Source organism: Periplaneta americana, chromosome 4 (genome assembly GCF_040183065.1).
Source record: "Periplaneta americana isolate PAMFEO1 chromosome 4, P.americana_PAMFEO1_priV1, whole genome shotgun sequence".
Lineage (NCBI taxonomy): Eukaryota > Metazoa > Arthropoda > Insecta > Blattodea > Blattidae > Periplaneta > Periplaneta americana.
Genome location: NC_091120.1, coordinates 43,832,030 through 44,347,927, shown reverse-complemented (window position 1 = coordinate 44,347,927; position 515,898 = coordinate 43,832,030). Strand labels below are relative to the sequence as shown.

The following is a 515,898-nucleotide window of genomic DNA, read 5'->3' as shown; positions in this document are numbered from 1 at the left end:
GAGAAAAATTAATCCAGTCCCTTGCATCATATTCCACCTTTCTCAAATCCATTTTATTATCCTCCCATCTACGTCTCGGCCTCCCCAAAGGTCTTTTTCCCTCAGATCTTCCAAGTAACACTCTATATGCATTTCTCTATTCACGCATACGTGTTACATGTCCTGCCCATCTCAAACGTCTGCATTTAATGTTCCTAATTAGGCTTATGCTAGATGAAGAAAGAAATGCGTGCAGTTCTGCGTTGTGTAATTTTCTCCATTCTCCTGTAACATCATCCTCCTTAGTCCCCAATATTTTCTAAGCATCTTATTCTCGAACACCCTTAACCTCTATTCCTCTCTCAAAGTGAGAGTCCAAGTTTCACAACCATACAGAACAACCGGTAATATAACTGTTTTATAAATTCTAACTTTCTGTTTTTTTTTTAAGGAAGACTGAATGACAAAAACTTCTCAACCGAATAATAGCAGGAATTTTCCACATTTATTCTACGTTTAATTTCCTCTTGAGTGTCATTTATATTTGTTACTGTTTCTCCGAGGTATTTGAATTTTTCCACTTTTTCAAAGGCTAAATTTCCAATTTTTATGTTTCCATTTCGTACTATATTCTGGTCACGACACATGATTATATACTTTGTATTTTCGGGATTTACTTCCAAACCTATCTCGTTACTTGCTTCAAGTAAAATTTCCGTGTTTTCCCTAATAGTTTGTGGATATTTCCCTAACATATTCACGTCATCCGCATAAAAACGCAGCTGATGTAACCCGTTCAATTCCAAACCCTCTGTGTTTTCCTCGACTTTCCTAAAGGCATATTCTAAAGCAAAGTTAAAAAGTAAAGGTAACAGTGCAATGAGTTAATTACGGGTGCAATTTGAAACTCAAAAGTGGGGGTGGGAATGTGAAGGGGCCGAACAGTAAATTTTGAACTTTCTCTTCGAAAACAAAATCGACGTGGTGTGTGGATAAGCTTCAGGGCTTCTACCGCGTTGTCTTGGTGTTATTGGCTAACGTTTCGACCGCTGTGTTGTGGTCATCTTCAGAGCAGTTGTTGGAAAAGGAAAATCGAAAAATCGAAAAATCGAAGGAGAATTGGGAGGAAAATTTAAAAGGTACGCAAAACGCGTCCTTGCAAGGGGTTGGGGGCTGTACAAAACTAAATATGTGAGCTCCAAGCCTGTTGGCCACTAGTCTCACTCCGGGTTACGCTGCTCCCCTGAAGGAGCTCTAGAAAATTTTGAAGGGGAAGCCGAAATTGGACGTAACCTCTTAGGTACCACATACGCGAGGGGGACTGAGATTGATCAATTGATCACGGAACGGGGCGAGGAGGAGTTGGCTGGTGTTTGCCGTTAGGATGGCAAGACGCCGTCATCTGTTGTTCGATGACAAAGCAGGTGAAGGCCGTCGGAAGAAGCGCCGTGAAATCTAAGCTGCAATTTGAGAGGTCCCTGTCCTTTCAATTTGCGACTTATTGAGTGACCTCGTATGTTTAATAGACTATTAATATTATCTGAACTAGGGCATACATAATTTATAATAAAGGTGGAATATATATGGGGAAGGGCATATAGGTCCGTGGCCCATTTCTTATAGGGCTCATCCCGACATTTGTCTTACGCCTGAGGAAAACCACGGAATACCTTAGGCAGGATGAGTTGTCTCATATAAGAGACTAGCCAATTTGGCTATTATGTAGGAGGTCATGAGCCTTGTTGATTTGTCTCAATTTCGAGACCAGCCATTTGGCTATATGATGGCTCAATTGCGAAGAGGGGGGAGAGATGTAATTGTTAATTAGGGAGATTCATGGGGATATGAGTGCAGGTCCGTGGCCCATTTCTTTTAGGGCTCATCCCGACATTTGTCTTAGCGCCTTAGGAAAACCACGGAAAAACCTTAGGCAGGATGAGTTGTCTCAATATCAGAGACTAGCCAGTTGGCTCTTAGGTTGAATGACTCTATGAATCGATGGATATATACTAGCCAATTGGCTCTATTAGATTTCCATCGATCAACAAAAGTAGATAATGTTATGGAGGGATTTTGTTTAGCCCAGTTAAGACAAGGTCATTTTACAGCGGTTGCACTATCCAAGGAGTCTCATGGAGTTGAGTCGTGGCTACCAAAACCTGGGAGTAACGCCAGCCTCCCTGTCCTCCTGTCTCAATAGTATAGCTAATGGACCTGTCTGGTGTCTACGCCGTAACCTAGGATCATACTGGCCGAGGCCAGATATGAGCGGGTTGGGGTTAGCACGAGCTTCCGCATACAGGTTCCTAGCCAGTCGAGCAATGAACTCGTCTATGGTTGGCAACTCTAGTTCATCATGGAACTTTCTTCTCGAGGCGACTCGGGGGAGATGGGTAATGAGTCGAATCACCTGGTTTTGGACAACTTGGAGTTTACGGAGATGGGACACTGCCGCAAACCCCCATGCGGGTGCGGCATAGGTAATGACAGAGCGAATGAGGGCCTTATACATGGTAAGTCCTACCCTCAGGTTGTCAGGAGTTAAGGCCGCCAGAATGGGATAGTGTCTAACTATCAGCCCGTTGGCCTTACGAAGAAGGGATTGGATGTGATCTCGGAAGTTGAGATGAGAGTCCATAATGATCCCTAAATATTTAATTTGGTTCATCCACGGCATTTCTCGTCCGAAAAGTGTGGGTGGTGGTGGTATGTCTTCGAGCCTCGCTCTTAGTGAAAAGAGTATGGCCTGACATTTCTCTACATTGACCTTGATTCTCCAGTCGTGGAACCAGCCACCACGGCTGGAGGTGATCTAAGATCGACTGTAATCTACGGGACGCTAATCTATAGGTTTTGCCCATCGCCAAGAGGGCAGTGTCGTCTGCATAGATATACAGATGACTACTTCTGCCGTGGATATAGCGAAACGGGAGGTCATTAATGAATATATTGAAAAGTATGGGCCCGATAATGGAACCCTGTGGGACTCCTGCGTGAATTTCACGGGGGGGTGGAGAAACTAGTGCCTACACGGGTTTTGAATGTACGGCCTCGGAGGTAGTTAGAAATGAGGCGTATCATTCCATCTGGGACTCCCATGCCCAGTAACTTAACGAGGAGTCCCTCATGCCAAACCTTGTCGAATGCTCGCTCTATGTCCAGGTAAGCTGCAGCTACTACACGCTTCGTGCTCATAGCCCAGGTAATGTCCTCCGTCATGCGGAGTGCCTGGAGTGTAGTGGAACGACCAGGGTGAAAACCGAATTGCTCGTTCCTGATTGGAAAAGGAAATAGTCTGCCAGCGTATATATATATATATACTGTAGTAGTCTCGATGGGGGGAGTACTTGTTGTGATAGGTCGTATGTTTTCCTTCTGGCATCTGATTGGTCCTACGTTGTCCAATCGACGTGTTTTCCTCAAAATCGTGTCTCTTGTATATCTAAAATTTTATTCAAGTTGTGAATTTTGAAGTGAACACACGGTATATCTCTTGAATGATGGTTCAAGAAAATAAAGTATAAAAGGAAATTTTATTTGTAACATGGCGAAAGAACTGAAGTGTTGTGAAAAACAATAGTCTATAATAGGAAGTATAGTATATGTCATTTCGTGACTGATATTTTTATATTTATTTTCTGAAATACATAATCCTTTACATGTTCTCGGAATCTCTTCATTCCTCACGTCACAGAAGAGGACTGACAGTTTTACTGTTTCATAAAACTTCAATTGAGTTTCTTGGCTTGTGTTTAAAATACTGACTTTCTGTTTTAATAACATCTTCATAATCGATATTTTAAGTTAGTCCACTTCAACTGAAACTACGTGTTTTAAAAGTTTAACTTACTTCTATATCCATACATTTTCTATTATAACCTTTAAATAACTATAGTATATTGTATCAGTAGCGGTACAGCTTACAAGCAAACATACTTATGGGGGCAGACAAAAAAGTTATTTTTTTTTCTTCCACTATGTTAATGATGTCAAAACAATTGCGTATACAAATTTTGGCCACTTGAGCGCAATTACGAGGGTCTCCACAGAAAGTAAATTTACCTGGCGCCGTTTATAGAAAGAAAACACAATTTTATGGAAAGTTTTATTGGAACAGATACAGATATTGTTGAACTATTTTTCAACATATTCTCCACCGGAAATGAGACACTTTTCATACGTGGGCTGTATGAAAACATTAATTTTTATGTTATTGGAACCACGTTTCTAAACTATGGAAAATAAATTAATATTTACTGTTCATATATGCCTACTATAAGAAATGAAGAGTTCACTGCAAGAATGATGGATGTCACTTTCTTGTCGAAAATGAACCAAGACTGTCAATGCATAGCTTAAGAAATATAGAATGTACATAGAGAGTTATATCGCATTAACACTGATAGTCATTGTCCAGTAACGATCGGAAAATCACAGTTAAGCTTTGAGCGCTAAGCATTTCAAACTTTCAATTGCTTCTCCTGAAAAATGTATTCCAAATGACATCCATCATTCTTGCAGTGGACTCTTCAATTCATAATAGGCTACGACAAAATGAAAAAGTCTATTTTATTTTCACACCACTCTCAACGCTATCTAGATCTGAAAATCGAATATTTACCATTATTCATAGACTTTAGTAGATTTTTTATTTTAGTAGGCTATTTTACGACGCTTTATCAACAGCTTAGGTTATTTAGCGTCTGAATGAGATGAAGGCGATAATGCCGGTGAAATGAGTCCGGGGTCCAGCACCGTAAGTTACCCAGCATTTGCTCATATTGGGCTGAGGGAAAACTCCGGAAACAACCTCAACCAGGTAACTTGCCCCGACCGGGAATCGAACCCGGGCCATCTGGTTTCGCGGCTAGACGCGCTGCCCGTTACTCCACAGGTGTGGACAGTGTAGTAGATGGAATATAACTTGTTAAATATGTTTCTTTTTCTTGTTTCTTTCTTATTTTGGCTTTACCATAAAATGTTGTGCACAAAAGTTTTTGTTGGAAGTAAATCAAGTAATAAGCTTTTATGTCAGTATTTCAAAGAAATATTAAGATACATAGAGTGTCAAAAATAACTATTTATTAAATTACATTATAGCTATGAATTTACCTATTTGGAATGTGCATTAAGTTTTATATGTGAAAACAAATGTTCCATTCACGTCACTGAATATTTTTTCAAACGTTATTAGCCTACATTCTTTCACCGACCTTGAAAACTTATAGGCCTACAAAAACAAGTCTAGATGTAAGCTTATTCATGTAGAGTAGGTCGTGAAACTAAACAAAACAACGTCGACATGGCAGTGGTAGCGCCATTATATTCAACTAATTGCTTGCATTGTAGTAAGGATCTGATACTTTGAAGTATATTTTTACTATTTTCTTCAAATCTTCTTGTGGCATTCATTTCCTAGAACGATTCCAATTTAAGTACAATTATAAGTAGCTATTGAAGGTACGTGCAATCTAATTTCGTGCAACAATCGATTATTGTTTCTGTAATAATCGAGAATCGCAGTGACCCGCTGTGCTGCAGACTGCGAAAGGGGCCGTTTGGACGCTTTGTTTAGGTGGAGGACGGACAGGCACCGCGCACAAATACGTGGGAGCATCACGAAATTATGCAATTACCATGATAAATTATGATTCTCTTTTATTTCTCCTTCTTTTTAACAAATTACATGTCAAGTATGTAATTAAGTTCTTATTATTAAAGCACACTTTTAATTTGAAGAGTCCGCTAATAATTACTATGTCATTATCTTGTTGCAAGTTTGTGAAACGTTAGTAATGCAAGTTTCTAAACTGCGGATACAAATCCCGCCTAGGACATGGACTTTTTAAAACATTTTCAACAGCATGGATACGTTACAAGCTATTCCTGTATTATGCCGCAGTTTCCTTCCTTGTTCTCTGATTTGTCAGCCAAAGGCCTCTGCGGTCGTCTTATGCGACGTTTTTCACAGATATCTGCAGTTCAAGTTGTGAAATAAGCAGAGAAGCGAAATTGTGGGGCAAGGCACAGGTAGTCGGTACATTTTCTTGGAACCCTCCTAATCCTTTATATGCTGTAAATCTATAACATCGTACCGCCGGCTTTATTTCTCTTACGAAGGAAGCCATGACAAAAGAAAAATTGAGAAACGTATCGTCTGCGACTGAGATTCAAACCACACACACTCCGGATCCTGTTGTTGGAGAGAGAGCGTGCTTTTGCTTTTTCCAACAGGATTCTGTAATAGCACCTACAGTGTACTATTCTGTAGTTGAATTTCATAGAGTACTTGAGGATATAATTAGACTATATAATTATAATTATCAGTAAGAATAGGTGCCTTCTCGATCCCCCGACTTAATCCCTTGTGAATTTTATCTATGGGAACTCTAAGACCCGGTTTCTTCAACCTTTGTTAAATTATAACAATGTGTTATTCCATTTTAACTATAAACTTAACAGTTGAAGCATTTCTTCAACTACTGTTAGTACTAACAGGCTGTTAAAACCTATGTTAATTTAACTGTCCAATTTCACGCAGTTAAATCATTTAACTCTCTGTTAGCATAGAAGTATTCAATATGGCCGGTGCGTTAGATGCTGAACTTATATATCTGGATTATTTAGAAAATGATATCCATGAATACATAAACAGAGCGGATGATTTCTGTGATTTGACAGAACAGAAGTTCATACAAAGGTATAGGCTATTTTCTGCCAAGCCTCACTTTTCGCTTTCAACGTACATCCGTTTGTTTGTTTATTCTCAATAATTGGTTTCTGCTGTGAAATTATTTCCAGCAGAAGGCTTCTTTCGAACGAAGAGAAATTAGTCCCACGATTTCTTTTTGTTCCAGTGTTTTCCATTTCATAACAGCAATATCAATACGCTACTCCACGCTATTGTGATACAGACGAGGAAAGAAGCAGAAATCAAACCTGAGAGAATAGAAAGACTTCTGTCCTCTCTGAATCAAACAACGGAAAGAAGCGAGAATCGCAATAATTGTCATAGTTCAGAAAACAGAAGTGAGCCTATACTTGGTTATAGATTATGGTTAAACTCTAGAATCTCTGGTCCTAACAGAGAGTTAACAAACAGAATGTTAAAATGTGAAATGTAAAGTTGAAGAAACGCAATATTTGTAACAGCAATTCATACTTTTAACTTACAGTTAATTAACGCTATGTGAGGTGCATTTTAACAAAGGTTGAAGAAACCGGGCCTTAGAGACAAAGCCTAACATTATTATGTATGGTAATATATATATATATATATATATATATATATATATATATATATATATATAGTCCACACCTATGGAGTAACGGTTAGCACGTCTAGCCGCGAAACCAGGTGGCCCGGGTTCGATTCCCGGTCGGGGCAAGTTACCTGGTTGAGGTTTTTCCGGGGTTTTCCCTCAACCCAATATGAGCAAATGCTAGGTAACTTTCGGTGTTGGACCTCGGACTCATTTCGCCGGCATTATCACCTTCATTCCATTCAGACGCTAAATAACCTAAGATGTTGATAAAGCGTCGTAAAATAACCTACTAAAATAAATAAATAAATAAATAAATATATATATTTGCTAATGACGGGTATTTTATTGTTTGTCATTTACTCAAATGAAGTCAGCTGTGTTAGATCAATTTACCGATAGAGTCGTTTCCCAGGTACGCCATAGGAGGCTGGTCTCTCTACGCTACACCCGCGATGAGATGATGATGGAGATTTGTTGGGATGTCACAAGGCAATACTGTAGGAGCTTCTGAAGAAAACGTTTATGTTACCTGGACCACGGGCTTGCCCAACACAAGTTATAAATTGGGGGTACGCCGGGGATCGAACCTGGGTCCACAGGATTATGAAACCAACGCTCTAGCAACTAGACCACCGTGGCGGCTTTAAAAAATAATCATCCACATACTAAAATAACTAAAAATAATAGCAACTGGACAACATCGTCTCTATTTCTCAAAGTGTCACTTCTTCAATAAGTGCGACAAATATTCGGAACAAGAAGCAGACAGTTTCAGCAACGCTCTCTTAATTCGAGTGTGTTGAAACGTAGTCGACGAATGTCGACCAATAGTGGGAGGAAAGTGAAAATAAACAAAAATTGATGTACGAATGTGTAAATGGACAAAACCACGAATGAACGAAGTGGACGAATGTATCAATGGACAAAACCACGAATGGGCGAAAGTTAAAGTGGACGGAGCCATCGGCGTAGCTCAGGCGGTAATGTGTTTGCCTGCTGATCCGGAGTTGTGATCGGACTTGGGTTCGATTCCCGCTTGGTCTGATTATCTGGTTAGGTTTTTTCCGAGGTTTTCCTCACCCGTAAAGCGAGTGTCAGGTAACCTATGGCGAATTCTCGGCCTCATCTCTTCAAGTACTTATACCATCCCGCTATCACCAATTCTATTGACGCTAAATAACCCAGTAGTTGATACAACGTCGTTAGATAACCAAGTAAAAAAATATAAAAAAGTGAACAAATATGTCAAAATCACGACTCTAATAATTATAACGAAAAATAGATTCTCCCGCTATAATTAATAATACACAAATTCATAATCTTAATAAAATAAGACGTTTCATTTTTAATATTATACATTTATTTTAATGGTTTTAATTATGAATTTTTTTAGAATAGTTTTTTCTAACATTTAGGCGAAAAAAGGAATAAATAAAATAACCCTAGTTGAATGCTTTAGAAATTAACTTAATTAAAAATGATTAAGTCTATATTTTATAAGCATAGTTTTCTGATGAATTGTAGTCATAAAATAAACTAAATCTGTCCAAGAGTTATAAGAAATCAAAATATATAGAAAGACAAACAGAGACTCGCACTTGTACAACACAAGAGGAAAGAAGTTGGTGGAATCCACGTAAATTCGAATGAAAATGCAATCCTGGGAGAGTGAGGTGCCTCGACTTCGGCCGCGTACCAGTTTCGCGAGGCGCCGTCCTCCTTGTTTATTCGTTGTGTAACATGTAAGCCATAAAAAGATTCTTCAAGAAGGAACTCCAAGGCTAGATTTGAAAAGTTTTTATAATAAAATAAACCTGGAAACAGGAGAGAGTGCGTTTCCTGGCCTCGTATTCGTGCTGAGATGTCTGGCGGTGTTACATACCACGCATGCATATTCTGGCAGCTAATTTACTTCCGAGTTACGCTTCCCCTGTCGGCCTCAGTGGCGAACTGGCACCTCCAATTTCAGATACAGGCATTATTCAGTGCGAAATATGCTAATAATATTGTAATAATAATACTATTGTGAATTTTATTAGTAACAACAATGTAATTTATTCGTCACAACAATAATTCCTTTCTACAATTCGCCTTAAACGCTCTCGTCAACAATTGGATTTTCACTCAACACAGTATTCGTTATAGCACTCCACCGACGACAATGACAATTTACTTGGACTATTACGCACAACAATGAACTGTTAATCTTAACTAATATTTACAAAGCACTATTTACAAATCACAACTACCAGTTCTCAGTTCACAGTTCTTCTATCTCAGTCACTCGAGTTCACAGTATCTCGAACCAGAGACCTTCAGAGACAGTTCACTGTACTCGAACTCGGGTCCCTCCAACTGCGGTCCACTGCACTCGAACTCAGGTCCCTCCAACTGCGGTCCACTGCACTCGAACTCAGGCCTTCGGATGCTGACGCAGATGCGGACGCACACTCGAGTCGAACTCCGGCACACAAGTCTGGCTTGCTTGCTCTGGCTTACTCACTGTCTGAATAACTGAAAACTCTGCTCTAGTTCGCTGGCGCTTCTTCTTTTATAGCAAAATCATAGTTGCGAGAAATTTCTACAGGTGTGTAGAGAATTATCTCGATATCTCCACTTCGACGGACTTCTGGAATAGTCGAGAAGGTCGTTCCACATTCACTGCGTTAAGTAGCAGCTGCGCGCGCAGCCTTCCCTCGCGTGTAGGCTCCTTTCCCCTTTCCCCGTGAAGCCCGCGCGATATGCTCTCTCGCGGGACGCTGGTCGTGAGTTCGAATCTCACGTCGCTGTCACACTATGTTATCATTTTATTAATTAAGTTTTATTATATTTCAAGGATTAATACTGAAGACGTTAACCAATTAATCATCACTTCATATGCAATCCGTATTCAGGGACTGCTGTACGCATAAGCTTCGTTTACTGTGCTTTGAACATAAGTTATTTCGTTATTGGTAGTTGGCAGATGTTCCATTTCGTGCTTTTTACATTATTATTATTATTATTATTATTATTATTATTATTATTATTATTATTATTATCATTATTATTATTAATTTGTAGCTTTGAATCGTGTCTACAGGCTTAATACACAGTAGATTGGCCTATGAATATATTAAGTCTGTAATATAGTTAGAAATCATATAAGAACGTGAAATGGACAAAGATAGAGACAACTATAAGAATCACGACATGGACCACGATAAGGACCAAGGCCACTATAGAGACCATGACAAAAACAAGATCGAAAAGGGCTATTACAATGGAAACAAATTCTCTTACTGAATCCAAATACTATAGGGCCTAAAAGCGTAAATTTTGGTTATTATTATTATTATTATTATTATTATTATTATTATTATTATTATTACTATTATTATTATTATTATTATTATTATTATTAATTTGTAGTTTTAAATCGTATCTTCATGCTTAATATACAGTAGATTGGCCTATGAATATATTAAGTCTGTAATATAGTTTGGAAACCCAAATTCTGTTACTGAATTCTAATACTATAAGACCTAAAAGCGTAAAATTTGGTTATTATTATTATTATTATTATTATTATTATTATTAATTTGTAGCTTTGAATCGTGTCTTCAAGCTTAATATACAGTAGATTGGCCTGTGATTGGTCTATTATACTAATTGTACTATTCCTTTAGTTGTCAGATTATATTCATATGTATTAATTCTTTTTTTTTTCAAGTTAATACTTGTATACTAGAATGTATTTTCCTGTTTGTGAGTATGTATTCGGTCTCTTTTTTATTATATATATTTTACTATTATTATTATTATTATTATTATTATTATTAATTTGTGGCTTTGAATCGTGTATTCAAGCTTAATATACAGTAGATTGGCCTGTGATTGGTTTATTATACTAATTGTACTATTCCTTTAGTTGTGAGATTATATTCATATGTATTAATTCTTTTTTTTTCAAGTTAATACTTGTATACTAGAATGTATTTTCCTGTTTGTGAGTATGTATTCAGTCTTTTTTTTATTATATATATTTTATTATTATTATTATTATTATTATTATTATTATTACTATTATTATTATTATTATTATTATTATTAATTTGTAGCTTTGAATCGTGTCTTCAAGCTTAATATACAGTAGATTGGCCTGTGATTGGTCTATTATACTAATTGTACTATTCCTTTAGTTGTGAGATTATATTCATATGTATTAATTCTTTTTTTTTCAAGTTAATACTTGTATAGTAGAATGTATTTTCCTGTTTGTGAGTATGTATTCAGTCTCTTTTTTATTATATATATATATTTTATTATTATTATTATTATTATTATTATTATTATTATTATTATTATTATTATTATTATTATTATTATTAATTTGTAGCTTTGAATCGTGTCTTCAAGCTTAATACACAGTAGATTGGCCTGTGATTGGTCTATTATACTAATTGTACTATTCCTTTAGTTGTGAGATTATATTCATATGTATTAATTCTTTTTTTTTCAAGTTAATACTTGTATACTAGAATGTATTTTCCTGTTTGTGAGTATGTATTCAGTCTCTTTTTTATTATATATATTTTATTATTATTATTATTATTATTATTATTATTATTATTATTAATTTGTAGCTTTGAATCGTGTCTTCAAGCTTAATATACAGTAGATTGGCCTGTGATTGGTCTATTATACTAATTGTACTATTCCTTTAGTTGTGAGATTATATTCATATGTATTAATTCTTTTTTTTTCAAGTTAATACTTGTATACTAGAATGTATTTTCCTGTTTGTGAGTATGTATTCAGTCTCTTTTTTATTATATATATATTTTATTATTATTATTATTATTATTATTATTATTATTATTAATTTGTAGCTTTGAATCGTGTCTTCAAGCTTAATACACAGTAGATTGGCCTGTGATTGGTCTATTATACTAATTGTACTATTCCTTTAGTTGTGAGATTATATTCATATGTATTAATTCTTTTTTTTTTCAAGTTCATACTTGTATACTAGAATGTATTTTCCTGTTTGTGAGTATGTATTCAGTCTCTTTTTTATTATATATATTTTATGTATACTAGAATGTATTTTCCTGTTTGTGAGTATGTATTCAGTCTCTTTTTTATTATATATATTTTATTATTATTATTATTATTATTATTATTATTATTATTATTATTTATTTGTAGCTTTGAATCGTGTCTTCAGCCTTAATACACAGTAGATTGGCCTATGATTGGTCTATTATACTAATTATACTATTCCTTTAGTTGTGAGATTATATTCATATGTATTAATTCTTTTTTTTTTCAAGTTAATACTTGTATACTAGAATGTATTTTCCTGTTTGTGAGTATGTATTCAGTCTCTTTTTTATTGTATATATATTTTATTATTATTATTATTATTATTATTATTATTATTATTATTATTATTATTATTATTATTATTATTATTTTGTAGCTTTGAATCGTGTCTTCAAGCTTAATACACAGTAGATTGGCCTGTGATTGGTCTATTATACTAATTATACTATTCCTTTAGTTGTGAGATTATATTCATATGTATTAATTCTTTTTTTTTCAAGTTAATACTTGTATACTAGAATGTATTTTCCTGTTTGTGAGTATGTATTCAGTCTCTTTTTTATTGTATACATATATTTTATTATTATTATTATTATTATTATTATTATTATTATTATTATTATTATTATTATTATTATTATTAATTTGTAGCTTTGAATCGTGTCTTCAGCCTTAATACACAGTAGATTGGCCTATGATTGGTCTATTATACTAATTATACTATTCCTTTAGTTGTGAGATTATATTCATATGTATTAATTCTTTTTTTTTTCAAGTTAATACTTGTATACTAGAATGTATTTTCCTGTTTGTGAGTATGTATTCAGTCTCTTTTTTATTATATATATTTTATTATTGTTATTATTATTATTATAATTATTATTATTATTATTATTATTATTATTATTATTATTATTATTATTATTATTATTATTATTAATTTGTAGCTTTGAATCGTGTCTTCAGCCTTAATACACAGTAGATTGGCCTATGATTGGTCTATTATACTAATTATACTATTCCATTAGTTGTGAGATTATATTCATATGTGTTAATTCTTTTTTTTTTTCAAGTTAATACTTGTATACTAGAATGTATTTTCCTGTTTGTGAGTATGTATTCAGTCTCTTTTTATTATATATATTTTATTATTGTTATTATTATTATTATTATAATTATTATTATTATTATTATTATTATTATTATTATTATTATTATTATTATTAATTTGTAGCTTTGAATCGTGTCTTCAGCCTTAATACACAGTAGATTGGCCTATGATTGGTCTATTATACTAATTATACTATTCCTTTAGTTGTGAGATTATATTCATATGTATTAATTCTTTTTTTTTTCAAGGTAATACTTGTATACTAGAATGTATTTTCCTGTTTGTGAGTATGTATTCAGTCTCTTTTTTATTATATATATTTTATTATTATTATTATTATTACTATTATTATTATTATTATTATTATTATTATTATTATTATTATTATTAACATGATTGAAAATAACTTAGATGAACATGTCTACCTCTATAGATTTTGAGTTGCTAGAGAAGGTCAAAAAGAGTCGAACGCGTTGACTTTTTCTAAATCCTTTAGTAGGTAAAAGTATTTCTATTATAGGAAATGGAGGTCCATAAGGTAGTGGGGAGTTAACACTCCCACCTTAGCTAACAATTGACATTAGTAAGATTAGAGATGCCAATCCTTCGTGCTTACCGCTTATCTTCTCAAAGCAAACAAGGTATTCACATGAAATCGTTAGCACTTAGTATTTGTAAAGTAGAGATCCAGCCTGTCATTGATAATAATGACTCTTATCTAACTGCTGCATTCAAAATTCCATTTACAAATATCAATATATATATATACATATATAATAAATATAAATCTGTAGCACCATGTACTAGGTAAGTTATGTTTTCTGCTGCAGGAGTTGCTTTCAAACAAGGAAATGATGCTCAAAATAACACGACAAAAGATCGATATGAAAGAAACTGAGGATAATAAACCTCTCCTTTCAGCTGTTTCAAGACTTCTGATGTTAGGAGATGAGGTCATATACAGGGTGATCCATATACTCCTTTACAATTTTAATCAGTTATAATTTTCCTCTGGAAGCTAATACAAACTTGAAATTGAATTTAATGAACTCAGTGGCTCTGGGAGAATCTATGTTGGTACCTCTACCCCCCCATTGTTGACATTATGACTAATGTTGACTATTAGTAATTAGCTCACAAAATCTAGTTTTTGCAGTCATAACACGAACAAGCAGTTATTAATTCGGCAGCGTGTTTTTATTGTAAAAACTTATTGTGAAACAAATTGCTTGATTTAAACACAACGGGCATTTCGAAGAAAATTCAGTGTGCGCAACGTTCCAACAAATTTATCGATGGCAAGAAAGCTGGAGGCAACTGGCTCGCTCCTCAGCGAGAGTGGAAAACATAGACCTTCAACGAGTGAAGATTGTGTTGATTATATTCGAGGACGTTTAGTGAACTCACCAAAGAAATCATTGCGCCAATCGAGTAAGGAGACAGGCCGCTCATGTCAAACGTTTAACGTTTCCTTGAAACTTATAGCCAGCTTCTTTGGTGATCGCCTAATCTCAAAAAATCTGTGGCCCCCAGATAACCTGACCTAACCTCTCCGGACTTCTTCTTATGGGGCTAACTTAAGGACAGAGTATACAAGAATAGACTGCGGTCACTTGCTGAACTCCGTGAGATCATTAGGAATAAAATCAGTAACACTGACGAGGATACACTTCGGACAATGTCGCGGAATATGGTGTGACGAGTACAGTTGTGTATGGATGCAGTTGGAAAACTTTTCAACATTTATTCTGAGGAATCTCCCATAGTTACCCTTTAATTCAGATCTGATTGTATACGTTTGCTATTATTGGTTCAGAAGTTATGTTATTAAATTTGTAAAGGCTTATATGGATCACTCTGTATTATCCTATCAGATTTTAAAAGTTATAAATGGAAAGAAGAAATTTTGAAGGGTTCAGAACCATAGTGGGCCAAGCGCCATTTACTAAAACCGTAGAAACAAGGGTTAAAATTAAGTTATTACCATAATTCAATGGAAACATATAGCAAATAAAATAAATATATACATTAAAAATAAATTATATGTCAATCTTCATTGAACTATGCAGCCATGGCGAGAATGCGACTCGCGAGTACATTATGGCTCGCAGTGAGAGCTATGAATTTCTTTTGCTTCTAACCTTCCCCAACCCCCATTCTCTCACTCACTGGAGTCAAACTCCGTTCCTGCGAGTGGCATATGTCTCTCTCGAAACCATGTACCGCTACAAAAACGAAAGTTTCAAACAGGATGGGAGGACGCATTTTTTTTGCTGTCAATATGATGAGAATATTAAATGTATGATTTGTTCACGAGTATTACGAGGAAAACGGTTGTATAACATAAAACGGCATTACACTACATGTTACTCATGAAACATTAAAATTTAGGTGTTAATAATAATAATAATAATAATAATAATAATAATAATAATAATAATAATAATAGTAATAAGGTAGGTGGGATATGATGATAGAGACTGGATTGGTCTTGCTCAGGATAGGGACCAATGGCGGGCTTATGTGAGGGGGGCAATAAATTTCCGGGTTCCTTAAAAGCCAGTAAGTAATAATAATAATAATAATAATAATAATAATAATAATAATAATAATAATAATAATAATATCATCATCATCTCTGTACGTCGAACCTCTTTCAGCAGATGTACGAATAATGCGGTTAGCTCTTCAATTTGAACTCACTGATTTACAATGTGATGTTAAATGAAAGCTAGATGTAAGGACTTGACAAATGTTGAACTTTAAAATCTTTGCCAAAAAATAAATATCCGAAGCTTCGTTCTTTCGCTTGCTCTGTTGAAGCCATGTTCGCTACAACTTACGTTTGTGAAAAATTATTTTCAACAATGAAAATAGTAAAAACCAAATTTAGATCACGACTGACAGACAAATATCTTCGTGATCAACTACGACTGGCAGTAAGTGACATAATTCCTGATTTTGAAACTTTGTCGCAGAGACATTATGAAGACAGTTAATTTTAGGTTGTGATATTGTTCATTTATTGTTCATTTCTTTCTTCGTTACACGTACTAAACATTAGTTTGTAGCCTTGTACTGTATAAAATTATATTTAAGCGCTTGACGTAAGGAAAATGAAAATTCGTTAATAAGTCAGACAGTTGCTTCACTTCCCCTTCGGGTGTCCGCCTCCCTCCATAGGTGCTATGCACGTTGCAGGTTACACAGTGGCTCGGCGCACGATTATATTTTCGCCACAGCTGAACTATGGTATTCACTTAACTTTAACCCTTGCTTTCTCCGTTTTTAATAAATGACGCTTGGCCCACTATGGCTCTGAAATATTGCAAAAATATTTTCATACCAGTCAGAAACCCTGTCCTAGTGCGGACGGTCGTGTAACTGGACTGCAGCTGACACCTTTCAGAGTAAGACCAGTACGCATCTGGAAATAAAAAGCTTGAAGTAAGACTTAAAGGAAGCAAAGAGTAACTTATGCTGAGAAGGAAACATAGCCGATCGCTTGCTCGAATGCTATAGATGGCGTGAGGAGAATCTATCACTCCGAGCCGCAGAACAGAAAGCTCAAACTATTACTCTAAATCACGCAACAGAGGATTCGCGATGACCTTCCAACTTAAAAACAGTTCTATTTTATTCCAGTTTTCAGGCTATGTGATATTATATTCTATTTTTATTATTCTCCCTAGTTTTCCAACCTAATGTTTTAACCCATAAATTGCACCCCCAATAGTTACAACCATAGACACTGTTCATGCATTCGTTTTCATTCCTCGTGCTTCTTTCGCGATGAGGCATTTTTCCCATAAAATACGATGTTAACAACACTGTAATTTAATTTTCCTTAACATTGTGAAAGGTTATTTAAGAGCATAACTATTTTTGCAGTTTTCCTTGACATTGTAAAAGATTATTTAAGAGCACAACTACTTTTTTAGTTTTCCTTAACATTATGAAAGGTTATTTAACAGCATAACTACTTTTGTAGTTTTCCTTAACATTGTGAAGGTTTATTTAAGACATAACTACTTTTCCAGTTTTCCTTAACATCGTGAAAGGTTATTTAAAAGCACAACTACTTTTGCAGTTTACCTTAACATTGTGAAAAGTTATTTAAAAGCACAACTACTTTTGCAGTTTACCTTAACATTGTGAAAAGTTATTTAAAAGCACAACTACTTTTGCAGTTTACCTTAACATTGTGAAAAGTTATTTAAAAGCACAACTACTTTTGCAGTTTACCTTAACATTGTGAAAAGTTATTTAAAAGCACAACTACTTTTGCAGTTTACCTTAACATTGTGAAAAGTTATTTAAAAGCACAACTACTTTTGCAGTTTTCCTTAACATTGTGAGAGTTTGTTTAAGAGCGCAAATACTTTTGCAGTTTTCCTTAACATTGTGAAAAGTTATTTAAAAGCACAACTACTTTTGCAGTTTTCCTTAACATTGTGAAAAGTTATTTAAAAGCACAACTACTTTTGCAGTTTACCTTAACATTGTGAGAGTTTGTTTAAGAGCGCAAATACTTTTGCAGTTTTCCTTAACATTGTGAAAAGTTATTTAAAAGCACAACTACTTTTGCAGTTTTCCTTAACATTGTGAAAAGTTATTTAAAAGCACAACTACTTTTGCAGTTTTCCTTAACATTGTGAGAGTTTGTTTAAGAGCGCAAATACTTTTGCAGTTTTCCTTAACATTGTGAAAAGTTATTTAAAAGCACAACTACTTTTGCAGTTTTCCTTAACATTGTGAAAAGTTATTTAAAAGCACAACTACTTTTGCAGTTTTCCTTAACATTGTGAGAGTTTGTTTAAGAGCGCAAATACTTTTGCAGTTTTCCTTAACATTGTGAAAAGTTATTTAAAAGCACAACTACTTTTGCAGTTTTCCTTAACATTGTGAAAAGTTATTTAAAAGCACAACTACTTTTGCAGTTTTCCTTAACATTGTGAGAGTTTGTTTAAGAGCGCAAATACTTTTGCAGTTTTCCTTAACATTGTGAAAAGTTATTTAAAAGCACAACTACTTTTGCAGTTTTCCTTAACATTGTGAAAAGTTATTTAAAAGCACAACTACTTTTGCAGTTTTCCTTAACATTGTGAGAGTTTGTTTAAGAGCGCAAATACTTTTGCAGTTTTCCTTAACATTGTGAAAAGTTATTTAAAAGCACAACTACTTTTGCAGTCTTCCTTAACATTGTGAAAAGTTATTTAAAAGCACAACTACTTTTGCAGTTTTCCTTAACATTGTGAGAGTTTATTTAAGAGTACAAATACTTTTGCAGCTTTCCTTAACATTGTGAAAAGTTATTTAAAAGCACAACTACTTTTGCAGTTTTCCTTAACATTGTGAAAGGTTGTTTAGGAGCACAAATACTTCTGCAGTTTTCCTTAACATTGTGAAAAGTTATTTAAAAGCACAACTACTTTTGCAGTTTTCCTTAACATTGTGAGAGTTTATTTAAGAGTACAAATACTTTTGCAGCTTTCCTTAACATTGTGAAAAGTTATTTAAAAGCACAACTACTTTTGCAGTTTTCCTTAACATTGTGAAAGGTTGTTTAGGAGCACAAATACTTTTGCAGTTTTCCTTAACATTGTGAAAAGTTATTTAAGAACACAACTACTTTTGCAATTTTCCTTAACATTGTGAGAGTTTATTTAAGAGCACAAATACTTCTGCAGTTTTCATTAACATTGTGAAAAGTTATTTAAAAGCACAACTACTTTTGCAGTTTTCCTTCTCATTGTGAAAGATTATACAACTACCTCGTGTTTATCGTACGGCTCGTCCTCTCCCACACGTTACCTGCACTTTCTTTACGTTTTCACTGTGCCTAAAAGAGACGCTCTACTTTATTTGGTAACGTGTACAAGTCCGATGTCGAAACACCAGCCTATTATTTGCATTCACTATTGACATCCTGTGATGTTGAATGGTCGTTCTCAAAATATAAAAACTGTTTGAGTGATCGCCGCAGGACGTTTCAGTTCGCAAATCTTCGGATGTATTTTGTTGTTCATTATAATGCCGGCAACGAAACCGAAGAAGACGGAACCTTGCATGTATAAGGTATGTATTCATGTACCTTATTTTCAATCATAATCAGATTGTACTACCTTTGTTTATGTCCGCAGTGTGCACCCAGTACCAAGTGTGTAAAAGCTATAGTCAATGCTTGCGTACATTGATTCCTAAAGTATCTCGGTTCCACCCCCTAATAATGACTATGGTAAATACAAGATAAGTCGTAATTGTGTGCTGTAAAGTATTGTAGAGTATTCTATATTGCAACATAAAGAGATTTTGTTATATAAACAAATAGCCGTGACGGCTTTGTTATCGAGATATGGCATCACTGTGGGACGCGCGTGTTGGCGTTACGTGGAAGCTATTCATGCATCAATCGCTCAGGCGACACTCCACAGTACAAGTACAATTATTGTTACTGAAGAGAGAGAAACGCTACAATCAGTCAACAGGTGCTGCGTATTTGCGCTTTCTGCAGACTGAACTACCACAACAACGGTACCACTGTCAACACGGTTGAACACTTGGCTACTTCAAGATAAAGCATCTGCGCATTACCGTCGTGCAGTGAAACATCATTTGAATGAACGGTATCCAGGCAGATGGATTGGACGCAACGGGCCTGTTGCATGGCCGACGCGATCGCCTAAACTCAGTCCCTGCGACTTCTGGTTGTGGGGTCATATGAAGGGAATAGTTTACTCTCAACAAGCCACGAGAGAGCATCTGTTGAATGCAATTGTGGCTGCAGGAAATACTACAGTTCGGGGCCTTGTTCAATGAGCAAGACATTCATAGCGTAGGAGGCGGAATTTTTCGAGAATCTTCTGTGAACTTGCAATGTAAATAAGCACGTCATTAAACAACACTTTCAGAAAAGTAGCTGTCGTCTTTTTTTAACTCTTCCAATCATTATCTCCATACTGAAGTGGGCACGACCATAAGTTTATATGGAATAACATGTTTCATTTTTAGTCTAGAATACTCTGCACTATTTCATAGTACACAATTACGACTCACTCTATATATTCTCTTCAGTATGTAAATAATAATAATAATAATAATAATAATAATAATAATAATAATAATAATAACAATAATCCGTGGCGCTACAGCCCGTGAAGGGCCAAACCGACTAACCGGCTGCTGGCCTCACGCCCACATGCCGAAGCAGAAATGGACGATCATCCAACCAGAATGGCAGTATCGTGTGGTTAGCACAATGATCCTCCCAATCGTTATAGCTGGCTTTCGCAACCGGATTTCGCTACCTATCGTAGCTCCCCAAGTGCATCACGATGCTGGGTGGGCACCGGTCCCATACACTGGCCGAAATTTCAAGAGAAAATTTCTTCCCCCACAAGGACTCGAACCAGCGCGCATTCCGTAGCGCGAGTCCTAGGCAGGATGCCTTAGACCACGACGCCACGGCGCGGGACTTCAGTATTAAATAGCAACGTTAATTATCTCTGAGTAACCTTTTTTTACTAATTTCGGCACCGCAGCCTGAGGTTTATTGTACCTAGACCCACAACTCTACTGAACACACGCACACACTGCAAGACTCCCCCGTTTACTGGGTCAGGATACCCGGGGGCCACTGCGAGACATCACACACACTGGGACAATGGACAGACAACCAGTCCCCATGAATTAAATCCCCCTGACTTTACGACCGGGATTCGAACTTGATCAGGAGTCTAGCACGCTACCTCGAGACCAAGGAGGCGGACCTGAGTAGCTTTAATAGTTGAAAAGAGCGTTAAATAAAAATTAGCTATTTTATCATTGCCGAAACGCTGAAAACTTGCCAGTTCACTGCACTGCACTGTAGACATTCGACTCGGCCTGTTGAAGCATGGAGTGTAGATCACTGAGAATGCAATGGGGACAAGAATAGAATACGATCGGGCACTAAAAGTCTACTCATGTTCAGGAACGAAATCGTAACTCTTATGTTTCCGTTTCTGTGGGACGATCGTAACATTTCCAGAAACAAGAGGTCATTCCTCTTCGATTTCTCGTCATACAAACACGTACGGCGGCCGCGTAGCTCAATTGGTACAGCAACTAGCTACAGAATGACAAGAGGTTGTTTACTTCTTCATCAGGGAACCGTCCCAGGCCGTGTAGCTTGAATTTAATGACAATACATATTTAAACTCATTTCCGTTAGTTAAGAAATGTGCCAATAGTCGCTCGTTTCGCTTTTTCCTCGTTTACGAAATATGACTTGAAAACCGATGTTACTTATGCCGCTTCTTGCGTGCACTTGGATTCTCATAGTTCCGCGACACTGTACCACAGTATTACAGCTCTCGCATTAATGCTCTAGTCTATTTTCTTTTTCAGTTAACTCGCATTAATACAGTACTCTTGCTGAAATACAAATTCAGTTTGAATTTAAAATATGTATTAACTCTGTGATTCACCTTAAATATAGCCCAGTGTACAAGCTGAAAGCACCCGGCGTTGCCCGGGTTGTCCTTTTTGCTTATTTTTTAAATTAAACTGGTTGTTAGACTTTTCGGAAATCTCAGAAACTCAACTATAGACAACCAAAACAAACTGTCTTTAACAAGCTTTCCTCGTCCATATAGATGAATCTTTACATAGCGTCACTTACATGAATTAATGAACTTCTTAGCCAAATGCCTGAAAGGATTAACTCAATTTAAAACGTTTGCAGATCAGGCAACGAAAGAAAACATTTCATCACGTGCCTTACTTTCAAATGTTTTTTTTTTTTTTAATTTTTATTTAACCTATATATATATAACCTATATATATGCATATATATAGTGTGTATATTTATTTATTTATTTATTTATTTATTTATTTATTTATTTATTCTGGCGTAGTTAAGGCCATCAGGCCTTCTCTTCCACATCACCAGAAATACAAATAAAATAATAAAAAATTATATGGTAGTAATTCTTGTGGTTTCAAAGAATTCAGTTGGATAAAACACAGTCTGCTCACTATCTACAACTGCACCGAGAAATTCATAATACAGTCCTGGACTGTGTAATAGTAATATACGTTACAAGAGCGGTATGTTGACGTTTTCATGGTCGAGGAAAAGACGAAACGTAGTTGAGCTTTTTTAATTTCCGAGAACATGAAAATAAACATACCGATCGTGTATCGTACATTATTTTGTGCGAAGATCATTTATTACATACCTGAAAGACGAATTTCTAATTAGTTGCAATGAAATCTCCATGTTGGTTTCTGTTTAATGACGGCAACTTCGGAAAACCAAAATATCTTTCTTCAACATTGTTGCTATAAAATGTTTTAAGTGTTTATTATACTCCAGCAGATCGTGATATACGTCTGTCTTCCCCCCCCCCCAATCTATAAATGCGAACTTAAAACAAACGGTAAGGTTATGTAATGATTTATTTTTCATTTTAATATTTTAACAATATTATTTATATAACATATTGCAGTAATAACATCCGCATCTGGAATCTTGTTGATTTTTTCACGGCTTCCTTAATGTTACTTGTATCAGGAATACAATAAGTTTCGTGGAGTAGTAGACTTTACTTAATTTTTGCAAATATTTAAAAACAATAATTAACATTACAATTTAGGTGAAATTGCAGTGGTAAGTTTCCAATTTATAATTATTACTATGTTAAACGTCTCTAAAAATAATATGTTAAAAGCCTAAAGCAGTAAAATGAATGTCACGCTTAAGCTGTAAGAAGAGGTAAATTGTGATGTGTGTTACGTTGGGAATACTGAATGTGGTATTTCACACTTACCGCGTATTGGTTCTGTGCGGAAAACAAGCAAATACGCACGATCTCGCACAAAGATACTTATTGCATGAATTATGTAGTTTTAGCCTTCATGATGTATCAACAATGTTATTTATTTTCGTGTTATAATTTCCATGGCCTCGTGAAAGTCGATGTTGAATACAACAGACAATAATAAAGAACAACTGACTACAAACAAAGCATACCCGCCAGCAGCCACGGATGCACGCTAGAGCACGAGGGTGCACTGTGCTAATGACCGCTGATATACACTATGGTGTTGAACAGCAACCTCGTATGTCAAAATATTCCATTTTACAGTAGAGCGAAAAAAACATTTTAATATCTTGATAACAAACAAATATCTGACATAGGCCTAAAAGGGTATTTAAATATCTTCTTCTAAAGTTTGTATTCATACCCTGACATGAGATGTGTTTGCGGAATATTCGGAAAGTCTTTTTGGATAAGGATAAAGTGAAATCTCATTTTGTTAATTTTTTTTCTTTACATGCGAGGTTGCTGTTCAACACCATCAATATGATAGCCTAATTTTTAAAAACTCTCATGAATTGTCTTCAAATTTTTCTCACTTAAATTTTTTACGCGGTTCATAAGTTTTCATTTGAGCCCCTTTTCGTCAAAGAATGATGAAGTTAACTCGCTTTGTATCAATACTTTAATTTAATTTAATTTTTTTTTTTACGTTTGACTTCTGGTTGGTCTAAAAATTCAAACTAATATTTCATCTTAATTTCCAAGATCTCACATCGTTTCTAGCCATTTACAGATACAAAACAACAAACATAAGGCTCATTCACAATGAAAATTAAACATAACGTAAGCGTTAATTTAAAAATGTAAACGTTATGGTAAAATAAAAAACATTCACGATGGGAACATAAACATAACCGCAAAGATACTTGGTAACCATGGAAGCATAACAACGATGTCATTTCCTCATATTCAGTCGTATTCTTCAGCGCTCCACGATTGTGTACTGTTTGCAAATCACGTAAACATAAGCATGAAAGTTTTGAGTTTGCAAACTTTCATGTTAACGTCTAACGACAATGTTTATGTCAATGTTTATGTGAATCATTGTGAATGATCCCATTTGGTAACCTGGGCGCAAATTTCTGTGTTTATGTTACGGTTATGTTTAATTTTCATTGTGAATGGTTCAGAGGTCCTGTTCCTTAACGATGCTGTATCAACTAATAGCTTATGTATTTTATGCGTTTTATGCAGAATTTACATGTCATGCAGAAAACAATTTTTACGCGTAATTGTATAACCTTCGCCATGAGCAAACAGCGGATTTGCGTTCCCTAAACAGTGACAGGACTCTGGTCATAGAGCCAAGACAGCGTCATGTGGAATATAGTGCTATAATTTATTTCTAGTCTGCAATGTTCTCATTTCTCCACAACCCTTTATCATTTCATTATCAGTGTACGTATAACATAGCAGTACCTATCACGGCATCATCTTGCACTGATGTGGGCATGACACATGAAGGAGAGTGAAAGAAAATAATAATTGTTTCTAAGACAATCAACGTCTTCAACTAATACATCACTAAACGAAACAATAAAAGAAATAAGACTAAGGCAAATGGGAGGAACCACCACTCCCTCAACGAGGGGTTCACGCTACTAATAAATTTGTCAAGAATACCAGCTTATATGGACGTGGGGCGTTTGTATTCTTTTCCACACGCAAAGTCATCACGCTCTGTGAGAAGCATGTGAACCGACTGCTTGTTTGACGTCAAGGCACCGCTTTGCGCAGGCGTACTAGCCCAGTATTTGAGGTTCGATCCTCGAATCATGCATTAAAACATAAAATATAAAAACCAAAGAAGTTGAAGGAAAAAAACAGAACAAATAATACTCTACAAAAACATCTCAACACACAAACAACACAAACAAACAAATACAACCACACAGGCATATACAAACTCAAATGTAACACAGGCAACAACTTCTACATAGGACAGACAGGCAGATCATTTCAAACACGTTACAAAGAACACATCACGGCCATAACAACATTACAAAACACCTCCACATATGCAGAACACATCACAAATGCTAACCACACCTACAGAGACATCAACACAGACATGGAAATTCTACACATCCAATCAAAAAGCCAGAAACTAAACACACTAGAACAACACGAAATATACAGACACACAAAAACACATCCAAATGAAATTCTCAACACACAGCTCAATTTCAGAACACACACACTCTTTGACTCCACATTACACTACACAAACACACCCCCACGGGAAACAAAACAAGACCAGCAACAACCAGTTCTGAAGAAGGCCAATAACAGGCCGAAACATGTAAACCAGGTACGGTAAAATTTAACACGAGAAAGACATATAATACATATTCCGAAGTGGAATAGTGTTAAAAGTTGTGTAATCAAGATGTATATGTGGAAAATATTAGATTGGCAAGTGGAAGAAAAGAGAAGAAAGGGAAGATCAAGAGAGCAATGGTTCTTTGGAGTCAGAAAAAGTCATTCACCACATGTGTAAGAATCCGTTAAATTTCAACCGATCGTGGCCGTATAGGTACAGGATAACGTAAAATTATCGTATACATTTTATCGCATACGAAGTATCGCATTTAATCTGCACTTTTTAATCGGTAGAAACCAACACTGACATTACAGTTTCAACACGCATCAAATTGCAGTGGCTTACAAAATAAACATGGCTGACCGATGGGAAAAGTTTATTAATATTTTATTGTTTATTTATTAATTATTTTAAATAATGTGTTGTTTATTCATAAATGATCTCCCTGCACTTGAGTTTTAATAGTTTCTTCCTGTTAAGTTCATAGTTTGGCCGTATTGTTATGCAATACAAATGAAATGCTGTTTTTTCTGTCTGTAAATAAGAAAAATCAGTTGTACTCAAGATCTCAGGTCAGCTGCAGTTCCTAAGCCAAAATCGTGACAAACTAATGGCATTGTTAGGGGTTGTGGAATACTTGGCATTTAAATACCTTTAATATCATGATTTAATCATATAACAACTTTCGACAGTGCCATTTCTTGGATAACGACAAATAAGTGTGCTAGGTTATTAAATCCGTTTATATGAGGCGGAGTATGACGCCACAGGTCCAATAAATGTATTAAACATAATTTCATTTTATTTTATTCCATAGATCTTACATCAGCGTTGAAGCTTTAAGATGTAGGACAAGTTACTTGGTTGGGGTTTTTCCGGGGTTTACCCTCAACATATTAAGGGTAACATTTGGCACTGGATCCTGGACTCATTTCACTGATATTATCACTTTCATTTCACTCAGACGCTAGACAATCATCGCAGTTGGTAAAGTGTCGTAAAATAAACCAATTTAAAAAAGATGTGGAACAAGTCAAGAGTTACATTTGTTCGTGGCGAAACGAGGTGGCGGTCGAATATTCGCCTTAAATTACCTGACATTTACCTTACGGTTGAGAAAAACCTCGGAAAAAACCCAACCAGGACTTTTCTATAGTACGCCACACTGAAACTTCAAACTTGCATTTTTCTAAGTTCTACGGTGCGGGAATCTGTGACAGGCTAGTTAGGTTAGGTATGTTTAGGCTTTTCGTGTGCCTCGCATATATGAATCTGTAACAGGTTAGGTCAGTTTAGGCTTTTAGTATGTCTTGCATATACGAATCTGTGACAGGTTAGGTTAGGTTAGGTTAGATTGGGTTAGGTTAGTTTGGGCTTTTGAATGCCTTGCATATATTAAGTGAAGTAAAATGTACGTTTCGCGTTCTTTTGAAGTGTTCTACCCCTTTATTTTAGTCCTCACCTGTGGAGTAACGGTCAGCGCGTCTGGCCACGAAACCATGTTGGCCCGGGTTCGAATCCCGGTCGGGACAAATTACCTGGTTGAGGTTTTTTTCGCGGTTTTCCCTCAACCCAATACGAGCAAATGCTAGGTATCTTTCGGTGATGGACCCCGGACTCATTTTACCGACATTAACACCTTCATTTCATTCAGACGCTAAATAACCTGAGATGTTGATACAGCGTCGTAAAATAACCCTTAAATAATCGCTTTTAAGTTAACTTCACGATCAATTCTTTCCAATTTTTAGCTATTTTCTAATATTATTTTCAAGTCAACTGACGTCTTATATGAATTCTGCACATTCTAAACTGCCTTCACTCTGAAAATTGGACCATTTTTCCACATTTTTCGTCAAAAAATCTTCAGTTCTATATAGAAAACACTAACCAGCTTATCAGCCCAAGCAGGAATTGAATCCAAGCTCCAGCGCAGGTTCAGATCAGCAGGCAAACGCCTCTCCGACTGAGCTACGTCAGTGACTCTACACAAATACGGCATACAGTACATAGCAAGGAGATTAATTCAATTTACAAACATAAACAATTCATAATTTGTGTAGAAGGTATGGATTATATAGAAATTTGATTAATTCTGTTCTGAACCTTTTCTCTTGGCCTTTTAAAGCTTTAAGACAAGTAGGCAGTGCATTGAAGATCATATTACATACATGAATAGCGAACACATTTTTGTAACCGCTTAGACTAACAGAGGACAGATGGAGATCTGATTTGTGTCTTGTAGGCCTATTAAAATTATGAATGTTATGATTAGTACCTACTAAACTAAATGTATCTTGGTTTTTAATTCGAGGATGGGGCATAAGTCATGGCAACAATTTTTTTGTAAGAATGCGGGCGCGGTTCGAGATTTTGAAATATGCTAATTAAAGGGCAGGGTACGTGTATTATTAATAATAATTATTATTTATTTATTTAATCTGGCAGAGCTAAGGCCAGTAGGCCTTCTCTTCCGCCCAGCCAGACTCTAATTCTAATTGAATACAATTGCTTATTGGCATAGGGAGTGATAGGGATTAGACATCCATAAACGACAAAGCATCATATCACTCGTGTTTACACGTAATTTGAATAGCAGTACAAGACACATATTCACTGTAAAAATCCATTGAGTCACATTCATTTAGCACGGCGGTCGACTCACAACTGTATTACACATTACATGTAACATCACTCTGTATGATAACCGTAACAAATTGCATCCCTGTAGTGCTGCGACCACATATTCGTATTAGGGATGCATGGCACGGCGGTGGACTCGCATTTGAATTCATATTGGTCACACTGACATCTAGTGATGGGATCACATACTTTGGATGCAATATGACATCTCGTGATACAATCGATTGACTTTTGAAAAAAAAAAGTTGCCATGACATGCCCCAACCCTCGTATAAAACACCATGAGGGAGTAAATGTACTCACAAATTTTTTAAATATATTTTTACATGATATTCTTCTATATAGGCTACACCTATCATTATTCTCATAGCTTTCTTTTATAGAACAAAAATGTGTTTAGATGCAAATGAGCTGCCTCATAATATTAGTCCATATTTCATCATAACAAACTGAAGGACTCGTATAAAATTAGGAAGATTCTCCATTGTTTTCGTAAACATTTATCTTTCGGCAGAAATAGATAACCATATGTTTTAATAAATCACTATTTATAGAAAACTTGATACAGAGCAACCTTAAGAAAAATAAAATAAACTTGACATCTATCAAACTTCACGGAACTTCAGCGTAACAGCACGAGCAAAAAGAACAATATGGAATTGAATTATTTTAAAACATCGCATGTGAATGTATGGAAAGTTACTTTAAGGCGCAGTATTGGATGATAAATTGCTTCAAATCCACATACAGCCAGTACAAATACGATCAATAATTCAAAAACAAACCTTCTATTCTATTGAGAGGTGCACACAGCTTTGTACAGCATGTAGCTTGTGTTGTACTAACCTTGTAGCCTACCTTGACCCACGGAATAATTTCCTGATGATCGTGTCACAAGAGAAGAGAAATAATTATAATAAAATGACTTCATAAAGAGACACGGTATTAAAATCACAGACGTCCGCGATAGGCCTATTATACAGCAATGGGTTTAGTTGTCGACACTTTTTGAAGCCCATCGCGTGAGCGGCCCGTGGCCCTGCGCAATGCAGACGACGGCGGATGAGTTCTTACTTGATACTCTGGCGCTTTAACTAGTTGATGAAAATTAGGGTGGCCATGGCATGAGGAGAGGGAGGAACTTGTGATGAAGCAGGAGCTTTAAATATCCGGAGATCGATTCCCATACCTGACAGGCTGACCCAGACGAGGGTGAAGAGAAAAGCAAAGGAAGCCGTAAACGCTTGCGATTCAAATGAAAGTTGCTTGCAATTTAGTTAGACGATTATTCTTATTCTGAAGTTATTTTACTGGAATCATTTCTGCATGTTAAGGGGAGAGGATGGTATTTTTTTCTGAAAAATGAGTAAATTTTCAAAATAAAAAATTCTTTAAAATATTCTGTGATATGCGTGGAATGCATAGCATAACATTTTGTGGGTATTTGTGCCCTTATCGGATGTTGAGTCGCCATTTTTAAACTTCCTGCGTTATGGATTTTTAAATCACTCGCCCACTTTTATTGTTGTTTCCAGTAACTTAATTTTTTTGCTACATTGCCAGACAAAAATGGACATAATTTCTGAACTATTAAAGATACATGCATGAAATTTAGAACACACATTCTTTAGACTATTAGGAAACTTTTCTCTGTAAAAGAATTTTGTTAATTGATTTCATTTTAAAAATACGTCCGTTTGTTTGCAAGAAAGGAAATCAGAAAATTGTTATTAAATTTTAATTGTTTATTTTACAAACGTAGGGACAAATATCAAACTTCTGTTACAGATAGTTTGTAGAACATGCTTTTGCAAATACGTTGCAAAAAACTGTTTGAATCTATCTTTAAAAACGGTTTAGATATATTAGTTTTAGTACAATCCTGCATTGGGTATATTTTTTTCAAATTTTAGGCCCCCAAATAATTTTTTTTTTTTCAAAATATTTTTATTTGGTTGAGTTTCCACAAGTGTGGAAAGCTCTATGAACTCTCTACATACAAAAAAATAATATTTTACACAAATAGGAAAAAAGTTAAAAAAAAGTACCATCCTCTCCTCTTAAGGAGACGCATATATGATTTTTTGAACTTCTACAATTTTCATCCAAAACAGGTCTACAATACTATCATCTGTACAAAATTTGGTGTCATTACTTACTTACTTACTGGCTTTTAAGGAACCCGAAGGTTCATTGCCGCCTTCACATAAGCCCGCCATCGGTACCTATCCTGTGCAAGATTAATCCATTCCTTACTATCATATCCCACCTCCCTCAAATCCATTTTAATATTATCCTCCCATCTACGTCTCGACCTCCCCAAAGGTCTATTTCCCTCCGGCCTCCCAACTAACACTCTATATGCATTTCTGAATTCGCCCATACGTGCTACATGCCCTGCCCATCTCAAACGTCTGGATTTAATGTTACTAATTATGTCAGGTGAAGAATACAATGCGTGCAGTTCTGCGTTGTGTAACTTTCTCCATTCTCCTGTAACTTCATCCCTCTTAGCCCCAAATATTTTCCTAAGAATCTTATTCTCAAACACCCTTAATCTCTGTTCCTATCTCAAAGTAAGAGTCCAAGTTTCACAGCCATAAAGAACAACCTGTAACATAACTGTTTTATAAATTCTAACTTTCAGATTTTTTTGACAGCAGACTAGATGACAAAAGCTTCTGAACCGAATAATAACAGGCATTTTCCACATTCATTCAGCGTTTAATTTCCTCCCGAGTGTCATTTATATTTGTTACTGTTGCTCCAAGATATTTGAATTTTTCCACCTCTTCGAAGGATAAGTCTCCAATGTTTATATTTCCATTTCGTACAATATTCTGGTCACGAGACATAATCATATACTTTGTCTTTTCGGGATTTACTTCCAAACCTATCGCTTTACTTGCTTCAAGTGAAATTTCCGTGTTTTCCCTAATCGTTTGTGGATTTTCTCCTAACATATTCACGTCATCCGCATAGACAAGAAGCTGATGTAAACCGTTCAATACCAAACCCTGTCTGTTATCCTGAACTTTCCTAATGACTATTCTAGAGCGAAGTTAAAAAGTAAAGGTGATAGTGCATCTCCTTGCTTTAGCCCGCAGTGAATTGGAAAAGCATCTGACAGAAACTGGCCTATACGGACTCTGCTGTACGTTTCACTGACATATTTTGATTAATTGAACTAGTTTCTTGGGAATACCAAATTCAATAAGAATATCATATAATACTTCTCTCTTAACCGAGTCATATGCCTTTTGGAAATCTATGAATAACTGGTGTACTGTACCATTACACTCCCATTCTTTCTCCAATATCTGTCGAATACAAAAAATATGATCAATTACGACTAATAATAATTTTGTAATAATATACTTGAAATATATTTTATATTGGCTGCACTAAAAAGGGTCTTTGCGGCACAAAGTTTTCAAGATTTTTAGTTCATATTTGCTCAAAAGCTTGAAAATAGTCATGGAAATAAACATTAATTAACTTTTTGAGCTCAGTCTAAATAGAGAGTAACAATATTTTGTTTTATTTCATTAATTTACCATTACAGTATATTTTATTGTAAGTGCAATAAAAATATACCCTGGAGGAACTTAATATTAATATTGATCAATATTTCATACAAATGCTAATTAAATTTTATTTATCAAAACCCCCACTTAACACATTACTTTACGCAGATGATCAGATAATCTTAGCAAATTCTGAAGACAATTTACAAAGAGCAATACACACACTATACAAGATAGTAAAAAATTATAATTTGGAAATCTCTATAAATAAAACCAGAATCATAGCCTTCCAAGGAAAGAACCATATAAGATCCAAAATTGCAATCAATAATAATTGTATAGAATAAGTCAACACATTCAACTATCTTGGCTGCAGTCTTTCTTATATAAACTCCAGGGACGTAGATATTAAACTAGCCAAATTTCAGCAACAACAATCAAATCAACTCTATTAAAGAAAGTTCGACCAGAAACAATTTTGAAATTCTATAAAGTTATGGCAGTCCCGGCATTATTATATGGATCAGAGACATGGTCATTAACGAAAGGGCAACTTCGAAGAATAGAAGCTGCTGAAATGCGATTGCTAAGACTTCTTGCAGGATATACTCTTTACAAACATAAAGGGAATGCTGACATCCGAACAGAATTGAATATCACCGCCATTTCGGATACTATAGACTCTTACCGCAACAACTGGTATGAACATGTATTAAGAATGTCCAACAATAGGTTACCCAATAGACTATTGGACTATACACCTCATGGAAAACGAGACATCGGAACACCAAGGAAGAGTCTGGAAGCGGAACAGGCCAGGAGGCCTAATCCAAGACTGTTATTGATGATGATAATGATGATGATGATGATGATGATTATTATTATTATTATTATTATTATTATTATTATTATTTATCAAAATTTAATTGATCTCTGTGCGAAGTTTCAGACTAATCTGACAATAACTTACTGTTGTGCAAGGAGTCTTTTTTATTTACAAAACTGCTTAAAATTTTAAGTCGAGAAAACAGCATTAAAAACATTTCTCTCAACTCACTCACGCACAGTATGTTTGGCCACACTTGATTATATACTGTAGTTAGATAATTTTAAATAGTCTCAAATATAATTACGATCATAAAAGAAAAAAAAGAGTGGATTTTCTCAGCATTATTTCACCATAGTTTCTCCTTGAAATGTTTAATATACTGTAGAAGTATTATAAAATTTAAGGGATCCCGGACTCTCTTATCTTAACCCTTGTTTACTAAGTGGGTACAATATGTATCCAGGCCATATATTTTATCTATCTATCTATCTATCTATCTATCTATCTATCTATCTATCTATCTATCTATCTATCTATCTATCTATCTATCTATCTATCTATCTATCTATCTATCTATCTATCTATCTATCTATCTATCTATCTACCTACCTACCTACCTACCTACCTACCTACCTACCTACCTACCTACCTACCTACCTACCTACCTACCTACCTACCTACCTATCTATCTATCTATCTATCTATCTATCTATCTATCTATCTATCTATCTATCTATGTATCTATCTATCTATCTATCTATCTATCTATCTATCTATCTATCTATCTATCTATCTATCTATCTATCTATCTATCTGTCTGTCTGTCTGTGTGTCTGTCTGTCTATTTATTTATTTATTATGTGGAGGTAAAATTTTGACAGGTCATGTATTTGTTCTTTAAATTGAATATTTTTAAAATTAGGCTATGTTTTATTTAACGACGCTCGCAATTTCCGAGATTATATCAGCGTCGTCGGTGTGCCGGAATTTTGTCCCGAGGGAGTTCTTTTACATGCCAGTAAGTGTACTGACATGAGCCTGTTGCATTTAAGCACAAGTAAATGCCATCGACCTGGGCCAAGATCGAACCCGCAACCTAGGACAAGGAAGGCCAGCAGTCTACCGACTGCGCCACCCAGACCAACTATTAATTGTTCTTTAAGTTCTTCTGAGTACACAGGATAAATCGTAAGTAGCCTAACGTCATTAATTTCTTACAGTTAGAAAGAGGAAGCTTCAGCGAATATAATACAGCAAAATAAATTAAGTATACTATAAAAAATTAAATATGTCGAAGAAAAATTCGAGTGACCAGAAATCACAGTCGAGTTACTGGATTAGTATGTTCAGGGCAAACGTTAAAAATTATTGAGTTCGTAACAACAATAATATTAAAATAAATTTTACAGAAGAAAGAGTTCGTCCAAAGGGTTGGATTCGGGAAGAGTACCTAAAACGCTCATTGCATTTCCGCGTTGAATAGCAATACATAAGCATTGACGCAAATAAGTAGTGCAACGGCTATCACCAGTAATGGAGATCAAAATTTGGTCGATTTGAGATACCAAAACTTTAGCGTCATGACTTCAAGGACCGAAGGTCTCCACAGCAAAGGGGTTAAAGATATAATTGTCTAAAATATGAGCATATTTATTGACTTTTTTCTTCACGGCTAATTCAGCAGCAGATACTGCGCGTCTGGAGATATTCGGCAAGTGAGATGGAGCTAGAGTGTCAACACAAGTGGAGTCCCAAATTAAAGATTTTCCTCTAGACCATGGAATTAAGGTGAGACCATCGGGTCGTTTACCATCCGCGCGACTAATACCTGATGGTTCCAAAAGAGACGGGATGCCACAAGAAGTCAGAGATCTTTTAACGATACCATTGAGTGATGTATGTCTGGGAATGCGACCCTTGCTCCTCGCAATAAAATAATACGAAAATCAAATAACATCCCAGATTCCATGATACAGTATATTTCAGTCATTTCCAACTGGAAAATCTGTGACACCGGAGCGCGTTTGCCCTCTCGGAGCAGAGTTGAAAGATTTTATTTTATTTAAGTAGGTTATTTTATGACGCTTTATCAACACCTTAGGTTATTTAGCGTCTGAATGAGATGAAGGTGATAATGCCGGTGAAATGAATCCGAGGTTCAGCACCGAAAGTTACCCAGCATTTGCTCGTATTGGGTTGAGGGAAATCCCGGAAAAAACCTCAACCAGGTAATTTGTCCCAACCGGGAATCGAACCCAGGTCACCTGGTTTCGCGACCAGACGCGCTAACCGTTACTCCACAGGTGTGGACTTGAGTTCGTAACAAGAATAATATTAAAATAATATGAAAGTCAAATAACATCCCAGATTCCATGGTACAGTATATTCCAGTCATTTCCAACTGGAAAATCTGTGACGTCGGAGCGCGTTTCACCTTTCGGAGCAGAGCTGGAAGAGCACGTGAGGGAGGGCAATGTTGTGTCTCCGCTATTTAAACATATTCATCCCTTCCACTGCCCCCCCCTTACATTGCTCTTTTATATATGCTTTCCCTCTCAAAGAGCTCGAGAGCAGATACGTATGGCGTTAACAGAGTCAGCAGTTAGAAATACCTGGTATAGTCATCTTACTTACTGGCTTTTAAAGAACCCGGAGGTTCATTGCCGCCCTCAAATAAGTCCGCCATAGGTCCCTATCCTGAGCAAGTTCAATCCAGTCTCTATCATCATATCCCACCTCCCTCAAATCCATTTTAATATTATCTTCCCACCTACGTCTCGGCCTCCCCAAAGGTCTTTTTCCCTCCGGCCTCCCAACTAACACTCTATATGCATTTCTGGATTCGCCCATACGTGCTACATGCCCTGTCCATCTCAAACGTCTGGATTTAATGTTCCTAATTATGTCAGGTGAAGAATACAATGCGTGCAGTTCTGTGTTGTGTAACTTTCTCCATTCTCCTGTAACTTCATTCCTCTTAGCCCCAAATATTTTTCTAAGCACCTTATTCTCAAACACCCTTAACCTATATTCCTCTCTCAAAGTGAGAGTCCAAATTTCACAACCATAAAGAACAACCGGTAATATAACTGTTTTATAAATTCTAACTTTCTGATTTTTTGACAGCAGACCGGATGATAAAAGCTTCTCAACCGAATAATAACAGGCATTTCCCACATTTATTCAGTGTTTAATATCTTCTCGAGTATCATTTATATTTGTTACTGTTGCTCCCAGGTATTTGAATTTTTCCATCTCTTCAAAGGATAAATTTCCAATTTTTATATTTTCATTTCGTACAATATTCTGGTCATGAGACATAATCATATACTTTGTCTTTTCGAGATTTACTTCCAAACCTATCTCCTTACTTGCTTCAAGTAAAATTTCCGTGTTTTCCCTAATCATTTGTGGATTTTCTCCTAATATATTCACGTCATCCGCATAGACAGCAGCTGATATAACCCGTTCAATTCCAAACCCTCTCTGTTCCTAATGGCATACTCTAGAGCAAAGTTAAAAAGTAAAGATGATAGTGATATATTCACCTAGAAATGTAAAAGGATTTGGTGCATTCCGGGCTCAATGAGAGGCTCTACTTCGGAGATTTAATTTCTGTCAAATCCTAATAAAAACTCAGAATGAGTAGGCCTATATTCATACCACAGAGATCTAGAGCAGACTAGTTGCAGTGCTTAGAGGAACCAGGGATCAATGACAGAGAAATAACAAAGAAAACATCTGACATAAGGGACCTTCTCCAAAGTCAAGAATTTAAGAAATGGTACCAATTACGTATTCATGGTAAAGTCGTTATTCTCTAACAGATGGCTCTAAACTAGAAAAGGCCTTAGCAGCTCCGAATGGAGAGCTACCATTAAACTCCACGGAAACGTACTGTCGGTGACTCAGGAGAAGACGAGAGCGGACTGAGGAGGAAGAGATGTGAACAGATAACGTACGACAACACGTCAATATTTGTACTGCAGTAAGCGGAAACATTAGGTCTCCTTCTGTTCAACTTTTCCATACTCATGTTTCCTGCACGAGTAACCTGGCTACTGGGATGCTTATCTGAGCGATGTTTATAATAATCAGCAGCGATAGTCAAGAAGGTCACATTCTTTCCGCTCGTCTTCTCCTGAGTAGCTCCCATAAGGGCCACATAAATGGATGCAGTCTAGACGGAAACGCTGCAGACAATACAGCGAGATCGAAACACTGGCACACGTTTTAGGCTGTTGCATGGTGAACTCTTGCGAAATAGGCCTTCCCATCACTATCGTGTCAGGAGCAAAATTGCGGCATCCCTATCTCAAAAGGATTTTAAAGTACTTATTCCAAGGAGTTCATTGTAGGCCCTATTGCCGATAACGGGAGCATAAGAAGAATGGACATGATGGCGCTTAGCCGGAAAAAAAAAAAAAAACTTGCGTTTCATAATTGATCCCATTGTCCGTTTCGAAACAGATTCCGAACAGCCTCAAGAGGTAGGCAGTGAAAAAAAAATCTATGGACCCATAATAAAATACTTTAAAAAAGAAATATAATTTGAAGACGGTCCCTATCATCGGATTAGGCCTAATGATTGGTAGCCGTGGAACTAACACCAATCTTATGTTACAAAATGTCTCTTCTTGTTTGGAGAGACTCCACTCAAATTTTGCGAAATATGGAAAAACCACACCTATACATTTTGTCATGGATATCCATTTTAAATTACCTATATTTAATGTATTAATGTATTAGGCTTCGGATAATGAAGGATAACACTTCGAAACTAGTCAGCCAGGTAAATTTTAAAAGTTAATACAGTAAAGATATTATAAAGTTATTCAGTTTAATGTATTAAATTTAATGTGTTTATTTTCCTGATTTACAAAAAAAAAAAAAATTATTGTAGTATGTACGTTCTATACAATGTATTTATTTTCCTAATTTCGAAAATGATTTGCTATAATATGTAGGCCTATATATATAATTTATACAAATGTTTTCCAATTAAAATTGGCATTCTTTGCCTCATGTAATCTGTAATGACAGAAAGATTGGTTAAATAAATTCATTATTTACTTACAGAAAGATATAATTTTCTATTTTTTTATTGGGTTATTTTACGACGCTGTATCAACATCTAGGTTATTTAGCGTCTGAATGAAATGAAGGTGATAATGCCGGTGAAATGAGTAGGGGGTCCAAATCCGAAAGTTACCCAGCATTTGCTCGTATTGGGTTGAGTGAAAATCCCGGAAAAAACCTCAACCAAGTAAATTGCCCCGACCGGGATTCGAACCCGGGCCACCTGGTTTCGCGGCCAGACATGCTGACCGTTACTCCACAGGTGTGACTATAATTTTCTATGTTGTGAATCTAACAATCCCGAATTGTGTTGTGAGTAGTGTAGAAATTATGACCAAAAAACAATTATGATGCAAATGTTATATACCACCAATTTCCAAAAGATGTCTCTCTCTATAATAAATGTCTTCACACATGTAGATGTAAAAAGAACAGATGTCACCAATCAAATTCACCGGAAATGTTTTGCCGTCTGCAAAGCACTGCACCATCGCTCGGATGTTATTGTTTAGTGCTTTTCGATATAACTTCAGTCCATTAAGAGACGCTAGGACTGAATTTAAAAAAAAAAAAAAAAAAAAACCGAAATTGTTTCTTGGGCACTTAGTAAGATGATGCTAAGAGTTTTTGCCCCTAAGCTTTTTTCTTTTTTGTTCAGGTGCGATTTTTACATAGGCTTACTCCATGTCAGTATTCAGTATTGCGTTCCCTTCCACAAATTTGCCTTTTTCTCTAAACTACATTTTTAGATATTCAAAATGCTCCGTGCCTGCAGTTTTCACCATATTCAATGAAAATATTTGTAATTGTCCGTGCATATATTATCTGAGATCTAACTTGAGAGATTTTAATTATCTTGAAAATTAAGAGCTAAAAAGTATTATGTAAATAAAAAATATGAATAAATAAATGCCTGATAAGCAAAAATTTATTGTGCCTATACTAACCCAGACATCATGAATTCCTCAACGTTAAAATGTTGTCCTTGAATCAGGATCCATAGGAAAGAAAATGAATTTACTGTACAACGTAATTCACCTGGAACATTTGATCATTAATTTGTATAATTAAATTAAAATTTAACTTCGAAACTAGCAATCCGATTGAGCTGTAAATTTGTACGTACTTTATTCTTATTATATCTATCACACAGTTAAAAAAATTAAAGAAATCGGATTTATATTGTATGTATTTTAGAAGTTCTAGTGTACTAGATATGTTGCAAAATAGCTCTATGTTTAGAATCATTTACGCTCTGTCATAAGTGTTGTGCTTTTAAGTAATACATTAAATTCATTGAATTAAATTAGCTCATAAATGAAGTTACTACTTTACCTTATAGGTTTATCTAAATTTAAATAAATATGTAGTCTACTAGTCGTTAAAACTGAAGAATATTGCTGGAGAACCTTTTAAGTGTAGTGTAAATATTTGTAATTTAAATATGTATTGTATCGATTAAGGCTGGTTGAGTGGAAGAGAAGGCCTTATGGCCTTAACTCTGCCAGCGAAAATAAAACATTATTATTATTATTATTATTATTATTATTATTATTATTATTATTATTATTATTATTATTATTATTATTAAAGCTATGTATAAAATTCTTATAAATAATCTAGTTTACGTTTCGTGAAAGAAGATTGTTGTTACGAGAAATACTTGCCAGACTATTTGCATTCGTGTTCCATGAAACTCGAAATGACTTTATAAATAGAGAGAAAGATTGAAGAGCTAAGAAATGTAAACAATTCCTGAGTTCTTTCATGACATTTAAATGTCTGAGAATGTAAACTTCAGGCTAAAAAGAAAGTCGCTTCCACTCACAGGAGATCAATTTCAATGAAATGCAACAAAAACTCTTGGAAATTCCAAGAGTACATCTGTGATGAATGTAACTTATTCAAAATTAAATCCTGAAATAAAAATATGGCAAGGGAAACATTCATTAAAATGGTCTCTTATGGACTTGCTCAAGCAAACTGTACAGAGCTGGCTGTTATTGTGATATTTAGATTTTTAAGGTATTGGTTTTTATTTATAATTATTATGAATATGATTGAGAGAAAAAAATAAATGTAATGTAATTTATGTATTGTATTATTAATGATTATTTCTTTAGTTCTTTATTGAATATAATATATTAATGATTATTTCTTTAGTTCTTTATTGAATATAATATATTCAATAAAGAACTAAAGAAATAATCATTAATAATATGTTATATTATAACATACATCTTCACAAGTATTTGAGTACTATAGTTCCAAAACTTGCCTTCTCCTCAAAAATCCTAGGGCCAGATTCATAAACATTCTTAGCGCGGGCTTCCGGTGGATGATCAGTGAACTAACATTTTTCGTATTCATAAACCAGTGTTAGAGATATGACATGATATGAATCCTGTACAAGTAATCATTCGATAGCCAGGGCTAGTTTAGCACGCCCGTAGCGCGGGCTAACGAAATGTCTATGAATAGCACCCCTAGGTATCTGGGTTGATACAGACCTGACATGAGAAAGCTACATTCAGTTCTTAATAGAAAAATTATCTCGACTATGTTATGTAGTTCGAGTCCTCTCAAAAATATCACCCATTGTGCTACTATTGTCAGTTTATTTTGGCTATGTCATATCTAGACATCGGATTTTTAGGCACTAAAAATTGCAGTTTTAGGCGCCTAAAATAAGCTCAAAATTTGTAAAATTAGGCTCTATTTTAATGAAAATAGGCATTTTAGGCACATCAAGGTATCATACTTATTTCTTTCACTGAAATTTTTAGTTATACACTAAAATACGCACAAAAAAGTATGTTTAAACATTAAAAAAGAATACTATATTATATTTATAAACAGAGCTGCACAAATTTAATATATTGAAACTAGTGAAATAATGATTATTGATATCAAGATTACTCATTTTAAGTTATTGAAATTCAGTTCCATGCTCAGACTTTATTATAATTATCTGCACAGTACACCACCAGAATTTTTTCTAAATTCTCCACAGTTAACCTTTGCCTTTCGTCACTGAGAATCATTTTGAAAGCAGAAAAACTTCTTTCAACCGAAACTGATGTGAGAGGCGCAAATTTTAAATTAGGTACAATAGAAACATCAATACTTACTGGAACATTTACACTTTCCCCCGATATCACTCTTGATACTTTTTCCAACAATGAAAATCCTACATTCTTATTTAATACGTTGTCCCACTTATTTTTAACTTTTTTCCCAGTTTCGCCCAAAGCAGAATGTATGTTCACTTGAGCTTCCTTTACTATTGCTATTTGGCTACAAAGAGATTGTTTTTCACGTTCTAATTGTTCAATGCTTGCAGGTATGAAAGAAAAGTTTGATGTTATGTAGGCAATATCGTTTTTCACTCTTGAGTCATTCAGACAATCTTTCACTGCTTTCACACATGCTGCACTATCAGTTTCAGGTAATTTATCAATAACTGTGACCACTTCTTTAAAATACTTAGAATAATACACCACTGACTGAATCCAGGTTCCCCATCGTGAAACAACCGGCTGAGGTGGGAGTGGGATATCTGGAAAGTTCTCTCTGAATATTGAAATCCTGGATGGGGCTTTACAAAAACATTTTTTTGTGTTAGAAATAAACGAATTGACAAGAGGAAATTCATTCCGGATTGTTTCAGAAACCCTGTGAAGGCCATGTGCTAGACAGGTTACATGCGTGAGGTTAGGAGGATAAAATGTTTTAAGAAGTGGAGCTGCAGCAACCATGTATGAGGCAGCATCAGTACAAAACAACAGAACTTTAGAATCGTCTATATTACCTGAGTATAAAGACTGTAGGCCTTTATTTACAAAATAAGCAATGGCTTGGCTATTCACTTTCGAAAGTTCCTTAACACATACGAGGTGTGGAATCGAAGGTCCATCAGAACTAAGTTTTCCTACTACCATATTTGCTATATACCTATTCATAGGATCTGAGGTTTCATCCACAGAGACCCATATGTAAGAATCACCTATATCCTCCCGAATGGAAGCTAAAGTTTCATTGTATACTTATTCTGTCTAAGTAATTTTTTCTTAGGGTCGACTCAGATGGGATATTTTGTTTTTGTAAAAACTGTCTTAAAACCGGATTTTCAATTGCATTCCAGGGAATGTTAGCAGCAACAAACGCTCTGGTTAAATCAGTATAGAAATTGCTGCTGAGATTGGATGAAGTAGGCTGTGTTAGTAAAGTTTGTTGCAGTTGATTTTTCTGCTGAGCTTTAGCCTTATGAGCCGCTCCTTGCACATGCTGCTTTAGGTGGAACTTCTTTTCTTGCGAAATCTAAAAATGTAAAGTAAACTGAATTAAAATAATATCCTAATTGTTGTATTGCCGTATTTCTATCACAAAGTTAGTGGGTTCGAACAATCAAAATTTTAATGACCTGCAAATACTTTAACTATCGGAATTTTAAAGGTTAAAGTGTAGTGGTCTTAAAAAGAATTATACCTCAGGATAGCTCAGTCAATGTATAAATATTATAGGCCTACTCATTAAAATTAATAGAATTTATATATTTCAACTATTGTTACATACCTGTTTGCTACAAATCTTGCAGAATATTATTTTTCCATCATAAGTGAATTCTGAATATTCTGTTAGCCATTGCCGGATCAATGTAGATTTTGCACTTATATTTTTCGGCATTATCGCGTTAAACTTCACAGGAAAACATCCTACCGCTCAAAACTTCTCAACACAAATAAGGTGAGGGAAAGAGCAACTGTTAACGAGCATTCAAATGAACCGTTGTTATTGAGATTCAATTGGACAAAAATACAAAGTTCCACTTATTGTTGCATTTCCTGGTAGTGTTAACACTAGGAGGGCCATTCTTTTAAATATTTTGTAACGGTTTACCCTACTAATTCGCAGTTTTACGACTTTTCATAAATATTTCAAAAACACTCTTTCTCCAAAAATTGTGATTTAATGACACTTTGAAGGGCAATACAGCTAATCGGTTTCAGACCGAAAACAGTCATTTTTATAGTATAGTATATCTCTGAATCGGTAGCAGCACATGTTGTGATTGTTGCCTGCTTCAAAACTAAGGTTGGTTCTTTGTCGGCATTTATGCCTCCAAACATGTTAAATTCGGTGAAATCTATTGCGAGTGTCGTGAGATTCAAAACATTTTGGTTCCTTTATCAATGGTTTCATGGCCGGTGTGAAGCAAACTTTCCACTTTTTAAATGCCTTAAATTTCGCAGTGAATGCATGTATAAATTATAAAAAGTAAGATTAAAATGCGAAACTTTACAGTGAGTTAGGCATTTTTAGGCGAATATTAACAAATTAGGCTCTAATAACCGTTTTAGGGCATTTTAGGGCACTATAAAACTCTTTGAATACCTTTCAATTTCCATGAAACACAAATATTAATAATTATTTTTACTTTTCTCCTAAAGAAACAAAATAGGCATTTGCCCTAGAATCCGATGTCTGGTCATATCGTATGGAATAATATTCTGGAGATCATCATTTATCTTATCGCCAAGAATAACGTGTAACATGTAGTTATTTATAATTTAATTGCTCGTAATTATTACTGGGTCATTCCATGCAAAAAAAAAGTATGTTTTTGAACCACGATGTCTCAAAAGTTAAAAATATTGTAGTAGGTTATTTTGTATGTTCTAAATATGAATTTCAAGAAATACTATATTTATATCTTTCATCCATTCGCACAGAACGTAAAGAACTTAAAAATGTTGCCGGTACCCTGTGTTTATATCCTAGAAACAGTATACTTTATTCATAAAAATTTTAATTTCTTTAAAACAAACTAAGAATTTCACGAGCACAACACTAGGACATCCAATAATATACATTTGAATTATCACAGACTTGCTAAAACCACAGTCTAATATATACAGTCACGAAGCTTGAGTTGTGAGGGTGCTAGGAAAAATAGACTGTGCCGGTACTATTTTGCATTGTCTGTAATGAGGCGATAGTAGCGATCCTAGTGGTTAGCAACTATCTATGGATGCATATTTACTATGTATTGAGCTTCGTGACTGTATATACTAGACTGTGCTAAAACTCTACACATACTTACTTACAAATGGCTTTTAAGGAACCCGAAGGTTCATTGCCGCCCTCATATAAGCCCTCCAGCGGTACCTATCCTGTGCAAGATTAATCCAGTCTCTATCATCATACCCCACCTCCCTCAAATCCATTTTAATATTATCTTCCCATCTACGTCTCGGCCTCCCTAAAGGTCTTTTTCCCTCCGGTTTCCCAACTAACACTCTATATGCATTTCTGGTTTCGCCCATACGTGCTACATGCCCTGCCCATCTCAAACGTCTGGATTTAATGTTCCTAATTATGTCAGGTGAAGAATACAATGCGTGCAGTTCTATGTTGTGTAACTTTCTCCATTCTCCTGTAACTTCATCCCGCTTAGCCCCAAATATTTTCCTAAGCACCTTATTCTCAAACACCCTGAATCTATCTTCCTCTCTCAGAGTGAGAGTCCTAGTTTCACAACCATACAGAACAACCGGTAATATAACTGTTTTATAAATTCTAACTTTCAGATTTTTGGACAGCAGACTGGATGATAAGAGCTTCTCAACCGAATAATAACAGGCATTTCCCATATTTATTCTGCGTTTAATTTCCTCCCGAGTGTCATTTATATTTGTTACTGTTGCTCCAAGATATTTGAATTTTTCCATCTCTTCGAAGGATGAATCTCCAATTTTTATATTTCCATTTCGTACAATATTCTGGTAACGAGACATAATCATATACTTTGTCTTTTCGGGATTTACTTCCAAACCGATCGCTCTACTTGCTTCAAGTAAAATTTCCGTGTTTTCCCTAATCGTTTGTGTATTTTCTCCTAACATATTCATGTCATCCGCATAGACAAGAAGCTGATGTAACCTGTTCAATTCCAAACCCTGCCTGTTATCCTGAACTTTCCTAATGGCATATTCTAGAGCGAAGTTAAAAAGTAAAAGTAAAGGTGATAGTGCATCTCTTGCTTTAGCCCACAGTGAATTGGAAAAGCATCAGATAGAAACTGACCTATACTGACTCTGCTGTATGTTTCACTGAGACACATTTTAATTAATCGAACTAGTTTCTTGGGAATACCAAATTCAATAAGAATATCATATAATACTTCCCTCTTAACCGTGTCATATGCCTTTTTGAAATCTATGAATAACTGATGTACTGTAACCTTATACTCCCATTTTTTTTTTTTTTTCATACTGGCAGCAATTTATATAAACTTCCCCCAGTGTCAAGGCACATAACAAAAGTATGTTTAAGAAATCTGTTGAGGTATTACTGACACACATGCCAATATGCACAAAGGAATATTTAAATATAAAGTTTTAAAATTTAACCATTTATTCTTGTGTGTACTGCCCTCCTGTTCTCTCTTGTTTCATATACCTTGAGACCCTACTGGAAGAGGGGCAGCTTCAAAACTCAGAAGAAAGAAACAGTTCCCTTGTAAGTGAAATCAACTGTTCACAATACCATAGGCCAGTGGAGCATGGCCCCAACTACTGCTATATAATCACACAGTTGCCCTGTGCTGCGAAAGGCAGCTGTAAGAAGATGGGGTAGAGACGGAAGAACTTGGGAGAGAACTACGAGGGGAGATGAAATGCAAGTGGGCACTCCCTCAGCTGACCCCATAATGTGTATATTATTGGACTCACTCCTATGCATGAGTGAAGGAACAGTGGCCACTAAAACCAATTAGTGAGAAACTATGCACAGATATTTTACCTTTCTCATCTAGTCAGTACCACTTTGGAAGTAGGGTCATTCCATACAAAATTTTAAGAATATGCCAGCGAAGTCATGAATTTTTTTGGGCATTTAATATAACAATGTTATTATGAAAATAAATTAAACTGCCAACTATGACCGCCATATCATTAATATTTTAGTCATATAGATGACTGAAAAATGGGTGGCAGTTACATGTTATCCATCATTTAAAATATTCTAGACACCCTATATGAAGTGTCATTGAAACTAAACAGATGCCATTGAAAACCTGAATAACAATATTTTAATACCTTAAAGACTAATCCGAATAATATTAAGGCATGCTCATAAAAACACCTCATTGAAAAAAAGAAATAGTTTTATATTCGAAAGCAACAAATTAAATTCATCTGAATTTCATTCATATTAAAGATAATCTTATTCCTAATCCATCTCCGAAGTTTTATGACTTTATCTAAAAAAAAATCTGTAAATAATTAAATTAATAAAATTATTAATTTTTGTTCTGACAGTTGAAAATCGCTTGCTGTGTGTGGCGGTTGCAACGTTCGCGAGACTTCATAACGATGAGTAATCTCAAACGTCCGTCTCCCTGATCTTGATCGTGCAACATTCTGTATGACGGGAGAGCCTACCTGCTGAGCTCCTTTGTTCCAGTGAGTTATTTTTATTAAAAACTGATATTTAAGTCAACATTCTGAAACTTTCACAGTGGAATCAATATACTCTAAAGAATTAAACACATGTTTTTTTTCGTCTGTAAAAATGAATTGCATTTTGTGCTCTATATTTTTTAAAATCCCATTGTGCAACTCAAACCAAGAAATGGATTCGGAACACCTCAAAATCTGTGCTTCAGTGGCTGGCCATGATAATATCTTCGAAAAATATTGGAGTGCAAGAGGTCAAATGACTTTATTGTCAAACGCCTGGCATTAGAAAACAACATATTTTTTTTAATTATTTTACAGTGGGTAACTATTTAAAAAATTATAAATTTTTTTTCATTTTTTAAGGGCATTTATAAACAAGGCTCTCCTTTTTCGAATTGCATTGAAATCATTTTTCCATCTTTCTTTACATAGTAAGAAAACTTCAATGAATGAAACCATATTCTTTGTTAAACCAATATTTTAAATTCTGATTGCTGCCAAACTATGAAAGATATAAATATAGTATTCCTTGAAATTCATATTCAGAACATACAAAATAACCTACTACAATATTTTTAACTTTTGAGACATCATGGTTCAAAAACATACTTTTTTTGCATGGAATGACCCATAATTACAAGCAATTAAATTATAAATGCCTACATGTTACATGTTATTCTTGGCGATAAGATAAATAAATATAATTCATGCAAGAAAGTAAATCTATCCCTCTAGTAAATGACATATCAATGCAAGAATCCTGCTCTTTCTTTGTCCTTTGACGTTTGTCCAACCATTTTTGAACTTCTCAATCCATTTGTACACACTGTGCCATAGCAAAACATTGCCCACACATTGTGTGGAAGGTCTTCAATGGATTTTTGCTCCTGGTACACCTTCAGATGACAAAAAAACAGATCACTGCATGCAGTGAATGGAGAGAGTTGCTTTCTGTGCAACACTAACTCGAGTGATAACAGTCAAATATTTCACAAGGGGAGACAAAGGCACCATCTCTCGACATGTGTATGGTATAGCCAACCTACATAAGATTAGAATAAAAGTGCAGATACTTATTGACTTACCCGTCTATCTGTGTATACATACATACACAATATTTTTTTCCTGAAAATAATAATAAAAAATAAAGAACAAGGATTTTAATTTTATAGTTTATTAACAAGTTATCACACTCACAAAGAATGAACTATACAATACGTTTCGTTTACCTACAAACAGTTGTCATTGCACAACACGTTAATTTCTTTATATAATAATCATTATTATTATTTTATACATCAAATTCAGCTGCAATGTCACAGCAATAATGCAATCACGTCATCCTGCAGTTATGCCCTGACAGTTTGCTCCAGTCTTCTCAAAAACAATCCCATTCTATTGCCAACAACATAAAAAAAATAACACAGATGTCTGTCACATAATTGGGGGTTCATACAACTTGAAAGTCAAACAAATTTGTGTATATATATATACATCATAACTGAGCATAGCTTGGTTATTTATGCTATGATTGTAAACACGTAAGCTTTCTGTAATGGCCCAGATGAACAGAACGCCAAAGAAGAGGGGTAACAAACTAAGCTACTACTTATGGACAGATGAAACTGTACATTTTTCAAAGTCTTCAATTTGAGAGACATGAGGTTAAGATTATGTTCTTCTTCTTCTTCCATAATATACGAAACATTTATCCCTCTACTTTGGATTCCGTAATGTTTTTTCTCTTTTGTTACCCACTCTGGTATTTTTCTACATCTTGTATCAAAACATGAGAACTTAGAAAAATAATCAAAGCAATTTCATCAGGCAAAGAGAGCAGTTGTGGGTTCCAAGGTAGGAGGCAATATAATAAATTCTATTGCAAGAGCGGATTTGGATTCTGTTTACAACATTCCAAATCCTTTTGAGTAGTTGATTGCTTTCATGAGCCTGTCATTCAATTTATCTTTACTTTTATATTCTGGCAGTAGAAGAACGTTGAAACACGTGTGAGCAGTTGGTAACCTGCAACAAATTAAAACAAAATGTAAGTACCAGTAATTCTACACCACAATTTTATTATGTTATTGTCTTCCAATAGTTACTGCTTGTTCTGCAACATTTTTATCTTCCTGTAGAGTTTCTGCGAGTTCTTTATGGTACAAGAGATCATCTTTATAATATAATACTGTCCTTTATTCTCATGAAAGTTATATTAATTGCCTGTATATAATTGTATCTCAATTAGAAGTTCTATTAAAAACTATGTCCAGGAAGTAGGCAAAATTTAACTACTGAATTCTTTCTATTAAGTTAATTTCTCTCCTATGCCTTATCTGCCCTGCATGGTTCTGATGTTATGAAAATGACTTCTTATACTTCAGTTTTTCAACCAGTAATGTAATACAAGGGCATTTGCTGAAAATGCTGCTGGGTGACTTTCTTGACATGCAGTACTGCCGTTTCATTGCATCTCACACCTGCATGTAATGATACAAATCAGAATATTATTTTCTTTCCATACTGGACAACACTTGGATATTTCTTCTCTTATATCTACTAACTTTAAGAAATTAGAGAAAAATATTAATTTCAAATCTGCTCTGCAGCTTCGAAAAAATTACTACTTCACAGACGTCATTCACTCCAAGTCATAATACACACATCAAAATTGTCTAAGGAACAACTAAAAAATTTGAAATATCAAGAAAATTGACCAAGTTACAAAACTTAACGGAAGTGAATATTAAAGTACTAGTCATTTGTCATTTTACCTGGTTACTATAGTAACCAACATTGTTATTTTGTATTGTTACATTGGAAAGAATTAAATTAGTGTGTTTTAACAGGGGTCATAATATGTAACTAAAAACTGTGTAAAATCGTAATAAACAGTAAAGATTAGTTTTAATGATGGAATAACGTCGTCATTTAACATTTAATTTTACGAGCTGAACTAAAGGGAGGGGCTACTCATCAATTACCACTGGTCAGCTTGATGAGTTAATGACTGAATTTGGCATAATTTCCGTCTATTCCATACCTAATTCCCTCTTTACCCTTTCCTATCCAGTCCTCTGACTGAACTCTTACTTTCTTAGACCCTGATGGCATTAGAGCATTCGAGGCCTAGGGGTTCATTTCACTTTCCTTCCTCCTCTTTCTACTTTTCTGTTCCTAGTGCTGACCTGCTATGGCACTAAAATCGTCCTCCAGTGGCTTAAGGAGGGAAAGCTGGTGATCAACAAGATCTCCCAACTAGGTCCAGTGGACCCGTCGACCAACAGCAGGTGTGGTCCTCCAGACATTCTGGGGGTTGTGTGTGGATGAAGTAGCCACCAAAACGTTAAAATATGGTGTTCACTTAAATCGGCTACAACTTGCCATTTTCACTCCAATATGAAATGAGTACCATTAAGGTAAAATTATCAGGAGGTAAAACAGTCCCCCAATCGGATCTCCGGGCGGGGACTACTTTAATGGTACAGAATCAACTAAACATCTTACAATGGAATGCTGGTAGTATAACAAATGACTAGTACTTTAATATTCACTTCCGTTAAGTTTTGTAACTTGGTCAATTTTCTTGATATTTCAAAATTTTTAGTTGTTCCTTAGACAAGTTTGATGTGTGTATTATGTTGAAGGATAGTCTTGATGTCCTATGAGTTTAAAGAATAATATTTCCAAATATTCAAATATATAACAAAAGAAAGAACAGAAGAAAGTGAGAGAGAGAGAGAGAGAGAGAGAGAGAGAGAGAGAGAATTTTCAAGTTAAAAAAAATAAATAAATACATTCAAAAATACCTATAAGATCACGAATAAAATGTTTCATGAATTTATATTCATATTTATTACAAGTTACATTTTCCAACCTCCTACACTTACAACGTACTTACAATACAGAACAATTGGTAGTGTTTGGGGCTATCACAGCACGGCTTTTTACTGTGACAGTTCAGGCATAACTGAGGAGTGAAATACACCAAGAGGAGCTGAATCATACCAGTCAGGTTAGTTGAGAGTTTGTTAGTTACTCAATTTTTGTGTTGAAATTGTTATCATTGTGCATTTGGTTCGAAATTTGTTAGTGAACTGATGTGTTATGCAGTTCTGTGCTAAAATTGTTCTGTACTGTGTACATCCTGCGGCATCCTGTTTTGACCTGGATATCATAGCACCACAGGTACAATGATCTACCACAGTGCCACCTGTCTGAGGGAACATGCACTAGTATTGTATTGTATTTATTTGCATTCCATGGTATTTCATCGCTTTACAGCTAGAATATGGAACACGTCAAAAAAAATTTTAATAGTACTACAAAGTCTTAATTATAGTCACAGTCCAGCTAAAGTATATACAGAAGAGTTTTACAATATACTAGTATAACACAAGAAGTTACTTAATACAAGACAGAAATATTCATGCAGCGATGTTGAACATCATAAATTCACCTATAGCAGTGGTGGCGAAAATGTAATCGTGCGCCGAGCCACTGTCTAACCTGCAACATGCATAGCACCTATGGAGGGAGGCGGACACCCGAAGGGGAAGTGAAGCAACTGTCTGACTTATTAACGGATTTTCATTTTCCTTACGTCAAGCACTTAAATATTATTTTATACAGTACAAGGCTACAAACTAATGTTTAGTATGTGTAACGAAGAAAGAAATGAACAATAAATGAACAATATCACAACCTAAAATTAACTGTCTTCAGAATGTCTCTGCGACAAAGTTTCAAAATCAGGAATTATGTCACTTACTGCCAGTCGTAGTTGATCACGAAGGTATTTGTCTGTCAGTCGTGATCTAAATTTGGTTTTTACTATTTTAATTGTTGAAAATAATTTTTCACGAACATAAGTTCTAGCAAACATGGTTTCAACAGAGCAAGTGAAAGAACAAAGCTTCGGATATTTATTTTTTGGCAAAAAATTTGAAAGTTCAACATTTGTCAAGTCCTTACATCTAGCTTTCATTTGACATCACATAGTAAATCTGTGAATTCAAATTGAAGAGCTAACTGCATTATTCGTACATTTGCTGAAAAAGGGTCGACATACAGAGATGATGATGATGATGATGATGATAATAATAACACTAAACCTTTTAATGTTTCATCAGTAACATGTAGTATAATGCCGTTTTATGTTATACAACCGTTTTCCTCGTAATACTTGTGAACAAATCATACATTTAATATTCTCATCATATTGACAGCAAAAAAATGCGTCCTCCCATCCTACTTGGAACTTTCGTACATGGTTTCGAGAGAGACATATGCCACTCGCAGGTCAGAGACAAATACAAATGGAACGGAGTTTGACTCCAGTGAGTGAGAGGGTGCGGGTTGGCGGAGGTTAGAAGCAAGCGACTATCACTGCGAGCCACAATGTCTCGTGAGTCACGTTCTCGCCACGGCTGACCTATAGAATAGAAGGCCCTAAATAATCTTATGTTTTGAGTTTAATTTTTTATATCCATAAGGAGGTTATTAAACATTTTTACTGCAATACAACGCACTGCTTTTTGATAGCATTATAGACTTGACGATGAAGTATGAAAGTAATTTTTTTTACTAGTATTTATGCTATGAACTGTTGCATTAGTAGATTCCTGGTCTGTTGCAGTCTGGTTTAAAAGCTCCTTTGCCTTCCTGGGATCTATGTAGCTCCCCCAGACAGATGACACCTGTAGCCAAATCTCGGCACCATGTCTGCTTAATCTCCCAGTCGACTTGAAACTACTGAAGATGACAGAAGTTTAAATTAATAAAGGCGAAATGAATCCGAGGTTCAAAGCTGAAAGTTACTCAGGAGTTCTGTTTCTTCCAGTGGTTGAGGGAAGAGGGGGGAGGGGAGGAGCCTGGTACCTTTCCCAAGCAGGATTTGAACCCAGGCTCATTCGTTTCACAGACATACTAACCATTGCTCCACAGTGGTGAACAATACATAAGTTGCTAGAGAGATAAAAAAAACACATTACGTATCATTTAGAAGACTTGTTTTTTTTTTTTAACTAAGTTGTAAGTGCTTACCTGTCAGAATCAGAACCATTTCTTGCTATGATCAACTTGAGTTTACTCAGACCTCCAACAGGGACACGATCGCTGCCTGTAGCAAACTGCAGCAATTTCCTCTTTGATTCAAGCGTCATTTTATGAACAATATCCCAGAAGTATCGGATGATTGGGCTGTCAGATGTGTAACCACCATCATACTCTGTTGCCTCTTCGAGCTCATTGAAGTCGAAGTTCTTTACAAATAAAACATATTCATTATCAATAAAGATTACTGCTACTACACAATCAATCATAGTGCCACTGTAAAACTTCCACAAAGTAACATAGTTGGTAATAATTCATTTTATGTCCCTTTCCAAACTATGGAATCTGTCCAAGGATGATACAGGAAAAGCTGCTTAGCATATAACAATTTGGTTCTATACACAGGAAGTGTATAGATCAGGGGGTATTTAACCTATGTGTCGCAACTCAAACATGGATTACCATGGCATTCAGGATGGGTTGCTGTAGCTTTCTAACAAAAAGAGAATTAAAGAAAATGTCATTAAGCTCTTAATGTAAAATTATAAACCTTTTCAAAACTAACTTTTTACGAACAATAAAGAAAACATGATAAAGTCTGTAAACTGAAAAGTATTGGTAGCAATTGATTTTAGTATACAATTTTATTACATTAGAACTGTTTAACTTCAAAACAGACTCATAAGTCACGCAATTTGATCATCTAGTTGGCTTTGGATCTTGACCAAAAAGGAATAAGAACCCCTGGTGTAGATGCACCTAGTCGAAATTTGTCCAAAGGAGAAGTGTTCAGCATGAGACTGCGAGGAAAAGGTGAGAGGCATTAGGCCTCCCAGCTTTCAAAGTTGATTATACGTTAAAGCAACTCTTACCTTACTTCCACAAACTAACTGTTCTATTTCTTCAGGCCTGAACAAAAGATGGAGAGGTGATTCATCTGTTACCATCTGGAAGCCACGTCTAAAAGCTCGGAACTGTTTGTCTACTGATGTGTTCAAGAGGAAATCTGCATACAATTCTACAAATTCCTATAAAAGAAATTACACACGTCAGAATTATTTTTTCTGAAAAATTATAAATAATGTTTATCATGTAAGCTAATAGCAGTTGTTCTATGACGTGGAATAGTGACCACACTGAGCACGAGAAGTTCAACTATGTGAGTTACATAATCTGCGACCAGTCAGAAGCATATTTAGCAATATGATATTTGTAGTTCTGCTTTGATCAGTTCAGGATGACTCCTATTTATAACAATTGTCCATTTATTCTTTATTAGTGTCAAACCCTTTCTACAAAGGCATTAGAAGCTAGAATGTAAGTAGGAATTTTAATTATGACTTTATTTAGATTAAAACACTTTCTTTATAAATTTAGAAAAAAATAAAGGTTCTTGATAATGATTACATTCTAATAAAACAACCCAATCTCACAAAATTCCTGACACAGTTCATCAAAGTTCACAAATTCTTGCAGTCTCAATAGGTCAGTAATTGAGACTTGTTCAGACATGGTTTCTTGTAAATAGTTCTCTTAATCTACCACAAAATATTTCAATATCCGGTAATTTCATCACTATAGCATTTTGTTATTCTAGGTTCAATTTGTAATTCAGTAAAATACAAAAATATTCTTTGTTCTTAATTTCTATGATAAAATGTCTAGCTTTCATTAATCAGGTAATCTTGTCGTACTTTAATTTTTATTGTAATTGTAATTGTAAATTTAATATTAATTGTAATTTTATTCTTCATATTATAGTTGTAATCGCCTGGTAGAGGGGCAGAGAAGGCCTGACGGCCTTATTTCTACCAGGTTAAATAAATAAATACTATTAAATACTACTACAACTACTACTATACCAAATTCATTTTCAAAGGTAGAATAATGGTAATCTAATTCTTGACTCATGAAAAGCTATGTAACTTTCAATATTGATTATTATCTGTAAAATTATAGTATTTTTCAAGATAATGCAGCAAAATGTTATAAAACTCACAAAAAAGTTAAATGTGTTATCTAAGTAATGTCATTGTAATTGCAATATTCTAAGCCTTCTAAAATAAGATCCTTTGATATGCGTGGATTAAAGAAAAAAAGGAAGAAATAATCATATGCGCAAAAGAAACACGTAAGCCATAAAATATAAGGAAAAAACGTAATACCTGGCAACCCTTAGGTAGCCTGTAAGCAAGCAGTCATATTTTCTGTGTAGGTTATCTTTAAAGGATTTATTAACAACCTGAGGTTCATATGTCATTCCCCCTATGATAACAACTAAATCAGTTTTCAATTTTGTTACTTCCATCTTGATTTTGTCACTTGTGGCACCACGAAAAGAATCAAAACCTAATAATCTGTACAGTCTGCACATTCCACATTATATGGTAGACTTTTTTACAACTGACGAGCAAATGTTCTGATGAGGGAAGATAAAAAAGTTTGATTTTTTTCTTCCACCATGTTAATAATGTCAAAAGAAGTGCTAATACAAATTTTGGCCACTCGACCGCAATTATGAGGCCGTCCAGAAAGTGATTTTCCCTGGGGCCATTTGTAGAAAAATGCATAATTGCATGGAAATATTTATTGAAATAGATACAGCAATTGTTGCGCTATTTGTCAACACTGAATTTGAGACATTTGTCATACCATGGGATCAATTTTTGTGTCATAGAAGTCAGCCGCCTCAGATTGGAACCAGCGTTTGACTGCATCTGCACCTCTCTGTCGATCCCATGATATGAGAAATGTTTCATTTCCGATGGAAAATATGTTGAAAAATCGCTCAACAATTGCTGTGTCTGTTCCAATAAATTTGCCCATGAAATTGTGTTTTTTTCTGTTAACGGCCCCTGAAGAACTTATTTTTTTAAGACCCTCATAATTGTGGTCGAGTGGCCAAAATTTGTAAAATTCCTTCTTTTGACATTTTTAACATGACAGAAGAAAAAATTTAACTTTTTTATCTGCTCCCATCAGAACGTTTGCTTGTGAGATTATAATACGAGTACAGTTTTCACCTGGTTATTTTACGACCCCCCTCCTCCCAAAAATTCGAGCCTATACATTATATGTTTTGGATGGTAGTTCAAGAAAATAAAATTACAATTTAGAATACTGGTAACAGGAAGGAAGAACTGAAAGTACTGCAAAATGTATACAACTTAAGACAAAGTATGTGACACCTTTGTCACAATTTTTTGTATGCAGGTTTTCTTCCGTGATGATTTGTCAGTAATTACAAATAACTGATGTTCTCTTTCCTAAGTAGCTACAGAAAAAAAAAAAAAACAAACAAAAACAAAAAACCATGGTTAAAGCGATATTATCATACATAACCCATCTCTGACAAAAATTTAAGACAAAATAATTCTTTCCTACGTTTTAGTGTATGTTTGAACAATGTTTACATTTTACCTTCTTGTTATCCTGGCACACATATATTTGATCACCACCTTCCTTCAACTCATGAAAGAATGTAGTACCAAAGACATCTTGATAGCAGATGCGGAATGTCTGCACAAAAGTTTCTTCCATGTCATCAGCCTCATATTCCAGCATCCCTTTCAGTCCAGTGAATAACGTCTGAAAACATTTAATTTATTTACTATGAGATATAGCACAAGGAAGAAATGAGCTTGAAATAAGACAGCTATTTATTGAATTAATGGAAAAAGCATCAAACATTGGATTAAATATTAATGAGAGTAAAACAAAATTTGTGGTAATCACTAAAACAAAAGAATCCCCAATAGCCTTAAAATAAAAAATTATACTTTTGAAACAGTGAACCAGTTCAAATATCTTGGTGTTTTGATAGACAATTATAATGACAGAAAATATGAAATACTTAATGGACTACATAATGCAAACAAAACTTTTTACGCTGTTCACAAATTATTATATCTTCCCGTTTTTTAACAAAAAATTTAAAAATAATTTTGTACAAAACTCCAATCCAACTTGTACTATTATATGGATCGGAAACAGAGCTTGACTTCAATGTGCAAAAAAGTTAGCTAATCTATGAGAAATTATAACTAAGCCTTACTTGGTTCCAGTCTTCAAGGTCATAAAAGGTACCCTTTTTGCCCATAAGTTTCCGATAAACCACCATCGGAAAATGGACATCCAGAATAATATTATTATAAATTGCTAGACCTAGTACAATCCCAATAAGGGTAAACTGAGCATCACTTTCAAAGGAGGTTGGATTGAACCATACAGTCTGTGTTTCACTTTGAAATGTGAACATTCCTGAAAGTAAAGGTGCACAAATTAAAACTGTATATTGAATATGATACACAATTATCGGCCAAAATATTTATTACACTGAAAGACATAAACAGCAATAACGAAACTTCAGCTGCAAGTGCTATGAACACTACAGAGCTATTAGTAGCATCGGGGCCATCAGAGCATAGATCCTTACTATGAAAGTCTAGGTGTAATTACAGGGAGAAATAGACACCAAGGGCCAGTCAGTTTGATTTAAAGTTTGTTAGTGAGTTTGTTAACGAGAAGTAGTCAGTTCTGTGTTAAAATTGTTGTCAATGTACATTTGGTTTAGAATTATTTATCGAGTTGACATGTTAAACAGAGGTGTTAAAATTTTTACCATTGTCTGTAAGTTATATTGTCCATTGTTAATATTATGCAATGACAAAGTATAGTCTACCAACAACGAGTATTTACATATGATATACACCTAAAAACGAACTCATGCAAAACAGTGGTAATGTGTATGGACTATTCCATATGAAATCGATCAGTAAAAAACCTCGCATTTTTTTAATACTCTAATTTTTCCCTATTTATACAAGGTGCTGAGGACAGTGCATTTTCAAAAATATACTAACGAAAGTTAAACGGTTTTCGTACTACTGAGCGACAAATTTAGCGTATTTTATAAAAACAAGCCTTTTTCAGTGCTCAGAACTCTGGAACCATTTACTGCAGAACATTGAACGGGAGCTCATTTTGAAGCTGACATTTGGTAGGTTATGTTAAGAAGTAATCCTTATTTTTACTGTATACAGAGAGACAGATAATCTGATTTTACTTACTTTTAGGCTTTTTGACCATTTGTAAAAATGTAAAAAATATTGAGAAAAAATCTTGCATTATTAACAGGGACTTCGGCATTATTTGCTTAGTGGCTTGGCAATAAGTTTCGAGGGTATTAAATAAATTATTTTCACATGCCTGGACTTGAACGATGCAGTACCGCAGACACTGGCCGAGAGCTGAAGATAAGCGAGTGTTGGGCGTCATTTTACTCCTGTGTTATGAAAACTTGTGATAAAGCTAGCCCAGCTATACACTACTAGACGAAACATCACGTGTTTGTCTCCTGGCTTTGCTTGTCTCAGCTAGCTCCCACCTCACAGTCAGCTGATTACTTCACGCGCATACTATTTATTTTCTTTATTTGATATTTTCAATATTTTCTTATCAACGGTGCACCAGTAAAAAATATGTGTTTATTTGTACTTTCAATGCTGAATCTAACCATATATTTTAAAAATATTTTTTCGTGGGCAAAGGCGTCTTAATGAAGAAAAATCTAAATTTCTCCATTTCCATAAAAAGTAAGAAAAACTGTTTACATCTCAATATAAACTTTAATTTCTCAGCATCAAAATAAACCATGATTTTGATCATTGGGTGAAAGGGTTTCGGAGCCACAACAGTTTAAAGTTGCTAATTTTATGAAAATACGATAAATTTAAATATTTGTAATTTAAACACTATGAAGTTCTGATGCCTCAAACTTTGCACAAAGCATTGTATCACAGTTCTCTACCTACAAATAAAGTTTCATTGTATTTAAAAATTGCAAGGTCAATTTTCTCTATATTCTGGTCGATTTGAAATGGAATAGCCCATATGACTTTTTAGGCTTTCATGGTGACTATGATTTGAATTAGGCTTTTGGGTAATCCACTGTATCTTTGAATTTGGCACTTCCATCATTTCGAAACTATATACAGGTTCTATCATCAGGCTAAGACCAGAGAGCTCGCCTACTCTGTTGGGTCAGTCATCCGGATAAGCCTGGCGTAATGAGCCCAACAGAGCAGGTGACCTCTCTGATCTTACCCTGATGCTGGAACCTGTATGTAGTTCAGAAACGTTGGAAATGCCAAGTTCCAAAACACGGTGGATTACCTAAAAGCCTAATTCTAATGAAAATGGTAACGTGATTTGCAAGAAAATATCCTGGCAATCCTGATGACTGAATGCTGCAATAACCCTAACCACTCAACACTCTTACACATAATATACATTGAAGTGCATTTTAAAACTAAAATCAAATTGTACACTAAGATATCTGCATTTGGGTACAACTTGACTTCAAACAGATATTGTAAGAATTATTATTACAAGGCTATATATTCGTATTATTGCTGATTTCAAGTGTTTTATGCACTAATAAATTCCGTCAATAATTAGTAATTACAGCATATAAGTATGTCATTGCATCTTCATGCAATTATTATTAACATCAATACTAAAAGTAACAACATCATTCAAATTTTAGTTGTGATATTTTTTATTATTTTTGTTACAATAACAATAACAATGGCGATGGTGGATAATCTGCCAAAGACAGTATGCGAATCAAGGACATCACAGAACACCCAGTCCCATGGACGGAAGATAAATTCTTCCATTCTCCACACATGAAATCGAACCATGGAGCATTGGATTGGGAAGCACACACACTATCCACATAGCTACAATGACAGACTAACAAAAACAACGATGATAATAATAATAATAATAATAATAATAATAATAATAATAATAATAATAATAATAATAATAATCTATCTAAAACTGGTTTAACAATGTGTACACATCTTTCAGTGCCCAATATTCTAATTTTTGAAAATTAATTTAAAACATTCTCTCCAATCTTCTCTGTTAAGCCAATGTCCTTCCTCCAATCTTCTTTCACTCATTGCTGTTTTAATTACATGAATCCATGTAAGCTGAGCTAAGTACACTTAACTCACATATATTTAAGAAACAAATCACATTAATTATTTAATTGTTTAAGCTAATTGAGTTAAAAATTGATACTCTAATATTTATGTACTTTTGTATTTTCTATTTGTATACAGACCCTATTATTACATGCTGAATTATTTTACCACTTATTAATGTGATTGTGCTCAATGAACTCTCTTAATTTTGTGATATATTTTGTATAACTGATCTGAACTGCGCCCGAGCACGAGCTTCTGCTCTTTCGGGTTGCAATGCCTAAGGTAGCTCAAGTGTAAAGTATTAAATAAATTATTATTATTATATTATTATTATGTAGCATTAGGTCTACCTCTCTTCAACCTCTCGGGCAGCAACCATTCCAACTCTTTTCTTGGTAATCGTTCTTCACTCATCCTTTTTACATGACCGTGCCATTGCAATTGCTTATGTTGTACAGTAGTGACAAAAAAAACCAGACCGACCCTTGTAGCTTATTTCAGAGCCTTGTTCACTCCAGAGCACGACAGACTGGTAACTAAGACTTTCGTGGTTCGAATCCTGCCTGGGAAGGAAACTTTTTTTTTGTTCCTTATTCAAATTTATTCCCAATACTTTTCGATTGCAGCGATATTTTACTACTTAATTAACTTATTATTCCCAGAACATGAATTTTACCAGCAATCGAAAAGTATTGGGAATAAATTTGAATAAGGAACAAAAACAAGTTTCCTTCCCAGGCAGGATTCGAACCACGAAAGTCTTAGTTACCAGTCTATCGTGCTCTGGAGTGAACAAGGCTCTGAAATCAGCTACAAGGGTTGGTCCGGTTTTTTTTCCACTACTGTACATAATCCAGTACTGAATTTTTTACTCCCATTTTAGATTTTATTATGTTGTTTCTAATTTTGTCTCTTTTTGATATTTAAAGCCAATCTTCTCCAAAAGTCCATTTTCATAGCTAATAATTTAGAAAATGTTTGATGTTTCAGCTGCCAAGTTTCTGTTACATTTATATTGCTGTGCTTCTTACTACTGCTCTATATTTTCTTTGGTAATACTTCTGTCCCAGAGAATGCTATTTAAGGTTGATACTGCTGATTTTCCCATTGTTATTCTTCTTTTAATTTCATGATCTTGTTTCCCATCTTTGGCAATTATTACTTCAAGATAATAATAATAAAAAAAAGGTAAAGGTATCCCCGTAACATGCCATGAAGGCACTTGGGGGGCATGGAGGTAGAGCCCCATGCTTTCCATGACCTCGGCACTAGAATGAGGTGGTGTGGTCGGCACCACGCTCTGACCGCCTTTTACCCCCCGGGAAAGACCCGGTACTCAATTTTATAGGAGGCTGAGTGAACCTTGGGGCCGTTCTGAAAGTTTGGCAACGAGAAAAAATCCTGTCACCACCTGGGACAGGATGATGATGATGATGATGATGATGATGATGATGATAATAATAATAATAACAATAATAATAAATTTTAATTTATTGGCTACACCAGTAACTTCTACTCTACAAAAAAAGTAAAAGCAATCCCTTAGATGCAATAAAGGTACATGAGAGACATGGAAGTAGAGCTTTCATGACATAGGCATCAGAATTTGTGATCAGCATGCTTCAATCGTTTTTTTAAACTCGGGAAAAGTCTGGTACTCAATTAGACAGGGAGCTGAATGGACCCTAGAACCATTCTGGAATTTTATCAAGAAGAAAACTCTCACTCGTCACACAGGATTGAAGGTGAAAAATTCCAGTTCATAACCAATTGCTATACAAACTGAGATGCCTGACCAGTACTCAACATATTCTGCATTAACAATCTTTGATGCAAAACTTACCATAATCAGGGTTGAAGATTTCTTCAACTATTAACTGAAAAAATTCCTTAGAGACACCACCTTCATCAATTCCTTGTTCACCTTCGAACTCAACAACCAGCTGCTTCTTTAAATCTTTTGGGTTCTCCATTGCTACCATTTCCAACTGCGATAAGAGAGAATAAAAATATTAAGAAAACATGAATAACGTCTTTTTAACAAAATATGACATAAGATACCAATAAAATAGAACTTATTACCCCCAAATCTAATCAACAATTCAATGCAGTTTATTAAAAAATAGTTTTCTTTGATGGCCAATACATTATTACTAATATTTATATGGGGCAAATCGTAAAACAGCGAATGCTGAACTCCGCCCATGACCCCTTTCCACTTTTCCCCTACAAGCTCATCACACACTCTAGCGGGAAAGAGTGGAAATAGGGAGTTTAGGTGGGGGTGACATCTAGTGGAGGAAAATGGAACAAAAAGAATGAATGCAGCATCTACGAAGCAAAGGAGGAACTTCGTCCTGTCTCCCTCTCTCTCTCTCCTCTCTCTCTCCAACCTCTTCTTCTCTCTTCCTTCATGTCTCTCTCTTTTTTTTCTTATGACTTTGCAGAGGGTAGGATTCGATCCATGCATGTTCCTAAAGAAATGCACGCATGCTTTTTAGTCACGCTTTAGACCTCTCGGCTACCGAGGCGAGTTGGTGGTAGAAGGGAAAATGAATCTATTTATGTTCGGGACAATGACCGAATAGTGTGGGTAGAAAGTGGCGGGCTTGTGAATTTAGCTTGGTAGGGGTTGACTGCGTGTTAACACGCCCTGGTAGATCTTCATTGTGTCCATGTCCAGCTACGAGTACAGACGGAACGACGTGTTGTGATGAGCCGTCATGTGGCAGGTCCTGATTACAGCAAATGAGGCTCTGGTGACTATTGTGTTACTTCGAGGACAGTGCAAAGTTAACAGATGAGTGTTGTTTTATTCAAAGTATGTGTTAGTTTATATATGAAACGTAAATATGAAATACATGCGAGGGGGTAGGCAGTGATCCACCAAAACGGGGCAGGTAGTAGAGAGAGACAGGAGAGAGAGGGAGGGAGGGAGGGAGGGAGGGAGGGAGAGAGAGAGAGAGAGAGAGAGAGAGAGAGAGAGAGCAGGTGAGCGAGGTGCCGAACAAGTGGCGAGGGTGGGGATAACTTCCCCTACTGGCATTCGCTGTTTCATGATTTATCCTTTATATGTACACAGCCTTAAAACAGTCATTCATCTGTAAGTGTGTGGCCACACATGGTATGTCAAAAGCATGCTGTTTGCAAGCAGAGTCGGATATTCATAGCCCTTTAAGTCAAGCGCATAGATTGCTCATGCAAATTACAATTACCTATCTCTGTCATAGATGATGTTGGAAATGATGTCCTTGTGCTGCCACACATTATCACACCTTTCAAGAAAATTTGCATTAACACGCACTAGTTCCTCTTTTGAAACTTCTGCAATTTCCCTTCTTATATTGTCTTTCAGTTCTAACATATGCGGATTATTCTGATACACTTTATTTTCTAACTTTCCCTATAAATAGAAATCGCATATAATAAGATCTAGGCTCCTTTACTTACGACCCTATCTTAAAAAATTTCCGCAATTAATATTGACAAGAGATAAGCTATATGCGCTGGAGCGAAGTCTTCTTGAGAAAATGCCTGTGTACATTCAATGACAGATAATTCTTCTAGGAATGGTATGACTATGTTATCCCTGTACCTCCATACATTTACAGTATTAAAAAAATATATATATAGACTCTATAATTCTGTAAGCATTCACTGCGCTCCATACACCAAATTTTTGGCCATGCAATGACGTTTTGTGTACAAGCTCGGGTTTTTCCGCACTCCAGTATGTTGTTCTGTGTCACTACATAACCATGTAAATAAAATTATGCTTCATCCGTGAAAAAAATTAAATGTGAATCAATAGAACCACTATTAACATTACCCAACACCAAATTGCAGAGATTTACTCTACTAACATAATCATGTGGCTGCAATTTCTGAACAAATAAAGTGGTACATACTATTTTTTATTATAAACATTAATTTCGAGATTTTACAGTGGATATTCTTGTATGTGATTTCAATTTAAGAGGGAACTTAAAAAGTAAAATAAAGTGTATTGGAATAACCTGCATACATTGGAAGAACTGAAAGACAATATTCATACATTCATTCAATCATTCATAATGTTCTGCCAAGGGCAGGTCTTTCACTGCAAACACAGCATTCTCCAGTCGTTCCTATTTTCTGCCTTCCTCTTAGTCTCCGCATATGATCCATATATCTTAATGTCGTCTATCATCTGATTTTCTTCTGCTCCAAATTCTTCTCCCGTTCACCATTCCTTTCAGTGCATCCTTCAGAAGGTAGTTTCTTCTCAACCAGTGACCCAGCCAATTCCTTTTCCTCGTCCTGATCAGTTTCAGCATCATTCTTTCTTCATCCACTCTTTCCAATACAGTTTTGTTTCTTATTTGTCTGTCCACTTCACATGCTCCATCCTTCTCCATATCCACATTTCAAAAGACACTATAAGAAGGGAAATTGCAGCAAATTCAGAAGAATTAATGCGTGTTAATGCAATTTTCTTGAAAAGTGTGATGGCACAAGGGCATCATTTCCAACTTTTTTTATGACAAAGATAGATAATATGCATAAACTATGCACTGACTTAAGAGGCTATGAATTTTCGACTCTGCTGACGGTATGTTTTCAGCCATCATGTGTGACTGCCCAATACTGACAGATGAACGTCTATTTGAAGGCTTTCTCTCTCTCTCTCTCTCTGTGTGAGAGACATGGAAGAGAGAGAGAGAGAGAGAAAGGAAGGGAGAGAGAAATCAGTTTTTTCTTCCTATATGCTTAACTCATTTAGCAACAACTCATTTCTTTACCATGTTATCAATGGTACTCCAGTTCTTAGCTTATATGCAATGCAGTTATAACTGTAGTGGATGGTGGAGAGTGTAAGTGAATGTCCAGCCATCTCAATCAGCTAAAGGAGTAAACATCTATAAAAAATTCTTAGTTTCCCAAATGAAGGGCTTGTACATTGGGCTGACAAGCCAACAGTGGCATAGCATCAATGTAAGCTAAAAAAGCTCAGCTTTCCCAGTTAATAACTCCATAATAAATCTGCAGTTTATGAACAAAATGATTTATTAATTTTAATACAATTTATATGTACGCCTTAAATGTTGTGATGCAGCAGCTCAGGATGATTTGTGATGCAGCAGTAAACATGAAGCCTGCACACACCAGCTTCCAATCTCCTCCACAGACTCGTTTCTTTCACGCATTCTTCTATGTAACCCACCCCGCAGATTTTCCATCCCTTTCTAACTAAACTACCCTGGTTGCAAGGCTCGCAAGAAGCTAGCTTTGACATTGGAAAGAATTTAGCTTTCTAGTTATCCCTTTCGTGAGTTGCGTTCAGTTGAAGTGTTAGTTTGTACTGTGGCTGATATAATAAATAATGAGTGAAATAACAGTTCCTAACACTAATTTATGTAGTCAAAAATAATCTTCTGATAAAGATTTTAACGTTGATTGATGTAATTTTACTAACACTATATCTATTGACCATTAATATTGTGATTTCTCTAAATATGATAGAGAGTGAGCTAATGTTAAATTATACATACTGTATGTATCTATTTCTTAGAGATATGTGTAAATCATGAAATCATATTTAACTACCATACCATTTGAGGTGATGCCTTATTGGTGGTACGTATGAGGTTCCAACCAATCTTCGGACTGCTGACTTAACGTCGACTACTATTTATTTTAAGATTATTTTTGCAATACATTTCCTCATACATGAAAGACAACTTGAGTTAGCTTCCCTTGCTCAAAATTTCATGCGATGCCACTGCAAACCAACTATATAAAACTTAGAGACATGCACTTTGCAATAGCTTTCTGGCTGGGAGAGAATTTGCTCAACCAGTATAATAATTTTAATGATTTTCAACAAGTATACTAATCGAACCTTAGAGCTGATCATGCTAATACTTGTAAAATAAATACCTTCTTGAAGTTTCTATTGTAAGAATACTTTCAACAAACATTAAAGCAAGAAATAAGTTGAGAACATACCTCTACAAGAGCATCGTCTATGATGTGATCTCTTCTGACTTTGAGTCGAAGATAAGGATTTGCAGGTTGGCCAACTACAGAATGATAAAAGCTCATTCGTCTTTCGCTGTACATCCGTATTCTACTATCATAGTACAGACCCAAAGTTTTGGTTGCTGGTGTAAGAATGAAAGCATAGTTCATGAAGCTAAATTTTTTTGTTTGCTGTGATGATGATGTTGCTGAATCGCTCTTATAGTTGGCATAGTCCTTGTCCATCTCAATGGCGTCACTAAGGGGCTCATTGTAGAACTCGGTAAATGGGAAGTACGGGCATCTGGAGTCTAGAACATTAACTTGAAGTTCGGTCCCCAATGGGTCTTCATGCTGTGGAGGCCGAGGATTTTTGTTACCAGAGATATTACTTAGGAGAGAGTCGTCTGTAGCAGCACTGCAGTCCTCCTGCCTCAGTTCTGATGGATCCAACTCCCCAGCCAAAATGTTTGCGTAATACACCACCTTGAAACACAACAAAATATATTCAAATACAACATATTCTAGCTTTAATTATCACTGTTAAATTGTTCCACAAAGCTGTGATGGTTATTGATACAATAATATCAAATCATATAAACTTACATTATAGCAACAATTCATCCCAAGAATGAAATCTAGCTTCATAGAAACATCTTTAATTTGGGTTATAACTATGGTCTGTCCCAGGAATCTGTGGAGTAGAAACACGAAACAAGACCTCTGCATAAGTAGTATGTGGGAGGGCTAGGGCCAATGACTGCTCTGGCAGGAGGTCTTGCTAGAACGAAGTGAGCCATCACTTGCAGGAGGGGACAATTTCTATCTCTACCTTCTACTACGAGCATCTTACCCCTTTGCGGACTTTAGCTGATGCTGCCCGCAATACACTCCGGCACACATGAACTCCGTCCCCATATGCGCGAAGTTACTCCACAAAATCCTGGGACGGACCATAGGGACTGGATTTCTAGTTCCGTATCTATTTTGTTTCCTACGTCCCAGATGCATGTTATTCAGATATCTCTATGTTTCATGCACATAGGATCCCCCTATTAAAATCCTATAGGACCTAAAATGCTTAAATGAATCATAAATTCCTATAAATACCTAAAAACTATGTCTGTACCTGAAAAGATCCTTTTTAATATTTTTCGTATATTTGAATAAGAATACCAGTACTAAAAATGCAAAATGTCAACAAAAAAAATATACTTAAAAAAATGCTATTTAAAATGTAAAAAAAAAAAAAATTCACGTACAAACACTGGCCTGGCGAGTTCATTTCATACAAGTCTTATAAGAGGAAGAAAGAAGATTTTATCTAATTTCCTAGAACCGAAGTGCGTTTAGCAAAGTGCATCTAGCACAAAAGGGGTGATAAGTTCTTCAGGTTAGGTAAGATCTTGCAAATTAGTTTTCGCATCAGTGCATCTTTGTTATGCAAAATAAAACCGACTTATTAGCAAGCAATCAGTCTCTTTCACTATAAGATTTGAGTGTTCAGTTCAGTAGCACTCATGGTCAGCATCAGTTCTTTGTATATAAATTCCACCTAAAATGGAATATGTACTAAAATTAAAATTACAGATATTGTTAATTTCATATAAACTCCGAAACTGAATTTTACAAAGTTCTAAATCTCTCTTTTTAGCACCCAGAAATCCGTTCCCTAGTTATAACTTTGGAAAATAAAAAATCCTTTACACTATACAATGGTTTTGTTTAATAAAAAAATGATTAAATGCAATGCATTTCTTACATAACAGAAAAGTTGCACTGTAAAATTCAATAAACAAAAGATTAGCATGTTCCCATGTGATAACGAGTTTATTGACTTTGGCACTGAAATTAATAGTTTACATCACAAAGACAGTGGATCTACAGAATGCTAATGAATATCATATTCACATATGAAAGCAAAAAGCTCGTAAGCAAATAAAAGACTTATATTACAGTGAACGCACGTAATATTAATATGCAGTTAACAGAATCGAGAACTGTATCAACAGATATAGACATTTTACTTACAATAAAATAAATATATACTAGTACATGATCCAACAAAAATGTCGATAATCTGGATTTCAATGATAATCGTGTTAAATAGGTCTAATAAACAATGGTTAGCAGAAACAATAGTAAAAAATAATGACAACCAAAGCTACACTGTACATATTTATATATTGTCAAAGTTTCAAACAAAAAAATAGGTCCACAACTTGAAACTGAAGTGATTTTGTATAAATACAGATATCCATAGGTTAACTGAAGATGGAGAAAAAAATAACTGAATAGTTCTTTCAGAAGAGTTCTCCAAAAAGAACTGATGATTGGAACACAACGTTTCAAAATATATATTGATTTATTCATAAAATCATCTGCCTTCCAATGAGGATGACCTCTAGAATCCAGAAGATAATATATAGACAAATAAGTTATTTTTACACAAAAATTTACATAGGAATATTATATTTGTGATCACTTTCACCCATTAAATGTAAACTAAGTTTGTAAGTATTTATTATATCGATGTACTGAAGTACATATGATGAAGGATCGGTGGAGAAGAAAATAATTCTCTGCGGCACCGGGATATGAACTCAGGTTTTCAGCTGTATGTACTGACGCTCTATCCACTGAGCCACACCAGATTCCAATTCCGATGTTAGATTGAATCCTCTCAGTTTTAAACTCCACCTCTTAGTTTCCCTTTAGTGGCCAACTCTCATACACTGTGTCACAGATGTGTGACTAAGTGACAAGGATCCGACGAAATGAGTGGCATCTTAAATCACTACGTGATTACATATGCATATCATATTATAGCGATGTACCGAAGTATATATATGATATTTCCATGCAGAAATTCTCTGTTATCATATGTTGAAGGATCGGTGGAGCAGAGAAAAATTCTCTCAGTGGCTTTTTTATTTCAAACCATAAATAAGAAAAAGCAAATACATAATTCCATTATTAAATTATTCAGTTATATGTTAAGCCACGAAACTAGAAAATATTTTTATTCACTCATGTGTAATCTGATTTATTGATAAGATATTAATTTTTCTATTTAATTTTTATGGACCAAATTTAAAAACAAAAAAATTATAAATTTAAACATCATCTAATCTTAATGAAAGGAATTAGTGATTAAAATTTAAATGAAATGAAAAAAAGATTGTGAAATTTTCTTAACTAATTAGTGCATACCATTAAGTTCATAATAATTGAAGGGTCTCACTATTTTTCGTGTTAGTTTTCACAGTAGAAGAAGGCTCTATCTCAATTTTTTTTAACTTTTGAGGAAAAAAAAAATATTATTTTTCCACCAAGAAAGACAGCAGCGAGTTTTGCTCTTCTTCAGTAACAAAAATAACAAGGTTAGGCATAATCCACAACAAAGAATTCGTGCACGTACAGGTTAGGCATAATTCATAACAAAGAACTCGTGCACATAGACACTAGATGGTGCCTGCTATCATATTTATTTTTGTAAAAAAAATTAATTTTGATGGAAGAGTGAGACAGGCCCTTCTTCCACCAAGCCCTTCAATTATTTCCAGAACTGTATCACGGTCCACATTATGAAATCATTTTCCTGAAGTATTTTCACATCATGCACACCACTTGCAGTCTTGCAGTTAACCTATCCAGTTCTTCGTGAAAAAGGTTTTCGAGGTTATTCATCCTGAAATTATTTTGAAGTCCTACACCCATTCTTATCCAAGTAAATATTAACTCAATCAAATTACACTGGCAGTGCCTCAACTGGATAACAAAATCATAAGTTTTCCTTGGTTTTAATTTTGACAATTTCCGTCTTAATAACTGTTTTATTTTATTCACAGCCAATACCTTCCCAAGTCAACCAACTGGTTTTTGTTGCTATGTTTGTGAATGTATTCAGCACCTTATCAATCACAGAGATAACTTGCATTACCCGTAATGATAATACAACCTTCCTCTAAATTGCAAATTAACCTGTTTGGAAACTAATGCTTGGGATGTGTTGTGTTCATTTGTGTGCGTGGTAGTCTCTTGTTGATCTGAAAGTAAATACCCATTTACCGGTACTCTCCTACAGAAATCCTGCTTGTTCCATTGTAATATACTGGTATAATGGTTTTTCATGCTTTCACACTAGTTGAGCTGTAAACTTTCAAACCTTTCTTGAGAATTAATATCTGATGTTTCAGAACTACTTAGGAAATAAAAAGAAGTTGGACATATTAAATATCAAGACATAGATGAAAATCCTTAATCTTTTTTTTTTTTTTTCACAATAAGTGTTAGAGGGAAGATAGGTGAAATTTTGGTCATTTTCAGTCAAAAATCGCATTTTCGTTTTCTTGTGAAAAATGAATCGGCAATCTCTTATTTATATGTTGTGCAAGTTTCAATGCTCTGAGGTGTTTGAAAGCATAAAAATTACGCAATATATAGGCTAAGTGGTTGTACCCATGAACTTTAATTCCATGCAAATTTTACAAGCTGTTATTTTCTCACATTTTTTCAGCGCATTTCGTCAGGTTCGAAGTATAAAGGTCTTACAATTTTGATGCTAGGAATATGAATTTTTTACTGCATATTCTATATAATATGCTTAACAAAACAAAGTATCATTTTTTTTGATAAACTGAATACTTTCAAAATTAAGAAATAAAACATATTTAGTGGACACTAAATTTAAATTTTAAATTCTGGATATATAGTTACTTTCTAACCCTATCAGAGATTCTGTAAAAAAAACAACTTGATGCATGAAACTTACATTTTGTAAGAGATAAATTTTGAAAATATGCAAATTATTTTTTCTTATATTTGAATAACTTACAAACCATTCATTGCATCAAAATGAAATTCATATGCAAGAATAGTTATAGCAAGGGGATGAAATATACATAATATGAAGTCTCTACCTTAAAAACTGTAGCCTACAAAATAGAAATTTCAGCCATCACCCCCCCCCCTTAAAGTTCCCCTACCTAACTGTGAAATTTTAGTTTACAAATTGTTGGGTATAATTCTGGTCGAACAATGAAAACGTGCAGAAAACTAAGGGAGCCAGTTGTACCTCCTTTCATAAAATTGGTGAAAAAGTAAATGTTTGACTGCTTTTATGTCATAAATCGTTAAATAAAGTATATACCATATGCATTATGCATCATTGCATAACTGCTATTCTAATACTTGCACACAGCAATGAGTATTGCACTTGATAACAGCACAAATATTTTGCATGAGTCAATAAAAAAAGTGAAATACGTGTTTTGAGCACAAATGAAAAAATTATAGGCCTACATGTGGCAGGGTCAGGGAAACAAACAAGGAAACACTGCAAATAGCACATTCGACAAAACCTCCATAATAATCCTGCTCACAAATGTCTTTAGCTGTAGTGCTCAGAATGATGTATAAAGTAAGTCATTTATAACAATTTACTGAGGTACCCCTGATATAAATAGTCTACTTTCTTTTTCTGAATCTTAATATCAATAAATTTATGTTAAAATAATATACAGAACACATGTTTTCTATTTCAAACATAATGGTAATACTGTTAAGACCAATATTTTTGCAGCTGTGTTATATACACAGCTAATTCCAAGCAACATGTTATAATCACACGTGCAGTCTCCTAGAACTTGCCAAGTGACATGCTAGTTCATAGTTTCAGTTCACATTTCATTTGTTAATTTGTTATTTGGAACCTAGCATTTCAGATCAATTCGAACACATGGAAGAGTTCCATACAAAGAAAAGTCTTCCGTTCATCTTCAATAATATCATTCAAAAATGGATATAAATCATTAATCCAGGGATAAAACCAAGTGAAAAAAAAAATATATATATATATATATATATATATATATATATATATTACTGCTCAAAAAAAATTAGTGGAACAAGATTTGAAATTAATTTTTTATTGAACAATGAAAATGTAGAATGTTGTCCTTAGTGCAGCATGAACTTCAGACACTATATTTTATAACAAATTCCTTTCCATGGCCATTTACAACATAGTTATGATCAACAATGATCATCTCACTCGATACTGTACAAAACAAAGTGAAAAATCTGTTTCTTTTTTTCTAACAATCATGAGTCCTCACGATCTCTACCAGTACATGGATTTAGTACCTCGTGTGGCCTCCATGAACATGAATTACTGCTTGGTATCTACGAGACATGCTTCTCACAAGCCGCGAATGTTGACTTGAAGTATATTCATCCACTCTTCATTAAGTGCCAGTGCAAGCTCTTTGAGGTTCTGTGGGTTTTGATGGTGCCTACAGATGTTCTTTCAAGCATAACTCATATGTGTTCTATAGGATTTAAACCTGGACTAATCGCTGGCCAATCCATTACAGGAATTTCATTCTCATTCAGAAAGTTCATGGAGACAGCGGCAGATGCATCAACACAAAACAAGCACCCATATGTTCCATTACAGGCAGAACATGTTGTCACAATATATTCTCAACATAAACAATTGCATTTAGTTGGCCAGGAACGAAGGTCAGGACAGTTTTCGTTTCTAACCTGATGGTGGCCCAAACCAAAATTGAGCCCCCACCAAACTTGTCAATTTCAAGAATGTTAGGTTCATTGAGATGCTCTTCATACATCTCTAGACACGTAATCGTCCATCGAGAATCTTGATTCATCTGCGAACAGTACTTGCCTCCACTGTCGAAGTTGCCAATTTACATGTTTCAGAGCAAATCTTAACCTTGCTTGCTGTATTGTGATGAACCTCCAAACGAGGGACATGTAGAAGTCTCCAAGCTCTCAAAGTAACTTCCCTGACTATCTGGTCACTTACTGCTATTCCATGTACTAACACGAGGTCGTTTTGCAGGTCATGAGCAGTGGATGTACGCCAATGCAGAGTAGAATGAACTAAAAATCTCTGTCTTGATTTCCAGTTGTCTTTTGTTTACATTCTTGCCCATATCTCCTTCCGTACTGCCCTGATTCCCTATAACCTTTGACAGCTCTATACACAACTGATACAGAGTAACAGGAGTCACTGGCAATCTGATGATAAGTCCATCCCTGCTGAATGAGGGTGACAGCTTGTGCAACTTCAACTTCTCTCATATCAACCATTTTGTAGTTCCTTTGCATAACATCTGAATTAGATCACAACAATGACCACTGCCTCTGATGTGTTCTAAAACGGCCATAGTCAAACAGAGAAGATAAATTTGAAAGGCATGATGAGGGCCGATAAGCTGATACAATAACAATAGGAGTTTCGTCAGGATCCGTCTGTGCTTATATATTTAACAAATATTATTAGTTTACAATATTTGTCACATTTATTTAGTTTTTTAACGTTTTCGGCTTAAGTAAGCCATCTTCAGAAAAGTTTATGCCTATATAGGCCTACATGAAATTAGTACATGTGTTTGTGATACAAATAAATAAACCAGTTACAATAAATCTCTGTAGAAGTAGATGAACGTACAATGAATTAAAACATTACTGTATTAAAAACAGGGCTATGTGAGCCATAATCAAAGTCATCAAAAGTTATTAAATACTAAAATTAAATTAAAACATGTGTCTTCCTACCTTCGGTGTCTACAGGGATGTCTCCACAGTAGCCTACTTATGATATTGATTCACCTTATTCTAGTCAGATCTGGACATCACTACAGATGAACTAACCTGTTTCAATTGCAACTGCATCGCACAAGTTTTAATTTAATTTTAGTATTTAATAACTTTTAATGACTATGGCTCACATAGCCCTGTTTTTAATACAGTAATGTTTTAATTCATTGTACGTTCATCTACTTCCACAGAGATTTATTTTAACTGGTTTATTTATTTGTATCACACACACATGTACTACTTTCATGTATATAGGCATAAACTCTTCTGAAGATGGCTTACTTAAGCCGAAAACGTTAAAAAACTATATAAATGTGACAAATATTGTAAACTAATAATATTTGTTAAATAGATAAGCCCAGACGGATCCTGACAAAACTCCTATTGTTAGAGAAGATAAAGTTAAATCATACTGGTTTTCAGCATGGATGTATTACTATCCAGTTTCCTTGGACTGTGATGAAGATAAAAGTCATATTACCTCCCCTCTTTCGCGTCGTCGAGCTGTCAGGACTAAATAATCGGTATGTAGTGGTCATTGTGCTGTCACATTTCTCGCTATCAACATTACACAAAACTGTCAGAGGCAGTCATGATGGCCTGCATATAGTTTCACTTATTATTTTTCTTAGGTTAAATTAGCTTAGATTAAAACTTAACGCAAAAATTTTCTAATTTGTCCCTCATTAATGTTCCAAGTCCTACTACATGACACTGTGAAGAACGCAAGAGGATGGCAGGAGCAGAGATTAAGTAAAAGAGCAAGTCATAGATGAAGCTGTAGCAATGTAGGCAACATAAAACAGTGATAACTGTCAATAATGTTATATTTTTGGTCCAGGGAAAATACTAGTCTTATATTCAGTGATTCATGTACCATTTTTTGGCCCAAGGAAAATCATAGTCTCTTTGGCAGCAGGTTTGAATGAAATAATGTTGATACCTGACGAGTTTAGGCTGATAGCACAAAAGCAAGATGTCAGACCTACATACGAAGACCTGAACTGACAAACACCACAAGTCCGAAGTTTATCGAAGTCTTTCTGCACAATTTCGTTACCACGCTAAGGCACGATTGTATTTACTTGGCTTCTAGCCCCGTCATATGTATCATAAACAAAAGAAAAATTGAGTGCTGGAGTCAATTTCGCACCAAAATAAGGGTGGCAAGTTGCTGTGGAATTGGTGAGGTGTACAAAGATGGGATGCATTTCTTGTATGTATAAACGTTTTGATGGGTACATAGATAGTAGGTAGAAAGCGAGTTTTCGTAAGGTGGAGTATCAGTGACAGGTTAGGTTTGGTTAGTTCAGCTTTTGGTATGTCTTACATACGCATTTTGGTCAGTAGGCAGGTATGGATTTACATCGCCTTTCTTTGGTAACGCAATTGTAAAGAATTATCCTTACTGAATTTGACTTTATACCTGATCAAGTATGATTCTAAGCCTGTGTTTTTTAATCATACAAATATTTATTTCACTACTCTTATATTGCAAGTCTACTATGGTTCTCTTGCTCTCCTGAAAAATTTACAGTGGACTTAAGATGTTTGTCAATTCAGGTCTTCATATGTTACAGCATAAGTAAAAAAAAATCCATGGCGCTACAGCCCATGAAGGGCCATGACCAACCAGCCGGCTGCTAGCCTCACGTCCACAAGCCGAAGCAAAGGTGGACGATCATCCAACCAGAATGGAGGTATCGTGTGGTTAGCATGATGATCCCCCCAGCCGTTATAGCTGGTTTGCGAAACCAGATTTTCGCTACCTATCATAGCTCCCCAAGTGCATCACGATGCTGGGTGGGCACCGGTCCCATACACTGGCCGAAATTTCAAGACAAAATTTCTTCCCCCATGAAGACTTGAACCAGTGCGCATTCCATAACGCGAGTCCTAGGCAGGATGCCTTAGACCACGACGCCACAGCGCAGGACACAGGATAAGTTAGGGGAACAAATTGGAAAGTAGAGTCAAACTTAGCTTGGCACTCATTCACAATTATTCCGTCCTGTAAAGGAAATGTGTTCCAGAATGGTTACAGACTAATTAATACCCTAGATCATATATATCCAGATTGCTCGATCTTATAGGCTTTGACGATAACTTTCGTCAGGTTTACTATGCTGCCATCTATAGTCCCGTCGCTCTAATTTCCGGCAGCCAATCGCGTTGCAGGTCGGCTACATTTAAACGTGTGCGTCTTGTGATTCGCTGATTCATTTCTTAAGGCTCGATAAATACTTAATATAATCGCCCTCCACTTTAGCTCTTTCGTTGACGTTCGCAGAAAGCACATGAAGACGTTATTTGCTGCTCAATTATTTGCTGAATTACAGTGCGTTTGATTTATTATCATAGGAGCTACGACATGATAATGTTTAACGGTGTGGCAACGTAAGAACAAAAATGGCGAACGATACTACCTACCTAGACTTTATAGAGCCTTCACTTTCTATGACATAAGCAAAGAGGCGGAGTCACGCCGGAAATAACAGCGTTGGGACTATAGTTGTTACATAAGGAGTCACGTCAGAAAGCCTATTTGAATTGCATTAGCGACTGTACTGCCATCTCGTGTTCGTTTATGGCGACGGGTGGCGATCCTGGCAGTTGTTCTCTTCAAAGTGCTACCGATTTTAACATAGGAATGAACAATCTGTTATATAACTTATGTGATCTGGGCTAATACTAAACAGACAGCTGCTGACTGTAGAAATAAATCCCAATATCCCACAACGAATACACAATAATAGGGCCTAATGTTGTAAACATAACATTTCATTTTCAAGTTTAGTGGTGATAACGTACCTTCATCAGTTTTGTAGGCGCTGTTATCGTCTCCTCATCTTGCACGCAGTAGTCTCGGGAGAACTGACCAGAGATGACTTTGAGAGTGATGAGCTGCTGTAGAGCTTCGAGCATTCCTTTAAGGCGCGTACGACAATGCCGAGCCCAAATCTGCGCCAGACGAGCCTGCAACCTCAAAGGCAGGTGTGACGCTGCCTTGCATACCAATGGTAGTGCCATCTCCAGGTACTCCGATGAACCGAGGGCAGGAATCTCCAACACAATCACAAACACATTCAGCAAATCTTCAGCATTATCCCTCTTGGCTCGGCCAAACACTCGAAGGTCTATTTCTAAATTTCCAGACAATGTTCTGAGTGCATGCACCAATGCACTCTCAAAAACACTTCCCGGCACTTCAAAAAGCGCCTTGTATGCGCGACGGAGTGATGCAATATCTACCCTCAGGTCATCGGGACAACTTGCACTCTTTCGGCTTTGACTACTTTGTGAGCATTCTCCCCCTTCTTCGTTCACTTCCTGACTATCTTCGTCCTTATCCAGGTCGCCCTCCATTATTCTAACGTCTTCTTTCTTCAAATTCTTCAGGTCTTTGGGAGCTTTATCTAACATGGCATCGATTGGTGAATCTGGATGTTGCTTTATAAAACTCTGACTCAATGAATCTGCACTTGAGTACACTTCCCCCAATGTTCGTATCAGTAATGAATATGAACTCTCTTCTTTACAGGTTTCCAGTATTTTCAATAGCTTCTCTTCGTTAATGTAAGGGACTTCTTTACCTAAAAAGGAAAAAAATATTTAAATAATAGTTCAGCACAGTTTAAAACAACAGAAAACGTAACAAGTGAAACAGACTACAAATTACCTTGTGTGGAATTTGTAGAGGATTGACTACCAAGCCTCGAATTCTTTGGAATACCAGTATCTGGCTCTGTTGCATTGTATGTTGCAGAAATTTTTGAAGAATCCAATCTTGAATTGCCATCATTCGACCTTCCATTTTCATTACTTTTAGTTGACAAATTAGACTGTGTTCTAGCAACTTTGGTTGGCTGAGCATCACAGAGTTTGGCTTCTTGGGAAAAAAGCTGTATAGCCTGTGCAGCAGCCTGATTTGGTGTCAAATTTTTCACCTGAAATGAATAATAATCCATTAATAAGACCAAAGTGTTAGTTAGTTTTAAAATATCTGTATGAGAACCAATAATGAACAAAAGTCTTACTTTTCCACTTGATGCACAATATGCATTATCACAGTTGGAGTTGCCACAACCATCAATCAGCTGATAGAAGTACCGTTCAATTAGTTTCTTTGCTGCTGCTCTTTTCATTGTATCAGTTTCTACTGGCAAACCACTATTTGGTGAAGGAAACAGCTCTGATGATGTCGCTGCAGCAGTCGAAGAAGCACTTGGAGAAGCAAAGATATATGCATTAGAGATACAGATGAAATAGACTATATTTCATACTGTCTACAATTAACATTGTTTAGTATAAGTTATAGGTTTACCTTCAAGGTTTTATGAAAAGAATGTACTGTATGTAGTTGAACATGTCCACTGTAATGAATGTGTTCAAACCTCAACTAAGAATGACACAGCAGCACACTAAAACCATAGAATATACACCATCATACAGAATTATCCGAGAAGAAATAATGCTGCTGTCGATTATTCCAATCTAATATAATATATTTGTAAAAATTTCAAATGTCATTGAAAACTGTCCCACTGTAGGCTATATCTGAAGTAAGCTGTATATATGTACCTTGAGGCTTCACCGTCGCCTGTTCCGTAAATATTATCCTTTGAGTTCATAGAATATTGATACTTATTCAGCACAGCAATAATTTTTACGTCAATCGGTTATGAAGTGTAGAAAACAGCGTAGTAAACTTGCTAAATATCACTATTTGCGTACTTTTCATCAGTACTACACAAACAATATTAATTTTGTTACGGGTCTGCAAAATGTTGATGATCGATAAGTCTAGCCTGGTAAAATGGAAGACCATATACCGTAGCCTACGTAATTATACAAGGAAGGGAAATGCTGAACATTTTGTCGACAAAACTGGGATTGACTTATTTCTAATCATCTCCGCTAGGTTCGCATCTACCTCAACACCTCAACAGTTATTAAAGTCCTTACTAATGTCAATATTACCGTTCAAATCCTATTCATGGAGATTTATTATTATTATAATTATTATTTAATGGCTTTCACGATAAAAAGTGCATATCATGTAGCAGAAGGCTGCTTCTACGTACGCAGAAGGTAATTAAAAATACGCTTTGGATTTGCGACTGTTTTACGGGGACTCGCAGAATACTATTTTTTTTAATTGGTTTATTTTACGACGCATTATCAACTGCGATGTTAAACTAGTCTATGTGAAACGAAGGTGGTAATGCAAGCGAAATGGTCCAAAGTCCAGCGCCGAAAGTTACTCAGCATTTGCTCTTAATCGGTTGAGGGAACATTCCGGAAAAAACAAAACAAGTAACTTGTCACAGCCAGGATATGAACCCGGGTCCGCTCGTTTCAGAGTCAGACATGCTAACCGCTACTTCAACAGTGGTGGTTTACATTCCCTATGTAGCTATGCCAACAGAAGAAATTATGATTGTATTTATTTATTTATTTATTTATTTATTTATTTAAATAAAATAAGAGTCTTGTGGATTTTGGTGTTTTTATAGACTAATACGAGCCTGAAGGTTAATAAATTATCGGTACTTATTTTATTCGTAGCTTTTGGAAATTATTCTCAATATTAAGGTAGTAACAATACAGAAAATAATTAACACTGCCTCCTTGAATGTTAATACCGTTATGATGAATGGAAATCCCATGCTTTTTTTAATGGCCCATGTGTACAACCAACGAATATTTTCTTGCACTAAAAGTCTGTATGAGAGAAGATCAAGCTGATTTGCTTTTGACTCTTACTTTAATTCATAACTTCTTTTAAATAATTTTGGTTTATCCTGTGTTCCATAATGTTTGACAGATGACGAAAACATTGCCAGCAGAGGAAGGAAGAAGGATAATTATTGCTAATCAACCGATGGCAGAGGTCACTTAACTCTGGGCTTATCTTGAAGTTGGGCGGAGTTAAATCCCCTGAGCACGTATTCATATTACCGATATATGTGATCAGAAATAAAATGCTTCATACTGCTCAACTTCAAGATGTCTGGAATGTGACCTCTGTCATAGGTTGATTAGCAATTATCCTTCTCCCTTCCTCTGCCTGCAATATTTTCATCACCTGTCAGACATTATGGAGTACAATATACTATTGGAAGCAGGAGAATTTGCGATTGGGAGATGAACTGGGGTAAAGGGTTAGGTATCAGTCACAGCTGCAGGAAGAGTGGCAACATGAGCTTGTCACTAACCATCAATAACCATCAGGATGCAGTAAATATTTTGCTGAATGGTTAACCCTTTCCGCTCGAATGAGTCCATTTGGAATCACTAACATTAATGGAATTCCCACTGAATTAGTGAAATGCTTGGGTGAAGACAAGCAAATTCTATTATTATGCAACGAAATATATGAGAAAGGCGAATGGCCTGAAGATTTTACGGAGACTGTTGATTGCAATATCCGAAGGAAATAATGCCAAGAAATGTAAAGAGTTCAGGACTATCAGTTTAATATCGCACTTGGTGAAGATTCTCTTGCGAATACTGAATCGACGTTTATATTCTAAGATGAAAGAACAGTTGGAAGAAGAACACTACATGAATGAATGAACATTTCTGTAATCGCTGACTCGTATGATTTGCCTGATGATTCCATTTGGTATCCTTAGAAGTAGTTTCATTCTTTACCGATACAGTGTAGCACCCGCCAGTTCCTTGGCCAGCTGTTATTAGGAAGAGGATTGCTTTTTTCCTTGTTTCTCCATGGTATCTCTATGACCTTGTGCACCCGTAATAATTGTGGAAAATCAAAAACAAATTCAGGTCAGAAAGGGTTAATAACATGGTATGTTTTGATCTACTGTTAGAGCATGGACGACATTTAATACTTTCCTTAATGCATTTCTTCCATATTCCTTCTTCTTGCAATCTCTGTAGCTCCCAACGTAGTTCTTCAGTCCTTGTTAATCCATGATGAATTTATGAAAGATATGGCTGGTACTGGTATAACTTGAGTTTTATTGTCTATGCTTAATGATTAAATTTTTGTAGTTGAGGGTTTGGATGATTTTTCAATGTATGGAAAAATGTTTCTTCTGAATTTTCCAAAAGCTCTGTCCTAAACCTCACGTAAAAATTTACTGGATGTTGTTTAACTAGCTACAAAAATTGTGTGCTGAACTCAGTAAAGAATATGGGAGGCTAGCTCTAATTAAAGTTAGATAGAAAGTTTTCTTGGTCGACAAACTAAGTAATGGCGACTTGAATAAAGGATACAAAAGTTGAAACATGGCATATTCCTTGACAGTAATTTTATTTATTTGAGGCTTAAAGAAAAGTCTACAGTACAGAAGTATTTCCAAATAAGTCGTTTTTTTTTATTTTGGATTGTTACGTTAAAAAGTTTGTGGAAATGGTTCTTGCATTCTTTTTATTAAATTCTAATTTCTCAGGCTGCAGCTCGTCATCTCATCGAGATCAGAACATGTTAAAAAATTTCTGGCATAGTTTTCATTGTCTGTGGATTCCCTTGCATAATCCAATGACGGAGAGTTCCTTCATAATCCACAGGAGTCGAACACACCAATGACTCTAAGTGTCTCAAAGAAAGAAGTGCAATGGGTTGAGATCTGGTAAGCATGGAAATCATGCATGTTCGGTTTTTTACGTTTTTTCCCCTTGATTTAAATGTATTAATTATTTTTGTTGTTGATCCATTGTTTCTTGTATTACAGGTATTCATTTAATAAGTTTTATTGTTGGTTATTTATCTGCTTTCAAATTATTTTATATGTAAGATTTTACATTTAATTTGGACTAAAATGCCACTGTGTGCGATTTCAAATAGACACATATTATTTATTTAGGCCTACTTTTTTAAATTATATTTCTCAGATGAGTCATAGATATTGGATATGAACAAAATCTGTCCCCCATAATGTAGAATTCGCTAGGCAGATATATTACATGCTGAGAATGACTTTTTTGATATCAGGTTTTGTTGAAAACTTGTATTTCCATGAAATCCTGAAATTGATTTTTTTTCAGCATTACAATGTTTAATCTTCTTATTTCATATGATGAGGAAGTAAAACAGGAATTCTAAAATAAAGATGTTGTTGTTATTCTTATTAACTAATGCCGAGTTCTGGGAATAAAGCCAATATAGGAGAGTGATAAAGCAAAAACTATAACCATTTTAATGTAGGCACCATATTTTTATGTTGCATAGTTATATCACCTACCCCAAACTCTTTGGAGTAATACAACACCTGCCATTATTATTACGTATATGACCTAGTCGAGGGATTGGTAGACAATTCCACTGACCATATACTCTCTTTACCACTTAAGAAACGTTTATGCATGCCATGGCAACTCAAGATGCTAAAATGGCATTTCCTCTATTTTTTTATGGCACAGTTATACCACTGTAACTCGGTCCCGAGCCTCATTTGTTAAAACCAGGTTGCACCATGGGAAGGTGAAGATGGGATTTGAGTAGGAGAGGTTATGGAATGCACTTCAATACTCCTTGCAATCCAAAATAAAGAATATACATTTCATCTAACACTGAACAGTCATACTGTCGGAATTTTTTCTCTGAAGTTTTGTACCTGGAATATTGAAGGACCACAGTTTTGCCTGAGGACCAATGAGCAGGACCTTTTTTCTCTCTCTCTCTCCTCTCTTTTACGGAGGTGGGATCCAAAGACTTGCACTGCAGCCTGAGGTTTATTGTGCTTACCACTCCTGTTCTGTGAATGATACTTGTAGCTGAATGGCAGCACTTCTGTACAAGTACAGCACGCTGCACAGTGAACTTTACCTGAGCTATGGTATGGATGATATGTGAATTAATGACGGCGAATTGAGTCCGAGGTCCAATGACGAAAGTTCCGACTAATTCTGTTTCAATTGATACAGAAAAATCTCCGGAAAAAACCTCAACCAGATAACTTATCCCAACCAGGATACATTGTAACATTGTAATTTTTCCAGCTTTGGTTATGTCCCAGATCACATATATAACAGATAGCTCATCCTTATGTTAAAATCGGTAGCACTTTAAAGAGAACAACCGCCAGGATCACCACCCATCTGCCGTAAACGAACACGAGATAGCAGTACAGTCGCTAATGCAATTCAAATGAGAGTTATGACGTGACTCCTTATGTAACAACTAGATGGCAGCATAGTAAACCTGGCAAAAGTTGTTACTGTCAAAGCCTATAAGGCCGAGCAATCTGGGTATATATGATCTAGGGTTATGTCTGGTAACATTGGCTACATTGAAAAGATGGCCATATTAGTTCTTAGGGAATAATCTTCCGTAAACCCCATTAACATGGGACAACCAATTATTACAAACTTAGCATCTATAATCCATCAGATTCATCAGTTTTAAAATCTGATGAGCATCACTGGATTTCTTCAATTAATTTAAAAATTATTTTTTCTACTGATGAAATTCTACTGACTTCGAAAACTTGATGAAAGTGCAATGTCATCAGCAAATTAAAAAATATGAATAATTGATTAAATGGCGATCTTACTCGTGTTAATTGTGTAAGCATGTGCGGCTTACAGCTGTTTCAGTGCTTCTTCACACCATCCTCAGAGCCTACTAGATCTTGGCGTCATCTCGAACTTCGCTGCCTGTTGTGTCAAGATGAAGTTCGAGATGACGCCGAGATCTAGTAGGCTCTGAGGATGGTGTGAAGAAGCACCGAAACAGCTGTAAGCCGCACATGCTTACACAATTAACATGAGTAAGATCGCCATTTAATCAATTATTTATATTCAAGTGTTAAAAGTAGTGTACGAAAGATTCAACATGGGTAAAAAATATGTATGCCAGCAGGGCTTACCCTTCTTCTAAATAAATTCGTTGTAAGGGAGGATATCAGGAAGGATAATTATTTGAGGAATATTATAATAAATAGGATTTGGAATTCTTGTAGTGACACTTTTTATTTCATCATCTCGTACACAAACCTTTTTTTTCTCGTATGAACTACAACACTGCGTTATAACATTATTATGGTACGATAAATGTGCCACTACACATAAGAATAACAGGTTCCCTCATCTGCATCATCTCTATCCTCCATTTTGGCAAGGTCAGTGTGTTAACACCATTTATCATAGCTCCCACTCTCGCTCTCTGAGGGAAATTAATATTGCACACGTACACACACAATACAAGAAAAACTGCACACAAACTTAATTAAAATTGCACACAGAAAAAGTGTTTGCACTACAGACAAAATTATATAGAACAGTGCAGTTAATGATAGCAAAGTCTGCCAATATTTATATCATAAGTATGCATTCTTCTGGCATATACTCAATAATATAATAGCAAACTTATTCTTACACCATTTAGATATGACTTTAATATTACAAATAAATTAAATTATCTTTTTAAATAAAAAATCTATATCCAAAACATATTTTTATGGAAAGGATTCTTCCTTTCAAGGAAAATTCACATCATAAATGCTTCATTATACTGTTCATCGTAAAAATATATGTAAAATGCATTATTAATTTGCTGAGTTTTCTGTTTCATTATATACACCACTTTCAAAAACTTCTAAAGGCAACAATAATTATCCCAAAAATAGTTTCAATTGTTTGAAGTTACTTATGCTTTATGTACCGTACATAAGTTTCATCTAAAACAAGTTTCTTTCTTGGCAAATATATGTATAATATATAACATTTATGGAACTATATTACATAATGCGCTTCTCATTGCAAGTTGTTCCCACAAGGCATATGAAATCACACACTTATACCTAAACTGATATTATTGTACAACATAGTAGGTTACACTGATACATGAACCTAGGAGGAGTTGCCATTTGATATCATTGATTTTTATGGAATACTATCATTGATAAATATTATTTACATTGAAATTATCCTACATATTTTTATTTCAAAACGTTTTGTGAACAAAAATTTGAAACCATTCATACTTTCTTTAGGCCTACATCATCTAAAAATCTAGTATCTTCATAACAGGAAAATGAAATAAATATTATTTTAAAATCGAAGTAGAGTAAATTGATTTTTGAACAACTGATCCAGATAGGTGATATCTCTGAACATGTGTTATCTATATCTAAACAAAATCTAGTCTTATGATCATGTATTGTTTATTGATACGTAAGTATTGTAATGTAACTGAAGTATCATATAACAGAAATACTAATTACACTACTGAAATAAATGACAAATTTATTTTATTTATTCCTCACATAACTTCTAAATCAATTCAATTGTAAAAAGAAAGGAAATAATATTTATAACATTTTCTCTGTATGATTTATTTTTATAATTAGATCGACAATATATTTAACTTATTTACGACATTACGACATACGTTTATGTCAAAGGGATCATGGAATTAACTACTGGTATTGATAAAAACTGAATATTTTTAATAAATCATTCTCTTATTATGGCAAGATGTAAAATAAAAATTATGGTATATTAATATACCTATTTGCCATCACCATAAAATGCCTACAAGCATCAAATTCTGAATCAAATGGCAATCCTAGAAGACTATTTATATACTGCAACAAAATAAAATAGTATATTACAGTGTCTTAGCAAATATATTTACCAAATGTCACGCATGAGTAAATGACATGTAAATTATTTGTAAGTACAATCAGAGCATTTCACAACATGACATTATAGTGTATGTGAAACAATCAACAGTTATGTGAACATTAAATTCACATATATGGTGTCTTCGTAGAGAAGTTATTTTGGAAGAATTAAATGTTGTTGTGTAGTCAGTTTGGAAGTATAAAAAGGTTACCTTCCACATCAAAACTTGGAATGAAAACTGTATGGAGAAATAAAAGGAAGTTATTTTTTTAATCTTGACATTCTTACTTAATCTGCATTCCCTCCTAGCACCACCAAATTTCTGGCTATCACAACATTTTCGACCAGGCACTTTTGGTCCCAAGAATAAAACATATGATCTATAACATAAACACTGTGACTATACACAACAAAAGGAAGAATATTTATCTTAAATTCTGTACAATAAATGGGTTTATTATATAAACAGAAAATTATATGTATAACTTTTCTTGCTTCAGTATTCTGTAAATGAAGTCCTTAAGTTTTGTCTTAAATTCTGTATATTTATGTGCATATTAAAATTTCCTTGTGAAAGGAATTTTAATACTTACTTGTTACTAGGAATCTATTTCCATGTTATATTCATGTGTGTGTAAACTATTGATGTTTGTAAAGATAGAGCTACCTGTGTTGTACATAACAGGGATGGTCAACTTCTGTTTTTTAGGGCAGAGATGGCAAACATTTTCATTGGTATGAACCCATAGCAATCTACAAGAAGTAAACAAAACCAAGAGAGTTTACTCTCGGTGCTACACGGTCAAAAGTCTGGAATGTCACTATTTAAAAAATTAGAATTAGCAAAATGTTAACTGTTATCCACTCTTACACAATATGTCTAAATTAGCCATAAAGGAGTTTGTATTATATTCTCCTTTAAATCAACTACAACGAAACCAACTGGTGCACAGTGTCAGATGTTCAATGGAAACATTCCTCAGGATATTATTTTGCACAACTATGACATGATGTAAAACCTGAAAAATTTCGCATAATGTTTAACACTATTAATGTGTAACGGGTGGTCTTTTATTACACAATGCAATGGTTATAATAAGGCTTCATGAGCTTACATAATATTATTGGTTTCCAAGTTTTACACTTTACTCTGAGATGAAAATGTTGCTAAAGAAAGTATTTAATCTATTTATTTTCCAAGTTCGTGTTTCGGCATCATTGGGAATTAAACTGCTAACCAACTTTCTATAAAATCATCCTCAACAACCATAGGCGCCGACTTCTTTGAAATATTTGAAGAGGGGCAGGAACCTTCACGAAAGTACGAGAAAACTTTTATTGTAGTTTGTAAAAAATGCCCTCACATATTTTACAAAAAATAATATCGTCAAATTTTTCATATAATACCCATGGAAACTCCCTAACCAAAGATAGTTGAAAACTACTGCCCTTTTCCTTTCGCTGCTTTGCTCACTCTTCGTTGATCCTTGCAGTAATGATGAACATGAACTATTAGTTTCATTGCCAGTACTACAACCCAATTTATCATTTCCGTTTATTGCAGTTTTATTTTCGACACTTTTCTTTATTAAGAACTTATCCATTATTAGTAACTACTGATCAAGTTATCACTTAACAAGCACACAAGCCATCAACGTAGCTCAGATGGCTAAGGGTGCGTACACGTTGGAGCAATGATAAACTATAAAAGAAATGAGTTAGCGACGCTTTGGTATTATCAAAGAAGCAAGTGTTCATATCGGAGCAACGAGGACGCGAGAAGAGAACATTTTGATTTATCAGTAGAAGATATTCTATGCATCCACTTAATGAAATAAAATATATAGGAAATATCAACTGTTAAGTTCAAGGTTAATATAACTTAAATACATACAAAATTAAACCCGTTTCTCATCCCAAAGATAGTATAAATTTGTTGTGTTGTGATTGGTTCTTGTGATTACATAACATATGACGAATAAATACACAACTGATCAATTTGCTAATATCTACAATAATTAATTTAATACGCCGAAATAATAATAAATCGATTAATATTCGGATATATTGATAACCACCGGTAATTATACAGATTAATATTATCTTAATCAGAGATCATATGCACGACAAGAGCGAAGAAAATGGAACTTTTCATTTTCGTCGCTTTTATCGTGTATCTTCGCTTTTATCGTTACTCCAATATGCACACCTCAATGACAATACATGCTTCAATTCTCTCTGATATAGCATCGCTGCTTCTTTTATCGTTTATCGTCGCTCCAACGTGTACGTACCCTAAGGCGCTTGCTTGCTGATCCGGAGTTGTGCTCAGGCGCGGGTTCGATCCCTGCTTGGTTTTTTTGTGAGGTTTTCCCCAACCATAAGGCGAATGTCAGGTAATTTAATCTATGGCAAATCCTCGGCCTCATCCAACCAAATACCATTTCGCTATCACCAATCCCATCGACGCTAAATAATGTAGTAGTTAATACAGCATCATTAAATAATCAAGTAAAAAAAAAATAAGCACACACTCATGATGACGATCATCAAAAGAAACGATCACTGAAACTAAATGTTGGTAACAGTTGCTTTTAAATTTTAACAAATTTAATTGTTTATAAAAATGTTAAAATTGAATAATAATTTCTTAACTGATATTAGGCAATAGTACAGTCGAATATTATTATTTTCGCTTCGTAATATTTATGACGGTTACTGTTTGATCACGAGAGTTGATAGATTTGAAATGAACTGAAAAAATGCGATCACAGACAAAGGAGTGGAGTCATCATTGCATTGTGTGTGGGGATTCACTGATCTCAAATGCAGGAGCAAAGAAAGGAAGGAGACATTGTGAGGTGTATTACTAACATGTTCATTACGACATCTGGCCCTCTGTATGAATTTGAAATAAATTTTTTACTTATCTCCTAGTTCATTTTTTAAACAAATTAATATTTTCTTAACATGAGGAATCTCTTAGAACTAACTGCGAGGGCCCTCTATTAATTTTATTGATGAGGAGGGGCGACACCACTGGCTTTAGAAGTTGAGGGGGTTGAAAGTTCCTTACCCCTCCATCAAAGTTGGCGCCTATGTCAACAACACAAAATTAAAATTTAAAGCACCACTCACGTCGGCAAAATTTATCACAAAACTTGAGCTAAAAGGAAATCATGGTAAATGTATAATGCTCGGTCTATCATCCCAGAAGAAACACATAATACAACGGTGGCAACATTCAGATTTCTTATCAAATTTGACTATCTTGACAATATTAACAAAAATATTCCAATTTTTATTTCACTGAATTGTGTAGCTCTTTCCAACAGTATTAATACAGCAATTTGATTGCAAGATAGTAACCGACAATGACTAATGTCAAATGACTAAGCATTGGAACTGAACGGACTAATTTACTGATTAAATTTTCAGCTTCTTTACTGTGTTAATACCTATTTAGGATGCAAATCTGGCTTCCAGGTAGAAGCTCCCTATGAAGCAGGCTTGAATAATTTCAAGGTCGGTAGAGCATTCGAGCGCTAAGTGAAGGGTCCTGAGATCGATACTCGGCCCCGGAACAACTTTTCCCTTGAAATTATTCAAACCTATTTATGATTTATCTTGTTTGACTAGTTTCGAAGTCTTGTGCCTAGGCTTTGAACAAAGAAGCACAAGATTTCGAACTAGTCAAGCAAGGTAAATCCTAAATATTAACACAGTAAAGAAGTTGGAAATTTAATCAGTGATATAAGTGTTAAAAGTGTATATAGGAAAATGACTACAGTAGAACCTCTATTATCCGTGGTATTGAAGGGGGTGGAGTGAAAGGTTAATCGAAAAAATTGGATGATCCGTACCATAAGGAGTTTTCATAAACTAAGTGGGCCTACATAATATTTTCGTAATTTCCTCCATGGTCTTTTCTTTTAATACGCTATGTAGTGGATCAGAAGTTCACTAATTTAAGTCTGTTTTTTTTTTTTTTTCCTGGTTTTCAACGACGGGTTTTTAATGCCAAGGAAACTCTTTATGACGATGTCTGTGGAAAGATAGGAATAGTACAGGTCTCATGTTGTAGATTTACAAATTTTATATAGTTTATATTTTGTTTTTCATTAGCCTAAATCTCGCGCAGTTACAATTCCTATCTCGTATTGTGATGTGAGATGAACCACATTTTCTCTTTTCCCAAACCACGCAATTACTTGCACTTTTTTCCGTAGTACATGTTTTCTTTTGACACTTGTAGAAGACATTTTGCATAGAAGTTAAACAGTAGGCCTACGGCCATTCGAAGAGTAGGCCATAATGCGTAAGGATAAAGGTTTGTAAAAACATTCTGTAGAAAAAAATTCGTACTAATATTATAATGTACAGTATTTCATAATTTTTCTGCAAGAGAGAAAGACAATCGGATAATCCACCAATCGGTTAATAGGGTGACGGATAATCGGAGTTTTACTGTAATTTATTTTCATGGATAGGCCTAAATCTCTACTTACATTCATTATTTAGTGGTGAAATATTTAGGAAATGACTCGTGACTTGAAAGGTAACATTTTCAGTTTGAAAACTCTTGTGAACGGGGAAAAATGAATGTTCTCTATGTATAAAACATGAAGAACAACATTTCTCGACATTCTCGCGCCTAAATCACAAGCAGCATTTTTCATATACTAGTCTCATTCTTATTGTAATAATAAGATGGCCATAAGGTTAAAGTGAAGATTTACTGAAGTTCTGTACACAGTTTAAGGGCAAATTACAGAACCTTCTTCATAGGCCGATGACCATCCCTGACTTTACGTGTTGGTTGTTGCCTAAGTACCCATACTACGTCTTACATACATTAGTTTGCGAGGTATTTTCAAGTTGTGTAATATTCAGCCAAATGAAACTTGCTAACGCATGTAAATGTGCTGCAGATGTGTGATTAATTTATAAATGTCGAGTAAGGAATTCCTTATCAAAATCTTAAAATAACTTAAATAAATAAAGTTTCATTATCTCACTCTATTGTTACTATTAGAATATGCATTAGGCTACAGAGTCACTTCGTAGAACTGAATTAAATACGCTAACATGAATGCATTTCTTTTTTTTATCGTGTATTTCAAACAATAGCTTTTCTTCGAAAAAGTGCTTTTTAAACCAATAGCCACTTTCATACATGTTCCATTTTGTAAATATAAAATGTAATAATTATAAATTCATTGTCTTCGGTTATTAGTTTTTCAAAAAGAAAATCGCCTGTAATGATAATTACACTATTACATTAATTATTCCAAGTATTACGATAAATGACATAAATCTGTTTTTCTATAAATTACCGGTACCGGTATATATTAATTATTTTTGAGCTAGATTATCCAGAATAATTGTTCGAAAGACAACAATAGTACCTAGATGTTTTATTTAATAAATTGCTTACTGTACTCTTAGTATACCAGTACTGAAGCATACCACAGTCTAGTACATACAGTCAATAAGCTTGAGGTGGTTTTTTGCATTTCTCGCAATACAATGCTCCAAGCGGTTAGCAACTGACAAGTGAGAGTACTAGAAATTATAGATTTTGCTGGTACTATTTCGCATTGTCGGTGATGAGGCGACAGTAGCAATCCTAATGGCTAGCAACTAAAGTTCAACTGTCATTGGATGCATATTCTCTACGTATTGAGCTTCGTGACTGTATGTACTAGTAGACTGAGCATACTCGACTCTTATAAACATACCAGTACCGGTACCTGACAACTAAGAAATTTGCAATTTAAGAAAATTGGGATACTTCTTTTAAAGAAAGTAAACAGCCTACCGTATAAATTGTTTTAAGGTTAATTTCTGAGTAAATCAATCTAATGTACATAAAAATTACTCCATTTTACGTTATTAGAAGTTACGTCCAAATTAAACACAACAGGATGACTGGTTGTATCGTACAGTATGTATTTTTGAACTACGGTACTGTGTTACATTTAAATTCTCGTAAAATGTTTTTTATATATAAATTTCATAGGAATCACAATAGTGGCACCCTGTTAATATTACGGACCTAAAAATTAAATTCGTTTACACATGGAAGGTCCTGTGTATTTTTGTTTTCACTACGTTCTCGCAGTTGGTGTTATTTTCTGCATCCACTTCTGTATTGTACCTTAAATGAAAACTGATATTAAGCTGAAAGACCATATTTTAAAAAAGAAAGTAGAGTCTGCTAATATACAACAGTTTAGCAGAATTCATCACCATTTCCAAGACTACAAATTGATTTGCACTTTTGTTTGCTGGTTTGAGTAACAGTACGTACATTTCATTTTATATTCTTCTAATTACAACTAATAATAATAATAAAAACACTTTCTTTGCGCATTTGAACAAAAAAATTGATTAGACAAATGTTTATACATTTTATGTAATTTTCAACTTCAGAAAAGGATATATGACACCAATTCAGGAAATGGTTATGTACTACACAATAATTTCAAAATGGAACACTGACATGCAAGAGCATAACTTCTTGTATTATTCCTTCACTTCTATAATTGTTTTAAAGAATGTAACATGATATTCTTTTCGCCAATTTATAGCTTGCTGCTTTAGGATGCCTTCAGAACAACTGAAACTTAAAAGGGGCAACACACTGATTGCTGGTGAACCATGAAACTTCAAATATTTGTTCTTCTGCAATATTTGACTGGCTCACTGTGTCAGTGCCAAAGTTCCCTAAACCACAAATTTTTTAGCTGCAGATGTCTTCATAAAATGACTGTAAATTATCATTTATATGTGTGACGAAGCAGATGTACTAGATAAATATTACATTACAATAAATGAGAAATAATATTCAATTGAGAGCATATAGTTTTAAAAAACGAGGTCTTAAGTTTAGACTTCAATAACTTTTTTTAGTGTAATTGTGGCTTAGGCAAATCTGGCACTGAACCACTCTTTTATAAAATTTCAGAATTTGGTCGCCAATCATATGTTATTACACACTTCAGGAGGCACTTTTTGGAATTCAGCCCCTTGTAAGAAGAATTACCATATCAATGGAAGATTATAACCCCTATGGTTACAAAAATCGGTAAAAAATCTAATACTATATTAAAAAGTGGCATTGTATACTTCAACTGTCACTCTCATTTTGAATTCACACATATCCTAAAAATATTTTTCATAGAAAACTATCATTTTGTACCTCTGACTACTTCAAACTCCTCTTAAAATTGCGTTTGTATAAAAATTGTTACGGTACTTTCATATCGAGATTGTGAGATGGAATGTTGCTTAATTATGAAAATGTCGACGAAAGAGTTGATGCTTCTTTCCGATAATTAATCCATTCTCTTTCTATCGAAGTACTTCGTCCTACCAGAACTAGACTAAGTAACTCTTGAGCAACAATGGTAACATACATCTATAAACCATTAGACTTACTATGCTAATGTAAGTTATGGAAAATGGATGGAATAAATGCTTAACATTAAATTACCGGTACACAATATGATTACTGGATGTACAATGGCGTTACCAGTCTCTGTCACAACTACACAGATGTGAATAGTCTACATAACTTATAACAAATGTTCAGGTTCTAAAACAAGAGACAAGAAAACCATCTGTGAATCAACTGTCAGCAATAAACTTTTCATCGAATGCTGACAGAACATGGTGCACTACTTTAATGGGATGGCAACTATCAAAAAGGAATGAATGGTCACAACTCAGTGATTTAAAATGATTCCCTGAGAATCGTACAGGGATTATCTACGATGCTAATCTTATTTTCTTTACGAAATAACGTGAACAGTTTCAGCAGAATTTCGTAAAATCATCCTGTCATTCGAACACTGACAGAATCATTCTCATAACATCGTGCACTATATTAATAACGTGGAAACTTGCAAAAACTAATAAATGCACACAAGTGTCATTTAAGTTGATGCCCTGAGAATCGTACAGGGATAACCAACGAATTAATAAATGCCAAATTGATTTATTTTCTTTACGAAAGAAATAGGAGAATAAAAAAAAACACATCGAAAAGGACACTTTCCATTTCCTTACATATGGTTTTTACATAATAATTTATTCTACAGTCTTTCTTTCTAGCATAACCCTTACTTTGCAAAAAAAAAATCGTTAATACATTATTACCCACAGCACTTAACTTCTGGAAGCTACAAAAACAACTTACTTAACCCTTTCTGTAACACTAAGAACCTTACTGATTTTCCATTGAATCATTCATTTTTTAAATATAATTCTTTTCGATTACAAAAATATATGTCAACTCTATTTGTCCTAAAAATCTTCTATCATTTTGTTATACTTAGTTCTTAGCCACTTGTTAATAACGATCTTACAAACCCTGTAGTAATAATGTTTCTCCTTATATTAGCTCAGCTAACTCTTGCTGCACCAATCTTTGTTCAGTGAACATAGGAGGATGGAAGACTAGCAGTGAGCACATGTGGGTTTCCCAGAAAGATGGCAGACCAATATCCCTGCACCTAAAAACAAAAGAAAATGTGTTACAGCACAAACTAAGAAAGATTCTCTTAAGATTAGTGATGATTAAAAACTCCAAGTCACAAATTGCGAAGTTGCAGGTGGACAATTTTGACTTGTAATAAAATTATAAAATTTCTCTGCGTGAAGTAGGCAATGCAGCTTGCACAGAGGAACTGGGATTATCTGCTTTTTACATAATGCTGCAATAAGGCACAATTTTAGATGAACCTCAAAACTAAAATACAATAGAATCCCTCAACTGGCACCAAAGGGACCCGGTTAGTTCCGGATACGAGATGTTGCCAACAATTATTTGATTATAACTAAATAACATAAAAACTGTGTAGACTTTCTTTATTAAAACACATTACACAACACAAATAATGCATTAATTTTAAGTTCCAATATTCATTGAACATTAGAGATCGTGCAAATTTCCTAATGTGGCGACACTGACAGTGCAGGCTGTGGCAACAAGGCGGATTTAAACTTTTCTTTTTTTTTTGGCCCAGCCTGATTGCTAACATTCTTTGAAAAGTTACAAGAAAAGTGTTAAAAAATATTTACAAGTTTAAACTTTCGGACAGAAACGTTTACAAATGATCTTGGCGATATAAAAAATAATTAACACAACATTGTTTCATAAGAGCTATAGGATGTTAAATGCAGTGGCGTATACTGGTTAAAGGGTTTGGGCTACCACTGACCGACCCTATTATTACACAAAATATATTTTAAATCCCTATAATAAAATTCCTTACTTATTTATAAGTAAATTCCAGACGGCTTGATTGGGACGAAAATACGTTGATGACTTCGTCCTTGAAATTACAGTTGGGCCACTTGCAAAGTTTCTGTAGAAATGACTTTTCAATGGATATTAGTGCCAAGCCGGATAAACGTTCTTGTGTATGAGTTGATCTACAGTAGGATTTTATTCTCTTCAACGCAGAAAATGTTCTTTCTACCGATGCTGACGTAGCTGGTATTGTCACAATTAATGTTGCCAATTTAAGGACTTCAGGAATAACTTGGTTCAGCTGGTTTTCATATATGGCAGATAATATTTCATGGATAGGTTTGTTCGAAAAATCAAAGACTTCTGCTGAATATATTACACTTAATTCATTTTTCAAACGTACTTGATCAAAGTGACTGTTATAGGACTGAAATAATTTGTTTAGTGCCTCATTCGGGAAGTTTTCTCTATAAGCAGAAAATTTTTGAGATTCTAGAAGATGTGTGAACTGAAGCTTTCCATAATCAGAAAATCTGTCAGTAATTTCCATGTGCATACGATCTAGTATGCTGTAGTACAGCTGCCTGTATTTCAATTCATCATCTCCTTTTCTTCGCTTTAATGGTGGTTCCATTGTATTGGCTGAAGAATTTTCATTTTCCATATTACTCCATATGGACGGAAACCCACTACGTCTGAACTCGGATATAGTATTTTTTTTTAACTTTGATACTTCTTGCAAGTAGTATGCTATGTCTAGACTTTTTGTCTGAAGAATATTGTAGAGCACATCTGTATGTGCGAACACTCTAGCATAGACTTCAAGAAGAAATATATTCTGAAACTGTGTGAAAAAATTCAAATATCCTTGAGCCTGCACATTACAGCATCATCCCAGTTTTCTTCAGAGTCATTACAAATGATATTTTTAAAGAAAGCAGTCCGTTTTTCTCTGTATTCCTTTACTGTATTTACAAGCCGAGATGTAAAATTCAATCTAGTTGGTGCTACTTTTGGGAGTTTCTTGTTCATAAATTCCTTGAGTTTTCTGATCTTTTAGGAGATGATGAGAAAAATGCAGCTAAACCCGACAGTGTTTTGAAAAAAAATGCGGCATTCTGGAATGGATGAAGTAGTTTGTTGCAAAACTAAATTGAGAACATGGCTGTAACAATGGACAAATAGTGCTTGAGGATACTTTTCTTGAACTTTTGTTTTTAAGCCATTAATATTTCCCGCCATAACTGAAGCACCATCGTATGTCTGTGCAATTAACTTATTGCCGACATTGTATTCTGCTATAACACCTTCCACATGCTGAAACAAAGCAGCAGCAGTTTTGTCCGAACTGACATTTGTGAATCCTATAAACCGTTCTTGAACATTGGCAGTACTGTCGACGTATCTTAAAACAGTGGACAATTGACTCTGTTTAGAGCAGTAACTTGTTTCATCAACAACAATGGCCACAAAAGGTTTTACGTTCTTTATCATAACCCCACTTATTAAGTCATTCTGAATTGCGAGAGAAGTACCACGAAATACTGTTGAACTCTCAAGATGATTGGCCAGTAAATGGTCAAATTCACTTAAGGAACTTAAATATTCAATATAATTTCCTATATTGTCTGATTCCACACTCTCGTTATGACCCCGAAAAGCCAATTCTTGTTTTCCTAGAAAGCAGACTGCGTTAATAAGATGCAGTAAAATCTCCCGATTTTTTTTTTTCACAAGAGCATTGTGTTGGTTGATGTGTAGAGCTTTTCGCTTATCTAGCTGTAAATCAATTCTTGTCTTCCCAAAATTTGCAAAGTTCATGCTACTACAAATATGAGCTTTTGATTTGTCGTATTCTAGGACTGCCGTTCGAAGGGAGTTCATATTAGAAAACCCTCTTTTGACCACACATTAGTTTCGCGGCTAAATAACAAACATGGCCAGCAAAATAGTTTAGACAGTTTAGAAGTACCACACAACCAATTCCACTTACCATATGATGTTGAAGTGAAATGGCGTGTGTACTCTCGCTGTTTTTCTTTTACGTCCATGGACAAATTTAACTCAGGAGTTGGTCTTTCCATTTTCACAATTTCAACTTTCTCGTTGTTATGTACGACGGTTAAAAGGCACTTTTAATAAACCTTCTATTACACAGTCAATTTCAACACAAACCTCTCCAGAAACTTGTTCTGCCATATTTTTCACAATATCACTTAATTGGGAAATTAAAAACTTAATAATTCACAATTAATATAACTCTTAGACACCTGAACAAATCACAGATTTAAAATAATGCACTGCAAGAACACAATCACATTCAATTGCTAGCGTACTAAGCGTATTGCTGCTTCGCGCCTGCGAAGAAACCGATCACGAGAGCGGCAACTCGCCCGTCTACAGTGCACGATGGAAACAGGAAGGAGCAGGGGGGACGGGCTGTTGTGTGAAGGACAGCGTGAGCGAAACGGTCACAGGCTACCTCACGTAGCAAGCGGTTTCTTCAGCGATGCCGCCTTGACAACTTGTTTCTTTTCGAGAGCAGAGAGCGCATATAAATCTAACAATTACTTTAATTTTAATTACTATGGTAAAACTAATAATACAAAATTATTACATTATGTTATATTATAAACTTTTTCTTTCGTAATTTCCTTGGGCTACCGCCGGTAGCCCCGGTAGTCCGCAAAATACGCCCCTGGTTAAATGATAGTAAAAAAAAAAAAATAATACGCGGTATATTGATGGAATATACAGAAATAGAAATTTTCGATAATCCGAACATTTGTTATCCATCAGGTTCGGATCACAATAATGTTCGTATTAGCAAGGTTCTACTGTAATAAAATTTGTCGATTACACTTTTTTTTTGTGAAATTTCATGATACAATCTAATACTTCACCTCACGTCATAACTTCATGTCAGTAATGATAATGAATAATGAAACATTGTTTTTATTTATTGCAAGAAGGTCTTATGCATATCTTTTCTCCTTATCACACATTTACGAATTCACCTTTCAGTTATATTCAAGTACCAGTACATTTAATTTTCTTGGTTCATATTATTAAAAGTTTTACGTACATATTGTCCTAACTCAGTGTAAAATTATACTTACCAATATTTACAGTGGAAACTGCCTTAATGATCTCGAGAAAAATGCTGATCTATTTTATGGAACTCCTCGTAATGTGTTGGTTCATATGAGACTGTAAGGGGAAAAAAAACACATTTAATACAATAAAAATAAAGTTGCACGATAATGTGAAATATTCACATTTTAGAAAGACGAAGTAAATCTCTAAAAACAAGGAAACACTGTTACAAAAAATTAATTCGTGAATTGTGGTCTATTTTTAGAAGTTAAAAATTGTTGGAATTGATGTAGTTATTGTCACTGTTACTCTACTCACTGTATTGAAAGATGTGCTCTCTGTATGTCGAACACCACGATTTGTAGCGCCTGTTGTACTTGTAGTAGAATTCCTTGCTACAAGAGCTTGCAGTTTCTGCAGTTGACTCAGGAGGGATGCGTTACTGTCCTCCAAATTCTCAATCTTCTTCTTGTAGTCTGTATTTTCGCTTGTCAGTACCTCAACTTTCCTTTCCAATGCATCCATGTACTCTTTCTTCTTCCTTCTACTTTCCTGAGCTGAAATCTACATTATAAGGAAGCCACATTTCAGAATTACATATAAATATATTGAAAAAAAAAATTAGAACTACAAGGAATTTTGCAAGAAAATTAATTAAAACAAGGAACTGTTTATAACAGCCAAGACTTCAGGGAGGAGCTACCAGCATGCAATGCAGAGACTATTACTGGCACTTATAAGTTATAAAGTTACATTTTAAGATAGAAATAACAATTAATTTTTAGTGTAACTATATTGAATGTAATATTTTTCTTTTATTTATTCTTGATTTACATACTTAATACTTGTAAATCACTAATGATATTATTAAACTTGTTAAATTAACAACTTAAGTATCTTCACTGTGTTAATTATTAAAACTATGTGATAGCCTACTCTATGTGAGTAACTAGTATCGACGGGACTTTATTTTTATATAAGTCTGAAGATGGAGTATAAAGTCCCTACGAAACTATCTCTTACTGGTAAGTAAAGTAACACATAGTTTCAATATTTAACAAAGTGAAGATATTTAAGTTGTACTGTTGTTGTTCAGTCAACTGTCCGAAGACAGATCTGAACCTCACAAGTGATACCAACATGGCACCACTTATGAGGCAACTAGGCTAGGAGATAATGTGGTAGGATCGCCAGTTCCTTTCTGTCCTCCACTGCATACATTGCCGATTAGCTACATTGTATTTATTTACATTTCATGGTATTCATACATCACTTCACAGCTAGAATATGGAACATGTAAAAAAAAAAAAATAATAGTATGGTACTACAGAATCTTAATTCATACCGGTAGCCATAGTCTAGTCGAAATATGTACAGACGGGTTTTACAACATATTATCGAAGAGTTTTACAATATATCTAATATACAATTCAAAAGGTTAGTATCGATACTTTATACAAGACACAAATATTCATACAGCGTTGTTGAATGTAATAAATTCATCAACAGAACAGCGGCGTGAGAAATTAGATACTTCCTTAATTTGGCCCTAAATAATCTTATGTTTTGAGTTTGATTTTTTTACATAGGCCTACATTCTTAATTGAAAAAGTTTAATAGTATCATTAGCATTCTTTTATCTCAGTGTACAGTATATATGTAAAGACAATTCAAAATAATCCAAAGTTTAACTGGGTGTCGTACATTTTTATTTGGTAAATCTGGCAACAGCAACTATAGATCTACAGAGTCTGACTATAAAAAATTGTCCTGGGTTTTAGAATTCAGATAGGAAGATAATGTTCTAAAAATTTAATTATAAAGGATACTGTCACTTTCGCTTTATTCTACTATTAAAAACTACATAAAACACATGTTAATGGGCACTATGATTGATTGAAACTTGTAGTATTTTAATACACATATACCATACGCAAGAAAGCTTTCTCTACTTCTTTCTTCTATACTGCAATCTTACTACTTTAACGTGTCAGCTTTATATGTGTAATATTAATATTCTTACTTTATTTTTTATTTTCCTTCTGATCTTCTTCAGTGACTTTTCTTCAGCTTTTGTAAGAGGCAATCTTGTGGGGATGGGGTAACCTTCAGCAAGAAGAGTTCGTTTTTCTTCTTCTGTCAGCATCAACATTCCCGTTGATCCTTTCTGTAATAACAATAAGAAATAACATATAATGAAAATAATATTTATTTCTTAGAAATTAATTTAATATGAGAATCTGTACTTTGCAGTAAAAGTGTGTGAGATCATTTTGTGCACGATATAATCTTTAAATTATATTGGTGATTTTTTAGATTTCTGCAAATTTTGTCCCTTTTGAATCTCCACTACTATTATCAATACCATTTCCACCATATTATCGTCGTCTTTATTTCTCAAGGATTAGGCTGAAAAGCCCATAGTGCATAAAACAAGTCATTTAAGGTTAAGACTGGTTCACAATAAACCGGGAACAGAAATGGCAACGAGAATGAGAACGGAAATATTGTTAAAATAAATGTATTTAAATGTGAGTATTCACAGTAGTTAATTGTGAATGCTTACATTTAAATACATTTATTTTAACATTATTTCCGTTCTCGTTCTCATTGTCGTTTCCGTTCCTGGTTTATTGTGAACCAGCCTTTACAGTATATAGTGCAAGAAAGCTTTGGCATTTGTTCTCGGGTCAACCCACTTGTGCTAGCTAACAAAAGCTGCAGTGAATACATGAAAGATAATCATCAATATCGAAATAAAAGTCAATATTCACATTAACAAAGGGATGATACTTTATAACTATTCAAAATGCTGTCCATTCAGATGGTGACTTTCTTGCCAGACTTTTATGAAGTTGCCATTGACCACTCTTCTAAGTTCTTGCACAGATATCTTTTAAATCTTTGGCCTTATTACAGCCTAAGTTTTAATTTATCTGTCAAGCAAAGATTACACGATACATTTTTGACACCTACGTTACGTTGAGTCCAAACTTCACTACTTCAACACAGTCCCCACTACGTTCAATGCAAGTGTTCCTGTTATACTAAAGGCTGATTCACAATAAATCGGGAAGAGAAACGAAAACGAGAACGAGAACGAAAATATTGTTAAAATAAATGCATTTAAATGTGATTATTCACAATTAACTATTGTGAATGCTCACATTTAAATACATTTATTTTAACATTATTTCCGTCCTCGTTCCCGTTGTCGTTTCCGTTCCCGGTTTTTTGTGAACCAGCCTTATGTTGAAAAGTAATGAAGTGTTTGTGCGAGATCGTGCGTATTTGCTTGGTTTCCGCACAAAACCAATCTGCAGAAAGTCTAAAATTCCACATTCAGTATTCCCAACCTAACACACATAACAATTTCCCTCTTCTTACCGCTTAAGTGACATATTGGTTTTACTGCTTTAGGCTTTTAACATATTATTTTTAGAGACGTTCAATATAGTAATAATTATAAATTGGAAACTTACCACTGCAATTTCACCTAAATTGCACTGTTAATTATTGTTTTTAAATATTTGCAAAAATTAAGTAAACTCTACAACTCCACTAAAGTTACTGCATTCGTGATGCAAGTAACATTATGGAAGCCGTGAAAAAATCAACAAGATTCCAGACTCATCATAGACTGGGGGGGAATAAAAAGACAGGCGTATATCACGGCCTGCTGGAGTATAGTAAACACAGAAAACATTTTAAAGCAACAATGTTGAAGATAGATATTTTTGTTTTCCAAATTTGCCGTCATTGAACAGAAACCAAGATGGAGATTTCATTGCAACTAATTAGAAATTCCTCTTTCAGGTTTGTAATGAACGATCTTCGCACAAAATAATGTACGATACACGACTGGTATGTTTTCTTTCAATTCTCGGAAATTAAAAAAGCTCAACTACGTTTCGCTTTTTCAAACTTTTCCTCGAACATTAAAACTTCAACATACCGCTCTTGTAACGCATATTACTATTGTACTCTTACTATACATATTCAATTAATAAAACAATTATTAAGATTACTTTTTGACTCTCCCTCGTAGATAATAATAAACGTGATTATGGAATACTATACATACATTTTAATATAGTGTTACATTACATAAAATATTTTTCTTGTTTTTCTCGAAACAACCTAGAATGGAAAAGACTCACTTTGAAACTAGACTCCTCAATAATGTAGCTACTACAGTAGAAGCACTGAAACCTGAGGTGAAATCTAGAGTTGTAGGATTCAGATAACCGACAAAGTTTCTTGCTTTGTTTATGAAACATCTTTTCAGGAAATACTTACCGGTTGATTGCTTATGAGTGGTGTCTGTATTGGCTGCCGATTTGTTGTTGTCACTGTTGAAGAGCTGTTGGAAGGTAGGAACAGTCGTGTTGTACCATTGTGCTGTTGCTGCTGCTGTTGCTGTTGCTGCTGCTGCTGTCGCATGTGTCTGCTGGGTGATGAAGGGTTGTGGTCTGGTGAAACATTACCTTCATTGTCACTTGTGGTTGATGAAGGTGGTGTTGGAGGGAGAGAGAATCCTAGATAATCAAACGGATACTTGGTTACTATAATCATAACATAATTCATAATCATAATATAATAACATAAATCTTCGTTCCCGGTTTAACTACTTATCCTCCAATCACAATCTAAACTCCAGGTCACAGGAGAGCCAAATCCTAGCAATTCCTGCCCATAGAACATCCCACTATTCATCCTCTTTTACTGTCTCAGTCCCCGTGAATGGAATTCTCTACCTCAGAAGATAAGGGGCTGCCAGACAATAACCATTTTCAGGAAAATGGCTAAATGATTTCTTACGGGCGCAGTCAAATTGAAGTTATAATTGTGATCGAGTTTAATAATTTAATTTAATTTAGGTATGACTATCATTACTATTGCTGTTATTATTATTATTATTATTATTATTATTATTATTATTATTAATTACATAATTATTTTATTGGTGTTGTGAAGATGAAAAGAATTGTCATTGTATTATATTAATTATGTATTATATTGTCTTGTATTGTAGTATTGTATTGTTTTGAATTGTATTGTATTAAGGGGGCACTCAACTTAAAAATTGGAGAAAAAGTCTCATAGAAATGAAAAATTAAATTTCTACACTAATTTACGTGACAGAACTAAATCAATATGCAGAATTCTTCCCCTATTCATTGAGAAGTCACAGTCAAATGCACAAAGCCAAAAAATAAAAAATGATAATTAAAAGTGATATTTCAATTAATGATTGATAAAAATTGAAATATTTTTTATTTTGAAAAGTATTGGATCTAATGAGCTGAGATTTTGCATGTTACTTTCCGTGTGTATATTAAACTTTTTCTCCAAATTTGAAAAAGATTGATCAAATAGGAAAAAAGTTCCAAAATATAGTTGAGAGTCCCCTTAATTATGTTATATTCATAGCATTGTCCATATTTTTGTATGTTGTACAATATATATAACAAATTTATATTTAAATATCGTAATATTGTTAATTCTAATAGTTGTAGTATAAACAAAACTGTATTATTATTGTTCTATAAACTTGCTTTTTAACAAAGTAAAAGAACTTTCAAATCTTCCTCGACTTTTGAAGAGAACTATACATCTTCAATGCTGGAAACAAGAATTTAGTTTCCCAATATTTATACGGCAGCATTGTATAATTTTCTATCATAAGTTACTGGTTGAGTGGTCTGCCAGTTAAAATAAGCCATTATTATTATTATTATTATTATTATTATTATTATTATTATTATTATTATTATTATTATAATTGTAATCAAGTACACAATGATATCGTATATATTGAGGGAAAATATTTAGTTCATAGCACAGTTTGAGTAGTGACAATATATAAACAGAAATCTGAATTTATTTATCATATGTAATTTTACTCGTATTTCATCTCAAGCTAAAGAGAAAATTTTCTGGCATGGAACAGTACACGACTTCTATTGCCTGTCCGTCGATTGGTTTATTATTGATAGCTGTGTACTAAACAATTTTCAAAAGCAGAATAGAAACTTCCAGAATAGGTTCCACTCAAGTGGAGGTGCCTATGCATATATTGTCTATCCTACACGAGCACACAGGTCTAACAAGTTGTTATTTTCTTATGAGTAGTGTGGCAATATGAAATAACAAATTTAAAAGTTGAACACTTCGTAATTAATTCATATATATATATATATATATATATATATATATATATATATAAATGATAGTTAACAAGCAATACTGAAGAGTCTTATTAGCAGTAGTGCGTAAATTTCTATAAAATTTTATTTCATTAATAAAAAAAGTATTTTTTTTTTTTTCGATTTTCCTTCGAAAGTAAATTTAATAAGCTATACATTTTAAATTTGGATTGCAAGGAGTAGCGAAGTACATTCCATAACCCCTCATACTGAAATCCCATCCTCACCTTCCCGTAATGCAACCTGTTTTTAACAACGAGGCTCTGAGGACAAAGTCAAAGTGGTATAACTGTCCCATAAGAAATGGACGAAATTCCATTTCAGCTTTTCATGGCATGCATAAGCGTCCCCTAAGTGGTGAAGAGGGATATGGTTATTGGAGTTGTTCGAAAATTCTCCCGGTTAGGTCATATTAACCCGCTAACCAATGGCAGGTGTGGTCCTCCAAACAGTTTGTAGGTTGCTTGTAAGTGATATAACCATAACATAAAAATATAGTGCCTACATTAAAACAATTATACATTTTGCTACATCATTCTTCTATATTGGAGGGTAAGAAACTGAGCATTAGTTAACAAAATACGTTATTTTAAAATTAAAGCTTTCCTCGAGATTAACTACCTACTGTACAGGATGTCAAATATTATACCATAGAACTTTCAAATACATGATACAGTACGAATTATCTAAGCTCTTATGTGTAAATGGGGCGAAGAAATTAAATAATGAACAGAAATTATCGTCTCTCCTTTTTGTCATATATCTTTACAGAAAGATTTCCTGACAGGAAAAATTTAGAATTTCATTTTTATGTTTACAAATATACATTTTGTAATATCCTTTTAAAATAAATATTCCATATAATTTTTCTTAATCAGCCTAAAGACCTAATTTATATCATTAAGTAAATTATATAGAATAACTTCAACTAAGACGTTATGTAACTCCTACAATATTTAATTGGGACATAATTTAAAGATATTAAAGAGTGGTATCGCCATATTAATTTTAATAGGCCTATGTATGTTTCTAAAATTCGGAATACCGGTAGGTTACTTACATCTGAATTGTTCACAACCTATTTTTCATCTTGGTTATTCATTACCAGTACTTTTTAATACAATAATTTATCACAAATTAAAAACATTAGCTTTATTAGTGAAATTTATGAAAATGTGATTAGTACTAATAAATGAATGAATGAATGAATGAATGAATGAATGAATGAATGAATGAATAAACAGTATAGGTACCAGTTTTATATATTTGAAACAAATCTTTCATGGGACTTCTTATATATGGGTACACTTGGTAATGAAAACAATATTATAACCAGCTTTAGACCAGTATCTATATTATGTCTTATAGGCCTATAAGAACTTTGCCCTGAAGTAAAAATGTATTTCGTGTAGATCTACGGTTAGGGGTCAAGGTTAAATTCCAATATACTACATCTTGTTTACGGAGGTCACATTGAGATCTATGAGGAATCATTTGTAGTACATGTTGAGGATGTTTACACATATTAGATAATAGCGTACCAAGTATCTGACAAGAACTTATTCAGCAACATAATATAATTATCAAGTGAAATGAGATCACACATTCAAGTTCTATCAGATTATAGAATAATATAGTTTTGTTATGAATGTACTTATCAACAGATCTGTCGACTAAAATTAGACTGTATAATATAAACACTTCTCTAGTATGTTTGACATTTTCTTTCAGGGTTTGGAATTTCAATTACTTGACTGGTGATTGCTAATGATGGTACAATTTTATTTTAAGGTTATGTTAGCTGCATTAAGTACACCATAACAATATGGTTGTAATGAGTTGATGAACATAACTCCACTTTACTGCTGCTACCACCTAATTGATTATTTAACGAGGTTAACGTGAGGTCATCTAGCTTTGATATAATTGGTAACAGCGAGGTGGCATTTAAGTGAGATGAAACTGATGATTTTCCAGAAGTTTATCTATCTGACATTCACTTTGTAGCTGGTGAAACCTTGGACGAAACCTAACAATGTAATCAGCCCAGGTGGAATTCGAATCCAGGCTCAAGCACAGTCTCGATCTCAAAAATGAAATAAAATTTCAGAAAAATCGTAGCTAACATATCTGAAGGCAATGAAAACCAACCAAGGAACCTTCCATCAATAACAGTAAGCTTATATTTTGCCACCACGATCTTCATCATAGGGGGGAAAAAATTAAAACTTAAGATGATATTAGTTATGCTATCTGCACTTGGAACATTCAGAATCTCTGAATTCAAATGCTATAGTCGCGACGCTGTTATTTCTGGCGTGACTCCTCCTCTTTGGTTTCGTCTTAGGAAGTGAAGGCTCTATAAAGTTTAAGTAGGTAGTATCGTTTGCCATTTTTTTCTTTAGTTGCCGAGCTACCAGACGAGGAATCTATTTGCCACACCATTAAACATTATCATGTCGTAGCTCCTATGATAATAAATCAAACACACTGTAATTCAGCAAATAATTGAGCGGCAAATAACGTCCTCGTGTGCTTTCTGCGAACGTCAACGAAAGAGCCAAAATGGCGGGCGATTATATTAAGTATTTATCGAGCCTTAGGAAATGCATAACGTCATCATCAGCAAATCATAAGACACACACATTTAAATGTAGCCAATCTGCAACGTGATTGGCTGCCGGAAATAAGAGCGATGGGGCTATAATTTAGAGACTCTGTTATTACAGTATCTATGAACTGAGTTGTGCCTATTTTTTCAACAAGATTTCATAACTTCACTGTGTTTTCTGTTTTTATTGTATCTAGTAGAATATGATTTCTTTGATCATACAGTCTGTAAGATATCTGCAGGTAATGCTCTCACCTGCAGCTGAATTGGGTTCCAGTTTGATGTTCAACTTTGGTATGACAAGTCTGTTTTGTGAAGTGTACAGGTTGGTTCGTGTTGCAAGCAGAATTGTTGGCTGTTTTAATACACTTTGTTGACTTCCAGTCTGAAACATCAAGATATACATGAGCATTAGAAAAGAAAAAGGCATGGTGTATTGTATACTGCTATAATAAACGTGCAACACTTGATAGAAATAATACAATGCAGAGTTTTCGTCTGGCCGAAGTTGTAGGTAGAACAGAGAAGTGTGCACTTAATGAAATATAAAAGAAAAATACAGAAATAAATTGGAGAATGTTGTTATGGTTATAAGGATCTAATCTGAAAAAAGTGTCCCTTTTTTAAATAGACGAATCACAAAGTGGCATTTGGGTCAGGATAAAGCTGTGATTGGGTCTTTCATATTTTTCGTATCACATTTTATTTTCTTTTTATATCTTTGTATAAAGTCGTGCTTTCTATAATTGAAGAGTGTGATCGCTCAGTCCATTTGGCCATTTTTATGATTTATACATGTTACAGGCTATATCAGGGGTTCCCAACTGGTGTGTCGCGCAGCTCCATGGAATGTGTCGCTAAATTTTGGAATTCAAAAATAAATTTTATGCGATCCAGAAAATCCCTTTATAACGCATTTTTATTTGCAATGAAGTCTTTAATATGATAAATTTTATTTTGAGACAGACCAATGAAACGTGAACACCTGCAACAATGCTCAGTTCAGTTTTTCAACCATAAGGCCACGTATAGAGAAACTCTGTGCAACACACCAAGCGCAGACTTCACATTAATTTAAATAGGCGAGTTTTCAAAAAGTTATAATACATTTTTTTATCGAACATCCACATAGATAGGTTGGGATTTTCGACATAATAATAATAATAATAATAATAATAATAATAATGATAATAAAATTATAATTATAATTATAATTATTGTTATTATTATAATATAAATGATACTCGGGAGGAAATTAAACACAGAATAAATATGGGAAATGCCTGTTATTATTCGGTTGAGGAACTTTTATCATCCAGTCTGCTGTCGAAAAATCTGAAAGTTAGAATTTATAAAACAGTTATATTACCGGTTGTTCTGTATGGTTGTGAAACTTGGACTCTCACTTTGAGAGAGGAACAGAGATTAAGGGTGTTTGAGAATAAGGTGCTTAGGAAAATATTTGGGGCTGAGAGGGATGAAGTTACAGGAGAATGGAGAAAGTTACACAACACAGAACTGCACGCATTGTATTCTTCACCTGACATAATTAGGAACATTAAATCCAGACGTTTGAGATGGGCAGGGCATGTAGCACGTATGGGCGAATCCAGAAATGCATATATAGTGTTAGTTGGGAGACCGGAGGGAAAAAGACCTTTAGGGAGGCCGAGACGTAGGTAGGAAGATAATATTAAAATGGATTTGAGGGAGGTGGGATATGATGCTAGAGAATGGATTAATCTTGCTCAGGATAGGGACCAATGGCGGGCTTATGTGAGGGCGGCAATGAACCTCCGGGTTCTTTAAACGCCAGTAAGTAAGTAAGTAAGTAATAATAATAATAATAATAATAATAATAATAATAATAATAATAATAATAATAATAATAATAATAATAATATGAAATAAGTGTGTCGCGATATCGTGCGCGTTCAGTAAAGTGTGTTGTCAGTCAAAAAAGGTTGAGAACCATTGGGCTATATGATAATGTTTGAGTCCTCTATCATTGTATTTTAAGCAAGTTTTCTTCCAAAACAACACCAGTCCTTGTCTAAAAATTTGTGTTATTGTGCATGTCACTTCAAAACTCGCTCAGTCCATAGACCAGTGGATAAAGAACTAGTTCAGTCCTTTAATAAGAATGAACTTAATGCGTTTTGGGATCACACTCTTCAATTTTAGCCATTAGTAATGGAGAAATACCGCTTCCCTTTAACTGTATATTTTTGGTAATGTAAAAAAGTTTGAAACTTCTGGCTTAGAATAAGAATGTGGTTGAAGTAGGCCTACATTGTTTATATCAGAGTGATTCACGAGGATTTACCGTGCTATCCTTTACGGAGCTTATTTCCGAAGACATTCTGAACAAAAAATGTCATATAAACATGGATCCTATTCTCAATATTTACAGATTTATTGGAAGGCATTGCTGTGAACGCGTGATCTTGACCAGCTGCGGAAATCGAAGAAAACCGTATGCAGTTACGTAGCGCAACGAGTGGTTCACAAGCGTGCGGCCAAGTGTACTCAAGCGGACGGCGACATTTGTTAAAATGTGTTGTAAGCTCTCCTAGACTGTAAATTATGAAGTAAAATTGAACTGCAAATAATTAAGTCGGTGGAAGTGGTGTGATTTGTAATAACCAGGGAAAGGATTTATATGTAAATACATATTTACTTATAAAGCTAATATAATTTATATTTTGCATTATCTTTATGTTTCACAATGTGTAGGGTTGAAAAATCCTACTTTTATTTTCCATATTTTTCCATATTTTAGAGTTTAGTACATATTTTCGTTAATTTCCATATATTTTCCATATTTCATATAAAACAGTCCATATTATATTAGGTTTAACAATAAAACAAAACAAAATTCCATTAACTTTTAAAAATACATTTCAACAATAGAGATTTAAACACATGTTCAGTAATCCCTTTAACATCAGAGTTATTTGAAAATTAGCAGTCCTATCAACAATGGGAAAGTAAGTTACAAAACTGTATTAATTTAATTTAAAATTTTTAACAGACTTCAGTTGTGCAGCTCAACAGTTAAATGCCAGTCAGAGTACACATAGGTTCAGTTTTGTAAATCATACTATAAAGACGGTAAATATGCCAAAAGTACGTCATTCAGTCAATTTAAAATCAAAACTAACAAGTTACATTTCAGAATTTAAAGAAGATGGTTTATCAACTGACAATAAAATATTATTTTGTAATTTGTGTCAGTGTGCAGTATCATCTACACAAAAGTTCCTGGTGCAACAACACATTACAACTAGTAAACATCAGGCCAACAAACAACTAAATTCCAAGCAGAGACAATTGTTTTTAACACAACCAACAACATCGAATGTAAGATCTGAGTTTAACATCGACCTGTGCCGTTCTCTCATCTCTGCTGATATTCCTCTCTACAAACCAAAGAATAAGGTCTTCAGGGAATTCCTTGAAAAATATACTCAACATACAATCCCGGATGAGTCAACACTTAGGAAGACGTATGCTCCATCCATCTACGATGAGACAATACAGAAGATAAGAGATGAAATTAAAGATAGTTCAATTTGGGTTTCCATTGATGAGACTCCCGACAAAGAAGGTAGACTTGTTGGTAATGTAGTTATCGGTTTGTTAAGTGAACAATATTCTGAACGAATTCTTTTACATTGTGATGTTCTAGAAAAGTGCAATAACAAAACTATAGTTAAACTGTTCAACGAAGCTATGGGTATCCTGTGGCCAAAGGGTATTATGTACGATAATGTGTTATTCTTTATTAGCGATGCTGCCCCTTATATGGTCAAAGCTGGACAAGCATTATCTGTTGTATATCCTAAATTGACTCATTTTACTTGTGTGGCGCATGCATTTCATCTTGTGGCAGAAGTGGTCAGAGACAATTTCCCTAAAGTAGATTTGTTGATTTCATCAGTGAAAAAAGTATTTCTCAAAGCTCCCAGTAGAGTTAACGTGTTGAAAGAAATGTACCCTGAAATTCCATTGCCACCAAAGCCAATTTTAACTAGATGGGGTACATGGCTAGAAGCAGTTGAATATTATGCCGAACATATAGACTCTATTAACAATGTTCTCCTTGCATTGGACTCTGAAGATGCAGTCTCAATTGATACTGCGAAAACAGTTACCTGTGACATAAGTGTGAAGAATGACTTAGCTCACATTCAGCATACATTTTCATGCATCATAAAAACGCTCAAAAGTCTCCAAAATAGGCACCTTTCACTATCTGAAAGTTTTGAAATTATAAATAGTACTGTGGAACAACTGAATCGTGGTAGAGGTAAAGTTGCAGATGCAGTAAGAGCTAAGGTGGACACTGTACTTTCAAAAAACCCTGGATATGAAGAACTACAAAAGGTTGTTGCTGTGATGAGTGGTGAATCAACAGTGAAGATTAACTTGGACTTATCCCCAGCAGACATTGTGAAATTGAATTATGTACCAGTTACTTCTTGTGACGTCGAACGCTCTTTTAGTCAGTATAAATCTATCCTCAGAGACAATAGAAGAAGATTCACTTTTCAGCACTTGAAAGAAATGTTTGTAACCTATTGTTATGGTAACAGACAATAAAAATTGTGTTTTGTTGAAACTACATTGGAAGATAAGGTACGTCCATTATATTTTTTGTTTAGTTTGATTAAAATGTACCAATATTTAACGTACATAGTCATTTTTTTATAATTTTAAGTCCATATTTAATTCCATATTTTGGTAAAAATCCATATTTAATTCCATATTTTGGTAAAAATAACTACATATATATTTACATATTTCATATATTTTTAGTCCATATAAATCCGTTCCCTGGTAATAACTGTTGTGGTAAATGCATAAGAATAATGTAATTTCCTAGTTAAAAATAGAAAAAAAAGATGTCTGTACGAAGCAACTAAGGAGTTCACAGCACATTTTTAGCTTCATAATACTCGCCAATTAAAGAAATGATACTTCTGAATGGTTCATTCTCTATTTGTATTATTCTTTTACCTTCAAACTAAAGAAAAAAATGTATTTTACAAACAACTTTAAATTAGTGTAACTCTGAAAATAATAAGAATAGGAACTACGTTTATATGACATTTTTTGCTCAAAATGTCTTCAGAAATAAGCTCCGTAAAGGACGGTAAATCCTCGTGAATCACACTGTATATGATATGATTGAAGTATACAGTTATAATAAATGTGTCTGCTGCTTCTTTTACCTTCTACTTCAACAGCATTAAACTGCGCCCAATAGTATGTTATGTGATCGATTTGAAGTGTCTGAGTATTTACAGAGTTCCTTATTGTTACTCTGCTGATAAAGTTAAGAATAAAGTCCTTTCCATTACCTTGTGCTGCTCATGTTTGGCATCTGTGTGTGTGAAGGAAGGTGGTGTTGGCGATGAAGGCGACATGGGACACGAGTCTGGTGATCCAGGCTCGCTCATCGGCTCTTCCTTCACTATAACCGGTGATTCAGATTCTCTTGACCGCCCTGTAGCAGTGTTGAGTGGGATGCATGGAAAGCATTCATTCTCCATATCTACAACACAGCATCGTTACACCAGAAGTTAGTACTAGCAATTCCACGTAGCTTGGAGCCATTAATTAGGCTAAGCAAAGCAGATGTAGTCGTCTGTAACCCTGAACAGAGAGTTGTAATTAACAGAACTCCAATACACAAGCCCTTTTAAATGCCGCTGCGGGGTATCAAACTGATTTTATTTGTTTTGTTGTTATTACTATTTTGTGTCGAAGCTTATAACACCTACATCCAGCGAGGAAGATTGATGAATACTGCATGTTGATGCTGGTAGGGATTATATAAAGTTGTTATCCATCTTATATTCTTAATTTCTTAATAAATGTTTCACTACTGTATATTTATGTACAGACGTGTGCAAATTATTAGACTCAGCACCACATTTTTTACATTTTCATAATTATTATCATGAATTACTGGCCACAAAATAATTTTGTAGGACTCTATGCGGCAGAATCAGTACGAATAAGTCCTAGAAACCCGAATTTTTTCCACAAATGAGAGACTGGTTCCCTGACAGTGAATGTGTCTTCATACAGGGTGGAGAACCCCATCACAAAGTCAAATCAGTAACTAATTTTATAGCTGAAAATAATGTAGACGTCCTTCCCTGGCCAGGTAACACCTCAGACGCATATTCAATTGAAAATCTTTGATCTATCGAAAAAAAATTTTTTTTTTTTACTGTTACAATAATATTTTATTTATTTATTTATTTATTTATTTATTTATTTATTTATTTACACTTGAGCTACATTAGGCATTGCAGCCCGAAAGAGCAGAAACTCGTGCTCGGGCGCAGTTCAGATCAGTTATACAAAATATATCACAAAATTAAGAGAGTTCATTGAGCACAATAATATTAATAAATGGTAAAATACATAGGCCTACTGTATGTAATAATAGGGTCTATATACAAATAGAAAATACAAAAGTACATTAATATTAGAGTATCAATTTTTAACTCAATTAGCTTAAACAATTAAATAATTAATCTGATTTGTTTCTTAAATCTATGTGTGTTAAGTGTACTTAGCTCAGGGTAAGCTCTAAGTAATGCATTATATATTTTGGGTCCAAAATTCATGCTGTGTTTTTAATCCAGTAGTTGTGTGTTTTTATGAAAACATAAAGAAAAGCAATGTGAAAATCTCATGAACAGCATGCCAAACCGCATACAATTGATGATAAAGAACAAAGGGTTTCATACTAAATATTAATTGTTGTGAACAGTGTGTAATAAATGAGTTTTGTAGAATAAATGTTGCTTGAATCATATATATTATCGTTTGAGTCTAATAATTTGCACACGTCTGTAGTATGTGTAATTTAACTCTTTCTGAAAGTCATTCTCTGTTCAAATAAATTTATGAGTAAAAGACATTTCCAAAACTAGCTTCCTTATGAAAAATGTATGATCAAGCTAAAAGTCTTATATTTTTTTATGTTTTACACTTCAGCGGTTTTAATGTGCCTATGGCGTAGCAAGAACATGCGAATATTGGCACTGAAATTCTTAAAGACGCATTTCCTTGCATTTTTTTAATATTGAGACTTTCTTTCCAGTTTTGGTGTATGTATTAAATCAAATTTGACAGAATTTGACAAAAGTACACGTTCTAATGACTTCATTGAAATATCACTGTAATTAAAGAGAAAAGAATGCAACAAATAAATTTATAGAACATCCAAGTTACTTGTTTTATTTTATTATTAAGCAAAACGAATGAATAGATAGATAGATGGATGGATGGATAGTTAGATAGATAGATAGATAGATAGATAGATAGATAGATAGATAGATAGATAGATAGATAGATAGATAGATAGATAGATAGATAGATAGATAGATAGATAGATAGATAGATAGATAGTTAGATAGATAGATAGATAGATAGATAGATAGATAGATAGATAGATAGATAGATAGATAGATAGATAGATAGATAGATAGATAGATAGACAGACAGACAGACAGACAGACAGACAGACAGACAGACAGACAGATAGACAGATAGATAGATAGACAAAAAAACGAATGAATGAATAAATAAATAAAACTGAACATTTTATAAAATAATAATAATCATGTATTTATAGGCCTAAGGATAATGAATCACACATAAATATAGAGACGATAATAAAATACAGACTATACAGAAGAAATTCCTTGAGAATGCGGGAAGGACGTAAGAGAAGAAATCGTATAAAATATGAAAACATACGAGAAAAGCTCATTGTAGATCTATATGCTACGTAGCATGAATGACAAGATATAGGACTACAGAGAATTCTGTAGACAACACGCAAGCTGAATGAATAAGTCTACCAAGCAAATGAATACATTCAATAATGAATACAAAATCAAAGGAAAAAGAGGCTTCAAGAATAAGATGGAGAAATGTGCCTAATCCTTGAAGCGAAGAAGAAGAAGAAGAAGAAGAAGAAGAAGAAGAAGAAGAAGAAGAAGAGTCACAATTAGAATTATCAAGAATAAATATACGTTACTCAACTAAATGAACGAATAATGAATGTCAAAACTTGTCATTCCGAGTAGGTGTTCATAATTTGGATGAAGGCTTGAAATAAATCCTGAAAATAATTATCAATAAATTAATTTGTGTATTAAATTTATCACTAGTTAGTAGTTCCACAGATTCATAAATATTCAGTCCGGACACATAATCTCGTTTTAGATTATAATTGTATAATTCATTGATTAAACTGCAGACCTTCATACAAATATGAAAATAACGCATTCACATGAAATTATCTGCTGTATTATGACCTGTGGTTTAATGTGTAATATCTGACAAGTACAGAATTATCTACCATTGATACGAAAGTAATGCAGGCGCATGTGTCAATAAATTACTGACAACAATGCAAGAGGCAATATTAAACCTCGCATAATTTGCGGTGGAGAAAAAATTCCGACCTACAAAAACCCACATTACACACCGACATGTATGTATAATTGTGGCGTCTAGTATCAAAACAGGCCAAGTCACAAAATGTAAGAACATTAGTTTTAGTTGTAAACTGAAAGTTGTAATGTATCTCTATCTGGTGAAACAGAATTTGCTAAAAAGTCGGCCACGTCATCGCATTACAGATCACTGAATATAGGGTCGTGCAACAAAATGGACTGTCACTCAGCCAGTGAATTCAAAATCGGCCAAGTCAAGGAGCGACTTAGCCAAGAGGACTTAATATATATATAGTCCTCTTGGACTTAGCGTCATCCTGCTGCGGGTTTTTTTTTCGTTGTTGGTAACGCTATAGCATCTATTAGATGCTTTATGGTTGTGCTAACAGTTGTGGACTTGTCAACAATGTGACGCTGAAACATGTGTTCAGGTTACTGTCCAGCGACAGTCCTGATGTATTTTTATATTTGTGATGATTGGTTAATTAATATTAACCCGGCACACTCACAATCACACTCACATTCATACAAATTTCCAGACTCTAGATACCCAGGGAGGGAATTCTTCTTCTTCAAGAAAAATTCACCGAGAGCCGAGCCCGGAAATCGAACCCGGGACCTCCTGACCTGGAAGCCAGCATGCTGACCAACAGACCACGGAGGCAGTCTATGCGATGTTTCTGTTATGATGGATTATGCAACAATGTTACCAAATCAGTAGACAACATATTTGTCTATTCTTGAAGTCCTTCTATTTCATTTTTGCGGTGTTGGCAACAAAAATTCTGAAGTTTTGCATTGTCGACACCACAACTTCCGGAGTTTTTGCATTCATTATTTGGAGACGAGATTTATTATGTACGAAGGATTTATACATAAAAACAATAAAATTGTATAAAGTTGCAACAAAACCGACCAAGTCAAAATTAAAAAGATGTAAAAAAAAATATATATAAATTAAGAAATAGATTTTAAGTATGAAGGGAAACTAAATGTACAACAATTAACTATGAAACAATGAAGAATCAATTAACTACCATATCACCTGGAGGTTTTTGCTTGATTCTGAAAAAATTGCCTTCAATGACTTGGCCGGTTTTGATACTAGACGTCTCATCAATTATTGTGAATGATAACGATTCAAAATATTCTAAAAGAACGCCATATGGTTCTATTTTGTCAACAATCTTGTAGTATAAATAACTTTATTTACATTTGGATGAAATTACTGAAAAATACTAATTAAAGCCTGGCTCTTGTATCGGAATCCTGAATATTCCCAAAAGACTGTCAAAGGTAAAATTACAAAAGACAGTAGGAAAACTGGACGGCAACAAGAAACACAAGTAGATACCATAAAAATGCCGAAGGATCAAGCAAGAATGTAGAGAAAGGGGAAGGAAAAAGACGATGCTAATGATGATGACGCTGAAAAAGTATAAAACGTAAAATACAACATGCTAAATTTGAGTTTTTCTTGCTAGACCTAAAGGAGGCATGAAATGAACATTATCTATTTAGGTCTACACATGCTTCTGCGTGTATCAGTAAAATAACCTGACATTAGTTATTTACGAGTAAACATTCTACTGGTATCGTTATTCTTGATTTCACACATCTGAAACGCCCTGTACTACATATGTTATTACATACTGTATAGCATGCCATGCTTTCACCTTTAGCGACCATTAAAACCAGATTTGCAGCTACTGAAGGCCCACCCCCTCCTCAATTTCATTCTTGATCTCTCTCTCGTCTAGTTTTTGTTTGCTGCGATAATGTATTCACTCTCCAATATGATTTTCTGTGTGCGTACTATAACACCTATGACCTTTTTCATAATAAAATTACTCGTAACAATGGGAAGGACTGATATAAAATAACAGGCCTAAGAATTTAAAAAATAAAGAATAAAAAGAATGAAATAAAATTAAACTCTAAGAATAAACAAATATAAAAAATAGGACTACAAACATTTTTTGAAGGGTGTTGGGAGAAAACAGGAAATGTCACAAAACATTGTTATCGAGAAAAACAAGTTTTAATACTGTACTTGAAAATTCCTGGTTTTTATCCTGTATAACATTAACTTATACGTACAATTTCACTTTTAAATTTGCTGTGATTGAACAGTTCTATAGTCCCAGAATGCGTTATATAGGCTATAACTTCATGCATAATTTTATTAGACCTACTTTCATAATACACTATAGTTAAGATCAAATAGGTCCACATATGATTTTTGTTGTATTTTTTCGTTGGTTATTTAACGACGCTGTATCAACAACTAAATAGGTTATTTCGCGTCGATAGGATTGGTGATAGCGCCGAAGATTCGCCATAGATTACCTGGCATTCGCTTTAAAATTGACGAAAATCTCGGAAAAAATCCAACTAGGTAATCAGCCCAAGCATGAATCGAACCCATGCTCGAGTGCAACTCCGGATCGGTAGGCAAGCACCTTAGTCGACTGAGCTACGTCGGTGGCTTTTTATTGTCTTATATGTATATAACTGATGTGGAGTACATTATTATACTAGTTATTTATGTATTATTCTCGAAAGATAGGCTATTGAATATTTTTCATATTCTAAATGAAGGAATGCTATTGTATTTGTGGTCTGTAATTAACTTCATATGATTTTATAACCCTGCCATTTGTGAAACTGTCTATATTCGAATATTATAAAGTAACTGGTACAAACATAGTTTTATTAGATGCTAGAATGGTATCTTTTATAACTTCATACTGGAAAGTTGAGTATTAACTAATAGTTTTATGAGTTTTAACATATTATTCCTATATATGCAGTTCACTACTTTTAAAACATGGAATAGTATATCGCAAATAATTTAAATTAATTTTATACTTGAGTTTTTTTCATAAAAAAGTTAATATTAGGGGAAAGTAGCCTAAATCGTACCAGCGCCGAAATCGTACCACTATTAATATTGACGAAAGTATTGCGTGCAGGAACCATCTGGGGAATTTTTCATGAAATACAAATAGAAATCGACACTCGTTCAGTTTCCCGCCTTTCGCCTAAGAGAACAGCTGCATTAAATCGTGCTTAATTTTAAGTTCTGATTTCTCATATAAGATTTTGTTACTCTTTCGTAAGCTTTTATTGAAACATTGAGTTAGCTTAATGAATGTATTTTATTACACATAACATATAAAAATGTTATTATTTAAACGGTAAAAATATTCACTGTAGGTTATAATCTGAATAGTTTGCTTGGAGTGCTAGTTTCCTAAATCGTACCTTAAAAGTTTGCTCATATCATACCAGTACGATTTTGGTATGTGAACAATAAAATTAACGTTAAGTGCATAATATTTTCAAATTTCAGAATAGATAATGCAGACATGGCAAGTCTCACGCATTGTTCTGAAATCTCACGCATTTATGTATTACAAAATTTAAAACAAGACAGTAGCCTACCCCTGAAGATGTATGAGAAAGTGCTAAAGTTCAAGATGAGGAGCAAGTAAGTCGGTACATTTACCGAATGGATATAATTTGGGTATATTTATCTCAGATGAAACTAGCAAATTAAGAAGTAAGGTACAAGAAGCTGAGGTTGAAAAATTTGTTTTGACTCCACATTCGAATGCTGACGAAGAACGTGTTTTTCTATGATCAAGAAAAATAAAACAGCTTTTTTTAGATCTTCATTGAAAGTGGATTATACATTATCATCTGTTTTGACCATGATAATGGCTATCCCTGAGCCATGCCACACATTCGAACCACCAAGAGAAGTGGTGGCTAATGCTAAGAAAGCAAATGCCTCAGTATAATGTAACACATTGCAATAAAGAGCGAGATTTGTATCGTTCACAAAAATTATGTGTATATTTTTAAAATGAGTACGTTTTAAGCAACCTCTAGGTACGATTTAGGAAACTGGGCGCATAAATCGTACCGCTCGCAGGGTTTTAAATAATGCCTTTTAAAAACAGTTGATAATTTAAAAAAAAAAAAGAAAAAAAAAAGTATTTTGTGTCCTATGATACTGTCCGAATGTTTAACAATATATGCAATTAAAAATCCTTCCCATTTCGATATAAATGAAGAAAGACTGAAAAGTGGTACGATATAGGCTACCTTCCCCTATTTTGTTAATAATTGTAACTCATTATAAAATGTAAAATTCGAAAGTAAAACCTGTTTCACTATATAAATTGAAATCTATTAAAGCAATCATGCATGTTAATGACGTATTTATTGAAAACTACAGCTTAATGTAACGTACAAATACACATTATAAACGAATTATTCAGAAACTCTTTTTGTGTTCTAGGAAAAACCTGCTACTGGTCAGGGAAAATTCATAGCTCAAATAGGAACCACTATATGAAGATTAAATCGAAATCATGATTGAACTAATTTCACGTTTCAAAATTCCAGTTGTGTCGCAATAGTGTTTACTTTCTGTAAGAGTGTTTCCACTCTGCCAAACGTCGTGGGTTTACTCTCTGTGAAGCAAATTGCATCGGCTCCTGCAATCTAAATTCAATCACGATGACTGCAAAGTATTGGTTTAAACGTTTTAATTATTTCTATATATCTTCATCTCTGTTTGCCTCACCCACTAAAGTTACACAGTGGTTCACTTTAGGAATCATGAACGAAATTTATTGAGAGCTCTTGCCGTGATTACGATCTATACTTTCCTTCTCTCGTTTGTAGTACGTAACTAACCTCTCTACCATTCTTAATATTTATTACTTGAAGAGCAAGGGTCACGAAACCAACTTGTCTTTCTACATGTCTCCTAGCGTAGACTGTTACGATTTTCTCTTGCGTATCATTAAGCATATTGGCATCTGCTGACAGCTACAGAACAATGCTTGTTAGCCTATGGACATGGCCAAGTTCTGGTCACGTGCTGGTGCTGTTTTGCATTATAATAATTAGACTTCGGATTTTAGGTAAAAACCTATTTTAATCCTTAGAAGATAAGTTGATGAAAACTTGCATGTACACGTTTAATATAAAACCATGCCTAAAATCGGTATGTTAATAGCACCTAAAAACGTCTATTTTGACGACAAAGCCTATTTTGACCTATTAAGTATATTTTATCTCTAATAGGTTAGAACACCCTGATGGCCTGATCTCTACCAGGTTAAATAAATAAAGAAATAAATAAATGAATGAATAGATAGATAGATAGATAGATAGATAGATAGATAGATAGATAGATAGATAGATAGATAGATAGATAGATAGATAGATAGATAGATAGATAGATAGATAGATAGATAGATAGATAGATAGATAGATAGATAGATAGATAGATAGATAGATAGATAGATAGATAGATAGATAGATAGATAGATAGATAGATAGATAGATAGATAGATAGATAGATAGATAGATAGATAAACACCCATTCTTATATAGAAAATTTGTATTTTAAATTCCAACTGTGTTCCTGGTTCTGTTGAAAATAAAATGCGTGATAAACAAGAGCAAGTTCTGCAGAGGAATGTACGACCTGCGTACTGCTTCAGATATCCTAGCAGGGAAGAACACGGATTTACAATGCAACATTCCTGTCTAACTAGTGTTAAAATTGAAATATGCTTCTATTACTTCAGTGGATGTGGAGCGTTCATTTTCAGCATAAAAATTTGTGTTCAGTGACAGACGGCATTGCTTTTTAGTTTAAAATTTAGAGAAACTATTAGTAATTTATTGTGAAGCTAATTATGGACATTAACGGACAAGGCTTGGTAAAAATTGATTATATTAGACTTGTTTGTGTACTGAATTTATTCTAAAACTTATTTTTCACATTTAATTGTTCATTTTATGTATAACTAGTTAAATATTTGGTGTTCTTGTACTTTTAGTAATAGTAGTGGTAACGGTATAAACATTTAAAATTATTAAATTCTAGAAGTGAATTCTTAATGATTTGGAACACGTTTTTAAAGAAAACATTTTTTGTTAGAGCCTATTTTCAATTTTTTAAAGACTATTTCCTACACTTTTAAGCCTATTTTAGGCACCTAAAATTACGTTTTAACGACCTAAAAATCCGTATCCTAATAATAATAATAATAATAATAATAATAATAATAATAATAATAATAATAGAGTCACTGGCGTAACTCAATCGGCAGAGGAGCTTGCCTTCTGATCCTGAGTTGAACTCGGGTGTGGGTTCGATTCCCGCTTGGGCTGATTACCTAGTTGGGTTTTTTCCGAGGTTTTCCCCACCCGTGAGGCGAATGTTAATCTATGGCGAATCCTCGGCCTTATCTCGCCAAACACCATCTCGCTATCACCAATTCCATCGACGCTAAATAACCTAGTAGCTGATACAGTGTTGTTGAATAATAATAATAATAATAATAATAATAATAATAATAATAATAATAATAATAATAATAATAATAATAATGTACTGGTAATGTCTCTGATAGAAACTAAACATAACTTACAAGAAAGAAGCAAAATAATATAGGCTACTTACTTCGCCATCATTCAATTTTAATGATCACGACATTTAAACTTGATGCACCATTAACCGAAGGGCTAGAGCGTCGGCTTTCCAAGCTGGTAACCCGGGTTCGAATCCCGATGAGTCCGAGTGGAATTTGTGGTGTACAAATACGGTTTTTCGTGGTATATTTTTATGGTTACTCCCGTTTCCCCTACCGGCACTCCACCATTGTTCCATTAATTATCATCACTATGTAATCCTTACAGTTCATTTAGTGTGAAAAGGCGCCATTTTAAAATTAAGTATTTTTTTGGCCACCGGCGTAGCTCAGTCGATTAAGGCGCTTGCCTGCCGATCCGGAGTTGCGCTCGGGCACGGGTTCGATCCCCGCTTGGGGTGATTACCTGGTTGGGTTTTTCCGAGATTTTCCCCAACCGTAAGGCGAATGTCAGGTAATCTATGGCGAATTCTCGGCTTCATCTCGCCAAATACCATCGACGCTAAATAACCGAGTAGTTGATACAGCGTCGTTAAATAACCAAGTAAAAAACATTTTCAAGCTTCGAAGAGAACAAATGTTTAATTGGCCTACCTCTCATAGTCACAATTTACTGATCTTGAGACAGTTTCACTATGTAGGGCCTACTGTACAATGTATTTAATAAGATTCATATTGCCGTGACAATATTATTTCTTATTACAATAATTATCATAGTTTGATTATTCGTTGGTGGTCTTTTCAAAAAGAGCTGAAAATTTCTCAGCAAAAAAAAAAAAAAAAAATCTGTCGACCTGATTTTCCCCACCTTTCTATTTGCAAACATCTCTCCCTCCACAGACGACATTTCCCTGAGTATCACATATCTCGTCTCTCCCACTCAAACGGAGGGAGAGAGAGAAATTTCTCCAGCTTCGTTCCCTTCTCCTCATAAAAGCAACGGAATGGGTAAGACAAGAACACGGTCAAAATCGTGACCAGTCTTCGCCACTGAGACAAGTCGTACCCCAGACTGTACCCCCTTCTCTATCTCATTTCTCTATCTTAAAAAGTAAAAGACAAAAGTTCTCTCTCTCTCACCGCGGTTCGTAAGGCACCATCGAAATGTGGCGTTTGCTAACCGATTTCCATCGTGTGGTGCGGCGAGTTTCCAATCTCGCAAATAGGTCGCGGCGCAATTAAATATAAACAAGATTGCCAATATCGTTTTCCAATGTACAGGGGGTATCTGAAGGTATGGGACACGCTAAAAGTAGATTTAAATGCCTCAATGCGAAAAAAAAAAAAAAAAGAAAAGAAAAAAGATCACACTTCGTAGCGAGACACTATACAGAGCGGTTCACTGATATCGGCACTAGGTGTCATTGTTAGCAATAAAGTCAGTGAGATTAGAAATATGATGCTCAATAGTTGCATTCCTGTCACAAAATAAACTTTACGAAAAGAATAAGTAGAACGTTAGTTTTCCATTAAGAGAGCAAACATATTTCACAACGGCAGGTTTAAATCACAGTATGTCTAGGACCAAGATTATATAACTCAAAACGCACCCCAAATTTTCAACATTTTCCGTTATTAAGTTCATCAAAAAAATAAAAATGTGCTTATGTAACTTATATTTAAATTTGTTCTTTGTATAAATTATTTTGTGTTCTTATATTTTGTTTCCTGTTTTTAAATTTGTATGTATTAACTTTTGTATTTCTTATATGTAGCCTATATGAAACAAACACCGGATCACGAGCTTTGCTCATATGGCTGTTTCTGATTCTTTGTATCTTTCATGTAATTTAATATAAATAAATATAAAGTACTTATTAAATGTAAAAAAATATTTACCTACGCTTGTAAAAGTGTCTTTTCATTGCATCACAAATAATTACTAAAGTATGGAAACTTGAAATATTTTTTTATTAAAGCTTCACCAATAATTAATTCTATGTAAGCCTATGTACTTTTATCTAAAAAAAAATACCATTCTTAAGCTAACCAATTTTATGCTCTATTTATCAATTATTATGATTTCCCGTCTACAATTTTTCTATATTACGTTTCAATACAACTGTTACACAGCAACGTCATAGTTTCGTTATTATTAGGGCCCGGATTCTTATGTAGTTACATATTGCAGTCCTTTACCTGTACACTTCTGAAAATGACAAATGTCGGCGATTTGTGGTTCTGAAATGGTTACAGTTGAGTTTCATTTGACATATTTTTACATATTCTTAGTAATGTTACATATTTTACATATTATGTAGAGAATGTACCATTTTTGTACGTATCTAGACAATTATTGAGTTTTAAATTTTTTTTATTAAATTCGTTTTATTTTTCAGAGTAAAGTATTGAATTTTCTTTCATATATACTTGGAGATAAATCTTAACGTCCCTGTCCCATAACACCACGTGGAGGGCCACCTTTTGTTCTCACTATATTACACGGTGCTGGTAAGGAGGGAGGATCCGGAACTGACGTTATTATGTTCTGTTCACAACTATAGAAAATACTTCAATTTCTAAGAGCTGGCTTAAGAGAATAGTTCTTTTAAAAATAAAAATTAACATAAAACTGGGGATTCCAACCCTTTGTCTGTGAAACACAGTACTTCGGAATGCCTCAACTCTATATATTTGCACTAATGCTTTTTCAGAATCTGGGATGGTTAGGTGCGCCAGTCATTTAACTTTGTTACAAATTGAAAGTAGGCTATTAGCGAGGGATTTGGGTCGGGTATCAGGTAGTCAAAATTATGTGGGCGACACAAAAATATTTTTTCCAGGACATATTTTATTAACATTACATATTTAATTACATATTTCTCCGATATTTACTACATTTTAATGTACATATTTCGTACTTCGATATTACATAAAAATCCGGGGCCTAGTCATTATTTTATTACGAAAAGTAACAGAACAACTGAAATTCTCTATTGCAACCGATAGTGTGCGCTGTTGTGCCGCACTAAGTATTATAGTAAGAATTGGGCCTGATCGATTACCACTCTATATTTTGATCAAAGAGTACAGCTACAGAAATATTGTTTTAATTATTCTGTGCTCTTTGTTTTGTTCTTCTGTGGTTACAAGGCAACCATATCATAAAATGAGAATCGATATAAATAGCTGTTAAATGGCGGCCATTTTTTTTCTATCTACAACAATTAAACAGGGATTTCTGTGTGGATAACTACTGAGAAGCAATTCCCATGCATAGTAAGTAACACGCTACTCATACATCCATCGCTTATGCATGGTTTATTAGTAAGACCGTAAAACGTTTCTTTCGGTACATTTATTTGAACATAATTTGAATCATAACTTACTATAGGTAACGTAAACTCCTTAGATCTACCATTTTTGCCACACGTTTCTTCCTGCAACATGTAGACTAAAATTAATTTTTTTTTTCAGTGTCTTTATTTGAACTTAATTTAGATCAAGACTTCCTATAAGCTTAATGCAAAATCCCTAGATCTACCGTTTTTGTGTACCATGCCTTTTAGATACACCTGTATATTAAAGGGTGCATTTACTTGTATCTAATTGAACCGTGACTTATTATGATATGTATATTTAGTATTTTCTATGCGCCATGTTTTCAGTTACACCCTGTACATTTTAAATCTTTATCAGTACTACCATTATTATTTAATTACATTGTGTCTAGGAGCTTCCAAGTTTGTAGACCTATCATAAGATATATTTCATACATTGAATAGTATTATCTGTACAGCAGTCATTCAATTAAGCCGGCTGTCATGTATGAAACATTTGAGGTGCGGCTCCGAACCTTTCTGAAAGTTACGATCGTTTATTCGAGCTCTGTTCGATGAGGTCTTCTTTTTTCCGTTGTCACTGTGATGTTCTTTGTTGCATTAATTAATTCATGGTTTCTGCTTGCTTCAAGTGACGAGAACTCCATTATGTGACAGTCCATGTTACCTTTTACTTCGAGATCTCGTACGCAAATAAGCCCAGACAGTTGCGTACTCAGAATTTGTGTGTAAAATTTCTACCTCGAGACTAGAAGAGGTGTGGTGCACAACTTCTTTTTTTTATTGGGTTATTTTACGACGCTATGTCAACATATAGGTTATTTAGCGTCTGAATGAAATGAAGGTGATAATGCCGGTGAAATGAGTCCGGGGTCCAGCACCGAAAGTTACCCAGCATTTGCTCGTATTGAGTTGAGGGAAAACCCCGGAAAAAACCTCAACCAGGTAACTTGCCCCGACCGGGATTCGAACCCGGGCCACCTGGTTTCGCGACCAGACGCGCTGACCGTTACTCCACAGGTGTGGACCACAACTCCTAATCACTAGATTGTGCATCAATACGCCTGGCTTAAATCCTAAATCTCTCCGCAGTGCATAAGAAGAGAAGGCATTTATGTCGCTGTTGATAGTGATTCCGCCGTCGGACTGGCACGTTAAGTCTAACTATTCGACAGGAGTAGGCTACGTGCCGGCACCGGGTTTCCTCTTCTCCCTTCCTCATCTTCATCATCATCCTCACCCATTTCCTACACTACACCTACACATCTCTCCGCAGGTACATGCCATGCATAGCATGGACCGGCCACCGGCGTGGCTCAGTCGGTTAAGGCGCTTGTCTGCCGGTCTGAAGTTGCGCTCTGACGCGGGTTCGATCCCCGCTTGGGCTGATTACCTGGTTGGGTTTTTTCCGAGGTTTTTCCCAAGCCTAAGGTAAATGCCAGGTAATCTATGTCGAATCCTCGGCCACATCTCGCCAAATATCATCTCGCTATCACCAATCTCATCGACGATAAATAACCTCGTAGTGTCCACACGTGTGGAGTAACTTTCAGCGCGTCTGGTTGCGAAACCAGATGGCCCGGGTTCGAATCCCGGTCGGGGCAAGTTACCTGGTTGAGGTTTTTTCCGGGGTTTTCCCTCAACTCAATACGAGAAAATGCTGGGTAACTTTCGGTGCCGGACCCCGGGCTCATTTCACCGGCATTATCATCTTCATTCCATTCAGACGCTAAATAACCTAGATGTTGATACAGCGTCGTAAAATAACCCAATAAAATAAAATAAAATAAATCTCGTAGTTGATACAGCGTCGTTAAATAATCAACTAAAAAAAGCATGGCTCGTCAAAGTGGTCTGCAACTTGAAAATGGGTCACAGTCCTGCCATCTATCCGCAATATGCGGAATCTAAATCAAGCAAGTGAAGTGGGTAAGCATTGGATACACACATACACAAGACTTGAGACGGAAATAGGCTTTGAGGTAATAACTCCGTCTACACACTGTTGCTGTTATTATTATTATTATTATTATTATTATTATTATTATTATTATTATTATTATTATTATTATTATTATTGCTGCTCTCTTGCATAAAGACAACAAACATCCTTATTTGGAATCAACTTAGAGATCTTAGCATGCAAATCCGCACTCCACTGCCGAGATTGATAGTTATTTAAATAGACAAGCAAAATGCTTTCACCAATATTGTATGATTATTTCGTCACGTTTGCGAACTTGGTGTGCGAGGCTGGAAGACCTATTTGCGCTTAAAACCGTGACAAATACCAAACAGAAAACAGGTTTCCCATGAAATCATCTTAATCGCCCAACAACTTAAAAAATGTTTATTATTTCCGTTTATATAAATATTACTTATTAATTTACGTCTAAGACCGTGACGCGTACATATTGAATCGCCCTTGTTAATCGGGACTACGGAACCAACGGAACCGGGTTTGATTCTCAGCATAAGTAGAGATTTCACTCTCTTCCTTAGGGGCCTGGTATAGATATCTTGCGTTTATTCCAGTTTTGTCTTAAGCGATCATGTGGTTGCGCGACTTGAGTATGTTGAGTTATTTAACGATGCTTTATCAAATGAGAGGTTACCTTGCATCGGTGAAATTGGTGGTAACGGGATGATATTTTGGATAGATACGACCGAAGATTCGCCCTAAGATTATCTAACATTCGCCTTAAATTTAAGAAAAACCTCGGAAGAAATCCAAACTGGTAATCATCTGAAGCGAGATTCAAAGGTACGCCCAGCGTAGACTTTGATCACGGGTATAGCTACGTCGTTGGCTGCGAAAGTTTACAATTATGTTCAGTAGTGAAGGTTTCAGTGGTTTGTATAATAATAATAATAATAATAATAATAATAATAATAATAATAATAATAATAATAATAATAATAATAAAGGTAAAGGTACCCTTTATACTTGCAACGAAGCCACTTTTTTATAATAATAATAATAATAATAATAATAATAATAATAATAATAATAATAATAATAATAATAATAATAATAATAATAATAATTTATTTAATCTGGCAGAGCTAAGGCCAGTAGGCCTTCTCTTCCGTCCAGCTACACTCTAATTCTAATTGAATACAATTGGCTTACACAGGCATGAAGGTAGAACACCATACTTCCATGACTTAGACACTAGAATTAGGTGGCGTAGCACCAAGCTCCGACAGTCTTTTACCCTTGGAAAACTCAGTACTCAATTTGATAGGAGACTGAGTGAACCTTGGGGCCGTTCTGGAAGTTTGCAACGAGAAAACTCCATCACCGCCCGTAATCGAACCCCGGACATTCCAATCCGTAGCCAGTTTATCCACCAACTGAGCTCTAGAGTCGCCAATAATAATAATAATAATAATAATAATAATAATAATAATAATAATAATAATAATAATAATAATAATAATAATAATTTTAGAGAGTTCAAGTGCACCTTTTGTTAGGTAAGAACAGTATTGCTGAATGTTACTCCGGGCATTTTCATTTCTTCTGCAATAGCTCAGACTAGAATAAGCCAGGTTACTGTTATGTTCTTATTTTTTATTGGTTATTTTACGACGCTTTTTTAACTGCTATGATTATATAGCGTCTGAATGAGATGAAAGTGATAATGCCGGCGAAATGAAACCAGGTTCCAACGCCTAAAGTTATCAGCATTTGCTCTTATTGGCTTGAGGGAAAATCCAGGAAAAACCTCAACCAGGTAACTTGTCCCAACCAGGATTTGAACCCGGGCCCGCTCGTTCATGATCAAGCATGCTAACCGTTATTACACAATTGTGGACTTATGTTCCTATTGTAGAACATTTGAGATAACCTAAGACAACACAATACAAATAGATTATTTATACAAGAGTGAGTTGATGTATGATAATTCTGTATACAATAAAAGTAATGAATAAATAAATAAGAGTAATGAATAAATATCTTTGGGAGAAAAAAAAAAGAGTCTATGTACAGTAGTGGCAAAAAAACCGGACCGACCCTTGTAGCTGATTTCAGAGCCTTGTTCACTCCAGACTGGTAACTAAGACTTAAGTGGTTCGAATCCTGCCTGGGCAGAAAACTTTTTTTTGTTCCTTAGTCAAATTTATTCCCAATACTTTTCGACTGCAGCGATATTTTACTACTTAATTAACTTATTATTCCCAGAACATGAATTTTACCAGGAATCGAAAAGTATTGGAAATAAATTTGAATAAGGAACAAAAAAAAAAAAGTTTTCTTCCCACGCAGGATTCGAACGACGAAAGTCTTAGTTACCAGTCTATCGTGCTCTGGAGTGAACAAGGCTCTGAAATCAGCTACAAGGGTCGGTCCGGTTTTTTTTACCACTACTGTACCTAACCGAATCCACTAGGAAAAGGAGATAAGTCCATCTACAATTTTATTTAGAACTTAGTCTCTCCCACAGATGTGTGAAATGTATGATATTACAGTATGTTAATAGTTGCACAAGAAATCTCTTACAGCCTTTTCATGTCTAGTCTTAAATTTTAGACAGTGAATGTCTGAAATATGGCAATCCCGATGTGTACACGGAATAAAGGAGGAGTAAAAATGTATCTCGTACCCTGAGGTATGCCTCTTTCTTTTGAATGGTAATGCACGGGTTCATGTCCCCTGGCACGGCACGTGGTGACCTGTTAACTACAAAACACACTCTGTGTGCAATGTGCCGCTCTAAGCAATCGCATGCATATCAGCACTTCTGAATAAATAATAATGGACACGTGACTGCACATTTTCGTTCATGTATATTGATTTCTAGACTCCTTTGCGTGCCTAAAAATAGAGCGGCCGTTTTTATTTTGGTAGAGGTCTGAAATCGAGACAGGCGCGAAGATGACGACAACAATGGTATGATGATGATGATGATGATGATGATGATGATGATGATGATGATGATGATAATAATGATGGAACCAGAGAAACAAAGTTTTTCTACTGTAGGACTTAACGACTCTTCCAGTACTAAGTCTATATGAAATTTATAGAGAAAGAGAACTGTTTATGAACTCAAGTCGAAAAGTTCCATCACATCTGCACACAGATATCCACATCAGAGAAATTACAGGAAAAAAGAAGGCCTCGTCTTTAAAAAGCTGAGAAACACTGTTCTAGATCGTAGCACGGGATTGTAGTGCTTCTCTTCCCATAATAATAATAATAATAATAATAATAATAATAATAATAATAATAATAATAATAATAATAATTACTTATTTACTGGCTTTTAAGGAACCCGGAGGTTCATTGCTGCCCTCACATAAGTCCGCCATTGGTCCCTATCCTGAGCAAGATTAATCCAGTCTCTATCATCATATCCCACCTCCCTCAAATCCATTTTAATATTATCTTCCCATCTACGTCTCGGCCTCCCCAAAGGTCTTTTTCCCTCCGGCCTCCCAACTAACTAACTAATAATAATAATAATAATAATAATAATAATAATAATAATAATAATAATAATAATAATAATAATAATAGCTTATTTACTGGCTTTTAAGGAACCCGGAGGTTCATTGCTGCCCTCACATAAGTCCGCCATTGGTCCCTATCCTGAACAAGATTAATCCAGTCTCATCATATCCCACCTCCCTCAAATCCATTTTAATATTATCTTCCCATCTACGTCTCGGCCTCCCCAAAGGTCTTTTTCCCTCCGGCCTCCCAACTAACTAACTAACTAACTAACTAACTAACTAACTAACTAACTAACTAACTAACTAACTAACTAACTAACTAACTAACTAATAATAATAATAATAATAATAATAATAATAATAATAATAATAATACTTACGGCTTTTAAGGAACCCACAGATTCATTGCCGCCCTCACATAAGCCCGCCACTGGTCCCTATCCTGAGCAAGATTAATCCAGTCTCTACAATCACACCCCACCTCTCTCAAATTCATCTTAATATTATCCTCCCATCTACGTCTCGGCCTCCCCAAAGGATCTTTTCCCTCCGGCCTCCCAACTAAACCTCTATATGCATTTCTGGATTCACCCATACGTGCTACATGCCCTGCCCATCTAAAACATCTAAATTTAATATTCCTAATTATGTTAGGTGCAGAATACAATGCGTGCAGTTCTGAGTTGAGTAACTTTCTCCATTCTCCTGTAACTTCATCCCCCTTAGTCCCAAATATTTTCTCAAGCACCTTATTCTCAAATACCCTTAATCTCTGTTTCTCTCTCAAAGTGACAGTCCAAGTTTTTATATATATTTTTTATTTTAGTAGGTTATTTTACGACGCTTTATCAACATCTTAGGTTATTTAGCGTCTGACTGAGATGAAGATGATAATGCCGGTGAAACGAGTCCGGGTTCCAGCACCGAAAGTTACCCAGCATTTGCTCATATTGGGTTGAGGGAAAGCCCCGGAAAAAACCTCAACCAGATAACTTGCCCCGACCGGGAATCGAACCCGGGCCACCTGGTTTCGCGGCCAGACGCGCTAACCGTTACTCCACAGGTGTCCAAGTTTCACAACCATACAGAACAACCGGTAATATAACTGTTTTATAAATTCTAACTTTCAGCTTTTTTTAGAGCTGACTGGATAATAATAATAATAATAATAATAATAATAATAATAATAATAATAATAATAATAATAATAATAATAATAATGTCAATGAGCGACTGAATAAGAATGAACAGAGTCCCAGCAAGCAATATGAAGTAGACCTATGGTGCGAGACCATCACTTCAGAATAATTTTGATGAGACAATGGACAGACGTCGAATTATCTCGGACGAATATATTTTTTCGTAGCCTTTTGCCATGGTATTTCACCGCGTCGGGGCAATATTTCTCTGGTTTTTCCAAGGTAAATATACCCCTATGTGCTCCCCCTTACATTGCTGTCATGCAACTGTAAGAAACGTCAGAGGAAAATCCAGGCAAACAATTAAAATTTAAAAAACCTTCATGTCGAAGCGGCCCGTCTATGCAAGGGAAGCAAAGCAAGTAAAAGGTAACGTCACGTCCGAGGTCCATAAAAGGGCCACCACGTGCTGTGACTTTTTTTCCTTTCCATTTCCTGATAATTATCGAGAGTTCACGCTGCTCACGCAGGCGGGACCTGCAGTGTCTCACTGGCGGTCGAGTTCAGGGATTTTGAACTATTTGTCATTTCGTAAGTGCAACTCCAAGCAGAATTCTTATCGGAAAACTTGCACTTGCACTTTTAACTTGCTATTCTGCAGTTTTGTGCGGTGCAGGCAACAAGGATCTATAGGCCTACGTTATTCCAGAAATAGAACTACTTCCTACCTCTGAGATTCTCAACTAATTTTCCATTGAATTGTATCATTGTAATCAATAGAAGAATTTTATTTTGAACTAGCCGTACCCGTGCGCACCGCTGCACCCGTTAGAAATAAATATAAAGTAATTACATAATTAAAATAGGACATTTGATCCAGGGAACATTCGTGTTTGATAGAAGGATAAATCGTTTAATATGTTACTTAATTTAAATTGCATCCAAATAATTCAAATGCGATCATTTTGGTCCAGAGACCACTCATTTGGTGCAATGACAATTCCTTTAACACGTTTCTAATTTTTATTACATGCAACCATAGTTTAATGAATACTGACATCATTTAGATTTAATGTGTATATTTTATTTTACTTGCTATATGTTTCCATTGAATTATGGTAATAACTTAATTTTAACCCTTGTTTTCTACGTATTCAGTAAATGGCGTTTGGCCCACTATGGTTCTGAACCCTTCAAATAACTTAAATTATATTATATAATATTACATTACATATATTATATATTACATTACATTATATTATATCAAAAGTTACTGTAATAACATTATAGCATTATGTCCCTCTAGAGAAACTACACTTTCCAATAGTGAAATAATAATTATACAAATCGGTTAATTTAGCTTCCGATATTACTTCATACAAACACAGAAACATTCTCTGTAGGCTATCTTTCATAGCTTTCGATTGTTGCTATCCAAGGCCCCTTATAGACGAAGTCATTTGTTTTTTATTTCATTATACGGCCTTAGATGGCAGTTATTTTAATTTTAAAACTCATTTAACTCATTAAATATCAGTCGTATCAAAATTGTTCAAGGAATAAAACTTATCGCACTTTATTTTTAAAGAAACTTTTGTTATGTAATATTTTTCACAAAAATCAATAATAAGCGAGATATTTCGATTTATTTAATTCAGGCCCCCTTATAACCCCCCTTTTAAATAATGTATTTTGAATGCCATATAGCCTAAAATCTGAGTTACAACGAACATAATTTATATTCCAATTTTCATCGAAATCCGTTCATCCATTATCGCGTGAAAAGGTAACAAACATACAGACAGACAGACAGACATACAAACAAAAATGTAAAAAAAGCGATTTTCGGTTTCTGGGTGGTTAATTATATATGTTAGGACCATTTATTTTTGGAAAATCGAAAATTACCAGAAAAATTTCGGCTACAGATTTATTATTAATATAGATTTTATTCAGCTTCCTCCAAGTGAAGGCTACCTAGAAGACAAAGCTTACCAAAATTGTTGCTTTTTTGAGTAAATGGTTGGTACATAATTATAATGAAAAAAAAACAATGGAGAAGGAAAAGAAAAAGAAATGACACAATTATAAATAACTGAAGACGACTAAACAAAAGATCATTAATTCCAGAAAAAAAAAAAACACAAAATTTCTCATCAGATATAAATTAATAAACCAGTAAACCCTTAAATTAGCAAAACTTCATTTCTCACACTAGTTTATTAAACCATGTCGGACTGTAAAGAAAACAACTATCGCAATGTCCATATTTTATATGTTGTAGAATATTATAGTATCGTGAAATTTTAATTTTCCTACCATTTATTTCTATTGTTCTATTAAAATTATAGCATATAGCCTATTAACCAGTTGTATACTATACGATACTTTGTCAATTTAAGGGTTAACGGCAAAATGAAACGTAAATGATAAGCACGGTCTCCGTTGCGTACCAAAGTCTGTTGTTTGCAGAGGTTTATTGTTTACTGTTTCGAATGCAACCCTTCAAAGATGCTTTAGGGAAAAAACAAAAAAGGAAATTGTCTATCCCTATATACAAGTGAAATAGCCTTGCAGATTTCCATGTTGTATGTAACAAAAAACTGTAATATCCTATTGATGGAAAGTTAATAGTTAAAAAAAAATGTTTTTTTTCCCAAATGTTTATCACCGTCTTATTCGGTAACTATTGCGAGTAGAATCGTGATTTTTGTCCATATGGATAGGAAATCTAATAAAGAATAATTTATCCCTCTGGCGTATTTCAATAGATGCACGGTTTTAGTATCAATTTAATTTTAAAAACCTCTAAATTCAAGCTATTCCATGATGCAAGCAAGTGGCAACGTCTCGGCAGAGAGCAGCTCACCTACCGAGAAACACCGAGTTCGTTGACCTCTTACATATTTATCACGAGTAGTGTGTGTTAGAGACGATGTTGCCGGACTGCTGAAACTTCAAAATTAATTTTCTAATTAACAGTGCATTTAATCACAAAACGTAATATAGGTTTTCTATTCACTTACATGTAACCTATCGTTCCTTTCAATCTGCAAGGTTATTTCATTTATATCCTGTATAAGTGTTCCTTGTCTAAACTTCTAGACTGTAGGATCAGCTGTCTTAAAGAGTAGAGCGATTGCTGTTACTGCCATTAGATTCAGTTTACGAGTTCAAACCCAGCTAAGGGCAACGAAAAACTTTGCATTCTTTTATTCGGAATGAAAATGAAACTGCATGCTCCGTGTTGTAGATTTACGGAGCATATAAAATATCTGTCTATGATTGGGAGGACTGTAGGCAGAATGTTATCATTATAGTTAAGATTTGCGGGTTCAAACTTAACAATGCAAATCCATAGCATAGAAATCTTCAGAAATAAAACCCTTCCGTGTCAGAAGTTTACATTGACACTTGTTCTTGAATCTGGAAACTTGATTTGCGACGGACGCGAGTTCAAACCGGCCGACTTACTTCAAGTTGATAAAATTCATAACATTGGTGCCTTTGGAAGGGAAGTAAAGCCAAGTACCGTGTTCAAATAAATAAATAAATAAATAAATAAATAAATAAATAAATAAATAAATAAATAAATAAATAAATATATATAAATATATATATAAATAAATATATATATATAAATAAATATATAAATAAATAAATAAAAATAAATAAATAAATAAATAAAAATAAATAAATAAATAAACACACAAACAAATAAATAAATAAATAAATAAACTGTACAAAAAGCAAATATCTTCTGCATTTATGAATTAATTGGAATTTAGTTCACTTGGGAAACTCGTCAAGTGGGGGGGGGTAACCATCTGACTGTGGTTTGCAGTGTGCGAAAACTAACAAATTTGATATATTTCTTAATTATATAAAAGTGATGATTTATGACATATAATACATTGTAAAAACATTTGTCATTTCAACACTTTCAAATTTGTAAAAGAAAATATTTTCGACATATCAAAATTCATTCAGGACATTTTTAAAATATATTTTGAAGCGTCGTTATAAATAAAATGTCTAAGAAAGCCATTTCGCCTGGAAGGCTGTAATCAGGAAGGTGTACTGTACCAATATAATCTGAAGCAAAGTACAGTGGAAGCTCTTAAGTTCGACAGAAATCAAGTTCGACATCCTATAGTTCGACTGCTTACGTAGTAGAATTAGACGCGCCCCTATACGGGGACTAAGAAATGGGTTTTCCATTTGAATGGGAATTGGTTCTGTGTCTTGTAGTGACACTTTTGTTAAAGGAAAACAGAATATTTTATTGATTAGGACATCCATATTGATTACTGATTTTAAATTAATGGACTCTCTTTTTCTATTTGAGAATTATGCCGTTTGTGAGACGGAACTGTCGAAACCCACTGTGGTACTAGAAGCGCATACACAAGTCTGGGGGCGGGCAGGAAATATAAGTACAGTACTATATTCGTTGATGGATAACCAATAAGAATTTGTATTTATTTCACCTGCTACGCCCACTACCCTTATTGGGCAGAACTTTCAATTCTGTTCTGTCGAACTTAGGAGAGTCTACTGTAGTTACTTCTTATGATCTATTCCTGAAAATTTACATTTTATCTCCAAATTTATTTAACACCCACACTAATTTTCGGCGTGAAAAGTGATTTCAATCGCAATTTATTTTATCCGGCGAACACAGACTATAACAGGAAGACTAATTGTAGACTGAAGTGAGTTCTTTATTATTATTTATAGTGCGACGAGAACTGTTAAAAGAATATAGGGAGATAATTAACTTCATCATGTTTAAAATTCAGTATTTTACAGTTATTTGCTTTGCTCTCGAACAGAGTTATTTCTTGTTCTTTTCCTTTCTGTCCTGTGTCTGTTATATTCGTGGTACCTTCTATTAGGACTCCATGTACGTACGTATATATATTTTAAAATGGTTTCAAAGGTAAAAAAAAAACTCCCCTCCCACACAAGTTCCAATAAATAGAATTTTTAAATAAATGGCTTATTTGAGTAAAGAGCACAGTTCGAAACAAATGAATGCTGAGTCTTCTAAGAGATGTCGTAATGAAAGAAAGTGCAGAATTTTATCTTGCAAGAGTGAGGAATATTACTCATCCGGGTGTGGTGACAGAGATCAGCAGCTGCTGACGTCTTTATACCTTATGGTACGGAGACGGTGACTGCTTGCATTCAATTGTGTGAACATTAATGATGTAAGCTATAATTGTATATTTCTCAGCAAACTCTCAGTTTACATTAAACCGGTTTGAGGAATTACTTATTTTATTCTAAGGTCATATGCAACCAAGATTTATAGTAGATGTAACAAATTCTTCTTTATCATCATCATAACCGCAAGAATTAAATCATAGTTGGTATGTTAAGGTTGCTGAAACCATTCTCTTCCTTGAAAGCTCTAGAAATGGAATATTTTTACTGTTTTACAATACTTCTTACATACGTCTTATAATATAATAAGATAAAAGTATGTAGTTTTTAAGAAAGAACGTACTTCTGGGCGTACCAGGTAATCTCACCATTCAACATTGGAAAAAGAGATATATAGTCATTGTTTTAAAAGCAGACGGCAGTCGAAAAAAAAAGAAGGAAAGAGAACGAATGGCCATTATCGGCAACAGTTATGGCCCTTGAAAGAAATTTAATGACGTGTTGGCTTAGTGGAACATTAAGGCCGTGACTTGGGCCTCAACACGTGTAGTTTTATTACCAATATTTTAGTTTCTTTTCATCCTTTGACGAGTAGGTCGTGACAGGAGGCACGTGTGCTTACCAGAAACATGCTTCCGGTATCTGCCACGTAATCAATCTCTTACGCATAATTTATGCAGGCAGACGCCATTTTGCAAAAACAATAGGTAAAAAGTCGAGGCCGATTTTAGTCTTTGGTAAGTTGATTTCATTCAGGCAAGCGTTGGAGTATTGTTGAAGTATTGACTATCTACAATTAAGAAAACAGTAATTCTCATGACATCAGTGATGGAAATTTGTACTATCCAACATCAATATGCTGCCTGAAATAGATATATATTCATGTTCCTGTTCTTATTCTCTTCAGGGCAAAGACTTACCTTTGTGCATGAATTATATTTCTTATATCTCTTTGTAAAACATTTTAGCACGACCTACTGCACTTTAATCTAGGGATCAGAAGCCTGGACGTCGACAAAAAAAGATGTCCAACGTATAACTACCAACGAAATGACATTTTATCACGACCTACTTTAGTCTATGGAACAGAAGCCTGGACTTTGACAAAAAATATGTTCAACGTATAACTACCAACGAAATTACATTTTAGCACGACCTACTTTAGTCTATGGAACAGAAGTCTGGACTTTGACAAAAAATATGTTCAACGTACAACTTCCAACGAAATTACATTTTAGCACGACCTACTTTAGTCTATGGAACAGAAGCCTGGACTTTGACAAAAAATATGTTCAACGTATAACTACCAACGAAATGACATTTTAGCACGACCTACTTTAGTCTATGGAACAGAAGCCTGGACTTTGACAAAAAATATGTTCAACGTATAACTACCAACGAAATGACATTTTAGCACGACCTACTTTAGTCTATGGAACAGAAACCTGGACTTTGACAAAAAATATGTTCAACGTATAACTACCAACGAAATTACATTTTAGCACGACCTACTTTAGTCTATGGAACAGAAGCCTGGACTTTGACAAAAAATATGTTCAACTTACAACTACCAACGAAATTACATTTTAGCACGACCTACTTTAGTCTATGGAACAGAAGCCTGGACTTTGACAAAAAAATATGTTCAACGTACAACTTCCAACGAAATTACATTTTAGCACGACCTACTTTAGTCTATGGAACAGAAGCCTGGACTTTGGCAAAAAAATATGTTCAACGTACAACTTCCAACGAAATTACATTTTAGCACGATCTACTTTAGTATATGGAACAGAAGCCTGGACTTTGACAAAAAATATGTTCAACGTATAACTACCAACGAAATTACATTTTAGCACGACCTACTTTAGTCTATGGAACAGAAGCCTGAACTTTGACAAAAAAGATGTTCAACGTATAATTACCAACGAAATTACATTTTGGCACGACCTACTTTAATCTATGGAACAGAAGCCTGGACTTTGACAAAAAAAAATGTTGAACGTATAATTACCAACGAAATTACATTTAAGCACGACCTACTTTATTATTTCTGTGTTTATATACAGTATTAGTTCTTTTATTTTATGCCTTCATTTATTTTTTTTTCCTCTTATAAATTTCATTATTGAAAATGTACTTCAAATTAAATAAATACAATTATATTCTGTCTTCGTATAAACATCATTAATAACCACATAATAAATAAAAGAAGAAAAACTAAATGGTTATTTGTAGAGCTGAGAGCAGTGAAAGATTAGCAAACGTTGTTAGTGTTTATTTTCATACCCACAACTTCTTGTTCGAGAGACAAGCGCAATTTCCAATTCAAATCAATTCGTTCTTCTTGCCACCTCTGTTAACCTCCGTTGAACCTGGCGATCGAAGACGCTGAGATACAAGCCATTCTGTGTATGTCTCCGGGTTTGGAGCCATGATGTCTCTATTCTTTATTTCTTTGTCTCCGAGACACTTTTAAGGGAAAGGATCTGTTAAAGAGTCTGAAAGCAGAGCAAGTCCTGTCTGGAAGATAACCTGCACGGATGGCCTTTATAGGACTAGTAAAAACCAGAAATAAATTGTTTCATCTTAAAACTTAGTCACAACGCTATCTTGACGACTGATGCGTTGACTTTCTGCGTCGGAGATCCGAGTTTAAATCCTGCCTAGTCCAAACTGAATTTGTGGTAGACAAAGCACAGAATTCCCTGCCATCAAACCACCACCTCTTTATTAATCACAACCATCATCAAACCATTATGTATATGTATGTATTTATTCACACTGCAAATGGGTATATATCCGGTGGCAGTGGTAACTAATTACACTCAATAATGACAACAATAAACACAATTAATTAATAAAAATACAATTAATAATAAATTAATAATAATAATAATAATAATAATAATAATAACAACAACAACAGGGAGCATCCTATTATATGAAGCACGACCACTTAAAATAACATTTAAAGTAAATATAATTTGTATTTTAACCCTAAGTTCGAACTAAAACCCACGAGTATAATATGTGCATACCTGCACAAGTACGTTTCAGCACTACACTCATGTCGCTGACAAATCACTCACTGCACTGGAACTACGACACATTTCACTGATTCTATCCTGATTTCACTAACACCTCAAAAACATTTCACTGTTCAAATAGGCTACTTTGCACTGCCACTATAAACTGTAAAGCTTCACTGACAGAAACACACTTCACTTACACAACACACTTCACTGACACAACACACTTCACACTTCACTGACAACACACTTCTTCACTGATACAACACTTCAACAACAAATATCAATTACACCCTTTAAATAGTGTGTATAATGTACTACCGTCTATTAGTAAAGTCCTTAAGCCTATTTTTAAATACATTTTTGGTTATTGGTAAAGCCTTTAGTAAGTCTGCAGGTAAAGCATTCCAGTCCCTGATAGTACAATTGAGAAAAGAAAGCTTTCCAGTGTCCGTCCTCTGTCTTCTTTCCCTCAATTTATATGAGTGATCGTTCCTTGAAGAATAATTTGGCGGCTGCAACCTATTTTTTTATTTCTCTCCAGGCAGGCTCACCTCTGTATGTTTTGAACAGTGCGCATAGTCGAATTCGCGTTCTCCTGTCCGTGAGTGTGTCCCATTTTAATGGTGAATTATTACGACAACACTTGAGAGCCCTTTTTTAATCTTTTCCATGTCTTAATATGTTCTAATCTGTAAGGATCCCAACATGCAGCACCATATTCCATTACTGGACGTACTAGTGATTTATATGCAATCTCTTTGGATTTATCAGAGTCTTTTCTTAGTACCGTCATCACAAAGTGTAACGCTCTCCATGCTTTTATGCTTTTATCTCTTCAGTATCACAACCACCATAAACCACCACCTCTCCATTAATCACCATCACTACCACCGCTATCAAACCACCATCCCCATTTATCACCAACATCATCATAGTCACGACACCAACATTTCTCTATTCATTACCGCCATCACTATCAAACTACCATCTCTTTATTAATGATCAACACTATTACCATCACCAATAAACCACTATCCCTCAATCACCAACTCACGACCTCCACCGACCACCACCGCCTCTCCATTAATCGCCAACACAATCACCATCGCTATCTCTCCATTTGCGACTTGATTCGAGCATTGATGTACGCTTGTCTCTGATTGCTAATGATGCACCTTTGACTATCTGGCTGGCATATCGTACCCTTCATCCTGTCTACTCGGATCAAGTCGCCAACTTCCTGTATATTTGCGTTCGTGACAATCTCTACTGGCATACAGACTCGGTGTTCTACACTTGTCCGCCCTTCAGAGAACTTCTGCACCCAACTGTAGACAGTTTGACATGACAGGCTATACTCACCATACGTGGGTAGCATTTCTTTATGAATATTCTTTGCCGTCAGACAATGTGCTCAGGAAAATCCCATAACGGAGCGCTGCTCGACAGTGTTACACTCGCGCAGAGGTGCCACCATCTTGAAACTGCTGCTTCTTTGTCACACTTGTGTTACTTTTGCGTACATCCATCATCTTGACATAATATGGGTAATACTGCCATCTAGTGGTGATAGCTTCAGACGCTTCATTAGGCTTTACTGTGTATTTAGCAAGATCCTTCGGAAAGGCCTAGTTCACGGATCAGCTGAATTTGATGACCATAGAGATTGCTTGAGCCATTGCTATGGTACCTATATATGGACTGAAATTTGACATATGAGTTCACTCATTTTATTCTTTATTTCGCAGAGGGGTTATATATAGTACAATCAATCGATTGGTCGCGGCATAGAGGGGCTTCAATCTGCCCCATCTGTAGTAGATGAAATTTAAACTATCCTTGCGAAAAAAAATTCTATAGGCCTAGTTCCCAAACTTAGTGTCAGGAGATCAAGTTATAAACAGGGACGAAACTTACAATAATTCTATTAATATTTTTTTATTATTTAGAAATGAAGCACTCACTCACTCACTCACTCACTCACTCACTCACTCACTCACTCACTCACTCACTCACTCACTCACTCACTCACTCACTCACTCACTCACTCACTCACTCACCCACCCACCCACCCACTCACTCACTCACTCACTCACTCACTCACTCAGCAACCCACCCCTTCTGTCTGTCTGTCTTTCTCTTTCTTTCTTTCTTTCTTTCTTTCTTTCTTTCTTTCTTTCTTTCTTTCTTTCTTCGTTTTCTCAATGCACAGATGTTAAATTTTCTAAAGACTGCTGCTTAGAATATAAATAATAATATTGTTAGAAACAAAATATCTAATAAATTAAACTGGTAGGTATTGAACTAGGGACGCCGTGAAAAAAAAAAACCCTAAGATGTCAAGAATGTCGTGAACCTCCGGATTGCATGATTCATATTATCCGTTATTTTATGACAATACAATTCAAATGTCCACACACAAAAAGACAAGAACTTGAAAATTACGTTTCGATGCCGAAAATATTGAAATGTAGATATTCAACGTAGCGAAAGAAGACCGTGAAAGCAAGGGAATAAATATGCACAACGTTAGAACACGTTGCAAAAACGCGTAAATTCATTTAATTAGACACGATGCTGTTTAGAAATGGATGGCTCCCATAAATATATCTGCCTCTTAAGCTACTTTCTCTAATTATATAATATGTTTAAATAAATCCTGAGTTATGGACCACTGGCTGGCACACCGTCGTGTCCGTCGAAGAGATGATGATCGGCTTTTTATGGAGGAGACCCAAGTTCAAATCTTGTTGAGTATGAATGAGAATTGTGATATATCGATGGTGTTGAACAGCAACCTAGCCACCGGCGTAGCTCGATCGGTTAGGGCGCTTGTCTGCCGATCCGGAGTTGCGCTCGGGTGCGGGTTCGAACCCCGCTTGGGTTTTTACGAGGTTTCCCAACCGTAAGGCGAATGTCAGATAATATAATGCGAATCCTCGACCTCATCTCGCCAAAATACCATCTCGTTATCACCAATCCCATCGTCGCTAAATAACCTAGTAGTTGATACAACGTCATTAAATAACAGCAACCTCATTTGTCAAAATATTAAATTATATAGCGGAGCGAAAAAAAAAAACATTTTAATATCTTTATAACAAATAAATATTTGACATAAGAGGGTATTTAAATATCTTATTGTAAAGTTTATATCCATGCCTAGACATAACATGAGTTAGCAGAAGATTTGGAAATAATTGTTTATAGGGATAAAGTAAAATCTCATTTTGTTCATTTTCTTACATACAAGGCTGCTTTTCAACACCATCGATACACAGATTTGAACTGGGGGTTCCGTATAAGATGTTTCCCCGTTGTCAGTGTTTCTTTAATTGGTTATTTTATGACGCTTTATCAACAGCTATGGTTATATAGCGTCTGAATGATATGAAGGTGATGATGACGGCAAAATGAGTCCAGGGTTAAGCGCCAAAAGTTACCCAGCATTTGTTCTTAATGGGTTGAGGGAAAACCAGGTAACTTGTCCTAACCAGGGCTTGAACCTGGGCCCGCTCGTTTCACGGACAAAGGTGCTAACCGTTACTCCACAGCGGCGCACTTGTAGGCCTCTTGTGCCGTGTTAAATGCTGTCTTCAATTCTTCGACAGCATATCAGAGTATGCCATGTGAGTATCTAAAAATATACCAGGTTTGAAAAGTGTCAGGAAATTTGTGATTCCATATTATGTCTATACAAGAACTAGGGTGATGGAATTAGGATAAATACAATTTATTTGCTGTAAGATTTAAGTGTTTCTAATGAACGGAATGAAATACGCTATGAATAACAGTCAATTCTTCAACAATAATACCACCGGCGTAGCTCAGGCGATAGCCTGTTTGCATGCTTATCTGGGGCTGCGGTCGGGCGTGAGTTCGGTTCCCGCTTGGGTTGATTATCTGGTTGGGATTCTTTCCGACGTTTTCCCCAACTGTAAAGCAAATCTTCGGCTCCATCTCGCCAAATACGATCTCGCTATCACTATTTCCATCGACGCTGAATAACCTAGTATTTGACACAGCGTCGTCAAATAACCGACTAAAACAGCAGTAGGTCTAATAACTTTTATTTCAATTCTTTTAATATGAGAGCCAATAAACAGTTTCAAACCTTTTAAGACCAGTTGGACAAAAATTATCAACGGTAATCTCACTAGACGTTTTGATTTATCTAGAGGAAATCAAAACTGGAGTGGGATTTAATTGACTATTACACGATTAGAGGAAAGTATATAAAGATTAGAAGTAACGAAGTACTCCAATACAATAAAATATTAATTGACTTACGAAAATACAACTGTCTTCAAATGTATTATTGTACCATCTCAACATTACAAATATTACGCTAGATGCATGCTAGATGGCAGTAGTGAGCAATGCCTTCTCGTCGAGAAGTTCTCGATCTATTTTACACGATGACAATGTTACTAGTCAAGAAGGCTTTGTTGATTCAGTTTCATTTTTATTAAAATGCAACATTCCACTTCAATTATCCGAATCCCAGTAATCAACGTCACTTGACAGATGATTTTCAATAAATATTAATATTAAACAATCTCTGATACGTGACTATCCATAATATCATATAGCAGAAACTATAACATAACCTAATTTAAGTGTTAGAAAAGTTTTAATTAACGACGATGACATAAAAAATAAACATGAATAATTTTAAAAGGAATAATTATTGAATGTACAATTTTCAAATTTGAATGTGGTTGGTGGTTCAATTGATGTTATATTGGACGTGTGCGTAATAGAAGTGGAACTCGTTGATTTAGGCCTACATGGTGTATTCAACTTATTCAGGATTTCCGAATGGTGCTCTTCATTTATTTGTAAATCGGATTTCAGAAGATGCATAGGTATGATCAGTGATTTTTATTAATTCTTGTTCTTGAATGCCAATGCGAGTCATATTTGAAACTGCTGTGCATCGACTGGAGTGGTTTGTAATTATATATATATTTTTTTGACGTCCAGACCAGCGCAGTTTCAAATGTTGGCAAACAAAGAAACAAATGCTAGGGACGCGATAAAATTAAACAAATGCTAGGGACGCGATAAAATTAAACAAATGCTAGGGACGCGATAAAATTGTGCGATAAGCAGCCATGATTGGTTGAAATACGCCCTTTCGTACCGTTTTATTGGTCAAAAGTAGTATGACGTAGTAAGAGTATAATAGTCAACTTAATCTTTAGTTTTACTTAACTGCGAATCAAGTTAAATAATATTATAACTGACGTATCTTCTCAAGTTAATCATGTTAACTGAAGTTTACATTACATATTTACGGAAAAAAAGAAAAAGAAATATTCTCTTTATAAGTAAAATAGTGAATAAAGTTTATTTTCATTGTATTTAGACAGATATTTTTTTTAATAAAGTTCCGATTGTGGTGAAATGATAAATACACACTTTAAATATTTTAATAATAATAATAATAATAATAATAATAATAATAATAATAATAATAATAATAATAATAATAATAATAATCCGAGGTACGACAGCCCACGAAGGACCATGACAGATCAGCAGCTTCTGACCTCAGGTCCACATGCCGAAGCAGAGGTGGACGATCATCCACCCAGAGTGGAGGTATCTTCCCAGCCGTTATAACTGACTTTCGTAACCGAATTTCGCTACCTATCGTAGCTCCCCAAGTGCATCACGATGCTGGGTGGGCACCGGTCCCATACACTGTCCGAAATTTCATGAAAAAATTTCTTTCCCCATGAGGACTAGTTTAAGTTAAATTACAAATTCATATATCTACTTCTAGGTTTCTGATTATTCTGATATCTCATCTGATGATGGTATTGAATTTCGCTTGCTCCTCCTGTTTTCCACGAGTGAGGTAAACCGTTCATTGAATTCGAAGACAAAAATTTTTAATGAGATTTCGGTTACCAAAATTTGTAATGGAAGAACCTAAACAAAGGTTAGGCCTCCTCAGTTACAACCAAAAATAAAACGAAATCATGCTCTGAATCAAATGTTCATGATCCTTCTCACACGTATTGAGACGCGTATTCAGGAGGCGGTCATGACTGTGACGTTTCTCTGACGTTGGCGATACAAACTGAAAATCAACCGGCACTACACACGAATTTAATTTATTTTTCGCAATGTTTCCACATATTTTACTGTAAATTCAGTTAATACCAAACTTAGTTTACATGTTGATAAATTAATTTTATACATCATATGTGGAAACTAACCTCGAATTATTTACTAATTTTCAGTTAAAAATAACTTATAGTTAGTTGCTTTTATACAACTGGGCCCTAGAGATAGATCTGTTCTTTAATTCTGACAATTCCTACTTTCTACCGATTATTTAATGACCTGTATCAGGTAGGCCGTTATGTAGCGTCGATAGAATTGGTGATAACGTAGAACAGCCATACGATTACAGGATATTCGCCTTATAATTGGGGAGACATTCGAAAAAAGAAAACTAACCATGTAATCAGCTCAAGCGGGATTCGAACCTATGCCCAAGTGCAATCTCGGAGCGCGAATCCCGCTAGTCATCCGTAGACTAGGCTACATGTAGACTAGGCCTAACTCCGGTTCTGAAGTAATGAACATGAAATACGAACAAATAGTTTACGTCGATTTCTTCATCATGATTTGAATTATTACTGAGCGTTTGTTCAAGCAACTTTCCTTCTGTAACTTACACTCCTATGATGGTCAGCACACTAACATACCGGTACACATCTTTATAAAAAATACTCGTGAATGGTCTGGCATTGACGTCATGAATGACATCATTCTGCCTGCGGGAAAAGTTTCTAACCGAACGGTACTACCAGACGTGGAGACGCCGCCAAACTCTTCAGATCTGATGCTTCAAGAGATTTCTTGTTCTTTTGTTTAAGCATGATGCTTTGGTGACCATGAGACATACATGCCACATGTTAAGCAAACTGAGGAGTGTCCACCGAGGTGCAATGTCCTTAGCGAAAGAGGGGGAAGAGTGACTTCATAACTCAATTAAAGCCACTCGTGTAGGTTCAAATTTAGCTGAGAGACGGTTGGAAGTTTCTCGTATTTCTATTTGAAGAAACAAGAATAATACAGTTAACTAACTCTAAGAGAGTAAGATGTAAATTGCAACTCAATAACAGAACAAAACGATTGAGTTTTCAGTATTTAGGAATATAAATGCAGTAGAACCCTTTTTTAACGAATCTCTGAGAGATTATTCCCCGGCCCCCTTAAATAGGGGTTTTCCTTAAAAGGAAGTTTACATAAAATGGGAATAAAAGACTGAAATAACTAGTACTAATGTATGTTATATACCAAGCATTCATGATGATGATGCGATAGTGTTATTTGAGGATTAACCTTGACATCCCTCATTATTTCGACTTTCCGTCCGATAATAATTAATTTCTTCCGTTTAGTCGACACTATAACGATGCATCAACTGTAGCTATAAATTAACAAAAAATTTGGAAACAGGATCTACAAAACTCGCAAGAACAAAGCAAGCAAATCAACCACTCTGTGAAAGCAACGCAAAGTAAGATCACAGTCTAGTATATATAGTCACGAAGCTCAATACGTAGTAAATATGCATACATAGATAGTTGCTAACCACTAGGATCGCTACTATCGTCTCAATATAGACAATGCGAAATAGTACCGGCACAGTCTATTGTTCCTAGTACCCTCACAACTTAAGCTTCGTGACTGTATATACTAGACTGTGGTAAGACCATAAATAACTAAGTATAGTGCGATCGAAAAGTCCCTCCGCAGCCCTATTAGTTCTAGTAACCCTATAATTCAACCCTGTACAAAGTTGGCACTCCCCCATTCATTCCGGTTTGACAACCTCAAACCCCCAGTCCATCATATGCTTAGTGGCCAGTGCTGCTACTTGAATTCTCTACCAAATACACTTGATTTCTCTGCCTAGTGGATTCTCGGCTACACAAGCACTGCGGAGAGACTTCTTGATCACACTGTATAAAGAATAATGCCGCCGCATGGCACTGCATTTCTATCGACTGAGATGCACCATCGAATATGCCGGTACTACTGATTATTGAAAGTCGATTCGATATTTCGGGCTTCATTATCACAATATCCACTTGCAAAATATTCCTTAAAAGCGGGATTTTCCTTAAAACACTTTCCTTATAAGCGGGAATTAATGACACTATTCATATGGTAATTTGGATGGGACTTAACAGATTATTCCTTAAAACCAGAACGATAAAACGAGGTTTTACTGTAACAGGCAACCGGCGTAGTCCAGAAGTTAGCGGGCTCCGGAGCTCAGAGGCTGCTCTCGGCTTGGGTTCGAATCCCATTTCAATTTCATTGCGTAGTTGTGTCTTATTAGAGGTTGTCTCGAACTGTAAGGCGAAAGTCATGATCTTTATCCAGTTATTAAAACAAAAAGCAGTTTACAATGTGAAGAATTTCGCTAATGTGCCGATTGTACACTTCTTCTAGTGTCGATATTATGGAAATACAGTTACCGGCGAAGCTTTTAAGGTCTGCACCCTGCTATTTGTTGTACTTCTGCTGTCGGTAACCCATTGAACTGTCATTGGAACGAGAATATTTTCTGATTGTATGCAATAGTCTGCTGTAGCGTTATAAATAACTTAATAACGCGTATAGGGAAACGGAAAGTTGCATCACCTGAATTACCATACAAAAAGTGGTCGTTATGGAAATTACACCGTGAGGTACTTGCACACCTGCACTTAACAACATATCGGTAGTCATGTTTGATGATTCATAACACAAAGATCTCTGTAATTAAAATGTGCTTCTGTGCCAACAGAAAGAATTCATTTAACAATGAGCTATGAGAATTGTGCAAAATATTCGCATCTCTTCTACTGTATCAATAGGCCTGTTGTTTCGAATTTTGTTGTCCGGTATTTGATCTCACATTGGAAATGAGGTTAACATATTGGATAATGTAAGAATGTACCTGATGATGTCGCAGGCGTGATAAAAACGTTAATACAAACAGCAAATATGTAATATAAAGGAACTAGAACAAGAAAATAATAAACGAATAATATAAAAAGAAACAATAATTTGTAATTATAAACTTCGTAACTCCCAATCTAAATTAATTTACCCATCCTATCCCATTATCTCCTGGCCAAGTTGCCTCACGAGTGATATCTTGATGGTGTCACTTATGGGGTTCAGACCTGTCTTCGGACAGTTGACTAAACAACAACAATAACTAAACAACAACAATAACTAAACAACAACATATAAAAATAACATACAAAGTATACAATTATTATTCTAGCCTCTTTATAACAAATAACAACGAACATTTTCATTTTATCAAAAGAAATACTCCTTTTATGTAAAAAAAAAACAATATTTGTATTCGTTATAAGAAATATTCCTTTTAAGTAAAATAATAATATCTGTACTCTAAAAATATTCGTTCTATGTCACTAGACGTTACTGGAGCAAATCTTAAATATGATGTAGCCTAGTAGCCTATATCTTACTATCATCAGGTGAACAACTACTTGTGAATCGTCCACACCTATGGAGTAACGGTCAGCGCGTCTGGCCGCGAAACCAGGTGGCCCGGGTTCGAATCCCGGTCGGGGCAAGTTACCTGGTTGAGGCTTTTATCGGGGTTTTCCCTCAACCCAATACGAGCAAATGCTGGGTAACTTTCGGTGCTGGACCCCGGACTCATTTCACCGGCATTATCACCTTCATATCATTCACACGCTAAATAACCTAGATGTTCATACAGCGTCGTAAAATAACCCAATAAAATAAAAAAAAAACTTGTGAATCGGATAGTGTATCTCGTATGTGGAACATAATATTAAACCCATATGGTTTTCAATAAAATTTTTCATTTCTATTGTAATGACAGCTATAGGTATCCTACAAGCAAAACTCAGCTCGGACTCCTCGCGGCGCGCATGCTATATCCCTTTCACCTCCCTGCAGTAGGCATGAGAGCATGCTGGGAACGAGAGCATACGTCATCTGCGCGAGACAGTCACGCCCGCTGGTTTCTGCGCACTGAGTTTTCCTTGTCGGATGTCTATAAGACGTTCGTATCGTAATTTCTATGTTGAACTTGGATTGTAACGCAACCGAATGCATAGCAGCACGAGACGTCAACATTTAACGAAGAATAATCCGGGAAAAAATAAACGTATTACACACTCCTGTTTACATAATTATGTATTTAATAACAGATGAGTTTACTTTTTTGGAATTATGCATAATATTACCATTACATAAATAATACAATAATAACAGAATAGCTCACTTTGTTCAGAACCTAAAATATTAATATAAAGTAACAATATTCTTTAAACTATTCACGACTCTATACAACTCCATAGAATGCCACTATGCGTTGTTTATGTGAACATAATGTGTATCGTCTGTAGCGAACGGAAGCAGGGCGAAGCGCGGGTGAATATTCCTCGCTGTACTCAACTGAAATCTACGGTTTTGGTACAAATTTCCTACCTATGGTTATGACCATAAGTTATGGGGAAATGATGAAATGATGGTAGTAGAAATGGAAATAACGCCAGAAAATCTATTCGAGTACCACTTCTAGTAAAAAGGAAGTTACCAAAAGGAAGTTCGAGTACCAGGCCTGAAAAGCCGAAGTCGTATACGTTCCACTAACGATAGGTTTTTGTTGAGTACGAACATTATTTTGCGTGCAGAATAATCTAGTCTCACAGCGATTCAGAAAATTACCTCGGATTCAAATAAAAATAAGTTTAACGGGAGCGTCAGATATCTCTGATATTACAGCGTAAAATGTTATTCAAAATGAGTGAGTTTATTATTATGTATATTGACGTAAGGAAGTTATTTTGGTGAATAGGATAGTGTGCACGGATGCCCTACATGATTGTATTATCAGTAGGTCTATGCTTTTATATTGTGTTAAAATCGTGCGAAACCAGCAAATTTTAATCGGTGAGTTACAAAAGTGCGAACTGATATATAATAGAGCAAGCTGCCAGGAGGACGAATGAAATCCTGGACAAACGTTGCACAAAGTTCAAGGTCAGAGAAACAAACATCCAGGACAAGTTCCACTCTCAGATGAAGTTACAACAGTTTGCAACACTGTTTCAGAATGTTCCACGTGCGACAATTTATTACATTTATTTGTGCGGCAAACTGAAAAAAAAGTGAAGGTTGGAATAAGTGTAACTACATATCGTACAAACGTAGCTTCATTCCATAGTGTTTTAAAAGTAACACATTGCATCTCATGCATTATTCACTTCCACTGATAAAGTATTCTTTTCTTCGAAAAATAGAAAAGTCAGGACAATATAGTCGCGTATGTCGTTCCTCTCTTTATATATGTCTTCCAATAAAATGTTTGGAAAGACAGTCTGATTTTTATAAACTTAAAAAAAAAAAAAAAGAAAAAATAACATGCCATCCGTGAACATTTCGGTGCCTCTTTTTTGCACCTGTGTTTTTGAACAAAACGGCGGACGTCAGAATTCCTTAGATGGATAAAATAGGTGTAGAATAACTATAATGTTATCTTATAGCGTTACTGTAACATATTTTATCTAATAGTGTCCTATGCCAATAACTCTGCTACAGAAAAGAATAATAAAAATATGCCTTAATAAACCTCTTGATTATCCTTCAGAGCTGCTGTATTCGGAATTTAAAGTATGTGACTTCCATCAAATTTATAACAATATATTACTGAATTTTGTACACAAAGCCGAAACATATATTTCTTTATATTCACATAAATATAAAACCAAAAGATTATACAACATAACAGTTGAGAGTTCCTAAATGTACTACAACTGTAGCATATAATCACAGTAGCAACTTCGGTCCAAGGCTTTATAACATGAAATAGATAAATTTACAAACATACAACTTGCTAATGCTCCTTATTTAAAAAAAAAATCTATTAAACATTGCTATTAACAGAGAAAATTTGAAGTTCAATTATTGTGATATGTGTTTTTTCTTCTTTTTTTCCTTTTACTACTTTTTACTCTGTTATTCAATAAAATGTCTTAACATTAACTTATGGGAAATGCCCCCTGGGCACGAGTATGTAACTTACTCTTTCTGGGGGTGCTAGAGAGTTCTTATATAAAAAAGTCAAAATGTATCTTTGTTCTGAAAATAAAGTATTATTATATTATTATTATTATTATTATTATTATTATTATTATTATTATTATTATTATTATTATTATTATTATTATTATCATCATTACGAGGGGGATCCAGGAAATAACCACCGTTTTGTTGTAATAATTAAAAAAAATATTTATTTGAAAAAACAAAGTCTGTTACATAACTGAAGCTTCCTTTACTTCTCTACATAATCACCACTTACATTTAAACATTTGTCGTATCTGTTCACTAGCTTTAGAATTCCCGTGTTATACTCCTCTGCCGCCAGTTCATTAAGCCAGGTGTTCACTGTCTTCTTCAACTCTTCATCACTTCCAAAACGCGTACCACCCAGAAAGTCTTTCAGCTTAGTGAAAAGGTGAAAATCGCTAGGAGCAAGGTCTGGACTATAGGGCGGATGATCAAAGATTTCCCAACCGAATTGATCCAGCAATTCTCGAGTTGAAGCAGCAGTGTGCGGGCGGGCGTTGTCGTGAAGAAGCACAACTCCTCTCGAAAGCATTCCTCGCCTCTTGTTTTGGATGGCTCGCCGTAGTTTTCGTAAAGTCTCACAATAACGATTTGCATTGATCGTAGTGCCTTTTGACATGAAATCCAGCAAAAGAACACCTTTGCGATCCCAAAAGACAGTAGCCATGACTTTTTGTGTTGAGAGAGTCTGTTTGAATTTTCTCGGTTTCTTGGGTGATGAGGGATGATGCCACTGACGTGATTGGCGCTTGGTCTCTGGGGTGTTGTGAGACACCCAGGTCTCATCACCAGTCACAATTTGATCAAGAAAGGCGTCTCCATCTGTGTGATATCGCATCAAGAATGTCAATGCTGAGGCCATTCCCTGAGTTTTGTGTTGGTCACTCAGTTGCCGTGGAACCCATCGTGCACATATTTTGTGGTAGCCAAGATGTTGCGACACAATTTCACCAAGCAAAGAACGAGAAATGACAGGAAAGGCAATATGCAATTCGTCGAGTGATGTGCGCCTGTCTTGCAAGATTCTGTCGTTCACTTTAGTCTTCAGGTCTTCTGTGATGAGTGATGGGCGTCCGGGTCGAGTTTCATCGTGGACATTTGTTCGCCCATTGTTGAACATTTCGCACCATTTTCTCACATTTCTTTCATTCATTACAGTATCACCATACACTTCTTTCAATTGCCGGTAAATTTCTGTAGGTTTCAAATGTCGGGCATTCAAAAATCGAATCACACTCCTCACCTCACAGTCGGCGGGATTATCAATCACGTCGTTCATTTTGAAGTAACACAAAATGCACAATGACGACTTGTTGCAACCAGTACTCACAACATTATGAGAACACATGTTAAGGAAGCCAGTTGACCTTCAAACAAGGAAGGGGAGTCAGCTGTGCGGCGGGTATGCGCGAACGGTCGTTATTTCCTGGATCCTCCTCGTATTTACAGGAATACAATAAATAAAATGTTAAGTTTTCAACTTTTTCTTGTCCTCAGAATAAAGATGTCTACAGACTTCACCATCTGATCTAAATAGGATCAAAACCGAAACGGGTAACTCAAATAAAGAACAATGATGAAGTATAGGCTTACATGAAAGTGAGAATTATGGAATTATACGAAAACTAAAAAAATGTATTCAAATACCAACACGAAACTCTACAATTTATATACCGTTTCTTGGGAGACTTTATTATATTTGTACTGAAAATTAATGAAAATGTGCAGCAACAATGGACAATGATTTAACGTAGACTATCTTTTAACGCGTTCCATTCAGAGTTCATGCCTTTACTCAAATAGAGCATCTGTTTTTAAATAAAAATAATAAAGAAAGACGAGATAGACATCAATCTTACTCAACTGCAGTAGCAGATAAGCTCAAAACAGTGATATCAGTAATATTACAATTGATTTAAAAGACCGTTATTTGCTTTCTGCATTGATAAATGAAATTCTTTGAATTCAATTTAGTATGCTAGCCTTTTTTATTGTAACAACATTTATTCGGAACGATGACTAAAACTTTGTTAAAACACAACAAATAATCTTATGACTCAGGTTACGCAAAATATAAATAATGTTTAACAAAATACGAGTATCGTTATTATAATTGTGTTAACTTAAATAAGTTATCATTACTTGGCCTATATCTATTTCCTGGGATTATGTAGGCGTCAAATCTCAGTCTTCATTGTGAAGAAGTCTCATTATTTCCAACTGTATGCATTTATCGGTACTCGTATTTGTGGCTGCTTATGACGTCTTGTTGGCCTACTATTCTTCCTTTGCCGGATTCGTCCTTGCGGTCTTGTTTTCAGCTCAGAATAGAGTTTAAATATAGATGTCTGTTAGTGTTGTGAGGTAGATACTATCTTTTCTTACTTGGGAGGTCTCTTATTTAAATGGAGATCAGGCTGTTGTTAAAACTAACCTATGTAAGGTTTACCTTTTCTCCTGATTTGTAATCGATGATATAATTCATTATTTGACGTGCTTTTTAAGTACAGAGATTATGAAGCAATAGTAGAAGAAAATCAGCAGGACAAGTCCAAGTATTTTGAAAACAGAAGTGACCCTACGGAACCTTCTCCAATACTGTCATTGTATAGGGTAAGGTTGCCTATATCGCACCACTTTAGCATTTATAATTTTTATTGAACAATACTGTTTTTATTTTCTACATTCCTTTACAGAGATACATTCCCAGAACATTTACCTTTAATGTAAAAAAGAATCCTTGAATTTGATTTAATATTTTTTAATTAGAATGATATTTTCGAAACAGTTATCAGTGGTGCCATTTAGGCAACTAGTTTCCTAAATGGCACCTGCGGTTTCTTAAATCGCACCTCTTTATCTGCAGGGAACAGGATGAAGGAAAGCTTTTAATATTGAACAGTATTTAATATGAATAATGTAATAAATGAAAATTACAAGTTTATTGAAATTAATGAAAGAGAGTAACGCTTCTTGAAATGAAATTGAAAAAATAGAGCATAAATTACCTACCATTAAAACTGCCTGAATGCGCTTATTTTTGTTACACATTTGCCATGTGCTTCATCAGGCAGTTCAGACTGTAAACTGCGTCGCCTATTCTCCACGATTATCTCGAAGCTACCAAAGAATTGCTTCATGATATACGCCAGCCGTGGCGAAAAGGCCATGGTGCGCCGAGCCACTGTGTAAGCTGCAACGTGCATAGCACCTATGGAGGGAGGCGGACAACCGAAGGGGAAGTTAATGTTTAGGACGTGTAACGAAGAAAGAAATGAACAAGAAAACATAGGACACATTATCACAACCTAAAATTAACTGTCTTCAGAATGTCTCTGCGACCAAGTTTCAAAATCAGGAATTATGTCACTTACTGCCAATCGTAGTTGATCACGAAGGTATTTGTCTGTCAGTCGTGATCTAAATTTGACTTTTACTATTTTCATTGTTGAAAATAATTTTTCACAAACGTAAGTTACAGCGAACATGGCTTCAACAGAGCAAGCGAAAGAACGAAGCTTCAAATATTTATTTTTTTCCAAAGATTTGAAAAGTTCAATATCTGTCAAGTCCTTACATCTAGCTTTCATTTAACGTCACATTGTAAATCTGTGAGTTTAAATTGAAAATCTAACCGCATTATTCGTACATCTGCTGTAAAAGAATCGACATACAGAGATGATAATGATGATGATGATGATGATAATAATAATAATAATAATAATAATAATAATAATAATAATAATAATAATAATACTTAACCTTTTAATGTTTCATCAGTAACATGTAGTAACTTACAATGCCGTTTTATGTTATACAATCGTTTTCCTAGTAATATTTGTGAACAAATCATACATTTAATATTTTCATCATATTGTAAGCAAAAGAATGCATCCTCCCATCCTACTTGAAACTTTCGTTTTTTATAGAGGTACATGGTTTCGAGAGAGATATTGCGACGATACGCCACTCGCAGGTCCGAGACAAATACAAATAGAACGGAGTTTGACTCCAGTGAGTGAGAGGATGGGGGTTGTAGGTAGGAAGCGAGAGAAAAGCACTGCGAGCCACAATGTGCTCGTGAGTCGCATTTTCGCCGCGGCTGATATACGCTGTCTGAAATGGTTTGAAGATAGAGACATCTAAAGGCTGGGCCTATGAGTATTATGACGAGGAAGCTGAAGCAAGAGCACACCATTTTCCTGAGATAATCTAACAGCTTCTATTTTTTTTTGGAATGGGTCGTATAGGTGGACATACAGAAGCAGCATTTTTTTTCTATGGCAGGTTTTAGTGGCAAATAAAATGTTTGAGCTATTCGACAAACAGTTCACTGTTGATGTAACCTGACTCAGAGCAAACAAATAACGATCCAGGAGAAGCACCAGCTGATAATGTAGGAAGCACTCTTTGACGTTTAAAAATTATCACAGGGGCACAAAATACCTGGTGCGCTTGTACAACACACACGCCCTTCTCACCACTTGATATTGCACCCACCTGATGCATTCCTGGTTCAGTTAAAATTTTTGGGCCTTCTTTTGTACGGCTAGAATTGCTACAGTTGCTCATATCGCACCGGTGCGAATTAGGCACCTACAAAGTGGTGCGAATTAAGAAACTACGTCATAAGTTATTATTTCCTTCAGTCTAGCCTATAATCACCACATGTTTGAAAATCTACAAAGTTAAATGTTCTTTAATATTTCCTTAAACCAGTAACATCTTACGTTTATAGATTGCTTTGCATACAAATCCGTTATTTAGTTACAAAATGTTAGCTGAATATATATCCACCTGAGCGATTATATTAGATACACTGTCACCACGCTGCAGACACAAAGAAGTGGCAGAAATCAAGTGAAATGGTGGAAGTTCATGTGGTAGATTGTAACAATACCACTAAATGCCACATTACTACAGTAACTTGTTTTAAACTAGCAGTGGTGCCATTTAGGAAGCGGTGCGATTTATGCTACTCTACCCTACTGCAAATTCTATTTAAACTCGTTAGAATTTGAACCTGGATTTTCAACGTTGAGAGACAAATCGTCGATCATTCTGCTCAGATGTGGAAAATAATGGTAATCATTTATTTTAATGTTCCTTGTCAACAACAGAAGGTGTTCGGAGACGATGTGATGATCTGGCGAAAATGAAGAAATAGTGTAATAAGAGAGATAGGAAAAACTGTAGTGTTCGAATATGACTTCAACTGTTTTGATCCACAAAAATATCGCACGATGTGACCGATATCTAAACGAAGACTTTAATCTTATAGTTTTCATGAGTTCTGAATTTTCTTGGTAAAGGAGACAGGATTGTTCTAGTATATATTTTTCAGTCAGCTTAAAGCTTTTGTCAAAAGGGACAAAACTAAAATGCTTTCAATTACTTATTATCATATAATACACTGCTCTCTTAAATTGACTGAGCATATTGGGAATTAAATCAATGGCTTTCCCAAAACATGCTATGAAATGCAAATCTAGTTTTTAAGGTAAAGCTCAAATCTGCTTTACAGGCAGCTTTACCTGAAAAACTAGATTTGCATATATACGTTACTGTAGGCACGTTAACAGAAAACCACAATTCCAAGTCACACAGAGTTTGTGTGCACTCGATGTGGGTCTCTGGTATCTCGTCAGCCCACGCGAGTTGTGTGGATATAAAGGGAAAAATTGAGACGGTATCGAGTGGAGTTCCTGGGTAGCTCAGTTGGTAGGTTCCGGGATCGATACCCGACCCCGGAACAATTTTTACCTTGAAATTATTCATGCTATGAAATGTTTCACATAAAACAATTTTTATCTCGAAAAGGAAGCAAAAACGAAAACTTCTTTGTTTGAAATATCTCAAGGAATAACCCCTGGAAATTAATGACATTACATATGGTTTACTCTGTATATCCTTGGCACATAGTAAAGGAGTTTCATATCTGACCAGCAACTCAAAATTCAAATGGATATAATAAAGTGAAATAAAAAATAATCCCATCGGATATCAAACTTAAGACTCTCTGCACTGAAATAACCTGCTTCAATATAATATGAGGTAATAAACTTACCTATAATTTTGCTTGATCGCTGTCATTACAGTCATTCATTCATAACAATTATGGCTGTAGAATCATTAAGTAGCTAAAGTAATACTGACACGATATGAAGTCTAGAGTTGCATGAAATCTCGCAGCAAAAGGAAGTTTGCGAGTGTGAAAGAAAGGTTCCCATACCTCAACAGAGTAAACCGGAAGCGTTACCGCTATGCTAAGACTAAATGAATTATAGTAATTTGGAAATTAAGCTACAAGAGGAAGATGTATCTTCTCCACGCGATGTTATTCATTTTAAAAATAAGCGCAATGAAAAGTCGAGCGTTGCTACACTGCCAAGTTCATTAATGAAAAGAAAACGAAGGGCGAGGTCACGTACATTTGCGTTTTAAACAGATTAATTAGTGTTCAGTTTTTATCTGATTTACTTAGTATGTTAATTGCACGAGGAAGGAAGGAGGCTGTAACACTCACACAGCCTTGCGGAGTGCGTTTACACTAACTTCATTCACAGTTAGACAGACTTCACGCCGCGACGCGACGGCGGCGGCAGCGGGAGTTTGAATCCTAGCAGATTTATAGCTATTTTTCTGTCTTTCTTCAGCATCGTGTTCCATCTACTCCTTCCTACAGTCTTATATTCCAATACGATATAGGGGAACGGATTTTCATAAAACGGGAAACAGAACGGGTCAAAGGGCTCAATTTTCACAACACAGGGAATGGAACAGCTCAAAGAGCCCAATTTTCACAAAATAGGGAACGGAAGGGGTAAAAGGATATATTTTTCACAAAATAGGAAACGAAACGTGTCAAAGGGCTCAATTTTCACAAAACAGGGAACGGAACAGCTCTGAGGGCATATTGCTGTATTTGTATGTACACTAACTACAGTGGAACTCCACAAATAGACACTCACTCCCGTTTACTTCACGATACAAGGTAAGTCAACGCATCCTGTCCCGTGCTGCACAGGGCTAACCAGTTGAACCAGTGCAGTAGTGTGCAGATACTCGTACACGTTGGCAGCAAGGCAGGGAACAAAAAATGTGTACTTATGTCGAAGCAGAAGTTACAAATATTGGAACGGTTAAAAAGGTGAATCAATCAGAGCCATCGCTCAAGAATTTGACATTTCGATCAGAACAGTGCATGGGATAAAACAAAATTCATCTAAATACGAGGTATTCTGTAGTGATTATAAGAAGCTTTGTTATTATCAGTTGATCGTAGGATGAAAACACAGCTTATTAAATTTAATCAATAGGGATGATTTATGTTCTCTCTTGAAGGATATACACCATTTTAAAATAATTTAATACACAAACACAACTATTACATGAAATGCTCAATAAGTTTTTGTAGCTTTATTCTTTTCAGCTCTAAGCAACAATAACAACAATCCAGGTTGGCAGGCGGCGATAGAAAAGAAAAGACGCGAAAACAAATGAATGTGGTGTATAAACAATTTGAATACTCCTTCATATTTAAGTACAAAAATATAGGGGTGCTATTTGAAATTTCAAAGTGGGGGTGGCTGGGGTAGGAGGTAAAATCTAAAATGTAATTAAGCCTTTCTTAAGACTTCCCCCTCAATATCTAAATTTACGTGTTTTTTTTATTAAAAAAACTTAATTCAATTTAATTAACTATTATTTAGAGTGGGAAGTTTTGAAATGAAAACCCCGTATGTAGATATATTTAGAGAGTTTTTCCTCCAGAAGTTTGTTTTATGTTTCAGATGTATCACATATATATTATACTTAATCATGGATTTGTTTTGTTATATATTTTGCATATACGACAATATATTATTTAAAATTATATACGTTAATTATTTATGTTTCGGTCCGCACGCCATAAAAAAACATTGTACAGCCCTTATGTTTAGCAATCCGCAGTACTCCGTAGAAAGACAGAGTTCGTACCTCGTCTCGCACACGGACCATTGCTGTGTCTATTTGTGGAGTTCCACTGTATCTACCAAAAAGTAATTGGGCACCGTGGTACCACCTCTTGTTGCTATAACAGCAGCCACCCTGTCAGGTATGCTCTCCACTAGTTTGTGTAGGATATCCACTGGAATGCGTCGCCATTCTTCTTGCAACATGGAACTCAGTTGGACAATGGAAGTTGGCCGCATCTCCCGAGGCCTCAATCGCCGGTGCAATTCGTCCCAAAGGTGCCCAATGGGATTGAGATCAGGACTCTGTGCAGGCAAGTCCAACCGGCGAACATTATTGTCTGCATACTGCTGCATATTAGCCGCTGAAACATGGGGCCAACTTCCAGTGGATATCCTACACAAACTAGTGGACAGCATGCCTGACAGGGTAGCTGCTGTTATAGCGACAATAGATGATACCACGAGGTTCTAAAGGGGCAAAAACAGTGCCCAATTACTTTTTGGTAGATCGTGTATATCAATGCTTATTAAAAGTAAAAAAGACACTTAGAATATTTTAATGTTAAGAACAACATTCATAATCATTACATTAGTTTTAATTACCATCTTGTTCCTAATACAAAGTTATCCAGATATAAAAATTGGTACTCGATTTTAGCAGTTCACATGTTTAATTTGTTGCTTCCTGAGGCCAATTTTGTTAGTTTAGTTTATTTTCTACTAAAATAAAAGATGGTTAATACACTGTGTCCACACTAAGAGTAGGCTATACAGAAATAATAGCTTTTAATTTCACAACCGTATATTATAATTGTTTAAGATAAAGCTCAATCAATAGAAAAAACTCTCTAAGGTTTCGTTTCATATCTTCTTCATGGCCATTGTTGTGTGAAATGTTTCGTTTCAAGCTTATTGTTGCATAATGAAAATTTGAATTTATCAGTCTAGTTCCTTGTCGATAGAGATGTGGAAGGTACAGCAAAAAGTTCAGTGCGTGCTCTGGTTTGCAGAATTGAATTCAGTTACGCGTGTTCAGCGGCGCATACGGAGGGAATGGAATATGGATCCTCCTACACGCAAATCCATTTACGAGTGGGATAGATAATGGAAGCTTGATTTCAAAGACAGGAAACATTCTAAAAAGCATGTGGCCGAAATGACTGTGGATCAGGAAAGATGAATCATTTGCTAGAAGCCTACATAAATCAATTAGGCAGGCTAGTAGGGAACTGCAGATTCCTCGTTCAACAGTTCACAAGATTCTCCGTATGAGTGCTTACAAACTTCAGCTCCTTCATCAACTCAAACCAGATGATTGTCGCAAGAGAGCTAATTTCTGTGATGAGATGATTCGGCGTATCGATGAAAATTCCAGGTATCTTGATTTGTTGCTATTCAGTGATGAAGCAACCTTCCACGTTTGCGGGAAGGTTAATCGTCATAATTGCCGCATATGGGGTTCTCAGAATCCCTACAGAGTGATTGAACATGAAAGGGACTCGCCAAAAGTCAATGTCGCACAAAAATGGAGTAATTGGCCCATTCTTTTTTATGAAGCCTACAGTGACGGGAATCACGTCCTTTGATATGCTAGAGAACTTTGCTATTCCGCAATTTCCGCCAGGTTTAACATTTCAGCAGGATGGTACTCCACCACATTTACATCGAAATGTTAAAACGTTTTTGGATGTAACCTTCCCAAGAAATTGGATTGATAGGGGTGGGCCAACTTCCTGGCCGCCTAGATCCCCGGATTTAACTCCTTTAGATTTTTTTCGTGAGGATTTATTAAAAATTTTGTGTACAGCAGAAAAGCTCGTAATTGGTTGATTTGAGACAGCGTTTCATTTAAGCAGTTAAGTTTATAACACCTGACGTATTGGTGAACACCTGGCGAGAGGTTGAGTATCGTTTTAGTACCTGTCGAGCTATAAATGGTACTCATATTGAATTTTACTAGTGGAAATAAAAACTTTTTTCAGTTACACTATACAATGCAGAAGAAATTTATTTAATAAACTTTATCCAAGTTACGATATAAGCTGTTATTTCTGTATACTTTTAGTGTAGACACAGTGTAGATATGAATTTCTTAATTCTAATAATATTAGTACTAGTTTAAGGTTTTAATATATTTTTATTGACCATGTCTACAGAACTTTGTACTTATGACAATAAAGCTGATTGATTGATTGATTAATTGATTGAATTTTTACAAAACAGGGAACGAAACGAGTTTAATAGTTTAACAGTTTCCATTTCAATCATTAGTCAATTACAAAAATTGCAACAGACATTGTCCTATAGAAATGAAATCCTACATTACAGCATAAAATAATTAATTAAAACAACTGATTAAAATTACTGAATTGAAAATATTCACTTACATTCTAAAATAAATGAGCAATTAGCCAATTATATAACCTAGGCTTAAAAACAATAATATTCAATCTTTTTACACTAGCGTGAAGCTTATTAAACAATTTTAACCCAATAACATGAAAACTATGTTGAGATTTGCTTAGCCTCTAATAGAGTATAGCAAACAATCATTGGCTTCCGGTATTACATGTATTAATTTCCTTTCTAACCTTATGATTACTTTCATACTTTTCTACATTTAATAAAATAAATAATAAAAACAAAGGATACATTCTTCACAAAATAGAAAAAGAAACGGGTCAAAGGGGTCAATTTTCACAAAAGAGAAAACGGAAAGGATCAATGGGCCTAATTTTCATAAAACAGAGAACTGGTAAAAGGGCCCAATTTTTAGAAAACAGGAAACCGAACGGTTGAAAGGGCCCAATCTTGACAAAGCAGAACGGAACGGATCAAAGGGTCTATTCTAAAAAAAATAGGGAATGAACTGGTCAAAGGACCAAATATTCACAAATCGAGGAACGGAACGGATTAAAGGGCAAAATCTTCACGAAAGATGGAATAAAACGGGTCAAAGGGTCCAATTTTCACAAAATAGAAACGGAACGGGGCAAAGGGCCCTATTTTCATAAATCAGGGAACAGAACAGATTAAAGGGCAAGATCTTCACAAAACAGGGAATGGAACGGGTCAAAGGGCCCAGTTTCACAAAATAGGAACAAAACGGGATTAAAGGGCCCAATTTTCACAAAACAGGGTATGAAACGAGTCGAAGGGCCCAATGTTCACAAAATAGGTAACGGAACGGGTCAAAGTGTCAAATCTTCATAAAATAGGGAATAGAACAGGTCAAAGGGCCCAAACGTCATAAAACAGGGAACGGAAGGGGTAGAAGAATCCAACTTCACAAAACAAGAAACGGAACGGGTGAAAGAGCCCAATCTTCATACAACAGGAAACGTAAAGTGTCAGAGTGCCTAATTTTAATAAAATACAGGGAACGGAACGGGTAAAAGAGCCTAATCTTCACAAAACAGGGAACGGAACGGTTCAAAAGGACGAATCTGTAAAGATAAGTTACTATACTTCAAGGGATGTACGTTATAATATACTGAAGTTTGGACACCTTTTGTACTATAAGGAAAGAACTACATAGTATGCATTCGTCCTTGACATATTACTGTAAATAATCATTAGTGTTGCATGAGGCAGCTTTAAAAATAAAAGAAGATTATGTCTGAACCAGTTAAATCAGCATCAAGAGAATTTCAAAACACAATGAAGGTCTGAGAGGTTCTCACACTGGTGCAGTATTGCAAAATAGCACAGCTGATTGAGTCTCACGAACTCGTTTCGGTGTGATGGGACATTGCGTCATCGGCTGCATTGTTCCTAGCCTCGGCGTGCAAATGCTTCTGGGTTCATGTCCACTCTTACGCATGTAGCAAGCACACGCCCACGACTCCCAGGTTTCCTTGGAAATATTTAAAAACTAAGTGTTCGTCTACGTTTCCAGAAGTATAGGTCAGGGGTGAATAACGTGTATTGCTGAAAGACCTTCTGCGAAGGGAATGGATAGAATATAGATTATAACAGAAAATAATCTTCAGTAGCAATTAGACCCCATTCCTCCTAGAGGTAGATAAACTGCCATATTGTTAAAATTATAACAGACTGTTACATTCCTGACAGGAAGTGAGACAGTGGGTTATGAATAATTTGATTTAACATATAAGGCCACCAGTCTGACAAGCGCAACTCGTGCTTCAATGAGGCGCTCGGGCATGAGTTCGAGTCCCGCTTGGGCCCATTATCTGGTTGAATTTTTTTGAAGTTCCTCCAAAATAAAAGAAAAATCCCATAGAAAATCCTCGGATTAATCATGCTAATATATCAACTCCCTATTGCAAATTAAAACAGCGCTAGCAAACCGCTCAGTTGATACAACGTCGTTAAATAACCACGATACTAGAAGTATATGTTATGGACTATGGTCGACACAACGCCCTGACCGCCTCTCAGAGAAGATTCAGTAATAAGTTGTATAGGAGGTTGAATGATTCCTGGAGACATTCTGGATATTATAACGAGATGAAAAGTTCCGCCTCTACCTGGGATTGAACTTGGACTCTTTCAGTTTGTAGACTGTAGCTGTGTCGACCGTAAGAATTCGGCTATAATATAATATAATATAATATAATATAATATAATATAATATAATATAATGTACATAATATAAAAACGGCTCTCATGCGTTGTGGTAATAATTCACCATTGAAATGGGACACACTCACGGACAGGAGAACGCAAATTCGATTATGTGCAATGTTCAAAACATACAGAGGTGAGCCTGCCTTGAGAGAAATAAAAAATAGGTTGCAGCAGCCAAATTACTCTTCAAGGAACGACCACTCATATAAATTGAGGGAAAGAAGACAGAGGACGGACATTGGCAAATTTTCTTTTAGTACTATCAGGGACTGGAATGCTTTATCTGCAGAGTTACTAAAGGCTTTACCAATAACCAAAAATGTATTTAAAAATAGGCTTAAGGACTTTACTAATAGACGGTAGTATATTATACGCACTATTTAAAGGGTGTAATTCTGCAGTGCTTGGGAAAAGTGACATAAGTCAGTTTTCACAAACCTTTTTTGATAATTTGACAACTTACGGAACATCTGCTTGCTTGGAAAAAAAAAATACGTAAGTATTTCTCCCATTACAATAATTCATACAGAAAAAAATCAAATCGACATAAACCAGTGTAAGTCGTCAATAAATGATCAAAAATGGTTTGTGGAAACTGACTTATGTCACTTTTCCCAAGCACTGCAGAATTAATGTTTTGTTATTAGAAGTATTGTATCAGTGAAGAAGTGTGTTGTGTCAGTGAAGTATGAAGTGTGTTTTGTCAGTGAAGTGTGCTGTGTAAGTAAAGTGTGTTTGTGTCAGTGAAGTTTTATAGTTTATAGTGGTAGTGAAAAGTATTTCAACAGTGAAATGTTTTTGACGTGTTAGTGAAATCAGGATAGTATCAGTGAAATGTGTCGTAGTTCAAGTGCAGTGAGTGAGTTGACAGCGAAATGAGTGTAGTGCTGAAAGGTACTTGTGCATGTATGAACATATCATATTCGTGGGTACAATTTAGATTTACTTTAAATGTTATTTTAAGTGATCGTGCTTTATTTAATTTAGGATGCTCCTTATTATTATTATTATTATTATTATTATTATTATTATTATTATTATTATTATTATTATTATTATTATTACTTACTTACTTACTGGCTTTTAAGGAACCCGGAGGTTCATTGCCGCCCTCACATAAGCCCGCCATTGGTCCCTATCCTGAGCAAGAATTATTATTATTATTATTATTATTATTATTATTATTATTATTTTTATTTATTATTAATTGTGTTTATTATGGTCATTATTGAGTGTAATTAGTTACCACTGGGTATTTACCCATTTGCAGTGTGTAATAATATAATATAATATAATATAATATAATATAATATAATATAATATAATATAATATAATATAATATAATATAATATAATATAATATAACAGTCGACGCTATGATCATGTCTCTCTTTACTTCCTAAAACTGTCTTGACTTCGGCTGGCAGACAGACGTGCACTCCATTCTCGTTGCATGCTACATGACGTCTGTATATTATATGTGCCGAGACCCGAATTATAGTATAATGCAACCTTTTTTCCTCTAATTGTAACCTGTAGAATTTTTTCTGCATTTTTCTGCATTTCAGTGACCATTTTTTGAAGTGTCGAATTATATTGAACTTTAACAATAGAACAAGCAATATCTCAGGTCTCAGGAGGATAGGTTTTAAATGTAATGTGTTCAATTTTTGTACCTTTGAAATTTTCTTCTTCTGTTACTTTCTATCTTTCCAGTAACCACCCTACAATCCACTGGCTTCTATCATACCAATAATACTCTTCAACCATGTTTTCATCCCAGTTTCGACACATTCTTCCTTGGTAAACTATTTGCATCCATTCCTTTCATGTATCCAAAAAATTTAAAATTTTTCTTTCACAAATTGTATAATAGAATGTACGATTGTTCTTCAGTGTCGAACTTCGGAACTCAAAAATATTTGGGTCCAGAAAACACACTTGAAATAAAAATCTTAGCAGGTCCATTTAAATAATGTGGTAGGCCTATACTTGGCTTTGTAAGAAAATAAGCTTTTAATGAGAAAAAAGGTGTGCATTACTTATTGAACCGTCTAGTAATAACAAATCTTCCCTCAGTCTCTGTACCTGCTAGTGGTCTTAGATGACAGAGAATCGAAGTCTATGTCCTTCTGACGGAAGACTGTCTTTTAACCATGTGGACCGCATAAAATTGCAAATGAAATAAAATAAGTCACGAAGGAGCTGTAATGGTCGTGTCTTGTTTTTCATTGAGAAATCAGAAAATGTAGGCCAGGAGATCATTCATTTATTAATGTTAGTAAGAAGTTTTGAAGCACCCTATGATCTGCATTCAGTAGTGGCATGGACGGGACTACTGCTGCTTGCTGCTGGGAATCTGGAGTAACGGTTTTGTTGATGTGTTGGAGTGCATGACCGCAGGGTGCGCTATCTCTCTCACTCTCACGAGAGTTCCGGCCCGTGTGCTCCGTTGTTCATGATAAAACACCCGCATGTACGATATTATGCTGCGGTGAAGCTAAAATGAACAACGCTTTCCTCAACATTCTTACATTTTTAATGAGTAATCGGATGCTTCAATTAAGGAAAACAGGCTTGTCTTCAACTCTTTAACGGAATTACTACAGCGTCGGATTCTTATGCTCGAAATCGAGACAAAGTGGAATTTGAGCAGGACAGAGAAGGCATTTCCTCCGGGATTTTCTGCTTCCCCTGGCACAATTCATTCTTGATTCAAAACAATAAATCATCGCAAGTATACTACCACCCAATTCACTGCAGGCTAAAGCAGTTTTACTTTTACTTTTTAACTTTGCTCTAGAATATGCCATTAGGAAAGTCCAAGAAAACAGAAAAAGCAAAAAGCTGCAGATCGAACATTTAAAAATTGAAAAATTTCACTTTGTTATACACTTAAGCTACCGGGTCATCATTTTCTTTTTACTAACATTTCTAATATTAACCTCGCTATACCTTTAGATTTTAACGGTTGAGAACCAAAAACACTATGTTACCCCTTTCCAAGACCGGAGTTTGATGATACTAGTGTAAAATACAAACAAATCACTTTTCTAGGTATAAGAGGGAAGAAAAGTAGTGTATCCATTTACGTAAACTAAGAACTATTGCGATTTTGAGTTTGATAATTTTCGTTAGGTTTTTATTTACTCAAAATACAGTACAATATTAATAAATGTTTTTACTCACTAACTGAACTATCCAGGCGGACGTATTCATTATGTATTGTAAGGTATAGTACATGTCTACAGTATATTTAGCATACAATATGGAGAGTGCATTTAAATTGAAAAATAATCAAAATCTAGATATTTAAACAAATTGTTGAAAATAATGGCCGTTCATTTGGAAACAGGCTTCAGTTCTTTTGTGTACATATTATCGAAAACGTTTTTATGCATATCTTCTCAAATTGAATGTGTTGTTTCTGGAATGTAATTCTGTAATTCTTCTATTGTTGTAGGATGTTTAACAAACACAATTGTTTTACAGTAACCTCAAAAGAAATAATGCAAAGTAACAGGGGGCCATAATCCTGTGCCTCTTGAAATAATTCTGTATACCTACTCTATAACAGAGTATCTTACGTATTGTAAATTCAATCTTTACTTCTACCTGATTCGCACAGATAAATTTACTCAGACTGCAATCTACTATCCGTCCAAGTAGTTATGTCGCAGGGTCGTAGAAAGGGGGGAAATCATGCGATAGTTACTTAACGAGACCCTTTTATTTAAATTATTTTAAACAGTTGTATAATATTACGTAGACGTCCAATTCCTGACAGCAAATGTTTTCAGAAAAGAGCTGACAGGCCAGCCACTAGCTTTACAGAGGGGCCGGCAGAAACGGGTGGAGGAAACCGGGAAGAGACGTAACCAAACGGACACAGTACCTGTGCGAAAATATGATTCAATAATGAATGTACTTTATTCACTGGAAAATACGACCATATTTCTGGAACGTACTATACTCACTCAGTACTGTATACTGTGACCGTAAGACGACTTTGATTCCATATGTGGCCTTGTTTCTGTGTGGAGTAGGGGTAGAAATTTACTAGTAGAAGGAGTGAGAAGGAAGTACATTCAGAAACTCAGGTACAAAAAATAAATTGAAGTAAAAATAAAATGATGTCCCTGTTCTTCTAGGCAACATTGTAATGTGTAGCAGCAAATATTTAACCACTAACTTAAGTACGTTTAAAAACACATTCGGCGTTCTGTACTACCATTTCGTAACAACTGAATTCACCATACTGGATCCATAAATTCTACTTCATAAAGCTTCCTCGAGATTTTCTTCCTCGGAATAATTACGTCATAAACTGATACTTTGCAAGTGCAAAACAGCATGTGCATTGTGATTATTTGAAATTGTGTTTATTTTCATACTGATTATTCTGAGAAGAGTGACTCAAGACAGGGCGAAACATTCTGTGTTTAACACCCTTGGCTCTGTTCCAACGATGATGGGAATTACGAAGGTTACGATAGGTTGAACTTGATGAGTAGGCAAGGAAAATCAAGTATGAAAATAGTATATTTCACAAGAGAACCACATGACAAGTTAATACGTCACTGTACGAGAGGCTATTTACAGTTAACAAAAGTGAAAAGGACGCGAAGCTTTGTACCATAGTTTTTAAACCTTTATTTTCTTTATAATAATATTGTTATTATCATAATAATTGACTATCTTGGATTAGGTCTTCTGGCCTGTTCGCCTTCACGTTGAACGCTGGTTTCTTCACCGCTTTCTTGGTCGTCCAAGGTCTATCTTTCTACATAGATTGCAGTAAAATAGTCTCTAAGGTAGCCTGCTGTTGGGCATCGTACCAATTGTTTCGGTATGCTCTTCAGGAGAACAGCCGGATTGATTTTATTATTGTTATTATTATATTAAATATTATTAAACTTCAAAGTGAAATAGACTTATGGTAATTATGTTTCTTAACATTATTATCATTAGGCTTAGTATTAAGTCTGTTACTATCTATACCAGCGATAGTCACCAGGTGTGGGATGTGCTGCTGGTTGTTTGGGATCAGGTCGAAAGGGAGAGAAGAAAAATTTTATGCTTGAAAATTGTGGAGATAAATTATAAGTTTTCAACATTTTTACCTAAGGCCGATAACTATGAGAATAACACAAAATTGGTATAGCAGCATGTGATGGCAACATGCCAATAAAATATTTGCGATTTTAATATGATTGTGCTATAATATAAATAAATCATTTTAGTTAAACACATGAAGGTTTTATTTATTGAAAAAGCTATATATATAATCTGAACTGGTAATGGAAATTACGGGAAAACGGCTGGACGGATTTCAATAAATGACCCCTCATTTTGAAGCTTTGAACTCTAAGTTTTTTGGAAAAATAGTAGTTTTCAGTGAAATGTCAATTTTTAAACATAATTTTCTTATTTTCCAAAATCCATCTGTCGTCAGATTTGAGAACTAGCTAATAGCATTCACGGCCGATTTGATATTGCCTTCGCTTTTTTGTAAAGGAGAAGCGAAGCGAGCATCAAGTCGACCGTGTTGGATTTCAGAATAAAACAAAACACACACTACAGTGAACAATATTACACGAAGGCCATGATCTGCAAGAATGCTGACATATTTAGAGCTCACATTAAATTGGTTATTAAAAACTTAACTTAGTAAAAATAATTTACAGGTTCGATTCTGTGGTGTGTAATTTTCTGGGTACAGCTGTGAATTGGATATTAAAAACTACAAAACTTGAGGTGGTTTGATGACATTATTACCATTAGAAATGAAATATTATTGTAGTTAATGCCATGATGTGACTATTTTTCATTAATTATACATATTAATGCTATATTGATGATATGAAAGTGAAACGTTTTGGGGTTATATAAGTAGATGTAGAGAATAACTGAAATTAGATTTTTATTTCTATATTTTACTGAGTGGCGCTATATAGTATATATAGTATATGTTACTGAAAACTACAAAGATTACGTAAGATAATAATATTATTAAAATCAAATATTTTTATAATTATTAATCAAGTGGGGTTGGGTCTTTTTCACATTATATTTAATGGCGATGTGGTGTAGATATTTATATGCGTGGTTCTCTTCAGTATTTGCTCCAGAGAGTGTATCTTTCATTGTTATGGAAGCAAATAACTTTCCGAATGTCTGGTATTTTTCATTGAAAATAAATCTGAAAAATGTTTATTTGAACGTCTAATGAACTTAGTTTGCAGCATTAGCTGCACAAGCCACTAGTTTAAATTTAATTTGAGATTCTCGCGATGTTTAATATGGCGCAAGCTTTATGGTTTGCACCGTTTCATACATGAATGGTTTGTTTCCAAAACCTGCTATTTAACTTTCAGTTGTTTTTACAGGAAGGAGAAAAATTATTGCTGGCTTTGAAATATACGAACCAATTTTTAAAATGGGTGTTAATTCTTATCTTACAGATACTTTATACCATCCTATGTACAAAATATATTACAATACTTCATAATTTACCAACGATTTACCAATTAAAATATGAGATAATAGTTTTGGCCTGAAAAGCAAAAAGATAAAAGTTTTGAAAAAAAAAGTCATACTTTTAAATATTAATTCTTCAGTGACAAATGGCAGGAATTGGCAAAAATTAGTTAGCATTGGATTCAGAATGTAAGAAATATCTTTATTATGTTCATTCATTCATTCATTTAGTGTTCTACCCAAGGGCAGGTCTTTCACTGCAAACCCAGCTTTCTCCAATCTTTTCTATTTTCCACCTTCCTTTCCGTTTCCTCATGTGATCCATATATCTTAATGTCGTCTATGATTTGATATCTTCTTCTACCCTGAACTCTTCTCCCGTTCACCATTCCTTCCAGTGCATCCTTCAGGAGGCAGTTTCTTCTCAACCAGTGACCCAACCTATTCCTTTTCCTCTTCTTGATCAGTTTCAGTATCATTTTTTCTTCACTCACTCTTTCCAACACAATTTATCATGTTATTGTGTCAAAACCGGTTTTGAGAAAAATAACAGGTTTTGGAAACAAACCATTCAAATGTAGATCTATCCAACGTTTTGGGGTTGCATCCGCTGTCACGTGAAAGCAGTTCTTTGTAACCAACCCAACAGAAGGTTCCACCGTTTTTTGTATTCCCTGACGTTGGAGCTTCGAAACGTTGGTTGTCTCCACATCACACAGAATGCTGACATCACACATTTTCAAATTTTATTTATTTTTTTTTTAGAGAAAATGGGTTATGTGGTGAGCTAGACCTCATGGTGGAGTAGCAGCCTCCGTCAGTAACTGTTAACGACAGGTCAGCTTTAAAACGATTTGACAGACAACGATGTTTGATATAGACTTAGAGCTCTAGTCTCGTATTTGAAGTACTTTTGTTACAGGAAACCAATCGAAATGGGATCTTACCCGCCATCTTGAGAGTTATACGATTCTGAACTACTGTTCCGCGATGTTTGCAAGGCCTAATTTTACGGCCTTACCTCTGCCAGAATAAATAAAGCTTTATTATTATTATTATTATTATTATTATTATTATTATTATCATTATCATCATCATCATTATTAGCCCAGGAACTTTAGGGAAAATGCCTATTTTGTTCCTCATTAATACGAAAATTTTAAGTATGTCCACGGTTGATGAACAATAATGAAATTTGTATAGTATTATCCTGATATGCCTATTCGGGTCGCTTGAGTCTATTTCACAGTTTTAGTGCCTAAAATGCATATTTTCGTACATACAGTAGAACCTTGGTTATGTAACCCAGTCATACGTATTTCTGGTTTTTATGTAAATATGTACAGTTGTGCAAAAAAAACCGGACCGACCCTTGTAGCTGATACAAAAGAATCCTGTGCTGTGTATTGTGTCAAACTGTGGTAATTTCAATATGGATAGTGAAGCCAGAGATATGTACTGCTATTTAATGTAAAAATACGCAGTTATCTTTGCCGAATAGAGGTAGAAATGTAATACTGATGCCAGATGAAAATAAAACTCTAAGTTTTTTCGTCTGTAGGTTTGAGGCAGTGAAGGAAACAAAAGACGGTAAGAATTGAACAAATGCAATAAATCCCATTGTTATAATTAATTATACAAGATGGATGTGTTTTGTGACTAGCAAAATTTGAATCTGTGACTGTACCTGTCCTGGAAAAATTACATTTATTTACATAAAGTTAATTCTGGGTTAATTATTTCCTCGGTTTTTTTTACATATATTATTATTTTATTCAATTTGTATTTCGTATTTAGGCCTATCTGTATTAATTGTTTAATATGCTCGCCTCTTCACTAAATAAATAAACAAACAGCCATTTCCAGATTGTACGTAATTGATTTGTACTTAATTCGGTTTCATAAGTAGTATTTTTAAAAATCGAGTTTCAGTTTTTCCTCGCTTTGATACGTAATAAGCTTCATTTCAACTTCACATGATTTCTCATTTTACATTCTGGTTTATTTTCTTTCTCACGAGACATATTTCAAACATTTGAAACAGTTGTAGGCCACTCAGTATGTCTAGCAATCGTGTGTGGCAATAAAAAGAAGAGCTAATAGATAGAAGACAAAATTAGATTTATGAAATAATTTGAGACAAATCCCAACAAAATAAAAACTGAAATTGCAAGAGTTTTGTAATAAACATGCATCATATGAAAGATTAATAATTAACATATCTTAAACCCATGGTTTCACAAGTAGCGGAATCTTTGAGCATGTTGTTAGCATTACAAGTCCCCATTTAAAACATCACAGAACAAACGATGGATACCATATCGTTTTCTTACTGAATCTCGAACACAGGCGCGTTGAATTTAAAGCTAAAACGCTGCCGTTTGAGCGACGGTGGAGAAACTTGTAAATAGACTACGCTACTGATGCTTTGTTATATACCCAAATGTTTCCTCTCCGCCCAAAAGTTATAAACTTTTTAAATCAGATATTTCAACGGAAAACTGTTACACAACAAAACCTTATTATCTAAATTTTGCTTTCTCACCAACTGCTGAAACTCCCCCCCCCCCCTATTATTACGAACTTAACCAACCTTGAGGTTTGTGGTGGGTAATCTGAATCTGAAGCGGATGTACCACTGATTCGGTTTGATGGTTTGATATAAAACATTTTCTGGGCTCTGAATTTTGGATAAAAAATATATCATTCATAATTCATGAAGTTTAGAAACAGATAACAGGTGCAGAAACGTGTAAGTGTAGCATCAAACATGTCATTTCATGCTCTCTGCAAACATAATGTAATTTGCCTAGTATAACATAATATAATTAATACAAACTAATATTATACAGGGTGAACAGTATGTAATGTCATTAATTTCAGGGGGTTATTCTTTGAGATACTTCAAACATTGTAGTTGGAAGGCCGGAGGGAATAAGACCTTTGGGAAGGCCGAGACGTAGATAGGAAGATAATATTAAAATGGATTTGAGGGAGGTGGGATGTGATGGTAGAGACTGGATTAATCTTGCTCAGGATAGGGATCGATGGCAAGCTTATGTGAGAGCGGCAATGAACCTCTGGTTTCCTTAAAAGCCATAAGTATTACTTTACAAATTAGACAATTGATTTATTATGGAAAATTAAATATCCGTATATACGAGGGTGAATCGGAAAGTAATGTACAGTTTTTTTTTTTTCTGCGTTGGTATTGCGACTAAGACATTTCACCGAGATATAGTTTGAAGTTTTCACTAAAGACAGAATTTGTTTTGCATGTTCAGCTTTAGCGAGAGAAACGAGAACTACGCAACAAAGATAGCGCGCATATCACTGTCATCAACTTGTAAAGAGCAGCGAAGTGTTGTGCAATTTTTGTGGGTTAAAGGACATAACCGGAGTGAAATTCACAGTGACATGTGTGGCGTGTACGGGAAAGACTGTATGGACCAACGAGCACAGAATACATAGAGTAGACACAAGCATCTTAATACCATTGGACGGAGTGAAGCCGGTTTGACGGACCTGACGCCATCTTGTTGCTACCAAACAGCTACGGTATTACGTTATAGAAGATCTTATGATAATAAGAATTCTATATGTCCCTAATTTCCTGGAGGACTCACACTTTCTTGTTTGTTTCGTAATACAGAATCGCTAGGCACGTATTTTTAACAAAAATTACAAAACTGTCATCGATAAATCACATATATAGAGGTTATTCAAATTGACAGCTCTTCAAATTGCAGTATGGTATTTAATAGGTACTCTGGAAGGTTAAACAAACAATAATGATAAAAAAAGAAGATAACAGTTTGACCTTAATTTGCTACTAGTCCAATAAAAATGCTACCCTATAATAATTACTTTTGTAGGTTGATCCATTTGCTTCGATTTAATAATGCAACTTTCTTCTTAACGCAAATTATCATTCTCTTCCTTTTCCAATAGGCTATTTCCTATAGATGTCCCGATTTTGTTTAGAGAAAAAGTGGAATGCTCTTAACCATATTCAGTTTTGTGTGTAAAATTGTAGTGTACTTTGTAAATTTGTAGTGTTTTTGTAACGCAGTCTGTACTCCTGGTTGAGTGTTACAGAAGGCCGTATGGCCTTAATTCTGCCAGGTTAAATAAATTATTATTATTATTATTATTATTGTTATTATTATTATTATTATTATTATTATATAATATTTGATAGGCTCTTCGTTTATAGTATATAATTAGATTATAACGGCGAACAAAAGTGAAGTTTTATTACCAAGTGGGCCAAGTTAGTTTACGACCGAGTTAATGAAGCTACAAAGTCTGCAAAGCATATATCTGATTTCGTGATTATAAAAATTAATTACAATAATATTAATACACTATTTCTTTTTCTTCATCAAACGAATACGTGCATTCGGTTTAAGAGAAACCTCGGTACACCCATTTTCTATAGCACTCGACACAAACTTCCAACATGGGTTGTTAGGTTAGCTTCGCTCGTAAATGCTAAGTCTGCAAAGCATAATTCTGATTTCGTGATTATAAAAATTAATTACAATAATATTAATACGCTATTTCTTTTTCTTCATCAAACGAATACGTGCATTCGGTTGAAGAGAAACCTCGGTACATCCATTTTCTATAGCACGCGACACAAACTTCCAACTTGGGTTGTTAGGTTAGCTTCGCTCGTAAATGCTAGGTTTACAAAGCGTGTCTGATTTAGTGATTATAAAAATTAATCACAATAATATCAATACACTAATCCTTTCTCTTAATCCAACAAATACGTGAACAATACGAATCTAACCGACTAACCTAGACTAAATCATTCATTATCTACCGGTAATAAGTAAATTTCACTCATGCATATTTACCTGTGAAAAGTTATTCCAGGGATTTTTTTGAAAACCTGTTTGTGCAGCCATACACAGTACATGTAGGCATATTGAAATTACTTCATTTATTAATTAAAACAACGATGCAACATCACAATCAACTGCCCATGTGCTAACCGGGAGCCCAATGTTTTGGTAGCATCATAATGGCGACGCTCTACAAAAGCGGCTTCACCTCCAAGCTTTCATGTCTACTCTATGCCTTCTGTGCTCGTTGGTATGGACCGTAGCAACATCTCCAGATGGTGCGCATTCTTCGCAGACGGCAGTGAGAATCTTTGTGATTCGCCACGTTCCGAGCGACCGGTAACAACTGCAACCCAGTGGAATGTCACAGGCATTGAGGCGGCAATTTTGAACAATGGCGGATCTAACTGCGAACCTTATCACAGCAATTCAATATTTCATACGGTGCGGTATACGATATCGTGCATGACATATTGAAATTTCATAAAGTAAGTGCCCGCTGGTGCTTAAGAACCGACAATCACAAGAGTCAGCGAACGACAACATGCTTGGACCACTTAAGGCGTTACGGTGCAGAAGGACATGATTTTATAAAAGAAATTGTCACTGGTGATGAGTCCTTGGCGTACCACTACACGCTCGAAACAAAGTAGGCCTCAATGGAGTGGAAACATGCTACTTCCCCAGTAAAGAAAAAATTCAAAGTGACGTAATCTGCTAAGAAAGTGCTTGTGACAGTGTTCTGGGATATGCATGGTGTTTTGTTGGTGGACTTTGCTAAACACGGCACCACTGTGAAAGTTGCAGCCTACATTTAAACGTTGGTAAAGTTGCATCGTGCCCTTCGTGACAATGCTGACGATGTAAAACTTCTTCATAAAGTGTTCGCCCCCATGTTGCGGCTTCTGTTTGGGAGAAAATCAACACATTTGGTTGGGAGGTGCTCCAACATCCACCATACAGTCCAGACCTTGCATCGTCGGATTTTCATCTGTTTGTTCACATGAAGAAATTCCTGGCCGACCATCGCTTTGCGACCGATGCAGAAGTGAAATCATCTGTCCGCAGATGGCCATACTCCAACTGAATGGACTTCTATGAACAGGGCATACTGAAACTGGTACTACTATGGGAGAAATATGTTGAGAAACTTGGCGCCTATGTAGAAAAGTAGCTAAAAGATGTGAGTTCATTTGTGTATTTTTTATTTTTGTTTACCTATTAAACGTTTTTTTTATTATCATGCGTTACTTTCCGATCCACCCTCGTAGATTATACGCACCAACTTATCCAGCTTATAAATTCGCAGTCTAACGGTCGTTGCGCCCCACTTCCCACATTCCAGAGTTAACGCCAGGAATATAAAGAGATCATTGCCTCCATCTTGTGCGGTGCATCATTCTGATTCGAGAAAAGTTGTCCAGAAATTAACATACGAGAGGACGTCCTTAAGTAGAGATTAGTGGAGTGCTCTTAATGGGTGTGGGCAAAGCAAACGATGCCGATGCAATGAATAACCCAACAGACGTGCATTCAGACCGGCCGGCAGGCCATTCTGTCGGCTTGCGAGACAAGACAAAACTGCAGCACCGAACAATCTGCACGACTTCTAAAATGTCTGACTGAACAAACCACGACTTCGCAAAGTACACAGTCATGCAGACCCACCGGGTGATCCATAAACACTAAATTACTGCCGGAATGAATAGAGGAAATTCAACAACGAACAACTGTATAAGTAGAACACGCTCAGAAGAGGTAAAATATAGGCGAGGAGAGATAAGAAAATTAAAACTGTAGTAGCAGGCAAGGCAAAGTACTGGGAACTACATATCAGTAAGAAGAATTTAGTTTAATGAGTTGAGGATTGAAACTTGCAGGTTTAAACTTGTTTAATTTTACTAGAATTTGAAATTTTAAGGTATGTTTAGTTCATTTCATTCCTGTAAATTGACAGAACTGTTGTTTATTTAGCATTTGAAACAACTATTTTAATTTATTTCATTTTTGAAAGAAAAAAGTAGCCTGCAAATTGATAGAACTGTTGTTTATTTAGCACTTGAAACAATTATTTTAATTTATTTGGTTTTTGAAAGTCGAAGGTAGCCTAAAAATTGATAGAACTGTTGTTTATTTAGCACTTGAAACAATTATTTTAATTTATTTGGTTTTTGAAAGTCGAAGGTAGCCTAAAAATTGATAGAACTGTTATTTATTTAGCACTTGAAACAACTATTTTAATTTATTTGGTTTTTTAAAGTCGAAGGTAGCCTGAAAATTCAGAGAACTGTTGATTATTTAGCACTTGAAACAACTATTTTAATTTATTTGGTTTTTGAGAGTTAGGGCATACTTGAAACTCGATAGATTTGTCTGATTTAATTAGCACTTGAAACTTGAAAGACTATTTCGTTTATTTAACTATTTATTTAAAAGAGCTATTTAATTTATTTCATACTTGAAACTCAACGAATCTGTTCAGTTTATTTGAAGAAAGTATTTCATTTATTTGGCACTTGAAATTTAAAGAAAATATTTTATTTGGCACTTGAAACTTGACCGAAGTATTTCTTTTATTTGCCACTTGAAACTTGATGTAACTGTTTCGTTTTTTCCATAACTGAAACTTGACAATTTTTTTCGTTTGGATGATGAAATTTGAAGGAACTGTTTCGATTATTTTGTATCGGAAACTTGACGAATTTGTTTCGTTCATCACTTGATGAAAATGTATTGTTCATTTGAACTTTAAAATCGAAAAAAAGTCATTTAATTTATTTAACACTTAAAACTTGAAAGAAAATTTTCAAACATTTGACAAAACTTGAAAATAAAGGTTTCATTTATTTGGTACCAGCAAATAGAAGAAAGCGTTTCAATTATTTGGTATAATATTTGAAACTTGAAGAAAATGTTTCGCTTGGCATTTGAACAACTTCAAGGAAATGTATTGTCTATTTACATATTTGGAAACTGAAGAAAATGTTTAATTTATTTGGCACTCGGACCTAAAAGCGACTGTTTAATTTTAATAAGACTTGGAATTTTAACAAAATATTTAATTAATTAATTAATTAATTTATTTTGATTTATTTGATATTTGTAACTCAAGAAACTGTTTCATTCATTTCACAGTATAGAATTCAGGGATTATTTTCACCATAAAGAGCACGTGATGTTCAGAAGCAGGAACGAGAGACACATCTGGAACTTTCTTCTTGGAATCTATTTACGATTTTCGCATGTGGGATAACTGTCATGCGGGATCTTTATGAGCTATTAGATAATATTACCCGGAATTCTTCCTGAGAGGTAAAGAAAACCACAAGTGGAAAGCACCTATCTGTAATGGATTGTGAAAATAATTATGCCATTCGCAACACTACACCTGACAGAAGATGCCGGAAGGAGAGTAACTTATTTCTGCAAGTGCATTGCAATACGTTTAAAACTAGTGATAGAATTGACTGCAGCAGGAATTCTATAATTCCGTAATGATATATTGTTGGCCATAAATTTTAAGCGTGAGTGTATTAGTGAAACGTTATATATTAATCACATTCAACCCATGAATTTGCATTTTCTTGATCTCAATGTTCATAGCGTCATTACATTCATTTTTATGAATTGGGTGACACTTGGCATTAATTTATTGTTAAATACCACTAGTTAATGGATGTGGTTACAATACAGTCTATTATTTAAAATTGCTTATAAACTACTAGGTTATTTAGCGTCGATTTTTTTTATTTTATTAGGTTATTTTACGACGCTGTTTCAACAGCTTAGGTTATTTAGCGTCTGAATGAGATGAAGGTGATAATGCCGGTGAAGTGAGTCCGGGGTCCAGCACCAAAGTTATCCAGCATTTGCTGATATTAGGTTGAGGGAAAACCCCGGAAAAACCTCAACAGGTAACTTGCCCCGACCGGGAATCGAACCCTGGCCACCTGGTTTCGCGGCTAGACGCACTAACCGTTACTCCACAGGTGTGGACTTTAGCGTCGATGGAATTGGTGACAGTGAGATGGTATTTGGCGAGATAGGCCCAGGATTCACCATATGGTTACCCAATATTCGCCTTTCTGTTACGGGAAACCTCGAAAAAAATCAAACCAGATAATCAGTCCAAGTGGGAATCGAGTTCACGCCCGAGCGAGACCCGGATCAGCAGGCAAACGCGCTACCACCTGAGCTACGCCGGTGGCCGGTTACAACATAGAAGTCGACTATCTAATCCATTTGTTTTAGACAGGTAAACCTAACTTAATAAGGCAACTGCTCTAGCTGTAGGCCACCAAGGCAAAACTATGTACAGTACATAGTTTAAATATGTAGGTATTGAAGATTTCTTATTTTTCCTCTGGTATTGATACCACTTAATTAATCTTCTGCAGTACATTAAAAATGTTCTTAAAACATAATTTCTGCTACTTTAATCTTTCTGTACAAAGGTTATATACAGGATGTCCAAAAGTCAGTTTCCCCTTACATATGTTCAAATTGTCCGCGGTCGTGTTGAATGTATTTTATACGATTTACAACAGATTTACAAGTAAGTGACAGGAAAAATTGAACGTCATTAATATGGTCAAATGCATTTTCAAGTCGTAGTTGATCTAAGTTTCCTGGTGATGAGGAAAGCTCCATATCTATACCTCAGAGGCAAAGTATGATAAGTCCAAATTTTGCGATTTTGAGATTATAGCACTAATGAATTCCTTAGGGTGGGATCTATCTGAAGGTTTACTCTGTTAACTCATGGAACGGCTGATTTCGGATTTAATAATTTTTTTTTTCAAAAGAAGATGAAAATATATTAGGGATATACCACAATAAGTCCCACGTAATTCGTTTTACTTCTATGTGTGTCTTATTCACTATATAAAAACAAAAGGAATATGTTTGTAATTTTATCAGGAATTAAAAAAAAAAAGTGAAAATTGTTCTTTTGGCTGTGTCCTAAAGTTGATAAAATGGACTTAACATAAATTACCTCTGAGGCACTATCTATCCTTCAATCTCCCATACAGTAAAATCACATTCACAGGAGCGTGATGGGTAACCGACAGTCCCACGGCGTCCGATTCATTCTGTAAATCTGTTATTAAAAAAGTTGAGGACTTTTGATCCGAAGCGAGGAGGAACTCCATCTTTATGCCAGATTAATGAATCAAGTCAATAAAGGAGGTTGTTTGCCAGCTCAGGCAACACAGCGTCCTGAAGCATCTCTAAGTAAACTGCTGTGGTAACAGTGCCTTAAAAAACGGTTGTATTAATTTCATCTTCGAAATTCCAAAGTAGGCCTACTGCTAACAATAATTATCAAAATTATTACCGCGAATTAAAATAAGAAATAAGTGAATATTATTATTATTATTATTATTATTATTATTATTACAAAATGGGAAACTAACTTTCGGGACACTCTGTATATGTGAGCATAGAAACAGTTGGCTAAAAATAATAATTAAAATAATTAGTGAGTAATAAATAGATCTATGCCTTAATGTGAAGGCGAATTGATATTGTCCATTTTAACACTTAAAATCTCGAAGCCGCTAACGCTACACTGAAATGAAAACCAAGAATAACGTTGCGTTAGAATCAAAACAAACCAAAACAAACTCAGGCCGACCCAAGCGCCTGTCATCTGGTTGTCAACTGCGTAACTACCAAAGGGAAGAGGGGTACTGTATGGCCAGAGCTGCGGCTTCCCAGAGGAGCAGTTGCCATTAATCGGCTTTTCTTTAACCGGACATACCGTATTTATCGTGACTCCTCAACTTCGTAATCGCGAGGTCGGGTAGATCCCCATACTTTTGAAAAAGTTCTTGGCTATAGCCCGGAAACGAATACGGAATCTCTTGGTTCATAGTCAGGCAACCTAACCACTACACCAAGCAGGCAGACGCTCTCTTTTAACGCCATACCTTATATACTGTTTATAAGGTAAACCCTAGTGGTAATGGAGAAGAATGGTGATATAAAATTAATAAATACAGAATATTGTTTTGTTCTGAGAAATTCTGGCCTATAGTCAATTCTGAATATATTTCATATTAGCTCCTCTAGGGTGTCTAATTTTATTAATATTTTTATGAGCATTTGTTAAAAAAATATGGACAACAGTTAACGAAACATGACGAAAGTTTTCCTTTATGAAGAATGTTTGGTTTCACAGTGGATTCTGGAATACAACAAAATTGTGGCTAGACATTTAATTTGTATTCGTAAAGCAAATGCCACAGGGAGAAGTTGTTTCGAAACACAATTAAAGTTATAATTGTTTCTCTTGCTATTCATGATCCTTCCTTATTTCGTATACGATCCAGAGTTTAAAGTTAAATACATTCAAGTTAAAATACTCCAGAAATGACGAAATTACCTTTCTTCACAACAATAAACCAGTTCCGCTGACTTCTACGCTTTGCTAAGAGATATAGAAAACAGAGTGCACTTAAAGAGTTGGCCTTTTCTTCCCTGTGACCTTTCGCTGTTGTTATGAATGAATTAAGTACTTAAAACTACCAGGAAAATCCACTCGTTTTTACAATAGAAATATTTACTTAGTGTAACACATAAATGAATTACTCCTGTCTGAAAGGTTGAGTTTGTTTTAGTTTGTTTTGATTCTAACGCAACGTTATTCTTGTTTTACATTTCAGTTATTAACTCTGAGGCTAAGGATGAAATAAGTAAGTATATAGCTTTCATAGGGTGTATCATAACACAGGAATTACTTCAGAGACGAATAATCATGTAAATATTGTTCTAATTTTATCTTGTTTCCAAATTGAAACCAAATTGAGTTTGCAGTTAATATTGTCATTTAAACATGATTGTGTAGAATATGTAGAAAGAAAAATAATGTTTGTGCCATTCTACCTGTCCACGCCAACCAATCCAATGCCCAGGGAAATGTTCGTCCAATCTGCTGCAACATTTCTATGCTTAAACTCACCAGAATAAAGAATGATATCAATTCTTCCTTCTTTCGATAATGCCATCACGAAAATCAAGAAATTTGTTACAGGAAAGCTTCAAAATAATCACAACAATGCATTGAAACTGTCATAGGTTAACCAAACAGTAAAGCAAGAAAAGTTAATTACCAGAATTGCATAAAATACCTTTTCCAAAGCCTCCTTCGTACTGTACCATGTTACAAAATATCTGTAGATGCAGTAACTAATGTTTGTGTCATTATGACAGTTATCTTCAAATAACTTGCAAACGATTAGAGATATCTCAAAACGGATTACGCCATTGATTTTTTTTTTCAAGAAAATTTCACACGATTTTGAGTACCTACATGACCCCCTTTCCATTTAAAATTTCAAAGTTGCATCCAAAATGACGGTTTTTGAGATAACTGAGGGCTGGAATCGAATGTGTCAATGGTAGATCAATTGGTCTTACAAATACTGGTAACACCTATAGTAATCGGAAATCAAGCATATGGAAGATATTTATATGGTTCCAGACCTTTGATTCACCCTGTATACACACACACACACACACACACACACACACTTTTTCAATTTATTATTATTGATATACAAAAATTTTAGCATTCTCCTGAAAAAGAGTGATCTAGTGCTCAGGGGAGGATTCATACACAATAAAGTTACATGCATAAATTACAATAAAATAGCATCTTAAAAATTAATATACACTAATACCGTAACGAAATATGTACTTACATACATTTTTAAATTTAAAACTGTTTGAATGAAATAGATAAGGGCATTTTTATTTTTTTTCTTCGATTCTAGGTTCAGGATTCAATACAATGCAAAATCACACGAATAAATCACAATTATATCTTAAAAATTAATATTCTATAATGACATTTTTAAATTTAGAACTGTTTGAGTTAAATAGATGAAGATATTTCTTCATTAATTTTTTATCAATTCTAGGATCAATACTACTGCTGCGATTGAAACCAGTTAATTAATTAATACATTACGAGATCAAAAGAGAAATAGCAAGATGAAAACTGAAAGTCCCATACACATAAGAACTTCAGACAAAAACAGACAAATTGGTATGAACATCTTTTGGGAATGGAACAAATTCGGATCCCCTACAAATATTCAATTATACATCATGAAGCAGACGAAACGTTGGACCCCTAGAAAAAGATGGCGAGAGATCAGCTGTAGAACTTCCTGGAGAAGGAACAGGCACAATTGCCTAATCCTGGAAGTTAATGATGATTTATTTATTTAATGACATCCTCATTATTCCTTCTTACTTTTTCTCCTCTTCTCTTGGCTTTTAAAATTCCTTTTGTATCAGTGATTAATCTTTGTTCCTTTCAATGTTTCTTATTCCTTCCCTGTTTTCATCCTCTTTCTTTCTTCCTTCCTTTCTTTCTTTCTTTCTTTCTTTCTTTCTTTCTTTCTTTCTTTCTGTCCTCCTATTTTCATTTATTTCTTTATTTTACTCATCTTTATCAAAGTAACTTCCAAATGGCTCACTTCTTTGGCAGTAAATCGATAACACCATTGTGATATTGCTTGCGTGCTGATGTTTTAAAATAGCGGATTAGTATTGAAACGTGCTCGTCGAAGAACTCTATTGCTCTTTGTGGTTTCTCTCGATAATATAGTTGCACTAATGAAAGCATAAGACACGCCTTCCAGTCACTTCATAGTTATTATGCTGTGCTATCAAAACCACTTACCTGTAAAACAGAGCAATAAAGCAAAAAGCGAAAGTTTCGCCAATGTAGTCGGAGAATTTAGTTGAATACGTGTTGACGAAACGTGATTAAATCTAATATTAATCACAAATTCTCGGTAACAAGGAAGGAGCCGGTTATTAAACGCGTCTAGTATTAAATACTAGACTGAATCCCAACGAACTATTATGGCCTAAGTCACAGCAAGATACATGAGAGCAAGAACCGTGTAAGTTAACTTAGACCTACAAGTTAACTTAGACTGTTATAATTGTGTTAACATTATATCTCCAAGTCATATTTTATACCGCCATCACCACTACAAACATCAGCATTATCAATACAAGTCACAACCACTGCTGCTAATCTATTAAGTTGTTGAATTATGGCTTACTATATATTAACCTAAAAAGTTACAACTGCACATATTATATGTAGATGACATCATGATTACTTTCATGGTATAAGTTGGAAATGTACTTACGCAAATGAAGAAATCAATTTTATAAAAAGAATTGACCTGATGCAAATTTACTTCATTTAAATGGCACAAAATCGAAGTTAATTCCTTTTTATTAAACATAACTGGTATTCAGAATCTAAATTCACATTTAATCTCAAAATTAAGATACATTACTCTCGTTGTACAATTGTTCATGCCCTACAAATTGTAATTTTCCATGTCTGGAAGAAACTTCACAAGTGAAAATATTTAAATATTATCACTGATCACACACATATATATATATATATATATAAGATGGTATAAACATATAGCTTACTTAAGTAATAGCCTACGTAAAACTATTTATACATTTGTCATTCTCCGAAATTATTTGCCTGTTCATTTTTAGGAATAATATATTTAGCAATATTTCAATCTACACTTAGATATAATATAATGGGTTGGAAGGAAAGTATTAAATCACATCTTCTTCCTTTTTATTTGCTACAAAAATAACAATTAAAATTTGTTTGTCAAACCCCGTTAATCACCCAAAACGCTAGATTTTTTTCAGAATTCTATATTCATAATATTGAACAATTTATAATTTTACTCTGTCGAACTTTTTAAAATAAAAATCATTGTAAGTATAAAAATAACACAGAAACATTTCATAATACAAGGCGAAATGTGTTATCTCTTTTCCTTGAACTAAATACAATACAAAATCTGGACAAATTCATTCTTCATATTATGGAACAAGATTATATAATCAGTTCATTAAAATAAACCCCGAATTAAGAAACCATTACAATATTTTCAGTAAAACAATTAAATATTATATTTGTTTGAATTGAAACTAAATGTCATTAATTTCAGGGAGTAATTCTTTGGGATATTTCAAACAAAAAAGTGCAATACAACTTTGCTCGTTTTTGCTTCCTTTTCGAGAAAAAAATTGCTTTATATAAAACATTTCATAGTGAGTTTTTGGAAAGCCATTACTTTAATTCACAATATGCTGAGTCAATTTACGAAAATAGTCTATTATGATGATAAATGATTAAAATAATTTTATTTTTGTCCTTCAAATGTGCAGAAATTTGATCCAAAAAAATGTAAATTTTGCTCTCAAAAATTAACTTTAAAATATATTACATTTGTTCGGATAAATTTCTGCACATTTAAAGAACAAAACTAAAATTATTTTAATCATTTATTATCATAATATACGGCTCTGTTAAATTGAATGAGCATATTGGGAATTAAAACAATGGCTTTCCCAAAACACGCTATGAAATGTTTTATAAAAAAAAAAAACAATTTTATCTCGGAAAGGAAGCTAAAACGAACAAAATTGTATTAAATATTTTTGTTTGAAATATCTCAAAGAATTACCCACTGAAATTAATGGCATTACTTACGGTTCACCATGTATAGTTAGAACTGCCCCAAGCACGAGCATTTGCTTTTTTGGGTGCAATCTTCTTTGTTTTATATATTGTATTGTATTATATTTGATTGCCAACATTTACATCCATGTAATGTGGACCTCACAATTTTTGTATCCGGTACCACAATTACGTTCATTACAGATTTACCTTTTGCAGACGCTCTTATAATTTGACTTTAGACTCCATTTAAATTTATCATTTTCCCACCTTTAAAAACCTAACAACTTGAATTAGATCATTCAAAATGGCCACTTTTATGACTTTGTTCATGATTTTCAGTACACTTATATCGAACACATACTGTTTCTAATAATAGTTGCTACCAAAACATACTACCCCATTGTCCAATAAGCAGTGGCGGCTCGTGATAAAATATTATGTGTTCACAATTTTGTGGTTCAAAAATCGAAAAGAATTTGAAATTGTACGTTTAGTCTAATATGAAATGTCATGATTCCAATGTTTCACTATCGAAAAAAACCGTATATAAATTCAAAACGATATATAATAATAATAATAATAATAATAATAATAATAATAATAATAATAAGAGTAATAATAATAGTACTAATAATGAAACTCAGTCTTTCTATTTCCAATTTTTCCTGGTAAGCCAGTTTACCCAGTTCTTTACTGTTCCAAATTTCATTGAACAGAGTTCATTGTTTACGTTTGTTAATAATGAATACATACCACAGTCCCGTTATTTACAAACGCGTGTGTTCAGTAATATATTTTGATTCACAACACACTGATACACTATAGCCTATACCAGTACTGTAATCCCATTCGCATAGATTGATTACTATAAATACATGCCAGTAAATATTATTCTTAAATATTATACACTACCATACAGATACTTAAATTCATACCACCACCACAGTCAGCCAGCACGTGTTTGAAAGCCAAACTATGCTATTATGCCGACACTGAAGTATAGTAATTCACAATCTACACTCTCGTAGCAGCACTGTACACACACATCTACGTAAAGTAAACGTTCCTACAGTCAGATGCTGACATCTACAGGATTTTAAATTTCCTCCTCGAGATATAGCACGTGAACGATAGGCACCGATGCACCTGACATCTGTAGGATAGATACTCTTCATGTTCACTTAACGCTTTGTGCTCTTGACGAGTCATAAGCGGCCAGCTAAAAACAATTTTCTCCCGCACATGCGTGAAATTCCTGTAACCATCTCGAAAAGAGCACGGCTTGTATGTGAACGGATGTTGCCAAGTTTACATAAGAAGTTTATGCAAGATGCGGGAAGTTTAAAATACTCGATTCTGATATTATACATCCCCACTACGTCAATACAGTATAAAATAATAAAACTAGTCGTTCATTAATGGAAACAAGGTGTTCACGTGCTCTTGTGCTCTTATTGACGCACCGCCACTGCCAATAAGTTTGTTTGTTGTGGGCATTTCATTTTTCAGATCACACTAATTTTCTACATATTATACTTACTATCCTAGCAAGCCTCCTCCGCCAGACTCCTCACCTATTTTCAATTATCTCTATCGATTTACTTAACTTCCTATTACACTTATCTAATTCATTCAGAATTGACACTTTTATTACTCTGTTCTTGATTTTCAGATCACTTAGACTATATCGAACACACACTGATTCTAATAATACTTGATACTAAAACAAATTAAACCATTGTCCATTATGCTCGTTATTATGTCTGTTTCATGTGTACCTTTCCTTTTCCGATCTCAGTTTTATATATGTAAATATGGTATAATTTATTTCAATAATTTTATTACATCCAGAGATTTACACTTTTTAATCTGCTGTAATATGTTAGCATCCCATTTCTATCCTTTCGCAAATTTCAGAATCTTCATACCAATGCTAGATTCTTTCACTCGTCTGGGAGAATGAATCCCAGACACTATCCATCTGCCCACCATAAAGCTTTGGAGCACATAGCATGTGAAACTATTCAAGCTATTTATGACCCCTTTGTTGGTCTGCAAAATTAGAAGTGGACTTATGGCATTCTACACCTGAGGCATGTACTTGAATGCAGTTATATTTCGCGTGTCTGGAATTCACGCTGGAAATAAAATCCGCCGTCATCCTGAGGTGTTTATAACTATCACAAAGCCCAACTTGCAGTTTATGGTTTTCGAAATCACGAGTCGCCGTGTTATAGAAAGTTTGCTAAAGAAATGAACACGTTTCTGTTCCTATACATCTGAGAGTCAATTTCATTTACAAATTTTGAGTACTATATCATGAATTCATGTTCTAAATGTTACAATTTTACTATATAATGTATTTTATTATAAGACACAACATTCTTGACTTCCATTAATTTTTCTCCATACCTTCCTCCTTTCTTTTCCCACTGTCGTTCCTATCTCTTTTCATATAACTTCCATCTTATCTATACTAATAATAAATCTGTAGCCGAAATCTTTCTGGTAATTTTCGATTTTCCAAAAATAATTGGTCCTAACATATATAATTAACCGCCCTGAAACCGAAAATCGCTTTTTTTGAAATTTTTGTTTGTATGTCTGCCTGTCTGTCTGTCTGGATGTTTCTTACCTTTTCACGTGATAATGGCTGAACCGATTTATATGAAAATTGGAATATAAATTAAGCTCGTTGTAACTTAGAATTTAGGCTATATGGCATTCAAAATATTTTATTTAAAAGGGGGGTTATAAGGGGGCTTGAATTAAATAAATCGAAATGTCTCCCTTATTATTAATTTTCATGAAAAACATTACATAACAAACGTTTCTTTAAAAATAATTTCCGATAAGTTTTATTCCATGCAAAATTTTGATAGGACTGATATTTAATGAGATAAATGAGTTTCAAAATTACAATAACGCCATCTAAGGCGGTGTAATGAAATAAAAAACAAATGACTTCGTCTATAAGGGGCCTTGGACAACAATAATCAAAAGCTATGAAGCATAGCGTACAGAGAATGTTTCTGTGTTTGTATGAAGTAATATCGGAAGCTAAATTAACCGATTTGTATAATTAATTATTATTTCACCATTTGAAAGTGTAGTTTCTCTAGATGACATAATGCTATAATGTTATTACAGTAACTTCTGAGTGAATCGAGGACAGGTAAGATTAAAATAACTTCTTATGCACAGAAAACTTGATAGGCATTCGTTTCCTGTATTTCCTAAAATAATTTTTATGACCAAATTAGTGGTCTCTGGATCAAAATGATAGCATTTTAATTTTTTAATACAATTTAAGTAACATAATAAACGATTTATCCTTCTATCAAACACGAATGTTCCCTGGATCAAATGTCCTATTTTAATTATGTAATTACTTTATATTTATTTCTAACAGGTGCAGCGGAGCGCACGGGTACGGCTAGTATAATATAAAACACTGTGCTTCTTAAACATAATTTTGTAGATTTTAACAAAATGCACATGTTGGGTATCCAGACTCAAACAGTGATTTTTGACATATAGCCCGTCTGTCTGTAACTCAAACAGGCAACAACAAAAGGCTATTATTAGATCCAACTATACGCATGGAGAGAGATCTAAACCAAGCTCATCAGGTTGCTCATGAAAAGAGGGCTATTTATGAACCTTGTATTCCCTACCTTAGTGCCAATTATAACATCCCTCTCTTCAATTGGTCAGTAACAGGTTTATTTTTTGGTGCTCGGAATTCTTTACCAAAATTTACATATAATTTTTAAAAACAATTACCAATATCATCTTTTGAAATTCAAAAAATCATCTCGCAAATTCTTAAAGATTCCCTACAGATTATACAATTTCATTTATACCACTCAGAAGGCCTTAATTAAGGATATGCTAATTTTAAATAAAATCTTTTATTTATAAGTATAATTTTAAAGTCATTTTCTAAGATTTTATTTTATAATTAATAATCAGTGGTGCTTAATTATTACATTTTATTTTTATAACAATACTCATATTTAATTAATTATATTTTTATTTGCTATTAATTTCCGGATCCTTGTGGTCATCGTTAATTAAGGCCGGACGATTCATTTCTCTCTCTCTCTCTCTCTCTCTCTCTCTCTCTCTATATATATATATATATATATATATATATATATATATATACATATACGTATATTCCCCTATAATGAGAATGCTCAAATAAAAAATACATGTACAGAATGGAACGTAAGTAATGTCATTAATTTCAAGGAGTTATTCTTTGAGATATTTGAAACAAAAAAGTTTAATACAATTTTGCTGGTTTTTGTTTCCTTTTCGAGATAAAAATTGTTTTACATGAAACATTTTACAGCATGATTTGGGAAAGCCGTTGATTTAATTGCCAATATGTTCCGTCAATTTAATAGGGCACAGTATTATGATTATATGATTGAAATAATTTTAGTTTTGGGCTTTAAATGTGCAGAAATTTGATGCGAACAAACTTAACTTTTCGTTATGCAAAGCAATTTTACAATGTTACATTTATTCAAATCAAATTTCTGAATATTTAAAGGAAACAACTAAAATTATTTCAATAATTTATTATCATAATACTCTGTCTTCTTAAATTGACTGAGCATTATGGGAATTAAATAAATGGTTTTTCCAAAACACGCTATGAAATGTTTCATATAAAACAACTTTTATCACGGAAAGGAAGAAAAAACGAGCAAAAATGTATTAAACTTTTTTTTTTGTTTGAAATATCCCAAAGAATAACTCCCTGAAATTAATGACGTCTACCCTATATATTCAAATTCGACTCTACGATTTTCTTCCAGAATTTATCCTACAAAATAAATAGTGTTGAATTAAAAATCCGTGATCATGTGCCTTCAAAAATGTTTGGGTTGGCTGGCCGTCTCTTCGACAGCAAGACCAGGAATGGATTCATAGACAAGCTACATGTGTCCCTATATGCAACGACTGTTCCAGTCCGACAGGTGACCCGGGTGGCATTCGTGAACCCAATGCTGACAGATGGACCATCTAGGTTAGTACGTGATAAATCCCCAGGACCCGGAGCCCTAAGCACATAAATGATAAATATTTTGATCGATCAACAGCACTAATTATTATTATTATTATTATTATTATTATTATCATCATCATCATCATCATCATCATCATCATCACCATTATCACATCATTACCATCATCATTACCGAGTTACAGGAGAAAAAAAATACCTTTTAGCCCGCTTGTCTTACTCCGAAATATGATAGGCCACTAAATACGAAAATGTTGAAATAAAAATGCCGCGTGCAGGAGATAATCTACTAGAATACGCTAGAGACTAGAAACATATTATACAGTCTGATCCGTTTGAGAAGACATAAAATAAAATTACTATAAAATTTGTAATGGGGTGCTGTAGCAATCTTATTTATTTATTTATTTATTTATTTATTTATTTATTTATTCTGGTGTAGTTAAGGCCATCAGGCCTTCTCTTCCACACCACCAGAAATACAAATACAATAACAGAAATAAAAAGGAAAAAAAAACACTATAAACAAAGTAAAGTCACACAAAAATATACACAGATTGCAGTCACACAAACTTTAAATGAGTGATTAAGTATAATTAATTGTATCCTAACTAATTCACTAACATAAACAAGAAACTTGCGATTTTAATCTAGAGTAAAAAACACAAATCAACACTTCTAGCAATACCTAAAAAGCATTAAATAAGACAAAATTTTCCAATTTAATTTTGAATTGTGATAAAGTCCGGCAGTCCTTGACGTCATTAAGTAACGAATTCCAGAGACAAGGTATTTCTACAGTGTAGGAGGATGAGTAGGCCTATAGAGACATTCTATGATGAGGGATAAAAAGAAGTGCTTGATGCCGGTTTCGAAGAGTTGTAAGAAATTGAAAGCGCGATAAGAGATAATTCGGAGTAGAAGTATGCATGATTCTAAATAGAAGAGACAGTGAATGGATTGTTCTTCGTTCCTTCAGACGCACCCATGAAAGTAACTGAAAGGAAGGTGTTATATGGTCAAATTTACGAGTATTGCAGATGAATCGTATGCACACATTATGAACACGTTGTAGTCTCTCAGCTAAGAGTGAACTTACATTAGTTAGTAAGGAATCGCAATAATCAAAATGGGGCATTACAAGCGTCTGACTGAGATTCTTTTTTAGACTAAGTGGTAGAAATTCTTTCATATGAAACAAGGAGTGAAGTTGAGAAAATATTTTTTTGCAAATGTGTGTTACCTGAGTGTTCCTATTTAGATCGCTATCCATAAAAATGCCAAGATTTTTAACTGTTTCACTGTATTTAACAATAATCCCATTCAATATAGGCCTATGTGGTATAGTACTACTATCAAGAGTGCTTCGTAGACGATTATGTCCTATTACGATTGCTTGCGATTTCTCTGGATTTAACCTTAATCCAAATTTGTGTGCCCACAGTGAAATCGAATTCAAGTCTTCGTTTATTTTATTTACTGCGTCACTAGACTCGACAGGGTGAAAATGCAAATAAATTTGCAAGTCGTCAGCATACATTTTCATTTTCATTTCCAATGTGATACTGAAGCACGGGAGTTTTGGATCATCATTATTATCGCATAAGAAACGAAAGAAGTTTAACTCGCGATATGACCAGAGATGTTAAAGCGAGAATAAATAACAGCGAGAGAGAAGAAGAAGAAGAAGAAGAAGAAGAAGAAGAAGAAGAAGAAGAAGTTACTCAGCACAACTGAATAAACAATATTCCGTTTACTGCATTACAACGAGCGAAATGTGTCTTTCACGTCAGTGTGGGAGTGAATACTCATAATACAATCATATAGAGACGTGAAAATCCGCATGTCTCATATGAACTGGAACGGGCTAGCCCTAAAGTTAATGTTTGGTGCGCGGTAAGTCGCTATAAGCTGTATGGGCCGTTTATTTTCGCAGAGGAAATAGTTCGCTCACGATCATACTTGGACATGTTTAAAAACTTTTTCGAACCACAACTGTAACAGGAAAACAACATGGTTATCGTGTTTCAACAGGATGGTACAGCACCTCACTGAACAACAGACGTCCGTGATTATCTGGATGACACATTTGGTAATAACTGGTGTACCCGAGGAGAGCCAATTATGTGGCCTCCAAATTCCCCAGACCTGACACAACCAATTTCTTTCTATAGGGGTTCGTGAAGAATGATCTGTACGCACAGCGATCCAGGGATATTCATGATCTCAGAGCAAAGATTTTCTCAGCATTTGAGAAAGTTACTTCTGAGAAGATAGACCACACATGGGAGGAATTAGCCTGAAGATATGAACTGTGTCGTGTTCGCAATGGTGGGCACGTTGAAGTTTAATTTGGACAAAACTCTCATTCTTCTAGAATGCCTGTACAAATTATTTAACAATAAATAGCAACAGTTCTCGTTTTATCACGCTTTTATTTTATGTCTTGCCAAACGGATCACCCTGTAGATTATAAAATAAATTACACGAGATCTTCCATAATTTCCGTTACTTTATTAGAGTTTGACATCTCGTAAATACGAGCAGGAATAGTCAGAGGGAAATGCTGAACTGCACTGGAACACCTGTCTCCTTAGTACAAGGAGAAAACACAATCGTGTATCACGAAGCCTGTGTATCATCTGACAATAGTAGAGCACTGGGATAAGACCTTCCAATCACGTCCCAGCGTGGTACGGTTGAACGTACAATGGCAGTGGAACAAGTGTTCTGCTAGTTCCAACTTCATGCTAACTGCCTATGCAACTTTTACTCGTAGTAAAATAGCATAGCGCAACTTTTCTAATTTATTGCACTTCATCATCTGGTTGTCAGGAGGGCAGAAAAAAAAAAAAATAATAATAATAATAATAATCGCTTTATTTAACCTGGCAGAGTTAAGGCCGTAAGGCCTTCTCTTACACTCAACCAGGATTAAAACTTGCTTACATAGTTGAACATAAAACTGGATCAGAATTAAGTAATTACATACTGATACAATTTAGGTAGGCCTACATAATGAGATCAAAAGAGGTAGTTACATAAAAATTTACCTCATAAAATAAAAATAAACATAATGGAATACAAATTAATGTTGTTAGAATCAAATACGAATCACATAAAAACAGAAGCCGATAATTCAATAAAAAATGTACACAGTAGAAATAAAAATAAACACATTAGTATACATATTAGTATTAGATTACAATTAAGTAGGATTTACATAATTAAACCAGAAACCGACAATTGAATAAAATGTACACAAAAAATAGATTAATAATAAAAAACCAACACAGTGGGATACATATTGGCGTTAAGTGATAAATAAACACGATTTACATGATTACACAATAAAAATAAGAAACAAAAAATAAAAATAAAAATAAATAAAATAAATACAGTGGAACACATTCTATTAAATATTTTCAACGCGTTTAGGTCTGGCAACTCATCATAAGATATTTTTCTAATTAACATTTAAAGGAAATTAGAGTTCGGCAGCCCTTGACTTCAGGCGGCAGAGAATTCCAGTGACGAGAAGTAGCAACAGTGAAAGATGAAGAATAAAGAGATGATGTGTGGAGTGGTATTTCTAGCGTGTTATCATATTGTGGCCGAGTATTTAAGTTATGATACTGAGAAAGACTGTGGAATCGGACAGATAAGTAAGAGGGAGTAGAGGTGTGCAAAATTCGGTATAAGAGAGAAAGGGAATGTAACTTTCTCCTCTCATTTAACCTGAGCCACAATAATTTATCGAAAGAAGACGAAATGTGATCGTAGTAGCGGACATTACAAATGAAACGAACACACGCATTATGAACACGTTGCAGTTTCTGGGATAAATCCACCCTGAGATCACTGAATAAAGCGTCACAATAATCGAAATGAGGCATAATAAGAGCCTGTACAAGCGTCTGCTTTAATTTAGCTGGATAGTGTACAATCTTTTTAATGAGTGAAGAGTGGAAAATACTTTCTTGCACGTGTGTTTGATATGCGTGTCCTGATTTTAGGCCTATACTCTAATATTACTTTAAATTACAATAAAAATGTTGTATTCGTACTTCTTTTCCGCCAATTCAAGGATGGGTCTTGAAATTTCCGTTCGGAGACTAATGGAATTTTCCCTCCATCAGGTTCTACGTTTCTATGATGATCTATTTTCCGTCTTCCTTAAGGTCTATATAAGAAGCTTGGCTTGGTAAACGTGTAAGGGGCAATATTTGTATATGACACCATTATTGGTGTGACCTGAAAATTTTATTTCCTAATTCTTTTGCTTAAAACTGAAAGTTGTAATTTATAAAACAGTTATATTACCGGCTGTTCTGTATAATTGTGAAACTTGGATTCTCACATTGAGAGAGGAACAGAGGTTAAGCGTGTCAGAGAATAAGGTGCTTAGGAAAATATTTGGGTATATATATATATATATATATATATATATATATATATATATGAGTCATCAACTTATCAGTACTTGAAGCTAAGAGGGATGAAGTTACAGAAGAATGGCGAAAGATACACAATGCAGAACTGCAAGAACAGCACGCGTTGTATTCTTCACCTAACATAATTAGAAACATTAATTTCAGATGTCTGAGATGGGCAGAGCATGTAGCACGTATGTGTGAATCCAGAAATCCGTATGGAGTGTTAGTTGAGAGACCCGAGGAAAAATACCTTTGGGGAGACCAAGACGTAGATAGGAGGATAATATTAAAATGGATTAGAGGAAGTTGGGATATGGTGCTAGGGACTGGATTAATCTTTCTTAGGATAGGGATCGATGGCGGGCTTATGTGAGGACGACAATGAACTCCGGGCTCTTTAAAAGATATTTGTAAGTAAGTAATTCTGTCTCTTAACGTCACTCCATTTTTGGTGTTATGAAACTCACTCTGCTCATTTCAACATTCTTTTATCTTGCGCTCTTACGATCCATGTTTCACTACCATATGACAACGCTGGTTTGATAGTATACAGTGTGTTAATTAAGTACGGCATATTGCTAATAACTCTTCATATATTCATTTTATGAAAAAAATACCAAGCACAAAAGTTGTTGGAGATATCTAACTAAAACTTAAATGAGATTGCGCATGCGCGATGTTTTAAGAAGTCATGCAGACGATTTATAAAATTATTCATCATAACATTAACAAATGTGTGGATTTTTACCTTTTTATTTCTGTCGACTATATCCATGTTTTTACTGAATATCACTGGCCTCTGTCTGATGTCAATTTATATTAAATGTGTTTTCTCTCTTTTTCTCTATCTTTTTTTTTTTGTTATTGTGTGTTATTTATCGGTTTGAATTAAGTTAATTACTGTATTTGGTAAACTGTCTTTCTAAATTTTATGTTATATTATATTATGTTATATTATTGGCTAAGATCACACCGTACACGAGCCTGCCTCTTACGGCAGTGGCTAGAAACATTTTCGTTTTATAATTTTAATTTGTACTCACTTTTTCTACTAAATAAACAAACGAACGAACGATCAAACGAACGAAAGAACCAACAAACAAACAAATAAATAAATGAATGATTAAGTAAATAAATAAGTTAGTAAGTAAGTAAGTAAATAAATGGATAGATAGATAGATAGATAGATAGATAGATAGATAGATAGATAGATAGATAGATAGATAGATAGATAGATAGATAGATAGATAGATAGATAGATAGATAGATAAGATAGATAAGATAGATAAGATAGATAAGATAGATAAGATAGATAAGATAGATAGATAGATAGATAGATAGATAGATAGATAGATAGATAGATAGATAGATAGATAGATAGATAGATAGATAGATAGATAAGATTAGATTAGATAAGATAGATAAGATAGATAAGATTATATAGATAGATAGATAGATAGATAGATAGATAGATAGATAGATAGATAGATAGATAGATAGATAGATGGATGGATAGATAGATAGATAGATAGATAGATAGATAGATAGATAGATAGATAGATAGATAGATAGATAGATAGATAGATAGATAGATAGATAGATAGATAGATAGATAGATAGATAGATAGATAGATAGATAGATAGATAGATAGATAGATAGATAGATAGATAGATAGATAGATAGATAGATAGATAGATAGATAGATAGATAGATAGATAGATAGATAGATAGATAAGATAGATTAGATAGATTAGATAAGATAAGATTAGATTAGATTAGATTTAGATAGATAGATAGATAGATAGATAGATAGATAGATAGATAGATAGATAGATAGATAGATAGATAGATAGATAGATAGATAGATAGATAGATAGATAGATAGATAGATAGGTAGATATATAGATAGATAGATAAGTAAATAAGTAAGTAAATAAATAAATAAATTTTAAATAATGCAATGCTAATATCTGTAATTTGTGTAAATGTTCAAAATGTTTAGTTCATGTTTAATGTTGTTATTAATATATTTCAAAATTACTAAAATCTAGATCTTTGTTATATATCATTTCTTCGCTGCTCCCATTAGGCATGTCCTCTTTTTTCTACAATGTTCTCATTTTCCCAGCAAACTGTCCTCTTTTTCATGTCGGTGGATCTGGTCACCCTAGGTCAGCCATGTTTGTTTATAGCTGCATGTTTACGTTTACCATGGTAGCGTGATACCAACGTAAACATGGGGGTACCAACATTAACATTCGACATTCACAAAGTAAGTGAAATAAGAATACATTGGGGTTACGCCCACTTTGTGACCTCTCTGTAGAACACTGCAAACCAACTGAACAACTACCGGTACTTCTAGAAATCACGGCAGTTCTCACACTTTAAGCTTGCACTTCATTACATGTGATATTTCCTCACGCGTGCCTGTTTTAAACTTGGCGTGTTGGGAAATTCCGATTCTGAGCCCAATTTCCTGGACGGAAGCACGCACTTAGATAATGTGACGGCATCTCATGCGGTCCCGCACAACTAAATAAATTTCGATCCGGATCAAATTCATGTAACATGGTACGAAGTGTATGCTACCAGGGGTCCCTCCATGCCGTCGTATTTCACAGCTCTCACGCGATTTTCCCAGCTGGGCTCCGGCTGCTAGGAGAGGCCAAAACTCCGCTCAACCTTTTGTTGAGGTGATTTCGTGTAGCTGTAAAAGCTGAAATGACAAACGTAATGACTTCCAGAGGTCATCTCTCGATCCCCGGTAGAGATGTTAAAAATGTTTATCTCTATCGCCGTGTTGTGGTTGTTTCGTGGAGTCGTAATGTCAGAAGTAACGACTGTGAGTTCGAAGGCCAGTCTTCGACCTCTGGTAGATATGTTATGGTCACTATCTTCGCCATTTTGGGAAGAGCCTAAGGGACTCACCGGGTATCATTTTCAAATTGGTATGGATAAAGCGGCTGATCTTTGAACTCTGGCAATGCCAGTGTTGAGTACTTGAACTCTGAAGCGTTACTTTCTTGCCCTCAAATTCAACCTGATTCAAGGCTACAGACGAAAGAATGCAATGGCATTTACAAGAAAGATGCAAATGGGATTTTTACTATATTTTATATCATGTAAGTTCAACAATTTTAAGAAATTAGAGTACAAATTTTGTGGTTCCAAGGCAAAAAAGTGATATGTCAATTTTTTTGAGGAAATGAGATTTTTCTCCTAATGTTATCTTTATTGTGGCAAGAGATGACATTTTTCTCCCTAATCCGTTGTTATGAAACATGATATCATTTTATACGGTCAGTCAAACTTTAAATATCGTTCCTGAAAAACTGCAAGAAATAACATCATATTTTACATTGGAGTCACAGAATTATTAAACTTTTTATGCTCGACCATGCCGAAATGTAGTAATTATACACCTGGTAGTAGTCCTTTAATGCATGCTATTAAAGTACACCTACTCATTAAAGTACAGGTGTTCAGCCAATGACAAGTCAGCTTACAGGTGTTCAGCCAATGACAAGTCAACTTTGTACCGTTATAAAACAGCAAGTATCGATTATTCTCGGATATGCAATCGAAAGAGAATTAGCGAAAAGTCACGGAGGCTGGAAATCCAATACTGTCGCAGAAGGTTATGTTCTGTTACTATAATAATTAGCGTTAATTGTAAATAATATTCAAATAAATTCAATTTGTTATCTCGTTTTTCAATGTCTAATTTAATTTCAATGTTATATGAAAGTTAATATTTAGTTTACTCTGTAGGTTCTTATAGGCTATCAAGGTCAATGTGAACATCTGTTCCTCGGAAAAAATCAATACTTTCGCGTCTGCGCACATCTCACAATTTACGAGGTATTGCTCAAGGCCAGTTAGATACAAATAAAATGAATAATTTCAAGTTAGATATATGGTCGAACATAAAAAGTCGTATGAAACTCGCCTATAATGGTAATTAAGGAGCTCGTATGAAAATTATGAAACTCGCTTGCGCTCGTTTCATAAACATCCATACTCGCTTCTTAATTACTATCATTATAGCCTCGTTGCATAATGTACTATTAAAGAACAAGGGATATCTTAATAGATGCATCAATAAATGTTATAAAAAGATAATACAAAAACATAATATATTCAGAATATGTATGATAAGACTTTCCTGTGTTAAACTTCACCGTACCTCGTTTACATGTTCCGACCTATTTATGGGTCATCTTCAGAACTGGTCGTTGTTGGTCTTGGCACCTCTTGTTCTGTTTCCTGTGAGGGTGCTTTCGTGTGGTATAGTGTAGAGTCAAATAGTGTGTGTGTTTTGAAGTTGAGTTGTGTGTTGAGAATTTCGTTGGGGTGTGTTTTCGTGTGTCTCACAGAAAACAGAACAAGAGGCGCCAAGACCAACAACGACCAGTTCTGAAGATGGCCCATAAATAGGTCGAAACATGTAAACGAGGTACGTTGAAGTTTAACACAGGAAAGCCTTATCATACATATTTCGAAGTGATACAGTGTTAAAAGTTGTGTAATCAAGATATATAATATATTTAGGAATTGTAGTAAGGAATTTTAACGCAGAAATGGATAAAGGCATCAGACAAGAGTCCCTATTATGACATGTACTTTTCAACAGTTATTTGAACAAGTGTACCGAAAGGAGATTGAATAAAAAGGTAAAGGTATCCCCGTAACATGCCATGAAGGCACTTGGGGGGCATGGAGGTAGAGCCCCATGCTTTCCATGACCTCGGCACTAGAATGAGGTGGTGTGGTCGGCACCACGCTCTGACCTCCTTTTACCCTCGGGAAGGACCCGGTACTCAATTTTATAGGAGCCTGAGTGAACCTCGGGGCCGTTCTGAAAGTTTGGCAACGAGAAAAAATCCTGTCACCACCTGGGATCGAACCCCGGACCTTCCAGTCCGTAGCCAGTTGCTCTGGAGATTGAATATTTTAGATAAAAATTTTATAGTTTAATGAAATGGCAAATTTTATTGCAAACTCATAAATGTAACTGCAGATTGTCATAGGCCTTCATAAAATTAGGTTTTACTGAGGAATATAAAGTATATATATATATATATATAACTATATAGCCTATACGACTTTCTCGTGTTAATAAACTAGTAGTGACAACTAATAATAATGATGACAATGGTGATGATGATGATAATGATCAACTTATTACATTTTTTTAGCAATAAGGAAATAACATTCAAGGCAAAGTAGTTTCAAGATATCTTTGCTACATCCTTCAAAATCGCTCTTAAATATCGTACATTTATCGACACTGACAGAACTAGAGGTTGATAAATCATTACATCCTCTCCTCTTCGACACGTTATTTATCTGAACCTGAAGTTCATATTTACACGTAACATGATGTTCAATTTATGGGATCCCTTTTGGTAACTGTAGCAGTTGTTTACGTAACTTGCTTGTTATTAGTTGTATAGTTTATGTTCAGAAAAAATTTGCACGTGTTTGAGAAGTAACCTTGAAGTCGCGTGGAGTCGTCCACTATTGCTGGTTCAAATCCCGCCTAAAGCATGGATGTTTTCCTTTGTCAATGTATTGTCCTTGATGTTTCACGTTAGATGGAGGTGCAATAATATTTACTCATCAATAGAACGAATCTCTTACTATACTCCTATGTTTGCATAATCCAGTAAGTACATATAAGCAGGATATATCCACAGCTTGGTAGATAAAATACGTATTTTGCCATACATAAAACAATTACAGTTTAATGTCTCCATAAATAAACATATATAGAAATACAGTACATTGAAGAAGTTTAATATGATCATTACCATACTAAGTAGAGGTGGGGAAAAAATAACGTAACAGTTATTTTGGAACCGTTCCTTGTTTGGAACTGTTCCAAAAGGTAACAGCACCTTGGAATACTATGTTCCAAAATAACAGTGTTGCTCTGAGCTAGTACGAAGGTTATACAAATACTCGTTTCACTTTGGAACTACATTATGACAACGCCTGTTCCACAGAACGGAACATGTTTGGTACTATTCAAAGCAGTGACGCCAACTTTTGGAAAACAGTGCGTGGGCTCAAACATTTGACGAGCCTTAAGTTAAATAAATCTCACAACGTGTCACAACACGATAAATTATTGGGTGGGCTCGGCTTCCACGAGCCCATATAAGTTGGCGCCACTGTTTGAAAGCAGAATTGCGAATCCTTTCGTCGTACTGAAAAAAAATGTTGGAAACTAAAGTAAAAGATAAATAGTAAAGATACGAACATAGTCTTTTAAAAATGTACACATTACCTTGGAACTTATGTTAATTAAGTATAGGATTCTATCAAATAATATAATGCCTGTATTATAGTAACTACATTGTGAATTTTATCAAGGGAGATAAAAATATATAGGTTATGTTTTATTTCCAAATATTTTACAGTTGTAGTTTCATTACCAATTCTTGAAATTAAATTAAAATGTGTTGAAACATGACTATTATTGAAGTTCTTTTGTTTAAAAAAAAGTACAACGGTAAATTTTCATATTTCATTACAATGAGTTTATTATTCTTCATGACGGTACATTATTAATATGAATTTTAGCACGGCCGAAATGATTATAGCTTTTATTTACGCATTTTTGGAGAAATTGAACACTACTGTGACCTTCAGCTAAGCAGAAGAGGAAGAATAGGTTAGGTTTTATTTATCACTGGGATCCATTTCGATTTCGTGACCAATTTACAAATAATTTAAAATTACATTACATTTCCTGCTTCAAACAAACCTGATCTACGAATTCAATTTAGCATTAGAAAAGATTTCATTTCCAGGAATTCACATCTTCGACTCATTATGACATCGTACTGCATCACATGCCATACAGGGAAGTATGTGATCATTTAGCGTCCGTACATGTTCCTAAATACCACTGTTACGTTACGTACTAGTAGTACGTGGCTCTTCCACTGTTACATTAAATACTCCTGTTACAAAAAATACTTGCTGTTACAAAAAATAACTCGCTGTTACAAAAAATATTCGATGTTATGGAACTACATTATGAGTCAGGTCTGTTCCAAACCATCACTGTTACATTACATACTAGTAGTACTGTACCTGTTATACAAAATACTTGCTGTTACATAATATACTCGATGTTATGGAACACGGCCGACTTGATGCTCCTTTCGCTTTCAAAGATGAAGCGAAGCTAGCATCAAGTCGGCCGTGTATGGAACTACAATATGACAACCAAAGACGTTGACAACCGTTGCTGCTGTGTTATTAATTTAGCGACTTTGTCACTAGATCTGGTTACTTTTAACAATTTTCAGGGACAAAATCAATACCACCTTTTAATCCTGAACTGGCGTCGTGCATAAATATAACGTAACTGGTTTCGTGGTGTCAATACTGTCAGTATGACTTCTGGACTATATATATATGTATGTATATATATATATAATGTAAAAATTAATTTCTGATCCTACAGAATTTATCTGTTATGGTAACAACATGGAGTTAGGCCACAAAGGGAAAAACACTGGAGGAGGGATTCGATCCGGTGCTGTGGAGCGAACTTCGGCGTAGGCTATATAATATATGGTGGTACTGTTATTTTGGAACTGTTATTTGGAACCTAGTATTTTCATGGAACTGGAACAGTTGGAACTGTTACGAGAAAATAACAACTTTTCCCATCTCTAATACTAAGGCAACAAATTCTGTTAATTTTATTATTCAGTTTATTGTGCCGTAGCTATTTATCTGCATAACTGTGCTGTTTGGGTAAAGGGAGATAAGTCATAAACATGAGTTTGTAGATAAATGAAAATTAAACTTGGAATTCTTACTGCAAATAATTTTCTACACAAATAAAGCACATCAACTGCTAGTATTCTTTTGATTTTTGCACACTCACTTGTATAATTTAAATTTGTATTAATCTGGGGAACAAAATTCCAGCTGCACAAAAAAATGACTTATCCCCCTTTACCCGAACACCACAGATTATGGAAACTTTCATCATTTACACCATCCTAGTGAAAATAATCTTGAAAATTTCCTCATTGACACTTCTATGTTAATATTGATGATAGAATGAACAGTCGACCTGGTTGGCGAGTTGGTATAGCGCTGGCCTTCTATGCCCGAGGTTGCGGGTTCGATCCCGGGCCAGGTCGATGGCATTTAAGTGTGCTTAAATGCGACAGGCTCATGTCAGTAGATTTATTTGCATGTAAAAGAACTCCTGCGGGACAAAATTCCGGCACACCGACGAGGCTGATACAACCTCGGCAGTTGCGAGCGTCGTTAAATAAAACATAACATTTAACATTAGAATGAACATGATTATTTCCTACGTTATCTTTTCTACAAAAATTGAAAAGAATAGGGTTACCGAATTTACTTATAGTTATCGTCGCTACAGTCCATTGTTATCATCATAATTTTATTTTCCTCTATTTTCTCTTTTCCATCGTCATCCACTTTCTTCTGCTTATTTGCTCCTTCACTTAATGTTTTAGGCATAAACCATGGCATGTTGTACCTTTGCAAGAATTTTCAACGCTTCCTGAGGTCTGAATTTTGTTGTATTTGATATACCTAATACACTTAACTAACCCTTACGACCAAAGTAGTATTTTATTTATTACGTACGCTTAAAACTATGTCGTCATCGTCATCATCATCATCATCATCATCATCATCATCATCATCATCATCATCAATATTTAGTTAACTCGTGAACCTGCCCTATTTCATAAGGAGCGTTTCCTTCATTCATGGTCGTCCAACATAATCGAAATTATGTTGGTTTAAAATGTATTGCTCTATTGGTTATTTTTTCATATCCATATTTGTGATAGGCTTATGTTGGCACCAATTAATTTCATAACATGTTTAAATAATATTGCTGTTGATGATTATGTTTAATATTTTCTAATGCATAACTCGATCCCTGAGGACGTATCTAAAAATATATCTAATGAATTGAATGTCTGCAATTTTTATCTTTTTTCCTTTATCTGTATTATTCAGTCCAGTTCACATATCATCATATTGTGACAAGGATAGAAATTATTTTATAAAATTTGAGCACTAATCTATATATTTTTTCTGATTTCGTTTTAATAACTTTTTTAATTTGTGTGCGACTTTAGAATTAGACCTTGATGATTTATTATTTAAGATACAAAATGTATGTATTTAAAATTCTGTACTTGTACTACTCCTGTGTTATTGTTAGTTTATAACAATCCTCGGTCTTATTTCATGTTAATCGTAGACAACCGCAAGAGGTTTTCAGTATATCAAAATGAAATTAAAACCTTGCGTTATAATTATTAACTATTTCACGAATGAAATAATAAATTAATAAATAAATGTAAGTAAATAAAGACAATAACATGTTATGTATTTACTTCGTCTATTTCATTCACATTAGTAAAGGAAGAATACTTACAAATACGACTAGAACCATCTAGTGTTAATTACTCCAACTACATATGAATAATAAAAACAACGGAATAGAGGAAATATTCATTTTAAATTTTTAATTACTTGTTTTATGACACGTTATATAGCGTCTGAATGAGATGATAGTGAATATGCCAGCGAGATGAGTCCGGGATCCAGCGCCAAAAGTTACCCAGCATTTGTTCTTAACAGGTTCAAACAGCTCTCTGGCTTCTTATTGATGTGTGAATCGTTTCGACTATCATTTATTGACATTCTAATTACTTACAATCAACTTAAAATTTGAAGAGTTCGCGGGAAAAACGATGAATGTCACATTTCTGTTAAGGATTAGATAATGATCTAATTGAGTCTATAACTGCAAGATGTAGTGCTGTTTCTATAGAAAATAAAGGAAATAATTACTGTATTCGTGGTGATAATTCTCCTTTTTACCATTTTTCATAAGAACAACATTAAATTTCGTAGTGATCAATTGAATTAGATAACGACATCAACCTTAACAAAACTGTGACATTCATCGTTTTTCCCGCGAACTCTTCAATAATATTTCTTGCTATCAATACTAAATGGCATTGAAAAACAACGACGCTCCACACGCAAAAGAAAATCGAGAACTGAAATTTTTAGTAGAAAGGAAATAGTATCAGGATTCTTCTGCTGTGAATATTATCGCTGACCGTAACGATCGCAAAACAAAATTGTAAGTGGAAATATATTGAAGAATGTAAGCAATAGAGTAGACAGTGAAAGCAGTTAGTTCAGCCATAAATCGCGTGAAAGGTCAGGGATGTACAAATACTAAGGAAGCCAGGTTAATGAATTTTTTCTCCTAATCATGTAAACACTATTTCATATTTAAATAACCAAAATCGACCATTAAAATTTTATATCATAGTAGTCTGTAGACTCTTTATATTAATTATACCGGTATTACATTTTTTTCTCACATTCGCAACAAAATTAATCAATCGAAAAACAATTAACATTCTACCACTACTGCAAGAAGTCGCTATCCCTACTTATATTGAAGTCGGGAATGAGAATGTCGCTCAGAATGCTGGGATCTCAGAAATGTTCATTCGCTGCACGTAGACTACTTCTAATAACTACGAAACAAAGGCCGAGATGACGTAGAACTGCATCTGCAAGGCAACAGCTCGCTGTCGTCAAAGCTAAGGAAACCTGTTTGGTACGCAATATGTTAATTTACTTGCGTGAAAGGTTCTCCGTACATGACAAATTCAAAAGTCACTATTATCATTGTTTACATAACTCGAATTAAAGGAAAAGTGAGCAGAGCGTTATAGCGATTTCCGCATCTTTCCGAAAGGAGACCACAGCACTGCTGCAGACGATCATTATAACTGTTTTGCAAACAAATAGGTTAAATAAAGGTTCATGACACAACAAACTGCAAGGCTAATAGATGGTATTTGTGAGAAAATTGTGAAATGCTACAGAGATCTCTCATAGCTGAACTTGGTTTACTAGAATTTAAAACACATTACTCACGACGACTTATAGAGGAAAATTTTATTCAAAATATATTGTTTTACATGTGGAACTAACAAGATATAGGCTATATAATTCCATAAAGATAATAAATTTGTTATCATAGGCTAAATATAAATCTATCTGCCCTATCACGAAGTCCTGAAATTCGTAGTAGATATTTTAACATAGAACAAGAAATGACTGATGAACAAATGAACTTTAAAATTGTTTAATAATTGCAATCATTAGTAGAGACGACGTAGCTACTATTTCAGAATAGATAAGTAGATGGATAGACACACAATAGACAGAGAGTCGGACGGACAGAGATACAGAGAGACGAGACAGAAAGAAAGATAGACGACACAGACAGAAAAGACAGATAGACAAAACATAGAGACAGACAGACGAGACAGGCAGGGAGACAAACGAGAAACACGACGTTGCTATTATTTCAGAATAGATAAGTGGGTGGATAGTCAGTCGGACGGACAGAGAGACAGACAGACGAGACAGAAAGACGGATAGAAGAGACAGACAGACGAAACAGAGAAACAGACAGACAGGCAGGCAGATAGATAGATAGATAGATAGATAGATAGATAGATAGATAGATAGATAGATAGATAGATAGATAGATAGATAGATAGATAGATAGATAGATAGATAGATAGATAGATAGATAGATAGATAGATAGATAGATAGATAGATAGATAGATAGATAGATAGGTAGGTAGGGACGGCAAATATGTGCAGTTCTTGAGAATGCTATTTCAATATTTGGGCAGTAATGTATTGCTAAAAATAGTCCTGTAGCGGTTTGTATTACTAAACATAATCCTAATAATGAACCAAAATTTCATCAATTAAAGATTTTAAATCCGTCTGACGTATACAAATTAAACTAACAATTACACCGTCCATAGGTAGATAGATAGATAGATAGATAGATAGATAGATAGATAGATAGATAGATAGATAGATAGATAGATAGATAGATAGATAGATAGATAGATAGATAGATAGATAGATAGATAGATAGATAGATAGATAGATAGATAGATAGATAGATAGATAGATAGATAGATAGATAGATAGATAGATAGATAGACAGATAGATAGATAGGTAAGATACGTAAGATAGATAGATAGATAGATAGATAGATAGATAGATAGATAGATAGATAGATAGATAGATAGATAGATAGATAGATAGATAGATAGATATATAGATATATAGATAGATAGATAGATAGATAGATAGATAGATAGATAGATAGATAGATAGATAGATAGATAGATAGATAGATAGATAGATAGGCCTGGCCTAGTTGCCTTATAAGTGTTGCCTTCTTGATATCACTTGTGAGGTTCAGACCTGTCTTCGGACAGTTGACTAAACAACAACAATGGATAGGTAGTTTAGATATTAGTCTGTATGATATTCAAACTATCACCAACATTACACATTACGATGTGCTGGGTAGGAAGAGATCAGTGATGCAGCTTAAAAAGGTGAACGTCGTCTATTCTGGTGTGTAAACGATTAGGTTGCTAGCATGACAGTGCGCATCGTGATTGCGGCGCTGCCGTCATCATAATTCATCTTCGTCTTCGATGTATCTGCAGCAGATGTACGTACTTGTACTCACATATTACTTAGTCGGTTGCCCACAGAGTTACAATTCGTGATATCCTAAACTGCCTAATCATATTCCCTAAATGAATTATTTTCTTTAAATTTGGGTTCGCGATCACAATAGTCTTCAGATTTCATACTTATTGCTGTTAATATTTTATTTTAATAAGTTGTCGGTAGAATGATGTCAGTATATTTAGCAGTAAAGTCAAAGAAATTCGAAATTGAATGGAATTTATCCTATTTTGAAGCAGTTTCATAAAAATTGCCTGGACAAGGTGAGGAAAACCACTAAAAAATCTGGAATCAGACTGCTGTCCTTAAAAGAAAAAACTGTTGTTAACAGAGTTCACAAGTGTACGGAAAAACAGATACTGAACTATAATTACAAATTTACACACAATTATCATGCCCTGCTTCTAAGATTTAAACATCATGCCTACCCCATTTTCTTTGAGGATTGATAAAATTCATTTTTCTTGCAGCACCGTAAAACTTTCTCTAATTAGAAATTAAAGTTACCACTTTTACCGACTGATGTTGAGAGAGAATGACATAATATTTGAAAGCTTAAGCGCTCCCTCTTGTAGAAGCCTCGATAATTCTGAATCAGAACAATCAAGATGGTCATTGACTTGAGTAAATGTATAGGCCTACCTTAATTCATTGTTAGTAGCATCTAGCTAACACTCACTTTACATATCTGTCTACCTCTTACTTTCTTCAAACGATTTCAGAGCTGAAACTCTGATAGGACGCGGCAATAAAATATTTATGTAAATATAATCAGGGAACGGATTTTTAGGCAAATAAATATTTACCTAAATTTATATAAATGACTGAAACTAAGATTAAAATTATGAACAATGAGGCATAAATTTATATATTAAATTCTATTTCACATAAAACATATTTTTACAACTTTTATATATATATATATAAAATAATTTCGTTATAAATACATATACACCTAAGTTATTTCATCTTTTATACCCATTTTTTTTTCAATTTTCGAACTTAGATTAAAAAAATATTTCAATACATAAATTAAACACAATGTGAATGTATTTCGTAATGTATGATTGTGTGAGTCCTCTGTCTTTTGCACCAAAATCGTGAGCGTGACCTTGACTGCACGTCGCTACAATTATTATATTATATATCTGCTGGTGACTGACAATTGAGTACCAAGTGGTTTATCTTGAACATGGGTGTCAGAGTTCTAAAACCAAACAAAAATATATCTGGTTGTCTTCATTCTAATGCTCTGGTCACTGCTTGCCTGAGTATAAGCTGAGAGTTTAGACATACTTATTCTCACAGATTAGTACAACCTGTTACTATATCTTTCCCCTCTCCATAAACTGTGACGTTGCACAGAGGCAAATATACAGGTGTAGTACAAGATCAGTAGGCTACTTCAGTGAGTAGATGCTGTGAATCTCTTGCTGTATCATGCGTTACGTATGTGACAATTTTTTAGTCACTCGTGTCGCTTTGATTAGATGAGATGGCATCAACGGAAAGAGAGTCCTGACGCCGAAAGTAAGGTCAAGTGTTAGTTCTCGTTTCCATGAATATTTCACTGAGTTTAAAGGAATGTTTACAAGTAAAGGGGAAAGTTCTGTGTGTGCTCTGTGATCTATACTCTCATTCTTTTGCTAAAATAAGCAAGATTATCTTCCTGTGATGTTCAGACGTCCTTCCAGTGGCGACTCGTGGTATTTTTTGTATGTAGGATATGAGACTGACGACTGATGACCAAGACAGAAACTAATAATAATAATAATAATAATAATAATAATAATAATAATAATAATAATAATAATAATATTATTATTATTATTATTATTGGTAATGATAATAATGAAGATAATAATAATATTATTATTATTATTATTATTATTATTATTATTATTATAAAGCATGCAAAATCAATACAAGTAGACTTATGTTAGTCTTTGATTCATCATTCTGGAACTGGCAATTTATTAATAGTGAAGTTCGATTCTCCTCCCCATTTTAGTTGCGAAGATGGCTCCTAAGCCATTTTACTGCCCGATATTTACCGATGTTCCTTCGGACGTTTGCGCAATTAATTTCTTGCTAAAGTTAAATTCTTCTAAATGATAAAAAACAACTTCAGATATTCTTTCGGCTATCCTGTCATCTGAAAGTCCTGTTAATTCTTGTATTTATTATAGCTTATTTAATTTATTTTTATGTAATTTAGTTTTTTATTTATTTTATTTTTTACATTATATCATTTTAAATTATTTCGTTTATTCTATTTTTTTAAATGACTAATGAACTGCATTTAAGGAGGGTATAAGGATACTTGAAAATTCTTATTGTAGTCTCTGACAGGGTCTCCATCACCCAGAAGGAAGGGTCGTAGTATTAGGATACGCGGTCATATCCTCAAACGCTGTTAAACTCAAGCCATACCCCGCCCTCGGCACACTCCCCGTCCGCTAATTTCACTGTTAGAAAAACCGTTTGCTGTAAGATATTTAGATGATTCCTCGGAAATTATTCTGAGCTGTGCAGTGGCGACAATTCACGACAGAAAGTGGAGGCTTAAAGAAAATTAATACATCGGGACGCATTGAAAATCAAAATCTGTAATTAAAATGTTTTCGCAGGAGTTAACATATATTTTATATCCTCAGAGGCACGAAATTAAATTGAACGACCATCCCCATATCCTTCATGGAGGAATCACCACTGCGTCCTTCTCCAGGTATCATGTATTATTCCGTGATAACAGACATCGATATGCGATGGAAAACTTGGAGAAAGTATGCATTACTCATTACAACAACGAAGTATTTTCACCTATCGATGTGTCGTCATAACTTAAGGCTCATTCACAATGAAAATTAAACATAACGTAAGCGTTAACTTAAGAATATAAACGTTACGGTAAAATCAAGAGCATTCACGATGGGAACATAAACATAACCGCAAAGATACTTGGTAACCATGGAAACATAATAACGACGCCATTTCCTCATATTCATATACTTCAGCGCTCCACGATTGTGTACTGTTTGCAAATCACGTAAGCATAAGCATGAAAGTTTGGAGTTTGCAAACTTTCATGTTAACGTCTTACGGTAATTTTTATGTCAATGCTTATGTGAATCATTGTGAATGACCCCATTTGGTAGCCTGGCCGCAAAATTCTGTGTTTATGTTACGGTTATGTTTAATTTTCATTGTGAATGGGCCTTTACTTACTTACTGGCTTTTAAGGAACCCGGAGGTTCATTGCTGCCCTCACATAAGCCCGCCATTGGTCCCTATCCTGAGCAAGATTAATCCATTCTCTATCATCATATCCCACATCCCTCAAATCCATTTTAATATTATCTTCCCATCTACACCTCGGCCTCCCTAAAGGTCTTTTTCCCTCCGGCCTCCCAACTAACACTCTATATGCATTTCTGGATTCGCCCATACGTGCTACATGCCCTGCCCATCTCAAACGTCTGGATTTAATGTTCCTAATTACATCAGGTGAAGAATACAATGCGTGCAGTTCTGTGTTGTGTAACTGTCTCCATTCTCCTGTAACTTCATCCCTCTTAGCCCCAAATGTGTGTCGTCATAAACTATTTTGCAATTTTTGGTAAAAGTTTTCTATTTTTTTAGTACATAAATACATGTTTTAATGTTTTTAGCATCTAAAAATCCGTTCTCTGAATATAATTAATTCAATCCACCAGAGGTTCGGAACAGGTTGCGAGACCAGCCCTGGATTGCTTGCTCTCAGGTTTCAACTTAAATTCTGCAGGCAATTTTGACTCTCCCATTCGTGAAACGTGTTCCACCCACGCGTGTTGGTTGATTTAATACTTGCCGCAGCGTCGTACGAGGTTTGCGAATTGCGGGCTCTTTGTCAACCAACTTTCTCCAACCCTCGTCTGTTCCGGACGCTCTCACGGCTTGCCCACGCAACACCCTTGCTTCAACGATGTCTGACGAGGACTATCAAGTTGGTCCCCGCATTCACGTGCGCAAGAATTCCTCTATAGCAGCGTTTCTCAAACTTTTTAGAAGTGGGGACCACTTTTTTAAGTCAGAACAGTTCCGCGGACTACCTTACTCTGGTTCCCTTCGATAGCAAATTTATCTCTTTTTTATCATATTTTAATACCAGTATATTTATACAGGGTGGGGCATGGGAACCAAGTGTTTTTAAATGGCTTTTACTCGGTCATTATGAAAGGGAGAGACGTGCGGCATGTGACAGTCCATTCCGTGGCTCATAGCATTTCACCTGCAGTCGGCATCATGGAGCAGTGGACGTACATATGTTTGGGTATGATTGTTTTGTTAGAAATTGCGAGTCGGTGACCTCGATACGGCGTGAGTTTTGCTACAGATTCAATATTAATCGCAATGATTCTGTTCCCGTGCGTGACACAATCTTATTTTGGGTTAAAAAATCTAAAAAAAAAAAAAAATAGGCGCAGTACTGAAGAATAAATCGCGCGGCCCCCAGCACAGAATGCGTACTCCAGAAAATTTTCAGTCAGATAAGCGATGCTGCGCAGCCCAGGCCGCTCTGCTCGAAGACATTCAGCTGCTCTTGGAATCAGCAATCGTACGGTAAGACGGATTTTGCACGGCGATTTACATTTACACCCATACAAGATGGATGGTTTCAGCAAGATGGGGCCACGGCGCATATCTCCAGAGCGTCAATGGCAGTTCTTTGCCTCCTGTTTTCCAATCGTCTCATTTCGAGATTTGGTGATGTTCCATGGCTCCCTCGGTCCCCTGACCTGTCCACGTGATTTTTTTCTATGTGAGTACCTAAAGGCACGTGTTTTTCGAGGATCAGCCCCGAATATTAAATGAATTAAAGGACACAGTACGTCAACACATCACCCAAATCAACAGAGATCCCCTGGAAAGAATAGAGGTGAATTTTCGTCAGCGCCTTAAACAATGCGTCAACACAGACGGACATCACATGCCAGATGTAATTTTCCGCTCATAATTGAAATGGTATGTTCTCACAAACGTTGTTCTACGAATAAAATGTGTTGAAAACAAAAACTAACTTTTATGATTATTTTAAAAACACTTGGTTCCTATGCCCCACTCTGTATTTTACAATAGAATTATTTAATTATAATACTTTTGTAATTATATTTTTTGTAGCCAGTCACAAGTAACTTATAGATCTAACAAATTCTATGCATTGTTGATTCATCGCTTGCCTGATAGCAGTTAGATGTTTGAAATCCTTCTTATGTGATACTAGCTAGTAGTTGTCCATGTCTCTGTTAAATAGTGCCCATTATAAATAATAAAAAACTGGCTTCGATCCGGATCTTTGAAAAGAAAGGAACATGATGATACGCTTCATTTAGGCAGTGCCAATAGTTCAGGAGCTGTGTGTGAAGAAATATATTAATTATAGTGCAATTAAAGAAATATCTAGTCCTAATGGTAGCTATTCAAAGAAAAAATACTTTCGTAATTATGACAAGAGTTATTTGGAACTTGGATTTACTTGGAATGGCAATGAGAGTGAACCAAAACCTCGGTGCGTTGTTTGCTACGAAGTGATTTCAAACGAGTGTATGAAACCCGCGAAATTGAAATGGCACTTAGAGACGAAACAAGCAAGTGTAAAAAGTAAACCTGTCGGACTTTAAAATAGGCGGAGTCTAAAATTTCTTATATCGCCATTTGGAAAAAGAAATAAAAAAATTAATACAGAAACATGCCTGATTTTCAACAAGTAACAATTTGGCAAGTTCTATTATTATTTGTGTACGACGTACAGTATATGCCCATTTCAATGTACAGACTGGGTATCGGCAAAACTATTAAGGCCCAATTGTATAAAACTCCCTGACTAAAGATCAAATTTGATCGAAGATCGGAAAGTGAACCGTGTTCAGACACTTCTTCTATCGTATAAAACTTTTCTGCGATCAAATTACTTTGGTTCAAATGCAATCTAAGTTCACGTGAAAAGGATTTGGCAACATCGCATAAACAGGTGAAATACGTGATGCGCTGACCATGTTATACAGGTTTGTTCAGTGTTGCCAATCTAGCGACTTTAACTCTTTTTCAACAACAATTTCTTTTAACTTTTATATTGCTTAAATAGGGATTTAGTGACCTTTTTAGCACCCTATAGTGACAAAATGAAAGCTTTCTTTGTTGATAATGAGAAATCTAGCGACTTTACAACTACTTTTTGGCGACTTTCCGTACACTCTGTTGCAGACACTGGTTTTTTTTTTGTGCAATGTAAATAATGGCGGACAATAAGAAGAAGGCTGACTGTTCTCCAAGTTGTTATCATGTTATGGTGTCAGATACTGCTAAACATAATAAAGCTTTATAAAACGACAATTTTCGTTTAGTAATACAGTTAATTGAACATTAATAATTAATAGTTGTTATAAACATAATATAATTATAGGTTATGTTATTTGATACTGCTCAACACGATAGAGCCTTATAAAATATAAGAATGTTTGTGTATTAAGGCAAGAAATTGAAAGAAATATATATAAATGTATCTAACATATCTATTAATATTAATAATAATGGATATTTTATTTGCACAATCTGTCACTCGTATATTTCAAACAGAAAATAAATAACTGAACTTGGATCATCTAACTTAATCGGAGAAATTTCTTCAGTCAAAGTTGACTTTAGTTTGAGACAAATTAATCTCAGATTAGACATTATACAACACAAAATTCCAAGTTCAGCTGAAACAAGGATCAATTTAACCTCTGATCTAAGATTAAATGGTTTATACAATCGAGCCTAAGAAAGTCATAAATACATAAAAAGGTTATGAATTCGGATGGTCCCTGGCGGAGTTACAGGCTAGGTGCCAGATATGCAGGAAAAAGATGGCGAGAAACGCCACGTTCATAGTGCTTTAAATCCCTTTTTGCTGTTGAGAGTAGAGTGGGAAATGAGTAGACGGTTGGGTAAGAAATTTCGTAAAATATTAGTACTGGGACAAAAAAAGAAAGGCGATTGCCATGTGTCATTTTCAAACTCTGAGATTTTCAGCTATAGTGTGTTACGCAATTCGTTTTAATCTTATTTTTTTCTTCTGTCTTTTTGAAGGACCACAAGGGCAGAACTCGAGGACCATAGGTGGTCCGCGGACCATAGTTTGAGAAACGCTGCTCTATATCATAAGACTCATTGTTAAAACATGCAAATTACGCCGTACCACAGCATGAGGTGCAATATGCGGAGGAACGAGCAAGTAAACAACATAAAACGGAGGCTTGGAATTAAAAAGGAAACAAAGACAGAAATTAAAATAAAGGAAATAACAGAGAGAAAGAAATGGGACGAGAAAGGAGTGAAGAATGATACAAATAAAAGACAAAGTAAGAAAGGGAAAGCAAAAAGTAAGAAAATCAGAAAAATGAAGAATGAAAATGAAGGGAAGCGGGAACTTAAAACCAAAGGAAGTCAGTGGCGGCTGATTGGCTGAGGCAAGTGAGGCCGGGCCTCAGTCACTTTGCTTCCTTAAACTCAAACTTTTAGTGGTTTTTAGTCGTATATAACATATTATGTTACTTATTTCAATGAAGCGTATAGAGTTGTATAAGTAGAAAACTTTGTGATGTATATAGATCTGTCTTGCAGCAAAATTTATTCCTGAGGCCAGGATCGCTCGTGCCGGGTCTGGCTTATGCATTTCTTATGTTTCCACGGGTTTTAAGGTTGCACTCGGAAACCTGAAACTGAGGCACATTTCTTGTGGCCTCGTGGCCTAGCAGGTATTCCCCCACCCATCAGCCTTCACTTCTCCCATTCAGAACCCGGACTTTTGTCAATGCCGGTCTCAAGTGTCGGTTGGGATGAGAGTAACTGTGGTGAATCGTCGTGTGGTCCACTGTGGTTATGTGTTTCGGGAAAATAGAAATTGAGAAATAATGATGATAACTGTAATAAATTCATTGTTAGAATATCGTTATCGATAGGCAATAATATTGAAAAAAGGAAAGTTTGAAATTAAGACAGACCTACGCCATCACTGACAGTTTTTCAGAAAGATAATCTTGAAACTCGAGATTTCAATGCATCCTAGTGCGAGTAACATAAATGGTCTTTGGTAATGTGGTGCGAAATAAACTTTTCTGTTGGTCGTGCTTGTTGCTGTCAAAAAAACAAAACAAAAACAAACAAAAAAAGGGAGAACAGTGTGTCTACTCAAACTTCAGCGATCTGAAAAAATATTTCCAGGGGAATTTCAACACATGCTTCTTCAGTTGAGCATAATATTCGTTGCTTTATAAAAATTAAATAGTTAAGTCTACTGAAATCAACTCACAGCATAGCAATTTATTTGAAGATTGACGTGTTATTTTTCATTAATGATAATAATAATAATAATAATAATAATAATAATAATAATAATAATAATAATAATAATGTGGCAATCATAATAAATTATCATCAATAATAAACAATTTGTATGGAAGGTAGTTTGCTTAAACTAGTTACTACAGGCCTCACCGAGGATTTCTGTCATCAGCCGCTACTGAAGGAAATAATAATGAAATGAAGTAAGAAAGGAACAAATAAGAAGGGAGAAAGTCGGAAAAATAAAAGGGAGAGAGAAAAACGCGATAATGGTGAAACAAACAGTTATTTACGATGTAAGTGTCAAAAATGACATTGTTTCATGTGTAGGGATGTTTACAAAACGAGATTGCCGACCGAGTGAAACAAAACAAAATAAAAACATTTTTATGATTTGTATCTTACACAATTTTTAGACAGCCGTTCATCCGTGCTGGCATAGAGACAATTCTCACTTCTCCTCTACTGTTTTCTCACTCAATACAATAGAGCCTCTATTACCCGAGGTAATCAAGAACGTAAGCTGAAATCGGATAATCCGTACCATAAAAAAATTTCGTAAATTTAGTAAATAACACTTACACTTTCGTATTTTCCTCCATGATCTTGCAGAGGATCAGAAGTTCACTAATTTAAGTCAGGTTGTCAACAACGAGTTTTTAAGAAGCAAGGAAATTCATCGTAATGGCTGTGTGTGGAAAGATAGGAATAGTGGAGATCTCGTGTTGAAGACTTACTTACTTTATACACTTATCTTTAATTTATATGAAATTGAACACAGTTGTAACTCTCGTATTCTGATGCGAGATGAACCATAGTTTCTCTTTTCCCAAACCATTTAATGCTTTGCACATTTCTCGATATTTAGCAGAACACGTTTTCTTTTCTACCCGTGAAAAATAAATCACATAATAAGTTACAGAGTCTATGAAGTACAACTCGAACAGTAGACCATATTGTGTAAGAGTAAATGCTTGCAATAACACTCTTTAGAAAAAACGTATTAATATAATGTGCAGTACCTACTTCATATATTTCTGTAGCAAAGAGAGAGAGAGAGAGAGAGAGAGAGAGAGAGAGAGAGGCAGAGGCAAGAGAAAGATAGTCGGATAATTCATCAATCGGTTAATAGAGTGACGGATAATCGGGGTTCTACTGTAGTGAAACTTTAACACATTATAACTAAGGGCCCGTTCACAGAATACGGAAATTTTTCGAAATGGGTATTCATTCGACTCGATTTCTTGCAGACAGCAGTGTACACACGGTTCGATTTTTTTTGTCGTGCATAATGAAAAAGACACATACGGGAAAAAATCGAATCGTATGTAAGCTGCTGTCCGCAAGAAATCGATTCGAATAAATGCCCGTTTCAAGAAATTCCCGTATCGTATGAACGGGACTTAAGACCGATTTTATATCTCAGTTTAGAGAACAGTAGAAAGTCAGTGTTGAAAGTACTTTCCGCTCGCTACCGTATAATAGTAGTCAATTTTTAACACGCCTGCCTAAAAGACCTACTTTTAAGGAATGGCTATCTGAAAGAAATATAAACGAAGAAAAGAAACAAAGATAGGAAGAAATAAGACGGAAAAAGGAACAAAGAAATGAAAGGAACAGTGCCATATAAGACAAAACAAGGAAAGAAACAGAAGAAATGGAAACGAACTCTAACACAAAGAAAGAAACAATGGCATAAAAATGAAAGGATTGAAAATGAAAAAAGGAGGGATGGAAAGGAGCAATAAAAATAAATAAAACGAAGCTATTTATACAGAAAGTACGATGGTTTTACCTCATGATGACGCGCCAAAAATCGGAACCACTTACCTGAAACAAAAGAAAACAAAAATCAGAAAAATTGTATAAATAATGAAATAAAGAAAACATGACTTAGAGAATCGGAGAAAGGTAACTTATTATAATGCACAGAGGAAGAAACAAAAGTAAAACATGATCAAAGAAGGAAAATTATTAATGGCAACATGAAAAAACAGAATTGTTGCGAAAAATGTAAGAATAATTTATTTTCTCTTAAAAGAAAATCTGTACAAATTTATGACACTGATTTCTGTACACATAAATAGTTATAAGTATGGTTTCCTTACGTCCTGAAAAGACGGGATAGTATTGAATTTTAGCTTCAAGAAAGATGTCTCGTCTGAACTTTTAATTTCTTGTAAAAGTCTTGAATATTTTAATAATACTGAAAAAAATTCAGCATTTCTCTACTTTTTTATTTTTTTAGTTTAAATAACGTTCGATTTCAGTCACATTTTATTGACTCTTTGAAAAGTGACATAGAAGTAGGAGTGAAGCATTTCCTGGAAAGGAGGTGCAAAGTGGACGAGTCTCTGGCATTGACGCAATCACTGTTATTAAGCAAATTTTTCTCCCATGAGATGTAGCAAAATGACAGCTTCAGCTCTTCTTTTAGCCTCCGTTAAGTGGGTTAAATAAAAAAACTGTAAGACATTCAGGATTATTGAAACCAACTCGGGTTTATTTTTGTTTACCTGGTTATAATGCCATTGTGACCAGATTTTTTTTTCCTTAATGGACTAATGAAAGTAATCCGCTTAAGTGACCCGTGTAAAATAGATTTTAAAGTTATAATATAATTTTAAAGATTTGACATGTGTTGCATTTCATTACTACCTCATGAATAAAGATTTTCTTTTAACAAATTTCCCAATGTCATAGGTAATAATAATAATAACAATGATAATAATAATAGTAATAATAATAATAATAATAATAATAATAATAATGTTTTATTTTCGCTGGCAGAGTTAAGGCCATAAGGCCTTCTCTTCTACTCAACCAGCCTTAATCAATACAATACATATTTAAATTACGAATATTCTTCAGTTAAGTTAACGAGTAGTAGACTACATATTTATTTAAATTTAGATAAACCTCTAAGTTAATGTAGTAACTTAATTTATGAGGTAATTTAATTCAATCAAGTATAATTAATTTGAGGTTTGAGATAGCTAGTAAAATGATGAAAATTAATTTCATATAAGCTTACTAGAACTATGTTACAGGGAGAAAAAAAAAACATATAAATCTAAAATATATTTCTATAATGAGAATATTAATGTAATTGCCATTAGAGGTTTTGTAAATCCATTTAGAGAAATTAATGATAATAATAGGAATGGACAGATGTATGACTGACAAACAAAACATTAATGTAAATGTAAACATTGTGTACGGTATCTGTACGAAATGAATCTAGTTTAATGTTATTTTGTTGTGTTATTAATATGGTATTCCCAAATATTGTCAGTTATTATTATTACTATTATTATTATTATTATTATTATTATTATTATTATTATTATTATTATACCTGCAATGGAAGATGTGAAAAAACATATAACTTACAGAGTTGTCGCGTTAAAGTGTTCTGAATTTTTGTGTTTTTAATTGATTATTTTACAACGTTTTTTCAACTGGTACGGTTATAATAGCATCTGACGCAATCTGTGTACTCTAAAAATGCACAGCAACAAATGACCTTGAGAATTAGCGGAATATGAAATGAATGTTTGAAGATGACTGAGAAGATAGCTTTCATAAAAGTAAGTGGGCCGTTAAACATTAACAAGCATAATAATTTAGGTAAATTTCTGTTCAGAGTTAAAATTAGATAGGAAAAGAAGAAAAAGAATAATGTGAAGACAGATTATAGCCTAATGTGAGATAATCCTTCACTCTATAAAAGCTATTAGTTAAGCAGTAACCAAATTAGTAATCTGTTAAATAGTTAAGTAAACAAGTGAAACGATGAATTATAATAAGAAAAATAAAAAAAAATTAGGAATAGTAAATATAGTTAATAGTGTGTTCATTATGATAATGTACTGAACTAGAATTGTTTCTAGGTCATTGATAAGTATAGTATAAGAACAGTATAAGTTAAAGTATGATATTTTAGTATTGATAGACGCACAGTATTAAATTGTTTATTAGCACAGTATTGTTTAATTGAGAAGATGAAGTACTAGTGAAACTATATGCTACATTTATATTTGATACTTATGGAGATGACAGATAGGAATTGGAATGCATTACATCCGCCAAATGAATGAATGAATGAATGAATAAATAAATAAATAAATACATACGTAAATAAATACATACATAAATAAATACATACATAAACAAATACATACATAAATAAATACATACATAAATACATAAATAAATAAATAAATAAATAAATAAGTAAATAAATAAACAAAAAAGCAAACAAACAAACAAACAAAACAAACAAACAAATAAATTAATAAATAAATAAGTAAATAAATAAATAAGTCAATAAATAAATAAGTGAATAAATGAATGAATGAATAAATGAATAAATAAATAAATAAAATAAAATAAATAGATAAATAAAATAAATAAAATAATATAAATAAATAAAATAAAAATAAAATAAAATAAATAAATAAAATAGAATGAATGAATAAATAAATAAATAAATAAATAAATAAATGAATAAATAAATAGATAAATATATAAATAAATTAATTAATACATGAATGAATGAATGAATAAATGGATGAATAAATGAATGAATAAATAAGTAAATAAGTAACTAAGTAAATAAGTAAATAAATAAACAAGTGAATGAATGAATGAATAAATAAATAAATAAATAAATAAATAAATAAATAAATAAATAAATAAATATAGCCTCTGAGTGAAATGGAGATGATATCAGCGAAATGAGTCCAGGGTCCAGCGTCAAAAGTTACCCAGCATTTGGTCTTAATTGGTTGAAGGAAAACCCGGAAAGAACCATAAACAAGTAACTTCTCCCAACAAGAATTTGAACTCGGGCTCACTCGTTTTACGGTCAGGAATGCTAACAGTTGCACAATGTAATGGTGCAGTTTTTTGTTTTGTTTTAGTCAATTTCAGAATTCGATACTGTGAAGGAATGTCTGCAAGTAATTCGGATATTAGCACAATAAGCCTGAGGCTGCGGTGCGTCGTAGAAATGACGGGCCTAACGTATATAAAAAATTCTGATATGGTCGCGTATAATTTTCATGGACGGTAGAGAAAATTAGTCGGCGCACACACACGCGGCGTGACCTTTTAATAAACAACGTGTTGCATCGTCACGAGCGTGGAAGCGGCAGCCACCCTCTTCCTGCACCGTCTTCATTTCACGCCGTCTTTTATCAATAACACGGAGCGTTTGATTTGGTATCAGAATTCAGCTTACTGGATGCGTGTCTACTGGTTTTTTATTATAAACAAAACTTCAAAATTGAAGGTGTAATAGCTTGACGTTTTAACAAATCGTGTCTTGCAGGAATTCAAACGACGTGGAGATTTTTTGGAGATTAACTGGTAAATCAGATACGAATACTACGATTCGTGGTCTAGATCAAAAGTTCACAGACCTCAGACTTCACGCTTGGAACACACTTTTAAACGAATCATGATTCGCATATCTGCCATGTTGCTTTTGTAATAAAAAATTATTATTTATAATTTTTAATTTCAATGTTCATTAAAATGTTAGATAAAAATTTATTAGAGCTAAATCACTAAATACATTATAATGCATGTAGGCCTAATATAGACACAACTTAAATTGCATTAACGCCAGGCTGCCCTTATGGTTATGTATGTATGTATTTATTAGCACTACAATTGGGTATACACCCGGTGGTAGTGATATATAATATACAATAATTACAATTACGTGAAATAAAATAAAATAAATGTAAATGAAATAAAATAAAATAGACGTAATCTATAAATAGTAGATGCAATAAACCTAGGACTATAAATAAAAACTATTCTATAACAACGCCTACGATAAGCAAAAGTAAATCTAACTTATAAGTACTTTTATTTCACCCAACTATTACCAAATTAAGTAATTACATATCACCTTAATCAATTACATACCAACTTAATTACATATCATCTTAATTAATTACATATCACCTTAATTTATTTACATATCAACTAAATTACATATCATCTTAATTAATTACATATCAACTTAATTAATTATATATCAACTCAATTAATTACATGAGAACTTAAATAATTACACTGCACCTCCAATTAAATTTTCAGTCTAATCTTCTCAACCTTTCCTTAAATGTATTGATTTTAAGAGGACCACCCTGAAAGATTGCCGCAGGTAAGCTGTTCCAGTCTACTATTGTGCGGTTAACAAAGGAAAATTTTGCCACATTCGTTCTTTGTTTTCTACATTTAAACTTCCTAATATGATCAGTCCTTCGTAAGTATGATGGTGTTGCTAATCTAGCATTGATATCGGTCCATGCTTTGTGTCCTATTTGTGCCTTGAGTGAGTCCGGTTTTTCGTCGCCTTGACCTGAGAAGTTCCCACCCTAAGTCTTTTACATGTCCCTTCCCCATTTTAACATATTTTGCTGCCTTGCGTTGGACCTTTTCTATTGAATCGATTTGGTTTTGTTTGTACGGATTCCAACCTACTGCTCCATATTCCATAATTGGGCGATCTGCGATTGCTTTAATTGGACCTGTCACCTTTCACCTTTCCATAACAACGATTGTTACTAAAAGAAATATAGTCTCTCTCTCTCTCTCTCTCTCTCTCTCTCTCTCTCTCTCTCTCTCTCTCTCTCCAAGGAGTGCTAGAAAGAAAGGCCATGGATGAATATATAATAGGATGCGAAACTTACTGAGTTTCCCGTAACACATACTAGAGGCGCTGTTGTAGAAATTGATCTTGCTGCCACCTGTTGGGGGAGGGGCGTTATTACATCTAGCAGCGCACCAAGTAGCGAAAAGAGTAATTACTCCATGCATTTAGCAGCGCACCTGGTGACGAAAATGTTAAACTGTGCAGAAAGTATTCCCTCCCACCCTCATCGATATTCAAAACTAGCCCAATTTAAAATAAAACATTTACATTTTTATTCCTCACAGCATCTTCTACTGAAAATTCTTATCGGAGCCAACAGGAAGATAAAAGAGACGATCTATTTTACACTACCCAATTAAAATATAACCAGACAGAGACAAAAAATAAAGCAAAAGGCTAGATAATTGGAATTGTATTATTTGGATATTTATTGTACAGCGCAATGGAAAAGTCTGCAAGAACTACTTAGATAGTTCAATTTATTATATTACTATTACCTTAAAATACATTCAACAATACTATTTTTACAACGTCCATAAACATCACTGTTTAACATACACTGCTTATACACACACGTATCACTTTATGTTCACTTATTAGCAAGTTTCTGTCTGCCATCTCGACTCCTCGAGCAATATATTGAACGGATAAATAGAGAACTCTGGGTAATGTACCCAACACGTAGTTCTAATGTTCACCACCTACGACGTTGGGCGCTGATCATTTTATTTCAGCCCCCCGCCGCCAGATGGTGCTGAACGCAGTTTCGCATCCTATTATATATTTAGCCATGGAGAGGCTTTTTGTTTTTTTTTTCTCTCTCTCTTCAAGAAGTGAAAGAAAGAAAGGCTGGTCACTGCGTAAGAACAAACTGCCTACTGACGGATGCACTGGAAGGAATGGTGAAAGGAAGAAAAATTCGGCGCAGAAGATATGAGATGACAGAAAACATTAAAATAATATATGGATCGTCTGCGGAGGCATCTACTGGTGACTTTTAATTAAATGTTGCCACTTCTACTACTGTCGTAAGTAGTGTTTTTCTTTGTTTCTTTAGATCATGATTGTCACATGAAGGAAAATAGTAAAGTGAGTGTACGACTTATGCATTTACAGTACATGTCCTACTTTTGTCGTATTAGTAAGTGAACTTAATTTGTGTTAATTGTAAGCGAGGGTTATTCATGTCCTGCTCAAAAACTACCTTTCGGCTAGCCTAAAACTCCACCAACCCTCTGGAATAAGCCCAATAAATACAAGAAATATTATGTAACATAATAATTTATTTATTTATTTATTTATTTATTTAGAATATTAACGTGCAAAACAACAGCACAAGGCCAATTATAGTTTAGCACAAGATACAAAACAAAACAGAAGAAATGATGAAGAGAATGAATGATAGAAATGGCAGTGAGATGGAAAACAATCAATATAATAGTCATCAATAATCTTTGATCAAATGCAACAAAATAAATAGCAATATCTAACAATAATAACAAGTAAGGATATATCATGATAAACTCAAAAGGTGTATACTACACATTAAATGAATCCAAGCTTAATCCATGAAAATTAGCATATTTTATACATCTGCAGACCGGAGAGAGAGATTTTGAATTTTTATTATAAAAATGTTATGAAATCGTAAACCCTAATAATAATAATAATAATAATAATAATAATAATAATAATAATAATAATAATAACAGTGTCGCTACAGCCCTTTAAGGACCGAGATCAACCAATCGCCTACTGGCCTCAAGTCACATGCCGAAGCAGAGGTGGACGATCATCCAACCAGAATGGAGGTATCATGTGGTAAGCACGATGATCCCCCCCCCCTGCCGTTAGAAAAATATTTGGGGCTAAGAGGGATAAAGTTGCAGGAGAATGGAGAAAGTTACACAACGCAGAACTGCACGCATTGTATTCTTCACTTAACATAATAATTAGAAACATTAAATTCAGACGTTTGAGATGGGAAGGGCATGTAGCACGTGTGGACAAATCCAGAAATGCATATAGAATATTAGTTGGAATACCTGTGGGAAAAGACATTTGGGGAGGCCGAGACGTATGTGGGAGGATAATATTAAAATGGATTTGAGGGAGTTGGGATATGATGGTAGGGACTGGATTAATCTTGCTCAGGATAGAAACCGATGGCGACCTTATATTAGGGCGGCAATGAACCTGCTGGTTCTCTAAAAGTCATCGGTAAGAATGTTAAAGATAAATACAATATTAATAAAATAATAATTCCATAACAAGATCCAGAATAAAATGAAATAATCAAGTTAACAGAATATGACGAAATAAATAGCAAGGTGAAAAAATGAGTACGTAAACATGGATTTCTTCTAGCAGACATGATACCTGGCAGGACCAGGAAAAAAGAGAAGAGAGCTTAATCTGTTTAAAACAAGTTTATAGCCTACTTAACAGTAAGAAGAAGACGTATACAGGAGGAACGATGCATACTTACGATTCAATACACAGAGTTACGTATAACAAACCAAGATTTCGCAAATTCCACAAATAATAGGCACCTGGGCGGTCAAAATCGATTTGAAACAAGTTGTAATGGGTGTATTGTGTTATGGTTCGGTGGGAAGAAAAGGGAACAACTTCCTACATCATGTGGTAACAGACGATGAATCACAGACACAATTTCCAAATAATGAACGACAGAGTACAGGCGGGCCCAGAACGGCTTGCCTTCGATAACTGTCACAATGAATCTTGTTTAGTGACGTTTACAACGCTCTTGCCATTGTCAATTGAACAATATGTTTACTTCACGCAATAACAGTCCACGTGTGTTCAGGGAGTCGCTTATCATTTATAATAATTCTCCAAGGACGCAATTCAATGCCATTAAAGGATCCGGTTTTACAAAAAACAGACTTTGATTGATATCAGTGTAGTTCGCTCAAAAGGACAAACGAATACATATTAAATGTGACATTAATATAATGATATGATATGATATGATATGATATGATATGATATGATATGATATGATATGATATGATATGTTACATTATAATGCAGTGCCTGAGAAAAGTGACATAAGTCAGTTTTCACAAACCTTTTTTGATAATTTATTGACAACTTACGGAACATCTGCTATCTTGGAAAAAGGGACATAAGTATTTCTCCCATTACAATAATTCATACAGAAAAAAATCAAATCGGCATAAAGCAGTGTAAGTTGTCAATAAATTACCAAAAAAGGTTTGTGGAAACTGACTTATGTCGCTTTTCCCAGGCACTGCAGACATATAATATAAGGCCATCCGGTCTTCTTTTCCACTTACAAACAACTTACAAATGGCTTTTAAGGAACCCACAGGTTCATTGCCGCCCTCACTTAAGCCCGCCATCGATCCCTATTCTGTGCAAGATTAACCCAGTCTCTATCATCATATCGCACCTCCAACAATCTATTTTAATATTATCCTCCCATCTACGTTTCGGCCTCCCCAAAGGTATTTTTCACTCCGGTCTCACAGCACTCTATAGGCCTATGTATTTCTGGATTCGCCCAAACGTGCTACATGCCCTGCTCATCTCAAACGTCTGGATTTAATATTCCTAATTATGCCAGGTGAAGAACACAATGCGTGCAGTTCTGCGTTGTGTAACTTTCTCCATTCTCCTGGAAACTTCATTCCTCTTAGCCCCAATATTTTTCTAAGTACCTTATACTCAAACACCCTTAATCTCTATTTCTCTCTCAAAGTGAGAGTCCAAGTTTCACAACCATACAGAACAACCAGTAATATAACTATTTTATAAATTCTAACTTTCAGACTTTTTGACAGCAGACTAGATGACAAAAGCTTCTCAACCGAATAATATCAGGCATTTGCCATATTTATTCTGCGTTTAATTTCCTCCCGAGTGTCATTTATATTTGTTACTGTTGCTCCAAGATATTTGAATTTTTCCACCTCTTCGAAGGATAAATTTCCAGTTTTTATGTTTCCATTTCGTACAATATTCTGGTCACGCGACATAATCATATACTTAGTCTTTTCGGGATTTACCTCCAAACCTCCAAAAATGCAATAAAACTACAAGAAAAAGTGTGCATCATCAGCATGCAAATAAATTCAATATAGGCCTAATAATATGTAACAAAATGAAAATAATATAAAAAAACAACTGCGCATAAAGTAGAAATTAAAAATAATATAGAGTAACGTATTAAGGAATGTTTTTGTTTAGTCAACTGTCCGAAGATCCCACACCAACATGGCACCACTTATGACGCAACTAGGCCAGGAGATAATGGGGTAGGGTGACCAGTTCCTTTCCCCCTCCACTGCATATATCGCCGACTAGCTATATTTTACACTAGTCAGATATAAGATGCATGCAAGCAATTAGTCTACTCCTCCTCTGACACATCATCAAGTGAGATATACTGCCTGGTAATAGATGTAGCCTACATATCGGCCAGAACTTGAATCAGAGGTATAATTAAGGAATGATACAAAGAAAATAAAACCATAGCGCTGGACTTATCCTTTGGACCCGGGTTCGATCCCTGGTGTACCCTCGATTTGTAACTTGTGTTGGACAAGCCCGTGGTCCATACAACACAGGGTTTTCTCCGAGAGCTCCGGTTTTCTCATCTCATATATCATATATCATATCGTATCATATCATATATCATATCGTATCATATCATATATCATATCGTATCATATCATATATCATATCGTATTGTATCATATCATATCATATCATATCATATCATATCATATCATATCATATCATATCATATCATATATCATATCATATCATATCATATCATATCATATCATATATCATATCATATCGTATCGTATCATATCATATCATATCATATCACATATATCATATCATATCATATCATATCATATCATATCATATCATATCATATCATATCATATCATATCATATCATATCATATATCATACATCATATCATATATCATATCATATCATTTCATATCATATCATATATCATATCGTATCATATCATATATCATATCGTATCATATCATATATCATATCGTATCGTATCATATCATATATCATATCATATCATATATCATATCATATCATATATCATATCGTATCATGTCATATATCATATCGTATCATATCATATATCATATCGTATCGTATCATATCATATATCATATAATATCATATATCATATCATATCGTATCGTATCATATCATATCATATCACATATACCATATCATATCATATAATATCATATCATCATGTATCATATATCATATATCATATCATATATCATATCATATATCATATCATATATCATATCATATCATATATCATATCATATCATATATCATATCATATCATATCATATCATATCATATCATATCATATCATATCATATCATATCATATCATATCATATCATATCATATCATATCATATCATATCATATATCATATCATATCATTTTATATCATATCATATCATATAATATATCATATCATATATCATCTCATCTCATCTCATAGACCAGCCTCCTATGGAGCATTCTGGGCAACAAATCTGTCGGTAAATTAGTCTACATAGCTAGCTGGCTTGATATGGGTGAATGACGAACACAATTAGTAGACTAATAAAAATAAAAGAGATGATACAGATAAAAAATAACAGTGACACTCAGCTTCCGTATAGGCTAGTTAATCGAAGGAAAATAGGCTGTTCTAGTATCCTGACACAAAGACAATGTCAGCATAAATCTAGCAACTTTTCAGTAACAGATTTCATGGAATAAAACATACTTTTCCCGTTTAATTTTAAACTGTGACAGTGTCATTCAATCCCTAACGTCAGTAGGTAACGAATTCCAGATGCAAAGCAATGCTATTAGTACAGGAGGATGAATGTAGTGAAATTCTGTGACGTGAATAATAACAGAAAGAAGAGATTGATGCGGATTTTGTGTAGTAGCCTAGATCATATATACCCAGATAGCTCGGCGTTATAGGGTTTGACGGTTACAACTTTTGTCAGGTTTACTATGCTGCCATCTAGTTGTTACATAAGGAGTCGCGTCATAACTACCATTTGAATTGCATTAGCGACTGTACTGCCATCTCGTGTTCGTTTATGGCGGACGAGTGGCGATCCTGGCGGTTGTTCTCTTCAAAGTGCAACAGATTTTAACGTAGGAATGAGCAATCTATATTTGATCTGGGGTAGTAGTGAGGAACTGAAAGTGTGAAGACAAGTAATTTGGAGAAGATTTATATAAAAGCAATGGAGAAAAAATACCCCTAACATCAATGGACGGAGAGAATGGCTTATTAGGAGTTTCAAGATGTCAATGACATTTGTAAATAGATACACACCTACATAACTATGTTTGCTAAAGACTCTGATGATGAAGAAGATGATTAATGCTTAAAATTGCACTGACCAATGGTTCTTGTTCACATATAAGGAAATTCAAAAGACGTGCAACTCGAATCTATTTGCTTCCTAATATCGCTGAATGACAATGCAAGTATTTGGTACATTCAAGTGCATTTCATACTTGATTTGTTTTTGCTTCAAGTTGGAAGAAGGCGTTCAGCTTGTTGGTAAAACAATTTCGCATCTCGGATCCCATGGGAACGCGTCGCTTTCTAGCTGAGAGTGTGGACGTGTGTGCACTGGAATAACAATGAGAGTGCCGGGCGGGCAGATCTGCTTCCTACCTCACGACTTGAGTGCAGCAGAATAGCGTTCTGTTCACAGGAGGATGTCCGCCAAGAAAAATATTTCACTGCCGCTGAATTTCCGGCTATAACACAGTGGAGCCGGCAAGAGAAATGGGGATGCACACACATTTCTTAAAGCTGGGAACGTCTCTATTTTCGTTATTGTCTTACGTTGTTTCGAACTGTGGTCTACATTATTACGGCCACAAAGAAACATAATAATTTGTTGCTGTCAACGCAGAATTTCAACTAAAGGGAAGATACACCAACAGGATGATGATGATGATGATGATGACGATAATGATGATTCATTCATAGTTTTCTGCCCAAGGGCAAGTCTTTCACTGCAAACCCAGCTTCCTCTAATCTCTCCTATTTTCTGCCTCCTATGTCTCCGCATATGATCCATATATCTTAATGTCGTATACTTACTTACTTATTGGCTTTTAAGGAACCCGGAGGTTCATTGCCGCCCTCACATAAGCCCGCCATCGGTCCCTATCCTGAGCAAGATTAATCCAGTCTCTATCATCATATTCCACCTCACTCAAATACATTTTAATATTATCCTCCCATCTACGTCTCGGCCTCCCTAAAGGTCTTTTTCCCTCCGGCCTCCCAACTAACACTCTATATGCATTTCTGGATTCGCCCATACGTGCTACATGCCCTGCCCATCTCAAACGTCTGGATTTAATGTTCCTAATTATGTCAGGTGAAGAATACAATGCGTGCAGTTCTGTGTTGTGTAACCTTCTCCATTCTCCTGTAAATTCATCCCTCTTAGCCCCAAATATTTTCCTAAGAACCTTATTCTCAAAGAACCTTAACCTATGTTTCTCTCTCAAAGTGAGAGTCCAAGTTTCACAACCATAAAGAACAACCGGTAATATATCTTAATGTCGTATATCATCTGATATTGTCTTCTGCGCCGAACTCTTCTCCCGTTCACCATTCCTTCCAGTGCTTCCTTCAGTAGGCAGTTTCTTCTCAGCCAGTGACCCAACCCATTCCTTATCAGCTTCCAGCATCATTCTTTCTTTACTCACTCTTTCCAACACAGCTTCATTTCTTATTCTCTCTGTCCATTTCACACGCTCCATCCTTCTCCATATCCACATCTTAAAATGCTTCTATTCGCTTCTCTTCACTTCGTCGTAATGTCCAAGTTTCTCCCCCCATACAATGTCACACTCCACACATAGCACTTCACCAGTCTCTTCCTTGGTTCTTTTTCCAGAGGTCCGCAGAAAATGCTTCTTCTTCTGTTGAAAGCTTTCTTTGCCATTGCTATCCTCCTTTTGACTTCCAGGCAGCAACTCATGTTACTGCTTATAGTAACCACAAGTACTTGATTCTGTCCACTTGCTCTACTGCCTCATTTAGAACTTGCAAGCTTACCTTCTTTATTTATGATGATGATGATAATAATAATAATAATAATAATAATAATAATAATAATAATAATAATATAATCCCTTTTTAATGGCAACGACATTCCGATAGCTCTTTTCCATTCTTCTCTATTGTAACAATGATCCCATTCCAGCTTTAATATATTCATTACTCTTTAGGCCAATGCATTTTTCTTCCAAATTGTTGTAAAGTATGCTCTTTTACGCTTTCTTTGAGGTATCCATTCTAAAACACTTTTTGATATTCTTCTTCTTGCATCCTTTTTACATGCCTGTACTATCTTATCTATCTAAATGTATTTTTAGTTGTTTATTTTACGACGCTTTATCAACTTCGATGGTTATCTAGCGTCTGAGCGAAATGAAGGTAGTAATGCCAACGAAATGAATCCAGGATCCAGCGCCGAAATTTCCCCAGCATTTGCTCTTAATGGATTAAGGGAAAAACCCCGGAAGGAACCTCAACCAGATAACTTTCCACAACCAGGATTTTAACCCGGGCCTGCTAGTTTCACGGTGAGACATGCTAACCGTTATTCTACAGCGGTGGACTGTTTCAATGTTATTTCGTCCAAAATTCTAGATTTTACTCCATCATTTGCCTAACTGTATTATTCTTTAAAGAATAATAACAATAATAATAATGTAAGTTATACTATTATGTGTACTTCGACTGATTGGAACCGCATAGGTCACAGGGATAAGACATCATTTATGAGGCAAATAATAATAATAATAATAATAATAATAATAATAATAATAATAATAATAATAATAATAATAATAATAATACTTACTTACTGGTTTTTAAGGAACCCGGAGGTTCATTGCCGCCCTCACATAAGCCCGCCATTGGTGCCTATCCTGAGCAAGATTAATCCAGTCTCTACCATCATATCCCACCTCCCTCAAATCCATTTTAATATTATCCTCCCATCTACGTCTCGGCCTCCCCAAAGGTCTTTTCCCCTCTGGCCTCCCAACTAACACTCTATATGCATTTCTGGAATCGCCCATACGTGCTACATGCCCTGCCCATCTCAAACGTCTGGATTTTATGTTCCTAATTATGTCAGGTGAAGGATGCAATGCGTGCAGCTCTGCATTGTGTATCTTTCTCCATTCTCCTGTAACTTCATCCCTCTTAGACCCAAATATTTTCCTAAGAACCTTATTCTCAAAAACCCTTAATCTCTGTTCCTCTCTCAAAGTGAGAGTCCAAGTTTCACAGCCATACAGAACAACCGGTAATATAACTGTTTTATAAATTCTAACTTTCAGATTTTTTGACAGCAGACTAGATGACAAAAGCTTCTCAACCGAATAATAATACGCATTTCCCATATTTATTCTGCGTTTAATTTCCTCCCGAGTGTCATTTATATTTGTTACTGTTGCTCCAAGATATTTGAATTTTTCCACCTCTTCGAAGGATAAATCTCCAACTTTTATAGTTCCATTTCGTACAATATTCTGATCACGCGACATAATCATATAGGCCTACTTAGTCTTTTCGGGATTTACTTCTAACCCTATCTCTTTACTTGCTTCAAGTAGAGTTTCCGCGTTTTCCCTTATCGTTTGTGGATTTTCTCCTAACATATTCACGTCATCCGCATAGACAAGAAGCTGATGCATCGCGTTCAATTCCAAAGTCTCTGTCTTATTCTGAACTTTCCTAATGACATATTTTAGAGCGAAGTTAAAAAGTAAAGGTGATAGTGCATCTCCCTGCTTTAGCCCGCAGTGAATTGGAAAAGCATCAGATAGAAACTGGCCTATACGGGCTCTATATTAATAATAATAATAATAATAATAATAATAATAATAATAATAATAATAATAAATCCTATTGGATAAAGTCTTTCAGGCAGAATTACTTAGTTTTATTGGCAGTAGAATAGATGATGATGCTCTATCAAGGATATAAAATATTGAAGATGCTGATTATTGCTGTTTCAGCAAATCTGTCTGTAGCATTTGCAATTAGTACGACGCATCGTCTCAAGAGTCTTTTCCTATAAATGTGCTACTCATTTGTCTTTGAGTTGCTAAGCAACAGACGATTTATTTATATCTATTGTTGGTGTTGTTTTAAAATGTATTTCAAGAAACATTTTTTAGTTGGTTATCTAATGACTAGACATCGGATTTTTAGGCACTAAAATTGCAGTTTTAGGCGCCTAAAATAAGCTCAAAATTTGTAAAATTAGGCTCTATTTTAATGAAAATAGGCATTTTAGGCACATCAAGGTATCATACTTATTTCTTTCACTGAATTTTTTAGTTATACACTAAAATACGCACAAAAAAGTATGTTTAAACATTAAAAAAGAATACTATATTATATTTATAAACAGAGCTGCACAAATTTAATATATTGAAACTCATGAAATAATGATTATTGATATCAAGATTACTCATTTTAAGTTATTGAAATTCAGTTTCATGCTCAGACTTTATTATAATTATCTGCACAGTACACCACCAGATTTTTTTCTAAATTCTCCACAGTTAACCTTTGCCTTTTGTCACTGAGAATCGTTTTGAAAGCAGAAAAACTTCTTTCAACCGAAACTGATGTGAGAGGCGCAAATTTTAAATTAGGTACAATAGAAACATCAATACTTACTGGAACATTTACACTTTCCCCCGATATCACTCTTGATACTTTTTCCAACATTGAAAATCCTACATTCTTATTTAATACGTTGTCCCACTTATTTTTAACTTTTTTCCCAGTTTCGCCCAAAGCAGAATATATGTTCACTTGAGCTTCCTTTACTATTGCTATTTGGCTACAAAGAGATTGTTTTTCACGTTCTGATTGTTCAATGCTTGCAGGTATGAAAGAAAAGTTTGATGTTATGTAGACAATATCGTTTTTCACTCGTGAGTCATTCAGACAATCTTTCACTGCTTTCACACACGCTGCACTATCAGTTTCAGGTAATTTATCAATAACTGTGACCACTTCTTTAAAATACTTAGAATAATACACCACTGACTGAATCCAGGTTCTTCATCGTGTAACAACCGGCTGAGGTGGGAGTGAGATATCTGGAAAGTTCTCTCTGAATATTGAAATCCTGGATGGGGCTTTACAAAAACATTCTTTTGTGTTAGAAATAAACGAATTGACAAGAGAAAATTCATTCCTGATTGTTTCAGAAACCCTGTGAAGGCCATGTGCTAGACAGGTTACATGCGTGAGGTTAGGATAAAATGTTTTAAGAAGTGGAGCTGCAGCAACCATGTATGAGGCAGCATCAGTACAAAACAACAGAACTTTAGAATCGTCTATATTACCTGAGTATAAAGACTGTAGGCCTTTATTTACAAAATAAGCAATGGCTTGGCTATTCACTTTCGAAAGTTCCTTAACACATACGAGGTGTGGAATCGAAGGTCCATCAGGACTAAGTTTTCCTACTACCATATTTGCTATATACCTATTCATAGGATCTGAGGTTTCATCCACAGAGACCCATATGTAAGAATCACCTATATCCTCCCGAATGGAAGCTAAAGTTTCATTGTATATTCTATCTAAGTAATTTTTTCTTAGGGTCGACTCAGATGGGATATTTTGTTTGCAGTATTTTTGTAAAAACTGTCTTAAAACCGGATTTTCAATTGCATTCCAGGGAATGTTAGCAGCAACAAACGCTCTGGTTAAATCAGCATAGAAATTGCTGCTGAGATTGGATGAAGTAGGCTGTGTTAGTAAAGTTTGTTGCAGTTGATTTTTCTGCTGAGCTTTAGCCTTATGAGCCGCTCCTTGCACATGCTGCTTTAGGTGGCACTTCTTTTCTTGCGAAATCTAAAAATGTAAAGTAAACTGAATTAAAATAAAATCCTAATTGTTGTATTGCCGTATTTCTATCACAAAGTTAGTGGGTTCGAACAATCAAAATTTTAATGACCTGCAAATACTTTAACTAACTATCGGAATTTAAAAGGTTAAAGTGTAGTGGTCTTAAAAAGAATTATACCTCAGGATAGCTCAGTCAATGTATAAATATTATAGGCCTACTCATTAAAATTAATAGAATTTATATATTTCAACTATTGTTACATACCTGTTTGCTACAAATCTTGCAGAATATTATTTTTCCATCATAAGTGAATTCTGAATATTCTGTTAGCCATTGCCGGATCAATGTAGATTTTGCACTTATATTTTTCGGCATTATCGCGTTAAACTTCACAGGAAAACGTCCTACCGCTCAAAACTTCTCAACACAAATAAGGTGAGGGAAAGAGCAACTGTTAACGAGCATTCAAATGAACCGTTGTTATTGAGATTCAATTGGACAAAAATACAAAGTTCCACTTATTGTTGCATTTCCTGGTAGTGTTAACACTAGGAGGGCCATTCTTTTAAATATTTTGTAACGGTTTACCCTACTAATTCGCAGTTTTACGACTTTTCATAGATATTTCAAAAACACTCTCCAAAAATTGTGATTTTATGACACTCTGAAGGGCAGTACAGCTAATCGGTTTCAGACCGAAAACAGTCATTTTTATAGTATAGTATATCTCTGAATCGGTAGCAGCACATGTTGTGATTGTTGCCTGCTTCAAAACTAAGGTTGGTTCTTTGTCGGCATTTATGCCCCCAAACATATTAAATTCGGTGAAATCTATTGCAAGTGTCGTGAGATTCAAAACATTTTGTTTCCTTCATCAATGGTTTCATGGCCGATGTGAAGCAAACTTTCCACTTTTTAAATGCCTTAAATTTCGCAGTGAATGCATGTATAAATTATAAAAAGTAAGAGTAAAATGCGAAACTTTACAGTGAGTTAGGCATTTTTAGGCGAATATTAACAAATTAGGCTCTAATAACCGTTTTAGGGCATTTTAGGGCACTATAAAACTCTTTGAATACCTTTCAATTTCCATGAAACACAAATATTAATAATTATTTTTACTTTTCTCCTAAAGAAACAAAATAGGCATTTGCCCTAGAATCCGATGTCTGCTAATGACGCTGTATCAACTACTAGCGTACTTAGCGTCGATGGAATTGGTGTTAGCGAGATTGTATTAGACGATATGTTGTTCAGAATGTGCAATGGAATCAGGTGACAGTTTTTAAGTTCGGGAAAACCTCGAAAAATTACAACCAGGCAATTAGCCCAAACTGGTTTCGAACTCACGTCCAACCACAGCATCGGAACACGAATACCGCTCGCTACTCCTAAACCAATTACATTAATATTACATTATTATTATTATTATTATTATTATTATTATTATTATTATTATTAACCCGAGATGACGTGGGAGTTTTGTAAAGTTATAAAAGAAAACATAGTTCCCTGAAAGTAATGTACCGTATAGTTTCAAATTGTAAGATTTATTTTTTGTTTCATGTAACTGATACATTGCGGTTGGGTAGCAACAAACTGCGAGAGGTAACCTTACAAAACGACAACCACTCTCATATTAACACATAAGTTATACCTCATTCTATCCCACAAAGTAGGATCGTTTCTAAGGAAGACGAAAATAAGTTTCTGAGTGAAAGCCATCATTTCAGAGTTGGATTATACAGAAACGTTATCTCCCTCTATGAGCCTGTGAGTTACTGAAGGGGTTACTCATTCGTGCGTAATGTAGGCCTAATGCAAGTTATTGTGCTTTCTTCTGTTTGAAAATAGTGTATAGCATAGTGCAGCGAGTTTTTTAGTTTTAAATAATGCAAAAAAAAAAAAAAAAAAAAAAGGAATAAAATATCTAACAAGTCATTTCGAACATTTCACAAGAAGAAATTATACAAATATTTCAGAACAATATTCATAGTTGTAAAAAAAAAAAATGTATTTAAGCAAAGAAGGATACTTTGAACATGTCTTGTGGCACAGATGAGATTCATTATTTGTATTAATTTTTAAGTTGTTTATAAACACTTTCCTCGCTAAACAGACTTTATAAACTAAAGTCGTAGAAATGGCGGCCGATTTCGTGGTAACTATGCGAGGGTGTAACAGAAAATGAGCTTGCGTTGTAAGGGAAGGGTCATAATTATATGGAGGATTCCGTATTTTGCTAAAAATCAGTCTCCAAATATGAATTTTGGTGTTCTATACGTGGACAAAGAAGAAAAAAAGGAAGGCAAGAAGAGAAAAAGAACTTGGCTGAATCAGTAGGTAAGAAAAAACTGCCTACTGATGGATGCACTGGAAGGAATAGTGAACGGGAGAAAAGTTCGGGAAGAAGAAATCAGATTGTAGACAACATTAATATATGTGAATCGTATGCGGAGACGAAGAGAAAGATAGAAAAGAGAAAAGATTGGAGAATGCAGGATTTGCAGTGAAGGACCTGCCCTTCCGCAGATAGGCCTACTTAAACGCTACACAACCACACCTGTGGAGTAACGGTCACCGCGTCTGGCCGCGAACCCAGGTGGCGCGAGTTCGAATCCCGGTCGGGGCAAGTTACCTGGCTGAGGTTTTTTCCGGGGTTTTCCCTCAACCCAATACGAGCAAATGCTGGGTACCTTTCGGTGCTGGACCCGGACTCATTTAACCGGCATTATCACCTTCATTTCATTCAGACGCTAAATGACCTAGATGTTGATACAGCGTCGTAAAATAACCCAATAAAAAAAAGGAAGCCATGCTTATTTCCTCTGACAAGGAAATTCATTTTCGTTTCCGTGGCAGGAATCGAACCGTTGTTCGCTTAAATTGTAGTCGGAAACACTGCTCTTGAGTCACAGCGTATAAAGACATTTATAAACTTGTAAACTACGACACTGATGCTTGTATTTCCCTCCGAGTCAAGGTAGAAAGAACATGTGTGGCAGAGACCTCTAATATAATATAGGTCTTGAGTGATCGTGTGCAGGGGCCGATAGCACGGCAGTCGTTTAGTCGTAATGGCCATGCAACAGAGTAATAATACAAGCAGAGTCGACATTCAATGATTAACGTGGTACGGGAAGCAGACGGTGTATGTAGGTGTTCTGTTAGCATCTCGATTCATCCCACGGTTTGGACAGGTGTTTTCTTCTACTGTACTAGCGCAGAGGAAAATACGGCAGCTAAATATGAACACGGTCTTGGGGGAAGAACGGCACATGCAGCTTCCTGAGGCGCGAGGCAACTAGGCTAATGGATGTGGTAAGAGATAGTCCCACTTCGTGACTATATTTCAAGGAATTGGGGCATATAGATGGCATGGAAGTATACTTTTAATCAGGGTGTAAATTAACGGGGGGGATGGGAGGATTTTCCCTCTGTTGGAAAGTTATCTCTCTCTCATAAATTCATATTAACATCCCTGCCAGGGATAACTTCTATTCCCCTCACAAAATACAGGGACATCATTTTATTTTTACTTCAATTTTTATTGTACCTGAGTTTTTGAATGTACTTCACTCCCACCCCTTCTACTAAGGAAGTTCCAACTCCACACAGAACCAAGACCGCAGATAGTAAGCAGTACTGAGTTACTGAGTATAGTACGTTCCAGAAATATGTTCGCGTTTTCCAGTGACGAAAGAGCTTTCAATATTGAATCATATTTTCGCACAGGTACTGTCCGTTTGCCTACGTCGCATCCCGATTTCCCCCACCTGCTTCTGCTCGTCCCTCTGTAATAGCTGGGCTGTCTTAGCTCTTTTCTGAAAACATTAATTTCTCTTAGGAATTGGAAGTTTACGTAATATTATACAGCTGTTTAATTTAACTTAAATAAAAGGGCCTCGTTAAGTAATTAACTGTCACGTGATTTCCTCCCTTTCTACAATCCTGCGGCATAACCACTTGGACGGACAGTAGATAGCATGTCTGAGTAATTTTATATTTTCGGGTCGGGCAGAAGTGAAGATTGAATTTACAGTACGTAGAGTAGGTACAGAATTATTTCAACATGAGTTACTAGTACGAAGGACGAAACTGGCAATTGGAATTAGATGCAATAGTCTGTAGTGCGATAATATGCACAAAATAACTGAAGCCTGTATCGAAATGAACGGCCACTATTTTCAAAATTGTATTTAAATATTCATATTATGATTATTTTTCAATTTAACTTCTTTCTCTACATTGTACGCTAATGTGCTGTAGACAGTATAATATACACTGCATAATGAATACGTTCGCATGGATAACTCACTTCGTGAGTAAAAACACTTATTCTTAATACAGTACTGTACTTTGATTAAAGAAAAACCTAATGAAAATTATCAAACTCAAAATCGCGATATTTCCTAGTTTACGTAAATGGATGAACTACTTTTCTTCCATCCTATACCTAGTAGAGTGATTTGTGTTTTACGCCAGTATCATCGAACTCCAGTCTTGGAGGGGGGAGCAAGCGGTGTTTCCGGTTCTCTAAAGGTATAGACAGGTTAATATTAAAAATGTTAGTAAAAATAAAATGATGTCTCTGTATAATTGTTTTAATTCGAGTATACTTACTTTATAAAGTACAGTATAAAGTAAGTAAAGAAAATAATACTGATCTATTATCATTACTGGCAAGCTGACAACAATCAATAACTTAGGAATTACACATCTTATCTTAAGCCTGTTCATGGATATAATTATTATTATAATCAAGATGCAAGACAAGCAACTCAATGCGACCAAGCGTTGAGCCGTATCGAATGAGGATAATAACATTTGTGCGAGATCGTGCATATTTGCTTGGTTTCCGCACAAAACCAATCCGCGGAAAGTCTAAAATTTCACATTCAGTATTCCCAACCTAACACACATAACAATTTCCCTCTTCTTACCGCTTAAGTGACAAATTGATTTTACTGCTTTAGGCTTTTAACATATTATTTTAGAGACGTTCAATATAGTAATAATTATAAATTGGAAACATACAACTGCAATTTCACCTGAATTGCAATGTTAATTATTGTTTTTAAATATTTGCAAAAATTAAGTAAACTCTACAACTCCACTAAAGTTACTGCATTCGTGATGCAAGTAACATTAAGGAAGCCGTGAAAAAATCAACAAGATTCCAGACTCATCATAGACTGGGGGAAAAAAAGACAGACGTATATCACGGCCAGCTGGAGTATAGTAAACACAGAAAACATTTTAAAGCAACAATGTTGAAGATAGATATTTTTGTTTTGCAAATTTGCCGTCATTGAACAGAAACCAAGATGGAGATTTCATTGCAACTAATTAGAAATTCCTCTTTCAGGTATGTAATAAACGATCTTCGCACAAAATAATGTACGATACACGAGCGATATGTTTTCTTTCAATTCTCGGAAATTAAAAAAGCTCAACTACGTTTCGCTTTTTCAAACTTTTCCTCGAACATGAAAACTTCAACATACCGTTCTTGTAACGCATATTACTATTATGTATAGTATCCTCTATCTAGGATTCTATCCTCCCCTCATCAGAAATCTTAATTCGCACCCTCCTTTTAACAGATGTACATTAATGCATATAAAATATTCCGGGGTACTGCGATATAACTGATAATGAAATGCTAGCAGACGACATGACATTCTGATTTTTTTTAGTTGGTTATTTAACGATGCTGTATCAACTACTAGGTTATTTAGCGTCGATGAGATTGGTGATAGCGAGATGATATTTGGCGAGATGAGGCCGAGGATTCGCCATAGATTACCTTGCATTCACATTACGGTTGGGGAAAACCTCGAAAAAAAAAAAACCCAACCAGGTAATCAGCCCAAGCGGGGATCGAACCTGCATCCGAGCGCAACTTCAGACCGGCAGGCAAGCGCCTTAACCGACTGAGCCACGCCGGTGGCTTCCATAGTATCTTGTCTTGCATTTATATATAGTTGTTTTTCCTGTAACTACCACCGGGTGAAAGCCTGACCGTGAAATGGAACGAGTCAGGGTTCAAATCTTGGTTGGTACAAGTTCCCTGGTTGAGATTTTTTCCGGGGTTTTCTCCCAGTCTATTAAGATCAAATGCTTGGTAACTTTCGGCGCTGGACCCTGGACTTATTTCGCCAACATTATCACCTTCATACCATTCAGACGCTAGATAGCCACAGCAGTTGATAAAGCGTCGTAAAATAACACGCTAGAAAACCCATTTGTAACTGGTAAATATTCAATCACTCATTCATTCATCCATCTTGCAAGTTCAAATATTATTTTATCAAACAGTATCTTGATATCATAAAAAATATTAAGAAGTTCTCAAACTGACCAGACGCACAGAGATAGGTATAAGGATGTATTTTAAACTAATAATGTGTTATATTAATTTGAGTTGTAATTTGAATTAAAATGTTTAAAATTACGAACGGTTCATTTTATACAGGCTAACTGATTCAAGATAAGCCTACTGAAGAACACACGAAGAACAAAAGACTTGTCTCTTATCGGAAGTTGAAACCTCTGGTCTTCCGTTCACCCAGAATAACCTAGCCTGGGAACACTAACATTCAGAGGGTATGGATTTGCAACGGAAATTGCAGGCCTTCAGACCGTGAGAGGAAGATTTCTTGTAGCAAGACAAAGTTATGGTCTCGGACAGAACCGGAAATCAAACTTGAGCCTTCGAACTGACATGGTTATCGGAATCGCTCGTGCGATGCACGAAACGGATGCATTACAGTTAAGGGAAATCGCCCTCCGGCAATAAGTGTCAGCCTGTATGTATTCGTCTGTTGATAACTCGAATTTCGAACCCCACTTTACGACTTCAACAACAGGATAACTCACTTTAAAGTCATCGGAGTCTCTCCGTGCACTCCTTTACCATTATCGATACTCAATTTAGTAACTTACTCTTGAAAAATTACACGGGTTGCGAAATTAAATTTTGTTTCAAAGTTTTTGATTTTGATTAATTATTGGCTCTGTTGAAGGATCAAGTCAGATTATTCCTATCACGTATGAACAAATTTTTATAACACTTTAAATACTCGTACATAAGTCAAAGTAATCTTTGAAAACGTCTACACAGTAAACAAAATCAAACAGCACTATCTTGTTCACATTCACAATTTAGGTGCAGGTCATTCCCAGACACTTCATTTTCCAATATCTCTTCCTCTTCATCTGAAAGTTTTGTCTTCGAGATTGTCTTCTATGTTGCAGCTCCACATTCTCTCTTTTCATAGAACCAATAGTAGTCAACCATCATCACTTCATCCCACTTGATAACGCTTTTCTATTTCTTTCATGTCTTGATGAACCCTCTCTCTGTGTTCTTCGCTGTAATCTCCAAGACTATCAGCGAAGAAGTTAAGATTTCTATGAAGGAGATGGATTTTAATGCTCGTATTGCATCCTAAATTTTTCATATCTACCGACATATTTTCTACAATCTTTTTGAGATCTGGATGTTTCCTATTCCCCAAGAAATTTCCAACCACATTCTTAAATCCTGTCCAACGCAGTCGTTCTTCATGGGTCATCAAATATTCAAAGTATTCATCTTTCATCAAACTTCTTACGTTGAATCCACAAATACTCCTTCTTTAAGTTTAGCCTCAGAGAGAAAGAGAAATTTAGAACATGTAGTTAAAACAATCACCATCTTTATGCAATGCTGTCACAAACTGATGAAGTCGCCATCATTAGACCGATTTGAATTAACCTTATAACGTTTGCACTATAAATTTCACTTCCAAATTATTATCATAAGACTATAATGCTTCCGTGTACTCCTAGACAACTCGAGAAGTATCGATTGTTTCACATTCGATCGTGTTCAATCACTTTATGGTAGATTATATCGACTGCAGTATAAGATAACGCCCGATATCGAGGTTGCGGATTCGATCCCGGCCAAGATCGATGGCATTTAAGTGTGCTTAAATGCTACAGGCTCATGTCAGTAGATTTACTGGCATGTAAAGGAACTCCTGCGGGACAAAATTCCAGCACACCGGCGAAGCTGATATAACCTCTGCAGTTGCGAACGTCGTTAAATAAACCATAATTTATAAAGCGCACTGAATGAATTACATAAAAACTGTGGGTGTTAGACGAAAAAGGATTTAATTTTTGCAGAGAGCATGAAAAAGTCATTAAAAATTACCCTTCGTCAGGTAAAGCGCCAAAACATGGCAACCCTGTGTTTATCGCCATCACCACCACCACCACCACCACCAACAACACCACCACCTCTACTATATAATAATAATAATAATAATAATAATAATAATAATAATAATAATAATAATAATAATAGTGGAGAATCTAGAAATGCATGTAGTGTGTTAGTTGGGAGACGGGAGGGAAAAAGATCTTTGGGGAGGCTGAGACGTAGATGGGAGGATAATATTAAAATGAATTTGAGGGAGGTGGGATATGATGATAGAGACTGGATTAATCTTGCACAGGATAGGGACCGATGGCGTGTTTATGTCAGGGCGGCAATGAACCTGCGGGTTCCTTAAAGGCCATTTGTAAGTAAGTAAGTAAATAATAATAATAATAATAATAATAATAATAATAATAATAATAATAATAATAATATTCTTATTACTATTATTAACTATATATTATTATTATTATTATTATTATTATTATTATTATTATTATTATTATTATTATTATTATTATTTCCAACTGAAAATCAATGAAGAAGGAAGATCTGATTTTTTAAAATGTAAACATTTATGTAACATAGCAGAGTTGGTAAAATATTATCTACAATGGATTAGCCTATATTTTTTTTTTTTAGAATAAAAATGTCTTTTAATCTCATGTTAACATACTTTACTCAGCTTAAGTTTAAAATTCTAATACAATTCTCATGTAATTAATATTATAAATATTACTTATACTTTTGTGCACTAAATTTCGTGTCATTTTTCTTCTTTCCGAAACCTAAAGTATGTCCGATTTATTTTCAACCAAGTTCTTTGATGTAGCTCTACACGTTCATCTGCGGTTATTTCCCTTTCAACGGATGTTTTTAAAAATAATAGGTTTTAAACGAAACGTAGCCCAACTTTTCATTTTGAGCAGCTATGAGCTGGAAGTACTAGGCCTACGTCATTATATGATGACGTGAAACACCAAGTTCACTTGCTTTTTACTTACATTTAACTTTGTCAAGGTAAGTATAAGTATTGTTTCTGAATACGGATTCAGCACTTTACTTCATATTACCTAGCTTCTGACTTGAAGTCAAGACGAAGTGAAGTTGGAGTGACGTTCTTGAGTACGGCCCTTAATGCAGTAATGTAATGGCTTTCTCCAGTAATAGAGATGACTATTTCGTTTATATGACGTCATTCCATTTTCGACCAATGAAGTGTAATGAAATTTTGAATTCCAGCCAATCACAGTCACAGTTAGCGATAATTTTTGCAGCTAGATTTATCGCTATCAATTTATCGCATAGTCGTTCTTTTGTTTAGTCGTTGTCGCCAACTGTTTCCCCGTTAATTGGTCATCATGAATGTATTAAGATGCAACTACACGGTTAAACTCTTCTTTCAACTTTAAAGCAATGAATGCAAGATTGATATTTAATATTAATTAATATATTTACGCAGTGAAGACGACGTTCAAAACGGCACACCATGTAGACACAAAATCTTCATGCATCTTAATTGAACGTACTTTTTAAACTTGATTCTTTCAATATTCTTCCCAGATTGCACGCATACGCGATTGGAATATTGAACTGTGTAGATGCAGTTTTAGTTCCGTTACACACTACAGCGAGAATGCGTTTGTTGAGCTATAAAAAATGCTTTCCTGTAGATTGAGTAACGGTCGAAATAAGACATAGCTGACATTGGTCCTGCTCCCACAGGTAACTTAATCTATAATTGTAGTCTATAAAATTTGTATTTTGTGAATGAAATTAAACAGTTAACAGAAAGTCAGATGTTCAAATTTATGTAACATCATCGCATATCAAACCCAAAGAACTTGTATAGTAATATATACAAGGTCTTTGATCAAATTGCCTTCCGTATGGATTAATAAAATTGGTGTTTTAATTATCAATACAGAGATGGCTTCACTGTGTAGCAACATGTCTCGCTGTGAATACATAACTTAAGCATTGCTATACAATTCTTCATTTAATGAATGTATTAATCACGTTACTGTAATTATATTATAAAATTGTAAATTAAACTATGATTTCAGCAGATAATGCAAATGTATTTATGTTATAATAATAAGAGAAAAGTGCAGTACATGTAATTAACATTGTTAAACCTGTATTTCGCTTTTCCCAATTGACATTACTGAATAATAACATCGAATTTCTTTATTGTAGTAATCGATATTCATCTATTTCAACTTCAAAATGCCTGAATAGGTTAAGTATTCGTAAATATACAATTATTAACATTTTGTGATCGAATTTTAAGGATATATTATTTACATTTTTATTTTATTCACGAAATAGTCCTAACAAATGTCACTCGAGGTCTGAGATTACTACAGATAAAATTGTAGATAATGCAGCAATAACGTATATGAATAACAGGTTATACATGGGCAGAGAGACAGACAAATACATTAGAAAAATGTTGGACCTATTAATTAATAATAATATAAAGATATATGCCATTTTTATCCTAAGTACTAGATATAACGCCGTGCAGACAAATTTAACGTGCGGATCTGTAGACAAGAAACAAGCCAAGAGAGTAATTCACCACTTGTTAAAATACCCTTCTCCCCTTCCTTCCCCACAGGCTCCTGCGCATGTTGACGTAACCTAGTAAAGTACAGGTGTATTGATACACTTGTATGAACACAATACTGTTGGCGAAACAATACTTCGTAAAACTCCGCAAACTGAACAACAAAGGAGACAGTGGGAGATGGAAAGGGCACGTGTGGGCGTCAAGTAGCCTTCCAGAGTCGATCCGTAGTCGTGAATGTCTCTTTATTCAGTGATTTATGGAATGCTCGCTAACATCACAATTCTTCAAGGCTGTTATAAAGACAATATTTGACATTAATGCTAGTTTACAATCGAACGTTTGAATTAAAGGACGATGTAAATCATATTTATATTTTCTCGATGTGCTTGTGTTGATTTATAGCAGCGTAGGGCCATAGCAAATGTATGCGTGCCAGAAAGAATCTCCATCTTTCGTACTTCTTCTGCTTCTGTCTCTCACTTTGTTTTGCAGAAATAGCTGGACAAATGAAATAGTCTTATTTGTATCCCGAATGATAAGCTTATATTTTCCTTATTCAGGTAGTGCTAGTAACAAATTTGTATAATTTTGGCAGGAGATGTATACTGTTTCCGCTGTTAGAAAAATCCAAATGTAAACATAAGCACGTTGCTGTCATACACGTGATTGGCTCCCAGTCGAAACACTCACATGACGCAGGAAAATATAGTTCGTATTGGGAAACCATAATGTTGTATTATTTGAAAATAAAAAATTGAATTGTACTTACTAAATATGATGAAACATATAACTTCACTCATATGTAAAACGCTATGTAAAAGAAAAGCTACATTTATACTTTGTTATGTATTATGAACGCGGAGAGCCATTTATACCCGAACCCACACTTGTGGAGAAGTTCAAATATCTGGGAGCAACAGTAACAAATATAAATGATACTCGGGAGGAAATTAAACACAGAATAAATATGGGAAATGCCTGTTGTTCGGTTGAGAAACTTTTATCATCCAGTCTGCTATCGAAAAGTCTGAAAGTTAGAATTTATAATACAGTTATATTACCGGTTGTTCTGTATGGTTGTGAAACTTGGACTCTCACTTTGAGAGAGGAACAGAGACTACGGGTGTTTGAGAATAAGATTCTTAGGAAAATATTTGGGGCTAAGAGGGATGAAGTTACAGGGGAATGGAGAAAGTTACACAACACAGAACTGCATGCATTGTATTCTTCACCTGACATAATTAGGAACATTAAATCCAGACGTTTGAGATGGGCAGGGCATGTAGCACGTATGGGCGAATCCAAAAATGCATATAGAGTGTTAGTTGGGAGACCGGAGGGAAAAAGACCTTTAGGGAGGCCGAGATGTAGATGGGAAGATAATATTAAAATGGATTTGAGGGAGGTGGGATATGATGATAGAGAATGGATTAATCTTGCTCAGGATAGGGACCAATGGCGGGCTTATGTGAGGGCGGCAATGAACCTCCGGGTTCCTTAAAAGCCAGTAAGTAAGTAAGTAAGTACTATGAACGCGGATGAATACCAACAGTAATACCGAGGTAGTCTGTTCTTGTAACAAGCTGGCGTCACTGGAGCTCGTAGTTGTTCACGTAAGCACGTGGTACTGAAGTATGGCTTCTGCATCCTCAGTGTGTGTGGTTATTATTCATAAGGGTGGAAACTCACTCAAAAGCGGAGAAAAACAAATAGTCTTAAAAGTATATAATAAGTTAAGTGAGTTGAATCCAACGTTATCTATTCAGAGCAAGTCAATCAGACCGCACGTTCCAGCTGGAAGGGGTAACTGACGCTGTTGTGGACCGTCTCGTCATAAATCCTGCCGACGATAGTTCTGACGACTCCGATTGGAAGGAATAACTCTTTTGTCCGGCAGCGATTGACCTTATGCCTAAGTTTAAAATAACTGAATTACAGTAATTATAAAGTAAATGTTTCCTAAGCAAACGAATGCATAGTAGTGAGGTTAGGCCTACATGAGTAACGGGAAATGTTCAACATGAAACAGAATGTACAACAGTAGGCGGGAACACGTACTGAGAATCTATGGCGCCAAACAGCGGCCAATGAAGCCTCACTTCAGTCACGTGCTATTGTTTACATTAGGATTTTTCTTACAGCTAAAATATTATAGAAGTAGTCCATGGAAGCCTGGCCCAAAGAATAGGCTTATTTAATTAAATTATGTTTTATTTAACGACGCTCGCCGAGGTTATATCAGCGTCGCCGGTGTGCCGAAATTTTGTCCTACAGGAGTTCTTTTGCATGCCAGTAAAGCTACTGACATGAGTCTGTCACATTTAAGCACAATTTAATGCCATTAACCTGGACCGGGATCGAACCCGCAACCTCGGGCACAGAAGATCAGCACTATAGCGACTGCGCCACCCAGGGCGACAATATAGGCCTATTTACGTATTCTCATTGAAAGAGTAGGAATTGGTAAAAACGTTTCCTATGAAAGTTGTTTGTTTTTAAGAACTCTATCAAATGGTAAGTATCCTATTTGACTCGGACTCCCATTTGAAATTTTAAAGTGATACGCCACTAACCCTACTTCCTGTTAAGCTGATTAATGAAATCAAACTCAAGTGAAAGGTCACATGTGATTTGGTTATAAATATATATATATATATAGCTACTGACCCTACTTTCTGTTAGAGCTGATTGATGAAATCAAGCTCAAGTAAAAGTTCACATGTGGTTTAATAATAAATATTTTTTCTCGAAAATTCTAATGCACTAGTTTCCGAAATAAATTACTGCTACGGGTGGTCTGAATCACCCTGTATACGAGTATTATGGTTATGCTATATTTACTTTTACTTGGGTTTCTACGGCCATTCGTTTCACAACTTTCGCTAAGTCATGAAGTGAGTCTGTAGCTTGAAAGTGAAGTTAAATAAATAATTAATTATGATTCAATATTTTCATCTAAAATCAGATTCAGTCCACTGAATTTGAAGACGCAAACTCTACCAATAATTTTAATCCAATGAATATTAATTTTGAATATATAAGAAAGTTTCTAGTCTTGCCAAACTGCACAAATAATCTCTGGCACATTGCAGATGAATTATATGTGCCAGGCACTTCCAAAGAATACAGATTAAGAAAATAGAATAAAAGTAATTCTGCCCGTCATTCCAAACGGTGTGATTTGAATCCTGTCGTGATAACAAACCTCAAACCAAGGGCACGAAAATCTACAATAAACAGATTTGTCATTTTTTTTCTTCTTGTATGGAGGAGGGACCCGAAGGCTTACACTCAGCCTGAGGCTTATTGTGCTTAGCACTCTTATTCTGTGAATTACAGTGTAGTCGAACGGCCACGCTACGTTACAAAAAAAATGTTCTAATCAAGTAAAATGTCCTTAATGTTATATAAAATTAAAGAATATCAACGTATTTTATATATAACACACAATTTATAACATATTAATATATCACGTTCCTACTAGCTGGCCGTTAGAGATGAACAACGATCGAGAGAACGACACTAACAGCGCCCACAAAGCCGAAAACCGGCACGACAATATTGTATTACGTCGCGTCCTTGACGTAAAGACTGGTTGTGAGTGTTCCGAGAATCGAGATTGATCACTCCCGAAGTCCCGAAGTCAAGCAGTCTTGAATCGCCATAGTTGTTTGTACATGACTGAATTTTTATCTACTTTGGCAACTGTTATATATGTATAAACAATCAAGTAGCCTATTTGAAACATCTCTACCGTTCAGTGTATAATAATCCGTTCCCCAAGCTATTTAATTACTAGGCCCTTATTAAAAGGTTAGGAATTTTCTTTTCATATGTTTAAGACCTAGTGTGAATCTCAAGTAAAAAGATATTAACGTTATGTTTTAAGTTTCTTAGAAATGCAAACTTATTTGAGAATTGTTTTTTTTTTTTATTTATATAACCATAGGTAATATCAAATAATAGAACCACAACTACTACTTACTTTCGTGATATTAAATCAGGTATGTAGGGTATGAACAATAGCACCCGCAAAATATTTTAAATTTAAAAACTGTGCAAAATTAGAAATTATTTTTTCTGGATGTCTTCAAAATATTGTGGTTTGCCACCATGCCCAATTATTGGGTAGATATTTCACGGATAAGTGGCAGGCTTATACCGGAAGATTGTTGGGTAATATATGAGAAGTGATGATAAAAGAGCGGCTTGTGGCTCTTTTAATTGGGAGAGGAGAGTGTTGTATCTTGAATCACTTTTCACATTTTATTTATATATATATTTTTTTAATTTTGGGAAATGATTTTTTAATAAAAAATGCTTGAAATAAAAATTAAAGATTCCTTTACAACTTCCTACAGATATTTTCCTGTTTTACAGATCTATTAAGGATGAAGAAAATACACCGTGTACTTAAAAGAATATAGCAGTTTATAGTCGTTATATTATCACTCAGATGAGGCATACAAAGTTGTTTGTAGGCTCAAATGAAAGAAGAAGAAAGATAGTTTTAGTTGTATGCATGCACAGATAGCTTTCCTTTGATTTGTTTCCTTGGTAGCGATAATAACAAAGATGGCGACTCTTCAACAGAAAGCATTTTGTGTTTTGAAGTTTGAGAGTTGTAAATTGGTTATAACAGTTCAACGTGCTTTTCGTAGGCAGTTTAATCGTGATCCTCCAAAAGCCAACAACGTCCGTCGATGGCATAACCAGTTGGAAACGCTCGGTTGTCTGTGTAAAGGTAAAAGTATGGGACGACCAAGAGTGTCTGAGGACTCTTTCTTACAAAGTCCTAAAAAGTTAGTTAGGAAGGCTAGTCGTGAACTTGCAATGCCAGTGATGACAGTATGGGAGGCCTTAAGAAGACGCTTACATAGGGCTTATCCCCAGTGGCCTCCAAGATCACCGGATCTCACTCCATGCTACTTTTTCCTTTGAGGTTTCTAAAGGACCAAGTCTTCGTGCCTCCATTACATGCTAACCTTCCCGAGTTGGGAGACAGGATTCGAGCAGCTGTTGCTGCCATCACGCCAGATATGTACGGGAGGAATCAGCCTACAGGTTATATGTGTGTCGTGTAACACACAGGGCACACATTGAATACATATGAACTTATAACGTAAACTGATGATGTTACTCTTTCATTTAACATGAGTTTTGTTATTGTCATAGTTAGTTAAAGTATCATTAAATACCTTTAAATTCGCTATATTCATTTATGCACACCTATGTAGGCTAAAGTCTCGTAGTCCAGAGAGTTAACTTCTAGGTTCAGGATCGGAAATCGCTAGTTCTATTACATAGTTTCCTTAAAGATTCATATGCCCCTAAGTGATATGTTTAGACTCCATGCATAGCTTATGAGCCAGAGAAGTTGCATTGTACATGTAATCCACTTGAAAGCAGTATGACTTAACCTTTAGGAGCCGTGCGCCTGTTGTACTGGCCAGTAGAGATGAACAAAACTAACTGCCGCTCTCGCTCGCTGTGTTCGTTGCATTTATCTTTCGAGTCTCATCTCGTCATTCTCGTGCACTTCGAGTTCTCGCTCATCATTCTCGAAATAGCATTAGATCGGCGTGGAAAGATTTCGTAACTTTGAATAACACACACCATTGATATAAATAACACTATAAATGTTAAATGGGACAAAAAGACAAAATAGAACAGTATCTTAGTTATCAAAATGTTGTTTTTTATTTATTTATTTAAATTTAAATATACAGAATAAAGAATATAATTACAAACAAGAGAAATAGAAATAAAATAATACAATCAATATAAAAAAAGAGATACAGTAGTATTATTATTTTAAACTTTAAACTTGCAGCAATTTTCTTTCATTTTATTCTTATGGAGGAAGTATTGATAAGTACAGTAAAATACCAGTGTTGTGTATCCTCAAATTCCTCCTCCTTTCCTTTTTTGTTGCTGTGGCTAGGTTGTTTGAATGCCTCCACACGAGAGCAATCTTACTCTTATTCTTTCACATTTTGAAGTCCCAGTTTACAGACTCCTCCGACTACGACATGACGAATTCTGGGCGTCTTTCTTGATCTTCACTAATGACTAATTAACATGGGATTCCTTATTTCACTGTTGCACCGACACGGCTTGTTACGGATTATTTAACTTAGCTTCATACTTGGCGTGTTTATTGTTAACTGCACGGAAGTGTCTCAAGGCAGCGCTGCACTCCCACGTTTGAATCATCCCGTCATAGTTTACGACTGCTGTTTTTTTTTTAAGTTCCCTGTGCTACTTACAACAAGTATACTGTTAACAAATTGCAACTTTAGTTCATAGCATGCAGACGGATTGGCAGCACCGAAGATTAATTCATTTTCTGATATTCACAAGCATAATAATATTGGTAAAGGAGTAGAGAAGAGGAACTTTCATAAGAGGTGCCTTAATATGCTGCAGTGATATTTCTGGTTTGGTACAAAAGTTTAATGTTCAGTATGAAGTGGATGAATGAAGACTTTCATTGATTCCTCCAAAAGAAGTCTGAAGGCAGTGATCAGTGCTTTTGCACAATGGCAACAAGTAAGCTTCGTTACCTTTTGGTCATTCGGTACACCTTAAAGAAATTTATGAGAATAATTGGGGCTAAGAGGTTGCAGGAGAATGGAGAAAGTTACACAATGCAGAACTGCACGCGTTGTATTCTTCACCTGATGTAAATAGGAACATTAAATCCAGACGTTTGAGATTAGCAGGACATACAGCACGTATGAGTGTATCTAGGAATGCATATGGGCTATTCCATATGAAACCGATCAGTAAAAAACCTCGCATTTTTTATACTCTAATTTTTTTCCTATTTATACAAGGTGCTGAGGAGAGTGCATTTTCAAAAATATACTATTGAAAGTCAAACGGTTTTCGTATTGTTGAGCGACAAACTTAGGGTATTTTATAAAAACAAGCCTCTTTCAGCGCTCAGAACTCTGGAACCATTTACTGCAGGACATTGCACGGAGCTGACATTTGGTAGGTTATGTTAAGAAGTAATCCTTATTTTTATTGTACACAGAGAGAAGATAATCTGATTTTACTTACTTTTAGGCTTTTTGCCAATTTGTAAAAATTTAAAAAAATATTGAGGGATTCGGCATTGTTTGCTTAGTGGTATGGCAATAAGTTTCGACGGTATTAAATAGATTATTTTCACACGCCTGGACTTGAACGGCGCAGTACCACACGCATTGGCCGAGAGCTGAAGATAAGCGAGCGTTGGGCGTCATTTTACGCCTGTGTTTATGAAAACCTGTGATAAAGCTAGCCCAGCTATGCGCTACTAGACGAAATATCACGTGTTTTGTCTCCTGGCCTTGCTTGTCTCGGCTAGGTCCCGTCTCACAGTCAGCTGGTTAGTTCACGCGCGTACTATTTATTTTCTTTATTTGATATTTTCAATACTTTCTTATCAACATACCATCAGTAAAAAAATATGTGTTTATTTGTACTTTCAATACGGAATCTAACTATATATTTTTAAAATATTTTTTCGGTGGCAAAGCCGTCTTAATGAGGAAAAAGTAAGAAAATCTGTTTATATGTCAATATAAACTTTAATTTCTCAGCATCAAAATAAACCATGATTTTGATCATTGGGTGAAAGGGTTTCGGAGCTACAACAGTTTAAAGTTGCTAAGTTTATGAAAATAAGATAAATTTGAATATTTTTAATTTAAACACTATGAAGTTCTGATGCCTCAAACTTTGCACAAAGCATTGTATTACAGTCCTCTACGTACAAAAAAAGTTTCATTGTCTTTAGAAATTGTAAGGGCAATTTTCTCTATATTTCGGTAGATTTGAGATGGAATAGCTCATAGAGTGTTGGTTGAAGGGCCTGAGAGGGAAAGACCTTTGGAGAGGCCAAGGTGTAGATGGGAGAATACATTTGAGGGAGGTGGATTAATCTTGCTCAGGAGAGAGATAGATGGCGGGTTTATGTGAGGGCGACAATGAACCTCCAGGTTCCTTGAAAGCCATTTGTAAGTGAGTAACAATACTGTCTGCATTGAGAAAGAAAGATCGGTTCTAAAAGTCCTTGTGAAGGTGGAGAAAAGTTGTTCTAGATATTTACCTGTATATTCTTTGCGGACTGTTGTTTACGTTGCCATGGCAATTCCCAGCGTTGCGTCATTTCCAAGTAATAGAAGAGCGTGCTTCAATTATCCAGCAGAGAGTACACAAAGCAAGGTTGTAATGTGCTCCTGTCTTTGTCTCTTAAGGATTTTAATTATACTCTTTAGATAATTAGTAGATTTACTTGTATCTTTCTTTTCAACTTTATACAATCCTGCGTTTTGTAGCGTCTCCTCAATATTGCGGTAGTTGTTTCTAGGAGATTTAAACGCGTGGTAAAAATGTGAAACGTCTATATCTCTAGGCAGGGTAAGCCATCTGAAACATTCTTACCGTGTAGAACCGTTTTATAATATATAACGAAACTGCAGATCTCGTTCTGGAATGCATTTACGACGCGCGACGCCTCTCTAGCATATTGCACCTGAAAAGTTACAAACGTCGATCCCGATGAAACTGCATGTGGTATTGAACTTTTTGTCTTTAAATCTGCATTCTTTCCCGAAAATCAGTATGTCCACAGTCACTGGCATAGTTCAAGTGGGAGTTTGTTTGCCTACTCATCCGGGGCTGCACTCAGGCGTGGGTTTGATTCCCGCTTAGGCTGATTACTGGTTGGATAATTTTCCCAGGTTTTCCCTCAACTGTAAGGCGAATGTCAGGTAATCGCACGACAAATCCTGGACCTCATCTCGTTAAATATGCCTATCATCTCGCAATCATCTTTCCCATCGATGCTAAATAGCCTAGCAGCTGATACAACATCGTTAAATAACTAATTAAGTAATAATAATAATAATAATAATAATAATAATAATAATAATAATATATTTTTATATAGTAGAATGTCTGACGTTACACATGAAGGATGTTTTTCAAATTCTACGTCAATATGTGGGTGTAGTTGCGTGGAAAATTGACATTTGTGTAGTTTCAAGCAAGACGTAAGACAATATCTGGATATATACGTAGCAGTAACGCCTACGTCATATATCATCCCGCACGATTTTATTTCTTCTTTTACAACTAGCGAGAAGCGAACTGTGACACATATTTCATGGATCTTTCACAGAATAAACGACAGTAGGAAGATCAGATATCCGAAATATATAGCCTTGTGCAAAGCCATTTTTATAGTTAAATTCATATTTGTTCCGGTAATAAAATGCTGTGAAATTTGTCCTTGTCTTGTCTAATATTCATTTATGGCTACATCGAAATGGATAACTCATCTCTGTTTATCTAATTTTGCCTGTTAAAACATACTTCTATACAAGTGATGTTCAGTTCCATATGGACTTCGAATGAAATACAGTCTCTGTGGAGAGAGAAAACATGTTGACAAGATATCCTATCGCACAATTCAACTTCATGGAATAATATCCGGGTCAGTGGTTACACTCTTATCATTATGTCTGAGGTTCACGGATCCAAATCATGACGAGGGCGACTGATTTGTACAGGTGACGAAAATTTTATCATGGCTTACTTAGGAAGAGCAGATCAACTGCTGTGGAGTAAAGGCTCATTCACAATGAAAATTAAACATAACCGTAACATAAACACAGAAGTTTGCGCCCAGGCTACCAAATGGGATCATTCACAATGATTCACATAAGTATTGACATAAACATTACCGTAAGACGTTAACATGAAAGTCCGCAAACTCCAAACTTTCATACGATGAAAGAGTAATGGAACGGAGAAAAATTCTCTCCGGCGCCGGGATTTGAACCCGGGTTTTCAGCTCTACGTGCTGACGCTTTATCCACTAAGCCACACCGGATTCCACCCCGGCGTCGGAAGAATCGTCTCAGTTTTAAGTTCCAACTCTTAGGTTCCCTCTTGTGGCCGCCCTCTGCACTACGTCATAGATATCTATGAACCTAGGACCGAAGTCCACACATGTGCTGAGGTGTACTCGTAATGAGTGACTAGTTGGCCGGGATCCGACGGAATAAGCGCCGTCTTAAATCACGAAGTGATTTACGCATATCACATATTATTATTATTATTATTATTATTATTATTATTATTATTATTATTATTTTAATGTACCGAAGTACATATGATATTTCCATGCAGATATTCTGCGTCATCATACGGCGCAGGAGAGAATTTTTCTCCGTTCCATTATTCTTTCATCGTATGATGACGTAGAATATCTGCATGGGAATATCATATGTACTTCGGTACATTAAAATAATATATATGATATGCGTAAATCACTTCGTGATTTAAGACGGCGCTTATTCCGTCGGATCCCGGCCAACTAGTCACTCATTACGAGTGCACCTCAGCACATGTGTGGACTGCGGTCCTAGGTTCATAGATATCTATGACGTAGTGCAGAGGGCGGCCACAAGAGGGAACCTAAGAGTTGGAACTTAAAACTGAGACGATTCTTCCGACGCCGGGGTGGAATCCGGTGTGGCTTAGTGGATAAAGCGTCAGCACGTAGAGCTGAAAACCCGGGTTCAAATCCCGGCGCCGGAGAGAATTTTTCTCCGTTCCATTACTCTTTCATCGTACGATGACGCAGAATATCTGCATGGAAATATCATATGTACTTCGGTACATTAAAATAATATAAAAAATAATATATATCCAAACTTTCATGTTTGTGCTTACGTGATTTGCAAACAGAACACAATCGTGGAGCGTTGAAGTATAAGACAGAATATGAGAAAATGGCGTCGTTGTTATGTTTCCATGGTTACCAAGTATGTTTGCGGTTATGTTTATGTTCCTATCGTGAATGATGGTATGACTTCTTGATTTTAATGTAACGTTTATATTCTTAAGTTAACGCTTACGTTATGTTTAATTTTCTTTGTGAATGAGCCTTAACGATTAGCACGTCTCACTGTGAAACAGGCCTGACCGGCACTCGAGAATTTCGATTATTTCGAATAGTTTTAATCGAATGAATCCATTCGATTTTTCCCAACACTAATAATTTTTACGCTCTGTTTTCGGAACCTTTCCTGCAGTGTCTTTCATGTGTTAAGGTAGTGTGAAGACGTGTCGAGTGCCGGGTCACTTTGCATGACAGAAGATCCGATGACAGCGGAACCGAGCCGGCGCGGAATCTGATGCGTTTGTTTACCAACAGCCTCAGGACCGGGGACTGGGAACCGACGCTACACAATGCACAGAAGGTTTGAGCACTTTTAAAGCACAGCTGAGAGATCAGATTATATTCCTTCGTACATTGTCATATTGAACAGATATAAATAAAAAATAAGAAGAAAAAAATAACAGTGGCACCTTGGTTCCGAAGAATTTATCGTAGGATCAAGTAGGGCTATAATGATACAATTAATCAACCTTTTGCTGTAATTTTTCTTACTTACTTACAAATGGCTTTTAAGGAACTTCATTGCCTCCCTCATATAAGCCCATCAGTCCCTATCCTGTGCAAGATTATACCAATCTCTATCATATCCCACCTCCCTCAAATCCGTTTTATTATTATCCTCCCATCTACGTCTCGACCTCCTCAAAGATCTTTTTCCCTCAGGCCTCCCAACTAACACACTATATCATGGCTGGACAGCAAGAGCGGATTATACTCTCTCACGGGGAGCCATATGATTTCTCTTCATCCCGTTTCTTCCCCGCGGAACACCGCGCAGCGTTGATTCAGTCACGGATGAATATTAAGCGTCCCCGTTTAGAGTCTAGTTCCGCTCCCGATGCCCAGCGCTGCTCTATATGCTGTAATTTTTCTATCAAAGCATATACAAATTTGAAAAAATTAAGTCATGTGCAACTTTAGATTATATGAAGGATTTGAAGTTAAATTTATTTTTTATTTGTAACAATGGATAAAATTAAAACAGAACCAGAATATCATAATAGCCCTCTTTGTGAGCTAGTCTGATACAGTGCTATAAATCTAGCCATATTATACAGAACAATGTAGTAAGGCTATTGTAATACACACAGATGCTTATTGTATCACCTGTAAACGTTTCCTTGAAATCACATTAAAATTTACCGAGATTCAGAAACTTTTGTAATGACCTCTTTTTCGCATGAAACTTTATACAATTTACTGAAACTTTAACACTTTACTGCCAATGCCAGAAAACTGGTGTATTAACTAACAATTTTTTTGTGTGTAAGGGAATAGTTTGAGAAAATTATGATGCAGTTTATATTGTTAAAATACGTTTTTAAATAATAATGAATGCATTTTCCAAAGTTATGTCACATTTTAGCAGTAAGAATGACTATTAAGGTAAAATCATTAGGTAAATAAGTAAAAATAAGTCTATATAAGACATTCATTTTTTTTTTTAATTTATACTGCATTATAGGTGCCATGCCAACATATCAATTCAAACACCCTTCAAGAGCCGAGATATTTTGAAATACTTCTGAAGAGATAATAAATTACTTTATGTTAGAAAACTGATCAACTTGATCAATTTATTTCATTGTAAACATACTCGTAATATCACAATAGTTTTTTCTAGCGCATCATAACAGCCCTAAAATGTGTATCATAATAGCCCTTCTCTTTAACGCACTAATTACTGCGACACTGTTCAACATTCACGGCTTTTCTTTAGAGAAAAAATGAAGCTGACAGTATTCTGAGTGAAAAGAAAATAAAAAAATTCTATCTTTATTCATTCAAGAACAATAGCAAAACACAAGTATCCGAGTCTCACATCAAAGTTTCTTCAAGAAACAAAACTGCCTTTTATTTTAATAAATTTATGATTTTTTTAAAGCTTTCTTCAATATTGCTCCTTGAAGAGCATAAAATATACTTCCATAATTGCAGTTTTAATAATTTTCAAACTAAGCCTTTGGTAGGTCTATATTCTAATGTCTATCACATTAGCCCGACTTTTTTACTGTATCATATTAGCGCTGTTTAACCCTGAATAGATCTTCTATTAAAATTACTTTTTAGGCATAGTGAGTGACATAAGATGTATTTATGTAAAAACTAAACGTCTGAAGATAAGTAGGTCTACCTTAATTTATTATACAAATTTAAACGGAAACAAAACAGTGTCGGTCTCGGTAGCGCAGTTGGTATAGCGCTGACCTTCTGTGCTCGAGGTTGCGGGTTCGATCCCGGCCCAGGTCGATGGCATTTAAGTGTGCTATAACCTCGGCAGTTGCGAGCGTAGTTAAATAAATCATAATTATAGAATTATAGAAACAAAACAGTAATAAATTCGAAACATCTACAATAAAGTTAAAATATTCAGTTTACTGCATTGCACTCTACGCAGTAAGTTTGTTTTTGAATACTGTTAAATTCTGACAGTCTCTGATGTCATTGGGTAGGGTATTCCACAAACGCGATAGCGAGATAGTAAATGGTGATGAATACGTTGATGTGTTATGTGTTGGTATGGCTAGTATGCGGTTATTTTGCGTACGTGTGTAGAGATTGTGATACGATGATATGTAACTGAAGCGGCAGGCAAGGTAGGTAGTTGTAAGTAGACGTGTGAAGAACTTGCAAAAAGGAGAACAAGGGAACGAAAATTTCTACGTTCGTTAAACCGAAGCCACTTTGGAGGGATGAGGTAATATGGTCAGCGAGACGGACTTCGCAGACAAAGCGAACACAAGAGTTACGAACACGTAGTAATCTCTGAGACTGGAATACACCGAAATCGGTCAATAGATAATCACTAGAGAGCGGAATTTTAGGCCCTAAAAAGTGACATTTTAGGCGCCTAAAATAGGCTCTTAAATTCCTTTATTTACGCTCTATAAAATAAAAAATAGTTCTTTTTTGTTAACGAATGTCACTAATATAAGATTGAACATTTATTTAATGCAAAATTCCAGGATTAAAAGAAACTTCCACACATTTTACATTTTACAAGGGTACACATGGATACACAAAATGAAGACAGTCTTGACTTTAAGTTAGCGTTTTTCATTCACCAATCATTATTCCATAGTTTGCTTCACAGTAGATGATCAGCACCTATTGTGGCTATTGTGTCGCTCACTGCCGTACTTACAAATGGTGAGAAAAAAGGAAGGGGTTGTTATCTGTCTTGGAAAGTAAGAGAATACTTATTCGGTTACAATCCAACGAGTTTGTATTAAATTGCTGACAGAAAGAGGAAGATATAATAGTAATAAGGCATAATAATAATAATAATAGTAATAATAATAATAATAATAATAATAATAATTTGTCCCGCAGGAGTTCTTTTAAATCCAAGTAAATCTACTGACATGAGCCTGTCGCATTTAAACGCACTAATATGCCATTGACCTGAGCCGGGATCGAACCCGCAACCTCGAGTAGAGAAGACCAGCGCTATACCGACTACGCTACCCAGGCCGACTAAAAGTTGGAATTTTAGGATTGAAATATTGTAAGAATGAGAAGGGGTGGCCCGGAGGTTCTTCTCTGTTGTATTGTTCATTGCTAGGAAGGAGTTGTTATCCGTCTTGGAATGTAAACGGTACAGAATGTTAAGAAAAACAGTAAATAGTTACGAAAAATAGTGCAAAAATAAAAAAAAAAACTTAAAAATAGGCATTAACGTCGAAATAGGCATTTTTAGACACTATAAAACCCTTTCATTTATACCTATATTTCCACGAAGAAATGTAAATATTAAATCTCAAGCCTGTATGTATAAAGAAAAAAAATAGGTTTTTGCCTAAATTCCGCTCTCTAATAATCACAATAATACAAATTATGATTATCTACTGACAGATCTCATAGTGATAAGGAAAAGAAGATAGAAGAAGGTGAAATGAAGGCAAATATGATAGACGATAGAATTACAGAACGAAATAAAGAAAGGCAAAGAGCAAAGAAATAAAGAAAAATATTGAAAGAAATAAACGGATAAGAAATAAGCTAATTAATAACTACAGTGAGTAACAAAAATATTCGGACATCCGTGAACTAACAATTCAATGACATATATTTCCATATAAATATATAAAAATAAGCTTTTCTCATTTTTTCCCTAAAAGTATCCCATTTCATATAAACATTTTCAACACAACAATTCCAATTAACTTAATTTTTTTTATAATTATTAAAACATAAAAGAAAACATTTGATTTCTAATACTAACAAAAATATTCGGACACTTTTTGAAAACAAATAATACTATTCCAGCTCGTAGGACCACCCTTCTGTTTAATAACCTCTTTCAGTCGGCGTGGCATGCTATGTACTCATTTTTTTTTTTTTTGTTATGTCTATAGGAATTTTCACCCATTCTTCATGAAGTCTTGCTTTTAGCTCTTCTTTAGAAGAAATAGCCCTTGATCCAACCCTCCTGTCAAGTTCCTCCCATAAATGTTCAATAGGGTTCAAATCCGGCGATCGTGGAGGAGGATGAAGCACTTTAGGGCATTTGTAGAGCAGAAATTCTTGTACAATGTAGGAGTTAAGCTTGGGATCGTTGTTCTGGTAAAACATAAATTCCTTTTCAATTCCAAGCTTTTCTGCACTTTTCACTAAATTATGTTGCAGGAGGTGTAGATAGTCTTCCTTCTTCATGAGATCCTCGATGAACACCAATTCACCAACCCCAGAAGCTGACATGCACCCCCATATCGTCACATTTCCTCTACCGTGTTTAACAGTAGCTCGAAAATTCTTGGTTTTCATTTCCTCCTTAGACTTTCTCCAGACCATTTGTCTACCATCGCCGCCAAAAACATTGAATTTGCTCTCATCAGAAAAAAGAGCCTTTCCCACCTATCTTCGCCTTTATTTTCATATTCCTTAGCAAACTGAAGTCGTTTACGTCTGTTCCTTTCACAAACATAAGGCTTTTTTCATGCTATTCTTCCGTTGTAGCCCCGTTTATGTATAGCCCTCTTAATTATTTGGGCATGCACTTTTTTACCCGTAGCCGATTCAATTTCAGAAGCTAACTTCGGGGCACTTATACGAGAATTCCTTTTAATCTGTCTGATAATAAGAGATTCTTCTCTGTCTGTGAGGACTTTTCGGCGACCTGTTTGCTTTCTCAGCTCTATTCTGTCCTCGTTTTTATATCTGAGAATTATGTCAGACACTGTACTTCTCTTCATCTGAAGTAAATCTGCAATGTTTCGAATGGTTTTCCCTTTTTCGTGATGGAATATCACTAATTCCCTCTGATTAAATGTTCTTTGCTTACCTTTACGCCCCATTTTGTGTTCCGTCTTGCTGAAACGACAGCACAAGTAAGACTAAATATTCTCGCATATTATTGAAACTCGGTACCTCCACCTACTTTGTAATGTAAGTGAGCAACAGGGGTGTACAGAATAGGACCAACAGGACTGTCCGAATATTTTTGTTACGCAGTAAATTGTATATTTGTTTATTTTTATATAAATATATTAACATACCATTTCATTAGCAAGCTCTTTTTATGTTCATGTTATGCAAATTGGTTTATTTGACGTAACCGCAAGCGTAATTTCTGCGTTTTTGCAAACATGTTTAGTAACATACACATAAACATTTGGAATATTAAGTGTCCGAATAATTCTGTTATTCACTGTAGATAGCTGGATAGACAGTCGAGCGGACAGACTTAGCAGTTGATAGAGAGTCGTTAAATAACTCACTAGAAATAAATAAAATCTTTACGGAAACTTGTTGAGGTGTGTATAAACTTAGATGAGAGGAATTTTATGTTAAAAGTACATTTGCATGTTCAGACACAAGGATATTGGCGTCGTTTGTTGATGTTTACAGTCTTACACGGGATTGTGCTTGTTTTACAATGTGACTTGAGGTAATAATTAAACTATAAATGGAGTCATTTCTCAAGCGGACATTCAACATTTTACTCGTCTTTCAATGCAAGTACATCTCTGTACAAAATCTCCCTCCACGTAATTCTCATGTAAGAGATACGTCCCGTATCAGTGAAAACAATCTTAACAACAAGCATACGTAAGCATGCCACGTTGCGATAGGTCGGGCACCTCGCTTCCTGTTTATGCATATCATTTACAACCTGAAAGCTTTCATATTTATTCATATTATATATAATAACTTAAGAGTAATTGCTATATTATGTACAATAGTAAACTCGTATTACAAAAGTGCTGCTAGCAAAGAGATGAAAAATATTAAGAGTTATGTTTACTTGTCTATTACAGAGACTATGTAGCAATGTTTATTGCGGTAGTTGTATATATCTAGTGTTAATCTTAACGTTCCTCTCTACTTCATAATGACAAAATGGTTTAAGCTAAAATCGAATATATACATGGCAGAGTTTTTTAAAGCTATTTTTATTACTGCACAAATCGGCACCAAAATTCTAAGGTACTGTTGGCTGTTACTGTTAATTTCTTACATTAATTTGCATAATTATATTACAATTCTTTACATTACTTGTACTTTTCTGTTTATTGTAACTGTGTGTAACTTATACAATGTACATTTATATGGATACAAGACTATTGCTTTCACTTAGTATCTGTTGTTGTCTTTTTACTTTTATTACATACAAAGCCCGTCATCGGTCCCTATCCTGTGCAAGATTAATCCAATCTCTATCATTACATCCCATCTCTCTCAAATCCATCTTAATATTATCCTCCCATCTACGTCTCGGCTTACCCAAAGGTCTTTTTCCCTCAGGTCTCCCAACTAACACTCTATATGCATTTCTGGATCGACCATACGTGATACATGCCCTGCCCATCTCAAACGTCTGGATTTAATGTTCCTAATTATACCAGGTGAAGAATACAAATGCATGCAGTACTACGTTGTGTAACTTTCTCCATTTTCCTGTAACTTCATCCCTCTTAGCCTCAAATATTTTCCTAAGAACCTTATTCTCAAACACCCTTAATCTCTGTTTCTCTCTCAAAGTGAAAGTCCAAGTTTCACAACCGTACAGAACAACCCGTAATATAACTGTTTTATAAATTCTGACTTTCAGATTTTTTGACGGCAGACTACAGTAGATGACAAAAGCTTCTCAACCGAATAATAACACGCATTCCCATATTTATTCTGCGTTTAATTTCCTCCCGAGTGTCATTTATATTTGTTACTGTTGCTCCAAGATATTTTGAATTTTTCCACCTCTTCGAAGCATAAATCTCCAATTTTTATAGTTCCATTTCGTACAATATTCCGGTCAGGAGACATAATCATATACTTTGTCTTTTCGGGATTTACTTCTAAACCTATTGCTTTACTTGCATCAAGTAGAATTTCCGTGTTTTCCCTAATCGTTTGTGGATTTTCTCCTAACATATTCGCGTCATCCGCACAGACAAGAAGCTGATGTATACTGCGTGTTCAGTTCAAAGTGTGTCATGGCTCGCTGTATGTCGTCATGTGGCTAGCCGATGAACCTAGAGAATTCAATCTTCCTACACTTCAGCAGAGGCGTATTACCTATGTAGCTACCAGAGAAGTTGCCTGGCAAGTACGGTGTTCATTCTGAAGAGTACGTACCGATGCGTACGGTAACGCCGGTAGTGGCAGGAATGTGAACTGTTTGGAAACACGTACTGAAGTGAGTTTTTTTCTTTATGGGGAGAGGGTTAAGATGATTACTCACGTATTTGTTGACATTAACTTGGACGGTCAACATGGACACGGAGCATTTGATATGTGTTGTGGAATGTTGTGGTACGCAACCGATAACAAATACCCTGCGTACGACTTCCCCGCGCAAAACACAGTTCGAAAGAGGTTATGGTAGCACACAGACTGTACAGACCGCCATCTGTTGCTACGACGTTCAAGTTATACCGTACACGTTCTCAAGTTCAGATTGAACGCCTTGAATAATAGGCAACTTCTCTGACATATAAGCTGAAACTCGCTTCAAAACGCTGACTCAACAACAGTGACGTCATGACACACTTTGAAATAAACACCCAGTACATAAATAATACCCTATTTAGTTGAAATGCATGAAACATATTTCAGAGAAGTTAAAAAAAGATAAAAGTAAAATTATTTATAACAGTTCGAGTCATATTAATTCATATCTTGGGATGGTGCTTACCGTCCATCTTGTTCTGGAGACTGAGCGGGGAGTCTGGGATGGAGTCGCCGTCGGACGTGAGGCTGTAGGAGTGCTCTGTCTTGATGGGGGCGGTGCCCAGCGCCGCATCCGTCATCAGACGGTCGTGGAGAATCACCTGTGGCTTCACGTCGAGTAGAGTGGCCGTCCATTCTAGGTCGGGGTCCGAGGCCACTTTGAACACCTCCGTGATGGCCTGCCAAACAAAAATAAAGCAACTCTTTAACAAGGTGATCTTGAGTCTCACTGTTCAATAATAAATGTCATTAAAAGTCAAGGTTCACGGATTTGAAGTCGACTGACAAGCAAACGTTCTGATGGGGGCAGATAAAAAAGTTAAATTTTTTTTCTTCCACCATGTTAATAATGCCAAAAGAAGTGCTTATACAAATTTTGGCCACTAGACCGCAATTACGAGGCCGTTCACAAAGTGATTTTCCCTGGGGCCGTGTATAGGAAAAAGCACAATTGCATTGAAATATTTATTGAAACAGATACAGCAATTGCTGCGCTATTTTCGAACATATCCCCCACTGGAATTGAGACATTTTACATACCATGGGATCAATTTTTGTGTCGTAGAAGTCAGCCGCCTCAGATCGGAACCAGGATTTGACTGCCTCTGCACCTCTCTCTGTCGATCCCATGATATGAGAAATGTCTCTGTTCCGATGAAAAATATGTTGAAAAATAGCTCAACAATTTGTGTGTCCGTTCCAATAAATTTGTCCAATGAAACTGTGTTTTCTTTCTGTTAACAACCCCTGGCGAGCTTATTATTTTTACGGCCCTCGTAATTGCGGTCGAGTGGCCAAAATTTGTATAAGCACTTCTTTTGACATTATTAACATGGTGGAAGAAAAAAGATTAACTTTTTTATCTCTCCCCATTAGAACGTTTGCTTGTGAGTTCATGATAGGTTTTGAGACTATCAAATTGAGAGATAAATTCATGCAGGATTTAAGATAATGCCATAAAGACGATTTTGGATTTTTCAAACGTTGTGCTGCGAATTAATTTCTATGTCAAGCAATCGCATTACCTAATATAGCGTGAGTATAAATGATTGCGATTTTTTTAAAGACAAACCGTGGATAATACAAAAATGGTACTGATATTACCGAACAGAATCTCTCTCAAAGTTTTATTTCAAATTATCCGCGCGGCGTAGTTCCACCTCCTACCGGTAGAGGACTTGAGTTTACAGAAATAGCGACTGGTGCTGAGCGTGCATTTGTAGCATTGGAATTTCTTTCCACAAAATCCGTCATAACTGTGCAGAGATATTGTCGAGCGAGATTCAATAATGATCCATCAGACGCCAAGACCAATAGACGATGGTACAATCAATTAGTAATCACAGGATGTCTATGTAAAGGAAAATCACCTGGTCGGCCACGCGTTCCGGAAGAAACAGTTGATCTCGCCAGCACAACATTTCGCTACAACCAATTTTTTGACATCTCGCTACTACCAATCCCTCTGCAATGTGTTCACAACAGAAAAAATAATTGTAACGATAAGAGAAGTTTACAGGGTGAACCGTAAGTAATTTCATTAATTTCAGGGGGTTATTCTTCGAGATATTTCGAACAAAAATGTTTGATACAATTTTGCTCGTTTTTGCTTCCTTTCCGAGGTAAAAATTGTTTTATAGGCCTATTAAAATATTTCATAGCGTATTTTGTGAAAGCACTGTAGAAATTCTTTGCAAAACGAAGAGCTATTTGGAATAATTTTTAGTTTTATGATTGTTATTAATTTTTACTATTTTGGCAGATAAGTGCAATGGATTTAGAATCTCTGAATGTAGATTTATTCTATAGAGAGTATTTATGTTTAGGGAGATTTTTGGTTTATTTATTATTTTTATTTTATTAGTTATTTTTGTTACATTTGTTCGGATAAAATTTCTGCACGTTTAAAGGACAAAACTAAAATTCTTCCAATCATTTATTATCATAATACACTGCTCTCTTAAATTGACCGAGTATTGTACTTGCTTTAACACCTTGTTTTTGGTATTATTATTACTTTGTACTTGGCCAGATCTACTTGTCCCACAGGGAGTTAATTTTTTTTTTATTAAGAAAACGTAAAACTTTTGATCGAAAGGAACAACATTTCATAAAAAAATAATAATTAATTAAATAAGGTAATATTTTTGGTACTGTATTACTATTGTTAGGGGAGAGTCGGGTAGTATCGGACATCGGGTAATATCGGACAGTGAGTTTCTTTCATCTACCACACGATGATAGTACCTGATTGACATGGTTACGTTTCTGTGATGTCGCATAGAGAAACGTAACTATGTTATTCGGGTACTACCATATGGTAGTAGATGAAAGAAACGCACTGTCCGATATTACCCGATGTCCGATACTACCCGACTCTCCCCTATATAAACATCAAAACACAAAATTATATTTATAAACTAGTTGACACCTCAGTAAAACACTATCCAATTCGGTCACCTTCACTGTCTCACAACTCACTCCCAGAATCTTGGCATGCTGGGTCATTTTGTTTAACACTATATTTCGAAGTGCATGAAACACTTTGTTAGAAGAAGAGGACTAGTCATTTGAAAAGTCCCGTTTTTCAACTTAATGCTAATATTCTACAATGTTCCACACAAGTGACAATTTCCATTTTTACATTAAACGATGAAAGGTCGCTCATATAATATGGGAGTACTCTTAATAGGACACCTCAAAATTGATGAGTCCCGTTTTTGATCTCAGCTCCTCAATTCGTCGGCTTAGAGTATAAATCTGCTAACCGCCAAAAAGAAAATTTTACAAGGGAAGCAAAAAACTAAGTTTAAATTAACTCTGAAACTTTAGGACCAAATCCAAAGTAGCCCTATAGGCACAAATGCCATCTGTACTTTGGATTTGGTCCTAAACTTAGTTTTTTGCTTCCTCTGTAAAATTTTCTTTTTGGCGGTTAGCAGGTTTACACTCTAAGCCGACGAATTGATAAAGCGCGATTCGTAACATAGCAGTGACTTCTACGATGTACTAAATTTGCTCTTTAGTTGTAGCGAACATTATGGCCGGCATTTTATTAACAGTAGCCTACATGAAATGAAAAATAATTTTGGGTAAGAAAGTTTTTCTTCTTTGTTTGTTGTTGAATTCATGCACTTTGCTTAAAAAAGACTGTGCTGTTATTCAGTGACAAGTTGCCGCTTCTTAAAGAGCAAATTACTAGCCTTCAGTTTAAATCAAGGAATGATTAAATGATCTCACCTAATTGAAAGTTGCAGTGGTTAGACTTTTATATTGCGACTTAATAGGGAGATTTATAGTCTCCTTAACGACTGCGAGACGGCAAAGCAATAAAACTTACGGTCTGTTATTTGACATCGCTTTTAACTATATAAAACAAAACGCTTACAAATCCCGCGGATCTTTATTTTTATAGCTTATTTTGGGTACTGAAGTAGGCCTACTTAACGCATTCTGAAAAATATGTATTTTTTGGAAGATGTAAAAATATCGCAAAATATGAGGCAAAAATAATTTATGACAAAGATCGCTACGATAGCTTTGAACCGTAAATCCGAAGGACAGAGAGGTTAAGGTTACCCAGGTTACGATGGAAAGTGATCATGCTATTTCTTTGTGAGTGGAAAAGAGCCAGAGAGAGAATAGCAGACAACGGAAACAACGCGACGACGACGATGATAATAATAATAATAATAATAATAATAATAATAATAATAATAATAATAATAATCTAAAAAGGCGCTGGTTATCCAGATGATGAAACGACTAACGTTACACATCATGAACAGTTTGGCCCGCAGAAGTGATGTACAACTTGAAAAATGGGTCACAGTTCTGTCATCTATCAGCAATATGCGGAACCAGAATCACGCAAGTGAAGTGTATAGGCATTGGATGCACACATACAATAAAAAAAAAATAAATGACAAATTTACACAATTTCCTTTAATAATTTCTTGCTTAGCCCTAATGATCTTCGAGAGTTAATTAATTAATTAATTAATATTTACTTTTAATTTTATTCCATTTTGTAATATTTAATTTGTATATACCTATTATAAATGTTTTGTTTTCTTAGCTCTTGATTATTTTTACTGCCCTTAGCTATTTAATTAGCCTTACTGCTCGTATTTTAATATCACTCGTGTGATTGACTTTACTTTTAATATTAGGCTTATATTTTGTTATAAATTATTAATTTGTACACTAATGTATTCTTTTGTTTCTGGCTGTTTGGAAGAAAAGGTCTGAAGGCCTTAACTCCGCCAGAGTAAGTAAGTAAATTTTTTTTTAAATTTTTATTAGGTTATTTTACGATGCTGAATCAATATCTAGGTTATTTAGCGTCTGAATGAAATGAAGGTGATAATCCCGGTGAAATGAGTCCAGGGTCCAGCACCGAAAGTTACCCATCGGGTTGAGGGAAAACCCCGGAAAAACCTCAACCAGGTAACTTGTCCCGACCGGGATTCGAACCCGGGACACCTGGTTTCGCGGCCAGACGCGCTGACCGTTACTCCACAGGTGTGGACAAGTAAATAAATAAATAGTAATTAAGTGTCTAAGTAAATAAGTATGTTGTTGTTTAGTCAACTGTCCGAAGACAGGTCTTGTCCACACCTGTGGAGTAACGGTCAGTGCGTCTGGCCGCGAAACCAGGTGGCCCGGGTTCGAATCCCGGTCGGGGCAAGTTACCTGGTTGAGGTTTTTTCCGGGGTTTTCCCTCAACCCAATACGAGCAAATGCTGGGTAACTTTCGGTGCTGGACCCCGGACTCATTTCACCGGCATTATCACCTTCATATCATTCACACGCTAAATAACCTAGATGTTGATACAGCGTCGTAAAATAACCGAATAAAATAAAAATAAAAGACAGATCTTAACCTTACAAGTGATACCAACTTGGCACCACTTATGAGGCAACTAGGCTAGGAGAGAATGGGGTAGGGTGGCCACTTCATTGCCCTCTTTATTGCATATATCGCCAATTAGCTACGTAAGTAACTAAATACATAAACGAATGAATAAATAAGTAAATGAATAGCCTAAAAATAATAAATAAGTCAAATATAGTCTGATGACGATGATGATGATGACGATGACGATGACGATGACGATGATGATGATGATGATGATGATGATGATGATGATGATAAAGGTAAAAATCAGAGGAGCTGTTGCAGCGCGCATGAATTTCCCCATCTTATTGATGTATACAACTCAAGTCTCGTGCAGATGACAATGCGGCTACGTGTGAGAATCAGGTGATTCTTTCTTTCCCGCATCCATGACATATATATATATACATACATATACATACATACATACACATTCACACCGCAAATGGGTCTTTGAACTTAAGATCAGTTACATACCAGCATGCCGACGTTTCACCGGTAGTAAACTGGACAGCCCTCATTTTAAAAAAGCTAAAGGTCAAGAATCTCCCCTCGATCCCCTTTAAGTTGCATGCGGAAACGTGCGACGACCACTAACAAGTTTTTCAGCAGTCCGTCAACAGTGTATTGACCCGTCCTACCGGAATTAATATGGGTAAATGCCAAAATTATATATTCGTGTCAATACTTTTTATTTCGGCCCACAACCATCCTCCAGCTTCTTCTTATAACGACTTTTTGGTAAGCGAGAGAGACAAGTTTGTTTGCAAACAGGAGGCCTTGGCTCTAATCCCCTCTCTTTCTGTACGGTCCATTGGAAGAGAGGCAAAGCAGCAACAGGTAGATGCCAACGTCCTGATGGTATTCGACCTTGGCCACAGAGACTTGCACTAGAGCATTATCCTGTGCAGAAAACTACCTTGAAACAAATTACGTAGAAAGTCAAAACAAGCTCAACTAGTGGAGAGAAAATAAAACTGTAACGAAGGCTGGAAATTAGCTCGCGCTAATGACCTTTTGAGATTAACCTGGACAGGAAGAAAATTTTAAATATCAAAATTTGCACGAATGTAATTCACGTGAAAACAAGAATTTCGTATGTTCTCACACTTCTATTGCGTTGCTATTAATTTTATGAAAGTGAGGTACGCCTACACATATTTCAACTCTAAACGTGAGTACAGTTACAAGGAGAGTCAAGTCAAGAAATGAAGGTATTCGACAGAAAATACGTATTTTGCAATTCATTTTCAATCTTCAGAGAAGTCTATAATGCACCTTAAAAGTATTTATTTCAGTCACTGACTTCACAGCATATGTTTAAGGTTCTACACCTTTACATTACATATTTAAAAGAAGTATGAACGTTTTCGTTGGTCTACGCCAACATCATCAGATACGAAGTACATTTCAGCAATATCACTGCTCTCTACATAATATCTACAAATACAAAACATATTTAGTGGCATGCAAAATGAGACATATTAAAAACCAACATTGCTGTGATACACATTGACATTCTATATGACTGCCTTGATTGTCACTTACTTAAAACACACGTATAGATTACAAAAAATTTTGATTTACATATATATATATATAAATGCAAGTCTTCACATATGAGATAATAAAATGACATGATTTAAAAGTGATAAAAATAATAAAATATGAAAGTAAGATAAAAAGTATTATGAATGTGAATAAATGTAATTACTTTAATTTTGCAACTCTTCACATTCATAATACTTTTTATCTTAGTTTTATATTTTATTATTTTTATCACTTTTAAATCATGTAATTTTATTATCTCATATGTGAAGACTTGCATTTATATATATATATATATATATATACATATATATATATAGCCTATATATATGTAAATCAATATTTTTTGTAATCTATACGAGTATTTTAAGTAAGTGACAATCAAGGCAGTCATATAGAATGTCAATGTGTATCACAGCAATGTTGGTTTTTAATATGTCTCATTTTGCATGCCACTAAATATGTTTTGTATTTGTAGATATTATGTAGAGAGCACTGATATTGCTGAAATGTACTTCGTATCTGATGATGTTGGCGTAGACCAACGAAAACGTTCATACGTCTTTTAAATATGTAATGTAAAGGTGTAGCACCTTAAACATATGCTGTGAAGTCAGTGACTGAAATAAATACTTTTAAGGTAGAAAATACGTAGTCTACAGTTCAAACTGCAAATAGAAAATTACAGAAAACGATATCTATATAACTGTCTAGCATCAGACTAAATGGTTTGGTAGTGGTGTTAATATTTTTTTGCTAAAAGTAGTACATATTTCAATACTTTTTATCTAAGGAAAATTATTTTGTGCGTTTTAACTTAGCTGTAAAAAATACGAAAAAGTTTTTCACTTAACTGGTTTGTGCAATAAACGAGTGGTGCAATCGTATTTTTACAGCATAATTCTCGAATTGTTTAGGATTTTATTATAAAACTCATATTTTTTAAAGAAAATGTGTAATGTCTTTAGGGCAGCCGTGGCGAAAATGTAATCGTGCGCCGAGCCACTGTGTAACCTGCAACGTGCATAGCACCTATGGAGGGAGGCGGACACCCGAAGGGGAAGTGAAGCAACTGTCTGACTTATTAACGCATTTTCATTTTCCTTACGTCAAGCACTTAAATATAATTTTATACAGTACAAGGTTACAAACTAATGTTTAGTACGTGTAACGAAGAAAGAAATGAACAAGAAAACACATTATCACAATCTAAAGTTAACTGTCTTCAGAATGTCTCTGCGACAGAGTTTCAAAATCAGGAATTATGTCACTTACTGCCATACGTAGTTGATCACGAAGGTATTTGTCTATCAGTCGTAATCTAAATTAGGTTTTTACTATTTTCATTGTTGAAAATAATTTTTCACAAACGTAAGTTGTAGTGAACATGGCTTCAACAGAGCAAGCGAAAGAACGAAGCTTCGGATATTTATTTTTTGGCAAAGATTTGAAAAGTTCAACATTTTGTCAAGTCCTTACATCTAGCTTTCATTGTAACATTACATTGTAAAACTGTGAGTTTAAATTGAAGACCTAACCGCATTATTCGTACATCTGCTGAAAAAGGATCGAAATAATAATAATAATAATAATAATAATAATAATAATAATAATAATAATAATAATAATAATAATAATAATAATAATAACACAACCTTTTAATGTTTCATGAGTAACATGTAGCATAATACTGTTTTATGTTATACAACAGTTTTCCTCGTAATACTTGTGAACAAATCATGCATTTCATATTCTCACCATATTGGCAGCAAAAAAAAATGCGTCCTTCCATCCTACTTGAAACTTGTTTTTGTAGAGGTATAGTACATAGTTTCGAGAGAGACATTGCGACGATACGCCACTGGCAGGTCAGAGACAAATACAAATGGAACGGAGTTTGACTCCAGTGAGTGAGAGGGTGGGGGATGGGGCAGCAAGAGACATGTACAGCTATTATTGCGAGCCACAATGTGTTCGTGAGTTACATTTTCGCCACGGCTGCTTTAGGGGCAGTATTTTCAATCAATAACTGACAAATTCTCCCTAATCTGTTATGTGAAATACATTGATTTTCATAAACACATTCTTGCAAACGTGTTTCAGTACACCACCAGTCCTTAAATTAAGAATGAGATCTTTAAAAGTGCCTTCATTGACATTTTCATTACCAACTCTTGCTCTGGACCTTGATTTTTACGTATACGATTTACTCAGCATATTGTATTCTAGCTACACGACAAAAGTTGTTACCATCAAAACCTATAACGCAGAGCAATCTGGGTATGTATGATCTAGGGTACAGGTTCGTCTTCTGAACTTTGAGACATTTCACAACGATATAGGTCTATTGTTATTATTAAAAAAACCACTACGCTAACCACAACAAAACTTTTTCAGTCAGTTGGTCACAAAACTATGAACACAAAATATACCCGCAGTTTACTGCAGAAACCAGCCAAGCGCTGTCGCTTGACTGGTTTCTGACCTAAACACGAAATTCAGCGTAATGCCTGGCCATTACAGGAGGACGATATTTGACTGTTTTCAGCACTAAAAAGTACGAATACCCTCATAGAACATTATGCCGCCTTTAACTCATTTTTTCTTGTTTTGGCGTTTGATTGGTTTCTGATTAATTAATGTACGCAAGGCGCTACCAGAGATTATTCTTTATTAATGATCAAAGAGAAAACAAAACTTGGGAAAATTAATGCAGAAGAGACTTGAACAACTGGAATGCTAACCAGCTTCAGAGAGATGAAATAATAATAATAATAATAATAATAATAATAATAATAATAATAGCTTAACTATATCGACTACTAAAACAAAAGTGTTAGCCTTTATACTTTAGAGGATTAGAAACAATTAGAGCCAAAATCGTGTTGAATGGAAGACTGATAGAACAAATTAATACTTTCAATTATCTGGGCTGCAATAATTCATAGGCTATGCAAGAAAAGAAGATTTTACAAATAAAATAAACAAATTTAATTATTTCTGTGGGGTAATAAAAATAACTTTAAAATACACTAGAAAAGAAACAAGATTAAAATTGTATAAAGTTATGGCAGTTCCTATGTTGCTGTACGGCTCTGAATTCTGGACTCTTATTAAATCCGAAGAAAAAAGAATCGAGGTGATAGAAATGAGATTTTTGAGGAGTATAGCAGGTTATATTCTCTTAGACTAGAAACGCAATGAAGACATCAGACTAGAACTGAATATATTCAATTTAATTGAAAAACTCACAGAATATAGGAATAAATGGAAGCAACAGTTAAAAGAATGACTCAAGACCGTATTCCTAAATTAATATTCGACTACAGGCCAACTGGTAAACGAAACATAGGTAGACCCAGGAAAAGATGGCTTCAACATTTTTAAAATTTATATACCTCATGAGACCGGAACGTGCCAAACAAGGCTTAAACCATGTGGCTGATGAATAATAGTAATAATAATAATAATAATAATAATAATAATAATAATAATAATAATAATAATAATAATAAGAATCCTTGTCGCGACAGGTCCAAAGCCTATCACCTGAATGCTGGCCTCATGTGCATATGTCTAAGCAAAGGTGAACGATGTTCCAACCAGTACGTGGGGTAGGCCCTAACGTGTGGTTAGCACGATGATCCCCCAAACCGTTATAGCTGGCTATTGTAGAACCCTATACTATATGGACACCGGTTCAATATACTGACCGCAATTTCATGAGAAAATTTCTTCCTCCTTAAGACTCGAACCATTTCGTAACGCGAGTTCAAGGCATAACGCTTTAGACCACGACGCTAAATGCTAATTAATTATTTCTCGAAAATTATTAGAATTGTTTTGTGTATTGTATGGCAGGTAGCCGGACAATCAATTCAAGGTCTCACTTAGTGCCCTCAGGAGCCAGGTCACGACCAGAACAAATAAAAAATAGCTGAAAGTTGTATATATTTGCGTTAAGATTATTATAATGTAGGAAGTCGGTAGTGGTGATCATTGGTTCTACGCCAGATCGCCTTGGTACACTCCTGAAATATGTGTGTGTATCCAATGCCCACCCACTTCACTTGCGTGATTCGGGTTCCGCATACTGCGGATAGATGGCAGAACTGTGACCCATTTTCTAGTTGTACACCACTTCGGCGGTTCACACTATACATGATGTGTATCTGTGGAGAGTTATGTCGTGTACTAGGGTGAGTGTATGTGTAAGTGTTCGTGTAGATGTAGTGTCTGGAATAATTGATGATGCTGAAGATGAGGAAGGGAGAAGGGGAAACCCGGTGCCGGAACGTAGCCTACTCCTGTCGAATAGCACCAAGGGGGCCGCCAGGCTTAACGTCTCCATCCGACGTACGAATCAGTATTACCACTGACATATATGCCTTCTCTTCATATGCACTGCGGAGAGATTTGGGATTTAATCCAGGCATATTGGTGCACAATCTAGTGATTAGAAGTTGTGCACCGTCATCTCTCCTAGTCCCGAGGTAGAAATTTTACATGAAATTTCTGTCCCCACCGGCAATCGAACCCAGGCCGGCTAGTCTGGAGGCAGACACGCTACCACAGAGCTAACTCGGCGGACCACTCCTGAAATATAGGTCAACTCTTTGGTATACGCTGTATATTATTATCAGTAATAACAAAAGCAATTTCCACCCCACTCTCGAGTCTGTAAACTGTACAGTTCATTCTAAATTCATAATAACAATAATGTGCAGGGTACCTGGGACCAGGAGAGATGGCGGTGCACAACTTCTAATCATTAAATTGTGCATCAATATGCCTCGGTTAAATCGGAAATCTCTCCGCGCAGTGCATATGAAGAGAAGGCATATGTCACTGTTGATAGTGATTCGTCCGTCGGACGGAGACGTTAAGCTTGGCGGCCCCCTTGGTGCTATTCGACTGGAGTAGGTAACGTGCCGGCACTGGGTTTCCCCTTCTCCCTTCCTCACCATCATCATCCTCACCTAGCCACCGGCGTGGCTCAGTCGGTTAAGGCACTTGCCTGCCAGTCTGAAGTTGCGCTCGGGCGCGGGTTCGATTCCCGCTTGGGCTGATTACCTGGTTTGGTTTTTTCCGAGGTTTTCCCCAATCGTAAGGTGAATGCCAGATAATCTATGGCGAATCCTCGGCATCATCTCGCTATCAACAATCTCATCGACGCTAAATAACCTCGTAGTTGATACAGTGTCGTTAAATAACCAACTAAAAAATCATCCTCACCCATTCCCTACATTACACTAACACGAATACTTACACATAAACTTACTCTAGTACTACACGACATAACTCTTCACAAATACCCATCACGCAGAACGTGGCCCGCCGAAATGGCGTAGATCTTGAAAATGGGTCACAGTCCTGCCAGCTATCCGCAGTATGCGGAATCCGAATCACACAAGTGAAGCGCGCAAGCACACACACACACACACACACACACACACACAAACTTGCCGGGCCGGGTGCCTACGCATTCTAAGGGGCGCTCCCTTTAGGCTGCGAGGTCCGAAGGTTTATGGGTTCGAATCCCGCCTCAGGCACGGTTGGATGTTCTTCATTAATGCTCTGCCCTACGCTCTGCTGACCGCAGGCTAGGCGAGGTTCACTGTGTGGTCTATAAAATCGTCCCCTCCCCTATAGGCATTGATTCTACAACAGGAAGAGGTTAAACGAAAACAAAGAAAACTGAAATAGATTAATTGATAAAAGCCATGATTAAGTAAATATAGGTCTACGTGTTTGTTTTTAATCCAAACACAGTAGTCTTATACTTGGGACCATTCCCATTTGACAGCCGGCCACAGATTGGGAATCATGCGAGAGGATTCAGTACGACGAGACGCATGCTCGCTATCCAGAACTAAACAGGGACCTTAATAACGAACAAACAACCACGCCTTAGCCAAGATTCGAACCCTTAATCGTGATTAAATGTCTTCGCCGCTGGATACACGAGAGGTCGGTGTAAGCTAAATTAAAGAAGTAAGAAATAAAACAGAGCTTGACAAAACCATTACAAATAAAGCAAAATTGAAGGATATACAGTAAAACCCTGATTATCCGTCACCCTATTAAACTATTGGCGGATTATCGAACTGTCTATTTCTCGCTCTTTTTTCTTCAGAAATAAATAACTTACATGAAGTACTGTTTTGTAAAACATATTAGTAGGTTCTACATATGTTTTTGCTAAAGAGTGTTTTTACAAGCCTTTATCGTTACACAGCATTGTCTACTGTTCGAATTGTCGTTTTATAATATAACTTGTATATAAAATGTCTTCCACGGGTGTTAACAGAAAACTTGTGCTAAGAATCGAAAAAAAATGGAAATAATTGAATGGTTTGAGAAAGAGAAACTGTAGCTCATCTCACATTAGAATACGAGATTGGAGTTACAACTGCGCGATTTAATATAAAAAAAACAAGGATAAAGTGTAAAGAAGTATGTAAATCTACAACATGAGACGACCTTTATTCTTATCTTTCCAGAGACAGTAATTAAAAAGGGCTTCCTTGCTTCTTAAAAACCCATCGTTGACAACCAGACTTAAATTAGCGAACTTCTGATCCACTACTTAGCGAGTTAAATACCAGACCATGGAGGAAATTACAAAATCTTTCAAGGTACGGATTATCCGATTTTTTCGGTCAACCGTTCAGTCCATCCCCTTCATTACTACGGATACTAGAGGTTCTACTGTAGTTAAACATGATACTAGCTTAAAACAAAATCTTTCGTCAGAGCTCTAAGGTGGCGCTTAAACACATTTGTAATTTTACTCTTTATTAATGACATATCTATATGTGATTGCAGGTTTCCACGTTATGATGGACGGTTTTCACATTCTGCGTCTTAGAACCCCGTATGAAGAAAATAGGCGTATGAAATGTAGAACAGATCTGCCTGGGGAGAATACTTACATAATGTTTGCTGGCTGAGACTTGCTACTGGCTGTGGAATTCAGATCAGTTACGATACCTGCACTGCCTCGGCTTAGATATCACATTCGATCCCCTTTCTTGCTCCCCTCACTCTACAGATATTGTAATACTCATGCAGCTCTTAATTTTGACTGTGCATTCTCGCGTTATAACGAAGTAATTTAAAGTTGCGAGTATAAAATTCTTTCACTGAAAATACGTTTTCTGCGGAAAGAAATTGGAAACTTGAGGACTTATATTTCCAGGATCCTCATGTTATTAGCTACCTGGATAAAATGCGTCATAATGAAGAAATAGTAGTGCCAATAGGAACACTACAAATTGGCAAGTGGAGTGAGACACTTTAAAAAACAAGAAGTAAAATATGATTAAAATGGCAGTGGCGGTAGTGAAGAGAAAGAGAAAAAATAATTAAAATGATGGCAATGAAAATCAATGATGACAAGAAGAAAAACAGAAAAAAATATAGGAAAGAAAAGATGAAGATGATACGATGAAGACGACAATTTCGATCATAAATATCGTCATGATTACTGATTACTTACTTACTTACTTACTTATGGCTTTTAGAGAACCCGCAGGTTCATTGTCGCCCTCACATAAGGCCGCCATTGGTTCCTAGCCTGAGTAAAATTAATCCAGTCTTTACCATCATATCCCACCTCCTTCAAATCCATTTTAATATTATCCTCCCATCTATGTCTCGACCTCCCCAAAAGTTATTCCCTAGTTGAACTAAAATAACTTTCTAGAGCTTCGTTTTCATCAGCAAAAAAAAAAAAAAAAAAAAAAAAAAAAAAAAAAAAAAAAAAAAAAAAAAAAAAAAAACAATTTCGAGAATTTCGTGGAAATACACGTTTCTAACTTTCCATATTCCGGAGAACTTGTTTTGGACATACTCTATTTCTGTGCGTCATTTGTGTATAAAGATTTCTCATAAACCATTAGACATATTTTATTCATATTTAGTAGGTTATCTGCAAGTCAATTTATCCAAAGATGTTGCACATAATAAAGGAATTTTATTGTAAAATTAATATACCTTTATCTTATGTCTTTTCCTGCTTTCTTTCTTCTTCTGTTTGACACCCTTCTCACAATCCAATACGGTGTAGGGGAGGGAATATAGTAGTGCTGTTGTTTGATCCAAATATTTAGTCGATCAATTTAAAAAATGTTTTAATATATTGTAATACAAAATTATTGTTAAATTTAACTTGTGTTCGGTGATAAGCATAAGTATTAAATGTTGTATCCTATATCTCTATATTTTGTATCTTTATATTACAACACCAACACACCTACTTTAATTATTTACTAGTCCAACATATTTACTATGAGGCTTATAATTTATTGTGTCAATTTCTCCGGGAATTTTTGAGACAAACATAAATAACAAAAGGTATGAAGACTCGCCTGGTTAATACTGCTTCATCCATGATTTTAAACATGTGAGTGCATTCACATGCTCCGAATTAAACGCCGCTCTACGTTTAGTAACGATGTTTCCTGCATCACTAAACACGAAAAAACTTTTTTTTTGTCAAGCACTTCTCCACGATTGTTCAATTTAAATCCAAACGTTTCACCGAGTTTACATTTCAGATTCTCATATGACATAATGGAGTTTACATTTTTCACAGACCAGAGAAAACTGATTTTTTTTTTCTTTATCAAACTAAACATACAACCTTCATATACAAACTCAGTACAGAAACTGCAACTGCAAAACTACAGCGGTCGAAACAGAAGACTGGCCCCTATTGTAATCGAATTACCAGATTTTAGAAAGAGAAAAAGGTAGTTACGCTCTCACTTGCACACAGTGTAGACATGGCTATTTTATAAGGGATGAGGGGGACGAGTCCCAGAAAAGTATGTATTTCATAATATGCTAGGAGATGAGCTGATAACAAGGTGGAAGTTTTCTTGGAAAACCATAGAACTTAATAAGGATTTCGCATTGTATTTCAACTTTCAATATATATAGACTAGGTCACTATCCTCATATCTCCATCTCTTTCTGAAGTGTTTGTACAAAGATTTTCCCTACACTACCTGTTTTGCAGTTAGAAAATAACAGTACTATTGTGCTTTTAAGTAAGCAATTTCCGAGAGAGTAATATTGTCGAAATTTTTGTATGAGTTTGTATTAAGAAAATAATAATTAATATCAACTACAACCGATTAAATATTTTTGATCGATTAATCGATTAAATCCCACAACACTAGTATATAGGCTTAACTATGGAACAACCCTCAATATGTAGGCCTACATATTTTACGTTCAGAAATATATTACTAGACAAGAAAATGGTGAAAATTTAAGAACTTTGGGTCAACAACGCCATCTGTTCATCACAAGGTACCTACCACATAAGACAATTTCATAACTTTTTATTATACCTACGTAACACATATGTATGAAACATAGCAATTACTTAATATCTAAGCTGTAATATGAGTAGCTTACACCTCTAGGAGTTTTAAAGCATTTACTTAAGCACGAGTAAATAGCAATCATGGTTTACACTAAGAACTTAGATAGCACACAGTTAACAAACCCAGCCCAGTCTTTGTTCTTCTGTTCCCACGTTCGAGCCCTGGCAAAGACACAAGTTATGTTCTGTATATATTGCTTGTCTTCATAATTATTATCGGGGCCTCATTCTTTAAGATGTCGTGATCTTGTCTAATCCTTGTGTACAGTCAAGCAACCAAGTTAATACAAGACTTTCCAGAGATAGGTATCGAGACGATGAGGAACAACAAAACAAAGATCCCTCCATTTCCTAACATTACGAAAGTTTCTTTACTGCCTCGGTGCTGGACTACGGGCTTATTGTAGGCGATTTATTCTAGTTCGATCTCCGGCGTTTCCTTAAGTAGTACTTTTGGCAAACAACATCACAAGGAGGAGAGAGATTTTCCCGCGATTCTCTCGTTTCTCTCAAAATTATAATTTTCTTTCCACAAGCAACTCATTTCACTCCTTTCTGAGAAGAGGTTTTAAAATACCATTGATTGCATGATTACGTCTAATTCCCCTCGTATGAAATGGACTCATCCTATCCTTTCATTAAGTTTTTGACGATACTAGTCTTGTATGATATGGATTCGTTCTATACTTTCATTTGTTTCAGAAAATCCCGATGACTGCGTGAATACATCTTTGTTTTTATTGTTTTGCATTTTGTTATTTTTTATAATCAGGAATATCGGTTTTTATTTATTAACTAGCCGTACCCATGCGCTCCGCTGCACCTGTTAGAAATAAATATGAAGTAATTACATAATTAAAATAGGACGTTTGATCCAGGGAACAACTTTTACAACAGCGCAAGATAATCTGCTTCGCTCATTACCCAATTTTTTTTTTTTGCATTGCATTTATTGCATATATATTTTATGTATTTTAACACGATTCAATTGAGCATAGTTAAAATTTGAATTATAAAATAATGGATTGCTGAGCTAACGTACTATTACTGCATACTAAATCAATACACTCTCGTTGTTCGTTAATTCTCTGAGATTAAAATGAGTGTACATAAATATTATTTTAAGAAATACAGAAAACGAATGTACAAAAAAGCCTATCAAATTTTCTGTGCATAGGAATAGTTTAATAGCTTTCGATTGTTGCTGTCCAAGGCCCCTTTTTCGATTGTTGTTGCCCAAGGCCCCTTATAGACGAAGTCATTTGTTATTTCATTGCACCGTCTTAGACGGCGTTATTTTAATTTTAAAACTCATTTATCTCATTAAATATCAGTCCTATCAAAATTGTGTAAAGAATAAAACTTATCGGAAATCATTTTTAAAGAAACTGTTGTTATGTAACATTTTTCACAAAAATCAATAATAAGCGAGATATTTCGATTTATTTAATTCAGGCCCCCTTATAACCCCCCTTTTAAATAAAGTATTTTGAATGCCATATAGCCTAAAATCTAAGTTACAACGAACTTAATTTATATTCCAATTTTCATCTAAATCGGTTCAGCCATTATCGCGTGAAAAGGTAACAAACATACAGACAGACATACAAACAAAAATGTCAAAAATGCGACTTTCGGTTTCAGGGTGGTTAATTATATATGTTAGGACCAATTATTTTTGGAAAATCGAAAATTACCAGAAACATTTCGGCTACAGATTTATTATTAGTATAGATATTTTTATTGTATTTGATTATTGCAAGTAGTTTACGCAACACTCGACAGATGACAGCAAGCGTACGCTTTGGCAAATTCAGGATTTGGCGGAGACTTCTTGGAATTTTTATTACACAAGAAATGTGACATTTCTCCAGTTTGTAGCTCCAATATACCGTATTGACTAAAATTATGTTGTGTGATTGTACGAGCAATGATTCTTTTCTTTTCTCTAAATTCTTCATTACTATTATATTTCCATTTACCCTCATTAAAACTTCAATATTTGACACTATCTATCCAGATGATTTTTAATATTCCGCGCCAGATCTATATTTCCGTGACTTCTAATTGAATTCTTTTTCTTGACTTCCAATTTGCCAACTTTCGCTTTCACATAATACGAGTAATACACTTCAGATAAAAGTTTTTATAAATATTTTTCTTTCGTTTCTCTCAACGTTACAATTTCTTTCCATAAATATCTCATTTCACCTCGTTCTTACATAATTTCATGTCATAAAAATTTGGTCATGAAGTGGCATATGAGATTCTGTGATAGATGGATGGGGATTGTTATAGGTAGATAAATTGCAGTTATTATTTCCGTACTTAATGCTGATGACAACTCTCGTCTTTTAGGCTTCTAACGTGGATATGGGTAACGTCTTGTGATAAAGAAGGGCCTACCAAACTTTTTCACCGATACAAGTCAAAACTACATCGAGAAGGTACCACACTGCCACAATGACTTTGAATGCATTCTGTAAGAGCGGATATTAAGATACGAGTAAATATGCACGCATGGTATCTGTGCTGTAACATTTACATGATTTATAAGTATGTAGTTCTCAATAAATATATTTTGTGTAAATTTGAAGTATTGGTTGTTGTGTATCTATCCGAATTTCAATAATAAACACACTGATTCAGTGAATTTAAATTTAAATTGTTAACTGCCTCCCATTGGAGGTAGCCCAGAAGGACTCAGTATACTCTCCTAAATGAATTTTACAATATTAAATGTTTACATAAATTTTGTTGACAGAAAATTAAAATAAACATATATATGAATTATTATAAAGTGAAGAAAAAAATTAAACAGAGTGAATATGACTCAAAATTTGGCAAGGGCCTTTCAAAACTGAAGTTATGATGTCAGTAGTAAGTGTCTGTGGTAGTTCAAAAATCTTCCTGAAGCTTTCAAAGAGCTTGGGAATCACACCACGAGCTTCAATAAGAATACCAATCACCTCAATGTTTTCAAGCTGGTATTTTACTTTGAAGTAATCAACTGTTGGCAGATAAATGTTGATTTTTTCTTGAGTCACATCCTCCGGCTGGCTACTCCCCGTTTTAATCCTTATGGTAGGATCAGTTATATAACCTTTCTTGGTAGTCTGGGAATACGCTATGATGTCAATAAATAGGTCTAGAGAAGCCATTAGTAGCAAGGCAAAAACCTTCATCTTATACTATCCAATACTTTTTTTTCAAAGCAGTTGCAATTAAGGATCGAATATGATGGTGTCTGGCATTTCGGAGGAGTAAACCTCTGTTACACTGACCTTGGACGTGGGCAATGGTTTCAGTCTCCGGGCATCCATGTCTGCACCGGGATCGATCCAAAAAGCGAGTATTAATTAATTCGTTAATTTGGATTTTTAATAAGTCTGGACTATCTACATCTGAATGGGTAACCTGCCTTAAAATGAATGCCAATTTAGCAGCAGTTAGAGGGGGACTTCTTGTGGCATCCCGTCTCTTTTGGAATCACCAGGTATGGTAAACGACCCGATGGTCTCACCTTAATTTCATGGTCTAGAGGAAAATCTTTAATTTGGGACTCGACTTGCGTTGACACTCTAGCTCCATCTCACTTGCCGAATATCTCCAGACGCGCAGCCTCTGCTACTGAATTAGCCGTGAAAAATAAAGTCAATAAATATTCTCATCAGTTAAAGAATTATATCTTTGTCCCCTTTACTGTGGAGACCTTCTGTCCTTGGAGTCATGACGCCAAAGTTTTGGTATTTCAAATAGGCCAAATTTTGATCTCCATTACTGGTGATCGTCGTTGCACTACTTATTTGGGTCAATGCTTAAGTATTGCAATTCAACGCGGAAATGCAATGAGCGTTTTGGGTACTCTTCCAGAGTCCAGCCTTTGGATGAACTCTTTCTCTTGTAAAATTTATTTAGTATTCTGTATGTAAATATTTGTATTTGTATTTAGTTTTATATATTGTATTGTTCAAATTGTAAAATTTATTGTTAAACTCATATTTTTTAATTTCGGGGATTTATTAATTTAATTTATCCTTCGCAATAACTATCAGTAAAGCTTAAGGACGGTGTCTTCAAGTTGCTGATTTAGGAAATATGTATTTTCACATGGGAAATTATAAATGTATTTTTTCAAGAGTGGTCCAAGGAGTGTATTTACCATATATTTACAAAATTTCGGGGAATAGTTTGTTTTCCCTTATATTATATTGAGAAATGATTAATATATATTATTAATTAACCTTTATAAGACATTCATAAGAAATGTACATTTTCTGAACAACTTTTGTAGGCTATAGACTATATTGTTCTGAATTTTTACTATACTGTACATACTGAAATTTGAAATTTTTTTTCATGAATGAGGTACTAATTCTGTGAGAATATTTACATAATAATTATTTTTTAAAATAATATATTTCTTAATATCACATTTCTAATTAATTTAAAAAAGGTGCATGAAAATGAAGTCCCAAAAAAGTCATGTAACTAAGTTGAATAGTTTCAGAGAAAAGGTACATTTCTTATGATAATGTGTTAAATTATTCATAACAATTTATGAACAATTTGTTGACAACAGCTATTGAAAAAGTATGTTTTGAAGAAATGTCTTAAAAGAAAGACCATAAGAAATACGCACCCTTAAATTGCCAAAACTTCATTTCTCACACTAGTTTATTATATCTTGTCGGACTGGAAAGAAAACAACTATCCCAATGTCCATATTTTATATGTTGTACAATGGTGTATTTAATTAATGAAATTATAACATTGATAAGCATGTCAATATTATAGTATTGTGAAATTTTAATTTTCCTACCAATTTTTTCTATTGTTCTATTAAAGTTATAGCATATAGCCTATTAATCTGTTGTATCCTATAGGATACTTTGTCAATTAAAGGTTAAGTAAGAAAAGAACTTTCAAGTATATTTATTCTCATATCTTTCACAATATTCATAGACTAAAATTTCAAAACGACACATGTGCATACTTATGATCACACTTCATATATTCTAAACGTAAGTTGTATTTTAATAGATTTTGTTAATTTTATTTCCCATAGAGAGTGCGAAATGTAATCATAAGAGCACTGTTTTTCTTTTGTTTGTGTAGCAACCAGACAACGTGTGGTATTGTTAAGTTACGAACATGTAAACAGCATCGGTAAGTAAAACAAACGAGTACGATCGTCTAAAAAATTGTCATCACCATCGTCACTCCAAGAGTTGAAAATTTCCAGCTTCGGTCTCAAACATTATAAACATAACAGTCGCCTATATTCGAGGTGCACCACCGACTGAACAGCACTGATCTAGCCTACTGAGCCACGGCTCGACTAAGCCTTCGTTACGCTAGCGATTCTACTTACGCCTCTTATGCGCAAACAATGTAGCATGTGTGTAGTTTAAGGATCATATGGGTGTGGCCAAGAATTTGGGGCTTGAGGGAACGCAGGCATCGAAGCACCCCACCCCACCGGTCCGCACCCCTACTTCAAAAGTTGCACAATTATTACAGGTCAACTTGTATAATTCTCTTCGGGTGACGTTTCACATTTATACAGCAAATATAATATATGCAATGACTGCACTCGGCAAGTGCGTGGAGCAGTCTTGCTATAGCCTATAATTTGTAGGTAATGCTACAACAGCTCTCATAGCTGACATATAATATTGAACAAAGCACTTAAAAATCAGTGCAAAGCAGACGACATTATCTCATTACTGGTTTCACATTTTTTTGGATTTAGTTCCATAGCTTATTTGCTTGAATTATCACAAAGAAGTTGTACGCAAATTAAGTACCGTAATTTCCCATAACTATGGTCCAGGCACCCAACTATGGTCCAAAACGCATTATGTACTACTTAGTCTCCCAAGAGTTCGGTGTTTGCCATTTAAGGCGCCACTGTGGTGAAATTATGTTCCCCATAGATGCTTCTATCTACAATTACACGTGGCAATGATATGGATACTTAACAAGGTCAGTGTACATCGTTCTATTGAATGTGTGAAGACACGAAATCATCCAGTTTGTGATTGTCTGTTTTATTAAGCTCTCCTCTGTAGAACTGGTACGTTATAGATGTATGATTCTTTGTACAATTAAACCTGGCTATATAGTGTTTACTTTCACGTAATAATTACACTGGCAGAGGTTAAGGACTCTGCGTGAAAAATGTTTAACCTCAAGGCTAGAAGTCAGTCCTCAACTATGTACCACAATTTTTCGTGGACCATAGTTGTATTTCATTTTGAAATATTTGTTTCAATAAAATGTGATCAATGTGATTATTTACTCCTACAAATACTGTATCTCAGTATATTCTAAAACACCATTTAACATTATAGTCAAGTAAACAAAGAAACAGGCTGTTCCAGCATCAATGATAGTAGCACGAATGATGGTCCGGTAAAACGAAAACTTCAGGTTAGAAGAAAAACAACCGTCCCTGTGAGTGAATATGAGAGCGATGAAATTGAATTGGATACAGATTATAATTCAATTTAAGAATTACAAGAGAAGTGGAGATTCAAAGGATCGAAATAAGCCTAATGAATGTAGTGCTCAGTACGATAAATAAACATTAACAGTGTATTTGTTTGCATAATATTTTGCTAAGAATGTGTTAGTTTATTTTGATACCGTACTTTTGTTCTTTGATATACACTCACCTTAAAAAAAACCGGGCCAACTAGTCATACAGTCACGGGGAGGTAATACCCGCTATTACCAACATCTGGGTGGCCACAAAATCAGTTGAACATTTGGAAGAAAATTGATATAATTTGTAAGTTTTTACACCTTTTAATTATACCCATTGTTTGGCGTTGAAAATAATAGCGCAAATGATAATGAATAACCTTTTTTTTTTCTGGGAAGCAATGTTTTGTTCATTTTTTATAAAGGATTTTCTGATTCTCACCTCATAAAAATTGAGAAACTTTAGGTGGCCGGTTTTTTTTTGCCGGTGAGTGTAGTTGTTCATTATTGCAGAAAAATGACTTTCAGATTTCACTTGTTTATTGAATGTTTATGTAATGTGTACTAATAAAAAGAATCCATGTACTTTTCATTTATTTTTAATATTTCTGTGTTAGATTATGTTTCTACCCTTAAATTAGAAACTCAATGTATTGATTTACGAATAATTACAGCTCCAGCTATAGCCCATTCATGCTTTCAAGCATGAATATATGAGTGGATCATAGTTGGGCAACTCAGAATACAACTATGTACCAACGCTTGTTATTTTTTTAACACTTGTAATTAAATAATTTCAAACACATATGTCAATATTTATTTAATATAAACTTACAAGTCCGAAGCCAAAATTTCACTTAATCTGGATGAATAGTACTGAATATACAAAGAAAAATGTGACAAATGTGGACCATAGTTAGGGGAAACTACGGTATGTTTCTTCTCTTGTATTACATACAAATTAGGCTAATTTTATAACCTTAAATAAAAAAATGGCAAGGAATTTAAAATTCCTTGGATTGTGTGTAATTTTTTTAGGTTAGACAGGAATAAATACTAAGACAGTCAGGATGTGTACACCCTATTGAAACGATTTTCCTTTAATACATAAACCGATTTTTATTATAAAAAAGTAATGGTTTACTATAGGCCTGAATCAACCTTATTAAGGAATAAACATTTCCATTATTCAATAAATTTCATAAATAAAGATTTCGAAGTTTTAGACATTAAAAAGAAATACGAATACATAGTATAAGAGATAGGTTTGGATGTAAATCCCGAAAAGACAAAGTATATGATTATGTCTCGTGACCAGAATATTGTACGAAATGGAAATATAAAAATTGGAGATTTATCCTTCGAAGAGGTGGAAAAATTCAAATATCTTGGAGCAACAGTAACAAATATAAATTACACTCGGGAGGAAATTAAACGTAGAATAAATATAGGAAATGCGTGTAATTATTCGGTTGAGAAGCTTTTGTTATCTAGTCTGTCAAAAAATCTGAAAGTTAGAATTTATAAAACAGTTATATTACCGGTTGTTCTGTATGGTTTTGAAACTTAGACTCTTACTTTGAGAGAGGAACAGAGGTTAAGGGGGTTTGAGAATAAGGTGCTTAGGAAAATATTTGGGGCTAAGCGGGATGAAGGTACAGGAGAATGGAGAAAGTTACATAACACAGAACTGCACGCATTGTATTCTTCACCTGACATAAATAGGAACATTAAATCCAGACGATTGAGATGGGCAGGGCATGTAGCACGTATGGGCGAATCCAGAAATGCATGCAGAGTGTTAGTTGGGAGATCGGAGGGAAAGAGACTTTTAGGGAGGCCGAGACGTAGATGGGAGGATAATATTAAAATGGATTTGAGGGAAGTGGGAAATGATGATAGAGACTGGATTAATCTTGCACAGGATAGGGACCGATGGCGGGCTTATGTGAGGGCGGCAATGAACCCGCGAGTTCCTTAAAAGCCATTTGTAAGTAAGTAAGTAATAATAATAATGATAATGATAATGATAATAATAGTAGCAGTAGCAGTAGCAGCAGCAGCAGCAGCAGCAGCAGTAGTAGTAGTAGTAGTAGTAGTAGTATAATATTTATTGCAATTTCCTTATTAAGATTTAAATTTATTGGCTAGGAATTAACTGTGGGTTCAATAAAGGTAAAAGACGGCAATTATAACTACAAAATCTCGTAGCGGCGAGAGATGTAAAACGCGACTCGAATATGCACGGGGAACGTTTCAAGACTATAGGAATGTGGCTTTTGTGTTTGTGTGGGTTTCTGAAATATCTCATCTCCGTCATACTGGAGTGCTGCATTCGGGTGTTATTGTATTGAGATTCCGCTCCCCTCGGTAAGAAAGGCTCGGTAAAATAAGAATAAGAGGAGACTAAAAACCATTGCCTGGCGACATGCGGGGAATTCCTTTGACAAGCAAACGTGAACGTACTCTTGTTCGGTAATTGAACCGGGACAGCTAGCAGCTTGCCGGACCCAGTCCTGTGCATTCACCTCGCCTCTTCTTGACAGGATACTGCCAAATTAAATTTAAGTGCATCCTGAGTACATTGCATTATCAAAACGAGTAAAGGTGGGTACTCTCAACAAATTTGATAGTAATTCTAGTTCCCCTTGTGACATACCAACAATTCTTCATCATCAATCATTACGAGTGTAATGTGGAGTAACCGCCTGTGGTGCACTCTGGATAGTCTCTGATGAACTAAGTCAGACCTCCAGAATTGTAGTTCCTCAGAGCGACTGTTTTCCTCCCCTTTCTTACCCCACCCACCTTTTCTACCAGTGCGGTCATGACGTTCTAGTTACGATCGGCTGCATCAAAATTCATTCTCGCGGCGGCAGGTATACAATACGCTATCAAGAATTACAAAGGAAGAGATAACAAAATCCTTAGGAACATACATTTAGAAAGTAAGAGAAAAATGAACGAGGGAAATAAATAAGTTAAAAGACATGTAAAATAAATTTTAAAATGTATGTATGCATATAATATAAGAAGGTCTACCTATGTTTATATCGTCCTATTACTAATAAAGCCGATTAAGTCCATTTTTTTTTATGAAAAATAAGTTAAGTACAGTCCCCGACTTGTCTTTCCGTGCTCTGTATTCTACTAAAATGAAATAAGTCCGAAATGTTGCTTGCGGGCAACAAACCAATTACTTTATTTGAAGAATTTATTATGATTTTTCGTGCATTAATAAAGTTTTAATTCCTGTTTTTACAAAACTAGCATTACTGGTCTTAACTGGTTTTACTAGTAATAGGACGATAAATAAATTGTACGTTGATAAGTGAGTAATAGCTATATGACCGGATGTCAATGCTGTCATTCAACATTGTAACGCACTCCAAATAAATAAATAAATAAATAAATAAATAAATAAATAAATAAATAAATAAATAAATAAATAAATAAATAAATAAATGAGTGAGTGAATGAGTGAGTGAGTGAATGAATGAATGAATAAATAAATAAATAAATAAATAAGTAAATAAATAAATAAATAAAATACACAATACGCGTACTGCAGTTTAAAGAGAACTGGAACATGGAAAAATCTGAACCCGTGAAGAAATACTACTTCCAATGGGAATATGATAATTTTGTTGTTGAAGACGAAAGAATTGCTTGTTTACTGTGTCCCAACCAATTTATTTCTACCCGTCGCGTCGTTTCAATATGAACCCACATTTCAACGAACCCACATTTCAACAAAGTTCATATTAAGAATTATGAAATGCACAAACTTTCGGGTAAGTTCATTATTGCGAACTGTATATTGATTAGGGGAGAGTCGGGTAGTATCGGACATCGGGCAGTATCGGACAGTACGTTTCTTTCATCTACCACCATATGGTAATACCTGAATGACATGGTTACGTTTCTCTATGCGACATCACAGAAACGTAACCATGTCAATCAGGTACTATCATCGTGTGGTAGATGAAAGAAACTCACTGTCCGATATTACCCGATGTCCGATACTACCCGACTCTCCCCTATTTATTTATATAGACTACTGTTAAATTAAAGACGTCACTCATTGTGTTCATTTTGAATTGAAATTAGTAGTGACTTTCAAGGTTCATTACTTAAATGCTATAAATTTATGTTTCCGTAGTTGATGATAGGAGGAAACTTTTTGAAAATCTAAAGCAGGTTAGGTGCAAAGAAATCTCAAAGAAACTACCGACAGGAAATCTAGCATAATTGTAAACCTCGAAACGAGATAACGCATTATAAATACAATGAATTTATTACAATCCTTTTTGAAAATTACATTCCGCCACGGGCAGAGAATGTAAACAACTCTACGCGGAAGTCGATCATCCCCAATAGAAGTGGAGTGAGGCTGACGTCATATTTCCCCTACTTACGAGTTCTGCAGGCCTGAACTAAGTGGTCTAGGTTTCTCGGCACTAGTAAAATTTGTGAGCTGCTCATACAGTAGAGTCGGAGCGAATAATAGCATGTTAAGGGCCTGCGATTGAGGAAAAAAAATTCCGTTCTGAATAATCAAGTGCCTTAATTGGAACTGTGTATCGCAAAGAAGCAAAGAGTGGCCAACTGACTTGACTCACATAGTTATTCTCATTCCCGTGTTAGTGGTGGTCTGTATCTATTTTTGAGGAGATAAGAGCGACGAGTGGCCAACTGACTTGACTCTCATAGCTAGTCTCATTCCTGTGTTAGTGGTGGTCTGTATCTATTTTTGAGGAGATAAGAGCGACGAGTGGCCAACTGACTTGACTCTCATAGCTATTTTCATTCCTGTGTTAGTGGTGGTCTGTATCTATTTTTGAGGAGATAAGAGCGACAAGTGGCCGACTGACTTGACTCACATAGCTATTCTCATTCCTGTGTTAGTGGTGGTCTGTATCTATTTTTGAGGAGATAAGAGCGACGAGTGGCCAACTGACTTGACTCTCATAGCTATTTTCATTCCTGTGTTAGTGGTGGTCTGTATCTATTTTTGAGGAGATAAGAACGACGAGTGGCCAACTGACTTGACTCACATAGCTATTCTCATTCCTGTGTTAGTGGTGGTCTGTATCTATTTTTGAGGAGATAAGAGCGACAAGTGGCCGACTGACTTGACTCACATAGCTATTCTCATTCCTGTGTTAGTGGTGGTCTGTATCTATTTTTAAGGAGATAAGAGCGACGAGTGGCCAACTGACTTGACTCACATAGCTATTCTCATTCCTGTGTTAGTGGTGGTCTGTATCTATTTTTAAGGAGATAAGAGCGACGAGTGGCCAACTGACTTGACTCACATAGCTATTCTCATTCCTGTGTTAGTGGTGGTTTGTATCTATTTTTGAGGAGATAAGAGCGACGAGTGGCCAACTGACTTGACTCACATAGCTAGTCTCATTCCTGTGTTAGTGGTGGTCTGTATCTATTTTTGAGGAGATAAGAGCGACGAGTGGCCGACTGACTTGACTCACATAGCTATTCTCATTCCTGTGTTAGTGGTGGTCTGTATCTATTTTTAAGGAGATAAGAGCGACGAGTGGCCGACTGACTTGACTCACATAGCTATTCTCATTCCTGTGTTAGTGGTGGTCTGTATCTATTTTTGAGGAGATAAGAACGACGAGTGGCCAACTGACTTGACTCACATAGCTATTCTCATTCCTGTGTTAGTGGTGGTCTGTATCTATTTTTGAGGAGATAAGAGCGACGAGTGGCCAACTGACTTGACTCACATAGCTATTCTCATTCCTGTGTTAGTGGTGGTTTGTATCTATTTTTGAGGAGATAAGAGCGACGAGTGGCCAACTGACTTGACTCACATAGCTAGTCTCATTCCTGTGTTAGTGGTGGTCTGTATCTATTTTTGAGGAGATAAGAGCGACGAGTGGCCGACTGACTTGACTCACATAGCTATTCTCATTCCTGTGTTAGTGGTGGTCTGTATCTATTTTTAAGGAGATAAGAGCGACGAGTGGCCGACTGACTTGACTCACATAGCTATTCTCATTCCTGTGTTAGTGGTGGTCTGTATCTATTTTTGAGGAGATAAGAACGACGAGTGGCCAACTGACTTGACTCACATAGCTATTCTCATTCCTGTGTTATTGGTGGTCTGTATCTATTTTTGAGGAGATAAGAGCGACGAGTGGCCAACTGACTTGACTCACATAGCTATTCTCATTCCTGTGTTAGTGGTGGTCTGTATCTATTTTTAAGGAGATAAGAGCGACGAGTGGCCGACTAACTTGACTCACATAGCTATTCTCATTCCTGTGTTAGTGGTGGTCTGTATCTGTTTTTAAGGAGATAAGAGCGACGAGTGGCCAACTGACTTGACTCACATAGCTATTCTCATTCCTGTGTTAGTGATGTCCGTATCTATTTTTGAGGAGAGGCAATGCAAATTCGAAAGCAATGCAGAGCAAAAGTATCCACACCCAAAAGCCGCTGAGTGGAACGGAGCTGTGCCCGCTGGTCAGCTCGACGTGAGGCTGTAGTTTGATGAACCGAACGGACGGCCGATGAGAACTGAAGAAGCGGAGGAATGCGAGGGGAGTGCCCTGCTAGAACAGGGGCACACCCCCTGCCACGGAGGGGGACGTGGGAATTGTATCGAGTCATACCACTCTAGTAATTATGTTTTTAGGAAATTAAAACTCTCTTTTTCTCTTAATACTGCTGTATTATTATTATTATTATTATTATTATTATTATTATTATTATTATTATTATACATGTGGAGATTCTTCTTTCTCGAAGAGGGGCCAGTATTTATCCCTTAACTTGCGTTTGCTGTGTACTGCCATAAAAGATACTTTTGTAATTCTAAGTTTCCACGGAATTTCACCACTTGTGAATGTCTAATAATGGTTCATAATCCCAGAAAAGGGACAATATCAACATCGCCAAATCATCAAGATTAGGATTACCATTTTCCCGAACACGTCCTCTTTTGGAAGTAAAAAAAAAAAAATGCCCAGATGGATTTTACGAAAAATGACGAAATTTTCTCATAAGGATACACTGAAATAAAATACGAATTTAAAAAAATATTTGACCCACAGTTTTCATTTTTGGCGTATAAATAGTATGCACATAAATTTAATCCCAATTTATAAATTCTTTTATACAATTTATTTTCATCTCCTCTTATAAAAATTGTTTTCTAAAACAATTTTTGAAATTTTACTATTATGTTCAGCATATTGTCATTAATAACAATTGTCATGGAAATTTTAAGTGAGCTCATTAGTTTTGTTTAAAAAATGAAATTTTACTATTATGTTCAGCATATTGTCATTAATAACAATTGTCATGGAAATTTTAAGTGAGCTCATTAGTTTTGTTTAAAAAATATTTACGTTACTGTAGCTCCAATGCTAAAACATATCGCCACGACTATACATATTATTACTTTTAAATTCTTTTGAAATCCCACTGAGCTACCCAAGCTACCTTCCATGCAGTATAGATTGCGGAAAATGTGGAAAATAATTTCATGCAGTTAGCTCAAAATTTGGTAAGGAAATAGGTTATAAACATGCACAAAAAGTGCAAAAACTAAAAACCGAGAAAATGGAGTTAAAAAGCAGGGAATTTAAAGGCGCACACCTTTAGAAGTGGCTGCCAAAAACAATTGGATCAGTTGGAGCTAAAAGGAACTAAGTCACTTTTCACAACTTTTCAGGAGGAACAAAAACATTCCACTAATAACACAAATGTATATATTTTATGTTAGAGAAGGCAAAAGAATATTTAAAAGTCTTAGTTCCTTCTTCCACCGTTCGATGCGCATGACATCAGTTGTTCAAATTGTTGCATAACACAAAACTGCATATTTTGACTTAGTTCCTTTTAGCTCCGACCGATTCAATTGTTCTAAAGTGTGCAAGTCTCTAAAATTTTGCGAGGAGAATCTGTAAGCTTTCAGATACTTCATATGACTAACAACAAAAAATGAGTACTTTTGATGAAAAATGGAATTATTTCACTTCACCGTACACATAATAGGCCTACATGTAACTACCAGAGTGAAAGCTTGAAGTGGGGCCTAATTGGGCAGTAAATTTTGTCTCTTTAATTTAAGTTCTTTGTATGTCGTAAATCTATAACATGATCTACCGGTTTCAACTTCCTTCCGAAGAATATCATATTAATAGTAATTCGCCTTAAAATCTCATTCATCGCTTTCGGCTATATGAATCTTGGACCTGACCATGGTAACTGGTATACAGCAACGAGGTTAATAAACGTCTCACATGACTATACAATTCTTTTCCTTTTTAACTCCAAGAGAACTGCTGTCAACGGCTTCACGTTGTACCCGCATTAAAATCCCTCAGGCAACTGCTCTGTGTTTATAAATCCAACTTCCTTTACACACACTCACTGTCTTCTGTTTATTATAGTTGGTATTCATGCGTATCGACTGTGAGAAGTTAAATGTGACAATATTTGAATATGGAATACATTATAGTACAACATCAAGTCTGAGACATGTTCAGAAACTGCTTCTAAATAGAAGTTATGACACGTAACTTTTATGTATCCCTACACATGTATATTCAACCAGGTGTTTTATTCGTATTTATTCCAGTCCTTTATTTATTCAATTTCCTAAATAAAGGTCAATGACTTCTGTCTGAAGTTAGTGGACACAATTTAACACGACAGTAGCACAGTCTAGTATATACAGTCACGAAGCTCAATATGTAGGAAATATGCATCCATAGATAGTTGCTAACCACTAGGATCGCTACTATCGCCCCATTACAGACAATGCGAAATAGTATCGGGACAGTCTATTGTTCCTAGTACCCTCAACAACTCAAGCTTCGTAACTGTATATACTAGACTGTGACAGTAGTTCCTTCTGCTATAACATTTCATTTTCTAATGATGATGCTCTATTTACTGTAACGACCAGATCAAAACAAAGGCAGCATCCAGCTTTGGAGACGCATGTCTAGATTTTTTTTAGAAGACTCTCAACATAAAGTCTACTTTCCCATTAATTGAGCCTAAATATCATACAAGTGTAACTCTTAAACATGGTACTAGTTTCGGCCCAAGACTTTATAATAAAATTACAAACCATTTTCCAAATTTGAAATATTTTAAAATTGAAGCTTTTAAAAAAGAAATTTGTAAAATTATCCATGATATATACTATTAACAAATGTATGTTTTACCTTTTATTTCTGTTGACTATATTCATGTTTTTATTGAATATCACTGGCTTCTGTCGGATTGTCAATTTATTTCAAATGTGTATTTTTCTCTCTTTTTCTCATTCTTCTTTATTCTTGCTCTTGTGTTGTATTTATTGATTTAAATTAAGTTACTTACTGTATTTAGTAAACTATCCTTGTAAATTTTATGTTATATTATTGGCTAAGCCCACACCGTACACGGGCCTGGCTCTTACGGTAGTGACTAGAAACATTTTTGTTTTATAATGTAATTTGTACTCACTAGCTAGCTGTTAAATAAATAAATAAATATGGTAATTTTTTGTTTATTAAGCCTCTCTCTCACCAAGGAGAATCAGGAATCGATAACAGCCACATACTCTGACACAATCGGTGGAAAAAGCAACGGTCAGGTAGGTTTTCTTCAAATACTTTGGTTCTAGCAGCCTTCCCAATCGAACCACTCCCACATGATCAATTATTCCTCGGCCTCATCTCGCCAAAAATCATCTCGCCATCACCAATTCCATAGGCGTTAAATAACCTAGTGGCTGACACAGTGTCGTGAAATAGCCAAATAAAAAGGAAGCAACCAACCAACCAATAAAGAAACTGATTTAAGAATACACCAAACTTCACTTTGAAAACAATGCGTAAAAACTTTAATATAATATTAAATCTAACCAGCTGAAACAAAGAGAACAATTTTTCTACTTATTTATACAGCATGACCAAACTACTTCGGCGATATGTAGGCAGTAAAGGTTAACAGTCACTAACGGTTAATTATTCTTCAACCTAAAAAAAAAAGACAGCAAGGACCCATTAATCATAAAACTTCAATAGGAATTGAGAAGCGATTGATTGTGAGATAACACAAGATCGCTGTCACGGTTTCTCTGGTTCCATTCTTGACTGCTGGACCAGTAGGCTATTTGCAGCCTCCAAAATACAAGGGGCGACCTTTTAACGTACTTGACTGCAGATCAGCTTCTAAGAAGATACCATGACCACAGTTTACATTCTCTGAAATTTTATTATGCTATTTAACGACGCTGAATCATCTCCTAATTATATAGTGTTATCCTAATGAAATTGATGATAGCGAGGTAGTATTTGGCGAGATGGGGCCGATGATTCGCCATTGCGATTATCCGTTATTCGCCTTACAGTTTTGAGAAAAAGTCGGAAAAAACCGAACCAGCAGCAATCCCCCCATCTGCTGTGGATATAGTAGTAGTAGTAGTAGTAGTAGTAGTAGTAGTAGTAGGTTTATTTTGCCTGGCAGAGTTAAGGCCATGAGGCCTTCTCTTCCGCTCAACCAGGTTTCAATAATATACATGAAATACAAAATTAGATTACAAAACAACACAAAAGAAATACCTGAGAAATTACACAAAATATAGTAGAAAATTACAAATATTCAAGATCAGTTACATAATATAAAATTATAAGTAGTCAAGATCGGTTACATAAAATAAAGTAGAAAATTACACATAATCAAAATCAATTACATAATATAAGGGGAATATACACACATTCACTCACACACACACACACACACACAATTTATAAGACCTAAAATGCTCGAGATAAATTCGACGATTAATTCACTTGAGATACATTATACAGTTAATATACTAATAGGAGAATGCATGTGGGTTACAAGACATAACATGTTGATTAGCAAAGTCGTACTAAATGGCATACAAATACAAATGATTAAGTAATATATCAAAATAATAGAAAAAAGGAAAAGAAAAAAATAAGAAGAGAGAGGAGAAAAAAATAACAATTTGTTCATTTAAGACTATTTAGAAACTTCCGCAAGAGTCTAGTTCTGTTCAATAAAAACATTTCTAAGTAGAATGTACTTAAAAGATTTTAGACTCCGACTGTTCCTGATTTCCTGTGACAAGGAATTCCAGGAACGAGCTGTGCGTATTATGAAGGAAGCAGAGTAGAGAGATGTTTGATGAAATGGAATTGATAGATCAAGGTTATGCTATGAACGTGTATCACGGTTGTGGTGGGATGCTAAAAGTGTGAAGCGAGGAACTAGGTACACAGGTGTGGAATTATTTAAAATCTGATACAGCAAACAGAGTGAATGAACTGAACGTCTCTCCCGTAAACGAAGCCAAGATAATTGAAAGAAATATTCGGAGACATGATCATAGCGACGGCTGTTAAAAATGAAACGAACACAAGCATTATGAACACACTGAAGCCTCAATGACAATTCAACACTAAGATCACTATACAAAACGTCGCATTAGTCAAAGTAAGGCATCACCAGGGTCTGTATCAAGATCTGTTTCAGTTTAGAAGGAAAGAAATTTTTCAGTCTTTTCAGTGAATGCAATATTGAGAAAGTTTTCTTACAGATATATTTTACCTGTGCATTCCAGCTGAGATTCGAGTCGAAATGGAAACCTAAGTTTTTAACCGTAGTACTGAATGGTATACATCACCAATGTTTGAGGGGAGATTTCGACATGAGCTCATTTGTTACTAATAGGAGTCTCATTTGCTGCAGGGATAAATATGAAGAACTATTATATCAACTCCTTTTCAAAAGATCTTTAAATTAACCTGTCGGATTCCAGAAAAATAACAATTGAAGTAGAAGTTGCTGCAAATAAACTGAGACGAGTATACCTGCACACAACATAAATTTTGTTGAATGGCTTCTGACTATTGTAATTTTCTCGTACAACTTCAATTCCTGAAGCTTTTCGACGAAAATATGAAAGAGTTAATAGCACGAAAACATCTAGAAGAGATTCAACGATATCATTAATATCTTCTAAAGATGGGAAATCTGTTGTTAGCTCTCGGATCAACTTTTATGGCTGTATATAATTGCTTACAAAGTATGAAGCGAGACAATCAGGAAGTATTTAGGTTCATATCGCCTGCCAATTACCATCCATACTGCTGCCACTTATCCCTTCTGTTCTACTGATCCATGACGGTAAAGTGCCCCAATTTTGTTTTCGTGCAAATATTGCTACAACTGTATCCGATACGCCAATGAAATCTCTGGCCGTTTCCCAAAGCGACTGCTTTCTAGTCCACACTCAGCAAATTATTTTACAATGGCATACCTACAAACTATTTCCTAAATGTAATTATCCTCCTCAAAGTTCAATTTATTCAGTCACTGTACTTGATCACTTCAGACCAAGACACTATAGTTGTGTTAATTCGGCCACAGAAGCCGAGTGTGATATTATGTTAGTCATACAGAGAATGAAATTCACGACTGTAAAAATGCTGCTTGAAAGCAACATCATATATGTAGCAAAATTTGATTTGTTATATTGAATTATTTCAACGTTACAATTTCTTGTTTGTTAAAATGTGTGTATGATAACGTTATGCAATTTGTGTTCTTTTGTTTTGTGTGTTTTTGGAAAATATAATTTCAATTAATGCTCCGCCATAAATGTTGTAATTGAAACCTTGTGCATCCCTCGTCTTTATAGTACGGCTCGTCCTTCTCCCACTACTGCTACTGCTACTGCTACTGCTACTACTACATTACACACGATATTGTCTTCGTTAATACATAAAATGTCACTCTCATACTTCTTAATTGCATTTCGTATCTCTAACGAATTTAACGTTTTGACTTCGACATTATGAATGGATCAGCACTACACTATTCAACTCGTACTAAATACTTGAGCAGGATAACACAACTGCACACATTGCGTTGCAATGTAGATCGAGGTTCCTTCGTTTTGTACGCTGCTGTACTCGCCAGGTACACAAAAGTCGGACGGCGCGGCACGTGCCATATACTCCGATACGAAACAACTTCACTTTTCCTTAAGTCATCCCGCATCCACTGTTTAGTAATAACTCTCTCTCTATAAAAACAAATATGTGCAGTACTAACGTAATGTACAGAACTTCGCATTTCTTCTGCAGCAAAAAAAAAAAAAAAAAGCGTGAAGAAGTCAGTCGGATACTCCGCCGATCGGTTAATAGGTTCACGGATAATCGAGGTTCTACTGTACACCCAATACCTGTCAAACGAAGATATTTCCTTATAATTTAGAGATCAGAAGTGACAAACCAAAGCTCTACAGAGAAATAACACTTTCTAGCGGCACAATGTGACACTATGCCGTCATGCGCACTTTGTTGTAGGGCTGGGGACGGAGCGGTTCGGTTCGGAGCAGTTACTGTGACGTCAATACTCGGTTGAACCGAGTACAGTACCGAGTACAAATTTGTGGCGGCAGATTTAAAATTTAGATAGATTGAGTCGATTTTAGAACGTACTTTGAAAGTGAAACCAAGCGTGTTTTAAAAGCGTTGTAGTAAAGCGCTTTCGCTTTGCCAATTGACGAGAAAAAAGTGCTTCTCTTCATTGCAAAATGGCGGTTGCAAATTTCATTAGCGTGATTACAACTATTTGCGGAGTTATTTTGTATGAAAGGCATATTTAACTTTCAGTGTTGTTATATATTACAGACGAAATAAAATTGATAATATAATTTATAATACTAACAGCTAATAAATTAACATGTGAGGTAAACGTTAAACGCTGCAGCTAAGTAAAAAAAAAAAAAAAAGATAGAAAGAAACGGGCTCCATGAAGCACTGCCTAAAACACTTAAAAATAATACACAAAATTATTTACTATTACGGAAAGTGGATAAAATAATCAATAAAATGTGGAATCTTAAACTGAAGAACATAATGTTTATTTATTTTATAACATTATAAGCCTTCGATACAATCATGTTCTCTTTGGTGAAGAGTAATGTTATTGATAAATTAAAGTAATTAGGTAACATAATTCGTAGAAATAAATACAAATAAAGTGATGACTGATGAGTCTAACACAAATTCAATAAACACAAATAGAAGAAAAATATAATGCACTTCCTTTTTTAACATATTTTAATATTAATCAAACACTCTAATATGATGATGATGATGATAATAATAATAATAATAATAATAATAATAATAATAATAATAATAATAATAATAATATGTTCAGACTGTCAGTGTTCATTAGGCCCACTTGACAGGTCATATAATAGGATGATCTCCTCTTCAATACTAGAGACCTTTCAGCCCGCCTTGGGTATAAGGAAATAATTTGTCCTGCAGCGGAAAATATTTAAATACAACAGTACCTACGTTGTTGTCTGCTAGAATTAAGTAAAACACGTGAACTCTGTTAGAACGTTTGAACTGACCGGTAACGGCTACGGTTAACCGGGTAACTTCGGTACTCCGCTGCCAAGCACATAAACCGATAGAACCGAGTAACTCAACAGTTCTACTCGCTCCATCCCCAGCTCTACTTTGTTGCCTTTGTTGGGCGTATATAAATGTGATTCCTTGTTTCTGAATGCAATCGCAATGGCAGTGAATACATTAGGGGGGAACCGTGAAGGGGGCGGACATCGCCGTACTGAACTTGCATGCCCAGGAGCTAAATCTCTGTTTGCAACGCCCTCGCACCGGCGGTGAAACTAAACAAAACAGGCGAGGAGACAGCCAGAAAACTGCTTTGCATTACAAGGCTGCATACGACAAGCTTACGCATTTTCTTATTTCGAGTGGATCTTTCCTCTAAGAAAAATTTAAATAGAATACAGCTTTTAGATATTATCATACTAGCTAGGAGAATTGCTGCAGAAATGATTTAAACTGCATTGCTTCATAAACTTTTATAATTAAACTAGCCGTACCCGTGCGCTCCGCTGCACCCTTTAGAAATAAATATAAAGTAATTACATAATTAAAATAGGACATTTGATCCAGGGAACATTCGTGTTTGATAGAAGGATAAATCGTTTATTATGTTATTTAATTTAAATTGTATTAAAAAAAATAAAATGCGATCATTTTGATCTAGAGATCACTCATTTGGTCATAAAAATTATTTTAGGAAATACAGGAAACGAATGCCTATCAAGTTTTCTGTGCATAAGAAGCTATTTTAATCTTACCTGTCCTCGATTCAGTCAGAAGTTACTGTAATAACATTATAGCATTATGTCCATCTAGAGAAGCTACACTTTCCAATGGTGAATTAATTAATTAATTATACAATTCGCTTAATTTAGCTTCCGATATTACTTCATACAAACACAGAAACATTCTCTGTACGCTATGCTTCATAGCTTTCGATTGTTGTTGTCTTAGGCCCCTTATAGACGAAGTCATTTGTTTTTTATTTCATTACACCGCCTTAGATGGCGTTGTTATTGTAATTTTGAAACTCATTTATCTCATTAAATATCAGTCCTATCAAAATTTTACATGGAATAAACCTTGTCGGAAATTATTTTTAAAGAAACTTTTGTTATGTAATATTTTTCATGAAAATTAATAATAAGGAAGATATTTTGACTTATTTAATTCAAGCCCCCTTATAACCCCCCTTTTAAATAAAATATTTTGAATGCCATATAGCCTAAATTCTAAGTTACAACGAACTTAATTTATATTCCAATTTTCATATAAATCGGTTCAGCCATTATCACGTGAAAAGGTAACAAACATCCAGAAGACAGACAGACAGACATACATAAATTTCAAAAAAGCGATTTTCGGTTTCAGGGCGGTTAATTATATATATGTTAGGACCAATTATTTTTGGAAAATCGAAAATTACCAGAAAAATTTCGGCTACAGATTTATTATTAGTATAGATTAATGCAGAAGCAGACTGCAAGCTGCAAGAAGTGCGAAGACCGACATTGCACTAGTTGATGCAGAGATGGGAATATCGATTAGTTTAATAAAATTCAGACCCATTTCCATATTCGAATGTACGTCTATATTATAATAATATCGATTTCTAGTTCTTTCATATGCTTGAAACTTATGAATTCAACGGGCCCAGATTCGACTCGGTTCGATAAGAATCATCACTCTTTAAGGGAAATTTTGTAGGCTATTTTGTTTAAGCTATTTTATACAATAAACTGTTTCTTTTTTTAATTGTGCGGCGCGGCTCTGTGGGGCCTTCCGTCTGGGGCGCCATCGAAGTTTTCTGGCAGGATTACAATCGCGCGTCATGGTAACTAGTACGCTAGTGACCTCTACCTAAAGTAGCCTGTTTATATTTTCAGATCATTGTTTTCTTATTGTGTCAAATCTTCACATATTTATATATAAAGACAGCCACTTTCGTAACACTTTATTCAAACCAATATATAGAAAATCTATTAAAAATGACACACGTTGTTTCATTCTAAAACTCTCATTTCATAAAAGTAAGACGCGGGAATTTAGCCCATGTAGCTGTTAAGAGAGCTGTGACCCCAAAATGTTTAAAAAATACTGAACTAACCTACTACTTTTAGCGTTTCAGGGTAGGGCCTATAGTCCTACTGTAATTTATATATTTCATTTATATGTATACACATAATTAGGTTAAATTTATTAAAATAATATCTTTAGTTGTTCTAATTTTTACTTTATTACGTTTTTTTAATACTTGACGGCCGTCAAGGTGACTGAGTGCTGGGCTTAAGCCAAGGAGCTAGGGTTCAAATCCCGGTTGACTCACTCCGAATTTATAACATATTGGGCAATCTCGGGAGCCTTGCGACACAAGGGGTTCCTCTGTGACATCACGACAATTCTCCATCATCATCATCATCATCATCATCATCATCATCATCATCATCAAAATCATCATCATACTTAGGGCTTGGATAAATGTAAATACTGTACATGTTTTAGCTTACTAGTGAAACGTACCTTTGTCTATTTAAAAATTATTTGTAATTTGAGTATAAATGTTAGATTTGAAGTACTTGTTTTGTCATTGAGAATACTTGAATACATATTTTGATATGTTTAGCATGTTTAGTTATAAATACATATTTTCTTAGTGGTGGTTGTTTAATCCCTTCGTAACTGGCTGCACTTTTCGATCGAAAATTTTCTCCAAACTGAACTCTTATGAATGTATCATTCATTCAATGTTCTTCCCAAGGACAGGTCTTTCGCCGCAAACCCAGCTTTCTCAAATATTTCCTATTCTCTGCCTTCCTCTTCGTTTCCTCATATGATCTAGACATCTTAATGTCGTCTATGATCTGATATCTTCTTCTACCCCGAACTCTTCTCCCGTTTACCATTCCTTCCAGTGCATCCTTCAGTACTCAGTTTCTTCTTAGCCAGTGACCTAACCAATTCCTTTTCCTCTTCCCTGATCAATTTCAGCACCATTCTTTCTTCACTCACTCTTTCCAACACAACTTCATTTTTTATTCTGTCTGTCCACTTCACACGCTCCATTCTTCTCCACATCCAAATTTCAAATGCTTCTATTCGTTTCTCTTCACTTCGTTGTAATGTCCATGTTTCTGACCCATAAAATGTCATACTTCATATAAAGCACTTCACTAGTCTCTTCCTTAGTTCTTTTTCCAGAGGTCCGCAGAAGATGCTCATTTTTCTATTAAAATCTTCCTTGGCCATTCTATCCACCTCTTGACTTCTGGCTATAGCTTATATTACTTACTTACTTATGGTTTTAAGGAACCCGGAGGTTCATTGTCGCCCTCACATAAGTCCGCCATAGGTCCCTATTCTGAGCAAGATTAATCCAGTCTCTATCATCATATCCCACCTCCCTCAAATCCATTTTAATATTATCCTCCCATCTACGTCTCGGCCTCCCCAAAGGTACTTATTCCCTCCGGCCTCCCAACTGACATTCTATATGCATTTCTGGATTCGCCCATACGTGCTAGTGACATATCGTGGTCGGTACGGAGCTTGACTAACTTGAAGAGTTGTCTTGTTGTAGACTACAAGAAATAACTTTTCTGCATCTTATCAGCACTCATGTTTAACACAAACTATCTTCCAGAATGTAAAATCGTGAGGAATGAGACAGACATGCAGCACGCGTAATTTTAATGTGCTAGTAAGGCCTATATTCTCAGTTTAATAAAGGTGGGACGATAACGACACATTTGCACACAAACACGTGCACGCAGTAACGCATTAATCCGTCTCACAATAACGGCATGAAAACAATACAAAGCTTGTAGCTACATATGTTATCAATAAACAACAATAGCGAGTAGAAATTTATAATTGAGATTTTATCGTCGCCATGACTTCGATCAGTATTCAATTACATCTGTTACGGAAGAGAAGAAGGGCCTCCCTTGCAGAGGCGGCTTTGCCATGAGAAGAATGTGTCTGCCAAACGCCCTGCTCCAAGTTACATAGTAGGCCTAGTAATAATTACAGCCCGGATTTCATGTACAGTAATACGAAATTGAGAAATATGTAGCCTACAGTACATAAATATGTGGCCAAAATTGGTTAAATATGGAGATAAATATGTGATGAAGCAGTTGAAGAGTGTGATTCGAAAACTCGCTCAGTTCATTTGACCATTTTTATGATATTTTTTTGAGATATCTATCGCTATATTTTAAGCTTCTTTTCTTTCAAAACAAGGGCAAATCCTTGTCTAAAAGTTTGTGTTATTGTGCATGTAATAGTGGCCTACCCTCATGCACTGCGTCATAGATGTATGACAGTGACACAAAGTCCACACATATGCAGAAGTGCACTGTCTATGAGTGACTAAGTGGCCGGGATCCGACGGAATAAGCGCCGCGCCGTCTTAAATCACAAAGTGATTATTTTCGCATTATTATTACTATGTACCAAGTACAGAGGGAACCCAAGAGGTGGAACTTACGCTGAGAGGATTCAATTCTACATTGGGAGGAAATCCGGTGTGGCTTAGTGGATAGAGCGTCAGTACGTAGAGGTGAAAATCCGGGTTCAAATCCCGGTGCCGGGAAGAATTTTTCTCTGTTCCACTCATCCTTCATCAAATGATGACGAGAATTTCTGCACGGAAATATATGTACTTCGGTACATCGTAATAATGTATAATCCCTCAAACCACGAAGCTACGACGAGGGACATTATTACAGTAGCGTGCAAATTAATTCGAACACGATATATTTTTACATTTTCTGTCATTGTTGGCCTCACAGCTGCTCATACCGCTTTAATTGACATCTGTACTACGTGCAGTTCCATTGTTGAAGGTCTGTCATTTTTTTAATAATATGTGACATTTTTCCTGTCGTTTTGTACTCATAAGCATTAATTAAAACATTAGCAGAGCATTCTTCTATGACACAGAGGCAAATTGCTGTAGAATGTCACATCGGTTTGGCTACTGTTAATTCGATCATAAAACGATACAGGGAGACTGGACCCATCACACCCCAGAAAAAAGAAAACTGTGGCCGGAAAAGGAAGACTTCACCTGCAGATGATCGTTTAATTGTCAGGAAAAGTAAATTAAATCCTAGACTAACTGCTGTCGACTTAACCCGCGAGTTAATGGCTACCACTGGGGCGAATATTCACGTCACAACAGTGCGGCGTAAGCTTTTGGAAGCTGGACGAAGGGCTCGTAAGCCTATTAAGAAGCAACTGCTAACCCCTGTTATGTGCAAAAAACGCTTAATGTGGGAAAAATTACATAAACACTGGACAGTGAATGACTGGAAGAATGTACTTTTTTCCGATGAGTCTCATTTCGAGGTCCACGGCCACCGTGTTTCTTACGTACGGAAAGGATCCGAAAAAGTAACAGCAGCTCATCTCCAACAAGCACCCAAATACCCCCCTAAAGTAATGTTTTGGGGTTGTTTTGCACATGAAGGGCCTGGAGCATTAATACCTATCAAGGGAATGATGAATTCTGACAAATATATTCACTTATTGGAAACCAGAATCGTACCCCAGCTGCAAAAATCATTTCCGGATGGCAGAGGGGTGTTATAACAAGACCTGGCACCATGCCATACGTCTCGAAAAACTACAGAATTCTTCAACAAGAAGAATATTCAGGTACTCCCCTAGCCAGGCAACTCACCCGACATCAACCCCATTGAGAACTTGTGGTCAATTTGCAAAAGAAGAATGCAAAAAATGGATTGTTCTACAAAGGAGAAGATGATTTCTGCCCTCATTGGTGTATGGTTTCGCGATGAAGAAATGAAGAATATTTGTGGGAAATTAGTGGAATCCATGCCAAATCGTCTCAGAGCTGTTATTAGGAACAAGGGAGGCCACATAGATTACTGAGGTATGTCTTAGATCCTTTTTTTTTATCCCGTTTGAGTGTTTTTGCATAAGTAATTACGTTGTTCGGATTAATTTGCACGCTACTGTATTATTATTATTATTATCAGGGAAAGGATTTATATGTAAATACATATTTACTTATAAAGCTAATATAATTTATATTTTGCATTATCTTTATGTTTCACAATGTGTAGGGTTGAAAAATCCTACTTTTATTTTCCATATTTTTCCATATTTTAGAGTTTAGTACATATTTTCGTTAATTTCCATATATTTTCCATATTTCATATAAAACAGTCCATATTATATTAGGTTTAACAATAAAACAAAACAAAATTCCATTAACTTTTAAAAATACATTTCAACAATAGAGATTTAAACACATGTTCAGTAATCCCTTTAACATCAGAGTTATTTGAAAATTAGCAGTCCTATCAACAATGGGAAAGTAAGTTACAAAACTGTATTAATTTAATTTAAAATTTTTAACAGACTTCAGTTGTGCAGCTCAACAGTTAAATGCCAGTCAGAGTACACATAGGTTCAGTTTTGTAAATCATACTATAAAGACGGTAAATATGCCAAAAGTACGTCATTCAGTCAATTTAAAATCAAAACTAACAAGTTACATTTCAGAATTTAAAGAAGATGGTTTATCAACTGACAATAAAATATTATTTTGTAATTTGTGTCAGTGTGCAGTATCATCTACACAAAAGTTCCTGGTGCAACAACACATTACAACTAGTAAACATCAGGCCAACAAACAACTAAATTCCAAGCAGAGACAATTGTTTTTAACACAACCAACAACATCGAATGTAAGATCTGAGTTTAACATCGACCTGTGCCGTTCTCTCATCTCTGCTGATATTCCTCTCTACAAACTAAAGAATAAGGTCTTCAGGGAATTCCTTGAAAAATATACTCAACATACAATCCCGGATGAGTCAACACTTAGGAAGACGTATGCTCCATCCATCTACGATGAGACAATAAAGAAGATAAGAGATGAAATTAAAGATAGTTCAATTTGGGTTTCCATTGATGAGACTCCCGACAAAGAAGGTAGACTTGTTGGTAATGTAGTTATCGGTTTGTTAAGTGAACAATATTCTGAACGAATTCTTTTACATTGTGATGTTCTAGAAAAGTGCAATAACAAAACTATAGTTAAACTGTTCAACGAAGCTATGGGTATCCTGTGGCCAAAGGGTATTATGTACGATAATGTGTTATTCTTTATTAGCGATGCTGCCCCTTATATGGTCAAAGCTGGACAAGCATTATCTGTTGTATATCCTAAATTGACTCATTTTACTTGTGTGGCGCATGCATTTCATCGTGTGGCAGAAGTGGTCAGAGACAATTTCCCTAAAGTAGATTTGTTGATTTCATCAGTGAAAAAAGTATTTCTCAAAGCTCCCAGTAGAGTTAACGTGTTGAAAGAAATGTACCCTGAAATTCCATTGCCACCAAAGCCAATTTTAACTAGATGGGGTACATGGCTAGAAGCAGTTGAATATTATGCCGAACATATAGACTCTATTAACAATGTTCTCCTTGCATTGGACTCTGAAGATGCAGTCTCAATTGATACTGCGAAAACAGTTACCTGTGACATAAGTGTGAAGAATGACTTAGCTCACATTCAGCATACATTTTCATGCATCATAAAAACGCTCAAAAGTCTCCAAAATAGGCACCTTTCACTATCTGAAAGTTTTGAAATTATAAATAGTACTGTGGAACAACTGAATCGTGGTAGAGGTAAAGTTGCAGATGCAGTAAGAGCTAAGGTGGACACTGTACTTTCAAAAAACCCTGGATATGAAGAACTACAAAAGGTTGTTGCTGTGATGAGTGGTGAATCAACAGTGAAGATTAACTTGGACTTATCCCCAGCAGACATTGTGAAATTGAATTATGTACCAGTTACTTCTTGTAACGTCGAACGCTCTTTTAGTCAGTATAAATCTATCCTCAGAGACAATAGAAGAAGATTCACTTTTCAGCACTTGAAAGAAATGTTTGTAACCTATTGTTATGGTAACAGACAATAAAAATTGTGTTTTGTTGAAACTACATTGGAAGATAAGGTACGTCCATTATATTTTTTGTTTAGTTTGATTAAAATGTACCAATATTTAACGTACATAGTCATTTTTTTATAATTTTAAGTCCATATTTAATTCCATATTTTGGTAAAAATCCATATTTAATTCCATATTTTGGTAAAAATAACTACATATATATTTACATATTTCATATATTTTTAGTCCATATAAATCCGTTCCCTGATTATTATTATTTTTATTATTATTATTATTATTATTATTATTATTATTATTATTATTATTATTATTATTATATCCAACAACTTGAATGACTGTCATAACTTTCGAAATTGTGTATAGACTATCAATGTTACTAGCTAAAGTATTGATATTTTACTCCGTGCGTATGTAAACTATCAATACAACTTACTAAAACACAATACCTAACAATGCCTGTGTTCCGCCTTATACTCGGAGATTCCCATTCGTAAACGTGAGATCCTGTTCACAGCCTCCTCCTGAGATGTTGACAGTAGTAGGGGGCGTTAAATACGGGGTCTTCTATCTTTACCTTGAGACCTAAAGAATACTGTGGCACGAGAAACCTGTATGTTAGCTAGTAGTCTCCATTTCGAACACCGGTTGTGCTTAAAGTTGCGTCTATTACGGACCAACATTGATTTAACTGCTCAGACACCTTATTTATTTTACGGCTATAAATCTGTGAGCAGCCTTTACAATACAAGCCATAAGTCAAGGCAACAGAGGCGGTCCCTGGTTCAGTTCTCCGCCTGCAAGGCCGTCCGACATTTCAAGGTGCAATGCAAGCCCCTACATTGCATGTGCAGTGCCTTGGACCAAAGCCGCAGGAAGTCATAATAGCACCAAAGAATTTTAAGTGTTATTAAGCTCGGACATTCATTATGTTTAGTCTATGCTATGACATTATATGTGAGAAATAGCCCTCGCCTAAGGGTCAGGGGTTTTCAAATCGTGGTCCGCGGCTTTCAAGCTTAGCTGCAACTTTGCTGACAGCTTATATTTTTTAGTTGGTTATTTAATAACGCTGATATCAACTACTAGGGGCAGAAGAAATAGGCGGGTATGGCGAATCTCTCAATCACTACCCCGACTTCTATTCCTCTCAGAACCTGCTGGGTGTATGGTTCTGTCCCAAATACCTTACTCCTCCATTCACACGTTTTTCACTAAAGGAAAACTTAAAAGAACACATACAATAATAACGTGATTTCTAGTAATTACAAATATCTGATTTACTGAATATTGTTATCTTGTTTAGTCAACTGTTCGAACACATGTCTGAAACTCATAAGTGACAACAATAAGGCATCACTCATGAGGTAATTAAGCCAGGAGATATATGATGGCCAGTTCTCTTTCCCCCTCCATTGCATACATCGCTGAATAGTAACATATTACACTAATCACACTTTAGATGACATCATTTATAATATTTCGCAAATTAGCCATTTCACAAATGTAATAATTATTATAATGTAATGTAAACCTAATATGGGAAATAAAATATTTAATATTACACACAATTATTTTATTTTTATGTGTTTTCAGAATATTTAATTAAAATAATATATATAAATATACAGTTATCAACTCTGTTAATCATGAGAAAGTTGAAAATTAAAGTGCAAAAAGTTAATATATTTTTACTGTGTGTAGAAAATGTACACGTTATTATAATGTGAACGAATTTCGTAATAAAAAATATTTGTGTATTAGAAGCATACTTAAGAATGGCTTAGGTTAACAAAACAAATAACACAAATAAGTATGACTAAGAAAAATCGTTCTGCACAAATTCTCTGAACCGATCGCAGAGAAATACCACACGCCTTGGCAGTGGCTGTCTACGTTGGTGATAGGACACTTTTAATATCCTCACAATCTTTCAAGAAACAGTAAACTTGATAAATAACGCCTTTAGTACGAATTCTGATATCAGGGCTCGACTGAGACATGACAGCGATTACTTGGATGATCAGTATTTAAAATAATGTTTATTATTATAATAATATATATAATTATATGTGAACAATCTATAACACAGTAGTATCACAGACGAGCACTTGTCAACAACTAGCATTCGAACACAGCGACAGGAAGCTCTCTTTGTTCAGGTCATATACCGCTAGAAAAAGTGTGGAGTGAGTGTTTCCACACAACACCAAAATCCCGCCTATTTCTTCTGCCTTTATTATAGTTATATGTATAGGTTGATGGAATCGGCGATGGCGAGTTCGTATTTGGCGAGATGAGTCCGATGACTTTATCACTTTATACTTTAAAATCCATCACACTGTGCCGGGTTAAATCGACTTCTTTCTTTAGATTTTTTACCAGTTTACTTATCTCGATTTAATTTCTTACTGTCACTAATCTTTGCTTTATCCCTGTGAAAACAGATTCGTTGTTAGATATATTTCTTACATTAATCCACTGTTCCCTAACTTCACTCATTCATTTCTTTCATTTCTTCATCTCACTTGTTTTCTTTATTCTGTGTTTTGCGATCCTAGTTCGTCATCCTCTCCATATTTTTATTGCATCTATCTCTCTTTGCTTACTAATAATACTTATCGTCACTGTTTCACTGTCTAAAAACAGGTTCCTTATTATCATCTCTTAATAATAACTCCTCATGTAATTCTTCGGTTTGCAGCGACAAAACATATGAAATTAAAATCTCATACAATCCCTCTCGCAGAATATCTTATGTGTATCGACAAAATTCATTACTCTACGACGAATATACACTAATTGCCATTGTTGGCTCATAGTAAACCTGTAATGTGTGAATTAAGAGAGTTTGACAGGAGAAAATGCGTTTGTTATAACTTCCGGTCTTGTTTCTTTTCATGTACAAGTGTACCAACTCGATTACAAAAAAAGTAGGTCTGTGTACACACCCGTTGGCTTTGTCTCGAGTCGACTTGAAGGAGATCAGTACATTGATATTGGTAATTCGTGAATTTTTTTGGTCTTATTTTGATACTCCATCATCATATACCTGTCATTTAGAAAGTGGATTCGTGCACGTGAAAATATTTGGAAGTTGTGAATGAAACACAGATCTAATCAGAGCTTTGGTACGCATAAAATTGCGTCTTACTGACGCACACAATGATGGTGTTGATTCACAAATGACCCATAAAATATTTCGAAGACTATTCACCATTGTTTTCTGTCTATCTCAGAGTTTCTTAGCAATTGAAGGGTCCAGAGGAAAAACGTGCTAAGTCCAATTTTATAAATTTTTTGTTTTGGATGCCATGTAATACCTCAGGCAATAGAGATTTCAGTGGTTTAATTGTACAGAGTAAAAACTTGATTAAGACAGAAATATTTGAAAAATGATAACTCAGAGACAATAGACTGTAATGGACCTTGAAACTTTAAACTTGCTCTCCTGTAAAAACAGTAAAATGTGACTTAGCATGTTCTTCCCCTGGACCCTTCAATTGTTTTCTGAAACACTTGATCAGAGGAGGCTGTGAAGCTTCGGTTGGGAATCACAATTGTAATATTTAGTTTGGAACTTTCATTTCTACTGTATCCATACAACACCTTTATTGGCAGTCACTATTGTGGTTCGGACAGCAGATGAATCACTGCGACGTTATTCGGGTAAATTTTAAATATTTGCTTTCCTAATGCAAATACGTAACAGCAGTGTATTAGAAACTTCTAAACAAAAACAACATTCAAGAGATAGCGCGGTTGCCTATCGATTCGGAGTTGCGATCGGGCATGGGTTCGTTTACCGCCTGGGCTGATTAGGTTCATTCCGAGGTTTTTCCAAACTATAATGCTATTTTCAGGCAATCCATGGCGAATCCTCGGTCTCGTCTCGCCAAATACCATCTCGCTATCACCAATTCTATCGACATAAAGTAACGTAAATAACCGAGGTCATGAGATTTTAGAAAGTCCACACAAGGTCACTGTACATACGCAAGATATTTTCAATTGTAATAACGAGACAAATATTTTTGGATTTCTAGCACGGACATTCTCTGCCTTACGAATGTCAAGGTGGGCCTAGCAAGCCGTAGGTAAAAACCTTTCATAATTCTTGCCGTCATGCAGTCAAGGTCTCTCCGTCAATGTGCTTCCTTCGCCAAGATAGAAATATTATTTTTCCATACATCTAAGCGGTATGCCGACATGTTTGTTCGTAGTCAAATCTTTCACAGTTTAATTCGTGATGTCCGTATCTGATGTAATACAGCATGACATGTTTCCATTCTCCATACCGTGGCCCACTTTCATTGACTTACAAATATGTGTGTATGTGTATCTTTTATTCTTTCAATTTAATAGCTGATGACATATGAAACTACTATTGAGAGATCAGTCCATATAGTATGTTCCAATTGGTAGTAAATTAATTACATTGACTATTACACTTTTAATACGTCATACAACTTTTGACCAATAAAACGGTACGAAAAAACGTGTTTCAACCACTCATGACTGTTTATCGTACAACATTATCACTTCCCTAGCATTAGTTTATTTTTATTACTTTCCTAGCATTTGTTTGTTTTTATCACTTCCCTAGCATTTGTTTCTTTGTCTGCCTACATTTCAAAATGCAAATTCTTTACGGTACTATAAAACATGTTTTGCGATCGTCATTTGATTCTCGCATAGATAATCGATTGAAAATGGCAGCTCCGTCCAAACGTTTTGGTGAAGGTAATATTACTGAAATAGAATTTAGTAAGTCACTTAATACCTATTTCATTGTATCAGAGTATGTACTTTATTTCTTCTAATCGTGTAATAGTCAATTAAATCTCACTCGAGTTTTGATTTTCTCTAGATAAATCAAAACCTCTAATGAGATTACTGTTGAAAAAGAATCGATATTATTTTATTATCTCATTATCAGTCATTCCTTATCATATCAGCCTCCTTCACTCAGGAATTTTTACTGCAGACACTATCATGTTGCCCGAAGATTAAGGAGACTTGAGGAAATTAAAAAATGGGAAAGAAGAGGATCTTCAGGAAAACAGTCCTAACACCATTTCTGTCCATCAAAAATTCTACTCGAAATCTACAACGTGATTTTGAAACAGTAATAGCTAATACTTTAAGAAAAGTGAATTCGAATTACCATCTTATTGTAGATTACCTGTATCTTTTATTTTTTATTTAATTGGGTTATTTTACGACGCTGTATCAACATCTAGGTTATTTAGCGTCTGAATGAAATTAAGGTGATAATGCCGGTGAAATGAGTCCGGGGTCCAGCACCGAAAGTTACCCAGCATTTGCTCGTATTGGGTTGAGGGAAAACCTCGGAAAAAACCTCAACTAGGTAACTTGCCCCGACCGGGATTCGAACCCGGGCCATCTGGTTTCGCGGACAGACGCGCTGACCGTTACTCCACAGGTGTGGACTTACCTGTATCTCCCGTGACCACCTGTGATGACTTCTCTGTGATAAAAAAAAGATGAAACTTAACAGAAATTACAATTGAAAAGTAGTAATCTTTATAAATAATAATTTCTCTAGATAAATAATTTTTTCTTTGTTATTATTAAACCCGGTGGTATAGTACAGTGGTATTCGACCTTTTTCTCTCTGTACCCCTAAAAACACTTCTCCACTCAAGCTTGTACCCCAAAAGTTGTTAATTCAAATTATACGTAACTACACCTAAACTTAAACTGAACTCGCTTAGTTTTAAACTATAGAAGAGAGACTCATACTGAAGCAGTAATTAGGAGAGGGAGAGACCGATTTATTAGCGAAGTGATATCTCCATATTTCTATTGCATGTATTCGCGGGGGTGTTCTGGCGACTTCGTTAGAATTAGCTTCCCACACAAATGTTTCGCATCTTTTCGTCACCTGTCAGCATCGGACAGATTTAGGGCCACCTTGGGCAGGGTTTTGCATAGACACCCTTTCAAGCGTAAAATCCTAAAGTCGGACTAGACCCGTGGGAAAGATACTGCCAAGCTTGGGTTTTCCAAAGAACGGGTATTCTTGTGAGATATACAAACTAATTAGATGTTACGGGAAATCCAAAGTTTAAATTTAGAGATGACATATTTCGCGCCCAATAAGAAGAGTTCTTGGTTTAGCTTATGAGGTCACTTTGGACCAATAGGGAATAGATTTTAGGCCGGTTAAGTGACGTAGTTTTTAACGAATAGGATAGTTAGTTTTAGCGTAGGATAGGTTTTTATAAATAAGGGTGACGGGGAGCGGAGATTAGGACAACATCTCATCGTGTCGGCGGCCCTACATACAGGGCACAATCACTACTCCTTTTCGTGTCGACGGCCCTACATACAGGGCAGAATAACTACTTCGTTTCGTGTCGACAGGATAACTACTTTTCTTCGTGTAGACGGCGCGACATCTTTTTTTTTCGTGTCGGCGGCCCAACTTAATAGTCTTTCTTCAGGCGAAGACTCGATAGATTGAACTTTGCCATCGGCGAGGCCACTCGTCAACGTTTAGGAGCTTCGATCATTGTGTACTGGGCAGAGTATTGAATTTATAGTATCGGATAGAGCTTATCCAGAGCTGCCATAGAGTCGATACAGTGCGACCGACGATTGAATTATAAGTCAGCCGGAAATACATACTCTAGGGTTTACCAAGTGAATACGACAATAAACTTATAGTTTTGGAGTTTACACTGCCTTTTATATAAGTAGCCGGCTTGGTATTATTCCCGACATCATCCTATACCACAACAGTACCTCGGCTACCCTGAGTGAATCTCACGCAACACCGAGACGCACCCACCCTCAAATGGCGCCCAACGTGTGGTCACAATAACCACTCACCCTCAAATGGCGTCCAACGTGGGACCTCAATAACGACACCACCTCAATACAAATCTGAATTTGTCAGATATAACTATAAGTGTTTCTGGATTCAAGCGATGTCTGTTTCCTTTTGATTGATGTCAATGCAGAGAAATCCTTTTCACACATATAAGTAGAGAGGAATGGCAGAAGGTATGAAATTACAATGTCACTAAGTTCCATATAATCTTTGCGACCGTAATATCGATCAATAAATTGAAGTGTTTTTTTTTTCATTTGACCACTTCATATCCGTAAATAGTAGTCACAATCACACTGAAGGCATGTACACCGGCGTTCAGAGATGTCTGACCCCTACTAATCGACAGTATTCGATAATTTGTTCGTGTAAGCGTAGCTTCTTTAGTAATTACTTCTATGAATAGATGGCGAAGATAACAATCAGTGTCGTAAACGTACATAAATATTTCCGCATTATAGAACTAAAACTTTGATCCCCATCTAACGATTGTAAAAAGTACTCTTACTATAGTTCCGCTAGTTCTCAATAGGTGACACTATTACTGGAACGGTTAAAATGTGTTGAGGAAAAATGGTGATGTAGATTAAGTATAAATAAATATTCCCATAATTGACAGTATCAGCGGTTTCCCGCTACACATAGTACGAGTACTTTTTACAGTCAATAGATGGGGATCAAATTTTTGGTTCTGTAATGCAGAAATATTTATGTAGGTACGTTTACGAAACGCCTGAAGGATATAGACAGGCAAATAACAGAAGGGGAATATAGGGATAAAGTTGCTCTGGAGGTCCAATTTATAATCAAAACAAATTGGGGAACCGAATTATACCTATATTGAGGAAGCAGAGGAGGCAGACTGGGCTTAATCTGGTTTCGTCTAGGAGCTTGGAGGGCACTTAAAATAGTCAACGAAGAGGGGGCGAGAATATGTCCTCTTTGCGGTAGAGGCGAGACATCACACCATATTTTATCGGAGTGTGAAGCCACAGAAGCTCTGAGGAAACGATTCCTGCCAGAGTCCTTCATTACATCTAGCAGGGGGCACTTGGCAACATGCGATATATTAAATAACGTTAAATTCTTTGACAGTGTGGGAAAATTTATGGCAAAAGTTCGACAGTTGAGGGTGGAACTGGCCGAGGGGGAGGGAGCCGAGGAAATAAGGGAAAGGGTTATTTATTAGTGTTGTAATGAGTAGTATTAACACTGAGCGAATGAAGTAATTAGGGGATAATGTTCGTTTTGTATTTATTGTCTTTTTTTCTATTTGTTTTTTATTGCGTGTGTATGTTTTTTATGTATTACCTTTATTTATTATTTGGATTATTTGTTGCAGTTTCAATAAGGAATTGAACTGAATTGTTTATATATATATATATATATATATATATATATATATATATATATATGTGTGTGTGTGTGTGTGTGTGTGTGTGTGTTTCACTGTGTGTTTTTTTCCTTTCTTATCTTACATTTATTTTATTTTTATTATTCTTGTGAAATTTGGTATGAAGTTAGATTAGTTGTAATTTTAATAATTAATGATAACGGTAGTAATAATAATAACTGTTGTTTTACTATTTTATTATTAGTAGTATTATTTTTGTTTTCTTTGAAGTTTCAAACTGTGCATAGTTGTAGCACGAATGGCCGTACAGGCTCGTGGGCAGGATCTTGTGTACATGAGTGTGTATAATTTATTATGTATAAATAAATGCACTGCATTATTCACTAGCGGAACTATTTCAGCGTTTGTCCTTTTTTATATTTTGTTCTGACTTATCCCGTGGTTAGAAAGTTCGCTTACACCGGTCTTTGGCGTAAAGAGGAAGGGAAAAGAAAAGGCGATACCCTACCCCGGTATGGCATAGTTGCGCCCCGCTGTCAATTGGGAGGTCTAGGCATGGCATAGTTGCGCCACGAAGAAATCAGGTAGCAGAAGGGACATGGCATAGTTGCGCCCCGAAGAAATCAGGTAGCAGAATGGAAATGGCATAGTTGCGCCCCGATGGGCATAGTACACACGAAAGTGATTGTCATAATAAAACAAATTACTTACAAATATTACAGTGATTGATGAAATCAGGTAGGCCTAGCATATGATCAATTTTACTATTTAAAATAACACTTTTTTATCGATCACACACAATAAATGAACTGCATTTTTTGTTTGTACATCGATATCTTAACCCGATGGTATAGGGTTTCGAAAATTGAAACTTAGAACCATTGTGAATTATTAACTGTTTATCCTTTTCACTAAACTTAACATTAATTTTAAATTAACCTCACTATACGCCACAGACGGTGTGAAAATCATAAATAAAATGTGAAAGACTGCTAAACCCCCATATTCCAACGGCTTACTCATTTGAATATGTCAGTTAATAAAGCACTGCCAACTTCATGGTGTTCATTTTAACGGTAGGCTATTGATAATCACTGCATAAACAGTAGAAAAACAGTTAATAAAGTACTGCCAACTTCATGGTGTTCATTTTAACGGTATGCTATCGATAATCGCTACATAAACAGTAGAAAAACAGTTAATAAAGTACTGCCAACTATATGGTGTTCATTTTAACGGTAAGCTATTGATAAAATCACTGCATAAACAGTAGAAAAACAGTTAATAAAGCACTGCCAACTATATGGTGTTCATTTTAACGGTAGGCTATTGATAATCACTACATAAACTGTAGAAAAACAGTTAATAAAGTACTGCCAACTATATGATGTTCATTTCAACGGTATCGATAATGAATATTAAATCGCATAAGAAATCAATAAAGTTGGTTGATTACGAGGCTCGAGTTTCCGTAGTGTCCCTTTCTCTACCTATTTTATCGGGGCGCAACTATGCCATTCCCTTTTCTCTACCTGATGGGAACGGGGCGCAACTATGCCCACAAAACAGGGACCCTTTTTTATCTGCTGCATTTTATCTGACCGTGGAGCGCAACTATGCCCTGCCCTCCACCCATGTCCTTTTCGCTTACACCGCTTTAGAAACAAACACATAGGCAGCGTGTATCAGTGGTGGATTTTAGGCGACCAGCGAGAAACGAAAGCTATGATGCCTACCTTTTACAATCCGTCACTCAGCAATGCTTGCCTACCTGTGTACCTACTCGTATCGGTCCGAAACATAACTGTCTCTGCCGGGGAAGGTGGGGTGGGGAGTTAAGGCTTAATCTGCATTACTCAATCGAGTTAATAACGTCCAGGCCTGACTTACATGGTTAAAAAATTTTAGATCAGATATCTTTGAACCTCAGTGTATCACCAGCCGGGAGTTACTCATGGACGCACATGTCTCCTGATCTGAGAGCAGGAGCCTTGCATAATCTTACATCTATCCCTTGCGCACCCATCTTAAGCAAGACTCTCCTTTTGCAAGTGTTATTTTGCATGTGCAGTTGTCTAAGTGGAAATGCCGTTAAACGAGAAAGAATAAGCAGGAGAAGTAGGAGAAAAGAGAAAAAATTATAATAATGCCGCTGAAGAATATAATTTCGAGATTTCTTAAAATCTCGCTCTGCTGAACATGTTCTTCAAATACAGGCACTTAACACTGTCTTTGGGCAATATATCAGAATGACAAGCGGGGCCCGAGGTACCTAGCCGAGTTTAACGTCTTCAGGTGTGTCAGGATATTATATCCAGGTGCAAGCTATAAGATGACAACCTTCCCAAACCTCTAACATCCACGGCATAAAACTGGTTATTAGGAGCAGCCTTATCCATCATCAAAGTGCCATTACACGACAGCAATACACGGATTAGAACGAATTATAGAAATGTCATGCAAACCAGCCAAGTGTGTATTGCAAGGCCGAATGAATAACAGCCGAACGTAGTTACGTTTAACCACAATCATAGTGTAGAGAAGGAATATGCTCAAATACATGACTTCATTCCAAATCCGGCGGGAAGACATAGGTAACTTAACTACGTTCGCTGTCAATGTAATCACTTTAATGTAGGTTCATATCAAAAGAAGCGAGGAAAACAAACAAACGAACAAACAAACAAACAAACAAATTGTAACAGTGTAATATTTCATTATTTCTAGATACTTATTTTTTATTTATTCCCATTAGAGGGCTCTCACATGGACAAAGCGATATAGACAGATGAAAAATTTATAATTAGGCCTACATGGCAAAGGTTAGACCTTTGTAAAAAAACATCATCATCATCATCATCATCATCATCATCATCATCATCAACCAATAGTACATTATGCAACGAGCCTATAATGGTAGTAATTAAGACGCGAGTATGCTTGTTTATGAAACGAGCGCAAGCGAGTTTCATAATTTTCATACGAGCGTCTTAATTACCATTATAGGCAAGTTTCATACTACTTTTTATGCTCGACCATATTTCTAACTTGAATTATTCATAAGTATTCATGTTATGGTTATGTAAGTGAGGAGCGGAACTGACCTGAATTGTGAGATGTGCGCAGACGCGAAAGTATTGATTTTTTCCGAGACACGAATGTCATTGACCTTGATATAATCTAGAGAATAACATGAACATTAGGCTTGATATAACCTGGAAATTGATTTAGAACTGAAAAACGAGATGACAAATTGAATTTATTTGAATATTATTTACAATTAACGCTAATTATTATAGTAACAGAGCCTAACCTTCTGCGACAGTATTGGATTTCCAGCCTCCGTGACTTTTCGCTAATTGTCTTTCGATTGCATATCCGAGAATAATCGATACTTGCGGTTTTATATGGTACAATGGTGATTTCTCATTGGCTGAACAATTGAATTATAATGAATAGGTGTACTTTAATGAGGTGCATTAAAGGGCTACTACCAGGTGTATAATTACTACATTTCGGCATGGTCGAGCATAAACAAATATAAGACCCATGGCCTGTTACGATCTCAGTGAGTTATTATCGGTCTAATATATAATCATCTTTTAGACAATTATATCTTTATTCCCTTTGCTGTGGAGACCTTCGGTCCTTGGAGTCATGACGCTAAAGATTTGGTACCTCAAATCGGTCAAATTTTGATCTCCATTACTGGTGATCGCTGTTGCACGACTTACTTGCGTCAACGCTTAAGTATTACTATTCAAAGCGGAAATGCAATGAGCGTTTTAGGTACTCTTTCCGAATCCAACCCTTTGGACGAACTCTTTCTTCTGTAAAATTTATCAAGTATTCTGTGTGTAAATATTTGTGTTTAGTATTATGAATTTAATATTAGCACATCTTGTTACATTGTATTAAATCAATCTATTTTTTTCTGTCAAAAAAATGTAACTTTAATACATCTTTTGGATAAAAAAAATTAATTTCGGAGAGAAAAAAATATATAAAAAATCTATAAACAGTAACAGAAATTAAAGAGTGGGTCTACAATTTTGTTTTACATAAATATATTAAAATTTATAATTACTGCCAAAAAAATGGTTTCCTAATATAGAAACAGAACCCTTAAATGCAGCAATTGCAATATCTAACAGTAGGCCTAATGGAATTGAAGGACCTTGCCATTGTAAAAGCCACAAAGAATGTATTATTTCTTTCTTCTAATTAATTTTACTGGGTCAGTTTATTCTTTCGTTCATCCATTTAATTAATTATTTTTATTGCAACGAAATTGGATAGGTTTCTATGTCATTCATTATTAGGTAACTTTACTTAAGGCGATGAAATTCGAATTTTCTAAAACAATAAAGATTCAAACTCGAAATCTGGTAAACTAATGTATCATAGCATATTATACATACGTCTGAATTTTGAATGCAATCAATCTAAAACTGTAGAATAATATTTTTTCTTTAAATATTTATCTTTTTTCTGAAATAAAAAAAATTGTACGGAATTTTTGTCATGCTTTCCCAAAGATTCAATTAACACCAAAACAGAGAGACATTTGCATTTTATTAGCTCGTATAAAAAAATACTTAGATTTTAAAATTTTTAATTTTGTGCTATTTTTACATTACAGTAAGTATATACAGTATTTAATCCCTACTATAAAAATCTGCTTTAGTGTGAACCACAGCTTAGTTGCCATGCGCAAAAAAAAAAAAAAAATGGTTGTTCCAGGATGATATTTGTGGGAGAAGGCAGATTTTAAAGACCGAAAAATTAAAGTCGAGAAAACTGTGTTTAAGGTTTTGACAGCTACAGATCATTTACGGAATTTTAAGATGGGGAAATGCTTGTAATTCTATTCTCACTTCACTAATACTTATTCAGAAAAGAATAATTAAAATATGCCTTAATAAACCAATTGATTACTCATCCGAGCTTTTGTTCACTGATTTTAATGTTTTGAAAATTAAACAGATTTATTATATTGCCTTATTAAACTTCATACATAAAAATCGTAATAAATTCAAATTGTGTCATCATAAATATGGAACTAAAAGATCCGATTTTATACGACTAGAGCAGTGGTCGTCAGCACTCGCTGAAATGTGCAATGGGTACGCGGTGCCGTCCAGTGCGCACCGTCGTGCAACAGGGAGAGATAGAGAGCATACCCGCTAGCAGCTACGAGAGCACTATAGTGCACTGCGTTTTCCACGGGTAAGATAGGCTAGCCCCAGCGTGCTCTGTGCTGACGACTCCTGGACTAGAGGAACCAAAGTGTTTCACAAGCACAGCTCTTAGCCATGGTACCTACTTTGGTCCAAGGTTATATAATAATTGAAAAATACCCAAATTTGGAAAATTTTAGTATCAGAAATTTCAAAAATAGCGTTAGGAATTTAACTGTTAAAGAATATATGCTGATTTAATATGTGTATGTACTCGTATTTGTATGATTAGATATTGTTAAAACTGAAATTGTATTTTTAAAGTTAACTTATTCTTATAATGTTTTTTCTTGACCCACTTTGTGTCAAATAATTATCTTTGTTTGTGTTAAGTATGTGTTTAGCTAACTCCCTGAGCACGAGTTTTTACTCCTTCAGGGAAGAATTAAGACTGTATTTTTGTACATGTTATTTTACTAACAATAAACACTTCGAATAATTTCAAGGGAAAAATTGTTCCGGGGCCGGGTATCGATCCCGGGACCTCTGGTTGAACGTACCAGCGCTCTACCACTGAGCTACCCGGGAACTCCACCCGACACCGTCTCAACTTTTCCCTTTTTATCCACACAACTCGCGTGGGCTGACGAAACGCCAGAGACCCACAACGAGTGCACACATTCTCTGTGTGACTTGGAATTGTGGTTTTCTGTTAACGTACACAGTAACGTAACAGGTGAAAGACTAGATTTGCATAATATATACGTTACTGTGTACGTTAACAGAAAACCACAATTCCAAGTCACACAGAGAATGTGTACACTCGTTGTGGGTCTCTGGAGTTTCGTCAGCCCACGCGAGTTGTGTGGATAAAAAGGGAAAAGTTGAGACGGTGTCGGGTGGAGTTCCCGGGTAGCTCAGTGGTAGAGCGCTGGTACGTTCAACCAGAGGTCCCGGGATTGATACCCGGCCCCGGAACAATTTTTACCTTGAAATTATTCAAATCTGCTTTACAGGGAGCTTCACCTGAAAGACTAGATTTGAATAAACACTTCATTTAAATTGTGTAAACATGGGATGTGAATGAAGTCGGAACGGACCAATAGGTTATGGTCCAAAATCTTGAAGCTGATGATAGTGATTTAAAAATGGCTACTAGAACAGCTGACTGTAGGAACGGAAGTAACAAGCTTCGTGCACATACTGAATAGGTATCAGGAATTAATATCGAAGCAAAACTTAAATATCGACATATTTAATCAACAATCAGACAATCAGACTGTTGAACATTCGATTTTTCACTGTCCAGTGTTCGAAAGAAAAAGACACTTTTTAAGATATCATATCTCGGACTGCAATTTAAATTACTCCTTTACCATTTACTTAGGAAAAAATGCTGTTATAAACAATTCACAGAGTTTATACACCACATCCACGCAAGACTGTAGCTATTAAGTGTATGTAAATTAATGATGATATAAAATCCTAATGCACTATCTAAAACAAGGTGTCTCTCTTTGGGACATAATAATAGTAATAACAACAATAACTGTGTTTGTATTATAGATTTTACTATTGTTCAGTATTTGATGACAGGTATATAGTTTGTAACCGTAAGTAATTTTGTTTCTATTTATATATAATAGGTGTTTAATTTGTAACTAAGCCAATTTTGTGCTTTATCTCTTTACTATTTCTTAAAATTATGTATAAAATCGCAAATTTATGTAATATTCTTGCAATTTCTCTACACCTTCGATTATAATTTCTAATTTTATTTAATTTTGTTTTAACTAAATGTAATTATTACATAACGTATTTAGTATTTTTTACTGTCTATTAATTAGTGTATTTATATTGTAACTATGACTCATGCCTACTGTACTAAAATTGTGTATTATCTCTACATAATGTATTTCACATGTAACAAACTACAACCCTAATATACCAAAGATAAAATAGGGTTTCAATATTTGGATAACAATAATAATAATGAAATTTATGAAATTTCACCTCATTCCTCCATTAAGTGGTTGTACAGTCAGTTGCCGTGCAGCTGACCGTATCATCTCTTTTTTTTATGAAATGTTATAATTTAAGTGGTACCGTTTATTTTAATTCCGAAACATGAAGCCTCGTGTTGTGAACAAATCTTTAGCTCTGAAATTCGCGTGAAGAATACATTTGCAATTACGGACGTGCTATCTGCGCAGGTCTGCGGTGAACGTGGAAACCGCTGCGGGGTTCTTGTCCTGGAGCCTGGAGGGGAACGTGACCATTCACGGGAACCCGACATCCCATTGAAATGCACACGTGCGGCCTCATCATCGACAATCATTCCGCGCAGAATATAAACATCGACGAGAGTACATATTGGTGCTGTCTGACAGCTGAAGGTCCGGCTAATGCCCTCGATCCCGGACTATGCACTGTGCCATCCAGGCATGTAACATAACTACAGTTTCAACAACTTTAGTGCGCACCGTTAGCTGGTACACTAAGGCCCAATTGTATAAAACATTTAATATTAGATCAGAGGTTAAATTGATCCTCGTTCTAGCTGAACTTGGAATTTTGTGTTGTATAAAGTCTAATCTGAGATTAATTTGTCTCAAACTAAAGTCAACTTTGAGTGAAGAAATTTCTCGGATTAAGTTAGATGATCCAAGTTCAGTTATTTCTTTTCTGTTACGAGTGACAGAATGTGCAAAAAGAATAATCATTGTTATTAATATTAATAGATATGGTAGGTACATTTATATATATTTTATTAAATTTCTTGTCTTAATACACAAACATTCTTATATTTTATAAGTCTTTATCATGTTCAGAAGTATCAAATAACATAACCTATAATTATATTATGTTTATAACAACCATTATTATTAATGGATGTACATTCATAAATTTTCAATTAGCTGTATTACTAAACGAAAATTGTCCTTTTATAAAGCTTTATTATGTTTAGCAGTATCAAACACCATAACATGATAACAATTCGGAGAACGGTCAACCTTCTTCTTGTCCGCCATTATTTACAATGCACAAAACAAACCAGTGTCTCCAACAGAGTGTACGGAAAGTCGCCAAAAAGTAGTTGGAAAGTCGCTACATTTGTCATTATCATCAAAGAAAGATTAAATTTTGTCACTATGGGGTGCTAGAAAGGTCACTAAATCCCTATTTAAGCAATATAAAAGTTAAAAGAAATTGTCGTTGAAAAAGGTTAAAGTCTTTAAATTGGCAACACTGAACAAACCTGTACAACATGGCCCGCGCATCACATACTTCACCTGTTTATGCTATGTTGCCAAATCCTTTTCACGTGAACTTAGATTGGATTTGAACCAAGGTAATTTGATCTCAGAAAAGTTTTGTACAATAGAAGAAGTGTTTGAACTCGGTTCACTTTCCGATTTCCGATCAAAGTTGATCTTTAGTCAGGGAGTTTTATACAATTGGGCCTAAGACTGCCAAAATTACTCCGGATTAGTACGCAGACACGCCTAGCACCTGAGCTACGCTGGTGGCAATGAACTGGATTATTGAACTTAATCAGGAGGAAGAATTATATTTGTGATTATTTGTATGTATTAAATGGCTTTCAAAGAACCCGTAGGTTCATTGCCGCCCTCACATAGGCCCGCCATCGGCCCCTATCCTGAGCAAGATTAATCCATATGTTATGTTGCAATGTTACAGTTTTTAATATATTTAATTTTTTTAATCCCTTTATGTTTGTTGAGTCTCTATCATCATATCCCACCTCCCTCAAATCTATTTTAATTGTATCCTCCCATCTACTCATCGGCCTCTCCAAAGGTCTTTTTTCCCTCAGATCTTCCAACTAACACTTTATATTCATTTCTGGATTCGCCCATACGTGCTACATGCCCAGCCCATTTCAAACGTCTGAGTTTAATGTTCCTAATTATGTCAGGTGAAGACTACAATGCGTGCAGTTCTGAGTTGTGTAACTTTCTCCATTCTCCTGTAACTTCATCCCTCTTAGTCCCATATATTTTTCTAAGCACCTTATTCTCGAAAACTCTTAATCACTGTTCCTCTCTCAAAGTGAAAGACCAAGTTTCATAGCCATATAAAACAACCGGTAATATAGAGTTTATTATTACAGGTAATTTAAAAAAATTGTAATTTTACATCCCAAATCTCCTTTGAAGTTGAACACGTTGTTGAAGCCTTTATAACAGTGATGTCAAAGAGAGCGCAAACGTGTATCATGGCCCGTATGCGCTGCTCAGAGCACGTACGGCACGAAGGTAAAAGTCACTGATCAACGCAAGGGTTGTACAAAAGACATTGAGGAAGAAGTCGTTCAGTAAGTTTTAGGCTGACTGGATTCTTGACTTCTTATGAGTGAAAGAAGAGATATATGGAAAATATTTAGTTACAAAGAGAAGCAATGTGAAACGCCTGAAATTATTAATTGATGTACATAATGATGTATTGAAATTTTGTTGTTTTATTGACATTAAATAGTAATAAATATATGTTTAGATATACTGTAGAGGTTCTTCCGCACTGCATCGCATTTAAGTTTACAGAGGTCAAATTAATTAATTTATTCTAAAAAATTATCCGAACTATGATTGGATTACATTCCAACTTTACTCTATTATTTTGCATCACACATTTTACTTGTTTACATTGCTCAGGTTTGGGTTGATACGCGCTTGGGAAGATTATTACTTAGAGGTTTTCGCAAACTGTAACACAAATGTCAGATAATCGCATAGAGACAAAGCTCAGTCTCATCTGACCAAATAGTATTTCGCTATCATCGATTCTACCAACGTTAAATAAGCTAGTATTTGATATAGCATCAATAAATAACTTATTAAAAATTATTACAGATCTGTAAGGTGAAATGTGTTCAATAAATTTATTTCCTTTGCAAAGTGTTTATTATACTGATTAACCATTTCTTTAACTATATAAAGATACTTACAGAAGAATACCGACTTCTCTCCAAATAGTAATGTAAGAAGTTTAAAATCTCAATTTCTTGATGAAAGTAATGGAACTAAATCATTTTGGATAGCCAGATATTTATGTTAAAATTTTATGTTAATTGTATAGCTACTCGTACAATGGGTACCAGCTAGTCCTAGTGTGGAAGTTTACGTTCGATAAGGTCCATCAAACTTTGGCATTACTAAAAACAAACACAATTCGACACTGGAAACGCAAAATAAATTTTCGAACCATTAAAGCGCATGGAAATGTTTAAAACTGTACGCTCATTAATAAATGCGTTACCTATAAACATTTTAAGGGCAATTTTTTTCATCTCACTTTCAAATTTTAAAGATAACTTTTCAACCAATGGCTTTATAATAGGTTATTTAACGACGCTATATCAAATACCAACTTATTTAATTTGATGGAATTGATGATAGCGAAATAGTATTTGGCCAGATGAAACTGGGCTTTGTATCTCTGCTTTTAATCGAATTCTCGTAAATTATAAATAACACGATAGGCCTACTTTGTTTTCTACATTTTTGCGAATAGTATTTTTTTCATTCGTGGTACACTTTTTGCTGGTTGAGTGCAAAAGAAGGCCTTACGGCCTTAACTCTGCCAGCTAAAATAAATCATTATTATTATTATTATTATTATTATTATTATTATTATTATTATTATTATTATTATTATTATTAAAGGGTGATTCACGAGGATTTACCGTCCTTTACGGAGCTTATTTATGAAGACATTTTGAGCAAAAAATGTCATAGCATATAAACACAGTTCCTATTCTCAATATCTTCAGAGTATTTTTTTTAGTAGGTAGGATATTTTACGACGTTTTTTCAACAGCTTAGGTTATTTAGCGTCTGAATGAGATGGTGATAATGCCGGTGAAATGAGTCCCGGGTCCAGCACCGAAAGTTACCCAGCATTTGCTCATACTGGGTTGAGGGAAAACCCCGGAAAAAATCTCAACCAGGTAACTTGCCCCGACCGGGAATCTTCAGAGTTACACTAAATTAAAGTTGTTTGTAAAATACGTATTTTCTTTAATTTGAAGGTAAAAAGCATAATAAAAATAGAGAAGTATCATTTCTTTAATTGGCAAGTATTAGGCCTATAAAGCTAAAAATGTGCTGTGAACTCCTTAGTTGCTTCGTACAGACATCTTTTTTTCTATTTTTAACTAAAAATTACATTATTCTTACGAACTTATCACAACAATTATTATAAATCACACCACTTCCACCGACTTAATTACTTGCAGTTCAATTTTGCATCCTAATTAACAATCTTGGAGAGTTTACAACACTTTTTAAAAAAAATGTCGCCTTCCGCTTGAGTACAGTTGGCCGCACGCTTGTGAACGGCACTCGTCGAGCTACGTAACTGCATACGGCTATCTTTGATTTCCGCCTAGGTCATATATAACAGATAGTTCATCCCTATGTTAAAATCAGCAGCACTTTGAAGAGAATAACCACCAGGATCGCCACCCGTCCGCCGTAAACGAACACGAGATGGCAGTACAGTCATTAATGCAATTCAAATGGGAATTATGACGTGACTCCTTATGTAACAACTAGAGGCAGCATAGTAAACCTGACAAAAGTTGTTACTGTCAAAACCTATAAGGCCGATCAATCTGGGTATATATGATCTGGGATTTCCGTAGCGCTCGCGCTGGCTACTGACTGCACGCTGACCAAGATCACGTGTTCACAGCAATGCATTTCAATAAGGAAACGTAACACTGTAAATATTGAGAATTGGACACATGTTTATATGAAATATTTTGCTCAGAATCTCTTCGGAAATAAGCTCTGTAAAGGACGGTAAATTTTTTCATTTTTTTTTTTTTTTTCATTTCATTTATTGTATTTCATAGATCTTACATTAGCAATGAAGCTTTAAGATGTGGAACAAGTCAAAATTATACAAGATTACAATTACAATTACAATTTTTACAATTTTACAACTTTGCAATTTTCTACAATTTTTACAATATTTTGGAGAGCTGCAGTGAGATGAGGAATCCTCGTGAATCACCCTGTGTATTTGAAATTGCGATGCAGCGAGATTGGTACAATTACGGAAGGAAAATTACAGGAGGAAATGATTTTCTGTCCTACAACTGCTTTGTCTGGGATCGAAATCCTTTGATGAGAATCTACGAGTATCTAATGACTGAATTCATTGCTTAGTGGACAAAAACACAAAGGGATGAGAAACTTTCATTCCGGAGAATTTGACATAACTAGGTCTTCTATTAAAATTACGTTTCAGGCATAGTAACCCTTCATTTTAGACATATATACACAAAAAATCCATATATTACCATAATTCAATGGAAACATATAGTAAGTAAAATAAAGTATATACATTAAAACTAAATGATATGTCAATCTTCATTAAACTATGGTATTCACTTAATTTTAACCCTTGCTTTCTCTGTTTTTAATAAATGGCGCTTGGCCCACTATGGCTCTGAACCCTTCATTTGTACATCAAGGACTATGAAAACGTGTATTCTAGTAAAAGTAGATCGAAATCGTATTTTAGCATCACAGTGAGTTCTCTATTCTTTGTAATATATTAGGCTAGGCAAAAGTAAAAACAAAATATATGTATGTTCGGCCTTTTAAAACTCTTAATATACAGTATTATGTTCATTTTTTACACTTAATGTAACATGGAAATTTCCATTTGACAAGGCTAACGATGTAGTAAAGTAGTTAATTTGTTATGGGATACTATCATTTGACATAAAATCTCCAGCTGATTTGTAAATGCTGGCTTTACTATCTCTGAATTTGAATAACAGTACTGTTATCGCTCTGAGGCCATGTGATGGGGGTACTCACAGTTGGAGACACCAGTAGAAAAGTTATGACAATGTCTATACAAATTACAAATTACGTTTATAGAATATCAAATTGACATGTATTGCGGAGTTGTTTTTCCTACATGCACTACGTCATTATTTGACACACTTAAATTTCAACATTTACTGAGAACTGATAACGAAATTTCAGGTTATGGAACTTTAGCTAGAGTCAATAAATGAATCTGAACAAGTTCCATATGCCTCCATGTCACTTTCAAGTAGCCATTGCAATCGCAAGGAATCATGTTCCTGGATAAATATAATCTTTTGATTTAATTTATGTTTACGGTTTTTTTTAAATGCTCATTTATTTATTTTTCATAGGTGAAAATATTTCCTAAAAATATAATTTTATGGACTGTGGTTCAAATTGCAAATTCAGTGCACCCAGTAGGAAACTGTAAATTTATCACTTCCAAAAGAACAGTGCATTAAGTCCAATATCTTGGATTCATTCTATTCCAGGCTTGGGCGCTAATAACTCAATCAAGTCACTGAAGACTATCCCTTAACTCCTCACTCCACCTTTCTCGGCAGAGACAGGTATGTTTCGGACAGGTAGGCAAGCATTGCTGAGTGACGGATTGAATAAGGAAGGCATCATAGCTTTCGGCTCTCGCTCGTCGCTTAAAATCCACCACTGATGCACAGTATCTTACTGTGTGTTTGTTTCTTAAGCGGTGTAAGCGAAAAGGACATGGGCGGGAATATCTCCTTTCCTTTTCCCTTCACATTTATGTCTAGGACTATTCTATTCAATGCATTTTGCTACATTAAAATGCCAGTACGTTGCTATTAGGAAGTAAGAGTACACAGGGTGATTCAAAACGTTTTTGTGAAATGACAGTTGGTGAAATAAATCAGGACTTAGAGCATGGAGAGTATGAAAACTATGTCGACTTGCAATATAAGAGTATTGACATGAATATCTCTATGATTAAACAAACATTGGCTTAGAGTCGGACTTGAGATATTCCTTTTTACAGGATGGTAGCTGTGCAAAACACAACATATGTCAGGTAAAATGTCAAATTCGGTAAATTTTAGACTTGGGATGTTTGTCAATTCAGGTCTTCAATTGATCTTGATAATTTATTTGGTCTACTGTTGCACATGAAATACTTTTTCAATAAAATAAACATATCACAGGCGGCTTTGGATTTCACTTTATATAGCTATTCAGAGAGAAATATCTTTAGGATGAATAGTATGTGCAGTTCACGCCAAGTCTCCAGTTACTAAGAGCAAGGAAACAAGAAATGCGGGTCGTAATAATGCTCTAATTAAGAGAAATCAAGTATTATGAAGCTGTAGAAACTATGTAAGCGTCTGTGTGACTTCAGTTTTTTGCAATTTTTATGAATAGGTGAGTAAACTACACTATCTACTAAAAAGTAATTGGGCACTGCTTTTGCCCCTTTAGAACCTCGTAGTACCACCTCTTGTTGCTATAACAGCAGCCACCCTGTCAGGCATGCTCTCCACTAGTTTGTGTAGGATATCCACTGGAATGTGTCGCCATTCCTCTTGCAACATGGCACTCAGTTGGACAATGGAAATTGGCCGCATTTCCCGTGACCTCAATCACCGGTCCAATTCGTCTCAAAGGTGCTCAATGGGATTGAGATCAGGACTCTGTGCAGGCCAGTCTAACCGGTGAACATTATTATCTGCATACCACTGCATGGTAGCCGCCGAAACATGGCATCTAGCACCTAAAATCCTGGGTGTCCAATTACTTTTTGGTAGATAGTGTGTATTTAACACTTAGGAGAAGAATGCTAGGATCTCCTGGCACAGAAGTTAATATGATAAAAGAACCTGAGAGCTAGAAAGCTTATCTAATCATCTTCTCAGTCTCAAAATCCAAACTCGTTTTAGTTATAGTATTTACGTTTCACTAAGAATAATACAAAGCCATGGATCCTAGTTCGACTTCTTACATGGAAATGGGAACCTATCTTCTTCCCATAGATATTATCTCTGTGTAGCCTACCTTATGCCCGATGTTAATTTGATGTTATTTTTGTTAATTATGATATTGTTAATAATATTTTGCATTATTATTATTATTATTATTATTATTATTATTATTATTATTATTATTATTATTATTATTACAGAAATATTCATACGACTTATTGGTTCAATATACAGGGCCATAGGTCTATAACTGCATTGAGAACAGAATTTTTAGGTTGTAGATAACCAGAAAGTGAAATGTAATTTTGGTATCTGAATAACGGTTTAGCCGAAAAAATAATAATTTCTGTCTGAAGTTTGAATCCCATTTATTGTCAAACTATTGGGCATTGAGACGTATGAATGGTAAGATATCAACGCGAAAAACAAGTCGAGAAATATTCCTTTGTCATTCCTTCAGAAAACACTTCATTTGTGTACTAATAACGTACAAAACTAACTGATTAAATTACCGTCACACTGTAAATTCGATTTTAATCAGTTAATTTTGTACGTTATTACACAAATGAAGCGTTTTGTTCTTCGCATTGGTATCTTACCACTCAAACGTATCAATACCCAATAGTTTTACCATAAATGGGATTCAAATTTCAGACACAAATTATTTTTTTCGGCTAAACCGTTATTCAAATACCAAAATGACATTTTACTTCTTGGTTACTTACAACCTAAAGATTCTGTTCTTAAAATTAACGCAGTTATGGCCCTTTCATCACGTATTTTAACAGAAAAATTCTTCTTTGCAGAAAGTAGGGTAAGAGGGAACTATTTATTTTCTTTCTTAAGATTTGCAATAACCTCCAGCAAGTAGAACAACAACAATTACTGAAAACCTGTACTAAAACATAAATATAAATACTTAGGGCCTACTCTAGATTGTGTAGCCTATAAAAGAACCCATTATGTGTAAAGGTAGCTATCTCATATAGACTTATCCACCATGAAGGAGCTTGGAGTGCATGGAGGTAAAGATCCATGCTTTCTTGACCTCGGCATTAGAATGAGGTGATGTGGTCGGTACCAAGCTCCGACCGTCTTTTACCCACAGGAAAGACCAAGTACTCAATTTGATAGGAGGCTGAGTGAACATCGGGCTCATTCTGGAAGTTTTGGCAAGAGAAAATCCCGTCACCACCCGGGACTGAACCCAGGATATCTCAGTCCGTAACCAGTTTCTCTACGAATTTTATGTGATTCTCAAGCAGCACTCGCAGCAATTGACGATAAATATAACCTCAATCCAATTGCGGTTGGTATTAGGGAAACTTTGTTACTATGTAAGCAACATGTATGTTTCGATTGGGTACGTGGTCATGTAGGGAACGCAGGAAACGAAAGAGCAGATCATCTAGCCAAGATGGCCGCAATTTCGGAAACAGAACACACATACTCTAAACAACCCCTCTCTTACGTTAAAATGGAAATGAAGGTGGACATCTTAAATGACTGGATAGCAATGTGGTTAAATAGTACAAATGACCAAATCATAAAATCACTATATTTTCCCACAGTTAAAGATAACTAACCGTAAAGAATTATGAACCATCATATATATCCACGCAATTTATGACTGGACACGGAAAATTTAATTCATATTTTGAACGTTTCAAAATTGACAAGCCAAACGGCTCTTCATGTCCCTGAGAACACCCCACACAAACAGTCGACCACCTGTTATTTGAGTGCCCGCTCAAGAACGCAAGAGATACCGGCTAGAAACCCATCTTAGCATGTGCGATACAACTTTCTCACCCACCACCAATAACAAAAGTTCTTCTGAAACAATGTTGCTTAAAGGAATTTCACAGATTTATCACAGATGTGTTTAAGACCTTGTAGAAAATAACAGTATTTAGTAACAGTGTCCTATTTATTCTTCTTGGAGCCAAATTTGTAACTTTTAAAAGTGTTGTTACTATGTTGAAGTGTATGTATTGTAACGGATGCTTTATTTGTTATGTATGTGAGTCATAGTTATGGGATGCTTGATGTCGTCGCAATGTCTTAATTACGGTTTGATTGTGTTTGTGTGACTGTTGTGTATTAATTTATGATGTATGGTACGGAAAGCTGCATACTTGTGTTATAAAGGACGACTTTTAAGAAGTGTTACGTATGTGTGTTGTAACTGATTTTTGTATGTCTCAAATTGATGCCTGATGTTTGCTTTGCAATCGCAATATCTAAATTACGGATTGTTTATGTTTTGTTTACATTGTGTAAGCTAATTTATTTTCTCTTTTCCATTTGTCTTTACGCTTATTTTTTGTGTAAAACACTGGCACTAGCATACATATGTAAAATAGGGCTACCCCCATTGGAGATACAATGATAATAATAATAATAATAATAATAATAATAATAATAATAATAATAATAATAATAACCAATTTCTCCACCAACTGAGCTACCCGGCCGCCCCTTATTGTATGCATGACGCATGTTATTTAGCGATATCATTGATACTATGATAACGGCGCACAGGCGGATGTTTGGAATAAAAACGGCAGGAAAAACTGAAGAACGAGGTAAAATATTCAATACAGTTACCTACTTTACCTGCCAGAAAGCTCACAGTATGCTGCCTGTAGTGTATGCAATAGTTTTGTGCTACATGAAACCTTGATTAAGTGTTCGAATTTTGTACACAGCATTTATGATGAAGGCCCTTGTCACGCAAGTCTGCACATGTATCCGCTTTAGCGTTGTGCACTGTGCTACAAATAACTGACAGTAAATACCACAACGAAAATGCCAAACTGTAGTGGACTGTACAAACTATAAAATTGTATGAATATGCACTTTGTGAAATAGTACATTATGCAACGAGCCTATAATGAAGGTAATTAAGAAGCGAGTATGGATATTTATGAAACGAGCGCAAGCGAGTTTCATAATTTTCATACGAGCTTCTTAATTACCATTATAGGCGAGTTTCATACGACTTTTTATGCTCGACCATGTTTCTAACTTGATATTATTAATTTTCTTTGTATCTGACCTTCAGCAATGTTCCGTATGTTGTGAGATGTGCGCAGACGCGAAAGTATTGATTTTTTCCGAGGAACAGATGTTCACATTGACCTTGCTAGGCCATAAGAACCTACAGAGATAACAATGAAATTAAATTAGACATTGAAAAACGAGATGACAAATTGAATTTATTTGAATATTATTTACAATTAACGCTAATTATTATAGTAACAGAACATAACCTTCTGCCACAGTATTGGATTTCCAGCCTCCGTGACTTTTCGCTAATTCTCTTTCGATTGCATATCCGAGAATAATCGATACTTGCGGTTTTATAACGGTAGAAAGCTGACCTGTCATTGGCTGAACAGTTGTAACCTGAGTCGTCATTGGCTGAAAGACCTGACCTTTAATGGGTAGGTGTACTTTAATGACATGCATTAAAGGTCTGCTACCAGGTGTATAATTACTACATTTCGGCATGGTCGAGCATAAATAATATTATAGCTGTACTGAATTTAGTTTAACGAGAGTGACAGCGAGAATTAGGCTTACTCTAACAATAAGTCAATTTTCGAACCTTTACGACATAGGACACAGTTTGATTCCTGTGACATGGGGCCAGCACGAAGTTAAATCTTCACCCGAAACAATGCAATATTATTATATTTATAAATAACAAACTACCATATCCTAATCGAGATGTAACACAATGGATAGTTACTTTGAACAAAATAAAATCTATATTTTTTTTGTAATTGAAGACATCACCGGGAAAAAGGATGTAACATCAAATCCTTGAAATAGGTGATCTCGATTGAAAAAGTAATTTTGAAGCATTTATTTATAAAAATAAATTACTGCAATCATCAAAGGCCGAATAAGCTTGTATCCGCGATTAGTCAAATTGTGTGATAGTAAATTATAGCCCTAGAGAAATATGCCTCTGAAATTAGTTTCCTTTCTCCTCAAACATGAATTACAGTTCAGTTGGATACATCCTTATTCCGGGGAGATCTTCAATTTATTGCAGGTGAATGTCTAATGAAACCAATAAAATATGACATTTTAATTGTCTCCAAAAATAAAAAAAAATTGAAATATTACGTAAGTATAGTACGAACCAAATTTAATTTGGGACTGATCTTGACAAGACAGAATGTAAAATAAAAATAAATGGTGAAGTTTTTGAATGTACTTCACACCCACCTCCTCCACTAGTAAACTTCCAATGCAGTCAAAGTCGCCTTACAGTCATAGTAAATAGTACTCAGTTAGTGAGTAGGCTATAGTATGTTCCAGAAATATGTTCGCGTTTTCCAGTGACGAAAGAAATTTCAATATTGAATCATGTTTTCGCACAGGTACTGTCGTTCGTTTGCCTATGTCGCATCCCGGTTTCCCCCACTCGCTTCTGCTCGCCCCTCTGTAAAGGCTAGTGGTTGGGCTGTGTTAGCTCTTTTCTGAAAACATTAATTTCTGTTAGACATTGGACGTCTATGTAATATTATACAACTGTTTAAAATACCTTAAATAAAAGGGTTTCGTTAAGTAATTAACTGTCACGTGATTTCCCCTCTTTCTACGACCTTGCGACAAAACCACTTGGACGGACAGTAGATAGAATGTTTGAGTGATTTTATCTTTTCGGATCGGGCAGACGTGAAGAATGAAGTTACAGTACGCAAGGTACTTTTTTATAGAGTAGGTACAGAATTATTTCAACATGAGTTACTAGTACGAAGGACGAAACTGGTGTTTTGAATCAGGTACAATAGTCAATAGTGCGATAATATGCACAAAAGAGCTGAACCCTGTATCGAAATGAACAGTTGTCATTTTAAAAAAGTGTTAAAATATCATATTATGATTATTTTTCAATTTAACTTCATTCTCTATATTGTACGGTAATGTGCTGTAAACAGTACAATATACACTGCATAATGAATAAGTCCTCATGGATAGTTCAGTTCGTGAGTAAAAACACTTATTGATAATACTGTACTGCATTTTGATTAAATTAGTGTTTGTATTTCTTTTTTGTATTTATATGTGCTATCTGGTAGGATGGAAGAGAAGGCCTTATGGCCTTAATTCTGTCAGATTAAATAAATAAATTATTATTATTAAATAAATAAATTATTATTATTAATGAAAATTATCAAACTCAAAATCGCAATATTTCCTAGTTCACGTAAATGAACTACTTTTCTTCCCTCCTATATCTAGTAAAGTGATTTGTTTGTATTTTACGCTAGTATCATCGAACTCCAGTCGTGGAAGGGTGTAGCAAACGGTGTTTCCGGTTCTCAACCGTTAATCCAAAGGTATAGCCAGGTTAATATTAGAAATGTTCGCAAAAATAAAATGATGTCCCTGTATATACACGTATATATATATATATATATATATATATATATATATATATATATATATATATATACAGAAAGAGAGTTCTAGTGAGTTTGTTTGAAATTCTAAAATGTTATGTGAGACTATCAGAAGGGAAATGTTATGTTAATGAATCCATTTCCACTTTATTTAGTGCTCTGCAAAGTAGAAATGTAACTGGGGTAATTATGGCCTATATTATATTACCTACATTTACAAGCTCAATGACAAAGAAATACTGTGCGTTCAATTGTTTGTATACCAACATTTCTTCATTGTTTGTCCAACACCTAAGTTACACGTGCATTATTTTTTTTCTCAGTAACGATGGTATTTATTGTGAGCAGTTGTTGCGGACAATATCGATTATAATGTATGCTTATTGTCACCACCTTTCATGCACATGGACTATTTGTTTCCTTGTTGATTTAGCGTATCTTTACATAGTGATGACACGAGTATGAAGTTGCAGTGTATAAAAAACTTGTGATATGAATTATGATGGAAAATCGATGAATAAAGCAACCATTATTTTTAATAGCATGTAGGCTAATATTCCAGAACTGAAATTAGAATTTTATGAAATAAGTATATTTATACGTATGATTATTTCGTACCGAGACATAGATATAAAAAGTAACAGGGGATCCACAGAATCCCTGTAATTGCGTTAAACATTATGCTCTTGGTGGATATTATTGTGATATTCAGACTTATTTATAAGGATTGTGAATATGATTGTGAGTGAAAGAAATTTAATACAACCATCCGAGGTCAACAAAGAAAAACAACAAATTTATGAGCCTACTATTCCGTATTTTCGAGAAAAATATCAGATGGAAGGCACCTGGGAAGTACATGGTTTAATGATCGGAGCGAGGGGCACCATCCCACGATCAACTGTAAACACTATCAAAACATTTGGAATCCATGACATCATTCCAAAAATAATTACTTCAACCATTAAAGGGTCTGTGGCAATTCTGAAAAATCATTTATACGGAATATCATAATACCCCCCCCCTTTTCTATTCGTTAGTGTGTGATTGTTACAAATATATGTACAAATTTATTATTTCTTAAACTTAAGCTCCTAGTTCACATTTAAATTTGGCTCATCTATCTTACTGTAATCATTACTATTCTTATATGTGTGTTATTCTGTGTTTTTGGCAACCCAGGATGCCTGGGCAGACTATTTCTTGAAATAAATTATATATAATGATTATTTTTCCTTTGCTCCTATAATGAATATATAGCATATATCTGTACAAGTAGCTACTTAAAATAGAATTATTGTATTTCATCTGAATGATTCGTTGCTAAGAAGTGACGTCAGATATTGAAATTTTCGTCACATTTTAATCATTTGACACTCAAGTATAAACATTTCACGTTTAAAAAGATTGAAGATAAATTAAGAGAGTTGATATAAAAATCTTTCCTTCTTGTGAAGTTTTCTATAGAGAACACACAATATCCAAAGATGAAATTATATAGTACTAAACAAATATTTTCAAATTATTGAAACTAGCAACAGATAAAGCTACTCGTATTAAAAATTATGTTGAAAGAGCGAATCCACATTCGTAAACTTAATTCAAACTAAGATCCTAAAGAAAATAAATGTTGGCAAGCCAAGGAAAAAATCAAATTGCTAAAATCAGAACAAACTTTTCTTCTTTTCCTTCTTCTTCTTCTTCTTCTTCTTCTTCATCATCTTCATCTTCTTCACATCAGGAATTAAGCGGATTGTCTGTTGTGTCCACACACACTGTCCGTCTTATCTCCATCTCTTCCTCGGGCGTCCAATGCTTCTTTTCTCCTGTGATTTGTATACCTATAAAATGGTATCCTTTCTACACCCGTCCGGTTTATATGTTGTACCCAACCTTCCCTATCGTCTTATTAATTTCTTATATATTAAGTTCTTCCCGTATGTATTCGTTTCGTATGAGATCTTTTCTCGTAGGTACATCCTTTGACTTTCTTCAGAAATCTCATCTCTACTGCTTGTAGTCTACATTTTATCCAAGACTCGCTGCTATACATCAACGTCGGAGAAAGTAGATAATGTTGTTGATGATGATAAACTACTTTCATGTTGATATACACAATTTCATTTGTTCTTCAGTCATAAACTTATCATATGATGTATGTATGTATGTATTTATTTACACTGCAAGTGGGCAAGCACCCGGTGGCAGTGGTATATACAATATTAACAATACACAGTTAAAATGATAAGCAATACACAATAAAATTTACAATACATAATAAAATTTACAACACATATACAATTTTATACACAATACAATAAGAATACACAATACAATTTAACACAATAATAATAAAACATAAAATAAAACACCTAATTTTACAACACAACCTACATGATTATGTATAGGTCCTACATAATTTTCAATAGTCTTTCACTTTACTCTCATCTCATTCCCTGTAGTGGCACTATGACGCATTTCACTGACACTTTAGCACACATTTCACTGACACTCTGTAACACATTTCACTGACACTATAGAACACATTTCATTGACGCTATAAATTATCACTGATCGGAACTGTTCACTGCACTGTAAAACCATAACTTCACTGACTCACCTCGCTTCACTGATACAACAGTTCAAATAGGTCAAATAATTGCATTCTTATGCATACTGTACTTATAAACAGAACTACATTTAAACTAAACATTTCTAGTCTAAGGCCCTCTTACACGCTATTTTTAAATAATTTACAATTCAAACCAAGGAAGTAAACTCGTCAGGCTAGATAAATACATGCCACCTTAAAAAAAATTAAATGTTGAATGTCACCTTAATTTTAATTTTCACTTTATACACAACTCTTTAAATTATTCTTGAATCTCCTTAAGGAAGGACAGCCCTCAAAGACCGCTGCAGGTAGGTCATTCCAATCATTTATAGTTCTATTTAAAAATGAGAATTTACCTACATCCGTTTTCTGTTTCCTACATTTGATTTTAAAATCATGATCGTTCCTACCATAGTACGTTGGCTTTTCTAACCGAGCCGTTATGTCTACCCATGCTTTCTGACCTAGATGTGCTCTATACAATGATGTTATTCTAGTTTTCCTACGTCTGTTTTCCAAAGTTTCCCATTTAAGTTCTTTTATCGTATCGTTCCCATCTTCTCTTTTACCTTTAACAAATTTAGCTGCTCTATACTGGATTCTTTCTAAGGAATTTATCTGATATATTCTATAGGGATCCCAACATGTAGTTCCGTATTCCATTAACGGTCGCACTAATGTTAGATATGCTATTTCCCTCGATTTGGGGCTAGCCTTTCTCAAGATTCTCATAATAAAGTGAAGTGCCCTCCATGCTTTGCCTGTAACATTATCAACATGCTCTCCCCAAGAAAGTTTGGAGTTTAAATACACTCCTAGGTATTTACAACATTGTTCTTGCGGAATTACAACACCACTGAATTCGTAATTAAGAGTAGTTTCCTCTCGGGTTTTACAAAATGTTATAGATTTACTTTTAGAACCATTTATTTTCATCCTATGCTTTAACGCCCAGTTGTAAATTTTATTCAAGTCTGTTTGAATAGCATCTACATCTGAATTATTTCTAATCTTTCTATAGATAATGCAGTCGTCTGCAAATAGCCTCACATTTGATGTAATATCCTGGCATAGGTCATTTACGTATATTATAAAGAGTAATGGACCCAGAACGCTGCCCTGTGGCACCCCTGAACTTATATTTCCAATTTCCGATATTTCATGACCTACTCTAACTCTCTGGATTCTACCTTTTAAGAATTCTTGGATCCATAGCACCACTCTTTTATCTATTCCTAGCCTACTTAACTTATCTATTAATATGTCATGTGGCACCAAATCAAATGCTTTCGAAAAGTCAATCACAACTGCATCGATTCTTCCGCCTCTATCTACCTCTTCAGCTAGATCCTGAACCAGCGACGTAATTTGACTATCACATGAGAAGCCTTCCCTAAAACCATGCTGGCGGTTGTAAAACCAGTCTTTCGCATTTAGAACATGACGAATATAATCCGATATCAAATGCTCCATGACTTTACATACGACAGATGTAAGGCTAATCGGTCTGTAGTTTCCGACATCTAATTTATTTCCACCTTTATGTATGGGTACCACTATAGCTGATTTCCAGTCACATGGAATAGCTGCATTGTTTATGGAAACATGAAATATACGCATTAAGTATGGAATTATGGCCTCGGAACCTAATTTAAGAATCTCTGTAGCAATACTATCTGGTCCTCGAGACTTCCGATTTTTTAATTTCGTTATTCTCTCTCTAACCCCTTTGGAAGTTATTTTGAAAGTCGAATTTGGTTCACATTCACGGTCTGTGACACAACCACTCCTATCAGCGGGATTATTATTATTATTATTATTATTATTATTATTATTATTATTGAAAACCGAAATGAAATAGGAATTTAATAAGTCGGCCTTTTCTTTGTCATCAGTTATACTTTCTCCGTTCTGATTTCGTAAAAGCACTACTCCTTCATTTTTCCCTTTTCTCCTGCGTACATAATTATAAAACTGTCTCCAATTGTTACTTTCATCTTCTTTTAAAATAGTTTTTAGAAAATTTTCCTGAGCTAACCTTTTTTCACACTCAAGTTTCTTAATTAATTCAACATATTTTTCCCAATGCTCATGGCTCCGTTTACGTTTGCTGAATGCGCGCCTTGTCTTTTTCTTTAAGTAGCGAATATAATTAGTGTAATATTCTGGGTCCGGATTTTTCTTAATTATTTTAGAAGGTACACATTTTACTAATGCCTCGAAAATTATACACTTAAATTTATGCCATACATTTTCCATATTTCCTTCAGTCCTTAGAAAGTCATCATGCTTTTGTCGTAGAAACGTTTGTAATTCATGGACATCGGTTTTGTTAAAATTCCAGACAGACACTGGACTTGACCTCGGATTTACTGTGTTTTCCCATAAGATTTCTAATAAGACGCTATTGTGATCACTTATTTTATGAAGACTTTCAGAGTTGACAAAGAGAGAGACAGGTCTTAGTAGGTAAACATCTAAGAGGGCATTGTCACGCGTCGGACCATTTACTACCTGCGTGAAATCTTTACGCCAGATCAATTCATTAACAAGGGTCTGTGCATCTGAATTTGTACCTGAAATCCCGTTCCAGTTAATTTTCGGGAGGTTTAGATCCCCAGCAATTACTACGTTTCGGTCTTCTGATATTGTATTAAGATATTCATTTAGTTTGTGCAAAGTTAAATTGTTTAATTCACTGGGTGGTCTGTAACATGCTATTACATCTAAGGTTTCCAGCCCATTTCTTATCTGAACATTCAATATTTCAACTTCCTCATGTATCCACAGAAGATTGCTACTTATTTCTATCTTAGTACAAACGAAAACTCCCCCTCCCTTTTCACTTCTATCCTTTCTGAAGACTCTATAATCCGATCTAAAAATTTCCGAGTCATTTATGTCTTCCCTAAGCCATGATTCCGTCCCAATTATTACATCTGGATTATAAACATCGACCAAGTTCCAAAACGGAATAAGTTTATTTCTAATACTTCGGCAATTAACCTGCAGTAGTCTTAGTAGGCCTGTCCTTACTTGAACATTCTGAATCCCCGTGGCACCTCGCCGTCACTGCAGGTCTACGCCGCCCGCGGATAGGTCTTCGACCGCACCCCCGCTGACCGCCGGTAGTCCCACGCCCCCGCCGTCGGCTGATGGTCCTTCGGTGCCGCTGCCAGCTGATGGATCCTCGATCCCGCCGCGCCATGTTGTAGTAACTACCCGCGCGAAGAGGGATCCCATGTCTGCAGCCCCCCTCCGATTTAGGTGGATTCCGTCTCTTCCGAAGCATCTGTCGTCTATCCAGGAATTTGGATCGACGAAACGCGCACCAAGACACTCCGCTACCCACTCGAAAGCTTTATTCACACGACCCACTTTTCTCCAGTTCACATCCCTCCGTCTGACGATTCCACTGATGACAATCCCAGCTGCCGGATATTTCTTCTTTGTTTCCATCACCAAGTCATATACATCTGCCATGATATAATCAACACCTCTTCGCAAATCGTTTGTTCCTACGTGAAGGACGATGTTTTTCGGGTCCCCTCGTTCCTGATTTTCGATCACGCTTTTCATTTCATTCACTCTAATCCCAGGGTAACACTCTGTCGCCAGCTCCGGTTGTAGATTCCCTACGTGTCGAATGATGGAGTCTCCGATGATAACACTTGCCGCACCATGCTTCTTCTTCTCCTCCCTCTCTTCGCCATTTTCCTTTTCCCGTCGCAACAACTTATTTTCGTCCTCCAGAAACTTGATCCGCTGCTCCGCCGTCTCTAGCTTCTCCCGTAGCTTCTTCACCTCGTTCCGTAGACCGATGAGTTCCCTGTTGCCTGCCTCGATCCCGCAGTCCTTGCACAGCCACGTTTCTTCTACTATCTGTTCCCTCTTGATCTTCTGACAAGTCAGATGGAACCACTTCTCGCACTGGTTGCACAGCACGCCTACTCTTAGGTTCTTTCTACAGCTGCCACACTTGACACTGAACACTCCGTTGTCGCTTGCAGGTCCTGGATTCAGTTCGATACCACCAATAATTAGTAGTATCGCGATCACTATGTGAAAGAAGAGACACTCAGCCAGACCTGCCAAAGCTGTCCCTTTCACGCTCCGCTGCATCCTTGACCTGGCCTCCCAGCCGCCTATCCTTGCCCGGTACAGCTCCAACTCACAGCCCATTGCTCAAACCTTTTCTCCGCTGCGAAAAATACGTCCTTCCTCTCCACCGGCCTGAAGAAGACTCCACCCAAATAAATATTTATATAAATAAATTTATTAACACATTATAAATATTTTATTTTATTAATATGAATGTTTTTACCTAGTACTGACATCATCATATATTTTGAAGCAATATCCATTATATTAATTGAGTGTTATGTCTGACGGTAAGTATACTTACATAACAAGTTGATTGTTATGTAAGCATACTTACCGTCAGACGTAACACTCAATGTGATGGATATTGCTTCAACATTTATCTTATAATGCCAATACTAGGCGAAAACGTTCATATTAATGAAATAAACTATTTATAATTTATTAATAAATTTATTGATTTATTAATATATTTAACACTCCTCTATGGGAGCGAAATTTGGTAATTGAAACAAAAGCCATCAAGAGATTAAGGGCAGCTGAAATGAGATACCCAAGGCCAACCACCAGTTATACATTGTTCGATCACAAAAGGAATGAGGAAATAGTACAGGGACTTAATATACAACCACTGGAGGAGAAAATTTCCACATACAGAGATAACTGGCTGCAACATTTATCTAGAATGTTAGCGAATAGGATAGGCTACCTCAGGCAATGCTTCAATATTACCCTCCGGGACGACGATGACGACGACCTGGACGACTTCTGAACCCTGTGTAGCTGCAACCGAAACGGGTCAACAATGGACTAAATTCGTGTTTTGACTATGTTGATGATGATATATTTAACATCATAATGATAAGTAAAAAAAAAAAAAGAAAAATAAATCCATGGCGCTACAGCCCATGAAGGACAAAGACTGACCAGCCGGCTGCTGGCCTCGCGTCCACATGCCGAAGAAGAGGTGGACGATCATCCAACAAAGAATGGAGGTATCGTGTGGTTAGCACGATGATCCCCCCAGCCATTATAGCTGGTTTGCGAAACCGGATTTTCGCTACCTATCGTAGGTCCCCAATTTCATGAGAAAATTTCTTCCCTCAAGAGGACTCGAACCAGCGCGCATTTTGTAACGCGGGTCCTAGGTAGGATGCCTTAGACCGCGCCGGCCCGGCGCGGGACCATAATGATAAGTTTATAACTGAAAAAGAAATAAAATTGTGTACGATATATCATTATTGAACTTATCGGAATGTCAAACATGAATTATAAAATTTTCTATATTAATTCTTTTTTTTCTCTCCTGTTTTAGTACGTATGCATTAAATTGGGATGTGGGGCAAATCCACACGCAGTTGGACCACTCATATGTATTCATTATTCTATCACCAATATTTAAAGTAGGCAAGAAATATTGATATCATATAAATTAGTTTTATTTTTCAGTCAATCACTTATTATGTTATGATGGCAGAAATGGATTCTGTTACATCAAGATACAATGTTAATATACGTCACGAATATTTTCGACTTGTTTTCAAGTCATCTTCAGGTGACAGTTTTTTACAAACAAACATTTGAACTAGGTGAAATATTATTTAAACACATTTATAAAACACTAGTAAATAGTCTGACCATGCATACTTTACATAAAATAGTTAAATGGCGTACATAGTCTTAAAATTAAATTGACATACAGATAGAAAGCCTTCCAATGAACATAATTATAATACAATATATTGAGAGGCATACAGTATGCCTGAATTATGAAATTAAAAAAACATTTAAAATTATTATATATAAAATTGGAGACTAGGCTTGTTCTTTATGACGTTCAATGTATTGGAAGACTGTATGAAGTGGATGTAAACGATTGAGCATTATATAGGTTTGTTTCTTTAATTTTCATCATTATTATAGGCCTAGATAGAAGAGATTGGATAACATATTTTTTACAATGTAATTTCAGCTTTCTTTATAAATATGCGTATTACTATAGCCATCTGAGTAAGAACTTTAGACATGTCTCCGAATCGCTTGTTTCCTCATGCCCGATATTTGTGAACCAGATAGTACGTTGTATCGAGACTCCCGCGGGCGCTGCTAGTTGGTATGCCGCGACGTCACGTCAAATTACGTATGTAGTTCCCGATTAGAAAATGTTGCATATGCGCGGGTGGTGATGGTGGTGGCTCAGTAGGTGGTTCTGAAGTGAACGTGAAATGCAGGTGAAAACTGCGGCACGGCGGCTGCAGAAACGAGAATTTCGACTCCTAACTCGTCCACACACTAACCCTATTCCGATCACACGTGAGCGTGAACACAATACAACAAACTGCCATGTGTAAACTGTACGGAACACTTCACTGGAGTGAATCTACTATAAGGAATGTAACAAGGAAGATTTAAATGGACAGAAAACGAAATACAGAAGATATGAAAAAGCGAGAAAAAAGAGGAAAAAGGAAAGCAGGAAGAAAGGTTGAGAGATGAGGAAAGGAAGACAAAGCGTGAATAAACAAATACATGATAATGAAAGAGACAAAGAAAGAAACAAAATAAAAAAAAATATGAATAGCTGGGCAGGCAAAGAAGCAGGCAGACAAATAGAGGAGCAAATGGAAAGGAAACAAAGAAAGGGGGGAAGAAAGAAAAAAACAATCAAAGAAAAGAAAGAATGATAACGGGAAAAGTAAGATTAAAATAGATATTGAAAAAAGCCATGATTAGACCTGAAGGAAAGAAAGAAAATGAAAGAAAGGAATGAAAGATATACAAAATGAGACAATTAAGAAGGAATGATAAAATTAAAGAAGGAATGAAAAAGAGATAAAATGTTCTAAATACTGTATATTTAAAGATGAATGGAGAAAAGAATAAAGGAGAAATGACAATTTACCTCGCCGAAGGTGTCCATGGATGGATTGAAAATAGCATCACTTACCTGAAACAAAGGAAAACAAAAATTAAACAAGCCGTAGCCATAGTGTTTTGAGACAATAAATAAATGAAACCGAAAGAATAAACATATGCTAAAATACCACAATAACAATACTGTATGTATTTTATTTTGTTTCTGAGTTTTCTGAAAATGGTTGGTAGATAATTTGGAATAACTGCAGGGAATACAGGCAAATGGAGGCAGAGTACAAAATGAAAACGATATTATCAATTAAAATCTATCCTACCTTACATTAGAAAATAACTATATGAACATGCATGCAAAGTAGATTTTAATTAACTATTACACTTTTACTGCGTCATAGTACTTTTGCCCAATAAAACAGTACGAAACGACATGTTTTAACCAATCATGGCTGCTTATCCTACAATTATTATCATCATCTCCCTAGCATTTGTTTTTATCATCTCCCTAGCATTTGTTTGTTTCTATCACCTTCTTAGGATTTATTTCTTTTTTTCCAACATTGTACTTTCAATAATTGTACCTTTAAAAATTATTCATGTTTATTTCATCGCTCATAATTAAAACTTTTCTATCATTTATGCTGTTTATATTATTTAAATTATATTATAGCTTCTTACTTACTTACTTATTGGCTTTTAAGGAACCCGGAGATTCATTGCCACTCTCACATAAGCCCGCCATTGATCCCTATCCTGAGCAAGATTAATCCAGTCTCTACCATCATATCCCACCTCCCTCAAATCCATTTTAATATTGTCATCTACATCTCGGACTCCCCAAATGTCTTTTTCCCGCCGGCCTCCTAACTAACACTCTATATGCATTTCTGGATTCGCCCATACGTGCTACATGCCCTGCCCATCTCAAGCGTCTGGATTTAATGTTCCTAATTATGTCAGGTGAAGAATACAATGCATGCAGCTCTGCGTTGTGTATCTTTCTCCATTCTCCTGTAACTTCATCCATCTTAGCCCCAAATATTTTCCTAAGAACTTTTTTCTCAAACACCCTTAATCTCTGTTCCTCTCTCAAAGCTGTTTTTTTATTATAGCTTCTGCTGTATGAAATTATGGATAGTCACATGTCAGAGATTGTTTAATATATATAGATAACTGAAGTGGAATGCAAATGTTTTAATAAAAATAAAACTGAATCAACAATCATATTTTGTTGTATTAGAGCACTTTATTTCTTGTAATCTTTATATAGCCTACTTTCTTCTAATTGTGTAATAGTCAATTAAATCACACTCGAGGTTTGATTTTCTCTAGATAAATCAAAACATCTAGTGGGATTACTGTAGATAATAGGCTATTGTTTCTACTTTGTACTCTGCCTGTATTTGCCTATAGTTGCCTGTAGTTATCCAAAATCCTATACCAACCATAATAATGATCTTGATAGAGGAATAAACACTACAGTTGAAAGAGTCTTTAAATAAAATACTGCTAACAATAAACAATTCGGAATGCAAATTACACTTTAAATTTCAGAGATTCAGATTTTATTCTTGTTACTGGTAATGATAATTGCATTAATAATTTTAATTCCATTCGTTACAGACTACAATGCAGCGGAGCTCTTCGCCCAGAGATCCCATAAGCAGGAACAAGACTTAATTAATAGAGCGTTTTTAAAATCATGAGGCACGCCCTTAAGGGATTGGCTTGACATGTTATTTGGAAGAGGAAGAAACTTTGGTGGAAATAACAATTTTTTGTCATTTTAAGCTTGTTACATGAACTTAATCTGCTTAAAATTTTCGTGTCATGTCAACTCAATCAAACGCTTTTTTTTTTTTAATATAAAGAACTTACGTAATGTTGTTGAAAAATGTTATGTTCCTGACAGGCCATACAATAAATCAGGGAAAGATTTATATTGTTTTTATATAACTGCATCATCACTGTACCAGATATTCAATACTTTCCTACAAAGATATTCAAAAGTAAGTTACATTTTGACGTCGCCATAACCTTGTTAAAAATCGAGATATACTCAAAAAAAGAACACATTTATATCCATAAAAGATATAGAGTTTATTGGATTCAGTTTAAATGTTTAATAATTATGTCCACCATTTTGGTCTTCAAAAAGCAACAATCTTTCTTCTATATTGTCAACAGTATTTACTAATAGATCTGATGGAATATCTTCAATTTGTTACGAAATTGCATGTTTTAGTTCGTCGGTAGTCTTAGAATTATTTTAAAAAATCTGTAGGCTACTTTAAATAACCCCACAGCCAAAAAGCTGCTGGATTGATATCGGGGGAATGCGCTGGCCAGATGTTAGGAAAATGTCCGCCTATAATGCGATCACCAAACGTGTTACGCAACAAGCGCTAACTGGTGTATAAATATGGGAAGATAAAGTCAAAACCATTTTAAAACATAGTCAATGATATTGATTTAAAAATCCAATAAGAAGTAAATTTACTTTTGATGCATTATAAACAAAACCTGTTACTATGTTAACCAAAACAAATGATTGTCATAAATGAACAAATTCCCTTGTTCGATATATACAAATGTGTTATCATTTTGTATATACGTCAATTGAGGACGTAGCTGCAATAAGGGCCCATACTCCAAAATGCTGTTCTGAGATATATATAGAGTTGAAATTTTTAAAAACAGTGGAGGGCCTTTAAAATATTAAAGTAAACAGGTTTATCAGCATTACTATTCAACATTTCTCAAAGAAACTTTGTCGGTATAACAAAGAAACTACGGAGAATCGATTTATGCATTCTCCGGAAAAAGGACCTATGGGACTATGGGTCCTTATTGCAGCTACGTCCTCAATTTTTTTTAGTATTATTGAGGCGTTCAGAGCTAAAATGGATCAAGTCCATGAGACGTAGTTTTGAGATAATAGGACTTAAAGTTAACTTGCTCTAGTCGATTATCTAATTTCACTAGCAATAATTTTATTGCTCCATTTTCAAATTCCAGCTTTATAAAATATAAACAACTGTGATGTTAACTGATGCAACACTTTGGTGACTTGATCCACTATGGCTCAGAACATCGTGAGCAGATAATCTGAGCCAAAAGTGACTGGTGTTATCTACAGGCGAATGCTTGGAATTAAGACTTGATCCATTACTGCTCGGAAAAGATCCAACTTCAGATAATCAGAAAAATGAATTGAACTCAATGTATGAAAATTTGTGACTTGATCCACTTTAGCTCTGAACGCCTCAATTTCAAAATGTAACTTACTTTTCAATAACCCTATTCTATAAGCAGAAAATCAGTAGAAATACAATGTTGTTATAGACAATACTAAATCCATATTTTATAACGCAGAAATAAATTAAAATCACTAAACAGGAATTCTATATATCATTATTGGTAGGATGTAATTAGCTTAGACCATAAAGGAGCAAAAGCATCATTCTGACTGATGACAATACAAAGCACAAAATAATTACGATGATGTTATGATATGAAAAGGATATTGGAGGAGAAATTACTAAAGTTGGAAATGATTTAAGTACTAAAAAAAAATTAAATTATGATATTTGTTTATTTCTGTGTATCGTTGCTACAAGCACAAGTAAAATGTAATGTTTGTTCTAATAATTTGCCCACGTTTGTAGTTGATACGGGAAGGCATTTGTATAATAATAATAATGAAGTGTGGGGATCTGATCAAATAAAAAGAAACTTAACCACAGGCTTGCGAGGTATTGGGCGGCAATATGATGAAGTAGGTCATATGTGAAAACGAATCACTGTGTGGGGTGGCATTGCCGAAATCGACTCTTTCTACCAGCGCTTGAAGATAACTCATAGTGATTATCTGAGAGTTTTTATGCTTCCGGTATATAAGTTCAGACTTTTGACTACTCGTATAAAATATTGGAGATCACAGATTTTTGCAGGCCTGGCCACTTCGAATAGGGGACTAGGAAATCATACAGTGGGAATGAGTCATGAATTGTAAATTTGTATATATGTTTAGTCAATAGTCCGAAGACTGGCTGGAACTTCAGAAGTGACACGAATAAGGCATAACTCATGAGCAGACATAGCATCTTGGGGACCGATGAATGCTGGCGCATAAGCTTGTGTATAGCTGAAAGAGCGGTATATGTACACAACAGACTATGTAGGGAGGAACGCTATGAAATAAACAACTGTTTCTTCACCACGACACACATTTAGTTTGTAACTACCCGTCAGTAAGCTACTTATCTGCATGGATAGTTCATCTGTAGTATGATCATGACGAAGAAAAAGAGATCTAAGAAGCATCAATTTGTGACAGAATTTGGAGGCGAGTGATTTGAAGTGAATGGGGAATATATTACTTGCAACTGTGTAGCGTAAACTTGCGGGAAGACAAACGTCAATATATACAGAGACATTGTAACACTAGAAAACACACAGAAAATAGAAAACTTGCATCGAAAAACGAAAGTGAAAATCTGCCAACAAATAATTCCATTTCAAATAAACAATCACAATTTTAACTGGATTTGTGTGAGATTATTGTAAAGGCTGGCATCCCGTTCTTTAAACTACAAAATCTCCACTTTAAAGTCTTTATTGAAAAATACACAAATAAAAAGTTGCCAATCTATGTAACATTAAGGCAAAATTATTTTAAAATACTCGTATGTTACGATAGAACATTGCATTAAATAAGACAGATGTATTTAGGTTATTTTCAGTTTTATTATATTATTTATTTAATTTTCTATAAATGTTCTTATATAACCCATCGTCCCTTGCAAGAAGTGTTTATGTTCAAGGTCAACACATATTCAGCAGTAAGCAATGCTTCTTGAGTTTTTATGTTTCTGTATACCTCCATCTTCTGCCACTAGCAACGAAGCACAATGTATACTCCGCGTTGCAGTCAACTTAACTCATCGGTCCCCAAGACGCTATGTCTGCTCATGAGATAACTAAGACAGGAGATATTGGCGTATGGTGACCAGTTCCTTTCTCCCCTCCAGTGCATACATCGCTTACTATTAATATAATTCACCAATCAGACTTCAGATGTATGAAAACAGTTGTTCTTCCTCTGATACAAATCGTCAAGTGAGATGTACTGCCTGACAACAGATGTATCCAGACAGAGCCTCAATCAGAGATATGCAAAATATGAATACATTGACTATTCAACTAATAGGATGAATTTGCGATATTGGCCAATAACGTTTCAGAATCTCCTTAAAATCAACCAATCAAAGTAAAGTTGTGTTTCTTCATAAGACGCTTTGTAAGGAAGCATCTTATCTGATAAGACGCCTGGTACAATCACAGTCTAGTATATAGAGTCACGAAGCTTGAGTTGTAGAGGGTATTAGGAACAATAGACTGTGCCGTTACTATTTCGCATTGTCTGTAATCAGGGGCGTATTTTGCGGGCTACCGGGGCTACCGGCGGTAGCCCAAGGAAATTACAAAAGAAAAAGTTTATAATATAACATAATGTAATAATTTTGTATTATTAGTTTTACCATAGTAATTTAAATTAAAGTAATTGTTAGATATATTTTGTGTAATAATAGGGTCAGCGGTAGCCCAAACCCTTTAACCAGTATACGCCACTGTCTGTAATGAGGCGATAGTAGCGATCCTAGAGATAAGCAACTATCTATGGATGCATATTCCCTACGTATTGAGCTTCATGACTGTGGTACAATACTGGATATGTAATCTCTGGACATCCCTCTACCTCCATCTCAGTCCAGTCCACTTCAGTGTCAATCACAGAAAATCAAGAAGTGCCAACAAAAATTTAACTTCTAAAATTTATTTTCAATAACTGTAACTTCAAGTAATAAATAAATGTCTGTAAAAATCTTTCGCGTTTTTATTCTGTTAATGTAACTTTTCAGCTTATCTTACTTTTGAGGTTAAGTATGTTGTTTCGTATTGGCAATAGTATTTAGTATACCGTGATAGATAGGTTTGTTTTTGAACTTCATTACAAGGAAACATAATAATGTCTCATTGCTGTGTTTTACAATAATTATTATCATTTACGTAAGTAATTCGGTTTTGCAAGTCATTTAATTTTATTCGTTGAATAATCTTATTAAATTGCACTCGTGGTTTCATCTTATTAGCATAATTTCACTCGCCATTTGGGCTCGTAAAATTATCAGTGAGATGAAACAGCACTCGTGCAATTACTACAGAAAATGCCGTCCCCTATAGGCCTATACAAAAAGGCAACAATGTTCAGTTTTAATTTTGCATGTTCGCCACGCTCATGGTTTCGTCCGTTGTCAATAAATTTGATAACCTGTAATATCTTGTCTTAAGTGGAAGTCAGACGTCGTGTCGACTCAACATCAAGGGAGTTCTGTCATGTGTCTAATATATTCATTTATTTTCAAACGAAGAATTTCACAGAAGGTATTAAAACTTCTAAAACGAAACTTGAGAAAGAATACTTATTAACTATTTTGTTTTTGTGTGGAATGTCATCACAGTTCCCGTACACATTACACCCCATACCAAGGAAACTAAACATCAGAACTGTGGGAAACACACAGAAACAGAATATATACGGTATATTATCCCCATTCCACCTCCACCCTCATTTGCAACTACATTCTAACCATAGGTAAACAACAGCGTCTACATGTAATCAGACTGTTCTGGCGTGGTTTGTTACATGATAGCATTCAAAATTAACTAGCTTACGCATCATCTATATATATATATATATATACATCTATATATATATATATATATATATATATATATATATAATTTGAACTGGTAATGGAAATTACGGGAAAACGGCTGGACGGATTTTAATGAATAACCCTTCATTTTGAAGCTTGGAACTCAAAGTTTTTCGGAAAAATAGTCGTTTTCAGTGCAATGTCAATTTTTAAACATAATTTTCCTATTTTCCAAAATCCATCTGTCGTCAGTTTTGAGAACTAGCTAATAGCATTCACGGCCGACTTCATATTCCCTTCGCTTTTATGTAAAGAAGAAGCGAAGCGAGATCAAGTCGGTAGTGTTGCATTTCACAATAAAACAAAACACATACTGTACTACAGTAAACAATATCACACGAAGGCCATGATCTGCAAGAATGCTGGCATATTTAGAGCTCAAATGAAATTGGTTATTACAAACTTTACTAAAAATAATTTACAGGTTCGATTCTGTGGTGTGTAATTTTCTGGGTACAGCTGTGTATTGGATATTAAAAACTACAAAACTTGAGGTGGTTTGATGACATTATGACCATTAGAAATGAAATATTATTGTATCGGTAGTTAATGTCATGATGTGACTATTTTTCATTAATTATACATATTAATCCTATATTGATGATATGAAAGTGAAACGTTTTGGAGTTATATGAGTAGATGTAGAGAATAACTTAAATTAGATTTTGATTTCTATATTTTACCGAGTGGCGGCTATATAGCATATGTTACTGAAAACTACAAAGATTACGTAAGATAATAATATTATTAAAAATCAAATATTTTTATAATTATTAATCAAGTGGGGTTGGGTCTTTTTCATATATTTAATGGCGGTGTGGTGTAGATATTTATATGCGTAGTTCTCTTCGGTATTGGCTCGAGAGAGACTATCTCTCATTGTTATGGAAGCAAATAACTTTCCGAATGTCTGGTGTTCTTCATTGAAAATAAATCTGAAAAATGTTTATATGAACGTCTAATGAACTTAGTTTGCAGCATTTGCTGCACAAGCCACTAGTATACTATAAACAGAGTTGTAGAAAAATACTCTAAGAAAGAAATAGGCCACAGGCGGTAGCGCATTTGCCTGCTAATCTAGAGTTGCGCTCGGGCGTAGGTTCGATTCCCGCCTGAGTTGATTACCTGATTGGGCTTTTTCCGAGGTTTTCCTCAACCGTAAGGCGAATGTCAGATAACCTCTGGCGAATTCTCGGCCTTATCTCGCCAAATACCATCTCGTTATCATCAATTCCATTGACGCTAAATAACTCAGCAGATGATACAGCGTCATTAAATAACTAAGTAAAAAAAACAAGCATTTTCGGACCCATGTTCATAGAAAATATTTTCATTTCCTACATGTGAGGAAAGTTTCCTTAATGATTAATCGTACAGCGTCCTACCGGCAGGACAGGATGTCCTCATCATCCTACCAAGTTCAAGTGATTATATAGGATTTCCTGTTCTGCCGAGAGAATGTTCACCTAGACCATTGACAAGAGCGTTTATTTCTCTATTAGCGCAAAAAAAAAAAAGGTGGTACGACATTTTTGCAGAGATTTTTGAACGAGTTTTCGCTAAAGCAATTCTCTTTGATGAAGATGAAAATAACTTACTTACTTACTGGCTTTTAAGGGACCCGGAAGTTCATTGCCGCCCTCACATAAGCCCGCCATTGGTCCATATCCTGAGCAAGATTAATCCATTCTCTGTCATCATATCCCACCTCCCTCAAATCCATTTTAATATTATCTTCCTATCTACACTTGGAGTAAATATGTTTTTGGTGATACATGGTCTGAAAGTGTGTGTGAAGGAACTGTATTGAAGGAAAGAGTTTACGGATATGTACACATGACAACCGTAATCGCGATTAGGTCGACAATCTCGAGTAGAAACTGTAGTCTACCATGGCATTAATGTGCAGTTACAAGAATTGATGAGTAGGATATAATTTGTTTTGTGAGGGGATAGCCTATACATTCGCTTGTCCATGGCTGATCTTGCTCTATAGCTGACGAAAGGAATCCTGAAAAGGCCGATGTGTTGAACGTAGGGTAGTAGGCACATGCGGTACCCAGGACCTCCCACTCTCCCCCTCTGCGTCTCGCCCCGCAAAGAAACAGCTCAGGAAGTGAGGCACGGGTAACTTGTTAAAATAAAATGGAATATTGATAACAGAATAACGTGGTTTCGTGCCTCAGACATAACTAACATAGCCAATAATGGCACTTCTTCTAACTACAATAATTCTTCAAAGTCTGACAAGAAACAATAAGAATCCAGAGAAAATATATTGTTTGCTCCAGAATCAGGAAGATACAACAACAAGCTAGTTACTTTTGTGTTGCTTGTGGCCCAAGAGCAGTTATGTCTAGTCCTCAAACTAAACGTGACTGTTTTGTATTTCACATTCAGAATGGAATTTCTGCATTATTCATGAAAGTTAGTATTCATTGGACTTAGTCAATCATATAAATGATGAATAATTTCAAGGGAAAAATTGTTCCGGGGCCGGGTATCGATCCCGGGACCTCTGGTTGAACGTACCAGCGCTCTACCACTGAGCTACCCGGGAACTCCACCCGACACCGTCTCAACTTTTCCCTTTATATCCACACAACTCGCGTGGGCTGACGAAACGGCAGAGACCCACAACGAGTGCACAAAATCTCTGTGTGACTACTAGATTTGCATAATATATACGTTACTGTGTACGCTAACAGAAAACCACAATTCCAAGTCACACAGAGATTGTGTGCACTCGTTGTGGGTCTCTGGCGTTTCGCCAGCCCACGCGAGTTGTGTGGATATAAAGTGAAAAGTTGAGCCGGTGTCGGGTGGAGTTCCCGGGTAGCTCAGTGGCAGAGCGCTGGTACGTTCAACTAGAGGTCCCGGGATCGATACCCGGCCCCGGAACAATTTTTCCCTTGAAATTATTCAAATCTGCTTTACAGGGAGCTTCACCTGAAAGACTAGATTTGCATCATATAAATTATATTTTAAAATTATTTACTTTCAAACTTCTTTAAATAATCTCGAGTAATATCTGGCCTTGTATTCTATTTCACAAGCAAGTATTAAAAACAATATGTTAAAAAAATAAAATAAGAAAATATTACATGATTCATACATGTATGTACATTACTTACTTTCCTGAATTGTAATGAATAAAATTTTATTTACTCTGTTATCATCTTAATGTTACAAATAAAACAAATGTAAATTGTATTGAAAATAAATAAATAGATAAATAGATAAATAAATACATGCTTACTGGCTCTTAAGGAACCCGGAGGTTCATTGCCGCCCTCACATAAGCGCGCCATTGGTCCCTATCCTGACCAAGATTAATCCATTCTCTATCATCATATCCCACCTCCCTCAAATCCATTTTAATATTATCTTCCCATCTACGTCTCGGCCTCCTAAATAAATAAATAAACAAAACAAAGTACAAAATAAATAATACGTCCTTCTGGCAGGACAACAGAGTACTACCGACAGGACCCATAACTTGCGTACTGCCGATAGGACGTTACAGAAATACGTCCTGTAGGAGGACAGCATATGGAGAGTATTATTTAAGAATCTGACCTTCCGGAAGGACAACTTGCTATGTACAAAAGTCCTTCTGGAACGCTTCGGGAAGGACAGGACTCTGTACGATTAACCATTGAAGTTTTGACATAACTCATTTTACATCCTGTATAGAGCCAATCTCTATGAAGGTAAATAAATCTCAAATGGATTTCATAATATTTGTTGCCGGAAACGATAGCATTTAAAGCCGCAGCAGAGCAGATTTAAATGTTATTGGGCACGCGTTATGTCCACAGATAAAATTTTCAGCTGTGTTTAGCTTCAATTCGTCACATTCACGCTTCCATAAGCGATTGCCGGTTCGTGAAATTTGGTAGCTTTTCACGGTATGAGGAGTGCAGTACTGTGCGCCTGGTTCGTTTGGTAACCAACTGGCGGTTCAATTTCTAACCGCATCATGACCGCAGCGATGGATATTTCGGTAACTCAATAAAGGAACTTAACCGGACTGAAATCTGATGATCCATCACCTGCTTCACCAAGGGACGAAGGCGACAGAGGAGCCCAACTCTTGCAGCATGCAGATAAGAACAGTTGATAGTACAGGGACATCATTTTATTTTTACTAACATTTCTAATATTAACCTGGCTATACCTTTGGATTATAGGTTCAAAACGGAAACACCGTTTTCTACCTCCTTCCACTGGAGTTCGATGATATTGGCGTAAAACACAAACAATCACTTTACTAGGTATAGGAGGGAAGAAAAGTAGTTCATCCATTTACGTAAAGTAGGAAATATCGCGATTTTGAGTTTGATAATTTTCAAATACAGTACTCTATTAACAATAAGTGTTTTTACTCCATTCGGACGTATTCATTATGAGATGTAGCCTACATTGTACTGTCTACAGCACATTAGCGTACATTACAGAGAGTGAAGTTAAATTGAAAAATAATCATAATATGGATATTTAAACACATTTTTGAAAAGGTGGCTGTTAATTTCGATACAAGCTTCAGTTCGTTTTTGCATATTATCGCACTATAGACTATTGTACCTAATTCCAATTACCAGTTTCGTCCTTCGTACCAGTAACTCATGTTAAAATAATTCTGTACTTACTTTATAAAAAAAGTACCTTACGTACTGTAAATTCAATCTGCACTTTTGCCTGATCCGAAAAGATAAAATTATCGTAGAAAGGATGGAAATCACGTGACAATTAATTAACGAGCCCCTTTTATTTATTTTAAACAGTTGTATAATATTACAGAAATTAATGTTTTCAGAAAAGAGCTAAGATAGCCCAACTACTACCCTTTACAAAGGCACGAACAGGAGCCACTGGGGGAAACCAGGATGCGACGTAGGCAAACGGACGACAGTACCTGTGCGAGAATATGATTCAATATATTGAAAATGAACATATTTCTGGAACGTACTATACTCACTAAGTCAGTACTGTTTGTGTTTACTAGGACCGTAAGGCAACTTTGACTGTATACGCTTGGTTCTGTGTGAAGAAAGGTTGGAAGTTTACTAGTAGAGGGAGTGGGAGTGAAGTACATTAAAAAACTCGGGTACAATAAAAATTGAAGTAAAAATAAAATGATGTCCCTGTATTTATTTATTTATTCATTTATTTATTTATTCTGGTTTAGTTAAGGCCATCAGGCCTTCTCTTCCACAACACCAGGAATACAAATACAATAATAGAAATAAACAGAAAAAAATACACTATATACAAAATGCACTATATACAAAATATAGCTACACAAAGAATAAAGAGAGAGAGAGAAAAAAAACACTATAAACAAAGTAAAGCGACACAAAAATATACACAGGTTGCAGTCACACAAACTTTAAATGAGTGATTAAGTATCATAATTAATTGTATCCTAACTAATTAACTAACATAAACAAGAAACTTGCAATTTTAATCTAGATTAAAAAAGAAAAAGAAAAAAAAAAACACAAATCAACTCAAGCTTCGTGACTGTATATACTAGTATATATAATAATATTGAATTGGGCGAACCGTCTATACTTATCTAGTTTATATTTGGATTAAACATTAACGTTTTCGGCACTTATGTGCCATTTTCAAATGTATGGAATTGCCTTATTACATGTTCAAATAGATACACCTTATGTGTGTGAAATATATGGTATGTACCCTTGATGATCTACCATCGTTTACAAAATAATATATAAATTAAATTAAAAACACTTGCTAATAATTAAAATCTATACTAATTTTGTAAACGATGGTAGATCAAGGGTACACACCACATATTTCACATACATAAGGTGTATCTATTTGAACATGTAATAAGGCAATTCCATGCATTTGAAAATGGCACATAAGTGCCGAAAACGTTAATGTTTAATCCAAATATAAACTAGATAAGTATAGAGGGTTCGCCCAATTCAATATTATTATATTACAACGTGCTTATCGGAGAATCATACAAAATGAAAATGTATATACTAGACTCTGCTCCAACTTATTTTGCTCTAGTATCAACAGGGTTCCTTCATAGTAGGCCTACATTAGAAAGGGGATGTATCCCATAAACTACATGAACGAAGGTAGACATACAAAACTTTCGCCACCCCTGTAAAACTTGTATTCACATGTCAACTTAACAGCATTCTGCGGTAATGACAGTGATGGAAAACACTCGTGACTTAATGTGGGACTGCGAACCACCGCCCCCGCTGCTGCAGTTAGAAAGTGGAAATATAATGAGATTTACGTCCCGGAGAAATGCAAATTTCTAATGGCTGAAGTATGTCAAAATCTTTAAATATTATCACATATTCATCACCAGTGTCAGTTGAAGGCGTTGAACAATCAATCGTCTGACAGTTATCGAATCCCGGAACTTGTGCAGACTGCATCGCTTGAAGCAGATTTAATCGACTATTTAACGACGCTGTATCGACTATTATGTTTTTAGCATCATGATATTGATAGTGACCGAAGATTTGCCTTACAGTTGAGGAAAACGTCGGAAGAAACCTACGTGGTCGCTCTCTATTTAATGTGTCTCGACGTTTTGCACGCAACAGTAATGGAAATATTGGGTATACAGTTTATGTATATACATGAAGCTCAAATCAAATACACTGCAGTACAGAAGGCACGTATTGTAATCTATTACTGTAAATTCAGGATAATGTTTCCGCAATTGTTCGGATTTCCTTAAGGGGACACTTACAGTAGTACCGGTATATGATTTTTCAAACTGCCACAATTTTCATCCAAAATTTGTGAAATGTAAAGTACATAAACAGATTGTAAGAAATGGAAATATAAAAATTGGAAATCTATCCTTTGAAGAGGTGGAAAAATTCAAATACCTGGGAGCAACAGTAACAAATATAAATGATACTCGGGAGGAAATTAAACTCAGAATAAATATGGGAAATGCGTGTTATTATTCGGTTGAGAAGCTTTTATCATCCAGTCTGCTGTCAAAAAATCTGAAAGTTAGAATTTATAAAACAGTTATATTACCGGTTGTTCTGTATGGTTGTGAAACTTGGACTCTCACTTTGCGAGAGGAACGTAGGTTAAGGGTGTTTGAGAATAAGGTGCTTAGAATAATATTTGGGGCTAAGAGGGATGAAGTTATAGGAGAATGGAGAAAGTTACACAACACAGAACTGCACGCATTGTATTCCTCACCTGACATAATTAGGAACATTAAATCCAGACGTTTGAGATGGGCAGGGCATGTAGCACGTATGGGCGAATTCAGAAATGCATTTAGAGTGTTAGTTGGGAGGCCGGAGGGAAAAAGACATTTGGGGAGACCGAGACGTAGATGGGAGGATAATATTAAAATGGATTTGAGGGAGGTGGGATATGATGTAGAGACTGGATTAATCTTGCTCAGGATAGGGTCCAATGGCGGGCTTATGTGAGGGCGGCAATGAACCTCCGGGTTCCTTTAAAGGCATTAAGTAAGTAAGTAAGTAAGTAAGTAAGTATGTAAGTAAATGTACATAAATAGACCTACAATAATATTACCAGTAGAAAATTTGGTGCCATTAGGGCTAATATTTTTTTAATTATATTTTAAAAATATATTTTATATTGACATCACTAAAAGGTCCTTGCGTCAAAGTTTTAAACATTTTTTGTTAATATTTGCTCAAAAGCTTGAAAATAGTAATGGGAATGAAAATTAATTAACTTTTTGAGCTCAGTCTAAATACAAAGTCACAATAACTTACGTATATATATATATATATATATATATATATATATATATATATATATATATATATTAATTTCATGATTTACCATTATAACATATCTTAATCTAAGTGCAATATGAATGTACATTAGAACATCGATTATCCGAATATCGATCAACAGAACCATAGGTTAACCGAAAGCGTTCCAGTCGGCAAATTCAAATTTGCGCGCACTCCATGTAAAAGTTTCGCTACGCTGTTTGCGAGAATTAGCGGCAAAAACGAGTCTTAGCTCTGAAGCAAATATAAAAAATAAAATTGGACTTCTTTTCCTAAACTGTAGGTCTACTTTAATGACCATTTTGAACTTGTCAAATTAGGCTAGTCAGTTCTCTGTCTTATTTGTAAGACGTATGATACAAAATATATACTTTATGTACAGTTTTGTTTTTAATATCAGTGTTTCTTTGTTTCATACTGCTCTTATGACACTGGTACAATTTGTTTTCGTAAATGATCGGTTATCCGAAAAATCAGTTATCCGAACACCCCCGTCCCAACTGTTTCGGATAATCGATGCTCTACTGTACTCTGAAGGAACTTAATATTAATGTATCATACAAATGCTAATCAAATTGTATTTATCAACATTTAATTAACCTCTGAGGAATTTCAGACCAATCTGACAATAACTGTTGTGCAAAGAGCTTCTTTATTCAGTAAACTGCTTAAAATTTTAAAGCCAAGAAAACAGCATAAAAATCAAACAAAAAAAAACATTTGCAAACATACACTATCTACCAAAAAGTAATTGGGCACTGTTTTTGCCCCTTTAGAACCTCGTGCTACCACCTCTTGTTGCTATAACAGCAGCCACATTGTCAGGCATGCTCTCCACTAGTTTGTGTAGGATATCCACTGGAATGCGTCGCCATTCCTCCTGTAATATGGCACTCAGTTGGACAATGGAAGTTGGCAGCATTTCCCGAAACCTCAATCGCCGATCCAATTCGTCCCAAAGGTGCTCAATGGGGTTGAGATCAGGACTCTGTGCAGGCCAGTCCAATCGATGAACATTATTGTCTGCATACCACTGCATAGTAGCCGCCGAAACATGGCACATAGCACGTAAAATCCTGGGTGCCCAATTACTTTTTGGTAGATAGTGTATAAAAACACACCTCCAGCACATCCTGAACACTCAACTGAATTTCAAAACACACACCCTTTTCGACACAATCATGAACACACCCCACCACAACAGGAAACCAGAAGATAGAGCGAGACCTTCCCTAGGCTTCCGGCAATGAAGAATATCACTTCGAAATTAGCCAGCCAGAGAATTTCATAATTTATTTAACGCAGTAAATAAGTTATAAAGTTAATCAGCAAAGGAAAGTATTCGACACAAGAAGATGAAATGGCTAGACAAGTTGGAGTCGCAATGGAATTAAAAGTCAAACGCTAGAAGAACAAGAAAAAGAAGTAGAAATAGAAAAGAAGAAGAAATTATGATCGTGTTTTTTATTACATCCCGAAATAACTTAAGCAGTTGATGCAGCTTCGCCGCGTACGTGAAGCTATTGAACTCGTGTGAGAGGTCGCCCATCTGCCGCCGCCATGGCAGCCTCACTGTTACATACTTTGAGGAACTAGACACATTCCTTCTCAAGGCCCACCACTTCCGCTCTTCCCCTTCTCTCACGTCTTGCACCTTCCTCCGTCTTAAAATATTATAGTAATAATCGCTATTATATTTCCCGCGTAAAAATTCTTGATGCAGCAATCCAGTCACGATCACAATTTTGTCTGCACTCAAGTATGCCGCTCCCGCCGCTATGTTGATCGCAAGAGGACAGTGAACTCCGTCTTCTGGGGGTCTTCGCGCATCACTCCATTCAACTGCGTCTTTTTTTATTTCTTAATTAACCCATTCACTTCTTCTCTCTTCCTCCTCTTCTTTCCTTAATTTCTTCTTATTATTATTCTTGATCTTTTTTCCGTAACTATTACTTCTTCTCTCTCCTTATTATTTGTTGTGGTATTTCCAACATGTTATTGGAATTCCAAAATGTATCGTTCCTCTTTTGTTGGTGTCCCTCGCCGCAGCTGTGTGGTCTACGACGTCATGCCTTGAACCAGCGATCCCAAATATGGGCTGGTTCCAGTCCTCATGGGGGAAGAAATTCTCTCCCGAAATAATCATCAGTAACGTACTGTAAATAGGCTGTACCGAAATTTGGTTTCATAAGCCAGCTTCAACGGCTGGGGAGGATACCCCCGGATAGGTTGGATGCACTGTTGCCAACATATCGCCCTACAATCTCGCTAACTTTTCAACAAAAAGTAGGTAAATCTCTCCAAAGTTTGTTGAAAAAATCCCCAGAAATGTCGCTAAAAATTAATAATAAATATCACCAAATAAAAATAAGGAAAACATATATATGCGGATAAAAATATAATGTCCTTGTCGTCACCCTCTTCTGCGGAATCTGGTTGTGTTGTTGACGGCTGTGATGTTGAGATGAAAGGTGTGGGGACAGCTGATTGTGAATACACTGCACTTGATCCGATCATTGACACTACACTTTCTGGCAAATTGTAAATGTGTAAATTTACACTTAAGCTTTTGACCACAAATTGCTTGTGAAATCTAAAACTTTTTAAATATATATTACAATATATTAAAACCAGCAAAAACTATAGTCTCATTTGCTTCACACAAATTGTCGGCACAAAGTTCCAAAACTCAATTCCGCGTTGCGGGGAAGAACGAAAATTACATTAGCTGTAGTTCGCGACTCGTCACGTGTCAATCAAAGTTGCCACCGTTTATGGGTGTTGGAGCAGTAGCATTGACAGAGAAATCTAACCTGTGAGAATCATTGAATCAGCATCTTTCACCCCTGATCAGAAATATACGAGATGGGCTTTCACGTATGAATCATTAAACGACTCAGTCATGCACCCATGCCTCTTCCAAAACTAAGAAGTGCATGACTTCAGTTGAATGTTTTAACTTAACAGAAAGAAAAAGGTGGAAGAATATAAAAATCAGCAGAAAAGTCGCTAATCATATTTTACAAAATTTGTCGCCGAGACTGATTCAAAATTTCCTAGATTTAGCGACTTATCGTTAAATATGGCAACACTGGTTGGATGATCGTTCAGCTCTGCCAAGGCATATGGGTGTAAGGCCTATGTATGTCTTAAGACGAACGAATAGATGAGAAGGTAATTCTTCTCCTTGGAATCTTTATTTTTAGGGTCAGCCATTTCTAAGGTCTCTAATAAAAATAGAATATTTAAATTTTATAAAAACAATTGTTGTCCCTATTATAACAAACGGATCTGAAAAGTAGTTAATGAATAAAATACCTAAGAGCGTGGAGGAAACTACAGGAACGATTTTCATAACAAATGATTCTAGACACATCTTCAGAGGCCAGTTAGCAATATACAGCCTTAGACACAACAAATGACCGATCTCTCGTAGTGCATTCGTTCAGGTGTAAACCTACTCCTTCACAAAATCAACGGAAGTCTTCCGAAGGGGATTTAGCGAATGGTAGCCGGTCATTCTTTTTTTTGTCTAAGATGATGCATGTCAGGAAAATTTTAAACGCATTCATGTAAGCAAAAAGCGAAAACATATTACATTAATTGGTACTAAAAATCATACGTACGAACAGGCATAAAATAACCAATATAAAAATGTACTTTAAAACAATATTATGATGTGAAGATATCCAAGGCCTACGAAGAAGATGAGAGGGTTCTTTGTGAGATTGAACAGGTCAATTATCCAACAATATGGGTGATGATGGCGATGCTATTTGGTTTAATTTGGGCCTATAAATATTATATCGCAATTAATTTGTACGAGATTATTGTTTAACAATTAAAACATAATAAAATTGTTCCGTTCGTTCTGTTTATATGAAAAATACAGCAGATTTCTCTTCACATTATGCATTTTTTACTATCCAGTCTCTTTTACCATTTTCTGTCTATGCTAGTTCTCTTCTTGTATCATTGTTAACTCATTTATCTTCGTTCTTTTGGGTCTAGCCTTTTTACAGGGCTATCAATAATTTCTATCATCACTATAGAATTTGAGGAAGTGTTACAATGAAACAGAGATACAAATATGAATAATGTGATATATGATCTGAGACGTGTTGTATTCTAGCGGAAGCCTTCCAAATTACTACGCACTGATACTCTCTTTCTCGGAATGCGTTAGTTTACAGTTAGAAGCTGAACTGTTGAAACGTTTATCATTATTGAGTTTTCGAGGAAAGTGAAAATTTTAGCGGTAGACTCTTTTCTTGAATATACATTGTTATTTCTCAATGTTAAAAATATTAATGATATACTATATCATTAAAGAGAAATAATCTACGTTTATAGCAATGTATGATTTCGTTTTTAAATTATGATATTTTGCGAGGTTATGACTTACAACTTCAGTGTGTCCAAATATGAAATACTAGTTTTAATAGTATTCCATCTTTATACCCTGGTTTTCTATTTCGTTACTAGTGTTAGCACTTTTAGGAGAAGGGAAAACCTCAACTTCCAACAAACTTAGAAAAACAGTGGAATGAAAAGACAATGCAAGAAGTCATAAAACAAGTTCGTGAAAAGACGTGAGACAATTCATCTGGATTCAGTATTACGCTTGGAATAACACATTCTAACGAAGATGCTGAATACTTGTTCTACGCTTTTCTTAGTAGAGACCATTTTGTCTTTTCAATTTTGTTAATCTTGTAACTTTTTAATAGTATTCCATATTTCTGCAGTGCTTGGGAAAAGTGACATAAGTCAGTTTCCACAAACCTTTTTTGATAATTTATTGACAACTTACGGAACATCTGCTCGCTTGGAAAAAAATACAGAAGTATTTCTGCCATTACAATAATTCATAAAGAAAAAAATCAAATCGATATAAACCAGTGTAAGTTGTCAATAAATTATCAAAAAAGATTTGTGGAAACTGACTTATGTCACTTTTCCCAAGCACTGCAAATTTGTACCTTCATTTTTATAAAGAAAATATGTTAGATTTTGAGGAAATTATTATTATTATTATTATTATTATTATTATTATTATTATTATTATTATTATTATTATTTTACATTTTATAACATCTTATGAACTTCCGGTGTACCATTCACAGGGACATTCAGCAATAAACAGGACGATACATTACGTTTAGCATTCAAAACATGTAGGATCAAAAAAAACAAAACAAAACAAAAACAAACAAAATAGTATTCCACATTTGTAACACTTCCCGTATACTCTTTCCCTTCTGCTTTCCTTTAACAGTTCCAACTTTGATATATGGTACCGAAATTTGTATATTTCTATTTTACCGTCTAAAAATCCATTATCTTCGTTCAGGAGTCAGTTCTTCTACCTTGAATAAGAGCCAAGTAAGATAATCACTGACCATCTGTTTTAAACTGTAGTATTGCAAATCTCAGTGTTGTTCTTGAATTGATGGCTGAGCTTTTAAATGGCGAGTATTGCTATAATTTGGAGCCGTGTAATTGATGTATCTGCTGCACTGGATGTGACGGATCTCCAGATATAATTAACATGGTTGCAGCCTCCCTGCAGCGTGTGGCGCGGTGCAACATCGACTCCCACTGCGTCCGACAGGTTGCAGCTCGCGATGCCTGCAAATTCAATAGTCGAAGCGACTGAATTTGAACGCACAACGGCTAGAGTACGAAGACAGTCACTTATATTAACTAGTATTTTAAAATTTTACGTTATATAACGTTCGTATAGATACTTTTCTATAAATGTTACTAGAAATCTAGCCTATGTGGTTGTTTTTGGTAGACTATCATTACCGCAATTTTCATATTTCCACCAAAATGTATTCTTAGTTGCCCTATTTACATTAATAATATTAATATTGTTCTTAAGCTTTGTTTAATTGTATACAGATTTAACATTCTAATGTTTTTATGTTACTGTAATTGTAAACATTCTTGTTTTGTGACTACGTTTTTGTGTAATTGAAAGTCACTAATTAGTTTTTACGCTGCTGTCCAAAAAATGTTATAGTCTGTGTGTACATATTCCTGGTGGAGTGAGTGATGGCGGATTAAGAATTGAAACACATCTAATCCGCCTTTACTTGAACACAGATAGATGAAATAAATAAATAAATTAATTAAATAAATTAAATAAATAATAAATAAATAAATATTCATAGTGGGGTGGAAGAGAAGGTCTGATGCCTTAACTTCACCAGAATAGACAAATTATTATTATTATTATTATTATTATTATTATTATTATAAAATAATGAAATTACTGAGAGTTATTTATTTACGAATGTTATATTGGTTTTGGTTTAAATTACTTACAAGCATTAGAATGGTACGAGTCAAGTGGTCTAATTCTTCAAAATGATTATGAAATTATTATATGTATAGAGAGAAAACTTGTAGGTATTTGCATCCTTTGAAAGTTATTTGAATATCTTAACACTCTGAAACGTAGTAGAGGAGACTTGGGTCACAAAGACTAGAAAATGAATCTATAGTCGCGACGCTGTTATTCCCGGGGTGACTACTCCTCTTTGCTTACGTCTTAGGAAGTAAAGGCTCTATAAAGTCTAATCCCCATTTCAGTTTGGTTGATAGGCTTTCCCCTCTACTCACACTCTTTACCATCCGTGAAGGGGAAGATGCTACTATCCATCTTACTAACGTTCGACTAATTGACTTTGAACATAGTGAAAATTCTTATTATTGAAAATATTTACCGGTAATCTATATTTCGAAAATCTATAGTAAGCGTTTATATTTCATTTTATTGTTGTTTATATCAACTGGCACATTAAAAAGCTACTGAGAGCAGAAGATAAATGTTTTCTTCACCGCTAGTTGCTACTCTAAGCATGCACAACGGAACAATCTGCACTGTGTCACTCCCCCCTGAGTTCATAATACAAACTGACATACCTCAATTTAATTAATTATTAGTTGCAAATATTTTAAACCCAACACTAAAATATACTGAAATATGTAACTGTCAAACATCTGTGTCACTGTATTTTATATCCACTTATGTACTTTATTTACTATTTTATTTCCTTGTGTGTACAACTTGGGGGGGTGCAGGTATAAGAGGTAACAGCTAACGGTTTGTTACTGACGGACTAAGGGAAAGTAGAAAGGGAAAGAAATGCCTTCGCATCCTCTCAACTTGTATGAAATGTCGTTTAGGTAGGTAGTATCGTTCGCCATTTTTGTTCATTCGTTGCCGAGCTACCAGACGAATCTATTTGCCACACAGTTAAACATTATCATGTCGTAGCTCCTATGATAATAAATCAAACGCACTGTAATTCAGAAAATAATTTAGCGGCAAATAACGTCCTCGTGTGCTTTCTGCGAACGCCAGCGAAAGAGTCGAAATGGCGGGCGATTATATTAAGTATTTATCGAGCTGTAGGAAATGCATAACGTCATCATCAGCGAATCACAAGACGCACACGTTTAAACGTAGCCGACCTGCAACGTGATTGCCTGCCGTAAATAAGAGCGACGGGCTATAGTGAAGCGCGCTTGTCATTTGTAAATAACGGTTGACGCTGTTCATTTGAACTTGCGTTTGAAAAACGACACTGTCTACTGAAGCCACTCATAAGTGTACATCAACTGAAGATGTAGCCAATCGTATGAAATGGCGCGAACTTCGTCAATTAAACAGCGAAAACAGAGTTTCATCATTTGCTAAAACTGGCCACCGCTTTCAAACTCAGAGGTACGTATTATTATACCAGATTGGGGATATTGCTTGCTCGTTTGTAACTATATGGTTAGTTGGAATGTTTAGTCCCGTCGCTCTAATTTCCGGCAGCCTATCACGTTGCAAGTCGGCTACATTTAAACGTGTGCGCCTTGTGATTCGCTGATGAAGACATTATTCATTTCTTAAGGCTCGATAAATACTTAATATAATCGCCTGCCATTTTGGCTCTTTCGTTGGCGTTCTCAGAAAGCACACAAAGACGTTATTTGCCGCTCAATTATTTGCTGAATTGCAGTGCGTTTGATTTATTATCACAGGAGCTACGATATGATAATGTTTAACAGTGCGGCAAATGGATTCCTAGTCTGGTAGCTCGGCAACGAAAGAACAAAAATGGCGAACGATACTACCGACCTAGACTTTATAGAGCCTTCATTTCCTAAGATGTAAGAAAAGAGGAGTCACGCCGGGAATAACAGCGTCGCGACTAGGCTTACCTAAAACTGTTCCTTAATCATTCATAATGACTAGCTGACGCATCAAGTCTGCTAAAGCCCCAAAATACGTCAACAATGTAGCGTATACGCGCATAAAAGAACAGTCTATACAGCAGAGGGCGGAGTTGAAACTATGGCATTGGTTTTTAGTTTAAAACGAAAGCGCCGACTTTCATAAACGGAAGTGTTTTTTATTATATTTGCTCAAATCTAATTACTATATGAATGGCAGTGCCTCTTCCATAAAAAATAGTAGATGGCGTAACAAATTGGCCTGCAACCCGGTGCTCAACCACTTAAATCTCTTTTTGTATCCCAGACGTTCTCGCTCCCGTAGGGAATGGCGCAAAGAAAATCATCAGAGAGAAACTGAACTAATACATACAGTAGAACTAAACAAAACACTTCTTGGTTGTTCGGTCGCTTCTTCCTGTCTTTATGTTAATATCGCTGCAGTGGGTCCTGATTTAAACACGCACAGGCATGGCATTGTGCAGTAGTATCAGTTATAGAACAGATAACTCATCGCTATGTTAAAATCGGCAGCACTTTGAAGAGAACAACCGCCAGGATCGCCACCCGTCCGCCGTAAACGAACACGAGGTGGCAGTACAGTCGCTAATGCAATTCAAATGGGAAATATGACGTGACTCCTTATGCAACAACTAGATGGCAGCGTAGTAAACCTGACAAAAGTTGTTAACCTCAAAGCCTATAAGGCCGATCTATCTGGGCATATTATGATCTAGGGTTATAGCAATGTGTTGGAATCCAGCAAATGTAGTATGAGGATGAAGTTCACTCGTAACTACAACCATTAACTTAGTGAAAATATCAAAAGTACAGGGACATCATTTTATTTTTACTAAAATTTTTAATATTAACCTGGCTATACCTTTAGAGGACCGGAAACACAGATTGCTACTCCCTTCCACGACTGTAGTTCGATGATACTGCCGTAAAACGCAAACAAATCACTCTACTAGATATAGGAGGGAAGAAAAGTAGTTCATCCATTTACGTAAACTAGGAAATATCGCGATTTTGAGTTCGATAATTTTTATTAGGTTTTTGTTTAATCTTAATACAGTACTCACGAACTGAGTTAGCCATGCGAACGTATTCATTATGCGGTGTATATTACACTGTCTACAGCACATTAGCTTACAATATAGAGAATGAAGTTAAATTGAAAAATAATCATAATATGGATATTTAAACACATTTTTGAAAATGGTGGCCGTTCATTTCGATACAGGCTTCAGTTCTTTTGTGCATATTATCGCACTATAGACTAATGCATCTAATTCCAATTGCCAGTTTCGTCCTTCGTACTAGTAACTTATGTTGAAATAATTCTGTACCTACTCTATAAAAGAGTGCCTTACATACTGTAAATTCAATCTTCACTTCTGCCCGACCCGCACAGATAAAATTACTCAGACATGCTATCTACTGTCCGTCCAAGTGGTTATGCCGCAGGATAGTAGAAATGGAGGAAATCACGTGACATTTAATTACTTAATGAGGCCCTTCTATTTAAGTTATTTTAAACATTTGTATAATATTACGTAAACGTCAATTCCTAACAGAAATTAATGTTTTCAGAAAAGAGCTAAGACAACCCAGCTTTTACAGAGGGGCGAACAGAAGCAGGTGGAAGAAATAGGGATGCGACGTAGGCAAAGGGACAGTACCTGTGCGAAAATATGATTCGATATTGAAAGCTCTTTCGTCACTGGAAAACGCGAACATATTTCTGGAACGTACTATACTCACTAACTCAGTGGTGTTTACTCTATGCGGTCTTGGATCTGTGTGTAGAGGACAGTTGAAACTTCATTAGTAGAAATGTTATAAATGTTATATTTTATTTAACGACGCTCGCAACTGCAGAGGTTATATCAGCGTCGCCGGATGTACCGGAATTTTGTCCCGCAGGAGTTCTTTTACATGCCGGTAAATCTACTGACATGAGCCTGTCGCATTTAAGCACACTTAAAAGCCATCGACCTGGCCCGGGATCGAACCCGCTGGCATAGAAGGCCAGCGCTATACCAACTCGCCAACTAGGACGACTCATTAGTAGAAGGGGTGGGAGTGAAGTACATTAAAAAACTCAGGTACAATAAAAATTGAAGTAAAAATAAAATGATGTCCCTGTATATGATTGACAACATGTATAGGTCAATAAATACAGGTAGGAATATTGCTGGAACAGTCAGAAAGATCATCAAAGAAGGAAGATAAAATCGTGTTCTTTATGTTAACCTGTAACTTGTTATGCACTATATTCCACATGTTGGCCTACAGTATTATAAGTATAAAAGCAACACACAGATAAAATTATTAGGTATGAGATTCCTTCCGTTGTTTATGACAGAAGATTGTTAAACTGTTTACATCTCAACGATATTACTACTTCACCCTTTATACATTTCCCATTATGCTTTACTGATATTTGCTTGTAGGAGACAAATTATAATATATTATAGTAAATTATTGTAACTACAGAATACAAATTGTTTCATTGACAACTCTTTAAGGCGATGACGTGAAAGTAATAAGCAGAGAGAATATTGTTTTAAATATATATTTACGATTTATTTATTACAATTTCAAAAACAGAAGTTTGAAAGGTACTCTGTTCTAAAAAAGTATTTCACTTTTTAATAAATAAGAGTGAAAAAAAAATCATATTACAAACAGAATTTATTAGAATAACAGAAAAATATCTAAATTACGATACTGCATCAATGTAATATAAACTACAATCTTCATAATATACCAATAAATATTTAAATAGGATCCAACTACTTACGAACTGTTAAAAAAATATTTTTAGTACGTATGTTTGAAATAACATCCAACCTACGTCACCATACACCATTGGACTTGAACAGAAATCCGTTGTTATTTGTATGTTAAAGAACTGAAGAGGTGGATTCGAAAGTGTCCCAAGTCCAATTTTTAAGATTTCAATTTGCTTTATACACATTGTAATATATCTTTTTCAAGCCTACATATCTGTAGTGCTCGGGAAAAGTGGCACAAGTCAAAAATGTTAATTTTACAGGAGAATGAAAAAACTGTCTTCACATTGGTTTATGTCGATTTGATTTTCTTCTGTATGAATTATTGTGATGGGATAAATACTTAAGTTTCTTTTTACAGGCGAGCAGATGTTCTGTAAGTTGTCAATAAATTAATAAAAAATGTTTGTGGAAACTGACTCATGCCACTTTTCCCAAGCATTGCAGATATAACTGTGTAAGTTTACTTAACAGACTCTCCTAAGTCTTGACTAAGTGACTGCGTATGTTTTTTCAAATGGATCTAAGGGCGTAAATTTTATTTTATCAGTTTTGTCATTTCTCTCATAACTTGTTATTTGAATTTAGACCAGTTTGGAATCTACCTCTTCAATTGCCAGTCTCTTCAATATTGAAGACAGAAGAAACTACAGTATTATAGGACCTCAATAAGAATGCTTACTTATTACTTGGAGCTTTAAAAAACACGACTGAAAGTGGTTAAAATTTAATACATATTTATATTTTCAGCCGTAAACTTCAAGATTTTCATCAGTAACAATGTACCGGTATTATATTTTTATTGACTACAGAATACAAACTGTTATTGATAAACACTTTTACATCGAGGTGAAGATGTGACAGAAATGTTCTGAGAGTTAATTATTATACCATCTCTAATTCATAGATAGGTTTCCAATTCATTCATTACAATTTTATGAAGTTATAAAGGTAAAAAACTGTCTCCTTTTAAGTATACAGTATAACACACAAAGTTAACAATATCACAATATTAATGGAATAAGAATGAAAGAAGAAAAATAATTTAATTAAAATCCATAGCAATGTAAGACAAATCAAAATCTTTATGACGTAACCAATAAATGTTCAACAGAACACAGCCATTGTAAAACACTATAATATATATAATTACATTCCTTTTACATACTTGTAACGTGCTCGAATTACCGTTAGCATTGGTTATTTTAAGACAAAATTTTCACTCCAGCACTGGAGAACAAACCCAGGTCTTCAGCTTTGCGCGCTGAATGCTTTTACCAACTGAGCTATGTCGGGGATCGTCCACATTACCAGCTCGAACTCTCTTTTTGTTCCCCTTTGGCTTTGCTCTATGTTTTTATGACATGTCATAATACGTCGTTAGATGTCGCTACAATGAGTCCTTCTATTGGATGATTTTGGTGGCCGGGGTACTACCCATACAACAGTTTACGTACTGTTAGCAGTTGTACTGCAGAAGCGAAAATTTTCTCCTACAATAAAATATGACAAAAGATAAAAATCTGAATGAAATAAAAATGACATATAACTATTAATACTGTAAGAAATAATTTCGTTAGAATGACAGATACTACAGTGCAGTTATGCGCTGTTTGCCGTAAAAATGACTCAGTTCACATGGGAGGAGATGACGTAAGTGCCGATAACCTATAGCCGCTCTCAAATTATAAATGGATGTCACTGTATTTTGATGTTTTACTATTTCTTGTGTCAGAAAACACGGTTAAAAAACGTAAGCAGCGCTAACTAATTAAAATGTGATACAAGAAAAGCTGTTCGTAACAGATCTAGCATATAGGTTCCCCTTTTCTTGCCTTCCCTGATAATGTAGCCAAAATGTTGCTTTCAAAAGTGGGATGTTTCTCCTCACAAATACGATATAAAAATGTACAAATAAAAATTATTACAGATTCATTTTTAATTGTATTTTAGATGTAAACTTAACATTTTTAGATATTTTTGGGATGAAGACAATAATAATAATAATAATAATAATAATAATAATAATAATAATAATAATAATAATAACAGCAGTCATGTTTTCGAACTAGCAACTTACTCATAAATGTATGAAATATGTATGAGCGAAAATATTTAGATTTTCATTATATACTGCGAAAAAAAAATAGTGACATTCATTGCTAATAGTTTTACTTACATCTGTTTCAAACGTAAACTGCGTAATAAAACAGTGAATATAGGGAAAAGCGAACAAAAACATGAAGAAACCAAATAAAACAAATATATAAAGTTTGAAATAGGTCTATTCCATAAACCTTCAGTCATCAGTTTCATCATTTGCAGATATACGAGGTTAGAGAGAAATTCGTAGAAAAAGTGCATAAAGACAAAGTGAAAAGTGCAGAAATAATTGCAGGTATCTAGGCTACTTCATTAACAGTGACAGTAATAACAAAACATAATACTGCGGAACCTTGCTTTGGCGCAGTCACCATCTCTTCGTGCTCAAAGATATTTTAGAACCGTAACCACCGAATGTGTTCTTTTCCAGTGATTACATACGACTATTTTCTACTTTTATTCTTACTAAATTTTATTGAAAAAAAAATCCTATTTATTTGTATGATGCTGACAATATTTTCTTCCAATTTCCAAATTTATTTTAAAAAATTTTCACAAAATGGGAAAATTCCTATGGGTTGAAAACTTTTTTTTATCTGTGAAGGAGTCTGAAGAACACTGTATACAGCAGAAAATCAAGAAAAGTTCTCTCCAGGACCTAAGATAGAAAATTGAAATTACAATGCGTTGGCAGTGGCGGTAGTCATTTTGAAAATATGTGTAACTCTTAAGGTAACTAGTACAAGACTGAGTCAGTAACTATTTCATTTACTTGTTAACCCTATAAATTTTAATTATAACATCAGTAATATTTGCATAATATCACGTTGAATCTGTGTCACAAAGACATAAGCACAAATATTTCACATTTTATCTGTAGTAATGTCACGAGAGGTCTGAGATCTGCCGATAAATCCACGAGCGTCGCTCGTGGATTTATCTGGGAAATCTCAGACCTCGAGTGACATTTATTAGGACTATTTCGTGAATAAAATAAAAATGTAAATAACATATCCCTAAAATTCTATCACAAAATGTTAATATTTGTATATTTACAAATACTTAACCTATTCAGACATTGTGAAGTTGAAATAGATGAATATCGATTACTGCAATAAAGAAATTCGATGTTACTATTCAGTAATGCCAATTGCGAAAAGCGAAATACAGGTTTAACAATGTTAATTACATGTATTGCACTTTTGACTTATTATTATGACATAAATACATTTTCATTATCTGCTGAAATCATGATTTAATTTAAAATTTTATAATATAATTACAGTAACCTGATTAATACATTAATTAAATGAACAATTGTTGAAAACGCAGTTATCTAATCTGAATGAAGGAATGTAATTTGTTTCAGATAGCCTACAATGGACATGGAATCAGAAGATGAAGATGTATTTTATAGGCTACAATATAGGTTAGGTTACCTGTGTGTGAGTAGGACTAGTGTCAGCTGTGCCTTATTTCGACCGTTACTACGTGCTACAGGAAAAAATTTTTTATAGCTCGACAAACGCATTCTCGCTGTAGTGTGTAACGGAACTAAAGCTGCATCTGCACAGTTCAATATTCCAATCGCGTATACATGCAATCTGGAAAGAATTTGAAAGAATCAAGTTTAAAACGTACGTTAAATTAAGATGCATGAAGATTTTGTGTCTACATGTTGCGCCGTTTTGAGCGTCGTCTTCCCTGCGTCAATATATTAATCTTGCATTCATTGCTTTAAAGTTGAAAGAAAAGTTTAACCGTGTAGTTGCATCTTAATGTATTCATGATCATCGATTTACGGGGGAACAGTTGGCGACAATGACTAAACAAAAGAACGACCATGCGATAAATTGATAGCGATAAATCTAGCTGCAAAAATTATCGCAAAGTGTGACTGTGATTGGTTGGAATTCAAAATTTCATTACACTTCATTGGTCGAAAATGGAATGACGTCATATAAACGAAATTGTCAATGATATATATATATATATATACATATATATATATATATATATATATATATATATATATATATATATATATATATAAATTTTAATTAAATAGAAGAGATACAGATGTATTAGTGTCAGTACAGCACATTATAGCAATGGAAACCTATAATGATGTTCTGTTTTCTTAGTAAGTACCAATTGTTTGTTGGTTATGTATTATTTACTGATACACTTTTTTTCGTCATCATTTCAGTCGCACACAATGCACACGCATTGTCTGCCGGTCTTCGTGTTCAGTCAACAGCATCAGTCTCCTCTACCAACGTCGCAAGAAATAATCAATCCCACTCTCACTTCTTCGATCTTCACTTGTCATCTTACGTTTCCAGGGTGTCAGCCAAGTGCTAGTTGTCTCGCGGCTTCTTGAGCTGCTTCTTGCGCTGGTTCGGTTTCTTACGCTTGTGGAGTATCGCCTTCTTGGGTCCATGATCTTCCAAGGAACAGATTCCCTGTTTCTCCAGATATTCCTCTATCTTCAGGTTATCCGTGCTCTCAACTGCCACAGAAGCCAGAGTTTCTGGAACCCATCGTCCACAGGCAGAGCTGCTGTCTTGTTTGTGAAGAACACAATCTTCTTCTTGTCAATCGGTCGCGAGATGTATAATGATCTCATTCTGCAAAGCCTTGAGGGTTTTATTACAATGTGGCAAAGATTCCTGAACGTCTTCCAACAGAATTCCTTCAAGACTCTTCAAGTCTTGTTGTGTCAACAAACGTAGTTGATCCCGGTATTAGGCCAATATTTTGAATTTTTAAAAATAAAATATTTCCTCCAAAGCCAGTGTTTGAGGAAATGTCCCCATAACACTGGCAGTATTCCCACGCTGGATAGAAATAGCGATTGTTAACCCTTAAATTGGCAAAACTTCATCTCTCACACTAGTTTATTAAACCGTGTCGGACTGTAAAGAAAACAACTATCGCAATGTCCATATTTTTTTTTTCTATTGTTCTATTAAAATTATAGCATATAGCCTATTAACCTGTTGTATTCTATAGGATACTTTGTTAATTTAAGGGTTAAAAATATATGTTCATAAAATATGTATTCATTTCATTGGAACAATCTATATATCGTTCCAATTTATTCATAACAATTCATTTTATAAAATTAAGAACACAGTGAAATTTTAGGAGTAATCTGTATTCAAAATTGTTTTCTTCTCCAGCACATAAAGATAAAAATTATCAGGTTACCGAAGAAATAGATTGAATACACTGAAAACTAATTAAAATCTGTAACAATGTAATACAAATCACTGTCAGTACGGCATAACCAATAAATGTTTAACACAGCTGAAAACTGACAACGTAAAATACTTAGTTGTAGGCTATAATAAAATGTGGATAGCTTGAAAAGACTTGGTGAGTTTAGTCTCCTGCATACATTAAAGATCTTTATGCTGTCAGCTCGTATCCTATGTCAACGAAAGCTGTTAACTTAAACTCCTCAATACATTCCCGTGACATTGAGCGCTTTGAAGTGTCTCAAGCCCTCCAATTACAGGTGACGGGTTTCATGATGGACTAAGTGGTTTTAGAGCAGCTTCTTCTCTTCTGATTATACCCGAATTCTTTCCGTTCTCTCGTAACAAGCTTGATAGAAATGCGCGGTAAATGAAATGTACTTTATATCTTGGTGCTTGAGAGAATGAAGCAGTACTGGGAATGTACAACAAAAAAGGAACAGTATTTTGTGTCGCTAATTAACCGTTCTTTGTAACTTCGAAAGCGATGTGAAGTTCTTTGTCATGGAAACTTTGTCATTAACAGAGAGTGATAAAGCAATCAGAAACAAATTTAAAGATGCTAAATTTCATACTACTGTATACCTTTTACAATCTTTCTGGGATATGATATCTCGAATTATGACAAGCAAGAAAGTCTAATAATATTTTGTTCCCAGAAGGGCGGTTTTCGAAAAGAATGGTATTTTGTAACTTGAAATTATGATTAAGTTGTTCTTGAAACTGCTCAAAATTGGATTTTTATCTCGTGTAGGATGATAGAGTAAGTAAGCTATGTATGGCCATGTTACAGTAGTATTTACATGGAAAATAACACAGATTTCGAATAAATCGAGTTAATAGTCGTGTACACATTACATGGGTCAGGGTGTGACACGCTGGCAACACTGATTCTTACATACGTAAACCATGTGGCCGAGCTAGGTGTACGGAGCGAACGATACGCTTACATTCACTTCGTTATTAGTTGCAGGCTACGTGCAGTTCGAAGCATTTGAAACACGAGATGCCACAGTTTTCTAATCGTGAGTATCTGGACATGTTATTAATTTATGGCAAAACTGGTCACAATGACGCTGCAGCTGCTCGCTTATACCGTGACAGATAACTGATCAGGAGTGTGAAAGTTGTAGACACGCAACTGGTGGACACTTTGAAAAATACCTTTAAAAGACACTGTAGAGAATGGTGTACAAAATTTAACAGTGTACGTTACATTAATGTGTATCATTTTCATTTAATTTCAGAGTTGTTTATTTCTTCCAAACATTGTATTGTAATTGAGTTGAAGTGACATCAACTGTGTGATCCTCAATGTGAAATAATACTGTATTTAAAGGATTAATTCTGTTTTATGAATAATTTTTCATTCTACTGTATTGTTGATGAAATTACCTTAAAATATAATGGAAACTACGTGTTTGTTCGTACTAAATTTAGTGCTGAAACGATACAATAACGAACGTTTTATCATTGACAACGAATAACAGCGTTCATATAATTAGCATGTTACGATTATACATACATTTTGATTTGACTGCATTCTCAACAGATGTTTTTGTTTACAAAACGGTATGTGTGTACATCCTCTCAAAACTCCTGCCAAGTAGATGATTGAAGCGGCATTCCGTATGCTGGGATGAAATGATCTCGCGAAGTAAACACTGCTACTGCAATATTGCAACATTCGTTTTATCGAAATATTACAAACACTATTGGTCGTATGAAAAAATATTATTTGACAAAACGTTCCCAAATGACATGACCTTTTATGTGTGTGAAGGATTGTAAAAGGTTACCTTCCACACTGCATAAGCTAGGATACTCAATGCTAAGGCTTTGCTAATTCAAGACAAGAAGTAAAGCAGAAATATGACATAAATCATACTCGTATACTTATAACGCATAAAATATGAACAAATAAAATTCAATAGATATAAGAAGTCTATTAATTTTACTCATAAACTCAAATCCAAACTCAAAAGCTTTTATTGAACCGTAATGTTTTTATTTAATCATGCACAGCTTTACTATGCAAACTGGAGGAAAATGAACTTGCCCAAGAGCCCGCTGTAAAATTCCGATCCACATCTTGAGAAGTCATCATCTGACTGAAGTAAGACTTAGGCCAGTTTCTTCAACCTTCGTTAAAATGTACCTAACATAGCGTTAATTAATTGTGAATTAAAAGTATAAATTGCTGTTTAAAATATTACGTTTCTTCAACTTTACATTTGACATTTTAACATTGTGTTTGTTAACTCACTGTTAGGACCAGAGATTCTAGAGTTTAACCATAACCTGTAACCAAGTATAGGCTCAATTCTGTTTTCTAAACTCTGACAATTGCGATTCTCGCTTGTTTCTGTTGATTCAGAGAGGATAGAAATCTTGATTTCTGCTCTTTCCATCGTCTGTATCACAATAGCATGGAGTCTAGCCGCGAAACCAGATGGCCCGGATTCGATTCCCGGTCGGGACAAGTTACCTGGTTGAGGTTTTTTTCCGGGGTTTTCCCTCAACCCAATATGAGCAAATGCTGGGTAACTTTCGGTGTTCGACCCCGGACTCATTTCACCGGCATTATCACATTCATCTCATTCAGACGCTAAATAACCTAAGATCTTGATAAAGCGTCGTAAAATAACCTACTAAAAAAGCAATAGCATGGACCGGCGTATTGCCGAATTGGTATTGCTGTTGTGAAATGGAAAACAATGAAACAAAAAGAAATCGTGGGACTAATTTCTCTTCGTTTGAGAGAAGCCTTCTGCTGGAAATAAGTTCGCAGTATAAACCAATTATTGAGAATAAACAAACAAACGGATCTACGTTGAAAGCGAAAAGTGAGGCTTGGCAGAAAATAGCCTATACTTTTGTATGAACTTCTGTTCTGCCAAATCACAAAAATCATCCGCTCTGTTTATGTATTAATGGATATCATTTTCTAAATAATCAAGATATAGTAGTTCAGCATCTAACGCACCAGCCATATTGAATACTTCTATGCTAACAGAAAGTTAAATGATTTAACTGCATGAAATTGAGCAGTTACATTAACATGGGATTTAACAGCCTGTTAGGACTAACAGTAGTTGAAGAAATGCTTCAACTGTTAAGTTTACAGTTAAAATGGAATAACACACTGTTATAATTTAACTAAGGTTGAAGGAACCAGGCCTGACTCTTTGCAGGGAGTTACAGTAGCATTAACTAGTGTTAGTGAAGCATGTTTATGTACAGGAACTCAGTAAAATAAGATTGAGCAATGGAACCATTCTTCAGTTCGTAGAACAATGAGGTCGTTATCGCCATTATGAATGATACGAGAAGCGTTGAAACAAGAGAAACAATAATTTGAATGACACGGCAACTGCATTTGCATTGTTTTGTCGCAAGTGGAATGAAGACCTGCAATGACGAATTCGTTCTGTCAAGTCATTACATAGAGCCTGAGAAAGACGTCAGCTGGACGTGTGACGAATCTGACGGAATGTATGCCGATGCCCGACACCTCGTCGCTCAATGCAACTGGCCTGTCCAGCATCAATCAAGGCGCTGCCCAGGGAAATGAGTGCTGCCTCTGCATTCGTCATGTACGCTAAGAGAATTTTAAATGCAACACATACCTGCTGTCGCGGAATGTGTTTCATAGCTTATACCTACTATAAATAGGATAGTTGAGGGTGTGGAATTTACAAATACTGGTAGCCGCAGCGGTTAAGACATATAGCTTTGAAGCTGCGAGAACGCTACGGTTTTGGGTTCGAACCCCGCCTAGGGCATGGATGTTTGTCGTTGTTAAGGGGAGAGGATGATATTTTTTTGGTGAAAAATGAGTAAATAAAAAAAAATTCTTTAAAATACTCTGTGATATGTGTGGAATGCATAGCATTACATTTTGTCGGTATTTGTGCCCTTATCGGATGTTGAGTCGCCATTTTTAAACTTCCTGCGTTATGGATTTTTAAATCACTCGCCCACTTTTATTATTGTTTCCGGTAAATTAAATTTTCAAAAAAAAAAAATCTTTAAAATACCCTTTGATATGTGTGGAATGCATTGCATAACATTTGTGGGTATTTGTGTCCTTTTCGAATGTTGAGACGTCATTTTTAAACTTCCTGCGCTATGGATTTTTAAATCACACGCCCGCTTTTATCGGTTTCCAGTAACTTCATTTTTTTTGCTACATTGCCAGACAGAAATGGATATAATTTCTGAATTATTAAAGATACATGCATGAAATTTAGAACACACATTCTTTAGAATGTTAGGAGACTTTTCTCTGTAACAGAATTTTGCTAATTAATTTCATTGAAAAAATACGTCCGTTTGTTTGCAAGAAAGGAAATCAGAAAATTGTTATTAAATTTTAATTGTTTATTTTACAAACGTAGGGACTAATATCAAAATTCTGTTACAGACAGTTTGTAGAACATGCTTTTTCAAATACATTTCAAAAAACTGTTTGAATCTATCTTTAAAAATGGTTTAGATATATCGGTTTTAGTACAATCCTGCATTGGGTATATTTTTTTTTTTCACATTTGGGCCCCCAAATAATTTTTTTTTTCAAAATATTTTTATTTGGTTGAGTTGCCACAGCTATGAGCTCTCTACATACAAAAAATTAATACTTTACACCAAATAGGAAAAAAGTTTTAAAAAATACCATCCTCTCCCCTTAATGTAGTGCCTTATGTTGTGTTCGGTGGAGGCTAGCGATGTGATGATTAAACATACACACACAGTAACGTAGAGTTGTTTAGGTGACGTAAGTTCCTGAAGAACACTTAAGACCACACTGGATAGTCGAGCCATGATGAGGATACGGAATTGCTTATTTGACAATGTTAAATTATGTCTTACGTAAGGAACTTTTTCTAAAAAATTTTAGAAGCTACAACTCATGTTCACATAACTTGACGTTATCCTGAAACAGTAATTTTTCTATAATTTATTTCCTTACTAAGAAATAATTTTTCTAACATCTAATTTTGTGCATCAAATATTTTCAGAAAAAAAAACCTTACAGCTCAGTTAAGCTGCCTTCACAGAGGGGCCAGCAGAAACGGGTGGGAGAAACAGATGTGCGACCTAACCACTCGGTTGGACAGTAAAATTGTAGCATGTTTTGTGTAACGGTGTAACAATGTGTAAAATATTTTTAGATCACTGAATAAAATAAAACCTACAGAGACATCAACATAGACATGGAAATACTGCACATCCAACCAAAAAGCCAGAAACTCAACACACTAGAACAATATACAGACACACGAAAACACACCCCAACGATATTCTCAACACACAACTCAATTTCAAAATACATACACTCTTTGACTCTACACTACGAACGCACCCTCACAGGAAACAAGAGGCGCCAAGACCAACAACGACCAGTTCTGAAGATGACCCAAAATAGGTCGAAACATGTTATCAAGGTACGTTAAAATTTAACACAAGAAAGTTCTTATCATACATATTCCGAAGTGATACAGTGTTAAAAGTTGTGTAATCAAGATGTATAAAATAAGTAGATAAAAAGCTCTTTATTTAATTCCTTAAATTCCAATATTTCAGTACCTGTAAAAGATAGACGACGCAAATCTGTATGCAAATTGAAGAGTAAAGTGGACCTGTTGAACTGCAGTCTGCTCTCTTGCCATAAATGATAAGAGCTGTCACCACTAAAAAATTGTAAATAATAAATTTCTAAATTATAGACATCAGCTCAAAGAATTTTGAGTGACCACAAGGGTCCTGAATACAATAAACATGTACAATAATGTGATGTGATACATTAAAGAAAAAAGAAAGTTAATTGTTGAAGGCAAATGTAAGTTGATTAATTGAAATAGAGATGATGATGTAACTAACACACATAAACATTGATGTGTCCTTTAGGAGTGTCTTGTAAATTATCATAAGGCTTATTTAAGAAGCAATTATAATTTCATAAACATCAGCTGCCTCTGTTTCCGTTTCCAATCATAAACATGACACTAGAGAGTGCATGTTGTTTGTCAGCGGCCAAAGCGCTCTTTTTCCCAGGACAAGGCAGTGTTCCGCGATAATCGCCAGTCATTTGTGATGGACAACTTGAGGATGAATCTCATTGTGTACTAATTCTTCAACAGCTGAGAAGACAGCATAATTTATACTGGTGAGTACTGCATGTTTATATTCACATAAAATATTTGAAACATAATTAAATATTTTTTGTCACATATTTTTCCGATTTTTGGCAAATAAAAAATAAATATTTTCCCGATCTTTAGCACCTAAAAATTCGAGCCCTAATAACTAATTAATAAAGCTTTGTTATAGTCAAAAAGACTGTTAAATTGTCCACTGTGACGGGTAAGATATGAGCCGTTTAGAGCAAAAGTGGTGTAAGTAAAAATTGGGTAATGAGGTTTAAAGTAAATATTCTGTAACATACAGCGTAAAGTAGCAGTTAATATGCCCTTCGTGCTATCCACTGACTACTAATAGTTTAAATAAATTGAATATTAATTGCTACTTTGCGCTGTATTTTACAGAATGTTTACTTTAATCCTCATTACCCATTTTTGACTTACACCACTTCTGCTCTGAACGGCTCACATCATGTCTGCGACAGAAAACCTAATTCCTCGGAGAACACTTCTTCCTCACAGTGCCACTGAATTTGCATAGGATCGAAGGCTGGTTCTCAGAGTAGCAGTGAGTTACCTGAATTAATAGCAGGACATGGTATGCGCTGCCTTATAGAGCTTCTGCTACAAGATAGTTAATTTCATCTTAGCTAATAGCTTATCCTGTAACGTGAGATTTGGATCAATGCAACATAATGGCCTTGCCAGTGAACAATCCTTCCATTCGAATTCATTTATCGGTCACGTTAGGTATGCTAATCAGAAGGAGAGGCCGCCGACACCTGCGAGCCAACAGTTGTGATCCGAGTTCTAATGAGGTGAGCCACTCATTAAAGTGGAGTGCTGGGTTCAGTGCCCGAGCACAATACGCCACAAAGAGATGCACCTGCGCTGAATTTGGAAACAATATGTAGAATACTAAATCATTTGTTTTGCATGTTAATGTTTCAGCAATCAACGAACAGTCGGTAAAGTCATTTACTCAGCGGTGATCGTGTTAGTTATGGGTTTCTATTTTTAAAGACATTTATTAGATCCTTCAAAGCAGTAATTATTGCGAACATGTTTCAAAGTATTGTTCATTCAGTGATGCTGTAGCCAGTGGGAAAGAGTAGTATCTATCCAAATTTGAAGAATCTAGCTAGTATTCTTAGCTTACGAGCTGAAACTAAGTTGTGTGTTAGAATTAGTTAAAGCGTAAACAAGTTAGAACTTGAGGCTTTCGCGGTGTTGGATATGGAATAACTCTTCTCGGATTCTCAGCCAGGTGAGTTGGACTGTTGCTTCCTTGCTTTCGATGACAATGGAGGCGAAACTCCTCCCCCGAGTAGGTCCGTCTCGGGTGCCCGTTGCAGAAACCATCCAACATCGCTGAACTACATTCCACGGAGGCCGGTCGAGATATTCAGCAGCTTCGGGAGGCCGCCTGTAGAGTGATCTGAAAAACCAGAAACGGGATGATGAGGAAAGGATGCTGGGGGAGGAAAGGAAGTGGCGAAGATGAGTGGATTCCAATCGTCTGATAAAGTTACCTGATATTCATCCATAGGAGTGAGGGAAAAACCCCGAAGAAACCTCACCCAGGCAACTCGAATCGAACCCGGGACCGCTGGATTCGGAGTTAGACTCGCTAAACCCCTCAGCCACAACGGTGGACTTTCGATGACTAACTCTGCCATCTTCTTCAGGGAACATGGAAAGGAAAAGTACCAAAGGAGAAAGATTAGATCTGGTGCTGTGGATTGAGCCTCGGCGTAGCTCAGTGTTTAAAGCGTCCATGCGTAGAACTGGGGTTCCCGGGTTCGATCCCCGGCGCCGGAGGGAATTTTTCTCCATTAATAACTAATGGTAACCATAACTTTAAAAATTAATCTTTACAACTTACCTAGCTGACAACCTGAGAAGAGTTATTCTGTAAACAAGTTATCATATGAAGTCCTTGAGAGTCTGTCTGGTAATATTGATGGTGATGATGAAAAATTGCTATATCTACCCTTTTTTTTAATGTTGAATTTAAACGCCGAATAACCTCTGCACTTGAAAGCACCGTTAAATAAAATATTACAACTACTATACTAGTACTATTTATAATATTAAAGCTGAACCAAGCGCAGTGAATTTTTAAGATGCGATAAAAATTATCAGCAAGTCTTCCTGCGGAAGGTAATTAAATTAGAGGCTCCGTGTGGTTGAATCACGACGCACGCAAAGTCACTAACCAATTTTTCTTTCCACACCAATGTCCTTGCTTCGCGAACATAATGAGTCAAAGTATCGTTAGAGTGCAGAGGACAAAGCATGAAACGTATGTCTGAAGATTAAACGCAAAAGAGCTTCGAAGTAGCGGTGTTCAAAACTAAAATGAGACTACGGCTATCCATTATTTAGGTCGATATTCGTATTTTCAAAACTAAGAACGCTTAAGAAGAATAGTGTCAAAGTGGGTTCGAATCCTACCTAGAGCATGGAAGTGCTAAGGGATGACATTTCTTCTTCAGTCGGAATATTTAGGTCAAGTGGCCAGTTCAGACTTCAAAGGTTTATATCGCCTATCCAGCGATCGAGGTATACACGAACTCTCTTCTTCCTCTTGGAAAATAGGTGAGGTTCACTTCTGACAATCGGTGAACTTCCATTTTGAATGTGATGGTACAGGTTTTGTTGTTGATGATGTATTTTTCAACTAAATTAAAAACGTTTAATTCTTCTCTTATGTTTTCATTTCTTTGATAGTCCAACAGTGTATAGGCCTACGCAGCTACATTCCTGACTTATTTCATTTCACTGCTTTCTAGTTTCCGTTTTTTAGTTTTATTTAGACATCAGTTGAATCCTCTAGATTCAAAACCCCCTAAAGACCATTTTGTTCATAATTGAGCTATGTCCACTTATTTCTTGCTAAAATTGAATTCTAATGATTTACATAGTTTGAATTAAAAAACAACTCAATTTAAATAAAAAGGTTTGTTAAAAGTCACTGTTAGATTCAAAATTTCCTCTATTTGGAACCAGTTATTGTCAAAATCCTTCAATTTGTGAAAGTGGATATAGGGGAGTTTGAATCTATAGGATTCAGTTCTCGCATCCATATGAAAGAAGTGTGATAGTGAAGATTTAGTAAAACTGTGTTCATATACGAGTAATTTAGTGTTTTGTTTGTTTTTTTTACTAGGTTATTTTACGATGCTTTATCAACAGCTTAGGTTATTTAGGTCCGAATGAGATGAAGATGATAATGCCGGTGAAATTAGTCCGGGGTCCAGCACCGAAAGTTACCCAGCATTTGCCCATATTGGGTTGAGGAAAAACCCCGGAAAAAACCTCAACCAGGTAACTTGCCCTAACCGGGAATCGAACCCGGATCATCTGGTTTCGCGGCCAGACGTGCTAGCCGTTACTCCACAGGTGTGGACGTGTTTTGTTTTTAAGTGCACGAAAAATTGTTCTTCATATTCTCAGAAATCTATTTATTTTATTGCCTATAGCCTATAACTTTGTTTTCTATATAAGATCTTGTACCCTAAGGAATTAGACGCCGATATCTGTTCTATTGATTTATCAACCACAATTTTGCATATTCTGTGGTCTATTCCTAAAAACAGTGATTACTTTTTTACTCTAAATACAGCAAATTCTGAGATTGTATTTCATCATAAATTTTTGGAGCTGCAGTTTGTATTTCATCTTCAGAAACAGAAAAAATAAAGTGACTGCCAGCAAACAAAACAACATAGCACCTAAAAGATCATTGCTTATAGTCTATTTAACCCAAATGTAAAATATCGCAACCATTAACCTAAGACTGGGTCTTCTGTGTCCGAGGTTGCGGGTTCTATCCTGGATCAGGTCGATGACATTTAAGTGTACTTAAATGAGACAGGCTCATGTCAATAGATTTACTGGCATGTAAAAGAACTCCTGCGGGACAAAGTTCTGGTACACCGGGGACGTGATATAACTTCGGCAGTTGCGAGCGTCGTTAAATAAGTCATCATTTAAATTTAAGACTGAGTCAATATATACATGCAGAGGTGTTAATATTTCCGTGTTATTTTATAAGAGTTGAAAGATTCTATCAGTAATTAAATACTTTGGATACCTTTGTGGAACATTATTTCCCATAATATATTTATGACGTTAGATTTTATTGGAATCTTTTTCGTAATTAACAAACATTATAAGTATATCTATGTTGACAGGTTAAATTATTTTCTTTTTATAATTTATTAGATTACGAAAACACAATCACTGCTTGATATTTCTTTCAGTAGATAATTTTGTTCGAAGTCGTAACCTAAAAGAAAAATGTTCCTATGAGGTAGATTTTATTTCCGGAATGAATTTTCGCTTTTGCATGGGTTTAAATTATTCTATTATCGTTGCTTTGATAACCGTCAGAGTTTGGTGGAACAGTTGGAGTGATTATAAGCGAAGCTCCACTGAAATTCATGTATATTTTTCAAATACTTATCACAATATCATATAAAAAAGAAATTGACGTAAAGAAAAACGTACTATTAAAAATAAGTGAAAAATAACTAAATTAAAACTGCTTTCGTAATCTCATATAACTATACAGCATATCAAAATACATTAATCTCCACTAAAATTTTGTTTATAACGGACCCTTCTAAATATTCTAAGCAACGGACACTTCGTAATTATCGGAAATGTCTGCTATTGGAAAGTTTGGGTGTACTAAAAACTAGTAATTGAAGGGTTCAGAGCCGTAGTGGGCCAAGCGCCATTTATTAAAAACGGAGAAAGCAAGGGTTAAAATTAAGTGAATACCATAGTTTAATGAAGATTGACATATCATTTAGTTTGAATGTGTATACTTTATATTACTTGCTATATGTTTCCATTGAATTATGGTAATAACTTCATTTTAATCCTTGTTTTCTACGGTTTAGTAAATGGCGTTTGGCCCTCTATGGTTCTGAACCCTTCAATTATGAAATATGGAAAAACTGAGAAGTAATGACAGAGAATTCATGAGTGTCCCGAGAAAACCCGCCACAAATTCCACGTATTAAATCATAAGTGTGAACTTACGTCTCCGGCATGGGAAACCGTTCACATAATATTTCAACTAACGGTAAGCCATTATAAAATATAAATTATTACAAATGAAACTGTATTACTCCAGAAGAAAAATATCACAAAATACTTTCAAACAAGGTAATGAATGTCATGCTAAGAACATAAAACACCCGTATAGAGAATGGATTCCTGTTAAAAAAACAGGAAACGAACTTAGAGGCTCGAGGAAACGAGACCACAGCGCAGTGACCTAAAGCGACTGACCTTATCTGAATGTGTGTCTGGCACTGAATGGAATAGCGGAAGTACATCTCGAGACGGAGCGCAGGAAATTTCTTAACTGACCTGCGGAAACATGTCGACAGCGATAAATCGCTCAAACAAGTGCATTCATTAATCGAGCATTTCCTAATTCAGGATGTCTTCGGCCTTCTTGACAGACGACGGACCGACAAACCGCGAGACACTTTCTCGCTAATGAGGGAAACTGACATAAATTCTCTTAAGGGCTAAAATAATTGTTGTTCACATCTGCTGACCTGAGAATTTATTACAGGATATCTATCGAAAATGTGAAAAAAGTCACTTTTTAATTACCAGTAGGCTACTTAATAATAATTACTCATGAGTACGATGAAAAACATTAATCACATTTCAATCATCTTGTGAACTGTTATCAGACTTGTTTTTTAAGTTCTCTGATCTTCATTTCAAAGAACGTGAAACCAATCTCTCTCTCAACAACCTTCTAAACCAGGCCTGCACAAGGTTTGCGCTCTCCGAGCCGGCTCACAGGCTCACAGCTCATGAGCGGAATCCAGATATTAGCTGCGCTCTGTATAAGGGTGGACTGGAAGAAGGGGTGATCTCGTACAAAATATACACAAAAGGAAGTACTATTACGAGTGTTTATGAAATGAATTCCCGTTCAGTGTTTGCAAAACTATCTTGGACTATTAATAAAGAAATATTTATTTTACAGAAATAATAGAAATTCTATAGCTACTTAAATGTACAATATCATTTTGTTATATTTTTATTTACCAGTACATCAAAACGAGGTTTTATGCTGTTGGCAGCTGAAAGGAACAGCTAATGCAACATCAGTTACAGATGTTCGATGTCTGCCTTTATTAAAGTTGATTATAGAAAACAGTTGCTCACAAATATAAATGTTGAGCCAAACATAGCAATCATTTTCACAGCCAGCCTGTGTAGTCGTGGATATTATTGCTAATGTTCAGTCTTGTAAAACTCAACCAGACTAGTAGTATTATTCAAACGATCTTTAGCCCTCAGGTCACATTGAAGATCAATAAGTTCGAGCTGTAAATAGTTAAATGTTATGTTCCGTCTTTTAGATTCCTCCATACTGTACTGTAGCAGTAGGTAAGCAACATGAAACAGTTATTGAGAATAGGCCTACACACTGCACTCCACTAGATAGATGAGTGGTCGTTTCCCTCTCCTCTACGTATAGTAACTCTATGTCATTCTGACGTATCTTCCTCTCCGTTTCGGCGAGCGGTAAACACCGCTCTCCCGCTCGTTGAGCGCTGTTTGTGCAGGTATGTTCTAAACTATATGAAGGGTTCAGAGCCATAGTGGGCCAAGCGCCATTTATTAAAAACGGAAAAAGTAAGGGTTAAAGTTAAGTGAATACCATAGTTTAATGAAGATTGACATATAATTTAGTTTTAATGTGTATACTTTATATTACTTGCTATATGTTTCCATTGAATTAGGGTAATAACTTCATTTTAACCCTTGTTTTCTACGGTTTTAGTAAATGGCGTTTGGCCCACTATGGTTTTGAACCCTTCATATTAGACTTTCATATTATGTAATCGCTGATTACCGACCACCGCAGCTCAGACAGTGGTGCCAAAATTAAATAGATGAAATAGAACAATGTGCGTAATTTCGTTAACTACGATCATTCGAGTCTTTTGAATTTGTTATATTTCGTTAATTTCGTTACAAATTGCTTAAATTAGTTAGTTTTTAGTTATTTTCGTTATCGGTAGACACTATTATTATTATTATTATTATTATTATTATTATATGATCATTTTAAAAATGAATTAAAAATTATTGTTTAGAGAGAAAATTTAAAGTTTCATTTCTTGTGACATCTGTGTTTTCCTTTTTTTAACTTGTTATTCTGTCATTTTATAAAATGTCTTAAAATTATATGGAATGCCCCCCCCCCGAGCATGAGTATGTAACTTGCTCTTTCTGGGAGTGCTAGTGATTATTACATAACAATATGTATCTTTGTTCTAGCAATAAAGTATTATTATTATCATTAGTCGATAATAGAACAAGAGTCCTTCGCTGTGGAGTAAGGCTTAGCCGCCTGACCGTGAAACGAGCGGGTCGGGTTCAAATTCTGCTTAGGACAAGTTACCTAGTTGAGGTATTTTCCGGGGCTTTCCCTCAACCCATTAAGAGCAAATGCTGCGCAACTTTCGGCGCTGGACTCTGGACTCATTTCATCAGCATTATCACCTTCATATTATTCAGACGCTAGATAAAAACGTCGTAAAATAATACACTAAAAATAGAGCAAGACCATGATAAATGCCGTTGCAATTTTAGCTATTATTTATCAGCGTTTGCTTTAATCCCAACCTATATAAGCCGAGGGGTAGGCGTGATGTTGGACAGCCCCGTAGGAGATGGTCTACACTTCTGACTTCGTCGGAACAGTAGACTACAACAGCTAATCTATCACAGGAAATTCCTTTATTAACACTTCTAAAATAAAGTAGAGCGTATTTATTATCAACTAATGTTCATGCTTCTTAGACAGCCAATAAAATGAAGAGTTGCCTATTTTAATAAGGAAGGCGTAGAGCATTCACTCTAGAGGTACAGAAGTTTCACACCTGACCTTGCGTTGAAATCTCCTAGAAAAGTTACAACAATTTCGAGAGCATGTTAAAAATTAAATATTGTATAATTTATTTTCAAGTCTCTGCTGTATGTAAAATAACGCATTTAAATGATTACTTTGCCAGTGTTACTGCGTACAGCCTAAATTGTTATCATCACACTCATTATCATCATACTATGATCAATGTAGGGACTAGTTGCAACGGTAGAATGAAAGAAACTCGAAATGCTTGTATTCTCACAGGTCTATGTCATTGACAGATATTGGAGGAACGTTATGCAAATAACTTTCTTGTCAGTTCTGTAGAAAGATTTAGAAACTGTGCAGAGTTATTAATCTTAGAATGTCAGTCACTAAAGTTGTTTAAAAGCATTAGTTGGACAGCCTGTTGTCTCTTTGGCAAGAAAGTAAGAAAAAAAGAAGAGACAAATGACACACAATGCGGCACGTTGCCTGTAACTACGTAAGTCCACAGAAACAGCAAATAATTTAATATCAGCTTTGCGTACAACTTCACAGTTTCTCGACATAAATCTTGAGTGACAGACATACAGGAGACACAGCCAAACCCTGCAGCAACGCCCAGAATCCAAGATTGTGACATTCGTCGCGGTTCTCAGTCTTTTCCCTTGTATAAATTACTGCATGTAAAAGTGCAAATTTCACGGTAGTTTGCGACATTTTATTATTATGAAAGCTTTCGTTGCGAAATAACCGATTGTTGGCAGGAACTATGATAAACGCAAAAATTCGCAGTGGCATCAAATTTTGCAGCGATGCAGGTTACTGCTATGTCTGCGAATTGTGAAACACAAACTATTGTATGGCTGTACACGTCACAAGCTTTTATTCAACGCTATGTAATTTATAACAAAACTTCAAAATGTCAAGAGTCTCCAGTGGCAACGCGTGCATTTGAAATAGGCCTACTTCCATGTTCAGAATCACAACTGCTACTTCCACTAAATTTTAATCGTTGTTTTTGAATTGTGAAAAACACACATCTAACATATCCTACCATATCAGCCTGGCCCATTTAAGGAATTTTTTTAATCGCACAAGCAATCATAACTATCGGGCTGTTGTAATGTGGTTTTCTAATTCATGGGTCGTCACATGTAACTGGGTTGAGCTATTTATATAAATAATATATGTATTAAACATATAAACGACATTGAAACTGTGGAATGTCTGTCAGTAAGAAATTTTAAATAGAGAAAATTTGCTTGAGCCCTTAACAAATTTCAGTAAGAAAATATTTTATTATTTCGATGACTCTATAACATTTTCATTTTGTGCTTTATCACTAACATTCTTGTTATTATCTGATCCACTTAACTTCTACATAAGAATCCGGATTATTATTCATCAGCAGTAAAACAAACCCACAATCATTTCTTTCTTTCCATTGTACCGGCTCGAAACCAGTTTCATAAATATACAGAGTTAAAAAGGATTCTTCGTGGATCAGTTTTTTGCCAGAAAATTCACAAATAAATGGAAACAATATATTTTTTTTTAATCCTTAGCAACTATAAAAACACATTCATAATAAAATCTTTCCGACAAGTGTTCATCTCGTCACATTTTTGAGAACGGTTTCGAGGTCCATTCAATATTTAACAAAATTGAGCGTCGGAACTTCCCCGAAGACAAAAAGCGATCTGTCATATGAAAATCGAGAATAATGAAATGAAATCAGAAGTGAAGAAAATACAAATCCAAGGAAAGAAACATAAATTAAAAGAATTTTAGAATTTTCAGAATGTGGTACATAGTAGATATCAAATATTATCTAAGTAAAAGATAAGAGATCGCAGTGATACAGGAAGACCTAAGCATAGAATAGCTATACGGCGTAGATTGTAAAAGAGAAATTAATCTTTAAAGGTGCTGCGTTTTAACTGTTTTACTGATTTGAAACTCAAAATTTTAAATGTCAAATAAAAACTCTACCCTATATAATTATTATTATTATTATTATTATTATTATTATTATTATTATTATTATTATTATTATTATTATGGATACTAGGCACAGATTTTCGTTGCAATGATCGTGGAATTAAACAAATGTGCATGAGAAATGATGTGCAAAGTGTACCAATAATTCAAAATCAATCTCTCAGCTCTAAGTGTAATACGTGCTCATCTGTTATTAACGTTGTAATATGTCAGGAGAGAAAAAGATCTGCTTGTAGTAGCAGGTTTTCCATTGCATAGAAAAATACAGAAGCTAGATCTTCTCTTAATGTTACCAATGTTGTGAGGAGGGAAAAAGATCTGCTTGTAGCACTAGGCTTTTCATTGTACAAAAAATATAGGAGAAGCTAGATCTTCTTTTAATGTTGTCAATGTTGTAATTTGTGAGGAGAGAAAAAGATCTGCTTGTAGCACCAGGATTTGCATTGTATAGAAAAAATGGAGAAGCTACATCCTTTCTTGATGTTATCAAGTTGCCGTAAGTGACGAGGTAAGATCTGCTTGTAGCACCAGGCTTTGCATTGTAAAGAAAAATACAGGAGAAGCTAGATCTTCTTATAATGTGTGTGGATTTTTGTTTTCAATTATCTCGAAAGCATCACGACCGACGAAAAATAGGCTATAATATATCGCACTTGAAACGGCTGTGTTCCATGGCGAGTAGCTTGCGATATTGCAAATACAGCACTATCTCATTTCTGCGCGAACGAACTCTCTTCACACACGCAGATATATATAACTTGTCATGATGTTAGGGCTTTTGTATCGTGTCGTAGATATAGAGGTATCCAACGTTTCGGAGCTACAGTACACGTCGGCTCCATCATCAGAGAAGGAAGAAAAGTAGAACGAGAAAATCTCCAATCTTGAGGAATAGCTCTTGGTAACGGATTCAACAGACAGGCTGCGGTAAATTCATATGAATATATTCGTCGATTTTGTATACTATGTCGAGATGGAGATGCATAGCAACTATGGCTCTGGAAACCACCTAGGCTTGCCGACAATTCAGGGATGTTTGCAAATGGCTGTTCTTCGTATACAGTACGCAGAACTTATTTCCTATAACTGAAGGTAGTCCTGAGAAAGGTTTGTCTTCAAGGCTAGTATATCCATCACTGAAGCATCTGAACCAATTTAATGCTATTATAATATTAACCACACCCTTACCTTCTACTTCACATATTTATTCGGCTGCTGACTTCGCATTCAAAATTTTCCCCCAAAATAATCGGAGGACACGAATTGAGATTTGTCTTAGCATATTTTCAGTTAGTTGCTGGAGAATATATGCAGAATAGACATATACAGTATGGCTATATAATTATGTTTGCACTTATTTTAAAGTAGCCTATTCTTCAAAACAGTACCATTAAGAGACATAAACAAATCGTGCGTTGCCTAGTCACTCAAGGACAAATGAATAGATCATTTAATAGTAATATGCGTTACAAGAGCGGTATGTTGAAGTTTTCATGTTCGAGGAAAAGTTTGAAAAAGCGAAACGTAGTTGAGCTTTTTTAATTTCCGAGAATTGAAAGAAAACATATCGCTCGAGTATCGTACATTATTTTGTGCGAAGATCGTTTACTACATACCTGAAAGAGGAATTTCTAATTAGTTGCAATGAAATCTCCATCTTGGTTTCTGTTCAATGACGGCAAATTTGCAAAACAAAAATATCTATCTTCAACATTGTTGCTTTAAAATGTTTTCTGTGTTTACTATACTCCAGCAGGCCGTGATATACGTCTGTCTTTTTTTCCCCAGTCTATGATGAGTCTGGAATCTTGTTGATTTTTTCACGGCTTCCTTAATGTTACTTGCATCACGAATGCAGTAACTTTAGTGGAGTTGTAGAGTTTACTTAATTTTTGCAAATATTTAAAAACAATAATTAACAGTGCAATTTAGGTGAAATTGCAGTGGTAAGTTTCCAATTTATAATTATTACTATATTGAACGTCTCTAAAATAATATGTTAAAAGCCTAAAGCAGTAAAATCAATATGTCACTTAAGCGGTAAGAAGAGGGAAATTGTTATGTGTGTTAGGTTGGGAATACTGAATGTGGAATTTTAGACTTTCCGCGGATTGGTTTTGTGCGGAAACCAAGCAAATACGCACGATCTCGCACAAAAGGTTCCCCCCCCCCCCAGCCAACCTACTACATCACATTTCCAGCACCTTTTTCTTCAGCATATGACAACAGTCACGGACAATATTCAGTTAACGCGCAACGCTCATACGAACGTTGGGTGATTTTCCTAAAATTTCGTGTCGTATCATATTAGTTTAACGAAGTCCCATATTTATAATTATAATGCCGACTGTGCACGAATTCAATCGTTCCGTGAACATCTTAATGTATGATGACGTCACTTCCTTGTTGTAAATCTAAAGAAAATTACATATTATCTCCTCAGAGATATTAACATAATACAATTACGAAGTAACCATGACGGTCATGGGTCAACTGTTGCAAGCCTCGGAGACACGTTGTAATTGCAGAGTGCATGGATCATTGTCTCTGGATTCGCATACCTTTGTAGTATGTCCCATTTACGAGGCAAGATGACAGGCTTCCTTGAGTTGCCGTCTTACCTCACGATCCCTCCTCCTCTTGTCATCGGATCGATTCCATCCTCTCGAAGTTACGTAATTACTAGGAAGAGGAAAGCTCGGCTTGTACTACAGGAGAATGAGCATATAAATGCTTATGCTATTTGATATATCCTGCACCGCAGAGGCGTTTTATATTTGTTATTTAACTAAAGCTTAGAGGAAAAGTTTTGATAAATCAGATTCCGTTACCGAGCAATTCTCCTTCCGCCGCTTTTAAATACAGTCTGAAAATCTGTATCTCGAAAATGAGAAGTGAACAGTACAACCAACAAAAGGAGGTCGTTACATGGAAAACCGATAGCTTGATTAAACCCAGACCAAGCTTTTGCGTTTCTAGAGTAGAATCAAACATACTTAGGTTATAGGCTTAAGAGGTCAGCCATTTTTCCACGAAATGGCACTAAAACAATACTATCGCTAAGTTTTCTGACCACTCATCAATAACTGAGGGGTTTGCCGGAAAAAGGACCTATACGTCAATATGGTGAATTGAGATACAGGCAATCTAAGATTTTAAGACGCACCTGAATAAAATGTTATACAGATAGTGAACAAAATTATACATTAAATTAAAAATCTTAGCGAGTATAAATGTTTTGTAGCATTTAGGCAATTTATATTATTAAATTTCCTTATATTTGTACCATATAAAACTTCGGTCTACACGCCCTTTATCCATATAATGATTTGCTTAGGGGATTTAATGTAGATTTCAGATTTAAATTTCACACGGAATTGAAACAAAGATACATTTTATGACATTTATTATCTACTTCTAAAGTAATTTACATTATTTCAGATATACTGAGTAGACATTAAGCACGCAAAACAAAATCTCTGAATACAACAGAAAAAGAAAATCTCCATTTTGTGTGAACATAAATAAATAAAATTTATTATTTTTATAATCCTGATAACAATAAGCCCAAAAATCTGGATATTGTAATAAATCTCTTTATAGAACATAAAATATTTCCGTCTGAATCTATGAGTTTCATAAGTTTGTTTACTCTTAAAGCAAGGATAATAATGAACATAAAAAGTAGTCAAAGGAAACAACTGGACTGACTAAATTGAACTATATATATTTGCTTAGTCTCTACCAAGAGAAAACACACACAGTACAGTATGCGGTAACGCGCAGCACTAGCTCTACTGGGTGTTCATTTCAAAGTGTTTCATGACGTCACTGTTGTTGGGTCACCTATTTGAAGCGAGTTTCAGCTTATATGTTAGAGAAGTTGCCTATTATTTAAGGCGTTCTTCAATCTGAACTTGAGAACGTGTACGGAATAACTTGAACGTCGTAGCAACAGATGGCGGTCTGTACGGTCTGTATGCTACCATAACCTCTTTCGAACTGTGTTTTGCGCCGGCAAGTCGTACGCAGGGTATTTGTTATCATCGGTTGCGTACGGTAACATTCCACAACACAAATCAAATGCTCCGTGTCCATGTTGACCGTCGAAGTTAATGTAAACAAATACGTAAGTAATCGTCTTAACCCTCTCCCCATATCCCGACAGTACGTATTTCCAAACAGTTCACATTCCTGCCACTACCGGCGTTACCGTACGTATCTGTACGTACTCTTCAGAATGAACGCCGTACTTGCTAGGCAATTCCTCTGCCTCTTAGGTTATACACCTCTGCGGAAGCGTAGGAAGATTGAATTCTCTAGGCTCATCGGCTAGCCACATGACGGCATACAGCGAGCCATGACACTTTTGAACTGAACACCCAGTATATATATTTGCTTAGTCTGTACCAAGAGAAAACACACACAGTACAGTAACCGGTAACGCGCAGCACTAGCTCTACTTGTAGACTGACTGACTAAATTGAACTATATATATTTGCTTAGTCTGTACCAAGAGAAAACACACACAGTACAGTATGCGGTAACGCGCAGCACTAGCTCTACTTGTAGACTGACTGACTAAATTGAACTATATATATTTGCTTAGTCTGTACCAAGAGAAAACACACACAGTACAGTATGCGGTAACGCGCAGCACTAGCTCTACTTGTAGACTGACTGACTAAATTGAACTATATATATTTGCTTAGTCTGTACCAAGAGAAAACACACACAGTACAGTAACCGGTAACGCGCAGCACTAGCTCTACTTGTAGACTGACTGACTAAATTGAACTATATATATTTGCTTAGTCTGTACCAAGAGAAAACACACACAGTACAGTAACCGGTAACGCGCAGCACTAGCTCTACTTGTAGACTGACTGACTAAATTGAACTATATATATTTGCTTAGTCTGTACCAAGAGAAAACACACACAGTACAGTAACCGGTAACGCGCAGCACTAGCTCTACTTGTAGACTGACTGACTAAATTGAACTATATATATTTGCTTAGTCTGTACCAAGAGAAAACACACACAGTACAGTATGCGGTAACGCGCAGCACTAGCTCTACTTGTAGACTGACTGACTAAATTGAACTATATATATTTGCTTAGTCTGTACCAAGAGAAAACACACACAGTACAGTAACCGGTAACGCGCAGCACTAGCTCTACTTGTAGACTGACTGACTAAATTGAACTATATATATTTGCTTAGTCTGTACCAAGAGAAAACACACACAGTACAGTAACCGGTAACGCGCAGCACTAGCTCTACTTGTAGACTGACTGACTAAATTGAACTATATATATTTGCTTAGTCTGTACCAAGAGAAAACACACACAGTACAGTAACCGGTAACGCGCAGCACTAGCTCTACTTGTAGACTGACTGACTAAATTGAACTATATATATTTGCTTAGTCTCTACCAAGAGAAAACACACACAGTACAGTATGCGGTAACGCGCAGCACTAGCTCTACTTGTAGACTGACTGACTAAATTGAACTATATATATTTGCTTAGTCTCTACCAAGAGAAAACACACACAGTACAGTATGCGGTAACGCGCAGCACTAGCTCTACTTGTAGACTGACTGACTAAATTGAACTATATATATTTGCTTAGTCTGTACCAAGAGAAAACACACACAGTACAGTATGCGGTAACGCGCAGCACTAGCTCTACTTGTAGACTGACTGACTAAATTGAACTATATATATTTGCTTAGTCTGTACCAAGAGAAAACACATACAGTACAGTATGCGGTAACGCGCAGCACTAGCTCTACTTGTAGACTGACTGACTAAATTGAACTATATATATTTGCTTAGTCTGTACCAAGAGAAAACACACACAGTACAGTATGCGGTAACGCGCAGCACTAGCTCTACTTGTAGACTGACTGACTAAATTGAACTATATATATTTGCTTAGTCTGTACCAAGAGAAAACACACACAGTACAGTATGCTGTAACGCGCAGCACTAGCTCTACTTGTAGACTGACTGACTAAATTGAACTATATATATTTGCTTAGTCTGTACCAAGAGAAAACACACACAGTACAGTATGCGGTAACGCGCAGCACTAGCTCTACTTGTAGACTGACTGACTAAATTGAACTATATATATTTGCTTAGTCTGTACCAAGAGAAAACACACACAGTACAGTAACCGGTAACGCGCAGCACTAGCTCTACTTGTAGACTGACTGACTAAATTGAACTATATATATTTGCTTAGTCTGTACCAAGAGAAAACACACACAGTACAGTATGCGGTAACGCGCAGCACTAGCTCTACTTGTAGACTGACTGACTAAATTGAACTATATATATTTGCTTAGTCTGTACCAAGAGAAAACACACACAGTACAGTAACCGGTAACGCGCAGCACTAGCTCTACTTGTAGACTGACTGACTAAATTGAACTATATATATTTGCTTAGTCTGTACCAAGAGAAAACACACACAGTACAGTAACCGGTAACGCGCAGCACTAGCTCTACTTGTAGACTGACTGACTAAATTGAACTATATATATTTGCTTAGTCTGTACCAAGAGAAAACACACACAGTACAGTAACCGGTAACGCGCAGCACTAGCTCTACTTGTAGACTGACTGACTAAATTGAACTATATATATTTGCTTAGTCTGTACCAAGAGAAAACACACACAGTACAGTAACCGGTAACGCGCAGCACTAGCTCTACTTGTAGACTGACTGACTAAATTGAACTATATATATTTGCTTAGTCTCTACCAAGAGAAAACACACACAGTACAGTAACCGGTAACGCGCAGCACTAGCTCTACTTGTAGACTGACTGACTAAATTGAACTATATATATTTGCTTAGTCTCTACCAAGAGAAAACACACACAGTACAGTAACCGGTAACGCGCAGCACTAGCTCTACTTGTAGACTGACTGACTAAATTGAACTATATATATTTGCTTAGTCTCTACCAAGAGAAAACACACACAGTACAGTAACCGGTAACGCGCAGCACTAGCTCTACTTGTAGACTGACTGACTAAATTGAACTATATATATTTGCTTAGTCTCTACCAAGAGAAAACACACACAGTACAGTAACCGGTAACGCGCAGCACTAGCTCTACTTGTAGACTGACTGACTAAATTGAACTATATATATTTGCTTAGTCTCTACCAAGAGAAAACACACACAGTACAGTATGCGGTAACGCGCAGCACTAGCTCTACTTGTAGACTGACTGACTAAATTGAACTATATATATTTGCTTAGTCTCTACCAAGAGAAAACACACACAGTACAGTATGCGGTAACGCGCAGCACTAGCTCTACTTGTAGACTGACTGACTAAATTGAACTATATATATTTGCTTAGTCTCTACCAAGAGAAAACACACACAGTACAGTAACCGGTAACGCGCAGCACTAGCTCTACTTGTAGACTGACTGACTAAATTGAACTATATATATTTGCTTAGTCTGTACCAAGAGAAAACACACACAGTACAGTAACCGGTAACGCGCAGCACTAGCTCTACTTGTAGACTGACTGACTAAATTGAACTATATATATTTGCTTAGTCTGTACCAAGAGAAAACACACACAGTACAGTAACCGGTAACGCGCAGCACTAGCTCTACTTGTAGACTGACTGACTAAATTGAACTATATATATTTGCTTAGTCTGTACCAAGAGAAAACACACACAGTACAGTAACCGGTAACGCGCAGCACTAGCTCTACTTGTAGACTGACTGACTAAATTGAACTATATATATTTGCTTAGTCTGTACCAAGAGAAAACACACACAGTACAGTAACCGGTAACGCGCAGCACTAGCTCTACTTGTAGACTGACTGACTAAATTGAACTATATATATTTGCTTAGTCTGTACCAAGAGAAAACACACACAGTACAGTAACCGGTAACGCGCAGCACTAGCTCTACTTGTAGACTGACTGACTAAATTGAACTATATATATTTGCTTAGTCTGTACCAAGAGAAAACACACACAGTACAGTAACCGGTAACGCGCAGCACTAGCTCTACTTGTAGACTGACTGACTAAATTGAACTATATATATTTGCTTAGTCTGTACCAAGAGAAAACACACACAGTACAGTAACCGGTAACGCGCAGCACTAGCTCTACTTGTAGACTGACTGACTAAATTGAACTATATATATTTGCTTAGTCTGTACCAAGAGAAAACACACACAGTACAGTAACCGGTAACGCGCAGCACTAGCTCTACTTGTAGACTGACTGACTAAATTGAACTATATATATTTGCTTAGTCTGTACCAAGAGAAAACACACACAGTACAGTAACCGGTAACGCGCAGCACTAGCTCTACTTGTAGACTGACTGACTAAATTGAACTATATATATTTGCTTAGTCTGTACCAAGAGAAAACACACACAGTACAGTAACCGGTAACGCGCAGCACTAGCTCTACTTGTAGACTGACTGACTAAATTGAACTATATATATTTGCTTAGTCTGTACCAAGAGAAAACACACACAGTACAGTAACCGGTAACGCGCAGCACTAGCTCTACTTGTAGACTGACTGACTAAATTGAACTATATATATTTGCTTAGTCTCTACCAAGAGAAAACACACACAGTACAGTAACCGGTAACGCGCAGCACTAGCTCTACTTGTAGACTGACTGACTAAATTGAACTATATATATTTGCTTAGTCTCTACCAAGAGAAAACACACACAGTACAGTAACCGGTAACGCGCAGCACTAGCTCTACTTGTAGACTGACTGACTAAATTGAACTATATATATTTGCTTAGTCTGTACCAAGAGAAAACACACACAGTACAGTAACCGGTAACGCGCAGCACTAGCTCTACTTGTAGACTGACTGACTAAATTGAACTATATATATTTGCTTAGTCTCTACCAAGAGAAAACACACACAGTACAGTAACCGGTAACGCGCAGCACTAGCTCTACTTGTAGACTGACTAAATCGCGCACGCACGCACGCACGCACGCACGCACGCACGCACGCAGCCCTGTCCTGCAGGTATGTACAGTACTATCAAAACAAAATTTCGCTACTATAATTAGCGAATTATTCACTACATTTTAAACCGTTTTCCCGAAGAAGGGCGTAGAGGTCTATCCGCCTTTCTTCCGGCAAACCCCTCAATTGTAGCCTGTACGCAAAAAGGGAGCGTAGCCGAGTAGTAGCGTTGCATACGTACGTAAATAAATAAGTAATTAAGGAAACAAACAAATAAATTAATAATAAATAAGTAAATAAATACATGGATAAATTAATTAATTAATTTAAGTTCTACGCGTAATTATCATATAGATGTGCTGGATACTTTTTTTTTTTTTTCAAATTATACAACTTGATATGTATTCTGTAAACCTGTAAAGTTTTACAAAATCTTCGTTTCCTTAAACCAATTCTGCAGTGCCTGGGAAAAGTGACATAAGTCAGTTTCCACAAACCTTTTTTGACAATTTATTAACAAGTTACACTGGTTTATGTCGATTTGATTTTTTTCTGTATGAATTATTGTAATGGGAGAAAAACTTATGTCTCTTTTTCCAAGAGAGCAGATGTTCCGTAAGTTGTCAATAAATTATCAAAAAAGGTTTGTAGAAACTGACTTGTGTCACTTTTACCACGCACTGCAGAATTGTGGTATTCACTAATTTAATCTTATTAACATGTACAGAATTATTCGAGTTAGGAAACGTTTTAAATTACTAAAATTTTGTTCCAATAATATATAGGTCTAGTAAATCTAGTATTGAAAGGCTTTCGTCACAAAGCACGTGTATTACTATAATTTTAAACTACTAACATATTGGATTTCTTTGTGTTCTGTGACAGATTTTGGTTTCTAACATTCTACAAAATTAACAGAAAATTATAAAGAAAAGTATAAAAGAGTTGTCAACATTCTACTAGAAATTAACCTAACCTATTTTTCTTCTTGTATTCTTAATACTTACTTACTTACAAATGACTTTTAAGGAACCCGAAGGTTCATTGCCGCCGTCACATAAGCCCGCCATCGGTCCCTACCCTGTGCAAGATTAATCCAGTCTCTATCATCATACCCCACCTTCCTCAAATCCATTTTAATATTATCCTCCCATCTACGCCTCGGCCTCCCTAAAGGTCTTTTTCCCTCCGGTCTCCCAACTAACACTCTATATGCATTTCTGGATTCGCCCATACGTGCTACATGCCCTGCCCATCTCAAACGTCTGGATTTTAAGTTCCTAATTATGTCAGGTCAAGATACAATGCGTGCAGTTCTGTGTTGTGTAACTTTCTCCATTCTCCTGTAACTTCATCCCGCTTAGCCCCAAATATTTTCCTAAGCACCTTATTCTCAAACTTGTATTCTTAATACAACTTTAAATAGCAAATAATTTAATAATTACATTAAAGTGATTAAAAATGGGTTTTTTGTTGTAGTTACAAAATAGATTTGCAAACTATTATTTTAAATTACAAACCCAGGTTTTTAATAGTCACTTTTCGATATCGTTAGATAGTATAAAATGATATTTACATAAAAATAGCAAGATACTTATCTACGAGGGGGATCCAGGAAATAACGACCGTTTTGTTGTAATAATTAAAAAATATATATATTTATTTGAAAAAACAAAGTCTGTTACATAACTGAAGCTTCCTTTACTTCTCTACATAATCACCACCTACATTTAAACATTTGTCGCATCTGTTCACTAGCTTTAGAATTCCCGTGTTATACTCCTCTGCCGCCAGTTCATTAAGCCAGGTGTTCAGTGTCTTCTTCAACTCTCCATCACTTCCAAAACGCGTACCACCCAGAAAGTCTTTCAGCTTAGTGAAAAGGTGAAAATCGCTAGATGCAAGGTCTGGACTATAGGGCGGATGATCAGGTCTTCTGTGATGAGTGATGGGCGTCCGGGTCGAGTTTCATCGTGGACATTTGTTCGCCCATTGTTGAACATTTGCACCATTTTCTCACATTTCTTTCATTCATTACAGTATCACCATACACTTCTTTCAATTGCCGGTAAATTTATGCAGGTTTCAAATGTCGGGCATTCAAAAATCGAATCACACTCCACACCTCACAGTCGGCGGGATTATCAATCACGTCGTTCATTTTGAAGTAACACAAAATGCACAATGGCGACTTGTTGCAACCAGTACTCACAACATTATGAGAACACATGTTAAGGAAGCCAGTTGACCTTCAAACAAGGAAGGGGGGTCAGCTGCGCGGCGGGTATGCGCGAACGGTCGTTATTTCCTGGATCCCCCTCGTATAATCATTTAATTTGCATTGGTTTGGTTTCATTTTGAGAAGTAAAAAACATTTCTACACGTGAGTCTTGTATGAGTTGTTCTGCATTTCTTATTTCGAATATTTATAGGCTATCTTGAAAAGATGGTTTTGTCTCTGAGAACGCGAATTGGTCTTATTATACTGTGCATGCAACGATTTTGCCATAATCGCCAACGTCCTGAGAAGTTTCATAACACTAACTGGTTTGAAAAGTGAACGCTATAATCCGACTTCATTCCTGAAGCTATTAATAATATGAGAACAAAATGACAGCCATATTTTAATTTCAAATCGATCACCTTTCACAAAATTGAACCTAATTATTTCATAAAAGAAACGTTGTTTGTATTTTTATGTCAACCATATTTTAACACTATTTCAGTCAAGTTTTGTACATTTTTAAACTCCTTTCAAAAAACTTCACTTCCGAGGCTTGTATTTTAATTTCGTGATTTTGGTTGTCGTCTACAGTTCACTTTCGTAAGAGAGTATAGGCACAGCCATAACTTTGTAGAAATTTAATTTGGCCTGTTTACGTATTTTTTTTCTAAAAGTACAGTTAATTGCTCCACATCTTCTGCAATTTAATTAGTTTCATATCCACATCACAATCTTTATCATAACTAACATCATTTCCTAAATAGTTAAAATGGCTTACTTATTCTATCATTTTGACGTTAATTATTAACTTTGTTCTTACTGGTTCCTTGCCTCGAAAGGCACTATTTTCGATTTTGTGATTGAAATCCTCATATTATATTGTTTTCCTTATAAATTCCGGCTGGAGATGAAGAACAAGACAAACTACCTCATTGCAATGAAGCACGTTCATACATTTTTCTTCTTTTCTCTCGGTCTAAACTGTGTTTCCAGGTAAGCGAATGACATCATTATGGATTTTACAAGCATAAATTACACCGAGAGAAGGAAGAAAGAAACGGCTGAAGTCGTGATGGCTACAATGGCTTCTCACTTATTAGCACCATGCCTACACTGCATACGATTTCTACTAATGGTGTGAAATTGCCAGTTATAAAATTGAGATATAACCTCAAGTCGGCAAAGCATAAGGCAAACATTTGTTTTCTTCCTTATTTAAGTTTTCGAAGCTTATATTTGCACACGGGTGCAAACGACAAAACCTGTATATAAATAAATACAGCGGCATGCAATCACAATAATGAAACTCATTTCATACATACGAGCTGCACTTCTGTGTAGAAACTTGGGTGACACCGAGTTCTTAAAAAGTCAAATTTAACCTCGACTCAGGGCCTTCAACCTGAGAGACTTCGTCGTTTTCTTCTTCACAATAGAAATATTATAATTGTCTCATCTTCATCACTTCTTGCAAAATGAACCTAGGAGTTTGTGCAGAAGTGTGGAAAAAATTCGATTAACGATACTCTTTAAGAGTATGATGCACAATAATAATAATGATAATAATAATAATAATAATAATATAAATGAACAATAAAAGTAAATAAAATAAATAAACAAATAAATAATTGAATAACTGAATAATCAAATAACTGAATAAATAAACAACTCACCAAATAAATACATAAATGAATGAATGAATAAATAAATAAATTTATTAATAATCTACGAATTGCTTCGTTTAAATATATATATATATATATATATATATATATATATATTTTTTATTTATACCTTCCGATATATAGACTACACAAATCAACTCGTCGAAAAAAAATAATAATAATTGAAGAATCCACTGCAAGAATGATGGATGTCATTTGGAATACATTTTGCAGGAGAAGCAATTGAAAGTTTGAAATGCTTAGCGCTCAAAGCTTAACTGTGATTTTCCGATCATTACTGGACAATGACTATCAGTATATAACTCTCTATGTACATTCTATATGTCTTAAGCTATACATTGACAGTCTTGGTTCATTTTCGACAAGAAAGTGACATCCATCATTCTTGCAGTGGACTCTTCAATTCTTCTACCTCCTTGTTCGGTTTCTATTCGTGCTAGCAATTAAGTAATTAATAAAAATAAAAATAGAAGAACATCATCTCATTAAATTGAATCGAAATGGCATGTAAAAAATAAGCAAACAGTGTAATACACGAAAAAAGTAACTAAAAAGAAATGCAATACATTGAGGATGATACAAACACAAGCAAGGTTTACTCGAAGTCCAAATTGTTTTCCTTCCCGAAATTAATGACGTGCGGTCTACACAAAGCCTGGTTTCTGCCAAAGGACAATTATGTACTGACTTCGATTTCGAGCATAACAGAATTTCGGAACGTTTTTGATTAATTTTATTTCGACTTTTTTCATACTATTATCTTTAATAGTTTTGAAAGTATAAATATATTTGTGTTAGGAGAAACTGTCATCTACGGTTATTTATTTTGGTTGTCAGCTGTTGGATCGATGGTTTGTGGGTACAGACCCGGCCGATGATGATAGATTTTTCAAAAGTAATAATGTTCGCTTGGTTTCTTCTGGGAGGAAAGTAAAGCGTTGAGTCCCGTGTCGTGGATTGAGGGCATGAAAAAGAATCTGTTCCTGACAGAGTACTTCTGATGAAATTTCTCGCCAAACGTTTAATTTTGACGCTGACTAATATCAGAAGTTGAAAACGTCGTTAAATAAACCACCACCACTCAAAACTTTCGAAGCCCATACAGTGGTTCCAGCCTAAGATTAAGGCTGTGGTTCTTATATTAGCTGTTGCGTACACTACAGTCAACGAAAATAAATATGCATGAATGTGCACTGTATAACAACTTAATAACATAAATAGGCCTATATTTTCTTTCCTTTAATTCTGACTACTTATTAACTGTTAGCTAAGTACATCCAATCTATAAATAAACATTTTATGCTCTAAAAGAGTAAACTTAGGATTTTATTAACTAGTGAAATATTTAGCGACCGAGGCGCAAGCCGAGGGTGATAATTTCAATGAGTGAATGAAATCTGTTTACTCTCGTGTGACAATATTTTATTCAATAAGACGTTAAATAAACCGTTATAATAAATGAATATAATAAGAATAGTCCACACCTGTGAAGTAACGGTTAGCGCATCTGGCCGTGAAACCAGTGGCCCGGGTTCGATTCCCGGTCGGGACAAGTTATCTGGTTGAGGCTTTTCCCGGGGTTTTCCCTCAACCCAATATGAGCAAATGCTGGGTAACTTTCGGTGCTGGACCCCGGATTCATTTCACCGGCATTATCACCTTCATCACATTCAGACGCTAAATGAGTAGCTTAATATCAAAGACGGACATCTGTCATCTCCATAGTTTTGATCTAGAGGCAATTTTTTAATTTACAGTGTTCTTTGTAATATTTAACACAATTTATTTTATAAATGTAGTGTTAGAGTTTTCATATGGTTTCACTATAACTGGAAACAGCATGAAAAATTGTATAAAAAACCACAGCTATCTAAATTTCGATTGAGGTCAGATGTCCGTCTTTGATATTAAGCTACTCAAATAACCTTAGATGTTGATAAAGCGTCGTAAAATAACCTACTAAAATAAAAATAAGAAGAAGAAGAGTAATAATAATAATCATAATAATAATAATAATAATAATAATAATAAAAATAAAATATTAAAAATGTACTACAATTTTATTACAAAATAATATATTCATGTTGCTGTTGCTAGGACGAGTAGATAAAAGTTTATAAAAGCCACTAGTCGCTACGGAAGCGAGTAAATAAAACAATAGAAATAAAAATATCCACTCTTTGTTCCTAGCAACGATAATACGAATATAAAGGATACCTTTATGCATTAAATAAAATAGATCAATCAACATAGCAACGGGTTTTTTTAATTAATGAGTATTGTAAATTTTATTGTAAATTATTATGGCAACTGCCAAGGTTATATCAACGTTGTCGGTGTGCCGGAATTTTGTCCCGCAAGAGTTCTTTTACATGCCAGTACTGACAAGAACCTGCCGCATTTAACCACAGTTAAAAGACATCGACCTGAGCCGGGGTCGAACCCGCAACTTCGGGCACCTAAGGCCAGCACTCTACTGACTGCGCCATCCAGTCCGACTTAGGAAGTGTTGGATGAAATATACTATCGTATTTTCATTTTCAAATGGGAGTATTCGGCTCTTGTTTTCGTTGGAGGTGTCACTGATCTACTTGCCGGGTCTAAGCAAAGCATTTTAACATACTAGTACAGGCTTGTGTTTTGTTTGTTAACATAGAACGAAAACAAATAAATAAGGATTAAACTCGCTCCATACTCATGGCCTCATGAACTTAAAAATAGATCCCATTTGAAAATGAACACAGGGTATATACATTTTTCCCCCAAGTATCTCTTCTTATTCTCTAGTGTTTAATTTAGCATTTGATGAAGACATGAGTACTAGTATGGACTGCGCACTGTATCCAATTCTAACAGCAACCTTCAGCTGTCAGTGAAGTTGTTTTGAGAAAGATTTGACAACTCTTTTGTTTCCATGACGATCATTCTCCCTACTGCCTTATAAACATAATGATATAGAATCTTTGGCGTGAAGTGACAATGACACATGTTTGAGTACAGTTATATGAAATACTTCCGACAGTAGGTAGCGAATATGCCCACACCTTACTTACACTTATCTGTTGTTGAAGACCTATTTTTCTATAGCGGCAGACAAGATAGGCTGGCTAGGGGCACGTCCTTATCTCGCTAGCCGAGCACGAGGCATGGGAATGACTCACACACCAATCTTATCGTCCTACAGAACGTCCCACAACTGCAGTGTTGCCAATCTGGAACTTTTTTCACTAGATCTACTGTTTTCAAAACTCATCTATACTGTTTTCGCTGTAAGAAAAATCCTAATGTAAACACAAGCAAGTTGCTGTCATACCCGTGATTGGTTCACAGTCGAAACACTCATATGGCGCAGGAAAATATAGTTAGTATTTGGAACTATCACCTTGTATTATTTGAAAACAAAAAATTGAATTCTAGTTGTTAAATACAATGAGACATATAACTTCACTCATATGTAAAACGATATGTGAAAGAAAAGATACTTTTATATTTTGTTATGTACTATGAACGCGGATGAATACCAACAGTAATACCGAGGTAGTCTATTCTTGTAACAAGCTGGCGTCACTTGAGCTCGTAGTTGTTCTCGTAAGCACGTGGTACTGAAGTATGGCTTCTGCATCCTCGGTGTGTTTGGTTATTAAACATAAGAGTAGAAACCCTCTCAAAAGCGGAGAAAAACAAGTAGTCTTAAATGTATATAATAAGTTATGTGAGATTTAATTACAGTCTCAAAATTGAGACGATTCAACAAGGCTCATGACAACAATCACCTCCTACATAATAGCCAAATTGGCTAGTCTCTTATACATGAGACAACTCATCTCGCCTAAGGTATTCCGTGGTTTTCCTCAGGCGTAACACAAATGTCGAGATGAGCCCTATAAGAAATGGGCCACGGACCTATATGCCCTTCCCCATATATATTCCCCCCTTATTATAAACGACGTATGCCCTAGTTCAGATACTATAAATAGTCTATTAAATATACGAGGTCACTCAATTAGTCGCAAATTGAAAGGACAGGGACCTCTCAAATTGCAGATTTAGGTTTCACGGCGCTTCTTCCGACGGCCTTCACATGCTTTGTCATCGAACAACAGATGACGGCGTCTTGCCATCCTTACGGCAAACACCAGCCAACTCCTCCTCGCCCCGTTCCGTGATCACTTGATCAATCTCAGTCCCCCTCGCGTATGTGGTACCTAAGAAGTTACGTCCAATTTCGGCTTTCCCTTCAAAATTTTCTAGAGCTCCTTCAGAGGAGCAGCGTAACCCGGAGTGAGACTAGTGGCCAACAGGCTTGGAGCTCACATATTTAGTTTTGTACAGCCCCCAACCCCTTGTAAGGATGCGTTTTGCGTACCTTTTAAATTTTCCTCCCAATTCTCCTTCGATTTTTCGATTTAATTACAGTAATTATAAAGTAAGTGTTTCCTAAGTAAATGAATGTATAGTAGTGAGGTTAGGCCTACTTGACGATTAATGGGAAATGTTTAACATGAAACAGAATGTACAACAGTAGGCGGGAACATGTACTGAGAATCTATGGCGCCAAACAGCGGACCAATGAAGCCTCACTTCAGTCACGTGATATTGTTTATATTAGGATTTTTCTTACAGTGAAAAGATTATAGGTCGAAATTTTGACATGGTGCCAAATGTGATGTTTCATCACCTATAAGAATACAGACATAATGTAGATCAAAAACGAAAAAAATGTGTATATATATATATATATATTAAAATCATCACAAAACTAGTTTTCGGTCATATTATTAGGAGTGTAGATCTATTGAAAACAGCAATAAATGGACGAAGACTCATTAACCTATAGGCCTGATGGCCATAACTATACCAGGGAAAATAAAACTTTATTATTATCATTATTATTATTATTATTATTACTTTACCATATTAAATAAATTAATAATAATAATAATAATAATTATTATTATTATTATTATTATTATTGATTTATTAATATATAAAATTGAGAAATCTCACAGCTGTCATTTAGCTATTGAACTGTTTATTCATTAATTATTTTCAAAAGCGGGATGGCCTATTTAAATCATATCTTTTGGTTAGTCTTTTATACTCGTTATAAAGAATATTTACTTAGATCTGGTGCTCAAGCGTTTGTTATGAGATAGTTACCCTTAATAAAGCTCAAACGCGATTTGCATAAACGTTAATAAAATCTATAAATGCCAACCGATTGTGCTAATTATTTCAGAAAGTGTTTAATACGCGTGTCTACACCGTTTTCTATCACTGGTTTCGATTTTAGACTCAAACAAAAGTTTTCTAAAAATTTAGTTTTTGCGAGATTCACGGGCCAGTTCAAAAGGGAAGCAACTCAAAATTTAAGTTTTGAGAAAGCTGAAATTCAAAGCTTCACGTTGCTGTGAAAATCCAATTAATAAAACATGATTTCAGTTTGGATTAAGTTCAACCAGTGGCATACTCAGAATTTTTTTTTTAAATAGGGGAGGCGTTATTAAAATTGTTTACAATTTGCATTATGGTATTTTAAATTTTGTGTATTATTATTATTATTATTATTATTATTATTATTATTATTATTATTATTTTATGGCCTTCCGAGTTCTATTCGTTTGATATACCTGCGTAACTAAACTTCATAGGTCGTTTGAAAAACTCTGTAACATGATCACCACTGTACATGTTGATTAGGTTCGATCGGAACGAAAGGTCTCACAGGTTTTACTGCAGTAGTTTTTAACCAAGCAGGGATCTATTCTCGTTCAATTTTTTTTTATTTCCCCGACCTAATAAGTGACATAATGTTGGGCTCCGATGACAAGATGTCCACACGTGATAGGGCATCTCATGAACGGGGTTCGAACTCACGCTCGTGGCTTCCATACCGTCTTAATCGTCGCTAATACCAAGGAAGTTAATAATAAACAATGTAAAAATATTTATTCGCGTAGTATTCCAAATCCTGTGTTGTGTAAAATGGCCTGTCGGCCATATTTTCAGCCTATTTGTTGAGGACGGCATCGCTCAATGACAGACAGTCAGTGCTGCACTCTTGCGGGCTGCTCATAACGGTAAATCAAATGAGTAAACACATTCAATCAAAAATTACATACATACAGTACAGTTGCCTCTCGGAACTAGCTATTAGCTCAAGGGTGACAATATTGTTACTGATGTTTACTGGTTATTACACTGTTTGCATTCTCCTTATAATATACAAAAAGAAAAAAAGGTATTATGAAAGATCAGCCGGCATAATGGAAAATAAAGAAAATGCTGTCCCCGTTATTCCAGTTAATGGCTTTTGAATGTAATTTAAAAAACAAGTTCTTCCGACTGACATAGTACAACTGTTATATTTAACATACCTAGGACTATCTCATTTTTGCAATAATAATGATAATTACATCATATGATTTTATTTACTTAATAATCGCGACATATTTCGAAAAATCACAGACGGAAAACTTTTTGTTGAATGTAAAATTGTTATTCAAATAATTATGAATATCCTTTCAAAGTGTTAAAGATAAAAAACAAATTAAATAAAACTTTATATAGGAAAAATAAAACCGTTATATAATGTTAGTTGTTTCAATATTTATTTGAGGTTATTACACAGATATAGAAACAGCCGTAGTTTTGGAGTTATATGTCGAATTCATTATTAAGGAACACAAGGAAAAGGGAACTTATCTGTTAGAACCGTTACCAAGAGCTATTATCTAGGACTGAACCCCTTGGATTCGTTAACGAGATCTGTTATTTAGGAACGGATCTGCTAAATTCGTTACCAAGAGCTACTCTCTAGGACTGGACGTTTGGATTCGTTACCGAAAGCCATTATCTAGGAACGACCTGTTAGATCCTTTACAAAGAGCTATTATATAAAAATGGATATGTTACATCGTTATCAAGAGCTACTTACTATCTAGGAAAGGATCTGCTAAATCCGTTACCAAGAGCTACTTTCTAGGACTGGACCTTTGGATTCGTTACCGAAAGCCATTATCTAGGAACGACCTGTTAGATCATTTATAAAGAGCTATTACATAAGAATGGATCTGTTAGATCCTTATCAAGAGTACTTACTATCTAGGAACGGATCTGCTAAATCCGTTACCAAGAGCTACTCTCTAGGACTGGACGTTTGGATTCGTTACCGAAAGCCATTATCTAGGAACGACCTGTTAGATCCTTTACAAAGAGCTATTATATAAAAATGGATATGTTACATCGTTATCAAGAGCTACTTACTATCTAGGAACGGATCTGCTGAATCCGTTACCAAGAGCTACTTTCTAGGACTGGACCTTTGGATTCGTTACCGAAGGCCATTATCTAGGAACGACCTGTTAGATAATTTATAAAGAGCTATTACATAAGAATGGATCTGTTAGATCCTTATCAAGAGTACTTACTATCTAGGAACGGATCTGCTAAATCCGTTACCAAGAGCTACTTTCTAGGACTGGACGTTTGGATTCGTTACCGAAAGCCATTATCTAGGAACGACCTGTTAGATCATTTATAAAGAGCTATTACATAAGAATGGATCTGTTAGATCCTTATCAAGAGTACTTACTATCAAGGAACGGATCTGCTGAATCCGTTACCAAGAGCTATTCTCTAGGATTAGACCTTTGGATCCGTTACCGAAAGCTACTAGGAACGATCTGTTGGATCTCTTACCAAGAGCTATTCTCCAGGTGTGGACTTGTTGGGAGAGTTATTATGTAGGAACGGATCTGTTGGATCCGTTACCGGAGTACCCACGTAGGAGACATCCGGCCCATACATCTTTCCATGATTGTTCCAAAGGTTAAGGGAAGGAAGGCACGTGGTGCCAAATTACAATTCCATTTCCACACAACTATTTTTGCTTATAACTTTCGACTAAGCCATTTCCGAACCAGAGTTCCTTATCTCAAATTGATACATGTACCCTTCCCCATCATCCCTGAAAGTTAGTAACATCAGCTCGGAAACACCCTGATTAAAAAGTAATCTCTTAGATATCTTAATATAAAGGAGAAATAATGCCGGACCAGTATAGAGCTCTGTGGTACGCCAGGAACTATTATCACCAAGAAACTTTTTGGGACCGTTGTCAAGAGCTGCTCTCTGTGTTCTCTCTTGTCGTTTAAAGAGATATTTTCCAGTATTTAACTTATTAAATCCTTTCTCCTTTCCTTGCCTTTCCTCATAATGGAGTAAGCAACTTATCGTATGTAGTTACAGAAAATTGTATGTTTCCACATTTATGATAAGGCGCAAAATTAAAAAAAAAAAAATCGTGCCATAACGTATATCGTAACAAATCTCAAAAAACGAATACTGACTTTTCCAAAACCACGAAATTTAGAGGAATACTGATTTCCAGAAATCGAGAATGGACCTAAGTTTAAGTTCACAATTACAGAACATTCTTCAGGAAAAAGCAATTGAAGGGAATATGAAACAAACTATATCTACAACAAGTCTGAGCGTAAAAAATACTTTTGTTACAGATATACACGACTTTATTTTTACGGTGTACAAAATTATAAGAATTAAATAATTTAATTCGATGCTGATGACACATGATGTACTTTTACGTAATCAAATAAGTGAATTACAAAATTATTCATTGTGCGTGACGTTGATGAATTGTCTACCGATAACTTTTTCAGTTAAAAAAGAAACTTGCAATACGAGGTTAGTGTTGCCTATCGCAGTGGTTGAAATATTTCACTGTTATCTGCTCTGCCTCAAGGGGGGCTCGACATGTCACAATGCCCTATTTCGCGTTTACAGAACTTTCTGGACTAACTAGCCGAGTTCGTTGTGACGTACATCTCTACGTCATTTTGTTGTTACCTATTACGGAGATTTGTAACTAGTTCGTTGTATTTCCCCAAGGGGAAAATTAAAACAAATAGCTACGGGATATTTTCCAAACACATAGTCAGATAGAAAAAACCAATGCATTAAATTTTCATCCATCGACAGCAGACTGTTAAATTACTAAATGATTCTGTGCGTTGAAACTCTAGCACAGATATGACATGAGCATGTATCTATAGAATGTGTATATTAGTCCTACTTTTCACGTGCGATATTATTCTTCTCTCGTGTTAATATTATATAATTCCATTGCCGCTGTAATTTAAATTTTAGTTCCTATTTTATTTTACTTATTTATTTTTATTATTATTTTTTTTATTTTCTACATTTCTCTTATATTAATACTGTATTATATAATTTCTGTAGCTGTAATTGTAATTCTATTTCCTATTTTATTTTATTTTATATTCTCTTATAGGCCTATTAATATTATATCTGAACTGCGACCGAACACGAGCCTGCTCATTCGGTCTCAAATTTTGTTAATACTACTGCCTCCTGTTTTATATTGTTTGTATTATTTTATTTCTATTTCTCTTGTTTGTAATTATATTCTTTATTCTATGTATTTAAATTTAAATAAATAAATTAAAATAAATAAATTAATTAATTAATTAATTAAATTGTAAATTAAAAAAACCATCATCGTCCAACATATAGTAGACTTTCCTATATGAGCTACATTTGATCACTCCATTTCTTAGAAGTAGAGATCGGAATTTTAGCCACTTATTCTTTGAAGTTAGATGAGTACGGAGTTTTTTCAATGAATCAAATGACTTGACTAAGGATAGTGGCGCGTGGTGATGTACGATATAAGACTACTCCCGCATCAAGGACGGGGCTGTGTTGTGTATTACAAAAGAATAAACATAGCCTTTGCTGTAAAATTGTAACTTAAAACATTACTGTCACTACTCTTAATGAAATGTTTAAGCCTACATTACAATAATCTTTGATGTAAATTTTTAACTTAAAATGTTACTGTTTCATAGGTACCCTTCTTAATGCAGTGTTTTTTAGTAGGTTATTTTACGACGTTTTATCACCATCTTAGGTTATTTAGCGTCTGAATGAGATGAGGGTGATAATTCCGGTGAAATGAGTCCGAGGTCCAACACCGAAAGTTACCCAGCATTTGCTCATATTGGGTTGAGGGAAAACCGAGGAAAAATCTCAACCAGGTAACTTGTCCCGACCGGGAATCGAAACCGGCACCTGTTTTTGCGGCCAGACACTCTAACCGTTACTCCACGGGTGTGGACTTAATGCAGTGTTAAAACCCATATTACTATAATCTCTGTTGAAAATTTTTAACTTAAAACACCGGTACAACTGCAACACGAGTTCTGCTCTGAATGAAATGTTAAAACCTATATTACAATAATCTTTTCTTTAAAATTTAACTTCATAAACAATGCTAAATTTAAGTATACTGTACTTGTTTAGGAGTAAGGAATTTGTTTTAGAGTGACACTGTAGTGCGTGTTACTTGTGTTTGTTAGCAGGGTGTCTACTAAAGGACACGTGACGTAATGTATATTCCGTGCAAGCTTATACTAATTCCAATTTTGCTGTACCAAGAAAACGGTCTTTACTTAGAAGGTCCTTCTATGTTTTGCTAGCTAGCGTCTATTTCCAACATGTAATTTCCTTTAATCGGGTATTGAACGACACTACACCAACTACACAATTATCAGTCGTCGATAGAATTTGTGATAGAGAATGTGCTAAAGAATTCGCCACCGGATTACCTGACATTCGCCTCAAAGGGGAAACTTCGGAACTACTCAATTAGCGATTCCACCAACGCTAGATGGCAGAAACATGGACATTACGACGATGTGAAGGGAAACGACTGGAAGCTTTTGGAATGTGGATATGTAGAATAAATGAGCGTGTGAAATGTACAAACAGAATAAGAAATGAAGTTCTGCTAGAAAAATTGGGTGTAGAAAGAATAATGTTGAAAGTGATGAGAAACATAAAAGAAACTGGCTGGGTCACTGGCTAAGAAGAAACTCTCTACTGAAGGATTTACAGAAAGAAATGATAAACAGGAGAAAAGTTCGGGGCAGAAGAACTTATAAGATAATAGACAACATTAAGATATGTGGATAGTATGCGGAGACGAAAATGAAGGCAGAAAAGAGGGAAGAGATTGGATAGTGCTGGGTTTGCAGTGAAGGACTTACTCTTGGGCAAAAAAACTATGAAATTCACTATTGTAGCCTACTTCAACCAGGAGAAAGTCTCAGGGGAATGAGACGCAGCGGGGTAATGCTGTTAATGAATGTTGATGTCATAAGATGTCACAAGGTCACACACGTGGGTACACGCATCTCCATTCGCTAACTCTCAAAGCACAAGCGATAACACTGATACACCTATGCTTATACTACCCTAGTTACAAAATTAGATCACGGTTAATTTCCTGGTCTTTTAATCCCTCCATAAAGGAAATAACATATGCAGGAGAGCGCATGTTTTTTTAAACCGACGTTATAACGGTAATATTATCTATCTACTTCGCTCCAAGAGATGACGCAATAGTAAGCACATTTCTTTCACGGTTAATCTCCTGGTTGGAGAACAGTATCTGACTATCAGAACTTTAGTTATATTAAAACAGAACCAACTGAATACGCAAATTCTGTATAGGGCCTAATTTATCAGAAACGGCATTATCCATGTAAATGGAAAATAGATAGTAAGTATCAAGTCTTGAAATAAATTACCTTTAAACACACCTGAAATTTATATCACAACATGATCGCCATGAAATTCTAAAATCTCATAGATTTATACAATTTGTAATTTTACTATACATTTAGGTCGGAATAGTGTGTCAAGAACACGGATCCTTTTTATAACAGGTGTTAAATTGCACTCTGTATGGCAAACAAATGAATGGAGATAGCAGAAACACTGCAGCAATCCTCAAGCATTATAATTTCCTAGCCATATGACTGATGGACTCAAGACGAGCTTTGAAGGAGGACGTATTATTTATGTTTGTATTCGTACATAATGTACACATTATCACCAGGAAGAATGATTCATACACCCACAACTTACAAAAAAATAATTCTTCCTTGAAGAATAAGGAAATCTGCAAGTTATTTGGTGGACTTTGACAGTTGGTAAGTAACCTCTTTTGAGCAGATAAGTGATACAAAAGAAAATAAAACATATTAAATGTATTTATAAGTTAACAATACATTGCAATCAGCCACCGACGTAGCTCAGATGCTAACACGTTTGTCTGCTTGTTTGCTGATTCGGGGCTATCAGAGCGTGGGTTCGATTTCCTCTTGGGTTAATTACCTGGTCGGATTTTTTCCGAGGTTTTCATTTCACAATTCTAAGGCCAATGTCAGGTAATCCATGGCGAATCTTTGGCCTCATTTCGCCATCATTAATTATAGCGATGCTAAATGACCTACTATCAGTTGATACAACGATATTAAATAACTAAAATGCAACAGAAGCAATCAATAGTAAAGGAATAAAGCATTTCACGTTCATTTCATTTATAGGTGTTCATACAGTTTAACAACACTACGTTTCATACAATGATTGTGATAAGGCGATATTTTTAAGAATTTAATTTAGGAAATTTTTTCTATGGATATTTGTATGTTTTATAATGTTACAATTTTTATAAACGTTGCTTTATCTTTTTGCATAGTGAAGACGTTCTCAGTGTTTATTATAATATGATTTCTTTGACAAAAAGCGTTCTATCAAAAGAATGTAATGTGTCTCAAGAAGGAAGTAACATAATGAAGGTATTTGCAGAGCTTTGATGTTCTTATTTGTTTTTGCTGAGCAATACTGATTACACTGAGAAAGCAGACATGCGTTTCAATACAGAAGCGAAGCTACAGCTGGTGTCAACTTTCAGATTTTATTATTCTGTGAGTTACTATCGACACGTGAAAATATATAACACGGATATAAATGCCGGGAACTGGGGATCTAGGACCTAAATTTTCTACATTACTTACTTCATAAAGCAGAATTTGCTTACTATAGCTGAAATGAACACAGTCAATTGAGTGGCTCAGCACCGCAAATTTTTTAGCCGCAGATTTCTGCATGAAATGACTATAAATTATCATTTATATGTGTGCCAAAGCAGATGTACTAGATAAATATTAGATTATAGTAAATGAGAAATAATTTCCAATTGAGAGCATGTAATTTTAAAAAACGAGGTCTAAGTTTAGATTTCAGTAACTTTTTTGAGTGTAATTGTGGCTTAGGTAACTCTGGCACTGAGCCACTCAATTGTGGCTGTATACTAAAGAATAAATAAAGAAGCTCAAACAGAAGAAAGCAACTTAAAATTCATTCAAAAAAGATGATATTTATAAATACGGACCAGACTGAATTAAGCACACACCACCAGGATGCAACAAGATTAATAATAATAATAATAATAATAATAATAATAATAATAATAATAATAATGGCTTTATTTAACCTGACAGAGTTAAGGCCGTAAGGCCTTCTCTTACACTCAACCAGGATTAAAACTTGCTTACATAATTGAACAACAACTGGATCGGAATTAAGTAATTACATATTGATACGATTTAGGTACATAATGAGATCAAAAGAGGTAGTTACATAAAAATTTATCTCATAAAATAAAAATAAACATAGTGGAATACATATTAATGTTGTTAGAATCAAATACGAATCACACAAAAACAGAAGCCGATAATTCAATAAAAAATGTACACAGTAAAATTAAAATAAACACATTGGAATACATATTGGTATTAGATTACAAGTAAGTAGGATTCACATAATTAAACCAGAAACCGACAACTGAATAAAAAGTACACAATAAAATAATAGACTAATAATAATAAAAGAAAACACAGTAGGATACATATTGCTGTTAAGTGATAAATAAACACAATTTACATGGTTACACAATAAAAATAAGAAACAAACAATAAAAATAAATACAGTGAAATACAATGCATTAAATATCTGCAACGCGTTAGGTCTGGCAACTCATCATAAGGTACTTTTCTAATTTACATTTAAAAGAAATTAAAGTTCGGGAGCCCTTGACTTCAGGCGGCAGACAATTCCAGTGACGAGAAGTAGCAACAGTGAAAGATGAAGAATGTGTGGAATCGGACAAATAAGTAAGAGGGAGCAGAGGTGTGTAAAATTCGGTATAAGAGAGAAAGGGGAATGTAACTTTCTCCTCTCATTTAACCTAATAGGCTATGTATCGAAGTAATCTTAATGTAGAAAGAAACTTAGCTAGACTTAAATGAGATCTTGTGAGGCCAGAAAAAGATATTTACCTCAAATCGTTGACAGGACGGTAGTGGTGAGGATGATAATGATGATGATTATTGTGATGATGATTATTATTATTGTGATGATGCTGATGATGATGATGAGGAGGAGGAGGAGGAGGATGGAACTTAGAATGGTAACTACTCATTCTTTATTGAAGGACTATCTTCAATAAGAAAGCTATTAAGGGTTAAGAAAATTGTGATATGGCAATTTTTAAAAAATTATGTAACTTACTGGAAGCAGTTGTGTCAGGATCCAGCACTCAGGTCCACAAATAATTGTGGAGACTTCCGTTACTTTACGAACCTTAAAAATGTGTCAATGTTGGCTTTACCATACAGAGTTAGTTCAATTGTATCGCAAAAACATTGATTTTTTCTTTAATTTTTGAGTCAATATCTTTAAAACGGTTCAGACTTAAAGTATAGGAATTTAAAATATATGATCTGCTCTAGAGGGGCATCTGCTTTTGAAATTTAGAAAATTTCCATTATTTTGACTATCAAGTTCAACAAAGAAATCAGGAGCTAAAAACCACATTGTAAAATTCACACCTAGAGGGTAATTCATAAGGAGTTACCGCCACTTACGGATCTTGTTTCCGAAGACATTTTGAGCAAAAAATTCATATAAACATGGGTCCTATTCTCAATACCTTCAGAGTTACGCGAAGTTGTTTATAATATATATATATAGTTTTAAGGGTAAAAGAATATTCCAAATAATAGATTGTACTATTCAGAAAAATCATTTCTTTAATTGGGTAGTATTCTGAAGCTAAAATGTGTTGTTAATTCCTTAATTTCTTTGTAGAGATTTTTTTCAAATTTAAACTAAAAATTACATTATTCTTACGAACTTATCACAACAATTATTCTTACAGATCACCCTTGTTTTCTCCGTTTTTAATAAATGGCACTTGGCCCACTATGGCTCTGAACTCTTCAATTTCGATTATTGACGGTTTCATTGCAAGTTGTAAAACACTTGTTTAGTATCAATGAATAAAACTCTGTAGGCCTACTTGAATGAGACATGATCCAATGGAGTGTGATGTACGAGATGTCGGATTTAAACGGTGTTTCGCTGTAATAAAATGCTGGCGTGCGAGGAATAAATCTTTCGGGGAAAAATTACAAGGTTGCTGACGTAATAGGTGCCAAAAGTCGATTTGAATAAAAAGTGTGTAACGCATTCTAAACAGTATTATGCGCCGTGAAGTTGGGGTCGTCGGCCGCTGATGAGCCCATCAGCAGGTTGGTAACTAGCGGACCGATGCGATGCATGCCTTCTGCTGCTGACACCACACAGCTCAGCAAAACGCTCAAACGGACGGCCGCACACTGCAATTTTCCACGCCGCTAACGAGCCTCACCTGCTTTCGGCAGTTCCACAGATCGAATACCTTCCCCCTTTCAGACATATGGCACAGTCCGGGCTTCAATTACATGCCCGACATTCACCAAGCCAAAGGGAAAAGAGTTTGAGTTTAAATCTCTGTACATCCACTCAAGTTTGTACCAGGAGGGGAGGAAGATTGTTGCATTTTTTTAATATTCTCATAATCTCACTCCACTCCCACTGTATTTAATCCGTCATTTAACAACTCCATATCAACTGCGCGATTACCTAGGGCAGCGGTGGCGAAAATGTAGTTGTGCCCCGAGCCACTGTGTAACCTGCAACGTGCATAGCAGCTATAGAGGGAGGCGGACACCCGAAGGGGAAGTGAAGCAACTGTCTGACTTATTAACGGATTTTCATTTTCCTTACGTCAAGCACTTAAATATAGTTTTATACAGTACAAGGCTACAAACTAATGTTTAGTACGTGTAACGAAGAATGAAGAATAAATGAACAATATCACAACCTAAAATTAACTACAGTATCTTCAGAATGTATCTGCGACAAAGTTTCAAAATCAGGAATTATGTCACTTACTGCCAGTCGTAGTTGATCACGAAGGTATTTGTCTGCCAGTCGTGATCTAAATTTGGTTTTTTAGTATTTTCATTGTTGAAAATAATTTTTCACAAACGTAAGTTGTAGCGAACATGGCTTCAACAGAGCAAGCGAAATAACTAAGCTTCGGATATTTATTTTCTGGCAAAGATTTCAAAGTTCAACATTTGTCAAGTCCTTACATCTAGCTTTCATTTGACATCACATAGTAAATCAGTGAGTTCAAATTGAAGAGCTAACCGCATTATTCGTACATATGCTGAAAAAGATTCGACGTACAGAGATGATGATGATGATGATGATGATATTATTATTATTATTAACACCTACATTTTAATGTTTCATGAATAACATGTAGTATAATGCCGTTTTATGTTATACAACCGTTTTCCTCGCAATACTCGTGAACAAATCATACATTTAATATTCTCATCATATTGACAGAAAAAAAAAATGCGTCCTTCCATCCTATTTGAAACTTTCGTTTTTGTAGAGGTACATGGTTTCGAGAGAGACATATGCCACTCGCAGGTCAGAGACAAATACAAATGGAACGGAGTTTGATTCCAGTGAGTGAGAGCGTGGGGGTTGCGGAGAAGCAAGAGAAATGCATATCTCTAACTGCGAGCTACAATGTACTCGTATGGTTTTACTTCTCATAAGAGTTTTGTTTTTCTATTTTCACTGCTATCAAATCATTACATATTTTAATTTTTGTTGGGGTCAACGTTTCAACTCTCATTATAAAGGAACTCTAGAGTCTAGACATTACAATTAATGACGGATTTATTATTTTATGGATCCAATTTATTTTATTTGAGTACATAATGTACCTAGATGTATTAATTATGTGTTACATTTCCGCTGTGTCAACTGCTAGCTGGTGTGATGTCAGCGCCAACTCTAGGGAGAAAGCAGAATCTCACGCTCTAGCTGGCTTGAAGGTCATTGAAATCAGTCCGGCTACATCAAAGGTACCGACGCGAAGTGTCAATTCTTATTTGCTGGGGCGACAGTCTGCTTGCGCTATATTGCAGGCTCATTTTCGTAATTTCGGAACTGAATTTCATTTATTTCATTACAAATTATTCAAAAAATCGAATTAAAAACTATTTTTCAATATCGCGTTGTATAGACATGTAAAGGGATAGCGCAAAAAAAAGTCTGAATTATTCAAAATTTAGAATTAAAAACATTCGAATTAGACAAGTTCGAATGTGATAAATTACAAAGAAGAAGAAGAAGAAGAAGAAGAAGAAGAAGAAGAAGAAGAAGCAGCTCATTGTCGATTTCTGTTGCAGCTTAGGCACATAAAGAGCTACTTTAGAAAGCTGCAGTAAGTTAGAATATGAGAATGTGGCATTCAAGTTCCAGAATTGAAATATTCAATTGTATATTCATACGACTCGCCGCTGAAGAGGCCCGCACATTTATTTAAAATATCTTCTCCCCTCCCACAACAGCGCCGACTAACGTACGAGCAAGTTCCCAGTTGGTGGCTCTGCCTGCAGTATGATTTATTTGCAACCATACAGCAAGTCGCCTCTCTATGGAAATTATATTCGTGAGTCTTCTCCTCTCCATTCATCAATTTCGTTTCATGATTTGTACGGATAAGCCACAGTCATTAGGCGCCCAAGACCCAAGTACGTTGGCTCCTTCATAATCTCTGGGAATAACACATCGGAACGAAGCGTGAAATTTATTCACATGTTTTGTTATTGTAACGGTTCTTGATGTGCGTATTTATTATCTATTCATATATTTTATTGCGCAACAATGGAGTTCACATTCAGATGTCTTCTTCTCTTTCAGTTGTTAATCCGTGTGAGTGTCTGAACGTGTTGTTAGTTTGCTTTCCGATTTAGTGCCGTGAGATGGCTAACAGGCTAACAATTAAAGAAAGTTATGGTTATGAGTCGGTAACTCTTAGACCATGGAGCAGAAAAAGAATGACACTTTTAAGTAAGAAAGATACTGACGCCATTACAATTCTTTGAGGATGTTCTCACATTTTAATATATCATAAAATAAATGAATAAACAAAATTATTTTGAGTAATAAAGGAACTTGAACACATATTGCAATCAGTGTTGTTATGGAAATTTCAAATTATCTTAACCGATGGCTGTCAATTGGTTTAGATAAATCCGTACTATTATTTTTCTCGCGGTATATCTAATGACGGTCGATGATGTCACATAGGAGGTTTCATAAAATCAACGAAAATATGCTGTATTAAACCTTTCATATAACCCACAATATGTATGGAATGTACTACATTTTAAGATATTATCTTCGATGCTGTATGGATGTCACAGTCTCTAATTCGAAATCTTCATAAAATAATTACAGATGTTTGTCAGTTGTTAACGTGATGTTTTTTTTTGTAGGTTATTTTACGACGCTTTATCAACATCTTAGGTTATTTAGCGTCAGAATGAGATGTAGGTGATAATTCCGGTGAAATGAGTCCGGGGTCCAACACCGAAAGTTACCCAGCATATGCTTATATTGGGTTGAGGAAAAACCCCGGAAAAAACCTCAACCAGGTAACTTGCCCCGACCGAGAATCGAACCCGGGTCACCTGGTTTCGCGGCTAGACGCGCTAACCGTTACTCCACAGGTGTGGACAACGTAATGTTACGTGTTATTTTAGGTAAAGATCCAGACTAGTATTAACTCTACGTATGGGCTTCCAACAGTGTGTTCGTCTAATATTAGGTTGAAAAGCGCCCAAAGTGTATTTATGGGAAGCCCCGAGAGGGCTTGAACACTCTTGAAAAGTGGAATGGTGTTATGAGGGGGGCAACGCACATGCAGGCTCGAGTACGTCGTCAGTTTCACCTGCATGAGTAGAGACGCCTCACTTTCCTCCTGCTGTTCGTGTCCCACATCGGCGATGCGGGAATTACTGCCTGTAATTAAAGCTTCAATTATTTATAGTCTGCACTCGCAAGAGCTCAATACGGAACCATGTGACGTACATATATTTCTTATAAAAAACGGTGAAGAGAAACTGACAAATTAAGTCCCCATATTTTTTCATGAACCAACTAAATATGTAAGGGTGCTGAAATACTGATTCATAATTTCAGCCACACCGAGTTTTCAAATAAAATAAATTTGGTAACTACATATTATAGCCGCATACTAGCCATACCAACACATAAGACATCATCGTATTCATCATCATACACAATCTCGCTCTCGCGCTTGTGGAATACCCTACCCAGTGACATCAGAGACTGTCGGAATTTAGTAGCGTTCAAAAGCAAGCGTATTAAGCATTTTCTTACTGCGTAGAGTAGGTTTAATTTTTATTTAATCAATAAAAGAAATGCGTCTCTCTTCTTAACTTTTACAATAAACTGTCTAGCTTTTATTAATCAGTTAATCTTTTAGTACTTTGATTTTTATTGTATTTGTAAATTTAATATTAATTGCAATTATAATTGTAATTGTATTCTTAATATTGTAGTTATAATCCTCTGGTAGAGAGGAAGAGAAGGCCTGATGGCCTTATCTCTACCAGGTTAAATAAATAAATAAATAAATAATTAAATAAATAAATAAATAAATATTATATAATATTCGGCAAAATGAGATCGAGGATTCGCTTTGGTATTATTCAACATTCGCCTTACAATTGCAGAAAACCTCTGGAAGAGCCCAATCAGGTAATCAGCCCAAGCGGGATTCAAACCCACGCCAGAGCACAGCCACAGATGAGCAAACATCAAACAATGTTGTACTCTGGAAACGTAAGGAGGGGTAATCGACTGTCTATTTCACGGACGTAACAAGGACTTTAATCCATACATACATACATACATACATACATACATACATACATACATACATACATACATACATACACGTTCTACCCCAGGGCAGGTCTTTCACTGCAAACCCGCATTCTAAAATCTTTTCTATTTTCTGTCTTCCTCTTTGTCTCCGCATATGATACGTATATCTTCATGTTGTCTATCGTCTGAAATATACTTCTGCCCCGAACTCTTCTCCCATTCACCATTTCTTCTAGTGCATCCTTCAGTAGATAGTTTCTTCTCAGTCGGTGACCCAACCAATTCCTTTTTCTCTTCCTGATCAGTTTAGCATTATTCTTTCTTCACCCATTCTTTCCAACACAACTTCATTTCTTATTCTGTCTGTTCATTTCACACGCTCCATTCTTCTCCATATCCACATTTCAAATGCTTCTATTCGCTTCTCTTCACTTCGTCGTATTGTTCATGTTTCTACTTCATACAATGTCACACTCCACACTTCACTAGTCTCTTCCATAGTTCTTTTTTCAGAGATCACAGGAGATGTTTTTTTTTTCTATTAAAAACTCCCTTTGCCATTGCTATTCTTCTTTGGACTTTCTGGCAGCAGCTTATGTTACTGTTTATAGTACACAAAGTATTTGAAACTGTTCACTAGTACTACTGCCTCACTCAGCATTCGCAAGTTGACCTTATTTTTCTTCCTATGACCTTGTTCTTCGTCTTGTTTGCATTTATCTTCATCCCATTCTGCTTATAGCTGTCATTTAGCTCCAGTAGCATATCCCTTAGTATCGTCTTCTCTTCTGCTAACAACGTCACCTCATCAGCAAATCTTATGCGCTTTATTATTCTTCCTCCTATTATCCTCCTAGGTGTTAAAGGGCATCCTTGTCGTATTCCTCTCCCTATTTCACTTCCTTCAGCCTTCAATCGATGACTGCATTTATTATTCTCGATTTGACACTGGAGGGAAAAAAACATAGGCTCGACACCCTGGGGACGTGACACTGAAAAGAGAAGTCATGTACTAGTTGGGATTCAAACCTACAACCAAGGGTTCCATGCAGCGATGAAGCTGCTCCTTGTGTGTATTACGACCGGCATTACACCAGCAAAATCTCAGAATTCCACATTTCACAGATACATTTGAGTTTTATGAAAACTATTATTATTCAAGGTTTGGTGATCACATGCGGATATAGATGCAATAACAGGAGATATCATCTTCGTACTGCAAGTATGCATGAACTAACCGATGGCTTTCCCCGACTCTGGATGAGGAAGACGTGCTCGTCTGTAGCAGACACCAAGGTCGTCCGTCCACTATTCACTGTTCCCGGAACGCGTATGATCGGGTGTGCAGAATTAAAATCTCCCATCAACCGCAAAGCGTGTCCGTGCCATTTCACTCGGTGAAACCAAGGATGGGACATGCTACGAACTTTGAGGAATTTATGTGCAGCAACAAGAAATCCCACAGAAATGAGGGGAGTCTAAGACCACGTTATTATTATTATTATTATTATTATTATTATTATTATTATTATTATTATTATTATTACATACTGTGTTATTTTTTAACTTTTCAGCTACTTATTTCGAAAACAAGGCATTTTCGAAAATACATAGTTGAATAAATGTTTCTTTGTTTGAAGAAGAAAAACAATGGCATTAATTCTGATTTAGTGGAAGTTATCACTGTTATCTTAAGACCAATTTTGTTTATGAGAATTAAAACTTTTTCATCTACATATTTATGAATTTATGCAAAAAACAAACTTCTGTCTGAAACATTTTGTTATCAGACCTTATTTTTATAACATATGTAACAAAACTGGAAAACATTATTAGACCTACACGATAATATTTCGAAATATTGTATCTTAAGTTACTTGTACACGATCAAATTTTCATCAAATTCAACGCCTCACAAGACTTTTCAAGCCTTGCCAATACTTTACAAGTTTTACTAGAAAATCATCTGCAATACTTTAAAGGAAGTATTTGATTGTCTTGAAAGTAAATAAAAACATGTTCTCATTGATCAAAGACTTGACAATTCTTTGAAGGAAATGACCAATGGGATTCGAAAATATTACGGCGCAAAGAACCACAAAAACATGGCGTCCTAGCCGAGAAAAGATGTTTGCGAGCCAATGTAATTATTACATGAATTAAGCCCGCAACTGTACGCCATGCGTTATGTGAAATATCACAATAAAAATAAAGAGAAATTACGCGTGTGAGGGAATTGAAAGGCAGATATTTCGAGTTAAGTACCAGTAAGTACGTGTAATTATTTTTAAATGAAGATTCTAAACTATATCCTAGGCAAATACTAATCGTAAATATTTTGTTTTGAAAGCTTTTCGAGAATTACTAGTTTTAAAACTGTATAAATATCTAGCCGGACAATTAGTTAATGTGTTGGAGCCATTACTGATGATGAAATAATTCAAAAGTTATGCAATTTGCGAGTGATAAAGTTATTTTCTATAACACCTCTCCATACAAAAGATAATAATCTTCCCAACACCACACTGGATTTTAAATCGGTAATAAAATGAGAGGTAAAACTGATGAAAGAAACAAAAAAGGAAAGAAAGAAACGTGAAAGAAAGAAATAAATAAAATAAAAATAAAAAAGAAAGGTTTTCTTTCATTCATTCATTGACACTTTTCTGTCCAAGGACAGTTCATTCACTGCAAATCCAGCATTCTCCAATTTTTCCTACTTTCGCTTAGTTTCCACATACGAACCAAATATCTTAATGTAGTCTAACATCTGTTATCTTCTTCTGCCCCGAACTTTTTTTCCGTTCACCATTTCTTACAATGCATCTTCAGTAGTCAGCCATTGACCCAACCAATTCCTTTTTCTCTTTCTGATCAGTTTCAGAGTTATTCTTTCTTCAGCCACTCTTTCCAACACGGCTTCGTTTCTTATTCTGTCTGTACATTTCACACGTTCCATTCTTCTCCATATCCACATTTCAAGTGCTTCTAGTCGTTTCTCTTCACTTCGTCGTAATGTCCATGTTTCTGTCCCATACAATGCAAAGCACCTCATTAGTCTCTTCTTTACTTCTTTTTCCAGAGATCCGCAGATAATGGTCATTTTTCTATTAAAAGCTTCCTTTGTCATTGCTATCTATTCTCCTTTTGACTTCGTGACAGCAGTTCTTGTTACTACTTACTGTACACCACAAGCATTAGAAGCTGTAAACTTGCTCTACTGTCTCATTTTGAAATCGAATATTTACTTTCTTTATTTTTCTTCCGATAACCATGGTCTTCGTCTTGTTTGCATGTATCTTCATCCCATACTACTCACAGCTGACATTTTGTTCGAGTAGCATAATAGCACGAAATTACAGTTTGCATACACACTTCAACTCTCATGATGGTGGTGATGACTGATGATGATTACGAAGGCGATAACGAAATAATTAAGTATTTGATATCATATTCTTGCCATATTATCCCACAACTGTCTTGTACACTTATAAGGTATGTAAAATAGGCTATGAGCATTACTTTTCGATGTTTGGCAATAACCGAAAATAACCAATATATTGCTTCTTAGTCGTTATAAAATAAATATTGTTAAAACTATGACGTGAGCAATGTATTTGCAATGTATGTAATAAATAATCTTAGATAAATGTTCATTCGACATTTAATTTATCGATCAAAATAGAACTGCAACATTATTCAAACGAATTTATGGAGACCATTAATAAACCGACGCTGGGAACGAGTGAATTATTAAATATAATAGGGATATAAATCCTTCATAATGAACGCAACCTTCGAGTGATATTTATCAGAAATCCTCTCACTCTTCTCCATAAATCTGAAAGTAACAACGTCACTTTTTACCAATATCGATGCATATTAAAAGATATCACAATCTATCTGAAAAGTTCAAGGTATACATTTATGTTACGGACTTCTTTATAACATCCATACAATATTCTAAGATACTCCAATTTGGTAGGCCTACTTGACGCATATAGAGTGTGGGCTTATCACAACTTCTGGCGACATACGATGGTACTGTATAAGCAATAAATATGCGTCATACAGCAGACAAGATTTGAACCCAAGTCTATAATTTCACAGAACTTAAAGTTACGCCTTTTTATCTGTGTAGGCCTATAGTTAATAATTGTTTTCTTTCGTATGAAGTAAGCCCGTTCGTCTATTACATCCACGTGTGAATATATCTTGCCATTTTGCTTTCGTACGCCTACATTTCTGTAGCCTTCAGGTTTATACACAGTTTAATAGTATTTTTGGTAGGCGCTCTTCTTCCATTTTAATATATGATTTTATCAGTTTTTTTTCTTTTGTTCATCAATTATTGTATTTAAACTGTTTATAACTCCTTACATATATTGTATTCTGTTCTTATTTAAAACAGTAAATTCAGTTATTGATTATTTCAAGGAAAAAATTGTTCCGGGGCCGGGTACCGATCCCGGGACCCTTCTCTTAGCGCACGAATGCTCTACCTACTGAGCTACTCCAGGAACTATTTACATCGTCACAATTCTTTCCTTTATATCCACACAACTCAAATGGACTGACAAGACGCCAGAACCCAACTGTATAGTTCTAGGAGTAGCAAAGTCGGTAGAGCATTCGTGCGCTAAGCGAAGGGTCCCGGGATCGATACCCGGCCCCGGAACAATTTTTCCCTTGAAATTATTGAAGCCTGTTTCACTGGGAGCTTCTACCTGAAAGCCAAATTTGCATCACTTAATGATGTTAACAACTTCATTTCTTTTATTTTCTTTTTATATGATCTGTTCACTCTCCAATTTTCACATGTTTTATCAGTGGACTGTGCTGAATTAATACTTTATATCCTACATTTGATTAATATTGAAGACATGACAGTGCAAAACAAATTCAAGAATCGAAGAATGCAAAAATATATCTTACAAGCAAACTTTCTCGTAGGAGCAGGTAAAAAAGTTTTTTTTTTCTACTGTCATATTAATAATGTCAAAACAAGTGCTTATACAAATTTTGGCCACTCGGACTCAATGGTGAGAGACGTCCAGAAAGTAAGTTTTCCCTGGGATCGTTGTTGTTGTTATTGTTGATGTTGTTTTCTAATGCCAGGCGTTTGGCAATAAAGTCATTTGACCTCTTGCACTCCAATATTTTTCAAAGATATTATCATGGTCAGCCACTGAAGCAAAGATTTTGAGGTGTTCCGAATCCATTTCTTGGTTTGAGTTGCACAATGGGCAGTTAGGGGATTGATATATTTCAATTCTATGCAGGTGTTTGACCAAACAATCATGGCCTGTTGCCAATCTAAATGCAGCTACAGACGATTTTCGTGGTAAATCGGGAATTAACTATGCAGAGAGTTCCATTTTTTCCCTTGAATTGTGTTATCAAATTTTGTTTGTTGAAGTATAAGTATGTAGATTTAATAAATCTTTTCACAGAGTAATACGTAGATTTAGAAACAGGTCTGTAAGTAGCAGTGCTGCCCTTCTTTGCTAAAGCATCCGCATTCTCGTTTCCCAGGATTCCACAGTGGGATGGTATCCATTGGAATACAATTCTTTTATTGAGTGGTATTCTTCCCTGGGATTGTTTACTGAAAGAAAACATAATTTCACGGAAAAATTTATTGGAACAGATACAGCATTTGTTGACTTTTCAACATATTCCCCGTCGGAATTGAGATATTTCTCATACCGTGGGATCAACTTTTGTATCCCTGTGTTCGTATATGTCTGCTGCCTGGAATATTGAAAAATATCTAAAAAAAAAAAATGCTATATCTATTCCAATTTTTTTGCATTAAATTGTGTTTTCTTTCTGTAAACGGTCCTAGGCAAACTTACTTTCTGGACGCCATTGTAATTGCGCTCGAGTGGCCAAAATTTGTGTAACAACTTGTTTTGACATTATTAACATGATGGAAGAAAAAAGATAACCTTTTTATCTGCTCTCATGAGAATGTTTGATTGTTAGATGTAGAATGCGACGGTTTGTAAATGCTACCCTGTCTGTGGGACCGGTTCTCGCTCCGAGTATCCAGCCCGTTATTGCTGCTAATAGCATAACCACATCCGAAGCGTCCAAGAAGCGAATGCTGCTCATCTTCAACTAGATCGCTGTGTGCCATTTCCAGGCGCAATCCTTTGTCTTCAGTGACGGAAATCCGAAACATCACATCATCTATCACAAAGTCTGCAGTCTCATTCTCTTCTCTTTATTCATTATCTGTTTCTAAGAAATCTAGCAACACCGAATACCGCCCCTTTATCAAGTGACAAAGTTTCATATTTTATTGGAAAAACAGTAGTGTTCGTGGGTTCCAATTTCGTATAGAATATGAATATACGCATGTTATCAATGTCATATCACGTGTTGAAAATAAGTGTAGGCTTTGCGTCATGCCCCTACCACGTCACTGGTGGATGGTAATCTCTGCACCAAAATTTAAGAGGTGATTCTACATATTAAATATAACAAAACTTTTATTACACTTTTTCTTTGATGAAGCATCGTTAAGCAGGAAAAAAAAAATAGTATTTGCCCAATGTTTGCAGCGCTCTATTGCGGTAATGGTCCGATAAATGGCTGATTGCTATACAAGCAGATAGGTAAAAAATAATCTGAATAGTTGATGTCTTGAATTTTTTTTTTTTTTTCAAATTAAACCGTTTAGCCATGAATTTAAATTGAATAATTGCGAAAATCCTTAAAATAAATCTTGCAAAGCAGGACACTGTCGCACGTCACCGACTGAGTACAGCAGAGGGAGAGGGGAAGGTAAGGAGTGCACGCCGAGCTTGTTAGGGTAGCCGTGATGTTGCCAAATGCTTCATAGAAACGTAACGATTTCCTCTAAAACGGGGAATATTAGAGAAAAAATTATTTAGATTTTTCATATCTCTCCTCATGATCTAATACCAGTTTAATTTGGTGAAGTTATTACTATCCATTCTGTATAGTGGGGTTCACGTAAGAATATATTTATTAAAAAGCTAATATGGCCGTCTTTTGAATGTTACCGACTATTACCAGAGCAGGTAAGCCCACATGCTATGCAGACCTACTGAAGCAGTAACACAATTAATTAATTTATTTATTTATTCATTCATTTATTAATTAATTTATTTATTTATTAAATTATTTATTTATTTAATTATTTACTTATTTATTTATTTACTTATTTATTTATTTACTTATTTATTTACTTACTTATTTATTTATTGACCTAATATTAAAATGCAGACTAGAAATGTTATCAGATCTCGTAGTTCAGGAAGAAGGCCAAAAGCGAAGGCGTGTAACTCAGTAAGAAATCATTTCAAACATTGCCACAATCATGCTTGTTTTTACTCCACATATAATCCCAAAATGTAACCTATGTACAGATATGTTATAGTAAGTCAAAATTGGGTAATGAGGTTTAAAGTAAAAATTCTATAAAATACAGCGCAAAGTAGTATTTAATATGTCCTTCTTGCTAACCACTGACTAATTTAAATAAGTTGAATATTAATTGCTACTTTGCGCTGTATTTTACAGTATGTTTACTTTAACCCTCAGTACCCATTTTTGGCTTACACCACTTCTGCTCTGAACGGCTCCTGTATATAATATGCACATAGATTATCATATTCTAAGACTTGTGTATTTACGATAAAACAAAAGGAGTCTGAAATAAGAAGAACATCACAGTCTCATACAACAGCAATTACGTCCTTGATGATTATAATTTCTGAAAGTCTCGTCGAAATGAAGTCAGAAACCGATAGTTGATTTATACAACTGGCTATAGTCCTTGTGAAAAACTGAAAAGACTACTGAGTAACTGTCTAGTAAGAGGTGAATTTATAACTCTTCGGGACATAATCACAAGTATCAAGGTCTTCCGAGAAAGGAACGATGGTCCGATGACAACATAAAAGTATTTATGGAAGCCACCTCTGCCTTATAGAGTGTATAGACTCCTTTTGTGTTCTGGATAAAAGAGCTGCCAATGTCATCCTTAGAATATTTAGTCCTTTTCTAAGAAAGAACGTTACATTACAAATGTATTTATTATTTTTGTAAGACATTGTTCAGACTGTTGACGTACATTTTGCAATCATCCATGAAAAATCGTAATAGGCCCTCATTGTTTAGGTACGTGTTTTACTCAAGTGATATTTCATACAAGAGAGTTGAAAATAAGACCTTGCCTGCAGACGACCAGATGATTAAAATGACGTTAGGAATGCAAATAGGAGATTGAATGCGTATACCGGCGTTCATAATGTTCCCATCCTCTACTATATTTCTACATATAAATTAGTTTATACTGTACTAGTTTCCTAAAATAACATTATACTTTCGTTAACAAATATTCAAAACAGCGAGTAGCAGAATAGTTGCTAATTCATAAATGTATCCGGCACACGATAAATTGCTGAACGCCATAGCGTTTTTGTGACGGACAAATTACGATTACATGCAGAACATGAGGACGCACCGTGGGCTACAAGCCGAAACCGGTACCAACATGTCGAGCACAAGTGCAGCTGCCAATGCCCTCTGTCTGCAATGCATATGCATCTACTTGCACAGCATGTACAACATGTTTAGTCATGTTTCTAGTGTCAAGAGACTTCAATTTTAATTTTCAAGAGCAATCTTCAGAAGCAGAGATATGGAAATCCAAACCGGGGTAATAACTGAAATGATTTCCTCTCAAAATTATGAATTTTTTTGTCTTTAGAGTCGATATCATCAAAACCATTCGTATAATTACAATTATTATTTTCATACTCATTTTCCGATCATCATCATCATCCCCCCTTCACTAACGTTCTTTTTTCAGTTGGTTATTTAATGACGCTGTATCAACTACGAGGTTATTTAGCGTCGATGAGATTGGTGATAGCGAGATGGTATTTGGTGAGATGAGTCCGAGGATTCGCCATAGATTACCTGTCATTCACCTTACGGTTGGGAAAAACCTCGGAAAAAACCAAATCAGGTAATCAGCCCAAGCGGGGATCGAACCCGCGCCCGAACGCAACTTCCGACCGGCAGGCAAGCGCCTTAACAGACTGAGCCACGCCGGTGGCTACTGACATTCTCATCTTCATCGTCATCAGTATATTAGTCGTTCCTTTTCCGTCACAATCAACGCCATTCTCAAGGCCTATGGCCAAAATCGTAAGATGAAGGTTTTGACGTTATATTCGACCTACATAATTCCTTCTAGCTTTCATCAATCTTCACAAAAAGGAATAAAATTCTAATTTCATGCACTTAAGTCAAAATAGAAGTTCACCTAGAGTAATTTTTTGAACATTTTATTATTGTTGTTGTTTACTCAACTGTCCGACAACAGGTCTGAACCTCACAGGTGATACCAACAAGGCACCACTTAGGCCAGCAATAATGGGGTAAGGAGGCCAGTTCCTTTCCCCCTCCATTGCATATATCGAAGATTAGCTACATATTACATTAGTCAGACTTCAGATGCACACAAACAATTATTACTTCTCTAATAACAAGTTAAAGGATTTTTTGAAAAGGAAATTAGGCCTACACGACGTTGCCATGGAAATTCTTACGTCATAATGATAAACCAAACAATGTGAACGAGTTCATTCCTATACACAAGGGGAGTCCGAATACGTACATAACCTACTTGGAAGACTTTTTTTAATAATCCATGGGGTTGAAATATATTTATGATACTCGGGAGGAAATTAAACGCAGAATAAATATGGGAAATGCCTGTTATTATTCGGTTAAGAAGCTTTTATCATCCAGTCTGTTGTCAAAAAGCTGAAAGTTAGAATTTATAAAACAGTTATATTACCGGTTGTTCTTTATGATTGTGAAACTTGGACTCTCACTTTGAGAGAGGAACATAGGTTAAGGGTGTTTGAGAATAAGGTGCTTAGGAAAATATTTGGGGCCAAGAGGAATGAAGTTACAGGAGAATGGAGAAAGTTACACAACACAGAACTGTACGCATTGTATTCTTCACTTGACATAATTAGGAACATTAAACCCAGACGTTTGATATGGGCAGGGCATGTAGCACATATGGGAGAATCCAGAAATGCATATAGAGTGTTAGTTGGGAGGCCTGAGGGGAAAAGATCTTTGGGGAGGCCGAGACATAGATGGGAAGATAATATTAAAATGGATTTGAGGGAGGTGGGATATGATGGTAGAGACTGGATTAATCTTGCTCAAGATAGGGACCAATGGTGGGCTTATGTGAGGGCGGCAATGAACTTCGGGTTCCTTAAAAGCCAGTAAGTAAGTATTATTATTATTATTATTATTATTATTATTATTATTATGCCGCCGGAATTGAGGAAATTCTTCAGTATGGACATTCACACATCTCGTTTCTACGTACCGGGGATTGTACGTGCATGGTTTTACACGGATGGACATTCTTAATAAATATCATCACCTTTTAATTTGTCTTGCCTTCACATTCAGTCAGTGCGGCAGGTTTTGACGACAGGTTGCAGAACTCCTTGAATAACAAACCGCTTTGCCGTATGTGTCCACTTAACTGCTAACATATTGAGCCGGGCGGGCGCATCCTAGAACTATTCAAGGTACTGACCCCACTTTTCACCGGCCATGAACTCCTGCAGAAGCTGGAACCCGCGTCCTTCAATTAATCAAGCAGGAAGAACAACGAGGACTGCATCACTGCTTCACATAAGAATTCTCATATGATGACTCAGAGTCATGCCATGAAGACAAATTGCAAGGTTATACGGAGCATTTTCCATCTATTTTAACACTCTGTTTTAATTTAAGTCTTTCGCGTTCTGTGTAACAGCATGCTATTTATATTTCCAAACAATTACGGCGTGTGAAAACGTCTTGAACTGGAATAATAAACAGATCTTCCCCTTTATACATGATGGATTCTTCATAAACATGTAAGCCTATGATTGTTTCAACAGTTTTACCTCCGGATATATAAAATGAGTGTCACAAAGTTGACACATACTTTCTCATGACACGATGTCTATGTTTCGTAACAAGCCATTTTCTATATGGTATTGTGAGTGATATTACTGTTTCCAGTTCGTCTTCTTGAATTACTATCATGAAGACATAGGCCTAGATGTAATCATTTAATGTGTAGCAAGATAAGACGAACATATTTTGTTGTCTGAACCATTCACAAAATACATCCTTTATAATCCCAAAAATTTAAGAGCAAGATATCTGACTTCATTTATACATTATACCAGGGGTCGTCAGCACAGAGCACGCTGGGGCTAGTTTCTCTTACCCGCGGAAAACGCAGTGCACTAGGGTGCATTCCGTAGCTGCTAGCGGATATGCTCTCTATCTCTCCCTGTTGCACGACGGTACACACGGGACAGCACCGCGTACCCTTTGCACATTTCAGCGAGTGCTGACGACCACTGCATTATACGGTTTAAGCAGATGCATAATTCTGCAGTGCCTGGGAAAAGTGACATAAGTCAGTTTCCACAAACCTTTTTTGATAATTTATTGACAACTTACTTTTCCAAGCGAGCAGATGTTCCGTAAGTTGTCAATAAATTATCAAAAAAGGTTTGTGGAAACTGACGTGTCACTTTTCCCGAGCACTGCAGAGTTGTTTCTATAAGTATCATAAACGTGTATCATAAACCAAAATAAAACCTCTGAGTACAATCCATAAATGTACAATAATAAAGAGACAAATAAAAGATAAAATACAGCATTCTAAAACAAAAAGTAAATTCATGGAATTCCTGTAATTAAGTGAAACGTCTATGCTGTTCGTGATCGTTATTGTGAACGTTTGGATTTCAAATGAGATGTTGATGTTTCTTTTCACTTCTGTATTTATAATCTCTGCATTTAAGTTTAACAAGGAAGAGCCCTCTAGTTAATTGCTTCATAATTGCTCTTAATTCTATAAGACTTAGCCCCGACCCGGGCCTAGGGTGGCAAAATTTCGAGATAAGAAAAAAAATTAAGCTGAAATTAAATTTTCATATTCGCAAAAAAGGAAAACGATGTTAGCAGAAAATTATTATTATTTTTTTTTTTGGAAAGACATTTTAGGTAGACGGAGGAACCCGGACCTAGGGCGGCAGAATTTCAAGATTAGGAAAAAAATTAAGCTGAAAATAAATTTTCACATTCGCAAAAGAGGATATCGATGTTAGCAGAAAATTATTTTTTTTTGAGAGGCATTTTAGGTAGACGAGGGAGATTCTTATATGAATCATGTTATTGCCAACACTTCCTACTGTCACCGGCGTAGTTCACTCAGCTAACGCACTTGCCTGCCAATCCAGTTCGATTCCCGCTTGGTCTGATTACGTGGTTGGGTTTTTCCGAGGTTTTCCCAACAATAAGGCAATAACGCAAATGTCAGGTAATCTATAACGAATCCTCGGCCTCATCTCGACAAATAACAGTTAACACAGCGTCGTTAAATATCCAACTAAATGAAAAGCACTTCCTACTCTGATTTCAAGGTGCGTCACCCTTACTTTAAAGTGTTTTGCTTGCAATATTTTCCTATTTCGCGTACCTGCTTTAGATAGCAGCATATGTTAAACTGTTGTTACATGCCATTTTTTTTTTAAGTTTGACTGCTAAATGTCTGAGATTTGCATAAGTTAGTTGGTAGGGGTGCAACATTTTTTGGGGCCCAAATATCTACAAGAAAATGGATTCATTTGGGTATTTATACCACAGTTGTAACTTCAGAATTAGACTACGTTAAATTAACTATTTCTGTCTTTATATTCCACGCATTTATTAACCACTTCCATTTGTATATGCATAATAATGAATTCATTATGTCACATTCAATTTTTTTCCCTTTATGTTTTATCATGCCTGCTGGATTCAAAACTACTTTATTTTAAACACATCATAATTTCAGTCATTTAAGACTTACTGTAATTAATAACATTACGGTATTAACAGAAAGTGAGACCTGATTTCTCGAATGTCTTCGGGAAAGTATAGTGTGACAATTAAAAAAAAAAACTAATAAATTTAAAATATTATTTGAAAAAATATAAATATTTGTACAAAAATTAATTTAAAATATTAATACATATACATATGGATACCAAAAAAATAAGCATTATTAAGGGATTATTCGCAGTTCAATATTTCGTCTGAAAACATCCAAGAGGAAGATATCAGATTGATATTATCTTCGGAAAATGAAATGTAATAATTTAAGAAATAGCACAATAAATTCTTAATAACTATTATTGGGAGTCATTGTGCAATAATCTGCACAAACACAGGTTTATTGTATATTTTATATTTCTGCAGAATTCCAAACTACTGACCCACATTCCGATTTCGATAAGAGTAATGCAAAATTAGATATTAAAACTGAACCGATTATTAAACCGTATAATCCAGAATTCTAAGTATATTGCTTATAATAAGCAGCATATTTATTGAAATAATTTTTATTTATGAAATTGCGAAATATTACAGGATACATAATCAAATAATACAGGAAAAATTGGTGTGAGCACTTACAACGTACCGCATGCCAGAAACCAGAATAGCCAAAATAGCACTGCAGTATAATGCTACAATACTATGAAGACATGGATGCCCTTGGACAAGATGAAGGAAAAACTTAAAGGGTTAGGTACAGCTTATAGCAGTAAAATTTTTTGGATATATTAAACATTTTTTTCCTCCATTACTGTATTTTGTACAATAATGAAAATTGGTATTTATAAAACACTGTCCTTCTGCTATATGAAAAGAATATTTTTACGATTTAAAAAAAGTTATTTATATATATATATTTTTTTTTTTTTTTCAAAATTCAAACTAGTGACAGTTTACTGTGCAGTGCTGAAGCGTTTCCCTCATAACTCATAAACTTGTCAACTTTCTCATGTTCTCTCTCTTTTATTTTATTGCTGAAACTCATGTTTACAATATCATGCTCTTTGAACTACATTCCTTAATAAATTATATATTTTTTTAATTTTGTGTTAGAAGAAAATACTGATATTTGACCATTTTTTAAAATTAAGTCATTTTTTATCAGACAATCTATGAAAGGTAGAGAAGTGATTTTGAATGTTGGATAGTTTCTGAGTTATGAGGGAAACGCTTCATTATTGCACAGTGAACTGTCACCATTTTGAATTTTGAAGAATCAATCTTCTTAATGTATCCAGTTGTTTTCCGACAACATATAGTCCACTATAGTCCATTGTAGTCTATTCAGTTGTTGTTTTTCACTAGAAATGAGGATATTTTGGTCGGCGTTCATTATAGATGCCTGTTGCTAGTAGCCAGAGTTGGGGTGTAGAAGAATTTTCAAGAAAAAAAAATATATACATAATTTTTTTAATCGTAAAAATATACATATTTTTTTCATATAGCAGAAGAACAGTGTTTTACAGATACCAATGCTCATTGTTATACAAGATACAGTAATGGAGGAAAAAAAATGTTGAATATTTCCAAACTTTCACTGTTGTAAGCTGTACCTAACCCCTTAAACAGCCAGAACAGATCTATGATAAGGTGGAAAGCTTATTTTCAATAGCTCTTCCTAGAAGTATTAATGGTAGTGATGGAGGTGGTATATTAGGATTACCTATTATTCTTATATGGTTTTAGTTACAAACATAAAATTTACTTAGTCTTACGTTAAAAAGTGTTAAAATTGTTAAAAAAAAGGTATATACCTTCGACAGACGGCCCGTTTCGACGCTATGTCATGTCATCCTCAGTGTCTCTTGAACCACTCAAGAGACACTGAGGATGACGTGACATAGCGTCGAAACGGGCCGTCTGTCGAAGGTATATACCTTTTTTTTTAACAATTTTAACACTTTTTAACGTAAGACTAAGTAAATTTTATGTTTTTAACAAAGTGTTAACGATAACTTTAATCAATGGATTTTAGTTAATTCCATCACGATATACTATTTTATGAAATACATTGTTAATACATTTATATGTGAAAATAGTAGTGATAATGACAGTTAGTAGTCTAGCAGTGAAGATGGTAGTAGTAGTAGTAGTAGTAGTAATAGTAGTAGTAGTAGTAGTAGTAGTAGTAGTAGTAGTAGTAGTAGTAGTAGTAGTAGTTCGTACTTCGGATGTGCGTGATGTGAAATTTTATAGCCCAGTGACGTCACAGAATAAAAGAAAAGGCAGTCTATACGAAGATATGAGAGCAGAGTTAGCAGGCAGGTCATTAAAACTCACCAGGACATGTCTGGGTAACGGATCGCACAGTAATTCTCCCTTGTGAACCTACTGCTGAGGAAGTCATTTTGACGGAAGTCCACTATTACGACAATGCTGCTGCTACGTTATTTTACTGTTGTCTGCTCATCGGTAAAAACTTACCGGTTTTTAACAACCTTACTAGCTACACGTTCACAAAAGACGCATAAAAAATAAAGTCTGTTTTCCGCACCCCCAAATATATTGTATTCTTAAACCCATTTCCCATTTTATAACATCTTTATTTTTTAATTTTATTTTTGAATTGTTAAATTTATGTTATATGCATAATAACACTATCTTAGAGTAGGATAAATAAATAAATAAAAAATAAATAAATAAACAAATAAGTAAATAAGTAAGTAAATAAGTAAATAGATACATGGATAGATAGATAGATAGATAGATAGATAGATAGATAGATAGATAGATAGATAGATAGATAGATAGATAGATAGATAGATAGATAGATAGATAGATAGATAGATAGATAGATAGATAGATAGATAGATAGATAGATAGATAGATAGATAGATAGATAGATAGATAGATAGATAGATAGATAGATAGATAGATAGATAGATAGATAGATAGATAGATAGATAGATAGACAGACAGACAGACAGACAGACAGACAGACAGACAGATAGATATATATATATATATAGATATAGATAGATAGATAGATAGATAGATAGATAGATAGATAGATAGATAGATAGATAGATAGATAGATAGATAGATAGATAGATAGATAGATAGATAGATAGATAGATAGATAGATAGATAGATAGATAGATAGATAGATAGATAGATAGATAGATAGATAGATAGATAGATAGATAGATAGATAGATAGATAGATAGATAGATAGATAGATAGATAGATAGATAGATAGATAGATAGATAGATAGATAGATAGATAGATAGATAGATAGATAGATAGATAGATAGATAGATAGATAGATAGATAGATAGATAGATAGATAGATAGATAGATAGATAGATAGATAGATAGATAGATAGATAGATAGATAGATAGATAGATAGATAGATAGATAGATAGATAGATAGATAGATAGATAGATAGATAGATAGATAGATAGATAGATAGATAGATAGATAGATAGATAGATAGATAGATAGATAGATAGATAGATAGATAGATAGATAGATAGACAGACAGATAGATAGATAGGCAGGCAGGCAGGCAGGCAGGCAGACAAACAACTCTTCTTCCTCCGACACATATCGCCAAGTGAGATGTATTGCCTGATATAACAGAAGTACATATCAGCCAGACCCTCAATCAGAGGTACACGGGCAGGTAATGGGCATTGTCTTAGCAATCAAAGCTTACAACATTCCGTAACTTTTTTTTTCTATGCAGAGAACATCTTATAATAATCTTCATATACCGGCTGTTATTTGATATTTAACCTAATAAATGCCAGGAGTAAAGGGCCACCAATTAAGTGCATTCCAATGCAGTCTGTACACGTCCGCAACATCTCCTGCAGTAATTACCTTGTCGCAAGTTGTTTCATGCACTGAAAACTAATATCAATTACAAGAGGTTGGAAAGCGGAGACAGGAGTGACCAGACTTAGAAAGTAAACCCGGCGGACACCCACACGCGAAGCCTTGCGAGAGAGAAATGGGAAAACGCATATGCAAATTTGTAACTCGTGCATTACACAGTTACTTTCATTGTAAGGATTTCGCAACTAGATTACAGACAAGCACAGATGCAATATGAAGGAATTTCGAGCATTCATGTAATTATGTGGTTTCAATTATTTTAAGATGACGTCATTATCATCATCCAGCAAGGATTGCGTCCTCTGGAGAGGTTCTTTCACATTAAAAACAAGGACACTCATATCGGTGCGAGGACGTATACAAACTGCACTGGAATGCCTTTAATTAATGTACTCTCTTTCTGGCATTTAATAGGTTAGAATGATATCAAATCGAGACTGGGAACGTGGAGATTATTAAGTATTTCTTGCATGCCAACCAAACAAACAAAATAAGTAAACAAATAAATAAAGTGAACAAACAAATAAATAAATAACAAATAAAATAAATAAATAAGTAAATAAATGAAAAATAAATAAATAAGTAAATAAACAAATAAAGAAATAAACAAATAAATAAATAAACAAACAAACAAATAAATAAGAAAATAAATAAGCAAATAAATAAATAAACAAATAAATAAATAAACAAACAAACAAACAAGTAAATAAATAAGCAAATAAATAAGCAAACACATAAATATATATATATATATAAACACACAAACAAATAAATAAACAAATAAAGAAAAAACAAATAAATAAATAAATAAATAAATAAATAAATAAATAAATAAATAAACAAATAAATAAGCAAACAAATAAATAAGTAAATAAATAAACGCATAAACAAATAAATAAATAAACAAATAAACACTCACTGTAACGCATCCTTCTGCCCTACGTCTTAGGGACTCACGCATTCTTTGAAACACTTCTGGTTGGTCTCGGATGTACAAAGGTGACAGGCATTGAAGACACGCTCATACAGTTTTTACATAATTTATGACGGTTGCATACACCAAAATCTTTAAGGGTGCTATTCATAGACATTTCGCTAGCCCTCGCTACGAGCGTGCTAAGAAGATGCATATCATATCATATCGCTGACACTGGTTTATGAATACGAAAAACGTTAGTTCGCTGATCATCCACCGAATGCCCGCGCTAAGAATGTCTATGAATACGGCCCTAAGTGTCTGCCTCAAAATACAATGGGTTGCTCAAAATTACCTAACATGTGCTTATTTTTCTTTCCTTCAGTCGATAATCCGATATGCCTTAATTTTCTGGGAGAATGGAATCAAAATTGGGAATGTTTTGATTTTGTAAAAAAATGTCATTAGAATTATATGTACATAAATCAAATTCTCTTGAATATTGTCAGCCACTATTCAAACAGATATTATCAATTATAAATTTGTACGTATACGATGTAGTTCTTTACACTCGTCATAATATCAACAATTAGGTCTACTCGTTAGTTGCCAATAAACATTAAACTATATTAATTATATGCGGAGACAAAGAGGAAGGCAGAAAATGGAAAAGATTGATTGGACTGCATTGGGTTTGCAGTGAAAGATCTGCTCTTGGCCAGAAAACTATGAAAGAATGATCACACGGATGGGGAAAGAGATGGGCCAGATAATGAAAATTTTGGATACACCGTAGAGAGAGGAGATGATGATGATGATGATGATGATGATGTTGATGATGATGATGGAATTAATCTGAAATGACAGATTGAAGAGCTCCATCTTCAGAGCAGAGTGTATCGCCGCTCGTCGCTATAATTAAAGTGAAGAGACCAGAGCCTGGAAACTGACGCGAGAATCCTCACCTGAGAGCTCGTACCAAAATTAGCTTTCAACTTAATAGTTCTATAATGGCTGGGGACCTCTAGATACTGAGGAAACAAAACAGACTACCCTCGTATCTACAATACTTGAGAAGATGATTAAACACTGTAATTAACAATATGCAAGGACACAGCAAGATGCAGTAATATTCGCGTAAACAACCTATAAAGCCATTTAATTTTTTATCAACAGTAATCTCACTAGAGGTTTTGATTTATCTACAGAAAATCAAAACTCAAGTGGAATGTAATTGACTATTACGCGATTAGAAGAAAATATGTAAAGATTACAAGAAATAAAGTACTCTAATACAATAAAATATTAATTTACTTACTAAAATTCACTGGCCACCCTACCCCATTATTTCCTGGCCTAGTTGCCTCATAAGTGGTGCCTTCTTGTGAGGTTCAGACCTGTCTTCCGACAACAACAATGATATGATATGATATGATATGATATGATATGATATGATATGATATGATATGATATGATATGATATATGATATATGATATGATATATGATATGATATATTATGATATGATATATTATGATATCAATTGGAGTTACGTCGCACGTACACTTACTTACGTTTTATTCACTATTCCTTTTTGTAGCGACGTTTGTTGGTAAGAAAATAATAGTACGTTATGCAACGAGCCTATAATGATAGTAATTAAGACGCAAACATGTTTGTTTATGAAACTCGCTTGCGCTCGTTTCATAATTTTCATACGAGCGTCTTAATTACCATTATAGGCAAGTTTCATACGACTTTTTATGCTCGACCATATTTCTAACTTGAAATTATTCAGAAATATTCATTTTATTTGTATCTGACAGAAGATCGGAAGTGACCTTGTTCATAGCTCGAAATTGTGAGATGTGCGCAGAAGCGAAAGTATTGATTTTTTCCGAGGAACAATAATGTCATTGACCTTGATGTAATGCAGAGAATGTATAACCTGGAAATTGATTTAGAATTGAAAAACGAGATGACAAATTGAATTTATTTGAATATTATTTACAATTAACGCTAATTATTATAGTAACAGAACATAACATTCTGCGACAGTATTGGATTTCCAGCCTCCGTGACGTTTCCCTCGTCTTTCGATTGCATATCCGAGAATAATCGAAAACCTGAACTTTAATGTATAGGTGTACTTTAATGGCATGCATTAAAAGACTGCTACCAGGTGTATAATTGCTACATTTCGGCATGGTCGAGCATAAACTCATATAAAATATTTTAATGGCTTGGCTTTTCTTCAGCATGAACTATTAATACGATGAAAGAGTAATGGAACGGAGAAAAATTCTCTCCGGCGCAGGGATTTGAACCCGGGTTTTCAGCTCTACGTGCTGACGCTTAACCACTAAGCCACACCGGATTCCACCCCGGCGTCGGAAGAATCGTCTCAGTTTTAAATTCCAACTCTTGGGTTCCCTCTAGTGGCCGCCCTCTGCACTACGTCATAGATATCTATGAACCTAGGACCGAAGTCCACACATGTGCTGAGGTGCACTCGTTATGAGTGACTAGTTGGCCGGGATCCGACGGAATAAGCGCCGTCTTAAATCACGAAGGATTTATGCATATTATATTTATTATTATAATGACCCAAGTACATATGATATTTCCATGCAGATATTCTGCGTCATCATACGATGAAAGAGTAATGGAACGGAGAAAAATTCTCTCCGGCGCCGGGATTTGAACCCGGGTTTTCAGCTGTACTTGCTGACGCTTTATCCACTAAGCCACACCGGATTCCACCCCGGCGTCGGAAGAATCGTCTCAGTTTTAAGTTCCAACTCTTGGGTTCCCTCTAGTGGCCTCCGTTCCATTACTCTTTCATCGTATGATGACGCAGAATATCTGCATGGAAATATCATATGTACTTCGGTACATTATAATAATATATATGAACTATTAAATAAATAGAAAAATAACTTTCCTAATTTAATCACCTCTGGAAAATAGGTAGATCGAAGAAGTAGGCCTATAAATAAGAAAATAATAACATAGAAACGATTCACTCTGTATGTTCGCTTGATATACAGCAGGTAAAGCAAAACAGACTATAGGTAGGTCTACTAGTAAATTCCTTTACAGGTATCAGAAAATCTTTGAGAGTTAAATAAATGAATATCTCTTTTATTGCTCTACAAAATAGGTACATGCATAATAAATAATTTCTTCTTCCTATTCCGGTATTGAATTCAAAAGTGCAGCAAGTACCAGTAGCGTAGCATGAAATTTTGAGCAGGGGAAGCTAACTCAAGTTGTCTTTCATGTACATATGAGAAAGCGTATTACAAAAATATATCTTAAAATAAATAATAGTCAATGTCAAGTCAGCAGTCGAAGATTGGTTGGAACCTCGTAAGTAACACCAATAAGGCATGACCTGAAATGGTACATAGTAAAATATTTCACTGTTTACACATACAGTATCTCTAACAAATAGACACGTATACGTATAACATTAGCTCACTCCCTGTCATAGTTAGAGAAATCACAATATTAACGGTCAATAGATACAGTATTACTATCATTACGTAAGTATGCGTCTGTGTTTTGGTTATGTCCTTCATTGACAGCAAGGGAGTCGCTCATTTGTTTTCTAAATCACACTTTTGTTCGTAAGTCAGTCTTGATAATAGAATTGTCCTAAAAAATTCAGTAAATTGGTGTCAGGAACTGTTATTTCACTCATTATTTATTATTTCACACTAACACTTCAACTGAACACAACTCACGAAAGGGATAACTCGGAAACGACATTAGTTTCAATGTAAAAGCTAGCTTCTTGCGAGCCTTGTGACCAGGGTAGTTTAGTTAGAAAGGGATGGAAAATCTGCGGGGTAGGTTACAGAGAAGAATGAGTGAAAGAAACCAGTTTGCTTGGAAGCTGGTGTGTGCAGGCTTCTTGTTTACTGCTGCATCATGGATCATCTTGACCTGCCGCATCACAATATTTAACGCATAAATATAAACTCTATTAAAATTAATAAATAATTTTGTTCATAAACTGCAGGCTTATTATGAAATTATTATTAACTGGGGAAGCTGAGCTTTTTAGCTTAATTGACGCTACGCCACTGGCAAGTACACAAGCCTCTTTCATGGAAACAATAATTGCTAAACATGATAGCATTCGGATAAGTCTAAGAAAGTTATATGAGAAATATTAGGCTACACATTACATATAATAAAATTATACGCGTCATGAAAATGCATATAAATAATGTACACCGTCCGGTAAAACTGCAAGGCTGGGGTATTACGAGTGCACCAGGTACATGTACAGTATGAGCAATTACATGTCTCCAGACAATCTGCGGTTGCGGTCAGCCTCAACATGCATGTTTAATTGTCCCTTTGTTTCCTATAATTAACCTTTGCATTGATATATCACTGCTAACAGAAATGTATGTTTTTATTGACATGAACCAGCCATCAACCAATTCTACAACTGTTGGTCATTTACCGGAACGGAGTTGCTCGGGGTGTTCGGATTTTTATTCTTTGCATTATTTTAAATGCAGCAATGCCCACTTGGTCGTATCACCCGCATGACCAGATTCCGCGCAGATTTCTGGACAGAGAATTCTAAACGGATTTCCTTACGGACCATTATGAAAATAAGGAATGTCACGACAATTATATCGATTGCAAGGCCTCCAATCGCGGTTATATTTTATTTTAATTTTATTTTAAATCCACCACCAACAGAAGCAGGCTTCCAATTACAGGTGGCTTACATAGATATATACACAAAATACATAATAAAAGAAAAAACAAACAACGGAAACGAAAGAAAGAAAATACATAATGGTAATAGATGCTAGAATATAATATTACAGTTAATATAGTGCCAAATGTCAATATAATGATGCAACATTATTTAAAAACTAGAGTGAAAACATTATAATACACTTCTTCATAATTTAAATATCTAAGGAAATACAATTGTTTTTAATATTGTATGAAATTTTTCAATTGTTAAACTAAAATCCAATTGAGAATCACAGTTTAAAGACAGAGAGTTGTAAGTATTACACATAACAAACCATGGAGAGTTCCTGAAGAAAACAGTTCTAGGAAATGGGATAATAAAAGGTTGCCTATGACGTAATTCTGTTCTTTTTACATTGAACTGAAGGAATTTAAGAAAATCACAGTTATTCAATATACTGTTAACAGTCTTATAGAGTGAAATTTGGCTATTTATTAATCGTCGAGATTTTAAAGTATTTTAATTAAATTAAAAAAGTAACTGATTATATGAAATTTGCTTGTCGTAAGACGACACGTGATGTCTTTTAAAATATAAATAACGTAAAAATCTTTTCTGTATCCTTTCTATTTGCATCTGATGGGACTGGAACTGAGGTGACCATATTACAGACGCATACTCTAGCTTACTTCTAACTAGAGTTTTATATAGAGTATCAATAGCATTTATATTTTTTAATTCTTTTGTATTTCTGATTATAAATCCTAATTTTCTATATGCATCAATCACCACGTGATTTAAGTGCATTTTAAAACATAAGTTGTGTGTAAAATAAATACCCAAATCCTTAAATGATTCTACTCTAGGTAACTTCACACCATTAATTTCATACGAATTTTGAGCAACTGTCTTATTTTTAGAATATGTCATAAAGCAACATTTATTAAGATTTAACAGAAGAAAATTATCGATACTCCGTCTATATAGTCTGTCCAAATCATGCTGTAGATCAAAAATGTCTTGTTGTTTGTCAATGACTTTATACAATTTAACATCTTCAGCATATAGTAATCATTTAGTGTGCAAAATCTGTTTAGGTAAGTCAGACCTGATTGAAGACATAAATGAATTAATGCATGATGCGAAGCTTATTTTGTTAGTCCAAGAGCTTTACAATTTATCAACAGTATATGACTTATATTTATTACCGTTATTTTCTGGATGTTTTGGTGTCAATATCCAGTACATTCAACATCTTCATTTTTAATATCACTTAGTTCTTGTGGCTGAAATGACTAATAATTGGAAATTTTATTACTATAACCGTCCGTAGCGCAGTGACAACATTAAAGACTATATCGTCCTCTTCCGTGGGTGCCAGACAGACGAATAAGAAGATATATGGATCACGATAACATCGTCGTGAAGCTCAAACCACATCCACGAGATCGCGCAAAACCTTGAGAAATATCAGTTATCGTTAAACTCAAGTTTCGACGTGACTTACTGCCACAGTTTCTAAGAATGATTGTTCACTGATTTATTATCCCATTATATAATACTTGAATTATTTATTACCTGAATAAATGTTACTGAGAGAATGTCAGAAAATCGCCATGAAACACAAACCATCGCTAACAAGATGGCGATACTGGTTCCACGTGGACAGTAGATTTAATATAAATGGCCCTTTTTATGACGGCTGGTGTCATATGCGAGAATTTTAACGACGATATATGTTTTATCGTTACTTCTGATTATGGGGCTTTATAATTTAATAACATTCACTGGGAACAATAAAATATAAGGAGGGTCTATCAATTTACGTAATAAACAACAAAGAATTCGCAACGAACCAACGGGTATAATGCTTGGAAGTATTTTTATTTAATATCGCGCATATTGACGTATAGCCATTTGCTTCTCTGCCTACTTTTTATGCGATGAAAGAGTAATGGAACGGAGAAAAATTCTCTCCGGCGCCGGGATTTGAACCCGGGTTTTCAGCTCTAAGTGCTGATGCTTTATCCACTAAGCCACACCGGATACCATCCCGGCGTCGGACAGAATCGTCTCAGTTTAAGTTCCAATTCTTGGGTTCCCTCTAGTGGCCGCCCTCTGCACTACGTCATAGATGTCTATGAACGTAGGACTGAAGTCCACACATGTGCTGAGGTGCACTCGTTATGAGTGACTAGTTGGCCGGGATCCGACGGAATAAGCGCCGTCTTAAAACACGAAGTGATTTACGCATATCATACATTTATATTATTTTAATGTACCGAAGTACATATGATTTTTCCATGCAGATATTCTGCGTCATCATACGATGAAAGACGTTGTGCAGAGGGCGGCCACTAGAGGGAACCCAAGAGTTGGAACTTAAACTGAGACGATTCTGTCCGACGCCGGGATGGGTATCCGGTGTGGCTTAGTGGATAAAGCATCAGCACGTAGAGCTGAAAACCCGGGTTCAAATCCCGGCGCCGGAGAGAATTTTTCTCCGTTCCATTACTCTTTCATCGTAGAATATCTGCATGGAAATATCATATGTACTTCGGTAGGCCTACATTAAAATAATACTTTTTATGCGATTATGTTGAAGAATCCTGTTCCGAAATAGAGCATCCATTAGGTCGTATTTTGTCTGCCACGTATGACAGAATGACATGAGTATCGAAGCAAGCAGGATGGATGAAACTGACGTGATATGACCGCGAAATGAGCCCAGGGTCCAGCGCCGAAAGTTACCCAGCAAATGTCTCCATATGTGTCGCTTCCCCCATATCACAAGCTCAGCGGCATTTTCTGTTACATACTTCGCACAGTTGCTGCGAAATCGGCCGTCGTTTCTGCGGTAGGAACTTTAGTTTATAAAACCTGTTTAACGGGGAAAATGTTTATAAACAACTTACAAGTGCATTTTACCTGTGGTCAAGAGACGTTTAAAGTGTCCTCCTTCTACTTAAATAGATTTTTGACATCTCCGAAGATTGTTCTGAAATACTCGACTAATCTCTTCTTGCGAAATATTCTAAATGACTTTTGTAAGTTTCTTCCATTTTCTCACAACATAGACAGGGTGTTAAAAAAGTATCCAATATTTTAGGAGGTGCTAGTATGCATCAAAACAAGAAAATAATGTCTAATAAACATGGGTCCTACAACACATACTTTCCGAGATCTGAACACTTGTTCATAGGAGATACTCAATGTTACGTCCATTCATGGCCATTTATTCCTCTGCCCCTCGGCGTAAGGAATCACGCACTCTTTGAAATTTGTTTTAATGCATTGATAAGAAAGTCCTGATAACGATCCCCAGTTAATCTCTATGGTAGAACGTATGGCCCTATTAATCTATCACCAAGAACGCCTGCCCATAAATTGATTGAGAATCGGTGCTAATGCCTTGTTTCTTCAATTACACGGGGATTTTCATCAGCACACACATGCTGATTACGAAAATTCACAACACCATCTCTGCTGAACCCCGCTCATATCCGCAACCAGACTTTTGTTTTCAGTATTCCTTGCTACGTATCATAATTCCATGCCAGGGGTGTCAACTAAGGTATGATTATCTGGCAGTCTGCTGTACTGTAAGGCAGTCGACCTAAAACTATTGAAAATTATACATGAAACTGAAATTAATGAAGGCGAAATGAGTCCAAGAATAAACGCCGAAAGTTACCCAGCAATTCTGCTTCAAGTGGTTGAAGGAAAACCTCGGAAAAAACCCAATCAGGTATCTTATACCAACCAGGATTTGAACCAGGGCCCGCTCGTATCACAGTGAGGCATTCTAACCGTTATTCCACAGCAGTGGACTTCTCACAACTTAAAAAGAACAAAACCTCGCTACATTGTGCTATACTATACATCATTAGTAAATAATTAGAAAAATTCAATACTATGATTAGCCTAATAAGACGAACGGAAGCTACATTAATGCTATCCTGCCTGTAATATAACCGGGATTTGCCTAATCCATCGAGATAAATGTCGAGTCAAAACCTACGGCGTAGGCTAACAAAAGCATAAGAGGACTAAAGGAACATTAGAAGATTACAAAATTCTTCGGTGTTTATTACGAAAAACTCTTTGCATTTCTGTAACAGCATTTTACATGTGACATCAGAACACCTGCTGTGCTTCTTTTGTTTTCTTTAAATCTCCAACTTACTGTAGATTCCACTACGATGGCGTTTCAAGTGCTCGTCGATGGTGCTATGTATAACCTGTAATAAAGTTTATTCTCTGCACTGACGAATAATACTCGTAATTGCACAACCAATTATACAGAACAGCGGCTATGATTTATGAATACTAAATTTGTGAAGTTAAATTCAGAATGACCCTGTATAATTACTGCAGTACATGGATTTAATGTCCGTTGTGGTGCCTGACTGGTTTCTGTCGGCTTATTAACGATGACAATAACGGTGAATAGCGAATCACTGTTTATTGTAATCCAGTGATGTTTGATCGCTTGTTTTATATACTTCGAGAGCTTCCAAGGATTATTTTAAGAAATGCGTCACTCAGAATGCATAAGTACTCTTCGGAAATACAGGGAACGAAATGCCTATTAGGTTTTATTTATTTATTTTAATAGCCACACAACTCATCTGCTTACGAACTAACATCATTTCGGCCATTCACCCACTAAGGAAATTAAATGGTTACATTAGTTAAAGCGTCTTAAGAAGTTGTACGATTTTTCTGTTAGGTTACTCAATACGTACGTGTGTAAGCACTCGCGGGTTACCCCACACAATCTTCACTTCGACTGTTCACTATACAGAGTGGAAGGTATCAAAATAAAACTGGTAATAGATCATGAGGAGAGGTTTGAAAAATCTACAATAGTAATATGCGTTACAAGAGCGGTATGTTGATGTTTTCATGTTCGAGGAAAAGATTGAAAAAGCGAAACATAGTTGAGCTTTTTTAATTTCCGAAAACATGAAAACAAACATACCGCTCGTGTATCGTACATTATTTTGTGCGAAGATCGTTTATTACATACCTGAAAGAGGAATTTCTAATTAGTTGCGATGAAATCTCCATCTTGCTTTCTGTTCAATGACGGCAACTTTTAAAAACAAAAATATCTATCTTCAACATTGTTGCTATAAAATGTTTTCTGTGTTTACTATATTCCAGCAGGCCGTGATATACGTCTGTCTTTTTTTCCCCCAGTCTATAAATGCGAACTTAAAACAAACGGTAAGGTTATGTAATGATTTATTTTTCATTTTAATATTTTAACAATATTATTTATATAACATATTGCAGTAATAACATCGGCATCTGGAATCTTGTTGACTTTTTCACGGCTTCCTTAATGTTACTTGCATTACAAATGCAGTAACTTTTGTGGTGTTGTAGAGTTTACTTAATTTTTGCAAATATTTAAAAACAATAATTAACAGTGCAATTTAGGTGAAATTGCAGTGGTAAGTTTCCAATTTATAATTATTACTATGTTAAACGTCTCTAAAAATAATATGTTAAAAGCCTAAAGCAGTGAAATGAATATGGCGCTTAAGCGGTAAGAAGAGTGAAAATTGTTATGTATGTTACGTTGGGAATACTGAATGTGGTATTTCACACTTACCGCGTATTGGTTTTGTGCGGAAAGCAAGCAAATACGCACGATCTCGCACAAAGGTTTTTTCTAACATTCACCGTTTTAGAGGAAATCGTTATGTTTCTATGAAATATTTGACAACACCACGGCTACTGCAATAAATCTAGCAACCTCGGAGACATGCGACAGTGTGCTATGTTGTAAGATTTATTTTAACGATTTTCGCAATTATCTAATTTAAATTCATGGCTAAACAGTTTAATTTACAAAAACAGACTTAAGACATTAACTATTCAGATTATTTTTACCTATCTGCTTGTATAACAATCAACCATTCATCTCGGGTCGTTACCGCAATAGAGCGCTGAAAACATTGGGCAAAAACTATTTCCTGATTAACGGCGATTCATCGGAGGAAAGGTGTAATACAAATTTTGTTATATTTAACATGTAGAATCACCTCTTAAATTTTGGTGCTTCGGTCCTCTTTCATTCTGTATAAATTAATACAGAACATCACTTATCAGACTGTTACTACTTTTACTACTAATCTTATTGTTATGACTGCTACTACTATTGTTTCTTCTACTTACTCTTTCAACTACTATTACTAGATTTTCTATTAGTGTTGATATTTCTATGGTTATTGCTACTAATTCTATTCCTACTGTCTATTGATAATTATAGTACTGTATTGTTATTTCTATTTCTACTGAATTGCTATTTAAACTATTATATTGTTGCTATTTCTATTTCTACGGTATTGCTATTTATACTACGGTATTATTACTACTTCTATTTATACTGTATTGCTATTTATACTGTTGTATTATTGCTACTTCTATTTATACGGTATTGCTATTTACACAACAGTATTATTACTACTTCTGTTTCTACTGGATTGCCATTTATACTATTGTATTATTACTACTTCTGTTCCTGTTGTGTTCCTAATTATATTATTGTATTATTCCTACTTCCGTTTATGTCGTATTGCTATTTACAATACTGTATTATTACTACCTCTATTTCTACTGTATTGCTTTTTATACTAGTGTATTGTTGCTACTTCTATTTCTACGGTATTGTTATTTATATTATAATATTATTACTACTTCTTTTTCTAGTGTATCATTATTTATGCTATTGTATTATTATTTCTGTTTCTGTTGTGTTCCTAACCATGCTATTGTATTATTCCTACTTCTGTTTCTGCTGTATTTCTAATTATTATACTACTGTATTATTACTACTTCTGTTTCTGTTGTTTTTAATTATACTACTGTATTATTACTCCTATTCCTAATGTATTGTCATTTATATTAATGTATTATTACCACTTCTGTTTTCCTGCATTGGTATTTACATCACTGTATTATATTACTACTTCTCTTTCTCTTTCTGATTCCTGTCCCTTATAGTTAAGCTAATCTTACCGATACTGCTATAATACGTCTATTAATACAATTTATATTATTGATAATACTTATAGTATTCTACCATTAGGGTCACGTGAAGAGGAGAATAAGAGATGAAGAGATGACGTAAAAGAAGTGCAGAAGAAGTAGATATAAGAGGAGGAACCTTATCGTTACTACAACTGGCTAGGGCAGTTCGTTTAAACAAACATTTTCCATCATCAACTGTAACGTACAGAAAGCAATGCTGGGTGTCTGGTTCAGTAGTACCACAGAAACAAGGAGGTAATTTATGATTCCGTGTACCTCCAAGTAATCAGCAGTCAGCGACAGTACAGTATGTTATGACGCAATGGAGTTTATGACCCGACCTGTTTTCCACACATCGCGAATATAGGCATACAATTTATGTTTTAATGACATAGATCTTCCTCGTAAATTCTGCCTAGGTTTGGTGACGTCAAACTCATTAAGTTTCTCTTCCCTGTTCCATTCCGTCCTTGGCGTCATCCAATTTCATAAGCAGTTTATAATCACAATCAGTCATCGTCGCGTCTTTTCAAATAAATCTGTGCTTATGAAAGTGTTATATTTGTCTGATTTATTTTACTTTTCCGGCCTTCATGTATACATAAATTTAGACGCAGCTTCAATACTGCGTGAAAGCTACGGCCATGGTTTCGAGTCCCGCAGAGGGCGAGGGTATTTTTATCAGTTGCTTAACGACGCTGTACCAACTGCTAGGTTATCGGCCCAAGACTTTATAATAAAATTACAAACCATTTTCCAAAATTGAAATATTTTAAAATTGAAGCTTTTAAAAAATAAATTTGTAAAATTATCCATGATATATAATATTAACAAATGTATTTTTTTACCTTTTATTTCTGGCGACTATATTCATGTTTTTATTGGATATCACTGGCTTCTGTCGGATTGTCAACTTATATTAAATGTGTATTTTTCTCTCTTTTTCTCTTTCTTCTTTATTCTTGCTCTTGTGTTCTATTTATTGGTTTGAATTAAGTTACTTACTGTATTTGTAAACTGTCCTTGTAAGTTTTATTTTATATTATTGACTAAGACCACACCGTACACGAGCCTGGTTCTTACGGTAGTGGCTAGAAACATTTTTGTTTTATAAATTTAATTTGTACTCACTAGCTAGCTAGTTAAATAAATATATAAACAATCATTATTGTTCTCCTCGTCGTCCCCTTGTTCTCCTTACATTCCGCCTTCTATCTTTGTTCTCCATGTATTCCCCTTGTTTTCCTTGTCTTCCTCTCCCTCCCCTTGTTCTCCTCGTATTCCCCTTGTTTTGTACTCTTCTTCTTTTCCCTGCATTCCATTTATGATCCCTGTGTTCACATTGTTATCCTTGTATGTATATTGTACGTCGTGTATTCCCATTGTTCTTGTTCTCCTTGTTTTCCCCTTGTTCTTGTGTTCTCCTTGTTCTACTTGTATTCCCCTTGTTCTCCTTGTATTTCCCTTGTCCTCCTTGTATTTCCTTTACCCTCCATGTATTCCCTTTCCCCTCTTTATATTCCCCTTGTTATTCATGTATTCCCTTGTTCTCCTCATCCGTTTGTTCTCCGCACCCACACGTGCTCCTGCGTAAGATAAGCTGTATAGGAAAGCTATGCAGCTGTGGATTTTTTTTGCTCACTGTGTATGAATAGTTACTGTTAAATAATAGTACATTATGCAACGAGCCTATAATGATAGTAATTAAGAAGCGAGTATGGATGTTTATGAAAAGAGCGCAAGCGAGTTTCAGAATTTTCATACGAGCTTCTTAATTACCATTATAGGCGAGTTTCATACGAATTTTTAAGCTCGACCATATTTCTAACTTGAAATTATTCAGATGTATACATTTTATTTGTATCTGACAAGATCGGAAGTGACCTTGTTCTAGGTCGTGAATTGTGAGATGTGCGCAGACGCGAAAGTATTGATTTTTTCCGAGGAACAATAATGTCATTGACCTTGTGTAATCCCGTTAAACTTGGTATAATCTTGATTATTGAATTCGACATTGAAAAACGAGATGACAAATTGAATTTATTTGAATATTATTTACAATTAACGCTAATTATTATAGTAACAGAACATAACCTTCTGCGACAGTATTGGATTTCCAGCCTCCGTGACTTTTCGCTAATTCTCTTTCGATTGCACATCCGAGAATAATCGATACTTGCGGTTTTATAACGGTGCAAAGCTGACTTGTTATTGGCTGAACATCTGTAAGCTGAGTTGTCATTGGCTGAAAACACCTGTACTTTAATGAGTAGGTGTACTTTAATGACATGCATTAAAGGACTGCCACCAGGTGTATAATTACTACATTTCGGCATGGTCGAGCATAAATAAATAAATCTAGCGTCGGTGGAATTGACGATCGTGAGATGGTACTTGGCGAAATGAGTCTGAATATTCTCCAGGGATTATTCTAACATTCGTCTTACAGTTGAGGAAAACCTCTTAAAAACTAACCCGGCAATGAATCAGAGAGCAGCTACTCACTAACTCCTATACATAAATATTTTTGAATTGATACTATGCTGTGTTGTCTCAGATGGAGGCCCATCGTAATGCCATGCTATGAGAGGCCTTCTGCGGGTTAATTTAATGAAGGTCGATATCTCAAAACGAGGGCTTATGGTAAACTCTTCTCGTGTTTGATAAAGCAGCAATAGAAATGAACAGTCATTGAATAAAATTGTGGTCCGTGCTTTCACGATATGTTGTGTTCAAATTAACGAGAGGGAGAGAGTTGTAAATTAGAACAGCCAAAATCGCTTTTTTCTCACTCATTTGCATGCTACAGCTCTCGTAACATCAATCACACTGTACCCACAGCATTTATGCCTATGGCGAAGTTCGAAAACATTGTGGCAGCAGTATTTACGAACGCAGTGATTGGAAAGTATATGGGTTGGGGATAGCAAACATACCTTGATTTACTCTTTGGAGCTCGTCGCATATTTATGAACCAAGTATCGTTTATTATGTTTTTCGTCAATATTAAAGGGGATGGAACGATTAATTAAATAAATTTCATGGTACTGACCCCAGCAGAATGTTTCTAAAGGAGGATAAATCACACCAATAATGACAATTATTTTATTGTGGCTTCAGCGATATCATTTCTAGCTACAAATTCACACAACCCAAGTTCGGTTTCCGGAAGGAAAACTGAAATCCCCCCCCCCCCAATTTTAATTGGTCCACTTTGTTTGGTACTCTAATATAAATAATAATGTAAATACTAAAATAATGTTATTTATTAATTGGGAGCATATAGCCTATTATAATATGTTTATTTATATGTTATGGTAGCTCTATCAGAATTCTAATTAGTGTGTTTCACTTTTCAACAATTTAAAAATATTATTATTATTATTATTATTATTATTATTATTATTATTATTATTATTATTATTATATTATTGAGGACGTCCCTATATTGGCAATGTTAATTTCATAAACTTTACGAACATGTATCTAAAAAATTACTCACATTAGAGTCACAATTTTTTGCACACTGCTTCAATAAGTTATATACAAGAACAGTAGAACCTCTATTATCCGTGGTAATGAAGGGGGTGGACTGAACGGTTAATCGAAAAAATCGGATAATCCGTACCATAAAATATTTTCGAAAATTTAGTGAATAATGCTCACACTTTCGTGATTTCCTCTATGGCCTTGTATTGAACACGCTAGGTAGTAGATCAGAAGTTCACTGATATAAGTGTGATTGTTAACAACGAAATTTTAGGGGACAAGGAAATTTCTTGTAATGGCTATTTGTGGAAAGAAAGAAATATGGAGGTCTCGTATTGTAGATTTACATACTTCATATACGTCATCCATGATTTTTATTAAATTGCACACAGTTGTGACTCCAGTCTCGTATTCTGAGATAAGCCACAGTTTCTCGTTGTCCGAAACCACGCAGTTATTTGCACTTTTTATATTTAGCACAACACGATTTCTTTTGATACTCGTGGAAGACATTTTATATAGAAGTTATACAGTACAACTCGAACAGTAGACCATACTGTGTAAGGGTGAAGTCTTGTAATAGACCTCTCTAGACAAAAATAACTTGCTAATATAATGTAGAGTAGCCTACTCCATATATTTCTGTAGGAAAAAAGGGCCAGAAAGACAGTCGGATAATCCACCAATCGGTTAATAGGGTGACGGATAAAACCACCGATAAAATCTTGCCAAATAGGTGCCACTTAACTATAAAAAATTATAAGCTAATAAATTGGAATAAAAATTAAGAGTAAATCTAAAAAAAAAAAAAATAAATTGTTGTAAACCTAATTTCTGTGGTGGTTTGTGTTGACAAAGGTTCATATACATTGTGTAAAAAATTTCAACCTTGTGAGTGAAATGGATTTAGAGATGTATGTCCCTCAAGTTTATGAAATTAACATTGCCAGTATAGGGACGTCCTCCTGCCCTTGGAAAACTACTTACCTTAAATTCAACTGTAACTTAAATCACAGTCAAATTAATAGAAAGTTTGTGTTCGAGATATTGGGGCATAATTTGACAGTAGGCCTACTTTACTTTCACAAGCATATCGATCTCATATTATATTATAACCAGGCTTAGGATCCGAGAAAACCTAAGAATGAAGTGAAGTTACAGTGCAACGGAGTACAGATGGAGCGAGGTGGCGCATTGAGTTTTGCTTACCTGTGCGTCGATGTACAGGAGTGGCAAAAAAAAAAAAAAACCGGACCGTCTTGTAGATGATTTCAGAGCCTTGTTCACAGTGACAGCACGATAGACTGGTAACTAAGACTTTCGTGGTTCGAATCCTCCCGGGGAAGCGAACTTTTTTTTTCCTTATTCAAATTTATTCCCAATACTTTTCGATTGCAGCGATATTTTACTACTTAACTAACTTATTATTCCCAGAACATGAATTTTACCAGCTTATTTTCTAATGCGGTCGAAACTACAACAATTTCAATAGATTACTCGCTGTCTTGTGAATGCGGGCGTGGCAGGCGCAGTGGTTCATTTCGGGGACTTCGATTATTCCATCGGTCCGGTTTTTTTGCCACTACTGTACAATCCGGTTCGTGATCAGAGGTACAGTATTCTTCAGTCTCTCTCTCTACGAAACGAACTCAGGCCATCATAATGCACTTTCAATTCATAGTGAACAGTTTTCTTCGAATTAGTGCAAGTATGTACATGGTTATTCATTGTAACGCCTTCAACGTCGTCGAGGGACATGAAAACTTGTGAGGTATGTATTCTACTTCATTTTCCACAGTCACTAGATTGTACAGTAGAATACAATGCAACACATTGACGTCGTTGTTTACATTCACAGTATGTCTGTCTACTATGTTCAAGGAACTCTATAGTCAAGTTGTGCGTACATTGGTTGCTAAAGGTCCCGGATCCTAAGCCTGATTATAACAATACAATTAATAATAATAATAGTTTTATTTTCCCTGGCAGAGTTAAGGCCATCAGGGCTTCTCTTCCACTCAACCAGGATCAAATCACATACAGAAAAATACATACCGGTATAAAAACATTAACTTAAAAATAATAATAAACATAATTAAGTAAAAAAAAGAGAGATTGAATACATATACACAATCAGTATTAACTTTAAAATAACAATAATAAAAAAATATATAATAAAAAAAGAGACTGAATACATAATCACAAACAGGAAAATACATTCTAGTATACAGTATTAACTTAAAAAAAAATTAATACATATGAATATAATCTCACAACTAAAGAAATAGTAGAATTAGTATGATCAGCACAGCACGTGTTACATTGAGGCAATGACAGTTACCTAGATATAAGTGTTAATGGAAAAATAAAGTAATGACTGTCAAATAATAATAATAATAATAATAATAATAATAATAAATAAAAATTATACCTAAAAACTAATTCTCTGTATTTAAAATATTTCTAAACAACCTAATTTTAAACAACTGAGGACTAAGACTACCCCTGATTTCCAGAGGCAGCGAATTCCATGAGCGGGCCATGCTATTGAGAAAGAACTTGAGTACAGAGATTCTGATGACGTGGTATTGATAGCAACAGATTGTGCTGTGAACGTGTATTTCGATTATGATGTGAAGCTAAGAGAGTAAACCGAGAGGCAACGTAGTTGGGTGTGGAATCATGTATAATTCGATATAGCAGGCAAAGAGAATGTACTAAACGTCTATCTTGCAAGCGGAGCCAGGAGAGTCGTAGAAAATATTCCGATATATGATCATGTCGGCGGATATTGAAAATAAATCGGACGCAGACATTATGTACACGTTGAAGTTTTTGAGAAAGTTCAGAACTTAGGTCGCTATATAAAACATCACAATAGTCAAAGTGAGGCATTACAAGAGTCTGTACTAGAACTTACAATTATTCCTGTCCGTTGCAATCTCTCCTTCGTGAAGATTTCGAAAGAGTATAAGGCAGTCACAAGTACAAGGACTCTTTGATTTTGTTACCAACATGGCGCAAGACTACAGATTTGTAGCACATGGTGAGCAAAGACTGTGAACTCTCATTGGTTCGAATCGCATTTAGGCTGATTAATCTGCTTGGACTTTTCCGAGGTTTTCCCCAATTTCTAGCGAATATCGGATAATTTGAAAGCGAATCCTCGGTCTCATCTCACCAGAATATCATCTCAGTATCACCGACGTTAAAGACTATCGTAGCTGGTACACTGTCTTTAAACATGCAACATAGGATGGATATGAGAAGAAACCCACAGAAAGGCAAATATTATGCACTTCGGTCGGATCCTCTGGATGTGGAGCTAGCTACCGCTTGGGCCAATTTGGTGAACACAAAATAACGTGTATTACTTTAAATTATTCATCAAGGTTCGTGACCCGGAAATGATAATTTAACTGAAGTATAATGCACCATTCATTGGATACTGAAACTATGAAACGCAATTTTCTAATCTAAAATGATTAATATTCAGATAGCGCTGGGCGTTACAGCCTTATCGACGCCTGAATCTTGGCTGAAAGAAGATAATGTTATTACAATCGAGTGAGATACGCTGAGAGCTGCAAGTAGTGTTATTGCAGGAGATGCAATCTTCAAGCTTCTCGTGACGCTGGCTAATCAGTACAAACAGCTCCGCTATTACGCGTGTTTTCGTAATACGAATTGGATATAAAAAGAACACCACACTGGAAAACACGTGGATAAGGTTCGAGAAAGGATAAACAGAACAGTTTTTGTTTTTAGAAATATCGTAAACGTAATTCTAATCAACATATCGATGGTGTTCAGGTAAATGGGCTTATCCCACAAAAGAAAAATGTTTCAGAAACAGCTATAATTAAATTTTAACACATTATTAGTTACTTTATATGAAGCCATGTAAACATAAAATTGTCAAAAGATATATCTTCTTACTTACTTACTTACAAATAGCTTTTAAGGAACCCGAAGGTTCATTGCCGCCCTCACATAAGCCCGCCATCGGTCCCTATCCTGCGCAAGATTAATCCAGTCTCTATCATCATATCCCACCTCCCTCAAATCCATTTTAATATTATCCTCCCATCTACGTCTCGGCCTCCCCAAAGGTATTTTTCCCTCCGGTCTCCCAACTAACACTCTATATGAATTTCTGGATTCGCCCATACGTGCTACATGCCCTGCCCATCTCAAACGTCTGGATTTAATGTTCCTAATTATGTCAGGTGAAGAATACAATGCGTGCAGTTCTGCGTTGTGTAACTTTCTCCATTCTCCTGTAACTTCATCCCGCTTAGCCCCAAATATTTTCCTAAGCACCTTATTCTCAAACACCCTTAACCTATGTTCCTCTCTCAGAGTGAGAGTCCAAGTTTCACAACCATATAGAACAACCGGTAAAAAAAAAAGATATATCTTCGCGTTTTGTAATTAAATTTTAACTATTTAAACTATTAGTGGCTAGAAACATTTTTTGTTGTGTACTTTTGAATTTGTACTTACGTCGCTTACTAGCTAAATTGGAGCCAAGAAGGTACAACTTACAAATAGCTTTTAAGGAATCCGCAGGTTCATTGCCGCCCTCACATAAGCCCGCTATCGGTCCCTATTATGTGCAAGATTAATCCAGTCTCCATCATCATATCCCACCTCCCTCAAATCCATTTTAATATTATCCTCTCATCTACGTCTCGGCCTCCCCAAAGGCCTTTTTTCCCTCCGGCCTTCCAACTACTACTCTATATGCATTTCTGGATTCGCCCATACGTGATACACGCCCTGTTTATCTCAAACGCCTGGATTAAATGTTCCTAATTATGTCAGGTGAAGAATACAATAGCAAAGAAGATACATTTAAGAAATGAGAGTTAAGCCCTTTTATCTAAACACCGTCGATCTTTTAATTTAGGCCTATGTTAGAAATTTAAGCAAACGGAAGCTTTTATTTTGACAAGATTTCATGTAGCTTCATTTCCAGCATTCTATAATGTATTTGATTTATAGTTTTATAAATAGAAACAGGAAATGAGAATACAACATCGTGACCATTTCTGATGTAATGACATCAGCATATAAGTCTTACAAAGTCTGTCCTTGTCTAATTAATCTTTGCTTTGAGGAAAAGATATGTATCACAAGTAGGAAAATAAAATATTTTAAAAATGATTCCAATCTTGACCTTCGTTTCCATAGTGATAGCATGTCTATTCAAAGACGGTCTTTCCTCAACTAAAAGCTCGTCAGGGAAATTAAAATTATTTGCTATCTACTGCCCTTCATCCTTCTCCTATTATTATTATTATTATTATTATTATTATTATTATTATTATTATTATTATTATTATTAGGTTGAAATGGTTTTGTCATCCAGTCTGCTCCCAAAAAAGGTGAAAGAAGAATTTATGAAACAGTTATATTACCGGTTGTTTGTTCTGTATGGTTGTGAAACTTGGACTCTCACTTTGAGGAACAGAGGCTAAGGGTGATCGAGACTAAGGTGCAAAGGAAATATTTGGGGCTATGAGGGATGAAGAAGAATGGAGAAAGTTACATAACGTGGAACTGCACGCACTGTATTCTTCACCTAATATTATTAGGAATACTGAATCCAGACGTTTGAGACGGGCACGGCATGTAACACATACAGGCGAATCCAGAAATGCATATAGAGTGTTAGTTGGGAGGCCGGAGGGAAAAGACCTTTGGAGTGGCCGAGACGTAGATGGAAGGATAATAGGCTATTAAAATGGATTAGACTGACGTGATATGATGCTAGGGACTGGATTAGTCTTTCTCAGGATAGTTACACCAGTTTCTGAAAACACTAACGCATATCATCTCATGTTTTAGATGTAGCTATTTGCCTGTTTAGATACACTTAAAAATGTAATTTTTAAACATACCAATAAAATGATGTCTAGTGATTAACTGCCGCACGAAGGAAGTTTTTAAAATCCTTTTTGGATATAACTATAGAAAGAAAACCTTAATACTGCGAAATTAACCGAGTTTGCCTTAAATGTAATTCCTACCATATGTTGCATACCTTGCTATTCGCCGACGCCCAGGTAATAGTAGGACTAGACCAGGAAGATAATGAGTATATGTTCCGCAAGCTTGTAAGTGAGTATAGTCTACACGGATTGAAAGTGAATTTTATGAAGACAGAATATATAGTTGTTGGAGGAAAGGGAGAGGACTTGGTTGTAAATGGTGTAACAATTAAGAATGTCAGCCAGTTTAAATAGGCCTATTTAGGATCAATTATAGATAGTTCTGGTATTTGTGAAAAGGACACAGATTATAGAATCAGCCAAGCGAGAAAAATAACTAGATCCTTGAATGGTATCGTTTGGAACAGAGAAGTGACAAAAGCAACTAAAAAACGTACCGTCAACGCGGGCTACTTTGACCCTTAAGGTGTTACTTGAACCCAGAAGAAAAAAATGTTTTCGTCGATGTAAAATAACAGTTTGGTGTCGAAAGTTGTGGTCTTTTTTCTCTGCAAACTTTCATCTGTACAAATTTTCACCAAAGTTACTCCAATGGTAAGTAAACATTTTTTTCTTCTGGGTTCAAGTAACACCTTAAGGGTCCAAGTAGCCCGCGTTGACGGTATCTAGAGAGTGTCCTTCTGTATGGGTCAGAGTGTTGGACTTTGAATGATAGATGGAGGAAAAAGTTGGAGAGCACTGAGTTGGATGGGTTACGTCGAAGTATGCGTGTCTCGGTTGCGGCATGTAAAAAATGATTTTATTAGAGCAGAGATGGAAGCAGAAGAAACTGTAGTAAACAGGATTGAGGTATGAATACTGCATTGGTACGGACATGTACAAAGAATGGAGGAGGAGAGATGACCCAGACGGATAATTCATTGGTCTCCCACAGGAAGAAGGAAGAGAGAAAGGACTCGTTTCAGTTGGTGTGGTAGTGTGAAAAAAGTTATGACAGTAGATGCGGGATGACTTAAGGAAAAGTGAAGTTGTTTCGTATCGGAGTATATGGCACGTGCCGCGTCGTTCGTCTTTTGTGTACCTGGCGAGTACAGCAACGTACAGAATGAAGGAACCCCGGTCCGTTCATAGTAACATTGCAACGCAATGTGTGCAATTGTGTCATCCTGCTCAAGTATTTAGTACGAGTTGAATAGTGTAGTGCTGATCCATTCATAATGTCGAAGTCAAAACGTTAAATTCGTTAGAGATACGAAATGCAATTAAGAAGCATGAGAGTGACATTTTATGTATTAACGAAGACAATATCGTGTGTAATGTATGTAAAATTGAAATAAAAACCAGAACAACTCAGGCTATAGAGAAACATTGCAACAGTACACCGCACAGGAAATGCGTTGAAATGAAATCTGAGGAATCATCATCATCATCATCATCATCATCATCATCATCTAGTTGTGCGGGTCTAAACGACATGCGCAACATGATGCTCAGTGCAAATAAACTGAGTGATCCCCATTTTAGAGTTTTTCTTCAGAAATTCTCTCGATACAAAAACTGTTTGAGCGATAGGCGAAGACGATTCAGCTTTGACAACTTACGAGAATATATCGTCGTTTACTGCAACGCTGGTAATTGCATCAATGATGACGAGGACTGAACTTGCAAGGTATGTGCTACATTACTACAGTACGTTACTTTTCTTTATGCTCGACCATGCCGAAATGTAGTAATTATACACCTGGTAGTAGCCCTTTAATGCACCTCATTAAAGTACACCTATTCATTAAAGTTCAGGTGTTCAGCCAATGACAAATCACCTTTGTACCGTTATAAAACTGCAAGTATCGATTATTCTCGGATATGCAATCGAAAGACAATTAGCGAAAAGTCACGGAGGCTGGAAATCCAATACTGTCGCAGAAGGTTATGCTCTGTTACTATAATAATTAGTGTTAATTGTAAATAATATTCAAATAAAATCAATTTGTCATCTCGTTTTTCAATTCTAAATCAATTTCCAGGTTATATCAGACTAATGGTCATCTTATTCTCTATCAAGGTCAATGACATTCGGCCTCGGAAAAAATCAATACTTTCGCGTCTGCGCACATCTCACAATTCAGGTCAGTTCGCACATAACCATAACGTGACCTAATTTTGAATAATTTCAAGTTAGAAATATGGTCGAGCATAAAAAGTCGTATGAAACTTGCCTATAATGGTAATTAAGACGCTGGTATGAAAATTATGAAACTCGCTTGCGCTCGTTTCATAAACAAACATACTTGCGTCTTAATTACTACCATTATAGGCTCGTTTCATAATGTACTGTTTCCTTCTGACTGTACGGAGATACAGTAGCATGTTGACGTCGTCTGTTTACGTTCAAAACCTGTTGAGCCAATATGGTCTGAATGAAAAAAAATGTAATATATAGTAAATGTGCACCTACATTCAACGATAAGTCATCCCGCATCCACTGTCTAGTTTTGACTAAATTCGACTCAGAAGATGGACAGTGGAATTATAGATCCTTATGGCGGACAGGAATTAGAAGCAACCGCTGAAAAGTGGATAGCTGAATTAAGAAGAAGAAATTCCTACTTCTAGTTTTTTATACTCCACTAGATGACGAGTAGGCCTATGAATGCTCAGGGAAAGTCAAGTGACAAGGGATTTAATAGGCTGTTAAGCATGGACGTTTTGCGCAATAGGTGATAAAAGCACTGCATTCGTTGATTGCACGATAGTGCCAGCGAACACGTGTAGCTCTATTAATGTGGATTTCTTGAAGGGCATGCAGAACATTCTACCGTTTTGAAGCCATAAAGCTTTTGCAACAGCCATCACCAGTGTAAATACGTTGATGTTTCTGACGCAAATACAACTAATGTATTCATGGATGCATGCACCATTTCTTACAGTTAGCTTTCAGGACTTAGAAACTTTCTAGAAATAAACACATTAGAAACATTCAGAAGAAGAGGAGCACAGTAATACGAATATCACTCTCTCAAATTCTTCTTTGCATAGATGTAGGTACTGCCCATAGTATACAGAATGTTAATTAATTAGACCGACAAATATTGGGATAATATTATTATAGACAGTGTCTGACAATGAATCCATAAGCGGGGATGACTCGTTTCGATGTAGTCATGTAACATGTCATTATGTTTGCCGACCTAACAACACGAGAGGTAATCAATTCTTTGAAAATTAATCATACGTTGGGGCGGAACTTATAAATCCAACCTTTCTCCGTTAATTTTACTACAGAAAAAAGTATTAAAAATTTATTTAAAAAAGCAGAAATATTACCCAACTGAATTGTTGTTTAAACACTTCAAAGTTTTCAATATTAAACGAATGTATTATTTTATTTTATTAAAATATTTTCATAGAAATTTTAATAATTTTGAAAGGTATATACATAAATATAGAACTAAAAATATGAATTCTCTGCGTTTGTGTGAACCAAAATGTAAAACCAATGCAGCTTTTTATCACAGCATGAGTCAAGGTCCCAGATTATTAAACAAATTGTATTCCAATATTATTTTAACCTCGAATCATCTCCAAATTAATAGAAAAATAAAAAAAAATTGCATTGGATTTATAGTTTGGGTTTAAACATATTAAACACTATTTCATCTATATTCACTCTCAATTTTAATTTTATTTTTGTCTGTATTGGAATCCCCTCCTGAGCACGAGTCTTACTCATTCAGGAGTGGGCTAGTTTACCTTTCATTATATTTATTAACTTACTAGCAATAAATAAATAAATAAATAAATAAATAAATAAATAAATAAATAAATAAATAAATAAATAAATAAATAAATAAATAAATAAATAAATAAATAAATAAATAAATAAATAAATAAATAAATAAATAAATAAATAAATAAATAAATAAATAAATAAATAAATAAATAAATAAATAAATAAATAAATAAATAAATAAATAAATAAATAAATAAATAAATAAATAAATAAATAAATAAATAAATAAATAAATAAATAAATAAATAAATAAATAAATAAATAAATAAATAAATAAATAAATAAATAAATAAATAAATAAATAAATAAATAAATAAATAAATAAATAAATAAATAAATAAATAAATAAATAAATAAATAAATGAGTGAGTGAGTGAATGAATGAATGAATGAATGAATGAATAAATAAATAAATAAAATAAATAAATAAATAAATAAATAAATAAATAAATAAATAAATAAATAAAATAAATAAATAAGTAAGTAAGTAAATAAATAAATAAATAAATAATCGGTGAATTTAATAAAAAGTACATTACAAGTAATACAACTAACATTTGGTTGAAAACAATGACCGCAGTGTTAAAATTGGCAATCCCAACAAAAGTTTTTGTCATTATAGCAAGTGTTGAACAAACTTTTGTTTAGGCTTAACTAAAATAAAGTGCACCGGCGTGTCGTAGACTGCCTTACATCCATTCCGGGCAAACTGGAAATTCCAATGAAAAAATCTTTATTTTTTTTTTTCAGAAATATTTGTTTAGTATTAGTGTAAAACATGGACTAGGCTCTAAATTTAAATATTATAATGTTTTATTTTCAAAAGGAAAATATTTTACAAATTTTATGGACGCTGAATGTAAGTGGTCTTGGCTGGGTACTTTTTGTGCCCCTTAAGTTTGCAGCACTTACTCATAAAGAGCTCAGCTGTTAATGTATTTTTTTTCAAGGAGCTATTGTTGGATAAATATTTTGAGAATCTGCACTATTAATTTCAGAGCTCTAGGATCAAGAAACTTTTTATTCTGTACTATATTCTTTTTGCCATTTATTTTCAGTGTTTGGGTTAAAAACAATAAATCTTACAGTTCAAATGAATATTTTGACTTAGAAAAATGTCGCAATTGTTTTGAAACTGGAAAAATGAAGGACATTAACTTATCTGTAGTCTAATATCCGTGACAAAATGTTGTAACATCCATGTCATGAAAGAAACAGTTATAAAATATTTACCGATTATGTTTTCGGATGCCATGAGATTTACATAGCTTCTTTTTTGTTTGAGGCAGACACCTGAATTTTACACTTTTTGTTAATAAGCTGTGAAGTGAATAATTTCAAGGGAAAAATTGTTCCGGGGCCGGGTATCGATCCCGGGACCCTTCGTTTAGCGCACGAATGCTCTACCGACTGAGCTACTCCAGGAACTATACACGACACCGTCACAATTCTTCTCTTTCAAATGGGCTGACAAGACGTCATAAACCCAACTTTAAGTGCACACAATTCTGTGTGACTTAAGTTGTGGTTTTCTGTTAACGTACCTCCAGTAACGATTGTATTATGCAAATCTGGCTTTCAGGGAAATTATTCAAGCCTGCTTCACAGGGAGCTTCTACCTAAAAACCAGATTTGCATAAGTTGTGAAGCGAGTTGATAAATCTTGTGACATCCGTGACGGAAACTTTTCTTTATTTTCTGAAATAATAATAAATTTTATTCAACAACTTTTTTCTGTAAAATGATACTGATCTTCTAAATTGATTCTAATAACAAAAGCTGGCAAAAGTCACTTCATTTTCAATAGATCTATAAAGAGATTGAAAATAGTAAAAATGTAATATCCGTGACAACTGGAATGGCTGCTTATTCTCTCAAAGACGAAAGCATCTTACGGATTTCACCACTTATGATGCTCATGCGCATTATGAGATCTTCAGAGTTCACAGAGTTTTCATAAACTCATAATTTTAGACACAGAGGACAATTAAGAAACATCAGTTTACATAACATGATATAATATTTTTTTAAGAATACAATTTAGAAATTTCCACAGAAATGGCAAAAGTATTTGATTTTGTTAGCACAGACCACAAGAGAAGAAAAATGGTTAGACGGGCAGACATTATTGCTATCAACGGACGCTTAAAACGGGCTCTTGTTCTTGACCCTACTATCCGTTTCGAAAGAAACCTAAATCAGGCCACCGAGGTTGATATTGAGAAGAAGTCCATATATGAACCTTGTCTGCCGTATCTTTCTCAAAAGTACAACGTCCCTCTTAAACAATGGTCCGTCATTGGTTTGCTGTTTGGCAGTAGAGGTTCAATCACAAAATTCACGTGGAATTATCTTAAGGAACTTCACATTCCTTTTGATTCTGTAATGTCTATTCTTATAAATATTATCAAGGATTCTCTTCAAATATTACATCATCATCTCTATTTCAATTAATCAACTTATATTTGCCTTCAACAATCAACTTCTTTTTTTCTTTAATGTATCACATCACATTATTATACATGTTTATTGTATTCAGGACCCTTGTGGTCACTCAAAATTCTTTGAGTTGATGTCTATAATTTAGAAATTTATCAAAATTAAACGTTAGAGCGAATCTATAATTTTACCTATCTAGGTTGCGATACGTGTATTTCATAGTTATCTTCAAATGATGTAGAATCTTAATTGACCAAATTATTACAACTACTTGGTACAATCGAAAGAAATATATTAATATAAGTGAGAAAAAAAACTAAAAAAAAAAAAATGAAACGAGACTTCGATCTCACAACATTCTTAACTAGGCTATGTGAACTTTAGTCTGTGATAACTTTTTCAATCATAACAGGATACCAATCACGTAGGCCAGCGTTTCTCAAACTTTTCTGAAGTGGGGACCACTTTTTTAAGTCAGAACAGTTTACTCTTATTCCCTTCGAAAGCAAATTTATCATTTATGTAGCATATTTTAATACCAGTATACTTACATTTTAATGTAGAAATAATTAATTTAATTCAATTAATTTTATATTAGTATTAACTAATTAAGTTAATGTTAATAGAAGAAAATTTCTTATGGGGTATCGTCATCTGTAAAAACAGAAATAAAAAAAATTAATGCAGAAACATGCCCGATTTTCAACAAGTAAAGATGCAATTTTTCACGTTCTATAATTGTTGCGGGGGCCCATTTTAATGTGCAGACTGGGTGTCGTCAAACTATTAAGAAAGTCATAATACATGAAAAGGTTCGGTACTTTAGTCCTATTATGAATTTGGGTAGTCCCTAGCTGGGTTACAGGCACGACGCCAGATGTGCACGAAAGACAGCAGAAATACCACGTTCATTGTGCTTTAATTCTCTCTTTTGTTGTTGAGAGTAGAGTGGGAAGTCAATAGACGGGAGGGTAAATAAATTTCATAAAATATCAGTACTGGGAGAAAAAGTGAAAAGCGATTGACATGTGTCATTTATAAACTCTGAGATTTTTACCTATTGTGTGATACGCAATTCGTTTGAATTTTATTTTTTCTTCTGTCTTTTCTGAAGAACCACAAGGGCAGACCTCGAGGACCAAAGGTTGTCCTATGAAAATCGTCCCAAACCGTAAGCATTTGGTGCAATCGTCCCAAAAGTCAGCCGCTCTTCAGCCTCTTGTTAAATTGAGTATCTGGTTCTCGCAGAGGATAAAATGCGGTCGGAGCGTGGTGCTCACTATACCATCTCAGTAGTGCCAAAGTTACTTCACTTTCAGCTACCATTGCGATATCGACTTGCGTAGAAAATAACAAAAGTCGTTATTTACACAACCATTTTACAAAGACTGCCGTGGCAAATAAAATATGGTAATCCGATAGGTCAAATACACCTAGCAACATTGAAACATTTCCTTGTGCCATTAATATGATGAGCCAGACAGCGTCAGCAAACATACAAGGTTAAAACTGACAAGTACTGAGCAGGAGTGGGTGAACTGTTCCTCCCCTTGGAGACCACAGAAGTCTAGGAATTTTACTGCTGTTAATTTGTTTACAAGAAATGTTGGTCAAGGGCACGTCTCCTATCGATTTAGATTATACAACATTAAGATAACATTTCTTGTGCCTACTCGACGCGACATAAGAGAGTACAGGTGGAAAACAAAAGATAACCGACATCGAGAACCATAATTCCTTCCTTCAAGCGTTAGTCACTTCGAGATATCCACGGAGCAACTTCTTATGTAATATTCAGGAATTATAAGAGTTCTTATATAGTCTCCTTTAACCCTCCTTGCTGTGTGTTTTGAGCTTAAGTTGCTGGTTAAATACGAACCCTCCATTATGTTGTGAAAATTAGTATATTAAAGAGTGCTGGCTGACTACGAGTAGTCGATGAAGACCTTCCTGGCCGCCGTCCTTCGGTTTACAATGCCTTCCCCTGAATCTGAGGTTCGCTACATCAGAGCTTAAAGGTCCCCCTTAGACACACAGTTTCCTATTGGTTTTTCATAATTTCCGGCGCGTCATTCCGACGAGTGTGTGTGGAGCCTTCAATTTAGGACAGTGCATTCCATGGAACGCCGCGTTCTGGGATTGATATGTCCAACGTGTTTGATATTTTGGGACGAATCGCGTCGGGCGCGATGGAAGACGACTGTCTGTGGGGCGATCCCAGCCTGTCTCGGATCCGGAATTTTTGGCGCTTGCGTAGTAACAATCACCCGTCTTTTTCACAATAAGAATAAGATGCTTAGGAAAATATTTGTTGGGAGCAGTGATGAAGTTACAGGAAAATGGAGAAAGTTACAGAACATAGAACTGCACACATTATATTTTTTATCTAACATAATTAGGAACATTAAATCCAAACGTCTGAGATGCGCAGGGCATATAGCACGTATGCGTGAATCCAGAAATGTATATAGAGTGTTAGTTGGGAGACCTGAGGGAAAAAGTAGGGTTACCATCCTTCCGGCAAAAGGAGGACATGTCCTCTTTTTTAATCATTTTATCCTGTCCGGCAGGCATTTAAAAAAATTTGAAATATTCGCCATTTCGCATTTCAACTAGAATTAATATGAATAGCCTATTGAATAATGTGCGATATTATGCATAGAATATCTAAACAAATGGTGAAAACCTATGAAAGAATTTAACTTCTTCCAATGGTTGATGCTGGAGCACATAAAAAGAAAACATAAAATATGATGACCTATTGACATGCACTGAATTCTTACACTCTAAAAACGTCACTATTCATGATTCTAAGCTATTTTATCAATTTTATTCTGCAATGTACAGATATGCGAATCAAGTTAATTTTGGCAAAGATTTCAGTTTAGATAAACAATGGTGCAAATTCTTCAATTCCAATAGTTCTGCGAGTACTGAAACTTTCTCAGAACTCTTAGAAATATGTCAATTCTATTTATTTATCCCAAGTCACAATGGAAGTGCTGAGAGAGTACTTTCCCTAATATCTGCTCAATGGACAAAAGAACGAAATCGCATGGTAACGGAGACAGTCAGAGGTATCATCATGGTCAAATATAATTTCAAGGACATGTCCTGTGAACAGTTCCATAGTTATTTGTTACAAGATATGTTGGTCTCTTCAGGCTCTTGTGCACAAAGTGGGCTCCACCGATAAGTGGGATACAGATGTAATACTGATCCAGCAACTAGTGAGAAAACTGACTAAGGTGAGCCATTGTTTTTATCTTTAATTTTGTTCATACTAACTTTTAAAAAGTTCTCCTTTTTTCAGCAATGTCCTCTTATTTTAGATTCAATGTCCTCCTATAGAATTTCTTTTCATGGTAACCCTAGGAAAAAGACCTTTGGGGAGGCTGAGACGTAGACGGCAGGATAATATTAAAATTTATTTCAAGGAAGTGGGATATGATGGTAGGGACTGGATTAATCTTGCTCAGGATAGGGATCGATGGCGCGCTTATGTGAGGGCGGGAATGAACCTTCGGGTTCCTTAAAAGCTATTTGTGAGTACTAATAATAATTAGAACATCATTTACATAATTTAATTTATAGATCATTTATGTACCTATTTAGTGACCATGGTGATAATATGACAATGAAAAAGAATGAAATAGCATTAAGAACGGAAGAACGGTAAGAGGGGAAATGTAAGTATCTTGGAAAAACTAGCATTAAAGCCACCTTTCTCTGAAAAGCATCACTTGCCCTTGCCGTGATTCGAACCCGGTCTCGAACGCTGTGCGCTGCTTGACGAATTCCTGAGCATCCAGTAGGTCCCGGTTGAGCTGCACGTGGGGAAGACCTCGCAGTCTGTGACGCGAGTTGATAAAGGAGTCGTTAATCAGGCTCCCAAGTGTGGGTGTGGGAAGAGCTTCAAGTGCGAATAACGCGTTTCTTTTTTCGTACGTCTTCCAAAGCTATGATTGAAGACGCTCCTTTCCGTCCTTCCTCGACTGTCATACGGCTTCCAATATCTGACCGCTCAGGGGTGCTTACGCTTTCATTTTGGGCCCAATATTCACAGTTAGTCACTTATGACAGTTCATGACTTTCTTTTAATTATTTTGCTGCCCTTTTCAAGTTATGGAGACTATTCAGATATGAATATAAATACATAAATAAATAAATAAATGGATGGATGACTAAATAAATAGATAAATAAATAAATGAAATGAAATGAAAATGAAATGAAATAAATAAATAAATATGCATGTCCGTTTCCGTTCTCGGTTTATTGTGAATAAAAAATCTCCACGTTCACGTCTTTCGTTTTAAATTCTCATTCTGGTTTTCGTTCCCGGTTTATTGTGGATCAGCCTTAACTTGAATCACGGCCGAGAGGTCTTGGACCTTAATACGTAACATGCAAAATACAACGGTTTTAACTAAAATAAACGATATTAAGTATACAGAGAAATAATTTATTACAGTTGTATGAACACTTTTAATAATTATTAAAATTAATATAATCAGTTAAAAACCAGACATGTTTCGGAGGAATGCTCCTCCATCTTCAGTGGCAATACCACGACTTCAAATAAAATGACTATGTAAAGAGATCCTATATAACACTGAATTACAAAAATGCTATGTTTAAATGTCAATAATTGTTAAAAATGAAATTACGTAAGTGTTATTCAGTATGAAAAGTATAACTAAAAAATTCAATTGAAATGAATAAGACTGATATTTAAAAGTTGTCGAGAATATACTATCTAATAATAAAGAACTTGTATATAAATAAGTACAATAATGAGTTAAGCAGAATATATAAAAATCATAAATAGTACTAAATGTTACAAAGAAAGGTGTTTAAATGTCAAAAGATATTTGAAAAAATAATAAAGATAAAATAACGTAAGTGTTATTCATTTCTTAAATGTATGAAGAGTAAGATTAAAAATTGAATTGAATAAACGAGTAGATATAAGAGTTGTCTTAAAAAAAATATATATATATATATATATATATATATATATATATATACACACACACACACACACACAAGTTTTTATCATGTGATAGCATTTTTTAAGACAACTTTTATATACTCGTTTATTCATTTCTTAAAAAAAATATATATACACAAGTTTTTATCATGTGATAGCATTTTTAAGACAACTTTTATGTTTATTCATTTCTTTAAAAAAATATATATACACACACACACACACATACATATATATATATATATATATATATATATATATATATATATATATATACACACACACAAGTTTTTATCATGTGATAGCATTTTTAAGACAACTTTTATATACTCGTTTATTCATTTCTTAAAATATATATATATATATATATATATATATATACACACACACACACACACAAGTTTTTATCATGTGATAGCATTTTTAAGACAACTTTTATATACTCGTTTATTCATTTCTTAATATATATATATATATATATACATACACACACGTTTTTATCACGTGATAGCATTTTTAAGACAACTTTTATATACTCGTTTATTCATTTCTTAAAAAAAAAAATATATATATATATACACACAAGTTTTTATCATGTGATAGCATTTTTAAGACAACTTTTATATACTCGTTTATTCATTTCAATTTTTAATCTTACTCTTCATACATTTAAGAAATGAATAACACTTACGTCATTTTATCTTTATTATTTTTTCAAATATCTTTTGACATTTAAACACCTTTCTTTGTAACATTTAGTACTATTTATGATTTTTATATATTCTGCTTAACTCATTCATGTACTTATTTATATACAAGTTCTTTATTATTAGATAGTATATTCTCGACAACTTTTAAATATCAGTCTTATTCATTTCAATTGAATTTTTTAGTTATACTTTTCATACTGAATAACACTTATGTCATTTCATTTTTAACAATTATTGACATTTAAACATAGCATTTTTGTAATTCAGTATTATATATGATCTCTTTACATAGTCATTTTCTTTGCAGTCGTGGTATTGCCACTGAAGATGGAGGAGGATTCCTCCGAAATAAGAATGGTTTTAACTGATTATATTAATTTTAATAATTATTAAAAAGTGTTCATACAACTGTAATAAATTATTTCTCTGTATACTTAATATCTCATTTATGAACACTGTTGAATTTGACCTTACTTGTGTAAATTCAAAATAAACGAATTCGAAAACAAATTGCATGGATTTGAAAGAATTGAACAAATGAAGGTATCGGTGTGGTTAAATCCTTTCAACTACCGCCTGCATTCATTTATCCTAACGAAAAGGACACATTCCTAAGAAGCGATCTGGACCCGCTCGCGGGTGATCAGGTATGCAAGTACTCCTGCCTTTGCCTTTCACCCTTATTTGCTGCCTATCCGCGTGATCTGATTAGCTCTCCCTGATTGTATTAAAAGCCTGTTTTCTTACTTAGCTTTCCCCTATTTACCATACATCCGACCACTTAGTGCCAATACAGTTTCTTTTTCGTCGTATAGTAAAGGTTGTACAATATCAAATGCTTCAAACGATTGGCGATCGTAATTAAATTCTCAACGCTCCTTTCTATGTATCGAATTACAATAAATCGATAGTCAATTGCAATGGAATTCCGCAACATTTTTGTTTTTGTTACTTTAACAATTTATTTATTTTTTTCTTTGTAAAGTATGACTGCTTTCTTTTAAATTCTGCTCCATATGAACCGTAACAATTTGATGCAAATGCTCTGAAGTTTAGAATACAAAATCAGAACCCGAGTCGTTCCATTTTTGTAATAGAGACTACTTTTTTGTCCTACTCTATGTATCTACTTTGGTAGAAATTATACAGTAAAATGCTAAGATCATATTGCATTAGCAAAACATAGTATCTATATCTGTTTTTCTTTTACCGAACCACATAAAATGTAATAATAATAATAATAATAATAATAATAATAATAATAATAATAACAATAATAATAATAATAATCATAATCATAATATAGTTCTTAATTATTCCACTTGTTGCTAAACTTTTGACCAATATATTTTCGTGAGAATTTACTTTCCTTTCACTAAAAAGTCAGTGCTAATGAAACAATAATAATAATAATAATAATAATAACAATAATAATAATAATAATAATGCGATAATGAGCAACGCTGTTATGAGGACTCCAGAAAATAATTACGAATTTTGAATTCTGAATTAGGCCTAACTTACATCATATTTTAATTTAAAAACTAAGACAATTTAGAATCTATCGTAACTTACATAAGAAGAAAATTTCTGGAAACCGAATAATAAACTCGGTAAGCAGATATTTCTCTGGATCGACATTCGCAAAGTCTGAAGAAGAGGATATAATAATGTGATTGAAATTTACTTTAACGTTACAGAGTATAAGATATTTTTAATTTGTTTATTTTACGGCGTTTTATCAACTGTGATGATCATCTAGCGTCTGAGTGAAATGAAGGTGATAATGCTAGCGAAATGAGTCCAGGGTCCAGCACTGAAAGTTACCCTATATTAAATTTGCGCTTGAGGGGAAACCCCAGAAAAAACTAAACCAATTATTAACTTGTCCCAGCCAGAATTTGAACCTGAGCCTCCTCGTTACACGATCAGACATCCTAACAGTTACTCCACAGCGGTAGATCAGAGTATGAGATAAAAATGCAGTAAATTACATGAACGATGTTGTTTTACGGCCGATTATGAAAACAGTAAATTAATTCAGACATCCGAAATGGGAATTTATAACCTAACCTGGAGGAACTTAAGAAGAATAAAAATAAAAATGTCAGAAAACACTGAGAAAATAGGATGTGTAATTTATCATACGCAGACGAAAGGATTATAATTAAACAATAACTGAAAGAAGAACAGCCAATAATATTTTTGCCAAAGATTCTAAAGTGAACGTGTGAAGATCACTCGGAACACCAAGAAAGAAAACTGACATTATTATTGAAAACCCGAATTGAACAAAAGGGCTTTACGACCTAAATTAAGGTATTTTGCAGATAAGACTTACTGCCCTGAAACAAACATTTCTGGAAATAAGGTTTACGACGTTTCATGTAGAAAGAAATAATGTAGAAATTATCGCTAGGACAGATTTCTAGTAAATTATCATTTGATATTTTTCAGTTTTACAAACCTATTACTTTTTTTTATAATGAATTATACTTCACGTAAGTAGCGTATTTCCTCGATGAACAAAATCAATGCAATAGTTCAGGTGCGCACAGACGGAAGAAATAACGGATGGACGATAGATGTCATGTCAAAAACTATTTTCTGGCACCGGGGATGTTAAAAACGTGCATAGTCCGGATCAGCTTACTTAATACCATAAGGATGAAACTTAACCATTTTTTCTCCATTTCTACATAAGCTAGTGGATTTCTAGTTTACAGGTTGAATTTTTTTGCTAACTTCGTTTCGAATTTCGGTACTCAAAAATACTACAACTGGTACTGATTTTATAACCGTTATGTTGGCAACAGTGACACAAGTTGTCGGTAGTTTAAATTCTGAAAATTCAAATTGTTCTAGATTTATGGATCGATTACTGGGAAGCTAGTGAAATTTGAACATACTAATAAAGTAATAATTAATCAGTATTAATATTAATATTAATACATAATAGTTATTGTATGTGTTGCTTTATGTTGTGGTTTATAATTCAAGATTATAGTCAGGTAGGCTAAGTATAAATAAATATATTTCGTGTGATACAGGTCTTGGGTAATAGACAGAAATACCATTTCATATTTTAATTAATTTCTTTTATGTTTAGACTTTTATTACAATAATTGTGTAAATATTTTCGGAATTCATACTAATCATTTCACGTGATCAAACAAAATACATATTTAGGTTAGGTCTCGTGAATCGTAAACTGTTTAATCAAAGCAATGAATTTCATGTTGTAAGACAAAATACATTTTAATATTAGATCATACAGTAATCTAATAACTACTAATATAATGTGCGAGAGGTGCAGAAGGAAAATAGTGCTACTCTTTCACAAATTATTGAACCATTTAGAAAACAACTCCTCAACATAAAGACGAGATGTAGTAAATAAGCAAATTATTATCATTATTATTATTATTATTATTATTATTATTATTATTATTATTATTATTATATGGCACTGTGATTTTACCATCTTTTGGTGATATCTAGTATCAGGTGGCAACACTGAAGAAACGGCCGAATTAGCCTTTTAGGAACTACTATTACGTAATCCTCACTATAGTCTATTTAGGTCTACGTGAAAATCTCGAAATTAATATTTTGCAACTTCACAATACATTTTATTAAACTTTATGTACATATGTATGGTTCTGGCAAAGAACAACATTATTCATAGAAGATGAATGTGGAAGGACAGGTCTCAAGGCCAAAAATAACACGTAAATGAAAAATTATAAGCTAAATGTGAAATTCAAAACGTCACTCACTGTCACTTTTTCTAAATACAACTCCATAATTATAAGCTGGAAAGTTATCTCAACTAGAAGAACTGTATTTACCTACTTTACCTCTTATCTTTCTTTTGGCCCTTCACTGCGTGCTCATACTACAAACAACACAAATTCAACGAGGTTCTCTTTTCAGCAATACTGGGCGTTCATTTCAAAGTGTGTCATGACGTTACTGTTGTGACTCAGCGATTTGAAGCGAGTTTCAGCTTTTATGTCAGAGAAGTTGCCTATTAATTAAGGCGTTCAATCTGAACTTGAGATCGTGTACGGTATAACTAGAACGTCGTAGCAACAGATGGCGGGCTGTACGGTCTGTGTGCTACCATAACCTCTTTCGAACTGTGTTTTGCGCGGGCAAGTCGTACGCAGGGTATTTGTTGCGTACGGCAACATTCCACAATACAAATCAAATGCTCCGTGTCCATGTTGACCGATGAAGTTAATGTCAACAAATACGTAAGTAATCGTCTTAACCCTCTTCCCATATTCCGACAGTAAGAAAAAAACTCACCTCAGTACGTGTTTCCAAACAGTTCACAGTCCTGCCACTACAGGTGTTACCTTACGTAACGGTAAGTACTCTTCAGAATGAACGCCGTACTTGCTAGGCAACTTCTCTGGCACATAAGTAATACGCCTCTGTGGAAGTGTAGGAAGATTGAATTCTCTAGGCTCAACAACTAGCCACATGACGGCATACAGCGAGCCATGACACACTTTGAACTGAACATGCAGTACGAGTATATGGGTGTTCATTTCAAAGTGTGTCATGACGTCACTGTTGATGAGTCAGCTATTTGAAGCGAGTTTCAGCTTTTATGTCAGAGAAGTTGCCTATTAATCAATGTGTTCAATCTGAACTTGAGATCGTGTACGGTATAACTAGAACGTCGTAGCAACAGATGGCGGCCTGTACGGTCTGTGTGCTACCATAACCTCTTTCGAACTGTGTTTTGCGCGGGCAAGTCGTACGCAGGGCATTTGTTATCATTGGTTGCGTACAGCAACATTCCACAATACAAATCAAATGCTCCGTGTCCATGTTGACCGACAAAGTTAAGGTCAACAAATACGTAAGTAATCGTCTTAAACCTCTTCCCATATTCCGACAGTAAGGAAAAAACTCACCTCAGTAAGTGTTTCCAAACAGTTCACATTCCTGCCACTACAGGTGTTACCGTACGTACCGGTAAGTACTCTTCAGAATGAACGCCGTACTTGCTAGGCAACTTCTCTAGCACATAAGTAATACGCCTCTGTGGAAGTGTAGGAAGATTGAATTCTCTAGGCTCAACAACTAGCCACATGACGGGATACAGCGAGCCATGACACACTTTGAGCTGAACACGCAGTATAAGTATAATCATCCCTCTTAAGGAAATGTTGTGCGGGTTCTTGAGAGCGCGCAATGCAGGCGCTTTGACATCTCGGTGCTAATACTAAAAATTCTGTGCCGTTCATTCTGCACATTGTGTTGCTATGATGCCATAACAACGAAGAATATATGGCTACGGATATTAAGCAGGGAACCATAAACTTTTAGCTATATAACTTTAAATATGTGATTAAACTTACATCATCTTTAAAGTCTTTGGACCCAGGCAGATAAGGAGGATGCTATAAACTGTTGTACACTTACCTGGAACAAAGAAAAGAAAATAAAGTGAGTAAGTTATTCCAAAACATTTAATAAAACAGGTTTCACAAACAAGTACTGTATATTCAGAAGAGGTGTATTTTGAATTTTTTCAATTACTCGCAGTAAAAACATTTCACAACGTTTCCAAGGTTGGATCTACCTTCGTCTTCTTTTTTTTTTCAAAATGGTTACTTAACGACATTTCATCAAATGTCTGGTTATCTAGCGATGGTGAAATTGATGATAGGAATATGGTCATTGATTTAAATTCAAGTTGCTTGCAAAAAAACATACAAACAAATTTATTTGAAGTATTAAAGACAGATGCTGCTTCATATAATGATCGTGTGTGCATAGTGTGGCCTATATAAATATTAATGCAAGTAGACGATCTAGGAGGCACTGGGTGTGAAAGAGAATGTAGCTCGTGTGCGATAGTCCGCCAGAACTCGTTATTCTCTCTAATCCATTTATATTTGTTGGTATATCATCCCAACGTTTCCTTTTATGAAATGAAAGGTCGAATGGTATTTGACAAGTACTGCATAAAGCTTGTAATACAGGTACACTCGGCGCAGAAATTTCCACACTTTGCATGGCCAGACTACCTACATATTCAAGCAATACACATGCAGACATCCAAGTTTATTACGCATGATTTCTTTCATCATTAATAACCACGATCATCATCACATCTTGGGAGAAGAGTACGTCAAGGTTGCCCTTTATCGCCTATCCTGCTCAACATCTACTTGGAGGATTTAGTAAAGAACTGTTTTCAGAACATGGAAGGGATAACAGTAGAAGGAAAAAAGAATAAAGTGCGTAAGATTTGCTGATGATATGGCGTTATTAGCAGAAGAGGAGATGATACTAAAGGATATGATAATGGAGCTAAATGACAGCTGTGAGCAGTATGGGATTTATTTATTTATTTATTTATTTATTTATTTATTTATTTATTTATTTATTTATTTATTTATTTATTTCCTTATTTATTTATTTAATTAGTTTGTTTATAGATGGAACATATGCTGTGCCCAGTTACTACCTTTACGTGTAAAACAAGTATTCATAATTAATTTCTGCAATCTGGCATTAGAGAACGGTAATATATGGATACGAAAAAAAAAAAAAAAAAAACCTACAAACATTTCCAAATGAACGAAAGTTGAAACATCAGGGACAAAATATACTTTATAATTATGTTTCAGTATTAACTCATTTTCAATTGTGAACATTCAAATTTCAATTCTCCCAGTTACTTGTCATATTATTTATTTCTGAAGTCATTTTCACTCTGATGAAATAGTTATATCTCATTTCTTTTAAAAATTGCAATTTAGGCCTAAATATTAAAAACTCTGTATGTAGGAAAAAATTAATGAGCATTAGTTTTTGCTTTTTGGATGAAAAATATATAGCCTATTATGAAAAAGAAAGTGCCTAGACTCTAGATGTGTTCTACTTATTGTGAGAATAATCTTCTGTTGCCCACATATTGTCTTTAAATAAATATATAGTTTGTTATTAAATTCAAGTGACGGTATTTTCTGTACGTGAGTACTATTCTATTTGTTCACTGCCTATGCAGGCAGACACACGTATACGCAGATGTAAATACACGAAACGGTCTGACTCGAAGGACGAAGCTAGTATGATCAATGTACACCTAACTTGTACTCAAAGTAACCAAATGTAGAACTCTACCCATAATAAACGAGGCTCTTAATATGGCCCTAAAATAAGTAATAGAGAGGCGTCAAATCAGGGGAATGGGGTGGCCATGCAATCGGACCTCCTCTTCCGATCCAACTCCCGGGCCAGTAGTCAGGATATTTGCATCATCTGATGTGATTGGGAGATGCCTGGGATATTTGGGAAAATGGGTCAGAATTTCCTTAGAAGATGCAAGAGCTTATATTGAAAATGATTGATCGCCACTTCGGAAACCTTTTGCTGTAATGTACTGTACTATTCAACATTAGAATCTGTATACCTACTTTGTTCAATATAGTACTATTATTTCATTGGTATGTTGTCCATCATGTACTTTCTAACATTCATAACCTTATACTCACTCAGAATTACTATCCAGACCATGAGATCCTATTCGATAAATGTTGTACATGGGCCACTTTATATGCTCCGTAAGTTTGGGCACAACCTTTTGATTATCCTATATATGATTCATTCTACTGGCAGAGAATTTGTTCATCATCCCTCTTTTTATACTAAAAATAAACTTTAATATTGAACAGACAATACGACAGAAATATTTTGAGTACACACGTTTCTGCACTTGTGTTTATCGAAGTGTACAACTCTTCAAACAAAGATGTATCATTATTCTTGTTCGCCAGTGATAACTGAAGGATAAATGATTGATGGCAAGTATTTCAAACACGATGTTGGTCTTATCTCATCTTCTGTTATTAATGACATCTGTACTCTGGCTGGTCTATTCTGTCCTGCAAGAGACTGTACTTCAGCATAGCGGTAGGGATGACTAAATAATGGAGCACTGGGCACGAGATTCACGAACCACGGCGGTCCATGACGGATAAGGTGATATCTACATTGCAGAGATTGTATATTGCCAACATAAACGTTATTTTAAATTGATTTATTTACTTCTGTTTAAGTTACTGCCGCATTCGTTTTTTACGTTTACATGCATTAGAGTCGAGAGATATAACACGAAACCTGCATATTAAATTATGTTAAGCTGGCAGGACATAAAATTAATTTACAATTTAAGTCACAGAATTAGCCAACCGTGGTGAAGTCAGCAGCTAAGGAGTACCTCTATTGCTGCGTGCAAGTCACCGTCATAGGTTCAATCTAGCTGAAGCATGGATTTTTTTTCTGTTTTTAATAATTATGTTTCTGTTTCTTTTAAGCTGGGTGTCCACCGTCATACTAACATATCACGGAAGTCCCACCCTTTTGTCCCTCAAATTGAAAATAAAAATCCTGCACAATTCTAGTGTTTACTGAAATTCAATCACTATTGACCTCATATTTAATAGACAAAATTAAATACCGTGTAGTAACATTAAAAACAACCGACCATTAATAATATTGAAGGTAGGAATATTCAGATTTTACAGAAGTCGAATTTGACTCTTACAGTTATAGAAATTCTACCTCTCTTCTTGTAGAATAAGAACAAAGCCTCTGTTCGTCTAGTGTCAGACCAAAAGTAGGAAGAGGGAGGAGGCCGATGTCACTATCTGTCCATCTAATTTCAAACCAAAAAGTAAGGAGATAAGGTTAGAAAAGTTCTGTAAGGGATAGGATTTCTCTCTTTTCCCGAGGAGGAGAAGAATAAGAAGAAAGGAATAAAATAAAATTCAGAATCTGCCCTTCAATTTTCAGGTCCAAAATAACAAATATGGAATTAAGATTACATTCTTAAGCAATAAGAAAGCTATTCTCCTCTTTGCAAGAAATAAGAAGAAACACTATCTGTCTGCCTGGTGCGAGATCTAAACAGAAAAATATAAAGTTCAGAGGAAATCTTGTATAATCAATAAGAAAATTCTCTCTCTCTCTCCCTCTCTCTCTTTCTGTCCATCTGTCAGACCGAAAAGAAAAAATATGAGACTGTAATAAATCTTGTAGTGAATAAGTAACATCCTTTCTCTATCTTCCGAAGAATATGAACCATAACAAGGAAGCCATGTACGAGGGAGAGTCAAAAAGTAATTGTTTTATTAATTGAATGTGTGCAATGGGACAACAAACATTTAATCACTTTTCAACATAGACCCCAGTACGTTCAATGCAAATGTTCCTGTTATACTACGTTGAAAAGCGATTAAGTGTTTGTAGTCTTATTGTACATATTCAATTAATAAAACAATTATTAAGGTTACTTTTTGACTCTCCCTCGTAATTGAGAATACATATTTCAACATTTACGCACCGTTAACTGAACGTCTAGATCGTCGGCTTTCCACACTGATAACCCGGGTTCGAATCACGGCAGGTTCAAGTCAGAGAGTTGCAAAATAGCGCTTACAACCGGTTTAGATTCGACTGGTTACAGAACATCCGTCAAGGTCGGGCAACCGTCCGGATATTCGACTTTCAATCGATTACCCATTATGTTTTGCAGATAGTCAGAACACCAGGTGCACTTCATCATACATAAAACTGACATTTTCTGAGTACACAAACGGAGTAACAATTGAAGAAAATTTACTTTGTCTTATTAAAATATGTGTTTGCTTGATATAGGTCTACAAATTGATTGGACAATTTAATACACTTATCTTTATAACTAATAAATAATTGAATAAATGGACTGTGATAATAACAAAGGAAATAAATGTAATGCAGAATATGAAATCTGGTGCGTAAAGAAATGCAAGAATGAAATAAATTACAATTACTTGCTAAAGAGGAGAGCAAATAAGTACATAGGCCTACATTCTAGTGTAATATTTATATTTTGTTTATTTGTTCTGGAGTGTTGGCTAGGAATATCGCAGAGTGAAGGGTGGATGTGAAGCGGCGGTAGAATGATGATGCTATTGATGAGGGAAGACAGGATACCTCCAACAGAAACCCCTCCGCACCCGCTTTGCCTACCACAAATTACACTCTGACCCAGACGTGAACTGAATTGGCTAACCACTCGGCCACAAATGACGTCGCCCCAAATTTGAATCGTTAATAATAATAATAATAATAATAATAATAATAATAATAATAATAATAATAATAATAATAATAATAATAATAATAATATAATTTCAACAACAGAATCTGATGTCTCGTTGATTCCTGATTATTCTGAGAATTTTGAACCAATATTACAAACTCAAAAATAGTCACAAGCATGACGTCAAGTCATCGCTTAAGACAATAAAGATAAAACACACACACAGTGCATCTGCAATGAAAATCATAATTTTCTGTCCTTTATTATTATTATTATTATTATTATTATTATTATTATTATTATTATTATTATTTCGGTTTAGAAAATATATCCCCGTTCCAATCTCAGAAGCTACTTCATTTTTTATGATATATAGGCCTACCAACATTCCATTATCCTTTCGGGTTATAGTATAATTAAAATTTATTTCTGTAATCTTCCTGAATTCATTCTTAGTACATGTTCTTTCCAGTTTTCTTTATTATCATTAATTTTATTAACTATGGAATATACATCCAATTGTTTCCCCATTTCTTCATTTTTATTTTATTTATTACAGTTATGTCCTGATATTAGAAACTTCCATTTCAGCCTCTCGAATTTTGCTAATATCTTACTACATCACTATCCAGATTTCCGAGCCATAAAGTAAATGCCAGTGCTGCCATAACTATAAAATTATAATTGAAATTGACTGCCGGGATTCGAATCCGAGTCCACTGGATTTGAAGTTCATTGTAGGTCACAGTGGAAGACTTCGTATGTATTGACGTCCCTTGTGTTTCCAGGGTATTCTATTTTGGTGTGTGACGTTCTGTAATGTACTCTCTTCCTTTCACACATGCACGAACGATTTTAATTAAATGTTAATAATGAAAAACAAACAGAGGAGATTGTATGGCACCATAACAGAAAATAAATTATTCCGGCTATAGAACACAAGCGTTGCAATGCGTTTGCAGACATTTCACGACTGTGGCCCGATTGCAATCTGCCAGCTGGAATTTCCTACCAGTGTGTCGGTTACCAAACAAAATAAATCACTTCAACAGCGAGCTCCTTGCAGGAGTTCATGAGCGCTCTTAACCAACATATTTTACATATCTATACTTATTAAATCTTTCTTCAGTTTGTCTACGACCCGCTGTAGCAAATGCAATATGAGAAGAATTGCAATCACGTTCACTGCATTAGTTCCTGTGTTTCCTGCGAAAATAACTAATTTTGACTTGAAGCATCTACTTCCGAGGTACAAGAGAAATATGTAACGTTCTGACACGAAAGGTTTGCAAATCTGGTTTTCAGGTAAAGCTTCCTGTGAAGCAGACTTGAATAATTTCAAGGGAAAAATTGTTCCGGGGCCGATATCGATCCCGGGACCCTTCACCTAGCGCACGAATGCTCTACCGACTGAGCTACCCAGGAACTAAACCCTTTATATCCACACAACTCAAGTGAGCTGACAAGGCGCCAGAAATCCAACTTTGAGTGTCTTGATGGCATGAGATGATGGAACAGCATGATTGCGATGAATCCCGAACTCTCTCTCAAATTCACGCTGAGCGGTCACGCAACTGTCGCCGTTTTTGTAAAATGCTTTTACAGCATAAGCACGTTGCGCTCCTGACCAGAAGTCCATTGTAACTGAAATGCTTTGAAGTGCTTTACCAGATGGCGTCACCCTCATTCCCCCACTCAAGCCAAAGCAAAATAAGCGCTTTTGCAAAATCGTCCGATTCACTGCCGCACCTTGTATTATGCAAATGTAGCTTTCAGGTAAAGTTCCCTGTGAAGCAGACTTGAATAATTTCAAGGGAAAAATTGTTCCGGGACCGGGTATCGATCCGGGGACCCTTCGATTAGCGCACGAATGCTCACTGACTAAGCTACCCTTGAAATTATTCAAATCTGCTTCACAGATTTGCATAATATATAGCTTACATCACTATAGGTACGTTAACAGAAAACCACAATTCAAGTCACACAGAGTTTGTGTGCACTCAAAGTTGGGTTTCTGGCGTCTTGTCAGTCCACTTGAGTTGTGTGGATATAAAGGGAAAAATTTGGACGGTGTCGGGTGTAGTTCCTGGGTAGCTCAGTCGGTAGGGCATTCGTGCGCTAATCGAAGGATCCCGGGATCGACACCCGGCCTCGAACAATTCTTCCCTTGAAATTATTCACGAAAGGTTTGCTCTAAGGTCACTCTTGGTACCATGGAAACAAGCCTGTAGGCCACTTGTCTCATTCCGTTTTTCGTCGTTCGAAGGGGAAAAAACACCGAAAAATGAACGTAACCTAAGAGATACCGCATGAGGAAAAAGGAGCTTCTTCTGCAAACCTTTGAAAAAAAAAGACTAAGGAAGAGACTAGTGAAGTGTTTTGTGTGGAGTGTGGCATTGTCTAAGACAGAAACATGGACATTACGTCGAAGTGAAGAGAAGCGAAGCGACTAGAAGCATTTGAAATGTGATATGGAGACGAATGGAGTGTGAAATGGGCAGATAAATAAAAAATAAAGCTGTGCTAGAAAGAGTGGGGAATACATGCTGACCACGTATTGTAAACATGTTTTTACTTAATTCAGTCGTGTAACCTGCAACAGAAAACAACTATGTGCAGTGTAATCGCAACTTTTTATTTAGTCGTGATCCTGCATGTTTTATTGTGCACAGTTTCGCATCGCCTTGATGCACAGGGGTCGTCAGCGTTTATTGTTGCTCAAATAATTTTAATTCTTATGCTCGTGATAGTTCAAAGGATCCTGATCCAGGTGTAAGCCCCATCAAAAACTAGGAATAAACCGGCTCTTCCTGCTTTCGGAGATTAAGTAAGCTAGTATTTTAAAAAGACGTGAAATGTTGCATTTATAAATTCGTGTTTCAACATTTAACACTGCCTTGCATTTCAAATACCGACCTCGTTTGTAACGAGCAAGCGGAGTCGCGACCTGACTTTTCTCCCCTGAGTTACATCAAGTCTCATATATCTCCTTGTTATGGCTCATGTATTGCAGTCAAAAGCTTCGATTCTTCTCCACATATCATAAAATGTTTTAATACTATTTTAGTCCCTGAAATCCTTCCATTTTAGAATCTTTCATGGCTCTCAAGTGGGAAACGTGGCTCTTTCTCCGACATACATTCATTTTACGTCATTGCCGTACAGAAACGATTCGACATACAAGAAAAGCGAAATATACAAGCAGTACTAACATGATATTTCGCCATGCTTTCTGTTCATCAGCAGCCATAAAACGTGTGTTTAAAATTAATGAGATATTATGGACCTTGTTTTAGTCATCATATTTTGTGCTTAAATTTTCAAACAAACAGAAATAACAAAGCTGCCACTTATTTAAAAGCCATAACTTTAGGACACATTCTCTACTCTAAGTGGAAATAAGCAACATTTGTCCAATAGTACAGAAACTTGATGCTGGTAGGTATCTTGTGTGTTATTCCAAAATTCTTTAATACGTTTAGGAAACAATTTTCTTCTTCTTCTTCTTCTTCTTCTTCTGCTGACAAGTTGTAGGCCACAAGGCCTGTTACGGTCTCACATAAAACGTTTCACGCCATCTCTTAGCAGGACGACCCACGGATCTTTGGCCATGTGGTACATAATCATAAATTGCCTTTGGGAGTCTACTATTACTCATTCTTTCCAAATGATGTTTCCAATTAGACTCACATTGAACAATGTAATCTAAAACTGGTTGAGTTTTTAGTTCCTTTAAAATTTCACAACATTTCTTTTCAGATTCCATTTAGTATAGTCCGCTCTTCTTCGCATGAATCACATTTCACAAGCCGTTATTCTGCTTTTATCTGCTTTCCTCAGTGTCCATGCTTCGCTGCCATAGCTGAGCATCGGTCGTGCCAATGTGTTGTTGAGACGTATGCGGGTGTGTTTCTGAACCAAGGATGGTTTCATCACACTATTTATAATGCCCATAGCTCTTATGTTATTTATTAATTTTCTGTGATATGTCCAATTCTTCAAAAATGGAAAGATTGTAACCTAAATATAGAAAACTATTACATACTTCTAATATTTTATTATCGAGACAAATTTTACTTTTATTGGGTATTTCCCACAAAATGCCATAATTTTTGTTTTATCTGTTGAAACAATTTGATTTACCTAAATCTTTAATAGATGACATTGTCACAATAGTTTTGAAAAATCATGTCAAATTTTAAATAATCATTTACACTCTTAAGATAGAATCATATTTTAGTGTACATATCAATATCTTGTATTCTTCTTCTTATTCTACTTCGTATTTTTATTTGTAAATCATATGTCGCTAGCGGCGTGGTAGAGGGCTGGCCTCGCATTCGGGAGGTCCGGGGTTCGATCCCAGGGGCCGGCAATCCTAACTGAGGTTTTTCATGGTTTCCTCAGTTATTTCCAGGTAAATTCCGGGATTGTACCTCTTGAAAGTCCGGCCATGGACGGCGATCCTTCCCTTAATCCTTTCATATGTGTCTGAGTGAATGATGTGTAAAGTCTTAAATGTTTGTTGTATCGGAGGCGGCCCTGGCATAGAGCTGATCCCTCATCCGGGGAGGTCCTCCATGTCCTTGTGTGGTCAAAAAAGTATGTATGTGATCCATAGCTTAATTCCTCTCCCGACAGGTCGCGGCCCTGTAAGGCCCGGGTGGCGTGGGTCGTGTAAATGTACCTAGAAGGGAGAGGTTAAACTGAGAGAAAGAAAGAAAGAAAGAAAGAAAGAAAGAAAGAAAGAAAGAAAGAAAGAAAGAAAGAAAGAAAGAAAGAAAGAAAGAAAATCATATGTCAGTATACTGAGGCTTAAGAATCTACCTCCATTGGGAGGAAGTTTGTAATAATAAAAATAATTAGGTGAAGATTCTAAAATCATAAGTACATGCCATCGACCTCTGAATATTCTGAAAAATCATGCTTCTGTTTATAATGATATTTAGGGATAAAATCGAAAGTCTTGAGATTTATTAAGTAAGGGACAACTTGTCAGCACTTACCATCAGAAGAAAATTTCTACCTGAATTTTAAATAAATTAAACTCAGTTTGACTGGACTGAACTCATTTATACATTTTAATATAAATTCAGGAAATCATAAAATGTCCAAGAAACGTATTATTAGTATTACCAATCCAGAAAGTATTAACAGAAGAATGTTGTACGAACCCATGTCCTAGCCCATTTCACCTCGTCTGATCACATCCCATACCATTTAATTTCATCTGATCCTCAAACCACCACATCCCCTACAATTCCATTACGTCATATCCAATAGCCACCAACACAATCTCAAGTGATCACATATCATAAATTCCAATAATATAATCTAATCTCATCCTAAACATTCCATACAATTCCATCACATTACATCTCATTTAACCACATCCCACAACATTAATTTCATAATCTCATCCCATATCATCTCATGTGGTCACATCACATAATATTCCATCCATTCTATCTCATCCGAGATCATCTAATCACCCCACCCCACCCGATATTATGTAATCACGTCACAAAAGATTCCATTCCATACGATAAACCTGTAACCATATCACAAAACACTCATCTTACCCAATCCTATCCTATTCCATTACATCTCATCTGACATCATGTAATCACATCACTAAACATTCTAACCTATCTTACCCAACCCAACCCAACCAACCTAACCTACCCTACCCTATCCTATCCTCTTCCATTCCGTTCCAATTCATCCCATCCGATAGTGTGTAATCACGTCACAAAACATCCTATCCTATCCTAACCTACCCTACCCTATCCTATCCTATTGCATCCCATCCGGTATTATGTAATCATATCAGGAAACGTCCTTCCCTATCTCACTCTATCCAACCCAACCCAACTCAACCCTACTCTATCCTACCCCATCCTCTTCACTTCCATTCATCCCATTCGATATTATGTAATCACATCACAAAACATCCTATCCTACCCTACCCTACCCTATCCTATCCTATTGGATCCCATCCGGTATTATGTAATCACATCACAAAACATCCTATCCTACCCTAACCTACCCTACCCTATCCTATTGCATCTCATCCGGTATTATGTAATCATATCACAAAACATCCTATCCTACCCTAATCTACCCTACCCTACCCTATCCTATCCTATTGCATCCCATCCGGTATTATGTAATCATATCACGAAACATCCTATCCTACCCTAATCTACCCTACCCTATCCTATCCTATTGCATCCCATCCGGTATTATGTAATCACATCACAAAACATTCTATCCTACCCTAACCTACCCTATCCTATCCTATCGCATCCCATCCGGTATTATGTAATCACATCACAAAACATCCTATCCAACCCTAACCTACCCTACCGTACCCTATCCTATTGCATCCCATCCGGTATTATGTAATCATATCACAAAACATCCTATCCTACCCTAATCTGCCCTACCCTACCCTATCCTATTGCATCCCATCCGGTATTATGTAATCACATCACAAAACATCCTATCCTACCCTAACCTACCCTATCCTACCCTATCCTATTGCACCCCATCCGGTATTATGTAATCACATCACAAAACATCCTATCCTACCCTAACTTACCCTACCCTACCCTATCCTATTGCATCCCATCCGGTATTATGTAATCATATCAGAAAACTTCCTACCCTATCTTACTCTATCCAACCCAACCCAACCTTACTCTATCCTACCCCATCCTCTTCACTTCCATTCATCCCATTCGATATTATGTAATCACAACACAAAACATCATATCCTATACTAGCCTACCCTACCCTACCCTATCTTATCGCATCCCATCCGGTATTATGTAATCACATCAGAAAACCTCAGTTAGGATTGCCGGCCCCTGGGATCGAACCCCGAATCTCCCGAATGCAAGACCAGCCCTCTATAATTCATAAAACGCACTCATGAATCGAAGCAGGCAGAAGAAGGGCCGTTCTTCTGAAAACTGAAATAGGACATTTACAAGGTTCCAAAACAATAATTGAGCCCCTCTTCTATCAAGTGAGATACTCATTACGTGATTTCGGCAGAAATTATAATTATGAACGGGTCCTTGTTCTACTGACCAGATGTGCCTTCCAAAGAAGTAGACTATAATAAAATTAAAAAAAAAAAATGCTAATTGTTTTTTTCTTGAGTAGCTGTTTCAATTATTACAAGTATTAATAACAATCCATCCTATATAAAGCCATCACTAGTACACTTATTTCCAATTCATTCATTTCGCATAGTTTCACATTACAAAAAATGTAAGTTTTTATGACTGTTCCGTTAATCTGTATAAAAACGCCAACACACGCACTACTTAAAATCCTACGTATAACCTGTGCAGTCGAAAGTTGCCCCGAATCAATTCCTCTCTTTCGTGATGATAATTTTTGCAACGAATCTTGACAATTTACTAAAAGGAGGTTAGGGCGGAAAACGCGAAGTTGGAAACATTGCATGTTGCATGTGTAGAATTTCCGGCTTGCTTTCAAACGACCTGTTACCATTCCCTCCCCTCTCCTCCCCTTTACCCGTCAGGAGAAGGAAACGCTTGTGCATACCCAACAATTTCCAAACGACTCGAATGCACACGTCTATTCGTAAATGCTGAAGCTTTCAAACACGTTCCCTCTAACCCCCGCTTGCCATTTGCAATAGGTTAACATAAGGCCATTAATAAAACCATAAATACGAAAGTTGCCTCATAATTACCTTATGCTTAGGCGTGAAGCACTTAACATGCGTACTGGATGGGGCGAAGAAAGCAAACTGCACATTATCGATTTGCTTTGTACTCGAGAAGCAATTTAACTCCAACAGACTATATAGTTAAGTAGTAGTCAAGAAATGCTATTAAACATTATATTTATTGTTATAGCTTGCTGCCTTGCTAGCTGAGTATACAGAGCGCTGGCTTAGGACAACGGACCAGAGTTCATATCTCGGCAATGGCAGAGTTGTACAGGGACATCATTTTATTTTTACTAACATTTTTAATATTAACCTGGCTATACCTTTCTATTAACGATTGAAACAGGAAACACCGTTTGCTAACCCCTTCCACGACTGGAGTTCGATGATACTGACGTAAAATATAAACAAATCACTCAACTAGGTATAGGAGGGAAGAAAAGTAGTTCATCCATTTATGTAAACTAGGAAATATTGCAATTTTAAGTTTGATAATTTTCATTAGGTTTTTGTTTAATCAAAATACAGTACTGTATTAACACTTAGTGTTTTTACACACGAATTGAGCTATCCATTCGGACGTATTAATTATCCAGTGTATATTGTACTGTTACAGCACATTAGCGTACAATATAGAAATGAAGTTAAATTGAAAAATAATCATAATATGAATATTTAAACACATTTTTGAAAATGGTGGCCGTTCATTTCGATACAGGTTTCAGTTCTTTTGTGCATATTATCGCACTATAGACTATTGTACCTAATTCCAATTACCAGTTTCGTCCTTCGTACTAGTAACTCATGTTGAAATAATTCTGTACATACTCTATAAAAGAGTACCTTAAGTACTGTAAATTCAATCTTCACTTATCCGAAAAGATAAAATTACTCAGAAATGCTATCTACTGTTCATTCAAGTGGTTTTGTCGCAGGGTCGTAGAAAAGGGGGGGGGGATTACGTGACAGTTAATTACTTAACGAGGCCCTTTTATTTAAGTTATTTTAAACAGTTGTATAATATTACGTAGACGTCCAATTCCTAACAGAAATTAATGTTTTCAGAAAAGAGTTAAGACAGCCCAACTACTAGACTTAACAGAGGGGCGAACAGAAGCAGGTGGGGGAAACCGGGATGCGACGTAGGCAAACGGACGACAGTACCTGTAAGAAAATATAATTCAATATTGAAAGCTCTTTCGTCACTGGAAAACGCGAACATATTTCTGGAACATACTATACTCACTAACTCAGTACTGCTTATGCGCCCTCGGCTCTGTGTCGTGAACGGTTGGAAGTTTACTAGTAGAAGGGGTGGGAGTGAAGTACATTCCAAAACTCAGGTACAATAAAAATTGAAGTAAAAATAAAATGACGTCCCTGTATTTGTGGTGGATAAAGCCAAGAGGTTTACTGTTTATTGTTAGTAAAATAACATGCACAAAAATACAATCTTAGTTCTTCCCTGAAGGAGTAAAATCTCGTGCTCAGGGAGATATCTAAACACAAAGATAAACACAAACAAAGATAATTATTTGACACAAACTGGGTCAAGAAAAAATTACAGGAATAACTTAACTTTAAAAAATACAATTTCAATTTTAACAATTTAAATCATACAAATACATATACATATTAAATCAATATATATTCTTTAAAAAGTAAATTCCTAACGCTATTTTTTAAATTTCTGATACTAAAATTTTCCAAATTTGGGTATTTATCAATTATTTTATTGTATAACCTTGGACCAAAGTAGGTACCATGGCTCAGGCAGCACAATCGGACGTCACTCACTTCATCACGGGCACACAAAAGTATATTTGGGCTGATGTGCTAAGGCATGCTCTCTGTTCCGCCCGATAAGCAACTTTATCTCTGCTTCTAGCTATACTCTATTTTATTTCAAGGAGTGCAGTTCGGGGTCTCCTTTGAACACCCACTTACAGATTTATGACTTCCTACATAAACACCTCTAACAATTCCATCCTGTCACCTCGTCCCAACATTGCACAGTTGCCACAATCCTGGTGACCTTCGAAATGAGACAGTGAGACTGACGGGATTTTTGGAATTCGGAAAATATGCGACAACTCTGCCTCCACGTGGATTTGACGGGAGCCTGTCAATTCTTCTGAACGAGGGTTGTGATTGGTTACTAACAAGAGAAGATAAGATTTCCGTCACAGTAAGGAAGACATTTATTTATGACAACCAATTAGTAGGGGGCAGTAGAAGGTCTGTCGGCAAAGTCCTTTCTACGAAACTGCACTCCATGAAATAAAATACAGTATACAAGTCCGGCGTTCTGCGCAATGGATGAAAGTTTATTTTATTCCTGCAAGACATGTGCACTTGCCTGTGTTATGTTCTGTTGCTTAATTTGAGAATTAGCATCATCTGCATTTGTCATTAGGAATGCTTTCTTTTCTTATCAGAATTAAATACTCTATCTTATGTTGTCGTCGTTTCTGGGTGGGTAGATCTTTGTTTCAATTATATATTACAGCAGTCTTGATAATGATTTCATAGTCTAATTTATTTCGATGTAACAGTTATTTCCACATTTAATTATAGAGACGTATATGTGTTATCAATTGGTCACTAAAAAAGAAATAATAGTAATAATAATAACAATAAGCTGCTGAACATACTTGTCCGGATTCTTTGATTTCGCGGTTAGAAAGAAGGCAAATTCTCACTTTCATATCAGAAATCTAATTCGGCTGGAAACTTAGTGATTTGCGCTTCAATAAAAATATCGGACAGATTTTGTTAATATTCGACTCTGAAAGGAAGTGAACAACTTTTCTTCCAGAATTACTACTGATAGAGGAAAAGTAATTTCGTTACATTGTTTAAAGTAGGCCTTATACATCAAAATGTCGACTTACGGATTGACGATATGTCTATTGAAACACACACTTAACAGTGAACACAGCACACAAGAAACAATACTATAAAAATAATTTTATAGATATATTAATTTGTCCTACAGAATTTTTCTCCTAAAATATTAAATTATAAAAATAAGACAAAATGTGAAATGCATTTTATGTTTTGCAAGTTTTAGCTATTGAAATTTTACTGTGTAGTGAGACTTCGACATGTAACGATGAAATCAGAATAAAAACTTCCGAAATAAAGTTTCTATGATGAACAATAGGATGCATACCATCGGCACGATTGTAGACACAAATGCCAGAAAGAAGCTTTAAATATACGTTAATGAAAGAATTAATCCCAGTATAAGTAAGTAAATAAACAACTGCAAATAAATAAATAAATAAATAAGTAAATAATAAATAAATAAATAAATAAATAAATAAAGTGGTTGCAGGTTTAATACAGTATAATGTGATTATTAAGTGCTGAACGACCTTTCGGAAAATGGTCTGGAACAGATAGGGGTTCTTGGCCTATAGTTACTGTATATAGTAAATAATGTTGATGACAACTCATTACGAGAAAAAGAAAATCAGAAAAGGATCCAAACTGCAATACTCCTTGCCATAGCGGCCACTTCACAAACAAACTCGTTTCGCTGGTTATCGCTTCTGAAAGGTGATACGAGTGTGTGTGTTCCTGTGCCTGTGTATAATGGCAATTTACCTTCCTTAAAAGGCAATCTCTTCTTTCATATATTGTGATGGTTGCATACCAATAAGGCATTGAGAATATACCGTATAATAGACCTATCGTAAGTACATTTTATTCTCTGTTTAAATTTTTATTAATTTTAACAGACAGATAATACTAGAAGCATTTAAAATTGTGTTGGTAAGCAAATTTATGATATCAGGAGTCTTATAATTTTCCGTCATTCGGTGAAGAAAAAAAATAGTTTGTACTTACGTTCTAAAATACAGAATAACAGAATACCAAAATTTACTATTATTTTAGTGCGAATGTATTTAGAGTGTAAATCATTTCCCAAATGACCATGACAACGAGTGAGAGGTTAGAAAGAGTTAAAAGTCAGATCGTAGGTAACCAAGGAATTATTGATTTCACCTACCACACAGCATCTGTAAAACAATAACAATGTTATATATATATTTATATATATATATATATATATATAATTTAGACCGCCCAGAGGCCGTTTACCAAATTTATCTTTGTTTTCTGTTTACTTTTTCGTTTGTTTCCATTCTTTTACTTACACTAATACAAACACAACACCCATGCCCGAGGCGGGACTCGAACCCACAGCCCTTCGGACCAAGCGATAGAGACATGCCGTGCGGTAGCGCTTGAGCCATCCGGGCGGGATATGTTGACAGAAGACAGCTATTCATTTATTTTCGTCTTTTATGACGTAGGATTCAAGTCAGGAGCGCAGTGGAAGTGATAGAAGTCACTGAATTCATGAGTGAAAAATCTAAAGAAGTACTCTAAACATACATACTTAACATGAAAGCCGAGGCTTGAACTCATGAACTTCCAAAATATGAAAACTCATAATACAATCTACGAGTTTGAGCTTAGGAAAGTTTACTTCACATATGATGTGGTACAACTACTGTATATACCAAAATCGATAAGATTATAAATATATGGATTAAAAGCATCGATTTATCCCAACTAAAACTGAAATAATTTCAACATATAACTTCATTTCAAAGGAATAAATAAAAATAAGCTATAATAAACTAAAACAATAGGCTGAGTAGTAGACACAGTGCATCAGGGTTGCCCACTAAAGAGAAACTAAGAGGTGGAACTTAAACTGAGAGGGTTCAATCCGACACCGTAACTGGAATCCGATGTGGCTTAGTGGATAAAGCGTCAGCATGTAGAGCTGAAAACTAGGGTTCGGGTCCCAGTGCCGGAGAGAATGTTTCTTCTCTCCACCCATCCTTCATCATAAGTAGGAGAAGTAAAAATTTGTATAAAGTTCACACAGAATATATTAAAAATCTAAATGACGTAACCGTAGACTAGACTATTTCTGATGAGAAAAGCAGATTCGATCCACTTCTCGTCACAAATACAAGAATGTTTCATGATGCACTTAATATTCTACAAGACTGTAATGAAATAATGCAATAATAGAAAAGATTTATCTTAGTCCCAGATCACAGAGACATGGAATCTCTAGCTTCCTGCTCTATGCTTAAAAGTTTTATCTGCAATAAGAATTTGATTTCAATTCTGGATTTTACGTGTGTCAGATATAAATGTAAGATGCTGCACCTGTCCATCTTAATACCTCAATAAAAGAAATAATTAATACGTATAACAAAAACAAAATATGCAACATTTTCCCGATCTTTGGCTCGCCAGGGTGGTCATCAGGCAGTACTCAGATAGATTTTTGCCTTTGGGGCCAACATAAAAAGACAGATAAGTCATGCCACGACTATTAAGAAACTTAAGGGGAGGCAGAGGTGAATATTTCAAAATCCACAAAATTTATCCGATTTGTTTGAAATTGATCATGCATACTAAGTATGTTATTAGTAATGGACATACCAAGTTTCAACTTTCTAAGTACAATAGTTCTGTAAATATTAATAATTTTATAAAACTTTATATCGTTTGATATAAAATGCTCCATGCACCATATTGTAAGAAATTTCCAATATTTATTTTTATTTATATGTTCAGAGAAGGTATATAAATAATGATAAGTATTACTTTATTATGGGAATAATATAGTAATACAGTTATCTTGGTTTTAATTTCATACTTTTAAAGGGCACAAAATCAAAAACTAACATCGGAATATGAAAATAAAGATAATAAAAATGGAAAAAACCAAATTTTCATTTTTTCTTCAGTTTTGTTCGAAAATTTCACCTCTGCCTCCCCTTAAAGGTTTCCTTTTATGGCAACTGTACATATTCCAATAGACTTAATGTACATTTCTGTTCACAGCATAAGAAAGATTGTTGCTTGTCGAAAAATAGGCTAGAATGCTAATTGAGATAAATAAATCTAATTGATTTACGTATACTAATGTGTTTCTGTACGTTCATTCTGATATTAAATAATTACGTCAATTTCGAAATGTAACTTTCCTTTGAATATCTTTATATTAAAAGAAATAAATTAAAATATCTGTATTCATCAAGTCGGGACTCGAATCTTGAGAAAGCTCACCAAGAGAGTGAATTGACTATATGCCATAAAGTCTATATGTTTAAGGTTCAGTTTCAGAATAGAAGCCTTCTTTCCGAGACATTCTGTACTTGACGTACGGGGTCATTCTGCGTATGTGGTGTTCCCTTCATCACCTCGTCGGATGTTTAACCATTTATATTACATTGCCAAGTTTGAGAGAGCGTCCTTTTTATGTCTTCTTTTTTATGAGGCCGTCACGACTCTTCCGAAAGGTCATTACCATATTACAGCCTGTAACACGTTCGTAACTGGCACAAAGATCAAGTTGACACCTCGATGAAAGTAATAGGTTAGTCAGTGCACTTTTACAGGGTTTATGATGTGAACGCCTGACCTGTGGTAGAAATAGTAGGTCTTCATATACAATCTGCTATCAAGGATTATTTTATATGGGAAAAGTGTTCTCCTATTAACACCATGAAGACGTTTAGGGGCGAGTAGGCACACCTGCCTGGGTTCAAAGACTCACTTTCGGTACTGTAAAAAGATAACTAGGATCTCACAACCTGACAGAATAAATATGGAAAATTCCTGTTATTATTCGGTTGAGAAGCTTTTATCATCCAGTCTGCTGTCAAAAAACCTGAAAGTTAGAATTTATAAAACAGTTATATTACTGATTGTTCTTTATGGTTGTGAAAGTTGAACTCTCACTTTGAGAGAGGAACATAGGAACATAGGATGAAAGAGTAATGGAACGGAGAAAAATTCTCTCCGGCGCCGGGACTTCAACCCGGGTTTTCAGCTTTACGTGCTGATGCTTTATCCACTAAGCCACACCGGATACAACCCCGGCGCCGAACAGAATTGTCTCTGATTGAGTTCCAACTCTTGGGTTCCCTCTAGTGGCCGCCCTCTGCACTACGTCATAGATGTCTATGAACATAGGACCGAAGTCCACACATGTGCTGAGGTGCACTCGTTATGAGTGACTAGTTGGCCGGGATCCGACGGAATAAGCGCCGTCTAAAATCACTTCGTCCCGGCGCCGGAGAGAATTTTTCTCCGTTCCATTACTCTTTCATCGTATGATGACGCAGAATATCTGCATAGAAATATCATATGTACTTCGGTACATTGAAATAATATATGATATGCGTAAATCACGAAGTGATTTAAGACGGCGCTTATTCCGTCGGATCCCGGCCAACTAGTCACTCATAACGAGTGCACCTCAGCACATGTGTGGACTTCGGTCCTATGTTCATAGACATCTATGACGTAGTGCAGAGGGCGGCCACTAGAGGGAACCCAAGAGTTGGAACTCAATCAGAGACAATTCTGTTCGGCGCCGGGGTTGTATCCGGTGTGGCTTAGTGGATAAAGCGTCAGCACGTAAAGCTGAAAACCCGGGTTCAAGTCCCGGCGCCGGAGTGAATTTTTCTCCGTTCCATTACTCTTTCATCGTATGATGACGCAGAATATCTGCATGGAAATATCATATGTACTTCGGTACATTGAAATAATATAGGAACATAGGTTAAGGGTGTTTGAGAATAAGGTGCTTAGGAAAATATTTGGGGCTAAGAGGGATGAAGTTACAGGAGCATGGAGAAAGTTACACAACACAGGACTGCACGCATTGTATTCTTCACCTGACATAATTAGCATTAAATCCAGACGTTTAAGATGGGCAGGGTATGTAGCACGTATGGGCGAATCCAGAAATGCATATAGAGTGTTAGTTGGGAGGCCGGAGAGAAAAAGACCTTTAGGGAGGCCGAGACGTAGATGGGAATATAATATTAAAATGGATTTGAGGGAGGTGGGATATGATGATAGAGAATGGATTAATCTTGCTCAGGATAGGGACCAATGGCGGGCTTATGTGAGAGCGGCAATGAACCTCCGGGTTCTTAAAAGCCAGTGAGTAAGTAAGTAAAAAAATAACTAAAAAATTAAAACAGAACTTATCTAAAATTGTTTAGGCTACATATTACATAATAATCCGCAGGTCGCATACACAGTTATGCAGGTCGAAAAACCCGAAATTAATAACGATAAGGGTTGAAAATTATAGAGTAACTAGGATATCAATGTAAGACGTCCGAAAAAGACATGGACACGAAACAGAAAATATAAGGATAACCATTATCTTCCTGAAAGCCAGATTTGCATAATATGTATGTTACTCTAGGTACGTTAACAGAAAAACACAATTTCAAGTCACACTGAGATTGTGTGCACTCGATGTGGGTTTCTGGCGTCTTGTCAGCCCACTCGAGTTATATGGACATAGAGAAAACTTAAGACGGTGTAGGGTAAAGTTCCTGGGTAGCTCAGTTGATAAGAACGTTGGTGCGTTCAGCCAAAGGTCCCGAGATCGATACCCGGTCCCGGAAAAATTTTTCCCTTGATATTATTCAAGTCTGCTTCACTGGGAGCTTTACCTGAAAGCTACATTTGTATAGTGTGGTGAATGAAGAATTTCAAGGGGAAAATTGTTCCGCGGCCTGGTATCCAACCCGGGGCCTTTGGTTAAACGTACTATACTCTACCAACTGAGCTACCCAGGAACTCTACCAGATACCGACTCAATTTTTCCCTTTTATACCCACAGACTTCAAAGTGGGCTGACAATCGTCAAGCAACTAACAATGAGTCACACAAACTCTGTGTGAAAGTTTTAACTGTGCTGAACTATACGTGTGCCTGTATGGTTAACGTTATAGCCCTACACCTGATTTATGTATACATGTATTAAGATCTACCGAGCGCGATAGCCAAGAGATCTAGCGTTCGATCTGCCGAAATCGGCAATCCTGACTGTAGTTTCTCGTGGTCTCCTTCAGTCACATCAGGGAAACGTCGCGATTATTCCTCAACGTGTGGATCGCGAAAGTAAATTTTTTTCTATTTAGACTTACTGAGGAATTTAGAGTTGTAAATACAGGATAGGAGAAGAAATGTCAGAAGGAAGTGAAATAGGAAGAGGAGTACAATGATGCCCTTTATCACCTACCCTGTTCAACATACTTGGAGGATTTAGTGATGAACTGTTTTCAGAACATGGGAGGAGTGATAGTAGGAGGAAGAAGAATAAATTGTAGGCCTATAAGATTTTCTGATAATATGGCATTGTTAGCAGAAAAGGAGATTATACTAAGGATATGCTACTGGAGCTAAATTACAGCTGTGAGCAGTATGGGATGAAGATAAATGCCAACAAGACGAAGACCATGGTCATAGGAAGAAAAGTATAGAAGGTAAACTTGCGAATTGTAAATGAGGCAGTAGAGCAACTTCAAATACTTGGGGTGTACTATAAGCAGTACATGAGCTGCTGCCAAGAAGTAAAAAGGAGATTAGCAATGGCAAAGGAAGCTTTTAATAGAAAAAGGAGAATCTTCTGCGGACCTCTGGAGAAAGAACTAAGGAAGGGACTAGTAAAGTGCTTTGTTTGGAGTGTAGCATTGTATGGGGCAGAAACATGGACATTACGACGAAGTGAAGAGAAGCGACTAGAAGTATTTTAAATGCAGATATGGAAAAGAATGGAGCATGTTAAGTGGAAAGATAGAATAAGAAACGTAGCTGTGTTGGAAAGAGTGGATGAAGAAAGAATGATCCTAAAACTGATCAGAAAAAGGAAAAGGAAATGGCTGGGTCACTGGTTGAGAAGAAACTGCCTTCTGAAGGATGCACTGGAAGGAATGGTGAACGGGAGAGAACGGTCTTCCTCTTAGTCTCCGCGTATGATCCACATATCTTAATGTCGTCTAAGATCTGATATTTTCTTCTGCCCCGAACTCTTCTCCCATGATGATGATTATTCATGAGTCGATGTTAAGTCACATTTTGAGAAGTATTTCGTGGGAATAAGAAGACATTTGTGTGTAAGAACATACTATCCCGTAGTTCTGTCAGTCTCGGATAAGCTTGAGCCATAAAACTCGGAATGTGATGCAGTTCTCGTACTTCCGGTCCAAGTATGAAGCAATTACTAGACATCTGTGCAGATGTTGCTGTACAAATACACCAAGTCTCTTCTCAGAGAATAACAGAGTAACACCATCATCTTTCCCAGCCAGAGTTCAAAAAATCAGTTGAGGCTTTCCCATCAAAAGAGCTCAATTTAATAGTCTGAATAAGTGAAAATCGATGTTCAAGATAAGTTGTTATTCTACAAGTATGCATGATGTGATTATTATAGTACCTAAAAGGAAATAAATTATTCTTTCTATTATGATCAAATACATCACCGGAATAAAGGTCTAACTCAAATGGTGAAACAATGTAACTCATACCGTATTTCGGGGGAGGGGGGTTTCAATTTGTATTTTATCGCATTTCCATAAAATTTGGACTCAAAGTTTCTTACATTTTTCTCTGGAGGACATAGGAATATAACACCATCTCAGGAATAAAAATGTTCTGCGTTTATAACATTTTCACACGTTCTAGCAGCTTTAGACCTATTCAAATCTTGGTAATAAAGAACCACGGAATCCAGTTTTAACTAACACAACCACAACAGGTCATTCACTATTATTATTATTATTATTATTAATACATTTAATATTCACTAGATTTTATATCAATGCTTGAAATATTTAATTTACAATAGGTTATATTATCCTTTCGACTTTTATTAATCTGATTTTCTCACTGAGAATTATTAAATAATATAGCACGGAAAACAGGAAGGAAAAAAATTGGCAATAATCACGGATCTTTTAAAGGTAAATTAAAAACTTTCACAGCCTCTTTAGACGAGGTCACTTTTTGAAGCGTTACAGCTTGTGAATAATGGATATAAATGGGGGCCTTCAGAAACAGCCACAGCCACAGAATAGTGGCGCTGCAGACGGTGTGAGTGATTGACATCGCGGCTGCAGGGCTGGTGGCGGCCACTAAAAGTGACGCTTCCCGTCGGAATACAATAAATTAAATTACAGGTGTCAGACGGGACCACAGCCAGGCCAATATTTTAATGGTGCGTCTGTGGCACTGCTAACGGACGGCTATTGGGCCACCAATTCCTTACACAGTCACGACAATACCGATAGGGTAAATTTGCCTAAGTCCGTGATTTATTTAATAAAGTCTATATTTATGCCAAAATTGTAATAAAAATTTTCAAATAGCACCTAAATGACGTTATTTGGACCTTTAGCTACAGTTTTTACAACATTCAGTGTCAACAATTTTACAAGTTTGGTATATAGTATATGATTCTTCATAGTTATACAGTGGCTCCTAAATCCGTGATAGTGGTTTCCTAATTCCGTGAATGATATCCTAATTCCGTGATACTAAAATAATCCTCATTAACTGCTCAGAAAACAAACACGTATTTGGAAAAACACTTTAAAGTCATGGTATATTGTTTTAATATGGATTAAGCAAGAAATTACAACATAGAAGAAGGGCCTAAGTGACAACTTTCATAGAAAATACTTGAGTAACTACAGGAATATATAAGGTAAAGTACCCAAATAAGAAATAGGGCCCTAATAAGAGATACCTTGTTAACTTCTCCGGTATAATTTGCCATCTCTCTACAACTATGGTAAGTCAATGTTTGTGCTTCTAAGGCATTGTGTTATTTGTCTAACCACAGTTGGAAGTAAGCAACGAAGCTGAGAGCAAGAAAAGTAATTTTTCATACCTTGAACTTTTTACTGGGTTTTGTTGAGGAAGAGAACAGCAGCTAATGTAAGCTACAACAAATTTATTATTAATTTTATAAAATTGCTAGCAAAATGTTGCATTTAATAAGGTAGATTGCTAATAAGGAAGCTAATAATTTATGATCTTGGGTAGTTATTTCATTTTTATTTACTCCGTTCCCCAATAAGAGATACCTAGGGTCCTATTAAGAGATAGTATCTCTAGTTTAGAACCCTTATTTGGTATTATTATGATGCTGACCTTTGAGAGTTTACGAAAAGCGTTAATGATTCTGGTTGTGTCAGTTTGTCTGTCAGCAACTACATAAGAACCAATGAAAGATTAGTTGAACTATTAATTAAAATTAATTACGAATTAGGTCAATCATTAATTATCCATTATCCTCAATTATTCATCACAAAAATTACTAATTGAAATGATTAAGTTATCATTATTAATGACTAAAATTAATTATTCATTGAGATGACAATAATATCAATAGCTAAAGTCAATTAAAATCAGCTAGTCCGACAATATTTGTCTTACTTAAAGATCAAAACATAAGTGCTTAATTCGTAAAATATTCTCTATACATTTCAAATAAAAATCTTGTGTAAATATTAAAACTATTAAATTTAATTGCGATTCCTGATTTCGAAAATTTCGTTGGACCTGTGTAAATATCGCCACTACAGCCAGTGCCAGCGTTTGTGGCGCGTGTTCTTGAGTAAAAAGCCAGTCAGTGAGCTCTTGTTGCCAGTGTAGCTGAGAATGGTAACACCCAACATGCCACGTAAGCAATCTGCCAATCACAGTTGTCTGTCTTGTTGCCCACTGACTGCGTCAAAGGCAAGACACTAGTACTTTGCGTTTCTGGGATGTGTCCTTGATCTTGCCACGGATCTGTGGCATCTGTTGCCACTTCGGCTGAGAGTGTACCACCTCCTAAACAGATGTGACGTAAGCAATCTACGAATCACAGTTGTCAGCTTTAATGCCCACGGACTATGGCAAAGATAAGTTACTCGCTCTCAACGTTCCCATTACTTATTTCACGCGCCAGAAACGGTGACTTTGGTTATACCACAGTTAGGCCTACAGAAGCAGCAGCAACAACCACCACCTCAAGAGCCGTAAGCTTCAACCAGTGGGTAGTCGCATGTAAAGTCATCCAGGGCAGGAAAAGGAGCTATCATAATATCAGTTTTGATCAGAAAAAAAATAAGATAGAGTTTAGATAAGGAAAATCAAAGAAAAGACGGAGCTCGCAAGAAGTTGTTCGAAAAACAACAACAATCACACAAAAACACAGTCCAAGAAGCACTGCTTGAGTTCGTCCAGTGATGAAGAATCCGATGTGGAAATGGAATTAATTAATTCTAGTGACTCGGAATATGGAGAAAATTATGATGATGGAGAGTGCTTGTTTTGCACTGAATTTTTTTCAGAGCGGAAAGCCGATGAGGGGTGGTCCTCCAGTTTCGGGGTTGGGCGAAAGGCTAACAACCCATCATCGTAAAAAACCGCTTGTTACGAAACTTTCAAATAAGCCTCGGAATGGACTGATTCTCTGGCACGACCACAGCAAAGAATAGAGACTAGATTGATCTTGCTCAGGATAGGGACCTATGGCGGGCTTATGTGAGGGCGGAAGTGAACCTCCGGGTTCCTTAAAAGCCAATAAGTAAGTAATTAAGTAAGTAAGTAAGTAAGGGCACCATTGCTCAGAGGGGAGAAATAGATACATTGTTCAAAATGTCGTCGTTGGGCACATGAAGACTGCAGCACTGGTGATGAACCTTTCGTTTGTCCAAATTGCTCAATACAGCGAAATAAGAATTGTGTCAATTAAAGGGGTGGTCAAAATAAGTGCAATCAACTTAAAATTAAAATATGGAGATCGAATTTTAATATTCTATCATTTTTCTTTCTCTAGCAAAATATTAACGTTAGCAATAGTAGCCTAAATAAGATTAGTACATTCATGTCTGATTTGATCGACTTTGTGTTCTTTTCACAAACCATCTTAATTTCACTTGGTAAAATGCCAAATAAACAAGAGAATTTCTGTTGAGAGGAGTTAGGTCACTGTTACACTGACCCCTTCAATTTTAAAATGTTCCTGAATTTATTAAAGTATCTATATGACTTCACAATGTTATATATTGCTTCAATTTTCAGCAAATGATAATTTTTGTCTCTGTTCAAAAATAAACTTAAATAACACAGGTATCTCTTATTTGGAACCCCTTTTCAAAACATCAGTATTTCCCAGTTTTACATTTTTTTATAATTTAAAGTAATAATAAAAACTGACTAAAATTTGTATTGTCAATTCTAAAAATAGACGAAATGCTGTATGTATTCCACTCATTCAGATTTAAAAGTCTATTCCCATCCTCATTTGTAAGCAGTTAAAAAAAAGTGTCTCTTATTTGGGTACTTTACCTTATTACATATTAATATATTATAAACAAAATAAACTGAAAGTTAAATTCAATACAAAATTAAATTTGAATAAATTTAATTATAACATAATTATTTCTCATTATTTATATTCCTAACAACAGCAGTAATTAAGCTAAATATATCCCCTATTATTTTATTATAATTATAATTGATGTTTTCTATATCATTTATATTATTATTTCCACGAACTATTTTCTTTCATAGACATTAATTTTCACAATTCGGTGAGCCAGGAAGGAGAAATGTGAAAATAAATCCGAAAGTGGGAAAGCTCCTGTAGCATTGTTATTGTCTCATAATGTTTAAATAATCATACACATTGATTCAGATGACTTTAATCTACAGTAATATTTCATTTTTATTACTATATTAATTCTTACCTCAAATATAAAATGTTTCTTCAGAAGTAGTCACAAGAGAAAGAAAAACTTACTCGTCAACCACCTTTCGCTGAACAAAAGCTTCTGCAGTCGACTACTTCTATTCAAAAGGCGGGTAGTCAATAAAACTGAAAAGACATCTCCTGGGATCTGTTAGGTATTTCAAAAACTTAAGTCAGAGACCATAACTCCATGGCAGTCAATTGAAATTTAATCAAGTGTTTGGGGGTATCACGGAATTAGGCAACTTTACCCTACAGCCTATTGTGCCACGGTGTCTTTTTTTTTTTTTTTTTCGAATTTCATTGGTGATTCCTGCTAGAAGCTCTTGAAATGATTTCCTAAATATGTGAAGAAAAATTATAGTCCTGATGTAAATCATCAAATAAAATGTGAAATAGTCCTCGATTCTGTCTTTCCAAAACCAATGGATGGATCCAGACTCTTCTTTTATTTTTACATCTATTCTTTCTCAGAATGAGCAAAGTTGCCAAAAGTATATCTCCGGCTATGTCTATGCTCACTGGAAGGCTGAAAAATGTTCTACAAAAATGTAGTGTAAGTTTAGTCAGCCGTGCTTCAAACGCGCGTTCACAGCACCACTAAGGAGTCACTAGAGGTGCTACTAAGTGACCTTCTCTGAAGGGACCCTTAGGTATTAAACATTTTTCCAGAATACTTGTGTAAAAATTAAAGGGATTTTATATGAAGGTAGAGAGAGAAACATCCAGGAAAAATGGAATTATATTTCGAAACAGCTATAATACTTAATTTAATCCATGTATGATGATAACGATGACGATTAGCCTCATAATTACTGACATCATTATCACCATCACAACTACAACTACCACCACTTTATTATTGTTATTATTATTATTATTATTATTATTATTATTATTATTATTATTACTAGCTGTACCCGTGCGCTCCGCTGCACTTGTTACAAATAAATATAAAGTAATTACATAATTAAAATAGGACATCTGGTCCAGGGAACATTCGTGTTTGATAGAAGGATAAATCGTTTAATATGTCACTTAATTTAAATTGTATTTAAATAATTAAAATGCTTTCATTTTGGTCCAGAGACCACTCATTTAGTACAATGATAATTCCTTTAACATATTTCTTAATTATTATTACATGCAAATAATTAAAATATGATCATTTGGTTCAGAGAACATCCGTTTTTGGTGAAATTTGGTCCCATCAAAATTTTGCTTGGAATGAAACGTATCAGAAATCATTTTTAAAAAAACTTGTGTTATGCAACATTTTTCAAAAAAATTAATAATAAGGGAGATATTTAGATTTATTTAATTCAAGCGCCCCTTAAAACCTCCCTTTTAAATAAAGTATTTTGAATGCCATATAGCCTAAAATCTAAGTTATAACGAACTTAATTTATATTTCAATTTTCATATAAATCGGTTCAGCCATTATCGCATGAAAAGGTAACAAACATCCAGACAGACAGACAAAAATTTCAAAAAAGCGATTTTCGGTTTCAGGATGGTTAATTATACATGTTAACACCAATTATTTTTAGAAAATCGAAAATTACCAGAAAAGTTTTGGCTACAGATGTATTATTAGTATAGATTATTACAATTATTATTATTACTATTACTATTATTATTATTATTATTATTATTATTATTATTATTATTATTATTATTATTATTATTATTATTATTATTATTTAAAATTCGTACCTTAAATATGACAGGCAACTTGCATCTAAGAAATGTAAAGAGTTAGACATTTCAGCCAGTAAAGAGTTTAATCTTGACCTATTCCAAAGTATTTTTCCAGCATGAAGGTTTATTGTGGCTATTCCAAACACTGTACACTGCAAAAGACGTAACAAAGGACTTGTATGCAAATGAACCTGTTTGTTTTGCTGCAATGCACCGTTGTTTCGGATACACCCATTTCCTTGAGTCTGTCCTCTGACAGTCAACTTTTGGGCGGAACGTCATGATCAAAACTGTCGAGCCCTCGGGGAAGGAGCACTTATCCCGCCATCGTGAGATCGTTTCCAACTCACTCCTTGATCAAATCGTCAAGTGCGATTAAAATGCCTTGGACTGAAGCTATTGTAATCTTTGCTTTAAACACAATCTGGATACCTTAACATACAACGTAAATTCAAGCGTTTTCTTCACTATAAACGGAATAACGGAATAGCATTTGAAATTATTTTCAAAATTACAGTGTTGGAAATTCATTAATAGAACTCCAGGAGGAGACATTTTACGCTTTCCTCTACGTTTGTATGTTTTCAAATTTTCAATATTTATGACATTTCAGAAATTTTATTAATATCCAAGAGAAGATATTTGCTGTAATTCAACAATGGATTTGATTTGCAATGTGTGCAGTATTTGTTATAATATGCAAGAGAAGATATTTGCTGTAATTCAACAATGTATTTGATTTGCAATGTGTGCAGTATTTGTTATAATATGCAAGAGAAGACATTTGCTGTAATTCAACAATGGATTTGATTTGCAATGAGTGCAGTATTTGTTATAATATGCAAGCGAAGATATTTGCTGTAATTCAACAATGGATTTGATTTGCAATGTGTGCAGTATTTGTTATAATATGCAAGAGAAGATATTTGCTGTAATTCAACAATGGATTTGATTTGCAATGTGTGCAGTATTTGTTATAATATGCAAGAGAAGATATTTGCTGTAATTCAACAATGGATTTGATTTGCAATGTGTGCAGTATTTGTTATAATATGCAAGAGAAGATATTTGCTGTAATTCAACAATGGATTTGATTTGCAATGTGTGTAGTATTTTTATAATATGCAAGAGAAGATATTTGCTGTAATTCAACAACGGATTTGATTTGCAATGTGTGTAGTATTTGTTATAATAAGCAAGAGAAGATATTTGCTGTAATTCAACAACGGATTTGATTTGCAATGTGTGCAGTATTTGTTATATTATGCAACAACAAATGTTCACTTTTTACAATATTAGTTATTAATTGACACTCTTTAGGCTTCATTACGGTAACTCACTCAAATAATTATGCCTTTGCACGTTTTCTTACGATAAAGAAGTAATCGTGTGCAAAGTTATTTGTTATCAAATGACATTTTTGAGATTTCATTAATCAAGCTGCAGGAGCAAGACTGCAGCATTTCCTGGCTTTGCAATAGCTATTTGTTATAATACGACAGTGCTGCAGTGCCATTAATCACGCTCCGGGAGTAGACTTTTTTTCTTGTAATTTAGTAATGGATTCGTAATGTTTATGACATTTATTTTTAAATAAAAAAGGGGTTTATTTTAAATGGAAATTGAAGTTTGTAATTCTGACATGTTACTGGTAAAATTTGTGTCAGCAAACGACGATTTAAAATTTTTATTAATCAAACTCTATGAAGAGTCCTTTAAACCACCCTATAATTAAAAATTGGGTTTTCAATAAAACAGAATGCCCTTTACGTACTCTTGCGGGTCAAGATGAGTTTCCAAAACCAGGTACGATTGACATAATTCATTTCTGGTTTCTTCTAAAACAGAATAGGTACTGTCAAAAATTAGCTAAATGACAATTACACAATTCTTTCACGTTCGAGACCACAATTTCAAAATCAAGCAGGTCTAAGATGGATATTTTGTAGGGGGAAAAAGTTATTTGATCGTATTTCCTCAAGACTTTCTCGCTTGTCATGTCCTTATTCTATAGCTTCCCTACGAATCACAGGAAAGAATGGCATTGTATAGAGCAATCGTTATCTCGTGGAACCAAATGGATGCGTGCGCCGTTTCTCAGAGTAAAGGCTGGTCTACAATAAACCGGGAAAGGAAACGACAACGAGAACGGAAATATTGTTAAAATAAATGTATTTAAATGTGAGCATTCACAATTAACGAGAAGCTTGCCAGAGCCCGGGAACGGGAACGTGAAAGTTAATTATGAATTCTCATATTTCAATATGGAATATGTATGATAAGTACTTTCATGTGTTAAATATTAATGTACCTTGTTAGCATGTTTCGACCTATTTTCGGTTCATATTTTCAAATATTCATGTAAAATTAAGTTTTCATCTAATAATTTTCGACAAAAGCCCTATTTCAGATTAATCATCACGAGAATGTTCAGTGCAGTTGCTTAGACGTGACAGCTGGAATCTGTTTTTCCGAATTGCCTATCTGTGGAGCTATGAAACTGCAGTCTGCTCTCTCACTATAACCGATAAGAGCTGTTACCACTAAAAATTGTACTGTAACACACATGAACATTGATATGTCATTTAGGAGTGCCTTGTAAGTTATTATAATGCTGATTCAGGAAGAATTATAATTTCGTAAACATCAGCTGCCTCTGTTTTCGTTTCAACCATTATGGCTGTTTCTCGCTACAATTTTATCATTTCCTTAGCATTTGTTTGTTTTATCACTTCCCTACCATTTGTTTCCTTGTTTGTCAACATTTCAAACTATAAATTCTTTACGGTACTACAAGACATGCTTTGCGATCGTCATTTATTTACCGCATAGTCAACTGAAAATGGCGGCTCCGTTCAAACGCTTTTACGAGTTTCTATTAGAGTGCAAATAAAATATTTATTTGCGTAAGAATCCTAGCCCTAGTCATGGTAAGTTGACTAAACAGTAACGTGGTGATGATGCTGCGGGAAGGTCACTGGCCAATAGGCAACCGAGCTCGTCTATCATTCTATTGACAAACATCGAACTGTTTCTCTCAGAGTGGCAGCAGATTGTGGCTGCTTCATGTATCTTCAGGATTATAAAAGTACGATTACTTGACTTGCATAATAAATGGTTTTTCCAAGTCAACGACTTCCACATAATTCCCACATATTCTTGACAGATTTTATAAACGTCCGTGCGCAATGAATAAACAGAAATATCCCTTTCTTTTTCGGCTATAAATTAAAATAAATTTTAAATACAATGTATTCTATTGCAAAAGACTGCCATCGTTGACGTCGCCACTTCATGGAGAGCGCAGTAATGCATGTTGCTATGTCACAGGTCATTTCCACCCCACCTTTCGTTATATCTGTCTTGGTCACGTCTGCCGTCCTAGGTGGTCTAGTAGTTACTATACATGCTACTGGATCCAACATTCGCGAATTCAGACCCGCGTATTTTAAGAGGGATTCAAATTCTTATAATGCCAGCCCTTGGAAGGAGAAAGCGGGAGATTTTATTCTTATTCAACGTGCGATAAGCTTCATCTCGTTGCGCCTCCATCTCTATGGGAATCCCACATTTCTACATCCTCTTGGTTTGTAAAGCAACAATTTATTTTGTAGTCTCTTGTCTTCCACACGTTTTACGTGGCTCAACCATCTTTGTCTAATATTCTTATACCTTATAAAAATGTTGTTAACTTGTACGTTTTGTCTTATTATAGTGAATCTCCTGTAATTCAGACTTCACTATTTCGGAATTCGCGATAAATCGGAGAGCAA

General features: G+C 35.2%; 2 protein-coding genes across 3 annotated transcripts; both read right to left on the bottom strand.

Annotated features, from left to right (window-relative positions):
* Nucleotides 1–47,330: 47,330 nt before the first annotated feature.
* Nucleotides 47,331–77,679, bottom strand: Ube3a (ubiquitin protein ligase E3A). 2 transcript variants are annotated; one of them, XM_069823276.1, is made up of 12 exons: nucleotides 77,435–77,679; nucleotides 77,178–77,274; nucleotides 76,891–77,077; nucleotides 76,533–76,800; nucleotides 75,665–76,446; nucleotides 65,213–65,710; nucleotides 61,068–61,212; nucleotides 56,281–56,486; nucleotides 55,647–55,814; nucleotides 53,099–53,254; nucleotides 52,218–52,435; nucleotides 47,331–48,197 (listed from the first exon to the last, which is right to left on the bottom strand). In XM_069823276.1, the coding sequence occupies exons 3-12, from the start codon at nucleotides 76,996–76,998 to the stop codon at nucleotides 48,077–48,079; spliced, it is 2,670 nt and encodes an 889-aa protein (XP_069679377.1). In that variant the 5' UTR covers nucleotides 76,999–77,077; nucleotides 77,178–77,274; nucleotides 77,435–77,679; the 3' UTR covers nucleotides 47,331–48,076. The 2 variants fall into 2 exon arrangements, with proteins under 2 accessions (XP_069679377.1, XP_069679376.1); XM_069823275.1 differs by lacking the exon at nucleotides 77,178–77,274.
* Nucleotides 77,680–90,106: 12,427 nt separating this feature from the next.
* On the bottom strand, nucleotides 90,107–344,404 carry LOC138698908 (cyclic AMP response element-binding protein A-like). Its single transcript, XM_069825106.1, has 9 exons — nucleotides 343,745–344,404; nucleotides 264,235–264,472; nucleotides 110,993–111,186; nucleotides 105,882–106,011; nucleotides 101,106–101,344; nucleotides 98,830–98,973; nucleotides 97,125–97,370; nucleotides 96,830–96,920; nucleotides 90,107–92,970 (listed from the first exon to the last, which is right to left on the bottom strand). The coding sequence occupies exons 1-8, from the start codon at nucleotides 344,402–344,404 to the stop codon at nucleotides 96,879–96,881; spliced, it is 1,893 nt and encodes a 630-aa protein (XP_069681207.1). The 3' UTR covers nucleotides 90,107–92,970; nucleotides 96,830–96,878.
* Between the last annotated feature and the right edge of the window lie 171,494 nt (nucleotides 344,405–515,898).

Bases quoted from the DNA above. Each gene is read 5' to 3' on its own strand.
- LOC138698908 (XM_069825106.1), bottom strand. From the start codon at position 344,404: ATGGGCTGTGAGTTGGAGCTGTACCGGGCAAGGATAGGCGGCTGGGAG. The intron at 111,187-264,234 runs GTAAGCACCATC...GCTGTGTTGTAG, and splicing joins TCTCCAGAACAAGATGGACG to ATATGGAGAATGAATGCTTT. The intron at 101,345-105,881 runs GTGAGAGCATTA...TTGATTATCTAG, and splicing joins GGAACCCAATTCAGCTGCAG to GATTCTCTCTCCCTCCAACA.
- Ube3a (XM_069823275.1), bottom strand. From the start codon at position 77,484: ATGAACTCAAAGGATAATATTTACGGAACAGGCGACGGTGAAGCCTCA. The intron at 76,801-76,890 runs GTAAGACTTTTG...TATTCATTTCAG, and splicing joins ATTGTGCATCAAGTGGAAAA to GTGAAAAATTTGACACCAAA. The intron at 76,447-76,532 runs GTAATTTGTAGT...TTTCCTTTTTAG, and splicing joins CTCTACAAATTCCACACAAG to GTAAAGAAGTCCCTTACATT.